This window comes from Oncorhynchus gorbuscha, linkage group LG01 (genome assembly GCF_021184085.1).
Source record: "Oncorhynchus gorbuscha isolate QuinsamMale2020 ecotype Even-year linkage group LG01, OgorEven_v1.0, whole genome shotgun sequence".
NCBI classification, from domain to species: Eukaryota; Metazoa; Chordata; class Actinopteri; order Salmoniformes; family Salmonidae; genus Oncorhynchus; species Oncorhynchus gorbuscha.
Window position 1 is genome coordinate 68,122,180 of NC_060173.1, and position 536,586 is coordinate 68,658,765.

General features: G+C 43.3%; 3 protein-coding genes and 1 pseudogene across 6 annotated transcripts in view; 3 read left to right on the forward strand and 1 right to left on the reverse strand.

Moving 5' to 3' along the window:
* itgbl1 (integrin, beta-like 1) overlaps nucleotides 1–124,279 on the reverse strand; it is a 165,474-nt gene extending 41,195 nt beyond the window's left edge. Inside the window, exons 1-8 of the mRNA XM_046358978.1 lie at nucleotides 124,034–124,279; nucleotides 118,097–118,290; nucleotides 101,697–101,843; nucleotides 100,936–101,058; nucleotides 97,375–97,515; nucleotides 70,438–70,578; nucleotides 68,652–68,798; nucleotides 25,947–26,063 (exon numbers count right to left, since the gene is read on the reverse strand). Coding sequence (XP_046214934.1) covers nucleotides 25,947–26,063; nucleotides 68,652–68,798; nucleotides 70,438–70,578; nucleotides 97,375–97,515; nucleotides 100,936–101,058; nucleotides 101,697–101,843; nucleotides 118,097–118,290; nucleotides 124,034–124,125 — 1,102 coding nt within the window. The 5' untranslated portion in view covers nucleotides 124,126–124,279. The remainder of the gene's footprint in view (nucleotides 1–25,946; nucleotides 26,064–68,651; nucleotides 68,799–70,437; nucleotides 70,579–97,374; nucleotides 97,516–100,935; nucleotides 101,059–101,696; nucleotides 101,844–118,096; nucleotides 118,291–124,033) is intronic.
* A 22,193-nt stretch (nucleotides 124,280–146,472) lies between these two features.
* nalcn (sodium leak channel, non-selective) lies at nucleotides 146,473–432,952 on the forward strand. Of its 3 annotated transcripts, XM_046358989.1 has the most exons (47): nucleotides 146,473–146,594; nucleotides 161,172–161,270; nucleotides 161,484–161,545; nucleotides 162,224–162,364; nucleotides 162,708–162,890; nucleotides 180,982–181,065; nucleotides 181,379–181,518; nucleotides 181,632–181,760; nucleotides 195,712–195,863; nucleotides 200,112–200,254; nucleotides 201,441–201,545; nucleotides 216,993–217,079; nucleotides 260,710–260,841; nucleotides 270,130–270,297; nucleotides 297,235–297,426; nucleotides 310,744–310,881; nucleotides 315,073–315,147; nucleotides 368,614–368,750; nucleotides 369,295–369,436; nucleotides 369,831–369,904; nucleotides 378,659–378,760; nucleotides 378,927–378,996; nucleotides 379,546–379,578; nucleotides 379,757–379,848; nucleotides 380,522–380,644; nucleotides 384,656–384,709; nucleotides 385,347–385,467; nucleotides 393,667–393,798; nucleotides 394,907–395,074; nucleotides 395,745–395,849; nucleotides 396,121–396,227; nucleotides 396,385–396,505; nucleotides 396,761–396,859; nucleotides 397,116–397,209; nucleotides 404,707–404,813; nucleotides 405,518–405,592; nucleotides 405,735–405,854; nucleotides 406,046–406,114; nucleotides 406,400–406,548; nucleotides 407,069–407,162; nucleotides 423,643–423,775; nucleotides 425,492–425,607; nucleotides 425,963–426,120; nucleotides 426,395–426,545; nucleotides 428,639–428,785; nucleotides 429,036–429,147; nucleotides 429,364–432,952. In XM_046358989.1, exons 3-47 carry the CDS (start codon nucleotides 161,504–161,506, stop codon nucleotides 429,504–429,506), a joined length of 5,259 nt encoding a protein of 1,752 aa, XP_046214945.1. In that variant the 5' UTR covers nucleotides 146,473–146,594; nucleotides 161,172–161,270; nucleotides 161,484–161,503; the 3' UTR covers nucleotides 429,507–432,952. The 3 variants fall into 3 exon arrangements, with proteins under 3 accessions (XP_046214945.1, XP_046214964.1, XP_046214954.1); XM_046359008.1 differs by lacking the exon at nucleotides 379,546–379,578; XM_046358998.1 differs by lacking the exon at nucleotides 161,484–161,545.
* On the forward strand, nucleotides 252,305–253,195 carry LOC124037550 (annotated as a pseudogene).
* A 90,334-nt stretch (nucleotides 432,953–523,286) lies between the features above and the next one.
* tmtc4 (transmembrane O-mannosyltransferase targeting cadherins 4) overlaps nucleotides 523,287–536,586 on the forward strand; it is a 53,454-nt gene continuing 40,154 nt past the window's right edge. The window contains exons 1-3 of one of the 2 annotated variants that reach the window (XR_006839940.1): nucleotides 523,287–523,742; nucleotides 523,970–524,174; nucleotides 527,373–527,488. Coding sequence is in view for 1 of the 2 variants with exons in the window: in XM_046359021.1 (XP_046214977.1) it covers nucleotides 524,013–524,174; nucleotides 527,373–527,488 (278 nt within the window). In the remaining variant the exon portion in view is untranslated. The remainder of the gene's footprint in view (nucleotides 523,743–523,969; nucleotides 524,175–527,372; nucleotides 527,489–536,586) is intronic. The other variant, XM_046359021.1, reaches the window with a different exon arrangement.

A 536,586-nucleotide genomic window follows, 5' to 3' on the forward strand; every position in this document is an offset into this window, starting at 1 on the left:
CGTTGTCTCCCTTTGTTACGGGCTTTGAGCCGGTTCGTGACAATATACGCAACTGTGTGTGACCAGACACAGTACATTCATTTGATGCAACTGGCTTGTCCTATACCATAGAAAAATATAGATTGGTTTTCTGATGAGTTTCAGAGATGTACTCCTTTGTCAGATCAATGTTTCATGATTTACACAGTTTGTTTTTTGTATATTCAATCAATCATTTTCTCAACATAATATAAAATTGTGAGCCATGGTAATAAGAGTGTGGTACACTACGAGGCTACAAACCTGGGTTACTTTTTACTTTTATTTAACTAGGCAAGTCAGTTCAGAACAAATTCTTATTTACAATTACGGCCTACCCTGACCAAACCCTCATCATGCTGGGCCAGTTGTATGCCGCCCTATGGGACTCCCAATCACAGCCGGTTGTGATACAGCCTGGAATTGAACCAGGGCCTGTAGTGACGCCTCTAGCACTGAGATGCTGTGCCTTAGACTGCTGCGCGACTCAGGAACCCCTCACAGATGTACAATATTAATTTGTTCACTTTCTCTTCACTTTCTTTCTTATCGCAGATAATTTTCTTGCGCAGCAGAAAATCCAAACTTGTAGTTTATTCAACGTTAAAAAAAGGCTTCGAAAGTTTGTAATTTCCACTTAAAAATTCCAGATTTGATTTATCCTAACAAAAATGAATCAATCCCTACAAAAATGTCCATTAATTAGAATCCACATAAGAATTCACCTCTCCTGTTGCTGCAGGATTATTTTTCTGATGTGAGAAAATCGTCAAATTAAGATATATTGGGTCTGTGTATCTGAGTATTTTCAAATAATGTGGCCAAAACAGCTACCTTAATTTGAAGTGATTTAAACTATTTAATAAAACATATTTCTAAATACATTATTTGAAATACTCCTAAAACCAATTGAAATACTCTAAATAATATTTTAACCCAGGTCTGGTGTGACACGCGCACACAGAGACGGACGTTCACGCACTTACACATACACTTACGCAAACTTTGCACACACATACACACATGCGCATGTAGACACACAAACACAATCATGGCTTTTATCAGGCCTGCCAAACCCCAGTGGAAGAGAAAACCTTCCAACAATGAAATGCCATTCTCTGGCAACCCTTTCCTCTGAGCCCATCCACACATACTTACGCACGTGCACGTGCACATGCACACACACTCTCTCTCTCTCTCTCTCTCTCTCTCTCTCTCTCTCTCTCTCTCTCTCTCTCTCTCTCTCTCTCTCTCTCTCTCCTTCTAGCTCTGTCTCTGTTTGAATCACACCTCATGTGGCACATCATGTCGAAGTAAGCATAACATCAGTTATATCCTCTGACTTTCAAGAAGTCAAAGGAATGGTGACTATGGTTGGAAAATTCTGTGAACTTTCACTAAATTCCCTGGTTTTCCTGATATTCTAATTGGAAGATTTCTAGAATCAGGAGGGAATAAGCAGGAAATCCAGATTCCTCAGCCAGGATTTTTGGAATACAGACACACACACACAGGGAATTAGTTGAAAGTTCCCTCTCTCCCGCCTTCCCTCCGTATCTGTTGTGCTTTTTATCATATGGAAATTGACACATCAGTTACTGTGGTATTGTAAGGAGGGAGGGGCCCTGTGGATTAAACAGTGGATGGGGAAGAGTTTGGCACAATCGGTGGGGAGCGAGTCAACTCAATGCTCCAATCAACCGGCCTGGGAGAGGGGTTAATTGCTTTGGAGGGAGCAGCAGTCCCCCAGTCCTTACAATTAGACTGGTACTGGAGATTTATAAGTAAGTGTGTGTGTGTGTGTGTGTGTGTGTGTGTGTGTGTGTGTGTGTGTGTGTGTGTGTGTGTGTGTGTGTGTGTGTGTGTGTGTGTGTGTGTGTGTGTGTGTGTGTGTGTGAATCAGGAGGGAGGGATGGATGTTTTTATTTATTTATCACGAGGCAGTTGTAAGATGAATATTTTCCACCTATCAAGACCCATTGCGTTTGCCGACTTGGTTTGCAAACACATTTTTATTCTCCAGGGCCTTACAGAAAGCTATTCTACTATCTCCTAATCATTTCTATTAGTGAGACTGAGTTAGAATCTCTTCTCAAAATTGTGTGGCTGTGGGTAACGCAGACGCTTGGCTATATCAATACTAACTCTTTTCCACGGTAACTGGTCCAGCCTCAACCGTGCATCCTAAACCCTATTACCTTTTCAGGTAGCATTCCATGTTCTGGTACTATTTCCACGGGCGTTTACCTGGTAACTGATAGGAACATATGTGGCAACAATGGATGTTTTACTGTGTGGTACCTGGCTGTGGTACCTGGCTCCACCACTGTGTGAATCAGAATGAAGTTCAGAGATAAATCTGAGATTAAGGCGGGGTGAAAAGAGAGGGAGGGGTAGACAGGAGGGGAGAAGGGAGAGAGAGTGAAATAGTGGGAAAGGAGTGGGCTGCCTGACTCAGCACTTGACAAACACACACACAGATTTTCTCAGGCTCCAAAGTTAACAATGTAAACGGTGTTAGGCTGACAGCAGTCCTGTGAAGATGGAAAGCATGTGTGTGTGCATTTCTGTGTCCATCCATCTGTGTGTGTGTGTCCGTCCGTCCGTGTGTCCGTCCGTCCGTGTGTCCGTCCGTCCGCCCGTGTGTGTGTGTGTCCGTGTGTGTGTGTGTGTGTGTGTGTGTGTCCGTGTGTGTGTGTGTGTGTACGTGCTGGCCTCTACTATTCTTCCTAGAGCCCTGAGTGTCCTAAAAAAAACCTCTATGGCATTGTCACTTTGCAAGGCAGCACAATGAGCCCCAGTAATGCACTGGCATTCATTTTGCATTCTCCCTAAAAGAGAGAGTTGCCCTCAGATGCTGCAATGCACCACTGTTTGGAAGGGAGGCACAGCTCACCAAAACATATCTTTCAGATGTGTGTTTATGTGTGTGTGTGCGTAAGTGTCTGTCTGTCTGTCTGTCTGTCTGTCTGTCTGTCTGTCTGTCTGTCTGTCTGTCTGTCTGTCTGTCTGTCTGTCTGTCTGTCTGTCTGTCTGTCTGTCTGTCTGTCTGTCTGTCTGTCTGTCTGTGTCTGTCTGTCTGTCTGTCTGTCTGTCTGTCTGTCTGTCTGTCTGTCTGTCTGTCTGTCTGTCTGTCTGTCTGTCTGTCTGTCTGTCTGTCTGTCTGTCTGTCTGTCTGTCTGTCTGTCTGTCTGTCTGTCTGTCTGTCTGTCTGTCTGTCTGTCTGTCTGTCTGTCTGTCTGTCTGTCTGTCTGTCTGTCTGTCTGTCTGTCTGTCTGTCTGGGTACGGTTTCAGAGTGGATAATAGAGACAGTACTCAGAAGAGTTCAAGTGATGTGAACAATCCACTTCCATCATTAATAAGACCAAGAGGGAGAGTGTCACTTCTGCTCTCTGTGTTGGCTGATGTTATTGTGCTCTGGAGAATTCACTCTTTGTCTGTGTGTGTGGGAACACTAAGGTAGCCTGCCTAAATGACTACTGACCCGTAGCACTCACGTCTGTAGCCATAAAGTGCTTTGAAAGGCTGGTCATGGCTCACATCAACACCATTATCCCAGAAACCCTAGACCCACTCCAATTTGCATACTGCCACAACAGATTCACAGATGATGCAATCTCTATTGCACTCCACACTGCCCTTTCCCACCTGGACAAAAGAAACACCTATGTGAGAATGCTGTTCATTGACTACAGCTCAGCGTTCAACACCACAGTACCCTCAAAGCTCATCACTAAGCTAAGGATCCTGGGACTAAACACCTCCCTCTGCAACTGAACCGGTACCCCCTGTATATAGCCTCGCTACTGATATTTTACTGCTGCTCTTTAGTATTTGTTATTTGTTATTTCAATGTTTTACTTAACACTTATTTTTCTTAAAACTGCATTGTTGGGGGCTTGTAAGTAAGCATTTCACTGTTGTATTTGGCGCATGTGGCAAATACAATTTCATTTGATTTGATGTGGGTGCATGCTTCTGTGTGTGTGTGTGTCTGTGTATGAGCGACCGTCTGTGTGTGTGTGTGTGTGTCTGTGTATGAGCGACCGTCTGTGTGTGTGTGTCTGTGTATGAGCGACCGTCTGTGTGTGTGTGTGTGTGTCTGTGTATGAGCGACCGTCTGTGTGTGTGTGTGTGTGTGTGTGTCTGTGTATGAGCGACCGTCTGTGTGTGTGTGTGTGTCTGTGTATGAGCGACCGTCTGTGTGTGTGTGTGTGTGTGTGTCTGTGTATGAGCGACCGTCTGTCTGTGTGTGTGTGTCTGTGTATGAGCGACCGTCTGTGTGTGTGTGTGTGTGTCTGTGTATGAGCGACTGTCTGTGTGTGTGTGTGCCTGTGTATGAGCGACCGTCTGTGTGTGTGTGTGTGTGTGTCTGTGTATGAGCGACCGTCTGTGTGTGTGTGTGTCTGTGTATGAGCGACCGTCTGTCTGTGTGTGTGTGTGTGTGTGTGTGTGTGTGTGTGTGTGTGTGTGTGTGTGTGTGTGTGTGTGTGTGTGTGTGTGTGTGTGTGTGTGTGTGTGTGTGTGTGTGTGTGTGTGTGTGTGTGTGTGTGTGTGTGTGTGTGTGTATGAGCGACCGTCTGTGTGTGTGTGTGTGTCTGTGTATGAGCGACCGTCTGTGTGTGTGTGTGTGTGTGTCTGTGTATGAGCGACCGTCTGTGTGTGTGTGTGTGTGTCTGTGTATGAGCGACCGTCTGTGTGTGTGTGTCTGTGTATGAGCGACCGTCTGTCTGTGTGTGTGTGTCTGTGTATGAGCGACTGTCTGTATGTGTGTGTGCCTGTGTATGAGCGACCGTCTGTGTGTGTGTGTGTGTGTGTGTGTGTGTGTGTGTGTGTGTGTGTGTGTGTGTGTGTGTGTGTGTGTGTGTGTGTGTGTGTGTGTGTGTGTGTGTGTGTGTGTGTGTGTGTGTGTATGAGCGACCGTCTGTGTGTGTGTGTGTGTCTGTGTATGAGCGACCGTCTGTGTGGGTGTGTGTGTGTGTCTGTGTATGAGCGACCGTCTGTGTGTGTGTGTGTGTGTCTGTGTATGAGCGACCGTCTGTGTGTGTGTGTGTGTCTGTGTATGAGCGACCGTCTGTGTGTGTGTGTCTGTGTATGAGCGACCGTCTGTCTGTGTGTGTGTGTCTGTGTATGAGCGACTGTCTGTATGTGTGTGTGCCTGTGTATGAGCGACCGTCTGTGTGTGTGTGTGTCTGTGTATGAGCGACCGTCTGTGTGTGTGTGTGTGTGTGTGTCTGTGTATGAGCGACCGTCTGTCTGTGTGTGTGTGTGTCTGTGTATGAGCGACCGTCTGTGTGTGTGTGTGTCTGTGTATGAGCGACCGTCTGTGTGTGTGTGTGTGTCTGTGTATGAGCGACCGTCTGTGTGTGTGTGTGTGTGTCTGTGTATGAGCGACCGTCTGTGTGTGTGTGTGTGTGTGTGTCTGTGTATGAGCGACCGTCTGTGTGTGTGTGTGTATGTCTGTGTATGAGCGACCGTCTGTGTGTGTGTGTGTCTGTGTATGAGCGACCGTCTGTCTGTGTGTGTGTGTCTGTGTATGAGCGACCGTCTGTGTGTGTGTGTGTCTGTGTATGAGCGACTGTCTGTGTGTGTGTGTGCCTGTGTATGAGCGACCGTCTGTGTGTGTGTGTGTGTGTCTGTGTATGAGCGACCGTCTGACTGTGTGTGTGTGTGTGTGTGTGTGTGTGTGTGTGTGTGTGTGTGTGTGTGTGTGTGTGTGTGTGTGTGTGTGTGTGTGTGTGTGTGTGTGTGTGTGTGTGTGTGTGTGTGTGTGAGTGTGTGAGCGACCGTCTGTGTGTGTGTGTGTGTCTGTGTATGAGCGACCGTCTGTGTGTGTGTGTGTGTCTGTGTATGAGCGACCGTCTGTGTGTGTGTGTGTGTCTGTGTATGAGCGACCGTCTGTGTGTGTGTCTGTGTATGAGCGACCGTCTGTGTGTGTGTGTGTGTGTGTGTCTGTGTATGAGCGACCGTCTGTGTGTGTGTGTGAGTCTGTGTATGAGCGACCGTCTGTGTGTGTGTGTGTGTCTGTGTATGAGCGACCGTCTGTCTGTGTGTGTGTGTCTGTGTATGAGCGACCGTCTGTGTGTGTGTGTGTGTGTGTGTGTGTCTGTGTTTGAGCGACTGTCTGTGTGTGTGTGTGCCTGTGTATGAGCGACCGTCTGTGTGTGTGTGTGTGTGTGTGTGTGTGTGTGTGTGTGTGTGTGTGTGTGTGTGTGTGTGTGTGTGTGTGTGTGTGTGTGTGTGTGTGTGTGTGTGTGTGTGTGTGTGTGTCTGTATGAGCGACCGTCTGTGTGTGTGTGTGTGTGTCTGTGTATGAGCGACCGTCTGTCTGTGTGTGTGTGTGTGTGTGTGTCTGTGTATGAGCGACCGTCTGTGTGTGTGTGTGTGTGTCTGTGTATGAGCGACCGTCTGTCTGTGTGTGTGTGTCTGTGTATGAGCGACCGTCTGTGTGTGTGTGTGTGTGTCTGTGTATGAGCGACTGTCTGTGTGTGTGTGTGCCTGTGTATGAGCGACCGTCTGTGTGTGTGTGTGTGTGTCTGTGTATGAGCGACCGTCTGTGTGTGTGTGTGTGTGTGTGTCTGTGTATGAGCGACCGTCTGTCTGTGTGTGTGTGTGTCTGTGTATGAGCGACCGTCTGTGTGTGTGTGTGTCTGTGTATGAGCGACCGTCTGTCTGTGTGTGTGTGTGTGTGTGTGTGTGTGTGTCTGTGTATGAGCGACCGTCTGTGTGTGTGTGTGTGTCTGTGTATGAGCGACCGTCTGTGTGTGTGTGTGTCTGTGTATGAGCGACCGTCTGTGTGTGTGTGTGTGTGTCTGTGTATGAGCGACCGTCTGTGTGTGTGTGTATGTCTGTGTATGAGCGACCGTCTGTGTGTGTGTGTGTGTCTGTGTATGAGCGACCGTCTGTGTGTGTGTGTGTCTGTGTATGAGCGACCGTCTGTGTGTGTGTGTGTGTCTGTGTATGAGCGACCGTCTGTGTGTGTGTGTCTGTGTATGAGCGACCGTCTGTGTGTGTGTGTCTGTGTATGAGCGACCGTCTGTCTGTGTGTGTGTGTGTCTGTGTATGAGCGACCGTCTGTGTGTGTGTGTGTGTGTGTCTGTGTATGAGCGACCGTCTGTGTGTGTGTGTGTGTCTGTGTATGAGCGACCGTCTGTGTGTGTCACTATTATGTATGTTTCATTGTCTTCTACAGCAGGGATCATCAACTAGATTCAGCCGCAGGACTATTTTTTCTGGAGCGGATGGTCAGGGGGCAGGAACATCATTGCAAATCATTTGTAGGCTGCAAATTGACCAGAAGAAGGACATACAGATGTAATATTTGACAAAAATATAATCATTTCAAAACCTGCTTGCATTTGAATACATTCAAATACAGTAACTCTCTTTATTATTTGTGTGAATACTTTGGAGCATATTTCCTACATTGTAATCACTCAGAGCTGATTTGCTGGTGTTTTTACAGACTTTTATGTCCAACCATAAACATAAAAAATTAAAAACACATTAATTTATTTTTATTTCCTCAGAAAACTTGGGGAAGGGAAGCCCAAGTCAGTTGCACAACTAAATGCATTTGGCCTAAATGTATCTTCCTCATTTAACCCAACCCCACTGAATCAGAGAGGTGTGGGGGCTGCCTTAATCGACGCCCACGGCGCCTGGGGAGCAGTTGTTGCCTTGCTCAAGGGCAGAACGGCTGATTTTTGCAGCTTGCCGGTTCGAGGATTCGAACCAGTGACCTTTCGGCTACTGGCCGAACACTCTAAATTAACTGCTAAGCAAATAAAATCTGTGGACTGCCAGTTGGGGACAGAGACACGTTGGAAATGCTACTCTAGGCCGACCGAGTGGCGCAGTGATCCAAAGCACTGCATCGCAGTGCTATCTGTGCCACTAGAGATTCTGGGTTTCAGTCCAGGCTCTGTCGCAGCTGGCTGCGACCACTAGAGATTGTAGGTTAGCGTCCAGGCTCTGTCGCAGCTGGCTGCAACCACTAGAGATTTTGGGTTCGAGTCCAGGCTTTGTCGCTGCTGGCTGCGACCGGGAGACCCATGGGGTGGTGCACAATTGGCCCAGTGTCGTCCGGGTTTGGAGGAGGGTTTGGCCGGCAGGGATGTCCTTGACCCATTGTGCACTAGTGACTCCTGTGGTGCAGGGCACACTGACATGGTCGCCAGATGTATGGTGTTTCCTCTGACACATTAGTGCTTCTGGGTTAAGTGGACATTGTGTCAAGAAGCATTGCGGCTTGGTTGGGTTGTGTTTCAGAGGATGCACGGTTCACAACCTTCACCTCTCCCGAGTCCCTACCGGAGTTGCTGCGATGAGACAAGACTCTAACTACCAATTGGATAAATTAAATTGGGGAGAATTTAAAACAAATCTAAACTACACTTATGTCTGTCTTGACATCAAAAAGTAAAAAGTTGGGATGGGAATATACGTGCATAAGTTTAAATCTTAGTTATTCTATATCCATGTACTTTAAGGTGTATGTTGACATGGCCAGCCAGGTCACACGTGATACAAGTCAGTATTTGACAGTATTTGACGAGCGCTGTCGCCTTTAAGCAGGTTTTCACTTATACACTTGAGTCTACTGTTCAAAGCCTTGACTGAAGGCTATGATTAGTTGGTAATTCAAATCAGGTCTGGTAGGGTTTGGCTTGAGCAAAACATGTAATCTACACTATGGCAATATATTGTCACACTGGTCATTTATACTTGAATAACTTCAAAAAATGTATTCATATAAAGTATTCATTTGTTTTTATATATCTGTGTCCATATTGTCCATGAGTTTCTAGTGGATAGACAATATGTTTTAAGAGAAAATAGCCTTTTAAAAAAGCATCTAACCAAAAACGTCATTATTTTCACAACTGCCACCAGTTTGGTGATAGAAACTTAACAACAAATACTTATTGACATTGTAAAATAAATAAAAGTGTGTAAAAAAATATATCAAGGATATTTCATGCTGAAACCCTTATATTTAACAACATTGGTTCTCACTAAGTTGATGGTTTATATTTAAGATGATGTTTCACAGCTTTGTCATTCTTTTTTCTTCCAAATTTACCAGTAATATACCGCTACTCAGACCTCACCCCCCCATCCCTCTGTCCTTCCCTCTCACCCGCTCTTTCTCCCTCACTCTTTCCCGTTCCTTCTCCATCTCCCTCCCTCTTTCTCTTCCCCATCCCCTCTATCCCATTATCTCTCCCCTACCTCTGTTCCATGGCAGCAGCAACAGGAAATGTCAATTCCAATCCAGCTTCTAATTCCGAGACGACTCCAGTTAAGCATCACACTGCCATTTACGGTGGCGTGTCTAAACGCACAAATTATGAGCAAAAACTTCCCAAGAGTAGAATGTAGAAACTTCAAAGGCTTCCAGAACAATTCAGATATTCATAGTGTTTTTTTCTGGGAAATCAAAGGAGATAGGAATGATAAAATTGCATTGCTTTATAATCAGTCCTCTTGACCTGGCTGTTTATTTAGTCTGTGTGAGTGTGTGTGCATGCTTGCGTGTGTGTGTGCAAATGTGTGTATATGTCACTGTCTGTCTATGTGTGAGTGTGTATGCCTGTAGGTATGTGTGTGTGTGCAAGCATGCATGTGTGTGTGTGTGTGTGTGCATAAGGTTGTTATGGTAACCGTAGACAATATGGAGCCGACAGAGATGGTCACCTCGCTTCAGGTCCTTAGAATTTTTTTCTTTTCGCTACACTTGCATTAACATCTGCTAACCCTGTGTATGTGACCAATAACATTTGATTTGATTTGTATTACCCCCACACCAGCGGTCACGATTCATGACCGCAGTCAAATTCCACTTCTCCAAGCTCTAATGCTGCTGATGGTCATTAGTAGCCTACCAAACTTGCTAACTGCCTCGCATATAGCACTCTCTTGTCCCTCTAATCACTCTGACATAAATAAAAAAAACATTAAAAATCAAAGAAAACACTTCATGAGAGCCCATTAGCTCATGTTGCACAACATTACTGTTGCCTATGCAATTGCATGAGAAAACAGAGTTTTGATGGCCTCTAATAAAAAGAGGAGGTCCATCAGCTTTTTATAGTCTAGGCCTACTACATTTATTTATCAACTTTCCTAATATTAAGCACATTGCATCTCTTTACAACATTAAACAGGACTGTATAGCCTACCTGGCTGGGAAGAAAATGAACCACGAGAAAAGTGTCCTCCATTTACTATTTAAGTGCTCAGATGACATGTATTTTTCCCCAGGCAGTCCATTCTAAATTAAAACTTATTTCACACAAATATTATTTAGTATATGTAAAGTCAACATTCAATTAAGAATAGTCAAATTGGTGACAATATTAGCCTATCACTTGTGAATGATGTATTATCACTTCTGAATGATGCCCGGCTTGTCTGCAGTAATGCAAGAAACAAAGGAGGACTTTTTAAAATCAGAATCGCACACCTCATGTAGCCTAGCCCATAGTCCTATATGTTTTAATAAGGTTAGTATCACACCTCATGTAGCCTAGCCCATAGTCCTATATGTTTTAATAAGGTTAGTATCACACCTCATGTAGCCTAGCCCATAGTCCTATATGTTTTAATACGGTTATTATCACACCTCATGTAGCCTAGCCCATAGTCCTATATGTTTTAATATGGTTAGTATCACACCTCATGTAGCCTAGCCCATAGTCCTATATGTTTTAATACGGTTAGTATCACACCTCATGTAGCCTAGCCCATAGTCCTATATGTTTTAATGAGGTTAGTATCACACCTCATGTAGTCTAGCCCATAGTCCTATATGTTTTAATACGGTTAGTATCACACCTCATGTAGCCTAGCCCATAGTCCTATATGTTTTAATAAGGTTAGTATCACACCTCATGTAGCCTAGCCCATAGTCCTATATGTTTTAATGAGGTTAGTATCACACCTCATGTAGTCTAGCCCATAGTCCTATAAGGTTAATATCACACCTCATGTAGCCTAGCCCATAGTCCTATATGTTTTTAATATGGTTAGTTTGACACCTCATGTAGCCTAGCCCATAGTCCTATATGTTTTAATAAGGATAGTATCACACCTCATGTAGCCTAGCCCATAGGATGATATGACTATATGCAATCGGCCTCTCGAAAAAACATTGAGCGCTGTTACCTTTAAGCAGGTTTTTCCATACACACTTCAGTCTACTGTTCAAACCTTGACTGAAAGCTATGATTAGTTGATAATTCAAATCAGGTCTGGTAGGGTTTGGCTTGAGCGAAACCCTGCATCCACAATAGCACTCGCAGGGCAAGATTGCCCACCTCTGGAAAATGTCACAATTACAGAGGCTCATTCTATGTTAATTCTTCTGCTTCCAACCATTTTACCAAAGCACTCAAACATTCCACTAGCCTAAGCTGCACACACAATTCCTGACACAAACCTAGGGTTGCAAAGCTACCGGTAAATTACCAGAATATTCAGTAATTTTTGTAATTAACATGTAATCTACAGTATGGCAGTATATTGTCACACTTGGTAATTTATACTTAAATAACAATTTTTTTAAAGCATTCATATAAAGTAACCATTTGTTTTATTTATCTGTGTCCATATTGTCCATGAGTTTCTAGTGGATAGACAATATGTTTTAAGAGAAAATAGCCTTTTAAAAAAGCATCTAACCAAAAACGTCATTATTTTCACAACTGCCACCAGTTTGGTGATAGAAACTTAACAACAAATACTTATTGACATTGTAAAATAAATAAAAGTGTGTAAAAAAATATATCAAGGATATTTCATGCTGAAACCCTTATATTTAACAACATTGGTTCTCACTAAGTTGATGGTTTATATTTAAGATGATGTTTCACAGCTTTGTCATTCTTTTTTTCTTCCAAATTTACCAGTAATATACCGCTACTCAGACCTCACCCCCCCCATCCCTCTGTCCTTCCCTCTCACCCGCTCTTTCTCCCTCACTCTTTCCCGTTCCTTCTCCATCTCCCTCCCTCTTTCTCTTCCCCATCCCCTCTATCCCATTATCTCTCCCCCTACCTCTGTTCCATGGCAGCAGCAACAGGAAATGTCAATTCCAATCCAGCTTCTAATTCCGAGACGACTCCAGTTAAGCATCACACTGCCATTTACGGTGGCGTGTCTAAACGCACAAATTATGAGCAAAAACTTCCCAAGAGTAGAATGTAGAAACTTCAAAGGCTTCCAGAACAATTCAGATATTCAGAGTGTTTTTTTCTGGGAAATCAAAGGAGATAGGAATGATAAAATTGCATTGCTTTATAATCAGTCCTCTTGACCTGGCTGTTTATTTCGTCTGTGTGAGTGTGTGTGCATGCTTGCGTGTGTGTGTGTGCATAAGGTTGTTATGGTAAACGTAGACAATATGGAGCCGACAGAGATGGTCACCTCGCTTCAGATCCTTAGAATTTTTTTATTTTCGCTACACTTGCATTAACATCTACTAACCCTGTGTATGTGACCAATAACATTTGATTTGATTTGTATTACCCCCACACCAGCGGTCACGATTCATGACCTCAGTCAAATTCCACTTCTCCAAGCTCTAATGCTGCTGATGGTCATTAGTAGCCTACCAAACTTGCTAACTGCCTGGCACTCAGCACTCTCTTGTCCCTCTAATCACTCTGACATGAAAAAAATTAAACATTAAAATTCAAAGCAAACACTTCATGAGAGCCCATTAGCTCATGTTGCACAACATTACTGTTGCCTATGCAATTGCATGAGAAAACAGAGTTTTGATGGCCTCTAATAAAAAGAGGAGGTCCATCAGCTTTTTACAGTCTAGGCCTACTACATTTATTTATCAACTTTCCTAATATTAAGCACATTGCATCTCTTTACAACATTAAACAGGACTGTATAGCCTACCTGGCTGGCAAGAAAATGAACCACGAGAAAAGTGTCCTCCATTTACTATTTAAGTGCTCAGATGACATGTATCTTTTCCCCAGGCAGTCCATTCTAAATCAAAACTTATTTCACACAAATATTTTTTAGTATATGTAAAGTCAACATTCAATTAAGAATAGTCAAATTGGTGACAATATTAGCCTATCACTTGTGAATGATGTATTATCACTTCTGAATGATGCCCGGCTTATCTGCAGTAATGCAAGAAACAAAGGAGTACTTTTTAAAATCAGAATCGCACACCTCATGTAGCCTAGCCCATAGTCCTATATGTTTTAATACGGTTAGTATCACACCTCATGTAGTCTAGCCCATAGTCCTATATGTTTTAATAAGGTTAGTATCACACCTCATGTAGCCTAGCCCATAGTCCTATATGTTTTAATAAGGTTAGTATCACACCTCATGTAGTCTAGCCCATAGTCCTATATGTTTTAATAAGGTTAGTATCACACCTCATGTAGCCTAGCCCATAGTCCTATATGTTTTAATAAGGTTAGTATCACACCTCATGTAGTCTAGTCCATAGTCCTATATGTTTTAATACGGTTAGTATCACACCTCATGTAGTCTAGCCCATAGTCCTATATGTTTTATTAAGGTTAGTATCACACCTCATGTAGTCTAGCCCATAGTCCTATATGTTTTAATACAGTTAGTATCACACCTCATGTAGTCTAGCCCATAGTCCTATATGTTTTAATAAGGTTAGTATCACACCTCATGTAGTCTAGCCCATAGTCCTATAAGGTTAGTATCACACCTCATGTAGCCTAGCCCATAGTCCTATATGTTTTAATAAGGTTAGTATCACACCTCATGTAGTCTAGTCCATAGTCCTCTATGTTTTAATAAGGTTAGTATCACACCTCATGTAGCCTAGTCCATAGTCCTCTATGTTTTAATAAGGTTAGTATCACACATCATGTATTCTAGCCCATAGTGCTATATGTTTTAATAAGGTTAGAATCACACCTCATGTAGTCTAGCCCATAGTCATATAAGGTTAGTCACACGCCTCATGTAGTCTAGCCCATAGTCCTATAAGGTTAGTATCACACCTCATGTAGCCTAGTCCATAGTCCTATACGGTTAGTATCACACCTCATGTAGCCTAGTCCATAGTCCTATAAGGTTAGTATCACACCTCATGTAGCCTAGTCCATAGTCCTATAAGGTTAGTATCACACCTCATGTAGCCTAGTCCATAGTCCTATAAGGTTAGTATCAAACCGCATGTAGCATAGCCAATAGTCCTATAAGGTTAGTATCACACCTCATGAAGCCTAGCCCATAGTCCTATATGTTTTAATACAGTTAGTATCACACCTCATGTAGCCCTATTCCATAGTCGGTTAGTATCACACCTCATGTAGTTAGCCCATATAAGGTTAGTATTAGTATCACACCTCATGTAGCCTAGTACCATAGTCCTATATGTTTTCTAGTCCATAATAGTATCACACATCATGTATTCTAGCCCATAGTGCTATATGTTTTAATAAGGTTAGAATCACACCTCATGTAGTCTAGCCCATAGTCATATAAGGTTAGTCACACGCCTCATGTAGCCTAGCCCATAGTCCTATAAGGTTAGTATCACACCTCATGTAGCCTAGCCCATAGTCCTATAAGTTTAGTATCACACCTCATGTAAGCCTAGCCCATAGGCCTATATGTTTTAATAAGGTTAGTATCACACCTCATGTAGTCTAGTCCATAGTCCTATATGTTTTAATAAGGTTAGTATCACACCTCATGTAGCCTAGCCCATAGTCCTATAAGGTTAGTATCACACCTCATGTATCCTAGCCCATAGTCCTATAAGGTTAGTATAACACCTCATGTATCCTAGTCCATAGTCCTATAAGGTTAGTATCACACCTCATGTAGCCTAGCCCATAGTCCTATATGGTTAGTATCACACCTCATGTAGCCTAGTCCATAGTCCAATATGGTTAGTATCACACCTCATGTATCCTAGCCCATAGTCCTATATGTTTTAATAAGTTTAGAATCACACATCATGTAGTCTAGCCCATAGTCCTATATGTTTTAATAAGGTTAGCATCACACATCATGCAGTCTATCCCATAGTCCTATTAGGGTAGTATCACACCTCATGTATCCTAGCCCATAGTCCTATATGTTTTAATAAGGTTAGTATCACACCTCATGTAGCCTAGCCCATAGTCCTATATGTTTTAATAAGGTTAGTATCACACCTCATGTAGTCTAGTCCATAGTCCTATAAGGTTAGTATCACACCTCATGTAGCCTAGCCCATAGTCCTATATGTTTTAATAAGGTTAGTATCACACCTCATGTAGTCTAGTCCATAGTCCTATATGTTTTAATAAGGTTAGTATCACACCTCATGTAGTCTAGTCCATAGTCCTATAAGGTTAGTCCTATATAGCCCATAGTTTATGTTTTAATAAGGTTAGTATCACACCTCATGTAGTCTAGCCCAAAGTCCTATAAGGTTAGTATCACACCTCATGTAGCCTAGCCCATAGTCCTATATGTTTTAATAAGGTTAGTATCACACCTCATGTAGTCTAGTCCATAGTCCTATATGTTTTAATAAGGTTAGTATCACACCTCATGTAGTCTAGTCCATAGTCCTATAAGGTTAGTATCACACCTCATGTAGCCTAGCCCATAGTCCTATATGTTTTAATAAGGTTAGTATCACACCTCATGTAGTCTAGCCCATAGTCCTATATGTTTTAATAAGGTTAGTATCACACCTCATGTAGTCTAGTCCATAGTCCTATAAGGTTAGTATCACACCTCATGTAGCCTAGCCCATAGTCCTATATGTTTTAATAAGGTTAGTATCACACCTCATGTAGCCTAGCCCAAAGTCCTATATGTTTTAATACGGTTAGTATCACACCTCATGTATCCTAGCCCATAGTCCTATATGTTTTAATAAGGTTAGTATCACACCTCATGTATCCTAGCCCATAGTCCTATATGTTTTAATGAGGTTAGTATCACACCTCATGTATCCTAGCCCATAGTCCTATATGTTTTAATAAGGTTAGTATCACACCTCATGTAGTCTAACCCATAGTCCTATATGTTTTAATAAGGTTAGTATCACACCTCATGTAGTCTAGCCCATAGTCCTATATGTTTAAATAAGGTTAGTATCACACCTCATGTAGTCTAGCCCATAGTCCTATATGTTTAAATAAGGTTAGTATCACACTTCATGTAGTCTAGCCCATAGTCCTATATGTTTAAATAAGGTTAGTATCACACCTCATGTCGTCTAGCCCATAGTCCTATATGTTTTAATAAGGTTAGTATCACACCTCATGTAGTCTAGCCCATAGTCCTATATGTTTAAATAAGGTTAGTATCACACCTCATGTCGTCTAGCCCATAGTCCTATATGTTTTAATAAGGTTAGTATCACATCTCATGTAGCATAGCCAATAGTCCTATAAGGTTAGTATCACACCTCATGTAGTCTAGCCCATAGTCCTATATGTTTTAATAAGGTTAGTATCAAACCGCATATAGCATAGCCAATAGTCCTATAAGGTTAGTATCACACCTCATGTAGTCTAGCCCATAGTCCTCTATGTTTTAATAAGGTTAGTATCACAGGTAAAGTGTCCAAATAACTTCTTAAAATTAAGCACATGAATCCGCTTTACAACCGGTGTAGAGTCTAACTGGCATGCTTGAGTTTCAAGTTTAGGGAAGATCATTTTCACCATAAAAATGCACCTTTGTAATAAAGCATTACATGCATAATCACATTCCCAGTCACTACTGAGAACAGTGTGTTCCCACTAATTGATGACATTTTGGAACATTCACGCGTATAGCCTACTGCGGGTATAGCCTACTGCGGGTATAGCCTACTGCGGGTATAGTCTACTGCGGGTATAGCCTACTGCCGGGTGCACATTGCTGCATTTATTAACATTTTAAGCTAAATGTTCCCGATCTGTTGCATCAGCCTCATTGCTTTTAAACGTTATTTTGATGCGAGTGGTTGTATTAATTAGGGATCTATCACATCCCACAACTGTCCCAGAGTATGTTTGGAACATGTACTGTATTTCTTGCACCTATAAAATAGGTCAACAATTGCACTATGGGGGATAATACACTGAACAAAAATATAAAACGCAACACGTAAAGTGTTGATCCCATGTTTCATGAGCTGAAATAAAAGATCCCAGATATTGTTCCAACAGTTTATTTCTCAAATGTTGGGAACAAATTTGTTTACATCCCTGTTAGTGAGCATTTCTCCTTTGCCAAGGTAATCCATCCACCTGACAGTTGTGGCATATCAGAACCTTTTGCTGGGGATCATTAAAGGACACGCTAAAATGTGCAGTTTTGTCACACAACACAATGCGACAGATGTCTAACATTTTGAGGAAGTGTGCAATTAGCATGCTGACTGCAGGAATGTCCACCAGAGTGTCACCTCCAACGTTGTTTTAGAGTATGTGGCAGTACGTTCAACCGGTCCCACAACCGCAGACCATGGCGTTGTGTATGGCGTCGTGTGGGTGAACGGTTTGCTGATGTCAACGGTGTGAACAGAGTGCCCCATGGTTGCGTTTGGGTTATGGTATGGGCAGGTTTAAGCTACGGACAATAAACACAATTACATTTTATCCATGGCAATTTGAATGCACAGAAATGCAGTGGTGAAAGCCTGAGGCCCATTGTGAGGCCCATTTCTTTTAAGGTATCTCTGACTAACATGCATTTCTGTATTCCCAGTCATATGAAATCCATAGATTAGGGCCTAAGGAATTTATTGCAATTGATTTCCTCATACGAACTGTAACAGCTTTTGCTGTTCGTTAGGCCTACTCATCTTGTTGGCTGATGAATGTGCGTCTCGGAATTCAATAAAAGGGACGCCGCGCACAGTTGTGTCCCCAATGAGTCGGTCTTCACTTATAGCCTACTTGTTAGCTGAAATGACTGTGAGAAGGACCAGATCATGTGACGGCATTGGCTAATAAGAATGTAGATATCTGTGAGAGCCATGGGAGTGATAGGTGCTTCGGAGTACGGCAGCCGGGAGAAGGGAATTATTATTATATTTCCTCCCAAGGGCACAATGGCTACTTTAGCTTCAAAAGGCATGGACTTTTTAGTTGAAGCCTGATGAGAATATTATCAAGTGCTTGTCAAATTGTGAATGAGAGACTGATGAAGTGTGTGGAGCTTGCACAAGAAACAAGTCAGAGCTCATGTCTTTCATGCAACTTTTTTCAAATCATCGTTGGAGTTTCATCATGCAGCCTTAGAATATATTAAAAATCTAAATATATCATCTAACTTTGGTTCACAACTAAAGTTGCATAAAAAACTCGAAATTAAGCATATAGCAAGACATGTTTCTTTGTTAATCCCTCAACACAGAATAGCCGCATGTGCGCAAATCCTTGGAAATTGTTTGGAGAAAGTATCCTTTCTATTTTATTCAGCTATGTTCAATTGTATTCCTCATACTATAAAATCATTTTAAATAATGCCACGGAATTCTAAGCAAATCTTGTCGAAAGGAATTAGTGTATTCCACAGCCATATAACATAGCCATGTCAGGGCCTAACATAAGGACAACTATTCTGTTCATCTGAAATAGACTACATTTTATTCACATCATGTTGCTTTATTTATACCTGTCTAAAATAAATAATGGTGTAGGCTATATTGAATGGATTAATTCGACTTTTTTTAAATGTACACGTTCCAAAGGCCTGCATCAGTTGCTCGTAGGCTGTGTGTCTAAACCAGGGTAAGACAGTTTAGACAGAGTGTTGGGATTAAACATAATGGGAATTGTAGTGCACTCGAGCAGGGCTTACCAAACTTTTTCACTCGCCCCCCTATTGCAGCAAATGCTAAACGTGTTTATGTTAATCAACGGTGAATCACCGTGAGACTGGCAGTTATTTGCTTGACAATCACCAGCTGACAACATTTCATGACCGCCACAGCCCTATGGGTGCATGCATGTGTTTGTGTTTGTGATCGTGAGTGGCTATAATCAGTCTGTAATCAGTCCGCGAGCGCCTTTCTTTTTATGCATAAGTCTGTATAAAACACTTAATATCATAAACAGAACTGGCGTTATAACTTGTTTAAAGATGTTCTTTTTTGAATGGTTTTCCCCGATTGCCCCTCCTTCTCGTGCCCAGTTGATAATCACCCTGATAATTACCTCAAAACTGAACGTAAAACCATACTGATATATCACACATATAACAACAGATTAAATAAATGGAGTAAAATATGGTAGCGGAGAAAAGGGGGAGAATGGGTGAGTTGATGAATAAGGGAAAGCAGACGATGCATATTAAACAAGCCTGGTCGGCACAATGAACAGAGCAAGACGGGAGCTCCATCCATCTGCGCAAAAGAAGGCAACTGCACAGCAGCTGTACTCCATAACGTGCTGAAGAATGACAAGACAACACTCACATGATACCAGTGTTGGGAACTATTCATTTAACTACATTTTGCACTAGTTTGGTGGTAGTTGAACGACATTCAGATCTATGTAGTGTTTTCAGTAGTTCATTATTTTTCTGTCATGTTAACTACCGGAACTACACATTACTTTAAAAAAAAAATATATATATATGGGCAATAATCAGACCTGCCTAATTCTGAACATGAAACATCATTTTTGTGTTTAATAGGCTAAATAACTCATTCTGTTAACATATAACCCCAAAGTGATTTGTTCTTTCAATTTGTAGTCTGTGGCATTTCAGTTGACAATATTTCACAAAAGTAGTTTGGATGTAGTGAACTACTTTTTCAAAGTAACTTTTGTTAATAAACGATATTTTTCTGAAGGTTGTCACGCCTTGGTCATTGTATCTTGTGTTTTTGTTATATGTTTGGGTAGGCCAGGGTGTGACATGGGTTTATATGTTGTATTTCGTATTGGGGTTGTATTAATTTGGAGTGTGTATTATTAGGGGTGTGTCTAGTTAGGCTTGGCTGCCTGAGGCGATTCCTAATTGGAGTCAGCTGATTCTCGTTGTCTCGGATTGGGAACCGTATTTAGGCAGCCTGAGTGCGCGTTGTATTTCGTGGGTGATTGTACCTGTCTCTGTGTTAGTCACCAGATAGGCTGTAATTAGTTTCACTCGTTTGTTGTTTTTGTATTTTCAGTTATTTCATGTACAGCATTTTCTTCATTAAAAGTCATGAGTGACCTACACGCTGCATTTCGGTCTGACTCTCTACAAACAACAGACGAACTTCGTTACAGAATCACCCAGAAGCAGGGATTATACGACGTGGGAAGAAATCGACAGGTGGGCGGCCGACCCAGAGCGAGTGCAGGAGCCCGCCTGGGATTCCCTACAGCAATGCGAAGAGGGCTATACACGTATGGAATCGAGAAGGAAAGCATTGCTATACAGAGCGAAAACCGAAGGTAACGGGGAAAGCGCAGAGAGAGAGTGGCTGAGTCAGGAAACAGACCTGAGCCTACTCTCCCTGTTAATCGTGAAGAGCAGTTGCAATGGGAGAGACTGCATCATTTGGAGATTTGGACATGGGAGGAGGAATTAGACGGTAAAGGACCCTGGGCGCTGCCGGGAGAATATCGCCGTCCCAAGGAGGAAATAGAAGCAGCTAAAGCGGAGAGGCGCATGTATGAGGAGGCAGCACGGCGACGCGGTTGGAAACCGGAAAGTCACCCCAAAAAATTTATTGGGGGGGGGGCTTGGGGAGAGTATGGCTGAGTCAGGAGATAAACCTGAGCCAACTCTCCTTGTTCATCGTGAGGAGCCAAGGAGGAGACCTGAACCAGAGCCAGTGTTAGAGGTGAGCGAAGCAGAGACTGTGAAGGAGTTAATGGAGAAAGTGGAGTGGAGAGTAATGAGGGAGTTGCTAGCTTGGTGCTATAGATATAATATTCGTCCGACGGATCGTGTCGGGGATTTAATAGCACCTGAGTTAGCGCTCTATACTCAACCTGAGGTGCGTGTTAGTCAGCTGGTGAAGTTGGTGCCAGCCTCACGCACCAGGCCTCCTGTGCACATCCCTAGCCTTGCACGTCCTGTGCCTACACTGCTCTCAAGATCTCCAGTACGTCTTCACGGTCTAGCCCATCCTATGCCACCTCTACACACCAGTCCTCCGGTAGCAGCTCCCCGCACCAGGCTTCCTGTGCATGTCCTCGCGCCAGTACCACCAGTTCCAGCACCACGCACCAGGCCTCCAGTGCGCCTCGCCTGTTCAGCACAGCCAGTGCTTTTCTCCCCTCCTGTGCTATCGGAGTCTCCCGCCTGTTTAGCGCAGCCAGAGCCTTTCTCCTCTCCTGCGCTGCCGGAGTCTCCTGTCTGTCCAGCGCCACCAGTGCTCCCAGTCGGCCCAGCGCGTCCAGTGCGCCTCGCCTGTTTAGCGCAGCCAGAGCCTTTCTCCTCTCCTGCGCTGCCGGAGTCTCCTGTCTGTCCAGCGCCACCAGTGCTCCCAGTCGGCCTAGCGCGTCCAGCGCGCCTCGCCTGTTCAGCGCAGCCAGAGCTTTTCTCCTCTCCTGCACTGTTGGAGTCTCCCGCCTGTTCAGCGCAGCCAGAGCCTTTCTCCTCTCCTGCGCTGCCGGAGTCTCCTGTCTGCCCAGCGCCGCCAGTCGGCCCAGCGTCACCAGTCTGCCAGGATCCGCCAGAAGTACCAGTCTGCCAGGATCCGCCAGAAGTGCCAGTCTGCCAAGATCTTCTAGATCGGCCAGACAACCTGAATCATCCAGGTCCACCAGCCAGCCAGGATTTACCGGAGCCTACTACCTGCCTGAGCTTCCTCTCAGTACTGAGCTTCCTTTCAGTACTAGGCTTCCTCTCTGTACTGGGCTCCATCTCAGTACCGGGCTTCCCCTCAGTACTGGGCTGCTTCGGTCCCGGGCTGCCCCTCTGTCCCGGGCTGCCCCTCTGTCCTGAGATGCCCCTCTGTCCTGAGATGCCCCTCTATCCTGAGCTGCCCTGCTGTCCTGAGATGCCCCTCTATCCTGAGTTGCCCCTCTGTCCCGAGCTGCCCCTCTGTCCCGAGCTGCCCCTCTGTCCCGAGCTGCCCCTCTGTCCTGAGCTGCCCCTCTGTCCCGAGCTGCCCCTCTGTCCCGAGCTGCCCCTCTGTCCCGAGCTGCCCCTCTGTCCCGAGCTGCCCCTCGGTCCCGAGCTGCCCCTCAGTTATTTGGGGATCAGGGTGAGGACTATTAGGCCATGGTCGGCGGAGAAGGTGGATTATCCTAGGATGCGAAGGGGAGGAACTAGGACATTTATGGAGTGGGGTCCACGTCCCGAGCCAGAACCGCCACCATGGACAGACCCCCTGCCCGGACCCTCCCTATGCTCTTGAGGTGCGTCCCGGAGTCCGCACCTTAGGGGGGGGTTCTGTCACGCCTTGGTCATTGTATCTTGTGTTTTTGTTATATGTTTGGGTAGGCCAGGGTGTGACATGGGTTTATATGTTGTATTTCGTATTGGGGTTGTATTAATTGGGAGTGTGTATTATTAGGGGTGTGTCTAGTAATTGGTAGTAGCTTGGTCAACTATTTGTTCAGAGTACTGTAGCTTCCCCAGTACTGCACTTTACCAATGCAAGGCAAAGGTTTGCGTCATGTGCATCATGCATCCGACAGTTGACGTTTACAGGAACACCACAAAGAGGAAACCAGAGACTATTACTTACTACAACTCAACAAGGTATGTCAACACTACATAATATGTACTGCCATATATAGATAAACTTATGCAATGCATTATGCTCTTCTGAATGGGAAAAGAATCCTAACATTTTCTACTTTCTTCTATTCCATAGGTCAGTGTGGATGTTTTTGGATCAGGTGGCCACTGGCCTATCGCTGTGTTCTACAACATGCCTGACTTGGCTGCTATCAATGGACACTTGTTGTTCAAGCCGTGCGTGAACAACACCATTAGCCCGAAGACACTTCATGCTACCTGAGAGACATATGAGGGCCAAGGCAGCATCAAAGATTCCACACCAGCCATTGCTCGAGCAAAATTGCGCACAGCTCCCAGCTAGGAGAAACTGCCAGGTGGGCAGATGAACTCACAACAAAACCTACAACACCTGCTTCAGCTGCAATCGACTTGTTTGTGGGAAGCGTTGCAAGCAATTGCAAGTGACAAAGATTTTTGTTGACTGTTAGGACAAGGGATAACAGCTAAATGGGATCCAACTGATGCCATTGCGTGAAGATGCACACCATACTGTAAGCAAGAGCGAGGCCACAAATAAAGTGTCCAATAACTGACAATGGTGGACTACTTTTTACTGCAGTCATATCGATACATTCATTATAATGCGATTATTGCTGATTTTCACTATTCACAAGTACACTTGGTGCTGATACTGATGTTTAGGCAACTGATATCTTCTACATTTTACCGCATCTTACTGACCATGTATCTTGGTGGGTATTTTGTACTTGTTTTGTCATGTTCCAGTGTTCCAAGGCACATGTTTTTTGTATCATAGTCGTAACAAAGGCACTCCACCAATGAAATCGATTTTACACTTCAAATTCTGTGGTTTTTAGTGGTTATTCGTCTTTACATATCATAAACTAATAAAAATGTTATGTTCTTTAAAAAATATACCTGTGGCAAGAAAAGTATGTGAACCCTTTGGAATTACCTGGATTTTTGCATAAATTGGTCATAAAATTTGATCTGATCTTTGTCTAGCTCACAACAATAGACAAAACACAGTCTGCTTAAACTAATAACACACAGACAATGATACGTTTTCATGTTGTTATTGAACACACCGTGTAAGCATTGGATTTAATAACAAGTTGACCCTCCTTCAGCAGCAATAACCTCACCCAAACATTTTCTGGAGTTGCGGATCAGACCTGCACAACAGTCAGGATGAATTTTGGACCATTCCTCTTTGCAAAACTGTTTCAGTTCAGCAATATTCTTGGGATGTCTGGTGTCAACTGCTCTCTTGAGGTCATGACACAGCATCTCAATCGGGTTGAGGTCAGGACTCTGACTGGGCCACTCCAGAAGGCGTATTTTCTTCTGTTGAAGACATTCTGTTGTTGATTTACTTCTGTGTTTTTGGTCATTGTCCTGTTGCATCACTCAACTTCTGTTACGCTTCAATTGGTGGACAGATAGCCTAACATTCTCCTGCAAAATGTCTTGATGAACTTGGGAATTCATTTTTCTGTCGATGATAGTAAGCTGTCCAGGCCCTGAGGCAGCAAAGCAGCCCCAAACCATGATGCTTCCTCCACCATACGTTACAGCTGGGATAAGGTTTTGATGTTGATGTCTTTTTCTCCACACTAAGTGTTGTGTGTTCCTTCGAAAAAACCGAACTGTAGTTTCATTTGTCCACAGAATATTTTACCAGTAGGCTGTGGAACATCAAGTGCACTTATGCAAACTTCTGACGTGTAGCCATGTTTTTTTTGTACAGCAGTGGCTTCTTCCATGTTGTGCTACCATGAACACCATTCTTGATTAGTGTTTTACGTATCGTAGACTAGTCAACAGAGATGTTAGCATGTTCCAGATATTTCTGTAAGCCTTTAGCTGACGCTAGGATTCTTCTCAACCTCATTGAGCATTCTGTGCTGTGCTCTTGCAGTCATCTTTGCAGGAAGGCTACTCCAAGGGAGAGTAGCAACAGTGCTGAAATGTATACATATATAGACAATTTCTCTTACCATGGACTGATGAACATCAAGGCTTTTAGAGATACTTTTGTAACCCTTTTCAGCTTCATGCAAGTAAACAATTCTTAATCTTTGGTCTTCTGAGATCTTTTTTGTTCGAGGCATGGTTCACATTAGCCAATGATTCTTGTGAAAAGCAAACTCTGATTTTCTGAGTGTTTTTAATAGGGCAAGGCAGCTCTAACCAACATATCCAATCTCATCTCATTGATTGGACTCCAGGTTAGCTGACTCCTGACTCCAATTAGCTTTTGGAGAAGTCATTAGCCTAGGGGTTCACATAATTTTTCCAACCTACACTGTGAATGTAGACAAGAAAAATACAATAATGTGTGCGTTTTTAGTTTAAGCACACTATGTTTGTCTATTGCTGTGACTTAGACGAAGATCAGAACAAATTTGATGACCAATTTATGCTGAAATCCAGGTCATTCCAAAGGGTTCACGTAGTTTTTCTTACCACTGTATATGTTTCTATTATAATGTTACCTTCATAAACACAAACAAATGATTTTCTTTCCGATAACATATATAAAACATATTTATTTGACTGTTAGAATGGCTTTTCTAATGTTAAGAAGGACAGCATGATTGCATCCGCTTAGCAACGTTGTTGATATCAGGCTAATGCCATGTTGAATCGATCCCCTCTCTCCCTCCTCCTGCGAGCGCATAGACCACCTTAGTTAAACACTCCTCATGGTAGCTTTAGCAGATATGACTGGCTCAAAGGTCCTGTTCTAATGTTTCATTGGCGGTTGACATTTCTCATTGAGAGAAAGAGAGAGAGGTTTGTATGTGGTATCAGGAAGTATCAGCTAATCACTCAGCCATTCAAGAGGCACACACATGCAACTTCCACGACTAAGTACAATGGACCATACTCAATTACACATACAGTACGTGTATAACACCCCTGCCTTATTGAGATAATCTCTGTGGTTGTCATGGCTGCCTGCGCCTGGGAGGGTGTGTGTGTGTGTGTGTGTGTGTGTGTGTGTGTGTGTGTGTGTGTGTGTGTGTGTGTGTGTGTGTGTGTGTGTGTGTGTGTGTGTGTGTGTGTGTGTGTGTGTGTGTGTGTGTGTGTGTGTGTGTGTGTGTGTGTGCGCGTGCGTGTGTGTGCGTGCGTGTGTGTGTGTGTGTGTGTGTGTGTGTGTGTGTGTGTGTGTGTGTGTGTGTGTGTGTGTGTGTGTGTGCGCGTGTGCGTGCGCGCGTGCGTGTGTGTGTGTGTGTGTGTGTACCCTCACCTCCACATATCTCCCCGCTGATGTCCTCACACTGGCGGTCATCACACTCACAGTTCCTCCCATGCACACGAGAGTCCCCTGGGGGATGGCAGGTACACTGGCCACATTGACACAGACCTGGAACACAGGTAGTACACAGGTGCACACAGGTAAGAATGCAGGTGTAAAGGTGGCAGTGTTATTCTCATTTAACAACATTATGACTTGTAAAATACAGTTTTTCAACAACAATTATCAGAAAATGTTCATTTGCCACCGCTCATGTTGTATTGTTAAAGGTAGATTCAGTGAAGTGACATCCTCAAATACAGAAGGGTGAGATCCTGCTGACAGAAGGGAATCTTCAGGTTTCGGCAGCCAAATGCACCGAATATTGGTTCTTAAAGTATGTGCATACTGTACCTAAGGGAGCAATATATTCTTCCAAATGAGGTTGTAAATTGGTCAGTTTTAGGAGATTGAATTCTAGTCTGCTTTCAATTGCTTTTTTAATGACCATTGAATCATTCACGTAACGACAATTACATTTTACACTGAAACATAATATGACAACATTTTGAGGGTAAATGGAAATAATCTGTTTTACAGTTTCTATCACATAACGAAACGGGGAGGGACTACTTGCACAATAGGAAACGATCATTTTCGTGGCACAACGTTTTCCCTTTCAAAACATTTGACTTCGGTATACTATGATGTGCATTAATACATACACACACGAGGTGTTTAAAAGGAGGAGAGTGAAAACGGCAACAGAGACAATCCCAGTACAAAGTGCTGTCTAACCAAAGCAACTGCCAAAGCAAACGGATAGTTGTCATAACTGCAGGTTTCAGAGATTGCGGAGTGCATTGCCCTTTTAATTACGGAGTGTGTCGCCATCCGCCAGCTGTCAGTCAAACTGCGCAAAAGTGAAACCAAAACTATCCTCAACGGTTAAATTTAGACATTCATTCGTAGATTTTGGTAAAAATTTAAGCATTAGCGCTTGAAGGGCCAATGCAGCCGTTTTTATCTCCATGTCAAATAATATCTGGGTAACAACTGAGTACCTTACTGTGATTGTTTTGCTGGTCTGAGTGGGCAGGGGGTAACTAAAAACTCGCTGTTATTGGCAGAGTTGAAAAATCTCTTTCTTATTGGTCTATTTATATAGAGTTGACAGCAGTTTTGCACTGGTTTGCTATGGCTATATTCATCAATCCAGCAAGAAAGCAATATTTTTAATAATATATATGTATATTTATTGGCCCATCCACCAAAATAAATGTTGTTACAGCTTTTTCTGCAGTAAAACCCATCCCAAACCATCTCAATTGGGTTGAGGTCAGGTGATTGTGGAGGCTCATCTGACGCAGCACTCCATCACTATCCTTCATGGTCAAATAGCCCTTACACAGCCTGGAGATGTGTTGGGTCATTGTCCCGATGAAAAACAAATGATAGTGGAACTAAGTGCAAACCAGATGGTATGGCGTGGCGTATTGCTTTCGAATGCTGTGGTAGCCATGCTGGTTAAGTGTGTCTTGAATTCTAAATAAATCACTGGCAGTGTCACCAGCAAAGCACCCCCACACCATCACACCTCCTTCTCCATGCTTCACGGTGGGAACCACACAAGCAGAGATCATCCGTTCACCTAATCTGAGTCTCACAAAGACACGGTGGTTGGAAACAAATATCTCAAATTTAGACTCATCTCACCAAAGGACAGATTTCCATGAGTGTAATGTTCATTGCTTGTGTTTTTTGGCCCAAGCAAGTCTTTTTATTCTTATTGGTGTCCTTTAGTAGTGGTTTCTTTGCAGCATTTCGACCATGATGGCCAGATTCACGCAGTGTCCTCTGAACAGTTAAAGTTGAGAAGTGAAGCATTTCTTTGGGCTGCAATTTCTGAGGCTGGTAACTCTAATGAACTTTTCCTCTGAGGCAGAGGTATCTCTTTGGGTCTTCCTTTCCTGTGGCTGTCCTCATGAGAGCCAGTTTCATCATAGCACTTGACGGTTTTTGCGACTGAACTTAAATAAACTTTAAAAGTTCTTGAAATTTTACGTAATGACTGATCTTCATGTCTTAAATTAATGATGGACTGTGTGTAACGAAGTTCGTCTGTTGTTTGAAGAGAGTCAGACCGAAATGCAGCGTGTAGGTTACTCATGACTTTTAATGAAGATAATGCGGTACATGAAATAACTGAAGAAGAAAACAACAAACGAGTGAAACTAATTACAGCCTATCTGGTGACTAACACAGAGACAGGTACAATCACCCACGAAATACAACGCGCACTCAGGCTACCTAAATATGGTTCCCAATCCGAGACAACGAGAATCAGCTGACTCCAATTAGGAATCGCCTCAGGCAGCCAAGCCTAACTAGACACACCCCTAATAATACACACTCCCAATTAATACAAACCCCAATACGAAATACAACATATAAACCCATGTCACACCCTGGCCTACCCAAACATATAACAAAAACACAAGATACAATGACCAAGGCGTGACACTGTGTCTCCATATTAGGAAGGTGTTCCTAATGCTTGGTATACTCAGTGTATAGAACAAGGGGAGATGCGCTCAGAAAAAAATTAGCTTTTTCTTGATTTTATTGTGCTTTTAATGTCTGTCTCCGCAGAACATTTTTTTGTGGGGGACTTCCACACAAAATGAGTTATTTACTGATAATATGTTTACATTATTTATTTGATTAATGTCCCACTGTTTTATTGGTCATAACACAAAAGACTAGATATTCCTAGGACACTCAGGCTTATCTGTCGAATAAACGTGTCTCTGGCTCAATCGAGTGGTCAGCTGCGTCATTACAATCCATTTTTTCTCCTCTTTGCCACGTCATGTCAAAGTTTGGTCCTTAGCAAGCTGCTTGTCTAGTCGACTCACTACTGCTATTGGATTCTTATTGAGCAGGCGGTTCTAAATGTATAACTTCCATAGATACACGATAAAGACTTTAACCTACACACCTAACATAAGTAATTACCAGTTAATACAGTGCCCACCGTAGTATTGAGAAGTTTAATTTAATTTAATTTGATGGCACCAGGCAGGCCAAAATTATATCCCAACAAAACAGGCTGAAATTTCAGGCGATCTTTTTCAAATAGCTCTTATTACACTAAAAGGGCATTATCATAATTTGTACAATTTCACGGTATTATTCCAGCCACATGTTGTGAAATTAGGTACACCACCCCGTTCACGAAAATGGATTGTTCCTACAGACAGTGAGTCAAGTGGCCCTATATAAAGCAGGCAGACAGGCATCGTGGCATTCAGTTACTGTTCGATTTAAAATTAGAATGGGCCAAACAAGCGACTTAGAGCTTGGTATGATCGTCGGTGCCAGGCGCGTTGGATCCAGTGGCTGTCTTGTGGGCGAAAACAGCTCGTTGAGGGGAGAGGTCAAGGGAGAATGGCAAGAATTGTGCAAGCTAACAGGCGGAAGGCAAACAGACAAGTAACGGGCATCTCGGAACTCACAACTTGTTGATCCATGTCACGGATGGACTATTGCAGCAGACGACTAAAACGAGTTCCACTGTATTAGCTAAAAAGACAAAGAATCGGCTCCAGTGGGCACCCGATCACCAGCACTGGACAATTGTGAAGTGGAAAAACATTGCCTGGAACATGACAGCGAGTTCAGTATATTTGAGTGGAATGTGCTGTCCCCAGACCTGGAACCAATAGAGCTTCTTTTGGATGAGATGGCTGTTTGCAGCATTAATGTGCCGCAGTCCAATCTGCAGCTACTGCTTGATGCCATTGCATCAGCATGGACCAACATCCCTGTGGAACGTTTCTGACACCTTGTAACCAGGCCTGAAGAATTCAGGCTGTTCTAGAGGTAAAGGTGGCCCCGACCTGCTCCTAGAATGGTGGACCTAATAAACTGATAAAGTGTATATAAAACAAGGCACCCTAATTGCTCCTGAAAATCTTCTCTGGATAAGATTTTCTGCTAAATGGCTATGTGTGTTCAGTTAGCCTAGTGGTTAAGGGTGACAGGTAGCCTAGCTGTTAAGAGCATTGGACCAGAAGCAGAAAGGTTGAACAATATGTTGATGTGCCATTGCGCAAGGCACTTAACCTGTATAAGAGCATCTGCTAAATGACCAAAATGTGTGCCACTAGAGTTTGGGATGTGTCCATCTCTCTGTTACCAATAAAATGAATAGTGTATGCAGGAGAGGCATGTGTATGCATCCAAGTTCCATTCTTCAAAATAGACATGCTGTTATGTGCATGGGCAATGCTTACTTGCAGGTAAAGAGAAGCTAGAAGTGACAATTCCACTTCCAGCTAGTGCCAAATGTCAATTACATACCAGTAGTACTGTAGAATCGTAATTTGAGCCAGTTTCCTGAGTCTCCTACCACAGGAAAAAGAATCCTGCAGCAACAGGAAATGTGGATTATAGTTTTTTTATTTTTTTATTAATATATATATATATTTTTTGCATTCTACGAAAATCAAGTCTAAATTTTCAAAGTGGAAATTACAAACATTTACAAGCCTTTTTAAACCTTAAATACACTTAAGTTTGTCGTTTTCTGCTTTGCAGGAAAGTTTTTCTGCGTCAGGGCTGTCACGACTTCTACTGAAGGTAACTCCTCTCCCTGTTCGGGCGGCGCTCGGCGCTCGGCGTCGCCGGTCTACTAGTCGGACAACTTCCTGAATTGTGATTGGTTCTCGTTTGCAAAGTTGACAACAATAACAAACATATTAGCAATACAAAACTTCTTCACGTCGTTGCAACTGATGTTTTTTGGATTCTAATAAGGTAAGAAGCAGGAGAAAGCCATTTTAGCCCATTCTAAGCAGTGTCCTTCAAAAAACCATGAAAAAATCACATGTATGGATGAAATGCTACATGTTTCTTCTTTAAAGCAACTATCTTAACAAATACCGTTAGAAGTTGGTAGGTCAGTGAAGTGTGAATAGGTTTGAAAATAGTCAATGAACTTGCTTTGAATTGGCAGTTTAATATGTACTGTATTATTTGACATAGAATCAGTCCTGTCTTGAAATGACCAACAGGTGTCATTTGGCGCACACACACACACACACACACACACCACTCTGTAATTAGACAGAGTAACCTGCAGGCAGTGGCTCTGACCTCCCCAGTCATCCTCACTGGCCTCATACACCCCTGTCTTATCAATTATGTCTGGTCGTCATGGTTACCTGCGCCTGAGAGGGGTGTGTCTGGTTTGTGTGTGTCAATTGTTTACCCTCTACACTAACCAACTTTCCAAGGATTTGTTGTCTTCCTGAGTTTGTGTGTGTTTGTGTGTTTGTGTGTTTGTGTGTGTGTACATAACACCTTCACTACAGCAACAAGTGAATGGGGGGCAGTCGAACTCAGTTTGCCCCTGTTTGAAGATGCAGTGGACAGACCAGTGAAGCCTAAACATAGTCAATCGCCCACAGGCACTCTACATCACACAACACAGATATCAACTGTGACACTAAGGAGCCAGAGTGGACCCAAGTGCAAACCAGCTCCATGGTTTGCCAGTGGACTTAAACACAGAAAACTATTCAAAATAACCACAAATAACAAACAACAACAATAGAAATACCCAGCTGGCAAGACCAGTTGTAATAACGTCATATCAACCCATTCCTGGTTTCAATGACATTCTAATGATGTTATGATGATGTCGTAATGACAGCAGCCAGTTTCACCTACTGAGAGGCTCATTATCTTGTCACAGTCACAGCATCAACTATCTTCCGACTTCAGAGCTGAAATAGGTTAAAACCAGGTTAGCTGCCTCCAAATCTCCAACGATTAAAAATTCTCTTAAATCTTTCTTTCATGCCGTATTGTGACAGGCCTATAGCCGACTTCACACAAAACATGACAAATCCTGTGAAATCGTCCTCGGTGCCACATCACAGTGGTCCTGTGGTGCGAATGGGAAACAAGTCGGGCTAAAGTATTCCATTAACGCCCCCAACCTCCTATCTGCCACGTAGGACCTTCCTCACATCAAGCCTCAAACTTCAAGCTTTCTTCAGACAGCTTGAAAACTTTTCTCACTCTCCTGTCTTCCCGAACTTTGCAATGCTAGGGAAATCTGACTTGTAAATAGGCCTACTTGGCGGGAGGAGGGGTGGGGGGTATCTCTCCCTCTCTCTCTGCTCGCCAAGCAGAAACAGAGGCCCGCTCTCTCGCTGTGTGTGTTTGTGTGAGCCGGATCATTTCTTTTTACCCCTGGTGTGTGTGGTGAAGCATAAAGCCACTATGAAAAACACAACAATAAAAAATACATTAAAAAAAAATAGAGAATGAGTCCAGATGTTAACAATGGGATCCCAGGGACCCTGAAGAGAAACTCCTTGTTTGTCAAGATCTGAGTAATGTCAAAAACAGAATAAATACTGCAGTGTGTTGAACTGAGAGAAATAAGAATAAAAGAGAGAGAGAGATTGAAAGAGAGACTTAGAGTTCAGTAAGAGGTGTTGACCCTGCAACTGTGTCTTAGACTAGCTCACAAATGTTCCTGACTGTGATTGACCATGTGTTTCAGTACCATCTGTGAGCACTGTGTCCTTTCAAGGTATGGAAGCATTAAGGGTACAAAAGCAAGGGCTGACTGGGACAAGAGTTAGGTCCTGGCATTTTATCCACACCAAACCATATCACTGCGCGCATCGCCAACTCACCTTTTTGTGTGCCTCGCAGTTGTGCTGTCTACCTGTCTCAGCATATTCTCTGATGTCACTCTGTGCTTCTTCTTGTTAGGCCTAACTGAATTATAAGGATGGTGGAGATGTTGATTTAATGTAGAACGACATTAGCGTAGTGATAAGTTTATGTTATGCCTACTTATCAGCTGCAAATAGCTTGGAGTGGTGGCTACACGGCTGAAAATGGTGAGAACAGTACATTGCCGGGTTACTACTGGCGTGTAAAGTGCTCGGGAGCTGAACCCTGAATAATCAACCATTGAGACCAAAAGACGTGAGACCGTGGTTCACGCGTTGAAATGGTTGAAACTACCAAACCAGCTGACGTGAAGTGCGAGCTGAACGTTACAAATGGTTGAAACTCTGAAACTCTCAATCTCTACACGAGAAGATAAACTCATTCGACCATAGCATTACCAGTCTGCAGCTGACATGTATAGTAGTCTTGAACTTTGACTAAAGACATTAGGTGGAATCCCATCTCAGACAACCATTGGTGCATCTGAAGTATCTGTTCTGACAAACACTTCACTACCAGAGAAGCTCTACAAAGAAGAAGAACATTGTGACCTCTGGTGGACAACCAGAGCCTTACACCCATCCAGCCCCTTCCTCATAGCAGGATCGATTGGTTTCAGAGGGACGACGGACAAAGACAACTACATGTAAATACATTGCATTTATTACCAAAATGAGAGGTGGTTCTTGAGCAAAGTATTATTATTATTTTGAAGGTACCTTCCAAATGTATCCAAGTGTTGTCTCTCTTTGTCTCTCCCTCTCTTTACCTACCCCTCATTCTCCTTGTGTGTAACAAGCTGTCATATCTTGTCAGTCCACTAGGGACTTTTATCTCATGTAAGTGTGTATGTTAGTTAGTAACTAAATAATTAAATCAATTTGTGTATAACCAAATAATCTGAAAAGCTGGGGTTGTTTAGGTTTCAAGAGTTCTACGAAGTTCAGAATGAGACTGATATGAGGTAATAATTAATGAGTGACTGTTATTGAAATAAGAAATATCTATATCTTTGGAGTTTAATTCAGGAGATAGTAATTCGTTAAACAACTTTTCCCGTGGTGCCCCAAATTCCTAATGAGTTAATTGTTACATGATTAATTTAACGGAGTAACAATTAAACATAGTTAGTTGATAAGATAAATAACAGTGATCACATTAATACAAGTCACATCAGGACAATATCCTTGATTCTATCCAGCATAGCAAATGATACCAGCCCACTGAATGAATGACAAATGGAGGGGCAATAATTATGTAAATTACTTCAAAATAGAATTTAAATGAGTCCTATCTGAATGATGAAGAGGTTGATTTAATTTAGAACAACAATAGTGTAATGATGAGTTTGTGTTACTTTGTAAAAAGAAGCTGTTACGGGACTGTTTTATTTACTGTAACTCCATTGCTAATCAAACGTATTGTAAAGGAAAGGCAAACATGCTACGTGTTGCAGTGGGCCTTTAAAATAATGCTAAACATCTCCTTGACTCTATCAAAGATGATGAGCAGGAAACAAACGATGCCAGTCAGCCTGCACAGCCGGCCCATCAAACTTACACCTAAACTATAACAAAACTCATTTCACACATAATATAAACAAGATTAAATTGACAATAATGAAATGTGTGACAATCTTAGGCCTATCAGTTCTCAAATTGTACATGAAGAGGTGGGCGCATCCTCATTCAGAGCCAATTTCGTGGTATCCAATTGGTAGTTACAATCTTGTGTCATCGCTGCAACTGGACTCGGGAGAGGCGAAGGTGCGCCAAAACACAACCCAACCGAGCCACACTGCTTCTTGACACAATGCCTGCTTAACCCAGAAGCCAGCCGCACCAATGTATCAAAAGAAACACTTTACACCTGGCGACCGTGTAGGTGCCTGGCCCGCCACAGGAGTTGCTAGAGCACGATGGGACAAGGACATTCCTGCCAGCCAAACCCTCCCCTAATCCAGATGACGCTGGGCCAATGGTGTGCTGCCCCGGCCAGCTGCGACAGAGCATGGACTCAAACCAGGATCTCTAGTGGCACAGCTAGCACCGTGATGGAGTGCCTTAGACCACTGTACCACTCGGGAGGCTCTGTGATTTCTATATAGTATCTGAAAGAGCATATTCTGCAGTTTCGATGACACTTAACTTTGTCAAATAACGCTCAAAATTCAAGAAGTGTAGCTCTTTTTCCAAATGTCATTTTTTTTCTCCAAAATATCTGTGCTGTCCATGCATTCAGCACATGACCACTCACGCTGCAGCATTCCTCTGGCTACTAAGCAAAAACTAGTAACATAATAAACTTAAAATGAAAATATGCTATTCTGTCGTTCAAAGGATAAATGGGCAATAGATAGAAACTGATAATAGTGCATGTGACTTCAGTTAAGTTTTGGTTAGCCACCAATGTCAAAACCAAGTACTTGCTCAGTGGCTTTCCGCATCCGGGGTAAAGACGAAACCAGGCCAGCAGGTGAGAGACTTTCTGAGGCTGTGGTTTTGAGACTTGTGGAGCCTTACATGGGCAAATGCAAATGCAGAAATGTGACCATGTACAACTTTTTCACATCAATATCCCTGCCAGACAAGTTGATTGCGAAGAAGACTAGCCTGCTCGGAACAGTGAACAAGCAACTGCTGCCCTCTGCGCTAAACAACATACTGTACCAGTGGAGAAATTCAAAACAAGAGTGTTTGCATCCTCAGCACCATGCATCCCACTGGATCTGAGTTACGTGAGGACCACATGAACGCCAAGAAAGAAGCTACAGCCACCAAGCAGGCTGCCAAGGCAACAGGTCCTGCTCTCCGTATTCCCCAAGCACCACAGCTCCCACTCGGGAAAAATAAGACACAATGTCAATTTGGCAGGTGCACACGAAACAAGACCCATGACAACGAAGTGCATTGCAACCGATTTGTTTGTGGGGATGCTCACACAAAGCCCAGAAGCTCAGAAGCTATCTGCTGATTGTGGACCCTAAGCATAAAGAGAAGACACAATTGACTCATGAGTAAAGGCATGGGTATAAAGGGCACAATACAGTGTCTGATTCAATCAACAAATGACTGTTTTTATATCTTGAATATATTTCCACAAATATTTCTTTATGCAATTATTACTTTACAATTGTTCAAGCACTGGTGCTTTCGTTTAGGAATACTTCAAATAATTTAAACTACGCACCTGGCTGGTTATATTATTATTATTATTATTCTCATCTTTTTTGTCTACTTTGTCAAAATAAATTACTATAACTCTATTACTAATCAAATCTAGAAATAAAAGTTGATCAAATGGATTACACTGTAATGTTTTTATTGTAAAAGGGCAACAAAAATATATGATTCAAAACATATCCTTGACTCTATCTAAACAAATAACTATTGTTGTTATTTATTTAAATTGATATATTCCCATCATTCCTCATGCGATGAATCCTTTACAATAATAGTTCATGCACTATCAAGCATTTTATTTATCAAGCATGTTTGCGCACCTTGCAGGTTGATATGCATCTGATGCAGATGCTAAAGGAGACGCCCGGGCCACATTCTTTAGAGGGTTCTTCTATGCTGAAAGACCAGGCGGTTCTAGTGTTAAGCCATTATCAGTTTTTTATTTTACTAGGCAAGTCAGTTAAGAACAACTTCTTATTTTCAATGACAGCCTAGGAACAGTGAGTTAACTGCCTGTTCAGGGGCAGAACGACAGATTTGTACCTTGTCAGCTCAGGGATTTGAACTTGCAACCTTTCAGTTACTAGTCCAATGCTCTAACCACTAGGCTACCCTGCCGCTCCAAGCTAATGTCTTACAGTGATCTTTCTAAGTTCACCCTTTTTATTTTTTACCATCCATGATCTTGGCTGTCTAACTGAGAGTCGGAGCAGGTATCTTTACCGATGTTTGACTTTCAATGTGAGTTTGCGTGTCCTCTGCTCAGCTCAAACGGCCGCTGCACACTGATCAGCCAAAGGCTCATTATAGATTAGTATAACAAAATGAAGCAACCCCCCCCCCAAAAAAAAATCTTAACTGGCCTATGTCACCTTTTTCATTGTTTTATTGTGATGTGTGCGTTAATTTTGACCAGCTCACCCAACAAAAAAAATGGTCCAGCCCATCTGCCATTTGCCAGACGCCAAATCCATAGACCTATGATGTGAGGACCTGCTATTGTATTTCTGCACTGCTAAAAGCCATAAAGAACCTGCTCTATTTTCTGTATAAGTACATGATAACATACTATAGTTCGCCCTTAACTTGATTTTCAGCCACACACCCTTTAATGGCCTTTCAGGAGGTCAAAAACAAATTCTGATTGGCTGGGCTTGGCTCCCCAGTGGGTGGGCCTATATGCACTCCTACGCCCACCCATGGCTGCACCACTGCCCACTCATGTGAAATCCATGGATTAGGGCCATGGCATCCTACATGGCATCCTCTTCCCCTCAACTTTAAATTCACACAATCAGTGCCCCCCCTCCGCTCTTCCCGAGTAGGGAAGCTGGTGGCGGTAAACACAAAGACGGTCTGTCTCTCACCTGGCATTTCCACGCCGATCACTCACAACCCTTCAATCAACACAGAGGAGGGAAAAGGTCAGTGAGGAGAGACAGAGACATTTTTGGTTAATCACTCAGCCATTCAAGACAAACACACACATGCAACTTCTAATGCTATACCCAAATTGCCAATGAAACACAAACTCCATACACATACATATAGGCATACATGTTTGCACGCACACACACACGCACACACACACTGGCTCCTACCTCTCTGTCCATGCTAGGCTTGGAAAGGCCAGGTGAGTGACAGACTGTCTTTTTTGTTTTTTCTTTTGTTTTAGGGGTGCGACTGCATCTAGAGTATTATGCAAGGTTACATTGAGATCCTCAGTTAGGTGATTAACCGGTTTTTGTATGTCCTTGGGCAGGTGGAGGGAGCGTGGAAGAGCATCTAGGAATCCAAGATTTTATAGCACAGCTTTCAATGATCCTTGGTTGGGGTCTGAGCAGATTATTTGTTGTGATTGCAAACATAATAAATCGTAGTCTAGGATTATGAGGAAAAACATTTAGATCCACAATGTTTATTCCACAGGACAAAACTATATCCAGGGTATGACTGTGGAAATGAGTAGGTCCGGAGACATATTGGACAACACCCCCTTTTGGAGTGGGTCTGTGGACTTCCATGATTATATTGAAGTCACTAAAAATGTGAATATTTCTACAAGGTCCTATAGGAATTCAGGAAACTCTGTGAGGAATGCTGTATAAGGCCTAGGAGGCCTGTAAACAGTAGCTATGAAAAGTGATTGAGGAGGCTGCATAGAATTCATGGCTAGAAGCTCAAACAACGAAAATACTATCATTTTTGGGAGGAAAATTGAAATTTACTGTTGTAAATGTCAGCAACACCTCCACGTTTGCAGAATACACGGAAGATATGGTCAATAGTGTAACCAGGAGGGGAGGCCTCATTTAACATAGTCAATTCATCAGGCTTGAGCCAAATTTCAGTCAAGCCAACCAGATCAAGATTATGATCAGTGAATAGTTCATTGACTTCCTTGGAAGTGAGGGATCTAACATTATGTAGCCCTATTTTGAGATGTGAGATATCATAATCTCTTTTAATATTGACAGGAATGGAGAAGGTCTTTATTCCAGTGAGATTTCTAAGGAGAACACCACCATGTTTAGTTCTGCCCAACCTCGATCGAGGCACAGACACTGTCTCAATGGGGATAGCTGAGCTGACTACACTGACAGTGATAGTTGCAGTCACCACTAAGCTGGCAGGATGGCTAACAGCCTGCTGCCTGGCCTGCACCCTATCTCATTGTGGAGAGGAGTTAGAGCCTTGTCTATGTTGATAGATAAGATGAGAGCACCCCTCCAGCTAGTCATTTACTCAGCAGGCCAGGCTTGGTACTGTTTGTGGGTGAGTCCCAGAAAGAGGGCCAATTATCTACAAGTTCCATATTGAGGGGCAGAAAAAAGTTTTCAACCAGCGACTGAGTTGTGAGACTCTGCTGTAGAGCTCATCACTCCCCTTAACTGGAAAGGGGCCAGAGACAATTACCCGATGCTGACACATCTGTCTAGCTAATTTACATGCTGAAGCTATGTTGCGCTTGGTGACCTCTGACTGTTTCATCCTAACATCGTTGGTGCCGACGTGGATAACAATATCCCTATACTCTTTATGCTCACCAGTTTTATCCTTAGCCAGCACCCTCTTCAGATAAGCCTTTATGTCAGTAGCCCTGCCCCCTGGTAAACAGTGTATGATCGCTGGATGATTCTTTTTAAGTCTAATATTGCGGGTAATGGAGTCACCAATGGGTTTTCAATTTGTCAGAGCTAACGGTGGGAGGCTTCGGCAGGTCAGATCCCGTAATGGATGGAGGAGAGATCTGAGAAGGATTGGCCTCTGACTCCACTCGTTGCTTAATGGGGAGAACTGTTTTTTGTCGGCTGAATGAGCGACACCGGTTGAGCATGCCGAAGGTATTTCTGTCCAGAAGCCTTGAGACAATTTTCCGTCCGGCTGTGGGGCCTGTGCAGGGAGATTTATACTACTATTTGTACTTACTGGTGGCACAGACACTGTTTCATCCTTTGACCTTCCCTAACGATTGCATCTGAAGCTTGGCTTGCAACACAGTTGTCCTCACCATAAGGTGGCCATAAGGTGATAGTTCTCCTGTATATTATTAGTACAGCGACTGCAATTAGATGGCATAATGTTAATGTTACTACTTAGCTTTTCCGGCTGGTGGAGGTCCTGTATAACCATGTCCAGATAAAGCGTCCGGAGTGAAAAAAGAAGAATGAAAAAAGTTGAACGTGGTAAAAACTAAGATGTTGGTAAAAACTAAGACGTTTGATAAATGCACATTTTTATTAAACAATTGACTTTCTTCTTTCTATCAATCAACCCAGCTAGACACAATCCCACACATAATTAAGCAATCATTACTATGTATTAAACAACAGCAGATGTGTGAAAAATTATGTTTTTTGAAAGCAACTGAACGTTCTTATGATTAATTCTACAGTGTATTAAAATTGCATTATGCATACAGGAAGTTGATTTACAGATACATTACCAGTCAAAAGTTTGGACACACCTACTCATTCAAGGGTTTTTCTTCATTTAGGAAAAATATTTTCTACTTTGTAGAATAATAGAGAAGACATCAACACTATGAAATAACACATGGAATCATGTGGTAACCCAAAAAGTGTTAAACAAATCAAAATGTATTTTAGATTTTAGTAGACACCCTTTGTCTTGATGACAGCTTTGACAACTATTGGCATTTTCTCAACCAGCTTCACCTGGAATGCTTTTCCAACAGTTTTGATGGAGTTCCCACATGTGCTGAGCACTTGTTGGCTGCTTTTCCTTCACTCAGCGGTCCAGCTCATCTCAAATTATTTCAATTGGGTTGAGGTGGAATGATTGTTGAGGTCAGGTCATGTGATGCAGCACTCCATGACAGTCCTTCTTGGTGAAATAGCCCTTACACAGCCTGGAGGTGTGTTGGGTCATTGTCCTGTTGAAAAACAAATGATAGTCCCACCAAGCACAAACCAGATGGGATGGCATGTTGCTGCAGAATTCTGTGGTAGCCATGCTGGTTAAGTGTGCCTTGAATTCTCAATAAATCACAGACAGTGTCACCAGCAAAGCACCCCCACACCATCACACCTCCTCCACCATGCTTCACAATGGGAATCAGACATGTGGAGATCCTCCGTTCACCTACTCTGCGTCTCACAAAGAAACAGTGGTAGAAACCAAAACATAACATTTGGGCTCATCAGACCAAGGGACAGATTTCCACTGGTCTAATGTCCATTGCTTGTGTTTCTTGGCCCAAGCAAGTCTCTTCTTCTAATTGGTGTCCTTTAGTAGTGGTTTCATTGCAGAAATTCAACCACGAAGGCCTGATTCACGCAGTCTCCTCTGAACAGTTTATGTTGAGATGCGTCTCTTACTTAAACTCCATGAAGCATTTCTTTGAGCTGCCATTTCTGAGGCTGGTAACTCTAATGAACCCTTTCCTCTGCAGCAAAGGTAACTCTGGGTCTTCCTTTCCTGTGGCGGTTCTCTTGAGAGACAGTTTAATCATAGCTCGTGATGTTTTTTGGAACTGCACTTGAAGAAACCTTCAAAGTTCTTGACATTTTCGGGATTAACTTACCTTCATGTCTTAACGTAAGGATGGACTGTCATTTGTATTTGCTTATTTGAACTATACTCGCCATAATATACACCAACCCTACTGTACATAAAGCAATTGTTGTCTGTATAAATATTCTGAATATTTTGGTGTAGGAAAAGATACATATTAGTAGATATTGGAGACCTGGAAAAGTATGGTACGGCATCGGGGTTGAAAGAGACTGTCAGTCAGAAAGCTTCCAGAACACTGAGAGAAAGACACCATTCTAAAACACAGAAAAGCTGTGTAGCTTCCAGAACACAGAGAGGAGATGAGATTTTAGAACACTGAGATGAGATTATAGAACACTCAACATTCGTAAATTGCCTCTGGGGTGCCAGAGAGCGCTCAGAGGGTGCTCTGGGTGTGAGTAAATTCAGAGCATTGTCAGATTGTCCTTTCGTAAATTGAGAGCGTTTCGCTCTCTGAGGGTTCAGAGTGCACACTGGACGCTCTGGCCGAGAAGTAGAGTTGATCCACGTTCTGACCTCACAACAGCAGTCAAGCCCTACGCTAACTGGCTAAAGTTAGCTAGCTTGCTAGCTATTTCCAGACATACAGTTGAAGTCGGAAGTTTACATACACTTAGGTTGGAGTCATTAAAACTCGTTTTTTCAACCACTCCACAAATTTCTTGTTTACAAACTATAGTTTTGGAAGGTCGGTTAGGACATATACTTTGTGCATGACACAAGTAATTTTTCAACAATTGTTTACAGACAGATTATTTCACTGTATCACAATTTCAGTGGGTCAGAAGTTTACATACACTAAGTTGACTGTGCCATTAAACAGCTTGGAAAAGTCCAGAAAATTATGTCATGGCTTTAGAAACGTCTGATAGGCTAATTGACATAATTTAAGTCAATTGGAAGTGTACCTGTGGATGTATTTCAAGGCTTACCATCAAACTCAGTGCTTCTTTGATTGACATCATGGGAAAATCAATAGAAATCAGCCAAGACTTCAAGAAAAAAATTGTAGACCTCCACAAGTCTGGTTCATCCTTGGGAGAAATTTCCAAACACCTGAAGGTACCACGTTCATCTGTACAAACAATCGTATGCAAGTATAAACACCATGGGACCATGCAACCGTCATACCGCTCAGGAAGGAGACGTGTTCTGTCTCCTGGAGATGAACGTACTTTGGTGTGAAAAGTGCAAATCAATCCCAGAACTACAGCAAAGGACCTTGTGAAGATGCTGGAGGAAACAGGTACAAAAGTATCTATATCCACAGTAAAACGAGTCCTATATCAACATAACCTGAAAGGCCGCTCAGCAAGGAAGAAGCCACTGCTCCAAAACCGCCATAAAAAAAGACTACGGTTTGCAACTGCACATGGGGACAAAGATCATAATTTTGGAGAAATGTCCTATGGTCTGATGAAACAAAAATAGAACTGTTTGGCCATAATGACCATATTTATGTTTGGAGGAAAAAGGGGGAGGCTTGCAAGCCGAAGAACACAATCCCAACCGTGAAGCATGGGGGTGGTAGCATCATGTTGTGGGGGAGATTTGCTGTAGGAGGGACTGGTGCACTTCACAAAATAGATGGCAACATGAGGTAGGAAACTTGTGTGGATATTTTGAAGCAACATCTCAAGACATCATTCAGGAAGTTAAAGCTTGTTCGCAAATGGGTCTTCCAAATGGACAATGACCCCAAGCATACTTCTAAAGTTGTGGCAAATTAAGGACGACAGAGCCCTGACCTAGAAAATTTGTGGGCAGAACTGAAAAAGTGTGTGTGAGCCAGGAGGCCTACAAACCTGACTCGGTTACACCAGCTCTGTCAGGAGGAATGGGCCATAATTCACCCAACTTATTGTGGGAACCTTGTGGAAGGCTACACAAAACCTTTGAACAAAACCTTTGAACAATTGAAAGGCAATGCTGCCAAATGCTAATTGAGTGTATGTAAACTTCTGACCCACGTGGAATGTGATGAAAGAAATAAAACCTAAAATAAATAATTCTCTCCAATATTATTCTGACATTTCACATTCTTAAAATAAAGTGGTGATCCTAACTGACCTATTTTTACTAGGATTAAATGGCAGGAATTGTGTAAAACTGAGTTTAAATGTACTTGGCTAAGGTGCATGTAAACGTCTGACTTCAACTCTAAATGAGGAAATACAGTTGAAGTCGGAATGCACAAACTAGATGTCCTAACAGACTTGCCAAAACTATAGTTTGTTAACAAGAAATGTGTGGAGTGGTTGAAAAACAACTTTTAATGACTCCAACCTAAGTGTATGTAAACTTCCGACTTCAACTGCACCTCACTCTGACCGTTGTTCTCACCATAGCAGAGCTGATTAGGCTGTTTTCTTGTTATCCAGTGTGTTGGTGAGCGTTGGAGCGTTGCTGCTGGCAGTCACCTTTAACAATTTAATTACACTTTTACTGACACCGACCATATTGAACGGGTGTTGAGCGTTTGTAAATTCATCCCTTATTCTACGCTCTGTTACACTCAGACAAGCGTGCTCTTAAATCGGAGTAGATAGCCAGAGGGAATTTAGGAATGAATCCTGAAAAAAAATATATATATATATTATAGAGCATTGAGAGGACATGAGATTGTAGAGCATTGAGAGGACATGAGATTGTAGAGCATTGAGAGAAAACAATACTCTAGAACCCTCACATTCAAATCTGGAACTCAAGGCCAGTTCTACTGCTTTTTAAAAATTAATTTGTCCCTTTTAATCACACCCTTAAAACAGAGACTCAAAGCACCATAATTGTGTGATAAAACCACAAACCATGAACTGGTGCAACTAAGATGAGATCTGGTGTTTGGAGGGTGTTTGAATGTAAACCCAATGTAAGTGTTATGATACACTGAATTCATTTCAAAAACAGAATGGAAGCGCCCTGAAACACCCAAAGTGTTTCTTCAATCTGAATAATTGTGTTATTTTAGAGCGCGCTGTGAAATTTGTTTGGGTGTTTCAGTGCATGTAAAAGCATCAGAATGGAAACAGAATGTTTTGGCAGACTATGTCTCTCATTCAATCAAATGGTTTTGCATTTCAAATGATTTTTTTTGCACAAATATTGTTTGATTTTTTTTGTCTATATTTTAGATGAACATTTTAAAAGACACTGGGAAATTAATTCTTTTCCTAGGGTAGACTTTGGCACTTACAATAGCCAGGACCATTGTGAGATTATAATAAAAAATGTTTAGGACTGTATAGCAGAGGTAACATGACGTCACATGTGTAAAATGGGCTTTCATAACTGGTATTCATGTGAGAAAGTGAATGTGGACCTGGGTCTCCTGCTAGTCCTGCTATAGAGAAATGTGAAATGCCGCATTTATTTTTTGTGCTTTGTTTAAACAGATTAGAAACAGAGAGACAGAGAAAAAGTCAAAGTTGGACAGGCGGAAATGGGAAATTAACCGCAGACTGCTGGAGCAGTAAGATTGGAATTTTACCGCCTCAACCACAAAGCCACATACTGTGTGAGGAGCTTTGGCCCCAATATCATAGGCAAAAGGTGAACTCCAAACATTGTACTGGTGCACTGTTCAGAATTCACCCAATCTGAGGCATGGAGGTGGAGAGAGGGCATACGTGGCAGGTGTGCCCTCTAGCAAGCTCAAGGGTCAAGCATAAAAACATGCGGGCGCCTCCCCTCTATTCGGGTCCTTCGCAAACTCAGACAGGTCAGAGCACACCAAACGCACATATGAAATGCTCCAAAACAATCTAAGAAGGTATGTGTCAATGAGTAAAACATTTTATCACATTGAAGGAAACATAAATGGAATTCACTCAATAAGAACACTTGTTTCGTGTAACAGTTCAGCCACCAATGCTAATAGTCTGAGTCAAACAGCCATTTTGATTCATTGATCAGTTTTCATGATGCTACATGTAGTTGTTTATTGGCACATGTTATTGTTTGCACATTTCATACAGTTGTGCAAATTTAAGGCCTGCTTTTTAGTTAACACTGCTGACTTGTTTGACTACTAGCTTTATGAGCTTCTTCTATTGTGTCATGTATGACCCACATGTGATATACTACATTCAATGGCCACTGTCCATTTAACCACATTATTGCATCCTATCCTATGTTATTGCATCCTATCCTATGTTATTGCATCCTGTCATTAGCATAATGGGGATGACTGGTAGATTGTATTGAGCCCTGGACTAAAGTTTGTATAAGTGCTACTGCTATTAAGTTTTGTATGTTTTTTTTTTTTTTTTTTTTTTTTTGGTGTGACATCATTACGTCCAGCTGTTTTTATCGACACAAGACAGTCCGGGCTCTAGCTGGGCCACTCAATGGAAGCGCACAATTGTAGAATCTATTTTCTATGCAAACATTGTAAAGGTCAACAAAATAAATCACTAAACAAGTTGATGGAAACATAGCTACTGCCACTATTTCTTTTCAATAAATGTGAAATATAGTTCCAAATTTCCATTTATTTTGTTTGCTCAACTTTTGGTCAAAGTGTTGCCTGAACCTAACATTTTTTGTCAGTCCAAACTGAACTCCAACATTAGAAAAAATAGGCAAAAATTCAGTCAACTTAAAATGTGTTTGCTCAAATTGTATCATATGTTCATTCAACTAGAAATGATTACCTAAAAAAGATGTAGAACTAGTTACAAACAGCACTTCTAACAAAATGTTTTTTTTCTTACACATGTACATGTTCATTTACACAGTCATTATTATTCAATATGTATATTATTCGTATATTATTCAATATATAACTTGGGATTTGAACTCACAACCTCTTGGTTCATGGCATTCCAATCTTCCTGCTGTCTGTACCAATAACTAATGTCCATGTATTGCTACACTCTGCACTTCACATCTCAGCTCTGTTAACAATACACTCACTTCACATCTCAGCTCTGTTAACAATACACTCACTTCACATCTCAGCTCTGTTAACAATACACTCACTTCACATCTCAGCTCTGTTAACAATACACTCACTTCACATATCAGCTCTGTTAACAATACACTCACTTCACATCTCAGCTCTGTTAACAATACACTCACTTCACATCTCAGCTCTGTTAACAATGCACTCACTTCACATCTCAGCTCTGTTAACAATACACTCACTTCACATCTCAGCTCTGTTAACAATACACTCACTTCACATATCAGCTCTGTTAACAATGCACTCACTTCACATATCAGCTCTGTTAACAATACACTCACTTCACATCTCAGCTCTGTTAACAATACACTCACTTCACATATCAGCTCTGTTAACAATACACTCACTTCACATCTCAGCTCTGTTAACAATGCACTCACTTCACATCTCAGCTCTGTTAACAATACACTCACTTCACATATCAGCTCTGTTAACAATGCACTCACTTCACATCTCAGCTCTGTTAACAATACACTCACTTCACATCTCAGCTCTGTTAACAATACACTCACTTCACATATCAGCTCTGTTAACAATACACTCACTTCACATATCAGCTCTGTTAACAATACACTCACTTCACATATCAGCTCTGTTAACAATACACTCACTTCACATCTCAGCTCTGTTAACAATACACTCACTTCACATCTCAGCTCTGTTAACAATACACTCACTTCACATATCAGCTCTGTTAACAATGCACTCACTTCACATCTCAGCTCTGTTAACAATACACTCACTTCACATCTCAGCTCTGTTAACAATGCACTCACTTCACATATCAGCTCTGTTAACAATGCACTCACTTCACATCTCAGCTCTGTTAACAATGCACTCACTTCACATCTCAGCTCTGTTAACAATGCACTCACTTCACATCTCAGCTCTGTTAACAATACACTCACTTCACATCTCAGCTCTGTAAACAATACACTCAAGAAAAACTATAGTGATTAAGGGGTGACATTAAAACAGCCCCAACAACAATTGCTTATATATCTAAATCAAATCAATGATGAAATAACAGTATGATTAACTGATCAGTGACACAGACATGGTGGCATAGATTGAAGGTCGGCGTGCCATAAACTAAGAGGTTGTGAGTTCAAATCCCAAGTGTGGACATGTTTGAATAATGGTTACTGTATTAACAAATATGCACAATGTAAACATGTACAGTCCATTTCGAAAGTATTCAGATCCCATGACTTTTTCCACATTTCGTTACATTACAGACTTATTCTAAAATGTCTTAAATCATTTTTCCCCCCTCATGAATCTACACACAATACCTCATATTGACAAAGTAAAAAATACACTGCTCAAAAAAATAAAGGGAACACTTAAACAGCACAATGTAACTCTAAGTCAATCACACTTCTGTAAAATCAAACTGCCCACTTAGGAAGCAACACTGATTGACAATAAATTCCACATGCTGTTCACACGCTGTTGTGCAAATGGAATAGACAACAGGTGAAAATTATAAACAATTAGCAAGACACCCCCAATAAAGGAGTGGTTCTGCAGGTGGTGACCACAGACCACTTCTCAGTTCCTATGCTTCATGGCTGATGTTTTAGTCACTATTGAATGCTGGCGGTGCTTTCACTCGGGTAGTAGCATGAGACGGAGTCTACAACCCACACAAGTGGCTCAGGTAGTGCAGCTCATCCAGGATGGCACATCAATGCGAGCTGTGGCAAGAAGGTTTGCTGTGTCTGTCAGCGTAGTGTCCAGAACATGGAGGCGCTACCAGGAGACAGGCCAGTACATCAGGAGACGTGGAGGAGGCCGTAGGAGGGCAACAACCCAGCAGCAGGACCGCTACCTCCGCCTTTGTGCAAGGAGGAGCAGGAGGAGCACTGCCAGAGCTCTGAAACATTTTTATTTATTTATTTATTTATTTTACATTTATAAACCAGGTAGGCAAGTTGAGAACAAGTTCTCATTTACAATTGCGACCTGGCCAAGATAAAGCAAAGCAGTTCGACATATACAACGACACAGAGTTACACATGGAGTAAAACAAACATACAGTCAATAATACAGTATAAACAAGTCGATATACAATGTGAGCAAATGAGGTGAGAAGGGAGGTAAAGGCAAAAAAGGCCATGGTGGCAAAGTAAATACAATATAGCAAGTAAAACACTGGAATGGTAGTTTTGCAATGGAAGAATGTGCAAAGTAGAAATAAAAATAATGGGGTACAAAGGAGCAAAATAAATTAATTAAATACAGTTAGGAAAGAGGTAGTTGTTTGGGCCAAAATGACCTCCAGTAGGCCACAAATGTGCATGTGTCTGCTGAAACGGTCAGAAATAGACTCCATGAGGGTGGTATGAGGGCCCGACGTCCACAGGTGGGTGTTGTGCTTACAGCCCAACACCGTGCAGGACGTTTGGCATTTGCCAGAGAACACCAAGATTGGCAAATTCGCCACAGGTGCCCTGTGCTCTTCACAGATGAAAGCAGGTTCACACTGAGCACGTGACAGAGTCTGGAGACGCCGTAGAGAATGTTCTGCTGCCTGCAACATCTTCCAGCATGACCGGTTCGGCAGTGGGTCAGTCATGGTGTGGGGTGGCATTTCTTTAGGGGGCCGCACAGCCCTCCATGTGCTCGCCAGAGGTAGCCTGACTGCCAATTAGGTACCGAGATGAGATCCTCACACCCCTTGTGAGACCATATGCTGGTGCGGTTGGCCCTGGGTTCCTCCTAATGCAAGACAATGCTAGACCTCATGTGGCTGGAGTGTGTCAGCAGTTCCTGCAATAGGAAGGCATTGATGCTATGGACTGGCCCGCCCGTTCCCCAGACCTGAATCCAATTGAGCACGTCTCGCTCCATCCACCAATGCGACGTTGCACCACAGACTGTCCAGGAGTTGGCGGATGCTTTAGTCCAGGTCTGGGAGGAGATCCCTCAGGAGACCATCCGCCACCTCATCAGGAGCATGCCCATGCGTTGTAGAGAGGTCATACAGGCACGTGGAGGCCACACACACTACTGAGCCTCATTTTGACTTGTTTTAAGGACATTACATCAAAGTTGGATCAGCCTGTAGTGTGGTTTTCCACTTTCATTTTGAGTGTGACTCCAAATCCAGACCTCCATGGGTTGATAAATTTGATTTCCATTGATCATTTTTGTGTGATTTGGTTGTCAGCACATTCAACTATGTAAAGAAAAAGTATTTAATCAGAAAATGTCATTCATTCAGATCTAGGATGTGTTATTTTAGTGTTCCCTTTGTTTTTTTGAGCAGTGTATATATTTTTAAAGAAACAGAAATGTCACGTTTACATGATTATTCAGACCCTTGACCTGTACTTTACAATTACAGCCTCGAGTCTTTTTGGGTATGACGCTACAAGCTTGCCACACCTGTATTTGGGGAGTTTCTCCCATTCTTCTGTGAAGACCCTCTCAAGCTCTGTCCGGTTGGATGGGGAGCGTCGCTGAACAGCTATTTTCAGGTCTCTCCAGAGATGTTCAAATCGGGGCTCTGCCTGGGCCACTCAAGGACATTCGGAGACTTTTCCCGAAGCCACTCCTTCGTTCTCTTGGCTGTGTGCTTAGGGTTGTTGTCCTGTTGGAAGGTGAACCTTCGTCCTAGTCGGAGGTCCTAGGTGCTCTGGAGCAGGTTTTCATCAAGGATCTCTCTGTACTTTGATTTCCCTTGATCCTGACTAGTCTCCCAGTCCCTGCCACTGAAAAATATGTTTTCACATCGTCATTATGGGTTATTGTGTGTAGATTTATGAGGAAAACATTTAATTTAATCCAAGGCTGTAACGTAACAAAATGTGGAAAAAGTCAAGGAGTTAACCTGTGTCAAATATGTAAGTTGAAAACATTGTATGTTGAAAGCACTATGAGTGTGTGTTTGTGTAACCAGTTGCACATCCTTTTTAAATCTCAAATAATAATTCATAGTTGAATTAATCCAAGTAGGAGGTACGTTTGGACCAACTAATTCGTTTTAGTTATGGTAACACTTGGATCAAAAAAAAGGCTGTGGAAGCAGTTACTTCTTTGGGATCGGCGTCCCATCAACGGGACATATAAATCATGTAGTACCTTGTGTCACAATCACAGATTTTAGAGAAACAACAAATGTCGGTACATATAAGTGTCTTATATCGGCTGAAAGCTTAAATTCTTGTTAATATAACTGCACTGTCCAATTAACAGGAGCTATTGCTGAGAAGAAATGTCATGCTATTGTTTGAGGAGAGCTCCAAACAACAAAACACTTTTTTCACCGTGATAGGTTTGATAAATTCCCCTCTGAAGGTGAAATGTGTACTTACATTCTGAAATCTTGCTCTGGTTTATCATCCAAAGGGTCCCAGAGATGACATGAAGTGTCGTTTTGTTAGATAAAATCCTTTTTTATATCCTAAAAAGGTCCATAAAGCATGCAAGATCGATTTTGTATTTCGACTCGTTCATTTTGCAAAGAAAGGAATCTGTGAAAATCACGTTCGTATGTACTCCTCAAAGATCTTAGAACGTAACTAGACTTCACTATATCATTAGGGGTGTAGTATATCCTATAGGACAACATGTTTGGCCAGAGAGTGACGCCTTCATGGCACTCCTATGACGCAGGCAGTCTTTACTTGAACGACTCTAACTTTGTCAAATAAGCACCAATCGGGGTCAAACAAAGAATAGCTAGATAGCCAATGAGCTGGGCTTTACGGGAACAAAGGAAACTCTGTATCTGTCGTAAAATGGAGCTACTAACCTTGTGTGACAGCAGGACCTTTCTTTTTTGACAATTTTTATTTATGAAGTTACTGAAGTTAAGAACTGATTGTTTTACATATGTTGAACTTCTAATATGTCTACTAATACTGGAAAAGCTAAATCAAAGTCAAAATATACAGATCTGATGATATTCTTGCAGATAAATGTCATATGAATGCAAATGTCTCCTTCATGATTTGCCCAAATGTACCTGGGTGACTTCACACTAAATGTCGTGTAGTTCGCTCAAACTTCAAGTTATCCGTCTGAAACTTTACACATACATTGCTGCCATCTTGTGGACACCATCAGGATTACAACCACAGTGATGGAATGAACTGGGACCTTTCTCTTGCATTTCAAAGACAGTGGTAGAAAAAAATGTTCAATGTACATTCAATTAACATTTCCACAAACTTCAGAGCGTTTTCTTTCAAATGGTACCAAGAACATGCATATCCTTGCTTCAGGGCCTGAGCTACAGGCAGTTAGATTTGGCATGTAATTTTGGGCGAAAATTGAAAAAAAAGGGGGTTATCCATATTTATAGTAGTTGAAACAACAATTATTTTTCTTATTATCATTTTGACAGTGCAGATCTTTGAACTGTCTTACTTTATCAATATACAAATGTGAAAGACCTGTTAATATTTTGTCATTTGAAAATTTGCAAAGACAAGCTAAAGCATCAGAAGCTTTAAAATCTGTCACGAATACCACCGAAGGTGGCTGGCTCCCCTTCCTGTTCAGGTGGCGCTCGGCGGTCGTCGTCGCCGGTCTATTAGCTGCCACCGATCCCTTTTTCCTTTTCGTTTGTTTTTGTCTAATTGTTTTCACCTGTTCCTTGTTGGGGTTTTGGGATGGGTGTTATTTAAGTTCGTTTTGCCCGCAGGCTTGTTGGTTGTTACGTTTGGTGATGTATCGTGTTTTGGTTTTGGGTTTTTCGCTGTCCAGTGTGTGTCTAGGTTTTGGGTTGGTTTAGCGCCAGTGTTTTGGGCATTCACCCATGTTTTGGACCTGTTACGATTTGAAGGACATTAAAGCGTTTTCCCGTTCATTTCGCTCTCTGCATCTGACACCTCACTCATTTCACTCACCCGGCGTTACAAAATTATGTCATAGAAAAAGTAATTATATAATCAAATTAATGAATGAATTATATTCCTGGACAAACTTATTCATTGTTTTTACAAAACTATATTTTCTTGTGTCCTTTGTTTGAGCATAATACTGTATATTTAACCATTTTGAATTACCAATGAGGATTTTATTAACACAACATTGAAGAGCATGGAATATACAATAAGAGGAAGGACCCTATTTACATTATGTTGTCCAAAAGAGAAGGGGTCTAATTCTGCATTACACAGGACTCGAAACACCATAATAGTTAGTGCTCTCAGTCAGGCAAAACTCTTGATTATGTGGTGTTATAACACACCATGTTATGTTTTAGAATACCTTAGGATAAATGTTTCAGTAGAGTTGATATCTGCGCCCCCCGCAGAAATCGAATTAGCATAATAATAACAAATCCCCAGCACAATCTATTGGTTTAAGGCTTCTCATCTGCGGGGGAAGTTGACAGAGCTATACTGGTATTTGTCAGACCAGGAGACATCCAGAAAATATGTCTTCTCATGATACCGTCTGTAGCATCCCAACGGTTTGGGCTACAGACTATGACCCCTCTATAGAAAGATGTGACTCTCACCAGCTTCATTAATAAGTGCATCGACAACATCATCCCCAAAGTGACAGGACGTGCATATCCCAACCAGAAGCCATGGCTCGCAGGTAACATTCACACTGAGCTAGAGCTGCCACTTTCAAGGAGAGGGACATTAAACCCGGACGCTTATAAGAATCCCGCTACGCCCTCCGACGAACCATCAAACAGGCAAAGTACCAATACAGGACTAAGAACAAATCCTACTACACCAGCTCTGACGCTCGTCGGATGTGGCAGGGCTTGCAAACTATTGCATATTACAAAGGGAAGCCCACCCGCAAACTGCCCAGTGACGCGAGCCTACCAGACAAGCTAAATGCCTTATGCTTACTTCGAAGCAAGTAACACTGAATCATGCATGAGAGCACCAGTTGTTCCGGACGACTGTGTGATCCAGCTCTCCGTGGCCAATGTGAGTAAGACCTTTAACCTCTTCAACCTATGGGGGCGCTATGTCATTATTGGATAAAAAAAACGTGCCCATTTTAAGCGCAATATTTTGTCACGAAAAGAGGCTCGACTATGCATATAATTGGCAGCTTTGGAAAGAAAACACTCTGACGTTTTGAAAACTGCAAAGATATTATCTGTGAGTGCCCCAGAACTGATGCTACAGGCAAAACCAAGATGAAACATCAAACAGGAAATGAATTTTTGAAGCTCTGTTTTACTATCGTCTCCTTATATGGCTGTGAATGTGCCGTGAACGAGCTTATGCTCTCTGCCGTTTGTCCAAGATGTCTGCAGCATTGTGACGTATTTGTAGTCATATCATTGGAAGATTGGCCATAAGAAACTACATTTGCCAGGTGTCCGCCCGGTGTCCTGTGTCGAAATTATTGCGTAATCTCTAGGTCCATGTGCGTTCCATTTCTTCAGAAGAGAAAGTCACCTGCCACGAAGGATTTATCATGAATAGATATGTGAAAAATACTTTGAGGATTGATTCTAAACATCGTTTGCCATGTTTCTGTCGATATTATGGAGTTAATTTGGAAAAAAGTTTGCGTTTTAATGACTTAATATTATTCTTTTTCTTTTTTTTCTTACCCAAACGTGATGAAGAAAATGGAGCGATTTGTCAACACAATCTTTTTGTAAAAACTGAACATTTGCTATCTAACAGAGTCTCATTGAAAACATCTGAAGTTCTTCAAAGGTAAAGGATTTTATTTGAATGTTTTTCTGGTTTTTGTGAAAATGTTGCTTGCTGAATGTCAGGCATAATACTATGCTAGGCTATCAATAGTGTTACACAAATGCTTGTTTTGCAATGGTTGAGAAGCATATTTTTGAAAATCTGAGATGACAGTGTTAACAAAAGGCTAAGCTTGAGAGCAAATAGATTTCATTTCATTTGCGATTTTCATGAATAGTTAATGTTGCGTTATGCTAATGAGCTTGTGGATAGATTTACACAATCCTGGATACAGGTTTCTTTCGTAGCTAAACGTGACGCAGAAAACGGAGTGATTTGTCCAAAACAAATAATCTTTTTGTAAAAACTGAACATTTGCTATCTAACTGAGTCTCCTCATTGAAAACATCTGTTCTTCAAAGGTAAATTATTTTATTTGAATGTTTTTCTGTTTTTTGTGAAAATGTTGCCTGCTGAATGCTAACGCTAAATGCTACGCTAGCTATCAATAGTGTTACACAAATGCTTGTTTTGCAATGGTTGAGAAGCATATTTTGAAAATCTGAGATGACAGTGTAGTTAACAAAAATCTAAGCTTGAGACCTAGCATATTGATTTCATTTAAATTGCGATATTCATTAATAGTTAACGTTGCGTTATGGTAATGAGCTTGAGGCTGTATTCACGATCCCTGATCCGGGATGGCTCGTCGCAACAGGTTAAACAGGTTAACATTCACAAGGCTGCAGGGCCAGATGAATTACCAGGAAGCGTACTCAGAGTATGTGCTGACCAGCTGGCTAGTGTCTTCACTGGCATTTTCAACCTCTCTCTGGTCCAGTTTGTAATACCTAGTTTGTAACACCTAAAAGCTTTAAGCAGACCACTATCGTCCCTGTTCTCAAGAGCACCAACGTAACCTGTCTGAATGGCTATTGCCCCGTAGCACTCACATCTGTAGCCATGAAATGCTTTGAAAGGCTGGTCATGGCTCACATCATCACCATCATTTCAGACACGCTGGACCCACTCCAATTTGCATACTGCCCCAACAGATCCACAGATGAAACAATCTCTATTGCACTCCACATTTTGCTATTTAACTATTTAACTATCTGCACTGACCCTTTTTGCACTAACTTTCTTTTGACTCATCACATACGCTGCTGCTCGTGTTTAATATCTGTCACTTTATTCCTAGCTATATGTACATATCTACCTCAATTTCCTCATAACCCTGCACTTCGACTCGGTACTGGTACCCCTTGTATATAGCCAAGTTGTTACTCATTGTGTATCTATTATTTTTTAAAATTATGACATGTTTTTATTATTTATTTTCTTTCTCTCTGCATTGTTGGGAAGGGCCCGTAGTAAGCATTTCACTGTTAGTCCACACCTGTTGTTTACAAAGCCTGTGATGAAAAATATTTTATTTGATAAAAGTGTACACCGAGTGTGCAAAACATCAGGAACACCTATTTGCATGACATAGACTGACCAGGTGAATCCAAGGGAAATCTATGATCCATTATTGGTATCAATTGTTAAATCCACTTCAATCATTGTAGATGAAGGGGAGGAGACAGGTTAAAGAAGGATAGTTCATCCTTGGTGACAATTGAGACATGGATTGTGTGTCTGTGCCAATCAGAGGTTGAATGAGCAAGACAACATATCTATGTGTCTTTGAATGGGGTATGGTAGTAGGTGCCAGGCGCACTGGTTTGAGTGTGTCGAGAACTGCAAAACTGCTAGGTTTTTAACACTCAACAGTTTCCTGTGTGTATCACAAATGGTCCACCACTCAAAGCCAACTTGACGCAACTGTAGGAAGCATTGGAGTCAACATGGGCCAACATCCCTGTGGAACGCTTTCAACACCTTGTAGGGTAAAAATAAATACAAGTACTTTCCTGAACTTTCTTATATCTCTTAGATATAGAACCAACACTTCAAAACATACTTCCATTTGATGTATTTTTTGACTGTTTTGCCACGTGTTATTTAATGGGTTTCTACGGGCTAATAGCCAACTAGCTCTCATAGGCTCACGTCAGAATTAGACGTTCATCCAAATTTTGAAGTTCTTCCAAACGTCAAATTTCGAAGAGTTTAAGGTTAAGTTTAGGCATTAACTCCATATTTTTAAGGTTAGGCTTGAACTCCGAATGGTTAAGGGTAGGTGTTAAGGTTTGGGATAGGCTTAAAACAAAAAAAACTTTCCATTGCTAGATTTGAACCTCCAAGCTTTGTCACCAAATGCAGATGCTTACACCCATCCCCGATTTCCATCCACAATGCCCTAGCAAACCGAAACCTTCTTGAAGGTAAGAGCGGTCACTGTTGCCCCTATACTGACTTGTATCAAGGGTGACCTGGCTGCTAATAGCAGTAAGGCCAAATTCAGTGTTTCATCAAATATTCATATTTTTTTCATACTTACATGTCCTAAAATTCAAAATAAAATAGCTAAATGATCCTTGGTATGACCATCTTAAAACAATTCCATAGGTTAGCTTAGTATAAACCCATCCCGGGACCCTTAGACAAATCTGTCCCAAAACCCTTACAAAACTGTGTTTAAATACTCTAGAAAAGATACGTTTCGGCTCCATTAATGTGATGGCAGCTCAGTTACCACTAGTTTTATTGTTACAAAGCACTTCATTTTAATAGTGCAGGGACTGATTTAGACCTGGAACACCAGGAGTGTGCAATGAATTATCAGCTAGAACAGAAAACCAGCAGTACTCCGGACCTGATAGGCTAAGATTTGAATACCCCTGCTCTAGAACAATGAGAGAAAGATGTCATTCTAGAACATTGAAAGGAAGGTGAGACTGTCAAGAGATATTATTCTAGAAAATAATCCAGAACACGGAGAGGAGATTCTAGAGCGTTCTCAGTGCCGTGTTCTGGAACATTATACAAATGATTGCAAATTTGCTACCATTGTAATGCATATGACTTGTTCATAAATGACTGATCAATGCATTGAGTTGTACAGCTGACTAGGTATCCCACTTTCCTTTCATCACACCAGGCTGGTGGGTGGATCCATCCCCCTCTGTGATTTACTACAGCAAACTATTAATCAGGATGCATTCATGACTTGCCGCTTAACAGGAAACATACGAAATTAGAAAGCATCAGTGGACTAATCAGGCAGCATAGACCCACATGTAGACACTTCCCTCTAATGCTTTTTAGAGATGATTCATTCCATTCTCAGTTCATACATGTAGCTGTTTTCCTTAGCACAGTATTGTTCTCACAGACCTTTTCAGAATACAAGGCCAAACATGTCCTCGTGAACCACTTAAACAGCCCAGCATCTCATCTTTAATGTCATGCGACATTTGAAATGACTGCAGATTCAAATGTAGCATATTTCTGCCAATCACATCTGCAAAGCTGTACTAGGTTTTCTTTCAAAGTATGACATATGAACGTTTGTTTGAAGGTGTTCAGTTTCAATATTTGAGAGAGGATATCCCTACAGTTCATCTACTACATACTTCAGAGGGCGCATAAAGGAATCGGCAGAAAAATGATCGAAGCAGGTGTTTCCTTGAGGAAATACCACAGTAGAAATAATGTAATATCTGCAAGCATTTGACTTCTGCCATTCAGGAAGAAACTCAGACGCTGCTGTTTCCACTCAAGTCCTGGATTGTTCCAGCTGGACTCATACGTGTCTCCCTGAGCCTTTATTTCTCTTTCTCTCCTTCTGTTTCTCTCTGTTTCTCTATTCCAACCATTCCATCTCCCATTTTATTGATCATGTCTCCATACCTCCCTTTTGTTCCCATTATTCTCTTTCTCTTGTTCTCCAGGCCTTCACACACTGGTCTACAATCATTTGTTATACAGTATAACCAATCCGCTTCTCCAGACCACAGGACTAAGACAGGAATGGGTTGTGTGCAGCATCTATCCTTTTTACCAAATGAAAACGTACACATGCATATGCCTGCAAATGTATGCACACACACACACACACACACACACACACACACACACACACACACACACACACACACACACACACACACACACACACACACACACACACACACACACACACACACACACACACACACACACACACACACACACACACACACACACACACACACACACACACACACACACACAACATTGCCAATTAAAGGAGCAAAATACTGAGCAATATATAGGGAAGTTATGTAATTGAGCCTACTATCTGAGCTACTGGCTGTGTCCAAAACCTGGCTAACCTTCCTATTACTTATTTAAAGTTCATACTGTGTACTAATCGTGCGATGTACTATTTAGCACGTGCTGTTTAATAAAAAGTATGCACACGGTCTAAACACATTACTACATTGCTTTCAAGATAACAGGGAACGAGCTCAGACAAAAAGGAGAAATCGTGACGTCGGTGATCTTAAGGTCAGAGAAGTTGGAGCTTTAGGATGATGCCCGAGTTCCTGACGTAATTCCGAGTTGGACGACCGTTCAAAATTATCATTTCCAGTCGGAGCACGTTCCCTGTTGTGTTGAACGCACCATCAGTTACGGCTTCACATATGAACCGTAAAGGATCGTCTGTAGCCCCGTCCAGTGACCTTTCACTACTAGAGTGTTGTTGTTTTGGGTTAACGTCAGTTAAGTAGCTAGTATTTGGAATGACGTATTTGGAGTAAACTTGAGTTCCCATAGAAATATGCATGTATCAATTAGAGTCTCCTGAAGCTGGAAAGGAATGGGAGATGCATTAAAGAAATGCAGTGCTGAGGCAGACGACTCGTAATGAGGATGACTGGTTACTACTCTGAACTATGTGTGGTGAGCTTTCTGGCGCCCAGAGCTGCAGAGGCATCACCCAAGTGGGTGCCAAACATTGAGAAGGTGGAAATCATCACCAGGCTCCCATCTTCATCAATCATCTTCCTGACCACCTTCCTCTGATAAAGCCATGAACTGTTCCTCTCCATCTTTGGAGGATGCAAAGACTTGGTCTTTATTGGTTGATCTGGCCAACTATAGCTAGGCTACTCATTATGTTGTATTGCTTGTTTGTTTTTTGCTTTTAATGCGCTTTGAGATCGTTATGTAAAGCACTACAGAAATGTAATAAATTATCATTATTGATGGTCAGTTATGTTTAGTAGATGGTTTATAGAGTAAAATGGTCGATAAGGCGTGCCTCCCTGGCACTCCACATCTGGACCCTTCTGGGAGGGAGAGGAGCCCACAGCTGCACCTTGGATGAGGAGATGATTATCATACCACTTCCAGGATGCGACTGTGGCCTCCCCTCCCTCCGTGCTGACTACGGTGGGGGGAGATTTCAATTCCTGGAAAATATGGAAAAGGATAGCTTTCAGCATCAAACTTAATTATTAAAAGGAATTATGCAAATTGACAATCTCAGAAATACTTGCACCTTTCTAACATGTACAGTTGAAGTCGGAAGTTTACATAAGCCTTCGCCAACTACATTTAAACTCAGTTTTTCACAATTCCTGACATTTAATCCTAGTAGAAAATCCCTGTCTTAGGTCACCTCTGAATGCTCGGCTATGAAAAGCCAGCTGACCTGTTGCACCCGCTACAACCACTATTATTATTATTTGACCCTGCTGGTCATCTATGAACATCTTGAAGAACAATCTGGCCATAAATTCCCATTTACTCTTATAATCTCCACCCATCACAGCCAGAAAAGGACTGGCCATCCCTCAGAGCCTGGTTCCTCTCTAGGTTACTTCCTAAGTTCCTGCCTTTCTCGGGAATTTTTCCTAGCCACCATGCTTCTGCATCTGCTTTGCTAACTGTTTGAGGTTTTAGGCTGGGTTTCTGTATAGCACTTTGTAAAAAGGTCTTTAGAAATCAATTTGATTGATCAGCACAAATACGACCTACTCAGATCATTCAAGATGGCAAAACACCGGTATAGGAACAAAGTGGAGGAACAATTTAGCTGGTCGGACACGAGGCATATGTGGCAGGGGCTCCTAATGATCACCGAAAGCCAGTCACTTTGCAGACACCAACACCGCCCTACCGGAAGAGCTAAACACCTTTCTCTCATGCTTCGAGCACAACGACGACTCTGAGCTGCAGAGTCGTCGTTGTGCTCGAACGACTCTGAGCTGCAGACGAGAGACCCTGGGTTCGCGCCCAGGCTCTGTTGTAACCGGCCGCGACCGGGAGGTCCGTGGGGCGACGCACAGTTCGCCTAGCGACGCCCGAGTTAGGGACGGGTTGGCCGGGAGGGATATCCTTGTCTCATCGCGCACCAGCGACTCCTGTGGAGGGACGGGTGCAGTGCGCGCTAACCAAGGTTGCCAGTTGCACGGTGTTTCCTCCGACACATTGGTGCGGCTGGCTTCCGGGTTGGATGCGCGCTGTGTTAACAAGCAGTGCGGCTTGGTTGGGTTGTGTATCGGAGGACGCATGAGCGATGAGTCAAGATAGTAGCTACTAAACAATTGGATACCACGGTGGAGAAAAAATAATAATATATATATTTTTTTAATAAATAAAAGATCCTGAGGACAATAAGGGCTATGTACTTACGGTCTCCAGAAAGGATGTACAGTATATGTCAGTCAAATGTGTTAACCCTCACAAACAGCATCCCTAGCCGTGCCCTCAGAGCATGTGAAGACCAGCTTGCAGTTGTGTTTTCTGATATCTTTAATCTCTCTTTAATCTCTCTTTACCACTATCTCCACCTGCTTCAAGAAATCCACAATCATCCCAGTGCCCAAGAAAGGGAAAGTAACGGATCTGAATGATTACTGACCCATAGCACTCACCTCTGTCACCGTGAAGTTTTTCGAGATGCTAGTCAAAGACCACATCACCTCCTCCCTCCCTGACACACTCGACCCTCTCCAACTCCCCTACCGCCCTGACAGATCCACTGACGAAGCAATCGTCATTGAATTGCACACTGCCCTCAGCCATCTGGACAAAAAAGAGTGCACATGTGAGGTTGCTGTTCATCGACTACAGCTTGGCATCAATACCATAGTGACCTCTAAGCTCACCACAAAGATCACTGCTCCCCTGTTCCCTTCCTGCCCCTTACCCTGACGCAAAAAACCAAAGGAGATTTACCATTGCTACAGAGTTAATATAGTGTTAAAATACAGTATTTATGTATATTCATTTAAATACATATTTGTTTATAGTTCTTATTATTAAATGTGTTTTTATTTCACTTTGATCTTTAGTTCACTTTAGCCCCGTGTGGCTCAGTTGGTAGAGCATGGCACTTGCAATGCCAGGATTGTGGGTTTGTATCCCATGGAGGACCAGTCTGGAAAAAAGTATACAAATGTACACTACTGTAAGTCGCTCTGGATCTGCTAAATTACTCAAATGTACCTGCATGCTTAGAGTTTAAGACTTTCACTGTGCCCTGAAATTTACTTTCACTATTCAACATCTAATCTATATTTAAAAAAATGTTGGTATGGTCAATCTCTTCTCAGCAAATAGGGTTAAAGTGTGGGTCAGAATTAGCTGTCTGGCTTTATACATTAATTCATTCAAAATGCATAGCTGCTGTTATCTAGTCATGTGTATTATACCAGTTTCAGACCTAAATCCTGGTTGAAATATGTAAACATTGAGTCATAGGAGTCTATATCAGCGAGAGACTTTGTTCTCTTTGTTCTTTCAAAATTGGAGTCAACTAATGCAATAGCGAAGGAGTTGAGAGTGGACTTGTTTGGTGCTGGCCCTCCACCACTAATTAGACATTGTGTCATTTGATCTGGTAGAATCACTGTGGCGTGAGTATTGTAATTCCCCCGACGGCGAGCCATGGGAAAGCTGGGTCACATTTAGCAGGGCACAACAGAGTGCAATGTTTAATTGAACGGAAATGGTGCTGTTCTGAATGACCAGTTGATGCTGCAGTAATTTTGCTATTTCAAGTGGTCACCCCGCCACACTCACCAAACAGGAGCAAACATACCTTGAAGACTATTGAAGAATGGTCATTCTTGGGCATCATTGTAGGAAAATGTGACGTTCAGGTCAAACTATCAAAATCCTGAACAAAATGCTTAATCAGCTGACTGGACCCTGTAGTGTCATTTCAGGTGCTGGGTTATACAGCAGAGGCAGGGCCAACCATGGGACCTTAGAGACCCAACCCGGACCAGCCCTGCAACACCCACAAACACCAGTCTGTTCAGTTTGTTTATTTGGGACCTGGCAGCAGTGACCAAGCCAAGCAATCCCCCACAGACGTCATCTCCTCTTTGAGTAACACAAAATCAATGGCTATATTAACCCACGTTAAATATAGGGAGCCTTGAGACCATGCAGGGTTACGTTCCTCTTAATGAAGATATCCGGCAGCGACATAATCAGGAAACTCTCCACCGTTTAACAGTTAAATTCTATAAGGTCAACCTAAATTCTCATTTTGTCTGTCATAGTTGAAGTGTACCTATGATGAAAATTACAGGCCTCATCTTTTTAAGTGGGAGAACTTGCACAATTGGTGGCTGACTAAATACCTTTTTTGCCCCACTGTACATTAAATATGGTTAAAGTGGCTATGCATATATGATGAACAGAGAGTAGCATTAGCGTAAAAAGAGGGGTTGGCGGGCGGTGGGTTGGACACAATGCAGATAGCCCGGTAAGCCAATGTGCGGGAGCACTGGTTGGTCGGCCCAATTGAGGTAGTATGTACATGAATGTATAGTTAAAGTGACTATGCATATACATGATAAACAGAGAGTAGCAGCAGTGTAAAAAGTGGGTTTGGGGGTGGCACACAATGCAAATAGTCTGGGTAGCCATTTAATTACTTGTTCAAGAGTCTTATGGCTTGGGGGAAAAACTGTTGAGAAGCCTTTATGTCCTAGACTTGGCACTCTGGTACCACTTGCCGTGTGGTAGTAGAGAGAGCAGTATACGACTAGGATGGCTGGGGTGTTTGACAATTATTAGGGCCTTCCTCTGACACCGCCTGGTGTAGAGGTCTTGGATGGCAGGCAGCTTAGCCCAGTGATGTACTGGGCCGTACGCACTACCCTCTGTAGTGCCTTGCGGTCAGAGGCCGAGCAATTGCCATACCAAGCAGTGATGTGACCAATACGGCATGCTCTCGATGTTGCAGCTGTAGAAAACCTTTTAGTTTCCTGAGGGGAAATAGGCGTTGTCGGGCCCTCTTCACGACTGTCTTTGTGTGTTTGGACCATTCTAGTTTGTTGGTGATGTGGACACCAAGGAACTTGAAGCTCTCAACATGCTCTACTACAGCCCCGTCGATGAGAATGGGGGCGTGCTCGGTCCTCCTTTTCCTGTAGTCCACAATAATCTCCTTAGTTGAGGTTGCGTTGAGGGTTAGGTTGTTATTCTGGCACCACGTGGCAAGGTCTCTGATCTCCTCCCTATAGGCTCACCGTTGTTGGTGATCTGGCCTCTTGTGTCGTCTGAATACTTAATGATGGTGTTGGAGTCGTGCCTGGCCATGCAGTCGTGGGTGAACAGGGAGTACAGGAGGGGACTGAGCACGCACCCCTGGAGAGCTCCAGTGTTGAGGATCAGCATGGCAAATGTGTTACTACCTACCCTCAGCACCTGGGGGCGGTCCGTCAGGAAGTCCAGGATCCAGTTGCAGAGGGAGGTGTTTAGTCCCATGATCCTTAGTTTAGTGATGAGCTTTGAGGGTACAATGGTGTTGAACGCTGAGCTGTAGTCAATTAATAGCATTCTCACATAAGTGTTCCTTTTGCCCAGTTGGGAAAGGTCAGTGTGGAGTGCACTAGAGATTGCATCATCTGTGGATCTGTTTGGGTGGTTTTGAAATTGGAGTGGGTCTACTGTTTCTGGGATAATGGTGTTAATGTGAGCATTTACCAGCCTTTCAAAACACTTCATGGCTACGGACATGAGTATGTAGTCTTTTAGGCAGGTTGCCTTTGTGTTCTTGGACTACAGGGTCTATGGTGGTCTGCTTGAAACATGTTGCCATTACAGACTCAATCAGGGACATGTTGAAAAGGTTAGTGAAGACACCTGCCAGCACACATCCTGGTAATCCATCTGGCCCCGCAGCCGTGTGTATGCTGACCTGTTTAAAGATCTTACTCACGTCGGTTACGGAGAGCGTGATCACATGAAAAGATCAATTATAAACGATGAGTAATCGTACTGTACGATTGTAAAGCATGCACAATTGACAAGACTCCGGATAATAAGTGCTATCCTAAAGAAATGAACTACAATCCGGCATCGGGAACTGCCTCTATGAACGGAGGCCAAAATCTGACAGGCAGCATTGTTCCCAAATGTTGGCCAATTGCTATGAATGTAAGTTCATGTGTGCAGCAGTTTTATGTAGTTCTAGCTCTAGTTAGCGTCTATCGTGCAAGTGCTCTTTCAAGGCCCATGGCTTTTGTGCAGAAATAGATAATGCTTCTAATAAAGTGCAAAGTGTTGTTGTGTAGAAGGTCCCCTGTGAGGGAAAGGTGAGTGAGAGACAAGGACATGACCTTACATGTTACAATGTCACTACGTGACCCTGTTCCAAGTAGCTGGGGGTTGCTGCAGAGAAAGGGAGGACGCCAAATGGGGTAAGTGTAACCCATGTGGAATTACTAGCTAGTTAGTGCGTTGGTTGCAACCAAGTCACTGGTTGTGACCAAGTGACATCCCTCCCTTTGAGACTTCATGGCTTTTGAGGAGCGACAAAATGCCGCTTCATGTGTGTGAAGTGTTCAAATCAAATGTTATTTGTCACATTCACCGAACACAACAGGTGTAAACCGACCGTGAAATGCTTACTTAAAGACATTGTATTCGGCGCAGGTGACAAATAATATGTGATTATATTTGATTCCATTGAGGGACAGGGATGGGGATCTACTGTGTTACACAAAGAGCTCAACCTGAATCTACTTCCTTTGTGGTGAACCTGGCCAAACCCTTCTATAAGATGTTACTCAAACGTTCTCTCTCGCTACGGTCTTTGATCATGACCCAAGATAAACAGGTGGGTTCATGTGAATAGAGCAATGACAAAATACAGTGTATAAAATGGGTTGTCTTTTTACAATGCAGTTGGATCACCCTGACTGACCACCCTGATGGACCAGGTGGGGGAATTTAACACGGCCAGTTAAATTAACGTCTGCTTGAACATCACAGACCACAGTGTCCCAGAAAGATCTACTGGAAATGCCAGTGTCAGCGAAATGCATGTTTCCTGTAACATACAGTACATTACATGCATCAGACGCCCATACAACACAATACAACGCACTGTACATACAACACCACCACAACGCATGCCCATACAAATCACATACAATGTCATGGTGTTACAGTGAATTTGACAGTAGCCTACTGTAATATGAATACGGCATCAAAGCAAGTACTGTGTAATGACACACAGTACAATACTGTAACACTGACTGTATTACGCTGTTAAAAGTAAATGCTACTGTAAATCGGAATGAATGACTGGATGAAGAAATTAAATTAGTTGACAGAGGGGTTTGTATTTCATAGTATTTTACTATAATTACAAGGGATTGGTGCAAGCAGGTTGGCTGATAGGGAAAGTGTTTACAAACATTACAGCATATTAATCAATATTTGGTGTCTTATACCATTTGTACTTCCAGAGGCCTTAACAAACACTGTCCGAAAAGAGATTCTACAGAATACAGACCATTTCCAATGCGTATTTTGAGTTTTGTGGATATGCACCATATCCTGACAAATTCTGAATCCATATTGGGATTACTCTCTACAGTTGAAGTCAGAAGTTTACATACGCCTTAGCCAAATACATTTAAACTCTGTTTTTCACAATTCCTGACATTTATTCCAAGTAAAAATTCCCTGTTTAGGTCAGTTAGGATCACCACTTAATTTTAAGAATGTGAAAAGTTAGAATGTAGAGAATGATTTATTTCAGCTTTTATTTCTTTCATCACATTCCCAGTTAGTCAGAAGTTTACATACAATCAATTAGTATTTGGCAGCATTGCCTTGAAATTGTTTAACTTGGGTCAAACATTTCTGGTAGCCTTCCACAAGCTCCCCACAATAAGTTGGGTGAATTGTGAAAAACAGAGTTTAAATGGATTTGGCTAAGGTGTATGTAAACTTTCGACTTCAACTGAATATATAATTAGCAACGATAGGCCTACCTTTGAATCTTCACAGAAAATGTGTTGTGATTGGAGGGTTTGGATTTGCTTTGCTGCATTTTTTTGGAAACTTGGATTAAATATGATGTTTGCCTTTCCGTCCCTTTTATAACCTTCTACTGAATATGGTGCAAATGTATGCTCAGATATTGTATGTCACCTTGTGAAGAAACAGTATGATTTTCAGCACCTGAACACATAAGAACATTTTGGAGCTAGACATTTCATGAGTCCGATTTAGTGTCACGCCTTGGTCTTTGTATCTTGTGTTTTTGTTACATGTTTGGGTAGGCCAGGGTGTGACATGGGTTTATATGTTGTATTTCGTATTGGGGTTTGTATTGGGGTTTGTATTAATTGGGAGTGTGTATTATTAGGGGTGTGTCTAGTTAGGCTTGGCTGCCTGAGGCGATTCCTAATTGGAGTCAGCTGATTCTCGTTGTCTCGGATTGGGAACCGTATTTAGGCAGCCTGAGTGCGCGTTGTATTTCGTGGGTGATTGTACCTGTCTCTGTGTTAGTCACCAGATAGGCTGTATTAGTTTCACTCGTTTGTTGTTTTCATATTTTCAGTTATTTCATGTACCGCTTTATCTTTATTAAAAGTCATGAGTAACCTACACGCTGCATTTCGGTCTGACTCTCTTCAAACAACAGACGAACAACATTACATTTAGCACATTTTCGATCAGATATAGGAGGATGAATACTACATATGTAACGCTATCTATTGAAATTGCGATTATTAAAAAAAATACAGATACATAAATGGTCAGCAGTTAACGATTAAAGATATGAAACATTTCTGAAAATATGCCTAAGTGTAAAGAAAGGCTTAGATATGTCAGCATGTTGACACATACCCTTTGCGGAGTTATAATATTCTACAAATATGTAACTGGGTGCACGTGCATCAGGTGCATTAAGGTTTAATACTTCCTGCCACTCTAATCTGTCCCCTATACATTTTACATTGATGGGGAACTATAACCATATAGGAGTTCAATTGGTACAGCATTCTCAATAACGGGTGCAAGAAATATAGCGTCACACCTCCAAAATATGTTCATCTGTTAATTAGCCAGAAACAACAATACCATGCACCTACTAGTGGTCAAAAGGTATTTGGCGCACCAAAGATACGGTACTGTATTATACAGGGTGGAATTACAGTACCATTCGAAATACAGCAATTATTTCCCTAATTATTTCCCATAATGCATCATGATTTACAGTATGCTGCAGTAAAATGTTTCAGAGCATTTTACCGTTGATAATACAAAAAAAGACCAGACGATTGACAGTTTTCCATTACAGTGTAGGCTACTGTACAAGGCATTTGCAACACACAAACAATCACCATGATTCAAATACAACATCCCCACCAATGTTTGGATCTCATTAGATCTGTTTGGTTATCGAAGCGCATCGTATTAGTCCCTTTAAAACCCACTGCTATTAGGAATATTGGACATTGGTTTCCTTTATTATTTCAGTGAGAGTCGGGTATAAGAATCACACAGAGGACGAGGAGGTCCCAGGAAAACATGCTTCCTCAGTCCAAAGGGACAGTTAATGAGAGATATAATGTACTAAATCTAGACACATCGACCCAGGCCATTGCTGTTGAGAGCAGCCCCTACCCTGACTCACAATGTAGCTGGCCAGCCATGCTCATTAGACACACACGCACACACACACACACCAAGGGCAGTGGGTGCTGTTTAAGATGAGGGAGAATTATATATTTTTTTATGAGCATGGCATTATTTCTATTACATTATATTGGATGACTGTCATTCATATTCCAACCACCCACCCAGCTCAATGTAACATTGGTCGGTTTAGGCTGCTACATGATACTCAAATGGTCCTTGTATCCATCATGAGGTTGCTATATCCTAGCCTATGAATGAAAGTTTACAAAGTAGGTGTACCGATCGAGAGATTTTTGAGTAATCAAGGTGACAGACACATTCAATACTGCATTGCACGAGCTATCTTCTTTCGCTATCTAAGTGAAAATTAAAGTTTAAAAAAATACAACCAAATATAGCTAGCTCTCGCTTTCTCGCTTTCTTGCTTCTCCTTAATTTTGGAAGAAGTTAATTTGTACAAAACGGTTCAACTATTGCCTTTCTCTTTGAGTCAACTACTCATCACATTTTATGCACTGCAGTGCTAGTTAGCTGTAGCTTATGCTTTCAGTACTAGATTCATTCTCAGATCCTTTGATTGGGTGGACAACATTTCAGTTCATGCTGCAAGAGCTCTAATAGGTTGGAGGATGTCCTCTGGAAGCTGTCATAAGTACTGTGTAAGTCTATGGAAGGGGGTGAGAAACATGAGCCTCCTCGGTTTCGTATTGAAGTCAATGTACCCAGAGGAGGAGAGAAGCTAGCTGTCCTCCTGCTACACCATGGTGCTGCCCTACAGTGTGCTGCTGAGGCTATGATAGACCTTCATTGTAAAACAGTAAGTTTTAATAAATTATTTGGTGACGTGAATATATTTAGTGTGAGGTGCCTACACACACACACACACACACACACACACACACACACACACACACACACACACACACACACACACACACACACACACACACACACACACACACACACACACACACACACACACACACACACACACACACACACACACACACACACACACACACACACACACACACACACACACACACACAGCCTTGCATTAGTCAGTAAACTGAAAGGGAGACACTTGGCATCCCCTCAGTTCTGCTAAGATCCCAACACTAGGCGCAAAGGGATCCCATTCGGACCGGTGTATAGTTGGACTGGTTTGGTCAGTTAGTTTGAGTATTGTGCACCAACATTTGAAACTACAAACACAATTTCTTAAAAAACACATTGAAACCGTGGTGACGAGAAATGATTGGAAGTATACTGTACTGTGCTGTAATGTCGTTTTCTGTACCTCGTCCGAAGCAGGGCATGTTAGACGTTCCCTTGCACTTCTTCAGGCTGCTCTCCAGAGACAAGGAGCAGGACAGTGGGTGCTCACATTTCTTCCCCATCCAGCCTTCCTTACAGTCACACCTTCCACAGTTACACTGGCCATGTCCTGGGGACGAGGAGGGAGAGTGTAAAGATGAAGAGGTTGGGGAGGAGAAAGGGAAAATAGTGGAAAGATGAGGTAGAAGAAAGTGTGAGTAGATGGGGTGATTTGGGGTTGGGGGAAGAGAAAGAGGGGAGCGAGTGGGACAGGGATGGAGGAAAAGGGACTGTTGTTTTCTCTCAAACTGTATTATTCCACCCAACGCCCAAATTCTATTGCTGAATCAGCTGGACTTTAATCAAGAACAGAATGTATCCGCTTTGTGAAGTTCATGTAACCCTCACAAAGATCTCTGGGTTACTTGGACAAAGACTGTGTGATATAATGGTCTGGTTTGTGTCCATGTTGTTAGTTGATGTTACATTTAGTTCATAATCACCTTTCAATAACCTTACATTCTAAACATTGCTATGATTCTATTGTTTGCAATTCTCTTCTCCCTTGTTTTTTCAAATTCAATCAAATCAAATTTCGCCTTACAGTGAAACGCTTAGTAACAAGCTCTTAACCAACAGTGCAGTTTTAAGAAAATAACTTAAAGTAAGAGATAAGAATAACAAATAATGAATGAGCCTTAGTAAATAACAATAGCAGGGCTATATACAGGGGGTACCGGTACAGAGTCAATGTGCGGGGCACCGGTGTCGAAGAAATTGAGGTTTCATGTACGTATAGGTAGAGTTATTAAAGTGACTATGCATAGATAATAACAGAGAGTAGCAGCAGCGTAGTAGGGGGGCGGGATGCAAATAGTTTGGGTGGCCACTTGATTAAATGTTCAGGAGTCTTATGGCTTGGGGGTAGATGCTGTTTAAAAGCCTCTTGGACCTAGACTTGGTGCTCCGGTAGCAGAGAGAACAGTCTAAGACTAGGGTGGCTGGAGTTCTTGACTATTTTTATTTATACAGGTTTTTCTCATTGAGAGAACCTCTTTTCCAAGAGAGACCTGGTCCAATAGCAGCAGAGGGAACAACGTTTCAGACAAAACAATTTACACAACATTAAACAAAACTATAAACACACATACAGTACAACAAAAACATTGTACATTAAAAACACAAACGTCTTGACTAAAAACAGCTGGCCTAAAAACAATTACACTCTTCTGTGATATATACAGTGGGGAGAACAAGTATTTTACACGCTGCCGATTTGGCAGTATTTTCTACTTACAAAGCATGTAGAGGTCTGTAATTTTTATCATAGGTACACTTCAACTGTGATAGACGGAATCTAAAACAAAAATCCAGAAAATCACATTGTATGATTTTTAAGTAATTAATTTGCATTTTATTGCATGACATAAGTATTTGATCACCGACTAACCAGTAAGAATTTCGGCTCTCACAGAACTGTTAGTTTTTTTTAAGAAGCCCTCCTGTTCTCCACTCATTACCTGTATTAACTGCACCTGTTTGAACGTGTTACCTGTATAACAGACACCTAATGGCATTCCCCACAGAAGTAAAACAGAAAATTCAAAACTTTCACAAGATAGGTAACCGAGATTAGCTTGCCCTTACAGTTGTCCTATGTCAGTACATGTTAACATTGCATTAACATTGTATTAAAGTGACATATAGAATGCATTACATTTGAGTGTTTCAGACCGAAGCGAACGCAGCCGGTTGCCATCCTGTCTCACCTGAACAGAAGTCGTCAGAGTATCTGTCGTAGGTTGCGTGACAGCTCCTCTCATCACACTCGCAGGTGTCCCCGTGAATGTCACCCCAGTCCCCTGATGGATCCACATCATAGCATGTACACTCCCCACATATGCAGGTACCTATGCACACAGAAAAGAATGCACACATACACAAACATACACACAATATTTTCCAAATTTGGAGTTGATTCTGCTTTCAACACATTCCCAAAGAAAATCCAGTCTAATCCTTTTCTAACTAAGTGAATGTTTATGCACCATAGAGATCAAACAACAGAGGACCTATGGGAACTCAAAGAAAGTCAGAGAGGTTACAAACATTATTCTGTTGTATGGAATATTTTAGGCAAGGAAACCTTATTGAACACACAAGAGCCTTCCTGCCTATGCCTCTTGAGTTTAAGCATTAGGAGGTTTGCTGAGACATTTTCAGTTAGTGACAGTAACACAATCAAAGTCTGGCTGAGAGGGAAGGCAGACTGATTCCCCCTGAGTCTCAAATCTTTGGTAGTGACCCCAGAGTGCAGACTGTTGACAAGAAAAGACCACTGCTATAAGATTGGAGGGACTGGGTTTGGGCGGGAGTATGGCAGTAGCCTTAGTGGGCATAGCAAAAGCCAATGGCAGGAGCCTAGGGGTGGGGCACTGGGCAATGGCAGGAGCAAAGGCAAGGAGCCAAGGTAGGGACACGACAATGAGCAGAAAGTCAGAAAGCAGGATTTCAGGCAGGGGGGGAGAATAAGATTAAGTATAGTATAGGCAGATGTATCGTCAAGCATGGTCAGGTCTGGAGGTAATCTGTGATAGTGGAACAACCGTGGCTCCCATGCCCTTTCTCTATCCTCCTTTCCACTCTCCTCTAATTTCCTAGCTCACGTACCTCCAACTCTCTCTCTCATTCTTTTCCCTCTGATGATTCTAAGCCAGGGTGCCGGTTGAGCAGTTGCCAGTGGAAATCCCATTTTCTCTTATCAGGCGCAACAGGACAGGGCAGGACAGGGGAGCCCTGGGGGAGCCAGGTCAGTTGGCAGGCCTCTTGACTAGGGCAGACACATGGCAGACTTGGCCTCTGGCCCTGGATCTCCTACCCCTACTGGGAACCCTGGAGCTCAGGCATCCCTGGCTATAGAGCCATGCTGTTTCATGCCACTAACAATATCACTGTTCTAAAAACATGAATACGAACCACGAGTCCTGACTTTTACACCTGAACCTGTATACTGTATCTCTGAGATAGACACCGAGTCTACCAAACGTTAAGAACACCTGCTCTTTCCATGACATAGACTGACAAGGTGAATCCAGGTGAATGCTATGATCCCTTATTGATGTCACTTGTTGAATCCACTTAAATCAGTGTACATGAATGGTAGGAGACAGGTTAAAGAAGGATTGTTAAGCCTTGAGACAATCGAGACATGGGTTGTATATGTGTCCCATTCAGAGGGTGAAGGGGCAAGACAAAAGGTCCTTTTAATGTGGTATGGTAGTAGGTACCAGGCGCACCGGTTGAGTGTGTCAAGAACTACAATGCTGCTGTTTTTTTTGTTTTACACTCAACAGTTTCCTGTGTGCATCAAGAATAGTCCACCACACTAAATACATCCAGCCAACTTTACACAACTCTGAAAATCATTGGAGTCAACATGGGCCAGCATCGGTGTGGAACGCTTTCCGAACCTTGTAGTCCATACCCAGAAGAATTGAGGACGTTCATTAAAAATAGATATATATAGATATTATTATAGGCTTATACAGTACATAGTTCTCCAGCAAAGATTTGAAGTGTTTGCCTCTTTTTACATTGTATCCAAAGAATGTTCAAAATCAATTCCTATTACTAATGGCTTGTTTCTATGTCAGTTTAGAATGAAGTTTTATGCTGAAGTAAATTAAATGGTACGTGGAGAGTCACACACACACACACACTGGGTGTGTCTATTTCCTTTCACAGAGTGACTACTGCAGTCTGGGACACCTGCAGCTCTTCTTCCTCCAGTTGAACACCATCTCACTGATTAGTCAGGCACCACAGGAACTGTGGGAACCAAACACAACGCCTGATTTTGGACTGAGGGAAACTGTAGGTTTCTAGTAGGGTAACCCAACTGTAGGTTTCTAGTAGGGTAACAGAGCTGTAGGTTTCTAGTAGGGTAACAGAACTGTAGGTTTCTAGTAGGGTAACAGAACTGTAGGTTTCTAGTCGGGTAACCCAACTGTAGGTTTCTAGTATGGTAACAGAACTGTAGGACTCTAGTAGGGTAACATAACTGTAGGTTTCTAGTAGGGTAACAGAACTGTAGGTTTCTAGTAGGGTAACCCAACTGTAGGTTTCTATTAGTGTAACCCAACTGTGGGTTTCTAGTAGGGTAACAGAACTGTAGGTTTCTAGTAGGGTAACAGAACTGTAGGTTTCTAGTAGGGTAACAGAACTGTAGGTTTCTAGTCGGGTAACCCAACTGTAGGTTTCTAGTAGGGTAACAGAACTGTAGGTTTCTAGTAGGGTAACAGAACTGTAGGTTTCTAGTCGGGTAACCCAACTGTAGGTTTCTAGTAGGGTAACCCAACTGTAGGTTTCTAGTAGCGTAACCCAACTGTAGGTTTCTAGTAGGGTAACCGAGGGGTATGTTTCTAGTAGGGTAACAGAACTGTAGGTTTCTAGTATGGTAACAGAACTGTAGGACTCTAGTAGGGTAACAGAACTGTAGGACTCTAGTAGGGTAACAGAACTGTAGGTTTCTAGTCGGGTAACCCAACTGTAGGTTTCTAGTAGGGTAACAGAACTGTAGGTTTCTAGTAGGGTAACAGAACTGTAGGTTTCTAGTAGGGTAACAGAACTGTAGGTTTCTAGTAGGGTAACAGAACTGTAGGTAACAGAACTGTAGGTTTCTAGTAGGGTAACAGAACTGTAGGTTTCTAGTAGGGTAACAGAACTGTAGGTTTCTAGTAGGGTAACAGAACTGTAGGTTTCTAGTAGGGTAACAGAACTGTAGGTTTCTAGTCGGGTAACCCAACTGTAGGTTTCTAGTAGGGTAACAGAACTGTAGGTTTCTAGTAGGGTAACAGAACTGTAGGTTTCTAGTAGGGTAACAGAACTGTAGGTTTCTAGTAGGGTAACAGAACTGTAGGTTTCTAGTCGGGTAACCCAACTGTAGGTTTCTAGTAGGGTAACAGAACTGTAGGTTTCTAGTAGGGTAACAGAACTGTAGGTTTCTAGTAGGGTAACAGAACTGTAGGTTTCTAGTAGGGTAACAGAACTGTAGGTTTCTAGTAGGGTAACAGAACTGTAGGTTTCTAGTAGGGTAACAGAACTGTAGGTTTCTAGTAGGGTAACAGAACTGTAGGTTTCTAGTAGGGTAACAGAACTGTAGGTTTCTAGTAGGGTAACAGAACTGTAGGTTTCTAGTCGGGTAACAGAACTGTAGGTTTCTAGTAGGATAACAGAACTGTAGGTTTCTAGTAGGGTAACAGAACTGTAGGTTTCTAGTCGGGTAACCCAACTGTAGGTTTCTAGTAGGGTAACAGAACTGTAGGTTTCTAGTCGGGTAATCCAACTGTAGGTTTTATTTCTGCATTGCTCTATTCATTGCACCTACCACAATGTACACTTCTCTTTGAGGTTCAATCTCTCTCTCTCTCTCTCTCTCTCTCTCTCTCTCTCTCTCTCTCTCTCTCTCTCTCTCTCTCTCTCTCTCTCTCTCTCTCTCTCTCTCTCTCTCTCTCTCTCTCTCTTCATTCTGCAGGATAGGTAAGTAGAGTGGTAAAGGTTGTATTCACTCCGTGTCAGAAGTCCACTTGACCACAATTGAGAAATTCAGCTCTGTGGTCGAGTTCAGTCCATGTACCACTTACACTTCATTTTTTCCTGAAAAGTTCACGGGGACAATTTCTGCAGTGGACTTTTTCTCATGCCTGTCCAAGCTCAGATGAGAATTTTAGTGGAATATACAAAATGAAGGATTTAAAAAAATCTTTCTCTCTCTCCTTTTCTACCGCTCTCTCTCTCCTTTTCTACCTCTCTCTCTCTCCTTTTCTACCTATCCTTTCTACCTCTCCTTTTCTACCTCTCTCTCTCTCCTTTTCTACCTCTCATTTTCTACCTCTCTATCTCTCTCCTTTTCTACCCCCCTCTCTCTCTCTCTCTCTCTCTCGCTCTCTCTCTCTCTCTCCTTTTCTACCTCTCTCCTTTTCTACCTCTCTACCTCTCTCATTTTCTACCTCTCTACCTCTCTCATTTTCTACCTCTCTACCTCTCTCATTTTCTAACTCTCTACCTCTCTCATTTTCTACCTCTCTCCTTTTCTACCCCTCTCTCTCCTTTTCTACCTCTCTCTCTCCTTTTCTACCTCTCTCTCTCCTTTTCTACCTCTCTACCTCTCTCCTTTTCTACCTCTCTACCTCTCTCCTTTTCTACCTCTCTACCTCTCTCCTTTTCTACCTCTCTCCTTTTCTACCTTTCTACCTCTCTCATTTTCTACCTTTCTACCTCTCTCCTTTTCTACCTCTCTCCTTTTCTACCTCTCTACCTCTCTCCGTTTCTACCTCTCTACCTCTCTCCTTTTCTACCTCTCTCTCTCCTTTTCTACATCTCCCCTTTTCTACCTCTCTACCTCTCTCCTTTTCTACCTCTCTACCTCTCTCCTTTTCTACCTCTCTACCTCTCTCCTTTTCTACCTCTCTACCTCTCTCCTTTTCTACCTCTCTCCTTTTCTACTTTTCTACCTCTCTCATTTTCTACCTCCCTACATCTCCCCTTTTCTACTTTTCTACCTCTGTCATTTTCTACCTCTCTACCTCTCTCCTTTTCTACCTCTCTACCTCTCTCCTTTTCTACCTCTCTCCTTTTCTACCTCTCTACCTCTCTCTTTTTCTACCTCTCTACCTCTCTCCTTTTCTACCTCTCTCATTTTCTACCTCTCTCCTTTTCTACTTTTCTACCTCTCTCATTTTCTACCTCTCTCCTTTTCTACCTCTCTCCTTTTCTACCTCTCTACCTCTCTACCTCTCTCCTTTTCTACCTCTTTCATTTTCTACCTCTTTCATTTTCTACCTCTCTCCTTTTCTACCTCTCTCCTTTTCTACCTCTCTCTCCTTTTCTACCTCTCTACCTCTCTCCTTTTACATTTACATTTAAGTCATTTAGCAGACCTCTCCTTTTCTACCTCTCTCCTTTTCTACCTCTCTACCTGTCTACCTCTCTCCTTTTCTACCTCTTTCATTTTCTACCACTCTCCTTTTCTACCTCTCTCCCTTTCTACCTCTCTCTCCTTTTCTACCTCTCTACCTCTCTCCTTTTCTACCTCTCTCTCCTTTTCTACCTCTCTCCTTTTCTACCTCTCTCCTTTTCTACCTCTCTCTCCTTTTCTACCTCTCTACATCTCTCCTTTTCTACCTCTCTCCTTTTCTACCTCTCTACCTATCTCCTTTTCTACCTCTCTACCTCTCTCCTTTTCTACCTCTCTACCTCTCTCCTTTTCTACCTCTCTCCTTTTCTACCTCTCTCCTTTTCTACCTCTCTACCTCTCTCCTTCTCTACCTCTCTACCTCTCTCAATTTCTACCTCTCTACCTCTCTCCTTTTCTACCTCTCTACCTCTCTCCTTTTCTACCTCTCCTCTCTCCTTTCTACCTCTCTACCTCTCTCCTTTTCTACTCTCTACCTCTCTCCTTTTCTACCTCTCTACCTCTCTCCTTTTCTACCTCTCTACCTCTCTCCTTTTCTACCTCTCTACCACTCTCATTTTCTTTCTACCTCTCTCTTTTCTACCTCTCTACCTCTCTCCTTTTCCTCTCCTTTTCTTTCTACCTCTCTCCTTTTCTACCTCTCTACCTCTCTCCTTTTCTACCTCTCTACCTCTCTCCTTTTCTACCTCTCTACCTCTCTCCTTTTCTACCTCTCTACCTCTCTCCTTTTCTACCTCCTCCTTTTCTACCTCTCTCCTTTTCTACCTCTCTCCTTTTCTACTTCTCTACCTCTCTCCATTTTCTACCTCTCTACCTCTCTCCTTTTTTCTCTACCTCTCTCCTTTTCTACCTCTCTCCTTTTCTACCTCTCTACCTCCTCCTTTTCTACCTCTCTACCTCTCTCCTTTTCTACCTCTCTCTCCTTTTCTACCTCTCCTTTCTACCTCTCTCTTCTACCTCTCCTTTTCTACCTCTCTCCTTTTCTACTCTCTCCTTTTCTCCTTTTCTACCTTTCTCCTCCTTTTCTACCTCTCTACTCTCTCCTTTTCTACCTCTCTACCTCTCTCCTTTTCTCCTACCCTCTCTCCTTTTCTACCTCTCTCCTTTTCTACCTCTCTCCTTTTCTACCTCCTCCTTTTCTACCTCTCTACCTCTCTCCTTTTCTACCTCTCTACCTCTCTCATTTTCTACCTCTCTACCTCTCTCCTTCTCTACCTCTCTACCTCTCTCCTTTTCTACCTCTCTCCTTTTCTACCTCTCTACCTCTCTCCTTTTCTACCTCTCTACCTCTCTCCTTTTCTACCTCTCTACCTCTCTCCTTTTCTACCTCTCTACCTCTCTCCTTTTCTACCTCTCTACCTCTCTCATTTTCTACCTCTCTACCTCTCTCCTTTTCTACCTCTCTACCTCTCTCCTTTTCTACCTCTCTCCTTTTCTACCTCTCTACCTCTCTCCTTTTCTACCTCTCTACCTCTCTCCTTTTCTACCTCTCTACCTCTCTCCTTTTCTACCTCTCTACCTCTCTCCTTTTCTACCTCTCTACCTCTCTCCTTTTCTACCTCTCTCCTTTTCTACCTCTCTACCTCTCTCCTTTTCTACCTCTCTACCTCTCTCCTTTTCTACCTCTCTACCTCTCTCCTTTTCTACCTCTCTACCTCTCTCCTTTTCTACCCTCTCTACCTCTCTCCTTTCTACCTCTCTACCTCTCTCCTTTTCTACCTCTCTACCTCTCTCCTTTTCTACCTCTCTACCTCTCTCCTTTTCTACCTCTCTCCTTTTCTACCTCTCTCCTTTTCTACCTCTCTACCTCTCTCCTTTTCTACCTCTCTACCTCTCTCTCCTTTTCTACCTCTCTACCTCTCTCCTTTTCTACCTCTCTACCTCTCTCCTTTTCTACCTCTCTACCTCTCTCCTTTTCTACCTCTCTACCTCTCTCCTTTTCTACCTCTCTCCTTTTCTACCTCTCTACCTCTCTCCTTTTCTACCTCTCTACCTCTCTCCTTTTCTACCTCTCTACCTCTCTCATTTTCTACCTCTCTACCTCTCTCCTTTTCTACCTCTCTACCTCTCTCCTTTTCTACCTCTCTACCTCTCTCCTTTTCTACCTCTCTACCTCTCTCCTTTTCTACCTCTCTCCTTTTCTACCTCTCTCCTTTTCTACCTCTCTACCTCTCTCCTTTTCTACCTCTCTCCTTTTCTACCTCTCTACCTCTCTCCTTTTCTACCTCTCTACCTCTCTCCTTTTCTACCTCTCTACCTCTCTCCTTTTCTACCTCTCTACCTCTCTCCTTTTCTACCTCTCTCCTTTTCTACCTCTCTCTCCTTTTCTACCTCTCTACATCTCTCCTTTTACATTTACATTTAAGTCATTTAGCAGACCTCTCTCCTTTTCTACCTCTCTCCTTTTCTACCTCTCTACCTGTCTACCTCTCTCCTTTTCTACCTCTTTCATTTTCTACCACTCTCCTTTTCTACCTCTCTCCCTTTCTACCTCTCTCTCCTTTTCTACCTCTCTACCTCTCTCCTTTTCTACCTCTCTCTCCTTTTCTACCTCTCTCCTTTTCTACCTCTCTCCTTTTCTACCTCTCTCTCCTTTTCTACCTCTCTCCTTTTCTACCTCTCTACATCTCTCCTTTTCTACCTCTCTCCTTTTCTACCTCTCTACCTCTCTCCTTTTCTACCTCTCTACCTCTCTCTCCTTTTCTACCTCTCTACCTCTCTCCTTTTCTACCTCTCTCCTTTTCTACCTCTCTCCTTTTCTACCTCTCTACCTCTCTCCTTCTCTACCTCTCTACCTCTCTCATTTTCTACCTCTCTACCTCTCTCCTTTTCTACCTCTCTACCTCTCTCCTTTTCTACCTCTCTCCTTTTCTACCTCTCTACCTCTCTCCTTTTCTACCTCTCTACCTCTCTCCTTTTCTACCTCTCTACCTCTCTCCTTTTCTACCTCTCTACCTCTCTCCTTTTCTACCTCTCTCCTTTTCTACCTCTCTCCTTTTCTACCTCTCTACCTCTCTCCTTCTCTACCTCTCTACCTCTCTCATTTTCTACCTCTCTACCTCTCTCCTTTTCTACCTCCTCTACCTCTCTCCTTTTCTACCTCTCTCCTTTTCTACCTCTCTACCTCTCTTTTCTACCTCTCTACCTCTCTCCTTTTCTACCTCTCTACCTCTCTCCTTTTCTACCTCTCTACCTCTCTCCTTTTCTACCTCTCTACCACTCTCATTTTCTACCTCTCTACCTCTCTCCTTTTCTACCTCTCTACCTCTCTCCTTTTCTACCGCTCTCCTTTTCTACCTCTCTACCTCTCTCCTTTTCTACCTCTCTACCTCTCTCCTTTTCTACCTCTCTACCTCTCTCCTTTTCTACCTCTCTACCTCTCTCCTTTTCTACCTCTCTACCTCTCTCCTTTTCTACCTCTCTCCTTTTCTACCTCTCTCCTTTTCTACCTCTCTCCTTTTCTACCTCTCTACCTCTCTCATTTTTTACCTCTCTACCTCTCTCCTTTTCTACCTCTCTACCTCTCTCCTTTTCTACCTCTCTCCTTTTCTACCTCTCTACCTCTCTCCTTTTCTACCTCTCTACCTCTCTCCTTTTCTACCTCTCTCTCCTTTTCTACCTCTCTACTTTTCTACCTCTCTCTCCTTTTCTACCTCTCTCTCCTTTTCTACCTCTCTCTCCTTTTCTACCTCTCTCCTTTTCTACCTCTCTCCTTTTCTCCTTTTCTACCTCTCTCCTTTTCTACCTCTCTACCTCTCTCCTTTTCTACCTCTCTACCTCTCTCCTTTTCTACCTCTCTCCTTTTCTACCTCTCTCCTTTTCTACCTCTCTCCTTTTCTACCTCTCTACCTCTCTCCTTTTCTACCTCTCTACCTCTCTCATTTTCTACCTCTCTACCTCTCTCCTTCTCTACCTCTCTACCTCTCTCCTTTTCTACCTCTCTCCTTTTCTACCTCTCTACCTCTCTCCTTTTCTACCTCTCTAGACTCTCTCCTTTTCTACCTCTCTACCTCTCTCCTTTTCTACCTCTCTACCTCTCTCCTTTTCTACCTCTCTACCTCTCTCCTTTTCTACCTCTCTCCTTTTCTACCTCTCTACCTCTCTCCCTTTTCTACCTCTCTACCTCTCTCCTTTTCTACCTCTCTACCTCTCTCCTTTTCTACCTCTCTACCTCTCTCCTTTTCTACCTCTCTACCTCTCTCCTTTTCTACCTCTCTCCTTTTCTACCTCTCTACCTCTCTCCTTTTCTACCTCTCTACCTCTCTCCTTTTCTACCTCTCTACCTCTCTCCTTTTCTACCTCTCTACCTCTCTCCTTTTCTACCTCTCTACCTCTCTCCTTTTCTACCTCTCTACCTCTCTCCTTTTCTACCTCTCTACCTCTCTCCTTTTCTACCTCTCTACCTCTCTCCTTTTCTACCTCTCTCCTTTTCTACCTCTCTCCTTTTCTACCTCTCTACCTCTCTCCTTTTCTACCTCTCTACCTCTCTCCTTTTCTACCTCTCTACCTCTCTCCTTTTCTACCTCTCTACCTCTCTCCTTTTCTACCTCTCTACCTCTCTCCTTTTATACCTCTCTACCTCTCTCCTTTTCTACCTCTCTCCTTTTCTACCCTCTCTACCTCTCTCCTTTTCTACCTCTCTACCTCTCTCCTTTTCTACCTCTCTACCTCTCTCATTTTCTACCTCTCTACCTCTCTCCTTTTCTACCTCTCTACCTCTCTCCTTTTCTACCTCTCTACCTCTCTCCTTTTCTACCTCTCTACCTCTCTCCTTTTCTACCTCTCTCCTTTTCTACCTCTCTCCTTTTCTACCTCTCTACCTCTCTCCTTTTCTACCTCTCTCCTTTTCTACCTCTCTACCTCTCTCCTTTTCTACCTCTCTACCTCTCTCCTTTTCTACCTCTCTACCTCTCTCCTTTTCTACCTCTCTACCTCTCTCCTTTTCTACCTCTCTACATCTCTCCTTTTACATTTACATTTAAGTCATTTAGCAGACCTCTCTCCTTTTCTACCTCTCTCCTTTTCTACCTCTCTACCTGTCTACCTCTCTCCTTTTCTACCTCTTTCATTTTCTACCACTCTCCTTTTCTACCTCTCTCCCTTTCTACCTCTCTCTCCTTTTCTACCTCTCTACCTCTCTCCTTTTCTACCTCTCTCTCCTTTTCTACCTCTCTCCTTTTCTACCTCTCTCCTTTTCTACCTCTCTCTCCTTTTCTACCTCTCTCCTTTTCTACCTCTCTACATCTCTCCTTTTCTACCTCTCTCCTTTTCTACCTCTCTACCTCTCTCCTTTTCTACCTCTCTACCTCTCTCCTTTTCTACCTCTCTACCTCTCTCCTTTTCTACCTCTCTCCTTTTCTACCTCTCTCCTTTTCTACCTCTCTACCTCTCTCCTTCTCTACCTCTCTACCTCTCTCATTTTCTACCTCTCTACCTCTCTCCTTTTCTACCTCTCTACCTCTCTCCTTTTCTACCTCTCTCCTTTTCTACCTCTCTACCTCTCTCCTTTTCTACCTCTCTACCTCTCTCCTTTTCTACCTCTCTACCTCTCTCCTTTTCTACCTCTCTACCTCTCTCCTTTTCTACCTCTCTACCTCTCTCATTTTCTACCTCTCTACCTCTCTCCTTTTCTACCTCTCTCTCTACCTCTCCTTTTCTACCTCTCTACCTCTCTCCTTTTCTACCTCTCTACCTCTCTCATTTTCTACCTCTCTACCTCTCTCCTTTTCTACCTCTCTACCTCTCTCCTTTTCTACCTCTCTACCTCTCTCCTTTTCTACCTCTCTACCTCTCTCCTTTTCTACCTCTCTCCTTTTCTACCTCTCTCCTTTTCTACCTCTCTCCTTTTCTACCTCTCTACCTCTCTCCTTTTCTACCTCTCTACCTCTCTCCTTTTCTACCTCTCTCTCCTTTTCTACCTCTCTACTTTTCTACCTCTCTCTCCTTTTCTACCTCTCTCTCCTTTTCTACCTCTCTCCTTTTCTACCTCTCTACATCTCTCCTTTTCTAACTCTCTCCTTTTCTACCTCTCTACCTCTCTCCTTTTCTACCTCTCTACCTCTCTCCTTTTCTACCTCTCTACCTCTCTCATTTTCTACCTCTCTACCTCTCTCCTTTTCTACCTCTCTACCTCTCTCCTTTTCTACCTCTCTCCTTTTCTACCTCTCTACCTCTCTCCTTTTCTACCTCTCTACCTCTCTCCTTTTCTACCTCTCTCCTTTTCTACCTCTCTACCTCTCTCATTTTCTACCTCTCTACCTCTCTCCTTTTCTACCTCTCTACCTCTCTCCTTTTCTACCTCTCTACCTCTCTCCTTTTCTACCTCTCTACCTCTCTCCTTTTCTACCTCTCTCCTTTTCTACCTCTCTCCTTTTCTACCTCTCTCCTTTTCTACCTCTCTACCTCTCTCCTTTTCTACCTCTCTACCTCTCTCCTTTTCTACCTCTCTCTCCTTTTCTACCTCTCTACTTTTCTACCTCTCTCTCCCTTTTCTACCTCTCTCCTTTTCTACCTCTCTCCTTTTCTACCTCTCTACATCTCTCCTTTTCTAACTCTCTCCTTTTCTACCTCTCTACCTCTCTCCTTTTCTACCTCTCTACCTCTCTCCTTTTCTACCTCTCTACCTCTCTCATTTTCTACCTCTCTACCTCTCTCCTTTTCTACCTCTCTACCTCTCTCCTTTTCTACCTCTCTCCTTTTTTCTACCTCTCTACCTCTCTCCTTTTCTACTCTCTACCTCTCTCCTTTTCTACCTCTCTACCTCTCTCCTTTTCTACCTCTCTACCTCTCTCCTTTTCTACCTCTCTACCTCTCTCCTTTTCTACCTCTCTCCTTTTCTACCTCTCTACCTCTCTCCTTTTCTACCTCTCTACCTCTCTCCTTTTCTACCTCTCTACCTCTCTCCTTTTCTACCTCTCTACCTCTCTCCTTTTCTACCTCTCTACCTCTCTCCTTTTCTACCTCTCTACCTCTCTCCTTTTACCTCTCTCCTTTTCTACCTCTCTACCTCTCTCCTTTTCTACCTCTCTCCTTTTCTACCTCTCTCCTTTTCTACCTCTCTACCTCTCTCCTTTTCTACCTCTCTACCTCTCTCCTTTTCTACCTCTCTACCTCTCTCCTTTTCTACCTCTCTACCTCTCTCCTTTTCTACCTCTCTACCTCTCTCCTTTTCTACCTCTCTACCTCTCTCCTTTTCTACCTCTCTCCTTTTCTACCTCTCTCCTTTTCTACCTCTCTACCTCTCTCCTTTTCTACCTCTCTACCTCTCTCCTTTTCTACCTCTCTACCTCTCTCATTTTCTACCTCTCTACCTCTCTCCTTTTCTACCTCTCTACCTCTCTCCTTTTCTACCTCTCTACCTCTCTCCTTTTCTACCTCTCTACCTCTCTCCTTTTCTACCTCTCTCCTTTTCTACCTCTCTCCTTTTCTACCTCTCTACCTCTCTCCTTTTCTACCTCTCTCCTTTTCTACCTCTCTACCTCTCTCCTTTTCTACCTCTCTACCTCTCTCCTTTTCTACCTTCTACCTCTCTCCCTTTCTACCTCTCTACCTCTCTCCTTTTCTACCTCTCTCCTTTTCTACCTCTCTCTCCTTTTCTACCTCTCTACATCTCTCCTTTTACATTTACATTTAAGTCATTTAGCAGACCTCTCTCCTTTTCTACCTCTCTCCTTTTCTACCTCTCTACCTGTCTACCTCTCTCCTTTTCTACCTCTTTCATTTTCTACCACTCTCCTTTTCTACCTCTCTCCCTTTCTACCCTCTCTCCTTTTCTACCTCTCTACCTCTCTCCTTTTCTACCTCTCTCTCCTTTTCTACCTCTCTCCTTTTCTACCTCTCTCCTTTTCTACCTCTCTCTCCTTTTCTACCTCTCTCCTTTTCTACCTCTCTACATCTCTCCTTTTCTACCTCTCTCCTTTTCTACCTCTCTACCTCTCTCCTTTTCTACCTCTCTACCTCTCTCCTTTTCTACCTCTCTACCTCTCTCCTTTTCTACCTCTCTCCTTTTCTACCTCTCTCCTTTTCTACCTCTCTACCTCTCTCCTTCTCTACCTCTCTACCTCTCTCATTTTCTACCTCTCTACCTCTCTCCTTTTCTACCTCTCTACCTCTCTCCTTTTCTACCTCTCTCCTTTTCTACCTCTCTACCTCTCTCCTTTTCTACCTCTCTACCTCTCTCCTTTTCTACCTCTCTACCTCTCTCCTTTTCTACCTCTACCTCTCTCCTTTTCTACCCTCTCTCCTTTTCTACCTCTCTCCTTTTCTACCTCTCTACCTCTCTCCTTTTCTACCTCTCTACCTCTCTCATTTTCTACCTCTCTACCTCTCTCCTTTTCTACCTCTCTACCTCTCTCCTTTTCTACCTCTCTCCTTTTCTACCTCTCTACCTCTCTCCTTTTCTACCTCTCTACCTCTCTCCTTTTCTACCTCTCTACCTCTCTCCTTTTCTACCTCTCTACCTCTCTCCTTTTCTACCTCTCTACCACTCTCATTTTCTACCTCTCTACCTCTCTCCTTTTCTACCTCTCTACCTCTCTCCTTTTCTACCGCTCTCCTTTTCTACCTCTCTACCTCTCTCCTTTTCTACCTCTCTACCTCTCTCCTTTTCTACCTCTCTACCTCTCTCCTTTTCTACCTCTCTACCTCTCTCCTTTTCTACCTCTCTACCTCTCTCCTTTTCTACCTCTCTCCTTTTCTACCTCTCTCCTTTTCTCTCTTTTCTACCTCTCTACCTCTCCATTTTCTACCTCTCTACCTCTCTCCTTTTCTACCTCTCTACCTCTCTCCTTTTCTACCTCTCTCCTTTTCTACCTCTCTACCTCTCTCCTTTTCTACCTCTCTACCTCTCTCCTTTTCTCTCTCTCTCTCCTTTTCTACCTCTCTACTTTTCTACCTCTCTCTCCTTTTCTACCTCTCTCTCCTTTTCTACCTCTCTCCTTTTCTACCTCTCTCCTTTTCTCCTTTTCTACCTCTCTCCTTTTCTACCTCTCTACCTCTCTCCTTTTCTACCTCTCTACCTCTCTCCTTTTCTACCTCTCTACCTCTCTCCTTTTCTACCTCTCTCCTTTTCTACCTCTCTCCTTTTCTACCTCTCTACCTCTCTCCTTTTCTACCTCTCTACCTCTCTCATTTTCTACCTCTCTACCTCTCTCCTTCTCTACCTCTCTACCTCTCTCCTTTTCTACCTCTCTCCTTTTCTACCTCTCTACCTCTCTCCTTTTCTACCTCTCTACCTCTCTCCTTTTCTACCTCTCTACCTCTCTCCTTTTCTACCTCTCTACCTCTCTCCTTTTCTACCTCTCTACCTCTCTCATTTTCTACCTCTCTACCTCTCTCCTTTTCTACCTCTCTACCTCTCTCCTTTTCTACCTCTCTCCTTTTCTACCTCTCTACCTCTCTCCTTTTCTACCTCTCTACCTCTCTCCTTTTCTACCTCTCTACCTCTCTCCTTTTCTACCTCTCTACTCTCTCCTTTTCTACCTCTCTCTCTCCTTTTCTACCTCTCTCCTTTTCTACCTCTCTACCTCTCTCCTTTTCTACCTCTCTACCTCTCTCCTTTTCTACCTCTCTACCTCTCTCATTTTCTACCTCTCTACCTCTCTCCTTTTCTACCTCTCTACCTCTCTCCTTTTCTACCTCTCTACCTCTCTCCTTTTCTACCTCTCTACCTCTCTCCTTTTCTACCTCTCTCCTTTTCTACCTCTCTCCTTTTCTACCTCTCTACCTCTCTCCTTTTCTACCTCTCTCCTTTTTTTCTACCTCTCTCTTTTCTACCTCTCTACCTCTCTCCTTTTCTACCTCTCTACCTCTCTCCTTTTCTACCTCTCTACCTCTCTCCTTTTCTACCTCTCTACCTCTCTCCTTTTCTACCTCTCTACCTCTCTCCTTTTCTACCCTCTCTACCTCTCTCCTTTTCTACCTCTCTACCTCTCTCCTTTTCTACCTCTCTACCTCTCTCCTTTTCTACCTTTCTACCTCTCTCCTTTTCTACCTCTCTCCTTTTCTACCTCTCTCCTTTTCTACCCTCTCTACCTCTCTCCTTTTCTACCTCTCTACCTCTCTCCTTTCTACCTCTCTACCTCTCTCCTTTTCTACCTCTCTACCTCTCTCCTTTTCTACCTCTCTACCTCTCTCCTTTTCTACCTCTCCTCTCTACCTCTCTCCTTTTCTACCTCTCTACCTCTCTCCTTTTCTACCTCTCTACCTCTCTCCTTTTCTACCTCTCTCTCTCCTTTTCTACCTCTCTACCTCTCTCCTTTTCTACCTCTCTACCTCTCTCCTTTTCTACCTCTCTACCTCTCTCCTTTTCTACCTCTCTACCTCTCTCCTTTTCTACCTCTCTACCTCTCTCTCTCTTTTCTACCTCTCTACCTCTCTCCTTTTCTACCTCTCTACCTCTCTCCTCCTTTTCTACCTTTTCTTTTCTACCTCTCTCCTTTTCTACCTCTCTACCTCTCTCCTCTACCTCTCTCCTTTTCTACCTCTCTACTCTCTCCTTTTCTACCCTCTCATTTCAGACCTCTCTCCTTTTCTACCTCTCTCCTTTTCTACCTTTCTACCTCTCTACCTCTCTCCTTTTCTATTTCTTTCATTTTCAGACCTCTCTCCTTTTCTACCTCTCTCCTTTCTACCTCTCTCTACCCTTTTCTACCTTTTCTACCTCTTTCTTTTCTACCTCTCTCTCCTTTTCTACCTCTCTCCTTTTCTACCTCTCTCCTTTTCTACCTCTCTCTCCTTTTCTACCTCTCTCCTTTTCTACTCTCCTTTTCTACCTCTCTCCTTTTCTACCTCTCTACCTCTCTCCTTTTCTACCTCTCTACCTCTCTCCTTTTCTACCTCTCTACATCTCTCCTTTTCTACCTCTCTTTTCTACCTTTCTACCTCTCCTTTTCTACCTCTCTACCTCTCTCCTTTCTACCTCTCTCCTCTCTCTCTTTTCTACCTTTCTACCTCTCTCCTTTTCTACCTCTCTACCTCTCTCCTTTTCTACCTCTCTACCTCTCTCATTTTCTACCTCTCTACCTCTCTCCTTTTCTACCTCTCTACCTCTCTCCTTTTCTACCTCTCTACCTCTCTCCTTTTCTACCTCTCTACCTCTCTCCTTTTCTACCTCTCTACCTCTCTCCTTTTCTACCTCTCTACCTCTCTCCTTTTCTACCTCTCTACCTCTCTCCTTTTCTACCTCTCTACCTCTCTCCTTTTCTACTCTCTACCTCTCTCCTTTTCTACCTCTCTCCTTTTCTACCTCTCTCCTTTTCTACCTCTCTACCTCTCTCCTTTTCTACCTCTCTACCTCTCTCCTTTTCTACCTCTCTCTCCTTTTCTACCTCTCTACTTTTCTACCTCTCTCTCCTTTTCTACCTCTCTCTCCTTTTCTACCTCTCTCCTTTTCTACCTCTCTACATCTCTCCTTTTCTAACTCTCTCCTTTTCTACCTCTCTACCTCTCTCCTTTTCTACCTCTCTCCTTTTCTACCTCTCTCCTTTTCTACCTCTCTCATTTTCTACCTCTCTCCTTTTCTACTTTTCTACCTCTCTCATTTTCTACCTCTCTCCTTTTCTACCTCTCTCCTTTTCTACCTCTCTACCTCTCTACCTCTCTCCTTTTCTACCTCTTTCATTTTCTACCTCTCTCCTTTTCTACCTCTCTCCTTTTCTACCTCTCTCTCATTTTCTACCTCTCTACCTCTCTCCTTTTACATTTACATTTAAGTCATTTAGCAGACCTCTCTCCTTTTCTACCTCTCTCCTTTTCTACCTCTCTAACTGTCTACCTCTCTCCTTTTCTACCTCTTTCATTTTCTACCACTCTCCTTTTCTACCTCTCTCCCTTTCTACCTCTCTCTCCTTTTCTACCTCTCTACCTCTCTCCTTTTCTACCTCTCTCTCCTTTTCTACCTCTCTCCTTTTCTACCTCTCTCCTTTTCTACCTCTCTCTCCTTTTCTACCTCTCTCCTTTTCTACCTCTCTACATCTCTCCTTTTCTACCTCTCTCCTTTTCTACCTCTCTACCTCTCTCCTTTTCTACCTCTCTACCTCTCTCCTTTTCTACCTCTCTACCTCTCTCCTTTTCTACCTCTCTCCTTTTCTACCTCTCTCCTTTTCTACCTCTCTACCTCTCTCCTTCTCTACCTCTCTACCTCTCTCATTTTCTACCTCTCTACCTCTCTCCTTTTCTACCTCTCTACCTCTCTCCTTTTCTACCTCTCTCCTTTTCTACCTCTCTACCTCTCTCCTTTTCTACCTCTCTACCTCTCTCCTTTTCTACCTCTCTACCTCTCTCCTTTTCTACCTCTCTACCTCTCTCCTTTTCTACCTCTCTACCTCTCTCATTTTCTACCTCTCTACCTCTCTCCTTTTCTACCTCTCTACCTCTCTCCTTTTCTACCTCTCTACCTCTCTCATTTTCTACCTCTCTACCTCTCTCCTTTTCTACCTCTCTACCTCTCTCCTTTTCTACCTCTCTACCTCTCTCCTTTTCTACCTCTCTACCTCTCTCCTTTTCTACCTCTCTCCTTTTCTACCTCTCTCCTTTTCTACCTCTCTCCTTTTCTACCTCTCTACCTCTCTCCTTTTCTACCTCTCTACCTCTCTCCTTTTCTACCCTCTCTCCTTTTCTACTCTCTACTTTTCTACCTCTCTCTCCTTTTCTACCTCTCTCTCTCCTTTTCTACCTCTCTCCTTTTCTACCTCTCTACATCTCTCCTTTTCTAACTCTCTCCTTTTCTACCTCTCTACCTCTCTCCTTTTCTACCTCTCTCCTTTTCTACCTCTCTCCTTTTCTACCTCTCTCATTTTCTACCTCTCTCCTTTTCTACTTTTCTACCTCTCTCATTTTTCTACCTCCTTTTCTACCTCTCTCCTTTTCTACCTCTCTACCTCTCTACCTCTCTCCTTTTCTACCTCTTTCATTTTCTACCTCTCTCCTTTTCTACCTCTCTCCTTTTCTACCTCTCTCTCCTTTTCTACCTCTCTACCTCTCTCCTTTTACATTTACATTTAAGTCATTTAGCAGACCTCTCTCCTTTTCTACCTCTCTCCTTTTCTACCTCTCTACCTGTCTACCTCTCTCCTTTTCTACTTTCTTTTCATTTTCTACCACTCTCCTTTTCTACCTCTCTCCTTTTCTACTTTTCTCTCTCTCCTTTTCTACCTCTCTACCTCTCTCCTTTTCTACCTCTCTCTCCTTTTCTACTCTCCTTTTCTTTTCTACCTCTCTCCTTTTCTACCTCTCTCCTTTTCCTTTTACCTCTCTACATCTCTCCTTTTCTACCTCTCTCCTTTTCTACCTCTCTACCTCTCTCCTTTTCTACCTCTCTACCTCTCTCCTTTTCTACCTCTCTACCTCTCTCCTTTTCTACCTCTCTCCTTTTCTACCTCTCTCCTTTTCTACCTCTCTACCTCTCTCCTTTTCTACCTCTCTACCTCTCTCATTTTCTACCTCTCTACCTCTCTCCTTTTCTACCTCTCTACCTCTCTCCTTTTCTACCTCTCTCCTTTTCTACCTCTCTACCTCTCTCCTTTTCTACCTCTCTACCTCTCTCCTTTTCTACCTCTCTACCCTCTCTCCTTTTCTACCTCTCTACCTCTCTCCTTTTCTACCTCTACCTCTCTCCTTTTCTACCTCTCTACCTCTCTCCTTTTCTACCTCTCTACCTCTCTCCTTTTCTACCTCTCTCCTTTTCTACCTCTCTACCTCTCTCCTTTTCTACCTCTCTACCTCTCTCCTTTTCTACCTCTCTACCTCTCTCCTTTTCTACCTCTCTACCTCTCTCCTTTTCTACCTCTCTACCTCTCTCCTTTTCTACCTCTCTCCTTTTCTACCTCTCTCCTTTTCTACCTCTCTACCTCTCTCCTTTTCTACCTCTCTACCTCTCTCCTTTTCTACCTCTCTACCTCTCTCCTTTTCTACCTCTCTACCTCTCTCCTTTTCTACCTCTCTACCTCTCTCCTTTTCTACCTCTCTACCTCTCTCCTTTTCTACCTCTCTACCTCTCTCTTTTCTACCTCCTTTTCTACCTCTCTCCTTTCCTTTTCTACCTCTCTACCTCTCTCCTTTTCTACCTCTCTCCTTTTCTACCTCTCTACCTCTCTCCTTTTCTACCTCTCTACCTCTCTCCTTTTCTCTCCTTTTCTACCTCTCTACCTCTCTCTCTCTTTCTACCTCTCTACCTCTCTCCTTTTCTACCTCTCTACCTCTCTCCTTTTCTACCTTTTCTCTCTCCTCCTTTTCTACCTTTCTACCTCTCTCCTTTTCTACCTCTCTACCTCTCTCCTTTTCTACCTCTCTACCTCTCTCCTTTTCTACCTCTCTACCTCTCTCCTTTTCTACCTCTCTACCTCTCTCCTTTTCTACCTCTCTACCTCTCTCCTTTTCTACCTCCTCCTTTTCTACCTCTCTCCTTTTCTCTCTCTCTCCTTTTCTACCTCTCTCCTTTTCTACCTCTCTACCTCTCTCCTTTTCTACCTCTCCTTTTCTACCTCTCTACCTCTCTCCTTTTCTACCTCTCTACCTCTCTCCTTTTCTACCTCTCTACCTCTCCTTTTCTACCTCTCTCCTCCTTTCTACCTCTCTCTCTCCTTTTCTACCTCTCTACATCTCTCCTTTTACATTTACATTTAAGTCATTTAGCAGACCTCTCTCCTTTTCTACCTCTCTCCTTTTCTACCTCTCTACCTGTCTACCTCTCTCCTTTTCTTTTCTACCTCTTTCTTTTCTACCACTCTCCTTTTCTACTCTCTCTCTCTCCTTTTTCTACCTCTCTCTCCTTTTCTACCTCTCTCCTCTACCTCTCTCCTTTTCTACTCTCTCTCCTTTTTTTCTACCTCTCTCCTTTTCTACCTCTACCTCTCTCCTTTTCTACTCTCTCTCCTTTTCTACCTCTCTACCTCTCTCCTTTTCTACCTCTCTACCTCTCTCCTTTTCTACCTCTTTTCTACCTCTCTCCTTTTCTACCTCTCTACCTCTCTCCTTTTCTACCTCTCTACCTCTCTCCTTTTTCTCTCTACCTCTCTCCTTTTCTACCTCTCTCCTTTTCTCCTTTTCTCTACCTCTCTCCTCCTTTCTACCTCTCTACCTCTCTCCTTTTCTACCTCTCTACCTCTCTCCTTTTCTACCTCTCCTCTCTACCTCTCTCCTTTTCTACCTCTCTCCTTTTCTCCTTTTCTACCTCTCTCCTTTTCTACCTCTCTTTTCTACCTCTCTACCTCTCTCCTTTTCTACCTCTCTACCTCTCTCCTTTTCTACCTCTCTACCTCTCTCCTTTTCTACCTCTCTACCTCTCTCCTTTTCTACCTCTCTCTCCTTTTCTACCTCTCTCCTTTTCTACCTCTCTCCTTTTCTACCTCTCTACCTCTCTCCTTTTCTACCTCTCTACTCTCTCTCATTTTCTACCTCTCTACCTCTCTCCTTTTCTACCTCTCTACCTCTCTCTCCTTTTCTACCTCTCTACCTCTCTCCTTTTCTACCTCTCTCCTTTTCTACCTCTCTACCTTCTCCCTACCTCTCTACCTCTCTCCTTTTCTACCTCTCTACCTCTCTCCTTTTCTACCTCTCTACCTCTCTCCTTTTCTACCCTCTACCTCTCTTTTCTACCTCTCTACCTCTCTCCTTTTCTACCTCTCTACCTCTCTCCTTTTCTACCTCTCCTCTACCTCTCTCCTTTTCTACCTCTACCTCTCTCTTTTCTACTCTCTCTCTCCTTTTCTACCTACCTCTCTCCTTTTCTACCTCTCCTCTCTCCTTTTCTACCTCTCTCCTCTTCTACCTCTCTACCTCTCTCCTTTTCTACCTCTCCTTTTCTACCTCTCTCCTTTTCTACCTCTCTACCTCTCTCCTTTTCTACCTCTCTACCTCTCTCCTTTTCTACCTCTCTCTCCTTTTCTTCTCTACCTCTCTCCTTTTCTACCTCTCTCTCTCTCCTTTCTCTACCTCTCTCCTTTTCTACCTCTCTCCTTTCTCCTTTTCTACCTTTTCTACCTCTCTACCTCTCTCCTTTTCTACCTCTCTCTCCTTTCTACCCTACCTCTCCTTTTCTACCTCTCTACCTCTCTCCTTTTCTACCTCTCTACCTCTCCTTTCCTTTTCTACCTCTCTACCTCTCTCCTTTTCTACCCTCTACCTCTTTTCTACCTCTCTCCTTTTCTACCTCTACCTCTCTACCTCTCTCCTTTTCTACCTCTCTCTCTCTCCTTTTCTACCTCTCTACCTCTCTCCTTTTCTACCTCTCTACCTCTTTTCTACCTCCTCCTTTTCTACCTCTCTCCTTTTCTACCTCTCTACCTCTCTCCTTTTCTACCTCTCTCTACCTCTCTCCTTTTCTACCTCTCTACCTCTCTCTTTTCTACCTCTCTACCTCTCTCCTTTTCTACCTCTCTACCTCTCTCCTTTTCTACCTCTTTTCTCCTTTCTACCTCTCTACTTTTCTCTCTCCTTTTCTACCTCTCTCTCCTTTTCTACCTCTCTACCTCTCTTTTCTACCTCTCTACCTCTCTCCTTTTCTACCTCTCTACCTCTCTCCTTTTCTACCTCTCTACCTCTCTCCTTTTCTACCTCTCTCCTTTTCTACCTCTCTCCTTTTCTACCTCTCTACCTCTCTCCTTTTCTACTCTCTCCTTTTCTACCTCTCTCCTTTTCTACCTCTCTCTCTCCTTTTCTACCTCTTTTCTACCTCTCTCTCTTTTCTTTTCTACCTCTCTACCTCTCTCCTTTTCTACCTCTCTCCTTTTACCTCTCTCCTTTTCTACCTCTCTACCTCTCTCCTTTTCTACCTCTCTCCTTTTCTCCTTTTCTCCTCTCTCCTTTTCTACCTCTCTACCTCTCTCCTTTTCTACCTCTCCTTTTCTACCCTTTTCTACTTTTCTCTCTCCTTTTCTACCTCTCTACCTCTCTCCTTTTCTACCTCTCTACCTCTCTCCTTTTCTACCTCTCTACCTCTCTCCTTTTCTACCTCTCTACCTCCTCTCTCCTTTTCTACCTCTCTCCTTTTCTACCTCTCTCCTCTCTCCTTTTCTACCTCTCTACATCTCTCCTTTTACATTTACATTTAAGTCATTTAGCAGACCTCTCTCCTTTTCTACCTCTCTCCTTTTCTACCTCTCTACCTGTCTACCTCTCTCCTTTTCTACCTCTTTCATTTTCTACCACTCTCCTTTTCTACCTCTCTCCCTTTCTACCTCTCTCTCCTTTTCTACCTCTCTACCTCTCTCCTTTTCTACCTCTCTCTCCTTTTCTACCTCTCTCCTTTTCTACCTCTCTCCTTTTCTACCTCTCTCTCCTTTTCTACTCTCCTTTCTCCTTTTCTACCTCTCTCCTTTTCTACCTCTCTACCTCTCTCCTTTTCTACCTCTCTACCTCTCTACCTCTCTACCTCTCTCCTTTTCTACCTCTCTACTTTTCTCTCCTTTTCTACCTCTCTACCTCTCTACCTCTCTTTTCTACCTTTCTACCTCTCTCCTTTTCTACCTCTCTACCTCTCTCCTTTTCTACCTCTCTCCTTTTCTACCTCTCCTTTTCTCCCTTCTACCTCTCTCTTTTCTACCTCTCTACCTCTCTCCTTTTCTACCTCTCTCTCTCCTTTTCTACCTCTCTACCTCTACCTCTCCTTTTCTACCTCTCTACCTCTCTCCTTTTCTACCTCTTTTCTACCTCTCTCCTTTTCTACCTCTCTACCTCTCTCCTTTTCTACCTCTCTACCTCTCTCCTTTTCTACCTCTCTACCTCTCTCCTTTTCTACCTCTCTACCTCTCTCCTTTTCTACCTCTCCTTTTCTACCTCTCTCCTTTTCTACCTCTCTACCTCTCTCCTTTTCTACCTCTCTACCTCTCTCTCCTTTTCTACCTCTCTACCTCTCTCCTTTTCTACCTCTCTACCTCTCTCCTTTTCTACCTCTCTACCTCTCTCCTTTTCTACCTCTCTCCTTTTTTTCTACTTTTCTACTCTCTCTCTCTCTCTTTTCTTTCTACCTCTCTCCTTTTCTACCTCTCTACCTTTTCTACCTCTCTACCTCTCTCCTTTTCTTTCTACCTCTCTCCTTTTCTACCCTCTACCTCTCCTTTTCTACCTCTCTACCTCTCTCCTTTTTCTACCTCTTTTCAACCTCCTTTTCTACCTCTCTACCTCTCTCCTTTTCTCCTTTCTACCTCTCTCCTTTTCTACCTCTCTACCTCTCTCCTTTTCTACCTCTCTACTCTCCTCCTTTTCTACCTCTCTCCTTTTCTACCTCTCTACCTCTCTCCTTTTCTACCTCTCTACCTCTCTCCTTTTCTACCTCTCTCCTTTTCTACCTCCTTTTCTACCTCTCTACCTCTCTCCTTTTCTACCTCTCTCCTTTTCTACCTCTCTACCTCTCTCCTTTTCTACTCTCTACTCTCTACCTCTCTCTTTTCTACCTCTCTACCTCTCTCCTTTTCTACCTCTCTCCTTTTCTACCTCTCTCTCCTTTTCTACCTCTCTACATCTCTCCTTTTACATTTACATTTAAGTCATTTAGCAGACCTCTCTCCTTTTCTACCTCTCTCCTTTTCTACCTCTCTACCTGTCTACCTCTCTCCTTTTCTACCTCTTTCATTTTCTACCACTCTCCTTTTCTACCTCTCTCCTTTCTACCTCTCTCTCCTTTTCTACCTCTCTACCTCTCTCCTTTTCTACCTCTCTCTCCTTTCTACCTTTCTACTTTTCTCCTCCTTTTCTACCTCTCTCTCCTTTTTTCTACCTCTCTCCTTTTCTACCTCTCTCTCCTTTTCTACCTCTCTACCTCTCTCCTTTTCTACCTCTCTACCTCTCTCCTTTTCTACCTCTCTACCTCTCTCCTTTTCTACCTCTCTCCTTTTCTACCTCTCTCTCTCCTTTTCTACCTCTCTACCTCTCTCCTTTTCTACCTCTCTACCTCTCTCCTTTTTTCTACCTCTCTCCTTTTCTACCCTCTACCTCTCTCCTTTTCTACCTCTCTACCTCTCTCCTTTTCTACCTCTCTACCTCTCTCCTTTTCTACCTCTCTACCTCCTCTCCTTTTCTACCTCTCTACCTCTCTCCTTTTCTACCTCTCTACCTCTCTCCTTTTCTACCTCTCTACCTCTCTCCTTTTCTACCTCTCTACCTCTCTCCTTTTCTACCTCTCTACCTCTCTCCTTTTCTACCTCTCTACCTCTCTCCTTTTCTACCTCTCTCTCCTTTTCTACCTCTCTACCTCTCTCCTTTTCTACCTCTCTACCTCTCTCCTTTTCTACCTCTCTACCTCTCTCCTTTTCTACCTCTCTACCTCTCTCCTTTTCTACCTCTCTACCTCTCTCCTTTTCTACCTCTCTACCTCTCTCCTTTTCTACCTCTCTACCTCTCTCCTTTTCTACCTCTCTACCTCTCTCCTTTTCTACCTCTCTACCTCTCTCCTTTTCTACCTCTCTACCTCTCTCCTTTTCTACTCTCTACCTCTCTCCTTTTCTACCTCTCTACCTCCTCTTTTCTACTTTCTCTACCTCTCTCTTACCTTCTACCTCTCTCCTTTTCTACCTCTCTACCTCTCTCCTTTTCTACCTCTCTACCTCTCTCTTTTCTACCTCTCTACCTCTCTCCTTTTCTACCTCTCTCTCTCTCTTTTCTCCTTCTACCTCTCTCCTTTTCTACCTCTCTCTCTCCTTTTTTCTACTCTCTCCTTTCTTTTCTACCTCTCTCCTTTTCTACCTCTCTACCTCTCTCATTTTCTACCTCTCTCTCCTCTCTCCTTTTCTACCTCTCTCCTTTTCTACCTCTCTACCTCTCTCCTTTTCTTTCTACCTCTCTCCTTTTCTACCTCTCTACCTCTCTCCTTTTCTACCTCTCTACCTCTCTCCTACCTTTCTACCTCTCTACCTCTCTCCTTTTCTACCTCTCTACCTCTCTCCTTTTCTACCTCTCTACCTCTCTCCTTTTCTACCTCTCTACCTCTCTCCTTTTCTACCCTCTCTACCTCTCTCCTACCTCTCTCTTTTCTACCTCTCTACCTCTCTCCTTTTCTACCTCTCTACCTCTCCTTTTCTACCTCTCTACCTCTCTCCTTTTCTACCTCTCTACCTCTCTCCTTTTCTACCTCTCTACCTCTCTCCTTTTCTACCTCTCTCCTTTCTACCCTCTCTCCTTTTCTACCTCTCTACCTCTCTCCTTTTCTACCTCTCTACCTCTCTCCTTTTCTACCTCTCTACCCTCTCCTTTTCTACCTCTCTACCTCTCTCCTTTTCTACCTCTCTCCTTTTCTACCTCTCTACCTCTCTCCTTTTCTACCTCTCTCCTCTCTCCTTTTCTACCTCTCTACCTCTCTCCTTTTCTACCTCTCTACCTCTCTCCTTTTCTACCTCTCTACCTCTCTCCTTTTCTACCTCTCTCCTTTTCTACCTCTCTACCTCTCTTTTCTACCTCTCTCCTTTTCTCCTCTCTACCTCTCTACCTCTCCTTTTCTACCTCTCTACCTCTCTCCCTTTCTCTACCTCTCTCCTTTTCTACCTCTCTACCTCTCTCCTTTTCTACCTCTCTACCTCTCTCCTTTTCTACCTCTCCTCTCTCCTTTTCTACCTCTCTCCTTTTCTACCTCTCTACCTCTCTCCTTTTCTACCTCTCTACCTCTCTCCTTTTTCTACTCCTCCTTTTCTACCTCTCTCCTTTTCTACCTCTCTACCTCTCTCCTTTTCTACCTCTCTCCTTTTCTACCTCTCTCCTTTTCTCCTTTTCTACCTCTCCTTTTCTACCTCTCTCCTTTTCTACCTCTCTACCTCTCTCCTTTTCTACCTCTCTACCTCTCTCCTTTTCTTTCTCTACCTCTCTCTTTTCTACCCTCTACCTCTCTCCTTTTCTACCTCTCTACCTCTCTCCTTTTCTACCTCTCTACCTCTCTCCTTTTCTACCTCTCTACCTCTCTCCTTTTCTACCTCTCTACCCTCTCCTTTTCTTTCTCTACCTCTCTCCTTTTCTACCTCTCTACCTCTCTCCTTTTCTACCTCTCTACCCTCTCCTTTTCTACCTCTCTACCTCTCTCCTTTTCTACCTCTCTACCTCTCTCCTTTTCTACCTCTCTACCTCTCTCCTTTTCTACCTCTCTACCTCTCTCCTTTCTCTCTCCTTTTCTCTACCTCTCTCCTTTTCTACCTCTCTACCTCTCTCCTTTTCTACCTCTCTACCTCTCTCCTTTTCTACCTCTCTCCTCTCTCCTACCTTTCTACCTCTCTACCTCTCTCCTTTTCTACCTCTCTACCTCTCTCCTTTTCTACCTCTCTACCTCTCTCCTTTTCTACCCTCTCTCCTTTCTACCTCTCTCCTTTTCTACCTCTCTCCTTTTCTACCTCTCTACCTCTCTCCTTTTCTACCTCTCTACCTCTCTCCTTTTCTACCTCTCTACCTCTCTCCTTTTCTACCTCTCTACCTCTCTCCTTTTCTACCTCTCTACCTCTCTCCTTTTCTACCTCTCTACCTCTCTCCTTTTCTACCTCTCTACCTCTCTCTTTTTCTACCTACCTCTACCTCTCTCCTTTTTCTACCTCTCTCCTTTTCTACCTCTCTCCTTTTTTACCTCTCTCCTTTTCTACCTCTCTCCTTTTCCACCTCTCTACCTCTCTCCTTTTCTACCTCTCTACCTCTCTCCTTTTCTACCTCTCTCCTTTTCTACCTCTCTACCTCTCTCCTTTTCTACACCTCACTCACTCACTCACTCACTCACTCACTCACTCACTCACTCACTCACTCACTCTCTCAGAGACTCAGTGGGACCGACCTCTGTTGCTGCAGATCTTGCCATCCGGAGACGTACATCTCCGCTTGCTCTCCCACGGGCTGATGTCACACTGTAATTCACATTTGTCTCCATGCCAACCGGCCGCGCAGTAACAGTTGCCACAGTAACACTGACCATGGCCTGGAAGCAGAACAGAATGCAACAGTCACACGGAGACGAACAAACGCCTTCATCTTTACATAGCATACAACAAGAAATCTGTTATCATTGTTGAATCGTTGGGTGTCACTTTGTGTAAACATTTTCTGCCTTTTGGAATATTTCTGTCAATGTAGTTTTATCCCAGAGGATAATTACCCAAGGTACTTTTATGGCCACATAAATTAAGGAAAGTAGTCCCCTTTTACAGTGCCTTAAGAAAGCATTCATAAATTCAAAATGAAGAAATACATTTTTTCCCTCACCCATCTACACAAAGCGAAAACGTGTTTTGATATGTTTGCAAATGTATTGAAAATGAAATACAGATATATTCTATCCCACTTACATAAGTATTCCCACCCCTGTGTCCACTTTTTAAAAGCAACTTTGGCAGTGATTACAGCTGTGAGACTTTCTGGGTAACTCTAAGAGATTTCCACACCTGGATTGTGCAACATTTGCCTGTTATTGTTTTCAAAATGCTTAACGCTCTGTCAGCGCACTGGGCTTTTAAAGTCCCGGTATTAGCGGACCGATATAGCCCTCTTTAGTGCAGGCAAAAAAAACCTTCTCAGCACCCCGCCCCAAACATCTTCCCATGGCTATGTACCCATAACATGATGCAGCCACCACTATTCTTGAAAATATGGAGAGTGGTACTCAGTCATTTGCCCCTAACATTGCAAACAGGATGTGTCTTTTCACTCTGTCAATCAGGTTAGTATTGTGGAGTAACTACAGTGTTGTTGATCCAGCCTCAGTTTTCTCCTATCACAGCCATTAAACTCTGTAACTGTTTTAAAGTCACCACTGGCCTCATGGTGAAATTCCTGAGCGGTTTCCTTCCTCTCCGGCAGCTGAGTTAGGAAGGACGCCTGTATCTTTGTTTACCATTATCAAATTAATGGGTGCATTGATACACCATCCAAAGTGTATTGAATAACTTCACCATGATCAAAGGGATATTCAGTGTCTTCTATTTTTTACCCATCTACCGATAGGTGATCTTCTTTGCGAGGCAATTGGAAAACCTCCCTGGTCTTTGTGGTTGAATGTGTGATTTAAATTCACTGCTTGACTGAGAGACCTTAGAGATAATTGTATGTGTGGGGTACCGAGATGACGTAGTCATTCAAAAATCACTATTATTGCACACAGTGAGTCCATGCAATTTACTATGTGACTTGTTACGCACATGTTTACTCCTGAACTTATTTAGGCTTGCCATAAGAAAGAGGTTGAATACTAATTGACTCAAGACATTTCAGCTTTTCATTTTTAATTAACTTTTGAAAGTTTTGAGAAACTGAATTCCGTTTTGACATTATGGGGTATTGTGTGTAGGCCAGTAACAAAAATGTCAATTGAATCCATTTTAAATTCAGACTAAAACAACAAAATGTTCAAAAAAGTCAAGTACTTTCTGAAGGCACTGTATATCCTGGTAATTAGGTTCACCTTTAATTACAGTTATTACAGACACCGACTGTGTCCCAAATGGCACCATATCACCTATATATACATAAATAAATAATGAATAGGGTGCCGTTTGGGACGCAGGCACTGTCAATCTCTGTGCTTTGAATCTCCTGAAAAAATGTTGTGCCTTTCTCTCACAATGGACTGATGGTGAGAGAACATAATGTGTTGTATTTCAAATTAAATTAGCGAATGGTTAATTAAAGTTCACAACCAGGGGATCCCAAACCTTCAGGAACCTATGGATAAGTATAATAACACCACTAAGTGATTCAGAAAACATTAGGTCAATCTTTAATTAACTTCCTATTAACCTTTTCTCAAATTAAACTGTGGAATGTTTTTCCTATTCACAGAAGCTTTACAGATTGCACTGTCAGAAGTGCATTTGATTGTGCAAAGCCTGTGGTCTTGTGGTAAGTTACCCGGCTGCTTGAACATACTGTACGTATGCCGCCCCACTGTTGTTCAATCCCCGTGTCTATCCCCGTGTCTATCCCCGTTTCAATCCCCGTGTTTATCCCCGTGTCTAAACCCGTTTCAATCCCCGTGTCTATCCCCGTTATAATCCCCGTTTCAATCCCCGTGTCTATCCCCGTGTCTATCCCCGTGTCTATACCCGTGTCTATCCCCGTGTCTATCCCCGTGTCTATCCCCTTTTCAATCCCTGTGTCTATCCCCGTGTCAATCCCCGTGTCTATCCCCGTGTCAATCCCCGTGTCAATCCCCGTGTCTATCCCCGTGTCTATCCCCGTGTCAATCCCCGTGTCAATCCCCGTGTCTATCCCCGTGTCTATCCCCGTGACTATCCCCGTGTCTATCCCCATGTCTATCTCCGTGACTATCCCCGTGTCTATCCCTGTGTCTATCCCAGTGTCTATCCCCGTGTCTATCCCCGTGTCTATCCCGCCTCATTCCCCGTGTCTATCCCGTGTCTATCCCCGTGTCTATCCCCATCTCTATCCCCATGTCTATCCCTGCCTCAATCCCCGTTTCAAACCCTGTGTCTATCTCTGTCTCAATCCCTGTGTCTATCCCCGTGTCTATCCCAGTGTCTATCCCTGTGTCTATCCCTGTGTCTATCCCCGTGTCTATCCCCGTGTCAATCCCCATGTCTATCCCCGTGTCTATCCCCGTGTCAATCCCCATGTCTATACCTGTGTCTATCCCCGTGTCAATCCCCGTGTCTATCCCCATCTCTATCCCCGTGTCCATCCCCGTGTCTATCCCCATGTCTATACCTGTGTCTATCCCCGTGTCAATCCCCATGTCCATCCCCGTGTCAATCCCCATGTCTATACCTGTGTCTATCCCCGTGTCAATCCCTGTGTCTATCCCCGTGTCTATCCCCGTCTCTATACCCGTGTCCATCCCCGTGTCTCCCACTCTATTTCTAACCTGTCTGAAAGGAATATGGCATTCCCCTATCTTTGGAAAAAAGAAGTGCGTTTGATTTGCTCAGGCACAGCATGTCCCAGATAGAGGGAGTTTGACACTTGCTACTGGTTGCGTACATTGGATTACATTTCAGCCAGGTTTCCTGTCAGAACTAAACGGTTGATGCCACAGGACTGCCAGTTCCTTAATCTAGTGTCAACTCCCTCTATATAGGGGAGATGCGGCTTCTTCTGAACATGCAATGTTCACTAGCTGCAGTTTACTGAATCCCAGCTAGAGTATCACGACCAGGGTGGGAGTAAGAGAGCATACCACTGCCAATATTGGAGACAGTTTCCATCAAATCCTGCAAATTCTGTATCTATAACAGTACAGCTATTTGTTTAAATTATTCAAAATGAGGTCAGAGAAAACAATTTGATGATAACAGTCTGTCTCAGTGGAAACAATGGTCTGTTTGATGTGGAGGACATATTCTAGTGGCTACCTCCACATAAACCACACACAGGCTCAGGGGCGTACCTCCACACACCTCTCCGTTGTCCTCGTCCAGACATTCGCTGTCGTCACACTCACAGAAACGTCCTGTTACCAGACTCTTGCCATCGGGGTTGTGACACATGCAGCTGCCGCAGTGACAGGAGCCTGTCAGAGACACAAACGTCTGTGTGTGTGTCTGTGGTGTGAGTGTGTGTGTGTGTGTGTCTCATCTGTCTGTCTGTCTTGATGTGATGCACATTAAGGGGTGAGGACACAGCTGGTTTGCAGATGTGCTTTGCGAGGGGTTGTGTGTCTCCACGTGTGTGTTGGGGCTCAGGCTGTGAAGCCTGTGCAGTGTTTGAGTGTGCATCTGCTTTAGGTCCGTAAGGCAGGGTGACAGCATGCTGTGAATGGATTTGCATTCACACATGCTGATTGGTCTTGCAATCAGGCCACACACGTACTCACAAAAACACAGACACACAGACACACACACACACACGGTCAGAGGCAAGATCGTTAGGGTTATCCACAGGTGGGTATGGTGAGTCTGAAGTAATAAGCTTGTGCCTTCAGATGCGCAAGCACGCCCATAGGGCTCTGCTCAAAAGTAGTGCACTATATAGCGAATAGGGTGTAATTTTAGTTGTGTACCTGTGCTCACATAAGGGATGAGAGAGAATAATAGAGACAACACAAGGATAATCAAGCATGTGTCATAACTTTGTTAGCAAGAAAGAGTGAGGTGAGATACCTGTGTCAACATGAAAGAGGTTGAGGAGCGACGGCATTGTACGGTATACCTGCGTTGGAGCACACTACTCCCTGTGGGTTTCTGCACAGCTCCTTGCTCTTCTTGTTGGTCAGGTTACAGTCTTCCTGGTACTGGCAGGCCTCCCCAAACCAGTCCTCATCACACTCACACTTCCCACAGTGACACACACCGTGGCCTACAGGGGAAGGGAGATGGCAGAGTCAGATCAAACGTTGTGAGAGGTGTAGACCTAAGTTATAGCATTTAGAGACAATGGAGTATTTTGATCAGCTGATGTTGAAGGCACAGTACATAGTGTACACATTGAAGTTCTCACATGCAGACACACAATGTATTGCTAATACACAGGCACACAAGTGCACAGACACTCACCTGCACACACACAGCCTTGCATTAGCCAGTTAACTGAAAGGGAGACACTTGGCATCCCTCAGTTCTGCTAAGACGCTAAAGCTCTTCAGTCTAACCAGATGATGCAATAGTCCTCCAATCCAACCCCTACATCTTTATTTAACTAGGAATGTCAGTTAAGGACAAATTCTTATTTACAATGACGGCCAAGGAACAGTGAGTTAACTACCTTGTTCAGGGGCAGAACGACAGATCTTTACCTTGCAAAAATCCCCAGCTCGGGATTCGATCTAGCAACCTTTCAGTTACTGGCCCTAACCACTAGGCTACCTGTCACCCCTTACATTACACAGGTAAGCCATGATGATTAGGATTTATACTATAGAGTATTTATTCCTATTGTAATATTATTCAAATATCACATTTTAAAACAAAGTGTTGAGAGAGAAGAGGGTTTAGGTAGAATAGAAAAGGGTCGCCGCCGTCTTGCTCTAAAGGCAGACCTACATTAGATTGCGTAACTGTTGTAATAAGGCCAGCAGGATAATAGGCTTAACTGCTTCTGACACCATTACAGACATGATTGATAGACAAAAATAAGGATTTTTTAATTATTCCTAATCAAAAAGGGTTCTGCTGCCTTAAAGGTCGTCTCTCTCTCACATAATTTCTCCCTCTCATTGATCTCTGTTGCACCTACCACAATGTACACTTCTCTTTTCCCCATTCTCTCTCTCTCTCTCTCTCTCTCTCTCTCTCTCTCTCTCTCTCTCTCTCTCTCTCTCTCTCTCTCTCTCTCTCTCTCTCTCTCCCTGTTTCAGTGGATGAAACATGACGACTTTGAAAATGGAAGAAAATACCCAGGTTGCACCTAAACGTTCTGAAAACCATATGCTTCTTAAGAGTTTGGCGAGCTTGGTGAAATTGGTTGTCCTTTGGTTATTTTGTATACAACCTTGGCACAACTTTCTGGGAATGGTGCAGGATAGTTGACTTTGGAACATTCTACGCACTTTTAAGGAACTTGACCAAATGTTTTATTTATTTTCTTGGTATTTCATTACTTGAAGTTAACAGAATGTTTTCCAAAAGTTCAAACATAATTCAATTTAATGTCAATTTTGGTGGTGTTATAGTAGCAACATTCTCCAACTGGTTTGACTTTGGGAATGTTCTGAAATAGTTCAGAGAACGTTAAGAAACAACATTCTTCTGTGGGAATTTCAGTACTTCAGCATAAGGTTTCCTACAGGTTTTCTTGTGGTTCTATTTAAAGTCATTTTCTCGAATTGTTTTCAGAGAACGTTAAGAAAGCTTTCCGTAAAAACTTGAGTAACATTCAGAGAACATTGTAGGAATGTTATTAATAAACATATACATTCCGTTCTCAGCATCAAGCAAACTCTCTATATCCTCTATCTCAGGGCTCTCCAACCCTGTTCTTGGAGAGCTACCCTCTTGTAAGTTTTCGCTCCAGGACGGTAGGTCTCCAGCAACAGAGTTGGAGATCCCTGCTCTATTTTGTTAATTAAGTGTGTCAGGTGTATTGGCCACACCTGATTTTAACGAGTGCTTGTTTCCTTTGAAACGGGGTCTATTTGAATAGACTAAAACAAACAGTTTTGTATGAGTAAAAAAAAATGGTATGCTAGCCTTAAAAGTCTTATTGCAACATGTTCTCGGAACGTAATTTAAATACCTTCGAATAACCTCTAATTTCCGTTCTCAGAACATGAATAAAACCTCCAGGGAACCATATTAAAAAGGTCTCAGAACCCTTCTTTACCCTAAAAATATACATTCCCAAAACAGGCAAAATCTCCACTTCAGTTCTCAGAACTTAAAAAAAAAAACACTCAGTTTTACCGGTCAGCTTCATTCCCAGAACCAATGGGAAACCCCAAAAATATGTTTCCATAACTTCCAAGGAGCTAAATGTGCTAGCTGGGTACATGATGTTAAAACACATTTTCCAATAAATGTGTAAGAAACCATATTTGTTGCGTGGTTTCACAGCCATATTTGTTCGAATCACTTTAATCTTCTGTATAACACATTTCAGTGGTGAAGATTAGCGGTTGTTTACTGTAATCAAGTATATCTGTTTTCCGTCTATGAAATTGAGGGCCAAAAACACGTTTAGGTATTCGGGAGGGTTTGTGAAACTGCTTTGTCTGTGTACCATTACTCATAATTCTAATAGCTGAAGTGTGCAATGTTGAACACAGGGGAATTCATACAATGAAAATGAGGTCTGTTGACAAGTTATTATAAATGTTGCTCTTGTCGCGTTTTGCTGGGGCCTTGCATGTCATACTCCATCATTCGTCTGCCTCGTCCATCATGGAAATATGATGTCCTCTTCAAGGGCTATCCATCAGGCCATAAAAATAGGCCTTGTCCTCATCACGCTCCTCTCATTACTGATCTGTCCCACCAGACTGCAGAGGAGTTTTTATGCCCAGGTTATTTCATATCATGTAGTGTTGTGCTATCCAAAACACTTATCTTAAAAATGCCATGCAAAAAGTGGAACTGTCCACAATCAAATGTCTCCATTCTATCCCCTTGTTGCTGTTGTTTAAGTACATAACTCAAGTGAAGGTTTCAATCTCAAGTATTTACTGATTTGATGCTCATGTATTTTATTATATCCTTCTTAGAAGAAAGGGAAAAAAATGCAGGATTAATCTTTCACGCTAAGTATTTTGCCAATGTAGCAATCAAAAACAACCCAAAAGTATGGAGAAATGTTTGTTATCTAGATGTAAAATAGATCTATATTATTATCATTACTATGAAGTACAACAATGGGGGCTAGCTGTGGACAGAATGTGTCGTGTGGGTAGCTTCCGAGCAGCTGTATTCTCAACAACACTAGCTTCTCCGAGTGTTAAAGCTATCATCAAAGCTGTCAGCACATCACAGACCAAACCCAACCCCAGAATATGGCGTCCATCTGAATAACCTTCAACTGAAAGACACATAGCCAAGCCCAGGCAGGCTGAGGGTTCCGCCATCACAGCTGTACATGTTACTATAGTATATTGAAGTGTTTGAACAACTTAATGACTATTCGCCCGCTCCCACATCTTTTTGTGCTCTTGCCAACTCCGTGAGGCCCATATGTTGATGGAGGACAGAGGAAACTTGAAGTGTCAAAACTCGAAACAGATGCAGGGTGAGGTCTTTGTGCATTTCATCAGTCTCTGTGTGGCACGTGCCTAGGAGATAGCAGGGCCTTGCTGTCCCTCCTCAGTTTAAGACCTGTCTCCTTGGTAGCAAACTCCCTCAACCATAGGGTGCCAAGATCCTTCTTTACTGATTGACAGACATATTTAGCCAATGACACGCTCTGACAGGTAGACCCAGCCAATGATAATGAGGCAGACAGACAGATTCAGCCAATAAGGCCTTGGGAAAGACTTTATCAAGCCCAGCAGCTGTGCGAGTTAAAGATAGGTGATGCACCGTCACCGTCAGATAAACTGTTGATGGGGAGAGAAGCAATGACTCATTCAGGAGGCTAATTTGAGTGTTTTTATTCCAGTCACGTCTTTCCTGTCCGCTGATAAATGGGGGATATATCATTTAGATAGAGGCGAACAACAAAGTGGGCTTGTTTGAAACACAGTTTAAGATAATAATGAAGCAATCTTGAGTGATATAACCTACCCTGGCTGTTCAGCTAAAAATGGACAAAGATGGTGATGTGTCATTCTTGTTATGAGCTACTCATTAGACTTTACCATGACACATCCGGCTGTATATGGAGTGGATTTCAACAATATATAAACACAGGGATATGTAACATTGAAAGTACTTGTGAAATTAGCTAAAAAGGGAGAACAGGACTGTCATTAAGAATCTCAAACTAGTTAACTAGTTAAGTTAATACAACCTCCACAAGTCGGCTTTTCACTGTTCGTCTACACCTGTTGTTTACGAAGCATGTGGCAACTACAATTTGATTTAATTCAAGACTATTATACAAAAACGATGAGGACCCCAAGTTGAAAACCTGGTTCTGTAATGAGCAAATTAGGAAAAATGTTTGATTGTCTTCCGTGTTCATTTACTGCTTGGTTCCCGGGTTTTATAGCCTGATGGCATTTTTTCATCCACTGTCTCTATTAAACAAAGAAACATTTTGGTAAGTAATTATTCCATCCTTGCTCTCTTTTCTTCTGTGATGTGGAGCGTGAAATGGCTACACGTCAGGTCACGTCTTAAGCGAGAGAGGAAGGAGTCACATGTTTCAAGTAATGATTTATCCTTATAGAGCCGCAGAAGACTGAGAAAGAGACCAGAGTCATAGATAGACCACGAAATAGAGTGATAAGTAACAGTAAATCAGTCATTTTCATTCTATAAGTCCAAAACGCATTGTGATGTTTGTTTCTTCTTCATAGAAGCGATGGGCAATAACTGTCCACTGATTTTCCAGAACTCTGAACTGCTGGAAAGTATATAATGGAAGGATAACAGCCAGGTACAGATAAAGAGATTATGAAGAGTAAAAGAAAAAAAAAATATTCAACCAGTAATTCTGGCAGTAGTGCTAAAAAGTTAAGAGGATCCCCCAAAAATAGTGTCCACCACCACAGCACCACAGTATTATTCATGATCATTGTGCTGGCACATGGCTCCAGTGTTCCAAGCATGAAGCGGCCTAATGTAACTCCCTGAGGAACCTGAACACACGTCAGAGAGCAGCTCTCAACCTCTCCTTCATAGCCGCACTGGACCCATTAGGTGAGTCATCATACAAGCACACAGTGCATCACATCTGTATTAGAGCACGTCAAAATATACGCCATGAAGGAAAGAAATGGAGAATGAGGGACAGGGTAATTAGGTATAATAATAAGTACAGCAGAGTACTGTAGAATCCTTGCTGAATATTCAGAGACCAGTAAATCCGTAGTTGACAAAGGGTGTTGTTCTATTGGAGGCTGGACATTTTCAATAACTTCAACAATTGCAATGAGGACGTCAAATGTCAGAGGAGAGCTTTCCCAGGGGGAAAACTGGTTGCAATGGCAATCTTATCTCGGTCAGGTTGTATACTGGCTGAAAAAACATGTTTTTTTCCCGCAACAAATAAGAGAAGTCTTTATGTGGTTGTATTCTAACCAGACAACAACCAGAATATTACGTCTTTCCTGTGACGTCTGGGTTGTGGATCATAATGCCAAAATATCTTCTACAATAGCTTGCCTGAAGTTTGGAGGATATAAGATTCATGCTCAAGTGTGCCATGGAAACTCTCTCTTTCCTGCATTCGGGGAATGTAGGGAAACCTTTTTCTTACAGCACACTGACGTGTACTCAACTCGACGAAGATGATGCATCTGCCAGACACCCACAACTGTTGTGTCCAAAGGAGTTGGAACTACTCAGAGGCAGGCAGGGTGGATTTCAGATTAAGCCAAGCCCAGAATTACGTAAACTCCCCTGGGGTGGGATCGCCTTGTGCCGTGGCAGGGCTGACTGGAACAGAACAGTGAAGGAGACTCTGAAACCCCAAAAGCCTTCAGTAGGGAGGGAGGGAGGGAGGGAGGGAGGGAGGGAGGGAGGGAGGGAGGGAGGGAGGGAGGGAGGGAGGGAGGGAGGGAGGGAGGGAGGGAGGGAGGGAGGGAGAGAACTGAACACACATCTAAAGACCTTTCTGACAGAGCACAGCTAGGGCAGTCAATCAGCAGAAAAGGGATTTTCTCTTGCCCATTTTCTCACTATCCCCTTTCAACCAAGCACCCCTCACAGATAGAGGAGAGAGGAGGACACAGAGAGATGATCAAATCCACACAAATCATAAAGTTACAGATTCTTTCAGATTGGAGAGACATTTAGCTTTTTGCTGGAAGTCCTCTGGGGGAAGAGAAGGAGAATTGGCGTACCAAAAGGGTTGAGAGCATCTGACCCATGCAAAATGAGTTGCTCAAAGGCCCAATGAAGACGTTTTTATCTCAATGTCATATCATTTCTGGGTAAAAATGACTGGGTAATTACCTTACTGTGATTTGTTTCATTTAAACCAGTCAAAAATAACAAAAAATAGCTTCTTTGCAAGAGCAATTTCTCAAGCAATAATTTTATTACGAGTGGGGAGGGGAAAACTGAAAACTAGCTGTTATAGGCAGAGAGTTTTCCAAATCTTTTTACATTTCACAGTATTATTCCAACCTCACAGTGTGGAAATGTATATACAACACAAGCAATCACATTTTTGACTGCACTGGGCTTTTAATTCATCTTCAATGAATAAAGCAAATAAAGGTGTCATTATAACCCATTTGGCAATAAATCGTTACTTGCAGGACCGAATTACCATTATCATCTGCAAAGGTGAATACTCTTCTTCAGTACGGAAGATATGGAGTTCACTCACTGCATCCGTTTATGCAGTATTGCAGAACACCTTGATCTGGATGGGAAGGTTGACCTACCTACAACAATTTGCAACGTTTTTAACATCTTTAAACAACATTCACTCGCCTCATCTGATGATTACTTCAAGAATGAGCTTTGCACATAATTCACGTGTAGATCACCTTGAACAGGCTGCTGGTAACCTGTTGTGCCCCAGGTCTTACTTAGTGTGTGTGTGTGAGAGAGAGAGAGAGAGAGAGAGAGAGAGAGAGAGAGAGAGAGAGAGAGAGAGAGAGAGAGAGAGAGAGAGAGAGAGAGAGAGAGAGAGAGAGACCAGTTATTTCACATGGCTCATTAAAAAACAGAATAATCCTATAAAAAAAATGAAACACGGTGAAAGGGATGAAAACATTGCCACGTCGAGTCACCATGAGTCTGAGAGGACCACGTTCAGAACAAAAACACATTATACCAAAGGAATAAAATGTTTTAATTGTGCACCAATTAAAGGTTACTACACCAACAATGGGGAAAGTTCAACCAAGTTGTGGCTGTTTACATACAATACATCACTAAATATGACTTTATTCCTGGGATCCTCCCCTATTTTACTGTTGTTTTTCGTTCCTGATTATATTAAGCCAATAGACAGAAATATCCAAGGTTGATCAGGGACAAACCAAGACAAAAACAAAACACATAACAGGTAAGTCCTGCACAGGATTGCAGTAGCATATTTCCCCCCAGTAATGGACATTTAGAGTGCAGAGTGCCCCTTTTTGCATACAGAATTATGTCGCCGGGAGTTTTCAGGGAAAATTAGGAATCTGCAACCTCTGAGTGAACTCTGTTACCTCTTTGTAATGTTGATATCAAATTAGACTACCGTCATACTATTCAAAAGCATGCCATGCCTTACTGTTATCAACAAAAACTATGCACATTGTGTTTTCTAACTGCACAGCAGATGGACAGAAGGAACAAGGACTTCATGCGAATCAAACCTCCAGGCGGATTGAGATCGCAAACCGGATACAATAGTATATTGTCTCTCAAACTTTTAAGAAATGTCACATGATCAGACATTTTGCAGTGACAAACAGCTAATTCAACATGGAAAACATACATGTATCTTGCTGCTGAACATCTCTTGCAGATTTAAGCCAGGTCATTCTCAGATAACTTCAACAGCGAGTCGCTACAGTCGCTACTTGTTGCTTCGGCTAGCGGTACATCTAGGCCATGTGTCACTGATGAATAGCATCCAAAGGAAAAGCTCAAGTTCAATGTCAGCCCAGCTGTGTTTGGAGGAGGAAAACCCATAGTTTAGCCCTAAGGAGGAAAACCCATAGTTTAGCCCTAAGGAGGAAAACCCATAGTTTAGCCCTAAGGAGGAAAACCCATAGTTTAGCCCTAAGGAGGAAACCCCATAGTTTAGCCCTAAGGAGGAAAACCCATAGTTTAGCCCTAAGGAGGAAAACCCATAGTTTAGCCCTAAGGAGGAAAACCCATAATTTAGCCCTAAGGAGGAAAACCCATAGTTTAGCCCTAAGGAGGAAAACCCATAGTTTAGCCCTAAGGAGGAAAACCCATAGTTTAGCCCTAAGGAGGAAAACCCATAGTTTAGCCCTAAGGAGGAAAACCCATAGTTTAGCCCTAAAGAGGAAAACCCATAGTTTAGCCCTAAGGAGGAAAACCCATAGTTTAGCCCTAAGGAGGAAAACCCATAGTTTAGCCCTAAGGAGGAAAACCCATAGTTTAGCCCTAAGGAGGAAAACTCATAGTTTAGCCCTAAGGAGGAAAACCCATAGTTTAGCCCTAAGGAGGAAAACCCATAGTTTAGCCCTAAGGAGGAAAACCCATAGTTTAGCCCTAAGGAGGAAAACCCATAGTTTAGCCCTAAGGAGGAAAACCCATAGTTTAGCCCTAAGGAGGAAAACCCATAGTTTAGCCCTAAGGAGGAAAACCCATAGTTTAGCCCTAAGGAGGAAAACTCATAGTTTAGCCCTAAGGAGGAAACCCATAGTTTAGCCCTAAGGAGGAAAACCCATAGTTTAGCCCTAAGGAGGAAAACCCATAGAATCCTATCTGAGGGCCATTGGGAGAGGCAGAGATAAGTGAGTCACAGGAAGAACATGGATGCTGGGCACAGTACAGCGGAGAGAGAACTTGGGAAATGCAGTGAGAGAGAGAAATGCTCCATTTGGTCGTCTTCTTACTGTTTTGAATAACATTGACATGTGAGGAGTGTGGTTATAGGCAGTTACACACACGTCGATTAATATGCAAGTACGTGTGTGTGAAAGTCTAACTGCAGACATTGGCCCATTTTGCAGTGTGTATGGGTGAGTGAAACCCCATTAACAGGCTGAGGCAGAACCTTCACTCTCCGGACCCGTGAACCATAATGAGCTCCTTACCAGCTCCCAACCTGTCTGCCCAAATAAATCACTCTCTCTCTCACACACAGGCAAGCATGCAGGTGCACAGCAGTGGCGGTCGGTGCCATTTAAGATTAGGGAGGACACGTTTTTGTTTTTAGGAGCATGACCTTATTTTTATTTTTCCAATTAGTTTTGTTTGCTTCCATTTAAGAAATGTTTTTCAACAGAATCAGCAGAATGAATAAACCCCTGATCACCTGCACACAGTTCACTTTCATAGCAGCCACATACAAACAGCCTGATCACTTTGCTCGTTATATAATTCCTGCTCACATCTACACACCCTCCTCCTCTCACATTTTCCCTTCACTTGTGGACTTCATTGCACAACACAACACAACAAAACCGCTAATTGATACACACAACCTACATCGTTGTCACCATATTAGCTAACATCTTAGTCAACATATCTAGTAGAACTAAAGAGTTCGTAAACCCACAACAATCATGCAGTACAGTGTACAGCAAGCGGTTTATCAGTTACAATAAAAGTTTACCATGAGTTCCAGTGTTGGATAGCCTTACCCAGCTAGCTAGCATAGAATCCCTCTCTGTTTAAGCTGGGTGTTTGAGTAGGCTAAACTAGCTAGCTGCATCCACTAGCTAAGTAAGTGAAAGTGAAAAAAATACTCTCTCACTCTCATTTTTTTATCAATGTATGCGTTCAAAACTGTTAAACAATTGTCTTTCTCTCTCTTTAAGTCAGCTACTCACCACATTTCATGCACTGCAGTGCTAGCTATATAAGATTAATATAAGATTAATTCTCTGATCCTTTGATTGGCTGGACAACATGTCAGTTCATGCTGCAAGAGCTTAGATAGGTTGGAGGATGTCCTCCGGAAGATGCCATAATTACTGTGTAAGTCTATGGAAGGGGGTGAGAACCATGAGCATTCTAGGTTTCGTATTGAAATCAATGTACCCATAGCTGTCCTCTGGCTACACCATAGCATTACCCAAGAAAGTGTTGCTGAGGCTACTGTAGACCTTAATTGCAAAGCAGTGTGTTTGAAACAATTATTTGGTGACGTGAAGTTCACAGGAGGTTTGTGACACCTTGATTGGGAAGGACGGGCTCGTGGTAATGGCTGGAGTGGTATAAGTGAAATGGTATCAAATACATGAAACGTGTTTGATGCCATTCCATTAGCTCGGTTCCAGCCATTACTATGAGCCGTCCTCCCCTCGGCAGCCTCCACTGGTGAATATATTTAGTATAGTTCTATTTAAAAAGCATACTTTTTTGAAGGTTTACAATTTCGATTTGTTTTTAATCCACTGAAGAGGATGGTCCTCCCCTTCCTCCTCTGAGGAGCCTCCATTGGTGCACACATACACGTACACACGCACTAACACATACTCTCCTGAAGGAGCTCAATTGCACACCCACATGTATGTACACACACACACACACACACACACACACACACACACACACACACACACACACACACACACACACACACACACACACACACACACACACACACACACACACACACACACACACACACACACACACACACACACACACACACACACACACACACACACACACACACACACACATATGCCTTTAGGCCTGTTCAAGATCATAGATCTTCACCAAAAAATATATTTATTACTTTCAAGTTCATGAAATTGGATAGTAAAGTAGCTGTTACGATGGTATTCATCAGTGTGAATGCTTTGATTAGTTCCACTGGTTTCAAAGAAGAAAGACTGCAGCATGTTTCAGGATCATTTGTATCAGGTGTTCAGAATATGGAATGTTTGGCGACTGCACTACAGTTAAATGTTCAGATGCTTGTAGTGCCTGTAGAAATGTTAATAAACAATGCATAAAGTGCTTCCCTTCCACTTAATAAGAGGAAACAGGAATAAATATGAACCCCAATACAGCTAAAAAAATCACATTTGATTGACAGTAGCTTAACATCAATTCCCCTTGAAAAGACTAAACTATTTTTTTTTAAATGTACAAGACAGAATCTCGAACTTGAGATGTTTTATTTTTCCAAATCCATTTATTTCATTACGCCCAGAGCCATAATCCCTGTAGTCCCTGACTGGATGTCAGCACTCTTTAGTATTTCAAGGAACAATGCCAATAACCACAAGAGACTGAAGAGGATGAGGGAAAGAGTGGACATATTTGATGCTAGAGAGGTGTGCACTCAAGCTCAAACCAGCTCCATGGATTTGTGTGGACGCACATCTCCTTTCTGAGAACAATTACCGAAATGTCAACTGAACGGCTGCCCAACTTCAAAAATAGACTGGCTATCTAACAGAAGCTAATGACACCATGGCACATGTGGATGGCAAGCTGTCTATTCCAAAATGTATGATTTCTCTGATGTGTGTTCTAGAACTAATAAGGCCAGAGCATTCTTATTCTGTACCTATAAAGCAGCGACCGGTCAGACCAACTGACTACACTTTCAAAATGTACTTTTCGATCTCTATTAATTAACATGAATGGCTGTCAAATTTAACTTCTTGGATATAGGGGGCGCTCTTTTAATTTATGGATAAAAACGTTCCCGTTTTAAACAAGATATTTTGTCACGAAAAGATGCTCGACTATGCATATAATTGACAGCTTTGGAAAGAAAACACTCTGACGTTTCCAAAACTGCAAAGATATTACCTGTGAGTGCCACAGAACTGATGCTACAGGCGAAACCAAGATGAAACTTCAAACAGGAAATGAGCTAAATTTTTGAGGCAATGTTTTCCATTGTCTCCTTATATGGCTGTGAATGCGCCCTGAACGAGCCTACACGTTCTGCCGTTTCCCCAAGGTGTCTGCAGCATTGTGACGTGTTTGTAGGCATATCATTGGAAGATTGGCCATAAGAGACTACATTTACCAGGTGTCCGCCCGGTGCCCTTTGTCAAAATTGGTGCGTAATCTTCAGCTGCACGCATTCAGCCATGTGATTCAGAGGAGAGAGGAGACTTCCACGAACGATATATCATCGAAGAGATATGTGAGAAACTCCTTGAGGATTTGATTCTAAACAACGTTTACCATGTTTCAGTCGATATTATGGAGTTAATTTGAAAAAAAAGTTTGGCGTTTTGATGACTGAATTTTCGTTTTTTTTTTGGTAGCCAAATGTGACGAACAAAACGAAGCGATTTGTCCTAAACAAATCATCTTTTTGGAAAAACTGAAAATGTGCTATCTAACAGAGTCTCCTCATTGAAAACATCTGAAGTTCTTCAAAGGTAAATTATTTTTTTGAATGCTTTTCTTGGTTTTGTAAAAATGTTGCCCGCTGAATGCTAATGCTAAATGCTACGCTAGCTATCAATACTGTTACACAAATGCTTGTTTTGCTATGGTTGAAAAGCATATTTTGAAAATCTGAGATGACAGTGTTGTTAACAAAAGGCTAAGCTTGAGAGCTAGCATATTTATTTCATTTCATTTGTGATTTTCATGAATAGTTAACGTTGCGTTATGGTAATGGGCTTGAGGCTGTATGTATTCACGATCCCGGATCCGGGATGGCTAGAATCAAGAGGTGAAATGACCTTCCAGATGCTGATGAAAGGGGAGAGTGGGGTAAGTTGAGCCAAATGGGTAGTATGAGCTACCCTTGTTTCTAAGAAACCATACACAAAATGTATAATTTGGTCCAAATACCGCATGAAGTGCTTTGAAAGGTTGGTAATGGCTCACATCAACACCATTATCCCAGAAACCCTAGACCCACTCCAATTGGCATACCGCCCAAACAGATCAACAGATGATGCAATCTCTATTGCACTCCATACTGCCCTTTCCCACCTGGACAAAAGGAACACCTATGTGAGAATGCTATTCATTGACTACAGCTCAGCGTTCAACACCATAGTACCTTCAAAGCTCATCACTAAGCTAAGGATCCTGGGACTTAAACACCTCCCTCTGCAACTGGATCCTGGACTTCCTGACGGGCTGCCCCCAGGTGGTGAGGGTAGGGAGCAACACATCTGCCACGCTGATCCTCAACACTGGAGCTCCCTAGGGGTGCGTGCTCAGTCCCCTCCTGCACTCCCTGTTCACCCACGAAAAGGAGGACCGAGCACGCCCCCATTCTCATTGACGGGGATGTAGTGGAGCAGGTTAGGAGCTTCAAGTTCCTTGGTGTCCACATCAACAACAAACTAGAATGGTCCAAACACACCAAGACAGTCGTGAAGAGGGCACGACAAAGCCTATTCCACATCAGGAAACTAAAAAGATTTGGCATGGATCGTCAGATCCTTAAAAGGTTCTACAGCTGCAACATCAAGAGCAACCTGACTGGTTGCATCACTGCCTGGTACGGCATTTGCTCGGCCTCTGACCGCAAGACACTACAGAGGGTAGTGCGTACGGCCCAGTACATCACTGGTGCTAAGCTGCCTGCCATCCAGGACCTCTACACCAGCCGGTGTCAGAGGAAGGCCCTAATAATTGTCAAAGACCCCAGACACCCCAGTCATAGACTGTTCTCTCTACTACCGTATAGCAATCGGTACCGGAGTGCCAAGTCTAGGACAAAGAGGCTTCTCAACAGTTTTTACCTCCAAGCCATAAGACTCCTGAACAGATAATCAAATGGCCACCTGGACTATTTGTATTGTGTGCCACCCCCAACCCCTCTTTTTATGCTGCTGCTACTCTCTGTTTATCATATATGTATAGTCACTTTAACTATACATTCATGTACATACTACCTCAATTGGGCCGACCAACCAGTGTTCCCGCACATTGGCTAACCGGGATATCTGCATTGTGTCCCACCACCCACCCGTCAACCCCTCTTTTACGCTACTGCTACTCTCTGTTCATCATATATGCATAGCCACTTTAACCATATCTACATGTACATACTAACTCAATCAGCCTGACTAACCGGTGTCTGTATGTAGCCTCGCTACTGTATATAGCCTCGCTACTGTATATAGCCTGTCTTTTTACTGTTGTTTTATTTCTTTACCAACCATTGTTCAACTAATACCTTTTTGCACTGTTGGTTAGAGCCTGTAAGTAAGCATTTCACTGTAATGTTGTATTCAGTGCACGTGACAAATAGACTTTGATTTGAAATATTTAGGAAGAGGTCATAATTTCAAGGAGTATGTAAAGGAAGAAACCACATTGAAAAAGTGGTAAGCAAGTTAGGGCCAAAAAACATATTTTCACAAGTCAAATTAATTTATTGTGTTAGAGGATTCATGATTTTGTATCTAAACCAAAGTAGATCATTTAAATATCTTTCTATATATCAGTTGGGGTCTCTATAAGCTTCAGTATGAAATTCCATCCTTGTAGCTGTGCGGGCTAATATGTCAAAATGTTTTCCTTGGGGTAAGTGTTTTCTTCCCAGGCGTAATGCAAGGAATTATAGCTGGGATATAAGTTAACAACAGGACCTATGTCAAAAGTGCAAAAAAATGTACAAAGTGTTTGTTAGAAGTAAAGATACCTTAATAGAAAATGACTCAAGTAAAAGTGAAAGTCACCCAGTAAAATACTACTTGAGTGAAAGTTTAAAAGTATTTGGTGTTACATATTTTTAAGTATGAAAAGTGTAATTGCTAAAATATACTTAAGTACCAAAAATAAAAATATAAATAATTTCTAATTCCTTATATTAAGCAAATCAGAGCAGCACCATTTTCTTTTTTTTCTTTTTTTTACAGAGAGGAAGGGGCACACTCCAGCAGACATAATTTACAAACGAAGCATTTGTGTTTAGTGACTCCGCCAGATCACAGGCAGTAGGGATGATAGGGGATGTTCTCTTGATAAGTGTGTGAATTGGACCATTTTCCTGTCCTGCTAAGCATTCAAAATGTAACTCGTACGTTTGGGTGTCAGGGAAAATGTATGGAGTAAAAAGTACATTATTTTCTAGTAAAAGTAGAAGTTGTCCAAAACTATAAATAGTAAAGTACTTTAAAGTATTTTTACTTACTTTTTTACTTAATTTGACTTTACTTTTACTTTGTACTTTTTACTTTAACTTTACGCCACTGGTGGACACCCCTTCAAATGTGTGGATTCTTGAGTGAATAATTGTTCGTCAGGAGCTTCATGAAATGGGTTTCCGTGGCCTAGCAGCCGCACACAAACCTAAGATCACTATGTGCAATGCCAAGCGTCGGCTGGAATGGTGTAAAGCTTTCCGCTATTGGACCCTGGAGCAGTGGAAACGCGTTCTCTGGAGTGATGAATCACGCTTCACCATCTGGCCGAATCTGGGTTTGGCGGATGCCAGAATAATACTACCTGCCCCAATGCATAGTGCCAACTGTAAAGTTTGGTGGAGGAGGAATAATGGTCTGGGCTGTTTTTCATTGTTTGGGCAAGGCCCCTTAGTTCCAGTGAATGGAAATCCAAATGCTAAGGCATACAGTGAGATTCTAGACGATTCTGTGCTTCCAACTTTGTGGCAACAGTTTGGGGAAGGCCCTTTCCTGTTTCAGTATGACAATGCCCCTGTGCACAAAGCGAGGTCCGTACAGAAATGGTTTGCCGAGATAGGTGTAGAAGAACTTGACTGGCCTGCACAGAGCCCTGACCTCAACCCCATTGAACACCTTTGGGATGAATTGGAACGCCGACTGCGAGCCAGGCCTAATCGCCCAATATCTGTATCACCTCACTAATGCTCTTGTGGCTGAATGGAATGAGATGTATTAATTCTGATTATTCCCTGGGATTCTCAACATCCTGAAATAACTCCCTTGACAGAGTGATGCTGAATGCAAAAAATGTCCAAAATCTCCCCTACAATGAAAGACTGTGGGAACATCAAAGGCCCTAATAAAACCTGGGGGAGGATTTTTAGTGTGACTCCAGGATGAGGCCGAGCAGTTCTTCTCACACACTAACCCGGGGGTGACTTCAGTCTGGTTGAGTCAAACCAAAGAGCTTTCCAGAACGTTTGCAATCTGAGAGAGAAGATGTCTGCTTTATAACTTATCTTTGGAAGACCGAGCTGGGTCAAAACGTGTTGCACCATACACCCACTGACATGTTAAAACCGTTCCTGGTCTGCTGCACTTTTTCAAACCGTGAGAGTACATGTCCTTGTACTGTGCGTACTATGGTTACCTACAGTATTTTTTTAATGACATAAAATGCTTTACAATTCAATCAATCAAGCAAAAGAGGGAGCAACAGTCACAAGACAAAGTGCAGAGGAGGGAACCCTTGAGAGGAACCCTACTGCTAACTTAGTGAGTGTTTCTGTATCGCTCTATCCCTTACCTCCACAAGTCTTCCCGTCATATGTAGCACAGACCCAGTCATGGCATTCACAGCGTGGTCCATAGTAGTTCCCTGGCTCTGCGACCTGGCATATGCAAGCCCCACAGTCACACTCTCCCCTACCACTGCAGATAAGGCCTTCAGGGGTCTTGCACCGCCGTTGGGACGACTCAGCAGACAGCGTACATACCTGCCTGGGAAAACAAGAGGATTAGCTTTTTATATCGCTATAGCCTATAGATCACATATTTGATGTATGTATTAAATATATTATTATCAACACAATCTCCATAACTGGCCATAACTGCAGCAACAGAGAGATGGCATGGCTGGCCCTTTTAATTATGGCGTATGGGGCAGTCTGTGGAGCCGTCCATTGATTGTGGAATGTGTTGACATTAAGGTTAGGGTTTAGGTTTGGGATAGGGTTAGAAACAGAAAAAATAAAAGTACAAAATTATTGCCTACAACTGGGATTGAACCTGGGAGACCATTCTTAATCCCCAATGTCCTATAGTGGGGCAGATAAATCGTTCACTTCTTTGATAAAAACATTACATTTGGAAAAGATGTAGATTCATGTACCCTGAAAATATTTAGATTGAAGCCACCCCAAATTTGACCCCTGGTGTCCGTGGCGACCATCTTACAAAATGGCTGCTGTCATTAGCACTAGTTATCTGGACTTTTTCAAGACAAACGCACCAAATTTCCTTTGAGGTAGATTAATTGACCCTGAATAGATTTAGATATGGAGCCACCACAGATTTGGCCACTGTAGACCTTGGTAGTCATCTTAAAAAATGGCCATAGATGGTTATGCAATTTTACATTTCACAAGGCCTATTTTGAGACAATCACCACATTTGGCACAGAGGTAGATTTAGAGGTAGATGTAGGTACCCTAACATTTTTAGATATAGAGCCACCACATATTTGGTCCCTGAGTGACATGAATGCCATCTTACTAAATGTCCCCAGGCTGTACAACTATTTTACAAACATTAAATCTACAAAACATCATGGCATATAGTGTACTTCTTTGACTTTTAAAAGTTATAGCCTATACTTCTTGGCTTGAATCTTCTGAATGCCAAAAAAGGCTTAAAGGCCCAGTGCAGTCAAAAACTTTATTTCCCTATGGTATATATACACACAGTACCAGTTAAAGGTTTGGGCACACCTACACATTCAGGGGTTTTGTCTTTACTTTTACTATTTTCTATATTATAGAATAATATTGAAGACATCAATACTATGAAATAACACATGTGGAATCATGTAGCAATCAAAAACGTTGTATATTTTATATTAGATATTTTTTTTAGCCACCCTTTGCTTTGATAACAGCTTTGAACACTCTTTGCATTCTCCCAACCAGCTTCACCTGGAATGCTTTTCCAAAAGTCTTAAAGGAGTTCCCACATATGCTGAGCTATTGATGGGACAAACTTCCAGAAGGACAACCATCGCTGCAGCACTCCACCGATCAGGCCTTTATGGCAGAGTGGCCAGACGGAAGCAACTCCTCAGTAAAAGGCACATGACGGCCCTCTTGGGGTTTGCCAAAAGGCACCTAAATGACTAATGATGAGAAACAAGATTCTCTGTTCTGATGAAAATAAGATTGAACTATTTGGCCTGAATGCCAAGCGTCTGGAGGAAACCCAGTACCATCCCTACGGTGAAGCATGGTGGTGGAAACAGCATTATGCTCTGGGAATGTTTTTCTGCGACAGGGACTGGGAGACTAGTCAGGATCGAGGGAAAGATGAGCAGAGTGAAGTACAGAGGGATCCTTGATGAATACCTGCACCAGAGTGCTTAAGACCTCAGAGTGGGACGAAGGTTCACTTTCCAACAGGACAACAACCCTAAGCACACAGTCAAGAGAATACAGGAGTGGCATTGGGACAAGTCTCTGAATGTCCTTGAGTGGCCCAGCCAGAGACGGACTTGAACCCGATCGATCATCTCTGGAGAGACCTGAAAATAGCTGTGCAGCAACGCTCTCCATCCAACCTGACAGAGCTTGAGAGGATCTGCAGAGAAGAATGGGAAAAACTCCACAAATACAGGTGTGCCATGCTAGTAGTGTCATGCCCAAGGAGACTCGAGGCTGCCAAACTTTCTTCAACAAAGTACTGAGTAAAGGGTTTGAATACTTATGTAAATGAGATGTTTCTTTTTTTTATTTGTATAACATTTGCAAACATTTCTAAAAAAACAGTTTTTGCTTTGTCATTATGGGGTATTGTGTGTAGATTGATGAGGGGAAAAAACGATTTCATCAACTGTGAAATAAGGCTGTAACCTTACAAAATGTGCAAAATGTCAAGGGGTTTGAATACTTTCCGAAGGCACTGTATGTACTGGGGTTGGAACAACTCAGCAAATAGAAAATAAGGGAGGAGGAGAGGTGGACCTCTCTGCATACAGTGTTTCTATAATACATTTTGTTGTGTATATGTCAATTAGATTTCTCATCTTGGCCTTTATTCTTATGTGTTACAGGGACAGGAAGTATTCATACCTCTTGACTTGTTCCACATTTTGTTGTGTTGCAGCCTGATTAATCTTTTCACAAACATCGACACACAATACCCCATAATGACAACGGAAAAACGTGTTTTTAGACATTGTTGCTAATTTATCGAAAATGAAATACAAAAAGATCTCATTTACATAAGTATTCACACCCCTCAGTCAATACTTTGTAGAAGCAAGTTTTGCCGCGATTACAGCTGTGAGTCTATCTGGGTAAGTCTCTAAGAACTTTCCACACCTGGATTGAGCAACATCATTATTTTAAAAAATCTTCAAGCTCTGTTAAATATGTTGCTGATCATTCCTAGACAACCATTTTCAGGTCTTGCTTTAGATTTTCAACTAGATTTAACTGTAACTTGGCCACTCAGGACAATTCACTGTCTTCTTGGTAAGCAACTCCAGTGTAGATTTGGCCTTGTGTCTTATCCTGCTGAAAGGTGAATTCATCTCCCAGTGTCTTGTGGAAAGCAGACTGAAACAGGTTTTCCTCTAGGATTTTGCCTGTGTTTAGCTCCATTTCGTTGATTCTTTAGTAACTATCCAGTCCTTAACGATTACAAGCATACCCATAACACGATGCAGCCACCACTTTGCTTGAAAATATGGAGGCTGGCACTTGTATTGGATTTGCCCCAAACATACAACTTTGTATTCAGGACAAAAAGTTAATTGTTTTGCCAATTGTTTTGCAGTATTACTTTAGTGCCTTGTTGAAAACCGGATGCATGTTTTAACATGTTCCAAAGCATCTTCCCACGGTTAGGTACCCATAACTTGATGCAGCCACCACTATGCTGGAAAATATGGAGAGTGGTACTCAGTAATGTGTTGTATTAGACTTGCCCCAAACATTGCAAACAGGATGCATGTTTGGGAATAATTTTCTGATCGCACTCTACATTCTATATCTATGCTATACCTTTCCTCATCCCTTCTTTTAACTTTTTCCATTTTCTTTTGGGGAATAGTAATGTGCGTTTCCTTTTGTAAACAGTGCTGGTCTCTGGTAACAATCCCCATCTCACGAGTCAAGAATCCCTCTGTTCTCTCTTCCCTCACTTTCTTCCCTCATTTTATTTCCTGTGAAAAAGTAATTTGTCTATAGGTGCAAAGGTGACTGTGTGAAGTTTTACAGCTTTAATTGTAGTCGTACTCACTTTCCCTTTCTTTCTGGCTGTTTCTCTCACTCTCTCTGTCTTCCTCTCCTCTCTCTCCATGCCACTTCCTCTCTCTTGTTTTTCCTCTCTTTCCCCCTCTCTCTCTCCCACCTTCTCCCTCTCTCTCTGACTGTAAATCTTTTGTGGCTCCTGAACGTTCAGCTCTGCAAATGCTGTCGGAGTATCTCACAAATTAATGGATTATCTCATTGTAATGTCATTTCTATTACTATTCACGTCCTATTTTAAGCATAATGTGAACTAACCAATACCTATGAACTAACTAATACCTAGTGTACTCTAAAGGCAGGAATACCTCCTATGGCTGGTGAGCTACTGTATGACAACAGCTAACCAGTGCAATATAAGAAAATTGTCATTTGACAATAGCTATAATGTTTCTCTGTGTTATGTAATTCAACTGATAATGGCCGAGGTTAGAGCTGGGGTAGAAACCTATAGTCTACAGACACAAGTATGTCAATGTTCAATGTTCAGGAAAGAGAGACAGAGTCCCGAGTCATTTAAAATAGGTTAAAGGGAAAGGAAAATGGGGATACCTACTCAGTTGTACAACTGAATGCAGTCAACTAAAATGTGTCTTCCGCATTGAACCCAGGTGGGAATGGAGAATTGAGAACCAAGAAAAGAACATACTGTACAGATACAGATATAGGATCTCAATTTGATCACTCTCTTGTTGCTGAGAATAGTCCAGCAAAGCAGGAAATGCAAACTTGTAGTGTATATGAGTTTTTCAAAGGATTCCAAAGTTAGCCATTTCCATTTTGAAATTTCAGACTTGATTTGCCCGTACAAGAAATGTATCACCCCCTACAAAAATGTCCCTTAATCATAATCCACATAATAATTCACATTTCCTCTTGTTGCAGAACTATTTTCCTGCTGTAGCAAACTGGCTGTACAGTCATTCCACTTGGACTGCAACTCCAGATGGGCGATCTTTCAAAGCTTTTGTTTTGCTGTCCCACTCATTGTTTTGGTCTAGGTTTCTGACATTCTTTTCTATTCCTGGCCTCACATGCTAAGGCCTTTCCTGTTCAGGAACAGCAGAAATATTCCAAGGGGTGAGTAAAACCCAAATATCAAATATTCCTGCCACTCCCAATTTTATAAAGGAACAGCTTATTACACTCTTTATGGAATAATGCATGCATACCTTATCTAAAAGAAATGGTGGCACATTAACAAACACAAACCAACCAGGGAGAAAAAACTCAACCCTGCATTTGAGCTATGGGCTACAACAACATACTGTTATTAATCCTTGACTTCACCGTAGCTGTCACATGTACAGTAATGGTACAGAAAGCCTCTATATTTCCCAATTATCATGTGCTGTGGATTTTGGGGCCTACCACCCAACCACATAACACAACAACAAACACCCTACACAGCCTCAACATTGGCCACATTCACACGCGCTCGCGCACACACACACACATACACACAGCCCCCTGGTGCACCAGGAAAATACCTCCTTCTCTCCTCAGCTGAGTCAAGTTTACAGACTATGCTCTGCAATGTCATGTGGCAATACTTACTGCAGGCTCCCCTTCAAGGCCAAGGCAAGGGAAGATGTGGTTTCCCACATTCACATCAGACAACTATTTCACTGTCTATTTTTGTTTAGTTTTGTGTAGTATCATAAGAAATGCAGATGCATGATACAACACAACACAACACAGAAGTACTCATGACATTTCAAGGGAATGGTTTCATATCCTGCAAATGCAGCTTGATCTTTGAATGTGTAATAAAACAAATTGTCATCAACACTTTGTACAGATACTGTTCATATGACATAGACATTATTTTCCACTATTGATGCAACGTTTGTTCAATAACTTTTCAATATCACATAATGTCCTTTGAAAACACCTACCCAGTGCAGAGGTAGCAACTTTCTTACGTGTCAATAAAATAAACAAACTTCTACTCCATAACAGAGAATCTGACAGTACAAACTTAACCAACCACATTTACGTACACTACTGTAACGGCACCTACTAAACGTTCACCCAGTCAGCAGATCTCACCTCTCTTTGCTCTCTCTCTCTCTCTCTCTCTCTCTCTCTCTCTCTCTCTCTCTCTCTCTCTCTCTCTCTCTCTCTCTCTCTCTCTCTCTCTCTCTCTCTCTCTCTCTCTCTCTCTTTGAAACCCCCAAACTAACTGAAAAAGAAAGCCATGGTGAAACTCCAAAACTCACCCCAGCGATTGTAACAAACTTTGCTCGACAGCCGTGAGCAGAATAAGAAGCAAGGGAACTAACATACAGTTCACCAAAGCCTCCGCACGCATGTTTAAATCCCACAGAAACCTGGAGTGAAGTCGCCTACAAGAATTTACCCCCTTTTTTCCCAAACAGAGGGAGAGCTAGAGGGAGCGAGGAAGAGGAGGAGTGGGGAAGAGAAGGAGAGAGAGAGGGAGAGAGAGCAACGGGTTGGACAGAACTGGTCAACCCTTTAGAGGCCAATAGCTCTCTCTCTCCATACAAGTGCCTTTGATTAGTTGTGACTCTCTCAGGCTGAGTCCTGGGCAGGAGTTGGAGAGGAGGAACCTGCAAAAAAAGAAAAGAAAATTCAGTCACAGTTATGTAATTAGAAACAGTCTTTCATACATATGATTTATCGTTGTTTTTTTCTCTTTCTTTCCTGAGTCCTGAGTTTCTTGATCAAAGACAAGTTTTGAATCAATAGTACCCTAACTGTAGCTCAGTTGGTAGAGCATGGCGCTTGTAATGCCAGGGTAGTGGGTTCGATTCCCGGGACCACCCATACGTAGAATGTATGCACACATGACTGTAAGTCGCTTTGGATAAAAGCGTCTGCTAAATGGCATATTATCTTTATTATCTAATAGGTACTATACCTGACCATGGTCAAACTAATGAACATATTTTGCAAAGCAGTATTCATTGAACATTTAAATATTTTATTAGCATTTTTCAATTGTGTAAAAGAATGTTAATAATTATAGGCCTATTTATGTTTTTTTATTTTGTGATTATTGGAAGAGACCTGACAAATGACTGATTCCCACAATCCTGCAATTCATTAATTGTGGGGGCAATTTATTTTTACCGTTGCAATACATTTACCTAAATAATTGTCATATATTGAATTTCCATGTCATGATTGCACTGACTGTTGGGTTTTTAAGGATTATGGACTTGTCTAAACCAATAATATACACTGTTTTAAGCCACGCAGGCACTGCCAACCAACTGGCGCTGCATGCTATTGCCAGGAAAATCCTAATTTTGGTGGTATATTTTCACTATTTAGGATTTCCATTTGAGGCCTGTGGTCTGCCAGTGCCTGTTTCAGCTTGCCCCAGTAGCTTACCTACTGTTGCTGGGGGGATGAATTTGCGCAAACACTGCCGCAGCTGCAGCCGTCTGCTGCTGATGTGATGAGAGGCATGAGCTGCAGGGTCGCTAAAACTAGTCTCTGGCTAAATAACTTTTGTCATTTCATTGTTTTTTTACCCAGCACGCAACCAGTACTATTTGTACTTATTATGGATCCCCATTAGCTCTTCCTGCTCATTCACAGATTTCACAACACACTGTGTGCCCTCAGGGCCCTGTTCCACCACTACAATATATCTACAGTACAAAATCCATGTGTACGTGTGTGTATGCATGTGTCTGTGCCTATGTTTGTTTTGCTTCACAGTCCCCGCTGTTCCATAAGGTGTATTTTTATCAGTTATTTACATATCATTTTACTGCTTGCATCAGTTACTTCATGTGGAATAGAGTTCCATGTAGTCATGGCTCTATGTAGTACTAAGCACCTCACATAGTATGTTCTGGACTGTGAAGAGACCTCTTGTGGCATGCCTTGTGGAGTATACATGGGTGTCCGAGTTGCGTGCCAGTAGTTCAAACAGACACCTTGGTGCATTTAACATGTCAATACCTCTCACAAATACAAGTAGTAATGAAGTCCACTTTCAGCCAGGAGAGATTTACATGCATATTATTAATATTAGCTTTCTGTGTACATCCAAGGGCCAGCCATGCTGCCCTGTTCTGAGCCAATTACAATTTTTATGGAACCTGAACCCATGACTGAACAGTAGTCCAGGTGTGACAAAACTAGGGCCTGTAGGACCTGCCTTGTGTTGTTAAGAAGGTAGAGCAGTGTTTATTATGGACAGACTGGACAAGCACTTTTCGAGACTTTCCTATCAACAGGACCTGAAGTAAAAGTTTCTCAGTGTCCTGGATGAAAAAGGACATGTATAATATATAGTACAACTCACTGGTTTTTCTATGCATCGTCAAGACCGAACAGCAGCTTTGGGTAAGGTTAAGGGTGGAGGACTGTCTCTTTGTTAACAACAGCTGGTGCACAATCTCTAATCTCAATTCTAAAGGAAGTGGCAAATTTTTGAGTTAGAATACCTGCAGACCACACTATTTCTCAAAATAGTTTTCATCTATATTTTCCATAGCTATTTAGCGCCACAAACCGATGCTGGCACTAAGACCGCACTTAACGAGCTGTATATGGCCATAAGCAAACAAGAAAATGCATATACAGAGGCGGCACACCTAGTGGCTGGTGATTTTAATGCAGGGAAACTGAAATCTGTCTAACCTTATTTTTACCAGCAGGTCACCTGTGCAACTAGAGAGGAAAAAAACTCTAGATCACTTTTACTCCAATCACAGAAAAGCATACAAAAGCTCTACCTCGCCCTTCATTTGGCATATCTGACCATAACTCTATCCCTCTGACTGCTGCTTACAAGCAACAACTCAAATAGGAAGTACCAGTGACATGCTCAATACAGAAGTGGTACGATGAAGTGGAAGCTATGGGGCTGTTTTACTAGCACAGACTGGAATATGTTCTGGGATTCATCCGAAAACATTGAAGAGTTTACCACATCAGTTACCGGCTTCATTAGTAAGTGCATTGAGGACATCATCCCCACAGCAACCATACGTACATACCACAACCAAAAATCAGGGAACATCCGCACTGAGCTAAAGGCTAAATCTGCCACTTTCAAGGAGTGGGACACTAATCTGGACGCTTGTAAGAAATCCCGCTACAAACTCTGACGAGCCATCAAACAGTCAAAATGTCAATACAGGACAAAGATTGAACCCTACTATTCAGGCTCTGATGATCGTCGGATGTGGCAGGGCTTACAAACTATCACGGATTAAAAAGGGGAACCCATACGCCAGCTGTCCAGTGACGCGAGCCTACCAGACAAGCTAAATTCATTCTATGCTCGCTTCCTGGCAAACAACACTGAACAATGCATGAGAACACCAACTATGCTCTCCGAAGCCAACCTTGAAACAGGTTAACAGGACACATACTCAGAGCATACCTACGTTTCAAACAGACCAACATAGTCCCTGTGCCCAAGAACGTAAAGGTAACCTGTCTAAATGGCCATTCCCCCGTAGCACTCACATCTATAGCCATAAAATGCTTTGAAAGGCTGGTCATGGCACACATCAACACCACCATCCCAGACACCCTGGACCCACTCCAATTTGTGCACCGCCCCAACAGATCCACAGATGATGCAATCGCTATTGCACTCCACATTTCCCTCTTCCACCTAGACAAGAGGAACACCTACGTAAGAATGCTGTTCATTGACACCATAGTGCCCTCCAGACTCATCACTAAGCTCCGGAACTGGAACTGAACACCATCCTGTGCAACTGGATTCTGGACTTCCTGATTGGCCGTCAACCCAGGGGCCCCTCTCCAGTGCTTAGTCCCCTCCTGTACTCCCTGTTCACTCACGACTGCGTGGCCTCGCACGACTCCAACACCGTCATTACGTTTGCTGACAACAGCAAACAGTGGTTGGCCTGATCACCGATGATGAGACAGCCTATAGAGAGGAGGTCAGTGACCTGGCAGTGTGGTGCCAGCACAACAACCTCTCCCTCAAAGTTAACAAGACAAAGGAGCTGATCATGGACTACAGAAAACAGAGCCCATCCATATCAAATAGCTGTAGTGGAGTGGGTCGAGAGCTTCAAGTTCCTTGGTGTCCACATCACAAAGGTATTAACATGGTCCACACACACCAACACAGTCGTGAAAAATGCACGAGAATGCCTTTTCCACCTCAGGAGGCTGAAAGGATTTGACATGGGCCATCAGATCCTCTAAAACGTCTACAGCTGCACCATTGAAAAAATCTTGGCTGACTGCATCACAGCTTGGTATGGCAACTGCTTGGTATGCCACCTCAAGGCGCTACAGACAGAGTACCGCACGGCAAGTGATACCGATGCACCAAGTCTGAAATCAACAGGACTCTGAACAGCTTCTACCCCCAAACCATAAGACAGCTAAATAGTTAATTACATACCCAATAGCTACCCGAGTATTGGCATTGTGTCACGCCCTGGCCATAGATAGGCAGTTATTCTCTATTTTCGTTAGGCCAGTGTGTGACTAGGGTGGGCATTCTAGTTTCTTTATTTCTATGTTTTCTAATTCTTTGTGTTTGGCCGGGTGTGGTTCTCAATCAGAGGCAGCTGTCTATCGTTGTCTCTGATTGAGAACCATACTTAGGTAGCCCTTTTTCCCACCTGTCTTTGTGGGCAGTTGATTTTTGGGCACATAGGGCAATGTACGCTGACAACGCTGTACCTTGGTCCTCTTCTTTTAACGGCCGTGACACATTGGCCCTTTTTGCAGTACCTATATTGACTTATCACGTAGAGTACCAGTCAAAGGTTTTGTGGGTGAATAGTTATGCATGCTCAAGTTTTCTGTATTCCTCTTATTTCTTATTTGTTTCACAATAAAACATATTTTGCATCTTCAAAGTGGTAGGCATTTTGTGTAAATCCAATGACACAAAACCCCCAAAAACCTGTTGTAATTCCAGGTTGTAAAGGCAACTAAATAGGAAAAATGTCAAGGGAGGTGAATACTTTCGCAAGCCACTGTAATTCATTTCCAGCCATATTCATAGTTTTGTTGAATAGGAAATACATCATATACAACATTTAATATTTTAATATTGGTCAAATCAAATCCCATTTTATTTGTCACATGCGCCGAATACAACTTACCTTACCTGCTCATCAAGTCCCCCCAGATCCCCGTGGGTTGGGATTCTCCTGGCTCCAGCGACACAACCCACTCATCAACAGGTCTAATTTACCACTAAGTCACTTGGAAAGTTATGGAGTTTATTTTCATTCCAAACTCCATTATTACTATTGTATCCTTAGACCTCAGAAAGTAATGCTTCATAATGTTTGTTGTTATAGCTAACACTAATAATATTCTCTACACCACTCTCTTTTTTTTGTCAAATCACATTCGTGTGTGGGAAGGGATGCAGCTACCCCATGTGCAGAAATGCACACTGCTGCAAGCTGCATCACTGCCAACTATGGACCTCTACAATCTTAAGCCCATCTACAGAAGCAAACTAAACTGACATTTAAATGCTCACCTTGGCAGAGAAGTTCAATATAAGGCCTGGGCTACAGATAAGGAGTTTTCACCCAGGCCCTGCTCTTGCCCGCCCCTCCAGAAACCTTGTTCTTAAAGCTAAAGATCCGGATAACATTCTGCGGATGTGTTTTTTAAGCACAGATTCGTTTTTTCTAACATAGCTGCTGCTCACACACACTACCTTAGCTGCTGGAGCAGGTAATGGAGCAGATAATGGCGCTGGAGGGGATAGCTGCATGAACTATTTTGAGTATTTTTTTGTGTTGTTTGTAACTTATTTTGTACGTAATGTTTCTGCCACAGTCTCTTATGACGAAAAATAACTTCTGGATATCAGAAAAGCAATTACTCACCTTAAACTGGACAAAGTTTTTTTCTTTAACGAGTCGGACACAAAGGATTTACTCCAGATACCAGACCGGGCCCAAATCCCCGTCATTCGCATGAAGAGAAGACGCCAATACAGGTCCGGGTGCCTTGTGGGTAACCCGCCTCTACCATCTGTCCTATTGGCCAATGTGCAATCATTGGAGAATAAACTGGATGAGCTCCATTCAAGACTATCCTACCATTGTGACATTAAAAACTGTAATATATCTTATGTTTCACTGAGTCGTGGCTGAACGGCAACATGGATAATATACAGTTGCTTGGTTTGTCCCATGAATCTTCAAGACAGAACAGCTGCCTCCAGTAAGACAAGGGGTGGCGGCCTGTATCTTTTTGTCAATAACAGCTGGTGTGCGAAATCAAATACCTAAGGAAGTCTCAAAGTTTTGCTTGCCTGAGGTAGAGTATCTCATGATAAGCTGTAGACCACACTATTTACCAGAGTTTTAAACTATAATATTCGGAGCCCTCTATTTACCAACACAAACTGATAATGGCACTAAGACCACACTCAACGAGCTGTATCCGGCCATAAGCAAACAAGAAAATGCTCATCCAGAAGCAGCACTCCTAGTGGCCTGGGACTTTAATGTAAGGAAACAAATCTGTTTTACCTAATTTCTACCAGCATGTTACAAGTGCAACCAGAGGAAAAAAAAACTCTAGACTATCTTTACTCCACACACAGAGATGCGTACAAAGCAATCTCTCGCCCTCCATTTCTATCCTCCTGATTCCTGCTTAAAAGCAAAAACTAAAGCAGGAAGTACCAGTGACTCGCTCAGTACGGAAGTGGTCAGATGACACAGATGCTAAGTTACAGGACTGTTTTGGTAGCACAGACTGGAATATGTTCCGGAACTCATCTGATGGTATTGAGGAGTATGTCACATCAGTCACCGGCTACATCAATAAGTGCGTCGATGACGTTGTCCCCACAGTGACTGTACGTACATACCCCAACCAGAAGCCATGGATTACAGGCAACATCCACAATGAGCTAAAGGGTAGAGCTGACGTTTTCAAGGAGAGGGACTCTAACCTGGACGCTTATAAAAAATATTGTTATGCCCTCAGACAAACCATTACGCAGGCAAAGCTTAAATAGAAGACCAAGATTGAATCCTACTACATCAGCTACAACACTCGTCGGATTTGGCAGGACTTGCAAACCATTAGGGACTACAAAGGGAAGCCCAGCCACGAGCTGCCCAGTGACACAAGCCTACCAGACGAGCTAAATAACTTCTATACATGCTTCGAGACAAGCAACATTGAAGCATGCATGAGAGCACCAGCTGTTCCGGACAGCTGTGTGATAACGCTTGCCGTAGCCGATGTGAGTAAGACCTTTAACCTTTTCATGCGTTGAGTTCCAAATATCTCTATTGGTCACCCCAGCGTGAGTTTTTTTATGCACGTGATGTTAGAATGTTCTCTTCATTCCAGAATGTGATTGTTACACAACAGTACATTTAATCCGCGCTGCCCTCAAACCAAGGCACGCAGCATGTTTTTATTTATAGGCTGTATTCAACTTGTCAATTTCAAATTATTTTCGAACAAGTTTTTTTATTTTCTAAGAACAGTTGGACTTGAGGTGTGTTCCGCCTCCTCATCATTCAATCACATAAAAGTAGTTATTTTTTACTTTTGTGGACAATAAATGTGTTAGACATTTCTGACCCGGACAAAATTCCCCAAGCACTTCCCAATTGTTTGTGCAGTTCAAGTCTGCAGACATTTGAGCATCTCCCGTCAGAACAGGATCTGCACACGTGTTCACATTTTCTGTCTGTTGCCTGCATCATAGTCATTGTTGTTTTCGTTACCAATAATAACTTTGGAAATGTGTGCGTTTCTATCAAAGTAAGTGTAATGACTTTCATTAGAAGAAGGTGAGGACCAAGGTGCAGCGTGGTACGAGTTCATATTATATATTCTGACTGAACACCGAATACAAAATAACAAAAAGAATAGCCGAAACAGTTCTAACAGGTGCAACAATCACCCACAACTAACAGTGGGAAAAGAGACTACCTAAGTATGGTTCTCAATCAGAGACAACAAAAGACAGCTGTCAACATGTCACTAAATGTGGTTGTCCCCCATTTAGCTTGTTTACCCATCACTCCTGGCTCTCTCTTCTCCTGTAGCTCCAAGGCATAGCGAATGGTCTCCACTACGTCTCCCACCAGCTCCTCTGTCAGAAACAACTAGAAGGACTCTGCCTCAGATGGAAAATGCAAGGGCCGTTGCACTCCAGACTGGGACTCATTAAAGCAAACAGCAGGGCCAGAAGGGGTGAATTGGCTGGCGGCCTTCCAGCTACCACAGAACTCCTGTATTTCATCCACTGTCGGTCTGCCTCCATCACCACCAGCATCTTCAAAGAGGACTAGGACTTTGTCAGTGGACAAGGGGTCCTCAGATTCATGGTTCCCATGGGCTGGGGGGGCAGCTCCTCACTGTCACTGTCAGAATCTGATTCCGCATTTGTGAGTTGTCTCCTTTTCAAAGACCTTGCTAATGCTACAGCTGAGCTCACTAGCTACATACATAAACAACAACACTGAATTGCTCAGAGTGGGAGTGAGAGGTTATGTAATTGACTGCTGGCATGCACCACTTGTATCAATAAATCACGATCAGAAAATGTTTTGTGTGGTAATTATTTATATATTTATACTGTTTTATTCACATTTTCAAGTTCTATTGACAAATCATGCATTCCGATTATTGCATAGATTATAATGGGCACATATTATGTGTGTAAAATAATTATTTGAAGGTTGTACTGACTATGATGAGCTAAGCTAATTCCAGCTATGTGTGGAGCCATGTTTGCTGACATACAATGCATTCTGGGTGTCACATAATCGTCTGTCGGACCAAAGATGTTACAACAAAATGAGTCGAGTAAAATGTTTCTGAACAAAGACAGTGTGGCCAGCTCAAATGCTGATTCATTCGAAACAGGCCATTCTAAATAAGTGTTTTAATTAAGCGTTCTAATCACACCGGTTTGATGGTACGCTACAGGGATCACTGTGTGAAAAGGTTCAACAGGACAACATTCACAAGGCTGCAGGGAACACACAGATTACCAGGATGTGTACTCCGAGCATGCTCTGACCTACTGGCAAGTGTCGTCACTGACATATTCAACCTGTCCTTGGCCGAGTCTGTAATACCTGCATGTTTCAAGCAGATCACCATAGTTCCTATACCAAAGAACACTGCTTTATGGACTACAGACCCGCAGTCCTCACGTCTGTAGCCATGAAGTGCTTTGAAAGGCTGATCATGGCTCACATCCACACCATCATCCCAGAAACCACAGACCCACTCCAATTTGCACACTGCCTCAATAGATCCACAGATGACGCAATCTCTCTCTCTTGAACTCAACACTGCCCTCTCCCCCTGGACAAAAGGAACACTTACGTGGGAATGCTGTTCATTGACTACAGCTCAGCATTCAACACCATAGTGCCCTCAAAGCTCATCACTAAGCTAAGGACTAGGGACTAAACACCTCCCTCTACAACTGGATCCTGAACTTGCTGACGGGCCACCTCAGGTGCCACGCCGATCCTCAACACGAGGGCCCCTCAGGGGTGTCTGCATAGTCAAAATCCTGTACTCCCTATTCACCCATGACTGCATGGCCCAGCACGATTCCAGCACCATCATTAAGTTTCCTGACGACACAATGGTGGTAGGCCTGATCACAGATGACGATGAGACAGCCTATAGGGAGGAGGTCAGAGACCTGGCAGTGTGGTGCCAGGACAACAACCTCTCCCTCAACATGATCCAGAAAAAGGAGATGATTGTGGATTGCAGGAAATGAAGGGCCGACCACACACCAATTCTCATCGACAGGGCTGTAGTGGAGCAGGTTGAGAGCTTCAAGTTCCTTGGTGTCCACATCACCAACAAACTATCATGGTCCAAAAACACCAAGACAGTCCTGAATAGGGCTCAACTATGCCTATTCCCCCTCAGGATACTGAAAAGATTTGGCATCTGTTCTCAGATCTTCTAAAAGTTCTACAGCTGCACCATCGAGAGCATCTTGACTGTTTGTATCACCTCCTGGCAATTGCTCAGTCTCCGACTGCAAGGCGCTACAGAGGGTTGTGCATACAGCACAGTATATCACTGGGGCCAAACTTCCTGCCATCCAGGACCTTTATACCAGGCGGTGTCTGAGGAAGGCCCTAAAAATTACCAAAAAACTCCAGCCACCCTAGTCAAAGACTATTCTCTCTGCTTCCGCAAGGTAAGCAATATTGGAGCGCCAAGTCTAGGTCCAAAAGGCTTCTCAACAACTTCTACCCCCAAGCCATAAGACTGATGCACAGCTCATCGAATGGCTACCTGGACTATTTGCATTGACCCCCCCCCCTCCCCTCCCCCTTTTTTACGCTGCTGCTACTCACTGTTTATTATTTAAGCAAAGTCACTTACCCCCACCTTCATGGACATATTACCTCAATTACCTCAACTAACCTGTACCCCCGCACATTGACTTGGTACCGGTACCCCCCTGACGAGCTCAGAGCGAGAATCTCCTTCTAGAGAGACATCAGGGATTGTAACATTTTCTGTTTCATGGAAACATGATTCTCTCGGGATATACTGTCCCCATCAATACAGTCAATTTGATTCTGAGTACATTGCACAGACAGGAATAAAGAACTGTCCGGGAAGAAGAAAGGCCAGAATGTATGTTTCATGATTAACTACTCATGGTGTAATTGTGATAACATACAGAACTCAAGTCGCTTTGTTCACCCGACCTAGAATACCTCACCATCAAATGCTGAGAGGATTACCTCCCAAGATAATTATCTTCGGTTATAGTCACAGACGTGTATATTCCCCCTCAAGCCGATACAACGACGCACTCAAAGAACTACACCGGACTTTATGCAAACTGGAAACCATATATCCTGAGGCAGCATTTATTGTTGCTGGGGATTTTAACAAAGCAAATTTGAGGAAAATACTACCGAAGTTCTATCAACACATGGACTGTAGTACTCACGCTAGAACAACTTTGGATCGCTGCTACTCAACTTTTCGAAATGCCTACAAAGGCCTTCCCACGCTCTCCCTTCGGCAAATCTGATCATGACTCCATTTAGCTCCCCCCTTCCTAAAGGCCGGAACTCAAAAAGGAAGTACCCATGCTAAGGTCTATTCAAAGCTGGTCTGACCAATTGGAATCCATGCTTCAAGATTGTTTGATCATGCCGACTGGGATATGTTCTGGGTAGCATCTGAGAATAATATCGACAAATACATGGATATGGTGACTGAGTTCAACAGGAAGTGTATAGGAGATGTTGTACCCACTGTAGCTATTTAAACCTACCCAAACCAGAAACCGTGGGTAGATGGCAGCATTTGTGCAAAACTGAAAGCGCGAACCACTGCATTTCACCATGACAAGGTGACTGGGAATATGACCAAATACAAATAGTGTAGTAATTCCCTCAGTAACACAATAAACATTGCAAAACGTCAGTAGAGACAAAGTGGAGTCACCCTTCAACGGCTTAGACACGAGACATACAGTACCAGTCAAAAGTTTGGACACACCTACCTATCAAGGGCTTTTCTTTATTTTGTATCATTTTCTACATCGGTGAATAATAGTGAAGGCATCAAAACTAGCAAATGACACATATGGAATCATGTAGTAACCAAAAAAGTGCTAAACAAACCAAGATATATTTTAGATTTTAGATTCTTCAAAGTAGCCACTTTTTGCCTTTGTGACAGCTTTGCACACTCTTGGCATTCTCTCAACCAGCTTCACCTGGAATGCTTTTCCAATAGTCTTAGAGGAGTTCCCACTCTGCGGTCCAACTCATCCCAAACCATGTCAATTGGGTTGTGATCGGGTGATTGTGGAGGCTAGGTCATCTGAATCAGCACTCAATCACTCTCCTTCTTGTTCAAATAGCCCTTACACAGCCTGGAGTTGTGTTTGGTCCTTGTCCTGTTGAAAAACAAATTATAGTCCCACTACGTCCAAACCAGATAGAATGGCAAATCGCTGCAGAATGCCGTGGTAGCTATGCTGGTTAAGTGTGCCTTGAATTCAAAATAAATCACAGACAGTGTCACCTGGAAAGCACACCCACATCGTTACACCTCCTCCTCCATGTGTCAATGTGGGATCCACACATGTGGAGATCATCTATTCACCTACTCTGCGTCTCATAAAGACACGGCGGTTGGAACCAAAAATGTCTAAATGGGACTCATCAGACCAAAGGACAGATTTCCACCACTCCATTGCTCTTGTTTCTTGGCCCAAGCAATTATCTTCTTCTTATTGGTGTCCTTTAGTAGTGGTTTCTTTGCAGCAATTCGACCATGAAGGCCTGATTCATGCAGTCTTCTCTGAACAATTGACGTCGAGATGTGTCTGTTTCTTGAACTCTGTCAAGCATTTATTTGGGCTGCAATTTCTGAGGCTGGTACTTTAATGAACTTATCTTCTGCAGCAGAAGTAACTCTGGGTCTTCCTTTCATGTGGCGCATGATGGTTTGTGCATTGCACTTGAAGAAACTTTAAAAGTTCTTGACAATTTCCGGATTCACTGACCTTCATGTCTTAAAGTAATGATTGACATTTGTTTCCTTTTGCTTATTTGAGCTGTTCTTGCCAAAATGTGGACTCGGTCTTTTACAGAATTGGGCTATCTTCTGTATACCAACCCTACCTTGTCACATCTGATTGGCTCAACTGCATTAAGAAGGAAAGAAATGAACCTTTAACAAGGCACACCTGTTAATTGAAATGTGGTTGAGGTGACAACCTCATGAAGCTGGTTGAGAGAATGCAAAGAGTGTGCAAAACTGTCATCAAGGCAAAGGGTGGCTACTTTGAAGAATCTCAAATATTAAATATGTTTAGATTTTTTGGTTACTACATGATTCCATATGTTTTATTTCATAGTTTTGATGTTTCACTATTATTCTACAATGTAGAAAATAGTAAAAAATAAATACAAATCCTGGAATGAGTAGGTGTTTCCAAAGTTTTGTCTGGTACTGTATGTGGCAGGGTCAATAGAAAATCATGGACTACAAACAGAAAACCAGCCACATCGTGGATCCCGACGTCTTGCTTCCAGACAAGCTAAACACCTTCGCCCGCTTTGAGGATAATACAGTGCCAACGATGTGGTCCGCTACCAAGGACTGTTGGCTCTCCTTCTCTGTGGCCGACTTGAGTAAGACATTTCAGCGTGTTAACTCTCACAATGCTGCCGGCCCAGACGGCATCCCTAGATGCTTCCTTAGAGTATGTGCAGGACAGCTAGCTGGAGTGTCTACAGGCATATTCAAGGCATATTCAATCTCTCTCTATCCCAGTCTGCTGTCCCCACTTGCTCCAAGATGTCCACCCTTGTTCCTGTAACCAAGAAAGCAAAGGTAACTGAACTAAATGATTATTGTCCCCTAGCTCTCACTTCTGTCATCATGAAGTGCTTTGAGAGGCTAGGGTCATATCACCTCTACCTTAACTGACACCCTAGACCCACTTCAATTCGCTTACCTCCCAAATAGACCCACAGACAATGCAATCGCCATCACACTGCACACTGCCCTATCACATCTGGACAAGAGGAATACCTATGTAAGAATGCTGTTCAATGACTATAGCTCAGCATTCAACACCATAGAACCCTACAAGCTCGTCTTTAGGCTCGTGGCCTAGGGTCTGAACCCCACACTGTGCAACTGGGTGCTGGATTTCGTGATAGGCCACCCCCAGGTGGTGAAGGTAGGAATCAACACCACAAGGGTGTGTGTTCAGCCCCTTCTGTACTCCCTGTTCACCAAAAACTGCATGGCCTCCAACTCAATCATCAAGTTTGCAGATAACACAACAGTAGTAATGATAAGACAGCCTACAGGGAGGAGGTGAGGGCCGTGGAAGAGTGGTGCCGGGAAAATAACCTCTCACTCCACGTCAAAAAAACAAAGGAGATGATCGTGGACTTCAGGAAACAGCAGAGGGAGTACGCTTCAATCCACATCGACGGGACCGCAGTGGAGAAGGTGGAAAGTTTCAAGTTCCTCGGCGTACACATCACTGACGATCTGAAATGTTCCACCAGCATGGTGAAGAAGGAGCAGCAGGCTGAAGAAATTTGGTTTGGCCCCAAAAACCCTCACAAACTTTTACAGATGCACAATTGAGAGCATACTGTCGGGCTGTATCAATGCCAGGTACGGCATCTGCGCTGCCCGCAAACGCAGAAGGTGGTGCAGTTTGCCCAATGCTTCACCAGGGGCAAACTACCTGCCCTCCAGGACACCTACAGCACCTGGTGTCACAAGAAGGCCAAAAATATAATTGAGGACATCAACTACCTGAGCCACGGTCTGTTCAACCCGTTATCATCCAGAAGGTGAGGTCAGTGCAGGTGCATCAAAGCTGGGACCGAGAGACTGAAAAACATCTTCTCTCTCAAGGCCATCAGACTGTTAAATAGCCATCACTAGCCGGCTTCCACCCGGTTATGCAACCCTGCACCCAAGACGCTGATGCCCTATATACATAGACTTGGAATCATTGACCACTTTAATAATGGAACACTAATCACTTAATAATGTTTAAATAATGTTTGCATGCAGCACTAAAACAAACTCTTGGCATTGCCTGTGTATTCCTTAATGGCAGTCCTGCGCGCTCAAGTATGTTGCCAAGTTTCACTTCTTCCAGAAATACCATGAAATTGTCATGCAGGTGAAAGAGGACCCAAAAGCGACTTGGCGAAAACAGAGTCTTTAATCCAGTAAAGTAAATACAATCAAAAAAACACAACTTTCACTCGAAATGACGAGGACAACTGGAGACTCGATCTTGAACAGCAGGTGAACAGCAGGTTGCCTCGGGAAGGCACTTGAACCAGACAGACTCAGACACCTGCTCACCACGCAGCATCTGAGGAAAACACGACACGACAGGGCGATACACAAACACAGCACGGTGAATTCTAGACAAGGAACCGACAGGGCAGAAACGGGAAACAAGGAGAGAAATAGGGACTCTAATCAGGGAAAAGGATCGGGAACAGGTGTGAGAAGGCTAAATGATGATTAGGGGAATAGGAACAGCTGGGAGCAGGAACGGAACGATAGAGAGAAGAGAGAGCGAGAGAGTGAGAGAGGGAGGGGGAGAGAGAGGGATAGAAAGAGGGAAAGAACCTAATAAGACCAGCAGAGGGAAACGAATAGAATGGGAAGCACAGGGACAAGACGTGATAATAAATGACAAAACATGACAGTACCCCCCCACTCACCGAGCGCCTCCTGGCGCACTCGAGGAGGAATCCTGGCGGCAACGGAGGAAATCATCAATGAGTGAACGGTCCAGCACGTCCCGAGACGGAACCCAACTCCTCTCCTCAGGACCGTAACCCTCCCAATCCACTAAGTATTGGTGACCCCGTCCCCGAGAACGCATGTCCATGATCTTATGTACCTTGTAAATAGGTGCGCTCTCGACAAGGACGGGAGGGGGAGGGAAGACGAACGGGAGTGCGAAGAAAGGGCTTGACACAGGAGACATGGAAGACAGGATGGACGCGACGAAGATGTCGCGGAAGAAGCAGTCGCACAGCGACAGGATTGACGACCTGGGAGACACGGAACGGACCAATGAACCGCGGAGTCAACTTACGAGAAGCTGTCGTAAGAGGAAGGTTGCGAGTGGAAAGCCACACTCTCTGGCCGCAACAATACCTTGGACTCTTAATCCTGCGTTTATTGGCGGCTCTCACAGTCTGTGCCCTGTAACGGCAAAGTGCAGACCTCACCCTCCTCCAGGTGCGCTCACAACGTTGGACAAACGCTTGAGCGGAGGGAACGCTGGACTCGGCAAGCTGGGATGAGAACAGAGGAGGCTGGTAACCCAGACTACTCTGAAACGGAGATAACCCGGTAGCAGACGAAGGAAGCGAATTGTGAGCGTATTCTGCCCAGGGGAGCTGTTCTGCCCAAGACGCAGGGTTTCTGAAAGAAAGGCTGCGTAGTATGCGACCAATCGTCTGATTGGCCCTCTCTGCTTGACCGTTAGACTGGGGATGAAACCCGGAAGAGAGACTGACGGACGCACCAATCAAACGACAGAACTCCCTCCAAAACTGTGACGTGAATTGCGGGCCTCTGTCTGAAACGGCGTCTAACGGGAGGCCATGAATTCTGAATACATTCTCGATAATGATTTGTGCCGTCTCCTTAGCGGAAGGAAGTTTAGCGAGGGGAATGAAATGTGCCGCCTTAGAGAACCTATCGACAACCGTAAGAATCACAGTCTTCCCCGCAGACAAAGGCAGACCGGTAATGAAGTCTAGGGCGATGTGAGACCATGGTCGAGAAGGAATGGGGAGCGGTCTGAGACGACCGGCAGGAGGAGAGTTACCCGATTTAGTCTGCGCGCAGCCCGAACAAGCAGCCACGAAACGGCGCATGTCACGCTCCTGAGTCGGCCACCAAAAGCGCTGGCGAATAGACGCAAGAGTGCCTCGAACACCGGGATGACCAGCTAACTTGGCAGAGTGAGCCCACTGAAGAACAGCCAGACGAGTGGAAACAGGAACGAAAAGGAGGTTACTAGGACAAGCGCGCGGCGACGCAGTGTGCGTGAGTGCTTGCTTAACCTGTCTTTCAATTCCCCAGACTGTTAACCCGACAACACGCCCATAAGGAAGAATCCCCTCGGGATCAGTAGAAGCCACAGAAGAACTAAACAGACGGGATAAGGCATCAGGCTTGGTGTTCTTGCTACCCGGACGGTAAGAAATCACAAACTCGAAACGAGCGAAAAACAACGCCCAACGAGCTTGACGGGCATTAAGTCGTTTGGCAGAACGGATGTACTCAAGGTTCTTATGGTCTGTCCAAACGACAAAAGGAACGGTCGCCCTCCAACCACTGTCGCCATTCGCCTAGGGCTAAGCGGATGGCGAGCAGTTCACGGTTACCCACATCATAGTTGCGCTCAGATGGCGACAGGCGATGAGAAAAATAAGCGCAAGGATGAACCTTATCGTCAGACTGGAAGCGCTGGGATAGAATGGCTCCCACGCCTACCTCTGAAGCGTCAACCTCGACAATGAATTGTCTAGTGACGTCAGGAGTAACGAGGATAGGAGCGGACGTAAAACGTTCTTTTAGAAGATCAAAAGCTCCCTGGGCGGAACCGGACCACTTAAAACACGTCTTGACAGAAGTAAGAGCTGTGAGAGGGGCAGCAACTTGACCGAAATTACGAATGAAACGCCGATAGAAATTAGCGAAACCTAAAAAGCGCTGCAACTCGACACGTGACCTTGGAACGGGCCAATCACTGACAGCTTGACCTTAGCGGAATCCATCTGAATGCCTTCAGCGGAAATAACGGAACCGAGAAAAGTAACGGAGGAGACATGAAAAGAGCACTTCTCAGCCTTTACGTAGAGACAATTCTCTAAAAGGCGCTGTAGAACACGTCGAACGTGCTGAACATGAATCTCGAGTGACGGAGAAAAAATCAGGATATCGTCAAGATAGACAAAAACAAAGATGTTCAGCATGTCTCTCAGAACATCATTAACTAATGCCTGAAAAACAGCTGGCGCATTGGCGAGACCGAACGGCAGAACCCGGTACTCAAAATGCCCTAACGGAGTGTTAAACGCCGTTTTCCACTCGTCCCCCTCTCTGATGCGCACGAGATGGTAAGCGTTACGAAGGTCCAACTTAGTAAAGCACCTGGCTCCCTGCAGAATCTCGAAGGCTGATGACATAAGGGGAAGCGGATAATGATTCTTAACCGTTATGTCATTCAGCCTCGATAATCCACGCAGGGGCGCAGAGTACCGTCCTTCTTCTTAACAAAAAGAACCCCGCCCGGCCGGAGAGGAAGAAGGCACTATGGTACCGGCGTCAAGAGACACAGACAAATAATCCTCGAGAGCCTTACGTTCGGGAGCCGACAGAGAGTATAGTCTACCCCGAGGGAGGAGTGGTCCCCGGAAGGAGATCAATACTACAATCATACGACCGGTGAGGAGGAAGGGAGTTGGCTCGGGACCGACTGAAGACCGTGCGCAGATCATGATATTCCTCCGGCACTCCTGTCAAATCGCCAGGTTCCTCCTGAGAAGTAGGGACAGAAGAAACGGGAGGGATGGCAGACATTAAACACTTCACATGACAAGAAACGTTCCAGGATAGGATAGAATTACTAGACCAATTAATAGAAGGATTATGACATACTAGCCAGGGATGACCCAAAACAACAGGTGTAAACGGTGAACGGAAAATCAAAAAAGAAATAGTCTCACTGTGGTTACCAGATACTGTGAGGGTTAAAGGTAGTGTCTCAAATCTGATACTGGGAAGATGACTACCATCTAAGGCGAACATGGGCGTAGGCTTCTCTAACTCTCTGAAAGGAATGTCATGTTTCCGAACCCATGCTTCGTCCATGAAACAACCCTCAGCCCCAGAGTCTATCAAGGCACTACATGTAGCACCCGAACCGGTCCAGCGTAGATGGACCGACAAAGTAGTACAGGATTTTGATGGAGAGACTTGAGTAGTTGCGCTCACCTGTAGCCCTCCGCTTACAGATGAGCTCTGGCTTTTACTGACATGAATTAACAAAATGTCCAGCAACTCCGCAATAGAGGCACAGGCGGTTGGTGATCCTCCGTTCCCTCTCCTTAGTCGAGATGCGAATCCCTCCCAGCTGCATGGGCTCAGTCTCTGAGCCAGAGGAGGGAGATGGTTGCGATGCGGAGCAGGAAACACCGTTGATGCGAGCTCTCTTCCACGAGCCCGGTGACGAAGATCTACCCGTCGTTCTATGCGGATGGCGAGAGCAATCAAAGAGTCCACATCTGAAGGAACCTCCCGGGAGAGAATCTCATCCTTAACCACTGCGTGGAGTCCCTCCAGAAAACGAGCGAGCAGCGCCGGCTCGTTCCACTCACTAGAGGCAGCAAGAGTGCGAAACTCAATAGAATAATCCGTTATGGACCGTTCACCTTGGCATAAGGAAGCCAGGGCCCTAGAAGCCTCCCTACCAAAAACTGAACGGTCAAAAACCCGAATCATCTCCTCTTTAAAGTTCTGGAACTTGTTAGAGCAATCAGCCCTTGCCTCCCAGATAGCTGTGCCCCATTCTCGAGCCCGGCCAGTAAGGAGTGAAATGACGTAAGCAACCCGAGCTCTCTCTCTAGAGTATGTGTTGGGTTGGAGAGAGAACACAATCTCACACTGCGTGAGAAAGGAGCGGCACTCAGTGGGCTGCCCGGAGTAGCAAGGTGGGTTATTAACCCTAGGTTCTGGAGGCTCGGCAGGCCAGGAAGTAACAGGTGGCACGAGACGTAGACTCTGGAACTGTCCAGAGAGGTCGGAAACCTGAGCGGCCAGGTTCTCCACGGCATGGCGAGCAGCAGACAATTCCTGCTCGTGTCTGCCGAGCATGGCTCCTTGGATCTCGACGGCAGTGTAACGAGCGTCTGAAGTCGCTGGGTCCATTCCTTGGTCGGTTCCTTCTGTCATGCAGGTGAAAGAGGACCCAAAAGCGACTTGGCGAAAACAGAGTCTTTAATCCAGTAAAGTAAATACAATCAAAAAAACACAACTTTCACTCGAAATGACGAGGACAACTGGAGACTCGATCTTGAACAGCAGGTGAACAGCAGGTTGCCTCGGGAAGGCACTTGAACCAGACAGACTCAGACACCTGCTCACCACGCAGCATCTGAGGAAAACACGACACGACAGGGCGATACACAAACACAGCACGGTGAATTCTAGACAAGGAACCGACAGGGCAGAAACGGGAAACAAGGAGAGAAATAGGGACTCTAATCAGGGAAAAGGATCGGGAACAGGTGTGGGAAGGCTAAATGATGATTAGGGGAATAGGAACAGCTGGGAGCAGGAACGGAACGATAGAGAGAAGAGAGAGCGAGAGAGTGAGAGAGGGAGGGGGAGAGAGAGGGATAGAAAGAGGGAAAGAACCTAATAAGACCAGCAGAGGGAAACGAATAGAATGGGAAGCACAGGGACAAGACGTGATAATAAATGACAAAACATGACAGAAATGTTCAAAAGCCGGGAAGACCACAGATATTTTCATAGATTAGGGGTCTGTCGCAGACCGCGATGAAGATCTAACAGGACATAGCAGTGACACACATTCAATCCAAAAGGAGAGATGCTGAAAAGCATGGTAGCATACAGTACCTGTATCACCAGAAGAAGCGGGATCTTTGGTGTCAGTGCATGAGAATGCATTTTCCAAACTTCTAATTCCCAACGAGATGTTCTATGCATTCTGCAAGCAGTGCAGTGAGTGTGGTTTAAACTATCGCTACCAAGTGTACAAAGATCGGCTACACAACTTCAATGAACCCTAGCAAACCGAAATTGGTTCAGAAAAAAAATCACCAGAACAATTCTTCTGCTGGCAGCAAATGTTCTCATAACACAAAAAATGTCCAGTCGTGCTAATGATTATATAATGTTTGTATAAAACATTCATCTGATGTTGGAAGAACGTTGCTAGAATACATTTAATATGTTCTTTAAATGTTCCCAGAATGTTTCATTAGGTTGTGGGAACATTATGCATCACAAAATATGTTCCCAAAACACAAAAAACTGTCCAGTTGTGCGGATGATTCTACAATGTTTATTTTAGGGTGCAAAAAACTTTCACCTGATGTTACAATAACATTCCCAAAGCACACTGTCTGTTCCCTAAAGGTAGCCAGAATGTTTCATGAGGTTATGGGAACAGTCTGGTGGAAACATTGTGGGGACATCATAAAATATATGTTGCCAAAACACAAAAACTGTTCTGCTGATGATTAATACAATGTTTCCTTTAGGGTGCAAAATACATTTTCTGATGTTACAAGAACATTCTCAGAGCACATTTTTAGGTTCTTTAAATGTTCCTAAAACATTTTGTTAGGGAACATTGTGAGAATATGACAAGAGATTTGTTCCCAAAACACTAAAACTGTCCAGTGGTGCTGATAAAACATTCCTTTGATGTTGCAAAGATGTTGACAGAACAGCCTTTCTGAGTTATTTAATGATTCCTAGAACATTTAAATAGGTTGTGGGAACATAGTGGGTCAATTACAAGGGATAGGTTCCCAAAACACGAAATACACTCAGTTGTGATGACATTCATACAGTGTTTAAGTTAGGTTGCACAGGACATTCCCTTGATGTAATAATGTTGACAGAACACCTGGTCTAAGTTTTTTAAAGGTTGCCAGAACATTTAAATACGTTATGGGAGTTGTCTGGGATGTTGCAAGAATATTATTGTGAATGCACAGAGCATTCCCACAATGTTGCACAATGTTCAACAGTTTCCAAATAAGTCCGTTTTTATGACGTTCATTGCATATTCATTTTAGATTTAACATAATATTAAATTTATGTTTACGCGATATACATACATTTTACCTTGCCTTGCAGGTCCTAGAACATTTAGACAATGTAATATTTTATTTTGACCTAATAGTAACACAACATTCTTAGCATGCAAAATATGTGGCTCCTTAAGGCAGATTGGAATACATACCTATTATGTTTCTCTCCAGATTGAATGGAAATTCCCATTTGAGGACTGTATTGTAGGCCCACTACAAGGTGATATAGGCACACCACATTTTTAATTAAATTAATGACATATGAACAGTATTTAATCATACAAACACATCCATACTGTTTTTACACTTCAGATATTGGCAATCTGTACATGTGGGGTTGGAACCTGCAATGTTTGGATTCCCAAGCCAGGTCCTTTATCCTATGCACCACCAAGAAATGTGTACAGTGTTTCCTCCAACACATTGGTGCTTCTAGGTTAAGAAAGAATTGTGTCAGCAGTGTGGCTTGGTTGGGTCGTGTTTCGAAAGGATGCATGGCTCTTGACCTTCGCCTCTCCTGAGTCTGAACGGTAGTTGCACTGATAGGACAAGACTATAACTACCAATTGGACATCATGAAAAAGGGGTAACATTTTTTAAATAAAACATTGTGGAAAAATGTACTGTTTAGCTTTAAAAATATATATAATTCCTTCTTTGCGATACTTGATATGGTCCCTTCCTCCTGTCTTCTTTTCTTTTCTTTGTACTCATAGGCATCGATTCCTTGTTATTATGGGCCAATAAGTACAGTACACAGCATATAAAGAGGATGGGTGAAATGACGTGAATCAGCCAGTTACCAGTATTTTCCGGGGTTAGTCTAGAAGGCAGAGGATTATAGACCTGGCTTGGGAACTAAACTGTTGCAGGTTCAAACCTGACATGTGCAGACTGTCAACATATAAAGTGTAAAAAAAAATTGTATGACTAAATGCTGTTCAAATATCACCTTGTACCGGGCCTACAATAAGGTCCTCAAAAGCAAATTCCCATTAAATCTAGAGAAACATAATGGGGATGTATTCCAATCTGCTTTATTAAGGAGCTACAAATTGGCTTGCTGAGAATTTTTTAATAATATTAGGTAAAACTTAAATCTAACATTTTCTAAATGTTCTTGGAATGTTCTGAGGACCTTTAAGAGAAGGTCAAATGTGTATTGAAACCCTAATTAAATGTAAAGTCATCATAATCGCTGCCAAATACACACAAACCAGTTGATGGTGACTGTATTTGTTTTAGTGACAGGCTAGTTTCAGTCACAGGCTATATGCTGCGGGGCTGTAGATGGATACTATTGGAGGTGATTGCAGCTCCGTGCGCGCGTCCGCACGCTCCATCGTCACAACACACACCGGAAAACAGCTGATGTCATTGAGAGAACGACACACTGTCACCGATAACCGGGAATATACACACTTATCGCGTAAGTGATTTAAACATTTATCTGATTTGATGCTTCATTTACCTTGAAGCGATCGAATGAGAACGTGGAGGGTGTGAGTGTCGACGAAGGACTGCGTTGAATCTGTGTTTGCTTGTATTATCTCCAGGAAGTAAAACGGTGCATGCACAGGTTATGGCCAGTCCTTCCTTCCAAAACCGCATTTTTATTAGCTGCACATTATTATTCTTCACGTTTCGACAAGGGCTTTATTCGCTTCGAACAGAAACACATTACAACCGCTGAACATTACATATTGGATACAATATACCGTGATTTTTGCATATTTTTTGTTGTTGATGTAGCTTGGTTCCTATCAGTTTCCATAGTAACCTTGGTGAAGAAGCAGATGTCATTCGGTCAATGTCTGAGGATTTTCAGTCTCAATATGGGCATGCATTACCAAATGAAAAAATCGGCAACATAATCTCAGTAATATATTAAATACATGCTACATTTGATGTAACCAATGCCAGCCAGGTTGCACTTGCATTGAAGATGGATGCTGACACGGCTATTTTTGTGTATGTACATTTGATTGATATTATATTGTTTTATCAGTCATGGAAGGAAACCATACACTGGACATTCTTTATAGTAGTGCCATGGTGTTTGAAATGGATGTGCATGTTTGAAGCTGTTTTAACACTGTGAAAATACAATTATTGTAGTCGCTAGGCCTCTGTTCTGCAAGTGTTATCTTCAATTCCTCATGTGTACGCACGCTATTCCCCATTGCCTTCAGATGTTAATGGAATACCATATCAAATGTATACTTTGCTTGCATGTTTGTTTGAAGTGTTTTTTTTTGTTTTTTTTGTCTCAAAGTCTTAATAGGCTGATTTTGATTGCACAACTTTTTCTATGGAACCACTGCAGATCTTGTGGATGGAATTGCTTTTGTCATTTTCCAATGAACGAAATAGGTCCTTAATGCAAGTCAGTCACATCAAACACTTTCTTGGACAATGGATTTAATTGATTGCATTTGCATTTGAAATTGACTTTGGAAAGTAGTTGTCAACACTTTACCTTAGGTTGTCTTTAGTTATTCTACTTTCAGCCAAACAGTCATTTCACGAATGCAAAATACACACTTTACTGTGCACTATTTTAACACAGTTGCAGCCGACAGTATTTTTATTGTGACAACACGTCAGTGGCGTCTGTCTTCCGTTTACACACAGGTGTTCGGAGACACGTAGAGTGACTACCTGTGCTAATTAGCTGTCTTTCGTTTGTTTTCTGTAAACAACCGCCATTACATGGAAATATGGCCGTGTGGAAACCGTAACCCTATAAACGTGTGTATCAATTTAGCCTTTCGAATTGTTTTTATTATTTGGGAAGATAAGGTCCTTATGCATTTACATTACATTTACATTTAAGTCATTTAGCAGACGCTCTTATCCAGAGCGACTTACAAATTGGTGCATTCACCTTATGACATCCAGTGGAACAGTCACTTTACAATAGTGCATCTAAATCTTAAAGGGGGGGGGGAATACTTATCCTATCCTAGGTATTCCTTAAAGAGGTGGGGTTTCAGGTGTCTCCGGAAGGTGGTGATTGACTCCGCTGTCCTGGCGTCGTGAGGGAGTTTGTTCCACCATTGGGGGGCCAGGGCAGCGAACAGTTTTGACTGGGCTGAGCGGGAGCTGTACTTCCTCAGTGGTAGGGAGGCGAGCAGGCCAGAGGTGGATGAACGCAGTGCCCTTGTTTGGGTGTAGGGCCTGATCAGAGCCTGGAGGTACTGAGGTGCCGTTCCCCTCACAGCTCCGTAGGCAAGCACCATGGTCTTGTAGCGGATGCGAGCTTCAACTGGAAGCCAGTGGAGAGAACGGAGGAGCGGGGTGACGTGAGAGAACTTGGGAAGGTTGAACACCAGACGGGCTGCGGCGTTCTGGATGAGTTGAAGGGGTTTAATGGCACAGGCAGGGAGCCCAGCCAACAGCGAGTTGCAGTAATCCAGACGGGAGATGACAAGTGCCTGGATTAGGACCTATGCTTCCAATATCGTACCGCAAGTGATGCATGTTAATGTTCTGATCAAATCAAAATGTATTGGTCACATACACGTGTTCAGCAGATGTTATTGTGGGTGTAGCGAAATGCTTGTGTTTCTAGCTCGGACAGTGCAGTAATATCTAACAAGTAATATCAAACATTTTCACAACATATACCCAATACACACAAATCTAAGTAAAGGAATGGAATTAAGAATATATAAATATATGGATGAGCAATGTCAGAGCGGCATAGACTACCATGATGTTCTAGTGATGGCTATTTAACAGTCTGAAGGCCTTGAGATAGAAGCTGTTTTTCAATCTCTCCCAGCTTGGATGTACATGTACTGACCTCGCCTTCTGGATGATAGCGGGGTGAACAGGCAGTGGCTCGGGTGGTTGTTGTCACAGGATGGCAAAAAAGATCATCAACGACATCTGGTTCTGTAGGTGTCCTGGAGGGCTGGTAGTTTAATTAACAAATTGTTGAATTTATATAAGAACATTCCAACCTCGTTTAGCATGATCTATTCCATTATGGCATGATTCCATTATTTGTATTATTTGTATGACTTTCATTGAGATACTTTTATTTTGAAGGCAAAAAGCAAATTCCACTATTGTGCCTAATCCTTATTGTGGCTATTTTCACATAGGTGGGTCCGACCATTAATCAAATAAGTTATAAATTAGGGTTATTTTAGATGACACCTATATAGTTAGTTAGCTAACTATAGCTACTGAAACAGATTAATCAAATAAGATTAATCAAATAAGAACGGTCTTATAAAGAACTGTCTTATAAATTAGGGGTATTTTAGATGATGACACTTAGCTAGATAGTCGGTTAGCTAACTATAGCTACTGAAACAGATGTCGTTTTGCTATGTTTTTGGAGAAGAACATTGTTTGCATCCATCACCTAGCTATCTTTTTTTGTGACCAGCAATGTCCAAAGTTTAGGGGAGTGTGTCTGCGCTCGTGACCAGCAATGTCCAGAGTTTAGGGGAGTGTGTCTGCGCTCGTGACCAGCAATGTCCAGAGTTTAGGGGAGTGTGTCTGCGTGACCAGCAATGTCCAGAGTTTAGGGAGTGTGTCTGCGCTCGTGACCAGCAATGTCCAGAGTTTAGTGGAGTGTGTCTGCACTCGTGACCAGCAATGTCCAGAGTTTAGGGAGTGTGTCTGCGCTCGTGACCAGCAATGTCCAGAGTTTAGGGGAGTGTGTCTGCGCTCGTGACCAGCAATGTCCAGAGTTTAGTGGAGTGTGTCTGTGCTCGTGACCAGCAATGTCCAGAGTTTAGGGGAGTGTGTCTGCGCTCGTGACCAGCAATGTCCAGAGTTTAGGGGAGTGTGTCTGCGCTCGTGACCAGCAATGTCCAGAGTTTAGTGGAGTGTGTCTGCACTCGTGACCAGCAATGTCCAGAGTTTAGGGGAGTGTGTCTGCGCTCGTGACCAGCAATGTCCAGAGTTTAGGGGAGTGTGTCTGCGCTCGTGACCAGCAATGTCCAGAGTTTAGTGGAGTGTGTGTGCTCGTGACCAGCAATGTCCAGAGTTTAGGGGAGTGTGTCTGCTCGTGACCAGCAATGTCCAGAGTTTAGGGGAGTGTGTCTGCGCTCGTGACCAGCAATGTCCAGAGTTTAGGGGAGTGTGTCTGCGCTCGTGACCAGCAATGTCCAGAGTTTAGTGGAGTGTGTCTGCGCTCGTGACCAGCAATGTCCAGAGTTTAGGGGAGTGTGTCTGCGCTCGTGACCAGCAATGTCCAGAGTTTAGTGGAGTGTGTCTGCACTCGTGACCAGCAATGTCCAGAGTTTAGGGGACCGTGACCAGCAATGTCCAGAAGTTTAGGGAGTGTGTCTGCGCTCGTGACCAGCAATGTCCAAAGTTTAGGGGAGTGTGTCTGCGCTCGTGACCAGCAATGTCCAGAGTTTAGGGGAGTGTGTCTGCGCTCGTGACCAGCAATGTCCAGAGTTTAGGGGAGTGTGTCTGCGCTCGTGACCAGCAATGTCCAGAGTTTAGGGGAGTGTGTCTGCGCTCGTGACCAGCAATGTCCAGAGTTTAGTGGAGTGTGTCTGCGCTCGTGACCAGCAATGTCCAGAGTTTAGGGGAGTGTGTCTGCGCTCGTGACCAGCAATGTCCAGAGTTTAGGGGAGTGTGTCTGCGCTCGTGACCAGCAATGTCCAGAGTTTAGTGGAGTGTGTCTGCGCTCGTGACCAGCAATGTCCAGAGTTTAGGGAGTGTGTCTGCGCTCGTGACCAGCAATGTCCAGAGTTTAGGGGAGTGTGTCTGCGCTCGTGACCAGCAATGTCCAGAGTTTAGTGGAGTGTGTCTGCACTCGTGACCAGCAATGTCCAGAGTTTAGTGGAGTGTGTCTGCGCTCGTGACCAGCAATGTCCAGAGTTTAGGGGAGTGTGTCTGCGCTCGTGCGGCACAGCGCCAGACAAAACTATTACCTGCATCAACGCATACGTATCGGTATCGGTATCGGTGCATCGACATGAAATACGAGTGATAGTGGTATCAATGTGTAATAACTACATCAAAAATTAATCAATGTGTTAATTATGTGACGTGCAGTCATATTCGGGTCCTCATTGGTCAACAAGCGTATTTGACACGTCAATTGTGTTATTTGACGTGTATCTTTTTTTGACAAGTAAAGTCCTAACTGGCGTTCCATATCTATGCAAGGTGTTGGCATACGCAGCGGATTGAGGATAACATAGTAGCGAATTTGAAGGGCAGACTGCAAGGACTGATGCACACAACGCCATGTCTTTGCAGTCAGTGACAGTGACAAGAGAGTTAACTCCATTCGGTGTCCTGACAACGCCCCATGGCTGTTAAAATGGAATAGTATTGCTTTGAGGATATATGGTGTGTGTGACCTCAGCTCCAAGGACCACATTCATTTACCACCATATTTTGTAATGTAGACAAGACTAATCCCCCAAACTGAAGTGTTAGGTTCCACTTGAACCACATACTTAGAAATCACCCCGTTTTCCCAGCTACACCAATATTTAAATTTAAATCATATTTCAATTTAATGAATAAAGGTACATTGGGAAAACAATATCAAAATCGACATTTTACGGTGTAGAAAGATATGAAATTGAAGTTTCTGTAACGGTCGTCGGTGGAAGAAGGTGAGGACCAATGAGCAGTGTGGTAGGTGTTCATCTTTTTTAATGTAAACTGAATACTGATAACAAAACAACAAAGAAAACAACCGAAACAGTTCTGTCTGGTGCAGACACACAAAGACATAAAACAATCACCCACGAAACACAATAGAAAACAGGCTCCCTAAATATGGTTCTCAATCAGGGAAAACGATTGACAGCTGCCTCTGATTGAGAACCATACCAGGCAAAACACAGAAATAGCAAATCATAGAAAAACTAACATAGACAACCCACCCAACTCACGCCCTGACCATACTAAAACAAAGACATAACAATAGATCTAAGGTTAGAACGTGACAGTTTCCTTTTATTTGGGAATAATTGTATTTTCACAATGTGTTAAAACAGCTTCCAACATGCACATCCATTTCAAACACCATGGCACTATTATAAAGAATGTCCAGTGTATGGTTTCCTTCCATGACTGATAAAACAATATAATATCAATCAAATGTACATACACAAAAATAGCCGTGTCAGCATCCATCTTCAATGCCTGTGCAACCTGGCTGGCATTGGTTACATCAAATGTAGCAGGTATTTAATCTATTACAGAGATTAGTTTGCCGATTTTTCATTTGGTAATGCATGCCCATATTGAGACTGAAAATCCTCAGACATTGACCGAATGACATCTGCTTCTTCACCAAGGTTACTATGAAAACTGATAGGAACCAAGCTACATAAAAATAACACATACAAAATGACGGTGTATTATATCCAATATGTAATGTTCTGTTTCTGTTCAGAGCAAATACAGCGCTTGTCAAACATGAGGAATAATGTCCTCCTAATAAAAAGGGAGGTTTGGAATCAAGGCCATAACCTGTGCATGCACCATTTTACTTCCTGGAGAAATGTAAACGAGTGGATCAGAAAATTGAGAACTTGAGAAATTGTAACTAATCAGTGGAGACTCAGTTGGTTGAGCATGGCGCTTGCAATGCCAGGGTTGTGGGTTTGATTCCCATGGGGTCCAGTATGGGAAAAAAATATTTAATAAGTCGCTCTGGATAAGAGTTGAAGGGATCATCCTCAGTGGATTTTATTATAAATAGTGAAACATTAAAGTTATCCTTTTATGATAAAACTATACTAAATATATTCACATCACCAAATAATTGATTAAATCACACTGTTTTGCAATGAAGGTCTACAGTAGGCTCAGCAGCACTCTGTAAAGCAGCACCATAGTGTAGCCGGAGGACAGCTTGCTTCTGTCCTCCTCTGGGTACATTGACTTCAACACAAAACCTATGAGGCTCATGGTTCTCACCCCCTTCCATAGACTTACACAATAATTATGATAGGTTGGAGGGTGTCCTCTGGAATTTATCAGAGCTCTTGCAGCATGAACTGATATGTTGTCCACCCAATCAAATGATCAGAGAATGAATCTAGTACTGAAAGCTACAGTTAACTAGCACTGCAGTGTATAAAATGTGAGTATTTGACTCAAAGAAAAAGACAACAATTTAATAGTTTTGAACAACATTTCTTCCAAAATTAAGGAGAAGAGAGAGAGAGCTATATTTGGTTCTATTTAAAAGAAACTTTCACATAGCTAGCAAAAGAAGCTAGATAGTTTAGCCCAATCAAACACCTGTCTCAAAAAGAGAGGGATGCTATGTTAGCTAGCTGGCTATGGTTATCCAACACTGGAACTCGTCCAAGTCAAGGTAAGCTTTTGGGTTTATAAATGTATTGCCACCTGGGCCCGCTGGTGTAACTGCTAAACTGCTTTCTGACTGTTCACTGTGCTGCATGACTGTAGCGGGTTTACTAACGCTTAAGTTTTAGTATCTACTATATGTTGACTATAACGTGACAACGAAATAGGCTGAGAGTAGCGGTTAGTGGTTATGATATGAAGGTTTGAATTGGAAAGTTTTTTTTCCTGGTCACAAACTGCTGATGTGCACTGAAGTCACAGGTGAAGGTAAAACGTGAGAGGAGGAGAGCGCATAGATTGTTGCGAGAAGGAATTCTATATACAACGAGCAAAGTGATCATCTTGTTTTGTATGTGGCTGCTATGAAAGTGAACTGTGTGTGCGGGTGTTCAGGGGTTTATTGATTCTGGTGAAACTGTTGGACTAATGATTACATCCTAGATCAGCTATATGCAGACAAGCGTGTGCAAGGTGGTATTGAATGTTTCACTGTCTGTCACCTTGATCACTCAAAGTTCTCTCAGTACTTTGTAAACTTTCATTTATAGGCTTATAGCACCCTCATGATGGGCACAGGGAAAATTATATGTAGTAGTCTAAACTTATCAATGGTACATTGAGCTGGGTGAATGGAATATGAATGACAGTCATCCAATATGCTGTAATAGAAATAAGGCCATGCTTATCATTTTTTAAATAATTCTCCCTCATCTTAAACAGCACCGACCGCCACTGAAACTAATATTATATTATTCAATTTGAATGCCTTTATTAGATCGTTAGACTGATAAGCTTTACATGGACCAGTCACAAACCACAATTGCAGTAGAGCACAGTATAGTCATGGCCAAAAGTCTTGAGAATGACACAAATATTAATTTCCACAAAGATATTTTTATCAGTTGTTACTATGGAATACTGAAGTCTAATTACAAGCATTTCATAAGTGTTAAAGGCTTTTATTGACAATTCCATGAAGTTGATGCAATTTGCATATTTGCAGTGTTGACCCTTCTTTTCCAAGACCTCTGCAATCCACCCTGGCATGCTGTCAATTAACTTCTGGGCCACATCCTGACTGATGGCAGCCCATTCTTGCATAATCAATGTTAGGAGTTTGTCAGAATTCGTGGGTTTTTGTTTGTCCACCAGCCTTTTGACAATTGACCACACGTTCTCAATGGGATTAAGGTCTGGGGAGTTTCCTCACCATGGACCCAAAATATTATTTTGTTTCCCGAGCCACTTAGTTATCACTTTTGCCTTATGGCAAGGTGCTCCATCATGCTGGAAAAGGCATTGTTCGTCACCAAACTGTTCCTGGATGGTTGGGAGAAGTTGCTCTCGGAGGACGTCGTGGTACCATTCTTCATTCATGGCTGTGTTCTTAGGCAAGATTGTGTGAGTCCACTCCCTTGGCTGAGAAGCAACCCCACACATAAATGGTTTCAGGATGCTTTACTGTTGGCATGACACAGGACTGATGGTAGCGCTCACCTTGTCTTCTCCGGACAAGCTTTTTTCCGGATGTCCCAAACAATCGGAAAGGGGATTCATCAGAGAAAATGACTTTACCCCAGTCCTCAGCAGTCCAATCCCTGTACCTTTTGCAGAATATCAGTCTGTCCCGGATGTTTGTCCTCAAGAGAAGTGGCTTCTTTGCTGCCCTTCTTGACACCAGGCCACCCTCCAAAAGTGTTCGCCTCACTGTGCAGATGCACTCACACCTGCCTGCTGCCATTCCTGAGCAAGCTCTGTAATGGTGGTGTCCCGATCCCGCAGCTGATCAACTTTAATAGATGGTCCAGGTGCCTGCTGGACTTTCTTGGGCGCCCTGAAGCCTTCTTCACAACAATTGAACCGCTCTCCTTGAAGTTCTTGATGATCTGATAAATGGTTGATTTAGGTGCAATCTTACTGGCAGCAATATCCTTGCCTGTGAAGCCCTTTTTGTGCAAAGCAATGATGACGGCATGTGTGTCCTTGCAGGTAACCATGGTTGACAGAGGAAGAACAATGATTCCAAGCATCACCCTCCTTTTGAAGCTTCCAGTCTGTTATTCGTTCTCGATCAGCATGACAGAGTGATCTCCAGCCTTGTCCTCGTCAACACCCACACCTGTGTTAATGAGAGAATCACTGACATGATGTCAGCTGGTCCTTTTGTGGCAGGGCTGAAATGCAGTGGAAATGTTTTTGGGGGATTCAGTTCATTTGCATGGCAAAGAGGGACTTTGCAATTCATTTCAATTCATCTGATCACTCTTCATAACATTCTGGAGTATATGCAAATTGCCATCATTCAAACTGAGGCAGCAGACTGTGAAAATTAATATTTGTGTCATTCTCAAAACTTTTGGCCACGACTGTGCAGTAAAGCACGCACCAGTTCTATTTCTATGTGCACAAGCACTGTTAATGAAACAGACTGTTCACACCCATCTTGTTGGTGGAGAGAATTTTGCAGGCTTAAAGATCATTTTCTTGATATTCTCTACATTTCGTCCATGTCTAATGTGTATTCATGTGATATTTGAGTGACAATTAAATTACAACAATATCTATGGGCTAAAAAACATCAATAGAAATACTGCTCTACTGATCCTCTCCTCTAAGGTACTGCGCTGTACTGTGATGTCCAAACTTGTGAAGCATAGACGTCTATGATTGGTGCAGATTTGGTCTGGTCTGGACCAACCTTGTTTGGGGGCGGAGTTCATTAGAATTATAGACTGTGTGTATAATAATACCCAAACATGCAAAGGAGGATATGACATTTTTATACCTACGTGTACCTACTCAGGATGCATCACGATGAAGAGAATGACATCGATAATTATGCATTTCTGTATAGTACAGATCGAGGACCCATGATGTCTGTTATGCAGGTGAATGAGGACCCAAAAGCGACTTGGCGAAAACAGAGTCTTTAATCCAGTAAAGTAAAATACAATCAAAAAACACAATTTCCACTCGTAATGACGAGGATAGACTGGAGACTCGATCTTGAACTGCAGGTTGCCTCGGGAAGGCACTTGAACTTAGCAGACTCAGACACCTGCTCACCACGCAGCATCTGAGGGAAACACGACACGACAGGGCGATACACAAACACAGCACGGTGAACAATAGATAAGGATCCGACAAGGACAGAAGTGGAAAACAAGGGGAGAAATAGGGACTCTAATCAGAAGACAAAATAGGGAACAGGTGTAAAAAGACTAAATGAGTGAGTTAGGAGAATGAGGAACAGCTGGGAGCAGGAACGGAACGATAGAGAGAGGAGAGAGAGAGGGGGAGAGAGAGGGATAGAAAAAGGGAACGAACCTAATAAGACCAGCAGGGGGAAACGAACAGAAGGGAAAGCATAATGACAAGACAATATATGACAAAACATGACAGTACCCCCCACTCACCAGCGCCTCCTTCTCGAGGAGGAACACTGGCGGCAACGGAGGAAATCATAGATCAAACGGTCCAGCACGTCCCGAGAAAGAACCCAACTCCTCTCCTCAGGACCGTAACGAAAAACGATAAAAAGGGAAACTAGGGTACTACTCTAAAAAAAAAATGAGACACGGGTAGAGAACTGAAAACTTTAGAGCAAACAGGACCAAACAGGCCAGGAGAGTAACAACTAGGGACAGACTGAGACACAGCAAGGGCAGGAACAAGAACAGGAGAGATGCGATGGCAGGGAACAGACTGAGACCCAGCAAGACCAGGAGCAGAAGCAGAAAAATACGCACAAGGGTGGACCCCATCGTCAGTATCGGAGCGCTGGGACAGAATGGCTCCCACGCCCACCCCGACGCGTCAACCTCAACAATAAACTGTTTAGTGACGTCAGGTGCAACAAGGATAGGAGCGGATGCAAAACGCTTCTTAAAGAGATCAGAACAACAATCATACGACCGGTGAGGAGGAAGGGAGTTGGTTCTGGACCGATTGAAGACCGTGCGCAGACCATGATATTCCTCCGGCACTCCTGTCAAATCACCAGGTTCCTCCTGAGAAGAGGGGACAGAACAAACAGGAGAAATAGCAGACATTAAACACTTCACATGACAAGAAACGTTCCAGGAAAGGATAGAATTACTAGACCAATCAAAAGAAGGATTATGACACACTAGCCAGGGATGACCCAAAACAACAGGTGTAAAAGGTGAACAAAAAATCAAAAAGGAAATGGTCTCACTATGGTTACCAGATACAGTGAGGGTTAAAGGTAGTGTTTCATATAATATACTGGGGAGAGGACTACCATCCAAGGCAAACATGACCGTGGGCTCCCTAACTGTCTGAGAGGAATGTCATGTTCCCGCGCCCAGGCTTCGTCCATAAAACAGCCCTCTGCCCCAGAGTCTATTAATGCACTGCAGGAAGCTGCCGATCCGGTCCAGCGTAGATGGACCGGTAAAGTAGTACATGTACTTGACGGAGAGGACCGTCTAGTGCTTATCAGTCGCCCTCCGCTTACTGATGAGCTCTGGCCTTTAACTGGACATGAAATGACAAAATGACCAGCGGAACCGCAATAGAGACAGAGGCGGTTGGTGATTCTCCGTTCCCTCTCCTTAGTCGAGATGCGAATACCCCCAGCTGCATGGGCTCAACACCTGAGTCAGTGGGGAAAGACGGTAGTGTCGGAGAGAGGGGAGACACAGTTAACGCGAGCTCTCTTCTATGAGCTCGGTGACGAAGATCTACCCGTCGTTCAATTAGCGAGTTCAATCAAAGAATCCACGCTGGATGGAACCTCCCGAGAGAGAATCTCATCCTTAACCTTAGCGTGGAGTCCCTCCAGAAAACGAGCGAGCAACGCCTGCTCGTTCCAGTTACTGGAGGCAGCAAGAGTGCGAAACTCTATAGAGTAATCCGTTATGGATCGATTACCTTGACATAGGGAAGACAGGGACCAGGAAGCTTCTTTCCCAAAAACTGAGCGATCAAAAACCCTTATCATCTCCTCTTTAAAGTTCAGATAATTGTTAGTACACTCAGCGCTTGCCTCCCAGATAGCTGTGCCCCACTGCCGAGCCCGACCAGTAAGGAGTGATATGACGTAGGCAATCCGAGCTCTCTCTCTTGAGTATGTGTTGGGTTGGAGAGAGAACACGATATCACACTGGGTGAGAAAGGAGCGGCACTCAGTGGGCTGCCCAGAATAACAAGGTGGGTTATTAACCCTAGGTTTAGCTGGTGACACGAGACGAAGACTCTGATACTGTCTTGAGAGGTCGGAGACCTGAGCGGCCAGGGTCTCAACGGCATGCCGAGCGGCAGACAATTCCTGCTCGTGTCTGCCGAGCACTCCCTGGAACTCGAGAGTAGAGTAGAGAGAATCCATAGTCGCTGGGTCCATTCCTTGGTCGGATCCTTCTGTTATGCAGGTGAATGAGGACCCAAAAGCGACTTGGCGAAAACAGAGTCTTTAATCCAGTAAAGTAAAATACAATCAAAAAACACAATTTCCAGTAATGACGAGGATAGACTGGAGACTCGATCTTGAACTGCAGGTTGCCTCGGGAAGGCACTTGAACTTAGCAGACTCAGACACCTGCTCACCACGCAGCATCTGAGGGAAACACGACACGACAGGGCGATACACAAACACAGCACGGTGAACAATAGATAAGGATCCGACAAGGACAGAAGTGGAAAACAAGGGGAGAAATAGGGACTCTAATCAGAAGACAAAATAGGGAACAGGTGTAAAAAGACTAAATGAGTGAGTTAGGAGAATGAGGAACAGCTGGGAGCAGGAACGGAACGATAGAGAGAGGAGAGAGAGAGAGGGGGAGAGAGAGGGATAGAAAAAGGGAACGAACCTAATAAGACCAGCAGGGGGAAACGAACAGAAGGGAAAGCATAATGACAAGACAATATATGACAAAACATGACAATGTCATTCTGTTACCATCATTTTATTACCAGGTGTTGATCCACTTCACTTACTGTAGTTTCAAACTCAAGGTGTCATATCATAGCCGACACCCCATTCTTTCTACAGACATATTTGACTCTTAATTCGGACTAGATATTTAAGAGTTTTTGAAAACGTAGTCACATAAAAACTAAGGGAGCCTTTTGTCATTCTGTTTCCAAACTTTGCCTCTGCACTGTTTTTCAAGTAGACACATCTTAGTGAAATGTTCAGCAATTGTGAAGTAGACTTCTGCATATAGGTCTATGGTTTGTTAGTTTCAATCGATGGTTTTAGCTTGGCATACATTTTAAAGGGAACAGGTGAGTTTAGGCTTCTCTTTTTACTGTGGATTTACCCCTTTTAAGGATACAATTAGTGTACTTTGTCACCTACCCTCAGACTTATTTTTCTTTCTATAGTTACAATAGCAATGTACAGGCCTATTTCTGAGTGCACTCCTCAAGTGTGAAACAAACTCTTCGAAAGTAGGCCTAAGTTTGTTGAAGCTAATATAGATACTCACAGCTACAATTAATGTGCCCGGTGATTGCATCCTGCTCATGAGAGAAAATGTCTCTCTCTTGAAATGGGAGGCTAATTGTAGTCTCTGGCAACTTTACTCCAACATTATAGCACTTACACCCTGTAATTTAGTTTTCACTCTTCTTCAAATCTGTACCAACATAATATGCTAAGTGTAGCAATTACATTGCAAATTGCTTCTGACGGCATGATGCGTTTAGAGGACACATTTATTTATTTTTTTTTTTTTTGGGGGGGGGTGTGAGGTGAAAGAGACAGTGGGCATAGGCATTATACTGTCCTCTCTATGTCTAATGTAATTTCCCCTTTGCCTTGACCATTTTCCAAACGTGGACATTGACGTTAAAGTATTTTGCTAAGTGCAATTGGAGAAGGATGTTGTTTCCCCCTCGCTAGTGGAACCATAGTCTACTTATTAGTCACTGATAATGGCCCATGGACTAGGTTAATTATATTGTGCTTATGTGATGTGCAGAGGAGTCTTGGCAGAGTCGTGAACAAATGGATGGAATAATTAGGATTTTACTTTCATCTCTGTCCAACTGGAAAGCAATTTGCTTATGTCAGAGCAGCTCACAGATCACTGCACCTGTACATAGCCCACCTGTAAACAGCCCATCTATCTACCTACCTCATCCTCATACTGTATTTATTTATTTATTTTGCTCCTTTGCACCCCAGTATCTCTACTTGCACATTCATCTTCTGCCGATCTACCATTCCAGTGTTTAATTGATATATTTTACATACTTCGCCACCATGGCCTATTTATTGCCTTAACTCCCTTATCTTACATCATTTGCACACACTGTATATAGACATTTTTGTTTTTTGTTCTACTGTATTATTGACTATGTTTTGTTTATTCCCTGTGTAACTCTGTGTTGTTGTATGTGTCGAATTGCCACGCTTTATCTTGGCCAGGTCGCAGGCGCGAATGAGAACTTCTTGTCAACTAGCTTACCTGGTTAAATAAAGGGGAAATAAAATAAGTAAATAAAAAATATGTTCAGGGTAACTGTTCATTTTATCAAGGTGCCTAGTAAGGCTGACATTAATTAAGAGGGAATTGCTCGGTCTAACACTTCTTGAAATGAACATTGATTCTGTTTTCTTTGATACTTGGTCTATGTGCACATAGTCCTGACTTGTGGACTGTTGAATGATGTCTCTCTCTCCCAGTAATTTGACTGCTGTAGTATTCTCTCTATCTTACAACAGGTAACCCTATAGCATCACACTCCCCTTGTCTATCTCTGGCTGGTCTCTCTGCCCCCCTCTGACCTGGGGATGAATGCACCAATGAGGAGCCAGCTCACAGTGAGTCACGTGACCCCTCACCACTGTCCCACTCCCATCCTATCCCACAACACCTCTCTCCACTGAGTGTGTTGTTTGCATATATGCCTCTGTCAGATGTTGGTGGGCGTTTTCTTGTCTCTCTTTGATCGTACTGTAGATGTTGGTATTGTACATGTACATTGTATACCATATATGCCATGAGGTTGACTAACTGTTATGTGTTATTTACAGGGTATGCCTGATCGCATGTTATGTGCAGTGCTGGAGCAATTTCAGCTTTACTTTTCCCTTTGGTATGTGTGCTTTGTCTCCATTGAGGGCGTCATATCCCCCTGTATGTGTACTTCTGTTCCAATTCAATCGGCCCTTGCATACCACACACACACAGACTCTCACATACATCCCTCTCTCAGTCACTGTGCTGTAGCTTGTAAGCCTTAACCTGTAGCCTACTAGCCTTTCGATGTTTATTACACATGGGGAAGATTGCGTATGATCTTTCCGTCTCGGTAAGTAAGTTACTGAAGCTGTTGCTCCAATGTGAATACACTTGTTCTGTGTTCACATATGTGCTTTGTTGTCTATCACGGTGGACATTCAACAACACAACATTGTTGTGTGATATATGAAAGCATACACCTGTTGCCTATTATGTTATGAATAGAATCTGGGCAGGAACTCCAAATCTGGGCAGACTTTTTTTTGTGTTTTGATATCGGAAAGACTGCCGAGTTGGCACAACATTTTCAAGACAGTTCCACTCTATGAACATTCCATGTCAACAAAGAGGATAAAATCCACATAGTTTTAAATACTAGAACTTGACTGAGTATAATTCTATGGATTGAACTCTTCAATATTTACGAGACGATTAAAACAATTCTCAGGATGTTCAGACTTGGATGCAGCCAGATAACTCTGCCACTCTGAGACTTTGCTCTGGTCACTTACTTCCTGTGTGTGTGTATCAGATCCACTCTCTGTATAGTACAGCCAGCCCCAGCATGCTGAAGAGGAAGCAGAGCTCGAGGGTTGAGGCCCAGCCCATGACTGACTTTGGGCCCGACGAAACCCTCGCCGACAGTGCCGACATCTTCTGGATCAACAAACCAGTGAGTGGGTGACTATTTCAGTCACATGGGACTGGGCCATATTTGAAATGGAAAATTGGCACATTTAGACGCCAATTCAATTCATTACAAATAAAGTGAAGGTACACTATGGGTTCACTCAGACAATTTAGGCTGTATTTTACATCTGTTTGTTTCAATATCCAATTAAAATGTAAACTACGTTCAAGTTTTTTTTTTTTTACCAATGGACTAGTCCAAAACTGCAAACTCCCAAGTTAAATCAAGCGCAACTCAAATAGTAACTGACGTACAACATGTATTTGACCCAAGTACAATGGGATTCTCACCTTTCCTTGTCTGTCCCCTTCCTCCTCCTCCCCAGTGGGTGCACTCTCTGCTGCGAGCCTGTGCCATCATCAGCGTCATCAGTGTGTGTATGAACACACCCAAGACGTTCGAGCACTACCCCCCGCTGCAGTACGTGACCTTTACCCTGGACACGCTGCTCATGTTCCTCTACACCGCTGAGATGATCGCCAAGATGCACATCAGAGGAATCATCAAGGTAATAATACAAACAATCCATTTTCTGCACAAAAAATAAAACAAATATAACGATGTACATTTTATGCCCAAGCTTACAAATCTAACTTTACATAGCTCTTTACACTCACATCCCGTATACTGTGTGAAAATGGCAGATTTGGTCACTGAGAAGCGCATAAATTGTAACGCACTGGCTGTACAGTAACATGCTATACATTACGTCAGAGCTCATTATTGTGAACCGTATTGTGAAGAAAATCCCCCACGAGTCACCTTTATGCACTCATTACTCTATTCCTTGTACACCAGAACGAATAACTGTTTCTCTAAAGTGCTCTATGAAAGCCTAACACTGGAAGATGATATTTTATAAATTAGCTAGTGTTGTTGGCAATATAATAAGCATTTAAATGATGACCATCTGACCCACATTGCGATTTGTAATGAAACATTTTTGAATCGTGTAATGGTGGGGATGCAGGGCAGCGTTCCAAACTAAAAACTACAAGTGTACTTGCTTCAGTTCCTCCAAAGCCACAGCCAGGAGAGCTCCAACAAGTACCTAATAGTACCTTTTTTTATCTCAAGAGCACCACCAGAGTCAAATGATCTGTCGTGTGATTTAATACCGTGGGAAGGTGCCCTAGCACTGCTGTAAACAAAGGCCATTTCGGATCCACTCTGATAATAGATAATTAGATAATAGTGTCCTTGGGTGTTCTCTAACTTTTGAGTGATGGCTTCTGCTTAGCCACTAAGTATATGATCTGCTGATTATATGGATGTGTTTGACAACCATCAATCAGAATGAATGTTGTGCTAAGAAATAAGTGGCAGTTTGCGGCCTTTTAAATGATGACCCTTTGACATTACTCAAATGTTTGTGTCCAACAATACCCCATTAATATGGATCTGTATTAGTATTCACATTCTTTCAGATACTATGGCTGTGGTTGAGTTTGCCTGGTTCAATGGAACCAATGGGTAGTCCCAATAGTGCAAACCCTGCCCACCGACCTAGCACTCCATGCAGGATCAATCAAATGTTCATAATATTTGAAAGAAACCAAAATGTTATTTGAACCCAGGTCTGATAGGGTCAGACAGATCCAGGGAAATAGATGGTGTGCTACAGAAGCACCCGGATACAATACATCTGGCAGATGAAAGGCCTAAATTACTGCGGTGGGAAGTGTAGACAGCTTAATTGGCAAATCACGGATAACAAGCACACTGACAGGAAGTCATCAGACGGACACCGAAACACTGTTTACGCCAAAGCGGAATACAGCCGAGTCATTTGGGTAATGCTTCTGTCAGTGTGGACAGGTCTTAACATTTGCCATCCGGTGTTAAAAGGGATGAGGGATAATTATTTTGTATTGTGTGTGAGCGTGTCTGTCTGTCATCACTGAGTCCTCATCAAAGTAAAAATAGATTGTTGTCTGTATCAATAGCAACATGTCAAGTTGACCATCAAGATGATGGATGATTTTGATGATTGTGTGAATCAATACCAAGCGAGTGAAAGCCCAATGTTTCCATTAGAAAGTCCCTTTATTCTTTTCCAAAATATGGTATGATGTTTCACACAGTTTTACTCATTTAGACGGTCTATTTATTATTCTGTCACAGATTCTATGAGTTATTGCTCATTGTCCCTTTCCCCCCTTCCCAAAAATACGACTCCACATAGTATTATTCAACCTGTTAGTGTAATAATAATATATAATAATATAATATATGCCATTTAGCAGGTTTTGATACAGTCATGTGTGCATACATTCTCGTGGTCCCGGGGGATCTTACAAGCGCCATGCTCTACCAACTGAGCTACACAGGACCACATCGTTGGGATCTTGTGCTTGCAACACTACGCTTGTGAATTGGATATTAAAAGTCAAATGCAACTGTTTTTCTTTCAATATCAAATGATTTCCAGGTTACAATTAAGTACCTTACTGTGATGGTTTCCAACACCATCAAGTTTTCTGATTACATGACGGTAGTAGGCCTGATCACCGGCGACGATGAGACAACCTACAGTGATCTAGCAGGACAACAACCTCTCCCTCAACGTCAGTAAGACCAAGGAGCTGATCGTGGACTACAGGAAATGGGTGCAGTCGAGCAGGTGAATGGTTTCAAGTTCCTCTGTGTCCAATTCACTAAGGACTTAAAATGATCCACAAACACGCAAACAGTCGGGAAGAGAGCGTGACAGCAGCTCTTCCCCCTCAGGAGGTGGAAAATATTTGTTATGGGCCCTCAAATTCTCAAAAGATTCTCCAGCTGCACCATTGAGAGCATCTTGACTGGCTAAGTCACTGCCCTCGATTGCATGGCGCTGCATAGGGTGGCGCGGACAGCCTAGAGTATCACTTGGGCTGAGCTCCTTGCCATCCAGGACCTCGATATCAGGCGGTGTGAAAGGAAGGTCTGGAAAGCGGTATCGGAGAATCAAGTCCGACACCAACCGGATCCTGAACAGCTTCTATCCCTTAGCCATAAGACTGCTAAATAGCTAACAAAATCTGCATTGACTCTTCTATTTTATTAATATTTAGGCACTGTCTATGCACATTCACACACTCTCTCTATGCACATTCTACGCATGCACGCATGCACACAAACCCACACACTTAATTTGCTCACACACGCATAACACGCACACACATTTATACTGACTACACACACACAATTATTATTGCTGCTACTCTGTTTATTATATCTAACCCTACCACTTCAGTATCCCTGCACATTGTAAATATGGTATTGGCACTGACGCTGTATATGTGACTCACCATCTGGATTCGGTCTTATGTAGCAAAATGTGAAATTGTGTTTTTTACAATGTCTCTGGGAAACGAATAATAACCTTTGCAAGGGAGCCAGCCAGCTAATGTTAGCTCTAGTTAATGTTAGCTAGCTAGCTAACAGTACAGTTTAGCTTAAGACATATAGCTAGCTACCTAAACAATTAAAACTTCTTCAGGATTGATGGGTCCCTTGTGGGACGGTTGAGATAATGTAGGCTAATGCGATTAGCATGAGGGTGTAAGTAGCAAGGACATTTTACAGGACATAGACATATCTGACATGGGCAGAAAGCTTAAATTCTTGTTAATCTAACTGCACTGCCCAATTTACAGTAGCTATTACAGTGAAATAATACCATGCTATTGTTTGAGGAGAGTGCACAGTTTTGAACATGAGCGTTAATAATAAACAAAATAGGCTGGGTGCTTTGGGGTGCTTTGCTTTGCTCCTACAGCAAAGCACCCCAACAACATGATGCTGCCACTCCTGTGCTTCGCGGTTGGGATGGTGTTCCTCGGCTTGCAAGCCTTTCCCCTTTTTCCTCCAAACATAACGATGGTCATTATGGCCAAACAGTTCTATTTTTGTTTCATCAGCCCAGAGGACATTTCTCCAAAAAGTACAATCTTTGTCCCCATGTGCAGTTGCAAACCACAGTCTGGCTTTTTTATGGCGGTTTTGGCGTAGTGGCTTCTTCCTTGTTGAGTGGCCTTTCAGGTTATGTCGATATAGATTTGTTTTTATTCCTGTTTTCTCCAGCATCGTCACAGGGTTCGTTGCTGCTGTTCTGGGATTGATTTGCACTTTTCGCACCACAGTACGTTCATTTCTAGGAGACAGAACACGTCTCCTTCCTGAGCGCTATGACGGCTGTATGGTCCCATGGGGTTTATACTTGCGTACTATTGTTTGTACATATGTATGTGGTACCTGCAGGCATTTGGAAATTGCTCCGAAGGATGAACCAGACCTGTGGAGGTCTACCATTTTTTTCTGAGGTATTGGCTTGTTTCTTTTGATTTTCCCATGATGTCAAGCAAAGAGTCACTGAGTTTGATGTTAGGCCTTGAAATACATCCACAGGTACACCTCCAATTGACTCAAATGATGTCATTTAGCCTCAAATGATGTCAATTAGCCTATCAGAAGCTTCTAAAGCCATGACATCATTTTCTGGAATTTTCCAAGCTGACCCACTGGAATTGTGATACAGTGAATTATAAGTGAAATAATCTGTATGTTAACAGTTGTTGGAAAAATGACTTGTATCATTCACAAAGTAGATGTCCTAACCAACTTACCAAAACTATAGTTTGTTGACAAGAAATTTGTGGAGTGGTTGAAAAACGACTTTTAATGACTCCAACCTAAGTGTACAGTTGAAGTCGGAAGTTTACATATACTTAGGTTGGAGTTATTAAAAGTCGTTTTTCAACCACTCTACAAATTTCTGTCAAACCAGACAGTATTTAAAGGGCCTATTTATATAATGAACATGAATTCAGAGGGCAGGAATGATTAAATATGAAAGTATTAGACCTCTCACTAATGCTATCAGTCATACAAAAGTTATCCTTAATCCGAACTGGTTCTCTAGCAAATAAGTTCAAGAATGGCCTTTTCCCCTTTATTCAGATTACAACCACTCACTTTCGGTTATATGAAAACAAAATAATCTCCAAAATATTGTTATTTTTTAAACAAGCCATAAAAGGTTGGTTGCAATTCCAGTTTAATCCACCAGAACAGACAGAACAAATAATACAACACGTATTGTGTGCTCCCGATTGGCGCAGCGGTCTAAAGCAATGCCTCTCAGTGCTAGTGGCGTCACTATAGACCCTGGTTTTATTCCAGGCTGTATCACATCCGGCTGTGATTAGGAGTCCCATAGGGTGTCGTGCAATTGGCCCTGCATTGTCCAGGTTAGGGTTTGGCTGGGCTAGGCCTTCATTGCGAATAAGAATTTGCTCTTAACTGACTTGCCTAGTTAAATAAAGGTAAAATAAAAATTATTCAGCCATTCCTTGATCTATGACCTATGAAAAACATATATATACACACATACCAGTTTCATTTATCACAATTTTCTTTAACTTTTTATTTTCTTTAACCAATTTTGACCTTCAATGCAGGGCCGACAGACAATTTCCTTATTTTTCCCCCCATCCACTTTCCTCCTCCATTTTTAATGCTGCAATTAGCTGGTTGTAGTTTTTGGTAGAGCAGACTTTTCCATATGTCTGTGTTAGCTGCATGTGTGACATAACTCCACCAGTCCTGTTTATGATATCATTTACAATACCTTTTTAGAACATTATCGAAAAACACGTTTTCTTAATGAACCTTTATTTAACTAGGCAAGTCAGTTAAGAACACATTCTTAATTTCAATGACGGCCTAGGAACAGTGGGTTAACTGCCTTGTTCAGGGGCAGAATGACAGATTTTTACCTTGTCAGGTCAGGGATTTGATCTTGCAACATTTCGGTTACTAGTCCAACGCTCTAACCACTAGGCTACCTACAATTGCAGCTAACACTGCAGATGGCAAAACTGGGTGATCTGAAAAGTCATAGTCAATCAATCAATAATATAATAATTATTTTAGAAAAAAAAGTTATTTTAATTTACAATCTGCAGAAACTATGAGAATAGAAAGGTTCCTAACTTTTGTGAAGCATCACAGCACAGTTGAAAAATATATAGCAAATAGAAATCCAATATGGATTCACAAGTTGACAAGCACTTGATAATGCTTCATATTTCCCTGTAGCATCCCCTTTGTATGGCTGTAATGCCCCATTAAAAAAAAGCATTTTGTGTCCCTTTTTCCCTTGGGCTGTTTATAATAATTATAATTCTCTTCCTCCGGGCTGCCTGTTCCGAAGCACCTCTCACTCACATGGCTCTCCGTCACTTGATCAGGTTTTTCTCACAGGCTACAAGTGAAGACAGACACATCAGGAATGCAACTGTGCGCATCCTTATCCAATTCCAAGGCGCATATTGAAGATATTGGAAGAACTGTTCGCATTTTATTTTTGTCAACCAACAAGATTAGTAGGCCTAACGAACATATAAAGCACTAGCCTATGTCAATCTACTGTCCCCCTATAGTACAAAAGTTGACCTATTCTGTGCAATAAAAAAATATTCCAAACATAGTCTGGGACTGTTGTGGGATGCGATAAATTCCAGATTTATACAACCACTACCATCCCATTTTTTTTAAGCAATGAGGCTGACGCAACAGATCAGAACATTTTAAAATGTTGATAAACTATTAGGCTATTTCTTCACCTTATAAGAGCAGCAATGACCACGCGGCAGTAGGCTATACCCGCAGTAGGCTATACCCGCAGTAGGCTATACCCGCGAATGTTCCAAAATGTCATCAATTAGTGGGAACACACTGTTCTCAATAGTGACTGGGAATGTGATTATGCATGTAATGCTTTATTACAAAGGTGCATTTTTAAGGTGAATATTACCTTCCCCAAACTTGAAACTCAAGCATGCCAATTAGACTCTACACCGGTTGTAACTGTGGGAAGCATTGCAGTCAACATAGGCCAGCGTTTCTGTGGAACATTTTCGGCATCTTGTGGAGTCCATGCCCTGATGATGAATTGAGGCTGTTCTGAGGGGGGGGGGGGGGCGTAACTTAATATTAGGAAGGTGTTGTTAGGTTCTGAACAAACCAGGTTTATTCACCCACTAGGTCGTGCAGCGTCAAAGATTAAGTATGATTACACCAGCACATATATTTCTAGTCAGGAACTTGCCTGATGCTAGAACGATCGTGGGCATGGAGCTGTATGCATGTGAGATAGAACTGTAGTCGGAGAGTCGTTGGGGAGGGCCCCTCTGGCTTGCCTTATCAGGAACTGAAACTAGACTTTTGTCATTTGCCCCTCTCCTTAGGAACCTTGACATTCAACTGTCACGTGTGCTCCCTCTCTGGCCTTTAAGTCACCAGGCTGCTCATTATGGCGCACACCTGTCACCAGTGTTAAGCACATAATGACACTCACCTGGACTGCATCACCTTCTTGATTAACTGCCCTTTATATGTCAATCCCTTTGGTTTCTTACCCGTCGTTATTGTTGCTGTTTCATGTCTGTGCGCTGTTCGTGCTTTTTTTGTTTTGTTCATTTATTTATTAAATGTATTCACTTCCCGAACTTGCTTCCCGACTCAGCGTACATTGTTACATCAACAATCACATGTTTGAACAGAATATTAACTGTCTGCACTTCCCCTTGTCTCACTCAGTAACTTTCCATACACAGAGTTCCTTTCCACCATTCATTGACCCCAACATACATGTAAAGTAATCAATATGTTTTAGTATGGTAACACGAATAAGTATATTTCAAGCTAGAATCCAACATTCCCACCTTTTTGAATAGTAACTCCCATACTGATGAACATTATACAAACTTTGAAATGACTTATTTTATACTGTTGGAAAAGCATTCCAGGTGAAGCTGGTTGAGAGAATGCCAAGAGTGTGCAAAGCTGTCATCAAGGCAAGGGTGTCTACTTTGAAGAAGAATCTTGTTTAACATTCTTTTTGGTTACTACATATTCTCTGTGTTATTTCATAGTTTTGAGGTCTTCACTATTATTCTACATGTCGAAAATAGTCAAAATAACCCATAAATGAGTAGGTGTGTCTAAACTTTTAACTGGTACTTTATATTTAATACCTCCTAGGCGGGGTCAGCTCCTTATACTAGACAGCCAATGCATCTCTGTTGCTATTCAGGAACTTAATTAGTTCCTCTCACTGCTGTAGTCATGGTCCTGCCTGATGCTAGATCCTTCTTGGGCATGGAGGTGTGTGGGTGTGTGAGAGGACTGTAGTAGGAGGGTCGTTTGAGTGGTCCCCTCTGTCCCCCCTCCCAGAGGTTTCTTCTAACTTCATCTGTTGAGTTAACCTCGAACCAAATTCCGCAGCTCTCCCTGCCTTATCAGGAACTGAAACTAGACTGTTGTCCTTTGCCCATCTTAGGAACCTTGATATTCAACAATATTAGAATATTAACTTTCTGCACTTCTCTCTCAGTAGCTGTCCATACACCCAGTTCCTATCCTCCCCAACATATACATTCCTTATACATATAACGTAATCAATAAGTTATAGTATGTTAACACAAATAAGTTTATTTCAAGCTCGAATCTAATATTGTTGTTAATGTTTTGTACACTCAGTCTTTTTGACTCCACCTCTACACTTATTCATGCAACTTTACTGACACAGCCCTCACTAGAGCACTGACGAATGCAGTGTCTCTCTGCCTATGAGTGAGTCACTTTTCAACCTCATATTCATTATCTCCAGCACCAAACCAGTATCTACATATGCGAAAACAGTGCTTTTCTATGATCTGTGGTTAAAATGGCAGCCATGCATCGATCATCATGTCACCAGAATAAGAACATCCACATTTATTGGAACATCACCTTGCACATTCATCACCCTGTGAAATTCACTATTTATCTCATCTGAATCCTAATAAAATGCATGCTTTGCTGAGTCGTAGTGGGAGGACCACACACGTTTACTTCGTTCGATATGATGGTTATTATATCAATATTTGCTCATAAATCTGTTTCCACTGCCATTTCTCGCACAATTAACTTTATCGTCATGAAAAGATCCCACCATGTCGAACAAACAAATTGTCTGTCGGCATTTCATTTCATGTTTCCATCAGCCCGGTCGTGACTTTTTTCATGCATCAGGTAATTCATCCGAATGAAATGGTTGGTGGAAACATGGTTATCGACATCACAGGGTATTTTCCTGCTCCCCACGTCACAACGAATCTCATAGGTTGTGTTTGAATACCCAGACTAACATACTGTATACTACACACTATATACTATTAGTTCATTTTGGTATACTGTAAACGGTATCGTTTCAGTTGAGCATACTAGAGCTTCGCCTGTCATTTTTGGTATTTTTTTGTAATACAGTTGAAGTCGGAAGTTTACATACACTTAGGTTGGAGTCATTAAAACTTGTTTTTCAACCTCTCCACAAATGTAATGTCAACAAACTATAGTTTTGGCAAGTTGGTTAGGACATCTACTTTGTGCATGATAGAAGTCATTTTTCCAACAATATTTTACAGACAGATTATTTCACTTATAATTCACTGTATCACAATTCCAGTGGGTCAGAAGTTTACATACACTAAGTTGACTGCCTTTATACAGCTTGGAAAATTCAATAAAATTATGTCATGGCTTTAGAAGTTTCTAATTGACATAATTTGAGTCAATTGGAGGTGTATTTCAAGGCCTACCTTCAAACTCAGTGCCCCTTTGCTTGACATCATGGGAAAATCAAAAGTCAGCCAAGACCTACAAAAATATGGTATACCTCCACAGGTCTGGTTCATCCTTGGGAGCAATTTCCAAACTACTGAAGGTACCACGTTCATCTGTATAAACACTATGGGACCACGCAGCCGTCATACCTGTTCAGAAAGGAGACGCGTTCTGCCTCCTAGAGATGAACATACTTTGGTGTGAAAAGTGTAAATCAATCCCAGAACAACAGCAATGGACCTTGTGAAGATGCTGGAGGAAATGGGTACAAAAGTATCTATATCCACAGTAAAAACGAGTCCTATATCGACATAACCTGATAGGCCGCTCAGCAGGGAAGAAGCCACTGCTCCAAAACCGCCATAAAAAAGCTAGACTACGGTTTGCAACTGCAAATGGGTACAAAGATCGTACTTTTTGGAGGAATGTCATCCAGTCTGATGAAACAAAAATAGAACTGTTTGGCCATAATGTCCATATATTGAAGCAACATCTCAAGACATCCGTCAGGAAGTTAACGCTTGGTCGCAAATGGGTCTTCCAAATGTACAACTTCCAAACTTGTGGCAAAATGGCTTAAGGACAACAAAGTTAAGGATTTGGAGTGGCCATCACAATGCCCTGACCTCAATCCTATAGAAAATTTGTGGGCAGAACTGAAGAAACGTGTTCGAGCAAGGAGGCCTACAAACCTGACTCAGTTACACCAGCTCTGTGGGAAGCTTGTGGAAGGCTACCTGAAACATTTGACCCAAGTTAAACAATTTAAAGGCAATGCTACCAAAAATGAGTGTATGTAAACTTCTGACCCACTGGGAATGTGATGAAAGAAATAAAAGCTGAAATAAATAATAAATCTCTACTATTTTTCTGACATTTCACATTCTTAAAATAAAGTGGTGATCCTAACTGATGTAAGACAGGGAGCTTTTTCAAGGATTAAATGTCAGGAATTGTGAAAACTGAGTTTAAATGCATTTGGCTAAGGTGTATGTAAACTTCCGACTTCAACTGTATATTTTTAGTGTATTTGATAACCATATTGTTTTGTTATCACAGGGTCCCATTCAGTCAGAAAATATGTCTGTAACAAATTCTCCCATCCATCTTCCAACAACATCAGTGGGCCATTCAAGTTTTTTTTAGCTCTGCAACTCTGAATTGATAAGGCCTGCTTTGTATTAAAAATGGCCCGCTTTAAATAACATGCAGCTTGTAAGAGTTTCATAAAGCCTTCATAAACACTATAAAAGGTCTTTGAAAGCCAAGTCAACAAATAGGTCACTGACCATCTCGAATCCCACCGTACCTTCTCCGCTGTGCAATCTGGTTTCCGAGCCGGTCACGGGTGCACCTCAGCCACGCTCAAGGTACTAAACGATATCATAACCGCCATCGATAAAAGACAGTAGTGTGCAGCCGTCTTCATCGACCTTGCCAAGGCTTTCGACTCTGTCAATCACCATATTCTTATCGGCAGACTCAGTAGCCTCGTTTTTTCAGATGACTGCCTTGCCTGGTTCACCAATTACTTTGCAGACAGAGTTCAGTGTGTCAAATCGGAGGGCGTGCTGTCCGGTCCTCTGTCAGTCTCTATGGGGGTGCCACAGGGTTCAATCCTCGGGCCGACTCTTTTCTCTGTATATATCAATGATGTTGCTCTTGCTGCGGGCGATTCCCTGATCCACCTCTACGCAGACGACACCATTCTATATACTTCCGGCCCGTCCTTGGAAACTGTGCTATCTAACCTCCAAACGAGCTTCAATGCCATACAACACTCCTTCCGTGGCCTCCAACTGCTCTTAAATGCTAGTAAAACCAAATGCATGCTTTTCAACCGTTCGCTGCCTACACCCGCACGCCTGACCAGCATCACCACCCTGGATGGTTCCGACCTTAAATATGTGGACATCTATAAGTACCTAGGTGTCTGGCTAGACTGTAAACTCTCCTTCCAGAATCATATCAAACATCTCCAATCGAAAATCAAATCAAGAGTCGGCTTTCTATTCCGCAACAAAGCCTCCTTCACTCACGCCACCAAACTTACCCTAGTAAAACTGACTATCCTACCGATCCTCGACTTCGGCGATGTCATCTACAAAATTACTTCCAACACTCTTACTCAGCAAACTGGATGCAGTTTATCACAGTGCCATCCGTTTTGTCACTAAAGCATCTTATACCACCCACCACTGCGACTTGTATGCTTTAGTCGGCTGGCCCACGCTACATATTCGTCACCAGACCCACTGGCTCCAGGTCATCTACACGTCCATGCTAGGTAAAGCTCCGCCTTATCTCAGTTCACTGGTCACGATGGCGACAACCATCCGTAGCACGCGCTCCAGCAGGTGTATCTCACTGATCATCCCTAAAGCCAACACCTCATTTGGCCGCCTTTCGTTCCAGTTCTCTGCTGCCTGTGACTGGAACGAATTGCAAAAATCGCTGAAGTTGGAGACTTCAGCTACAAACATCTGCTATCTGAGCAGCTAACCGATCGCTGCTGCTGTACATAGTCTATCGGTAAATAGCCCACCCATTTTTACCTACCTCATCCCCATACTGTTTTTATTTATTTACTTTTCTGCTCTTTTGCACACCAATATCTCTACCTGTACATGACCATCTGATCATTTATCACTCTAGTGTTAATCTGCAAAATTGTAATTATTTGCCTACCTCCTCATGCCCTTTGCACACAATGTATATAGACTCCCTTTTTTCTACTGTGTTAATGACTTGTTAATTGTTTACTCCATGTGTAACTCTGTGTTGTCTGTTCACACTGCTATGCTTTATCTTGGCCATGTCGCAGTTGCAAATGAGAACTTGTTCTCAACTAGCCTACCTGGTTAAATATATATTTTTTAAAACACTACATAAATGTCTCAAATAATTTATAACTGTATGTCATGCACAATAAAGGGTTCATAAATGTGGCATTGCTGTGTGACATAACCACCAATATCAAATGTGACATAACCCACTATATCAAATATGATGTAAACCTTTGCTTTATAAAGGGTGGCATAAGCACTGCTTTGTAAAGGCTTTATATATCATATTACATTTATGCTTCACAAAGCATGTTTAATCTTGTCATACATCTTGGTAGAGCATTGCAGTGTTAGAATAGTGGGTTCGATTCCAGGACCACCCTCTGTAAAATGTATGCATGCATGACTACGTCGCTTTGGATAAATATGTCAGCTAAATGGCATATTTGCTTAATTGTTTTGTTCTTAATATTTTTGCAGTTTTGTTTTTCCAGGTTTTGGGTTTCCCCCATCCCCCCCCCACCACTTTTTTGTAGGAAAAACAACATAATTATATTTTCTCTCTTTACAACAATGCTTAAACCGCATCTGGGGACCACTTTTGAGGTCTAGGAAAAATCTAAGAAAATTAGATTTTTTAAAATATAGTTACCCTTTTAATTCAGTTCCCATGCACTGTAGTTTGGTTAGCAGTGTTTTTGTAGCGCAGTAAGCGCACATGGGATGGAGTTCGCTAATCAAATGCCGCTGGTGTAACGACGTTCGTCTGTTGAAGGAAGACAGTCGGACCGAAATGCAGTGTGTTGATTACTCATGACTTTAATGAATGAAAAACGCAGTACATGCAATAACTGCAACTAAATACAAAAACAACAGAACAGAACGTGAAACTAATTACAGCCTATCTGGTGACTACAACACAGAGACAGGTACAATCACCCACGAAATACAAAGCAAAACTCAGGCTGCCTAAATACGGTTCCCAATCAGAGACAACGATAAGCACCTGACTCTAATTGAGAATCGCCTCAGGCAGCCAAGCCTAACAACACCCCTAATCAGCCGCGATCCCAAATAATACAAACCCCAATACGAAACACAACATATAAACCCATGTCACACCCTGGCCGACCCAAACATATAACAAAACACAAAATACAATGACCAAGGCGTGACAGCTGGACAGCAAAAAATTAGTTAACCTTTATTTATTGACATTTTGTGTTTGTTGTAGTTAAGAGTTGAGTTACACTACCGGTCAAAGTTTTAGAACACCTACTCATTCAAGGGTTTTTCTTTATTTTACTATTTTCTACACTGTAGAATAATAGTGAAGACATCAAAACTATGAAATAACACATGGAATCATGTAGTAACCAAAAAGGAGTTAATTAAAAAATCAAAATAGATTTTATATTTCAGATTCTTCAAATAGTCACCATTTGCCTTGATGACAGCTTTGCCGGTGATTGGAGGATATATTGGCACAGTTTGCCGAGGGGCGACTTTGTCTAGGGCCTAACACCCATGCCAATCCTCCAAGCACGGGGTCCTCGAGCATTATCACATATGATGCATGCTGTAGAATGCGCTTCAAGGCAATCAGAAACAAGTATTCAGTAATACCATGGTATAAAGAGTCTTTATGGGTGTGTTATAAATAAAGCAAATAAGTCCCCAGGAGGTATGGTATATGGCCTGGATACAGAGCCTCGATGCAGCACTTAGACATGGTATATTGGCAATATACCTGTCACGACTTCTGCCGAAGTCGATGCCTCTCCTTGTTCGGGCGGTGGGCGACGGTCTTCTAGCCATCGCCGGTCCATTTTTCATTTCTATTTGTTTGATCTCATTTTCCCACACACCTGGTTCTAATTTCCCTCATTATGTGTTGTGTTTTTAACCCTCTGTTCCCCCCATGTCTTTGTGTGTATTGTTTATTGTTAGTGCACATTTTGTTTGACTGGTGCGAGTCGGGTTATTGTGCCCATACTTTGTATTTCTAATGCCGTTGGTTTTACTATTAAACTGCTCCAGCTATTATCAAGTTTTGCTCTCCTGCTTCGGACTTCCCTGCCACCAGATACGCACCCCTTACAATACCACAAACCCCTGAGCTGCCTTATTGCTATTATCAACTGGTTACCAATGTAATTAGACCAGTCAATATATATTTTTGTGTCATACCCATGATATACGTTCTGATATAGCACGGCTTTCAGACAATCAGCATTCAGGGCTCAAACCATCCAGTTATAATTCAAAGTGTCAATAAATCGATTAGAAATGTTTCGCTGGTTTCTGAATGTTCTCTCGTGATCTACAGGTTACAGTAGGGTGTGAGAGGTATTTGATGGGTTGATGGACCTGTGTGTGTGTCTGTGTCAGAACCAAGATGATTTGGAGAAGTCCAACCTGAGACTACCTCACCGGCTAGTCCTCTTCTGTTCCCATGTTGGAGACCAGAGCTTGATTACAACACGTTATCAATAGTGCCCACATTTTGCGGCTGATCTTTCAGCGGGGGAGTGGGTGAATGTGTCATAGACTTGACAGGGCCCAGCACTGTGCGGTATGGCTCGTTATATTGTTGCGTTTGTGTACTGAGGAACATGTAACTTGGTTCCGGAAGAAAGCCACTTTCAATTTCCTTATCCCGGTGGTTTTCATCAAGGTAATTGTTTCTTGCTGTAACATCATCCCCAGGCTATTGCTCACACAGCACATACAAGTCTGGGATACTGTATCGACCATTCAAAGTTGGGCTTATTGGGAGTGACCATGACATTCTATGGGATTAACCTTACTGAGTTAGGTATTTCCAGTTTATCTCCTTAAAATTTGATTTGAAATCTACCCTGAACCCTAAACTTAACCACACTGCTAACCTTATGCCTAACCCTAGACGCAAATTGTTGTTTATATACATTTTTGTGATATAGCCAATTTTTTACTTTGCTCTCTAGTGGAACCCATTCCCCCTGGCTTCAAGGGAGAAAAAAAACATGCCCTACCTTCCAGCTAGCTAATTAGCAAAGGACATAACTAACTAGCTAATGTCTCCTCCGAGAAGAAGAAAGACTACACCCTTTAAATCTGTGGTCGATGTGTGTCGTGCTTCTGGGAAAACTATGCGTAAGAGTCGGAAACAAAATATCTTTATTACCAAGACGTTGGAGCGATACGACAGGTGCACAAGGCACGTGGGGAAAAATTATTTTGGAGATGGTTGGTTGGTAGATTAAGCCAATGAGTAATGCTCCGTGAGATTATCCCAGGTCTCTGTATTTGCTAGCAAAGGCCAAGTTTGATGTTTGGTCCACCAGACCTTCCGCACGATTGTGCGGAAGTGTCTGAGAATGAGAATTGGTGTAGTGTGACCAACATGACTTCACTTAAGAGCACATGCCATCCTTCAACACAGTTATAAGTCACCGTTAATACATATTCAGCATAGTGGGTTATGTCACATTTGACATAGGTGATGATGTCACACGGTTATGCCACGTTTATGTAGTACCTTTTTTTCACCTTTATTGAACCAACCACCTTTATTTTGGTTTACAACTTCGACCTGGAGGAAAGCAGCGCGACCCAAACAACATGAAGTTACACATGGGATAAACAAACACAGTCAACACAATAGAAGAGTCTATGTACAGCGTGTGCAAATGTAGTAAGATTAGGGAGGTAAGGCAATAAATAGGCCACAGTGGTGGAATAATTAGAATTGAGCAATTAAACACTGGAGTGATGGATGTAGGGGTGACCAGTGAAATATACCTGCTGGAGCGCGTGCTACGGGTGGGTGCTGCTATGGTGACCAGTGAGCTGAGATGAGGCGGGGCTTTACCTAGCAAAGACTTAGAGATGACCTGGAATCAGTGGGTTTGGTGACGAATATGAAGAGAGGGCCAGCTAACAAGAGCATACAGGTCGCAGTGGTGGGTAGCGTCAGTATAGAGACAAAGTAGAGTATGCCACTTTGTTTACATACCCTACATTACCCATCTCATATGTATATACTGTACTCGATACCATCTACTACATCTTGCCTATGCCGTTCTGTACCATCACTCATTCATATATCTTTATGTACATATTCTTTATCCCTTTACAATTGTGTGTGTATAAGGTAATAGTTGTGGAATTGTTAGGTTAGATTACTCGTTGGTTATTACTGCATTGTCGGAACAAGAAGCACAAGCATTTCGTTACACTCGCATTAACATTTGCTAACCATGTGTATGTGACAAATACAATCTGATTTGATAGTATATGGGGCTTTGGTGACAAAACGGATGGCACTGTGATAGACTGCATCCAATTTGCTGAGTAGAGTGTTGGAGGCTATTTTGTAAATTACATCACCGAAGTCGAGGATCGGTAGTATAGTCAGTTTTACGAGGGTATGTTTGGCAGCATGAGTGAAGGATGCTTTGTTGTGAAATAGGAAGCCGATTCTAGATTTCATTTTGTATTGGAGATGCTTAATGTGTCTGGAAGGAGAGGTTACAGTCTAACCAGACACCCAGGTATTTGTAATTGTCCACATATTCTAAGTCAGAACCTTCCAGCGTAGTGATGCAATAAGGGCTGGCGGGTGCGGGCAGCGATCAGTTGAAAAGCATGTATTTAGTTTTACTAGCATTTAAAAGTAGTTGGAGGCCACGGTAGGAGTGTTGTATGGCATTGAAGCTCGTCTGGAGGTTAGTTAACACAGTGTCCAAAGAAGGGCCAGAAGTATACAGAATGGTGTCTTCTGCATAGAGGTGGATCAGAGAATCACCAGCAGCAAGAGCGATCATTGATGTATACAGAGAAAAGAGTCGGCCCGAGAATTTAACCTCTGGACTGCCAGAGGTTTGGACAACAGGCTCTCCGATTTGACACACTGAACTCTATCCGAGAAGTAGTTGGTGAACCAGGTGGAGCAGTCATTTTAGAAACCAAGGCTGTTCAGTCTGCCGATAAGAATGTGGTGATTGACACAGTCAAAAGCCTTGGCCAGGTCGATTATACGGCTGCACAGTATAGTCTTTTATCGATGGGGGTTATGATACCGTTTAGGACCTTGAGTGTGGCTGAGGTGCACCCATGACCAGCTCGGAAACCAGATTGCATAGTGGAGAAGCTACGGTGGGATTCGAAGTGGTCGGTGATCTGTTTGTTAACTTGACTTTCGAAAGGCAGGGCAGGATGGATATAGGTCTAGAGTGTCTCCCCCTTTGAAGAGAGGGATGATTGCGGTAGCTTTCCCAATCTTTAGGGATCTCAGGCGATACGAGAGGTTGAACAGGCTAGTGATAGGGGTTTCCAGCTGGAAAGCTTCTGCGGGGGGGGGGGTGCAGAGCTGTTGGCCGGGGTAGCCAGGTGGAAAGCATGGCCAGCCGTAGAAGAATGCTTATTGAAATGATCTATTATAGTAGATTTATCAGTGGCGACAGTGTTTTCTAGCCTCAGTGCAGTGGGAAGCTGGGAGGAGGTGCTCTCCATGGACTTTACAGTGTCCCAAAACGTTTTGGAATTTGTGCTACGGGTTGCAAATTTCTGTTTGAAAAAGCTAGCCTTTGCTTTCCTAACTGCCTGTGTATCTTGGTTCCTAACTTCCCTGAAAAGTTGCATATCGCGGGGGCAATTCGATGCTAATGCAGTACGCCACAGGATGTTTTTGTGCTGGTAAAGGGCAGTCAGGTCTGGAGTGGACCAAGGGCTATATCTGTTCTCAGTTCTACATTTTTTGAATGGGGCATACTTATTTAAGATGTTGAGGAAAGCACTTTTAAAGAACAGCCAGGCATCCTCTACTGATGTGACCCGGGCCAGGTCGATTAGAAAGGCCTGCTCACTGAAGTGTTTTAGGGAGCATTTGACAGTGATGAGGGGTGGTTGTTTGACCACGGACCCATTACGGACGCAGGCAATGAGGCAGTGATCACTGAGATCCTGGTTGAATACAGCAGAGGTGGATTTAGAGAGCAGGTTGGTCAGGATGATATCTATGAGGATGCCTGTGATTAAGGATTTAGGGTTGCACCCTGTGAAGGCATTCTGAAGCTGAACGTAATTTAAAGCGTGACCGAAACATTTAAATGGCATTGATCTCACTCTCTCTCTCGGTTTCCCTCTGCCTGTCTCTCCCCCCCCTCCATCCAGGGTGATAACTCGTACGTCAAGGATCGCTGGTGTATGTTTGACGGCTTCATGGTCTTCTTCCTCTGGGTGTCTCTTGTGCTTCAGGTACAAATGTTGCGCCTCACGCTGTGTGTGTCCAAGACCTTGATGAAATATGTCTTTGTTTTCTTTAAAGTAGTTTGTACCCTGTGTGGGTGGAGATTTGACTTTTGGGACTATTGCTTTGGTTCCATAATTCCAATCAATTTAAATTAAGTGCACGTAACGTATTTCAAAGAAAACAAAATTCGTATTAGTTTGACATTGGTCTGGTGTGTGCATTTGTGTGCATGTGTGTGTGCATTTGCATACACTTTACAACAGTGGTCTTCCAGGTACAGCACCTGTCTCAGTTCACAGCTCTCCCTCTCTCACCCAGGTGTTTGAGATAGCGGATGTTGTTGACCAGATGTCTCCCTGGGGCATGTTGAGAATCCCCAGAGCCCTCATCATGATCCGAGCCTTCAGGATCTACTTCCGCTTCGAGCTGCCACGCTCACGCATCACCAACATCCTCAAGTACGTAGGGTTCTATTAGGACGTGACGTTACCTGCGTAGGTTTATGAAATATAAATTGAATTGGAACTATGTGCTTGGTTTATGGTTAATGTCAAATATCCTCTCTGTTTAGGCGATCAGGGGAACAGATCTGGAGTGTGTCGATATTCTTGCTCTTCTTCCTCCTCCTGTATGGAATTCTGGGAGTTCAGATGTTCGGAACGTTCAATCATCACTGTGTTACCAACGACACAACGAATGGGTAAGGTCCTCCATTTACAAAATTATTAGTGTATGAGACATTTTTATCTATGGTATCAATGATATCAGTGGGATAAACATACTGTAGGCTAAACTGACTGTGTATATGCAACTTGTGACAGTGTGTCTGTCAATTTGGCGGTGAAATATGCCATGGTGCGTGTCTGTTGCACTGAGAGCCAGTCAGCTCATCCAGATCTTCAAACTTCTGCATCATGGACACTGGTCGGCGTTGGCTTTTTTTTTTTCAAGAGTTTTGGTTTGGGGAAGGGATTGAAGTTAATTAAACTATGAGGTGGTGTATGCCTTGCATCAGTAGTCCATCAGTCTAAACCGTGGAGTTGGATTAAGGGCGCACTTGACCCAAAGATGTTTTTAGCATGGGCAGCACCATTGAAGTAGTCAACTAGGTGGGACATGTTATGGGTTAAGAAAGGATCATAGAATTCCATCCAGGTCAGCAGGGCGATCATTACTTAACCACAGGAGGCAGTAAATCATCAACCTTGGTTTTATACTTGTTCAGACTATACACACTCCAGCGCAGTAGGTGGTGGTATGCGTCTTTTCAGTTTATTTATGATCTGCCAATACACTCATAGGACAAGAAATTGACAAATGGAGCTCTTAATGGCGTTGCCCATGTTGTATGTGTAAGTGTGAGTTTGTATACATCCATGTGAGTTTATTTGTGCTCTGTGCATGGTGTGTGTGTGTGTAGGTGTTTAATATTTGTATACAGATGATGAGTAAGTGGTGACGAGGAGAACAGAAACCACAGTGGGGGAACAAAAGAAGCCATCACCATCACAGTTAGAGCTGCGAGACAGAGCGAGCCCTAATCATAATCATTAACGTTGTGTATTGTCTGGGATTTATATTTAAATCCTCTACTCTGCCATCGATCTGTCCATCTCCGCTTGTTGACAAGTGCTCTCCTGCTCCAGGGACACTGCGTACATTGACTACTTTCAGATGAAATAGAAGGCACAGAATTACATTTCACATGAATAAATCCTTCCCCTTTCAGAAGTGGTTTAGCTGGTGTATTTGTGATTTGGTTATTATTGGGCTAGTTTGTGTCAACCCCCCTGATGTGTGGGTTTAAGTGGGGTGCTTTAATAATAATAATTAAACTTTCATAGCGCGTTTCATTACAGACAGAATCTCAAAGTGCTTGTTCATATAGGCTACAGCAGTAGCTTGATCAGCTAGATCAAGTCTGTTTGAGTGTTTCTTGAAGCCTCCAGATGGGCAGACGCAGTCATGAGAGGATCTGGAAGCTAGATGGTCAGCGGAGGGGATGGTCATGGTCAGGTCAGCATGTCCAAGGGAAACCAGGTAGGGAGGCAGCTCGATGTCATCAAGACATCTCCGCCATCTGCAGATTCTCTGTATTTGGACTGTGATGAAGTTTAAGCTCCCCACAGAGTACAGCCCACACTTTACTTCAGAGGTTTCCTCCTGAGTACCAACTCTGCATGCATATCCTCCTCTTGGATCACCGTCGGTGGGAAACCAACCCAAAGTCAGTAGGTGTAATTCAAATGAAAACACACAGAGGCTCGCTAGCATTAGTTATCTTGATTTTCATCAATTTATGAGCAGGAGTCTAATTCATGATGTCAAGACTTGCTCTGCACTCATTTAGTTATGATACAAATATTGACATAATATGAAAAAATATGTACAGAATTGACATGAGCTCTCTGCCTAGGCTGCCACGAGGCGCCATGGCAACTCTAAAACCTTTAGACATGTTTTATGCGGGTTAATCTAACAGGCCATATGCCTTTGGCACAAAGTCACAGACTTCCTCCAGTCATTCACACAGAACAGAGGGGATTTGTGTTGAGATTGAAAGCGCACTGTGTAGGAGGAATTTGACTGGGGTGGGTACTTGTGTGTGGATGAAAAAGGGCTCCTGGATGTGCAGACAAAATGGGTTTCTTCACCTATTCCATATGAGAGATTATTCACATTGACCTTGGCCTTTTGGTGAATTGAATGAAATATCTTGTGAAATATGTAAATGAGTCCTTATTGTGCGTTGGTATCCCAGGCTCTTTGGGAAGAGTAGCTACGTCTGGTTAACGTTAATATTGGAATTGCCAGGGACTAGGGCTGTGTGGGGACCGTATTACAGCCACAACGGCAGTCATGAGTCATGGTACGTCATGAAAGTTGAGTCACGGTAATCTCCTTTTATGCACCCAGGACATGCGTTGGCAGTATCCAACTCACTAATGGCCTGGTACTCAGGGTTCTATTGTCCTTCTAACCACTCTGACATTAATGCAATAATTTAAAACTCACCTCACTGTGTTTGATCAATTGGAAGAAGGAAGATAAAAAAACAGCTTGCCACTGAGTGGAAAATATGGTCATTGTGGATGTTGTTTCAAAGCCTAACAATGAAATGGACAGCGCTTTCTAAGGTGATGATTCATTCAAAACACCCATACACATATTAGAGCTTATACATATGCATAAGCCTATATATGAGCCCAAGCCTAAATATAATATATAAAAAAATAACGATTGTGCCGTTTGTTATACAATACATATTCTACCGCATATTACTCACTGCAGAAAAATATTTGGAAAACTGATTAAATATGTCTTTAATTGGTCTGGCCTATATTCCAAAATAAAACCAATTCTAGTAATTGCCATCTAGTGTGGACTGTATTATTATGCATACTGGATGGACTAGTTACCTTATGCTAATATCTAAAGTTTCTATTCATGAGTCTGGGAGAGAACTTATAGGCCTAGCTGATGCAGTTGGTTCATTGATTGTCCAGGGTGGCGTACAGAGTTAGCCTACAATAGTGAATTTGATTTTGAATAGCTTAGTAGTAGGGATAAAAAAAAAAAAGATTTCATAATTAATAGGGTGACACATTAGACTACCTTAAGCTACAGAATATCTCACCACTGTGCGTTTCCATCTCCTACCCTCACTCCTTCATTACTTTCTCAAGCATGCAGAGAGACGAACTGTCAACAGTTTTAATGAAATATGTTTCATTGTGAAAACATGTTCACTTGCTTTCCCAAATGAAGCCTGTTCCTGCAGGGTTGTAGAGCCCGTGGCGTACAGAGTTTGGGCGGGAATATCACCTGTCGTGCATCGAGAGGCTGCATACTCTTCAAACAGTGGTTGATGCATGGAGTGAAATAACCAACAAGGCGGGAAAGAGGCTTCCATTCACTGTTGGAGAAGCTGCACTGCTTCTTCATCTGCATAGGCAGATGATTTCTAATGAAATCACATTTTATTGGTTACATACACATATTTAGCAGATGTTAATACGGGTGTAGCGAAAAGCTTGTGTTCTAGCTCCGACAGTGCAGTTAATATCTAGCAATTCACAACAATGCACACAAATCTAAAAGTAAAAGAATGGAATTTTGAAATATATAAATATAAGGACGAGCAATGTAGGAGAGGCATAGACTAAAATACAGTAGAATAGAATACAGTATATATATATGAAATGAGTAAAGCAGTATGTAAACATGTATTAAAGTGCTTGTGACGGGTTGGCTTAAATGCGGAAGACACATTTAAGTTGAAGGCATTCAGTTGTACAACGGTCCAACTATCCCCCTTATTAAAGTGACCAGTGAATCCATGTCTATGGATATAGGGCAGCAGCTTCTAAGGTGCAGGGTTGAGTAACAGGGTGGTAGCCGGCTAGTGAGGGCTGTTGAACAGTCTGATAGCCTTTATCATTCTCTCTCGGCTCCAGCTTTGGATGCGCCTGTACTGACGTCCCCTTCTGGATGGTAGCAGGGTGAATAGGCTGTGGCTGTGGTGGTTGATGTCCTTGATGACCTTTTTTACCTTCCTGTGACATCGGGTGCTGTAGGTGTCAGTGTGCCCCCGGTGATCCGTTGGGAGACCGCACCACCCTCTGTAGAGCCCTGTGGTTGCAGGCGGTGCAGTTGCAGTACCAGGTGGGGATACAGCCCGACAGGCGCTGTTCACCACACTGTCTGTGTGTGGACCATTTCAGATTTGTCAGTGATGTGTACACCGAGGAACTTGAAACAAACATTTTATTTTTATTTTATTTTTTATTTAATTAATTACTTGATATTTATATTTTATTTTTTTAAATCCCCCTATGTTTTTTACTCGTTTGTTTTGTTGTTTCAGTCTTGTCTCATCGCTGCAACTCCCGTACGGATTCGAGAGGCAAAGGTCGAGAGCCCTGCGTCCTCCGAAACACACCCGACCAAGCTGCACTGCTGCCTGACACAATTCCCACTTAACCCGGAAGCCAGCCGCACCAATGTGTCGGAGGAAACACCGTACACCTGGTGGCCGTGTCAGTGCGCACTGTGCCCGGCCCGCTAGTGCACAATAGGACAAGGACATCCCTGCCGGCCAAACATTCCCCTATCCCGGACGATGTTGTGCCAATTGTGCACCACCCCATGGGTCTCCCGGTTGCGGCCGGCTGCGACAGAGCCTGGACTCGAACCCAGAATCTCTAGTGGCACAGCTAGCTCTGCGATACAGTGCCTTAGACAACTGCTCCACTCGGGAGGCCGACACCGAGGAACTTGAAGTTTTCACTTTCTCTACTGCGGTCCTGTCGAAGTGGATAGGGGCTTGCTCCTTCTGCTGTTTCCTGAAGTCCACGATCAGCTCCTTCATTTTGTTGACGTTGAGGAAGAGGTTATTTTCCTGTCACCTCTCCGCCAGGGCCCTCATCTCCTCCCTGTAGGCCGTCTCATCATTGTTGGTAATCAAGTCTATTACTGTTGTGTCATCTGCAAATTTGATGATTGAGTTGGAGGCCTGCGTTGCCACGCGGTCATGCATGAACAGGGAGTGCAGGAGGTGGCTGAGCACAGACCCTTGTAGGGCCCCTGTGTTGAGGATCGGCGAAGTGGGGGTGTTGTCTCCTACTTTCACCACCTGGGGCCGGCTGATCAGGAAGTCCAGGACCCAGTTGCACAGGGCGAGGTTCAGACACAGGGGCCCCAAGCTTAATTATGATGAGTTACCGCCGCTCTGATATCCAAAACACAAAAAAAATTCTGGGCTAATAATGTAAGAAATAACACACAAAAAAAAGAAAATACTGAAAAGTTGCTTAGGAGCTCGAAGCAGAGCTGCCATGTCTGTTGACGCCGTCTTTCCCCTGCCCCTGTTCCTTCCCATTTGATTGAGTGGGCCATTCTAAATCAAAATTAATTTGACATATTAGTAAAGACTATTATATTGAGAATTGTCTGATTTGGTGATAATATGATCACTTGATAAGAGAACAGTGTGTGCAGCCTGAGGCAAGGAACAGAGAGCAAGCTTTTTCCCCCGACTTTCTCAAATAATCAATAGCCTGTAGTCGCATCATGCACCCCATATGTGTTTTGATTTCTAAGACATTCTTAGGTTTATCATGAACAACTAAAGGTTCCAAATAACTCTACATTTGACATAGCCTATATGACCTGTTTCAAATGATTAACATAGACTACATATGCACACTCGCTTCGGAATGGGAAAAATATTCTATTTTATTCAGCTAAGTTCAATTATATTCTTCTTATCTTACTATAAAATCATATAAACACAATACTTCTAAGCATATCTTGTCAGCTAAATCAACAAGCCTTCAGCCTATGTCATGCCACATAGCCATATAACATACCGTAATAGGCCTACTCATATTCTTCATACCATAATGTTTCTTTAGACCTGCCTAAAATAAACAAATGGATTCATTATGGTGTTTATTAAATAGATTTATTAGAGTTAAAATGTTGATGTTCCAGAGGCACACAGCTTGTATGTGGAGTCCCGTATGTTAATTAACGGTCAATTACCGTGAGACCGGCAATTCCTTTGCATGACAATAACTGGCTGACAAAATATCATGACCTACCAGGGACCTCAGGATACTATATTATCACAGTACTTAGGTGCCGATACGACGTGATGCAAGTCTCACACATTTGATATGTTTTGCGATTCGATACTGCAATTTTATTGTGATTTGATGTTCCAAATATATTGCTTGCTATATGTCTAGTGCAGAGAGACAAGAGTGAGCATGAGACAGTCATGGAAATAAATATGCTGAAAACAAATGTTGGATTGCTATTTAAAAACAAGGTGGAGATAAAAAATACCAGAGTTTGGCGCACCTAGAGCCGACGAGCACCAGTTAACGCTACCTAGCAACAAAAAGATATACCGTATATATTATTATTTAAAGCAATCCACAGTTAACACATATTCAGTATGTGGTCCATTTTGGAATCAAATCAACCCCAAGTTACATTGTTGCCCAACACATGGAGCGTTAAAGATACAAAGACTCTTCACTCTACAGCAGCCATTTTAAATCTCCATTTTAGTTACAGTTCATTTTTGTTACCGATTTTGTGAAACTAATCACGATTAATCCCAGATCTGGTTTGACTTTTATCTCAGTAAATGTTCTGTGACATACTATTACTGGACCCTTTAACCCACCGTTTGAGGTTTAATTTATCATGTCTGTGTTGTGAAGAAAGGTGATTTATTTTATAACGTGTCAGCCATTATCCGAGTCTCTATAATTAGCTGTATCTGGATTCACCGCTAGGCCTTTGATTGCCCCTTTTGTGATATGGCAATAAATTATCCCTGCTCATCCCTGAGCCCTAATAAACATGGTGGATGAATGTCTGGCGGGCCAATTTGAAGGCATTCATTTTCATTAGAGATGTCAAGCGGCTCCTGGAATAACACCTGCGGCAAAAGTGAAAGGTTGGGGGGGGGGGGGGGGGGGGGGGGGGCTGGCTGTGTGTGTGTGTCCAATTGGTGCTGTTGGTGTGCCAATGTCTCATATTCATAGCTTGTCTATTTTACAACTAAAATTCATTTACCAGAAGATTGCCATATACACTTGCACTCACTATTATAAAGGTTTGATAGTGTAAATGGGTTTTAGCCAGCAGTCCATGTTAAAGTGATTTTTTTTTCCCCTCGTCATTTCTCCGTCAATACTCTATATTACGGAGCAAAATTTGGCACACCAGTTGAGAACTCAATTTCCTAAATGGTCAGCAGATGATGGCGCGATCGGCTTGCTAGTTATCCTCTTGGAAGGATGGGTAGAAATGTTGTATTCTCCCGTAGGGATTTTTTAGGAAGACATATAAGAAATTCCACTAAGTTGTCTACGGTGACACTTGAATGTCAGAGAAAGGTTTAAATACGGTGCTTTCGGAAAGTATTCACACCTCTTTACTTTTTTCCATTTTGTTGTTTTAAAGCCTGAATTTAAAATGGTTTATATTTAGATTTTATCTACACACCAAAACCCCAAATTTTGTTTGTAGAAAATACTCTTAAGTTAATAACATTTGATCTGAAATGTCTTGAGTCAGCCCCTAAGTTATGGCCTAAATAAGTTCAGGACTACACATTTTCTTAACAAATCACATAATAAGATGCATGGACTCATTCTGAGTTCAATAATAGTGGTTAAAATGCTTTTTGAATAATTACCCCATCTACGTACCCCACGCATACAATTATCTGTAAGGTCTCTCAATTGAGTAGTGAATTTCAATTACAGATTCAACCACAAAGACCAGGAAGGTTTTTCAATACCTCGCAATGAAGTGAACCGATTGGTACAGGCGTCCTTCCTAACTCCGGAGAGGAAGGAAACTCCTCAGAGATTTTAAAACAGTTACAGAGTTTAATGGTTTTGATATGAGAAAACTGAGGCTAGCTAGCTAACTCAGCAAAAAAGGAAACGTTCTCTCACTGTCAACTGCATTTATTTTCAGCAAACTTAACATGTGTAAATATTTGTATGAACATTCAACAACTGAGACATACACTGTACAAGTTCCACAGACGTGACTAACAGAAATAGATTGTGTCCCTTTTAATTTATTTATTTTTATTTTTATTTAACTTTTATTTAACCAGGTAGGACAGTTGAGAAGTTGAGATCCGGGCTCTGACATTTCTGTCTTGCAGGAAATCACACACAGAATGAGCAGTATGGTTGGTGGCATTGTCATGCTGGAGGTTCATGTCATTCCTGGTATAACTCGGGCAGTTGTTGTTGCCATCCTGTACCTGTCCCGCAGGTGGGATGTTCGTATGTACCGATCCTGTGCAGGTGTTGTTACACGTGGTCTACCACTGTGAGGACAATCAGCTGTCCGTCCTGTCTCCCTGTAGTGCTGTCTTAGGGGCTTACAATACGGACATTGCAATGTATTGCCCTGGCCGCATGTGCAGTCCTCATGCACTCCTTGCAGCATGCCTAAGGACGTTCATGCAGATGAGCAGGGACCCTGGTCATCTTTCTTTTGGTATTTTTCAGAGTCAGTAGAAAGTACCCTAACTTTTCATAACTGTGACCTTAATTGCCTACAGTCTATAAGCTGTTAGTGTCTTAACGACCGTTCCACAGGTGCATGTTCATTAATAGTTTATGGTTAATTGAACAAGCATGGGAAACAGTGTTTAAACCCTTTATAATGAAGATCTGTGAAGTTATTTGGATTTTTACGAATTATCTTTGAAAGACAGGGTCCTGAAAAAGGAACTTTTCTGTTTTTGCTGAGTTTATTTCATGAAATATATATCTAGCCAGGTAGCTATCAATATTTAAACATGATCTAACCTAGCTAGCTGTTAGCTAACCTGTGTTCAAAGTATATCGTTGTTAGCTAGACACAAGCAGAACGATGGATAGAATGATATGTAGACCAAGGCATCCAAAGTCTATTAGCTAATCAACCTCATTTGGTCTATTTTAACTAACCTAGCTAGCTAGCTAACATTAACACCTGTAAGTGACAGACCATTGAAGATTGACTTCCTTGTCCATAGATGCTGTATACTGTACCACGTTTTGTAAAGAATGGCCCTTTAGCTCCGGAGAGAGGGCAATTTAACTGGTTTATAAAAAAATGTGCAGATAATCCATCATGGGGAAGTTAGGTGCTGTGTAATGCAAATCTGTGCATTTGTAAATAATTATGTAGTTCATAAATTTGTTATGTAATTGTAAGACCTTTTTACAATTGGTCTAGTGCAGACTTTTTTGGCCCACGACACCATTTTGATATCGGGGCTTCCAAGTGGCGCAGTGGTCTAAGACACTGCATCTCAGTGCTAGAGGCGTCACTACAGACAACCTGGTTCGAATCCAGACTGTATCACAACCGGCTGTGATTGGGAGTCCCATAGGGCGGGGCACAATTGGCCCAGTGTCGTCCGAGTTTGGCCGGTGTACGCCGTCCTTGTAAATAATAATTTATTCTTAACTGACTTGCCTAGTCAGGGGCGGCAGGGTAGCCGGGGTAGTCAGTTAACCCACTGTTCCTAGGCCGTCATTGAAAATAATAATTTGTTCTTTACTGACTTGCCTAGTTAAATAAGGATAAAAAAAAAAATTCAGTTTCAATTAAGAACAAATATATAATATCTGAATATTCTTGCGAACCCAACCATGTGAAAATAAATGATGTAATTAACAGCCAATTTTTACTTTTTTAATTGGGGCTATGGCCGTCAATTGCAAAACATTGTAACAGTATTTCTGATTGTCAACTCACCATCATATACTTTTAATGTGGGGCTATGACAGTCAATTGCAAATTAGTCTGACTTAATTAATATTATCTCACTAATGAGATGGGTGTGCTTGATGCATGTCACATTGGAGCATCTCAAAGTCAGGGGGCGTGTTCGTCAGTGCACACCTCATCTTTCCTGTCTGATCCAACCTGGATCGAAATCTGTTTTCAATGCAAATGAGAGCACTGAATCAGCGTACCGTGACTTTTAATGCTCGGAGGGAGACGGCAGAGTATTCCCTTTGAGTCAGGAACCAAAACGTCTCTATAGTGACCCGTGAATGAGTTGTCTTCAGCATTCGGTCACGTGACAGCTCGATCAGCTTTTCGATTTCACTTATCGGCATGTCTACTGAGCCAGGATCACAGTCAAATGGATTTAGCTGATTGGGTCACTCATCTGTAGAATGTTTTTGTATTTCCCCTGCATGCTTGCCTTCAGTTTCCCAAATATGTCTGTTACACAGAAAGTCAAAGTCCGTTTTTTTTTTTACATCCATTGCAAATGACAACAGTTCCTCTCTCAATTCGAAAAATCTTTCCAACACTCCCCCTTGATAACCATCAAGGCTTGGTGTGATTTACATTTTTTTTTGATCAGGCTCTTATCCCATAAGTCCACGTAGTTTTGTGAACTGGCGTGCACAATGTAGTTTACAATCAAAATTACCTTCTGCATATCTCCACGCTCAGCACTTTTTCTACCAGTTGCTCTCGGTGTATCCATTATAGCTCAGTGGGTGTATCATACAAAACATCCATATGGCAGAGGGAGACACATTCATAACCTGGAGTGCAGAGGCCTTCCCGCCGTCCCGTGATAGATGGAGCCCCATCTGTGCAAAAGCCCACCATTCGATCCCATGGAATCTGTTTTTCGTGAACAATATGTCCCCGTGAATAGCATCACCGACATGTAGTGAACAAAAGTTAATGTATCTTGGCCCTTACAGCTAACGTCCATTTGGAGAGCATGAGGTGGGAAGTTTTTGAGTTGTTCAGTCAGTTTCCTCTTGATTTTCTAGCTATAGCATCAATTCTTAGTTTCACAGTGTTAACTGACAAATGTATTGATGTGAGTTTCTGTGCCTCTGCCTCCCCACACATTGTTCTCACCATATCAATTGCGGCCGATAATATCAAAGGCTCTGCAATAGTGTGTGATTTCATAGCGTAGCGGGCTTAGCCGTTCACCATGGGAATGATTCAAGATCAACGGTCAAGTGCAGGCTTTTCCCACGATCTAAGGGCGCTCTCTGGTTGAATTTTCTGCTGTTAAAAATCTGTACCATTTTGAAAATCGACCACTTTAGGCTGCCATTGATAGCCATGATGTTTTATGCCATTTCAATTAGTTATAATACAGAGTAATAATGTTTGGTGGCCGTTATTATCAGACCATCTGGAAAAAACACACCCTGGAAATTATTAAAAATAACTGTTTTAAGTGAAATATTAGCTTTTGCTGGGAGTTTAAAAAAAAAGCAAATATGTAAAAAGCTACAGAAGTTCTATCAACACATTGCCTGTAGTACTCGTGCTTCAAAGACTCTCAACCATAGTTACTCTCCCTTCTGGAATGGCTCCAATGCCCTCCCCTGCCCTCCCAACGGCAAATCAGATCACGACTCCATCCTGCTCCTCTCTTCCTATAGGCATAAACTAAAACAGGAAGTACCTCTGCTAAGGTCTATTCAACTCTGGTCTGACCAATTGGAATCCATGTTTCAAGATTTTTTGATCATGTGGACTGGGATATGTTCTAGGTTGCCTCTGACAATAACATTGACATGGTGACTGAGTTCATCAGGAAGTGTATATGGTATGTTGTTCCCACTGTGACTATAAAACCCTTGAGAAAGTATTCACCTCCTTGGCATTTTTCCTATTTTGTTTCCTTACAACCTGGATTTACAATGGATTTTTTTGGGGGTTTTGTATCATTTGATTTACTCAACATGCCTACCGCTTTGAAGATGCAAAATATTTTTTTTATCGTGAAACAAGCAAGAAATACAACAAAGAAACAGAAAACTTTGAAGAGCCACCAGTTACAGCAATTACAGCTGCAAGTCTATTGGGTGTCTCTATAAGCTTGGCACATCTAGCCACTGGGATTTTTGCCCATTCTTCAAAGCAAAACTGCTCCAGCTCCTTCAAATTGGATGGGTTCTGCTGGTGTACAGCAATTTTATTCTCAATTGGATTGAGGTCTGGGATTTGACTAGGCCATTTCAAGACATTTAAATGTTTCCCCTTTAACCACTCAAGTGTTGCTTTAGCAGTATGCTTAGGGTTATTGTCCTGCTGGAAGGTGAACCTCAGTCTCAATTCTCTGGAAAACTGAAAACAGGTTTCCCTCAATAATTTACCTGTGCTTAGCACCATCCATCATTCCTTAAATTCTGACCCGTTTCCCAGTCCCTGCCAATGAAAAACATCCCCACAGCATAATGCTGCTACCACCATCCTTCACGGTGGGGATGGTATTCTCGGGGTGATGAGAGGTGTTGGGTTTGCACCAGACCTTTCCTTTCCTTTCCTTTGCACCAGACCTTTCCAAAATGCTCAATTTTACATTTATCTGACCAGAGTTTCCATATGTTTGGGGAGTCTCCCACATGCCCTTTTGCGAACACCACACGTGTTTGCTTATTGTTTTCTTTAAGCAATGGCTTTTTTTCTGGCCACTCTTCTGTAAAGCCCAGCTCTGTTGAGTGTACGGCTTAAAGTGGTCCTCTGTACAGATACTCCAATCTCCGCTGTGGAGCTTTGCAGCTCCTTCAGGGTTATCTTTGGTCTCTTTGTTGCCTCTCTGATTTGTTGCCTGGTCTGTGAGTTTTGGTGGGTGGCCCTCACTTGGCTGGTTTGTTGTGGTGCCATATTCTTTCCATGTTTTAATAATGGATTTAATGGTGCTCTGTGTGATGTTCAAAGTTTCAGATATTGTTTTATAACCCAACCCTGACCTGTTTGGAGAGCTCATTGGTCTTCATGGTGCTGCTTGCTTGGTGGTGCCCATTGCTTAGTGGTGTTGCAGACTCTGAGGCCTTTCAGAACAGGTGCATATATATACTGAGTTCATGTGACAGATCATGTGACACTTAGATTGTACACATGTGGACTTTGTTTAACTAATTATGTGACTTCTGAAGGTAATTGGTTGCACCAGATCTTATTTGGGAGCTTCATAGCAAAGGGGGTGAAAAACAAACGGTTGCTTTCTCCAGTGCTTGAGCTCTCACCAATCTGCCTTTTTATCTCATCGTATTCTCTCCTGTTTCTGTCTGTGCACATTTCAGAAAAGTCTGTATTGAAAGTATTTTTATGTCTTATCAGTCATTTTTGTATATGTAAATTATTTTTCTGTCTTTCATTAATTATAGGAAAAACAAGAAGGGGGCTTTATGCTGAGCATAATATAATGTTGGGCCCATGTTTCATGAGCTGGAATAAAAATCTCAGAAATTGTCCATAATGTATACACAAAACATTATTATTTAGCATACATTTTGTGCACACATTTTTTTTTACAACCCGGTTAGTCAGCATTTTTCCTTGGCGGAGATAATCCATCTACCTGACAGGTGTGACATATCAAGAAGCTGATTAAACCGCATAATCATTACACAGGTGCACCTTGTGCTGGGGACAGTAAAAGGCCACTCTAAAATGTGCAGTTTTGTCACACGACACAATGGCACAGATTTCTCACATTTTGAGGGAGCAGGGCATTTGGCATGCTGACTGCAGGAATGTTCAACAGAGCTGTTGCCAGAGAATTGTGTGTTCATTTATCTACCATAAGCTGCCTCCTATGCCATTTTAGAGAATTTGGCAGTACATCCAACCGGCCTCATAACCACGCCAGCCCAGGACCTCCACATCCAGCTTCTTCACCCGCGGGATCATCTGAGGGGGGGGGGGGTGCTGAGGAGTATTTATGTTTACAGTTATTTATATAAAGCTCTTTTGTGGGGAAAAACTCATTCTGATTGGCTGGGCCTGGCTCCCCCAGTGGGTGGGTCTGGCTCCCAAGTGGGTGGGCCTATGCCCTCCCAGGCCTACCCATGGCTGCACCCTTGTCCAGTCATGTGAAGTCCATAGAATAGGGCCTAATGAATTCATTTCAAATGACTGATTACGTTTTTATGAACTGTAACTCAGTAAAATCTTTGAAATTGTTGCATTTAGATTTTTGTTCAGTATATAGTTGAGATTGGTTAATGTTGATGTTTCAGTTCCAATGTCTTTCTCAAGATCAGTTTCAATGATCAATGCACTTGGCAAACATAAGTAAGCTCTAAAATGAAATAAATATTTCTTGTGTTTGTCAGTACTGTGACATGGAACAGCCTGGCCATCCCCGACACCCACTGTTCGCCAGACGGGGAGGGATACCTGTGTCCTTTGGGCTTTAAGTGTGTGGACTTGGAAGAACTGGGGCTCAGCAGACAGGAGCTGGGCTACAGCGGCTTCAACGAGCTCGGTACATGCACACACACGCATGCCCACGGGTGTACCCCCACATACACATGCACACGGGTGTACCCCCACACGCACATGCATGCATGCACACAGCATTTCTAGCTTTGTACGTTCAGCTTAGTAACTGCTGTCTGAATAACTTTGAGTTTTATTTGTACAACTACCAATTTAGATGATAAAATGCCAAGGCTGTTATCTGAGTGTTAGAGCTGTGCTACAGTGGCTTCATCAACCGGATATACAGATTACACCTCTGCTGGAACACCTTTGTTGGTTTACATCCCTGCATAAATTAATCAGACCAAGAATGTTGAGGGTTATCATGGTGCTTCCCAAAAAGGTAGGTCGGTTCCATAGAAATAGAATAGGGATTCTATTTCTTAGCATTTCCATGGACATTCCTGGAGTGGATTGTGGCTGGTCTTTCCTGGGTTCTTTTCTCAGAAGCAGAAAAAGCTACAAAATAAATAAAAAATGCTTCTACATGAGCCTTGGTCTGGGGTTCTGGCCATCTTAGCGGCGGGATTCATTCTTATCACCTGAACGGAGCCCAAATCCAGTGTCGGATACTCTGAGCAGTGGCTCTAATCTCTAAATAGCCAGATAAGGATAGAAAGAGAGATAGGGATGGATACAGAGAGGGTAGAGGGAGAGAGAGCGCTTATTAACAGACCTTGACAGACTGGGCATGCAGGCCTGGATTCTGTTAAGACTTTACTTCTCTCTCTGTTCTCTCTATTTCTCCGTCTCTCAATCCCTCTCTTGATTAGTAGTATTTTCTGGAGGAAGAAGTGCATCCCTGTCTACCAGTGTGTTTACTTCATGCATTGTAGTGACCACAAACACACTGCTCTTGGGTAGTTGAAGCCCCGCTCTTTCCCTCTCTTCTGTTTATGTATTACTGACCTTGTTTATCGTTTATAGAATGATACCATGTTATTCAATCATGTTGCATAGCCTTGTTATTATGGCACTTACATAGACTACATACAATGCATTCGGAAAGTATTCAGACCCCTTTACTTTTTCCACATTTTGTTAAGTTACAGCCTTATTCTAAAATTGATGAAATTGTGTTTTACCCCTCATCAATCTACACACAATATCTCATAATGACAAAGCAAAAAAAAGTTTTTAGAAATTTGTGCAAATGTATTAAAACGATAACAACTGAAATATCACATTTACATAAGTATTCAGACCCTTTACTCAGTACTTTGTTGAAGCACCTTTGTCAGTGATTACATCCTCAAGTCTTCTTGGGTATGACTCTACAAGCTTGGCACACCTGTATTTGGGGAGTTTCTCCCATTCTTCTCTGCAGATCCTCTCAAGCTCTGTCAGGTTGGATGGGGCACTCCCCAAATACAGGTGTGCCAAGAGAATAGCGGCCCAGCTATTTTCAGGCCTCTCCAGAGATGTTCGATTGGGTTCAAGTCCGGGCTCTGGCTGAGACTTGTCCCGAAGCCACCCCTGCCCTGCCTTGGCTTGGTTGTGTGCTTAGGGTCGTTGTCCTGTTGGAAAGTAAGCCTTCGCCGCAGTCTGAGGTCCTGAGCTACCTGGAGCAGGTTTTCATCAAGGATGTTCCGTTCAACTTTCCCTTGATCCTGACTAGTCTCACAGTCCCTGCCACTGAAAAACATCCCCACATCATGATGCTGCCACCACCATGCTTCACAGTAGGGATGGTGCCAGGTTTCCTCCAGACGTGACGCTTGGCATTCAGGCCATAGAGTTCAATTTTGGTTTTATCAGACCAGAGAATCTTGTTTCTCATGGTCTGAGAGTCTTTAGGTGCCTTTTGGCAAAATCCAAGTGGCCCGTCATGTGCCTTTTACTGAGGGTTGGCTTCCGTCTGGCCACTCTACCATAGAGACATGATTGGTGGAGTGCGGCAGAAATGGCTGTCCTGAAAGGTTCTCCAATCTCCATAGAGGAACTCTGGAGCTCTATCAGAGTGACCATTGAGTTCTTGGTCATCTCCCTGACCAAGGAACTTCTCCCCGATTGTTCAGTTTGGCCGGTCGGCCAGCTCTAGGAAGATTCTTGGTGGTTCCAAACTTCTTCCATTTAAGAATGGAGGCCACTGTATTCTTGGACATTTAATGATGCAGAAATGCTTTGGTACCCTTCTCCAGATGTGTTCCTCAACACAATCCTGTCCCGGTGCTTTTCGGACAATTCCTTCAACATCATGGCTTATTTTTTGCTCTGAAATGCAATGTCAACTGTGGGACCTTTAAATAGACATGTGTGTGCCATTCCAAATCATATCCAATCAATTGAATTTACCACAGGTGGACTCCAATCAAGTTGTAGAAACATCTCAAAGATGATCAATGGAAACAAGATGCACCTGAGCTCAATTTCAAGTGTCATAGCAAAGGGTCTGAATATAAATAAGGTATAAGAGCATCTGCTAAATGACTTAAATGTAAATGTAAATGTATTTTGGTTTGTTTTTTTAGTAAATGTGCAAAAAATTCTAAACCTGTTTTAGCTTTGTCAATATGGGATATTGTGTGTAGATAGAGGACATTTAATAAAAAATAAAAAAAATAATTTTAGAATAATGCTCTAACATAACGAAATGTGGAGAAACGGAAGGGGTCTGAATATTTTACGGATGCACTGTATCTGTCTGACACCGATGCATGGAGATAATTATGATCTGTCTGGGTGCGATGGAAGTCTTTGTGCAGTGGGATGTTTTGGTTCACTGAAAATGTAAACAAAAGTTTCTTATTGGACTAATCCCTCCCTGTTTTAGTCGGTTTTCTTTAATTGGTGCCCAATGAACATGACCACGTTTTTAGACACCGGTTATTACTCACAATGCTTTCATTACTGTGTTTGAGAAACAATTTTACCAGCCCAGAAGATGTGGACAAGGAACCAAAGAGACCACACACACTTTTTGAATTTGTAAATTTAATAAGGTTATTTTCCCATGGTAGTTAGGTGTGGAGTTTGGCGTTAGCAAACAATGTATTTCACATTTAACAGCAACACGAGTGCAAATGATAGACAACAAATACAGAGAGAGAGTGTGTGTGTGTGTGTGTGTGTGTGTGTGTGTGTGTATGTGTGTGTGTGTGTGTGTGTGTGTGTGTGTGTGTGTGTGTGTGTGTGTGTGTGTGTGTGTGTGTGTGTGTGTGTGTGTGTGTGTGTGTGTGTGTGTGTGTGTGTGTGTGTGTGTGTGTGTGTGTGTGATCAGTCAAGTGTGCAGAGGTCCTCTGGTCTTCTACCTCCAAGTTCTTGTCTTGACTGCATCAAGCCAGTTTGAGATTACAGTTTTAACTGAAGCTGAAGCTACCCCTTAACTCTAGTGACATAAAGTGTGTGTGAGTGACATGGTGACTTGTTTCCCGGTACAGTGGCAGCACCCCACAGTAAACAACATGAGACAAGGGATGCAAGGGGGTTTCATAGAAACATTTTAAAAATGTACGGCCCATTGGACATTCCATTAGATCAGAAGGAAACTATAGACTAGAAAGTGACACTGTCAGTATACTGTCATTATTACTGCACATGCTTACATGTCAACATAAACAAACCAATGTAAAAGGAATATGCCCAATTTCTAATTCAGTGATTGCATTTGGTAATGTTCATGATTTACTACAACTAAGCGCTGGAAACAAGTGTAAGATAAGGTTGGATGGTGGAATGAATCTGTCGATGTTTTAAATTGTATGTCCCGATGTAATTAAACGGTTAAAAAACAACCTTCAAGCTTCTTTATTGGGAAGTCATGTGTAGGTATCATCCTCAAAAGGGATGACTGTTTTATGGCTCCTCGTCAGCTCCAAGGAATCTCTTTCATACAAAATGACAAGGGAATCGCAAGGTATTGTGTTTGGGGTGAACGGGAGGATCTGAAGGAGACTTTTTAATTGGTTACACGGAGGCCTTTGTATAACGCAAATAGTTGATCTAAACGTGCGTGTAGTATGCATGTAGCTCAACATGGGACCACCTAACTTTCTTTCTTTCTGTCTCACTCTCTCGTCTCTGAGCCTATCTCCTTCTCTCTCGCTCTTTTTCTCTCACCCTTTCTTTCTCGCTCCCTCTCAATGAAATACATTTTAATAGAAAGATGCTTTGTTATGCATTATAGAATTACTCTTATTGCCAAAACAACTCAAAGGGTTGTAAGAGACTGAATCTTTCTTCAGAATTGGCAAGCAATTTAACAACTACAAATTGAATCAACAATTTGACCTCACTCTCTCCCTCTCTCCAGGTACCAGTATCTTCACCGTGTACGAGGCAGCCTCTCAGGAGGGCTGGGTGTTCCTTATGTACAGAGCCATCGACAGTTTCCCTCGCTGGCGCTCCTACTTCTACTTCATCACGCTCATCTTCTTCCTCGCCTGGCTTGTCAAGGTACAAGAGACAGATTTATCTGACTTGCTACGATCCCGTCCCTTTTGACTGGTACAGTTATACTCCCTGTCATCCTATGGAAGGATACAGTTTGTCTGGTAAAAGAGAATGGACCGTAGCAGGCCAGATAAAAGTGTCACTCGTATCTTGTGTGAGGAGACTCTTCTCCTGTGTGGTCCTGTTTGGAACAGTTGGTAAGAGTATGGGGTTAGCAACGCCAAGGTCATGGGTTTCATTTCCCGCTTGGCCACCTACAAAAACATATGCACTCACCGTTAGTAGACACTTTGTATACAAGTGTCTGGTAAATTGCATATATGCATATATGAGCTAAGTATTTGGACAGTGACACATTTTTGATTGTTTTGGCTCTGCACTCCAGCACTTTGGATTTAAAATGATGCAATGTTTCTGAGGTTAAAGTCAGTTGAGGGTATTTCCATCCATATCGGGTGAAGAGTCACAGCACTTTTGTACATATTCTCCCCATTTGGACAAATTCACGTATGTGTATTAAAGGTCCCCTATTCCGAACACACAACGACTACATCAAGTTTGTGACTACAATCTTGTCAATGTTTTTTTTGTGTTTCAGATTATTTTGTGCCCAATAGAAATGAATGGTAAATAATGTCGTTTTTCATTTTGGATTCACTTTCATTGCAAATAAGAATATAATATTTGTCTAAATACTTCTACATGCTACAATGGTTATGGATAATCATGAATGCATCGTGAATAATGATGAGTGAGGCACACATATCATACCCCCAAGACATTCTAACCTCTCACCTTTACCAATAGCAGGGGGGGGGGTGGTTAGCATTTTCTGCGGGGGTATGATATTTATGTCTCTAACTTTCACCTCATAGTCATTGTATCATTTCAGATCCAAAGTGCCAAACTACAGAGCCAAAACAACCCAAATGTGTCACTGTCCAAATACTTCTGGAGCCTCACTGTATGTATTATTCTCTCCATCTTTCTGAATGTGATCTCTTCTGTCGGGTGTGTGGCACAGTAGATTCCTCCAGTCTAGACAAAGACATTCACACCGGTGTTGTTTGCTCACTTCCAATCCCTCAAGAGTTTCTCTTTCTATTTATCTCTCTCCCTGCATCTCCTCGTTTCTTTCCACCTCACCCCTCCCTCTCGCTCTGTCTCCGTCTCGCTTTCTCTCACTCAGAATGTTTTCATTGCGGTCATCATTGAAACGTTTGCTGAGATCAGAGTTCAGTTCCAGCAGATGTGGGGGTCCCGGAGCAGCACCACCTCTACTGCTACCACACAGGTACTGTTACACACACACACACACACACACACACACACACACACACACACACACACACACACACACACACACACACACACACACACACACACACACACACACACACACACACACACACACACACACACACACACACACACACACACTTCAATCAGAGCCACATTAGAGTATGTATTTATAAAGCCATAACACTGTCAAATTATCAAATAACATCACAGGTAGGAGACTTCCGGTTGTTCAGAGTAAGACTTGCTCACTGGGCTGAGCAAACAAAGCCAGGGCAGAAACATTGCTATGTCAGGTTTGATTAAATCTGCTCCTCCAGTCTCAATGTAACTGGTTCATCTGCCCACTCTTCATTGGTATCCCAGCTGCCTGAACAATATCATGGCGAGGAGAGAGGACATTTTCTATTTCCCTTTCTCTCCTGGCTTATTGAAATAAGGGCTTGCAATCAGATTTAATTCAGCAAATGCACTATCCTACCCTCTGGGGTTCAGTGCATATGCCCAGTGTTTGAAAATGCATATTTAATGTGAAAATGGCCTTTCTCTCATCCATACTATTGACTCTCATGACTCTCAAATGTAATGATGATTAGTTATGCAAATTAACAGGTTTGGGGCGGAATGTCAGACATCATATGGAGCGATGGTTAGAGGACTGGAAAGGGCAGGAATGGCATAATACACACACACACTTAAAAAAACAAACAATTAATTTGCTGCTTTGTAGAGATTTCTACTTTCTTTAACTTTTAACATTGCTTTGGGAAAGGGACTGTATTTTATGTATAATATGTGCTGCATGGAGAAAATCATGCCTTTCTGAAATTAAAATGCATGACCCACCCTTAACACTTGAACCACTAAAGCAGTCTTTACGCTGCCATTTTTATTACGTTATTCTCCCTCTGTCCTTCACTTTTACTAAATAAGTCTATATAACACGCAGTAGGCGTTAGAATCATAATATCACAAACAGAACTGGAGTTCTGTCAGGACCTTTAGGAGGGCATGACATTTTTTTGAAAGGTTTTCACCCATTGTCCCTCCTTCTCCCAACAGTAGGGCCTGCTTTGCTCCTTCTCCCAACAGTAGGGCCTGCTTTGCTCCTTCTCCCAACAGTAGGGCCTGCTTTGCTCCTTCTCCCAACAGTAGGGCCTGCTTTGCTCCTTCTCCCAACAGTAGGGCCTGCTTTGCTCCTTCTCCCAACATTAGGGCCTGCTTTGCTCTTTCTCCCAACAGTAGAGCCTGCTTTGCTCCTTCTCCCAACAGTAGGGCCTGCTTTGCTCCTTCTCCCAACAGTAGGGCCTGCTTTGCTCCTTCTCCCAACAGTAGGGCCTGCTTTGCTCCTTCTCCCAACAGTAGGGCCTGCTTTGCTCCTTCTCCCAACAGTAGGGCCTGCTTTGCTCCTTCTCCCAACAGTAGGTCCTGCTTTGCTCTTTCTCCCAACAGTAGAGCCTGCTTTGCTCCTTCTCCCAACAGTAGGGCCTGCTTTGCTCCTTCTCCCAACAGTAGGTCCTGCTTTGCTCTTTCTCCCAACAGTAGAGCCTGCTTTGCTCCTTCTCCCAACAGTAGGGCCTGCTTTGCTCCTTCTCCCAACAGTAGGGCCTGCTTTGCTCCTTCTCCCAACAGTAGGGCCTGCTTTGCTCCTTCTCCCAACAGTAGGGCCTGCTTTGCTCCTTCTCCCAACAGTAGGGCCTGCTTTGCTCCTTCTCCCAACAGTAGGGCCTGCTTTGCTCCTTCTCCCAACAGTAGGGCTTGCTTTGCTCCTTCTCCCAACAGTAGGGCCTGCTTTGCTCCTTCTCCCAACAGTAGGGCCTGCTTTGCTGCTTCTTCCGACAGTTGAAAGTGCAGAGCCCAGCTGATAATCATCCAGATAATTGCCTCGAAACCTAAACTATACCGAATCTAATTTCACACATATAACAGATGAAATAATTGAAGTAAAGTATTATGGGGGAGAATGGGGGAGTTGATGAGCGAGGGGAAGCGAACGATGCATAATTATGTAATCACCAATTGTGAAGTAAGAACAGAGAGGGCCATACTATTGTATTCTTCCATTCTATTCATAATCTTAAAATGGTATGTACCCTATATCAGTCCACCGAATAAAATAAGTCTTATCTGTGTACTCTGGCATACTTGGAGTAGGCTACACAATGAGGGTGTGCAAGGGGAGAAATGTAACCATGGACAAGTTATACACCTCACTGTCTTAGGGAACAAGTTTCTTGCAAAGAAAACAAATCTATGAACAATGTGAGATGGGATATCGCTCCCTCTGTGCAAAATAAGGCACCTGCACAGCCGTTGTACTCCAAAACGGTGCTGAAGAATGACAAGACAATGGGAATACAATAAAGGGAACACAATTAAGAGAAAACCAGAGACAACTTTGTTTGGTTGTAGTGCAAATGAATGTCTAAGTGTGTCACGCAAGTGAAAGATACGAAAACAGCTAAATGAAATCCAACTGATGCCATTGTGTGAAGATGCACACAATATAAGCACAAGCTGACAATCATTTACTATTTGACTGCTGTCATATCGACTTATATTCATTATAATTCTATTATAGCTTTTGTGCCGAGGCACTCCGCTAATAAAATTGATTGTCCACTTGAATTTGAGCTTTTTTACATATAGGCTACAGTAACATAAACTAATGAAAATCATATTGTGTTATTTGAAATAAAATGCGAATCATATTCTAATGTTCATAAACACAACCAAATGCCTACATTTTGATCTCACTCCTAGGACAGACCAGAGACTTAGATTTGTAATTTGGCTAAGTGTTTTTCACCTCGAGCCATTATGTGTCAGCATTGTGATTATGATAGCGCACAGGGCTGTGGGCCTGAAGGTTGTTGGTTCGCCGACCACTGTGGACCAACTTACTCTCGGATCTTGACATCAATCTGATTTCAGTTCGCAACCCTGATAACTGGTTTTACACAAAATGACAGAATTGGAGCGGATTGTTGTAAGCCTATTTATCAGTTTGTCCTACCTTCATTGGGCAATATCATTCCTCTGTCACGTTCCTCTTTTACAATTTATTTCCAAATGTATGCACATAGCCTGTCTTGGAAAATTACCTTTAGGAGCAGTACGATTCGCATGCTAAAACAAATTAATATAGTCTATCAATGTTTATTTCCAGTCAATGTATATGTATATCTGATGTATTTTTATACTGAACAAAAATATAAACACAACATGCAACAATTTCAACGATTTTACAGAGTTACATATAAGGAAATCAGTCAATTGAAATAAATGCATTAGTCGCTAATCTATGGATTTCACGTGACTGGGCAGGGGCCACTGGGGAGCCAGGCCCAGCCAATCAGAATGAGTTTTTCCCAACAAAAGGGCTTTATTACAAACATAAATACTCCTCAGTTTCATCAGCTGTCCGAGTGGCTGGTCTCATACAATCCCATAGGTGAAGAAGCCGGATGTGGAGGTCCTGGGCTGGCGTGGTTACACATGGTCTGTGGTTGCGAGGCCAGTTGGACATTCTGCCAAATTCTGTAAAACAACGTCGGAGACTACTTATGGTAGAGACGGGACATTAAATTATCTGGCGACATCCCTGGTGGACATTCCTGCAGTCAGCATGCCAAGTGCACGCTCCCTCAAAACTTGAGACATCTGTGGCATTGTGTTGTGTGACAAAACTGAGTGAATCAAGTGCACTATACAGGCCTGTGTGTTTTTGAGTATGGGTGTGTGTATGGGTATATAGCCTGGCAGAGTGAGTGGAGCGGTATGCCAGTGTTCAAACAGACTCCAAGTGTTCACACACACAGCTCTTCCAGATATTTGGCCGGCTGTCAGCGCAGAGCCAGTCACAGCCTACAGGAGTCCTGTGTAGCTCAGTTGGTAGAGCATGGCGCTTGTAACGCCAGGGTAGTGGGTTCGATCCCCGGGACCACCCATACGTAGAATGTATGCACACATGACTGTAAGTCGCTTTGGATAAAAGCGTCTGCTAAATGGCATATATATTATTATTATATATAGATAGGGCAAATGACAGACATACACATGAGTCATACTGAGATTGTGTGTGTGTGTGTGTGTGTGTGTGTGTGTGTGTGTGTGTGTGTGTGTGTGTGTGTGTGTGTGTGTGTGTGTGTGTGTGTGTGTGTGTGTGTGTGTGTGTGTGTGTGTGTGTGTGTGTGTGTGTGTGTGTGTGTGTGTTTGTTTTTGGGTGGGTAGGTGGGTGTGTATTGTTGTACGGGCCTGGCAAAGAGTAGAGCAGTATGTCAGTGTTCACACACACATTTATGTTGATTTTTTAAAATCTTTTGTAGTTTCACTATTAGCACATCGTTACAACACTGTATATATACATAATATGACATTTGAAATGTCCCTATATTATGCCCCTATAACAGCTAACAGGGATCCTAATAAAATACCAAGAGTGAGAAGGTGTGAACACTGGCATACTGCTTCACTCTCTCTGCCAGGTCCATATACCCTCACATCCACCAAACACACACACAGACAGAAAGTGAGACAGACCTGCCCATCAGCGTAGCGGATCTGACTTTGTTGACATAAGACAACACAGCACACATTTATTTACTTGAAAATTACTGCACCGAACATCTTAGCAAGATGTAAAATTGCACAGTTGGCTTGGCATCACAGCCCTATGGCCTTCTAGAGTTTCATTTGGTCTTTCCTTGGGGATGCCAATCGAGCCAGAGGAGGGTGAAGTGGGAGGAATGGATGAAAAGGGAGATAATTGCTATGCTTGTGATGCATGGTTGTATCACCTATACTTCAGTTAACTGCACCCGTTGTTGGCTTAGAATAAAAGTTTGTATTAAGCTACCTAAATGGAAAACAAGACTAAGGGGTGTAGGTAGGGAGAAGGAGGAAAGGGGAGAGGAGGCATAGGACAGGTGTAGAATCAAGAAAGGAGGAAATGATAGGGAGGAGGGTAGAAGAGAGATGGGAGTAGAAGGAGGAGTAATGAAAACAGGGATAGGAGAAGGTAGAAAAATAGGATGGACGAGGTGTAGGTATATGAGAGAAATAACCATTCTCGACCATACGACTACTTATTTTAGAATTTTCACAGCAAGAATCAGGACACAGTGAATCGGGTCAGGGAATACAAATGTTTTCTGTTCTAAACGTAGCTCATCCTTTTCAAAGATTGAACAGCACTTATTTGTCTTCTTACCTCTTCCCAATTCTCCCGAGAAAAGGTTGAACCTAAAAGTGTTGGTGGTTGTCTAATCTCTCTACCAAAAAAACCATTGTTAAAAGTTAACCGAAAGTAGAAATCTCTACAAAGCAACCAAGGAATCATGGCTCTTTAAAAGGAAGGTATAATTGTATTCTGTAACAAAGTCTTCTGTAGCCTTTCTCCACTTTAATGGGTTCTTGTTGTGTATTAGTGTTGGGTTGACTCCCACATTATAGCAGTGCATTTTAATGGTGCCTTAGTCCCTCTGCATCATAACACGGACAGATCATTGGAGGTTAGAAGTACATTATTTCTTTAGCTTCCGCCATCAAAATAATACAAATTCAAGGAAATGCTTGTTTGTGTAGCATTTTAAGTTTGGTTTCAATACATTTAACATTTTATCTCAAATATTTACCACATCGAAGTTCATGATCCAACCGTAAAATGTATTTCATGTTGTGGTTGTTGATTGTATGTCTGTATTCTTATGCAGATAGTCAAATATCAATATCCCACTTACTGTGGAGGTTTGAGCTTTACCATTCACATCTAATTTACGACAGTGAAGGTTTATAGAGCGATTTCAGTGCCAACAGAAATTTTATTTGAATTCTATAGTTTTTCCGTTGTATAGGATATGGAATTTTATATTTTTTCATTTGGAATGCACAAATTGAATCATTGCATTCATGAATTTAACTTCTATTTCATGATTTGAAACTGATTTTAACAAATATTTCATTCAGTTTTAAAAATCCATTTCAATTGAATATTCAAATGCAATATTTATAAAGCATTTATAGAGTAAATTCAGTTTCAGTATGGTAGATATGGTAGATTGCATTCATTGTCTGTGAATCAAGTTTACAAACTATAATTTCAAGTTTATCGAAGTTTCTCATATTCAACTTCTCAGATGCATTCAGTTTTCAAATTTAGTTATCACATTCAGGTTCAAAACCAGAGACAACATCCTGGTACTTTGCCAGCCAGGAAAGGTAGATCAGAACATATAGAATCAAACGCTCTCTGTGGTAAACAGAAGCTTCTGGCGGATTCTGAAGCCAATGTGGCAGTTCCTATGAATTTGTCTCTAGCATTTGAACCGTTTTGGTTTGAACCAGATCTCCTGGATATCACAAGGCTGTGTTAGCCACTTAGTTAAAGCCTATAGGGATAAGTTCAGGAAGTTCATGTAAAGGACAACATGCTGCCTACTTGACAAGTACCTCTTTCCCCTGTTTCAACTAATACCGAGATGCAAACCTTGAACCGCTGCCTCGCAAATGCATGTAACCACCATTCTGAAGCGTTCCAACCCGCCGTGCTATTAAAAAGGGCCTTCTTCAATTGTGCAAAAGGCTGGGGAGTAAGTTTCACCGATCCCCATCTGCTACACTAAGTCTTCAAGATCCAGTAAGGTTACTCATCAAAAGAGCGTAGTCTGGTGATACATGCTTATGTGATTAGCAACCTTGCCTGAGACGTGAAGACGTGTTAGTTTGACGTGTTAGTTTGTGTCCAGTGGAGGTTGGTGACGTTTAAGATGAGGGACAATTATGAAAAAAATGTATGAGCACGGCCTTATTTCTATTACAGCATATTGGATGATTGTCATTCCTATTCCATTCCTCCAGCTCAATATAACATCGATAGGTTAGGCTACTACATGATACATAAACATTTTCCCTATACCCATCATGAGGTTGCTACAACCTAGATTACGAATTAAAGTTTACAACGTAGCTACACAGGTCGAGAGACAAATTGGAGTAATGGTGGCAGACTGACATATTCAATACCGCCTTGCAGACTCTTGCCTGTATGTAGCTGATCTAGGGTGTAATCACTAGTCCAAACAGTTGCAATTGAGAGTTTCTATTAGACAAATTCAGGTATGTCTTTTCCTTTCCGTTTGCTTCCGTTTAAGAAATGCTTTTCAACAGAATCGACAGAATGAATACACCGCTGATCACCTGCACACACAGTTCACTTTCATAGCAGCCACATACAAACAGCCTAATCACTTTTCTCATTGTATAATTCCTGCTCGCATCTCTCCTCTTCTCATCTTTTCCCTTCGCTTGTGGACTTCAGCGCACAACACAACAGCTGTCTGTGACCAGGTGAAAAAACCTTTCCAAGCCAAACCTTCATACATAACTGCTAACCACTACACACAGCCTACATCTTGATCACTATATTAGCTAAAGTCATAGGCAACATAGCTACTAGAACTAAAGCGGTAGTAAACCCAATACAATAATGTAGTACAGTGTACAGCAAGCAGTTTAGCAGTTACACCGGCAGGCCACGGTGGCAATACATTAATAAAACCAAAAGCTACGTTACAGCCTTATAAAATTGTTGATCTACACACAATAACCCATAATGACAAAGCACAAACAGGTTTTTAGAAATAACTGAAATATCACAAATTCAAATTAAATCAAATGTATTTATATAGCCCTTCGTACATCAGCTGATATCTCAAAGTGCTGTACAGAAACCCAGCCTAAAACCCCAAACAGCAAGCAATACAGGTGTAGAAGCACGGTGGCTAGGAAAAACTCCCTAGAAAGGCCAAAACCTAGGAAGAAACCTAATGAGGAACCAGGCTATGTGGGGTGGCCAGTCCTCTTCTGGCTGTGCCGGGTGGAGATTATAACAGAACATGGCCAAGATGTTCAAATGTTCATAAATTACCAGCATGGTCAAATAATAATAGGCAGAACAGTTGAAACTGGAGCAGCAGCACGGACAGGTAGACTGGGGACAACAAGGAGTCATCATGTCAGGTAGTCCTGAGGCATGGTCCAAGGGCTCAGGTCCTCCGAGAGCGAGAAAGAAAGAGAGAAAGAGAGAATTAGAGAGAGCATACTTAAATTTACACAGGACACCGGATAGGACAGGAGAAGTACTCCAGATATAACAAACTGACCCTAGCCCCCCAACACATAAACTACTGCAGCATAAATACTGGAGGCTGAGACAGGAGGGGTCAGGAGACACTGTGGCCCCATCAGATGACACCCCCGGACAGGGCCAAACAGGAAGGATATAACCCCACCCACTTTGCAAAAGCACAGTCCCCACACCACTAGAGGGATATCTTTAGCCACCAATTTACCATCCTGAGACAAGGCCGAGTATAGACCACAAAGATCTCCTCCACGGCACAACCCAAGGGGGGGCGTCAACCCAGACAGGAAGATCACATCAGTGACTCAACCCACTCAAGTGACGCACCCCTCCTAGGGACGGTAATGAAAGAGCCCTAGTAAGCCACTGACTCAGATGCAGAGAATCCCGGTGGAAAGAGGGGAACTGGCCAGGCAGAGACAGAGCCTTTCTGTTCACCTTCACACTCCTGGGCCAGACTACACTCAATCATATGACCCACTGAAGAAATTAGTCTTCAGTAAAGACTTAAAGGTTGAGACCGAGTTTGCGTCTCTTACATGGGTTGGCAGACCATTCCATAAAAATGGAGCTCTATAGGAGAAAGCCCTGCCTCCAGCTGTTTGCTTAGAAATTCTAGGGACAATTAGGAGGCCTGCGTCTTGTGACCGTAGCGTACGTGTAAGTATGTACCGCAGGACCAAATCAGAGAGAGAGGTAGGAGCAAGCCCATGTAATGTTTTGTAGGTTAGCAGTAAAACCTTGAAATCAGCCCTTGCCTTGACAGGAAGCCAGTGTAGCCAGTGCAGTGTAGTGAGGCTAGCACTGGAGTAATATGATCACATTTTTTGGTTCTAGTCAGGATTCTAGCAGCTGTAGTTAGCACTAACTGAAGTTTATTTAGTGCTTTATCCGGTAGCCGGAAAGTAGAGCATTGCAGTAGTCTAACCTAGAAGTGACAAAAGCATGGGATTAATTTTTCTGCATCATTTTTGGACAGAAAGTTTCTGATTTTTGCATTGTTACGTAGATGGAAAAAGCTGTCCTTGAAACAGTCTTGATATGTTCTTCAAAAGAGAGACTAGGGTCCAGAGTAACACCGAGGTCCTACACAGTTTTATTTGAGACGACTGTACAACCATTAAGAGTAATTGTCAGATTCAACAGAAGATCTCTTTGTTTCTTGGGACCTAGAACAAGCATCTCTGTTTTGTCCGAGTTTAAGTAGAAAGTGTGCAGCCATCCACTTCCTTATGTCTGAAACACATGCTTCTAACGAGGACAATTTTGGGGATTCACCATGTTTAATTGAAATGTACAGCTGTGTGTCATCCGCATAGCAGTGAAAGTTAACATTATGTTTTTGAATGACATCCCCAAGAGGTAAAATATATAGTGAAAACAATAGTGGTCCTAAAACGGAACCTTGAGGAACACCAACATTTTCAGTTGATTTGTCAGAGAACAAACTATTCACAGAGACAAACTGATATCTTTCCGACAGATAAGATCTAAACCAGGCCAGAACTTGTCCGTGTCGACCAATTTGGGTTTCCAATCTCTCCAAAAGAATGTGGTGATCGATGGTATCAAAAGCAGCACTAAGGTCTCAGAGCACGAGGACAGATGCAGAGCCTCGGTCTGATGCCTTTAAAAGGTCATTTACCACCTTCACAAGTGCAGTCTCAGTGCTATGATGGGGTCTAAAACCAGACTGAAGCATTTCGTATACATTGTTTGTCTTCAGGAAGGCAGTGAGTTGCTGCGCAACAGCCTTTTCTAAAAATGTTGAGAGGAATGGAAGATTCAATATAGGCCGATAGTTTTTTATATTTTCTGGGTCAAGGTTTGGCTTTTTCAAGAGAGGCTTTATTACTGCCACTTTTAGTGAGTTCGGTACACATCCGGTGGATAGAGAGACATTTATTATGTTCAACATAGGAGGGCCAAGCACAGGAAGCAGCTCTTTCAGTAGTTTAGTTGGAATAGGTTCCAGTATGCAGCTTGAAGGTTTAGAGGCCATGATTATTTTCATCATTGTGTCAAGAGATATAGTCCTAAAACACTTGAGTGTCTCTCTTGATCCTAGGTCCTGGCAGAGTTGTGCAGACTCAGGACAACTGAGCTTTGAAGGAATACGCAGATTTAAAGAGGAGTCCATAATTTGCCTTCTAATAATCATGATCTTTTCCTCAAAGAAGTTCATGAATTTATTACTGCTGAAGTGAAAGCCATCCTCTCTTGGGGAATGCTGCTTTTTAGTTAGCTTTGCGACAGTATCAAAAAGGAATTTCGGATTGTTCTTATTTTCCTCAATTAAGTTGGGAAAATAGGATGATCGAGCAGCAGTAAGGGCTCTTCGATACTGCACGGTACTGTCTTTCCAAGCTAGTCGGAAGACTTCCAGTTTGGTGTGGCGCCATTTCCATTCCAATTTTCTGAATGCTTGCTTCAGAGCTTGGGTATTTTCTGTATACCAGGGAGCTAGTTTCTTATGAGAAATGTTTTTAGGGGTGGTATTGTGCAAGGTTAAATTGAGTTCCTCAGTTAGGTGGTTAACTGATTTTTGTCCTCTGGCGTCCTTGGGTAGACAGAGGGAGTCTGGAAGGACATCAAGGAATCTTTGTGTTGTCTGTGAATTTATAGCACAACCTTTCATGTTCCTTGGTTGGGGTCTGAGCAGATTATTTGTTGTAATTGCAAACGTAATAAAATGGAGGTCCGATAGTCCAGGATTATGAGGAAAAACATGAAGATCCACAACATTTATTCCGTGGGACAAAACTAGGTCCAGAGTATGACTGTGATTGTGAGTAGGTCCAGAGACATGTTGGACAAATCGATGATGGCTCCGAATGCCTTTTGGAGTGGGTCTGTGGACTTTTCCTTGTGAATATTAAAGTCACCAAAGATTAGAATATTATCTGCTATGACTACAAGGTCCGATAGGAATTCAGGGAACTCAATGAGGAACGATGTAGATGGCCCAGGAGGCCTGTAAACAGTAGCTATAAAAAGTGATTGAGTAGGCTGCATAGGTTTCATGACTAGAAGCTCAAAAGACGAAAACGTCATTTTTTTTGTAAATTGAAATTTGCTATCGTAAATGTTAGCAACACCTCCGCCTTTGCGGGATGCACTGGGGATATGGTCACCAGTGTAGCCAGGAGGTGAGGCCTCATTTAACACAGTAAATTCATCAGGCTTAAGCCATGTTTCAGTCAGGCCAATCACATCAACATTATGATCAGTGATTAGTTCCTTGACTATAATTTCCTTTGAAGTAAGGTATCTAACATTAAGTAGCCCTATTTTGAGATGTGAGGTATCATGAACTCTTTCAATAATGACAGGAATGGAGGAGGTCTTTATCCTAGTGAGATTGCTAAGGCGAACACCGCCATGTTTAGTTTTGCCCAACCTAGATCGAGGCACAGACACGGTCTCAATGGGGATAGCTAAGCTGACTACACTGACTGTGCTCGTGGCAGACTCCACTATGCTGGCAGGCTGGCTAACAGCCTGCTGCCTGAACTGCACCCTATTTCATTGTGGAGCTAGAGGAGTTAGAGCCCTGTCTATGTTGGTAGATAAGATGAGAGCACCCCTCTAGCTAGGATGGAGTCCGTCACTCCTCAGCAGGTCAGGCTTGGTCCTGTTTGTGGGTGAGTCCCAGAAAGAGGGCCAATTATCTACAAATTCTATCTTTTGGGAGGGGCAGTAAACAGTTTTCAACCAGTGATTGAGTTGTGAGACTCTGCTGTAGAGCTCATCACTCCCCCTATCTGGGAGGGGGCCAGAGACAATTACTCGATGCCGACACATCTTTCTAGCTGATTTACACACTGAAGCTATGTTGCGCTTGGTGATCTCTGACTGTTTCATCCTAACATCGTTGGTGCCGACGCGGATAACAATATCTCTATACTCTCTACACTCGCCAGTTTTAGCTTTAGCCAGCACCATCTTCAGATTAGCCTTAACGTCGGTAGCCCTGCCCCCTGGTAAACAGTGTATGATCGCTGAAAGATTCGTTTTAAGTCTAATACTGTGGGTAATGGAGTCGCCAATGACTAGAGATTTCAATTTGTCAGAGCTAATGGTGGGAAGCTTCGGCATCTCAGACCCCGTAACGGAGAAGTAGAGACCAGAGAAGGCTCGGCCTCTGACTCCGACCCGTTGCTTAACTTCTTGCGTCGAGCCATCCCGGATCCGGTATCGTGACTACAGCCTCAAGCTCATTACCATAACGCAACGTTAACTATTCATGAAAATCGCAAATGAAATGAAATGAATCTATTTGTTCTCAATCTTAGCCTTTTGTTAACAACACTGTCATCTCAGATTTTCAAAATATGCTTCTCAACCATTGCAAAACAAGCATTTGTGTAACAGTATTGATAGCTAGCGTAGCATTTAGCATAGCATTTAGCGTTAGCATTCAGCAGGCAACATTTTCACAAAAACCAGAAAAGCATTCAAATAAAATCATTTACCTTTGAAGAACTTCGGATGTTGTCAATGAGGAGACTCAGATAGCAAATGTTCAGTTTTTCCTAAAATATTATTTGTTTAGGACAAATCGCTCCGTTTTCTGCGTCACGTTTAGCTACGAAAAAAACCTGTATCCAGGATTGTGTAAATCTATCCGCAAGCTCATTAGCATAACACGACGTTAACTATTCATGAAAATCGCAAATGAAATGAAATTAATCTATTTGCTCTCAAGCTTAGCCTTTTGTTAACAACACTGTCATCTCAGATTTTCAAAATATGCTTTTGAACCATAGCTAAACAAGCATTTGTGTAACAGTATTGATAGCCTAGCATAGGATTATGCCTCTCTTTCAGCATGCAACATTTTCCACAAAAAAAACAGAAAATAATTCAAATATAATAATTTACCTTTGAAGAACTTCAGATGTTTTGCTTTGACATGCACTGTCGACTGTGGGACCTTATATAGGCATGTGTGTGCCTTTCCAAATCATGTCAATTCAACAGAATTTACCACAGGTGGACTCTCAAGTTGTAGAAACATCACATGGATGATCAATGGAAGCAGGATGCACCTGAGCTCAATTTTGTGTCTCATAGCAAAGAGGTGGAATACTTGTGTAAATAAGGTATCTGTTTTTTATTTTTAATGCATTTGGATACATTTCTAAAAACCTGTTTTGGCTTTGTCGTTATGGGTATTGTGTGTTGATAGCTGATGAATTGTTTTTTTTCTTCCCATCAATGTTAGAATAAGGCTGCAATGTGCAAAGTGGAAAAGTCAAGGGGGCTGAATATTTTTCAAAGCCACCTTAAATATTGAATTTGAATATTAAATCAAATTGAAATAAAAAATGTTAACTTAATTCAATTCAGTTTCAAATCATGAAATACAAATTCAATTTATGAATTCAATGATTTAATTTGTGCATTCCCAATTCCAAAATATGACATTCAAATTCTAGAGTCTAATACAAAGTAAACATTGGTACTGAAATCTCTCCATAATGTTTTTCAAAATCTAAAAACATTTTTAGATCTGAAACAACAGTATTTTTTCCTCAAATAAAATAGCTTGTGTTGGGGACTCCCGAGTGGCGCAGCGGTCTAAGGCACTGCATTGCATGCAGTAATACTACGGTCACGGGAGGGTTTGGCTGGTGGGGCTTAACTTGGTTCGTCGCACTCTAGCGACTCCTTGTGGTGGGTCAGGTGCCTGCGAGCTGACCTCGGATGCCAGTTGAACAGTGTATCCTCCGACATGTTGGTGCGGCTGGCTTCTGGGTTAAGCTGGCGGGTGTTAAGCAGCGCGGTTAGGCTGGTCATCTTTTGGAGGACGCATGACTCCACCTTCTCCTCTCCCGAATCTATTGGGGAGCTGCAGCGATGAGCCAAGTTCGAATAATTGGGGAGAAAAAAGGGGTAAATACCCCACAAAAATTGCTTGGTTGTCATATGTTCCTCAGTGAGCAATTTGTTTACGTCCTGGTAAATGCCCCTGGCGTCAAGACGGAGAGTTCTACGACCTTGAAAACAATTAATATTTTCTGTCGCTATCAAATGTAATTATCTTCATGGTGTCACGCCCCAGTCTTTTATTTATTTAGAGACAAAAAAAGGCAATTAGTCGGCGCAATACGGCAAGCTGTCAGTCACAGGGGCTAGCGCAATACGCCTTTTACTGTTTTCGTTTGACTCGATTGGAAGAAGACTGATATTCCACTAATAAATGGGGGTCCTTGGGGACTGGGAGGATGTATGACTTATCAATCATAGAGCATGTATGAAATGACACCCTATTCCCAAAATATATAGATTTCTTTCCCCAGACCTTTTCAAGTGACACCCTATTTCCCATAAAGGCCACTTCTTTTGAACAGAGTTTTTTTTTTTTTTTGAGCCACCGGCTCAAAAATTGTGCACTACATGGGGAATAGGGTGTCAGATGAGCACCTCTGCAGATCTGAGATTACACATCCATCATTACATTGTATTTGAGTACAGCAGTGTATGCTATTAAACACTGATTGACACAACTGAGGGGAAAGGACCTGGGTTTTCAATAATTCTTTCAGAGTATCTTTCAGAGTTTTTGCTGCTGACAAAAGCATGTGTTGATTTTTGAACATACGCACAGCAAAGTCATGGTGCATTTTTTCAGATGAATGTGTAGGTTGACTGTGTCTTTTCAATTTAGCCCAAACTGGCAAGACTGGTACTCCTCTGCCTCCTATCCCAGTCACCTCTCCTCCTGCCCACAAGCCTGGATGTTAGTCTGTTTATGCTTGTAGCCAACCTGTCTATGTTTTGGGGGGCAATGTAGCATTGTTGATTGAAATGTTGGTCAGGCAGCCAGACAGGCTGTCCATACAACTGTCAGAATACAGTATGTACACATACACACGTGTGTATGCACATGCACAGACACACAAACAGACAAGTATGTTTGTTTGACACGGATGGGAACAGAACTCACAACGTCCTTAGTCTCCGTTCCAAAAACAGTATGTGTTTGAAAGGGTGTGTGTGTAATCATGCGTGTATGTATTTGTGATTGATGCAACTCCACAATCCAGCTGCCTGGTGTGTTTGAGACCCTTAGATGTGTGTGTGTGTGTGTGTGCGTGTGTGTGTGTGTGTGTGTGTTAGAGCCTGTGGCTATGTGTGCGGTCCCTCATGTTGTGTCTTACTGGTCACAGATGTTCCATTAGGACTGCCGTAGGGTGTGTGTCTGTTAAAATGTGTGTACATGCTTATTCTGACAGTTGTGTGTGTGCATGACGGCTTTTGTGTGTGTCTAACGTCTTGTGTTTGTGGTCGCAGATGTTCCACGAGGACTCGGCTGGAGGATGGCAGCTTGTTGCTGTGGACGTCAACAAACCACATGGCCGCGCACCAGCCTGCCTCCAGGTACAGACCTCTGAGATAATAGCAGCACCACTGTCATCACTCCTGAACATATCACATGAACACACAGACATGCGTGCACGCCCCAAACAAGGCCAAATTCTGTTCCAATACAAATTCTTTGGGGGCAGAGCTCATTCGAATTAAACCCATTGTGCTTTGCAAGTGTTCATTTTATATTTACATATGAGTAATGTAGCAGATGCTCTTATCCATAGCGACTTAAAGGCTCTTCATGGTCAATCCAAGGTTTGCAGTGGCCGTACAGCATTTTCTGCGATGTGGCCTCCACAGAAGTATTAGAATTTCATACTTGCGCTTCGAGGAGCTGTCATACGCAACCAATAAATTGATCTGCACCGCACCGCTCATAGTGATTCAGGGCTAATCGCTATAGCCATCCAGCAAATTACAAGCAACTGGCTAAACAAAAAGACAAGATGTTGGAGTCTGTTTCCCGGTGCTTGACATAGGAGCTCAGCCAAGATTGCATGAAGTAAAGCGGTTGCACTGTTTTTCCCACCTGCATCTCCATCCCTATTTCCCCCCAGCAAAATTAGCCTACATTTAGGCTATTGTTTTAGTTTAGTTTATTTTATTTTATTTTTACAGGGACAGTGCACATTAATCAACGTTTCAGTAAAAGTGCCGGTTTTAGCCAGCCGGCTAATTTTCAACCGCAGTCCCTGGGCAGGTTATTAAAAACAATTACAATATAGACAATAGCACCATAGACATAGCAACATAGCAACATAGGACAAGCAAGACATAGCATACAGACAGAGCAACATAGAACAAAAAGCAGTTTCTATGTGTATTTCACACTATGTTGAGGTAAAGGATTATAATGCTTGTATGGAGGTCAAACCCCAACACATGTTCATGTCATCAGCCAGCTGCATACGGTTAAAAACTACTTTGACTACCAACACTGATTTCTGCATATTAGCTATGCTACCAGCTTATATGAACAGTAGTTGGCATTTAGCACTCACTTTCTCTAAACCTGAAAAGGGACAACGAATTACATTTACATTTAAGTCATTTAGCAGACGCTCTTATCCAGAGCGACTTACAAATTGGTGCATTCACCTTATGAGATCCAGTGGAACAGTCACTTTACAATAGTGCATCTAAATCTTAAAGGGGGGGGGAGAGGGAATACTTATCCTATCCTAGGTATTCCTTAAAGAGGTGGGGTTTCAGGTGTCTCCGGAAGGTGGTGATTGACTCCGCTGTCCTGGCGTCGTGAGGGAGTTTGTTCCACCATTGGGGGGCCAGAGCAGCGAACAGCTTTGACTGGGCTGAGCGGGAGCTGTACTTCCTCAGTGGTAGGGAGGCGAGCAGGCCAGAGGTGGATGAACGCAGTGCCCTTGTTTGGGTGTAGGGCCTGATCAGAGCCTGGAGGTACTGAGGTGCCGTTCCCCTCACAGCTCCGTAGGCAAGCACCATGGTCTTGTAGCGGATGCGAGCTTCAACTGGAAGCCAGTGGAGAGAACGGAGGAGCGGGGTGACGTGAGAGAACTTGGGAAGGTTGAACACCAGACGGGCTGCGGCGTTCTGGATGAGTTGAAGGGGTTTAATGGCACAGGCAGGGAGCCCAGCCAACAGTGAGTTGCAGTAATCCAGACGGGAGATGACAAGTGCCTGGATTAGGACCTGCGCCGCTTCCTGTGTGAGGCAGGGTCGTACTCTGCGGATGTTGTAGAGCATGAACCTACAGGAACGGGCCACCGCCTTGATGTTGGTTGAGAACGACAGGGTGTTGTCCAGGATCACACCAAGGTTCTTAGCGCTCTGGGAGGAGGACACAATGGAGTTGTCAACCGTGATGGCGAGATCATGGAACGGGCAGTCCTTCCCCGGGAGGAAGAGCAGCTTCGTCTTGCCGAGGTTCAGCTTGAGGTGGTGATCCGTCATCCACACTGATATGTCTGCCAGACATGCAGAGATGCGATTCGCCACCTGGTCATCAGAAGGGGGAAAGGAGAAGATTAGTTGTGTGTCGTCTGCATAGCAATGATAGGAGAGACCATGTGAGGTTATGACAGAGCCAAGTGACTTGGTGTATAGCGAAAATAGGAGAGGGCCTAGCACAGAGCCCTGGGGGACACCAGTGGTGAGAGCGCGTGGTGAGGAGACAGATTCTCGCCACGCCACCTGGTAGGAGCGACCTGTCAGGTAGGACGCAATCCAAGCGTGGGCCGCGCCGGAGATGCCCAACTCGGAGAGGGTGGAGAGGATGATCTGATGGTTCACAGTATCGAAGGCAGCCGATAGATCTAGAAGGATGAGAGCAGAGGAGAGAGTTAGCTTTAGCAGTGCGGAGCGCCTCCGTGATACAGAGGAGAGCAGTCTCAGTTGAATGACTAGTCTTGAAACCTGACTGATTTGGATCAAGAAGGTCATTCAGAGAGAGATAGCGGGAGAGCTGGCCAAGGACGGCACGTTCAAGAGTTTTGGAGAGAAAAGAAAGAAGGGATACTGGTCTGTAATTGTTGACATCGGAGGGATCGAGTGTAGGTTTTTTCAGAAGGGGTGCAACTCTCGCTCTCTTGAAGACTGAAGGGACGTAGCCAGCGGTCAGTGATGAGTTGATGAGCGAGGTGAGGTAAGGGAGAAGGTCTCCGGAAATGGTCTGGAGAAGAGGGGAGGGGATAGGGTCAAGCGGGCAGGTTGTTGGGCGACCGGCCGTCACAAGACGCGAGATTTCATCTGGAGAGAGAGGGGAGAAAGAGGTCAGAGCACAGGGTAGGGCAGTGTGAGCAGAACCAGCGGTGTCGTTTGACTTAGCAAACGAGGATCGGATGTCGTCGACCTTCTTTTCAAAATGGTTGACGAAGTCGTCTGCAGAGAGGGAGGAGGGGGGAGGGGGAGGAGGATTCAGGAGGGAGGAGAAGGTGGCAAAGAGCTTCCTAGGGTTAGAGGCAGATGCTTGGAATTTAGCGTGGTAGAAAGTGGCTTTAGCAGCAGAGACAGAGGAGGAAAATGTAGAGAGGAGGGAGTGAAAGGATGCCAGGTCCGCAGGGAGGCGAGTTTTCCTCCATTTCCGCTCGGCTGCCCGGAGGCCTGTTCTGTGAGCTCGCAATGAGTCATCGAGCCACGGAGCGGGAGGGGAGGACCGAGCCGGCCTGGAGGATAGGGGACATAGAGAGTCAAAGGATGCAGAGAGCGAGGAGAGGAGGGTTGAGGAGGCAGAATCAGGAGATAGGTTGGAGAAGGTTTGAGCGGAGGGAAGAGATGATAGGATGGAAGAGGAGAGAGTAGCGGGGGAGAGAGAGCGAAGGTTGGGACGGCGCGATACCATCCGAGTAGGGGCAGTGTGGGAGGTGTTGGATGAGAGCGAGAGGGAAAAGGATACAAGGTAGTGGTCGGAGACTTGGAGGGGAGTTGCAATGAGGTTAGTGGAAGAACAGCATCTAGTAAAGATGAGGTCGAGCGTATTGCCTGCCTTGTGAGTAGGGGGGGAAGGTGAGAGGGTGAGGTCAAAAGAGGAGAGGAGTGGAAAGAAGGAGGCAGAGAGGAATGAGTCAAAGGTAGACGTGGGGAGGTTAAAGTCGCCCAGAACTGTGAGAGGTGAGCCGTCCTCAGGAAAGGAGCTTATTAAGGCATCAAGCTCATTGATGAACTCTCCCAGGGAACCTGGAGGGCGATAAATGATAAGGATGTTAAGCTTGAAAGGGCTGGTAACTGTGACAGCATGGAATTCAAAGGATGCGATAGACAGATGGGTAAGGGGAGAAAGAGAGAATGACCACTTGGGAGAGATGAGGATCCCGGTGCCACCACCCCGCTGACCAGAAGCTCTCGGGGTGTGCGAGAACACGTGGACGGACGAAGAGAGAGCAGTAGGAGTAGCAGTGTTGTCTGTGGTGATCCATGTTTCCGTTAGTGCCAAGAAGTCGAGGGACTGGAGGGAGGCATAGGCTGAGATGAACTCTGCCTTGTTGACCGCAGATCGGCAGTTCCAGAGGCTACCGGAGACCTGGAACTCCACGTGGGTCGTGCGCGCTGGGACCACCAGATTAGGGTGGCCACGGCCACGCGGTGTGGAGCGTTTGTATGGTCTGTGCAGAGAGGAGAGAACAGGGATAAACAGACACATAGTTGACAGGCTACAGAAGAGGCTACGCTAATGCAAAGGAGATTGGAATGACAAGTGGACTACACGTCTCGAATGTTCCAAAAGTTAAGCTACGTAGCAAGAATCTTATTGACTAAAATGATTAAAATGATACAGTACTGCTGAAGTAGGCTAGCTGGCAGTGGGTGCGTTGTTGACACTACACTAATCAAGTCGTTCCGTTGAGTGTAATAGTTTCTACAGTGCTGCTGTTCGGGGCTAGCTGGCTAGCTAGTAGTGTTTTTTACGTTACGTTGCGTTAAAAGAACGACAATAGCTGGCTAGCTAACCTAGAAAATCGCTCTAGACTACACAATTATCTTTGATACAAAGACGGCTATGTAGCTAGCTAAGTAGCTAGCTACGATCAAACAAATCAAACCGTTGTACTGTAATGAAATGAAATGAAAATGTGATACTACCTGTGAATGCGAGCGGGTTGTTGAAAATAGCCAAATATATACAAATTTGATTTTAGTAACCGCATTGTGGGCCTGTTACAATACAAATATCCACTTTGTTAGATCAGATTTGTTGAATATGCACCAATTCAACGTCCGTTTATCCCCTATGGTCTGCGTTCCATTAACCGCTTTAGCGCATCTATCACTATCCCAAACCTTTCCCAGATTTCCAACACATTTTTGTGTCTTTGAAGTACCTACACAAGGTATCCTGATTAGCCTTTCATCAAAGTTCTCCATGTTTGTTGTCAAGGAAGTGAATTTGTGAAGTACAGGATGTACCGCCCCTATCTACCATCAACCAATAATGTCAATGTGGGAGCTATGTTGAGTGCTCCGCGTTGTTACAACATCTGGGAGGTGCACGGCATCGCCGTACAGAGCTCGATTTGGCCTCTGCGAGCCCGCGGAGGATCCGCAGTTGCGCCACACCCTCTGTAGGGAGCCTCCATAAGGCATTTTCGGATCAAACATAAATTGTCTTTTATATTCAGTTCATTCAACTTAACAAATAAAGAACCACATATCAAAGTCATAGCAATAAAACATTTTACAATGTTTTAAAAATACAAATACATAAATTTTGACATCTTTAATGTATTTAGTGATTTTGTAATGTTGTCCATCTCTACACACACACACACACACACACACACACACACACACACACACACACACACACACACACACACACACACACACACACACACACACACACACACACACACACACACACACACACACACACACACACACACACACACACACACACACACACACACACACACGTTGAGATCAGCTTGCCTCTATGAGGAGAAAGAGGAGGACAGGGGAAGGAGTTATGATAAAAAAATGAAAAGAGAAGTGAGTCAAGTGAAAAGAATGTGGCACCTCGGCCGTTTGTGACAGTTTCTGTGTGATTTATTTCCCCCAAATAGTGTGCCAGTAATGTACAGTAGACCTAGCTATTCACTGTGCCAGTTTGAAGAAACATTTGTCCTTTTTGGCAGTCTGAGCTAGCAGAAGCAGCAGGACAAGATGCCACCATGGTCGGTCAGTAGGTCGGTCGGTCGGTCTGTCGTCTGATTTTGAAGGAGAACTCTCACTCACCCACACACCTTCTCTCTGTTTCAAGTCTGATTTTGAAGGAGAACTCTCACTCACCCACACACCTTCTCTCTGTTTCAGTGGTGGGTTATGTAAACCAGCTAGAATAAGAACAAAAGTTTAGTTTTCTGATCACATTCCCGTCAGACATTCCCAGTCTACTTAACATGAAACAGACAGACAGAAACGACCTATTTAAAAAAATTATAATAATGTTGGTACAAAATGAATTACAGTTAAGGCAGTTGCCTTTCCCCTTTAGAAAATCTAGCGCTCCCCATAGAACATAGTTTACTTCCATTCTAGAGGAAGAACAGCTCCATTTACAATGGTGCCTTAGTGTAAGTTCTCCTTCAAAATCAGACCAGTGACACACAGACAGTGGTGGCATCTTGTCCTGCTTCTGCTTCTAGTTCAGACTGCTAAAAAGGACAAATGTTTCTTCAAACTGGCACAATAGATGACAAACACACACAACTCCCCTCCCGACAGGCCTCTCCGACACACACAAACACAGCTTGTCACCTCATTGTGGTTACATTTCCCTGTGTGACTTCAATAGGCACGTTGAAACAACTTAATAATGTGATTTTACATGAGACGAGCCCTACCAGTGTTTTAATGCGTAGATGTGGCTGTAATGGCAAGGCTTGTGATGACCCGATGAGTTTTAAATGACATATAAACGATAGTTGTGTTGTCGTCGCCTCCTGGTCGGACCGATCAGAATGGTCGGGCTTTAAAGATAAGGGGAAAGCAGCAGGCATGGCTTACAGCTGTCACAATGTTGATGCAGGAAAGGCCAAGCACTTGGTGTGAGTGACTGCCAACAGCGAGAGCGAGAGGGGGTGGGTAAGAGGAAAACGAGGGGAGACAAAAAGAGAGGGAAGATAGAGAGGGGATAGAGTGAGTAGCTGGAGGACAAACTCCCAATGATGATGTATTAGAATGTAAAAATTATCCACACGTCACAAAGACAAGCAAGCAGAAACACACACACACACACACACACACACACACACACACACACACACACACACACACACACACACACACACACACACACACACACACACACACACACACACACACACACACACACACACACACACACACACACACACACACACACACACACACACACACACACACACACACACACACACACACACACACACGTTCAAGTTCTACTCCCAAGCTGTTCTACAGATTCTTTCCCCAAGCCATAACACTGCCATAACAGCCATAACAGTTAATGAAATGACTAACCGGACTAAAGGCATTGACCCTTTTTAGCACTGACTCTATGCACACTGGACACTCACGCATACTTACACAGACACTCCAACACACATACACACACACGCGCAAAACACATGCAAAACACACGCAAAACACACACTGCATACGCTTACACACGCAAAACACACACACATTCATATTGACGGCACAGACACACACTTTCACACTCTTCCCATACGCTGCTGCTACTCTGTTTATTATCTATCCTGATTGCCTAGTCACTGTTACCCCTACCTACATGTACATATTACCACAACTACCTCGTACCCCTGCACATTCACTCGGTACCGGTACTCCTTGTGTATAGCCTTGTTATTGTTATTTATTGTGATACTATATTTTTTATTTGAGATTCTTTAAAGTAACCACTGTTTGCCTTGGAGAGCTTTTTCAGTCTGCGCATATAACTGCTTCGCCAGGCCAAATACACATGAATATCTAAAGTCTTTATATCTGTTATAGACATGTTTGTGCAATGGCAAACCCATAGGCCGTCAGGGTGTGACATGTTTGTGATTCAGAAAGGACAGCAGCCGTAATGCAGCACACTCATGTAGGAGAGTGCACTTTTTGTAAAACACAAAGAGCCAGTGGTGTAGTGGAGGATATATGCAGGTATAAACCGTGTACCCACTTTTTTTCAGTGGGCATTCCATATGCACACTTCTTAATCCCTATTGATGTGTATCAAAGTAGTGTAGTGTAGTGGAGTTATACGACTTCAATTATCTATTACAATAGAGAAATAATGCACAAAGTAGCCTACACAATCCCAAAGCACGTGAAATATATTCTCAAGGGAGCCTAACACACAGCCTAGTTTCAGTAGAATATCATCTGCAGGCAGAAAGTGTGTGCAGCTCTCAACTGGTTGTTGCATGGTGAAAAAAACACAAAATAGCACAGTTGGTTAGGAGCAAAACGGAAGCCATCCAGTCAGTTTGGTGCAAAACAGAAGCAATCCCCTCCGGCGCCATTCTAAGCAGACAAAAAATGTGATGCTCTATAAAGAAAAGTATGATATAGAGTGAAAATCCAAAGAATCTGTATGAAAATTCATAAAAAAACATAGGAAAACATTGGATTAGCAGTCCATTCACTCAAACATAATAAGCCAGTTGGTCCCAATAATAACAAAACAAAAAACATTTAGCATTTCCCAATCGAAATGTACAACTATTACTTCCCATTGCAAAAAACATTTCAGCTTTCGCACACAAAGTAACCGGTGACCTAAAGTTTAAATGCAACAAGTTTTACACACAAGTTATTTTCAAAGAGATTAAATAACAGCAAGCATGCTGCAGAAATAAATAAACACAGTTCCACTCACCAGATAATGATAATTTGAAACACAACTTCTTGTTGAAAGTTAGTCTTGAAATGGGAGAAGCTAACATTAGCAACAACATCCTTTTTGATAACTCCTGTTGCAGCCACTGCAAACTAGCTGACAACAAAAACTAGCTAAACCGTGGAAAAACTACTGCTCGCTATTGCACAGTGACCTATCAAAAGTTTCCATACGTTTTTGTAAAAATGAACCCACCCATTAAGTCAGTGTGATTTATTTTTCTCTTCAGTGTTAACCCTTTCCTTTCCAACAAAAACTGAAGAGATTAAATCAGAACATCATTGAAAATAGTAATATAATTATTATTATTATTTAGAAGTCCTTAGCTCTTCTCTGAAGGCGTAGAATGCCCATTGTTCACCACTGTGTTTGGGTTAGTAATCATTTGTAGCGTGTCTCTATTTTCCATCAGCATGCATTTATTCTATCTGAATGTCTAAAGAATCCATATGTTGTTCTGAAATATGAACACAGAAATACTGGACATTTTGATCTCTTATTATGGTGGTGATTTTGGTAAAATTACAATCATGGTCTTGAATTGGAATCAAATTTGTCTGGTCTCGGTCTTGACTCGGGTCTGTTGTTCCCCTCCTGGTCACAGTCTTAACTCGGTCTCACCCCCTCTCCAGTCTTGGTCTTGAATCGTCTCATAAGAGCGTCTGCTAAATGACTTAAATGTAAATGTATGTAAATGTCTCTAACAAGCATTTCCCAGGGGCTAGAGAGATCGTGTGGAATATTCTAGGTCCTCAGTGATCAGGATGGTGGGGTAGATGGATACATAGGGATGCAGAAATGCACCAACATGGTAATTGCAATACTGAACGGAATGTTGATAAACTGTGTGCATCCGGATCCAAAGAAGAATATAAACACTGCATCCCAAATGCACCCTAATCCCTATATGGTGCACTACTTTTGACCACAGCCCATAGTGCACAATGTAGGGAGTAGGGTGCCATTTGGAATGTACAGTGGTGTCATAAGTATTCACCCCCTTGGATTTCTTCACATTTATTTTGTTGCAAAGTGGAATTGAAATTGATAGAATTGTATCTACACAAAATGCCATGTAATGTGACTTATTTCAGTAAACTCTGTGTGTCACGCGTCACTACTCCACAGCATCCAGTTGGCTGAGTAGAGTGTTGGGGGCTATTTTTAAATGACATCGCCGAAGTCAAGGATCGGTAGGATAGTCAGTTTTACGAGGGTAATGTTGGCAACATGAGTGAAGGAGGCTTTGTTGCGAAATAGGAAGCCAATTCTAGATTGAATTTTGGATTGGAGATGCTTAATGTGAGTCCGGAAGGAGAGTTTACAGTCTAACCAGACACCTAGGAATTTGTAGTTGTCCACATATTCTAAGTCAGAACCGTCCAGAGTAGTGATGTTGGACGGGCGGGCAGGTGCAGGCAGCGATCGGTTGAAGACCATCCATTTAGTTTGACTTGTATTTAAGCAATTGGAGGCCACGGAAGGTGAGTTGTATGGCATTGAAGCTCGTCTGGAGGGTTGTTAACACAGTGTCCAGAGAAGAGACAACTCTATCAGAGAAGTAGTTGGTCAACCAGGCGATGCAATCATTTGAGAAACCAAGGCTGTCGAGTCTGCCGATGAGGATGTGGTGATTGACAGAGTCGAAAGCCTTGGCCAGGTCAATGAATACATCTGCACAGTATTGTTTCTTATCGATGGCGGTTAAAATATTGTTTAGGACCTTGTGTGGCTGAGGTGCACCCATGACCAGCTCTGAAACCAGATTGCATAGCGGAAAAGGTATGGTGGGATTCGAAATGGTTGGTAATCTGTTTGTTGACTTGGCTTTCGAAGACCTAAGAAAGGCAGGGTAGGATATATATAGGTCTGTAGCAGTTTGGGTCAAGAGTGTCCCCTCCTTTGAAGAAGGGGATGACCACAGCTGCTTTCCAATCTTTGGAAATCTGAGACGACATGACAGAGAGGTTGAACAGGCTAGTAATAGGGGTTGCAACAATTTCAGGAGATAATCTTTTAGAAAGAAAGTGTCCAGATTGTCTAGCCCGGCTGATTTGTTGGGTTCCAGATTTTGCAGCTCTTTCAGAACATCAGCTGACTGGATTTGGGAGAAGGAGAAATGGGGAATGCTTGGGCGAGTTGCTGTGGGGGGTGCAGTGCTGTTGACCGGGGTAGGGGTAGCCAGGTGGAAAGCATGGCCAGCCGTAGAAAAATGCTTATTGAAATTCTCAGTTATAGTGGATTCATCGGTGGTGACAGTGTTTCCTATCCTCAGTGCAGTGGGCAGCTGGGAGGAGGTGTTCTTATTCTCCATGGACTTTACAGTGTCCCAGAACTATTTTGAGTTTGTGTTGCAGGAAACAAATTTCTGCTTGAGAAAGCTAGCTGGCTTTTCCAACTGCTTGTGTATATTGGTTTGTAGCTTCCCTGAAAAGTTGCATATCACGGGGGCTGTTCGATGCTAATGCAGAACGCCATTGTTTTTGTGTTGGTTAAGGGCAGTCAGGTCTGGAGAGAACCAAGGGCTATATCTGTTCCTGGTTCTAAATTTCTTGAATGGGGCATGCTTATTTAAGATGTTGAGGAAGGTATTTTTTTTAAAGAACCAGGCATCCTTTACTGACGGGATGAGATCAATATCCTTCCAGGATAACCCGGCCAGGTCGATTAAAAAGGCCTGCTCGCTGAAGTGTTTCAGGGAACATTTGACAGTGATGAGTGGAGGTCGTTTGACCGCTGACCCATTACGGATGCAGGCAATGAGGCAGTGATCGCTGAGATCTTGGTTGAAATCAGCAGAGGTGTATTAGAGGGCAGGTTGGTTAGGATGATATCTATGATGGTGCCCGTGTTTATAGCTTTTGGGTGGTACCTGGTAGGTTCATTGATAATTTGTGTGAGATTGAGGGCATCAAGCTTAGATTGTAGGATGGCTGTGGTGTTAAGCATGTTCCAGTTTAGGTCGCCCAGCAGCACGAGCTCTGAATATAGATGGGGGCCAATCAGTTCACATGGTGTCCAGAGCACAGCTGGGGGCAGAGGCTGGACTATAGCAGGCGGCAACTGTGATAGACTTGTTTTTAGAGAGGTGGATTTTTAATAGTAGAAGTTCAAATTATTTGGGTACAGACCTGGATAGTAGGACAAAACTCTGCAGGCTATCTTTGCAGTAGATTGCAACACCGCCCCCTTTGGCTGTTCTATCTTGTCTGAAAATGTTGTAGTAAGGGATGGAGATTTCAGAATTTTTGGTGGTCTTCCTAAGCCATGATTCAGATATGCCTAGAACATCTGGGTTGGCAGAGTGTGCTAAAGCAGTGAATAAATCAAACTTCGGGAGGAGGCTTCTAATGTTAACATGCATGAAACCAAGGCTATTACGGTTACAGAAGTCATCAAAAGAGAGCGCCTGGGGAATAGGCCTGGAGCTAGGCACTGCAGGACCTGGATTCACCTCTACATCACCAGAGGAACAGAGGAGGAGTAGGATAAGGGTACTGCTAAAAGCTATGATAATTGGTTGTCTAGAACATCCGGAACAGAGTAAAAGGAGGTTTCTGGTGGCAATAAAATAGCTTCAAGGTATAATGTACAGACAAAGGTATGGTAGGATGTGAACACAGTGAAGGTAATCCTAGGTATTGAGTGATGAGGAGAGAGATGTTGTCTCTGGAAACATCATTGAAACCAGGTGATGTCATCGCATGTGTGGGTGGTGGAACTGAAAGGATGGATAAGGTATAATGAGCAGGGCTAGAGGCTCTATAGTGAAATAAGCCAATAAACACTAACCAGAACAGCAATGGACAAGGCATAGTGAGGTTGGTTGGGTAACTGCGATTCAGACAGCTAGCCAGGCCATCAGTACCAAGCTAGCATAGGATGGAGGTCTGTTTTTAGACACCTCATGCGATTCCGTCGGTAGATTAGTGGGGTACCGTGTGGTAGAGGGGATCAATCTAATTTGCAAAATAGATATAGTTATCGTGACCCGACAAAAAATTGTCTGATAGACCTATTCAGATAGCAGCCGATAAGACAGCTAACGATTAGCAGGACGCAGATTGGCGTTCAGGTAACGTCAAGACGGAGGGGCCAGTTGGATTACTCCCTCGGGCAGATAACGTCGGTAGTCCAGTCGTGATGGGTGGGGCTCCGCATCGTCAGTAAAATGGGTCCGGATAGGTGATTGTAGCCCAGGAGTGGCTGATGGAACTCTTCAGCTGGCAAGCTCCGGAATAATTGATGTTTGCTCCGGGATCGACGTAAGCCAATAGTCACACGGATAGCAACTAGCTATCTGCGAGAATGCGGCTGCACACTACTGTCTTTTATCGATGGCGGTTATGATATCGTTTAGGACCTTGAGCGTGGCTGAGGTGCACCTATGCCCATCTCGGATACCAGGTTGCATAGTCGAGAAGGTACGGTGGGATTCTAAATGATCGGTGATCTGTTTGTTCACTTTGCTTTCGAAGACTTTAGAAAGGCAGGGCAGGATGGATTTACATCTTTAACAATTTGGGTCTAGAGTGTCTCCCCCTTTGAAGAGGGGGATGACTGTGGCAGATTTACAATCTTTGGGGATCTCAGACAATACTAAAGAGAGGTTGAATAGGCTGGGTCCAGCTGATTTGTAGGAATCCAGATTTTGCAGTTATTTTTCAGAACATCATCTGTCTGGATTTGGGTGAAGGAGAATAATAATATAATAATAATAATAATAAGCGGGGGGGGGGGTGCAAGTTGCTGTAGGGGGTGCTGAGATGTTGGCCAGGGTAGAGGTAGCCAGGTGGAAAGCATGGCCAGCAGTGGAAAAATTGAAATGATCAATTATACAAGACAGTTAACCCACTGTTCCTAGGCCATCATTGAAAATAAGAATTTGTTCTTAATTGACTTGCCTAGTGAAATGAAGGTAAAATAAAAATATCCCAGAAACCCTAGACTCACTCAATTTGCATACCGCCCAAACAGATCCACAGATGATGCAATCTCTAGTGCACTCTGCACATTTTCACATAGGAACACCTATGTGAAAATGCTATTCATTGACTACAGCTTAGCGTTGTACACCATAGTACCCTCAAAGCTCATCACTAAGCTAACGATCCTGGGACTAAACACTTCCCTTTGCAACTGGATCCTGGACTTCCTGACGGGCCTTCTCTAGGTGGTGAGGGTAGGTAGCAAAACATCTGCCACGCTGATCCTCAACACTGTAGCCCCCCAGGGGTGCGTGCTCAGTTCCCTCCTGTACTCCCTGTTCACCCACGACTGCATGGCCAGGCACGACTCCAATACCATCATTAAGTTTGCAGATGACACAACATTGGTAAGCCTGATCACCGACAATGACGAGACAGCCTACAGGGAGGAAGTCAGAGACCTGGCCAGGTGATGCCAGAATAACAACCTATCCCTCAACATAACCAAGATTAAGGAGATGATTGTGGACTACAGGAAAAGGATGTCCGAGCACGCCGCCATTCTCATTAACGGGGCTGTAGTGGAGCAGGTTGAGATCTTCAAGGTCCTTGGTGTCCACATTACCAACAAACTGGAATGGAATGGTCCAAACACACCAAGACAGTCGTGAAGACGGCACGACAAAGCCTATTCCCCCTCAGGAAACCGCTGCAACATCAAGAACATCACTGCCTGGTACGGCAATTGCTCAGCCTCCGACTACAGAGGGCAGTGAGTACGGCCCAGTACATCACTGGGGCTAAGCTGCCTGCCATCCAGGACTTCTGCATCAGGCGGTGTCAGAGGAAGGCCCTAAAAATTGTTAAAGACTCCAGCCACCCCAGTCAAAGACTGTTCTCTCTATTACCGCATGGCATGCGGTACCAGAGTGCCAAGGACAAGAAGGCTTCTCAACAGTTTTACCCCCAAGCCATATGATTGCCTTAACAGGTAATCCAATGGCTACCCGGACTATTTACATTGTGTGCCCCCCAACCCCTCTTTTTACACTGCTGCTACTCTTTGTTTATCATATATGCATTGTCACTTTAACCATAGCTTCATGTACATACTACCTCAATCAGCCTGACTAATCGGTGCCTGTATGTAGCTTCGCTACTGTTATATCCTCGCTGCTGTATATAGCCTATCTACTGTTATATCCTCGCTGCTGTATATAGCCTTTCTACTGTTATATCCTCGCTGCTGTATATAGCCTCGCTACTGGTATATCCTCGCTGCTGTATATAGCCTCGCTACTGGTATATCCTCGCTGCTGTATATAGCCTCGCTACTGTTATATCCTCGCTGCTGTATATAGCCTCTCTACTGTTATATCCTCGCTGCTGTATATAGCCTCTCTACTGTTATATCCTCGCTGCTGTATATAGCCTCGCTACTGTTATATCCTCGCTGCTGTATGTAGCCTCGCTACTGTTATATCCTCGCTGCTGTATATAGCCTCGCTACTGTTATATCCTCGCTGCTGTATATAGCCTCGCTACTGTTACATCCTCGCTGCTGTATATAGCCTCGCTACTGTTATATCCTCGCTGCTGTATATAGTCTCGCTACTGTTACATCCTCGCTGCTGTATATAGCCTCGCTACTGTTATATCCTCGCTGCTGTATATAGCCTCGCTACTGTTATAGCCTCGCTGCTGTATATAGCCTCGCTACTGTTATTTTTCACTGTCTTTTTTTCCGTTTTTTATTTTATTTACTTACCTATTGTTCACCTAATACCTTTTTTGCACTGTTGGTTAGAGCCTGTAAATAAGCATTTCACTGTAAAGTCTACACCTGTTGTATTCGTGGCACGTGACAAATAAACTTTAATTTGATTGACGGACAGACTGAGAGATAGTCAATCACACGTGGATCGACATCACTATTTCGGGAAATTCTCAGTGTAAGACTGCCATTTGTGGGCGGGCATAATTACCTGGCATCTGAAGAGCAATCACACCCGTTGCTTTCAGACGAAAATTGTGGAGAGTTGACAGGCAGACAGTGCAGTTCAATCTCTGGGCTATGCTGTCTCTGTATGTTTGCGGGGGAAGTGAAGTGTGGTGTTGTTTTCTGCTCTAGCAGCCTTTAGAGTAATTGGTCATCATACGATTAGAACATTCTAGAGCTGGCAGGTGGGCTCTACCTGCACTGTCTGTCTTTTCTGTCAGTCTGCATTTGTGTGTCAGTCTGTCTGTTTTCCTGCTTGTACATGTGCATGCATGCCTGTCAGTCTGTCCATTCTTCCTTCTCTCACTCTCTCTCTCTCTCTGTCTGTCTGTATGCCTTTTTGTCTGTTTGTTTTTTGGTCGATCCATGTGTGATTGACAGGTAGACAGAGAGACAGTCAATCTCACTGTCCGTCCGTCCATCTATCTGTCTCTACGCGTGTCCATCTTTCCATCTGACTATTGGTACATTGCGATGCAGCAGGTAATTGTGAAAACACCTGCTCATTCTGGAACCAGATCAGGACACTGTAGAGTTCCCTGATGAGGTGATGACTGCTACAGAAATAGCTTGGAACAGAAATAACCATGACATGTATCATCTCAGTGATGGGATTGGTTGCCATTGATGCCAATGTACATAAGATCCCGGATGAGCCCCCAAGAAGTGTGAACTTGCCCTGTACAACTCCTAATCTGACACGAAGCTGTAGAGGGGAACTGTCTAACCGACTTTACTACTCAAAATAGTTTGTTGTTTTGGGTTGTAGGTGTTGTGGATATTTCTTGTTTGGCAAAATAACCACACACTGTGAGAATACAGTGTCATCAAAAAGTATTCATACCCCATGATTTATTCCAGATTTAGTTGTTACAGTCTGAATTCAAAATGTGTCATACCCATCTATACACCATACCCCATAATGACAAATTGAAAACATGTTTTTAGAAAATGTGGCAAATGTATTGACAATTGCGTCGTAACTTGCCTAGTTAAATAAAGGTTAAATAAAATCTGTACAAATGTATTTTTATTTATCTAATTACAAAAATATTCACACCCCTGAGTCAATACTTTGTAGAAGCCCTTTTTGTAGCGATTACAGCTGTGAGTCTTTCTGGGTAAGTCTCTTAAGAGCTTTTCACATCTGGATTGAGCAACATTTGCCCATAATTGTTCAATCTCTGTCAAATTGGTTGTTGATCATTGCAAGACAGCCATAACCATTTTCAGGTCTTGCGATAGATTTTCAAGTCGATTTAAGTCGAAACAGTAACTTGTTATCGGTCACATCCACATATTTAGAAGATGTTATTGCGGTTGTAGTGTAATGCTTGTGTTCCTAGCTCTGAGAGTGCAGTGATATCTAACAATACACAAATCTATAAATATTAGGACGAGCAATGTCGGGGTGACATTAAATAAAATACAGCAGAATAGAATACAGTATGTACATACAGTTGAAGTCGGAAGTTTACATACACCTTAGCCAAATACATTTAAACTCAGTTTTTCACAATTCCTGACATTTAATCCAAGTAAACATTCCCTGTCTTAGGTCAGTTAGCATCACCACTTTATTTTAAGAATGTGAAATGTAAGAATAATAATAGAGAGAATGAATTATTTCAGCTTTTATTTCTTTCATCACATTCCCAGTGGGTCAAAATGCTACCAATTAGTATTTGGTAGCATTAACGATTAAATTGTTTAACTTGGGCCAAATGTTTCAGGTAGCCTTCTACAAGCTTCCCACAATAGGTTGGGTGCATTTTGGCCCATTCCTCCTGACAGAGCTGGTGTAACTGAGTCAGGTTTGTAGGCCTCCTTGCTCGCACACACTTTCTCAGTTCTGCCCACTAATGTTCTATAGGATTGAGGTCAGGGCTTTGTGATGGCCACTCCAATACCTTGACTTTGTTGTCCTTAAGCCATTTTGCCACAAAAATGGAAGTATGCTTGGTCATTGTCCATCATTGTCCATTTGGAAGACCCATTTGCGACCAAGCTTTAACTTCCTGGGCTGTGTAGTTGCCGTACCAGAGGTTTGTGAGGGTCTTAGGGACCAAGCCAAATTTCTGTGTGGGTGGACCATTTCATATTGTCATTGATGTGGATTTGGAACTTGAAGCTTTCCACCTTCTCCACTGTGGTTCTGTCAATTTGGATAGGTGTGTGCTCCCTCTGCTGTTTCCTGAAGTCCATGATCAGCTCCGTTTTTTTGAAGTCTTTGAGGGAGAGTTTATTTTCATGGCACCACTCCACATTGGCCCTCACCTCCTCCCTGTAGGCTGTCTCATCATTGTTGCTAATCAGGCCTATTACTGTTGTGTCGTCTGCAAACTTGATGATTGAGTTGGAGGTGTCCGTGGCCATGCAGTCATGGGTGAACAGGGAGTACAGAAGGAGGCTGAGGACGCACCCTTGTGGGGCTGTGTTAAGAGTCAGCAAAGTGGATATGTTGTTTCTTACCTTCACCACCTGGGGTGGGTCGGCAAGAAGTGTTGAATGCTGAGCTAAAGTCAATGAGCAGCTTTCTTACATAGGTATTGCTCTTAGGGCAGTGTGCAGCGTAATGGCGATTGTATCGTCATGTGGTTTCTTTGGGAACAGGAACAAGGGTGGATATCTTGAAGCAAGTGGGGACAGCAGACTGGGATACGTAGAGATTGAATATGTCCGTTAACACTCAAGCCAGATTTTCTGCACATGCTCTGAGGACGCGGCTAGGGATGCCATCTGGGCCAGCAGCCCTATGAGGGTTAACACTCTTAAATGTCTTGCTCACGTCGGCCACAGAGAATGAGAGCCCACAGTCCTTGGAAGCGGGCCTCGTCGGTGGCACTGTGTTATCCTCAAAGTGGGCAAAGAAGGTGTTTCGGTTGTCCTGGAGCAAGACGTCGTTGTCCCCGATGTGGCTGGTTTTCCTTTTGCAATCTACGGTTGTGCGTAGACCCTGCCACATATGTCTGATGTCTGAGCCGTTGAATTGTGACTCCACTTTGTCGCTGTACTGATGTTTTGCCTGTTTGATTGCCTTATGGAGGGAATAACTACACTGTTTAAATTCAACCATATTCCCAGTCACCTTGCCATGGTTAAATGTGGCTGTTCGCGCTTTCAGTTTTGCACGTATGTTACCATCTATTCACAGTTTCTGGTTTGGGTAGGTTTTGTCAGAATGGGAACAACGTCCACTATACACTTCCTATTAAACTCAGTCAGCGTGTCCGTGTATACGTTAATGTAATTCTCAGAGGCTACCCGGAACATATCCCAGTCTGAGCAGCCTCTGAGATAAGTTAAATTGCCCTGGGGAGTACGAGCAAAGGATCCAATTCGGCAAAGTCGTGTTCCTGGTCATAATGCTGGTTGGTGAGTTACCGCCGCTATGATATCCAACCGTTTTTTACAGCTGTATGTAATAAGACAAAATAACTGTAAGAAATAACACAAAAAAAACAAATACTGCAAAGTTGCTTAGGAGCTGCCACTTCTGTCGACACCATCTTGCAACCACTTCGGAACATTCACTGTCTTCTTGGTAAGCAACCCCAATGTAGATTTGGCCTTGTGTTTTAGGTTATCCTGTCTGGCGCAGGCGTGCCGCTACGATTGTGCGTACATCCAGTGAAATTGCAGAGCGCCAAATTCAAAATACAGAAATAGTCATAATAAACATTCATAAAAATACAAGTGTTATACATTGGTTTAAGATTAAATTCTTGTTAATCCAGCCGCTTTGTCAGATTTCAAAAAGGCTTTACGGCGAAAGCATACCATGCGATTATCTGATGTTCAGTGCCCCGCTTACAAAAGCATACAAACATTTTCCAACCAAGTAGAGGAGTCACGAAATTCAGAAATAGCGATAAAATTAATCACTTACCTTTTGAAGATCTTAATATGGTTGCAGTCACAAGAATCCACTTGCTCAAAGGCGGTCAAAACATGCAGACGAATACATCCTAATAGTACCGGTAAAGTTTGTCGAAACATGTCAAACGATGTTTATAATTATTCCTCAGGTTGTCAATTGACTAAATAATCGATAATATTTCGACAATTGCGTATTCAATATAAAGGAAAAACAACGACGGGCATGCACACAGTCACACGTGCAAACCGGCACTGCATGCTTCCCCAGTCCCCTGATAGAAAGGTCTCAGTCTTCTTCATTTTTCAGAAAACAAGTCTGAAACAGTGTCTAACGACTGTTGACATCTAGTGGAAGCCATAGGAACTGCAATCTGGGTCTTAATCCATTAGATACTCAATTGGCATTCTATTGAAAACAACAACAAAAAACACTTCCTGGATGGATTTTCCTCAGGTGTTTGCCTGCCATATCAGTTCTGTTATACTCACAGACATTATTTTAACAGTTTTGGAAACTACGGTGTTTTCTATCCAATTCTACCAATTATATGCATATCCTAGCTTCTGGGCCTGAGTAACAGGTAGTTTACTTTCGGCACGCTTGTCATCCAGACGTCAACATACTGCCCCTAAGCCCAAATAAGTTATACAATGTTTTCCTCTAGGATTTTGCCTGTGCTTAGCTCAATTCCATTATTTTTTTTAATCCTGAAAGACTCCCCAGTCCTTAACGATTACAAGCATACCCATAACATGATGTAGCCACCACTGTGCTTGAACATATGGAGAGTGGTATTCAGCATTGTGTTGTATTGGATTTGCCCCAACCATAACACTGTGTTCAGGACAAAAAGTGAATTGCTTTGCCAATTTGTTTGCAGTATTAATTTAGTGTTGTGTTGCCTTACAGGATGCATGTTTAGGTTTAGTATTGAGGAGTAACTACAATGTGGCTGATCCATTCTCAGTTTTCTTCTATCACAGCCATTAAACTCTGTAACTGTTTTTAATGTCACTGTTGGCCTCCTTTGTGATATCCCTGACCGGCTTCCTTTCCCTCCGGAAACTGAGTTAGGAAGGACGCCTGTATCTTTGTAGTGACAGGGTGTATTGATACACCATCCACAGTGTAATTATTAACTTCACCATGATCAAAGGGATATTCAGTGTCTGCTTTTTTCTACCAATAGGTGATCTTCTTTGCGAGGCATGGGAAAACCTCCCTGGTCTTTGTGGTTGATTCTGTGTTTGAAATTCACTGCTCAACTGAGGGACCGCACAGATGATGTTGTATGTGTTACTGAGATAAGGTTGACATTCAAAAATCATGTTAAATGCTATTATTGCACACAGAGAGAGTCCATGCAATGTATTATGTGACTTGTTAAGCACATGTTTACTCCTGAACTTATTTAGGCTAGCCATAACAAAGGGGTTGAATATTCATTGACTCAAGACATTTCAGCTTTTCGTTTTAAATTAATTTGTACAAATTTAGAAACATCTAATTCCACTTTAAATTGATGGATTATTGTCTATGGCCAGTGACAAACATTTGATTTCAGGCTGTAACACAACAAAAGGTGTAAAAAAGTGTTTTCTGAAGGCACTGTACATTTAGGGGCAGGAGATTTTACCTGACCATATGGCCTGACCAGGATAAATATTTAGTTTGTGGTTTCTAGGGTCCTGGTAAGGCCATGCAGTCAGGACAAATTCCGAGCACTATTCCTACAACACATTGTTGTAATGTTGTTAACAGCAGCGAGTCTCCTAGTGGAGATGAGGTACAAGAGGTTAATGGGGTCTCCTGTCTCCCTCTCCACAGGCCTCGTACATGCTAATTAGCCCCTGGCTTTTTCCCAAACCATAATTACAATGGGCATAACTATGACAGTCTGCACAGAGAGGGTGGTTGGAGAGGGAGGGTGAGTGAGAGAGAGATATAGGGGGGGTGAGTAAGAGATGAGTGTGAGAGTAAGAGAGGATTGGGAAAGGGAAGGGGGATACCTAGTCAGTTATCCAACTGAATGTATTCAACTGAAATGCCTCTTCTACATTTAACCCAGAGACATTGGGAGAGGCTTAAGTTTATAAATCTCTGTATACCTAACAAATGTTAAGGATAAAATGTGGGACTGACTGACAGACAGACTGACAGACAGTTGTCCTACATTTGCAATGTGAAACAAAGATGGGAACTCTAAATGGTTTCTTCTGTGGATTCTGAACCAGTGTTCCAATACGTGTTGAGGTGAGGCTGCCGTAACACTCACCACCCCCAGGCCCCAGCCTAGAGCCCTGGCCCCCATTCCCTTGCCCATAGGCCCCAGTCTTCAGTCTCAGCCCCATCCCCCTGACCCTGCCCCCGGAAATAATAAGTACACTACTATGGATAACCCAGCCCCAGGGGTTATTAATTCAGTACAGTCTGTTCCGCCTGCAACACTGACCCCTAACCCACCCTGGTTCCAGCTCTATTACCCCCCCTCATTAGCAATCATACAGAGACACACACACTCTCTGTGTCTCTGTCTCTACCCTTTTCTCTGATGCCTAATCTTTTCCACTGTCAGACACACTAAGTAAGACGGCAGGGTAGCCTAGTGGTTAGAGCTTTGGAATAGTAACCAAAAGGTTGCAAGTTCATATCCCCAAGCTGACAAGGTACACATCTGTCATTCTGCCCCTGAACAGGCAGTTAACCCACTGTTCCTAGGACGTCATTGAAAATAAGAATTTGTTCTTAACTGACTTGCCTAGTTAAATAAAGGTCAAAAAACAAAAAAAAGACCTGCACAACAGGTTACCAGCAGCCTGTTCAAGGTGATCTGAATGGGAATTATGTGCAAAGCTCATTCTTGAAGTAATCATCAGATGAGGCTAGCGAGTGAATGTTGTTTAAAGATGTTAAAAACGTTGCAAATTCTTGTAGGTAGGTCAACCTTCCATCCAGATCAAGGTGTTCTGCAATACTGCATAAACGGATGCAGTGACACACACTCTCTCTCTCACACACACACACACACACACACACACACACACACACACACACACACACACACACACACACACACACACACACACACACACACACACACACACACACACACACACACACACACACACACACACACACACACACACACACACACACACACACACACACACACACACACACACACACACACACACACACACACACACACACACACTGTGGCACCTCGGCTGTTGTTAACATTTCCTGTGTGATATCTCTCCCACATGCTGTGTTCCAGTAATGTACAGTAGGCCTAGCTATTCAATGTACCAGTCTCGAGTGCCAATTTGTGCCATCTAGTGTGCTAGTTGTCCTTTTTGTCAGTCTGAGCTAGCAGAAGCAGCAGGAAAATATGCCCCCATTGTCATGCAGGTGAAAGAGGACCCAAAAGCGACTTGGCGAAAACAGAGTCTTTAATCCAGTAAAGTAAATACAATCAAAAAACACAACTTTCACTCGAAATGACGAGGACAAACTGGAGACTCGATCTTGAACAGCAGGTGAACAGCAGGTTGCCTCGGGAAGGCACTTGAACCAAACAGACTCAGACACCTGCTCACCACGCAGCATCTGAGGAAAACACGACACGACAGGGCGATACACAAACACAGCACGGTGAATTCTAGACAAGGAACCGACAGGGCAGAAACGAAGCGTCAACCTCGACAATGAATTGTCTAGTGACGTCAGGAGTAACGAGGATAGGAGCGGACGTAAAACGTTCTTTTAGAAGATCAAAAGCTCCCTGGGCGGAACCGGACCACTTAAAACACGTCTTGACAGAAGTAAGAGCTGTGAGAGGGGCAGCAACTTGACCGAAATTACGAATGAAACGCCGATAGAAATTAGCGAAACCTAAAAAGCGCTGCAACTCGACACGTGACCTTGGAACGGGCCAATCACTGACAGCTTGGACCTTAGCGGAATCCATCTGAATGCCTTCAGCGGAAATAACGGAACCGAGAAAAGTAACGGAGACATGAAAAGAGCACTTCTCAGCCTTTACGTAGAGACAATTCTCTAAAAGGCACTGTAGAACACGTCGAACGTGCTGAACATGAATCTCGAGTGACGGAGAAAAAATCAGGATATCGTCAAGATAGACAAAAACAAAGATGTTCAGCATGTCTCTCAGAACATCATTAACTAATGCCTGAAAAACAGCTGGCGCATTGGCGAGACCAAACGGCAGAACCCGGTACTCAAAATGCCCTAACGGAGTGTTAAACGCCGTTTTCCACTCGTCCCCCTCTCTGATGCGCACGAGATGGTAAGCGTTACGAAGGTCCAACTTAGTAAAGCACCTGGCTCCCTGCAGAATCTCGAAGGCTGATGACATAAGGGGAAGCGGATAACGATTCTTAACCGTTATGTCATTCAGCCCTCGATAATCCACGCAGGGGCGCAGAGTACCGTCCTTCTTCTTAACAAAAAGAACCCCGCCCCGGCCGGAGAGGAAGAAGGCACTATGGTACCGGCGTCAAGAGACACAGACAAATAATCCTCGAGAGCCTTACGTTCGGGAGCCGACAGAGAGTATAGTCTACCCCGAGGAGGAGTGGTCCCCGGAAGGAGATCAATACTACAATCATACGACCGGTGAGGAGGAAGGGAGTTGGCTCGGGACCGACTGAAGACCGTGCGCAGATCATGATATTCCTCCGGCACTCCTGTCAAATCGCCAGGTTCCTCCTGAGAAGTAGGGACAGAAGAAACGGGAGGGATGGCAGACATTAAACACTTCACATGACAAGAAACGTTCCAGGATAGGATAGAATTACTAGACCAATTAATAGAAGGATTATGACATACTAGCCAGGGATGACCCAAAACAACAGGTGTAAACGGTGAACGAAAAATCAAAAAAGAAATAGTCTCACTGTGGTTACCAGATACTGTGAGGGTTAAAGGTAGTGTCTCAAATCTGATACTGGGAAGATGACTACCATCTAAGGCGAACATGGGCGTAGGCTTCTCTAACTCTCTGAAAGGAATGTCATGTTTCCCAACCCATGCTTCGTCCATGAAACAACCCTCAGCCCCAGAGTCTATCAAGGCACTACATGTAGCACCCGAACCGGTCCAGCGTAGATGGACCGACAAAGTAGTACAGGATCTTGATGGAGAGACTTGAGTAGTTGCGCTCACCTGTAGCCCTCCGCTTACAGATGAGCTCTGGCTTTTACTGGACATGAATTAACAAAATGTCCAGCAACTCCGCAATAGAGGCACAGGCGGTTGGTGATCCTCCGTTCCCTCTCCTTAGTCGAGATGCGAATCCCTCCCAGCTGCATGGGCTCAGTCTCTGAGCCAGAGGAGGGAGATGGTTGCGATGCGGAGCAGGGAAACACCGTTGATGCGAGCTCTCTTCCACGAGCCCGGTGACGAAGATCTACCCGTCGTTCTATGCGGATGGCGAGAGCAATCAAAGAGTCCACATCTGAAGGAACCTCCCGGGAGAGAATCTCATCCTTAACCACTGCGTGGAGTCCCTCCAGAAAACGAGCGAGCAGCGCCGGCTCGTTCCACTCACTAGAGGCAGCAAGAGTGCGAAACTCAATAGAATAATCCGTTATGGACCGTTCACCTTGGCATAGGGAAGCCAGGGCCCTAGAAGCCTCCCTACCCGAATCATCTCCTCTTTAAAGTTCTGGTACTTGTTAGAGCAATCAGCCCTTGCCTCCCAGATAGCTGTGCCCCATTCTCGAGCCCGGCCAGTAAGGAGTGAAATGACGTAAGCAACCCGAGCTCTCTCTCTAGAGTATGTGTTGGGTTGGAGAGAGAACACAATCTCACACTGCGTGAGAAAGGAGCGGCACTCAGTGGGCTGCCCGGAGTAGCAAGGTGGGTTATTAACCCTAGGTTCTGGAGGCTCGGCAGGCCAGGAAGTAACAGGTGGCACGAGACGAAGACTCTGGAACTGTCCAGAGAGGTCGGAAACCTGAGCGGCCAGGTTCTCCACGGCATGGCGAGCAGCAGACAATTCCTGCTCGTGTCTGCCGAGCATGGCTCCTTGGATCTCGACGGCAGTGTAACGAGCGTCTGAAGTCGCTGGGTCCATTCCTTGGTCGGTTCCTTCTGTCATGCAGGTGAAAGAGGACCCAAAAGCGACTTGGCGAAAACAGAGTCTTTAATCCAGTAAAGTAAATACAATCAAAAAACACAACTTTCACTCGAAATGACGAGGACAAACTGGAGACTCGATCTTGAACAGCAGGTGAACAGCAGGTTGCCTCGGGAAGGCACTTGAACCAAACAGACTCAGACACCTGCTCACCACGCAGCATCTGAGGAAAACACGACACGACAGGGCGATACACAAACACAGCACGGTGAATTCTAGACAAGGAACCGACAGGGCAGAAACGAATAACAAGGAGAGAAATAGGGACTCTAATCAGGGAAAAGGATCGGGAACAGGTGTGGGAAGACTAAATGATTGATTAGGGGAATAGGAACAGCTGGGAGCAGGAACGGAACGATAGAGAGAAGAGAGAGCGGGAGAGTGAGAGAGGGAGGGGGAGAGAGAGGGATAGAAAGAGGGAAAGAACCTAATAAGACCAGCAGAGGGAAACGAATAGAAGGAGAAGAACAGGGACAAGGCATGATAATCAATGACAAAACATGACACCCATGGTCTGTATGTCTTTCTGTTGCTGTTTTGCATTGGTGGGGGAACTTGCATTACGTCACCATCGGAAATCTAGCTGTTCCTCTTCTAGAATGGCATTGTATTCTAGCATGGCGGTAGACTATGTTCTATAATGGGGATGGGTAGATATTCTGAAAGCTAAAGGCCATTTTTTTCATTGTTATCTTTTTGCACCAATTCGTTTTTTTTAATGTGCAGTTTCTGTTTGTCTGTTTCATGTTAACGTGTAGAAACACACAGGTGAGGTCATTCTACAGTGGTCCCTGCAGCGTACGCTCTAACCGGTGTGATGACAACACTTATTTAGAACATCAAGTTACAGTCGACACAAGAGTCAGCGTTTGAGCTGGCCACACTGTTTCTGCAAAACGGCATGTCCTCAATATGAGCAGTTTATTTTTGGATTCAATGTTCAGACATTCACAGAAGTAGCGACAGTACAACAGAATTCTCACCCAAACCAGAAAATGAAAGCTAGGTTAGTGAATGTGCTGAGGAAAGAGTGACCTAACACAAGCTGTCATGTTTAGCTGTCTCACGGCTGACAGAAACCATCATTTGAATTAGCTAATTACTATTTACAATTCATCACATCACGGGGTGACCTCACCAGTGATCAAAATAATTGAATAAAACACTTACATTTTTAAAAAGTTATCCGACAATGGGTAGTTTGTGCCCATCGCTATAGGTGACAAGATGAGTTGGATAGTATGCATGTTGTAGGGGGTGTGTCTTCTACCATCATTCACTTCCATCATACACTTCTGTAAGTTTACTCGAAAGACGAGTGAACCATCCCTTCACCTCATTTTGTTATAACATCTTTGGTTTGACAGGTGGCAACCAGAATGCATTGCATGATGTCAACAAACGTGGCACCACACATAGCTTGCAATGAGCTGAGCATTAGCTCATCATAATCAGTACAACCTTAAAAAATATATTTTACACTCATCATATGTGTCTATTGCAATCTACAGTTGAAGTCGGAAGTTTACATACATCTTAGCCAAATACATTTCAACTCAGTGTTTCACAATTCCTGACATTTAATCGTATAAAAAATTCCCTGTCTTTGGTCAGTTAGGATCACCACTTTATTTTAAGAATGTGCAATGTCAGAATAATAGTAGAGATAATTATTTATTTAAGCTTTTATTTCTTTCATCACATTCCCAGTGGGTCAGAAGTTTACATACACTCAATTGGTATTTGGTGGCATTGCCTTTACATTGTTTAACTTGTGTCAAAGAATTCGGGTAGCCTTCCACAAGTTTTTCAGTTCTGCCCACACATTTTCTATAGGATTGAGGTCAGGGTTTTGTGATGGCCACTCGAATACCTTGACTTTGTTGTCCTTAAGCTATTTTGCGAAAACTTTGGAAGTATGCTTGGTGTCATTGTCCATTTGGAAGACCCATTTAACTTCCTGACTGATGTCTTGAGATGTTGCTTCAATATATCCACATAATTTTCCTCCTTCATGATGCTATCTATTTTGTGAAGTGCACCAGTCCCTCCTACAGCAAAGCATCCCCACAACATGATGCTGCCACCCTCTTGCTTCACGGTTGGGATGCCCCTTTTTCCTCCAAACATAACGATGATCATTATGGCCAAACAGTTCTATTTTTGTTTCATCAGACCATAGGACATTTCTCCAAAAAGTACGATCTTTGTCTCCAATGTGCAGTTGCAATCCGTCGCATGGCTTTTTTTATGGCGGTTTTGGAGCAGTGGCTTCTTCCTTGCTGAGCGGCATTTCAGGTTATATCGATATACGACTCATTTTACTTTGGATATAGATACTTTTGTACCTGTTTCCTCCACAAGGTCCTTTGCTGTTGTTCTGGGATTGATTTCCACTATTCACACCAAATTACGTTAATCTCTAGAAGACAGAACGCGTCTCCTTCCTGAGCGGTATGACGGCTGCGTGTTCCCATGGCGTTTATACTTGCGTACTATTGTTTGTACAGATGAACGTGGTACCTTCAGGCATTTGGACATTTCTCCCAAGGTTGAACCAGACTTGTGGAGGTCTACAATTTCTTTCCTGAGGTCTTGGCTGATTTCTTTAGATTTTTCCCATGATGTCAAGCAAAGAGCCACTGAGTTTGAAGGTAGGCCTTGAGATACATCCACAGGTACACCTCTAATTGACTCAAATTTAGCCAATTAGCCTATATGAAGCTTATAAAGCCATGACATCATTTTCTGGAATTTTCCATCCTGTTTAAAGGCACAGTCAACTTAGTGTATGTGATCTTCTGACTCAGTGGAATTGTTGTACGCTGAATTATAAGTGAAATATTGTAAACAATTGTTGGAATAATCACTTGTGTCATGCACAGGTAGATGTCCTAACCGACTTGCCAAAACTATAGTTTGTTAACAGGACATTTTTGGATTGGTTGAAATACGAGTTTTAATGACTCCAACCTAAGTGTTTGTAATCTTCCCAACTTCAACTGTATGTAAGAATTGGAATGCATGATTTGTCACCTGTACTTGAAAATGTGAATAAAACTGCATACATTATGCTCCATACATACATATGGTATGCTACAGTAGAAACGAGAACACGCTGTACAGAAACTATACGCATAACGTAATAAGGCACTTACTTTGATAGGAACGCACACGTATCCAAAGTTATTATAAGCAATGAAGGCAATGCGGGCGCCAGCCCAGAAAATGTGCCAGGGATGAACAAGTTTGTGTTTGGGCTCAACACTTTGAGGCATGGGCAACATTTTGTTGATGATGCTGCTGGCGTCTTCCATAGTCTTCCATCAAACACCACAACTACCTCTGCACTGTTATTTGAGGGATTCACTTCACATGGGAGTAACACCACCTGTCGCAAGACAAGAGGATTGTTTTTGGTTGACCTGAGAATTACTAGGCTAACTTGTAATAAAAGAGGAATCATATGTAACTCAGGCCTGATGAAATAATATTATTCACATATTACACAGAACAAAAATATTAACCCAACATGCAACAATTTCTAAGATTTTACTGAGTTACAGTTCATATAAGGAAGTCAGTCAATTTAAATAAATTCAGTTGGCTATAAACTGTGGACATCACACGACTGGGGATACAGATATGCATCTGTTGGCCACAGATACCTTAAAACCTGTCTAGAACCCCGTTCCGCTAGAACGAGGCTGAGAACGAGGCTGTAGGCAGACCACTGACTCAAAGATCTCCCATCCGGTCCCACATCACATGAGATGCCTGAAACAACATTCTAAAGATGTTTGACATCTAGTAGAAGCCTTAGGAAGTGCAACATACCCCAATTGAATACGCGGTGGGATATTGGTTGAGTTCAAAAACTACAAACCTCAGATTTCCCGCTTCCTGTTTGGATTGTTTTCTCAGGTTTTTGCCTGCCATATGAGTTCTGTTATACTCACAAACGACATTTAAACAGTTTTAGAAACTTCAGTGTGTTCTGTCCAATACTAATAGTAATATGCATATATTAACATCTGGGACTGAGTAGGAGGCAGTCCACTCTGGGAATGCTATTCATCCAAAAGTGAAAATGCTGCCCCCTATCCCAAAGAAGTTTAAAAAAAAGGTAGGGTTGTGGATCTGAAAACCAGTCAGTATCTGGTGTGACCACCATTTGCCTCATGCAGTGCGACTTCACTCAGAGTTGATCAGGCTGTTGTGGCCTTTGGAATGTTGTCCCACTCCTCTTCAATGTCTGTGCGAAGTTGCTGGATATTGCAGGAACTGGTGATGGTGGCAGATGAATGGCACGACAATGGGCCTCAGGATCTCGTCACTGCATTCAATTTGCCATCAGTAAAAATGCAATTGTATTCGTTGTCTGTAGTTTATGCCTGCCCATACCATGACCCCACCGCTCCATGGGGCACTTTGTTCACAATGTTGATATCAGCAAACCATTCATCCACACATAGCCATACACGCTGTCTGACATCTGCCCGGTACACTTGAAACCGGGATTCAACCATGAAGAGCACACTACTCCAGCATGCCAGTGGCCATCGAAGGTGAGCATTTGCCCACTGAAGGCGATCACGATGCCGAACTGCTGTCAGGTTAAGATCCTGATGAGGACGACGAGCATGCAGATGAGCTTCTATGAGACGGTTTCTGACAGTTTGTACAGAAATATTTAGGTTATGCAAACCCACAGTTTTATCAGCTGTCCGGGTGGCTGATGTCAGAATATTCCGCAGGTGAAGAAGCTGGATGTTGAGGTCCTGGGCTGGCGTGGTTACACGTGGTCTACGGTTGTGAGGCCGGTTGGAAATACTGCCAAATTCTCTGAAACAATGTTGGAGGTGACTTATGGTAGAGAAATTAACATTTAATTCTCTGGCAACCGTTCTGGTGGACAATCCTGCAGTCAGCATGCCAATTGTACGCTCCCTCAAAACTTGAGACATCTCAAAACTTGAGACATCTGTGGCATTGACTCACCGGTGCCCCCTGTATATAGCCTCGCTGTTGTTATTTTACTGCTGCTCTATAATTATTTGTTACTTTGATTTCTTAGTTTTTACTTAACACATATTTTTCATAAACCTGCGTTGTTGGTTAAGGGCTTGTAAAGTCAGCGTTTCACTGTGAGGTCTACTGTTGTATTCGGCGCATATGACAAATACAATTTGATTGTGGGACAAATGCACATTTTAGAGTGGCCTTTTATTGTTCCCAGCAGAAGGTACAGCTGTGTAATGATCATGCTGTTTATTCAGCTTCTTGATATGCCACAACTGTCAGGTGGATGGATTATCTTGGCAAAGGAGAAATGCTCACAAACAGGGATGTAAACAAATGTGTGCACAGAATCTCTGAGAAATAAGCTTTTTTGTTGCGTATGGAACATTTCTGGGATCTTTTATTTCAGCTCCTGAAACATGGGACCAACACTTTACATGTTGCACTCATATTTTTGTTCAGTGTATACGAAGAGGGTGCCTTTTATCTACTTGTACAGCAATATCTGCATATCTAATCTATACAATCATTACTATTGACATTTTGTCGTGTAGCAGTTTTGTATTTGATATTGGTTAAGTTCACTGCTTTTTCCAATTGATTTCTAAGGGCTTAAGGGCAACTCCCCAGGATCGCACTAGGTTTGAATTGTTCCATTGATTTGAAAGTAAATATTGTGCTGTGAAGATGCTCGAGGCTACATGTGAGATGTCTTAATGAGCCGTCCTCCTTTGCTGTTTGATTCGAGGCTGAAAAGTGACATTTTTCCAGACTTCCTGCCAAAACATACACTAATTGTGTGTCAGCCTCAGCACCTGATGTTGCCAAGGCACGAGAAGCTGTGTATGGGTGTGGGCGTCGGTGTGGGCGTACACCTGACATTTCAAAGACTCATGAGAAGTGGCGCTAATAAGCAAACCCTCCAACATGTGGGGAAGCAAAATAGATAGCATCAAACGGAGTGAAAGCGTTATCATGTCTCACAACGGGGGCTGTTAAATTCATTTTGACATCCCGCTCCCATATTGCCCAGCTTCACCAGACACACCAATGTGAACACACACACACACAGACACTTACGGCTTCTCAAAGTAGGCCATGTCACCTCGGGTGTATGACAGTGTTTCTGTATATCTTTTTTTAGATGAAACAAAGATAGGGGGATAGACAATAGAGCTCTTCTATCCAGGGTGGGTGACTGGTGAAGGCAGGGGAGCAGGCAGACAGAGGTAGTAGAGGCTGTGTGTGTGTGTGTGTGTGTGTGTGTGTGTGTGTGTGTGTGTGTGTGTGTGTGTGTGTGTGTGTGTGTGTGTGTGTGTGTGTGTGTGTGTGTGTGTGTGTGTGTGTGTGTGTGTGTGTGTGTGTGTGTGTGTGTGTGTGTGTGAGAGAACGTTTGGGAGACCGGCAGACTGATTTACAGAGGTAAAAATATAGCCTTCACTCAGTTAATAGTGTAAGACTTACACTCGCATACACACACACACACACACCCTTCTTCAGCCCAAACATCCGTGGGGGAGAGCGTCTGAAAGCTGGAAATGTCAAACTGCGTTGTCACGTTCAATCCCAACTACTGTTTGTGTTCGTGTGCTTGCGTGGCGAACCCTGCCTGATTTGATATAGCCGTATAGGTGCCAGGAGACGAAGATCAACAGACAACCTTTCCACTTTTTCCTCATCCTTCCGGAGCTACAGAGCTGTCCATCTCTCTTTCCTGCCTTCTCTCTATCTCTCGTCTCTGTCTGTGTGTCATATCATGACTCCATTTTGTTGATCCCTGCCTACAGACAGAAACTAAAACAAGAAGCTCCCACGCTGAGGTCTGTCCAACGCTGGTCTGACCAAGCTGACTCCACACTCCAAGACTGCTTCCATCACGTGGACTGGGATATGTTTCGTATTGCGTCAGATAACAACATTGACGAATACGCGAGTTCATTAGAACGTGCGTTGAATATGTTGTTCCCATAGCAACGATTAAACCATTCCCTAACCAGAAACCGTGGATTGATGGCAGCATTCGCGTGAAACTGAAAGCGCGAACCACTGCTTTTAATCAGGGCAAGGTGACTGATAACATGACCGAATACAAACAGTGCAGCTATTCCCTCCGCAAGGCTATCAAACAAGCTAAGCGTTAGTATAGAGACAAAGTAGAATCTCAATTCAACGGCTCAGACACAAGAGGTATATGGCAGGGTCTACAGTCAATCACAGACTACAAGAAGAAAACCAGCCCAGTCACGGACCAGGATGTCTTGCTCCCAGGCAGACTAAATAACTTTTTCGCCCGCTTTGAGGACAATACAGTGCCACTGACACGGCCTGCAACGAAAACATGCGGACTCTCCTTCACTGCAGCCGAGGTGAGTAAGACATTTAAACGTGTTAACCCTCGCAAGGCTGCAGGCCCAGACGGCATCCCCAGCCGCGCCCTCAGGGCATGCGCAGACCAGCTGGCCGGTGTGTTTACGGACATATTCAATCAATCCCTACACCAGTCTGCTGTTCCCACATGCTTCAAGAGGGCCACCATTGTTCCTGTTCCCAAGAAAGCTAAGGTAACTGAGCTAAACGACTACCGCCCCGTAGCACTCACTTCCGTCATCATGAAGTGCTTTGAGAGACTAGTCAAGGACCATATCACCTCCACCCTACCTGACACCCTAGACCCACTCCAATTTGCTTACCGCCCAAATAGGTCCACAGACGATGCAATCTCAACTACACTGCACACTGCCCTAACCCATCTGGACAAGAGGAATACCTACGTGAGAATGCTGTTCATCGACTACAGCTCGGCATTCAACACCATAGTACCCTCCAAGCTCGTCATCAAGCTCGAGACCCTGGGTCTCGACCCCGCCCTGTGCAACTGGGTACTGGACTTCCTGACGGGCCGCCCCCAGGTGGTGAGGGTAGGCAACAACATCACCCCGCTGATCCTCAACACTGGGGCCCCACAAGGGTGCGTTCTGAGCCCACTCCTGTACTCTCTGTTCACCCACGACTGCGTGGCCACGCACGCCTCCAACTCAATCATCAAGTTTGCAGACGACACAACAGTGGTAGGCTTGATTACCAACAACGACGAGACGGCCTACAGGGAGGAGGTGAGGGCCCTCGGAGTGTGGTGTCAGAAAATAACCTCACACTCAACGTCAACAAAACTAAGGAGATGATTGTGGACTTCAGGAAACAGCAGAGGGAACACCCCCTATCCACATCGATGGAACAGTAGTGGAGAGGGTAGTAAAAGTGTTAAGTTCCTCGGCATACACATCACAGACAAACTGAATTGGTCCACTCACACAGACAGCATCGTGAAGAAGGCGCAGCAGCGCCTCTTCAACCTCAGGAGGCTGAAGAAATTCGGCTTGTCACCAAAAGCACTCACAAACTTCTACAGATGCACAATCGAGAGCATCCTGGCGGGCTGTATCACCGCCTGGTACGGCAACTGCTCCGCCCACAACCGTAAGGCTCTCCAGAGGGTAGTGAGGTCTGCACAACGCATCACCGGCGGCAAACTACCTGCCTTCCAGGACACCTACACCACCTGATGTTACAGGAAGGCCATAAAGATCATCAAGGACAATAACCACCCGAGCCACTGCCTGTTCACCCCGCTATCATCCAGAAGGCGAGAGACTGAAAAACAGCTTCTATCTCAAGGCCATCAGACTGGTAAAGAGCCACCACTAACATTGAGTGGCTGCTGCCAACACATTGACACCGACTCAACTCCAGCCACTTTAATAATGGGAATTGATGGGAAATGATGTAAAATATATCACTAGCCACTTTAAACAATGCTACCTAATATAATGTTACATACCCTACATTATTCATCTCATATGCATACGTATATACTGCACTCTATATCATCTACTGCATCCTTACGTAATACATGTATCACTAGCCACTAACTATGCCACTTTGTTTACATACTCATCTCATATGTACATACTGTACTCTATACCATCTACTGTATCTTGCCTATGCTGCTCTGTACCATCACCCATTCATATATATTTATGTACATATTCTTTATCCCCTTACACTGTGTATAAGACAGTAGTTTTGGAATTGTTAGTTAGATTACTTGTTGGTTATTACTGCATTGTCGGAACTAGAAGCACAAGCATTTCGCTACACTCGCATTAACATCTGCTAACCATGTGTATGTGACAAATAGAATTTGATTTGATGATTTGATACCCCCATGGCATGCTATCCACTCACCATTACCAATAACAGGGGAGGCTAGCATGTCTTGGGGGTATGATCTTTGACCCTCTGTAAATGTCTATCTCATCATTAGTCTCGATTCATTCAGGAGTATCCATAGTCATGGTAGCATCAACATGAATATAGATGTTTTTAGAAACATATTATATTATTCACGATAAAAGTGACTCCAAAATGACACAATACATTATTTACCGTTAATTTTTATTGGGCACGAAATAATCTGAAATAAAGATGTGATGTAGTAATTGCATGCTTGGAATATGAGACCAAAAACTAAACTTTTGACTGCTTTATTTAGAACTACCTTTAGGGGTGTCAATGTAATTGTCAACCTTACATTTTTTTGTGTCAAAAAATATTTCTCTGGGAAATTGTATTAGTTTAAAATAGGGAAACACGCTTTCCTCGGTGGTGGAACTATTCTCAACACACAAGCAAACAGATTTTATGTTTGAACCAGATCCTACAGCAACCAAACCTCCAGATCCTACAACAATTGTCCTCCACACTGCAAACATGAGAGGTAATGGTTCCTGCTCCAAGACCCTGGCCGTGAGTGGTTCTTCTTCCAGCATGACCCAGCAGCAGCTAAACCCATCTCTATCCCACTGCCCAGGCAAATTGCTGACAAGATGCAGGAGCTGAACGTGCACTTTGCGGGCTTCAGGTTCAGACATTGGAGCAGAGGAATGCCCAACTGCAGGCGGAACTGGATGATCTGAAGTGCATCCACTAGGGGTGCCCCAGCGGCATTGGGGAAGAGTACAAGCTCAAACTCAAGGAAATATGGGATCTGATTGAGGCGCTAACCCAGGAGAAGGGGGCAGTGGACATTGAGAGGAGCTACATTGAGGAGGAGGTGGAGGTGTGGAGGATGAAACTGGAGGAAGAGCTGTCTCTGCGGGACAAGGCAGAGATGATCCTGAGAAAGTTCCGTTAGAACGTGGACGACGCCACGCTGCAGAGGCCCGACTTGGAGAGGCACGTAGAGCAGCTAGAGGCCGAGATCCAGTTCCTCAAGAAGCTCCATGATAAGGTGGTGTCTCAAGAAGGACTCCAAGGTGTCTGCCAAGCTGGAATCAGACACGCCCTGGCTGCCTACCTGTCCCAAAAATGAATGGAGATCAAAGCTGCCATGGCCCGCAACGTCCAGGAGGAGAACAAGTGGTACAAGGGCAACTTGGAGAAGCTCAAGGATGTCTCTGGCAAGAAGGAGGACATGTAGGAGGAGATCACAACAGGTGACAGACTTCCAGAACCAGATCGACGGGTTGAGGGCCCAGAACGCTGCCATGGAGATGCAGTTGGAGAACATGGAGAATGTCCATCTGGAAAATATTGGCGTGCTAGAGGACATCATTTCCCACCTGGAAACCCAGCTGTGCAAGACCAAGGTAGAGATGAGCAATTTCCTGAAGAACTACCAGGAGATGCTTCACATCACGCTGAAGATGGACACAGAGATCACTTACAGGCAGCTGCTGGATTGAGAAGAGACCAGGCTGGGCATTTCGGGATGTTGAGCAACACACCACCTGAGTCGAGACCCATATGTCCGCTTTCTTGACCATGCCTGCCAACCTCTTACCCAGTAACAAAACTGAGGGTGTTTACAGGAATGTATACTAACTAGCCAGAGAAGTTTGACCTTTGCAAAAGAAACACTGGATTACACATATTTGATATATATTTAACTATGGGAACCATAGGATTTGTGGTCTAATTTCCTTACCCGTCTTACTTTATTGATATAATAAGGATCTGCATTTGAGCTTGACATTTACTGGAGTATAGAGTTACAATTAGTGCTGAGTGTTTAACCAAAATGTCAGTTATTTTCGTTTTTTAACAACCAATTGACCGATGTTGGTTCAATTATTTGAATTCCATATACAGTTGAAGTCGGAAGTTTACATACGCCTTAGCTAAATACATTTAAACTCAGTTTTTCACAATTCCTGATATTTAATCCTCGCAAAAATTCCCTGTCTTAGGTCAGTTAGGATCACCACTTTATTTTAAGAATGTGAAATGTCTGAATAATAGTAGAGAGATGGTCAGAAGTTTACATACACTCAATTAGTATTTGGTAGCATTGCCTTTAAATTGTTTAACTTGATTAAAACGTTTTGGGTAGCCTTCCACAAGCTTCCCACAATAGGTTGGGTGAATTTTGGACCATTCCTTCTGACATTGCTGGTGTAATTGAGTCAGGTTGTAGGCCTCCTTGCTCACACACACTTTTTCAGTTCTGCCCACACATTTTCTATAGGATTGAGGTCAGGTTCTTTTGTGATAACTGCTCCAATACCTTGACTGTGTTGTCCTTAAGCCGTTTTGCCACAACTTTGGAAGAATGCTTGGGGTCATTGTCCATTTGGAAGACCCATTTTCGACCAAGATTCAACTTAACTGACCAAGATAAGACTGATGTCTTGAGATGTTGCTTCACTATATCCACGTAATTTTCCTTCCCTCATGATGCCATCTATTTTGTGAAGTGCACCAGTCCCTCCTGCAGCAAAGCATCCCCACAACAACCGTGCTTCACGGTTGGGATGGTATTCTTTGGCTTGCAAGCCATTATGGCCAAACAGTTCAATTGTTGTTTCATCAGACCAGAGGACATTTCTCCAAAAAGCACAAAGCACAATGGCTTTTTATGGCAGTTTTTGGAGCAGTGGCTTCTTCCTTGCTCAGCGGCCTTTCAGGTTATGTCGATATAGGACTCGTTTTACTATGGATATAAATACTTTTGCACCTGTTTCCTCCGGCATCTTCACAAGGTCCTTTGCTGTTGTTCTGGGATTGATTTGCACTTTTCTCACCAAAGTACGTTCATCTCTAGGAGACAGAACGCGTCACATTCCTGAGCGGTATGACGGCTGCGTGTTCCCATGGTGTTTATACTTGCATACTATTGTTTGTACAGATGAACGTGGTACCTTCAAGAGTTTGGAAATTGCTCCCAAGGATGATCCAGACTTGTGGAGGTTTACATTTTTTTTTCTTAGGTTTTGGCTGATTTCTTTTGATTTTCACATGATGTCAAGCAAAGAGGCACTGAGTTTGAAGTTAGGCCATGGAATACATCCACAGGTAGACCTCCAATTGACTCAAATGATGTCAATTAGCTCATCAGCTTCTAAAGCCATGACATCATTTTCTGGAATTTTCCAAGCTGTTTAAAGGCACAGTCAACTTAGTGTATGTAAACTTCTGACCCACTGGAATTGTGTCACAGTGAATTGTGACACAGTGAAATAATCTGTCTGTAAACAATTGTTGGAAAAATTACTTGTGTGATGCACAAAGTAGATGTCCTAACCGACTTGCCAAAACCATAGTTTGTTAACAAGATATTTGTGGAGTGGTTGAAAAACTACTTTTAATGTCTCCAACCTAAGTGTATGTAAACTTCCAACTTCATCTGTATTGTGTATTTTCTTCTGTGAGCTCAATGCATACATTGCTCAGATTCTCTAGTCTAGAGATAAATCAGATCAAGCCCGACCTGTGCGATGTTGTATGGATTCCAATAAAATGCATTGTTTATTCCAATTAACTTGGTAATTAACTTACAATGACCATAATCAGTTGCTCACCTACTTGTCCATCTGTGTTGTTAATGGCTGTTTAAAGAGACAGAAGAATCTGCAATCGAGAGTGATAGAAAGCAGTTGCTTCGAGGACAACTGAAAAATTCCTAAAAAATACACGATCAAAGTATTCAGCAGTCATAAAAGTCTGCCTTATTTACTTTGAAAAGCTACTAAAATATGGAATTTGTCAGAGAGCATAGGCAGCAGCTCTATAGAGGTGAGATGATGACTCGGGATAAAATAATGTCTTCGAATACACAACAACTGAAATATTTTATTCAAGTATTGTTAATAAATTATTGTTAATACGTGATAAGCAGAAATGGGCAGACAATACCATCATGGGACTTTTATTAATTGTTTTATTCTGTGTTGTTACATCATTCAGCCCACATAGTGATTTAATGGAAAAATATATATATTTGAAATAAAAAAACGTGATTATTTTTTAAGAATCGAACCGAAACCAAAAAACCGACCTCAAAAAGCACTAATCGCTCAGCACTAGGTACAATTCACATTATCAAGGAGATGATGTTGACCGGTCCCTGAACTGGTTAGCTGACACTGATTCAGTGAGTTCTACCGGGGGAACATCTATAGCTTGCCAGTCCCTGGCAAGGTTGAGAAACACTGACACAGCACTCCGGATACCCACAGTGAGGCGGTTCCTTCCAGCACGGAGCAGTAATAGTCACTCTTCCCCAGCTGTCTCCCAGACCTCTCCTTCCTATCTTTCCATTTCCATTTGCCTTTTAGAAAGTGTTCATACCTCCTGATCTATCCGACATTTGGTTGTGTTACAGCCTGAATTCAAAATGCATTAAATACATTTTGTTTGTCACCCATATACAGACAATACCCCATAATGACAGGTTGAAAACATGCTTTGAGACATTTTCGGTAATTTATTGCAAATGGAACAGAAATATTGAATTTACATAAGTATTCAAACCCTTGAGTCAATACATGTTAGAATCACCTATGGCAGCTATTACAGCTGTGAGTTTTTCTGGGGACGTCTCGAAGACCTTTTCACACCTGCAGTTGTACAATATTTGCCCATTATTCTTTTAAGAATTCTTCATACTCTGTGAAATGAGTTGTTGATCATTGCTAGACAACCATTTTCAAGTCATCCGATAGATTTTCAAGCAGATTTAGGTCAAAGTTGCAACTCGGCCACGCAGGACCATTCATTGTCTTCAATGTTTTAGGTTATTGTCCTGCTGAAAGGTGAATTAATCTCCCAGTGTCTTGTGGAAAGCAGAATGAACCAGGTTTTTATCTAGGATTTTGCCTATGCTTAGCTCCATTCTGTTTCTTTTTATTCTGAAAAACTCCCTAGTCCTTAATGATTACAAGTCCCCCCCCTTCTCCATCACCCAAATCCAGACAGCTGATGTTCTGTAAGATCTGCAAAATCTGGATCACTACAAATCAACTGGGCAAGACAATCCAGACCCTCTTACTAAAATGATCAACCTCTCTTTTGAGATTCCTAAAGATTGGAAAGTGGCCACAGTCATCCCACTCTTCAATTGGGGAGACACTAGACCCAAACTGTTACAGACCTATATCTATCCTACCCTGCCTTTCAAATGTCTTCAGAAGTCATGTTAACAAACAGATCACCGACCATTTCAAATCCCACCGTAGCTTCTCCACTATGCAATCTGGTTTCCGAGCTGGTCATGGGTGCACCTCAGCCACACTCAAGGTCCTAAACGGTATCATAACCCCCATCGATAAAAGACTCTACTGTGCAGCCGTCTTCATCGACCTGGCCAAGGCTTTCGACTCTGTCAATCACCACATTCTTATCGGCAGACTCAACAGCCTTGGTTTCTCTAATAACTGCCTTGCCTGGTTCACTAACTACTTTTCAGATCGAGTTCAGTGTTTTCTGCTCTTTTGTAAATTAGTATTTCTACTTTTGCACATCCTCACCTGCACATCTATCACTCCAGTGTTAATTGCTAAATTATAATGACTTCGCCACTATTGTCCTATTTATTGCCTCACCTCCTTACTTCATTTTGTACACACTGTATACATATTTTTCTATTGTGTTACTGACTGTATGTTTGTTTATTCCATGTGTAACTCTGTGTTGTTTTTGTCGCACTGCTTTACTTTATCCTGGCCAGGTCGCAGTTGTAAATGAGAACTGGTTCTCAACTGGCCTACCTGGTTAAATAAAGGTGAAATAAAAAGTGAAAACCAAGCATATGGAGAGTGGTACTCCATAATGTGATGTACTGGATTTGCCCCGAACATAACACTTTGTGTAACAATTTATGTTCCGGACAAACAATTAGTTGCCTTGCCAAATGTTTTGCACTATTACTGTAGTGCCTTGTTGCAAACATAATTCATGATTAGGTTAGTATTGTGGAGTAACTACAATGTTTTCGATTCATCCTCAGTTTTCTTCTATCACAGGTATTAACCTCTGTAACTCTTTTAAAGTCACCATTGGCCTCATGGTGAAATCCCTGTGCGGCTTCCTTTCTCTCCGGCAACTGAGTTAGGAAGGACTCCTGTATCTTTGCAGTGACTGTGTTAATTGATACACCATCCAAACTGTAATAAATACCTCGTATTCAGATATTCAATGTCTGTTTTTCGTATTTTTACCCATCTACTAATAGGGTCAAATGCCTCGCTTCTTTGCGAGGTATCGGAAAACCTCCTTGGACTTTGTGGTTTAATTTGTGTTTGGAATTTCACTTCTTGACTGAGGGACTTTACATTATAATTGTATGTGTGAGGTACATAGATGAGGTAGTCACTCAACTATTATGTTAAATGCTATTATTGAGTCCATGCAAATTATTATGTGGTTGTTATGCATATTTTAACCGCTGAATGTATTTAGACTTGCCATAACAAAGGGGTTGAATACTTATGGACTCAAGACATTTCAGCTTTTCATTTTTTATTAATTTGTAAACTTTTCAAAAAACATAATTCCACTTTGACATTATGGGGTATTGTGTAAAGGCCACTGACAAAAAAAATCTACATTTAATCAATTTTAAACTCAGGCTTAAACACAACAGACAAGAGGTGTGAATACTTTCTGAAGGGACTGTGTATGTCTCACTTTCTTTTCATCTATCCATCTTCTACAGACAGTCTTCAATACTTGGTCTTATTCCTCCCAAGCTGTAAAATCTGATACTCCCCTCTGACTATAGAGAATTCAATTCAGCACAGTGGTTAAACTGGGCCCACAGACAAATAATAGTGTTTCTGTGTTAGAAAAGAACACACATGTCTTGCATGAATAATATAATCTGAAATCAAAACCCCCTGTTTGGTTAGGGCATAGCTTGTACTCGCTACATTTGTTTTACTGATACAGGGAGAGATTTTTTGCGTGTGCCAATTTTGGTTTTGATTGAATTTGGCCATGCTGCTTGTACTAGACGTTCAATAATATAGCTGCTCCTGGAAGAAATAAAACAGGGACTTACCTCTCTCCATTTTGTTTATTATGTCTGAATACATAGTGATTTTGCAGTACCTCTCTCTCTCTCTTAATTCCTCTTTCCCTCTCCCCCTTTCTCTCTCTTCCTCTCCCCCTCTCTCTCTATCTAATGAAATAGTCCTGATTGCTTTTCATCCCCTGAAGTTTAGCTGCCAGCCATGTTTGCCTGTTGCCATTTCCAATAAGAACCACTGTCCTACAGGCTCAAGCTCATGTCTCTTCCTCCCTCTCTCTCTACCTCTCTCTCCTCCCTCTTTCATGTCTCTGCCTCTCTCTCTCCTCTCTCTGAATATCCCCCTTCTCTCCATGTCTACATATCTCTTTTTCTCTCACCCCCATTTCTCTCTTAATTTCTCTCATTCTCCATCTTGCTATAACTGAAACGAGAGGATATTTAAATCCCCACCAGCCAGGCACATCATTTGTCTTGTTTAATGGTTTGCTCATGAATCATTACCTCAGAATGATGGGAGGTCGTATTTAGCTTTTACAATTAGAATAAATGTATAATTTGGGTTGATCAAATACTTTTGATTGTATTGGCAATTGTGAAAATCAATGATATGTTTTTGCATCCATTTATACCATCATACCCTAGCTTAAGATATTTCACAAGTAAATGTGTTACTGTGGCATAAAGAAGCAAATTATGTTATTTTGAGTTTTAAATTTAAACTATTTTTTCTCTACAACAGTTTTTTTAAACTCTTAGAGCAGAAGTCTTAATGAAGGTAATTCATTTTATTTGTATCCACTAAGGAGGTAATGGCTGATTTTACTTTCACTCTGTGACATTTTCACCATCTGAGAAAATGTTGCTGGAATGTATAGAGGACATTTTACTCCTGAGCAATTCTGTGTTTTTTTTGTTTGTTGCTGATCTTAAAATATTTTTGTACATGATGTTTCCGGAATAGAAAGGCAAACATGGCTGGCAGCTAAAATTCTGTTCACAACGTTGACTTCAGCAAACCTGTCGCCCACACGATGCTGTACACGCTGTCTGACATATTTCTGGTACAGTTGAAACCGGGATTGATCTGTGAAGAGCACACTTCTCCAGCATGCCATTGACCATTGAAGGTGAGCATTTGCCCACTGAAGTCGGTTACGGGACAACGAGCGCCCAGATGAGCTTCCATGAGACGGTTTCTGACAGTTTGTGCAGAAATTCTTAGTTTGTGCAATCCCACAGTTTCATCAGCTGTCTGTGTGGCCAGTGTCAGATAATCCCACAGGTGAAGAAGCCAAATGTGGAGGTCTTGGGCTGGCGTGGTTACATGTGGTCTGCGGTTGTGAGAGAGGTTGGACGTAATGATCAATTCTCTAAAACAACATTTGTCTTATGGTAGAGAAATTAACATTCAAATATCTGGCAACAGCTCTGGTGGACATTCCTGCAGTCAGTATGCCAATTGCACTCTTCCTCAAAACTTGTGGCATGTGACACAACTGCACATTTTAGAGTGGCTTTTTATTGTCCCCCAGCACAAGGTGTACCTGTGTAATGATCATGCGGTTTATTCAGTTTATTGATGCCACACCTGTTAGGTGGATGGATTATCTTGGCAAAGGATAAATGCCCACCAACGGGGATGTAAACACATTTGTGCACAACGTTTTAGAGCTATGGGACATTTCTGGGATCTTTTGTATTAGTTCAGGAAACATGGGACTTTACATGTTGCATGTATATTTATGTTCAGTGTATATTGTAGCAAGACTCATACTGTTTGTCCAGACCAAAGTGTTTTTTGAGCAAAACTGAAAAGACATAAACGTAAGGCTCCGGTCAAAAGAAGTGTACTGTCGTTTAGGTCAGCCCGAGGAACCTTTCATATGTGGACGTGGGTATCTGGATGGGTGTGTTTGTTATAGAATAGATGTCAATATGTCCTTATTCTACATGAATTCTAAATGAATATCTCTGTTTCCGCAGCAACTGATGCGCTCCTCCATCTTCCACATGTTCATTCTGACTATGGTTGCCGTAGACGTAATCGTTGCCGCTAGCAACTACTACAAGGGTGAGAACCACCAAAGGCACTATGACGAGTTCTACCTGGCTGAGGTAAGGGATCAGAACACACAAACATACTGTACAATACACACACAAACACCATACTGTATGTTTTACTATCCTTGTTTGACTTGATATTGATTTTGATTCAAAATCCTATTTTCCCTAACCCTAACATTGACCTCATGACTCTTATGATAAGATATTTGTGATCAATGTAATGTTGAGTGGTCACAGCATCGTACCATCATACATATGTTATCTGAACAGTAGCAACAGAACGTCTACATATGATGCACAAACGCATCTAAATAGCATTGTTTTTTATTCATTTTATTTCATTTAACCTTTATTTAACTGGTTAAGAACAAATTCTTATTTACAATGACGGCCTACCAAAAGGCAAAAGGATTGGGATAATTAAAAATATATATATACATATATACACACTACCATTCAAAAGTTTGGGGTCACTTAGAAATGTCCTTGTTTTTTTCCTGTTTTTTTTTCTTCATTTTTTTGTCCATTAAAATAACATCAAGTTGATCAGAAAGACAATGTAGACATTAATATTGTAAATGACTATTGTAACTATAAAAGGCAGATGTTTTATGGATTACCTACATAGGCGTACAGAGGCCCATTATCAGCATCCAAGTTTATCATTTTAAAAGGCTAATTGATCGTTAGAAACCCCTTTTGCAATTATGTTAGCACAGCTGAAAACTGTTGTTCGGATTAAAGAAGCAATAAAACTGGCCTTCTTTAGACTAGTTGAGTATCTGGAGCATCAGCATTTGTGGGTTCGATTACAGGCTCAAAATGGCCAGAAACAAAGCACATTCTTCTGAAACTCATCTGTCTATTCTTGTTCTGAGAAATGAAGGCTATTCCATGTGGGAAATTGCCAAGAAACTAAAGATCTCCCTTCACAGAACAGCGCAAACTGTCTCTAACCAGATTAGAAAGAGGAGTGGGAGGCCCCAGTGCACAACTGAGCATGAGGACAAGTTCATTAGAGTGTCTAGTTTGAGAAACAGACGCCTCACAAGTCCTCCACTGGCAGCTTCATTAAATAATTCCCCAAAACACCAGTCTCAACGTCAACAGTGATGAGGCGACTCAAAGATCCTAGCCTTCTAGAGCAAGAAGTGAGAGACAACAATACATCAAGCAAAGTAGCCACAACTGTCATTAAGAGTGTCCATGATTGAGTATTTGAATGAATAGTTTGAGATAAACCTGTCCAGTTTGAGTTTTTGTTGCAGCTCGTTCCAGTCGCTAGCTGCAGCGATCTGAAGAGAGGAGCAACCCAGGGATGTGTGTGCTTTGGGGACCTTTAACAGAATGTGACTGGCAGAATGGGTGTTGTATGTGGAGAATGAGGGCTACAGTAGATTTCTCAGATAAAGTGGAATGAGGCCTAAGAGGTTTTTATAAATAAGCATCAACCAGTGGGTCTTGCAACAGGTATACATAGATGCCCAGTTTACAGAAGAGTATAGAGTGCAGTGATGTGTCCTATGAGGAGTTTTGCTTTGTTGTAGAGCATTTGACACAATATCCGGGGAGGGTACAGCTGAATATTAGACTATCATCTGCACATAAATGGATGAGAGAGCTTCCTATTGCCTGAGCTATGTTGTTGATGTAAATTGAGAAGAGTGTGGGGCCTACTATCGAGCCTTGGGGTATTCCATTGGTGACAGGCAGTGGCTGACAAAGTAGATTTTCTAACTTTATACACTGCACTCTTTGAGAGAGGTAGTTAGCAAACCAGGCCAAAGACCCCTCAGAGACACCAATACTCCTTTGCCGGCTGACAAGAACGGAATTGTTTACCGTATCCAAAGCTTTGGCCAAGTCCATAAAAATAACAGTACAACATTGCTTATAATCAAGGGCAATGATGACACCATTGAGGACCTTTACGGTTTCAGTGAGACATCATAACCTGAGCAGAAACCAGATTGCATACCCGAGAGAATACTGTAGACATAAAGAAATTGGCCTATAACAGCATCTAAATAATGTTTTGTACTGATGGGAAATAGAGATCTTCACCTTCATTCCTCAATTTGACCTTTTATTGTGAAAGATGAATGAACTTGATCATCCAAGCATCACACGGAACACATCCACAGCCAAACTCATTTCATAAACCAGTCTAAATAACAGGTTGTGCTGACAGAAAACAAATCATAAGTTACAGTTGAAGTCGGAAGTTTACATACACCTTAGCCAAACACATTTAAACTCTGTGTTTCACAATTCCTGACATTTAATCCTCGTAAAAAATTCCCTGTCTTAGTCCCGGTCAGTTAGGATCACCACTTTATTTTAAGAATGTGAAATGTCAGAATAATTGTTGACAGGATGATTTATTTCAGCTTTTATTTATTTCATTACATTCCCAGTGGGTCAGAATATTACATACACTTAATTAGTATTTGGTAGCATTGCCTTTAAATTGTTTAACTTGGGTAAAACGTTTTGGGTAGCCTTCCACAAGCTTCCCACAATAGGTTGGGTGAATTTTGGACCATTCCTCCTGACAGAGCTGGTGTAACTGAGTTAGTTTGTAGGCCTTCTTGCTCGCACACACTTTTTCAGTTCTGCCCACATGTTTTCTATGGGATTGAGGTCAGGGCTTTGTGATGGCCACTCCAATACTTTGACTTTGTTGTCCTTAAGCCATTTTTGCCACAACTTTGGAAGTATGCTTGGGGTCATTGTCCATTTGGAAGACCCTTTTGCGACCAAGCTTTAACTTCCAGACTGATGTCTTGAGATGTTGCTTCTGTATGCAATTTAGCTGATTGAATGGATACACCATTCAATCTGATCACCCGCACAAACTACCTCACTTTGTTGCTTACATGACTTGATCCACTCTGCACTCACTCTCCTCCACTCTCCTCCACTCCGACTAGGCTAAAAGCAATCCAAGCCATTATACTCACCACATTTGAGGATTCAAAAATATCTTCCTCGCTTATCGATGAGGCAGGCATCTGGCTACATGTCCAGTGGTCATAATACTTTGACATGATGATGAATTGTAGCCACTGCTGTAATTAAATTTTTCCAGGGGGAAATAAATGTAATTCATTAAAAAAAATGTACAAAAGTATTAAAGATGCCTGCCAGTGTTTCCCTTATCCATGGTCTGCATTTGAAATAAACAGTTCATTTTGAAGGTTTTCAGACCCTTCACTTTTCCCACATTTTGTTACGTTACAGCCTTATTCTAACATGAATTAAATAAACAATTTTCCTCATCAAACTACACACAATACCCCATAATGAGAAAGTGAAAACTGATTTTTTTAAATGTTTGCAAATGTAATACAAATAAAATGCAGATACCTTATTTATGTAAGTATTCTGACCCTTTTCTATTAGACACGGGAATTGAGCTCAGGTGCATCCTGTTTCCATTGATCATCCTTGAGATGTTTCTACAACTTGATTGGAGTCTACCTTTGGGAAATTCAGTTGATCGGACATGATTTGGAAAGGCACACAACTCTCTATATAAGGGCCCACAGTTGACAGGGCATGTCAGAGCAAAAACCAAGACATGAAGTCAAAGGAATTGTATGTAGAAATCCCATACAGAATTGTGTCGAGGCACAGATGTGGGGAAGGGTACCAAAACATTTCTGCCGCATTGAAGGTCCCGAAGAACACAGTAACCTCCGTCATTCTTAAATTGAAGAACATTTGGAATCACCAAAACTCTTCCTAGAGCTGGCCGACCGGCCATACTGAGCAATCGGGGGAGAAGGACCTGGGTCAGGGAGGTGACCAAGAACTCAATGCTCACTATGACAAACCTCCAGAGGTCATCTGTGGAGACGGGAGAACCTTCCAGAAGGACAAGCATCTCTGCCACACTCTACCAATCAGGCCATTATGGTTGAGTGGCCAGACGGAAGCCACTCATTAGTAAAAGGCACATGACAGCCAGCTTGGAGTTTGCCAAAAGGCACCTAATGGACTCTCAGACTATTAGAAACAATATTCTCTGATCTGATGAAACCAAGATTGAGCTCTTTGGCCTGAATGCCAAGTGTCATGTCTGGAGGAAACCTGTCACCGTTCCTACTGGGACTGGGAGACTCATCAGGATCAAGGAAAAGATGAACGGAGCAAAGTACAGAGAGATCCTTGATGAAAACCTGCTCCAGAGCGCTCAGGACCTCAGACTGGGGTAAAGGTTCACCTTCCAACAAGACAACAACCCTAAGCACACAGCAAAAACAATGCAGGAATGGCTTGGGGACAAGTCTCTGCTGTCCTTGAGTGGCCCAGCCAGAGCCCGACTTGTACCCGATCGAACATCTCTGGAGAGACCTGAAAATAGCTGTGTAGCTACGCTCCCCATCCAACCTGACAGAGCTTGAGAGGATCTGCAGAGAAGAATGCGAGAAACTCTCCAAATACAGGTGTGCCAAGCTTGTAGCGTCATCCCCAAGAATACTTAATGCTGTATTCGCTGCCAAAGGTGCTTCAACATAGTACTGAGTAAAGGGTCTGAATACTAAAAACGTTTTGCTTTGTCATTATGGTGTATTTTGTATAGATTACTGGAAAATATCAAGGGGTCTGAATACTCTCTGAATCTACTGTATGTTCATACTGTACCCCGCTCTAACTTTGTTTGTTCCCCACTATTTTAGCAAATACACTGGACTTAGCACCTCAGGTTCCACGCCCTGTTTCACATGCGCAGCCTCTCAGACAAGCTAATACCAATGCCTCTTTCAGATATTTTAAAAGCATATATAATACTATACGTACTCGCTGCTCCTACTATTGGCAGAAAAGACAAGAGATTCAGTGGTTAAAAATGACTGTTTTATAAAGCCTCATATGAAGCAGACAACCCTGTCTTGATATAGTCAGGGGTGCAGAGAATAGTGGCAAAATGCGACAATCAAATTCTAGAACAGTGGTATAGATATCTGGTACTACGTGCAAAAAGAACTCGCCTTGTTTGGTCCGCTATTAATATTTCAAACGTTCGCTTCAAAAGGTTATTGGCCATGTACTCTTATAATCTCCAGCCGGCACAGCCAGAAGAGGAATAGCCACCCGTTAGTGCCTGGTTCCTCTCTAGGTTTCTTCCTATGTTCCTCCCTTTCTACAGAGTTTTCCCTAGCTACAGTGCTTCGACATCTGCATTGCTTGCGCTTTGGGGGTTTAGACTGGGTTTCTTTCTGTAAGCACTTTGACAACTGCTGATGTAAAAAGGGCTTTATAAATACATTTGATTGATTGATTGAGGATTGGACTTCATATTCACTACCACACAAACATAAAATGAAAACGTACCTCTGATTGAATCACACTCAAACCTGGGAGTAAAATCTATGATTTTATAGTTATTTCTTTTGAACAATTATAATATTGTTGCTACTATCGGATTGTAAACGGAAACAGTTGATTTGCACTCGCCATCATGAAGTGTTTTTACACACACACACACACACACACACACACACACACACACACACACACACACACACACACACACACACACACACACACACACACACACACACACACACACACACACACACACAAACCCGCTCTCAATCTGCCCGGCTCTGTCGATGCCATCAGTATGCAGGTGGCAGAGCGTGAACAATGAAGGAGAGGCGTGTCTCCCTCTTTACCTCCCTCCCGGCCTCACTCTCTCTCACACAGCTGAATGGGAAAGATAAGAGATGGGAGAAACCACACACAAGATTCTCTCCCTTCGCTCCCTCTCTTTTTTATCATCCATCCATTGATCACAGTTTTTCCACTCAATCAGGACTCGGTGAAGGGAAAAGAAAGATATAGGAAATACTTGTTTTGGTTTCTAGCTAAATGCAGGTTTTGGTTTTTCCAGCTATTTCCCCCTTCTGGCCACTCCCTTTCCTTCCCTATGGGATGAATGCAATCACGTTATCTCTTGTTCTCCTTTCAATCTATTTTTTAAATTTTATTTCTCTCCTTCTCATTACCTCACAAGCGTATTGTCCCCCAACATGAAATCGGGAAGGAGACTGTTGATCTGTCTCTGTCCGTTAGTGCGTTCATTAGTACATTAGTCACATGCGACATCTCAGACAGCATTGACCCAATTTTAACAAAACGTGGGTGAATGATGCATCTTGCCATAGAGATCCGGAATTTACATAATTACACTGATTGGCCGGATGGGGACGCTATGACAAGAGATTGAAAATGCAGACTTTCAAAGGTCACGCCCCTCAACCCGTTTGACGTAAAGTCATGAAATTTGGGACACCGGTTCCTGTCCTCACAAGGAACTAATTTGCCTCAGGGACCCATTAGGTCCGCCATGATGGATTTTCCACCATTATGAAAAAGGAAAAAAGATCTTGCACCAAATGACTTATCTGCATGGAACTTGATATTTGGTATCTATTAGAAGTAGACCGATTATGGTTTTTCAACGCTGATACCGATTATTGGAGGACCAAAAAGGCCGCTACCGATTAATCGGACAATTTTTTTACATGTATTTTTAATAATGACAATTACAACAATCCTGAATGAACACTTATTTTAACTTAATATAATACATCAATAAAATCAATTTAGCCTCGCGTAAATAATGAAACATGTTCAATTTGGTTTAAATAATGCAAAAACAAAGTGTTGGAGAAGAAAGTAAAAGTGCAAAATGTGCTATGTAAGAAAGCTAACATTTAAGTTCCTTGCTCAGAACATGAGAACATATGAAAACTGGTGGTTCCTTTTAACATGAGTCTTCAATATTCCCAGGTCAAAAGTTTTAGGTTGTAGTTATTATAGGAATTATAGGACTATTTCCCTCTATACCATTTGTATTTCATTAAACTTTGAATATTTGATGTTCTTATTGGCACTTTAGTATTGCCAGTGAAACAGTATAGCTTCAGTCCCTCTAGTTAGCGTGCTAACTAGCTAGCCATTTCACTTCAGTTACACCAGCCTCATCTTGGGAGTTGATAGGCTTGAAGTCATAAACAGCGCAATGCTTGACGCACAATGAAGAGCTGCTGGCAAAACGCACGAAAGTGCTGTTTGAATGAATGTTTACGCGCCTGCTTCTGCCTATCACCGCTCAGTCAGATACTTGTATGCTTGTATGCTCAGTTAGATTATATGCAACGCAGGACACGCTAGATAATATCTAGTAATATCATCAACCATGTGTAGTTAACTAGTGATTATGATTGATTGTTTTTATACGATAAGTTTAATGTTAGCTAGCAATTTACCTTGGCTTACTGCATTCACTTAACAGGCGGTACAACGAGAGAGAGGCAGGTCGTTATTGCGTTGGACTAGTTAACTGTAAGGTTGCAAGATTGTATCCCCCGAGCTGACAAGGTGAAAATCTGTCATTCTGCCCCTGAACAAGGCAGTTAACCCACCGTTCCTTGGCCGTCATTGAAAATAAGAATGTGTTCTTAACTGACTTGCCTAGTTAAATAAAGGTATACAATTTAAAAAAATATATATATTTTTTTAAATCGGCAAATCGGCGGTGAAAAATACCCTAATTAATCAGCCATTCCGATTAATCGGTTGACCTCTAGTTATCTATGGACAAAGGTCTCTTATTGCAATATGTTTCAGATTAGTACCTAAAACAACAATATTCACCAATAAACATTCACGTGGGTGTGATCTGGCACATAAATGCATATATAAATCAGTCAAGGATATTCGTATTGTAACAAAACACTGTGAAGACTCAACAAATGCAAGAGCATTCATATCGACCACACGGTGGCTCTAACGATTCAAATTTGTCTCACGTGCTCAGGGACATGAGTCTAGCTAACCCACACGATATTTCAGACTTCTGGCCCGATTTTGACTAAACTTGGCTAAATTTTGTGTCTTGCCATATGACCAAGAAGGCCAACACTCATTTTGAAGTTGCAGGCAGGACTACCTCATCACATGACCATGAGTAACCATAACTGACTCATGTCCACTACACTTTCAAATGTACATTTTCACATTTTAAGGTCGACTAGGGCTGTCAAATGATTCCAAAATGTAATTGACTTTATCGCAGGATTTGCTGTGATTTATCACAATCAATAGCAAATTCATTATTTTTTATACAAAAAGCATTACAGCAATATTGGCATCTTCATTTTTTTCCAAAGTAACGGTTAGGAAAATCAGGTAAAACACACTTTCTTAAACCTCAAAGTCAACTTGTTTTGACATAGTATTGTTTTTAGCTGTATAGATGATGTATTTTGGATGTTTTCAGTGTATTTTGAAAGCTTTCAGACAATGCGATAAAAAATGTCCACAAAAATGGCAAAAAGTTAACTTTAGTTAATGTTTACTTGTTAAACGCTAGCTTCTCTGTTCTTTTCACGGGGGTATGACGAAGTATGACGAAGTATGACGAAGAGAAGCGTGCACCTGCAGCAGTAACACTCCGAATGTATTGCTCAGATTTTCAACATTTAAAAATTGTATGCACTTCAATTATTATACTCAGGTAGGCTGTTACCTTTTTATAGAGTGCATTATAGAATTAGTCATTTTTACCACCACCTTTTCACATGTGAGGAGAATAACACAATTTCACTACCTCATGTGAACTTCCAATTCCACATGTGAAAGTTTGCCTAGCAGTTAAGAGTGTTGGGTCAGTAACCACAATGTCGCTGGTTCGAATCCCAAGCCAACTAGTTGAAAAATCTGCCGGTGTGCCCTTGAGTAAGGCACTTAACCATAATTGCTCCAGTAAGTCGCCCTGGATAAGAACGTCTGCTAAATGACTAACATGTAAATGTGGAATGTTCTTATGTGAAACTGCAAATTTGTTTTTCACGTATGATTGTTCATAACATGGTGAAGTGATATTTTCACAGGTAGATTTTTTTTTACACATTGATGTAAACTTGCAATTCCACATGTGAACCTGATATTTTCACGAGAAACTACAATTCACATGTGAGATGAAAACAAGTTTTTTTCACTTGTAAAAATGTGGTGTTAACGTGAAATTTTATGCATGTGAAAATATGGTTTCACTTGAAGTTTAAGCTCTACATGGGAAAACGACTATTTCAAATGTGAAACAGCAAATTTGACATGTTTTTTGTTTTAAGGGTGCACACAAACATGTGATGAGTAACCTTGACTGACACCTGAAGACTTGAGTTGGCGCCTCAAGCCTAGTCATTATCTCAGCTGGCTAACACAGTCTTGTGATGGGCAGGAGATCTGGGTTTGAACCCCGGTGGGTCACATTAATAAAATACCAACTGTGACCTGGGATCTCTGTCTATCTGTTCGTAGGTTGCCTTTACAGTGCTGTTTGACCTGGAGGCTATGCTTAAGGTCTGGTGCCTGGGCTTCACGGGCTACATCATCTCCTCTCTGCACAAGTTTGAGTTGCTGCTGGTGGTGGGTACCACCCTGCACATCTACCCTGACCTCTACCACTCCCAGTTCACCTACTTCCAGGTAATGAATACACACACATGCACATACACACAATCACACACACACGATTATGGGGCTGCTTTGCTCATAAAAAATTACTAGTGATGCCACTTCTTATTTATTTTCTGTGACCACGCTAGTGATGCATGGGTTGACTCATAACTCGCAGTCCCTGCAGTTATATCTGTGGGGCGTATGCGTTTAGGGTCATTAAATATCGTGTGGTTGAAGGGCAGGTTGAATTAAGATAAACGATACTTAAAAACATCCATAAATGTATAACTATTGTGCAATTTCTATAGTCTACATTGTGGTTTTTCTTTCCTTATTTTAAGTTGTTTGGTATTAGTGCATAAGTCTAAACTTTAGGGCTTAATTTTACGTGTGCCAAATTGCCTACACAGCCAATCGCCAAACGGGAAGAAAATATGTACGTCAATCCATGGGGGCAAAACGACATTGGCGAAGTTTAATTCAATAACACAAAAGCTATGAAAGGAGAGTTGAAAATAAAGAGAAGGGAGGGACAGAACAGTAATGTTTGGAAAAGATTTGGTGAAGCGGTAGAAGAGAGTGATAGCAGTGCCGGTTATGTTATGTGTGATGATTGTGAGGCCCTATACAAATTCCACGGTCACAAGACGGATCTTCAAATAGGCCTATGGCATGTCAAGGGAACTGTTGTTTAGATGGGTTAAATGGAAACGGAAATCTGGAAAACTAATCAGAATGACCAACAGTTTTTTTGCAAAATCCATAGTCCTCTGATAATACTAGTCCCGTGTGAATCGACATCCCTGTGTTTTGAGAGAAATGTCTGAGTTTTATAGCTGTTGCTCACGGTATGAGCAAGAAAAAATAACTGGGGTATTCTGGGGTAATAAATACATAACCAATGTTCTCTAGTAATACTTGTCCCATGTGAATAGGGCTATAGCCTTAATAATAACTCCTGCAGAATTAAGCATTTCTTGAAGAAAAATGATACCCCAAATTTAGACAAAATTTGGACTTGTGGAGAACGCAATGCTCCGTCAGATACGATCTGTACAGGTGCTGTCTTCATCATGAAAGATGATCGTTTTTCAACCACATAAAAAATGCATCGAAGCCAAACTGAAATCTTATCAGAAACACGTTGGCTCGTTCTCAAAGCTTTTTCCTTACACCTGATCAAACTGATGGGCATTTGGATATTTTGCACAGAAAATGTTTACCTTTTTTCTTCTTTATTGTATTTTCTCCCCAGTCCCTTAACATCGTTTCTCTGCGAAGGATGACACAGAGAACTTTACAAGATGTTAACTAGATAGAATGCTCCAATCGATCTAGTACCTTATTCTGTCTTCTAGGGCAACATATCATGACAAAAGAGAAGCTGCTTAAATCTAATTATAGACAAATAGCCTACCAAAATGTTAGACCATTATAAGCACAAACATATCTAAATCAGACAAAAGAAAATACTGCATCCCCTGTCAAAAAATAGTTCTTCAGTCTTTTGACTGTAGCCTATAGCGCATCTTCTATATTTGCGGGTTATGGTTGAGTGCCTCAGCTTTCCACATTATCACATAGTTGGTCGGTTGTGGATGGGTTATTAGCAATTGCAGGTGGGTGTGGCTGAACAAACAGCTGAACCACGCACCACTAGACCATGCATTGATTAACATAATTACATGTTCATTCAATCACTGATCCAAGCATTATAACAAATTCTGACAAATGTTAATGCTATTAAATTGTATATGATGAGTTGAATGCTTTGACTGATGTTGTATTAGTCAGCACTAACATACAGGGTTTGTTCGTCCCTATGCCACTAGATTTATAAACATGGATTTCCACTATTTGGTGAAAGGCCTATCATTCACATGAACCCATGATTAAACTGGCCCTACTTTTTTTGTCTTCACTGTGGTGTGTGTGAGTGAGAGACTATGTGCATGCAGTCAGAGGAGACGAGGCAGAGAACAGCAAGCAGGCTACACCTGCTGCCGTTTCCCCGTCCTAATCGTTCACTAAATGTGGGTAATAATGTGTGCTGGCAGTTGCCTTGGTGGCTTCTGGGTGGCCTGTGTGTGTGTGTCTGTGTTTTTGCAACTGTGGATATATGTGTGTGTGTGTGTGTGTGTGTGTGTGTGTGTGTGTGTGTGTGTGTGTGTGTGTGTGTGTGTGTGTGTGTGTGTGTGTGTGTGTGTGTGTGTGTGTGTGTGTGTGTGTGTGTGTGTGTGTGTGTGTGTGTGTGTGTGTGTGTGTGTGTGTGTGTGTGTGTGCATTCATGTGCCAGTGTGTGTGTATGCATGCTTGTGTGTGCGTGCGTTCATGCCTGTGTGCGTGTTTGTACGTGCGTGTGTGTGTTTTGGTAGCATCTGTTGAGAGAAGCAGGCAGGATCAGGTCGGCTCATGTTGACAAGCCTCATTAAGAACAAGAAGCTGTGAGGGAGTCATTCTGCCATACTCACAACAGGAGAGACAAGAGGGTCGCTGTATGATTCTAACATCAAGGTGACAGGTTTCAGTCCCACAAGGTGCTGGTCACACCAATATTTCAGGTTGAAGTCCCATAAAGTGCTGAAAAAAACAAAGCTGTAAGTTCAAGGCTCAACGGGTTGGCAACACCAATGTTGTATGTTCAAGTCCCACAGTGTGCTGGAAACACCAATGTTCAAGTCATATAAGTCTCTGGCAACATCAAGGTTGTATGTTCAAGTCCCATAAGTTGCTGGCAACACCAATGTTGTGGGTTCAAGTCCCACAATGTTCTGGGAACACCAATGTTCAAGTCATATAAGCCTCTGGCAACACCAATGTTGTATGTTCAAGTACCACAATGTGCTGGAAACACCCATGTTCAAGTCATATAAGGCTCTGGCAACACCAATGTTGTAGGTTCAAGGTTGTATGTTCAAGTCCCATAAGTTGCTGGCAACACCACTGTTGTAGGTTCAAGTCTCACAAGGTGCTGGAAACACCAAGGTTGTAGGTTAAAAGCCGATGGTGCTGGAAACACCAAGGTTGTAGGTTCAAGTCCCATTAGGTGCTGGAAACACCAAGGTTGTAGGTTCAAGTCCCAAAGGGTTGGCAATTTTATGGGCTCAAATCTCACATTATATACTCAGTATTTTTGTAGATTTTGCAACATAAAGGTAATAGGTTCAAGTCCCGTTAGGACAACACATTATCAATACTATAGGTTCATTGTCCCTTTCGATAACAGTGTCTGCTAAATTAGACTGTATTGTATTATGAAAGTCCATGAGAGGTCCATTGCTTTGGAGGCCAAAAGGTATTGTAGCGAACTCCTTATTGAAGAAGATAATGCATTTTACCCGGAAGATTTAGGAAAAAACAGTTTTTTTTCTTTCAGGATCTTCTAGAATCCTCTGTGTGAGGAATTAGGCCTAAGAGAGGCATTTGTTCAGTGTATTCCTTATTTTTTTACGATGGGGCATTTCACTTTGAAAGGTCAGACTGAGCTTATTGTCATCCGGTCTGGTCAAAATGTCACATACATTACACAAACACACACACTGTTTAATCACAGGAACGTGATTTTATTTTACCTAAGTGCTGGCCATCTGCTAAACAGCCGGTAACATCCAGCTACTTTTTCCATTTCAAAACTTTTCAAATAAAAATGTACATTTGTTTGTCAGAAAAGTCAGTTGATCCCTCTCCAGCAAGAATGAACGACATACGACATCTTCTAGCGATCTATTGATAAGACAGGCGCTTGTCAGTCACAAAGCAAGCGATGAACGGGAAACACTTCTGGTTTGACAGTCTGCTGTCTGTCCCACCTCCCGCTACCTGTGTGATTTGTATTCCGTCACGACTGGTATATCGACGTTAACACACGCAGAGGATAAAATAGACTTTCTGCCATCTCAACATCCCTCTAAGGCTAGCTTCCTAGCCCCGGCCTGCTAGCTGTCTGAAACGCCATGTCTCCAGCCAGCCCAACCACTCACTGGACCACTATGATCACTCGGCTACGCATGCCTCTCCCTAATATCAATATGCCTTGTCCATTACTGTCCTGTATATAGTGAGTATTGTCTTATTTCACTGTAGAGCCTCTAGCCCTGCTCAATATGCCTTAACTTCTTGTGACTAGCAATCCCGGATCCGGGAGCGTAATCATAGCCTCAAACGAATTAGCATAACGCAGCGGACATAAATACCCCTAGAAAATGTTCCTATTCATGAAAATCACAAATGAAATATATTGAGACACAGCTTAGCCTTTTGTTAATCACACTGTCATCTCAGATTTTCAAAATATGCGTTACAGCCAACGCTAGACAAGCATTTGTGTAAGTTTATCATGGCATAATACTATGCTAGGCTCTGCTGGCAGCAGGCAACATTTTCACGAAAATAAGAAAAGCAATCAAATTATATCATTTACCTTTGAAGAACTTTGGATGTTTTCACTCAGGAGACTCCCAGTTAGATAGCAACCATTCCATCTCCAACGACCAGTTCTGATAGCCTTTAGCCGTACCCTTATCCTACTCATCCTCTCTTCCTCTGGTGATGTAGAGGTTAATCCAGGCCCTGCAGTGCCTAGCTCGACTCCTACACCGCAGGTGCTCTCATTTGTTGACTTCTGTAACCGTAAAAGCCTTGGTTTCGTGCATGTTAACATCAGAAGCCTCCTCCCTAAGTATGTTTATTTCACTGCTTTAGCACACTCTGCCAACCAGAATATCCTAGCCGTATCTGAATCCTGGCTTAGGAAAACTACCAAAAACCCTGACATTTCCATCCCTAACTATAACATTTTCCGACAAGATAGAACTGCCAAAGGGGGCAGTGTTGCAATCTACTGCAGAGATAGCTTTCAGAGTTCTGTCTTACTATCCAGGTCTGTGCCCAAACAATTTGCGCTTCTACTTTTAAAAACCCACCTTTCCAGAAACACGTCTCACACATTACATTACATTTAAGTCATTTAGCAGACGCTCTTATCCAGAGCGACTTACAAATTGGTGCATTCACCTTATGACATCCAGTGGAACAGTCACTTTACAATAGTGCATCTAAATCTTAAAGGGGGGGGGGTGAGAGGGAATACTTATCCTATCCTAGGTATTCCTTAAAGAGGTGGGGTTTCAGGTGTCTCCGGAAGGTGGTGATTGACTCCGCTGTCCTGGCGTCGTGAGGGAGTTTGTTCCACCATTGGGGGGCCAGAGCAGCGAACAGTTTTGGCTGGGCTGAGCGGGAGCTGTACTTCCTCAGTGGTAGGGAGGCGAGCAGGCCAGAGGTGGATGAACGCAGTGCCCTTGTTTGGGTGTAGGGCCTGATCAGAGCCTGGAGGTACTGAGGTGCCGTTCCCCTCACAGCTCCGTAGGCAAGCACCATGGTCTTGTAGCGGATGCGAGCTTCAACTGGAAGCCAGTGGAGAGAACGGAGGAGCGGGGTGACGTGAGAGAACTTGGGAAGGTTGAACACCAGACGGGCTGCGGCGTTCTGGATGAGTTGAAGGGGTTTAATGGCACAGGCAGGGAGCCCAGCCAACAGCGAGTTGCAGTAATCCAGACGGGAGATGACAAGTGCCTGGATTAGGACCTGCGCCGCTTCCTGTGTGAGGCAGGGTCATACTCTGCGGATGTTGTAGAGCATGAACCTACAGGAACGGGCCACCGCCTTGATGTTGCCACTTGCTATAGACCACCCTCTGCACCCAGCTGTGCTCTGGACACCATATGTGAACTGATTGCCTCCCATCTATCTTCAGAGCTCATGCTGCTAGGTGACCTAAACTGGGATATGCTTAACACCCCGACTATCCAATCTAAGCATGTCATCACACAAATTATCAATGAACCCAACATGTACAACTCCAAATCCATAAACACGGGCACCCTCATAGATATCATCCTAACCAACTTTCCCTCCCAATACACCTCTGCTGTTTTCAACCAAGATCTCAGCGATCACTGCCTCATTGCCTGCATCCGTCATGGGTCTGTGGTCAAACAACCACCCATCATCGCTGTCAAACGCTCCCTAAAACACTTTGTAATCGATCCAGGAAGGATATTGACCTCATCCCATCAGTAGAAGATGCCTGGTTGTTCTTTAAAAGTGCCTTCCTCACCATCTTAAATAAGCATGCCCCATTCAAAAAATGTAGAACCAGGAACAGATATAGCCCTTGTAATGATCTTCGTCTGTTGTTTGTAGAAAGTCAGACCGAAATGCAGCGTGTAGGTTACTCATGACTTTTAATGAAGCTAATACGGTACATGAAATAACGAAGAAGAAAACAACAAACGAATGAAACTAATACAGCCTATCTGGTGACTAACACTAAGACAGGTACAATCACCCACAAAATACAACGTGCACTCAGGCTACCTAAATACGGTTCCCAATCCGAGACAACTAGAATCAGCTGACTCCAATTAGGAATCGCCTCAGGCAGCCAAGCCTAACTAGACACACCCCTAATAATACACACTCCCAATTAATACAAACCCTAATACGAAATACAACATATAAACCCATGTCACACCCTGGCCTACCCAAACATATAACAAAAACACAAGATACAATGACCAAGGCGTGACAGAACCCCCCCCTTAAGGTGCGGACTCCGGGACGCACCTCAAGAGCATAGGGAGGTTCCGGGTGGGCGTCTGTCCATGGTGGCGGTTCTGGCTCGGGACGTGGACCCCACTCCATAAATGTCCTAGTTCCTCCCCTTCGCGTCCTAGGATAATCCACCTTCTCCGCCGACCATGGCCTAATAGTCCTCACCCTGATCCCCACATAACTGAGGGGCAGCTCGGGACAGAGGGGCAGCTCGGGACAGAGGGGCAGCTCGGGACAGAGGGGCAGCTCGGGACAGAGGGGCAGCTCGGGACAGAGGGGCAGCCCGGGACAGAGGGGCAGCCCGGGACAGAGGGGCAGCCCGGGACCGAAGCAGCACGGTACTGAGGGGAAGCCCGGTACTGAGGGGAAGCCCGGTACTGAGGGGAAGCCCGGTACTGAGGGGAAGCTCGGTACTGAGGGGAAGCTCGGTACTGAGAGGGAGCCCAGTACAGAGAGGGAGCCCAGTACAGAGAGGGAGCCCAGTACAGAGAGGAAGCTCAGTACTGAGAGGAAGCTCAGGCAGGTAGTAGGCTCCGGTAAATCCAGGCTGGCTGGATGATTCAGGTTGTCTGGCCGATCTAGAAGATCTTGGCAGACTGGCACTTCTGGCGGATCCTGGCAGACTGGCACTTCTGGCGGATCCTGGCAGACTGGTGACGCTGGGCCGACTGGCGGCGCTGGGCAGACAGGAGACTCCGGCAGCGCAGGAGAAGAGAAAGGCTCTGGCTGAGCTGAACAGGCGGGAGACTCCAACATCACAGGAGGGGAGAAAAGCACTGGCTGTGCTGAACAGGCGATGCGCACTGGACGCGCTGGGCCGACTGGGAGCACTGGTGGCACTGGACAGACAGGAGACTCCGGCAGCGCAGGAGGGGAGAAAAGCACTGGCTGCGCTGAACAGGCGAGGCGCACTGGAGGCCTGGTGCGTGGTGCTGGAACTGGTGGTACTGGCGCGAGGACACGCACAGGAAGCCTGGTGCGGGGAGCTGCTACCGGAGGACTGGTGTGTAGAGGTGGCTCTGGATAGACCGGACCGTGCAGGCGCACTGGAGCTCTAGAGCACCGAGCCTGCCCAAGCTTACCTGGCTCGATGCCCACTCTAGCCCGGCCAATAGGAAGGGCTGGTATGTGTCGCAGCTGGCTCTGCACCCGCACTGGAAACACCGTGCGCTCCATAGCATAACACGGTGCCTGCCCGGTCTCTCTAGCCCAACGGTGAGCACAGGGAGTATGCGCAGGTTTCCTACCTGGCATAACTATTCTCCCTTTTAGCCTCTCCCCAATATTTTTTGGGGGGTGACTTTCCGGTTTCCAACCGCGTCGCCGTGCTGCCTCCTCATACATACGCCTCTCCGCTTTAGCTGCCTCTATTTCCTCCTTGGGACGGCGATATTCTCCCGGCTGCTCCCAGGGTCCTTGACCGTCTAATTCCTCCTCCCATGTCCAAATCTCCAAATGATGCATTCTCTCCCATTGCAACTGCTCTTCACGATTAACAGGGAGAGTAGGCTCAGGTCTGTTTCCTGACTCAGCCACTCTCTCTCTGCGCTTTCCCCTGTTACCTTCAGTTTTCGCTCTGTATAGCAATGCTTTCCTTCTCGATTCCATCCGTGTATAGCCCTCTTCGCATTGCTGTAGGGAATCCCAGGCGGGCTCTTGCACTCGCTCTGGGTCGGCTGCCCACCTGTCGATTTCTTCCCACGTCGTATAATCCCTTCTTCTGCCGTCCATAGCGTCCTCCTTTAGCTCCTGCCAGTTCACACGCTGCTCGGTCTGTGAATCGTGGTGGGTGATTCTGTAATGATCTTCGTCTGTTGTTTGTAGAAAGTCAGACCGAAATGCAGCGTGTAGGTTACTCATGACTTTTAATGAAGCTAATACGGTACATGAAATAACGAAGAAGAAAACAACAAACGAATGAAACTAATACAGCCTATCTGGTGACTAACACTAAGACAGGTACAATCACCCACAAAATACAACGCGCACTCAGGCTACCTAAATACGGTTCCCAATCCGAGACAACTAGAATCAGCTGACTCCAATTAGGAATCGCATCAGGCAGCCAAGCCTAACTAGACACACCCCTAATAATACACACTCCCAATTAATACAAACCCTAATACGAAATACAACATATAAACCCATGTCACACCCTGGCCTACCCAAACATATAACAAAAACACAAGATACAATGACCAAGGCGTGACAGCCCCTGGTTCTCTCCAGACCTGACTGCTCTTGACCAGCACAAAAATATCCTGTGGCGTTCTGCATTAGCATCGAACTGCCCCAGTGATATGCAACTTTTCAGGGAAGTATACACAGGCAGTTAGGAAAGCTAAGGCTAGCTTTTTCAAGCAGAAATTTGCATCCTGTAGCACAAACTCAAAAATGTTTTGGGACACTGTAAAGTCCATGGAGATTAAGAGCACCTCATCCTAGCTGCCCACTGCGCTGAGGCTATGAAACCACTGATAAATCCACTATAATTGAGCATTTCAATCAGCATTTTTCTATGTCTAGCCATGCTTTCCATCTGGCTACCCCTATGCTGATCAACAGCCCTGCAACCACCACAGCAACTCCCCCAAGCCTCCCCCATTTCTCCTTCACCCAAATCCAGATAGCTGATGTTCTGGAAGAGCTGCAAAATCTGGACCCCTACAAATCAGCCGGGCGAGACCATCTGGACCCAATCTGGATCCTCTGAGATTCCCAAAGATTGGAATGCTGCCGCAGTCATCCCCCTCTTCAATGGGGGAGACACTCTAGACCCAAACTGCTTCAGACCTATATCTATCCTACGTGTTTCCTATAGCCAGCCACAGAGTTATGGTTCATATGCTATTTACTGTGCTTTGATTGACAATCAGTGTTGACCAATTTATAGGTGTTGAACTGACTGAATATAGTCGATAACCTATATCCTTTCATTACCATTCATAAATCATACAACGCAGTTATATGTCCATAGTATCGCACTGAGACAAGTAAACCAAAGATCTTGTTTGGATTCTCCTATGCTTTGTAGCCCATGTCAGGACTTCCCAGATTGTGACACTAAAGTGAGTGACTGGTCAGTGTACTGTAACCTACCAAATCGCATCGGTAAGCGAGACACTCATTTGGCTCCCTAATTTGCATTCTTTTTAGCAATTATCTGCAGATAAATTATACAAGTCGATGAAGATTGTGAATCCTCCCTGCAGGAACAATAGGTACTGCAGATAGAGCCTGATTCTGATTCCAAATATTAAGGATAATTTTACCTAAAATGATGTCAAATCAGAAAGATATAGTACTTAAGACTAAGCTTTTTATTTCTTCAATTTGACCTTTAATTTATTTTTCAAGATGAAGTGGGCTATCTACTTAATTTTTGTTTTACTAAAATACATAATTTGAAAAACATCATTGTTGTAATTCATATCTTGTCGTAAAACTCTAAAGGCAACTTTAATTTCAACAGAAGGTGTAATGTTAAAAGAGGTTACATTTTCTCCACTTACGCAAAAATAGTAATGACCATATAGGCCTCGACAATATCCAAAATACCTAACAATACACTGAATTCACAACTCAAATAAGTAATTTAAATTGTAAAGCATTTCTACACAGTACCACAATAAATCATACTTTTTCTTGCATGTCTCCTGACATGAGCAAAACATACATAAATATTTTCATGGTGGAACATTCATTTTTTATTATTTTTATTTTACCTTTATTTAACTAGGCAAGTCAGTTAAGAACAAATTCTTATTTTCAATGACGGCCTAGGAACAGTGGGTTAACTGCCAGTTCAGGGGCAGAACGACAGATTTGTACCTTGTCAGCTCGCGGATTTACTAGTCCAACGCTCTAACCACTAGGCTACCCTGCCGCCCCAGGGTAGCCTCATGGTGGGGAGGGGAAAATAAAAACAAAAGAGGAGAAGGAAAAGGATGGCATGTTCAGAGTCAGTACCTCTGAAAAAAAGATGTCACACTTCTCTGTCATCGCATCTTACGAGTTCCAACCCGTTTTTGCTATTTAATTACTTGTTTTGTGTTTATCTAAAAAAATATTATAAATAACGTTCATACAGTGGCAAGAAAAAGTATGTGAACCCTTTGGAAATACCTGGATTTCTGCATAAATTGGTCATAAAATTTGATCTGAACTTCATCTAGGTCACAACAATAGACAAACACAGTCTGCTTAAACTAATAACACACAAACAATTATACGTTTTCATGTCTTTATTGAACACACCGTGTAAACATTCACAGTGCAGGGTGGAACAAGTATGTGAACCCCTGGATTTAATAGTTGGTTGACCCTAATTTGGCATCAATAACCTCACCAAACATTTTCTGTCGTTGCGGATCAGACCTGCACAATGGTCAGAAGGAATGTTGGACCATTCCTCTTTACAAAACTGTTTCAGTTCAGAAATATTCTTGGGATGTCTGGTGTCAACTGCTCTATTGAGGTCATGCCACAGCATCTCAATCTGGTTGAGGTCAGGACTCTGACTGGGCCACTCCAGAAGGCATATTTTCTTCTGTTGAAGCCATTCTGTTGTTGATTTACTTTGATTTGGGTCGTTGTCCTGTTGCACCACCTAACTTCTTTTGAGCTTCAATTGGTAGACAGACAGCCTAACATTCTCTTGCAAAATGTCTTGATAAACTTCGGAATTCATTTTTTTGTTGATGATATCAAGCTGTCCGGGCAAAGCAGCCCCAAACCATGATGCTCCCTCCACAATACTTTAGAGTTGGGATGAGGTTTTGATGTTGGTGTGCTGTGCCATTTTTTGTTGTGTGTTCCTTCCAAACAACTCAACTGTAGTTTCAGCTGTCCACAGAATATTTTGCCAGTAGCGCTGTGGAACATCCAGGTGCACTTTTGCAAACTCCAGACGTGCAGCAATGTTTTACTGGACAACAGTATCTTCTTCTGTGGTGTCCTCCCATGAACACCATTCTTGTTTAGTCAACAGAGATGTTAGCATGTTTAGTCAACAGAGATGTTAGCATGTTTAGTCAACAGAGATGTTAACATGTTCCAGAGATTTCTGTAAGTCTTTAGCTGACACTCTAGGATTCTTCTTAACCTCATTGAGCATTCTGTGCTGTGTTCTTGCAGTCATCCTTGCATGACGGCCACTCCTAGGGAGAGTAGCAACAGTGCTGAACTTTCTCCATTTATAGACAATGTGTCTTACCATGGACTGATGAACATCAAGGATTTTAGAGGTACTTTTGTAACCCTTTTCAGCATTAAGTCAACAATTCTTAATCTTAGGTCTTCTGAGATCTATTTTGTTCGATTCATGGTTCACATCAGTCAATGCTTCTTGTGAATACCTAATTTTGTGAGTGTTTTGATAGGGCAAGGCAGCTCTAAAAAAATGTCACCAATTTATTTATTTATTTTTATTTATTTATTTTATTTCACCTTTATTTAACCAGGTAGGCAAGTTGAGAACAAGTTCTCATTTACAATTGTGACCTGGCCAAGATAAAGCAAAGCAGTTCGACAGATACAACGACACATAGTTACACATGGAGTAAAACAAACATACAGTCAATAATACAGTATAAACAAGTCTATATACAATGTGAGCAAATGAGGTGAGAAGGGAGGTAAAGGCAAAAAAGGCCATGGTGGCAAAGTAAATACAATATAGCAAGTAGAACACTGGAATGGTAGTTTTGCAATGGAAGAATGTGTAAAGTAGAAATAAAAATAATGGGGTGCAAAGGAGCAAAATAAATAAATTAATTAAATACAGTTGGGAAAGAGGTAGTTGTTTGGGCTAAATTATAGGTGGGCTATGTACAGGTGCAGTAATCTGTAAGATGCTCTGACAGTTGGTGCTTAAAGCTAGTGAGGGAGATAAGTGTTTCCAGTTTCAGAGATTTTTGCAGTTCGTTCCAGTCACTGGCAGCAGAGAACTGGAAGGAGAGGCGGCCAAAGAAAGAATTGGTTTTGGGGGTGACCAGAGAGATATACCTGCTGGAGCGTGTGCTACAGGTGGGAGATGCTATGGTGACCAGCGAGCTGAGATAAGGGGGGACTTTACCTAGCAGCGTCTTGTAGATGACATGGAGCCAGTGGGTTTGGCGACGAGTATGAAGCGAGGGCCAGCCAACGAGAGCGTACAGGTCGCAATGGTGGGTAGTATATGGGGCTTTGGTGACAAAACGGATTGCACTGTGATAGACTGCATCCAATTTGTTGAGTAGGGTATTGGAGGCTATTTTGTAAATGACATCGCCAAAGTCGAGGATTGGTAGGATGGTCAGTTTTACAAGAGTATGTTTGGCAGCATGAGTGAAGGATGCAATCTCGTCTCATTGATTGGACTCCAGGTTAGCTGACTCCTGACTCCAATTAGCTTTTGGAGAAGTCATTAGCCTTGGGGTTCACATACTTTTCCAACCTACACTGTGAATGTTTAAATAATGTATTCAATATAGACAAGAAAAATACAATAATTTGTGGGTTATTAGTTGAAGCAGACTATTATGTTTGTCTATTGTTGTGACTTAGATGATGATTAGAACAAATTTGATGACCAATTTATGCAGAAATCCAGGTAATTCCAAAGAGTTCACATGCTTTTTCTTGCCACTGTATGACTGCCAATAACTTCTGGACATAAGATGGTTACAAATCTTGATTTCGACTTTAAATCTGACTTCAACTCCAACTTTGCTGTTCCCTTGTTCGTACCAGACCCCATTCCTTTGTATCATGGGCTACCAAAACGTGCCGGCATCCTGGTGAGGTTGAGCCGAAGAGAATATTGACCAGCACTCCCCTCCATTCTATTGCCAAATGTCCAGTCACTTGAGAACAAGATGGATGAGTTTTGTTCGAGAGTCTCCTATCAGAGACTTGAAAATCTGCAATATTATATGTCTTGCAGAGACGTAGCTGGATTACTCTACGTCAAATCAAATCAGATTTCATTTGTCAATTGTGCCAAATACAACATTTACATTTACATTTACATTTAAGTCATTTAGCAGACGCTCTTATCCAGAGCGACTTACAAATTGGTGCATTCACCTTATGACATCCAGTGGAACAGTCACTTTACAATAGTGCATCTAAATCTTAAAGGGGGGGGGGTGAGAAGGATTACTTATCCTATCCCAGGTATTCCTTAAAGAGGTGGGGTTTCAGGTGTCTCCGGAAGGTGGTGATTGACTCCGCTGTCCTGGCGTCGTGAGGAAGTTTGTTCCACCATTGGGGGGCCAGAGCAGCGAACAGTTTTGACTGGGCTGAGCGGGAACTGTACTTCCTCAGTGGTAGGGAGGCGAGCAGGCCAGAGGTGGATGAACGCAGTGCCCTTGTTTGGGTGTAGGGCCTGATCAGATCCTGGAGGTACTGAGGTGCCGTTCCCCTCACAGCTCCGTAGGCAAGCACCATGGTCTTGTAGCGGATGCAAGCTTCAACTGGAAGCCAGTGGAGAGAGCGGAGGAGCGGGGTGACGTGAGCGAACTTGGGAAGGTTGAACACCAGACGGGCTGCGGCGTTCTGGATGAGTTGTAGGGGTTTAATGGCACAGGCAGGGAGCCCAGCCAACAGCGAGTTGCAGTAATCCAGACGGGAGATGACAAGTGCCTGGATTAGGACCTGCGCCGCTTCCTGTGTGAGACAGGGTCGTACTCTGCGGATGTTGTAGAGCATGAACCTACAGGAACGGGCCACCGCCTTGATGTTAGTTGAGAACGACAGGGTGTTGTCCAGGATCACGCCAAGGTTCTTAGCGCTCTGGGAGGAGGACACAATGGAGTTGTCAACCGTGATGGCGAGATCATGGAACGGGCAGTCCTTCCCCGGGAGGAAGAGCAGCTCCGTCTTGCCGAGGTTCAGCTTGAGGTGGTGATCCGTCATCCACACTGATATGTCTGCCAGACATGCAGAGATGCGATTCGCCACCTGGTCATCAGAGGGGGAAAGGAGAAGATTAATTGTGTGTCGTCTGCATAGCAATGATAGGAGAGACCATGTGAGGTTATGACAGAGCCAAGTGACTTGGTGTATAGCGAGAATAGGAGAGGGCCTAGAACAGAGCCCTGGGGGACACCAGTGGTGAGAGCGCGTGGTGAGGAGACAGATTCTCGCCACGCCACCTGGTAGGAGCGACCTGTCAGGTAGGACGCAATCCAAGCGTGGGCCGCGCCGGAGATGCCCAACTCGGAGAGGGTGGAGAGGAGGATCTGATGGTTCACAGTATCGAAGGCAGCCGATAGGTCTAGAAGGATGAGAGCAGAGGAGAGAGAGTTAGCTTTAGCAGTGTGGAGCGCCTCCGTGATACAGAGAAGAGCAGTCTCAGTTGAATGACTAGTCTTGAAACCTGACTGATTTGGATCGAGAAGGTCATTCAGAGAGAGATAGCGGGAGAGCTGGCCAAGGACGGCACGTTCAAGAGTTTTGGAGAGAAAAGAAAGAAGGGATACTGGTCTGTAGTTGTTAACATCGGAGGGATCGAGTGTAGGTTTTTTCAGAAGGTGTGCAACTCTCGCTCTCTTGAAGACGGAAGGGACGTAGCCAGCGGTCAGGGATGAGTTGATGAGCGAGGTGAGGTAAGGGAGAAGGTCTCCGGAAATGGTCTGGAGAAGAGAGGAGGGGATAGGGTCAAGCGGGCAGGTTGTTGGGCGGCCGGCCGTCACAAGACGCGAGATTTCATCTGGAGAGAGAGGGGAGAAAGAGGTCAGAGCACAGGGTAGGGCAGTGTGAGCAGAACCAGCGGTGTCGTTTGACTTAGCAAACGAGGATCGGATGTCGTCGACCTTCTTTTCAAAATGGTTGACGAAGTCATCTGCAGAGGGGGGGAAGGGGAGGAGGTTTCAGGAGGGAGGAGAAGGTGGCAAAGAGCTTCCTAGGGTTAGAGGCGGATGCTTGGAATTTAGAGTGGTAGAAAGTGGCTTTAGCAGCAGAGACAGAGGAGGAAAATGTAGAGAGGAGGGAGTGAAAGGATGCCAGGTCCGCAGGGAGGCGAGTTTTCCTCCATTTCCGCTCGGCTGCCCGGAGCCCTGTTCTGTGAGCTCGCAATGAGTCGTCGAGCCACGGAGCGGGAGGGGAGGACCGAGCCGGCCTGGAGGATAGGGGGCATAGAGAGTCAAAGGATGCAGAAAGGGAGGAGAGGAGGGTTGAGGAGGCAGAATCAGGAGATAGGTTGGAGAAGGTTTGAGCAGAGGGAAGAGATGATAGGATGGAAGATGAGAGAGTAGCGGGGGAGAGAGAGCGAAGGTTGGGACGACGCGATACCATCCGAGTAGGGGCAGTGTGGGAGGTGATGGATGAGAGCGAGAGGGAAAAGGATACAAGGTAGTGGTCGGAGACTTGGAGGGGAGTTGCAATGAGGTTAGTGGAAGAACAGCATCTAGTAAAGATGAGGTCGAGCGTATTGCCTGCCTTGTGAGTAGGGGGGAGGGTGAGAGGGTGAGGTCAAAAGAGGAGAGGAGTGGAAAGAAGGAGGCAGAGAGGAATGAGTCAAAGGTAGACGTGGGGAGGTTAAAGTCGCCCAGAACTGTGAGAGGTGAGCCGTCCTCAGGAAAGGAGCTTATCAAGGCATCAAGCTCATTGATGAACTCTCCGAGGGAACCTGGAGGGCGATAAAACAACAGTTGGATAAGAGCGTCTGCTAAATGACTTAAATGTAAATGTAGACCTTACCGTGAAATGCTTACTTAAGGGCTTTTAACCAACAATGCAGTTTAAGAAAATAGAGTTAAGAAAATATTTACAAAACAAACAAAAAAAGTTACACAATAAACAATAATGAGGCTATGTTAGAGACCTTCTGTAGCTCAGTTGGTAGAGCATGGCGCTTGTAACGCCAGGGTAGTGGGTTCGATCCCCGGGTCCACCCATACGTAGAATGTATGCACACATGACTGTAAGTCGCTTTGGATAAAAGCGTCTGCTAAATGGCATATATTATTATATATATTACCTAGCTGTGTGGTGACAGGGCAACAACTTGTCCCTCAACGTGAGCAAGACAAAGGAGATGATTTTGGACTACATGAAATGGAGGGCCGAACACGGCCCAATTCACCTCGACGGGGCTGTAGTGGATCAGGTTGAGAGCTTCAAGTTCCTTGGTGTCCACATCACCAACAAACTAACATGGCCCAAGCACAACAAGACTTTTGATGAACAGATCGACCTCTGCTGCAGAGAAATTGATATGAGATTACATGCTTCTTGGCATAAGAAGGCCTTTACTCTTTGCAGACATAGTGAAAGAGTGCTTTTTGTCTTCAGCATAAATAATGTGCAGACTTCACTAGCAAACATGCTATTCTAAACCAAATACATTAACTACAACTTTCTTACACAACCTTAATAAAAAGGGTTGAAGATATAGGAAAATACATTGGTAAGCAGCTAAACGAGGATATATTACTGGCTCCGTGTTTCAACTTAGCATTTGACGAAAGCACAAATGTTTGTGACTTTGCTCAGTTATGCGTATGGGTCCGGTCCCCTAAAGATACGTCTTATCGGAAAGAAATATTGTGCTTATTACTGCAAAGTGAAACAGGAGGAGCGGATCTGTTGAATGCACTTCAGACCTTTATGAATGGGAACAATCTGAACTGGTACAATCTTGCATGTGTGTGCCCTGATGGAGCCCCAAAGAGAAGGGACAGAAAATGTCGACTTGGTAATGTACATCTCATGGCAGAGTACTTGAGCAGTTTTTGAGTCTCCTCCCCCAAATCTGCGAATGCCTCTCAACCAAGGGGAGAGACGAACCAGACTTGGAGAATCCAGAATGGGATATTAAAGTATGCCACATTGACTGACCTCACCTGCCAATGCACTGAATCTCAATCTCCAATGGGAGAGACGAGCCAGACTTGGAGAATCCAGAATGGGATATTAAAGTATGCCACATTGACTGACCTCACCTGCCAATGCACTGAATCTCAATCTCCAAGTGAATACAAATCCATATAACCAGGGGTGGAATTGGGATAGGGAGTGAACAAAATATATTTTAGAATAGAATGTAAGATTGTACAATGGGTTGTTCCCAGAGTGACTTTTAACCCTTCAATTTAATCCCTGTAGGTAACATACTGTGTCGTCACAAAGTTTCAAAACAAAATCACCACACTGTTCTTACCTGACAGACAGTTTGTGTACTTCCCAAAACTCAGAGCAGTCACCGCAGATGACCAGAACTTTTGCAAATTTCAACTAGAATGTATTTGTGGAAGTGTTGGAGGAGCCGAGGGGGGAGTTTTAATCCAGATTCCAAGATGTACAGGAGTACAATGAGTTTTTCCATGTAATTGAGACCCCTTCCAAGTCCCAGTGTCTTCTCTGGCCCCAGTTATCACAGGCCTCTCCTCTGACTGTGCTGCAGTGGAATGTGAAGTTGTTTAGCTTCTGGGAAATGACACCCTGAAAGCTGAGATGGGAACCGGTCTTTCCCACTTCTGGAAAATGGTCCCTGACACAGAGAACCCAGCTCTGAAGCAGTGTGTGCTAAACAGTGATGTCCTTTTTTATGAGCACATATACTTGTGAATCAACATTGTCAACCATGAACATTGTGAAGAGAAAAACACATGAACAGACTGACCAATGCACATCTGTACTGCATTACAATGATTGCAATGACACAGGACAAGTATTGTATGAGGAGTGTCAAGGAGCAGCAGGCACAATTCTGCTAATCATACTTTTAAGCAGGTTGCTCTTCATTAGGTGTGTTTATAACACATCCAGGCCTATTTGTTTTATGAGAAGAGTCAAGGTGAACAGGGAGTACAGGAGAGGGCTCAGAACGCACCCTTGTGAGGCCCCCGTGTTGAGGATCAGCGGGGAGGAGATGTTGTTGCCTACCCTCACCACCTGGGGGCGGCCCGTCAGGAAGTCCAGTACCCAGTTGCACAGGGCGGGGTCGAGACCCAGTGTTATTTCTTACATTAGTACCCCAGGTCATCTTAGGTTTCATTACATACAGTCGAGAAGAAATACTGAATATAAGATCAGCGTCAACTCACAGTACGACCAAGAATATGTTTTCCGCGACGCGGATCCTGTGTTCTGCCTTACAAACAGGACAACGGAATGGATCGCATGCAGCGACCCAAAAAAACGACTCCGAAAAAGAGGGAAACGTAGCGGTCTTCTGGTCAGACTTCCGGACAAGGGCACATCGCGCACCACTCCCCAGCATTCTTCTTGCCAATGTCCAGTCTCTTGACAACAAGGTTGATGAAATCCGAGCAAGGGTAGCATTCCAGAGGGACATCAGAGACTGCAATGTTCTCTGCTTCACGGAAACATGGCTTACTGGGAAGACGCTATCCGATGCGGTGCAGCCAACGGGTTTCTCCACGCATCGCGCCGACAGAAACAAACATCTTTCTGGTAAGAAGAGTGGCGGGGGCGTATGCCTCATGACTAATGAGACATGGTGGGATGAAAGAAACATACAGGAACTCAAATCCTTCTGTTCACCTGATTTAGAATTCCTCACAATCAAATGTAGACCGCATTATCTACCAAGAGAATTCTCTTCGATTATAATCACAGCCGTATAACCCCCCCCCCCCCAAGCAGACACATCGATGGCTCTGAACGAACTTTATTTAACTCTTTGCAAACTGGAAACCATTTATCCGTAGGCTGCATTCATTGTAGCTGGGGATTTTAACAAAGCTAATCTGAAAACAAGACTCTCTAAATTTTATCAGCATATCGATTGCGCAACCAGGGGATGAAAAACCTTGGATCATTGTTACGCTAACTCCCGCGACGCATATAAGGCCCTGCCCCGACCCCTTTCGGAAAAGCTGACCACGACTCCATTTTGTTGGTCCCTGCCTACAGGCAGAAACTTAAACAAGAGGCTCCCACGCTGAGGTCTGTCCAACGCTGGTCCGACCAAGCGGACTCCACACTCCAAGACTGCTTCCATCACGTGGACTGGGACATGTTTCGTATTGCGTCAGATAAAAATATTGACGAATACGCTGATTCGGTGTGCGAGTTCATTAGAACGTGCGTTGAATATGTCGTTCCCATAGCAATGATAAAAACATTCCCTAACCAGAAACCGTGGATTGATGGCAGCATTCGCGTGAAACTGAAAGCTCGAACCACTGCTTTTAATCAGGGCAAGGTGTCTGGCAACATGACCGAATACAAACAGTGCAGCTATTCCCTCCGCAAGGCTATTAAACAAGCTAAGCGTCAGTACAGAGACAAAATAGAATCTCAATTCAATGGCTCAGACACAAGAGGCATGTGGCAGGGTCTACAGTCAATCACGGACAACAAGAAGAAACCCAGCCCAGTCACGGACCAGGATGTCTTGCTCCCAGGCAGACTAAATAACTTTTTTGCCCGCTTTGAGGACAATACAGTGCCACTGACACGGCCTGCAACGAAAACATGCGGTCTCTCCTTCACTGCAGCCGAGGTGAGTAAAACATTTAAACGTGCTAACCCTCGCAATGCTGCAGGCCCAGACGGCATCCCCAGCCGCGCCCTCAGAGCATGCGCAGACCAGCTGGCCGGTGTGTTTACGGACATATTCAATCAATCCCTATACCAGTCTGCTGTTCCCACATGCTTCAAGAGGGCCACCATTGTTCCTGTTCCCAAGAAAGCTAAGGTAACTGAGCTAAACGACTACCGCCCCGTAGCACTCACTTCCGTCATCATGAAGTGCTTTGAGAGACTAGTCAAGGACCATATCACCTCCACCCTACCTGACACCCTAGACCCACTCCAATTTGCTTACCGCCCAAATAGGTCCACAGACGACCACCTGGCCGCCCCCAGGTGGTGAGGGTAGGCAACAACATCTCCTCCCCGCTGATCCTCAACACGGGGGCCCCACAAGGGTGCGTTCTGAGCCCTCTCCTGTACTCCCTGTTCACCCACGACTGCGTGGCCACGCACGCCTCCAACTCAATCATCAAGTTTGCAGACGACACAACAGTGGTAGGCTTGATTACCAACAACGACGAGACGGCCTACAGGGAGGAGGTGAGGTCCCTCAGAGTGTGGTGTCAGGAAAATAACCTCACACTCAACGTCAACAAAACTAAGGAGATGATTGTGGACTTCAGGAAACAGCAGAGGGAACACCCCCTATCCACATCGATGGAACAGTAGTGGAGAGGGTAGCTAGTTTTAAGTTCCTCGGCATACACATCACAGACAAACTGAATTGGTCCACTCACACTGACAGCATCGTGAAGAAGGCGCAGCAGCGCCTCTTCAACCTCAGGAGGCTGAAGAAATTTGGCTTGTCACCAAAAGCACTCACAAACTTCTACAGATGCACAATCGAGAGCATCCTGGCGGGCTGTATCACCGCCTGGTACGGCAACTGCTCCGCCCTCAATCGTAAGGCTCTCCAGAGGGTAGTGAGGTCTGCACAACGCATCACCGGGGGCAAACTACGTGCCCTCCAGGACACCTACACCACCCGATGTTACAGGAAGGCCATAAAGATCATCAAGGACATCAACCACCCGAGCCACTGCCTGTTCACCCCGCTATCATCCAGAAGGCGAGGTCAGTACAGGTGCATCAAAGCTGGGACCGAGAGACTGAAAAACAGCTTCTATCTCAAGGCCATCAGACTGTTACACAGCCACCACTAACATTGAGTGGCTGCTGCCAACACACGGTCATTGACACTGACCCAACTCCAGCCACTCTAATAATGGGAATTGATGGGAAATGATGTAAATATATCACTAGCCACTTTAAACAATGCTACCTTATATAATGTTACTTACCCTACATTATTCATCTCATATGCATACGTATATACTGTACTCTACATCATCGACTGCATCCTTATGTAATACATGTATCACTAGCCACTTTAACTATGCCACTTTGTTTACTTTGTCTACATACTCATCTCATATGTATATACTGTACTCGATACCATCTACTGTATGCTGCTCTGTACCATCACTCATTCATATATCCTTATGTACATATTCTTTATCCCCTTACACTGTGTATGAGACAGTAGTTTTGGAATTGTTAGTTAGATTACTTGTTGGTTATCACTGCATTGTCGGAACTAGAAGCACAAGCATTTCGCTACACTCGCATTAACATCTGCTAACCATGTGTATGTGACAAATAAAATTAGATTTGATTTACACCTCCACTCATCAGGTTATTAAGCAGATTGCTCTTCAATAGGTGTGTTTATAACACATCCAGGCCTATTTGTTTTATGAGAAGGTTCAAGGTACAGCAGGTACACCTCCACTCATCACATTATTAAGCAGGTTGCTCTTCAATAGGTGTGTTTATAACACATCCAGGCCTATTTGTTTTATGAGAAGGTTCAAGGTACAGCAGGTACACCTCCACTCCATCACATTATTAAGCATGTTGCTCTTCAATAGGTGTGTTTATACATGGCTATTTGTTTAATGTGCTGCATTTGGAATGTATTTTTATGTAAAAAAAATATTACATTAGCAGACAAAACGTATTAATTGAGGTATGTTATTTCAATTTGAGGTTAACGCGGCGGCTCTCATAGTGATTGAATTCTGCCGATTTGTGACTACGCTGCTCTCGGGGGGTACATCAAGGTGTGACGTGGCCGTATTGAAAACAGGCAGACGGAAGACAATTCTTCCCTTCAGGGCAAGATACCACTGTTCGGCGTCGAACACACTTACAGATTGAGAAAGAGCCTACGTTGTTCTCCCCTAATAGTAGCTCACTTCATCTGCCTGAAGGTCTACACATACTGGAAGTGCTAATCACCATGGTAAAAGGTTGTTCCTCCTCCATTCTACATCCCTGTTTCACCACCTAACACAATGTCACACTAGTCCCCTGTACTCGTTTGTGACGCATACTGTTTAAGTGGTGTACCCAGCAGCAGTGGAGCCATTGGAGAAGAATCTGACACAGATCCAGGAAAATGAGACATGTTATTCAGTACAGGAAGATACCACAGCCTCGAATGAAGAGCCTAGCTCTAACACCAGACAGCAAAACAGGGGACCCTCCGTTAGTATCAGATCACTTGACCGTTGAACAACAGGCCGCTGCCAAGAGAATGCTTTTGGCAGTGTAATGATTTTTCAAGGAATGAGAATGATATAGGCTGTATTCCATCACTCCAAATCCACATCAGATTGAAAGACCCCTGTACAAAATACTTACATATCTGTTCCATAGCCAGTACACCAGGAGGTGAAGGAGTACCTGCAGGATCTAATCAACAGGGGCTGAATCACAAAATATAAGTCACCCTACTTTTCAGCCATTGTCTTTGTCAGCAAGACTACAGAGAAGTGAACCCTTCAATACAGGACATGTTAGATTAGCCTCAGTGGCTTCCTCACCAGGGGCTTCATCACACCCTGGGGCTTATATCAGTGGGTGAGGATTCCCTTCGGCTCCGCCCCGGCCGAGTTCCAGAGAACATGGAAGAGTGTCTGTGGGGTTCACAGCCAGTCCTTTGATGAGTATGTCTGACACACGTCCAAACAGTCCTACTTCGATACCAACAGCATGGCATCATGCTCACTGCTAAGAAATGTGAAATGTTCAGGGCTAAAGTGAGGTTCTTAGGCAGGATGGCGTCAAAAGACGGTTTAACAATGGACACAGCGGATGTGGCTCCTGTCCAGACCTTGATGGAGTTGGAAGTTCACATACACCTTAGCCAAGTACATTTAAACTCAGTATTTCACGTTTAATCCTAGTAAAAACTCTCCGTTTTAGGTCAGTTAGGATCACCACTTTATTTTAAGAATGTGAAATGTCAGAATAAGAGTGGAGTGATTTCTTTCAGCTTTTATGTCATCACATCACAAATATGAATTTCCACTAAGTTTGCTGCTTCATTGCCTTTAGATATTTTTGTCAGATGTTACTATGGAATACTGAAGTATAATTACAAGCATTTCATGTCAAAGGATTTTATTGATAATTACATGAAGTTGATGCAAAGAGTCAATATTTGCATCGTTGACCCTTCTTTTTCAAGACCTCTGCAATCCACCCTGGAATGCTGCAATTAACTTCTTGGCCACATCCTGACTGATGGCAGCCCATTCTTGCATAATCAATGCATGGAGTTTCTCAGAATTTGTGAGTTTTTGTTTGTCCATCCGCCTCTTGAGGATTGACCAAAAGTTCTCAATGGGATTAAGGTCTGGGGAGTTTCCTGGCCATGGACCCAAAATATCAATGTTTTGTTCCCCCGAGCCACTTAGTTTTCACTTTTGCCTTATGGAAAGGTGCTCCATCATGCTGGAAAAGGCATTGTTCGTCACCAAACTGTTCCTGGAAGGTTGGGAGAAGTTGCTCTCGGAGGATGTGTTGGTACCATTCTTTATTCATAGCTGTGTTCTTTTGCAAAATTGTGAGTGAGCCCACTCCCTTGGCTGAGAAGCAACCCCACACATGGATGGTCTCAGGATGCTTTACTGTTGGCATGACACAGGACTGATGGTTGCGATCACCTTGTTTTCTACAGACAAGCTTTTTTCCGGATGCCCCAAACAATCGTAAAGGGGATTCATCAGAGAAAATGACCCCAGTCCTCAGCAGTCCAATCCCTGTACCTTTTGCAGAATATCAGTCTGTCCCTGATGTTTTTCCTGGAGAGAAGTGGCTTCTTTGCTGCCCATCTTGATACCAGACCATCCTCCAAAAGTCTTCGCCTCACTGTGCGTGCAGAGGCACTTACGCCTGCCTGCTGCCACTCCTGAGCAAGCTCTATACTGGTTGTGCCCCGATCGCGCAGCTGAATCAGCTTTAGGAGATGGTCCATGCGCTTGCTGGACATTCTTGGGCACCCTGAAGCCTTCTTCACAACAATTGAACCGCTCTCCTTGAAGTTCTTGATGATCCGATAAATTGTTGATTTAGGTGCAATCTTACTGGCAGCAAAATCCTTGCCTGTGAAGCCCTTTTTGTTCAAAGTAATGATGATGGCACGTGTGTCCTTTACAGGTAACCATGGTTGACAGAGGAAGAACAATGATTCCAAGCACCACCTCCTATCAAGCTTCCAGTCTGTTATTCAAACTCAATCAGAATGACAGAGTGATCTCCAGCCTTGTCCTCGTCAACACTCACACCTGTGTTAACGAGATAATCACTGACATGTTGTCAGCTGGTCCTTTTGTGGCAGGGCTGAGATGTTTTTGGGGGATTCAGGTCATTTGCATGGCAAAGAGGGACTTTGCAATTTATTGCAATTCATCTGATCACTCTTTATAACTTTCCGGAGTATATGCAAATTGCCATCGTACAAACTGAGGCAGCAGACTTGGTGAAAATCTATATTTGTGTCATTCTCAAAACTTTTGGCCTCAACTGTACACCCTATTCGTATTTGGTAGCATTGCCTTTAAATGGTTTAACTTGGGTCAAACATTTTGGATAGCCTTCCACAAGCTTCCCACAATTTGTTGGGTGAATTTTGGACCAATTCCTCCTGACAAAGCTGGTGTAACTGAGTCAGGTTTGTAGGTCTACTTTCTTGCACACACTTTTTCAGTTCTGCCCACAGATTTTCTATAGGATTGAGGTCATGGCTTTGTGATGGCCACTCCAATACCTTGACGATGTTGTCCTTAAGCCATTTTGCCACGACTTTGGAAGTATGCTTGGGGTCATTGTCCATTTGGAAGACCCATTTGCAACCAAGCTTTAACTTTAACCTGACTGATGTCTTGAAATATTGCTTCAATATATACCTCGTGATGCCATCTATTTTGTGAAGTGCACCAGTCCCCCCTGCAGCAAAGCACCCCGACAACATGATGCTGCCACCCCCGTGCTTCACGTTTGGGATTGTGTTCTTAGGCTTGCAAGCCTCTCCCTTTTTCCTACAAACATAACAATGGTCATTATGAACAAACAGTTACATTTTTGTTTCATCAGACCAGATGACATTTCTCCAAAAAGTACCATCTTTGTCCCCATGTGCAGTTGCAAACCATAGTCTGGCTTTTTTATGGCGGTTTTGGAGCCGTGGCTTCTTTGCTGAGCGGCCTTTTAGGTTATGTCAATATAGCACTCTTTTTACTGTGGATATAGATACTTTTGGACCTGTTTCCTCAAGCATCTTCACAGGATAGAACAGTAGCCAATCAAATGCATGCATCTGACTTGCTCGAGAATTGAAAGAATAACAATTACAAAGTAGGCCCCATTTGTCTACACCTGTTGTATTCGGCACGTATGACAAATGCAGTTTGATTTGTTTCGCTGATCTACGATCAGAGCTCTGACCACGTCCTTACCAGACAGGTTAAACACAGGTCGATGGGGTCAAAAAAAGTCAATTATCATTATGCTATTCAGAGTTCAATCAGTATGCATCAGCTGTTTGGAGCAAGGGAAGGAGCAGTAAGAAGACAAATGAATATTTAGAAGTCCAAAGAAACATGCATAGTACGGACAACATGTCTTAACCTGATCCCAAAGCTAGTCCCAATCGCCACAGGAGTTTGCAAGACCGTACAAACAGATCTGGGACCAGTCTACATTTTGTCCTCTATAGACACTCACCTGGAAGTTAACACAGGAGGTCAGTACGGCTGGAATGGTTGTTTTTATACTGCTACCAGTATTCTATATTTGGTTTGGGAACCTTGGGTTACATTTACACTAGGTAAACATGAACTATATATCTGTTTGTGCTGTTTTCCCAAGTCGTTTCGTTCATGTCATACCAAATATACTTCTTGGCATAAAAATGTCCATAGGATTTACAAAGATACCAGCATTGTATTGTCCGTGGTTATTGGAAGGAGTACAGTACTTAAGAACGTTTTCTGAAAAGCTTTTTGTTTCATTTCACTGGAAGGTCTGCTTGTAAGTCGGACCTTTTGGACTTATTAGACTAATAGGGTTTGATCCTCAATAAAATGAAGTAAATGCATTGGTATTATCATATTTGGGATGCTTTCTCAAAGCAATCTGGCTCATATATCAAATAAAACAAAGACAAATGGATTGCATAAAGAATTGGATATGTATAGCACTTTATTTCCAAGTTCTCCAAATGCTTATTTATTCATTGTAAAGGGGAACACTCGCCTCAAAATGATCTCTCTCTCTCTCTCTCTCTCTCTCTCTCTCTCTCTCTCTCTCTCTCTCTCTCTCTCTCTCTCTCTCTCTCTCTCTCTCTCTCTCTCTCTCTCTCTCTCTCTCACTCACTCACTCACTCACTCACTCACTCACTCACTCACTCACTCACTCACTCACTCACTCACTCACTCACTCACTCACTCACTCACTCACTCACTCACTCACTCACTCACTCACTCACTCACAAAGACTTCCCTTCTCTCTCCACAGGTACTGCGAGTGGTGCGTCTGATAAAGATCTCCCCGGCACTAGAGGACTTTGTGTACAAGATATTTGGTCCCGGTAAGAAGCTGGGCAGCTTGGTGGTGTTCACAGCGAGCCTGCTCATAGTCATGTCAGCCATCAGTCTACAGATGTTCTGCTTCGTGGAGGAACTGGACCGATTCACCACCTTTCCCAGAGTAAGAGTTATTTGGAAGCACAACTGATATAATGTGTTATGATGCAGTCATAATGCATTATAAGACCCGTTCTAAGCATCTATGATCCTATTTGAATGTTAATCCTTCAGTGAATGATGTTGGCCTACTGTAGCTCATTCACTAGGGTAAGACCTAATTCACTCACTCACACACTCATTCACTTAAGGTAATGAATGATTGGGATGAGTTTAATATTACAGGCCAAATTCCTGATTTGTCATTTTCTGAGCAACTGAACCTGTAGCATAAAACGGGTCCCACTATTAACTCCCACTTTTCTCCCCACTGAACACTACCCATTCTTTTCTTCTTGAACACGTGATGCACAGGTGTTAAAAAATCTGGAAAAAGTCAGGAAAATCATGCTAGTGTGGTGGTATTTAATTTGTCGACAGATGTGGGGCCCACCGCCACCTCCTTTGATTTCTAAGTGCTCATCAGCTTCTTTCTTTCTCATTAGTCACATCCTTTCATCCACCCCCCCTCCCCGCCCCTTTTTCCACCGCTTCCACTGATTCTAGCACAGTTGGACTTGGAGTGGTTCTCGTAAACAGATGCCGCTCTTCGCCTTCCCTTTTCCGGGACACGGCCACACACACACACACACACACACACACACACACACACACACACACACACACACACACACACACACACACACACACACACACACACACACACACACACACACACACACACACACACACACACACACACACACACACACACACACACACACACACACACACACACACACACACACACACAAACAAACTCTCATATGGATTCACACATGGATTCACACCAACCACAAGTGCATGGACACACTCACATACACACACAGGCACATATGGGTACATTCACACAGGGGCACATAAATGCATACACACCACACACACACATCAGATTTAATGATGTCCCCCGTGGATAGATCTGTTGCTGGGTTTATCATTATCTGCAGTGACTTGGGGTGTAGATTTAGGAGAGGAGAAGAGAGGGGAGAAAACAGGAGAGGGATCTGTCTTATTCTCTATCTCCAATAACCCCCTTAGTCCTCCCCCTCAGTTTTGTGCGATCCCGAGATCCCCATCGTGTCATAGTGGTATCCCAATTCAAGTTTGAGCGAGACGTAGTGCCTTTTCAACCCTCTAGTTGGTCCTCCAAACAAAGTGAATCGAGATGCATACTTTCTTTCGAGTGGTAACCAAAACTCCCATGAAGCTCTGCGATCCAAGTTTGTAGAGTTGCTTCAGGAAAAATGACAGACAAATATACTAGGAGGGAAGCAAATGTAAGTAATTATAACTTCATAACAAATCATGCTTTGCTCAGAATGTTTGTGCAATACATTTCAACGACCAAAAACCACTTCTGGGTCATGAATCGGAAGCTACGCACTTATTTCTCAACCTCCCTGATCTGAAATATTACTTACCTGTTGCTGCTGACCGAGATTTACCACCTGCAATGAAAAAGAGGAAGGGACAGGGGGACTCCAAGCTAGGATGAAAATGCTCCTCTTCCTAATATCTTGATGACTAATGTCCAATCGCTGAAAAAAATACCATCAGTGCAATGCTTCAATCGCAGAGGGACATCAGGGAATGGTTTGCCATCGTTTTTACAGAGACATGACTTACGAACGATACACTCGACTGCTATTCAACCAGACATCGTTTCCATTTTCCGTATGGATCAGACGGCGGTTTCAGATAAGAATGAAGGGATATGTTTCCTCATCAACAATTACTGGTCTACCAAAGTTGAAAACATCTCAAGTTCCTGTTCACTCGACATGGAGTTTCTTTTTTTCTCTGTTTAAAAAAAAAACTTTTACCCCTATTTCTCGAATTTTGTGATCCAATTGGTAGTTACGGTCTTGTCCCACCACTGCAACTCCTCTACGGAGAGATGAAGGTCGAGAGTCATGCGTCCTCCGAAACACAAACCAACCAAGCCGCATTGCTCCTTGACACGCTGCTCACTTAACCTGGAAACCAGCCGCACCAATGTGACAGAGGAAACACCGTCCTGCTGGCGACAGATGTCAGTTTGGCCAAACCTTCCCCTAACCTGTATGTCCCTGGGCCAACTGTGCACCACCCCATGGGTCTCCCGTTCACGGCCCGTTCACGGCCGAAGTCTTCAGTTGTGTTATGCGGACTGTGTCAATGTGCATTCCAAAAGAATTTCACTCCTATTGATAAAACTAACACAAATGTATGGTTGTATTGGACATGTGAGACATACACTTCTATTTTTCTGTTCCATTTTCTGGATGATTCCAACTGTGTATCTCTCTTAGTTGGACAGGATGTCAACCCTGATAACACGGTCTTGAACCCATTAGATATTAATGAAGCGAACGATAAATATAATGATTGTGTTGATCTAGATTCTAATTTCCTGAGATTTACCAGAGATGAGTCTATCACTTGCGATTACCACAATGTCAAGCAATTTAACAACCTGTATAGCAGTTTATCTAATTTTAACACGGAACCCAAACCGGCTGCACGTGTGTGCCATCGTGCGCCAACGTACATACATTTATTTTGGTTACCTGCTTCTATAAACCAATGAGGAGATGGGAGAGATAGGACTTGCAGCGCGATCTGCGTCACAAATAGAACTGACTTCTATTTTAGCCCTTGGCAACGAAGACGCTCGTTGGCGCACGCGAGCAGTGTGGGTGCAATAATTGAAAAATATAGATTTCTTTATTGTAGTAGGCTAACCTTCACATTAAAGACGGAAGATACTGTATGTGTCATGAAATGCAGCTGAAGTAACATAGCTAACTCTTTCATTGCGTATAGTGTACAATGCCTACAATGCCATCAGAAAGTATTAATAACCCTGGACAAATTCCATGTTTTGTTGTTTTACGGCCTGAATTCAAAATCGATTAAATATGATAGAAAATAACCCATCTACGCACAATACATCCTGACAATGTGAATTTTTTAAATGTTTGCACATTTATTGACATTTTAATTACAGTAATACCTCATTTACGTAAGTATTCACACCCCTGTGTCAATACGTTATATTACATTTACATTTAAGTCATTTAGCAGACGCTCTTATCCAGAGCGACTTACAAATTGGTGCATTCACCTTATGACGTCAGTGGAACAGTCACTTTACAATAGTGCATCTAAATCTTAAGGGGGGGGGGGTGAGAGGGATTACTTATCCTATCCTAGGTATTCCTTAAAGAGGTGGGGTTTCAGGTGTCTCCGGAAGGTGGTGATTGACTCCGCTGTCCTGGCGTCGTGAGGGAGTTTGTTCCACCATTGGGGGGGCCAGAGCAGCGAACAGTTTTGACTGGGCTGAACGGGAGCTGTACTTACTCAGTGGTAGGGAGGCGAGCAGGCCAGAGGTGGATGAACACAGTGCCCTTGTTTGGGTGTAGGGCCTGATCAGAGCCTGGAGGTACTGAGGTGCCGTTCCCCTCACAGCTCCGTAGGCAAGCACCATGGTCTTGTAGCGGATGCGAGCTTCAACTGGAAGCCAGTGGAGAGAACGGAGGAGCGGGGCGATGTGAGAGAACTTGGGAAGGTTGAACACCAGACGGGTTGCGGCGTTCTGGATGAGTTGAAGGGGTTTAATGGCACAGGCAGGGAGCCCAGCCAACAGCGAGTTGCAGTAATCCAGACGGGAGATGACAAGTGCCTGGATTAGGACCTGCGCCGCTTCCTGTGTGAGGCAGGGTCGTACTCTGCGGATGTTGTAGAGCATGAACCTACAGGAACGGGCCACCGCCTTGATGTTGGTTGAGAACGACAGGGTGTTGTCCAGGATCACGCCAAGGTTCTTGGCGCTCTGGGAGGAGGACACAATGGAGTTGTCAACCGTGATGGCGAGATCATGGAACGGGCAGTCCTTCCCCGGGAGGAAGAGCAGCTCCGTCTTGCCGAGGTTCAGCTTGAGGTGGTGATCCGTCATCCACACTGATATGTCTGCCAGACATGCAGAGATGCGATTCGCCACCTGGTCATCAGAAGGGGGAAAGGAGAAGATTAATTGTGTGTCGTCTGCATAGCAATGATAGGAGAGACCATGTGAGGTTATGACAGAGCCAAGTGACTTGGTGTATAGCGAGAATAGGAGAGGGCCAAGAACAGAGCCCTGGGGGACACCAGTGGTGAGAGCGCGTGGTGAGGAGACAGATTCTCGCCACGCCACCTGGTAGGAGCGACCTGTCAGGTAGGACGCAATCCAAGCGTGGGCCGCGCCGGAGATGCCCAACTCGGAGAGGGTGGAGAGGAGGATCTGATGGTTCACAGTATCGAAGGCAGCCGATAGATCTAGAAGGATGAGAGCATAGGAGAGAGAGTTAGCTTTAGCAGTGCGGAGCGCCTCCGTGATACAGAGGAGAGCAGTCTCAGTTGAATGACTAGTCTTGAAACCTGACTGATTTGGATCAAGAAGGTCATTCAGAGAGAGATAGCGGGAGAGCTGGCCAAGGACGGCACGTTCAAGAGTTTTGGAGAGAAAAGAAAGAAGGGATACTGGTCTGTAATTGTTGACATCGGAGGGATCGAGTGTAGGTTTTTTCAGAAGGGGTGCAACTCTCGCTCTCTTGAAGACGGAAGGGACGTAGCCAGCGGTCAGGGATGAGTTGATGAGCGAGGTGAGGTAAGGGAGAAGGTCTCCGGAAATGGTCTGGAGAAGAGAGGAGGGGATAGGGTCAAGCGGGCAGGTTGTTGGGCGGCCGGCCGTCACAAGACGCGAGATTTCATCTGGAGAGAGAGGGGAGAAAGAGGTCAGAGCACAGGGTAGGGCAGTGTGAGCAGAACCAGCGGTGTCGTTTGACTTAGCAAACGAGGATCGGATGTCGTCGACCTTCTTTTCAAAATGGTTGACGAAGTCATCTGCAGAGAGGGAGGAGGGGGGGGAGGGGGAGGAGGATTCAGGAGGGAGGAGAAGGTGGCAAAGAGCTTCCTAGGGTTAGAGGCAGATGCTTGGAATTTAGCGTGGTAGAAAGTGGCTTTAGCAGCAGAGACAGAGGAGGAAAATGTAGAGAGGAGGGAGTGAAAGGATGCCACGGAGCGGGAGGGGAGGACCGAGCCGGCCTGGAGGATAGGGGACATAGAGAGTCTAAGGATGCAGAGAGGGAGGAGAGGAGGGTTGAGGAGGCAGAATCAGGAGATAGGTTGGAGAAGGTTTGAGCGGAGGGAAGAGATGATAGGATGGAAGAGGAGAGAGTAGCGGGGGAGAGAGAGCGAAGGTTGGGACGGCGCGATACAATCCGAGTAGGGGCAGTGTGGGAGGTGTTGGATGAGAGCGAGAGGGAAAAGGATACAAGGTAGTGGTCGGAGACTTGGAGGGGAGTTGCAATGAGGTTAGTGGAAGAACAGCATCTAGTAAAGATGAGGTCGAGCGTATTGCCTGCCTTGTGAGTAGGGGGGGAAGGTGAGAGGGTGAGGTCAAAAGAGGAGAGGAGTGGAAAGAAGGAGGCAGAGAGGAAAGAGTCAAAGGTAGACGTGGGGAGGTTAAAGTCGCCCAGAACTGTGAGAGGTGAGCCGTCCTCAGGAAAGGAGCTTATCAAGGCATCAAGGTCATTGATGAACTCTCCGAGGGAACCTGGAGGGCGATAAATGGTAAGGATGTTAAGCTTGAAAGGGCTGGTAACTGTGACAGCATGGAATTCAAAGGAGGCGATAGACAGATGGGTAAGGGGAGAAAGAGAGAATGACCACTTGGGAGAGATGAGGATCCCGGTGCCACCACCCCGCTGACCAGAAGCTCTCGGGGTGTGCGAGAACACGTGGGCGGACGAAGAGAGAGCAGTAGGAGTAGCAGTGTTGTCTGTGGTGATCCATGTTTCCGTCAGTGCCAAGAAGTCAAGGGACTGGAGGGAGGCATAGCCTGAGATGAACTCTGCCTTGTTGACCGCAGATTGGCAGTTCCAGAGGCTACCGGAGACCTGGAACTCCACGTGGGTCGTGCGCGCTGGGACCACCAGAGTAGGGTGGCCGCGGCCACGCGGTGTGGAGCGTTTGTATGGTCTGTGCAGAGAGGAGAGAACAGGGATAAACAGACACATAGTTGACAGGCTACAGAAGAGGCTACGCTAATGCAAAGGAGATTGGAATGACAAGTGGACTACACGTCTCGAATGTTCAGAAAGTTAAGCTACGTAGCAAGAATCTTATTGACTAAAATGATTAAAATGATACAGTACTGCTGAAGTAGGCTAGCTGGCAGTGGGTGCGTTGTTGACACTACACTAATCAAGTCATTCCGTTGAGTGTAATAGTTTCTGCAGTGTTGCTATTCGGGGGCTAGCTGGCTAGCTAGCAGTGTTGTTTACGTTACGTTGCGTTAAAAGAACGACAATAGCTGGCTAGCGAACCTAGAAAATCGCTCTAGACTACACAATTATCTTTGATACAAAGACGGCTATGTAGCTAGCTACGATCAAACAAATCAAACCGTTGTACTGTAATGAAATGAAGTGAAAATGTGATACTACCTGTGAATGCGACCGGGTTGTTGAGTTCTATTCAGAAGACGTTGGCTAGCGTTGGCTAGCTAGCAGAGTCTCCTACGTTAAGGACGACAAATAGCTGGCTAGCTAACCTCGGTAAATTAAGATAATCACTCTAAGACTACACACTCTAAACCTAAACAACACAATTATCTTGGATACGAAGACAGCAAAGACAGCTATGTAGCTAGCTAACACTACACTAATCAAGTCGTTCAGTTGAGTGTAATAGTTTCTCCAGTGCAGCTAATCAGTGGACGTTAGCTAGCTGGCTAGTGAAGACTACGTTAGGACGGCGAAATACGATAATTACGCAAATATCTTTGATACAAAGACGGCTATGTAGCTAGCTGAGAAGAAATTGCTAAGATTAGACAAATCAAACCGTTGTGCTATAATGAAATATAATGAAATGTAATGAAAAAGTTATACTACCCGCGGGAGCGAAGTGCCGATGCGACCACTCGCTCCAACCCGGAAGTTGCTTTCCAACAGACAGTTGGAAGCAATTACAGCTTTGAGTCTTTCTTGGTAAGTCTGTAAGAGCTTTGCACACCTGGATTGTACAATATTTGCACATTCTTGGTTGGCTGTTGATCATTGCTAGACAGTCATTTTCAGTTCTTGCCAAATATTTCCAAGCCAATTTAAGTCAAAACTGTAACTAGGCCGCTCAGGAACATTCAGTGTTGTCTTGGTAAGTAGCTCCAGTGTATAATTGGCCTTGTGTTTTAGGTTATTGTCCTGCTGAAAGCTGAATGTGTCTTCCACTGTCTGTTGGAAAGCAGACTGAACCAGGTTTTCCTCCACGATTTTTGCTTGTGCTTAACTCTATTCCGTTACTTTATATCCTAAAAAGTATTTGCCGATGACAAGTATACCCATAACATTATGCAGCCACCACAATGCTTGAAAATATGAAGACTGGTACTAATTGATGTGTTGTGTTGGATATGCCCCAAACATAACACTTTCAATTCAGGAATTTTTCTGTTGTTGTTGTGTGCCTTATGTAAACAGGATGCATGTTTTGGAATATTTATATTATGTACAGGCTTCCTTTCACTGTCATTTAGGTTAGTATTGTGGATTAACTACAATGCTGTTGATCGAGGGCCTAGAGAGCTACCCTGTAGTACACCACACTTTACAGTTTTACATTAGATAACCTTGCATTAAAGAGTTCTATTGGATAGATAGCTCTGAATCCACGATATAGCAGAGGTTGAAAAGCCATAAGACACAGTTGAAGTCGGAAGTTTACATACACTTAGGTTGGAGTCATTAAAAGTAGTTTTTCAACCACTTCACAAATGTTGTGTAAACAAACTAGTTTTGGCAAGTCGGTTAGGACATCTACTTTGCGCATGACACAAGTCATTTTTCCAACAATTGTTTATAGACAGATTATTTCCTTATAATTTCCTTATAATTCACTGTATCACAATTCCAGTGGGTCAGAAATGTACATACACTAAGTTGACTGTGCCTTTAAACAACTTGGAAAATTCCAGAAAATGATGTCATGGCTTTAGAAGCTTCTGATAGGCTAATTGACATAATTTGAATCAATTGGAGGTTTATTTGTGGATGTAGTTCAAAGCCTACATTCCAACCCAGTGCCTCTTTTCTTGACATCATAGGAAAATCAAATGAAATCTGCCAAGACCTCAGAAAAAGAAATTGACGACCTCCACAATTCTGGTTCATCCTTGGGAGCAATTTCCAAATGCCTGAAGGTACCACGTTCATCTGTACAAACAATAATACGCAAGTATAAACACCATGGTTGCAAATGGGTCTTCCAAATGGATAATGACCCCAAGCATACTTCCAAAGTCGTGGTAAAATGGCTTTAGGACAACAAAGTCAAGGTATTGGAGTGGCCATCACAAGGCCCTGACCTCAATCCAATAGAAAATTTGTGGGCAGAACTGAAAAAGCGTGTGCGAGCAAGGAGGCCTACAAACCTGACTCAGTTTCACCAGGTCTGTCAGGATTTTAAATGTATTTGGCTAAGGTGTATGTAAACTTCCGACTTCAACTGTACATTTTCTCAACAACAGGTTATGGTCAATCATTTCACAGACTGATCCGAAATCTAACAGTACACCTCCCACAATCCATCTTCAATTTCTTCGAGATCATTTCCCTCACTTTGTCCTCAGACTGTCCAGGTCCAATGTGGAGATTCTGCATTTCCGTCTGCATCGATGTTGTTCTGCCTCGATTGTCCCTCAAAATAATCAAATTTCTTTGTCATTGTTATCATGCATTCACATACAGAACTGATGTACTCTCTCAATGACTTACAGAATGCTGTCATCTTTCTGTGATCATGTTTAAACTCATTGAGCTGACCCTGGGAGATCTGCAAGCTGTTCTTCAGGCCCTGCATCTGTCTGGTCAGGTCATCTATCAAATCAAATGTATTTATATAGCTCTTCTTACATTAGCTGATATCTCAAAGTGCTGTACAGAAACCTAGCCTAAAACCCCAAACAGCAAGCAATGCAGGTGTAGAAGCACGGTGGCTAGGAAAAACTAGGCCAAAACCTAGGAAGAGACCTATAGAGGAACCAGGCTATGAGCGGTGGCCGGTCTTCTTCTGGCTGTGCCGGGTGGAAATTATAACAGAACATGGCCAAGATGTTCAAATGTTCATAAATGACCAGCATGTTCAAATAATAATAATCACAGTAGTTGTCGAGGGTGCAACAGGTCAGCACCTCAGGAGTAAATGTTAGTTGGCTTTTCATAGCTGATCATTGAGAGTATCTCTACCGCTCCTGCTGTCTCTAGAGAGTTGAAAACAGCAGGTCTGGGACAGGTAGCATGTCCGGTGAACAGGTCAGTGTTCCATAGACGCAGGCAGAACAGTTGAAACTGGAGCAGCAGCACGGCCAGGTGGACTGGGGACAGCAAGGAGTCATCATGCCAGGTAGTCCTGAGGCATGGTCCTAGGGCCCAGGACCTTCGAGAGAGAGAAATAAAGAAAGAAAGATAGATAGAATTAGAGAGAGCATACTTAAATTCACACAGGACACCAAATAAGACAGGAGAAATACTCCAGATATAACAGACTGACCCTAGCTCCCCAACACATAAACTACTGCAGCATAAATACTGGAGGCTGGGACAGGAGGGGTCAGGAGACACTGTGGCCCCATCCGATGATACCCCCAGACAGGGTCAAACAGGCAGGATATAACCCCACCCACTTTGCCAAAGCACAGCCCCCACACCACTAGAGGGATATCTCCAACCACCAACTTACCATTCTGAGACAAGGCCGAGTATAGCCCTCAAAGATCTCCACCACGGCACAACCCACCAACCCAGACAGGAAGACCACGTCAGTGATGCACCCCTCCTAGGGACGGCTTTGAAGAGCACCAGTAAGCCAGTGACTCAGCCCCTGTAATAGGGTTAGAGGCAGAGAATCCCAGTGGGGAGAGGGGAGCCAGCCAGGCAGAGACAGCAAGGGCGGTTTGTTGCTCCAGTGCCTTTCCGTTCACCTTCAGACTCCTGGGCCAGACTACACTCATCATATATTCAATAAAGACTTAAAGGTTGAGACCGAGTTTGCGTCTCTCACATGGGTAGGCAGACCATTCCATAAAAATGGAGGTCTATAGGAGAAAGCCCTGCCTCCAGCTGTTTGCTTTAAAATTCTAGGGACAATTAGGAGGCCTGCATCTTGTGACCGTAGCGTACGTGTAGGTATCAAATCAGAAAGATAGGTAGGAGCAAGCCCATGTAAATGCTTTGTAGGTTAGCAGTAAGACTTTGAAATCAGCCCTTGTGTCACGTCCTGACCTTAGTTCCTTTTTTATGTCTCTATTTTGGTTTGGTCAGGCCGTGAGTTAGGGTGGGCATTCTATGTTTTTCATTCTATGTTTTGTTCTGTGTGTTCTATTTCTATGTGTTTGGCCTGGTATGGTTCCCAAACAGAGGCAGCTGTCAATCGTTGTCTCTGATTGAGAATCATACGTAGCCTGTTCCCACCTGTGTTTGTGGGTAGTTGCTTTCTGTTTTGTGTTTTTCACCTTACAGGACTGTTTCGTGTCATTCACTGTCTTTGTTTTTTTTTGTCATTCAATTAATTTACTAGTTTTACAATAAGCCCTCAAGGCACAGGGGAACAGTTGACCTTCATCTGACCTACAAACAGACTGGGAATGGACATGGGGCCAAGTCTACAAAGTCATAGCGCCCTTTGGGGTCTGTGTCAGACACACAAATATATACATGCAGGCATTCACGGACACATCCACACGCACATGCACACAAGTACACACGCACACTAGTGATGCACACGTTAATTCATAACTCACATTCCCCGCGGTTATATCTGTAAGGCGGGCAGGTTTAGGGTCATGAAATATTGTGTGGATGAAGGGCGGGTGGGTGGCTGGCGGGCGGGTTGAATAAAGAAAAAAATGCTTTAAATTGTTATGCAGTTCATATCTATAGGCTACATTGAGGCTTTTACCTGGCTTTGGTGTGTAGTGTAAGCATACGCTTTAGGGCCTAACTGTAGCATGCCAAATACACAGCAATTGCCAAATGCTTTTTGGAACTTGGGCAGATAAAGTTAACGTGTATCCACTCAGGAAAAATGGACAGTGCCAGAGTTTAATTGAATAAGAGAAAAACTGCTAAATGGAGAGTTGAAAGGGGGGGGGCAGAACAGTAGTCTAATGTTTGGGAAAGATTTGGTGAAAGGGATGATACGCTACATGACCGAAGGTATGTGGAAACCTGCTCGTCGAACATCTAAATCCAAAATGACTACTTCTACTAAATTTTGGAACATCGCCGCGGGGACTTGCTTCCATTCAGCCACGAGCATTAGTGAGGTCGGGCACTGATGTTGGGCGATTAGGCCCGGATCACAGTTGTCATTCCAATTCATCCCAAAGGTGTTGGATGGGGTTGAGGTCAGGGCTCTTAGCAGGGCAGTCAAGTTCTTCCACACTAATCTTGACAAACCATTTCTGTTGGACCTCGCTTTGTTCACATTGTCTTGCTGGAACAGGAAAGGGCCTTCCCCAAACTGTTGCCACAAAGTTGGATGCACAGAATCCTCTAGCATGTCATTGTATGCCGTAGCGTTAAAATGTCCGTCCCTTCACTGGAACTAAGGTGCTTAGCCCGAACCATGAAAAACAGCCCTAGAACATTTTTCCTCCTCCACAAAACGTTCAAGTTGGCACTATATGCGTTGGGGCAGGTAGTGTTCTCTTGGCATCCGACAAACTCAGATTTGTCCGTCGGATTGCCAGATGGTGAAGGGTGATTCATCATGCCAGAGAACGTGTTTCCACTGCTACAGAGTCCAATGATGTGGCGAGCTTTACACCACTCAAGCCAACGCTTGACGCAATTGCGCATGGTGATCTTAGGCTTGTGTGCGTCTGCTCGGCAATGAAGCTCCCGACAAATAGTTGTTGTGCTGACGTTTCTTCCGGAGGCAGTTTGGAACTTGGTAGTGAGTATTGCAACAAAGGACAGTTTTTTTCACTCTTCTTTTGCTCGGCGGTCATGTTCTGTGTGCTTATGTGGCCTACCGCTTCACGGCCGAGCCGTTGTTTCTCCTAGACGTTTCCACTTCACAATAACAGCACTTACAGTTTACCGGGGAAGCTCTAGCAGGGCATTGACGAACTGGCTAGATGGAAAAGTGGCATCCTATGACAGTGTCATGTTGAAAGTCACTGAGGTCTTCAGTAAGGCCATTCTTCTGCCAATGTTTGTCTACTGTGTGCTCGATTTTATATATCTGTCAGCAACGGGTGTGGCTGAAATAGCCAAATTCATTAAGTTGAAGTGATGTCCACATATTTTTGTATATATAGTTTAGCATCAGCTCTGTTATGAGTGATGTTTGTGAGGCTCTATAAAAATGTGACAGTCACAAGACGGGCACTTCAAAATTGTACGTCAAGGGAGCTGTAGGCCTACTGTTCAGATGAGTTAAATGGAACTGAAATCTGGACACTGACTGTAGGTCTATAACCTCTCACATACCCTAATACATAATATTAACTCCTGCAGAATTAAGCAGCATCTTGAGAATAAATGCGTGGTTAGGGAGCGTCTTTTCTTTGCGAGAGAAGCATATATGAAAGGGAAAACAAACTTTACCGAAGCATTCATTTTGTTGAAGCATTCATTCTAGGGCAACAAGTAATGACAGAAGAGAAGCTGCATGTATAAGTTGTCTAACAAATTGCCTACCAAAATGTCAGAAATTATAACCAGACACATAGGATTATCTAAAGGCCTGTCAAGAATTTGCTCTTCCATCACTGACTGTACAGCGCATTTTCTATATTTGAGGGTTAGGGTCGGGACTCACATTTTCACTTCATCACATGCAGTCGGGCGCATCCCTAACACACACACACACACACACACACACACACACACACACACACACACACACACACACACACACACACACACACACACACACACACACACACACACACACACACACACACACACACACACACACAGCTTAATGGTTCATGCTCCAGCTACTCTCCATCTGCCATGGCTCATTCTATAGCAGAAGTGTGTGTGTGACATGTCCATGTATCTGTCTGTCCCTGTTGCAGAAACATGTTAAAAATGTCAATGATCTTTCTCATATCCGCCTCTTTTTCAGGCCTCGATGTCCTGAGGCAATCTCTCGCTCTCTCTCTGTCAGTCTCTTTTTCTCCTACTGTTATCCATTGTATTATACTGTAGGGTGATGGACTGTAATGGAATATCCCTCCCTCCCGCAGGCATTCATGTCTATGTTCCAGATCTTAACCCAGGAGGGTTGGGTGGATGTGATGGACCAAACTCTTGTGGCTGTTGGTCAAATGTGGGCTCCTGTAGTGGCGATCTACTTCATCCTCTACCATCTGTTTGCTACTCTGGTAAGGGCTCTGTCTGCACAGTGTGTAGATCATAATATATACCATTAGGCAGACACTTTTATTCAGTAACATAGTCAGTGCATACCATAGAATGGATCGATCTAATTGTGCATCTGATCCCTGTGGGAATTACACCCACAACCTATAGACCATTTTGAATTTGTATTGGCCTCAGGGCACCATTGTAAATGAGACCCTGGTCTAAGGGTTGTTACCTGACGAAGGCTATTGTAATGTTTCACAGTATTTGTGGAGGAAGGAAAGATGGAAGCACAAGAGCAGAATACCATTCTGCTGGCTTGCTTTCTTTTAATGAGTCTCTCCACAGCATCACAAAGGATAAGTCTGACCTTATTCAATGTATTGATAAGGCCTCGTCTCTATACAACCTTAACCTCGTAGTGGAATATGCCTTTGCTACGGTGGATTGAAAGATTTCTCCACTTGCTCACAATCTCATGGTGTAATATAGTATGTCGAGAGACGTTGTTTGAATATGTAAATAAACATTGATCTGACAAAGGAGTAGACAATCCACACTTGTGGATTCAAACCTAACAGCCATTTACATATTTTTTTTTTTTAATATGTGTATTCACATTTATTTTGAAGTATATTTTTTCATTTTAATATTTTAAACAATATTAGCTTAGTGTTTGAATCAGATGCATTTTTATTGAGCTACATTTCCAAATCCAATCAAAAATAATAATGGCCAAAGGCTATGAGACAAGGATAGATTGCATGTGTGCTACATTTTTATTCAGTCTATGATAATGACAAATCATGTTAATACATTTAGGAACCACATGCAATGAAATGGTGCTCGCCCACCATGACTACATGTAAAGTTCTGGGAGATTAGTCGAGTCCCAATCCTCATCAAACCCTCTGTCTTTTCTGATTGGTTCCCTGAGACTGAGAACCTCCTGGGCAAAGAGCTGATTCCTGTGTCCTCTTCCTGGCAACCCTTGTCACACTGTCCCTATCCTCATCTGAGCTGGTAAAAATACAATAACAATAAGTTTAATTTTAAAGTCAACCAAGGACACTGTAGCCTAAATAAGAAAAAAAATGTAAGCACAAACCAAACATGAAATACTAGATTAAAAACAGAGCCAAATATGGAATACCTCTTCAGTTTCATCCAGAATATGAAACTACTGGGATCAAGCTTCCTCATCCACTTACAGGGGACCCATGTTGGCATGATAGGGACAAGGAAACTGTCCTCCGATTCTCTCTTCCTCTTGGAGGACACTCCCTCTTGACTGAAAGCCTCCCGGGCAACCAGAAGTGAATGATTCTGTGACTCTTTTTTGAGACACTTAGGCTCAGAGGTGTTCTCCTCTGATCTCCCGCTTGAAGGGTGAGCTCTCTGCCTGGGTGCTGTCTGCTTGAGTCCCTGCTGTTGCTGAATCCATGCTCCTGAACCAGGTTACCCATGTTGGCACCACCACATGGGCACAGCCATTTCCTCTGGTGAGCTTGAGGCTGGAGTTCTGGTGGTTCTCATGGTGCCCCCTCCTACCGTACCTGCTTACCCACTACTTACCTAATTTAGCACCACCTGGTGCCCCAACCAAAATACAGGGGGTGGTCCACCCAGGTCTTACCTAGTGTGCCTAGACAGTGAACATACTACGGGTATATGTATGCCCACGGGCCTCTTGCCTAAGCACTCTCTAGGTGCCTTCCCCTTCCCCCCTGGGAACAAATTAAACAGAATATTAAACAATCCACGTCACAACAAATCTGAGAAAAAAAATGAACTCAGGCCATTAAAGAAGCTCTGACAAAGCAACAAACACAGAACATACCAAAGCTGCTGCTACCAACAACAACTAACATAGTACATACCAACGACCAACATGCTATAGCCAACGACCAACATGCTATAGCCAACAACCTCCTCTCTCAGCAATGATCACAATCAATCTCTCCCCTGAACAACAGAACACTGGCTTTTATAGCTTCAGAAGGCATTGGAAATTGGAGACAGCTGCGTCCTGACGAGGGGGTGGGCTCAGGTCTTCAATTAATAGTGGTCGACCAATCAGCTGCTGGGGGATTTCAGGAAGACATCTCCTGAAACACACTCAAATACACAAACTACAACACAGAAACTGGGGTACGTAACACCTTGATCAAGTTCAAGTTTCAATAAAAATAAAATCTTGTGAGGGGACATCTTGTGTTCATAGGTTCATTCAACCAAAAACAGGACATTTTAAAACATTTACAAAACAAAACTTCAAATAGCACCACTCACACCGGTACCAATAATACAGATTTTTTTCAATCAACATCCCCCTCTGTTTTAAATATGCATTGTGAAATTCTTCTCCGAAGAATAAAAAAGACATGGGTTCAAATCCTTGAACAGAGCTTTCAAATACATTTGCTCGCGCTGTGAGTTTGATTACAATTGAATTTTTCGTTGTTTGGAGTGCCAGATCGGCTGGGCTTGCAGTTTTCAGACTTTTCTATTGGTTAATTTAGCTAGGCGAGGTCAAACGGGCACAAATAACATATTTGATAAGATTTTTCAAGTGTTTGAATCCCAGATCTGGAATAAGGTGTTAGAGATCTCATTCCCCCGGCATCGTGAGACCATCCTGTAAACAGTACATCCTTCAAGGACTTGGATGATGATTCTGCACATTGTAACAAAAATATTGAGCTCGAGGAGTATCATTGATAGAATTTGTCATATCCAAAATAGCATCCATAAAGCTCGCCCCTGCATTCAATTTCCAACTAGACATTTAGTATTTGGTAGCGGCTACTCTTCCTGATGTCTAAACAGTAAACAACACAACAAATAGTATACATAAATACACATGCATAGCACTACATTGACATCACAAGTTAGCTGTTCAGCAGATGCAGCCATCCAGAGCGACCCACAGTTTGTGCATTATCCACAACCAAGTATCACATGCATAATGCAAGACATGATACAATGTCAAATGCAGCACAAAACACATACAAATGTCTCTTTACATTTCAAAATGATAACATTCATGAAGATTGATATGTGTTTGAAGAGTGGAATGTTAGTTTGTCTTATGTGTGGAATGTTGATACATTTGACCCTCATAGACAAAAAGGTAGAAATATATAATATAGGCAATTTAGGAGATGCTTTTATCCAAACCAACTTTGTATGGAATCAAAAACCATCACCCATGGTCAACCATGTTCTACCAAATGAGCCACAAAGCAACATTCTTGTGAGCAGTATAACTCGTTCTGTAGTAGTAGCATGAGCAACTATTTAATGAGCAACTATTTAATGAGTCCTTGTCTGTGGATGTGGATGATTGACATAAAATACAATATGAGATGTTGAGATATGATTCAAATTAAAACTGCCTTATTGGTTAAGGGCTTGTAAGGAAGCGTTTCACTGTAACGTCTACTCTTGTATTCGGTATGTGACAAATACAATTTAATTTGAGTTGAAATGATGTAACTATGTCCAAACAAATTGCCTCTCCCAATGGCATTTATATAATCAGTCAGTCAATCTGTTTTCAGATCAGAAAATGTTAACTCCAATTGTCAATTATGGCTGCAGTTTTGACTTCATCAAACCATGAAAGCACCTACAGTGCATTTCAATAAATGGACACTGAGATGTGTCATACGGGTGGACAAAATGATCCACAACCACCCAGTATGACTCCAATCAGCAGCTGTGTTGATTGCAGACCTGGGTTCATAGGATTTACATTTTTGGGACTGTTCCATTGGTTTCATTTAGCTAGGTAAGCTTAATCAAGTGCAACTAAAGTATGTTAAACCAAAACAAAATACTGTTTGAACCCAGATGTGGTTGATTATGACACTCTGCTTTTGACTGCTAATCAGAGTTGAAGGACTTGAGCGTTGACATTTGAACATTGGGCCTGTGATAGTGGAAGATATGAGATAACAAACCACGGACCGCTTCGGGGGTGACTCAGACACAGCCAGACACAGAGGATGTTTTGAGGAATGAACACAGCACTAATACGAATAAGGAGCTTATTTCATTTTCATTTTCAGAAAAAGCATCTGGCGATGCCATGACACTAACCTCCTAAAAAAATAGCAGTAGTTTGGTGGTTCATTTTCAGCATCTAGGAACATTTCAGATCATTTGAAAATAAGTATTCTCATAAATCCCTTGTGGTTGTGTTGCAGATTCTGCTCAGTCTTTTCGTGGCTGTCATCCTTGATAATCTAGAGTTGGATGAAGACTTGAAGAAACTCAAACAAGTAAGTTCTGGGTTTCTTTTTAGGTTATTGACATGTTGTTCAGACTTTCCCCCGTGTCTAATTGAATCTGGTATTACAATAATAGTTCACCCCAACCCCATTTGTCATGCCTAAGAAGAAGTGATACTGGATTCTAGAGTCAAGCTGAATCTATACAGTTGCCAGACAGAATCCATACAGAGTATTTCCAATTCATTTAGTATTGACACCTGCACATTCCCAATATTGTGAATCAATGGCGCTCAAGCCTTGATCCTTGAACCCTTAGTATCCATCCGGAAACTAAAGCTGGTCTACAGTCCTCCCACTCTCAACATTCCCTACATATGGATCGCCTTTGACTTTATGAACTTTGGAATGGCCCCTGTGTGGTTTGAGCTCCTGTAACCACTGTTGGTCAACATAAGTGTTGGTTCTATTAATTGTTGACTCACACACAAGTTCCATTAATCTGGACTGACCACAGCACTGTACATAACCAGACCTGCTGGACACGGGCCAAAACAGAAGAGCAACAGACAAGATTATTATTATATTTAGTTTTTACTTAACCTTTGCAGTTGTGATTTCCTGTGTGTCTCCTGTGTTTAGTATCACATGACATGACATCACCACTAGTCGAGCGTGAACATATGCCAATGATGTGTATACACCTTTCAGTGTGTGCTCACTTTTTTTTTTACCACTACATAATTGACATTCTCACATTTGAGAGGAGTTCCCTTCTAGCTAAAATATCAATATGTCACATGGTACATCACATGGTCATTGTTTCATTACTTTGATTGTTGTTGCATGGTAATAATTACTATCATGTCAGGCTTCCACAGTGACGTATAACATCTATGGTGGAATATACCGAGATGGAATAGCCTCAGATATTGTCACAATATGTGGGCCAACTTACTAACTGATCTCTCATTTCTCACTCACTGATCTAACTGATCTCTCATTTGTCCACCTTTGTGTGGCTGTTGTGTTCCATCATGACTCATTGGGCAATTAGCATGAAAAAGCAGTGCTGGTGACACACACACACACACACGCTGACAAACACACACAAACAGGGGGACTCATCAGAGCTTGGTTGGTGAACTTTAACAAGGCGTCTCCTGCATCATCTGCAAATGCAGCACTCCACCAGACGAGTATTCACGGAAATGACTTTTCAATGTGGTTAGATTTAGCGTCGTTGGGCACTGATGTTGGGCGATTAGGCCTGGCTTGCAGTCGGCGTTCCAATTCATCCCAAAGGTGTTCGATGGGGTTGAGGTAAGGGATCTGTGACAGCCAGTGAATTTCTTCCCACACCGATCTCGACAAACCATTTCTATATGGACCTTGCTTTGTGCACAGGTGCATTGTCATGCTGAAACAGGAAAGGTCCTTCCCCAAACTGTTACCATAACGTTGGAAGCACAGAATCCTCTAGAATGTCATTGTACGCTGTAGCGTTAAGGTTTCCCTTCACGGGAACTAAGGGCCTAGCCCGAACCATGAAAAACAGCTGCAGCCATTATTCCTCCTCCTCCTCCCCTGCCAAAGCCAGATTTGTCTGTCGAACTGCCAGATGGTGAAGCGGGATTCATCACTCCAGAGAACGCGTTTCCACTGCTCCAGAGTCCAATGGCGGCGAGCTTTACACCACTCCAGCCGACGCTTGCCATTGCGCGTGGGGATCTTAGGCTTGTGTGCAGCTGCTCGGCCATGGAAACCCATTTCATGAAGGTCCTGACGAACAGTTATTGTGCTGACGTTGCTTCCAGAGTCCATTTAGAACGCGGTAGTGAGTGTTGCAACCCAGGACAGACGTGCTACGTGCTATGCACTCGGCGGTCACGTTCTGTAAGCTTGTGTGGCCTACCACTTCGTGGCTGAACCGTTCTTGCTCCTAGACGATTCCACTTCACAATAGCAGCACTTACTGTTGACCAGGGCAGCTCTTGCAGGGCAGATTTGATGGTGCTACGTTGAAAGTGACTGAGCTCTTCAGTAAGGCCATTCTACTGCCAATGTTTGTCTATTGAGATTGCATAGCTGTGTGCTCGATTGTATACACCTGTCAGCAACGGATGTGACTTAAATAGCCGAATCCACACATTTGAAGGTGTGTTCTCATACTTTTCTGTATACAGTGCATTTGGAAAGTACTTCCCCTTTTCCACATATTGTTACGTTACAGCCTTATTCTAAAAGGGATTAAATAAATTGTTTCCCTTATCACACTACACACAATACTCCATAATGACAAAGTGAAAACAGACTGTAATGTATTAAAAGCAAAAAACTGAAATACCTTATTTACTTAAGTATTCACACCCTTTGCTAGGAGACTCAAAATTGAGCTCTGGTGCATCCATTTCCATTGATCATCCATGATATGTTTCTACAACTTGATTGGAGTCTACCTATGGTAAATTTAATTGATTGGAAATTATTTGGAAAGGCACACACCTGTCTATATAAGGTTTCACAGTTGACAGAGCATGTCAGAACAAAAACCATGCCATGAGGTCGAAGGAATTGTCCATAGTTCTCCGCGACAGCATTGAAGGTCCCCAAGAAAACATTGGGCTCCATCATTCTTAAATGGAAGAAGTTTAGAACCACAATGACTCTTCTTAGAGCTGGCCACCTAGCCAAACTGAGCAATTGAGGGAGAAGGGCCTTGGTCAGGGAGCTGACCAAGAACCCACTGGTCAATCTGACAGTGCTCCAGAGTTCCTCTGTGGAGATGGGAGAACCTTCCAAAAGGACAACCATCTTTTCAGCACTCCACCAATCAGGCCTTTATGGTAGAGTGGCCATAAAGTAAAAGGCACACTTGGTGCCTTTTGGAGCAACCTAAAGTACTCTCAGACCATGAGAAACAAGATTATATGGTCTGATGAAACCAATATTGACCTTTTTGGCCTGAATGCCAAGTGTCACGTCTAGAGGAAACCTGGCACCATCCCTACGGTGATGCATGGTGGAGGCGGCATCATGCTGTGGGGAAGTGTTCTAGCGGAAGGAACTGGTCAGGATCGAGGCAAAGATGATCGGAGCAAAGTACAGAGAGATCCTTGATGAAAGGTTGATCTTCCAACAAGACAACAACCCTAAGCACACAGCCAAGACAACGCAGGAGTGGCTTCGGGACACGACTCTGAATGTCCTTGAGTGGCCCAGCCAGAACATCTCTGGAGAGACCTGAAAATAGCAGTACAGCGACGCTCCCAATCCAACCTTACAAAGAGAGAGGATCTGCAGAGAAGAATGGGAGAAACTCCCCTAATACAGTTGTGCGAAGCTTGTAGCGTCAAACCCAAGAAGACTCGAGGCTGTAATCGCTGTCAAGGTGCTTCAACAAAGTACTGAGTAAAGGGTCTGAATACTTATGTAAATGTTGCTGTTTTTAATTATTGCACAAACATTTTTTTTAACTGATTTTGCTCTGTCATTATGGGGTATTATGTGTAGACTGATGAGGGAATAAAAAATAAAAACATTTTTAGAATAAGGCTGTACCTTAACAAAATGTGGAAAAAGTCAAGGTGTCTGAATACTTTTTGAATGCACTGTATAGTGTATTTGTGCATCTAACCTTCACACTCATCATTATTTACGATTCATTCATGATTATCTGTAATCATTGTATCATCCACATTAATGTAAAACTGTTTCGAAACATCTACACACAGAAGTTCATTTGTCCGAATACTTTTGGTCCCCTAAAATGGAAAGACTATTAACAAAAAGTGCTGTAATTTCTAAACATTTCACTTGATATGGATAAATACCCTCACATTAAAGCTGACAGTCTGCACTTTACCCTCATCGTCATATTATTTCAAATCCAATGTGCTGGAGTAAAGAGCCAAAATATCAAATCATCTGTTACTGTCCTAATACTTTTGTTGCTCACTGTATATTTCACTGTTCATTTCATGTGTATGTTTTTGGTGGAGAGCAGCATTTGAATGGATGAATGTGATGTCATGTGTGTTCTTTTCCACTGTGATGCTACCACATCTCAACCAGAAATGTTTCGGATAGACTTTTGGGTATTTCCTTAAACCAATGTCAATCAAATTATCAATCGATCGATCAAACCAATCAATCGAACAAACTATGATTTAAGTGTATATTTCTTTTGTTAGAACTGAATTTTTTTTTTTTACTGAAAAGCCAGTCAAAACTGACAAGCCATATATCAATGATACTTTCCTGGGGAACCTTGACACACAAAGCTCATGCATGCATGATCTTCCCTGGGACATTGTTAATCCTTTCCTTTTCACAGTCTGCCGCGCCCGTAGACAATTGCCATGCTCAAATTAATTGGAAATAATGGAAAAACAAATTGAAGGTGAATAATCTATTCAAAATGTGTATTCATGCAAATCTTTGAACTCAGTATAGGTATTAGAGTTTTTGGATTCAAACTGCCTCTGCAGATATTGGAAAGTGGAGGCAATCACAGGCAGCTTTTGATCTAAGCAGAAGGTCGAAACTTTGATGGAATGATGTTCACAGTTCACGTTGTTCATAATGTCATAGGCGTTTCCATGTGGTTGTGTGTGTGTGTGTGTGTGTGTGTGTGTGTGTGTGTGTGTGTGTGTGTGTGTGTGTGTGTGTGTGTGTGTGTGTGTGTGTGTGTGTGTGTGTGTGTGTGTGTGTGTGTGTGTGTGTGTGTGTGTGTGTGTGTGTGTTTCCCAGTGTGTGTGTGTTTCCCAGTGTGTGTGTGTTTCTCAGAAATGTTAACAGCAAAAAGATTCAAACATGCGATTGTATTTCAATTCCATCTATAAAAACTGCGTGTGTACAGTTGGTTGTGTGAGTGTGGAAATGTAGAATTTGTTAATAATAATAATAATATATGCCATTTAGCAGACGCTTTTATCCAAAGCGACTTACAGTCATGTGTGCATACATTCTACGTATGGGTGGTCCCGTGGATCGAACCCACTACCCTGGCGTTACAAGCGCCATGCTCTACCAACTGAGCTACAGTTCATGTGGTACAGAGTTCATGTTAACAACGGTAGATTGAGAACATTATTACATCGACATTTCCATCCAAGAGCCTTGATATATTGCTCAGTAAGGACTCATGTATAGGACTCTCTCTTTGAAATATGCCTACCTGTCTTTAGCTATCTCTTTATGATGTCCTGTAGTTAGAAACATAGTGAGTTAAGTCATGATACTTAAATGATTCAAGCAAGTCCTGATACGCAAATGATTTAAGCGAGTCACGATACACTATATATACAAAAGTACCTTCAGATTATTAGATTCGTCTATTTCATCCCATTGCTGACAGTATAACATCGAGCACACAGCCATGCAAACTCCATGACCAAACATTGGCAGTAGAATGGCCTTACTGAAGAGCTCAGTGACTTTTAATTTAACCTTTCTAACAAGGTTGTCAACATGTCGACCCTGCTAGAGCTGCCCCAGTCCACTGTACGTGCTGTTATTATGAAGTGGGAATGTCTATGAGCAACAACGGCTCAGCTGCGAAGTGGTAGGCCCCACAAGCTTACAGAGCGGGACCAAGTTCTAAAGCAGGAGCACACAAGCCTAAGATTACCATCAAGCGTCGGCTGGAGGGGTGTAACGCTTGCTGCCATTGGACCCTGCATCAGTGGAAATGCAAATGCATAGTGCCAACTGTAACGTTTGGTTGAGGAGGAATAATGGTCTGGGGCTGTTTTTCATGTTTCGGGCCCCTTAGCTCCAATGAAGGGAAGCGCTACAGCATACAATGACGTTCTAGACAATGCTGTCCTTCAGTTTAGGGAAGGTCCTTTCCTGTTTCAGCATGACAATGCCACCATGCATAAAGCAAGGTCCATACAGAAATTGTTTGTCGAGATCGGTGTCGAAGAACTTGACTGGCCTGCACAGAGCCTTGACCTCATCCCCATCCAACACCTTTGCGATTAATTGGAACGCTGACTGTGGGCCTAATCCCCCATCAGTGCCCGACCTTACTAATCCTTACTAATGCTGTTGTGGCTGAATGGGAAGCAAGTCCCTGCGGCAATGCTCCAACATCTAGTTGAAAGCCTTCCCAGACGAGTGGAAGCTGTTATAGCAGCAAAGGAAGGACCAACTCCATATTATATGCCACACATGTGGTGGATGTGGTGGATGGATTATCTTGGCAAGTGAGAAATTATCACTAACAAGACTGTAACAGGACTGTAAACAAATTTGTACACACATTTAACATAACATTTAACATTTAAGTAATTTAGCAGACGCTCTTATCCAGAGCGACTTACACATTGGTGCATTCACCTTATGACATCCAGTGGAACAGCCACTTTACAATAGTGCATCTAAATATTTTAAGGGGGGGGTGAGAAGGATTACTTTATCCTATCCTAAGTATTCCTTAAAGAGGTGGGGTTTCAGGTGTCTCCGGAAGGTGGTGATTGACTCCGCTGTCCTGGCGTCGTGAGGGAGTTTGTTCCACCATTGGGGAGCCAGAGCAGCGAACAGTTTTGACTGGGCTGAGCGGGAACTGTACTTCCTCAGTGGTAGGGAGACGAGCAGGCCAGAGGTGGATGAACGCAGTGCCCTTATTTGGGTGTAGGGCCTGATCAGAGCCTGGAGGTACTGAGGTGCCGTTCCCCTCACAGCTCCGTAGGCAAGCACCATGGTCTTGTAGCGGATGCGAGCTTCAACTGGAAGCCAGTGGAGAGAGCGGAGGAGCGGGGTGACGTGAGAGAACTTGGGAAGGTTGAACACTAGACGGGCTGCGGCGTTCTGGATGAGTTGTAGGGGTTTAATGGCACAGGCAGGGAGCCCAGCCAACAGCGAGTTGCAGTAATCCAGACGGGAGATGACAAGTGCCTGGATTAGGACCTGCGCCGCTTCCTGTGTGAGGCAGGGTCGTACTCTGCGGATGTTGTAGAGCATGAACCTACAGGAACGTGCCACCGTCTTGATGTTAGTTGAGAACGACAGGGTGTTGTCCAGGATCACGCCAAGGTTCTTAGCGCTCTGGGAGGAGGACACAATGGAGTTGTCAACCGTGATGGCGAGATCATGGAACGGGCAGTCCTTCCCCGGGAGGAAGAGCAGCTCCGTCTTGCCGAAGTTCAGCTTGAGGTGGTGATCCGTCATCCACACTGATATGTCTGCCAGACATGCAGAGATGCGATTCGCCACCTGGTCATCAGAAGGGGGAAAGGAGAAGATTAATTGTGTGTCGTCTGCATAGCAATGATAGGAGAGACCATGTGAGGTTATGACAGAGCCAAGTGACTTGGTGTATAGCGAGAATAGGAGAGGGCCTAGAACAGAGCCCTGGGGGACACCAGTGGTGAGAGCGCGTGGTGAGGAGACAGATTCTCGCCACGCCACCTGGTAGGAGCGACCTGTCAGGTAGGACGCAATCCAAGCGTGGGCCGCGCCAGAGATGCCCAACTCTGAGAGGGTGGAGAGGAGGATCTGATGGTTCACAGTATCGAAGGCAGCCGATAGGTCTAGAAGGATGAGAGCAGAGGAGAGAGAGTTAGCTTTAGCGGTGCGGAGCGCCTCCGTGATACAGAGAAGAGCAGTCTCAGTTGAATGACTAGTCTTGAAACCTGACTGATTTGGATCAAGAAGGTCATTCTGAGAGAGATAGCGGGAGAGCTGACCAAGGACGGCATGTTCAAGAGTTTTGGAGAGAAAAGAAAGAAGGGATACTGGTCTGTAGTTGTTAACATCGGAGGGATCGAGTGTAGGTTTTTTCAGAAGGGGTGCAACTCTCGCTCTCTTGAAGACGGAAGGGACGTAGCCAGCGGTCAGGGATAAGTTGATGAGCGAGGTGAGGTAAGGGAGAAGGTCTCCGGAAATGGTCTGGAGAAGAGAGGAGGGGATAGGGTCGAGCGGGCAGGTTGTTGGGCGGCCGGCCGTCACAAGACGCGAGATTTCATCTGGAGAGAGAGGGGAGAAAGAGGTCAGAGCACAGGGTAGGGCAGTGTGAGCAGAACCAGCAGTGTCGTTTGACTTAGCAAACGAGGATCGGATGTCGTCGACCTTCTTTTCAAAATGGTTGACGAAGTCATCTGCAGAGAGGGAGGAGGGGGGGGGAAGGGGAGGAGGATTCACACCATTTTAGAGATCATTTTTTTTCATGCGTATGGAACATTTCTGGGATATTTTATTTAAACTCATTAAACATGGGACCAACACTTTACAAGTTGCGGTTATAATTTTGTTCAGTTTAAAAATATATATATATATATATATTATTTTACCCCTTTTTCTCCACAATTTTGTTGTATCGAATTGGTAGTTACAGTCCTGTCTAGAGGTCGACCGATTATGATTTTTCAACGGCGATACCGATTATTGAAATAACAAAACAAAAACAGATGCCGATTAATCGGCCAATTTTTATATACAGTTGAAGTCGGAAAGTTTACATACATTTAAACTCAGTTTTTCACAATTCCTGATATTTAATCAGAGTAAAACAATCCCTGTTTTAGGTCAGTTAGGATCACCACTTTATTTTAAGCATGTGAAATGTCAGAATAATAGTAGACAGAATGATTTATTTCAGCTTTTATTTATTTCATCACATTCCCAGTGGGTCAGAAGTTTACATACACTCAATTGGTATTTGGTAACGTTGCTTGCTTGGGTCAAATGTTTTGGAAAACCTTCCACAAGCTCCCCACAATAGGTTTGGTGAATTTTGGCCCTTTCCTACTGACAGCGCTGGTAGAAAATAGTCCAGTTTGTAGGCCTCCTTTTTCAGTTCTGCCTACAAATGTTCAATAGGATTGAGGTCAGGGCTTTGTGATGGCCACTGCAATACCTTGACTTTGTTGTCCTTTATGAGGTATTGGCTGATTTCTTTCGATTTTTCCATGATGTCAAGCAAAGAGGCACTGCATTTGAAGGTAGTCCTTGAAATACATCCACAGGTACACCTCCAATTGACTCAAATGATGTTAATCAGAAGCTTCTAAAGCCATGACCTCATTTTCTGGAATTTTCCAAGCTGTTTAAATGCACAGTCAAGTTAGTGTATGTAAACTTTTGACTTACTTGAATTTTGATACACTGCATGGTAAGTAAAATAATCTGCCTGTAAACAATTGTTGGAAAAATTACATGTGTCATGCACAAAGTAGATGTCCGAACCGACTTTCCAAAACTTTAGTTTCTTAACAAGAAATGTGTGGAGTAGTTTAAAAACAAGTTTTAATGTCTCCAACCTAAGTTTATATAATCTTCCGACTTCAATTGATATATTTGTAATACTGACAATTACAGCAATACTGAATTAACACTTTTATACATCAGTAAAATCAATTTACCCTCAAATAAATAATGAGACATGTTCAATTTGGTTTAAATAATGCAAAAACAAAGTTTTGGAAAAGAAAGTAAAAGTGCAATATGTGCCATGTAAGAAAGCTAACGTTTAAGTTCCTTGCTCAGAACATGAGAACATATGAAAGCTGGTGGTTCCTTTTAACATGAGTCTTCAATATTCCCAGTTAAGAAGTTTTAGGTTGTAGTTATTATAGGACTATTTCTCTCTACACCATTTGTATTTAATATACCTTTGCCTATTCAATGTTCTTATAGGCATTATAGGATTGCCAGCCGAATCTCGGGAGTTGATAGGCTTGAAGTCATAAACCGCGCTGTGCTTCAAGCATTGCGAATAGCTGCTGGCAAACGCAGGAAAGTGCTTGTTTGAATGAATGCTTATGAGCCTTCTGCTGCCTACCTCCACTCAGTCAGACTGCTCTATCAAATTATAGACTTAATTATAATATAATAAACACACAGAAATATGAGCCTTAGGTCATTAATATGGTAAAATCCGGAAACTATATTTTTGAAAACACAACGTTTTATTCTTTCAGTGAAATACGGAACCGTTCCTTACGCATTAAATTGAACAGGTGGCAACCCTAAGTTTAAGTATTGCTGTTACATTGCACAACCTTCAATGTTATGTCATAATTATTTAAAATTCTGGTAAATTAATTACGGTCTTTGTTAGGAAGAAATGGTCTTCACACAGTTCTCAACGAACCAGGCGGCTCAAACTGCTGCATATAGCCTGACTCTGCTTGCACTGAACGCAAGAGAAGTGACACAATTCCCTTTGTTAATATTGCCTGCTAACATGAATTTTTTTAAACTAAATATGCAGGTTCAAACAAATATACTTGTGTATTGATTTTAAGAAAGGCATTGCTGTTGATGGTAAGGTACATTGGTGCAACAATTGTGCTTTTCATGAATACGCTTTTGTTAAATCATCACCCGTTTGGCGAAGTAGGCTGTGATTCGATGCACCGCATTGATTATGTGCAACATAGGACAAGCTAGTTAAACTAGTAATATCATCATGTGTAGTTAACTAGTGATTATGTTAAGGTGGATGTTTTTTACAAGTTTATTGCTAGGTAGCACCTTACCTTGGCTCCTTGCTACACTCGTGTAACAGGTGGTCAGCTTGCCACGCATTCTCCTCGTGGATTACAATGTAATCGGCCATAATCAGAGTCCAAAAATGCAGATTACCGATTGTTATGAAAACTTGAAATCGGCCCCAATTAATCGGCCATGTCGATTAGTCGGTCGACCTCTAGTCCTGTCCCATCGTTGCAAGCCGCGGCCTGTTGCGACAGAGCCTGGAATCAAACCAGGTTCTCTAGTGGCACAACTAGCACTGCGATGCGGTGCCTTAGACCACTTTGCCACTCGGGAGGCCTTCAATTTTGTTCAGTTTAAATAAAAAGATGTACCATAGGCCTACATATATAATTGTTTTTACTACATTTATTTTTCTTACATGTACTACTAAAGTTAAAAAGCATTGGATTGGTGTAAACAGGGGCGAGAGAGATTTTCGTTCCACCATATTTTTGGGACTAGTCTCTGAGCTTTTCCTTTTCAATACAAGTCACATTGAGATTGACTATAATTTATATTTAACCTAACCTAAGCTATGACCTGACCCATCACCGTATGTATTACTGCCCCAGCACCAAGAAGTGACATCCCAAAAAATACTATACAACACGAAATGCGACCAACCGGCTCGATTCAGTCTTATGTAGCAACATTTTAAATTGTGTTTTTAATATTGGATTAAAAGTAAAGAGTCAGAGCTAGAAAATGTTATGTCAAACACTATAGGAACTATAGGAATGTAATTCTGCTTTGAAAGTTGACAAACTTGAAACATCACTTTTGAGAATATGGACCTTGAATGTGTTGGTTAACCTACAGGAGAGCTCTTTTTTGTTCACACCCATTCAGCATCGTTCACACACTCTTAAGCCTTAGCTCCACCCATCTCTTTAAGGATTCACATATGAGGCCATGTACTAAACAGAGTTAGTAAGGTAGTGTACTAAACAAACAAAGATTAAAGGCTGGTTTATACTATGTCTATTGGCCGTAGTCACAGTGACATCATGAACATTTTATTGTCGTCCGACATCAAACTTGTAGTTATGAAAAAATATAAACACAAAAACAACAGGCTGCATGACATCAACAGACTGGTGGTCCAAAATAACTAGTGTAATTTAACCATTAAACCCACTCATTTAAAAACGAATTTAGTATATGTCAATGCAGGAAACCAGGACCTAAAAGCAACTTTCTAAACAATGTTTACTTTGTTTCTAGCTTGTTAGCTAGCTAGCTAATGTTTAGTTAGCTAACTAGTCAGTTCACATAGAGACCATGTCATATACAGTACCAGTCAAAATTCTGAACATACCTACTCATTCAAGGATTGTATTTATTTGTACTATTTTCTACTATCACGACTCAGGAAATGACCCAGATGTAGACACAGGAGGCGGATAGTGCAGTTCTCAGATTATTTATTATAGTACGGGGCAAAGGGCAGGTTGAGGACAGGCATAAAGAAAGGCAATAAAGAAAAACCCTTGAGTAGATGTGTCCAAACTTTTGAATGGTACTGTACATGGATGAACACTTCTCCCCTTATGTCACAGATTTCATGGTTGCCCTTACTTTGAAGATGTAATCCGGAGAGAGGTGTTTTATATAACAGCCTTCTGTGTGTTAACTTTTCCACTCCCTCTGCATATTTGCAATCAAATGCCAGAATTTTCTCCATCTCCTTAGCTATCATACTCTAGTTCCACCGGGAATTCCACTGATTTCAGAACTCGGTCCTCCAGAAAGTGGAGAGCAACAATTTTTCAGTTCTACTACGTGATAACTTTAAAAACAAAGCAGTGCTAGAAAGGATTACCTACACATACTGAGCAGCTACGGGTGGGTGCTGCTATGGTGACCAGTGAGCTGAGATAAGGCAGGGCTTTACCTAGCAAAGACTTATAGATGACATGGAGCCAGTGGGTTTGGCAGCGTATATGAAGCGAGGACCAGTCAATGAGAACATACAGGTTGCAGTGGTGGGTAGTATATGGGGCTTTGGTGACAAAACGGATGGCACTGTGATAGACTGCATCCAATTTGCTGAGTAGAGTGTTGCAGGCTACTTTGTAAATGACATCGCCAAAGTCAAGGATCGAAGTGAAGGAGTGAAGGATGCTTAGTTGCGAAATAGGAAGCCGATCCTAGATTTAATTTTAGATCGTAGATACTTAATGTAAGTCTGGAAGGAGAGTTTACAGTCTCACCAGACACCTAGGTACTTGTAGTTGTCCACATATTCTAAGTCAGAACCGTCCAGTGTAGTGATGCTAGACGGGCGGGCAGGTGCAGGCAGCGATTGGTTGAAGAGCATGCATTTTGTTTTAATTGCATTTAAGAGCAGTTGGAGGCCACGGAGGGATAGTTTTATGGCATTGAAGCTCGTCTGGAGGTTAGTTAACACAGTGTCCGAAGAAGGGCCAGAGGTATACAGAATGGTGTCGTGTGCGTAGAGGTGTATCAGGGAATCACGAGCAGCAAGAGTTGATGTATACAGAGAAGAGAGTCAGCCCGAGAATTGAACGCTGTGGCACCCCCATAGAGACTGCCAGAGGTCCGGACAACAGGCACTCTGATTTGACACACTGTTTGTTAACTTGGCTTTTGAAAACCTTAGAAAGGCAGGGTAGGATAGATAAAGGTCTGTAGCAGTTTGGGTCTGGTTTATCTCTGCCTTTGAAGAGGGGGATGACCCCAGCAGCTTTCCAATCTTTGGGGATTGGTTAGTTCAGCTATCTGGATTTGGCTTTAGGAGAAATGGGGGAGGCTTGGGCAAGTTGCTGTGAGGGGTGCAGGGCTGTTGACTGGGTTATGGGTAGCCAGGTGGAATGAATTGCCAGCCGTAGAAAAATGCTTGTTGAAATGATCAATTATCATGGATTTATCGGTGCTGACAGTGTTTCCTATCCAAAGTGCAGTGGGCAGCTTGGAAGAGGTGCTGCTCGCTGAAGTGTTTTAGGGAGCGTTTGACAGTGATGAGGGGTGGTTGTTTGACCACAGACCCATTACGGACGCAGGCAATGAGGCAGTGATCACTGAAATCCTGTTTGAAGACAGCAGAGGTGTATTTGGAGGGCAGGTTGGTCAGGATGATATCTATCAGGGTGCCCGTGTTTATGGATTTGGGGTTGTACCTGGTAGGTTCATTGATAATTTGTGTGAGATTGAGGGCATCTAGCTTAGATTTTAGGACGGTCGGGGTGTTAAGCGTGTCCCAGTTTAGGTCACCTAACAGTACGAGCTCTGAAGGTGGATGGGGGGCAATCATTTCACATATAGTTTCCAGGGCACAGCTGGGGGCTGAGGGTGGTCTATAGCAAGCGGAAACGGTGAGAGACTCGTTTCTGGAAAGGTGGATTTTTAGAAGTAGAAGCTTGACTTGGTTTGCCATAGACCTGGATAGTATGATGGAACTCTGCAGGCTATCTCTGCAGTAGATTGCAACTTCGACCCCTTTGGCACTTCTATCTTGTCGGAAAATTTCATAGTTAGAGATGGACATTTCTGGATTTTTGGTGGCCTTCCTAAGTCAGGATTCAGACACGGCAAGGACATACGGGTGGGCCGAGTGTGCTAAAGCAGTGAATAAAACAAACTTAGGGAGGAGGCTTCTAATGTTAACATGCATGAAACCAAGGCTTTTACAGTTACAGAAGTCAACAAATGAGAGCGCCTAGGGAATGGGAGTGGAGCTAGGTCCTGCAGGGCCTGTATTAAACTCTACAGGAACAGAGGAGGAGTAGGATAAGGGTATGGCCAAAGACTATAAGAACTGATTGTCTAGTGCGCTGGGAACAGAGAGTAAAAGGAGCACGTTTCTGGGCGCGGAAGAATGGATTCAAGGCATGATGTACAGACAAAGGTATGGTAGGATGTGAATACAGTGGAGGTAAACCTAGGCATTGAGTGATGATGGGAGAGGTTTTGTCTCTAGAGACACCATTTAAACCAGATGAGGTCACCACATGTGTGGGAGGTAAGCTAAGGCATATTGAACAGGGCTAGAGGCTCTACAGTGAAATAAAACAATAATCACTAACCAAAACCGCAATGAACAAGGCATATTGACATTAGGGAGAGGCATGCGTAGCCGAATGATCATAGGGACCAGTGAGTAGCTAGGCGAGCTGGAGACACAGCGATTCAGACAGTTAGCGGGCCGGGGCTAGCAGGCTATAATATATAATAATAATAAATAATATATGCCATTTAGCAGACGCTTTTATCCAAAGCGACTTACAGTCATGTGTGCATACATTCTACGTATGGGTGGTCCCGGGAATCGAACCCACTACCCTGGCGTTACAAGCGCCATGCTCTACCAACTGAGCTACAGAAGGACCAGAAGGCTAGCAGAAGGGCTTTAGGATGGATCAGCAGGGCTCCGTGTAGGCAGTAAAAGGGTCCAGACCAATTGGCAAAATAGGTATTGTAGCGTAAAGGAGTGGCTCTTCAGCTCGCCAGGAGATGGGCCTAGCACAAGGTTTGTTCCCAGGTAACTGGTGCTTGCTTCGGGACAGAGACGTTAGCCAGGAGTAGCCACTCGAATAGCAGCTAGCTAGCTGCGCTGATCCAGGTGAAAAGGTTCAGAGCTTGTGGTAGGAATCCGGAGAAATGGAGATTTGGAGGGAAAAAAACAGTCCGGTATGCTCTGGATTGAATTGCGCTGTGCAGACTGGCAGGAGTTGACCAGGCTAAGGTTAGCTGATGACTACTAGCAGTGGCTAACTGACTACTCGCTAGTAGCTAGCTATGCCAAGTTTCCTGAAACAAGTCACAAATGGATCCTATCCTCCCACGCATGCTTTCTATTCTTAACACTAAAACTGAAACTATGGATTGGATACCAGGTGTGTGCAGAGATAAAAGGCAATATGATTGTATGATGTGTTGTTTATGCGATAATGACATCATCAATAAACCACATGGGCTGAAGCATCTGTCATAGTTAGCTGACTACACCACTGGTTTTTATGGGAACGACTTGCATCTGTCAATGGGGACAGCCCATTTGTCTTTATTTGGGTTTTCTTCTCAGAAAGCGAGGGATGAAAATGACAGGAAGGTATGTGGATTAGTTCACAGTGAGCAAATTATGTTTTCACTTTTTTGTTGTTGCCTTTTCTTTTCCTTTCTTTACGTTGCCTGAGATCTGCAGACGTAGAGGTTTTAAGATACCTGAAGTAGATAACCTGTGAAAGAGAGAGGAGAGGGAATGAGAGAATGAGAAGATGGAGAGAGAGAAGGAGAGGGAGGGAGGGAGGGAGAGAGAGAGGGGGAGAATGGACTGTTGCTGGGTGGAACAATTCTCTTCGTATTCATTGACTGACAATGTGGATTTAATTTGTCGTCTGCATTCAAGACATCTCAGACACACACACACACACACACTGCGGGATCATAAGCAATTAGTGAAGACAGGGTAAGCGGAGGTGCAGCTAATGAATGAACACCCGGCCTTTTCCTCCATGCAGATTAGCCTGAGATAACAGGAAGTATTTAATGAGACACGCACTCACACACATCCGTCTCCGTCCACGCTCTGCTCATCAGTACTGATTGGGATAATGCATTTATTGCGTGAAATTAAGTTAGGGGAGTTTTTTAAAATGTAGACAGCCAGACGGAAAGAGAGAGTAAACAGAGTTCAGTAAACATGATAGGAGGAAGCAGGAAGGACAGAGGAGACACCCCCTCAAAGTCAACAGAAATAGCCTTTCCAGGTGCTACTGCTCTCAGTGGAGATTATTATTATATATTATTTATTAAGATATGATAAGATGGCATTAATATGGGAAAACACCAAATCAATCCGCTTGCTGGTATATACCAGGGTTACTGAACAAAGGAGCAAGTCGCTCCAGACAACAGAGTGACTACTGTCTGTTAAATTACCTCAAAATGTGAAATATAATATATAAAATATCATGATTTGAACATTTTTCCAATGTTTTCTGTTAATGTAATTTCTGTTACCTTCATGGAAATCCTAAATGTATTCCACTCAATGCTGGTATCTGCTCTCCAAAGTGTTTATTAATGAGACAGACAGGGTTTCAACCCTAGCTCCGTCGTCATCAGGATGGCTTTATCCAGCACGAGGAATCTCTCTTTTAAAAGTTCATATGCATCCCAGTACTAGCTGTGCCACCAGAGACTCTGGGTTTGAACCCAGGCTCTGTCGCAGCCGGCCGTTACCGGGAGGTCCATGGGGCGACGCACAATTGGCCTAGCGTCATCTGGGTTAGGGAGGGTTTGGCCGGTAGGGATATCCTTGACTCATCGTGCACTAGCGACTCCTGTGGCGGGCCTGGCGCAGGGCACGCTGACCAGGTACACTAGGTGTACGGTGTTTCCTCTGACACATTGGTGCGGCTGGCGTCTGGGTTGGATAAGGTTTGCTTGGGTTGTGTTTTGGAGGACGCATGGCTCTCGACCTTCGTCTCTCCCGAGCCTGTATGGGAGTTGTAGCGATGAGACAGTAACTGCTAACAACTGGATACCATGAGAAGGTTAAAAAAAAATTAAGTTCATATTACCTTCACTAGCGATGCACGATATATCGGTGAACATATCGGAATCGACCGATATTTGAATCGACCGATACTTAAAATGCCAACATCGGTATTGGCCGATGTCTCGTTTAATGCCGATGTTAAAAAATGATTTCAAAGCTACGTTGCATACCTATATATAACGTAGGTACATGACGTAATAACAGCACATTAAATTTTGCACTACACGTGCAACATAGCATTCCTAACCTAGCCCACACATTGTCTGCTGTGTGGATCGAGCAGGCAACATGTCGAGCAGTCATTTGAAAGAGTAAGAAAATTTCGACTCAAAGGTGAAATCCATTAAAGCCATGATAATGGAATTCATTGCCCTTGACAATCAACCGTTGTCTGTCGTGGGTGATGTTGGCTTTCGCCGACTGGTCGAGCACCGGTACACACTAGCAAGTGCGCTATTTTACAGATGTTGCCCAACCGGAGTTACTCAGTAATAGCGTCACTGCTATTAGCTTCACGACATACATACTATATGGAACGCCGTTTGGGTCTTTGCGTGTCAAAAAAGTTACAGTAGCACTGTCAAAACTGTATGAAAAAGTCTGCAAACATGCAAACACCCGCCACAAACTATGTTGGTAATAAAGCATAATTTGTTCGACCGTAACTTCTGGGGTAGCTAGGTTTAGCTTGGTTCCAATACCAACAATACAACCAGCCTGAAGACAATGACCGGTAGAAACTGCAGTAATTTCAATTATTCTTAGCAATGATTTAGGAATCCTTGTGAGTAAGTATTAGCTAGGTTGCCACTTGTTGTTCACCTATTGAAATTGAACTTCAGTTCATGAAAATAAATAGTTAGCTAACTACTTAACCCTGTTGCCCAAAGCTAACGTTATAAGCAGCCAGCGAGCTTCATCTGGCTAGTGAGGCTCCAATGGACCGAGCTGTGTGTTGTGTATTTGAAGGCTGACCCCAAAGTCCAGTATTATTGCTAGCTTACATAGAGAGGTCCGACCACCATTAATCAAATAAGAACTCTCTATAAAAATCAGGGTTATTTTAGATGATGACACCAAGCTATATAGTTAGCTAACTAACTATAGCTACTGAAACAGATTAAGTTGTGTTATTTAACACGTCAAATAGTGTTATTTGACGTGTATATTTTTTGACACGCAAAGACCCAAACAGCGTTCTATGGAATCCTGCTTGAGAATGAAACGACTGAACAATGAAACAGCACAGCAAGTAAGTGAAAGAAATAGGTTTTGATTATGTTTTACTGGTAATGGGAACATACGTAAATGCCAACAAAATAACTTTTGGTCAGTGTGATGTGGTGTGTAGCATTTATTTAACTCAGCATTTCAGTTAAGAACAAATTCTTATTTACATTGACGGCCCGGAAGATGCTGAGCCAATTGTGCGCCGCTCTATGGGACTCCCAATCGAGGTTGGATGTGATACAGCCTGGATTCGAACCAGGGACTTTAGTGACAGCTCTTGCACTGAGATGCAGTTCCTTAGACCACTGCGTCCGTGTGTGTTAACTATTTAACTTTACAAGAATGTTTAAAAGGCCGCAGAATTTTTAAATATTGGTTATTGGTATCGGTATTGTTTTTTTTATGGATCCTCTCAAGTTCTGTCAGGTTGGATGGGGAACATCACTGCACAGCTATTTTCAGGTCTCTCCAGAGATGTTCCATCAGGCTCTGGCTGGGCCAATCAAGGACATTCAGAGACTTGTCCTGAAGCCGTTGTCTTGGCTGTGTGCTTAGGGTTGTTATCCTGTTGGAAGGTGATCCTTCTGAGTGCTCTGGAGCAGGTTTTCATCAAGGATCTCCCTGTTCTTTGCTCCATTTATCTTTACCTCGATCCTGACTACTCTTTCAGTCCCTGTCGCTGAAAAACATTCCCAGAGCATAATGATGCTGCCACCACCATGCTTCACCGTAGGGATGGTGCCGGGTTTCCTCCAGATGTGACACTTGGCATTCAGGCCAAAGACTTCAATCTTGTTTTCATCAGACCAGAGAATCTTGTTCCTCGTGGTCTGAGAGTCCTTGAGGTTCCTTTTGGCAATCTCCAAGCGGGCTGTCATTTGCTTTTTACTGAGGAGTTGCTTCCGCCTGGCAACTCTACCATAAAGGCCTGGTTGGTGGAGTGCTGCAGAGATGGTTGTCCTTCTCGAAGGTTCTCCCATCTCCACATAAGAACTATAGAGCTCTTTCAGTGCCCATTGGGTTCTTGGTCACCTCCCTGACCAAGGCCCTTCTTCCCCGATTGCACGGTTTGGCCAGGCGGCCAGCTCTAGGAAGTGTATTGGTGGTTCTAAACTTCTTCCATTTAATAATTATGGAAGCCACTGTGTTCTTGGGGACCTTCAATGCTGAAGACAATTTTTGGTACCCTTCCCCAGTTTTGTGCCTTGTCACAGGACCTCACAACAGGGCAACAACGCTGAGCACATAGTCAAGACAACGCAGGAGTGGCTTCGGGACAAGTTTCTGAATGTGCTTGAGTGGCCCAGCCAGAGCCTGAATATAGCTGTGCGGAGACGCTGCCCATCCAACCTGACAGAGCTTGGGAAAGAATGGGAGAAACTCCCCAAATACAGGTGTACCAAGCTTTTAGCGTCATACCCAAGAAGACTTGAGTCTGTAAATGCTGCCAAAGGTGCTTCGACAATGTACTGAGTAAAGGGTCTGAATACTTAGGTAAATGTGATATTTCAGCTTTTTGTTTTTAACATATATATTTTTTAATGTCTAAAACATTTTTTTGCTATATCCTTATGGGGTATTGTGTGTAGATTGATGAGTGGGGAAAAAAAACAATTTAATCAGGTTGAGAATAGGGCTGTAACGTAACAAAATGTGTTAATAAAAGTCAAGGGGTCTGAATACTTTCCGAATGCACTGGATATCATATTTCATGAAACTATGGAAACACTGGACAGTTAATTTAACATTTACATTTACATTTAAGTCATTTAGCAGACGCTCTTATCCAGAGCGACTTACGTTAAGATTCCTTGCCCAGCAGATGGAGAGTTCTGAGGCCTTTAATATGAGGGTCCTACGTGCTATTAGCAATCCCAAATCTTATTAGCAAATCGTTATTGTCATTATACAGTAATGTTGAGTGCACCACTGTTGGATTTTAAAGGCCCAGTGCATAATACTGTGAAAATTATGATATTGCCCTTTTAGTGTAAGAGCTGATTGAAAAGACGTCCTGAAATATCTGGCTGTTTTGGTAGGGTGGAGTTTTGGCCTGTCTGGTGACATCACTTGCCTGGTGACATCATAATAATACATGTAATTTGTATAGCACTTTTAATTACAGATCTCAAAGCTCTACTGAGTTTTTTATATATACATTAAAAACAACATACATTTAGAATCAATGCAGGTAAAATGTCAATAGTGGGCTAGGCGCTAAATACATTTTAGATTGGGACTAGGACCATGAAAAAACAGTAGAAGTGGGTTTTAAGGCCTGTTTTAAGAGTTCTGAGCACTCCTTAGGCAAGGACCAAGGGAGCAGAGACTTCTCTTGGGGACTTGAAGCTGTAGGGAGTGGGTGGAGCTGATGGAGATTAGATCGCTGATGTAGGTGGGGCTCAATCTATTCATGGCTTTAAATACAATCATGAGGATTTTGAAGTCGATCCTGTAATTGACTGGTAGCCAGTGGAGTTGGGCCAGGTGATGTGGCAGCACTGTTCTGGATTAGTTGGAGCCTATGTAGTGATTTGGCTGGCAGGCCCCCCAAACAGAGCATTGTCGTAGTCGATCCAAGAGAAGATGAAGGCGTGGGTGAGTTTCTCTGCATTTGTTTTATGTGAGCATCGGGGGAAAGAGAAGGCTCAAATGTGACTCCTGGGTTGGAGATGACAGAGAACAGGTGGATGGTCTGGATGTTGATTGTAGGCCAGATGTTTCCAGCACTGTTGACCTGCTTGGGTATCCCAAAAAGCATAGCCTGAGTCTTGCTACTGTTCAGCTGGAGGAAGTTCTCTTTCATACATGCCCTGATGCCCTATAGGTAGCTGCTGAGTTTTGCTAGGGCAGAGATGGTGTCTGTTTTTTGTTAATGTAAACCTGGGTGTCGTCAGCGTAGCAGTGGAAGTTGATGTTATAATCTCTGAGGATTTGGCCGAGAGAGAACATGTAAATTGAAAACAGGATAGGCTCCAGCACTGACCCCTGTGGAACGCCACGTGACTACAGACTCCTCCGATCTGGACTCTCCAATAGTGATGTATTGCTTCCTGTTGGAGAGGTAGGAGGAGCACTCTGAAACGCCGCAGGAGGATGTTGTGGTCTACGGTGTCAAAAGCAGCACTGAGATCTAAGACACTGATGCTAGGAGATCCTGACTGAATCAGCAGCTATTAGTAGGTTATTGGTAACTTTAACCAGAGCTGTTTCGGTGCTGTGCAAGGGCCGGAAGCCAGACTGGAAAACCTTGTACAACTGATTAGATGACCGATGTGACTGAAGCTGGTTTGCAACCACTTTCTCAAGTACGTTTGATAGGAAGGGCAGTTTGGCGATGGGCCTGTAGTTAGATAGGATGTCCTATTCAAGTTGGGTTTCTTCAGAAAGGGGGTTACTGCAGCTGTTTTGAAGATCAGTGGTACTTCTAATTCAGCAGTGAATTGTTGATCAGGGTGGTGACATGCATACGCAGGCTAGATGAGCAGGTTTTGAGTAGGGATGTAAGGATAGGTTCAAGGGAACAAATAGTCACTTTTCATTTTAGACATAACTAAAGTTGCTGAGGGAAGGGGCAGTCTCAGGAATGGGGGTGCATGTCTTAGAGGCCATGATGGTGTCAATCTTTGTCTTGAAAAGATCAGAGAAGTGATTGCACTGCTCAGATGAGGCTTCAGGAGAGGACAAGTTTGCAGAGTTAAAAAAGCAGTTGATGGTAGAGAACAGGGTTCTGGGGTTACCTTTGTAATTTTAAGGCAGCAGAGTAGCTTTCCTGGTGGTCTTTATAGGCCAGTAGGTGGGCAGTGAGGCCATCCTTCCTCCAATGGCCATGAGTCTTCATTCTGCACAATTCATCAGTGAACCAAGGAGACGAGCGTTAGAATGTTACTTCACATGTATTTTTCAGGGCAAGGATGTTCAGGGTGTTACTTGGAGTGCTGTTATACAGATTTATCATATTACCGAGGGCCAGCTCACTGCAGTCAGACACAGAGGTGGACTGGATGTGTTCCTGGAAGAGGGATGGGTTACGTTTTCTTAGGTTGTGGAATGTAATGGTCCTCTTTGGGCGGTGGAGCGGAGTTGGAGTGGTCAGAGACAGTGTCTCATCCTTGCGTACAGAGATGCCTAGCTCGATGACATCCAAGTCAAGGACAGAGACATTGCCAGTGATAATGAGGTCCAATATGTGTCCACGGTTGTGGATGGGAACATTTACATGTTGCACAAGGTTTAGACATTCCAGCAAATTAAGGGATAGAGCCACAGAGCACTTGGGTGAGTCAACATGGATGTTCACGTGTCCAAAAATTACATACAGAGGTTATTAGTTCAGAAAACTCTGAGATTAAAGAGGTGCTTGGCCTGTTGGGTGGTGGGAAACGAGAATAAGGGTGAGAGGATTTTGTTGTAAAAGCAAGGCACTCCAATATTGATATTGAGATAAAAACAGCTGCATTGGACCTTTAAAGTAATTACATATTGAGGTTTTACACCAATTATGTGATTATTTGACTAATGGTTTACGTTAAGATTTGTGAAATATTTTAAAAAATGTCACATTAGTTGTCTGCTTCATTTAAATGTGACATTAATTTGCATGAGCCAAAGTCCACCTGTTCAATAGTTATTAGTATTCATCCTATGGTGCCTCTGGTTCCAATCACATTTATAGTGCCACCAAATGTTCTGTTGTAGCCATCTAATTAAAAAAAAACATGTATTTACCAGAAATGATTTCATATGGAGATAGAAAACAGCTTGCATTCGACTTTTAATAATAATACATTATTGTAATGACTAACAAAAACAAGTATTTAAAATGTTGAAAGGTTTAGCGGCAGTAAGTACAGTACTATTGTCTGGCACACTGCACTTTTTGTGTGGATGTGAAGGTTCTAACACCATGCCCAGACAGGACGCGCGTGCGCTAATTGATTTTGACCCCCCACACCAAACGCGATCACGACACTGTCGCGTTCGTTGAATGGAGGAAACCAAGGCGCAGCGTGATGTGAATACATTCTTCTTTCTATTTATTAACGAAGAAACACTAAACAAATTATACAAGACAACAAAACGTGCCGCTATATATAAACAAGTGCAGACACAGGCAACTAACCATAGACAATAACCCACAAAATACCCAAGGAATATGGCTGCCTAAATATGGTTCCTAATCAGAGACCACGATAAACAGCTGCCTCTAATTTAGAACCAATCTAGGCAACCATAGACATGCATAACACCTAGACTGGTAAACACCCATAGACATACAAAACCCCTAGACAGGAGCATAAACACATACATCACCCATATCACACCCTGACCTAACCAAAATAATAAAGAAAACAAAGAATACTAAGGTCAGGGCGTGACAGATCCGCAGGTTGAAATATATAACAATAACTCTGAACCAATTATATTAATTTGAGGACAGGTCGAAAAGCATTAAACATTTATGGCAATTTATCTAGCTAGCTTGCAGTTGCTAGTGTTGGTCAATTTCTTCAACAAATGATCAGGTCTATATAATTATCAAACCTACATTAGTAATGGAAAGGAAACACAGACTCTTTGTTTAAGTATTAAAATTCTCCTTTAGCAATACAATTGTAGGCAGAAATTGGTACAGGGTACAGTATATGATCGCTTTCCCCAAGTCTGCAAAATGTTTAAGACATCCTGTAACTCATATAGCCTCCATAGTCCTCCTTGTGTGAGTTTCCCTGGCAACAACATTTTAATAAATCTAACCTCCCGCCGACAACAGCAACCATCTTGTCAGCAATTTAAATCTCATAAGTGGGTTTGACCGAAAACTTGACGTTTCATTGCAAGTATAGGGTCATCACAAGGTGAACGAGTCCAGGCATCTTCTGACAGGTGGAGGTTTTCCTCAGGCCTGCGGCAGCCTTGTGTTCTCAGGAAACCATTCGTATTCTCAGTACCTCAGATAGCCAGGTGGGACCCAGGCAGGAGGAGTCTGAGCGTAGGGGGTTTCCACCTTCTGATAGTGTCTGAACAACACTCAAAACAGATGTTAACACACACACAAAGGTCTCCTGAAGAGGAGTGTTTATCATAACACAATTTATTAACTCTTTAAAAAGTATGAGGCCTTAGTTTAACCTCTTCACTAGCTAATTTGTTCTATTTAGCCAGCTTGCTGTTGCTAAATAATCTGTCCAGTGATAAAATGTTGAGTTGTTATTTTACCTGAAATGCACAAGGTCCACTACTCCGACAATTAATCCACACATAAAAAGGTCAACCAAATCATTTCTAGTCATCTCTCCTCCTTCCATGCTTTTCCTTCTTTGGACTTTATATGGCGATTGGCATCTAACTTTCATATTATTACTACGACTGACCTCGGTTCATCTTTCAATCACCCACGTGGTTATAACCAATGGATATAATCTTTATGGAACAATGGTTATAACAATGGTTATAACCAATCAGAAAAGCAATCAAATTAATCGTTTACCTTTGATGATCTTCGGATGTTTTCACTCACGAGACTCCCAGTTACACAACATATGTTCCTTTTGTTCCATAAAGATTGTTTTTATATCCAAAATACGTCCTTTTGTTTGTCGCGTTATGTTCAGAAATGTACAGGAAAGAGCGGTCACGACAACGCAGACGGAAATTCCAAATAGTTTCCATAATGTCCACAGAAGCTTGACAAACGTTTTTATAATCAATCCTCAGGTTGTTTTTAAAATATAGAATCGATAATATATCAACCGCAAATGTCTTTCACAGTAGGAGAGGGAAAAGCAATACCTAACCAAACTGTTGCGCGAGCAAAACGCATGTGACCACTTGATGTGATGTTATCGCTCTGGCTAATTTTTAAAAATAAAAGCCTGAAACTATGTCTGAAGACTGTTGACACCTTGAGGAATCGATAGGAAAGGGAATCTGGTTCATATCCCTTTAAATCCAGCAAAGGGAGGCTATGGGAAATGGAGTTTTGAAAATAGAAGCCACTTCCTGTTTGGATTTTCCTTAGGGTTTTGCCTGAAATATCAGTTATGTTATACTCACAGACAATATTTTGACTGTTTTGGAAACTTTAGATTGTTTTCTATCCAATAATAATAATAATAATATGCATATGTTAGCAACTGAGACTGAGGAGCTGGCCATTTACAATGGCACCTTTTCATCCTAGCTACTCAATACTGCCCCTGCAGCCATAAAAAGTTAAGGAGACAGGTCTTCCATCTTCCTCCCCATCACATCTCCCTTTCCTTCCTGCTATCAATATGTGTGTGTGTGTGCATGCCTGTGTCTATGTCTGTGATTTATACCCTGTCTTCATTAGTGCCGTCATGGATTGCTGCATTCTTCGACTGGGGAGGCAGGTAGCATAGTGGTTAGAGCATTGGGCCAGAAACCAAAAGGTTGCAAGAACAAATCCCCGAGCTGACAAGGTACAAATCTGTCGTTCTGCCCCTGAACAAGGCAGTTAACCCACTGTTCCTAGTCCATCATTGCAAATAAGAATTTGTTCTTAACTGACTTGCCTAGTTAAATAGGCCTAACTTCTGAGGCAACAAAGCAAAGAGAATGATAGGAGAATTGATATCTTTATAATGGCAGATATCAAATGGACTTAAGTTGGTTTATACCTGAAGTGATGATGTGTGTGTATGAGCCACAGGTAGCTGCTGAGGGGAGGATGGCTCAAAATAATGGCTGGAATGGAGTGAATGGAATTGTATAAAACACATAGAAAATAAGTTTGATGTGTTCAATACCATTCCTTTGATTCTGTTTCAGCCATTATTATTTGCATTTGTATTTATTTAGAATCCATATTAGTTCCTGCCAAGGCAGCAGCTACTCTTCCTGGGGTCCAGCCTAATTAAGGAAGTTTATACAATTAAAAACATTACCTTCAACAACACATTATGTGTGTGCCTTCAGGCCACTACTATCACATATCTAACACACAATAAACATGTGTATGTGTGTGTATCTGATTTCACTGATAACATAAGTTACTTTATGGTGAATAGAATTCCATGTAGTCATGGCTTTATGTAGTCATGGCTTTATGTAGTACTGTGCACTTCCCATAGTCTGTTCTGGACCTGGGGACAGTGAAGATACCTCTGGTGGCATGTCTTGTAGGGTATGCATGGGTGTCTGAGCTGTGTGCTAGTTGTTTAAACAGACAGCTCGGTGCATACAACATGTCAATACTCCTCTACTTTAAGCCAGGAGAGATTGACATGCATATTATTAATGTTAGCTCTCCATGTACATTTAAGGGCCATTTAAGGGCTAATTGTAATTTTACAAAGTCGTTTTATTTTGGCACCTGACGACAACACTGGATAGTAGTCCAGGTCTGACAAAACTAGCGCCTGTAGGACCTCCCTTGTTGATAGTGATGTTAAGAAAGCAGAGTAATACTTTATTATGAACAGACCTCTCCCCATCTTAGCTGGAATTGCATAGATATGTTTTGACCATGACCATTTTACAATCCAGGGTTACTCCAAGCCAGTTAGTCTTCTCAATTTGCTCAATTTCTACATTATTTATGACACCATTTTTTTGTTGAGGTTTAGGGTTTAGTGAATGATTTGTCCGAAATACAATGCATTTAGTTCTTGAAATATTTTTTTCTTGCCACCCATTCTGAAACTGACTGCAGCTGTTTAAGTGTTGCAGTGATTTCACTTGCTGTGGTAGCTGACGTGTATAGTGTAGAGTCATCAGCATACATAGAAACACAGGCTTTACTCAGAGCCAGTAGCAGGTCATTAGTAAAGATTTTAAAAGTAAGGGGCCTAGACAGCTGCCCTGGGGAATACCTGACTCTTCCTGGATTATGTTGGAGAGGCTTCCATTAAAGAATGCCCTTTGTGTTATGTTAGACAGGTAACTCTCAATCCACAATATAGCAGGGGATGTAAAGCCATAACACATAGGTTTTTCAAGCAGAGGCTTATGATTGTTCGTGCCAAAAGCTGCACTGAAGTTCCACAATATTTGTATTATTAATTTCTCTCAGCGAATCATCAGTCATTTGTTTACGTGCCGTACATGTTGAATGCCCTTCCCTGTAAGCATGCTGAAAATGTGTTGTTAATTTGTGAAATAGCATCGTTTCTGGTCAAACACCATTTTTTCCTACTATGGGTTGGTAACAGGCTGATTGGTCGGCTGTTTGAGCCAGTAAAGAGTGCTTTGCTATTTCTGGCTTGCGGAAATTACTTTTGCTTCCCTACAGGACTCCTTGGCGTTGGTAAGCCCGGACCGGATTCACACACTTTCATGTAGGCTTAGATTGAAGTGATGGTAAATATGAGTGGCAATATCATCCGCTATCATCCTCATTAATTTTCCATCCAAGTTTTTAGACCCAGGTGACTTGTATTTGTTGATAAACAACAATATTATTTTCACCTCTTCCAGACTCACTTTAAGGAATTCAAAATGACAATGCTTGTCTTTCATAATTTGGTCAGTTATGCATGGATGTCTATAGGTTCAGATTTCTCTGATGGCTTGTTTACTAATCTTGCCAATGAACACAAAAACCTTTTTACCCTAAATGTAATTTAAGGTGCTCCAAAGCTTTTTACTATAATCTTAATACCATTTATCTTTGTTTCATAGTACATGTTCTTCTTTTTGTTAAGTTTAGTGTCACTATTTCTCAATTTACAGTACGTTTTCCAATCGGCTCTGCAGCCAGACTTATTTGGCATTCCTTTTGCCTCATCCCTCTTAAAACCTCTCTAGGGTAGGGGGCAGCATTCGGAATTTTGGATGAAAAGCATGCCCAATTTAACGGCCTGCTACTCGGGCCCAGAAGATATGATATGCATATAACTGGTAGATTTGGATAGAAAACACTCTAATGTTTCCAAACCTGTGTTTGTGAGTATAACTAAACTGATTTGGCAGGTGAAAACCTGAGAAAAATCCATTCAGGAAGTAGTTTTTTGTTTTGTTTTGTAGATTTTTTATTCAATGCCATTACAGTATCCATTGACTTATGTAGTGGCAAATCAGTTAAAAAATGACACGTCCAAAAACTTTGTGAAAATCAATATAGACTTTTAATACACCCGTATCATAAGTCGGAGCGATCCGCGGAACACACACCTTTCCAGAGCCCTGACTCCAGTATTTATCCTCATATTGCATATGAGCCCATCCCACATGTAAAATAAGTTTACATTCCAATCCGTGCATCGTGCTTGTTCAGCTCACTAATGCTCATACCTGCTTTCCGTCAGATTATAATGATAACAAGACCTTTGCTTTGTTCCTGCACTTAACTAAATGCATTCTTTTGTTTGTGTATTATCTAAGATCAGCAGACTATGTGTCTCCTCAGTTTCTAGCGTGTCCAGCTATACTAAAAATAGTGTACATTCCTCTATTTTACAGCCCTATGCTTTGGCTCTGCACTTAGCTCAATATGTTACTATGTATGTGTGTCTTTATCTCAGAGCAACAGACTATGTGTCTTCTCTGTCATTCCTTCTGCATCTCTACATCCTAAAAATATGCAAACTATGTCTATTGGTCATCAGTTAGTCATTTGACTGACCCCCTCCTTTGTTATATCCCTCTGGCCTTGGTATGTCCAGCTATCCTGGCAGCTATGTCACCTTTCCTTCATGTAGTCTGTTTTTAGTGTTCAGCTATTTTATACATGTTATGCATTTATCTATGTGTTATATTTGCAACCACACTTAGGACTCAATTTGCAGTTCCTATGCCTTCCACTAGATGTCATTCTTATAAATGAGAGAGTAAGACCAGTCTGAATGAGTGGACCCTACCATGTCACAGAGCTTTTTCATGCGCAATCACGAGAGAGTGGATTTCTTGTTTACCTTTTATATTGACGACGTTATTGTCCGGTATAAATATTATAGATCATTTAGGCTAAAAACAACCTGAGGATTGAATATAAACATCGTTTGAGATGTTTCTATGAACTTTACAGATACAATTTGGATTTTTTTTATGCCTGTTTTGACTGAGCTTGAGCCTGTGGATTACTGAAGAAAACGTGCAAGGTTTTTGGATATAAAGATACTTTTTATCGAACAAAAGGAACATTTATTGTGTAAATGAATGTCTTCTGATTGCCACCATATGAAGATCATCAAAGGTAAGGGATTAATTTATATTTCCGAGTTTTGTAACGCTTCTGCTTGGCTGGTTAATGTTTGTAATAATTTGTCAACTGGGCTATGTTCTGGGCTAGGTATGTTCTGGGCTAGGTATGCTTTCGCCGAAAAGCATTTTATCAATCTGACACCGTGGTTGGATTAACAAGAAGTTCATCTTTAAACCTATGTAAAATATGTTTTGTTTTCTGAATTTTTATAATGAGCATTTCTGTATTTGAATTTGGCACTCTGCAATCTCACTGGATGTTGGCCAGATGGGACGCTAGCGTCCCACATACCCTAGAGAGGTTAACCACAAATTATTTTGTTCCTCATCAATCCCTGGAGATTTAACAGTTTTTAGTCATTTTCTTTATAGGTGCATGCTTATTAGTAACTGGAAACAGCAAGTTCATGTGTCAAGTGCAGTGTCTATACTAGGCCCAGCCTTTGGAACTTTGGTTTTCCTAGATATGGCTACTATATTATGATCACTACATCCGATGGATTTGGATACTGCTTTAGAGCAGATTTCTGCAGCATTAGTAAAGATGTGATCAATAAATCTGGATGATTTAATTCCTGTGCTGTTTGTAACTACCCCAGTAGGTTGACTGATAAAACCTGAACCAGTTTGCAGGTACTGGTTACAGTTTGAAGCTTTTTCTTGAGTGGGCAGGTTGATGAAAGTCAATATTTAGGTCTCCCAGAAAATACCTCTCTGTTGATATCAATCACATATTGTACATTATCAATCATTTTACAAATGTTGTACAGATACTGACTGTTAGCACTTGGTGGTCTATAGCAGATTCCCACATTTAGGTGAGGCAGGTTAACCTGTAGTCATATTACTTCAACATAATTTGACATGAGATCCTCTCTAAGCTTTACATGCATATGACTGAACATAAGCTGCAACACCTCCACAATTGGCATTCGTGTCTCTTCTGAAGATGTTAAAACCATGTTTTGCTCCCACTGTATCATCAAAGTTATTATCTTAGTGAGTTTCAGAGATAGTCAGTATATGAATGTTATCTGTTACTAGCAAGGTATACATTTAATGAACCTTGTTTCTTAGTGCAAAAAAAATGCCCACATGAATATATTTAGCCTTTTTATTGCTTTACTGGCAGGCTTATCTGATGTAGACATGACAGTGATATTTATGTTTGGACTGATGGACAGTGGACTTCCTACTAGGTCAAACCGCCTTAGTGCTTTAGGATTGACAGAAGCATTCAGGGGAGTTGGATGTACATAAATTAGGCTACTAATATTATGAGTGTCAATGCCCCTGGGACAATGTACATTTGCAACAGCACTATGACAACTCAGCGACACAGTGGTAGGGATAATCTGCGCAGGGTTGGGTCACCTAGCACAGCCTTGAAATGTTTGGACAGGGTCCAGGAGCTACGATTTTTTGCCCCGGGAACCGAGATGTTGCTCACCATAGAGCTGCCAATGATGGCAGCTGGTGAAATGGTTGAGGAGGTCCAGCTGTTCTTTTGCCTTGAGTGGTTTAGAAGACTGCTCAAGGACCGATGGGAGGTGGGGACCGATGGACCCGAGCCAACCGTAGAATCCATTTTGGCTGATGAAGGGGCAGGCGTCTCAGACACACTCTCTGTCCAATGAGGGAGGGGGGGGATCTTTGAAGATCTGAACCCGACATAGGATCCCCCAAAGAGCTACCTAAAACAACAGCCAGCGAGATGGGAGAGGAAAACCCCCCAGTCAGAAAATGGCACGAAGGTACAGGTACCACTGGATCCGATCTTGAAGCAGAAGCCCCCAGGGATGAAGGCGGCGGAATCTCTGGATCCAGGGCAGCGAAGCCAGGGAGGCCCGTATTGCCAAAGGCTTCTACTTTTGACTTCCAATGCGAGAGACGTGCCTCCATTGTTGGTTGGTAGGGTCAAGAATAGGAACATCCACTAAGTAATTCAGAAGCATTCCACAAACTCAATTTTCCAGATAAGGGGGGGAACCCCTTCAGGGAGGGAACCCTGCAGAGCACTGGCCTGTCGGCTGTGAAGACACGACACGGCGGCGACACTCCCACCAGACCAGAATGGCGTTCAGCTACTGGAGTAGAAGAGAAAGAGCAAGTAGGTGGAAGACGATACCCCAGTAGCATGTGTAAATTTGCTAAGATTAGCCACTTCGTCTTTGTAGTCCTCTGTATGCAAACAGTTGGTACTTTGAAAAAATAGAGCAAAATAAACAGGAATTTACAAAAATGTTGCTATGAGCTACAGTGGGTTCTCCAATACAGCCCACCTCCCAAGACAAGCACAGCCAGTGAACACACACCCTGGTCAAACATCAGTACGGCAAACAGAGAGAAAGTGAAGAACTTGCTCACTGTATGGCTCCTGGCTGCAGATTCAGTTGTTTCCAAAAGTATTGAGAATGACACAAATATAAATGTTCATCAAGTCTGCTGCTTCAGTTTGTATGATGGCAATTTGCATAAACTCTAGAATGTTATGAAGAATGATCAGATGAAGTCCCTCTTCGCCATGCAAATTTACTGAATAAAAACCTTTTCACTGCATTTCAGCCCCGCCACAAAAGGACCAGCTGACATCATATCAGTGATTCTCTCATTAACACAGGTGTGAGTGTTGACGAGGACAGGCTGGAGATCACTCTGTCATGCTGATTGAGTTCGAATAACAGTCTGGAAGCTTCAAAAGGAGGGTGGTGCTTGGAATCATTGTTATTCCTCTGTCAAAAATGGGACCTGCAAGGAAACACGTACCGTCATCATTGCTTTGAACAAAAAGGGCTTCACAGGCAAGGATATTGCTGCCACTAAATTAACCATTTTTGGATCATCAAGAACTTCAAGGAGAATGGTTCAATTGTTGTGAAGAAGGCTTCTGGGCCCCCAAGAAAGTCCAGCAAGCGCCAAGACCGTCTCTTAAAGTTGAAAAAAAGTCTGCACGCACAGTGAGTTGAGGACTTTTGGAGGATGACCTGGTGTCAAGAAGGACAGCAAAAAAGCCACAACTATCTTGGAAAAACATCAGGGACAGACTGATATTCTGCAAAAGGTACAGAGATTGTACTGCTGAGGACTGGGGTAAAGTCATTTTCTCTGATGAATCCCCTTTACGATTGATTGGGGTATCCAGAAAGAAGCTTGTTCGGAGAAGACAAGGTGAGCGCTACCATCAGTCCTGTTTCATGCCACCAGTAAAGACCATTCGTGTAGGGGGTTGCTTCTCAGCCAAGGAAGTGGGCTCACTCACAATTTTGCATAAGACCACAGCCATGAATAAAGAATGGTACCAACACATCCTCCGAGAGCAACTTCTCCCAACCATCCAGGAACAGTTTGGTGATGAACAATGCCTTTTCCAGCATGATGGAGCACCTTTCCATAAGGCAAAAGTGATAACTAAGTGGCTAGGGGAACAAAACATTGATATTTTGGGTCAATGGCCAGGAAACCCCCCAGACCTTAATCCCATTGAGAACGTGTGGTCAATCCTCAAGAGGCGGGTGGACAAACAAAAACCCTCAAATTCTGACAAACTCCAAGCATTGACTATGCAAGAATGGGATGCCATCAGTCAGGATGTGGCCCAGAAGTTAGTTGACAGCATGCCAGGGCGGATTGCAGAGGTCTTGAAAAAGAAAGGTCAACACTGCAAATATCGACTCTTTGCATCAACTTCATGTAATTGTCAATAAAATCCTTTGACACTTATGAAATGCTTGTAATTATACTTCAACATTCCATAGTAACATCTGACAAAAGTATCTAAAGACACTGAAGCAGCAAACTTTGTGGTAATTCATACTTGCCTCATTCTCGAAACTTTTGGCCACGACTGTACACTATATGAGCAGGAGAGGACCACCTCGCAAGTTGGCTGCTAAAATTAAGTAAACTTAAACGCAAGAGAGAGAGAGAGAGTTAGAGAGAAAGAAATACACTGAAAGAAGGAGAGGAAGAGTGGCTTTCATTACCATTCATATTGAGTTCAGACAGGAAGACAAGCAGACGAGTGTTTAAAGTCTGAGTGTCCTCTCATCTCTGTGTACTTAATAATGGACATGCTGAGCTTCTCTCTCTCATTTGTTTTTCATCATCTTCTATCGATTTGAATGGGTCAGGAGAAGAAGAGCAAAGATCAGACAGTATGAGAGGGTGTGAGGCGATGTGTGTGTCAAAGCAGTCTCTGTGTCTCTGTACCCTATAGGATCAGCCTGAATTTGTGGGGGAAATTTTGTCAATTGGCTCCCATCATATTCAATAGCAATATATATGCAAGATGGCACCGACAGAGATGATCGCCTCACTTCACGTCCTTAGGAAGCTATGCAGTAATTTGTATTTTTATGTATTATTAAGTGTTATTACATACAGCCGGGAAGAACTATTGGATATAAAAGCGATGACAACTTATCAACATTACGACCAGGAATATGACTTTCCCGAAGCGGATCCTTTGTTCGGACCTCCACCCTGGACATTGGTCCTAATCCCAGAGGCCGACCCAAAACAACGTCGTTGCCGCATGAGAGGCAGACTGAATGGGCTCCTGGTCAGACTCAGAAGGCGAGCACACCATCCACTGCTTCCGAGCATACTACTCGCCAATGTCCAGTTTCTAGACAACATGGTGGACTAAATTAGGGCACGAGTTACATTCCAGAGAGATATAAGAGATTGTAACATTCTCTGTTTCACGGAAACTCGGGATATGTTGTCAGAGTCGGTACAGCCACTCGGTTTCTTCATGCATTGCGCCGACAGAGACAAACATCTCTCTGGTAAAAAGAAGGGCGGGGGGTGTATGCCTCATGATTAAAGACTCATGGTGTAATCATAACATCATCGTAACAACATACAGGAACTCACGTCCTTTTGTTCACCTGACCTAGAATTATTACCATACCCTGAGACTGCATTTACTATAACTGGGGATTTTATCAAAGCTAATTTGAGAACAAGGTTACCCAAATTCTACCAGCACATTAAATTGTTGCACCCGCTCGAGCAAAACTTTGGACCACTGCCACTCGAACTTCTGCGAACCATACGAGGCCCTCCCCCGCCCTCCCTTTGGCAAATCTGACCATTACTCCATCTTGTTGCTTCCCTCCTATAGGCAGAGAGTAAAACAGGTCACGCCCGTGCTTAGGTCTATCCAACACTGGTCTGACCAATCGGATTCTACACTTCAAGATTGCTTCGATCACTTGGGCTGGGATATGTTCCGGGTAGCCTCAGACAATAACATCTATGTATACGCTGACTCGGTGAGTGAGTTTATTAGGAAGTGCATAGGAGATGTTATACCCACTGTGACTATTAAAACCTTCACTAACCAGAAACCTTGGATTGATGGCAGTATTCGCGCAAAACTGAAGGCGCCTCGTTTAATTAAGGCAAGGTGACTGAACACATGACCGAATACAAACAGTGTAGCTATTTCCTCCGCAAGGCAATCAAACAAGCAAACATCAGTATAGAGACAATGTAGGGTCATAATTCAAATGCTCAAACATGAGACGTATGTGGCATGGTCTACAGACAATCACGGATTTCAAAAATAAAACCAGCCCCGACAAATTAAACAACTTATTTGTGCACTTTGAGGACAATACAGTGCCACTGACATGGCCCGCTACCAAAGAATGTAGACTCTCCTTCAACGTGGCCGACGTGAGTAAAACATTTAAACGTGTTAACCCTCGCAAGGCTGCTGGACCAGACAGCATCCCTAGCCGCGTCCTCAGAGAATACGCAGACCAGCTGGCTGGTGTGTTTCCGGACATATTCAATCTCTCCCTATCTCAGCCTGCTGTCCCCACTTTATTCAAGATGTCTTCCATTGTCCTGTTCCCAAGAAAGCTAAGGTAACTGAGCTAAATGACAATTGCCCCGTAGTACTCACTTCTGTCATCATGAAGTGCTTTGAGAGACTAGTCAAGGATCATATCACCTCCACGCTACCTGATGGCCTACACCCACTCCAATTTGCTTACCGCCCCAATAGGTCCACAGACGATGCAATCGCCATCACACTGCACACTGCCCTAACCCGTCTGGACAAGAGGAATACCTATGTAAGAATGCTGTTCATTGACTATAGCTTAGCATTCAACACCATAATACCCTCCAAACTCATTATTCTGGGTCTCAACCCTGCCCTGTGCAACTGGGTCCTGGACTTTCTGACGGGCCATCCCCAGATGGGGAAGGTAGGAAACAACATCTCCACCCCGCTGATCCTCAACACGGGGGCCCCACAAGGGTGTGTTCTCAGCCCCCTCCTGTACTCCCTGTTCACCCATGACCTTGTGGCCAAGCACACCTCCAACTCAATCATCAAGTTTGCAAGACTTGATTACCAACAGCGACGAGACAGCCTACAGGGAGAAAGTGAGGGCCCTCGGAGTGTGGTTTCAGGAAAATAACCTCTTACTCAACGTTAACAAAACAAAGGAGATGATCGTGAACTTCAGGAAACAGCAGAGAGGGTTAGAGAGGGTTTTCTGAGGTCTTGGATGATTTATTTTGATTGTCCCATTATGTCAAGCAAAGAGGCACTGAGTTTGAAGGTAGTTGAAATATATCCACATGTACACCTCCAATTTGCTCAAATTATGTCAATTAGCCTATCAGAAGCTTCTATTGCCATGACCTAATTTTCTGGAATTTTCCAAGCTGTTTAAATGCACAGTCAACTTAGTGAATGTAAACCTCTGACCCACTGGAATTGTGATACAGTGAAATATAGTTGAAATAATCTGTCTGTAAACAATTGTTGGAAAAATGACTTGTGTCACGCACAAAGTAGATGTCCTAACTGAAAAAATAGATTGTTGTGTAGATTGTCCTTGTGAATTTGTTGTTTACTTGTTAGATATTACTGTGCTGTCGGACTAGAAGCACAAGCATTTCACTGCACTCGCATTAACAGTCAGCTAACCATGTGTATGTGACCAATAAAATTTGATTTGATATATTCTGTTTGACTTGAGTTGATCTCATTTCTTTATTATTTCAAATGACTTTATGGAGACGCTGCCTATACACATTTTGTCTTCTCAACATTTACATTTGACGTTTTGGTCATCTAGCAGACGCCCATATCCAGAGCCCCTTGCAGTCAGCGCGTTCATCTAAGGTTCCTGCATCTAGTGTTCTCAATGATGTCGTGTTAGCATCTCCACTCCACCCCTCACTACATGGAAAAGCCCCCAGGACTGGGAAGATAATGGAAGGTAATGGGCATATCATTCCACCTGATGGCCTACTAGAGCACTGGTATCAATTGTCTTATAGGTCCAGTACTGTGTTATTCTGTGTGACTGGAAGAGCTAAAATACCCCAGCCATGAAAGGGTTTTCTACGGACACACGCCATACTTATACACCCTAGTGGTGTTTCACTTGGACCAAGTGTGCCCTGGGTGTTTTCAGGAAGGAGGGTTTTAGTTTGGGACTGAGAGGATGAAAGGTCAAAGTACTAGTCTGTTGATTTTCTAAAACAGCTACAAGGCATTCCACTCCAACCATCTGACCAAACTGCCATCTAGTGCAAGGCGTTTGGTTTATGTGACGGTTATTATTATTTTGTTTTTGAGAGCTTTGTGTGTGTGTGTGTGTGTGTGTGTGTGTGTGTGTGTGTGTGTGTGTGTGTGTGTGTGTGTGTGTGTGTGTGTGTGTGTGTGTGTGTGTGTGTGTGTGTGTGTGTGTGTGTGTGTGTGTGTGTGTGTGTGTGTGTGTTGCATGGTATCCCAAAACTTCTGTACTTTTTCAATCCAGGAATATGAAAGATGGTTCGATACTATATATTTTTTTTTACTCTTGATACTTCTGTCAAATGTGTTGATTGTATAGTTGATTCATTAATGCATAAATATCTGTTTCTGAAAATGTTTGACAAAAAAAATCGTGTTATTGAATGTTATTGAAATTTAAAAGATACCCAATGATTAAACAGAGCAGTAACTGAGTTTATCTGTCTGGATCAAGTGCCATTCTGTGACTTTGGCTAATATGCTTTGTTTTTTTGCCCTTGTATCGTTTTGGTATCGAATATCGTGCTGATGGTGTCGAGTATTGTGATACTGAACCTGATACGAAACCTTTGTATCGCGACAATTCTAGTGTGTGGCTGGGTAGCCGTTCTGGAATGATGGATGGCTGCTCCCAGAAATGCCCATACTGGTATCATGTTAACAAACACAGCTGTGAGAGAAGTCTAACAATCCAAAATGGAACCTGAAAAACAGAGGGAAAAGATTGGGGACGAAAAAGAGGGTGAAGTGGCAGGAAAAGAGGGAGGGGGGGACAAACAGAGAGAGGGATATAGAAAAAGTGTGATGGCTAGAAAATGAGGGTGACGGGAAGAGAGAGGAGGAGGGAGGGTTATAAGAGAGAGAGAGAGAGCGAGACATGGGTCTCTGGAAAAGGGTGTATTGAGCTAGCTGTGTCCAATTCGTCAGGAATGTCTGGGCTTGCAGTCAGGGGCTGTCCGAAATGGCACCCTGTGAAGTCTGGTCACTGGTAGTGCACTACATAGGGTGCCATTAGAGACACAACACTTGGTATTCTTAGCATAGGAGTGGCAGAACATCTGATCTAGGGGAATAAGTGTGTTTTAGTCGTTTCATGATGTTTTTTCTTTCCCTTTTTGTCTCAACATTAAACACACATCTGGAGATAGTCAGTGGCACAGGAGGAAAGTGGGAGCGAGAAGAGGAGAAAGGGATGGGCAGGGAAGGGGAATATAGGAGAGAGATGTACAGAGGAGATAAGTAGAGAGAGGGATGGGCAGGGAAGGGGAATATAGGAGAGAGATGTACAGAGGAGATAAGTAGAGAGAGGGATGGGCAGGGAAGGGGAATATAGGAGAGAGATGTACAGAGGAGATAAGTAGAGAGAGGGAAGGGGAATATAGGAGAGAGATGTACAGAGGAGAGAAGTAGAGAGAGGGATGGGCAGGGAAGGGGAATATAGGAGAGAGATGTACAGAGGAGATACGTAGAGAGAGGGATGGGCGAGAGAGCAGCGATACAGTGACTAGTATGACAGGAAAAATAAAGATGATACAGGGAAAGAGACAAAGAGAAGGGGTGTGTGTGTGTGTGTGTGTGTGTGTGTGTGTGTGTGTGTGTGTGTGTGTGTGTGTGTGTGTGTGTGTGTGTGTGTGTGTGTGTGTGTGTGTGTGTGTGTGTGTGTGTGTGTGTGTGTGTGTGTGTGTGTGTGTGTGTGTGTGTCACTGTACTACAGCTGTGGCAGGCATATCTCCATCACCCCAGCAACAGGGGGAACTATTTGTCCTCTATCCACAGACCACTTGATCCAGACACACCCTTATATCCCTCTGCCTGTTGCTCTGTGTGTGTGCGTCCGTGCGTGTAGCTGGTTATTTTTTCACCCCTCCAGTAAACCTTATTTCACCTCAGCAAACTGCTCAATACTGAAATTATGCATTTTGTATGAGGGGCTTTAGTTTGCCCAAATGTGTTATTGGATTATGGCTTCCCAGCGAACATTCTATTATTTCTGAATTAAATGGGGAGCCTCTCCTCCCTTCCCAATGATTTGGACACTGAACAAATAGAGCAGATGAATGGAGAGAGAGAACAGAGAGGATAAATGTTCATTGCTTCAATGTCACCTTGCGTTTTATTTGGTAAACCCCACAGACGATAGAAGCAGGCACGCACGCACACACACTCAAAGCTATACACAGATACACAGATAGGGGAGGTCATCCTCTCCCACTCATTGAGTGTGTAATGAGCCAGGTTTGTAGAGTTGTACTGGCTGTAAACTGCCAGACCACCTTGTGCTGCACCTCTGCTACCTGAGAACAACACTGCTCTCCTGCTTCGAGAGAGTAGAGAGAGTAGGGAGAGTGGAGGGAGTAGGGAGAGTAGAGGGCGTAGGGAGATTGGAGGGAGTAGAGAGAGTGGAGGGAGTGGAGAGTAGAGAGAGAGCACATGTGCATTTTTGTGTGTAAATGTATTTGATTGAGGAAAAAGATTTCTGCCAATACCATGGAGCTTTTTGAATGGGTCCTGGTTTATACAGGTTATGTAACACAGAATAAAGAAAATCAACTGAATCACAAAATGAGCAGGCACATCTCCATCATGTGTGGGCAGTATGTATGTGTGGGCAGCATCAGAGACACTGGTGCATGGACATTCATCAGGTAGACATTGTCTTCTGGGCAGAGAAGCTTCTGAGTAATATGTAGTCCCAAATGGCATCCTATTCCCTTAATAGTGCACTACTTTTGACCAGAGCCATTGTGGTAGTATGGCTCTATATGTGGAATAAGGTGACATTTGGGACTCACTCAGATTCACAACCCAGAGAAAGGGGTGGTTCATTGTAGATGGGTTAGCTGACAATGTTACGAAAATGATGTGCGTGCTTCCATGGGGCATAGGTCAGCGTGTTGTTGTGATTCTGGATGGCCAGATAGCGAGCAGGAATGACAAACTGCCACGTGGGGAAGAAGCTCGTTTCAAATTGTTCTAGACACCATGTCTTGTTTTGAGGTGTTTTGTCTGATTTCATGTCAATGGTAATATGGCTCAAATTTGCTAGCTAGTTATCCAACAACTGTAATTATGTATTTGAGAGACAACAAGTGGTCATTGTGCACATTAATTCATGTTTTCAATAAACACTGGAGACAAAATATAGCTTACATGTTGTCAACAATCTAAGCCAACACAGACTGTTTTGCAATATAGTCGTGCAACCATCGGTTTTGTTGATAAACAACCAACCCGTCTATACCAGACTGCCTATACCAGACTGTCTATACCAGACTGTCTATACCAGACTGTCTATACCACACTGACTATACCAGACTGTCTATACCACACTGTCTATACCAGACTGTCTATACCAGACTGTCTATTCCAGACTGTCTATTCCAGACTGTCTATTCCACACTGTCTATACCACACTGTCTATACCACACTGTCTATACCAGACTGTCTATACCACACTGTCTATACCACACTGTCTATACCAGACTGTCTATACCAGACTGTCTATACCACACTGTCTATACCACACTGTCTATACCACACTGTCTATACCAGACTGTCTATACCACACTGTCTATACCACACTGTCTATACCACACTGTCTATACCAGACTGTCTATACCAGACTGTCTATACCAGACTGTCTATACCACACTGTCTATACCACACTGTCTATACCAGACTGTCTATACCAGACTGTCTATACCACACTGTCTATACCACACTGTCTATACCACACTGTCTATACCAGACTGTCTATACCACACTGTCTATACCAGACTGTCTATACCACACTGTCTATAACACACTGTCTATACCACACTGTCTATTCCACACTGTCTATACCAGACTGTCTATACCACACTGTCTATACCAGACTGTCTATACCACACTGTCTATACCACACTGTCTATACCAGACTGTCTATACCAGACTGTCTATACCACACTGTCTATACCACACTGTCTATACCACACTGTCTATACCACACTGTCTATACCAGACTGTCTATACCACACTGTCTATACCAGACTGTCTATACCAGACTGTCTATACCACACTGTCTATACCACACTGTCTATACCACACTGTCTATACCAGACTGTCTATACCACACTGTCTATACCAGACTGTCTATACCACACTGTCTATACCACACTGTCTATACCAGACTGTCTATACCAGACTACCAGGAAATGCCTAGTGGATCATACAGAAATAAACACAGAACATTCAGAGACAAATGTTAACGGGTTATGAAATGGTCATGTTGAAACAGCATTACGGACTAGTTAAATAAAGGTAAACAAATACTTAGGGTGTGTAAATTTATGTTACAAAGAACATAAAAATGGTAATAAGCAAATACACTTGTTTTGCTGTTTTATGGTTAAATGCAGAATCCTGAGTCTGGGTTTCAGCCCAATGTCTACCCCATCACTTGTTGAGGGGATGGGACTGGGGTAACCACTCACAAATGAATAGACAGTATTCCCACTTTCATACACACAATACCTCATAATGTCAAAGAGGACTCAGGTTTATTGAATTTTATACAAAATAATACAAAATTAAAGGCTGAAATATATTGAGTCAAAAGGAATCAACCACTTTGTTATGGCAAGCCTACATTTATTGTTTATTTATTTCACCTTTATTTAACCAGGTATGCTAGTTGAGAACAAGTTCTCATTTACAACTGTGACGTGGCCAAGATAAAGCAAAGCAGTGTGACACAAACAACAACACAGAGATACACATGGAATAAACAAACGTACAGTCAATAACACAATAGAAAAAGTCTATATACAGTGTGTGCAAATGAGGTAGGATAAGGGAGGTAAGGCAAAAAATATGCCATAGTGGCGAAATAATTACAAAGTAGCAATTAAACACTGGATGTGCAGAAGATGAGTGTGCAAGTAGAGATAATGGGGTGCAAAGGAGCAAAAATAAATTAAATAAATAACAGTATGGAGATGAGGTAGTTGGATGGGCTATTTACACATGGGCTATGTACAGGTGCAGTGATATGTGAGCTGCTTTGACAGCTGGTGCTTAAAGCTAGTGAGGGAGATATGAATCTCCAGCTTCAGTGATTTTTGCAGTTCATTCCAGTCAGCGGCAGCAGAGAACTGGAAGGAAAGGCGGCCAAAGGAAGAATTGGCTTTGTGGGTGACTAGTGAGATATAACTTCTGGAGCGCGTGCTACGGGTGGGTGCTGCTATGGTGACCAGTGAGCTGAGATAAGGCAGGGCTTTACCTAGCAGAGACTAATAGATGGCCTGGAGCCAGTGGGTTTGGCAACAGATATGAAGTGGGGGCCAGCCAACGAGATCATACAGGTCGCAGTGGTGGGTAGTATATGGGGCTTTGGTGACAAAACAGATGGCACTGTGATAGACGGCATCCAATTTGCTGAGTAGAGTGTTGGAGGCTATTTTGTAAATGACATCGCCGAAGTCTAGGATCGGTAGGATAGTTAGTTTTACGAGGGTATGTTTGGCAGCATAAGTGAAGGATGCTTTGTTGCGAAACAGGAAGCCGACTCGAGATTTAATTTTGGATTGTAGATGCTTAATGTGAGTCTGGAAGGAGAGTTTACAGTCTATCCAGACACCTAGGTATTTGTAGTTGTCCACATATTCTAAGTCAGAACCGTCCGGAGTAGTGATGCTAGTCGTGCGGGCAGCGTTTTGATGAAGCGCATGCATTTAGTTTTACTAGCATTTAAGAGAAGTTGGAGGCCACGGAAGGAGAGTTGTATGGCATTGAAGCTCGTCCGAAGGTTAGTTAACACAGTGTCCAAAGAAGGGCCAGAAGTATACAGAATGGTGTCGTCTGCGTAGAGGTGGATCAGAGAATCACCAGCAGCAAGAGCGACATCATTGATGTATACAGAGAAAAGAGGATTGAACCCTGTGGCACCCCCATAAAGACAGCCAGAAGTCCGGACAACAGGCCCTCCGATTTGACACACTGAACTCTATCTGAGAAGTAGTTGGTGAACCTGGTGAGGCAGTCATTTGATAAACCAAGGCTATTGAGTCTGCCGATAAGAATGCGGTGATTGACAGAGTCAAAAGCCTTGGCCAGGTCGATGAATACAGCTGCACAGTATTGTCTCTTATCGATGGCGGTTATGATATTGCTTAGGACCTTGAGCGTGGCTGAGGTGCACCCATGACCAGCTCGGAAACCAGATTGCATAGCGGAGAAGGTACGGTGGGATTCGAAATAGACGGTGGTCTGTTTGTTCACTTGGCTTTCGAAGACTTTAGAAAGGCAGGGTAGGATAGATATAGGTCTGTAGCAGTTTGGGTCTAGAGTGTATCCCCCTTTGAAGAGGGAGATGACTGCAGCAGCTTTCCAATCTTTGGGAATCTCAGACGATACGAAAGAGAGGTTGAACAGGCTAGTAAATAGGGGTTGCAACAATTTCGGCAGATCATTTTAGAAAGAGAGTGTCCAGATTGTCTAGCCCGGCTGATTTGTAGGGTTCCAGATTTTGCAGCTCTTTCAGAACATCAGCTATCTGGATTTGGGTGAAGTACTAATGGGGAGGCTTGGGCAAGTTGCTGTGGGGGATGCAGGGCCTGGATAGCTAGGTGGAAAGCATGGCCAGCCGTAGATAAATGTTTCTTGAAATTCTCAATTATCGCGGATTTATCTGTGGTGACAGTGTTCCCTAGCCTCAGTGCAGTGGGCAGCTGGAAGGAGGTGCTCTTATTCCCAGAACTTTTTGTTTGAAAAGGCTAGCCTTTGCTTTCCTAACTCCCTGTGTATATTGGTTCCTAACTTCCCTGAAAGTTGCATATCGAAGGTGCTATTTGATGCTAATGCGGTACCCCACATGATGTTTCTGTGCTGGTCATGGGCAGTCGGGAGCGTTTGACAGTGATGAGGTGTGGTCGTTTGACCGCAGACTCATAACGGATGCAGGCAATGAGGCAGTGATTGCTGAGATCCCGATTGAAGACAGCAGAGGTGTATTTGGAGTGCAGGTTGGTGAGGATGATATCTGTGAGGGTGCCCGTGTTTACAGATTTGGGGAGATCAGGAGTGATAATGTGAGTAACAAGTCACATAGTAAGATGCATGAACTCACTCGGTATACAATTATAGTGTTGAACATGATTTAGGAATGGCTACCTCATCTCTGTTCCCCACACATAAAATTATGTGTAAGGTCCATAAGTTGACCAGTGAATTTCAAACAAAATAATTGCACCTATTGGTAGATGGGTAAAAATAAAATAGCAGACATGGAATATCCCTTTGAGCATGGTGAAGTATGGTGAATTTACACTTTGGATTGTGTATCAATACACTCAGTCACTACAAAGATAGAGAAGTCGTTCCTCACTCAGTTGCCAGAGAGGGAGGAAACCACTCAGGGATTTCACCATGAGGCCAATGGTGGCTGTAAAACAGTTCGAGTTTAATGGCTGTGATAGAAGAAAACTGAAGATTAATCAATAACATTGTAGTTAGTGAAAAGAAGGAAGCCTGTGCAGAATAAAAATATTCCAAAACATGAATTCTGTTTGCAAAAAGGCAAAGTGTTATGTTTGGGACAAATCCATTGCAATACGTTAGGAAGTAGCCCTCTCCATCATTTCTTGCATGTTATGGGTATGCTTGTAATCGTTAAATCAAGGCCTGGGGAGTTTTTCATGAGGAAAAATACATGGAATGGCACAGGCAAAGTCCTAGAGGAAAACCTGGTTCTGTGTGCTGGTCCACCAGATACTGTGAGATGAATGAACCTTAAACTAAAACACAAGGCCAAATCTCACTGGAGTTGCTTACCAAGGAGAAATGATTGTTCTTGAGTGGCCGAGTTACAGTTTTGACTTAAATCATCTTCGAAATCTATGGCAAGACCTGAAAATGGTGGTCTAGCAATGATCACAACCAATTTGACATAGTTTGAACACTTATTTAAATAATAATTGGCAAATGTAACACAATCCAGGTGTGGAAATCTCTTAGAGACGTATCCAGAAAGACTCACAGCTGAGTCAGGGGTGTGAATACTTATGTCAATGAGATATTTCTGTATTTCATTTTCAGTAAATGTGCAACATTTCTAAGAACATGTTTTCGCTTTGTCATAATGGGGTATTGTGTAGATGGGTGAGATTTTATACAAATATTTTTTCCATTTTGAATTCAAGTTAAGGGGTATAAATACTTTCAGAAGGCACTGTAAATTGTTTGATTTTAAAAAATGCACACACACAGACAGAAGAAATACTGCTCTTTTCCTATGGAACTATATTTCAGACAGAGACCAAGTGAGTTCCTAAGTCATTAGTCACACTGATTCAGAGAGGATCTCCTCCCAGCTTGGTCAAGATGTCTCCTAAGCGTAATACTTTACAGAATCAGCTTGGAAATATCCAATGAGAGGTATGCTTTGAACAGTGGATACCTGTGATTGGTTTAACACAAACATTTGTCATTATACAAAGTGCTACTTCTTTTTGTGCTTAGTTTCACCACTGAATTGCCAGTGTTCTGTGTGTGCATGCGTGCGTGTGATACCTCCAGATATCTCTAATGCACAGCTCAGCCAAGCCTGAAATTGGCTGGAATTGGAAAGAAGGCCTAGATAGATCACCTTTCTCTCGTTTCCGGGGAGGGACATCCATTTTTGTCAAAATCTGGAGAAAAAAAATCATTTATCTGGTCTAAGACGTATGGTCTTTTCAAAAATAGAAAGGACGCAAAACAATAGCAAGTCCTGTTGTAGCATACCTCTTTGTTCGAATTCCAAAAATTGCAGACCACAAGTCTGGTTCATCCTTGGGAGCAATTTCCAAATGCCTGATGGTACCACGTTCATCTGTACAAACAATAGTACGCAAGTACAAACACCATGGGACCACACAGCCGTCATACCGCTCATGAAGGATGACCGGTATGAGATGAACGTACTTTGGTGCGAAAAGTGCAAATCAATCCCAGAACAACAGCAAAGGACCTTGTGAAGATGCTGGAGGAAACAGGTACAAAAGTATCTATATCCACAATAAACGAGTCCTATATCGACATAACCTGAAAGGCCGCTCAGCAAGGAAGAAGCCACTGCTCCAAAACCGCCATAAAAAAGCCAGACTACAGTTTGCAGCTGCACATGGGGACAAAGATCATACTTTTTTGAGAAATGTCCTCTGGACTGATGAAACAAATGGGGATGCTTGCAAGCCGAAGAACACCATCCCAACCGTGACGCACGGGGGTGCTTTGCCTCAGGAGGGACTGGTGCACTTCACAAAATAGATGGCGTCATGAGGAAGGAAAATGATGTGGATATATTGAAGCAACATCAGTCAGGAAGTTAAAGCTTGGGTGCAAATGGTTCTTCCAAATGGACAATGACCAAAGTTGTGGCAAAATAGCTTAAGGACAACAAAGTCAAGGTATTGGAGTGGCGATCACAAAGCCCTTACCTCAATCCTATAGAACATTTGTGGGCAGAACTGAAAAAGCGTATGTGAGCAAGGAGGCATACAAACCTGAGTCAGTTAACCTAGCTCTGTCAGGAGAAATGGGCCAGAATTCACCCAACTTATTGTGCTTTGGGTCATTGTGCTTTGGGTCATTGTCCTGTTGAAGGAGGATTGTCTCCAATTAAGCGCCGTCCACAGGGTATGGCATGGCGTTGCAAAACGGACTGATAGCCTTCGAGATCCCTTCTACCCTGTACAAATCTACCACTTTTCCACCACCAAAGCACCCCCAGACCATCACATTGCCTCCACCATGCTTGACAGATGGCATCAAGCACTCCTCCAGCATCTTTTCATTTTTTCAGTGTCTCACAAATGTTTTTCTTGGTGATCTGAACACCTCAAACTTAGATTTGTCTGTCCATAACACTTTTCTCCAATCTTCCTCTGTCCAGTATCTGTGTTATTTTTCCCATCTTAATCTTGCATTTTTATTGGCCAGTCTGAGATCCTACAATTGTAATCCCTCGTGGGGACAAGGCAATTTTAGGATTAGGGGTTAGGTTTATGGTTAGAGTTACAATTAGGGTCAGGATTTGGGTAAAGGTTAGGGGTTAGGTTTAGGGGTAAGGGTTAGGGAAAAATAATTTGGAATATAATGTACACTACCGTTCAAAAGTTTGCGGTCACTTAGAAATGTCCTTGTTTTTGAAAGTAAAGCAAATTGCATCAGCATTTGTGTGTTCGATTACAGACTCAAAATGTCCAGAAAGAAAGACCTTTCTTCTGAAACTCGTCAGTCTATACAAGCCCCCACACGTTCCCCCCTTATTTTCCCATGTCGGATTACTCCATAGGCTGAGATCATGTAATGCCAGCAATCGATATACAGTGGATTGTGCTGGTGTATGTGCTCTCTACCTGAGCCAGGAAAAGTTTGTTATCGATTGCAGGTATTGATCAAGCAGAGGGTCCATTACATTAGCAGATAGGGATTTACTGTTTGCTAAAACCTCTATGTACATTTGAACCTCTGTTTACCTATACGTGGGATTCAAACCTCTGACAGCACTAAAATACATTACAGTATTGAGACCCAAGCCAGCGATACAATCTTATGTTTTCTGGATTTGGATCAAGACACTGTACATTACTTTCCCCATTTTGCCATCTTACTTACAGGCCATTCCTAGACTAGTGATTGTCAGGTCTGTGGGCTGACACTAATTTAGTCCATTTCCAAGAGCTAGTTGTAATGCAAGTGGTCCTCCAAGAAGAAAAGACCCTATATTGTCGGTCCATTTCACTGTATACAGAAAACACTGTACTCAAGTTGGATAACTCATAAAACTCTCTATGATATCATAACTCTAATTGTGTTGTCCCGAGGTGAAATGAAGTGCCTGCATGTTGGATCTCTCTCTCTCTCTATAAAAGTTAGGCATAGTTTAGGGGGTGGGCAGAAATGAGAGTGAGACAGAGAGATAGAGTGGCTATACTTAAACTCTTTAACATCATCCTTGGCTCTGGCGCCAATATTTTGAACCAAGGACTGATACTCCCCCCATTCCACAGAAATGTTGACAAATTTTACCCCAATAACTACCGTGAGATATGTGTCAACCTTGGGAAAATCCTCTTCATTGTCATTAACAGCAGACTCGTGCATTTCCTCAGTGAAAACAAATGGACTTTTTATCAAATTACCATACGACAGACCATGTATTCACCCTGCACACCCTAATTGACAAACAAACCAAAACAAAGGCAAAATATCTCAACTTAATTTGGCATGAGGGTCTGCTATACAGATTGATGGAAAGTGATGTTGGGGGGAAAACATACAACAGTATAAAATCCATGTACACAAAATTGGCAAAAAACGCACACATTTTTTTTCCGCAGGACCGTGAGGTGAGACAGGGATGCAGCTTAAGCCCCACCTTCTTCAACATATATAATATCAACAAATTGGCCGGGGCAACGGAACAGTCTGCAGCACCCGGCCTCACCCTACTAGAATCTGAAGTAAAATGTTGACTGTTTGCTGATGATCTGGTGCTTCTGTCCCCAACCACAGAGGGCCTACAGCAACACCTAGATCTTCAGCACAGATTCTCTCAGACCTGGGCCCTGACAGTAAATGTCAGTAAGACAAAAATTATGGTGTTCTAATAAAGTTCCAGTTGCCAGGACACAAATACAAATTCCATCTAGACACCGTTGCTCTTCAGCACACAAAAAAACTATACATACCTCGACCTAAACATCAGAGCCACAGGTAACTTCCACAAAGCTGTGAACAAGGCAGAAAGGCCTTCTATGCCATCAAAGGAACATAACATTTGACAAACCCATTACGGTAGGATCTGGCTAAAAATTCTTTAATCAGTTATAGAACCCATTGCCCAAAAATTCACAAAATGGGACGAAAATTAAATTGAGACTCTGCATACAGAATTCTGCAAAAAAATATCCTCAGTGTACAACGTAAACACCAAATAATGCATGCAGAGCAGATTTTGGCCAATACCCGCTAATTATCAAAATCCAGAAAAGAGACATTAAATTCTACAACCGCCTAAAAGAAAGCGATTCCCAAACCTTCCATAACAAAGCCATCACCTACAGAGAGATGAACCTGGAGAAGAGTCCCCTAAGCAAGCTGGTCTTGGTGCTCTGTTAAGAAACCCAAACACACCCCACTGAGCCCCAGGATAGCAACACAATTAGACCCAACCAAGTCATGAGAAAACAAGAAGAGAATTACTTGGCACATTGGAAAGAATTAACAAAACAACTGACCAAACTAGAATACTATTTGGCCCTAAACAGAGAGTACATAAAGGCAGAATACCTGACCACTGTGACTGCCCCAAACTTAAAGACAGCTTTGACTATGTACAGTGTGCATAACCTTGCTATTGATAAAGGCCGCCATAGGCAGAATGGAGAAGACTGAGCTGCACTTCCTAACCTTCTGCGAAATGTATGACCATATTAGAGACATATATTTCCCCCACATATTTGAAAATAAACCCAATTTTAATAAACCCTCATATCTATTGAGGAAGTACCACAGTGTGCCATCACAGCAGCAATATTTGTGACCTGTTGCCACAAGAAAAGGGCAACCAGTGAAGAACAAACACCATCGTAAATACAACCCATATTTATGTTTATTTATTTTCCCCTTTGTACTTTAGCTATTTGCACATAATATTACATTTGCAATATCTGTATTCTTTTGGAAAATGTGTGAGTGTAATGTTTACTGTTCATTTATTTTACTTTTGTATATTAACTATTTCCCTTGCTTTGACAACGTTAACATATGTTTCCCATCACAATAAGGCCCTTAAATTGAATAGAGAGTGAGGGATGGGGATATAAATAGGAAGAAAGTTAGAGAAATGGTTCCTGTATCAGTAATGGGAAGTCAGAGCAGGGAGGGGTGTCGAGCCATAAATGTTCTGTACGTCCCACTGAGCTTGGCTCATTGATTAAGTCTGCGGGACCAGGGAGCTCCAAACTAACCCCATTTTTAACAATACACTGTGTGTATGTGTGTGCACGTTCGCTTGTGTATGTGTGTGCATGCTTGTGTGTGTGTATCTGTGTGTATGCACAAAAATGTACTGTACTGTTACAGTATACTGCAGCATCTCTGTACGTTTCTCTTAGTAAACTCAACCACTTTTAGAAGTTTGCTGAACAACCCTTGAGTGCCGTGAGGTTGAATTACACTATATACAGTGGGGAGAACAAGTATTTGATACACTGACGATTTTGCAGGTTTTCCTACTTACAAAGCATGTAGAGGTCTGTCATTTTTTATCATGGGTACACTTCAACCGTGAGAGACGGAATCTAAAACAAAAATATAGAAAATCACATTGTATGATTTTTAAGTAATTCATTTCCAACTCCATATTAATGCCAATGAATTTGAAATAAGATGTTACGATCAGCAGGTGTGCACATACTTTTGGTCATGCAGTGTATGTTCTCGTTGCACAGAATTTAGCAATCTTGGAACATTGATTTGTGACATATGGCAGAATTTACACAAGTAATAGGTCAATCAATCAACCAATGAATTGTCTTAACTGTGTGTGTGATTGTCTGTGTAGTTGGTGCCATTGGTTCCGCCCTTTTGCCAATAACATATTCCATATTCACTCCTGACTAGAGCAAACTCTACAAAAGGTGCACTACAGTACAGTACAGGCTGTATGTAGCAAAGTGAGAAGGTATGGAGCCACCCCTGTTTTCTTGACAAGGTATTGATGAGAGGGATCAATGCTATTCCCTTTTAGCTGTCGAGAACACTGCTAGCCACAGAGATCCTAATTCATTGTAATATGTAATTCTATGCTCCCAGCCCCATAAGCTTCCATCCGACTAAGATAACCTATCTTAGGTCCATGCAAAACCAGGTAGTTCCACCAGACACCAATGAACGTGAGGATCGGAAATACTTCCCCTGTCTGTCGTTATCTCTCTTTGCCGTCTGGTAGTCTTATTGTGAATTAAATGTGTGTGTGTGTGTGTGTGTGTGTGTGTGTGTGTGTGTGTGTGTGTGTGTGTGTGTGTGTGTGTGTGTGTGTGTGTGTGTGTGTGTGTGTGTGTGTGTGTGTGTGTGTGTGTGTGTGTGTGTGTGTGTGTGCGATAATTATCATTGCATGACATTTTTTACTTTCTTACAAATTCTGCAATAACCGCATGGCTAAAGCAAAACAGACATTTTACAGTACCAAGTTAAAATCGGGCAGAAGGAGTGAACAGACAGATTTCCATTACATTTTCCTCTATTTTTATACCTGGGGCTCTGTCTGTTTGATAGACCGACAAACAGATACACACACACACACACACACACACACACACACACACACACACACACACACACACACACACACACACACACACACACACACACACACACACACACACACACACACACACACACACACACACACACACACACACACACACACACACACACACACACACACACACACACACACACACACACAAATGAGACAGTGGTAGATGCTGTTTTTATGCCCAGAATGATATGCCCTCATTCACCATCCAACCAAACTTGCTTGACCTCCAGTCTCCCAGACAGAAGAATTCCGCTCATGGATTTTTTTTTTTTTATCAGTCAGCTTCTCTCTTATGGAATTAAATGAATTTCTATTGATATAATTTCCCCCATTCATTTGTAATGTTTTTTTATTTGGTTGGTCTGTCCTTCCTTGTGCAGGCTTGTGTGTTCATACATATTTTGTTCAGTTTGGCTTCTTGCATAAGCCTTTCCAATGTAATCTGTTTTTCTTTTTCCTTTTCATTGCTTCCTTCATTCTTCTTTTTTCAAACGTAAGTAGGTTTTCATAGATTGGTTTGTAGGAGTGTGTGCGTGCGTGCGTGCGTGTGCGTGCGTGTGCGTGCGTGTGTGTGTGTGCGTGCGTGCGTGTGTGCGTACTCTCAGCCCCAAACCAAAACCCACCATCAAAGTTGAACACCACCAAGCTGTAGAAGTATTTTGTGTGTGTGACTGCAAGAGTGTGGCTGCCATCTACAGGCAGAACTGTACAACTGCACCCTGACACCACAGATATATTCCACTCTTGGTAGTAAGCTGCCCCAAACCACAGATCTATGATCAGTTTACTCTCCCCCAATCAGGACCTTATACAACATTGCCCTTAGATCAGTGTCTGAGGGAACTTAATCTGTCTCCAGAAGTCCCAACCATCCATTTGATGCATCCATTCTCTACCTTAATGTAATCTTTCCTTTTTCAACCAATGATCTTGACCATAATATGCTAATACAAGTTAATGAAAGTAATGTGAAAGTATGTAAATTCTCACTGTATTGTATTAATGGCACTTACTCGTTGCCAAACATGATGTGAGTTCATACATTATTGTAGAAGTATAAAATACAGATTTAGTGTAAAATACAATATAGAGATAGGAAATGCATTTGATATTGTTTTATATAATCTAAAATCAGTCACCTGAAAAGACTTGAATGGGACATGAGGATGAAAGATATCTGGTGCATTGTCACCTAAGACCAGATCTGGGACCTGTCGTTATAGGAGACAAGTCTGGGACCAGCTGTTAGGAAAAGCCTACTGGAACACTGGTCTGTCTGTGAGAACCAAAGGTTTTAGTAACATTTACACAGTAGGCTGGTTTTCAAACACAGATGAAGTCCTGGATTAAAAGCACTCTCTAGAGCCAGACATGTATGTTCCCATCCCTCACCTTTGTCTTACCCATGAATCATTGTATTTCTCAACTGTTGTGGAAACTACCATACCATTTCTCTAAACCAACAATAGCTATAAGAACGTGGAAATCCTCTCTGAGTGAAGTATATTTCTCTGTCTCTCTATGACAAATGAAAGTGTACTGTATCCCTCTCTCCTTTTACTGCAAAGTCACTATCCCTCTCTCCTGAGCTACATGAGATGTCATTCTCTCTCTGTAGCTGTGAGTCTACTATTTCTCTCCGCAGCTAATCCACTCTTTCCTTCTCTCACTCCATCCTTCTCTCCAAGTGAAGTGTGTTCCTCTGTATGGCAAAGTGAAGTGTGTTCCTCTCTCTGTATGGCAAAGTGAAGTGTGTTCTTCTCTCTGTATGGCAAAGTGAAGTGTGTTCCTCTCTCTGTATGGCAAAGTGAAGTGTGTTCTTCTCTCTGTATGGCAAAGTGAAGTGTGTTCCTCTCTCTGTATGGCAAAGTGAAGTGTGTTCTTCTCTCTGTATGGCAAAGTGAAGTGTGTTCCTCTCTCTGTATGGCAAAGTGACGTGTGTTCTTCTCTCTGTATGGCAAAGTGAAGTGTGTTCTTCTCTCTGTATGGCAGTGAAGTGAAGTGTCCCGCATCCCTTTCTCCCTTTACCGAAAAGTCACTATCTCTCTCTCCACTACCCCTCTCTTCTGAGCTGAATGAGATGTCAATCTCTCTCTGTAGCTGAGTCTACTCTCTCCCTCTTTGCAGACCACTTTCCTTCTCTCTATCCCTATGCCAAGTCTACTTATTTCCCCTCTCTGTCCCTAAATCTTATTTCCATTCTCTCTCTTTCTGTAGCTGAAGCAAAGTGAGGCGAACGCAGATACCAAAGAGAAGCTGCCCCTACGTCTAAGGATCTTTGAGAAGTTTCCTAACCGGCCCCAGATGGTCAAGATCTCCAAGCTGCCTTCTGATTTCACTGTGCCCAGAATCAGGTACCCTAACTGGGATCCATCAGGGGACACAACAAAGGACAGAACTTCTCTGACCTGGGTTCAGGTCAACAAATTCTTTACAGTTTTATTAGTTGTATGTACGGGATACACATCGTCCAATGAAATGCTTACTTGCACGTTCCTTGTCGATAATGCAATCCTTCTCGTTTGCCATGTCACTCTCCCTCAGAAAAGGGCAAGTTGGTTTAAGATAGCCCCCAACACTTCCAATTTTGTCTCCTCAGTTTCTCTGAAATACTGTATTACCACAAAACCTCTTGGTAGGTTTTCATTCCACAATAATAGCAGCTAGCAGCCACCCTGTATAGGACTATAATTAGGGCATTTCCTCATAGTAGAAGCCTTGTTTCTACAAGTTGGAATACTGAACTGTAACCCTTTTAGGATGACACAGTAATACACTTCATGTTTAAGAAGCTGATTAGTGCACAGCCCAACGCTCTCGCAGACCTCCCTCTCTCTCCAGCCCATCACTTTGTCACAATAATCAGTCAGTCGGAATGTGTTTCTGTGTGTGTGACAGGGAGAGTTTCATGAAGCAGTTCATTGATCGGCAGCAGCAGGACACCAGCTGTCTGTTCCGCCGCCTTCCTTCCGCATCCTCCTCTTCCTGTGACCATTCCAAGCGATCCGCCATAGAAGACAACAAATACATCGACCAGAAGGTACACACGCGCGCACGCAGACACACAGACGCGCACACGCACAAACACACACTCCGACAGTCCACAACTAAAACATCAACCAGAAGCCAGAAGGTACACACACTGTCTCTCTCTCACATACACACATAAGCACGCAGGCATACACACTCCACCACGCTTCACAACAAGTACATTGACCTTAAGCCAGAAGGTACACACAATCTTTCTGCCTCTCATACACACACAAACAAAAACAGATGTTTACCGTAGTGATAACACAACACTTTATCTGACGGTTGGAGGGCGATCAATACAATATGGGGATGTTTGCTTGCTGCTAGATGCAATGTGTTTGTATTTGATAACACTTTTCAAATTTCTCAAAGAATTAGTCTGCAACATCTGTTCTACAAAGCTCCGCAGGTCAATATTCAGCATCAGAGCTCGCAACCTCCTGGAGAAGGAAACTACTATCAACAAAATCCTCCGGTAAGAATGATTGATTCATAGCCACACCACCGACACCACAAGTCATTCTGTTTTATTTGACAGAAGCATCAGATCTACTGTGGCAGTTAGGTCATACCAAATGTATGTTCTTGTTTTCCTACCATTCAGTTCCAAGTCTGAAGTGCGTGACTGATAGACTGTGTAGTTCTGGAAGCATCAAGAGTCACCTTGCTATATCCAAGGACACTCAGTGCCCCTGTGCCAGCAACGTCCATCATTTTGTAGAGGGTGGACTGTTGTGATTTTTTTTCTCTCTTCCTTGATATCATTTTGGAGACTGTTAATGCTGGTCTTTAATGCCCTTTGTTAATTGAAGCCTTGATCCATTCAATCTTTCTGCTTCTGAAAGAAAAGAATAAGAACAAATTAGAAACATAAATGAACAAATTCAAACGGACGAATATACCTTAAATAGGTTTTTATATTTCCATTTACAGAAGTGCTGAACCCACTCGACCTCAATGGTTTACTTTAAAAAAGTTGTATAATTTCCAGGAATTGTCACTAATGAAATAGATGTGTTCTGAATGTACATTCAAGGACAATTCCACCACTTAATACCAGTTATTGTGCTGTTTGTATACAGCAGCAGGCAAAAGTTTGCAGGGTTTTTCTTTATTTTGACTATTTTCTACATGGTAGAATAATAGTGAAGACATCATGACTATGAAATAACACACATGGAATCATGTAGTAACCAAAACATGTTATATTTGAGATTCTTCAGCGTAGACACCCTTTGACTTGATGACAGTTTTGCACCACTCTTGGCAATTCCCATTATAACAACCAAGTTTCATCTTAGCGACTGTCTTAAACAACAGTCCAAACAACACGTATGCTTGTTAGAACACAACATTTATTATGCTATTGAATGGCAAATCTCTATGGAATCCTAGTCTCTCGTGATTGAAGTCTGTATCTTTGGTGCTAACATTAGCAATGCTAGCGAAGCAGCCAACCATGCTGCATCTGAAATAGTGTTTTCAACAATAACAGCCAAATACAGACTCCCTTTGACGCGCGCGAGCAGTGTGGGTGCAATGATTGCATAACATGTATGTGTACATTTGTTTTGCACCGCTCGCGCGCGCGACGTGAGCGTTGCGGTCAGCATATTAGATACTTACCCACGAAGACTCACAGCTGTAATTGCCGCCAAAGGTGTTTCTAAGTGAGCTGAATACTTATGCAATGACTATATTTTATTTCTCTTAAATATATATACATTTTTAAAAAACAAAACACATTTTTCTTTGACATTACAGACTGTTTTGTGTAGATGTTGACAAAAAAATTACAAATAAATCCAATTTTATCCCACTTTGTAACACAATAAATTGTGAAGAAATCTAATGGGTCTGAATACATTTGCAAGACACTGTAGATAGCTGAAAATTACTGTCCATAATTAATTGTGTTAGTCGTCTCAGGGATCAGATTTCAAAATGTCACAGAGAAGCAATTTCCGGTTTTGTTCATCACTATGAGCATTGCCTTATTTCTATTACAGCATATTGGATGACTTTCATTCATATTCCAAAACAAGAGTTTCTATTGGACAAATTCAGGTAGGTCTGTCCCCATTTCGTTACGTTTACTTCCGTTTAAGAAACGTTTTTCAACAGAATCAACTGAATGAATACACCCCTGCACACACAGTTCACTTTCATAGCAGCCACATACAAACAGCATCATCACTTTGCTCATTGTATAATTCCTTCTCACATCTACGTGCTCTCCCCCTCCTCTAACCTTTTCCCTTTGCTTGTGAACATCAGTGCAGTGGTCTGTGAAACAGCTAACACTATACACTAACACTATAACGCTATACACAGCCTACATCGTTGTCACCAAATTTTCTAAAGTCATAGTCAACATACATTATATATGAAACAAGTATGTAGGCACCTCTTCAAATGAGTGGATTCGGCTATTTCAGCCACACCTGTTGCTGACAGGTGTATAAAATCGAACACACGGCCATGAAATCTCCATAGAAAAACATTGGCAGTAGAATGGTTTTAATGAAGAGCTCAGTGACATTCAAGGTGGCACCGTCATAGTATGCCACCTTTCCAACAAGTCAGTTTGTAAAAAGTTTTGCCCACCTAGCGCTGCGCTGGTCAACTGTACAGTTGAAGTCGGAAGTTTACATACACTTAGGTTGGAGTCATTTAAACTCATTTTTCAACCACTCCACAAGTGTATTGTTAACAAACTATAGTTTTGGCAAGTCAGTTAGGACATCTTCTTTGTGTATGACACAAGTATTTTTTCCAACAATTGTTTACAGAGATATTATTTAACTTATAATTCACTGTATCACAATTTCAGTGGGTCAGAAGTTTACATCCACAAAGTTGACTGTGCCTTTAAACAACTTGGAAAATTCCTGAAAAATTAATTTATGGCTTTAGAAGCTTCTGATAAGCTAATTGACATAATTTCAGTGAATTGGAGGTGTACCTGTGGATGTATTTCAAGGTCTGCCTTCAAACTCAATGCCTCTTTGCTTGACATCATGGGAAAATCAAAAGAAATCAACCACGACCTCAGAAAAAAATTGTGGACCTCCACAAGTCTGGTTCATCCTTGGGAGCAATTTCCAAACGCCTGAAGGTACCATGTTCATCTGTACAAACAATAGTATGCAAGTATAAACACCATGGAATCACACAGCCGTCATACCGCTCAGGAAGGTGACACGTTATGTCTCCTAGAGATGAACATACTTTGGTGCAAAAAGTGCAAATCAATCCCAGAACAACAGCAAAGGACCTTGTGAATATGCTGGAGAAAACACGTACAAAAGTATGTATATACACAGTAAAACGGGTCCTATATCAACATAACCTGAAAGGCTGCTCAGCAAGGAAGAAGCCACTGCTCCAAAACCGCAATAAAAAAGCAAGACTACGGTTCGCAACTGCACATGGAGACAAAGATCTTACTTTTTGGAGAAATATCCTCTGGTCTGTTGAAACAAAAATATAACTGTTTGGCCATAATGACCATCGTTATGTTTGGAGGAAAAAGGGGGAGGCTTGCAAGCCGAAGAACACCATCCCAACCGTGACTCACGGGGGTGGCAGCATAATGTGGTGGGGGTGCTTTGCTGCAGGAGGGACTGGTGCACTTCACAAAATAGATGGCATCATGAGGTAGGAAAATTATGTGGATATATCGAAGCAACATCTTAAAACATCATTCAGGAAGTTAAAGCTTGGTCGCAAATTGGTCTTCCAAGTAGACAATGACCCCAAGCATACTTCCAAAGTTGTGGCAAAATGGCCTAAGGACAACAAAGTCAAGGTATTGGAGTGGCCATCACAAAGCCCTGGCCTCAAATCCAATCGAAAATGTGTGGGTAGAACTGAAAAAGCATGTGCGAGCAAGGAGGCCAACAAACCTCACTCAGTTACACCAGTTATGTCAGGAGGAATAGGCCAAAATTCCCCCAACTTACTGTGGGAAGCTTGTGGAAGGCTACCCAAAACATTTGACCCAAGTTAAACAATTTAAAGACAATGCTACCAAATACTAATTGAATGTATGTCAACGTCTGACCCACTGGGAATGTGATGAAATAATTAAAAGCTGAAATAAATCATTCTGTCTACTATTATTTTGACATTTCACATTCTTAATATAAAGTGGTGATCCTAACTCACCTAAGACAGGCACTTTTTATGAGGATTACATGTCAGGAGTTGTGAAAAACATGAGTTTAAATGTATTTGGCTAAGGTGTATGTAGACTTCCGACTTCAACTGTAAGTGCTGTTATTGTGAAGTGGAAACGTCTAGAAAAAACAACGGGTCAGCCACAAAGTGCTAGGTGATGCAGGCTCACAAAACAAACTACTGAGTTCCAAACTGCCTCTGGAAGCAACGCCAGCACAAGAACAGTTCTTCGCGAGCTTCATGAAATTGGTTTCCATGGCCTAGCAGCCGCACACAAACCTAAGATCAGCCAGGCGTCGGCTGGAGATGTGTAAAGCTTGCCATCAGTGGAAACATGTTCTCTGGGGTGATAAATCATGCTTCACAATCTGGCAGTTGGATGGATTAATCTGGGTTTGGTGGATGCCAGGAGAACGCTACCTGCTCGAATGCATAATGCCAACTGTAAAGTTTGGTGGAGAGGGAATAATGGTCTGGGGCTGTTTTTCATGGTTTTGGCTTGGCCTCTTAGCTCCAGTGAAGGGAAATCATAACGCTACAGCACACAATGCATTTTAGACGATTCTGTGCTTCCAACTTTGTGGCAACACTTTGGGGAAGGCCCTTTCCCGTTTCAGCATGTCAATGCCCCTGTGCACAAAGCGAGGTCCATAGAGAAATTGTTTGTCGAGATGGGTGTGGAAGAACTTGACTGGCCTGCACAGAGGTCTGACCTCAACCCCATCCAACACCTTTGGGATGATTTGGAATGACGACTGCAAGTCAGGCAGTAAATTGTACAGCAAGCAGTTTAGCAGTTACACCGTTGGGCCTAGGCGGCAATAAATTAATTAAACCAATAACTTACCTTGACTTGGAAGAGTTCCAGTGTTGGATAGCCTTAGCCAGCTAGCTAACATAAATAACATTCCTCTCTTTTTTTAGGCTAAATTAGCTAGCTGCATTAGCAACATTAGTAAAATGTTTTAATGAAATATATCTAGCTCACTCTGTCTGCTGCTTCTCATACATGTTTAAGAAATGATGCTAAACAAAACAGTTCAACTATTGTCTTTCTCTCTCTTTGAGTCAACTATTCACCACATTTTATGCACTGCAGTACTAGCTAGCTGTAGCTTATGCTTTCAGTATTAAATTAATTATCTGATCATTTGTCAGTTCATGCTGCAAGAGCTCTAATAGGTAGGAGGATGTCCTCCAGACGTCATCATAATTAAGTCTATGGAAGGGGTTGGGAACCATGAGCCTCCTAGGTTTTGTATTGTAGACAATGTACCCAAAGGAGGATGGAAAATAGCTGTCCTCAACCTACAGCATGGTGCTACCCCAGAGAGTTTTGATGAGGCTACTGTAAATCTACATTGCAATCAAAACAGTGTGTTTTAATCATTTATTTCGTGACAGGTAAATATATTTAACGATAATCGAGAATTTAAATAAGCATTTCTCTACGGCTGGCGACGCTTTCCACCTGGCTACCCCAACCCCGGCCAACAGCTTTGCACCCCCCGCGGCAACTGGCCCAAACCCCCCCATCCCACTTCTCCTTCACCCAAATCTAGACACCTGATGTTCTGAAAGAACTGCAAATTCTGGACCCGTACAAATCAGCTGAGCTAGACAATCTGGACCCTCTCTTTCGAAAATGATCCGCCACCATTATTGCAACCCCTTTTACTATCCTGTTCAACCTCTCTTTTGTATCGGCCGAGATTCCTAAAGATTGGAAAGCTGAGGCGGTCATCCCCCTCTTCAAAGGGGGTGACACTCTAGAACCAAATTGCTGCAGACCTATATCTATCCTACCCTGCCTTTCTAAAGTCTTCGAAAGCAAAGTGAACAAACAGATCAACGACCATTTTGAATCCCACCATACCTTCTCCACTAAGCAATCTGGTTTTCGAGCAGGTCACGGGTGAACCTCAGCTACGCTCAAGGTCCTAAACGATATCATAACCGCCATTGAACGATATCATAACCACCATTGATTAAAAACAATACTATGCGGCCGTCTTCATCGACCTGGCCAAGGTTTTCGACTCTGTCAATCACCGTATTCTTATCGGCAGACTCAACAGCCTTGGTTTCTCAAATGACTGCCTCGCCTGTTTCACTAACTACTTCTCAGATAGAGTTCAGTGTGTCAAATTGGAGGGCCTGTTATCCGCACCTCTGGCAGTCTCTATGGGGGTGCCACAGGGTTCAATTCTCGGACCGACTCTTTTCTCTGTATATATCAATGATGTTGCTCTTTTTGCGGGTGATTCTCAGATCCACCTCTACGCAGACGACACCATTCTGTGTACATCTGGCCCTTCTTTGTACACTGTGTTAACAAACCTCCACACAAGCTTCAACTCCATACAACACTCCTTCCGTGGCTTCAACTGCTTTTAAATGCAACCGATCGCTACCCACCCGCACGACTTGCATCACTACTCTGGACGGTTCTGACTTAGAATATGTGGACAACTACAAATACCTAGGTGTCTGGCTAGACTGTAAACTCTCCTTCCAGACTCACATTAAGCATCTCCAATCCAAAGTTAAATCTAGAATTGGCTTCCTATTTCGCAACAAAGCCTCTTTCACTCATGCTTCCAAACATACCCTCGTAAAACTACCGATCCTCGACTTTGGCAATGTCATTTACAAAATAGCCTACAACATTCTACTCAGCAAATTGAATGCAGTCTATCACAGTGCCATCCGTCTTGTCACCAAAGCCGCATATACTACCCACCACTGCGAACTGTACGCTGTCGTTGGCTGGTCCTCACTACATATTCGTCGCCAAACCCACTGGCTCCAGGTCATCTATAAGTCTTTGCTAGGTAAAGCCCCACCTTGTCTCAGCTCACTGGTCACCATAGCAACACCCACCCATAGTACGCGCTCCAGCAGGTATATTTCACTGGTCATCTCCAAAGCCAACTCCTACTTTGGCTGCCTTTCCTTCCAGTTCTCTGCTGCCAATGACTGGAACGAATTGCAAAAATCACTGAAGTTGGCGACATATCTCCCTCACTAACTTTTAGCGTCAGCTGTCAGAGCAGCTTACCGGTCGTTGCAGCTGTACACAGCCCATTTGTAAATAGACCATCCGACCAACTACCTACCTCATCCCCATATTTGTTTTTGTTTTTCTGCTCTTTTGTACACCAGTTGGCCTATTTATTGCCTTACCTCCTTACTTCATTTGCACACTCTGTATACAGATTTTTTCTATTGCGTTATTGACTGTACGTTTGTTTTTCCCATGTGTATCTCTGTGTTGTTGTTTTTGTCTCACTGCTTTGCTTTATCTTGGCCAGGTCGCAGTTGTAAATGAGAACTTGTTCTTAACTGGCCTACCTGGTTCAATAAAGGTGAAATAAAAAAATGAAAAATAAATACAATGTAGTATTGTTTTATCTAAAAAGGATAACTTTTTCTGTTTTACTGAGCAGGATTTTTCTCCCTTCCTCCTCTGAGGAGCCTACACCGCAGTCAATAGACATGAAATCATAGAACATCACTAAATACTTCGTAATAACAACCTAAATGTTAAATGTGCGAGTTACTGCCCTCAAAATGGCACATTTCTATGATGTTCAATGTTAAATAACATTAATATATGAGAACAATATTTTTGTGAACCAATGTTTCATTTTGGAAGTGCCTGATTTCCTAGACAGACTATTTTTAGAACTTAAATTCCTGTGAAACAACACATTTTTCTCAGCATTCAAACTTCATAGAAATTTGCTGATTGAGATATTCCTTTAAAGATATTTATCAATGTAAATTACACCTTCATGAATATGCTGTGAATGCTTAATCTATGCTGATAATAATTGCTTAATGTATGCAACCTTTAAAGAAAGTGTTAAAAATGTTTTGTTGTGTATTTCCACTGGTTTTCTGTATCAATTGCCATTATAGAGAAATCATGTAGTACTTCAGATGTTCTTATTCCAAAGGACACCCATCCTGAGGAGAGACCCACAAATTAAAAAGCCTGATTTAGCCGCTGATATTACAAATACAATTCTGAGTCAAAGGGAACACAGCAGAGCGTTGCCATAATTTCTCTGGCATGCATTACCTTCACAAACATGTACACACATGGCTTGTACCAAACAGCTAATGCTGAGTGGATACTTTGAGGGCCAACTACTGAAAGCGCTTCATCTCCAGTGTCCAACACCATATACGCCAAGAACGCAGGTCTTGTACATACACAAGCACATGTACTCACGCATGGGCACACACACAGACACACACACCCTCCTGACAGATTCACCTGTGTGATATAGTAATTGGAGGATTAAACATCTGGCACGGCGGTAGATTAGCCAGACTAATGCGTGTGCGTGTGTTCCTTCCTCTCTTTCTCCTAAGCTGCCAAACAGACACTACATCTGAAGTCATCATGTATCGTCTGGCCCGCCCACCCTCTCTCTCTCTCTCTCTCTCTCTCTCTCTCTCTCTCTCTCTATCTCTCTATCTCTATCTCTATCTATCTATCTTTCTCAATCACATGCTCCTTCTCACACACTCACAAGCAACACACAGACACACACACTGCTGAAGTCCAGTTAGTCATTAGCTGGGTTCTGGAACATGACTCTGCAATTACCTCACATAAACAGGATGTCCTAATCGCCAAAGTAACTAATATAGAATGATCATGTGAATAGGGCCTGCTTTGGATGAATAGCCTGTCTGACTGCTGAGGGGAGGAAGAGAGGTGTAGTTGCATGGATATTTTTCATGTTTTGCTGTCAAAGTACCCAACCTGACACACAACACACAGCACAGGCTGGGACTGCCCCTGGAGCTTTTAGCGTTTAAGTGCCTTGTTCAAGGGCACAATGGCAGTATGAAGTATATGGGATATTGAAGTCATTAACTCTCCAGGTGCCAGCTCCAGGTGCCCTGCAGATTTCTCCCTGTCAGTTCAGGGATTCGAACCGGCAACCCTCCTCTTACCATTTTCTATTTTTACTATGTTGTGTGTATTTGCACTGTGCTGTGAATGTGTCTCCTGTTCTGTGTGTTTCAGGGCTTGTACCAGACAGCGTATGCTGAGTGGATCCTTTGAGGGCCAACCACTGAAAGAGCGCTCCATCCTCAGTGTCCAACACCATATACGCCAAGAACGCAGGTACACACACAAGCATGTGTACTCACGCACGGGCACACACACGCACACTGATGTGCATGCAAAAGCAGACAAGCATGTACACCATGCACATATACACACATACAATCTCACACCAATGGTATATTTCAAAGCTATGTCTTAACCTTTGACCCTGTGCTCTCTCCAGGTCTCTGAGACATGGCTCCACTAGTCAGAGGATCAGCAGAGGAAAGTCCCTGGAGACACTCACACAAGATGTGAGAAACACACCCACACACACACACATTGTTAATAATGGAGGTATTTAATGCTTAGTTGAACAGGACACTTACATTTCCACATCCCATCCCTAGTGGGCAACAGCCCAAGGCCAGATGCTTGGCGAGCGCCAGTAAGACTTGATCAGTGATATCGGTGTACTTGCTGTTTACCTACACTATTCTGTAAAAGAACATACATTACTTTTCCTGCAGGCATATTTAGTTGCCTGCTGATTGGCCATCAATGGGCTTCAAATTGTTGGGTAGGTTAGGCCACCAGAACATTCACACATGCCCCAATCAGCAAGAAGTTGTCTGGAGTTCACAAAGCCGTGGAAGTCCACACAGTTGCAATGTTATTAATGCAAACTGATATCATGTTCCATATTGGTGCCCATCACTAATAATGACTTTGTGTACGTATGTGGGTGTGGTGTGGGTGATTGGCATCTTACCTTTTGTCATGGCATGCATTTTTGTTTCTTTTTGTACATATTATTATTTTGTCGCCATGAACATTGCATGCTGCTTTGGCTGGCCGACTAGCGAGAGTCAGAGCAGAGATCGCACTGGCACCAGGTAAGTACACTACCACCCTAGGACATGCATTCAACACCGGTCCACTCACTCTTACTTTCACGCCTCATACACACAGTTATATCAGGTTATGGAGCAGGTAGTCAGGCTAGGACCCCTAGACATAGCAAAATGTCACACACTCACACACACCCTGACCCTTCTTTCCTCTCCCTTGTAGCATTCCAGTACAGTGCGTTATCGTAACGCCCAGCGAGAAGATAGTGAGATCAAGATGATCCAGGAGAAGAAGGAGCAGGCCGAGATGAAGCGGTATACACACACACGCACATGCACACACACACACACACACACAACTCTCTCACACACACACATACAGACACACACACGCACACACAGGGTGTTGTGCCCAGTAAAGAAACACAGAACAGGCCACTCATCAATTTACAGTCAATCATCAATCTACAACCCTTTCATATCTTCCCACTCATAGCAACCGTTTCATATCTTCCCACTCTTAGCAACCGTTTCATACCTTCCCACTCTTAGCAACCATTACATATCTTCCCACTCTTAGCAACCGTTTCATATCTTCCCACTCTTAGCAACCGTTTCATATCTTCACACTCTTAGCAACTTAAGTCCTTTGCTCCACCCTTGAATCTTTGAAGATTACTTCATTATTTGTTTGACAAATTACCCTGCATTTTAAGGACAGAATGAAATGATCATGTCTTCTTTTCCTGTGTTACCTATGTGTTGTTATCATTGTGTCTGTTTACATTTTGTGTGTGTGTGTGTGTGTGTGTGTGTGTGTGTGTGTGTGTGTGTGTGTGTGTGTGTGTGTGTGTGTGTGTGTGTGTGTGTGTGTGTGTGTGTGTGTGTGTGTGTGTGTGTGTGTGTGTGTGTGTGTGTGTGTGTGTGTGTGTGTGTGTGTGTGTGTGTGTGTGTGTGTGTGTAACTTTGTTTGTGTGTGTGTGAGCAGCAAGGTCCAGGAAGAGGAACTGAGGGAGAACCATCCTTACTTTGACAAACCTCTCTTCATTGTGGGGAGAGAGCACCGCTTCAGAAACTTCTGTAGGACTGTCGTGCGGGCACGCTTCAATGCGTAAGTTAAGACGATTACTTGCTCTGAGGCTGTAGACCAGAGGAGAACGACTGTTCAAGGCAGACCACGGTACTGCAGGCATTATTTTCAGAAAACAGGATCCCCCGTTATACTGAATAGAAAAATGAAGTTCAAGGCAGACCACGGTACTGCAGGCATTATTTTCAGAAAACATGATCCCCCGTTATACTGAATAGAAAAATGGCAATCTCTGTGGTCAATCATCGTATAAACAAAACAAATTTACAAGAGAATCATGGTGCCAATAATTGTTTCTATTACACCAGATGGTCGTTGAACTGACTATTTTTCAATCGCACACAGAAAGAGTTATAAGGATAATTGAGTTGCTAATGGCAGCCTGCAGTACCCTGGTCGGACTTCAACTTGAGTTACTCAATAAGAGGGTTCCTGGAGTAGCTTAAACTGTGTTATGTCTCCATGAGACGCCATCTTAACCGACTTCCTTTGGCTTCAATGCTCTTAATGGACTATCTATTCAATTGACTATCTGCATTGACCCTTTTATTTAATGGATTATTTTTGCACTGACTATTCACACTCACAGGACCCAGACACACACACACACACACACACACACACACACACACACACACACACACACACACACACACACACACACACACACACACACACACACACACACACACACACACACACACACACACACACACACACACACACACACACACACACACACACACACACACACACACACGCGCACACAATTAATTTGCTCACACATAAAACGCAGACACATTCATACTGACAATACACACGCACACCCACACACATACAATCATCATATGCGCTACTGCTACTCTGTTTATCATAAACCTGATGCCTAGTCGCTAGGGATGTAACGATTCACTGATACAGTCCCTGATTCAAATGTTTAAGATACCGATCCAAATGTAGCATGCATCGGTCAGAAAATAGTTTCAAACGATGCGTATCGCAAATAAGAAATGTTTTGGGCTCTTTCTTTCTACCTTCTGAAAATACCTAGTAATTTAGCATGCCAAACACACCTAGGGAATATCAGTAGCCTAGTCAGACCTCACACTTTGCCCAGCTCCGCTCGGAAGAGTGCGAGGTACGTGGCCTGTTCAAATGCTAAAATGGCTTGCGCAATATTAGGCTTTATTAGTTGAGTGACAGTTGAGTGACAATGTCATTTGCTGGGTTATTAGTATCTATGCACTATTGAAAAAGTAAGCTATACTTTTTTAATTGTTCAGGTTCACCATCAGCAATAGTTATGGTAGTTTTGCTTTAAACAATCAGTGTATGTATATGGTCATTTTTTGACATACAGGGTAAAGTTAATTTCAAAATAAGGAATTACTTTTGCGAGGCGCACTGCATGGCCAAAGCGGGAAGAGAACAGAAGCTCACTAAAAATGTCCAAATGGTGAAAACCTTTTGGTATTGAGATGGGGGTGAAATTCAAAGTTGTGCTACATATTAATTGAATATGTCACAGCTCATTTGTAAACAATAAATATTGATAGATTACTAGCTCAAACACTTAATCTGCAAAAATGACAAGTTAATTAGTGGGTGATGGTAATTTCAGAACCAAAGACCACATTGCCCTCCCTAATCTGATAGTAGTAGTGGGGTGGTAGATACCTAGTATCCCTTATGGCTCAGATCAGGTGCCTACATAGTATACACACCATATACATACATCACGCACACAGTACACACATGCACACACACACACACACTGTACACTCACAGTACATACACACACACACAGTACATACACATACACACACAGTGCAAACACACACACACAGTACATACACACACACTGTATACTCACAGTACATACACACACACAGTACATACACACACAGTACACACATGCACACACACACACACACAAACACACACACTGTACACTCACAGTACATACACACACAAAGTGCAAAACACACACACACAGTTTATACACACACACATACACAGTACGTACACACACAGTAGATACACCATAGGCATAAATTGTTACAGTAAGATGCTGAGTGTGAGGTTTCCCCTGCCCTCTGTGTTCTCTCACACCCTACAGATCTGCCCAGCAGCCCAGAGGCTATTTGACTGCATGGGAAAGCCCTGGCTGTCTATAACCCTCTATTGATCTAACACACACAAACACAGAAGTCAGCTCAGACAGATCAGAGAGGCCCACCTCATCAGCAGCAGATTTTTATTAGAAATGGAAAATGGATGTGTTAGTGCATCGTATCGCATCGAACAGAGTTGATTAATTCTCCAATCAAACCAAATCGCACCGAATCGTTTCAAACTAATACGCTTCATTCCTGTATGATATCGTAGCTCCCTTTATCTAGATATGTATTGAATCATCTTGAAAGGGGGGGAAAGCATATCACTACTATTCACCTTACCTTACAGTAATCAATCAAATGTATTTATAACGCTTTTTCATCAACAGTTGTCATAAAGTGCTTATACAGAAACTCTATAGGGGAAAGCCCTGCCTCCAGTTGTTTGCTTAGAAATTCTAGGAACAAAATGAGGCCTGCATCTTGTGTGTGTAACTGTTTTAAAGTCACCATTGGCCCCATGGTGAAATCCCTGAGCGGTTTCCTTCCTCTCCGGGAACTGAGTTAGACAAGACTGATGTATCTTTGTCGTGACTGGGTGTATTGATACACCACCCAAAGTGTAATAAATAACTACACAATGCTTAAAGGGATATTCAATGTCTGCTTTATTTTGATTTTGACACATTAAGCAAATTCTTACTAGTGAATGTATTTAGGCTTGCCATAACGAAGAGTTTGAATACTTAATGACTCAAGACATTTCAGCTTTTCATTTTTAATTAATTTGTCAACGTAAAAATAAACATACTTCCACTTTGACATTATGGGGTATTGTGTGTAGGCTAGTGACACACAATCTTAATTTAATCCATTATAAATGCATGCTGTAACACAACAAAATGTGGAAAAAGTTAAGGGGTGTGAATACTTTCTGAATGCACTGTATATAGTGAAAACAATAGTGGTCCTAGAACGGAACCTTTAGGAACACCGAAACGTACGATTGTTTTGTCAGAGGACAAAACATCCACAAAGACGAACTGATATCTTTGTGACAGATAGGATCTAAACTAGTCAAGAACTTGTCTGCATAGACCAATCAGGGTATCCAGTCTCTCCAAAGAATGTGGTAATCAATTATATGAAAGCGCCACTAAGGTCTAGGAGCATGAGGACAGACACAGAGCTTTGGTCTGACGCCATTAAAATGACAGATCTACCTTTACCTTTACCTTTACCACTCCAGTGTCCCTGCACATGTAGATATGGTCTTGACACTAACCCTGTATATAGTTTACTTACTATATACAGGGTTGTGTTCTTTTTATGTATATTTATTGTATGTTTTTGTTCTACTTTACATTATTTTGTAGTACTACTGATATTGATTACTGCATTGTTGGGAAAGAGCTTGCAAGAAAGGCATTTCACTGTACTTGTGCACGTGACAATAACACTTGAAACTTGGGAAACTATTGAGTCTGTACATAGGAATGAATGGTGTCATGTGATCGATGGCTTTGTCCATTCATATATACATTCATTGCTGTAGACTCATATGGTGTCTAACATCTAAGGGCAAGCCAATCACAGGCAACGATTGCAATAGCATGTTAAACCGGCACAATGTCTTCGGATGAGTTGTAATAAGTTTAGCACTTAGGGGGACTTGTCAGCAAAAAATTGAAAAGAGGAGGGGTGCGCACCGACCAAGGCAGAAGTGTTCAAGAACAAGGCTCTAACAGTGAAAAACATTCATATTTACTATAGCTCAAGGCACTCTATTACTTTGCTCATACCCATGTATTCTGTGCTGCAATGTAAAAGTGCTACCCAAACTGTTTTAGCAACACATGCTATGAAAATAAAATCTAATCTGTTTTCATGTCTATTTGTTTGTCCATTTGTCCAGATCCAAAACAGATCCGATAACAGGAGCGGTGAACTCCAAATACCACCAGCTTTAGTAAGTCTTCTACTCCCATTGTTGATGGGTAAATATTGCATAATCGGGTTGTTTCTCTTATTCTGTCTTGTTGTTTATCTAAAAACAATAACCAATCTCTTATGAGGGATGACGATTGCGAAAAATGAAAAAGTTGTGAAATAGGTTTTTAACATTGCATAAACTGATTGGAGTTCTGCCCAGGTTCCCAGGCTTCCAGCTCTGGTTATCAAACAACGAGATAGAAATGAATTTATCTGGGTGCCAGGGGACTTTCATATAGATCTAGCTGGGATAGTGCTGTAGGGCTGCAGTGCGGTCGGATACATGCACGAGCACAAGCACACGCAATGCACGCATTAGCATACAGACACATAACACAAACTATGCATATGTGCAACAACGCGAACACACACACTCAGGCATGCACACTTAATCACAGTCCTTAGATGATCCCACTCATTATGGAGTCTGTGTGTGAGGTTTTACATAAGTCATATTTCATCAGAATTGAAACAAAGTAGCATGGCCCACTTACAACTCACACTGCAGTGATGGGTCTACTAAGAATCTGCATGTGTGTGTTCCTTACTAAACTAGTGTGTGCGTATGCCTGTGTGTGTGTGTTGTGTGCCTGTATGTGTTCTTTATTCCTCAGTGATCTCCTGGGGCTGGTCACCTATCTGGACTGGGTGATGATCGTAGTGACCATCTGCTCCTGTATCTCCATGATGTTTGAGTCTCCTTTCACCAGGGTCATGCATGTACCCACTCTACAGGTAACTGATATACTGTAGCTGTCATCCATGTCCACCGCGTGACACACACGCACACTCATTGCATACTGTGTAGACCAGTGGTCACCAACCTTTTCTGAGTCAAGATCACTTTCACAGTCAAAAAGCAAGCTGAGATCTACCGCTCAGAATGACTTTAACCTAATAAAAACAGTTATTTAGGAATGAGATTTGTGCAGTTGGCCTAGCCTGTAAATATTGTTCTTCTCAGACCATATTATATTTCAAAACACCAGCTTTGATAACAAAATAGATCAGTTGGTTTAGCACTTGCGAGGCACAGCTGAGCATAAATTTAAATAATTTGCTAATAATTTGATTTTGTATTTTACTGGACTTATGGAACCTGCATCTGATAGTCATGGTGCTGGGAGCTAAAAAAAAACGGTGAAATCAGGACGTCGGTGATCTTCAGGAAAGTCAGAGCTCTAGAAAGATGCCAGAGTTTCCGACTGAGAATTCCGAGTTGGATGACCGTTCAAAACTATTTTTCCCAGTCGGATCTCGTTTTTTTACTGAGAACCTAGTTGTTTTGAACACGGCATTAGTCTCAGCAAAGGGAGAGAGAGAGCAGCAGAGGGTCTGTCTCTCACGGTCCCTGCTCTCTCCTTCCTTTCCTCCGGTGAGACTGACCGGAGACACCGCCTCCCACGGTCCCTGTTCTCTCCTTCCTTTCCTCCAGTGAGACTGACCGGAGACACCGCCTCCCATGGTCCCTGCTCTCTCCTTCCTTTCCTCCGGTGAGACTGACCAGAGACACCGCCTCTTACGGTCCCTGCTCTCTCCTTCCTTTCCTCCAGTGAGACTGACCGGAGACACCGCCTCCCATGGTCCCTGCTCTCTCCTTCCTTTCCTCCAGTGAGACTGACCGGAGACACCACCTCCCACGGTCCCTGCTCTCTCCTTCCTTTCCTCCAGTGAGACTGACCGGAGACACCGCCTCCCATGGTCCCTGCTCTCTCCTTCCTTTCCTCCAGTGAGACTGACCGGAGACACCACCTCCCACGGTCCCTGCTCTCTCCTTCCTTTCCTCCAGTGAGACTGACCGGAGACACCGCCTCCCATGGTCCCTGCTCTCTCCTTCCTTTCCTCCTGTGAGACTGACCAGAGACACCGCCTCTTACGGTCCCTGCTCTCTCCTTCCTTTCCTCCGGTGAGACTGACCAGAGACACCGTCTTCTACGGTGAAACTCGAGTTGCATCTGCCTCATGCACAAATTCATGTTGTTCCTATGACCAAAGAAAGTGAAATATTCCTCGATATTAAACACGACGAGCTGCTAATAATAATGCAAGGTCATTGCAGCTGCAGTGCGAGTGGGGAAAAGAGTGTTTTATATTTTGTAATAGTGTTGATTAAAAACATTGTTGACAGTGCTGAATAAACTTAGACATGAACTGGCTCATAAAAACAGCAGCTCTTTGCTGTATTCTATAACAGTCTCTCTCTGGTCATGGTTTTAAAAGTTATGAAATCTCACGTAGGTTCACTTTGCTGTGGCCAGGGTTGAGGAAGCTGAAGACACGGTGATTTGAGCTATCCGATTGGCCAGTGCAACAGGCGCACTTGATTTAGCCACAGTTCCCCGGTCCATCGGGTAGATGGGGTTTGTCTTTTCAGACAAATTAAATGCTTCAAAATGGGGACAATTTGATGGTGCGCAAAGTATCTGAATCAAGTGCACCTATCGCCTAGCAAAGAAAGGAGTGCAAGCCTTTATCTTTGGCTTTTTTACAGAAATGTTTGGTGATCGACTAGGAATGCCTTGAAAATCGACCAGTTGGTGACCACTGGCTAGATGAGAAACAATAGGATGCTCAGAAAAATAAATGGATGAGTGGGTTGGAGGAAGGATGGAGGAATGGATTAATGGACATACATGACCGACCGGCTTGATTCTGTCGTATGTAGCAAAATTTGAAATTGTGTTTTTTACATTAGATAAAAGTAGAGACTCAGAGCTAGAAAATGGTATATCATACACTACAGTTGAGGAACAATGGGAAAGTAATTCTGCTTTGAAAGTTGATAAACTTGTAACCTCACTTTTGAGAAAAACGGCCCTTGAATGTTTTAGTAAACCTACTGGAGAGCTCCTCTTTTTCTACACCCATTCAGCATCGTTCACACCCTCTTAAGCCCCACCCATTTCTTTAAGGATTGACAAGTGAGGCCATGTACTTAACAACCAAGGATTTAAAGTCTAAAGATTGGTTTATACTACAGGTGTATTCGTAAATTCAATCTGGGGTGCCCTGGGCGTTCGTAAACTCAGCATTGTCAGATTGTCAGTTCGTAAATTCAGAGCATTTCGCTCTCGGAGCAATCAGAGAGCACACTGAATGCTCTGGCCGAGGAGTAGACTTGATCTGAGCATTCCGACATAACAACAACACTCAAGCTACCAAGCTAACTGGCTAACATTAACTAGCTTGGTAGCTACTTCCAGAACAGCTCACTCTGTCCAGCAGAGCTGGTTAGGCTGTTTTTATGTTATCTAGAGTAGAGTTTGACCGACTAATCGGAATGGCCGATTAATTAGGGCTGATTTCAAGTTTTCATAACAATCGGAAATCGGTATTTTTGGATGCCGATTTGGCCAATATTTTTTTTTTACATCTTTATTTAACTAGGCTAGTCATTTAAGAACACATTCTTATTTTCAATGATGACCTAGGTACGGTGGGTTAACTGCCTTGTTCAGGGGCAGCACGACAGATTTTTACCTTGTCAGCTCGGGGATTCAATCTTGCAACCTTACAGTTAACCAATCCAATGCTCCTCACGAGGAGCCTGCCTGTTACGTGACTGCAGTAAGAAGCCAAGGTAAGTTGCTACTTATCTTATAAAAAATGATAAACATTTTGTTTTCGAGATAATAGTTTCCGGATTTGACCATATTAATTACCTAAGGCTCGTATTTCTGTCTGTTATTATGTTATAATTAAGTCTTTGATTTGATAGAGCAGTCTGACTGAGCGATGTTTGGCACCAGCAGGCTCGTAATCATTCATTCAAACAGCACTTTCGTGCGTTTTGCCAGCAGCTCTTCGCTCTGCTTCAAGCATTGCGCTGTTTATGACTTCAAGCCTATCAACTCCCGAGATTAGGCTGGTGTAACCGATGTGAAATGGCTAGCTAGTTAGCGGGTGCACGCTAATAGCGTTTCAAACGTAACTCGCTCTGAGACTTGGAGTAGTTGTTCCTCTTGCTCTGCATGGGTAACGCTGCTTCGAGGGTGGCTGTTGTCGATGTGTTCCTGGTTCGAGCCCAGGTAGGATCGAGGAGAGGGATGGAAGCTATACTGTTACACTGGCAAAACTAAAGTGCCTATAAGAACATCTAATAGTCAAAGGTATATGAAATACAAATCGTATAGAGAGAAATAGTCCTATAATTCCTATAATAACTACAACCTAAAACTTCTTACCTGTGAATATTGAAGACTCATGTTAAAAGGAATCACCAGCTTTCATATGTTCTCATGTTTTGAGCAAGGCACTTAAACGTTAGCTTTCTTACATGGCACATATTGCACTTTTACTTTCTTCTCCAACACTTTGCTTTTGCATTATTTAAACCGAATTGAACATGTTTTATTATTTATTTGAGGCTAAATTTATTTTATTGATGTATTATATTAAGTTAAAATAAGTGTTCATTCAGTATTGTTTTAATTGTCATTATTACAATTAAACTTTAAATATTGGCCGATTTAATCGGTATCAGCTATTTTTGGGGTCCTCCAATAATCGGTATCGGCATTGAAAAATCATAATCGGTCGACCTCTAATCCAGAGCGTTGGTGACTAACTGTGCTGCTGGCAACAATTTAACTACGCTTTTTTGCTGACGTTTACTGATGCCTGCCATATTCAACGGGTGTTGAGCATTCATAAATTAGTCAGTTATTCTGGGCTCTGGCACACTCAGAAGAGAGTGCTCTGGAATCGGAGTAGATAGCCAGAGATAATTGACCAGCTATGTCTAATGACAGTTGTCACAGTGACCTCATGAACATTCTATTGAAATGGTTACTTGCATAGATGGAGTCTTTTGTTTAGACATGTATCTAGCTAACTAAACAATTAACCATATCCCAACTCATAACGTTACTACCCTGCATGAATCTGCAAGTAGCTAACCAACCAAGTTCAATGTTAGCTAGCTAACATTAGGCAATAACTAGCAATGCAAATGGCTCTGAGATAGGAATAATAATAATATTATGGTATGGGCATGCATAAGCAATGGACAGCGAACACAATGACATTTTATCAATGGCACTTTGAATGCACAGAGATACCGTGACGATCCTGAGGCCCATTATTCCAGTTTACACCAATATCTAAAAACTTTGCACAGCCATTGAAAAGGAGTGGGACAACATTTCACTGGTCACAATCAACAGATTGATCTCTGGGTGGAAGAGATGTGTCGCGCTGCATGAATCAAATGGTGGTCACACCAGATACTGACTGGTTTTCTTAACCATGCCTAGGGCTGTGGCAATCATGACATTGTGTCAATCGGTGATTGTGAAGCAAATAACTGCCGGTCTCATGGTAATTTAACGTTTATTAACTTAAACCCATTTAGCATCTCCTGGCTTCCACATATAGCCTACAAGCCACTGATGCAGACCTTTGGAACATCTAAATTGTAAAAAGTCTAATAAATCCATGTAATATAGCCTACACATTCCCAATAAACCCATTATGTATTTTAGACAGGTCTAAAGAAAAATGATATGAAGAAAATGTAGTCTATTTCAGAAGAACAGAAGAACATACTCTGAGTTGTACTTAGGTTAGGCCCCGATCTGGATGTGGGGACACTAGTTCATTTAGCAGACAAGATTTGCTTAATAATTCGATGGCATTATTTTCTATTATTTTATAGAATGAAGAATGCAATTGAACATAGATGAATGAAATAGAAAGGATATTTTCTCCAAACGATTTGAGGGAGTGTACACATGCAGCTATTGTGTGTTGAGCTGTTAACAAAGAAACAGCTACTCCTATATGCTTAATTTAGAGTTATTTAAATGTTGGGCTATATGTTTAGATTTTTATTACATTCTTAGGCTGCATGATGCAACTCTAATGATGATTTGAAAAAAGCATGAAAGGCATGAGCTCTGCTTAGTTTTTTTGCGCAGGCTACAGCTGTACACACTTAATCAGTCTCTCATTCACAATTTGACAAGCACTTGATAATGCCTCGAATTCCCCGGCTGCACCCCCTTTGTGTGGCCGTAATGCCCCCTAACAAAATCCATGCCTTTTGCGGCCAGTGGCCATTGTGCCCTTGGGCTGGATATAATAATTATAATTCTCTTCACCCGGCTGCCTGCCGAAGCACTTCTCACTCACATGACTCTGTCACATGATCGGGTCTTTCTCACAGGCTACAAGTGAAGACAGACACATTGGGTACGCAATTGCGCATGTCCTTATCCAATTCCAAGGTACATATTGAAGATGTTGTAAGAACTGTCCACATTTACTTTTTGTCAGCCAACAAGGTGAGTAGGGCTAACAAACAGCAAAAGCACTAGCCTATGTCAATCTACTAGTAACAAGCAGACAAAGTTTAGCTTAAAATGTTGATAAACTATTTCCTGCTCTTCCTCACATTATAAGCGCAGCAATCTGCACACGGAAGTAGGCTATAAGCACAAATGTTCCTATAGAAGGAAAACACCACTCTCAAAAGTAACAACAAAAGTCATTATGCATGTAATGCTTTTTTTATGAAGGTGCATTTCTATGGTGAGAATAATCTTCCCAAAACTTGAAACTAACGCACTGTGTAGGTATGCCAGTTAGGCTCTACACCCATTGTAAAGCAGATGTAAGGGGCTTAATTTGAACAGAACATATAGACCTATGGGCTACACGAGGTGTACGACAATGATTTGAAAAAGTTGCAAAAAAGGTAATGCGCTGTATCTTGCCTTAAGCTGGGCATCATTCACAAGTGATAATATATCATTTATAATTGATAGGCTAATATTGTCACCCATCACACTGTTTTTGATTTAATCTTGTCTTTACATATACAGTACTAGTCAAATGTTTGGACACACCTACTAATTTTCACTATTTTCTACATTGTAGAATAATAGTGAATACATCAAAACTCTGAAATAACAGATGGAAACATCTAGTAGACAAAAAAGTGTTAAACAAATGAAAATATATTTTATATTTGAGATTTTTCAAAGTAGCCACCCTTTGCCTTGATGACAGCTCTTGGCATTCTCTCAACTAAATTCATGAGGTAGCATTTCAATGAAAAAGTGTGCCTTGTTAAAAATTAATTTGTGAAATTTATTTCCTTCTTAATTATTTGAGCCAATCAGTTGTGTTGTGACAAGGTAGGGGTGGTTTACAGAAGATAGCCCTATTTGGTAAAAGACCAAGTCCATATTATGGCAAGAATAGCTCAAATAAGCAAAGAGAAATGACAGTCCATCATTACTTTAAGATATAAAGGTCAGTCAATCCGGAATATTTCAAGAACTTTTAAAGTTTCTTCAAGTGCAGTCGCAAAAACCATCAAGCGCTCTGATGAAACTGGTTCTCATGAGGACCGCTGTAACGCTGAGTGTGCGCTGAGAGTCGGGAAGCAAGTTCAGGTAGTGAATCATTCAATAAATAAATGAAAACATAATACAAAACCAGACACACGAACAATGCACAGACATGAATCTGAAACAGAAAAAAAGACGCCTGGGGAAGGAACCAAAGGGAGTGACATAAACAGGGCAGTGAATCAGGGAGATGATGGAGTCCGGGTGAGTGTCATAATGCACGTAACGATGGTGACAGGTGTGCGCCATAACGAGCAGCCTGGTGACCTAAAGGCCAGAGAGGGAGTACACGTGACAACTCCCACAGGAATGGAAGACCCAGAGTTACCTCTGCTGCAGAGGATAAGTTCATTAGAGTTAACTGCACCTCAGATTGCAGCCCAAATAAATGCTTCAAAGAGTTAAAGTAACAGACACATCTCAACATGAACGGTTTAGAGGAGACTGTGGGAATCGGGCCTTCATGGTCTAATTGCTGCAAAGAAACCACTACTAAAGGATACCAATAAGAAGATTAGACTTGCTTGGGCCAAGAAACACGAGCAATGGATATTAGACCGGTGGAAATTTGTGATTTTTGGTTCCAACAGCAGTGTCTTACACAACCTCCAGGCTGTGTAAGGGCTATTTGATCAAGAAGGAGAGTGATGGAGTGCTGCATCAGATGACCTGGCCTCCATGATCAACCGGCCTCAAGCCAATTGAGATGGTTTGGGATGAGTAAGACTGCATAGTGAAGGAAAAGCAGCCAACAAGTGCTCAGCATATGTGGGAACTCCTTCAAGACTGTTGGAAAAGTATTCCAGTTGAAGCTGGTTGAGAGAATGCCAAGAGTGTGCAAATTATTATTATTTTTTGTTATTAAAATGTTTATTTAACCTTTATTTAACTAGGCAAGTGTAACTGGGCATGTTATCAAGTAAAAAGGTGGCTACTTTGAATAATATAAAATAGATTTAGATTTGTTTTTTTTTAAATGGGTTAATATATGATTCTGTATGTTGTTGTTTTTGTTACATAGTTTTGTTGTCTTCACTATTATTCTACAATGTAGAAAATAGTAAAAAAGAAAGAACATCCCTTGAATGAATAGACTGGTAATGTACTAAATAATATATGTGTGTAATTTGTTTTGATTTAGAATGGACCATTACCATGCCCCTGTCTCTAAACAGAGGCAGCAGAAAGAGTCCTCCATTTGCACTTGAGTAGCAAATGGAGGACTCTTTTCCCGTGGTTCATTTAAAAAAAATATTTGTTTTATATATTATTGTTCAGTAAACAGTAGATACAACTTATTGTACAGAGTTACCTACTGTGCAACCTTTTTGTGCTGCTAACTTTAACCCGGCCCCAGAGATGAGGGTCTACACACTAAAAGGGTTCTTTGGCTGGGCCCATAGGAGAACCCTTTTGGGTTCCATATACCTGCAACCAAAAAGGGTCATTCGAAGGCTTCTCTGATTGGGATTCTATAGTGTAGAGATGGATGAGGACAAGGCTTCAACCTGAATACATGAAGGTTGAATGAATAAATAAATAACATATTTATTGGAGCTTAATGTCTGGTGTGTTTCAGATAGGAGAGTATGTCTTTGTCATCTTCATGAGTATCGAGCTGAACCTGAAGATCATGGCGGACGGCCTGTTCTTTACTCCTACAGCCGTCATCAGAGACTTTGGAGGAGTCATGGACATCTTCATCTACCTCGTAAGTTCATGGATTTGGATTCATATAGCACTTTTTTTACTGATAATCAAAGAACTTGACATTGTATGTGGAAAACTCACCTCAACCACCACCAATATATGGGTGATGCCACGGCAGCCATTTTGCGCCAGAAAGCTCACAACGCATCAGGTATCACGATATGTAATTGCAACCAGTTTTGCCAGCTTAGGGGAAATGTTGCAACGGGAGATTCTTACAGAATGTTTTTTGTATTTACCTAAAGAAAGGATGGTCTCTGATTGGCTTTCCAAGTAAAGTATATTCCTCTAGAATACACCTTGATGTTTCTAGACTCCCATAAAGGGTATTCCATGTGACTTTGGAGTGGACATAATATGCCTTTTTTTAGAATAATGAAAAGATACATTCTTCATGTGAGAATAAGCAGACTCTGTTTGATTAAGGCTATTGCTAATGAGTTCGGGAAGATGACGCAGTGAAACTTTTGAAGATAGCTTTTTAATGACTGATGATCAACTTAATTCCGTCGGGATGTGTCGATCATCATTTATTTTCTTGTTTTTTGTGAGCTGTTAGTTTTTTTAGGCCGTCTTTCAAAACAACTCTTCCCTTTCTTGTTTGGGAATATAATTTGCATATAGATGATATAATTGGATGAGAGACGGGAGAGAATTGAATTGTAATAGCTCTGACAGGCACACTCCACACAGACAGTGGCCCAGTGTTTACCTTACCATTACTTATGGGGGGGCTCACCTCCCTGCCTGCCTAGCTCTGTTGCCTCCTCCTACCGAAATGAGTTTTGTTCTATAGGTGTCAATTGACAATGTTACTGCCATAGGGCCTGTGGGATGGTGTAGTTAAAATTAGTGGTGTTATATGAGTGTGTTCTTAGCTTTGTATAGCATGCAAAGGGCAACGCAGTGTGTCCGATGGGCTTTGTCATTTTACTGTTTGATTAGAAAGGTCAGGTCAGGACCTGCGTTTCTAATGACCTCCCTCCCTCCATACCATCTCTTTCCCTCTTCCTCCTTCTTCCTCTCTCTCCCTCCCCCTTTTTCATTCTCTCCATCATCTTCCTTTCCCTATCACTCCCTCTCTCCCTTCCTTTCTTTCTCTCTTCCAGTGTAGTCTGATCTTCCTGTGTTGGCTGCCTCCTAACGTGCCTCCGGAGTCTGGGGCTCAGCTGCTGATGATGCTGAGGTGTCTTCGCCCCCTTCGCATCTTTAAACTGGTGCCCCAGATGAGGAAGGTGGTGCGGGAGGTCATCAAGGGTTTCAAGGAGATTTTCCTGGTTAGTGGTGGCCACACAAGCACGCACACACGGTGTGAAAACTTGCACTTGTAGATGCACACACTAAGAGACACATACACAGGATTGTAAGCATGCACATACTCAAGACAGACAGACATGCACATGAATGCACAATTACATGCGCATTGAGCCACATTCTTACTTTGAGCTCTACCTGCTTAACTCAAGTTTCCATTGACATCAATTAATGAGTTATGCTATAGTCTGAGTGGTCTGTGCTCATCTCAACTCTGGATCAGGCCCATTGTGGACAGTTGAACCACACTAAGTAAAAACACTCACATACATTTTACATGTATACACAGTGGATACATTTTGGACCAAACTCTGGAGCTAAGCCTGATTGTGGAAATGCTCCATATGAGACACACAGACATGAAGTGATTATTTTGACAAAGTTTGACCTAACTTTGTACAGTAGATTACTGTAAGATGCTGAGTGTGAGGTTTCCCCTGCCCTCTTTGTTCTCTCACACCCTACAGATCTGCCCAGCAGCCCAGAGGCTATTTGACTGCGTGGGAAAGCCCTGGCTGTTTATAACCCTCTATTGATCTAACACACACAAACACACACGCGAAAACACACACACACACTCACAGGTTTCCATTTCTTCCCTTTTACTTGAATGTTTCTGTGTGTGTGTTATAGGTCTCCATCCTGCTCCTGACACTAATGCTGGTGTTTGCAAGCTTCGGCGTCCAGCTCTTTGCTGGAAAACTAGCCAAGTGCAATGACCCCCACGTATTCCTTCGGGTACGACCAAGCTCTTTATAAAATTGATTTTCAAAACATAGAAGAGCAGATATTTCCATTAAAAGCAATGGCCATATTGGGCGTACTATTTTAAATGATGGATTCCTAAAAAAAATTGTTGTAGTGTAGTTATTTGATATTAATGAAACCAGAAAATCTGATTTAAATCATAACATTGTCATTATGACATCTCGTACCATCTACTGTATGTCCATTCTATCCATTCAATTTGCATGGTGTAGTGACATCTGTGCTCTCTGGTTGTTTGTAGGAGGACTGCCATGGAATCTTCCGGATCAACGTGAGTGTGTCTAAAAACCTCAATCTCAAACTAAGACCAGGAGAGAAGAAGCCTGGCTTCTGGGTGCCAAGAGTGTGGTGAGTGATTAGGATTGGCTGAAACATATATAGTGCTGGGCTGGCACTAAACCTTGCACACACTGTAGCCCTCCAGGACCATGAGTAATGATGGTGTCATTACTATAGTTCTACTCACTACATAAAGTATGTTTTAATTATAATACTTTTTTTTCAGGGCCAACCCTCGCAACTTTAATTTTGACAATGTGGGTAATGCCATGCTGGCTTTGTTTGAGGTCCTGTCACTCAAAGGCTGGGTGGAGGTCCGTGATGTCATCATTCATCGCGTCGGACCGGTACACACATTTACTGTCTCTTTGCTTCTGCCTCGGCCTCTCTCTCTCTCTCTCTCTGTATCTCTGACTTTGTCTTTCTCTCTCTCTGTCTGTCTGTATCTCTCTCCTCACTCTCTTCTCTCTTCTCTCGCTCTCTCTCTCTCTCTCTTTCTTCCCCTCTTCCTCTCTCTCTCTCTTCCCCTCTCTGCTTGATGATAATACTGGATCCTACATACATTGTAAGAAGTAATGACACACATTTGTCTCTCCCTGCAGATACATGGTATCTACATCCACGTGTTTGTCTTTCTAGGCTGTATGATTGGACTCACTCTGTTTGTCGGAGTGGTCATCGCTAACTTCAATGAGAACAAGGTAAGAGATCCAAGATCCAAGAGAGCACCATTCTGTGCTCTGTGCGTTTTTCCCAGTTTCAACAAAGTTGAACACAATCATGTACTGGCATGGCGTAGCTGGAGACTGTACACCTCGAATGCTGACTTGTATCACGGGTGACCTGCCTTGCACACCTTCCTGACAATAATGATTGGTATTCCTCTCAAATGTATTCATAAAGCCTTTATAACGCCGTCATAAGACCTGGGTCTGTGTGTGTATTTTTCCTCCCCAGGGTACTGCTCTGCTGACAGTGGACCAGAGGAGGTGGGAAGACCTGAAGAGTCGACTGAAGATTGCCCAGCCTCTCCACCTCCCGCCACGCCCAGGTGTGTGTGTGTGTGTGTGTGTGTGTGTGTGTGTGTGTGTGTGTGTGTGTGTGTGTGTGTGTGTGTGTGTGTGTGTGTGTGTGTGTGTGTGTGTGTGTGTGTGTGTGTGTGTGTGTGTGTGTGTGTGTGTGTGTGAGAGAATAAATAAAATGTCTGTTTCTCTCTCTTTTCTTATATTTTCTCTTCTCATATCTCTGCCTACTGTGTGCTAATAAGCTCTCTGTCTCCTCTGATCAGAGACAGCGTTTTAAATCACTGACTCTCTAGTGACATTAAAATGCTCAGAACTCATCCACTAACTCACAACCTGTGATAGAGTAGGGGCTTATACCCTATTTCATTATGCAAAGACTAATAGAGTCCTCACAGACAAATACACACACACGCCCACACACAGAGAATTAACTGTTTTCAACAAGAGTTATATTAATGATCGATCGCTTCTACTGATCTAATTGAGCATCCCAACTCAGCTCTTTGCTGAGGTCACTTCCTCTTGACAAACAAATCCTTCACCCAGTTAGATCGTACCATCCTCAGCATGGTAATACACAGACTGATATACACAGCTTGTTATGCTGTTTTAACTGCAGAGGTGTATATGTGAAGGAGTGAGAACAAGAACAGGGAAATGTAAGGAGAAGTGCATGGGAATCAGGGGAGGGAATAGGCACCACATAGACAGTTAGTACAGAGCAAAGCGAAAATCAATGGTTCAGTCTTAGTCAGCGGCTCTGCTCGGTAGAACTATGTTAACCTCCACTCTGATCCACATCCAAAAACCTTAGGCTCTGGCCTGACTCACTTACTCACAGACACTTACCCAATGTGCAGCTCAACCCAGTGTTAGGGAGCTAAGGGAGGCTCGCTTGGCCAAATCGTTTCCGGTTCCTCCTCTATATTCAGAAGTGTCTGCATTCTGCACACTTAGCATTGCGGTAGAGAGACAGCTGAACAATCTTGCTGTTAAAATCTATTGGTTGATTGAGATGTTGGGTTATACCTGACTGGGGATGGGCTAGCATTGGCTGAGGCTGCAGAATAAGGGCTGGGCTAGTGTTTTCTGGGTCTGGGCTAGTGTTTACTGGGGCTGAGGCTATTGTTTACTCGGTTTGGGACTGGGATAGTGTTTACTGGGGCTTAGGCTGAGCTAATGTTTACTGGGGCTGGGATAGTGTTTACTGGGGCTTGGCTAGTGTTTACTGGGGCTTGGCTAGTGTTTACTGGGGCTTGGCTAGTGTTTACTGGGGCTGGGATAGTGTTTACTGGGGCTTGGCTAGTGTTTACTGGGGCTGGGATAGTGTTTACTGGGGCTGGGATAGTGTTTACTGGGTCTGGTGCTGGGCTGGTGTTTACTGGGATGGGGCTAGTGTTTACTGGGTCTGGGCTAGTGTTTACTGGGGCTGGGATAGTGTTTACCGGGGCTGGGCTAGCATTTACTGGGCCTTGTGCTGAGCTAGTGTTTACTGGGGGCTGGGCTAGAGTTTACTGGGGCTTGGGCTGAGCTAGTGTTTACTGGGGCTGGGGTAGTGTTTACTGGGGCTTGGCAAGTGTTTACTGGGGCTTGGCTAGTGTTTACTGGGGCTGGGATAGTGTTTACTGGGTCTAGGCTAGTGTTTACTGGGCCTGGTGCTGGGCTGGTGTTTACTGGGATGGGGCTAGTGTTTACTGGGGCTGGGGCTGGGCTACCGTTTACTGGGTCTGGGCTAGTGTTTACTGGGGCTGGGATAGTGTTTACTGGGGCTTGGCTAGTGTTTACTGGGGCTTGGCTAGTGTTTACTGGGGCTGGGATAGTGTTTACTGGGGCTTGGCTAGTGTTTACTGGGGCTGGGATAGTGTTTACTGGGGCTGGGATAGTGTTTACTGGGTCTGGTGCTGGGCTGGTGTTTACTGGGATGGGGCTAGTGTTTACTGGGTCTGGGCTAGTGTTTACTGGGGCTGGGATAGTGTTTACCGGGGCTGGGCTAGCATTTACTGGGCCTTGTGCTGAGCTAGTGTTTACTGGGGGCTGGGCTAGCATTTACTGGGTCTTGTGCTGGGCTATCATTTATTGGGGCTGGGGCTATTGTTTACTGGGTCTGAGCTAGTGTTTACTGGGGCTGGGCTAGTGTTTACTGGAGCTGGGATAGTGTTTACTGGGGCTTGGGCTGAGCAAGTGTTTACTGGGGCTTGGCTAGTGTTTATTTGGGCTGGGCTAGTGCTTACTGGGTCTGGGCTAGTGTTTACTGGGGCTTGGCTTGAGCTAGTGTTTACTGGGGCTGGGCTAGTGCTTACTGGGTCTGGGCTAGTGTTTACTGGGGCTTGGCCTGAGCTAGTATTTACTGGGGCTGGGCTAGTGTTTACTGTGGCTTGTCCTGAGCTAGTGTTTACTGGGGCTGGGCTAGTGTTTACTGGGGCTTGGGCTGGGCGAATGTTTACTGGGGATGGGCTAGTGTTTACTGGGGCTTGGGCTGAGCTAGTGTTTACTGGGGCTGGGCTAGTGTTTACTGGGGCTTGGGCTTGGCTAGTGTTTACTGGGGCTGGGCTAGTGTTTACTGGGGCTTGGGCTGAGCAAGTGTTTACTGGGGCTTGGCTAGTGTTTACTGGGGTTTGGGCTGGGCTAGTGTTTACTGGAGCTTGGGCTGAGCTAGAGTTTACTGTGGCTGGGCTAGTGTTTACTAGGGCTGGGATCGTGTTTACTGGGGCTGGGCTAGTGTTTACTGTGGCTTGTGCTGAGCTAGTGTTTACTGGGGCTGGGCTAGTGTTTACTGGGGTTTGGGCTGGGCTAGTGTTTACTGGAGCTTGGGCTGAGCTAGTGTTTACTGGGGCTGGGCTAGTGTTTACTGTGGCTTGTGCTGAGCTCGTGTTTACTGGGGCTGGCTAGTGTTTACTGGGGCTTGGCCTGAGCTAGTGTTTACTGGGGCTTGGCCTGAGCTAGTGTTTACTGGGGCTGGGCTAGTGTTAACTGGGGCTTGGGCTTGGCTAGTGTTTACTGGGGCTGGGCTAGTGTTTACTGGGGCTGGGATTGTGTTTACTGGGGCTTGGGCTGAGCTAGTGTTTACTGGAGCTGGGCTAGTGTTTACTGGGGCTTGGCCTGAGCTAGTGTTTACTGGGGCTGGACTAGTGTTTACTGGGGCGTGGCTTGGGATGAGCTAGTATTTACTGGGGCTGAGCTAGTGTTTACTGGGGCTGGGCTAGTGTTTACTGGGGCTTGGGCTGAGCTAGTGTTTACTGGGGCTTGGCCTAAGCTAGTGTTTACTGGGCCTGGTGCTGGGCTGGTGTTTACTGGGATGGGGCTAGTGTTTACTGGGGCTGGGGCTGGGCTACCGTTTACTGGGTCTGGGCTAGTGTTTACTGGGGCTGGGATAGTGTTTACTGGGGCTGGGCTAGCATTTACTGGGTCTTGTGCTGGGCTATCATTTATTGGGGCTGGGGCTATTGTTTACTGGGTCTGGGCTAGTGTTTACTCGGGCTGGGCTAGTGTTTACTGGAGCTGGGATAGTGTTTACTGGGGCTTGGGCTGAGCAAGTGTTTACTGGGGCTTGGCTAGTGTTTACTAGGGCTGGGATCGTGTTTACTGGGGCTGGGCTAGTGTTTACTGTGGCTTGTGCTGAGCTAGTGTTTACTGGGGCTGGGCTAGTGTTTACTGGGGTTTGGGCTGGGCTAGTGTTTACTGGAGCTTGGGCTGAGCTAGTGTTTACTGGGGCTGGGCTAGTGTTTACTGGTGCTTGGGCTGAGCTAGTGTTTACTGGGGCTGGGCTAGTGTTTACTGGGGCTTGGGCTGAGCCCGTGTTTACTGGGGCTGGCTAGTGTTTACTGGGGCTTGGCCTGAGCTAGTGTTTACTGGGGCTGGGCTAGTGTTAACTGGGGCTTGGGCTTGGCTAGTGTTTACTGGGGCTGGGCTAGTGTTTACTGGGGCTGGGATTGTGTTTACTGGGGCTTGGGCTGAGGTAGTGTTTACTGGACCTGGGCTAGTGTTTACTGGGGCTTGGCCTGAGCTAGTGTTTACTGGGGCTGGACTAGTGGTTACTGGGGCGTGGCTTGGGATGAGCTAGTATTTACTGGGGCTGAGCTAGTGTTTACTGGGGCTGGGCTAGTGTTTACTGGGGCTTGGGCTGAGCTAGTGTTTACTGGGGCTTGGCCTAAGCTAGTGTTTACTGGGTCTGGGCTAGTGTTTACTGGAGGTTAACCTGAGCTAGTGTTTACTGGTGCTGGGCTAGTGTTTACTGGGGCTTGGCCTGAGCTAGTGTTTACTGGGGCTTGGTCTGAGCTAGTGTTTACTGGGGCTTGGCCTGAGCTAGTGTTTACTGGGGCTGGGCTAGTGTTTACTGGGGCTTGGGCTTGGCTAGTGTTTACTGGGGCTGGGCTAGTGTTTACTGGGGCTGGGATTGTGTTTACTGGGGCTTGGGCTGAGCTAGTGTTTACTCGGGCTTGGCCTGAGCTAGTGTTTACTGGGGCTGAGCTAGTGTTTACTGGGGCTGTGATTGTGTTTATTGGGGCTTGGGATGAGCTAGTGTTTACTGGGGCTGGACTAGTGTTTACTGGGGCGTGGCTTGGGATGAGCTAGTATTTACTGGGGCTGAGCTAGTGTTTCCTGGGGCTGGGCTAGTGTTTACTGGGGCTTGGGCTGAGCTAGTGTTTACTGGGGCTTGGCCTGAGCTAGTGTTTACTGGGGCTTGGGCTGGGCTAGTGTTTACTGGGGCTGGGCTTGTGTTTCCTGGGGCTTGGTCTGAGCTCGTGTTTACTGGGGCTGGGCTAGTGTTTATTGGGGCTTGGGCTGAGCTCGTGTTTACTGGGGCTGGGCTGAGCTAGTGTTTGCTGGGGCTGGGCTAGTGTTTACTGGGGCTTGGGCTGAGCTAGTGTTATCTCAGGTATACAGTACATACAGCTCTCATTTTGCCTACCAGGTACTCACATCCACCTGTTATGAATGACATTTACATTACATTTACATTTAAGTCATTTAGCAGACGCTCTTATCCAGAGCGACTTACAAATTGGTGCATTCACCTTATGACATCCAGTGGAACAGCCACTTTACAATAGTGCATCTACATATTTTAAGGGGGGTGAGAAGGATTACTGTATCCTATCCTAGGTATTCCTTAAAGAGGTGGGGTTTCAGGTGTCTCCGGAAGATGGTGATTGACTCCGCTGTCCTGGCGTCGTGAGGGAGTTTGTTCCACCATTGGGGAGCCAGAGCAGCGAACAGTTTTGACTGGGCTGAGCGGGAACTGTACTTCCTCAGTGGTAGGGAGGCGAGCAGGCCAGAGGTGGATGAACGCAGTCCCCTTATTTGGGTGTAGGGCCTGATCAGAGCCTGGAGGTACTGAGGTGCCGTTCCCCTCACAGCTCCGTAGGCAAGCACCATGGTCTTGTAGCGGATGCGAGCTTCAACTGGAAGCCAGTGGAGAGAGCGGAGGAGCGGGGTGACGTGAGAGAACTTGGGAAGGTTGAACACTAGACGGGCTGCGGCGTTCTGGATGAGTTGTAGGGGTTTAATGGCACAGGCAGGGAGCCCAGCCAACAGCGAATTGCAGTAATCCAGACGGGAGATGACAAGTGCCTGGATTAGGACCTGCGCCGCTTCCTGTGTGAGGCAGGGTCGTACTCTGCGGATGTTGTAGAGCATGAACCTACAGGAACGGGCCACCGCCTTGATGTTAGTTGAGAACGACAGGGTGTTGTCCAGGATCACGCCAAGGTTCTTAGCGCTCTGGGAGGAGGACACAATGGAGTTGTCAACCGTGATGGCGAGATCATGGAACGGGCAGTCCTTCCCCGGGAGGAAGAGCAGCTCCGTCTTGCCGAAGTTCAGCTTGAGGTGGTGATCCGTCATCCACACTGATATGTCTGCCAGACATGCAGAGATGCGATTCGCCACCTGGTCATCAGAAGGGGGAAAGGAGAAGATTAATTGTGTGTCGTCTGCATCGCAATGATAGGAGAGACCATGTGAGGTTATGACAGAGCCAAGTGACTTGGTGTATAGCGAGAATAGGAGAGGGCCTAGAACAGAGCCCTGGGGGACACCAGTGGTGAGAGCGCATGGTGAGGAGACAGATTCTCGCCACGCCACCTGGTAGGAGCGACCTGTCAGGTAGGATGACCTTTCATTAGTTTTATACAGCATAGAAAAGAGATGATGAGGCTGCTCTTAAAGCAATGGTGAGGCTAACATGCTTGTCCAGTTAACTCAGGAGACTTTTATCAGTAACACATTAAGTATTAACAATGATTTACAGTAGGATGGATTTTGTTCCCTATGTTATTTGGTGCCAATGTTTCAAAATCAAGCATATAAGCAGGGACCAGGCATCTATAAGAGTTGTATTATTTTGTATATACAGTATAATCATCAGGAGATTATGTAGGGGTCCACGTTGGTAACTGGGGCGCCCTGCCTTGATTGGGTAAGTGATTCATATATTTTTTTTATAAAGTACATAATAAATTAATATTACTGGGCCAGTAACATCATTATTATTTATTTTAATATAGTATTTAACATCATTATTTCTAATATGTTTTTATCCAACCACAGGAGCCCGCTCTCACTGTTATGAAATGTGTGGAAGTCCTACAAACGCCTCTGCTCAACTGTAGCCTACGCCACATCGCAAATGTTATGATGGCTTTATTAGAAAGGGGCTTTTTCTTCAACAGAAAATTCACCACACATCGAGTTGTATCTTGGTGCACGGATTTGTTTACAAAAAGGATGGTGTGCCGGGAAGGGGCCTATGATTTCTTAATCCGGCTCTGCGTATGAGACTCATATTTTTAAATTAACTAAGATAAGACCTGTACTGACAAGCTGTAGATCTTATTCCAAGAAGATTGGAAATATTTTTTTTCCATTACAGCCCTGAATCCAATTTTGAGATTTCTGTTGGTTTCCAAGTAATGTTATTGCTGGCTGTAAAAGTTGATAAGTCGCCGGTCGTAGGATGTTATTTATGATACTGGATAGAATAAACGGGTAATGTAAGGAGGACATAATCTGACACACACTGACTCGCACATCGAGAAATACTGACCTGTTTGTGTGCATGCATGTGTGACTGAGCCAGGAAGCATGGTCATGCGCGTGTGTGTGCCAGCAACTTTATAATCCAACATAAACAAATGGCAATCTGTCTGATTTCTGTTTTCTCTGACTAATTGTATCAGTGAAATGGCTGGAGGTACTTGGGTTCTGCAGGGCACAATGTTGTAGAATGTTGAGCTAGAAATACATACTGTAGAGTAAATATGCTTCTCTGACATAGAATAAGGAAGCATGTCAGTTTTATTCATGACATGTCTATCTGCAATGTTCCACGTTTGCTTCCTGAATGTGGTTCAGGTCTGGAAAACATTCAGTTGTACAGCTATAGTATGAGCTCCATCTATATTGGAAAGCATCATAATCATCTCCTAAGGAAAGGTGATGAGGAAATGATTTAGGCTATTGGAATTCACCCTGCTGTTTGGGTCTGGTCTGGTGTTGATCCTCACTCCTCCCTCCCCCAACAGAGAATGCAGGGTTCCGTGCCAAGATGTATGACATCACTCAGCACCCCTTCTTCAAACGGGGTATCGCTGTGCTGGTTTTGGCCCAGTCAGTGCTGCTGTCTGTCAAGGTGAGGCTGTCTGATGTAGACATACATTTTCTATCTACTAGTGATGTGCTGCTCAGCTATTTTCTTACCTACAGTACACCCATCCGCAATTTCACAGAATTGGCCCGGACTACTCGGCCCGATGTAATACAGTGAAAATCAAGGTTGCAATCAATTCAAGTTGAAGTCAGTCAATTCAAGAAGTAAACTGAAATTTTTAAAAGGGTGTCTACACTGAGTGTACAAAACATTAAGAACACCTACTCTTTCCTTTGAACGTGGTATGGTATTTGGTGCCAGGCCCACCGGTTTGCAACAAGAACTGCAACGCTGCTGGGGTTTTCACAGTCAAGTTTCCCATGTGTATCAAGAATGGTCCACCACCCAAAGGACATCCAGCCATCTTGACACAACTGTAGGAAGCATTGGAGTCAGCATGGGCCAGAATCCCTGTGGAACGCTTTCGACACCTTGTAGAGTCCATGCCTGATGAATTGAGGCTGTTGCGAGGGCAAAAGGGGGCGCATCTCAACATTAGGAAGGTGTTCCTAATGTTTTGTACACTCAGTGTATTTTAAGTGACACTAGCCTCAAAAAACGCTATGAATTTCAACGCGTGCATCACTATATATACTATCAATTAAGTTGAGCTTAAAGAGGAAGATTTAAGAGTGGTGCTGGATTGTGCTGGACATCAGCTTTTGTGTGAAATGTGTGTGTTTCAGTGGGATGTAGATGACCCAGTAACAATGCCACTTGCTACCATGTCAGTGGTCTTCACCATTATCTTTGTGTTAGAGGTAAGAGTCTGGGTGCATGTCAATGAGAAATTTGCATGGAATACTATGCACATGGATCTCAAGGCAGGATTGTGACAAATGTACAGTATTATAAAAGCAATGTGACTACAATGCGAATGGATTTTGTTGTTGTGGTAACCAGGTGACGATGAAGTTCATAGCTATGTCCCCGGCGGGGTACTGGCAGAGCAGACGGAACCGCTACGATTTACTGGTGACAATACTGGGAGTCATCTGGATAGTCTTGCACTTTGCTCTACTGGTGAGGACACACATACACACACACACACAGTATAAATACAGATATACAAGCTATTCTTTACAACACTTGTTCTTTCCTGGAACTAGTGCATTTTCTAACAACTATTCTGTACTTCTTTCGAGTTATGACTAAATATATTGTGAAGATTAGTATATAATTAGTAAATGGCTGATCACAGTGTTCTCCTGTAGAATGCATATACTTACATGATGGGCACCTGTGTGATCGTCTTCAGGTTCTTCACCATCTGTGGAAAGCATGTAAGTATAGCCCACTGTAAGCCTAATGGAACTTACAGTGCATATTACTGAACGAAACTGTTAAAAATATGTTTTCCCTATTTACTAGCTTGCCCAGCAGGCAAAAAAAAGCAATTTAGAGTTGTAAACTGTTTTTCTGGTTGAATACATCATATAACTCAAATTATAACCATCTGTTACAACCTCCGTTTGTTTTGTTGCTGGTTGCTAAAAAAGGAGGGAACAAAACTCCTGCAACCATTTTGCCCGCTGGGTGGTCAATTTAATGCTATAATCTGTCTGTAGGTGACTCTGAAGATGCTACTGCTGACAGTCGTGGTCAGTATGTATAAAAGCTTCTTCATCATCGTGGGAATGTTCCTTCTCCTCCTCTGCTACGCCTTCGCTGGAGTCGTCCTATTCGGAACCGTTAAATACGGAGAGAACATCAACAGGTCATCAACAGCTTCCCTTTCTCTCCGTTCTGTTTTTATCCCCCTTTCTTTACCTCTTTCACACGTATTCCTTGTCCTCTGTCTCTTTCCTAACTTCAACTCTTCCTCCCACTTCTCCAAGTCTTCCTCCTTCCTTTCATCCTTTTTACCTTTCTCCTCTCCTTTCATTTGCCTGACTCTGCTCCCCTCTCATTCTCCTTCCTAGTCATCATTTCTCCTATCTTCCACACGGTTAGCGCTCTGGTTACTGTCGAGATTTGAAGAGCAAGTGTCACTTATTCGATTTGTGGCACCATCACAGCCTGCTCTAGTGGAGAAATAGTGGGAGTTTGAGAAGTCTGCAGCCACACACTCATTCTCTCTAAAGTGTGTGTGTGTGTGTGTGTGTGTGTGTGTGTGTGTGTGTGTGTGTGTGTGTGTGTGTGTGTGTGTGTGTGTGTGTGTGTGTGTGTGTGTGTGTGTGTGTGTGTGTGTGTGTGTGTGTGCTACTTTATTTGTTTACATTTTTTCTCAATGACAGGCATGCTAACTTCTCCACGGCAGGGAAGGCCATCACGGTTCTGTTCCGTATTGTCACGGGGGAAGACTGGAATAAGATCATGCATGACTGCATGGTAAGAGCTGGTCTATTTCATTTTTCATATGTACACAGCAGCGTCTTCAGGGGAAACTAGTCAAGACTTACAAAACAGAAAGCGTAGTGTAATACTTTTCTGTCTGTTACGTGAAAAGCACAAGACATAGTCAGGTCTAAAAGGTAACTTTGTAGAAAAAGAGGCATTTCTCAACATAGATTTCTTCAGAAAAAAGGGATATACTGTTACAGTATTATTTCAAGTAAACAAACCAAAGTTCATGACTCGAGAGGGTTTGTTGTTTTTATTGTTCAGTTTATATGTCTGCTCTATATAGATCATATCAATATACACTGATCAATATAAACGCAACATGCAACAATTTCAATGTTTTTACTGCATTACATTCATATAAGGAAGTCAGTCAATTGAAATACATTCATTAGGCCTTAATCTATGGATGTCACATGACTGGGAATACAGATATGCATCTGTTGGTCAGAGATACTGTACCTTAGAAAAAAGGTAGGGGCGTGGATATAAAAAACAGTCAGTATCTGGTGTGACCAACATGTGCGTCATGCAGAGCGACACACCTCCTTCAGGCTGTTGTTTGTGGCCTGTGGAATGGTGTCCCACTCCTCCTCAAATGCTGGATATTGGCGGGAACTGGAACACACTGTCTGTTGTACATGTCGATCTAGAGCATCATCCCGCTTAACAGACAGGTTGAAGCCTGCTTAACAGAGTCGCTAACCTTAGCTAGCTAGCTAAGCTGCTAGCTAAGCTGCTAGCCATCAAGCTAACAAAGTTAGTCCCAGATTAGTTTTGCAATGGAGCCTTTTTTTCTGGAGAAGTAAATTAAGGACAACTCTGAATAGTTGAAACTGGATTTTAAAGAGCTGATTGATTCTCTGCTAGACACTAATAAAAGACCCATCCTATCTGGCCCTGTGCCTTCTCTGAATCGTGGCAATGAATGCTTCAGCAGAATTCTTTCTCTTTACAACTGGCTACAGGATTATTGCAGCTCAATGGGTGTAACTTTTGTTGACAATTTCAATATCTTTTGGAAACTAAACACGTTTTATAAATAGGATGGGATCCACCCAAATCATTTGGGTTCCTGGATCCTTTCACATCATTATAAGGCTGCATTGAGACAATAACTTATCAATTACCCATGCCCAACTCAGTTAATTCCTACCATTGTGTCACTGACTTGTCATAATACTTTACAAAATATACATTAGCCCAGGGGCATTGGTAGACACAATGGAAGTAACCTAACATATGTCCCTCCAACCAATTGTGCTATTGTGTCTGTTTTTTTTGTGTTATTTGTAACTTATTTTTTACATAATGTTTCTGCCCCTGTCTCCTATGTCTGAAAAGAGCTTCTAGATATCAGGACATAAAATTCCCGAAATTCCCATAAGAAAGAGACGGAGATATCGGGGACGTAGGTTGGGGTGCCTTGTAAGGATCCAACGGGGAGTGGGTAATCTGCCTCTACCATCAGTCCTATTAGACAACTTACAATCATTGGATAACAAAATAGACGAGCTACGATCATGAATATCCTGCCAACGGGACATAAAAAACGGTAATATCTTATGTTTCACCGAGTCGTGGCTGAACGATGACATGAATAACATACAGCTGGCGGGGTTGACGCGGCATCGGCAAGATACAATAGCAGCCTCCGGTAAGACAAGGGGTGGTGGTCTGTGTATATTTGTAAACGTTAGCAGGTGCACGAAATCTAATATTAAGGAAGTCTCGAGGATTTGCTCACCTGAGGTAGAGTATCTCATGATAAGCTGTAGACCACACCATTTTTCATAGTTGTCTATTACCACCACAAACCGATGCTTGCACTAAATCCGCACTCAATGAGCTATATAAGGCCATAAGCAAACAGGAAAACTCTCACCCAGAGGCAGAGCTCCTAGTGGCCGGGGACGGTAATGTAGGGAAACTTAAATTATTTTTACATAATTTCTACCAGCATGTTAAATGTGCAAACAGAGGGAAAAAAACTCTAGACCACCTTTACTCCACACACAGAGATGCATACAAAGCTCTCCCTCACCCTCCATTTGGCAAATCTGACCATAATTATATCTTCCTGATGCATGTTTACAAGCAAAAACTAAAGCAGGAAACACCAGTGACTCGAAGTGGTCAGATGAAGCAGATGCTAAGCTACAGGACTGTTTTGCTAGCACAGACTGGAATATGTTCCGGGATTCTTCCGATGGCATTGAGGAGTCCACCACATCAGTCACTGGCTTCATCAACAAGAGCATCGATGACGTCATCACCACAGTGACTGTACGTACGTACCCCAACCCGAAGCCATGGATTTACAGTCAACATTCGCGCTGAGCTAAAGGGTAGAGCTGCCACTTTCAAGGAGCGGGACTCTAACTCGGACATCCCTCTATGCCCGCTGACGAACCATCAAACAGGCAAAGCATCAATACAGGACTAAGATTGAATCGTACTACACCGGCTCTGATGCTCATCGGATGTAGCAGGACTTGCAAACTATTACAGACTACTTAGCCGTGTGGTGCCAGGATAACAACCTCTCCCTCAAAGTGATCAAGAGGAAGGAGATGATTGTGAACTACAGGAAAAGGAGGAACAAGCACGCCCCCATTCTCATCGACGGGGCTGTATGTAGTGGAGCAGGTTGAGAGCTTCAAGTTCTTTGGTGTCCAACTCACCCACAAACTATCATGTTCCAAACACACCAAGAAAGTTGTGAAGAGGGCACGACCATTCCTATTCCCGCTCAGGAGACTAAAAAGATTTGGCATGGGTCCTCAGATCCTCAAAAAGTTCTACAGTTGCACCATCGAGAGCATCCTGACTGGTTGCATCACTGCCTGACCACAAGGCATTACAGAGGGTAGTGTGTACGGACCAGTACATCACTGGGGCCAAGCTTCCTGCCATCCAGGACCTCTTTTTCAGGCGGTGTCAGAGGAAGGCCCTAAAAATTGTCAAAGACTTCAGCCACCCTAGTCATAGACTGTTCTCTCTGCTACCGCACGGCAAGCGGTACTGGAGCGACAAGTCTAGGTCCAAAAGGCTTCTTAAAAGCTTCTACCCCAGAGCCATAAGAATCCTGAACAGCTAGTCAAATGGCTACCAGACTATTTGCGTTAATTCACCCCTCCTATATTACACTGATGCTACTTTCTGTTTATTATCTATGCATAGTCACTTTAACTCTACCTACATGTACATATTGCCTCAATTACCTCAACTAGCCTGTGCCCCGCACATTGATTCTCTAACAGTACCCCCTGTATATAGCCTCTCGACTATTATTTTACTGCTGCTCTTAAATCATTTTTATTTTTTACTTCTCTTTTTTTAACTTAATTAACACTTATTTTTCTTAAAACTGCATTGTTGGTTAAGGCATTGTAAGATAGCATTTCACTGTTGTATTCGGTGCATGTGACAAATATAATTTTATTTTATTTTTCTAACTGCCATGAATGCCTCTGCTGATCCTGCAGCTATTGTATGCAGTAATCAGGTGCCTATGAACCAGAGTTATACTCTTAGCACTGAGGCAGTGTACCCTAGTAGGAAGTCCACTGTGTGCAGCTCACCCTGCACTAACATAAATAACATGAGAATGTCTACTTCTGCTATGCTTCCCAGTAAAGCAATGCAAACAATCAAGCATCCAAGAAAAATGCAAAACAATTGCCCTGGTTAACATATGTAGCTTAATAAGAAACAAGGTTCATGAAGTCAATAACTTGCTAGTAACAGATTACATTCATATTTTATCTCTGAAACTCACTTAGATTATACCTTTGATACAGTGATACCAATACATGGTTATAACATCTACAGAAAAGACAGAAATGCCAATGGTGGAGGTATTGCTGTTTATATCCAGAGCCATATTCCTGTAAAGCTCAGAGGGGATATCATGTTAAATATTGTTGAAGTAATATGGCTAATATGCATCACCTAAAGCCCATTCTTATAGGGATCTGCTATAGACCACCAAGTGCTAATAGTCAGTATCTTGATAACATGTGTGAAATGCTTGATAATGTATGTGATATCAGAGAAATATATTTTTGGGGGGTGATTTAGATATTGACTGGCTTTCATCAAGCTGCCCATTCAAGCAAAAGCTTTAAACTGTAGCCAGTGCCTGCAACCTGGTTCAGGTTATCAGTCAACCTACCAGGGTAGTTACAAACAGCACAGGAAGGAAATCATCACCAAGTATTGATCACATCTTTACTAATGCTGCAGAATTTTCTATCGGCTGTAGTGATCAAAATATAGTAGCTATCTAGAAAAACCAAAGTTCCAGAGGCAGGGCCTAATATAATGTATATAATGTACAACTATGTTATTGATGTAAAGAATACTTAATCACGTAACTAATTAACTAGGAAGTCGGGGCACCAAGGAAAATATTCAGATTACAAAGTTATAATATTCCTAATATAACTTTCAGATATGTTCATATTATTCTTTACCTCACGTTAGTCTCATTCCAAACGTCGTAATTGTTGGTTATCTGCACGAACCCAGTCTTCACTATGAGTCATCCATACATCAATTGTCTTAAAATATTTTTTTTACTAACTAAGTAATTCACAGAAATGCATCACACAAACAATGGATAGTTACAAGGAAATTATAGCGGAGTTTCCCTAGTGGGATAAACCGGCATCGCGGCTTGGTGTACAAAAGGGAAGTGGGGGTCGACTGAGATAAGACAACACACAGTTGATAATTTTAACAATTGAAATGCTAATCCTTTGCACATTAACGCTCGTGTTATGTTTAAAAGATCCAGCCATCTAATCATACCTTAGTTTATACTCAGGTTTATGGTCTCCACTCAAACCTTGGCCCTCTCGTTATTCGAGGTAAGCTGGTCTCAACCTTAGTCCTCTCGTAATTGAGAGAAACATGGTCTGTTGAGAAATTCTCATGTTGGGGGTTTTATTGGGAAGAGCAGAAAGGGGCCTGTCCCAGGACGCCAGACCATAACTGTGCTCATGGGCAGTCCTCTGATTTAGTTAACCTATCTAGTGCAGCGGAACCCCTCGACAACATTCCGCTGAATAGGCAGCGCGCAAAATTCAAAAATATTTTGGGGAAATATGTAACTTTGACACATTAACAAGTCCAATACAGCAAATGAAAGAAAAACATATTGTTAATCTACCCATCATGTCCGATTTTTAAAATGTTTTACAGCGAAAACACAACATATATTTACGTTAGATCACCACCAAATAAAAAAAACAGCCATTTTTCCCAGCCAAAGATAGTCACAAACGCAGAATTAGAGATAAAATGAATCACTAACCTTTGATAATCTCCATCAGATGACACTCACTCATGGCATCATGATACACAATACATTTATGTTTTGTTCGATAATATGCATATTTATATCCACAATTCTCGGTTTACACTGACACCATATTTTCATATATATCCAATAACGTTCCAACCGGAGCATTTGTTTTTGTCTACAGAGTCATGGAACGCAGGCGATTTCAACAGATAATTGCACAACCAGGAAATGGCATTCTGCCAGGCCAGTGACTCATTCCCCTCCCATTCGGTCAAATATCACACTAGGAGCTTCATTCCACGTTCTACTGAATGCTGACATCTAGTGGAAGGTGTAGGAAGTGCGAACAGATCCATATCTTGTTTGGATGTGAATAGGCGATCACTTCAAATTAGACGAGCCTTCAGAATTTCCACTTCCTGTTTGGAAGATTGCCTGCCCTATGAGTTCTGTTATACTGGGGCGGCAGGGTAGCCTAGTGGTTACCCTGCCGCCCCAGTAACCGAAAGTTCGAATCCCCGAGCTGACAAGGTCAGGTTCTGCCCCTGAACTGCCAGTTAACCCACTGTTCCTAGGCTGTCATTGAAAATAAGAATTGGTTCTTAACTGACTTGCCTAGTAAAATAAAGGTAAAACATACTCACAGACATAATTCAAACAGTTTTAGTTTTCTATCCAATAGTAATAAAAATATGCATATATTAGCATCTAGGACAGAGTAGGATGCATCTAAAGTGAAAAGGCTGCCCCCTATCCCTAACAGGTTTCTACCCATTGTGTAAATACTTTACAGCTTTAGCACAACATATGATTATGTTAGATCACTGCCAAGTCGAAAAAAACACACAGACATTTTTACAGCCAAAGAGTGTCACAAAAAGCAGTAATATAGATAAAATGAATCACTAACCTTTGATGATCTTCATCAGATGAAACTCATAGGACTTCATGTTACACAATACATGTATGTTTTGTTCGATAATGTGCATATTTATATCCAAAAATCTCAGTTTACATTGGCACCTTACGTGCAGTAATGTTTTGATTACAAAACATCCGGTGATTTTAGCAGAAATACTCATAATAAATATTGATAAACGATACTAGTGTTATTCACAGAATTAAAGATAGATTTCTCCATAATGCAACCACTGTGTCAGATTTCAAAAGCTTTACGGAAAAAGCATAATCTGAGAACGGCGCTCAGAACCCTAAACAGCCAGAGGAATAGCCGCCATTTTGGAATCAACTAAGTTAGAAACAAATCAAATCAAATCAAATCAAATTTTATTTGTCACATACACATGGTTAGCAGATGTTAATGCGAGTGTAGCGAAATGCTTGTGCTTCTAGTTCCGACAATGCAGTGATAACCAACAAGTAATCTAACTAACAATTCCAAAACTACTGTCTTATACACAGTGTAAGGGGATAAGGAACATGTACATAAGGATATATGAATGAGTGATGGTACAGAGCAGCATACAGTAGATGGTATCGAGTACAGTATATACATATGAGATGAGTGTGTAGACAAAGTAAACAAAGTGGCATAGTTAAAGTGGCTAGTGATACATGTGTTACATAAGGATGCAGTCGATGATGTAGAGTACAGTATATACATATGCATATGAGATGAATAATGTAGGGTAAGTAACATTATATAAGGTAGCATTGTTTAAAGTGGCTAGTGATATATTTACATAATTTCCCATCAATTCCCATTATTAAAATGGCTGGAGTTGGGTCAGTGTCAATGACAGTGTGTTGGCAGCAGCCACTCAGTGTTAGTGGTGGCTGTTTAACAGTCTGATGGCCTTGAGATATAAGCTGTTTTTCAGTCTCTCTGTTTTTCAGTCTCACCATAAATATTCACTTACCTTAGATGATCTTCATCAGAAGGCACTCCCAGGAATCCCAGTTCGACAATAAATGACTGATTTGTTCCATAAAGTTCCATCATTTATGTCCAAATAGCCACTTGTTGTTAGCGTGTTCAGCCCAGTAATCCATCTTCATGAGGTGCAAGCATTTCATCCAGACAAAAACTCAAAAAGTTCCGTTACAGTCCTTTAGAAACATGTCAAACGATGTATGGAATCAATTGTTAGGATGTTTTTAACAGAATTCCTTTGTCTTCAGAAAAGGCACTGGAACGAGAGGTAACTCTGTCGGGAGCACGCGTCATGAGACCAGGGCTCTCTGCCAGACCACTGACTCAAACAGGTCTCATGAGCCCCTCCTTTATAGTAGAATCCTCATTCAACTTTCAAAAGACAGTTGACATCTAGTGGAAGCCCTAGGAAGTGCAACCTCATCCATATCTCAATGTGTACTCGGTAGGCAAAGCTTTGAAAAACTACAAACCTCAATGTCCCACTTCCTGGTTGGATGTTTGTCAGGTTTTTGCCTGCCATATGAGTTCTGTTACACACACAGACCTCATTCAAACAGTTTTAGAAACTGAGAGTGATTTTCATCCAATACTAATAATAATATGCATATATTTGCATCTAGGACAGAGTAGGAGGCAGTTCACTCTGGGCACGCTATTATTCCAAAAGTGAAAATGCTGCCCCCTATCCCAATAAGGTTAAACTCCAAAGGGAATTTCCTTCAGTTTCCTTCATTAAACAGTCCAAAATCACATTACACAATTTCACAAACAGTATCATCCTCACTTATTCATCTTATACAACAATTAGATGTAAGCCTCATATCTGAGGCTATTGTATAAACAGTGTTATGGTAATGTGGCCGTATTGTCTCCCATGAGTTTCACAAAATTGTACCAAACGGACCAGTTCGCAGCTGGATCCTTCACCAATATTTTATACCTTCTCCAGAACATAAATGTTGTTCGGACCTCAAGTTCTGTGAGGTGGAAGAAATTCCTTTGTTCTCTCTCTCTCTCTCTCTCTATACTGTGGCCATGAGGAGATGATCTACTCCAGGAATTCACGACCTGAGGTCACAGCAGCCTGAGTGTAGGAGACAGAGAAAGGGGGATGGTGCTCGCTATACCCAAAGAGGGCAACGTCATGACAGTGGTGTGTAATGAGGAGAAACCAGACGCTGCACTTGATGCATTTATGAAATTGCTTATTCCAGTTACTAATGAGCATGCACCCATTAAGACAATTACTGTAAAAACTGTTAATCCCTGTGGATTGTTGAGGGATTTAAAAATGGTATGGTTGAGTGGGATGAGGCAAAAGGAATGGCAAATAAGTCTGGCTGCACAACCTATTGGTAAAAGTATTGCAAATTGACAAATCATGTGGTTAAACTGAATAAAAAGAAGAAGAAACTACACTAAGAAACAAAGATAAATTATTTAAAGAATTCTTTGGGGCACCTTAAATAACATTTGGGTCAAAAAGGCAAACTTAGCTCCATCATTCATTGAATCAGATGGCTCATTCATCATGAAACCCACTGATATTGCCAATTACTTTAATATTTTTTTCATTGGCAAGATTAGCAAATTTAGGCATGACAACAACAAACGCTGACACTACACATCCAAGTATAACTAACAAATTATGAATGACAAGCATTGTAATTTTAAATTCAGTAAAATGAGTGTGGAAGACGTGAAAAAATGATTGTTGTCTATCAACAATGACAAGCTGGATGAAAAATACTGAGGATAATAGTGGACAATATTGCCACTACTATTTGCCATATCTTCAATCTAAGCCTTCTAGAAATTGTGTGCCCTCAGGCCTGCAGGGAAGCAAAAGTCATTCCGCTACCCAAGAATAGTAAAGCCCCCTTTGGTTGGCATTTGAGTTAGTAATCAGCCTGTTACCAACCCTTAGTAAACTTTTGGACAAAATTGTGTTTGACCAGATAAAATGCTATTTGACTATAAACAAATTTACAACAGACTTTCAGCACGCTCATAGGGAAGGGCACTCAACAAGAACAGCACTTACACAAATTACTGATGATTGGCTGAGAGAAATTGATAATAAAAAAGATTGTGGGAATTATTTTGTTAGACTTCAGTGCAGCTTTTGACAATATCGATTATAGTCTGCTGCTGGAAAATGTATGTGTTATGGCTTTACACACCCTGCTATATTGTGGATAAAGAGTTACCTGTCTAACAGAACACAGAGGGTGTTCTTTAATGGAAGCCTCTCCAACATTATCCAGGTAGAATCAGGAATTCCCCTGGGACAGCTGTCTATGCCCCTTACTTTTTTCAATCTAATGACAATCTAATGACATGCCACTGGCTTTGAGTATGCGGATGAGTCAACACTTTACACGTTGGCTACTACAGCAACTGAAAAGACTGCAACACTTAACAAAGAGCTGCAGTACGTTTCAGAATGCGTGGCAAGGAATAAGGTAGTCCTAAACATTTCAAAAACTAAAAGCATTGTATTTGGGACAAATCATTCACTATACACTAAACCACAACTTAATCCTGTAATAAATGCTGTGGAAATTGAGCAAGTTGAGGTGACTAAACTGCTTGGAGTAACCCTGGATTTTAAACTGTCATGGTCAAAAATGTTTGACACAACAGGAGCTAAGGTGGTGAGAAGTTGTACCTTAATTAAAACGTGCTGCTCTGACTTTTTAACAGCAATATCCCCAAGGCAGGACCTACAGGCCCTAGTTTTGTCTAGTTTTATCTCACCTGGACTACTCTTCAGTAATGTGGTCAGGTGGCACAAAGAGGGACCTCTGAAAACAACAATTGGCTCCGAACAGGGCAGCATGGCTGGCGAAATTGTCAGGAAAGATTGACTTCATCACTTCTTGTTTTTGTACGAAGTGTTAACATGCTGAATGCACTGAGCTGTCTGTTTAAACTACTAGCACACAGCTCAGACAACCATGCATACCCTACAAGACATGTCACCAGAGGTATCTTCACAGTCCCCAAGTTCAGAAAAGACTATGGAAAGCGCACACTACTACATAGAGCAATGGCTACATGGAACTCTATTTCACATCGGGTTACTGATGAATCAGATTTTTTTTAAAGATAAAATACACCTTATGGAACAGTGGAGACTGTAAAGAGACACACATACATACACGTGAGAAGACACGCACTCTACACACACGTACACATGGATTTTGGATTGTAGATATGTGGTAGTAGAATGGTGGCCTGAAGGAACACTGTCATGCAGGTGAAAGAGGACCCAAAAGCGACTTAACAGAAACAGAGTTTATTTAAGTCCAAACAGGGAATAACAGAAATCCTCTAGACTTGTAGAGGGGAAATAACTGGAGAAGCGGCCACAGACTGCAGGTCGCTTCGGGTAGGCGCAGGCCGTAGTCGACAGAGACACCTGCTCACACGCAGCATCTGATGAAGGCAAAAAAACACGACAGGACAGGGCGATACACAATCACAGCAAAAACACGACAGGACAGGGCGAAACGCAATCACAGCATGGTGAATACAATACAAGGAACCGACGGGACAGGAACGGATCACAAAGGAATAAATAGGGACTCTAATCAGGGGAAAGGATCGGGAACAGGTGTGGGAAGATTAAATGATGATTAGGGGAATAGGAACAGCTGGGAGCAGGAACGGAACGATAGAGAGAAGAGAGAGCGAGAGAGTGAGAGAGGGAGGGGAGAGAGAGGGATAGAAGGAGGGAAAGAACCAAATAAGACCAGCAGAGGGAAACGAATAGCATGGGGAGCACAGGGACAAGACATGATAATAAATGACAAACATGACAGTACCCCCCACTCACCGAGCGCCTCCTGGCGCACTCGAGGAGGAATCCTGGCGGCAACGGAGGAAATCATCGATGAGTGAACGGTCCAGCACGTCCCGAGACGGAACCCAACTCCTCTCCTCAGGACCGTAACCCTCCCAATCCACTAGGTATTGGTGACCCCGTCCCCGAGAACGCATGTCCATGATCTTATGTACCTTGTAAATAGGTGCGCTCTCGACAAGGACGGGAGGGGGAGGGAAGACGAACGGGGTGCGAAGAAAGGGCTTAACACAGGAGACATGGAAGACAGGATGGACGCGACGAAGATGTCGCGGAAGAAGCAGTCGCACAGCGACAGGATTGACGACCTGGGAGACACGGAACGGACCAATGAACCGCGGAGTCAACTTACGAGAAGCTGTCGTAAGAGGAAGGTTGCGAGTGGAAAGCCACACTCTCTGGCCGCAACAATACCTTGGACTCTTAATCCTGCGTTTATTGGCGGCTCTCACCGTCTGTGCCCTGTAACGGCAAAGTGCAGACCTCACCCTCCTCCAGGTGCGCTCACAACGTTGGACAAACGCTTGAGCGGAGGGAACGCTGGACTCGGCAAGCTGGGATGAGAACAGAGGAGGCTGGTAACCCAGACTACTCTGAAACGGAGATAACCCGGTAGCAGACGAAGGAAGCGAATTGTGAGCGTATTCTGCCCAGGGGAGCTGTTCTGCCCAAGACGCAGGGTTTCTGAAAGAAAGGCTGCGTAGTATGCGACCAATCGTCTGATTGGCCCTCTCTGCTTGACCGTTAGACTGGGGATGAAACCCGGAAGAGAGACTGACGGACGCACCAATCAAACGACAGAACTCCCTCCAAAACTGTGACGTGAATTGCGGGCCTCTGTCTGAAACGGCGTCTAACGGGAGGCCATGAATTCTGAATACATTCTCAATAATGATTTGTGCCGTCTCCTTAGCGGAAGGAAGTTTAGCGAGGGGAATGAAATGTGCCGCCTTAGAGAACCTATCGACAACCGTCAGAATCACAGTCTTCCCCGCAGACAAAGGCAGACCGGTAATGAAGTCTAAGGCAATGTGAGACCATGGTCGAGAAGGAATGGGGAGCGGTCTGAGACGACCGGCAGGAGGAGAGTTACCCGACTTAGTCTGCGCGCAGTCCGAACAAGCAGCCACGAAACGGCGCGTGTCACGCTCCTGAGTCGGCCACCAAAAGCGCTGCCGAATAGACGCAAGGGTGCCTCGAACACCGGGATGACCAGCTAACTTGGCAGAGTGAGCCCACTGAAGAACAGCCAGACGAGTGGAAACAGGAACGAAAAGGAGGTTACTAGGACAAGCGCGCGGCGACGCAGTGTGCGTGAGTGCTTGCTTAACCTGTCTTTCAATTCCCCAGACTGTTACATTTACATTTACATTTAAGTCATTTAGCAGACGCTCTTATCCAGAGCGACTTACAAATTGGTGCATTCACCTTATGACATCCAGTGGAACAACCACTTTACAATAGTGCATCTAAGTATTTTAAGGGGGGGGGGGTGAGAAGGACAGCTGTTAACCCGACAACACGCCCATAAGGAAGAATCCCCTCGGGATCAGTAGAAGCCACAGAAGAACTAAACAGACGGGATAAGGCATCAGGCTTGGTGTTCTTGCTACCCGGACGGTAAGAAATCACAAACTCGAAACGAGCGAAAAACAACGCCCAACGAGCTTGACGGGCATTAAGTCGTTTGGCAGAACGGATGTACTCAAGGTTCTTATGGTCTGTCCAAACGACAAAAGGAACGGTCCCCCTCCAACCACTGTCGCCATTCGCCTAGGGCTAAGCGGATGGCGAGCAGTTCACGGTTACCCACATCATAGTTGCGCTCAGATGGCGACAGGCGATGAGAAAAATAAGCGCAAGGATGAACCTTATCGTCAGACTGGAAGCGCTGGGATAGAATGGCTCCCACGCCTACCTCTGAAGCGTCAACCTCGACAATGAATTGTCTAGTGACGTCAGGAGTAACGAGGATAGGAGCGGACGTAAAACGTTCTTTTAGAAGATCAAAAGCTCCCTGGGCGGAACCGGACCACTTAAAACACGTCTTGACAGAAGTAAGAGCTGTGAGAGGGGCAGCAACTTGACCGAAATTACGAATGAAACGCCGATAGAAATTAGCGAAACCTAAAAAGCGCTGCAACTCGACACGTGACCTTGGAACGGGCCAATCACTGACAGCTTGGACCTTAGCGGAATCCATCTGAATGCCTTCAGCGGAAATAACGGAACCGAGAAAAGTAACGGAGGAGACATGAAAAGAGCACTTCTCAGCCTTTACGTAGAGACAATTCTCTAAAAGGCGCTGTAGAACACGTCGAACGTGCTGAACATGAATCTCGAGTGACGGAGAAAAAATCAGGATATCGTCAAGATAGACAAAAACAAAAATGTTCAGCATGTCTCTCAGAACATCATTAACTAATGCCTGAAAAACAGCTGGCGCATTGGCGAGACCGAACGGCAGAACCCGGTACTCAAAATGCCCTAACGGAGTGTTAAACGCCGTTTTCCACTCGTCCCCCTCTCTGATGCGCACGAGATGGTAAGCGTTACGAAGGTCCAACTTAGTAAAGCACCTGGCTCCCTGCAGAATCTCGAAGGCTGATGACATAAGGGGAAGCGGATAACGATTCTTAACCGTTATGTCATTCAGCCCTCGATAATCCACGCAGGGGCGCAGAGTACCGTCCTTCTTCTTAACAAAAAAGAACCCCGCCCCGGCCGGGGAAGAAGAAGGCACTATGGTACCGGCGTCAAGAGACACAGACAAATAATCCTCGAGAGCCTTACGTTCGGGAGCCGACAGAGAGTATAGTCTACCTCGAGGAGGAGTGATCCCCGGAAGGAGATCAATACTACAATCATACGACCGGTGAGGAGGAAGGGAGTTGGCTCGGGACCGACTGAAGACCGTGCGCAGATCATGATATTCCTCCGGCACTCCTGTCAAATCGCCAGGTTCCTCCTGAGAAGTAGGGACAGAAGAAACGGGAGGGATGGCAGACATTAAACACTTCACATGACAAGAAACGTTCCAGGATAGGATAGAATTACTAGACCAATTAATAGAAGGATTATGACATACTAGCCAGGGATGACCCAAAACAACAGGTGTAAACGGTGAACGGAAAATCAAAAAAGAAATAGTCTCACTGTGGTTACCAGATACTGTGAGGGTTAAAGGTAGTGTCTCAAATCTGATACTGGGAAGATGACTACCATCTAAGGCGAACATGGGCGTAGGCTTATCTAACTCTCTGAAAGGAATGTCATGTTTCCGAACCCATGCTTCGTCCATGAAACAACCCTCAGCCCCAGAGTCTATCAAGGCACTACATGTAGCACCCGAACCGGTCCAGCGTAGGTGGACCGACAAAGTAGTACAGGACCTTGATGGAGAGACTTGAGTAGTTGCGCTCACCTGTAGCCCTCCGCTTACAGATGAGCTCTGGCTTTTACTGGACATGAATTAACAAAATGTCCAGCAACTCCGCAATAGAGGCACAGGCGGTTGGTGATCCTCCGTTCCCTCTCCTTATTCGAGATGCGAATCCCTCCCAGCTGCATGGGCTCAGTCTCAAAGCCAGAGGAGGGAGATGGTTGCGATGCGGAGCAGGGAAACACCGTTGATGCGAGCTCTCTTCCACGAGCCCGGTGACGAAGATCTACCCGTCGTTCTATGCGGATGGCGAGAGCAATCAAAGAGTCCACATCTGAAGGAACCTCCCGGGAGAGAATCTCATCCTTAACCACTGCGTGGAGTCCCTCCAGAAAACGAGCGAGCAGCGCCGGCTCGTTCCACTCACTAGAGGCAGCAAGAGTGCGAAACTCAATGGAATAATCCGTTATGGACCGTTCACCTTGGCATAAGGAAGCCAGGGCCCTAGAAGCCTCCCCACCAAAAACTGAACGGTCAAAAACCCGAATCATCTCCTCTTTAAAGTTCTGGAATTTGTTAGAGCAATCAGCCCTTGCCTCCCAGATAGCTGTGCCCCATTCTCGAGCCCGGCCAGTAAGGAGTGAAATGACGTAAGCAACCCGAGCTCTCTCTCTAGAGTATGTGTTGGGTTGGAGAGAGAACACAATCTCACACTGCGTGAGAAAGGAGCGGCACTCAGTGGGCTGCCCGGAGTAGCAAGGTGGGTTATTAACCCTAGGTTCTGGAGGCTCGGCAGGCCAGGAAGTAACAGGTGGCACGAGACGTAGACTCTGGAACTGTCCAGAGAGGTCGGAAACCTGAGCGGCCAGGTTCTCCACGGCATGGCGAGCAGCAGACAATTCCTGCTCGTGTCTGCCGAGCATGGCTCCTTGGATCTCGACGGCAGTGTAACGAGCGTCTGAAGTCGCTGGGTCCATTCCTTGGTCGGTTCCTTCTGTCATGCAGGTGAAAGAGGACCCAAAAGCGACTTAACAGAAACAGAGTTTATTTAAGTCCAAACAGGGAATAACAGAAATCCTCTAGACTTGTAGAGGGGAAATAACTGGAGAAGCGGCCACAGACTGCAGGTCGCCGGGTAGGCGCAGGCCGTAGTCGACAGAGACACCTGCTCACACGCAGCATCTGATGAAGGCAAAAAAACACGACAGGACAGGGCGATACACAATCACAGCAAAAACACGACAGGACAGGGCGAAACGCAATCACAGCATGGTGAATACAATACAAGGAACCGACGGGACAGGAACGGATCACAAAGGAATAAATAGGGACTCTAATCAGGGGAAAGGATCGGGAACAGGTGTGGGAAGATTAAATGATGATTAGGGGAATAGGAACAGCTGGGAGCAGGAACGGAACGATAGAGAGAAGAGAGAGCGAGAGAGTGAGAGAGGGAGGGGGAGAGAGAGGGATAGAAGGAGGGAAAGAACCAAATAAGACCAGCAGAGGGAAACGAATAGCATGGGGAGCACAGGGACAAGACATGATAATAAATGACAAACATGACAAACACACTTATTTGTTGTGAAAAGTGTTATGAAATGTAATGTCATGTAATATTTTAAATTGTATGTACAGTGCATTCGGAAAGTATTCAGACCCCTTTTACTTTTCCACATTTTGATACGTTACAGCCTTATTCTAAAATGGATTTAAAAAATCAATTCTCATCAATCTACGCACAATGCCCCATAATGACAAACCAGAAACATGTTTTAGAAATGTTTGCTAATTGATAAAAAATAAAAAACTGAAATGCCACATTTACATAAGAATTCATATGCCATTTAGCAGACAGTGTTATCCAAAGCACTTGCGTGCATACATTTTCATAACGTTGGCCCCAGCATAGTTAGATAATTAAATATATTTCAATTCTTTCTGTGGGTTCACGTTGCAATATGGGGCCTCATGTTGATAACACCGTGTTTGGGATGTTCCCCTCCTCAGGTGCAGCCTCCGTTCTGTACCCCCGATAAGCATCGCTACTGGGAGACGGACTGTGGGAACTACGCAGGGGCACTCATCTACTTTTGCTCCTTCTATGTCATCATTGCTTACATCATGCTTAACCTCCTCGTGGGTAAGTGTGTGTGTGCCCTAATCATATAAGCTTGACTTTATAACATTTGAATAAAGCCTTTCCAAATGGGGTGTGTGTGCGAGCGAGCGTGCGTGTGCGAGCGTGCATGCGTGTGCGTAAGCAAAGGACAATTTCCTGTATCATCGCTCAGGCTCATATTTCATTTCCTGTGGCACGAGACGTGTGTGACTGTCTCATAAAGCACAATAAACAGTTTAATCTCTCCCCATGACAGTTTAGCACTGTTATTACTGACCTCATCATCAAACCTTGCCATGCAGAAATCTGGGTCCACCTGCGTGCGTGTGCGTGTGCGTGTGTGTGTGTGTGTGTGTGTGTGTGTGTGTGTGTGTGTGTGTGTGTGTGTGTGTGTGTGTGTGTGTGTGTGTGTGTGTGTGTGTGTAAGGACAGTGGCACAGTCTAAATTAATGTCAGTGGTGTTTAGGAAGTGAGCCAACATCAACTCTAGCTATCCATCTCCCTCTGAATATGATCTGGCATATACAGTGGGGCAAAAAAAGTATTTAGTCAGCCACCAATTGTGCAAGTTCTCCCACTTAAAAAGATGAGAGAGGCCTGTAAGTTTCTTCATAGGTACACTTCAACTATGACAGACAAAAAAAAAATGAAAATCCAATTTATTTGCAAATTATGGTGGAAAATAAGTATTTGGTCAATATCAAAAGTTTCTATCGTTGTGGTTTTATGGATTGTGTCTGTTAGAGCAACTTGTCCCTTAGATGCCTACAGTGCTTGATGCTGTTAGTGTTGTAGGGAAATGACTATGTATAACATTTCACCAGTCACAAATCATTCACAATCCATTTACTGAAGGCTATAAACATCTAATTGCAGGTGCCATTAGTGAAGCCCATGTATGGTTCTTCGACCTCTCCAATGCTAGTTGGAGAATATGCCATGAAAGGTGTTGTTCCCCAGAAAGAAAAACAAGAATTGATGCTAGAGAATTAACAAAGGGTCACTGACAATAACCAAAATGAAACAGGTGTGGTTTTAAGAGAGGTTCTGAAAGACACTCGTGGGGGTGTCCACTGAAAGTTGACTAGCAGCAACTGGGACCTAAAAGACATGAGTGCCCCCTAAATTGGCCCAAAAAGAGGCAAACAAAAGAAAAGACCACAACAAACTTAGAAGCAAACCAAAAAGTGGAACAAAACAAAAATAGGGAAGATCTGATAGAGGATTGTTGGTCTAGGAAATCATATTTGGAGAGCCAACTAAAGGTGTTCATCCTCCACATTTCTCAAGACCACTGGAGCCAACTAAAGGTGTTCATCCTCCACATTTCTCAAGACCACTGGAGCACTGAACCAGCCACTCTTAAATAGCACCTGGGCCAGCAAGGTAAAGCATCTTTCCACTAACGAGATGACCAACCAGAACAGGTATAATATATACTGACTAACGAGGTGACACCAGTCAGTGCGCCCCACGTGCTAATGTGCTAGCATCCAACTTCGAAATATAAATGGATAAGCCAGATCCTGTAACAAAGGTGATAAATCAGTAAACATAACTGGAGCCATCTCTTCAGTTTTTAAGGCGTAAAAGTCAGTGTGGTAGCAAATTCTAGATGTAAATAACTGTTGCATGAGATGTCATTGTTGTGTCCCAGGCATATCTGCTGCATGTAAGTATACTACATTGAAATGTTCAGACATGTGAGATAACCCCAGATATGTGTGTGTTTTGCAGCCATCATTGTGGAGAACTTCTCTCTCTTCTACTCCACTGAGGAGGACCAGCTACTGAGCTATAACGACCTCCGACACTTTCAGATTATCTGGAACAATGTGGATGACAAGAGAGAGGTGAGAGAGAGAGGGAGGGAACCTTGTGGGGAGGTACGGTTTGGAAGTGGGGGAAAGCTGGAGAGATGGATGGAGGGAGAGTGAGAGAAAGGAGAGATACAGAGAGAGCGGGAGAAACCAACTGATATGATATGGAAGAAACCATGTGGAGACGCAAGGGTTGGAAGTGGAGAAGAGCTGGAGAGATGGAAGGAGGGAGAGTGAGAGATAGAGAGAGCTGGAGAAACCAACTGATATGATAGGGAAGGAACCATGTGGAGACACAAGGGTTGGAAGTGGAGAAGAGCTGGAGGGATGGAGAGAGGGAAAGAAAAGTCTAGACAGGTGGGGTTGACCTTTATCCACTCTCTCTCAGGGAGTGATCCCAACATCGCGGGTGAAGTTCCTGCTGCGTCTGCTGAGGGGCAGGCTAGAGGTAGACCTGGATAAGGACAAGCTGCTGTTCAAACACATGTGCTATGAGATGGAGAGGCTGCACAACGGAGGGGACGTCACCTTCCACGACGTGCTCAGGTGACAATAGCACACACACATAGACCACACTTTCCACAACGTGCACACTAAACACACATGCTTAATACTAATATAGGTTTTTTTGTGTGTGGGGGGGGGGGCTGTATTGCTTCCCACAGTGTGTTTTCATATTGTTCTGTAGTCCTATTTAGTTCTTGTAAAACATTATATAGTTGTCGTTTATTAGGATGTATTTTTAGCCCACAGTTATTTTAGCCCACAGTTACGTCATTCTTCTCTTCTTTCTCTTCCATGTCCTCCTGTGTTTCTGCAGTATGTTGTCATACCGTTCAGTGGATATCAGGAAGTCTCTACAGCTGGAGGAGCTGCTGGCTAGAGAGCAGCTGGAGTACACCATAGAAGAAGAGGTGGCCAAGCAGACCATACGCATGTGGCTCAAGAAGTGCCTCAAACGCATCCGTGCTGTAAGAGAGATCCAAACATTAAGAACACCATACTTTATTGACTTGCACCCCCTCCCCCCTCCTTTTGCCTTAAGCACCGCATCATTCGTCCGGGCATTCCACAGGGATGCTGGCCCATGTTGACTCCAATGCTTTCCACAGTTGTCAAGTTGGCTGGATGTGCTTTGGGTGGTGGATCATGTAGTGTCTCTTTTTTGGTTACTATATGATTCCATATGTGTTATTTCATAGTTTTAATGCCTTCACTATTATTCTACAATGCAGAAAATAGTACAAATAAAGAAAAACCCTGGAATGAGTAGGTGTGTCCAAACTTTTGACTCGTACTGTGTATATACAGTATATATTATAATTTTTCCAACAACGGTTTACAGACAGATTATTTTACTTAAAATTCACTGTATCACAATTCCAGTAGGACAGAAGTTTACATATACTAAGTTGACTATGCCTTTAAACAGCTTGGAAAATTCCAGAAAACTATGTCATGGCTTCAGCAACTTCTGATAGGCTAATTGACATCATTTGAGTCAATTGGAGGTGTACCTGTGGAAGTATTTCAAGGCCTATCTTCAAACTCAGGGCCTCTTTGCTTGACATCATGGGAAAATCAAAGGAAATCAGCCAAGATATCAGAAAAACATTGTAGATCTCCACAAGTTTTGTTCATCCTTGGGAGCAATTTCCAGCCGTCATACCGCTCAGGAAGGAGACGTATTCTGTTTCCTAGAGATGAACATACTTTGGTGCAAAAATTGCAAATCAATCCCAGAACAACAGCAAAGGACCTTGTGAAGATGCTGGAGGAAACAGGTACAAAGTATCTATATCCACAGTAAAACGAGTCCTATATCCACATAACCTGAAAGGCCGCTCAGCAAGGAAGAAGCCACTGCTCCAAAACTGCCATAAAGAAAGCCAGACTACAGTTTGTAACTGCACATGGGGAGAAAGATCATACTTTTTGGAGAAAGTTCCTCTGGTCTGATGAAACAAAAATAGAACGGTTTGGCCATAATGACCATCGTTATGTTTGGAGGAAAAAGGGGGAGACAAGCCGAAGAACACTATCCCAACCGTGAAGCACACGGGTGGCAGCATCATGTGGTGGGAGTGCTTTGCTGCAGGAGGAACTGGTGCACTTCACAAAATAGATGGCATCATGAGGTTGGAAAATGATGTGGATATATTGACGCAACATCTCAAGACATCAGTTAAAGCTTGGTCACAAATGGGTCTTCCAAATGGACAATGACCCCAAGCGTACTTCTAAAGTTGTGACAAAATGACTTAAGGACAATAAAGTTGAGGTATTTGAATGGCCATCACAAAGCCCTGACCTCAATCCTATAGAACATTTGTGGGCAGAACTGAAAAAGCGTTTGCAAGCAAGGAGGCCTACAAACCTGACTCAGTTACACCAGCTCTGTCAGGAGGAATTGGCCAAAATTCACCCAACTTATTGTGGGATGCTTGTGGACGGCTACCCAAAACATTTGACTCAAGTTAAACAATTTAAAGCCAATGCTACCAAATACTAATTGAATGTATGTAAACTTCTGACCCACTGGGAATGTGATGAAAGAAATAAAAGCTGAAATAAATCATTCTCTCTACTATTATTCTGACATTTCACGTTCTTAAAATAAAGTGGTGACCCTAACTGACCTAAAACAAGGAATTTTTATGAGGATTAAATCTCAGGAATTGTGAAAATCTGACTTTAAATGTATTTGGCTAAGGTGTATGTAAACTTCCGACTTCAACTGTATATACACACACAAACACACACCAATTGAGTTGATTGTTCTTGTGGACTTACTGCCTTGTGCTGCAAGGTGTTTTGTGAGGACCCACTGCACTCGCTCTCCTACAGTAACAGCAACAGTCATGCTTGAAGGAATTTCCACTTGTGTAGTTTTGTATTTTGAGAGAACCAATTGTTCTGTTTTGTGAGGATCCACTCTCCTGTCACTTCCCCTACAGAATACACAGAAGTCGTGTTTGTATACACTGTTCCATAGCTTTTGTGGTTTGTTCTGTGCTGTATAGTATCCTTTAAGGACTCTTTCTCCCTGCCTCTCCTGCTACAGAAGCAGCAGCAGTCGTGCAGCATCATCCACAGCCTGAGAGAGAGCCAGCAGCAGGAGCTCAGTCGCTTCCTCAACCCCCCCAGCATACAGACCACCCTGCCTAGTGAGGACATCAACGCTAACCAGGACCATTCAACACAACCAGAGGTACACACACGCGCGCACACAACCACACACACACGCACAAACATTAATTGAACCACACAAACCTCACACCAGCAAGATGGAAAAGATGGTAGAGTTTATATGGTAAGTTTTTCTGTACAGTCTGTAGTAGGTACTTATATGCCAGGTGATAAACTCGCAGTACAATTTTTTGGGTGAATGCTCATAACAGGAAATTGTACAATGTTTCATACATGTACTATAAATCTTTTCTACACCTACCTACCTGTAGTTGAGTGGTCTCCAACAGCTGCTGAGTCCTACTCTGTCAGACCGTGGGGGATACAGACAGGACTCCTCAGAACGCCCTCAGAGGAAACTGGGCCAGTGGAGACTACCTGCAGGTCAGTCACGTTTGTGTATGTGCGCTCGTGTGTGTGTGCAGTGTCAACAAAGATCAACTCTGTGCTCACGAAACCAATGTGACTGACCAGTGTCAATGTGTGTCGAACCATGTCATCTGCATGACTAAAGCCTAGGAATCTAGAAAAATAACATTGGAGCAATGCTGTATGCCAACAGATTCTCACATACTGTCTCTTCTCTCTCTATCTGTCCAGGTCGTACCAGTGTCAAGTCCATGGTGTGTAAGATGAACCCTGTGAGTGACGAAGCCTCCTCTGGGTCAGAGGTCAAGAAATGGTGGACGCGTCAGCTGACCGTTGAGAGTGACGAGAGCGGTGATGACCTCATAGATATTTAAAGGGAAAACTCAGAAAATTCAACCACGCTCACATATCGAACGAGAACTAGGATAGACAACTATAGCTCTGAGCGCTCAGTGTCAACACAGTACTCTGGTGGTTGAAACATTTCTTGAAACGTTCTTTCAAGGTTTTTTCAAGCATATCCCATTCATACTTGACTGATTGGGGAAGTGACAGCGTGGACATCCTCCTCGCAAGTCTCTCCATCAGCAGCCATCTTACATCTGTGGGACGTTATGATCAGTTTTTTCTCAAAATGGTGGCTTGTAGACACAGGAAAATGTCTCTCGGTTTGCAGTTAAGGCCATTTCAAGAACGTTGATTGTTAGAAACAACGCTTTAGCTGTTTGGTTTAAAGACTCTATATGAATGTACAAAGCCAATCCCATGACACCATGAATTCCTATGTGAAGACTCAATAGCCCATTTGAAGCCCAAAAAGTCAGTTAAGGTGGCGTCTATAGAATACATAACATACGCAGTATGAGCTACTCCAGGAAGTGATATTGCAGGATAGCTCAGTGCTTCCCCATCTCATTGAGTATCAAAGGTTAAAGTCCGACCGGGATACTGCAGGCTGCAATTCGCAACTAAAACGAGGCAACAATAAACAAGTCGTCCCCCTTGGGCCAATCCGTGTAATTTTGTAAGTGATGGATCTGTGTGGCAAGACTCATCATTCACCCAAGTTTCATCAAAATCGGGCAAGTGGTATCTGAGATTTTGTGTGTGACTTATGCACATACACGTGATTACTACAGTGCACCCTTTGGCCAATCAGTGTAATTTTGGAAATGGCGGATCTATGTAGCAAGATGCATCATTCACCCAAGTTTAGTCAAACTCGGGCCAGTGGTGTCTGATAAATCGTGTGGGTAAGCTAGACTCATATCCCTGAGCATGGGTGCCAAATTTAATCACTTAGTCAAACAGATCAAGAGATATAAACATGTACCTGTTATTGCGCCACCGTGTAGTCGATATGATTGTTCTTGCATATGTTGAGTTTAAACAGTGTTTGCAACATGTGTACCAAATATTGTTACAATACGGATTTTCTTAACTGATTTATATGCATTTATGTGCCAGACCATGCCCGTGTGAATGTTTATTGGTCAATAGCGGCAAAGTTGTTTTAGCTACTAGTCTGGAAAGGAATGCGTTGAGGGACCTTTTCCCAATGATGTTTCGTGCAGATCGGTCATTCGGTGCCAGAGGAGAGTAGCGTTTTAAGGTCATGTTTCGTGCAGAACGGTCATTCGATGCCAGAGGAGTAGCGTTCTAAGGTCAAGTTTCGTGCAGATCGGTCATTCGGTGCCAGAGGATTAGCGTTTTAAGGTCTAGTTTCGTGCTGATCGGTCATTCGGTGCCTGAGGAGTAGCGTTTTAAGGTCAAGTTTCGTACAGATCGGTCATTCGGTGCCTGAGGAGTAGCATTTTAAGGTCAAGTTTCGTGCAGATTGGTCATTCGGTGCCAGAGGAGTAGCGTTTTCAGGTCAAGTTTCGTGCAGATCGGTCATTTGGTGCCAGAGGAGTAGCGTTTTAAGGTCTAGTTTCGTGCTGATCGGTCATTCGGTGCCTGAGGAGTAGCGTTTTAAGGTCAAGTTTCGTACAGATCGGTCATTCGGTGCCTGAGGAGTAGCGTTTTAAGGTCAAGTTTCGTGCAGATTGGTCATTCGGTGCCAGAGGAGTAGCGTTTTCAGGTCAAGTTTCGTGCAGTTCGGTCATTCGGTGCCAGAGGAGTAGCGTTTTAAGGTCAAGTTTCTTGCAGATCGGTCATTTGGTGCCAGAGGAGTAGCGTTTTAAGGTCTAGTTTCGTGCAGATCGGTCATTCGGTGCCTGAGGAGTAGCGTTTTAAGGTCGAGGTTTCTTGCAGATCGGTCATTCGGTGCCTGAGGAGTAGCGTTTTAAGGTCAGGTTTCTTGCAGATCGGTCATTCGGTGCCTGAGGAGTAGCGTTTTAAGGTCAAGTTTCTTGCAGATCGGTCATTCGGTGCCTGAGGAGTAGCGTTTTAAGGTCAAGTTTCGTGCAAATCGGTCATCCGGTGCTTGAGGAGTAGCGTTTTAATTTTTTTTCTCACAAAATTCTAAATTGAGGAAAATCCATCATGGCAGACGTTATGGCTCCCTGAGGCAAATTTTTTCCTTGTGAGGAGAGCGACCTATGTCCCGAATTTCATGACTTTAGGTCAAATGGGGTTAGCGGTGTGACCATTCAAAGATTGCATTTTCAATTGCTTGTTGTAGCGCCACCATCTGGCCAATCAGTGTAATTTTGTAAATTACTGATCTCTATGGCAAGACGCATCATTCAATAAGTTTTGTCCAAATCTGGCCAGTGCTGTTTGAGATATTGCATAACAGACGGAGACAGATCCAGAGTCCCCCCTCCCCTTCCCGATTTCATCGTGGGGGTCATTTGTCCTTATAACTTCTTCTGTGTGCGATTTTAAAACAATTGGATCAAGGACACACATCTGGTGTAATAGAAGCAATTATTGGTACCATGATTGTCTTCACAAAGATTGCCCTTTTCCCATTCACTGTAAGTGGAGATCCTGTTTTCTGCAAACAATGCCTGCAGTATTGCGGTCGACCTTGAACTTTGTGGCTTCAATGAGAGGGGGCAGTCGTTCTCCACTGGTTTGGTGGAACATCAAACAAGGGTCAATACCTCAATGCAGAGTTTTGGAACCACTGATTTTAGAGTACCATTGACATCTGTACTTTTCCATGCTGATTTTTTTCTATGCAGGAAGTTTTTATAGTGTCCATTAAACAGAATCTCTATGTGGTACCCTGTCACGACAACGTTTGATTAGCATCACTGTCCTTTTAGTTGTGAATGTCAGGGAGTGATTATCTGGAAATACAAAATGAGAGTCATATAAATGATCTAAGTCTACAAGCTACAGGACGTTGTGTCATCTTGCTATTATATCGTTTTAGGAGATTATTTTATTACAATATAGCTATACAATACCGCACCAAAACAATGGATACACATTATTTGTATGTTGTCGCTATAACTTTAATTTATGAAATATGATGATTGAAATGCTTGAACTTTATAGCTATAATTCCATGTGATTCCCCTGTTGTCTTTGTTAATTGTGCCTGTGTCTCTCCCAGTCTCCAGTGTTTCATTGTACACTTACTGTCAGTTTGCTTATAACCACTTAATTCTATTTGAATCCAGGTTTCATGTTCTGTAGTAGAACAACCCAAAGGAATATAGTTATAAATAAAGGGTGAAAGGACATATGTTGGTACATGACTGTGAATGTTCTTTCAGATTAAATTCATTTATGTGTGTGGAATTGTGTGGGCAGAAATATCAGATATATTTGATCAACTATGGCATATAAATCCATTTTGGTTTGTTTGTACAGTATTGCGTAATTTCAAATAAAGGCCTTTTGGCACCAACCGTGAGCTCCAAAAGTATTGGGACAATGACGTTTTTTGTTGTTGTTTTGGCTCTGTACTCCAGCACTTTGGATTTGAAATGATACAAATCATTTCATCCATATCGGGTGAACCGTTTAGAAATTACAACACTTTATGTACATAGAAAAGGGGGATACCTAGTCAGTTGTACAACTGAATGCATTCAACTAAAATGTGTTTTTCGCATTTAACCCAACCCCTTTGAATCAGAGAGGTGCGGGGGGGCAACCTTAATCGACATCCACGCGCCCGGGGAATAGTGGGTTGACAGCCTTGCTCAGGGGAAGAATGACATATTTTTACCTTGTCAGCTCGGTGGATTCGATCCAGCAACCTTTCGGTTACTGGCCCAACGCTCTTACCCGCCAGAAATGAATGGTAAATAATGTATTGTGTCATTTTGGAAATAATATACGAATAATCATTATTTGTAAATAATAATAGAATATGTGAATGCTACCATGATTACTGATAATCCTGAATGAATGGTGAATAATTATGACTGAGAAAGTTAGACTCAAATATCATACCCCCAATATTTTTTTGGGGGGGGGTATGATATTTGTGCTTCTGTAGCTTTCTCTAACATCATGATTCACAATTAATTCAGGATCATCTATAATCATGGTAGCATTCACGTTAATGTAGAAGTGTAGAAACATATTCTATACCTGTGACTCCAAAATGACACTACAAATTTACCTTTAATTTCTATTGGGTGCAAAATAATATGAAACCCGTGCGAGGAATATAGGACAAAATACTGAACTTTTCACTACTTTAATACAGATATGTGATTTTGTCCCAATACTTTTGGTTCCCTAAAATGGGAGGAATATGCACAAAAAGTGTTGTAATTTCTAAACTGCTAACCCAATATGGATGGAAATACCCTCAAATTAAAACTGACATTCTGCATTTTGTATCATTTAAAATCCAAAGTAGTAGGTGCAAAGCTCACCGGTTTGAGTGTGTCAAGAACTGCAACGCTGCTGGGTTTTTCACACTCAACAGTTTCGGGGTGTATCAAGAATGGTCCACCACCCAAAGGACATCCAGCCAATTCGACAGAACTGTGGGAAGCATTGGAGTCACAATGGGCCAGCATCCCTGTGGAACGCTTTTGGCACTGTGTAGTCCATGCCCTGACAAATTGAGGTTGTTCTGAGGGCAAAAGGGGGTGCAACTGAATATTACTGTTTTGTACACTCAGTGCCATTATTACCTTCACTTTATGAAGTATCTTATATTCTTATATAAAAATATGAAGAAGGGGGCAGCACTGCTAGGGTAGACAGTAGGTCTTTGTAGATAGAATGTGCTATTTGGTTAAAGGGGTAAATTGATCATCAAATAGAAAGGAGGAATAAGGCTCTCTTCATATAAATTAAAATGCCTTTATTTGTATGACATGTTCAGTGAAACAAAGATTTTTTGTAACTTTTATTTATCAGGGGGTCCTGCAGCACCCCTACATCCCCCGGCTATGTCTAATTGTCCATTTACGCAGCATGCTCCTATCATTGATATTGTCTGAGCCTGCCGGCACACGATGAGCTTTAAAAAATGTTTTTTTTAGCATGTTTTAATTCATCTAATAAAATCAATCAATTCATCATACAGCTTTCCTAGCGGAGCATTTTGTGTACCAATATATCATTGTACTCTAACCTTCTGAATCCCAAATCAGCCCCTTGTGTCTCCCCCCCTAGGTACTTGTGTAGATCTGAGAGGATTTGATAGCTGTAAGAAATATGGTGGCAGCTCCATCTTGCCCTCTGATAGGCCATGTTTACGGACCCCTATCCAATCCTGTCAGATCTCCATAAGTGCCTTGCATCTAGAATCTAGATGGTAGGGGCTTTGGGTTGATTTGAGATTAGGGTACTTTTCACTCGGTATCTGGATGAAGGCCAACATGACTTCCTTCACGTGATGCAAGCGTGTTTTGGTTCATGGGCCCTATTCACCTAATCTCTTTTCATGTGTCTGGATGTATAAAGCATATCGGTATGAGGAAGAAGACAATTGAGTTGGTTAGCTAGGGGGGTAATTGAGAAGAGGGATGCTCTTTTAACAGTTTTCAGAACACATCTGCAGCCAAACACTGCAGTGTAGACTGTTCTCTGCTATTTCCTTAGGTGACAGTGCCATCTGCTGGGTGGACGGTGTACTATTAGTTATTGAAACGGGTGGCGAGCACCTTGGTGTGTTGCGCTGTCCTGTGTTATGCAGTCAACGCTGTCGTCCTGACAGAGATGTGTTGTGTCGTTTTTTTGTCGTGTCATATTTTGTTGGGTACAGGGTTAAACGCAGTCTAACTAACCGATGGTGACTGTATGGTTCTCCACTGTGACTGTGCTGGTTTGTGTTATCTTATATTGTCTTGTTGTTTTTATGTTATATTATCTTACCGAACAATGATGACAGTATGATCACAGTATGATGTGAGGACAATATTAGCATTACATTTAAGTCAGTTTTTACTCTCTCCTCTTTGGTCACTGTGAGAGTTCCACATGTTGTATCTGAACGTGGTGACATGCCTAATGGTGCTAACCGGAGAAATGTAATGTTATGCAGGTGAATGAGGACCCAAAAGCGACTTGGCGAAAACAGAGTCTTTAATCCAGTTTAAGGAAATAGCAATACTCCTAGACAAATCGGAGCGGTAAATAAAGCATAAAAACAATTTCACTCGTAATCACGAGAACTGACTGGAGACTCGATAATAAACTGCAGGTTGCCTCGGGAAGGCACTTGACCGTAGCAGACTCAGACACCTGCTCACCACGCAGCATCTGAGGGAAACACGACACGACAGGGCGATACAAAGACACAGCACGGTGAACAATAGACAAGGATCCGACAGGACAGAAACGGAAAACAAGGGGAGAAATAGGGACTCTAATCAGGGGAAAAGATAGGGAACAGGTGTGGGAAGACTAAATGATTGATTAGGGGAATAGGAACAGCTGGGAGCAGGAACGGAACGATAGAGAGAAGAGAGAGAGATTGGGAGAGAGAAAAAGGGGAACGAACCTAAAAAGACCAGCAGGGGGAAAACGAACAGAAGGAAAAGCAAAATGTCAAGACAATATAAGACAAAACATGACAGTACCCCCCCACTCACCGAGCGCCTCCTGGCGCACTCGAGGAGGAATCCTGGCGGCAACGGAGGAAATCATCAATCAGTGAACGGTCCAGCACGTCCCGAGACGGAACCCAACTCCTCTCCTCAGGACCGTAACCCTCCCAATCCACTAAGTATTGGTGACCCCGTCCCCGAGAACGCATGTCCATGATCCTACGTACCTTGTAAATAGGTGCGCTCTCGACAAGGACGGGAGGGGGAGGGAAGACGAACGGGGGTGCGAAGAAAGGGCTTGACACAGGAGACATGGAAGACAGGATGGACGCGACGAAGATGTCGCGGAAGAAGCAGTCGCACAGCGACAGGATTGACGACCTGGGAGACACGGAACGGACCAATGAACCGCGGAGTCAACTTACGAGAGGCTGTCGTAAGAGGAAGGTTGCGAGTGGAAAGCCACACTCTCTGGCCGCAACAATACCTAGGACTCTTAATCCTACGTTTATTGGCGGCTCTCACAGTCTGTGCCCTGTAACGGCAAAGTGCAGACCTCACCCTCCTCCAGGTGCGCTCACAACGTTGGACAAACGCTTGAGCGGAGGGAACGCTGGACTCGGCAAGCTGGGATGAGAACAGAGGAGGCTGGTAACCCAGACTACTCTGAAACGGAGATAACCCGGTAGCAGACGAAGGAAGCGAGTTGTGAGCGTATTCTGCCCAGGGGAGCTGTTCTGCCCAAGACGCAGGGTTTCTGAAAGAAAGGCTGCGTAGTATGCGACTGGGGATGAAACCCGGAAGAGAGACTGACGGACGCACCAATCAGACGACAGTACTCCCTCCACAACTGTGACGTGAATTGCGGGCCTCTGTCTGAAACGGCGTCTAACGGGAGGCCATGAATTCTGAACACATTCTCGATGATGATTTGTGCCGTCTCCTTAGCGGAAGGAGGTTTAGCGAGGGGAATGAAATGTGCCGCCTTAGAGAACCTATCGACAACCGTAAGAATCACAGTCTTCCCCGCAGACAAAGGCAGACCGGTAATGAAGTCTAGGGCGATGTGAGACCATGGTCGAGAAGGAATGGGGGAGCGGTCTGAGACGACCGGCAGGAGGAGAGTTACCTGACTTAGTCTGCGCGCAGTCCGAACAAGCAGCCACGAAACGGCGCGTGTCACGCTCCTGAGTCGGCCACCAAAAGCGCTGGCGAATAGACGCAAGAGTGCCTCGAACACCGGGATGACCAGCTAACTTGGCAGAGTGAGCCCACTGAAGAACAGCCAGACGAGTGGAAACAGGAACGAAAAGAAGGTTACTAGGACAAGCGCGCGCCGACGCAGTGTGCGTGAGTGCTTGCTTAACCTGTCTTTCAATTCCCCAGACTGTCAACCCGACAACACGCCCATAAGGAAGAATCCCCTCGGGATCAGTAGAAGCCACAGAAGAACTAAAAAGACGGGATAAGGCATCAGGCTTGGTGTTCTTGCTACCCGGACGGTAAGAAATCACAAACTCGAAACGAGCGAAAAACAACGCCCAACGAGCTTGACGAGCTTGACGAGCATTAAGTCGTTTGGCAGAACGGATGTACTCAAGGTTCTTATGGTCTGTCCAAACGACAAAAGGAACGGTCGCCCCCTCCAACCACTGTCGCCATTCGCCTAGGGCTAAGCGGATGGCGAGCAGTTCGCGGTTACCCACATCATAGTTGCGTTCAGATGGCGACAGGCGATGAGAAAAATAAGCGCAAGGATGAACCTTATCGTCAGACTGGAAGCGCTGGGATAGAATGGCTCCCACGCCTACCTCTGAAGCGTCAACCTCGACAATGAATTGTCTAGTGACGTCAGGAGTAACGAGGATAGGAGCGGACGTAAAACGTTCTTTTAGAAGATCAAAAGCTCCCTGGGCGGAACCGGACCTCTTAAAACACGTCTTGACAGAAGTAAGAGCTGTGAGAGGGGCAGCAACTTGACCGAAATTACGAATGAAACGCCGATAGAAATTAGCGAAACCTAGAAAGCGCTGCAACTCGACACGTGACCTTGGAACGGGCCAATCACTGACAGCTTGGACCTTAGCGGAATCCATCTGAATGCCTTCAGCGGAAATAACGGAACCGAGAAAAGTAACGGAGGAGACATGAAAAGAGCACTTCTCAGCCTTCACGTAGAGACAATTCTCTAAAAGGCGCTGTAGAACACGTCGAACGTGCTGAACATGAATCTCGAGTGACGGTGAAAAAATCAGGATATCGTCAAGATAGACAAAAACAAAGATGTTCAGCATGTCTCTCAGAACATCATTAACTAATGCCTGAAAAACAGCTGGCGCATTGGCGAGACCAAACGGCAGAACCCGGTACTCAAAATGCCCTAACGGAGTGTTAAACGCCGTTTTCCACTCGTCCCCCTCTCTGATGCGCACGAGATGGTAAGCGTTACGAAGGTCCAACTTAGTAAAGCACCTGGCTCCCTGCAGAATCTCGAAGGCTGATGACATAAGGGGAAGCGGATAACGATTCTTAACCGTTATGTCATTCAGCCTCGATAATCCACGCAGGGGCGCAGAGTACCGTCCTTTTTCTTAACAAAAAAACCCCGCCCGGCCGGAGAGGAAGAAGGCACTATGGTACCGGCGTCAAGAGACACAGACAAATAATCCTCGAGAGCCTTACGTTCGGGAGCCGACAGAGAGTATAGTCTACCCCGAGGAGGAGTGGTCCCCGGAAGGAGATCAATACTACAATCATACGACCGGTGAGGAGGAAGGGAGTTGGCTCGGGACCGACTGAAGACCGTGCGCAGATCATGATATTCCTCAGGCACTCCTGTCAAATCGCCAGGTTCCTCCTGAGAAGTGGGGACAGAAGAAACGGGAGGGATGGCAGACATTAAACACTTCACATGACAAGAAACGTTCCAGGATAGGATAGAATTACTAGACCAATTAATAGAAGGATTATGACATACTAGCCAGGGATGACCCAAAACAACAGGTGTAAAAGGTGAACGAAAAATCAAAAAGAAATAGTCTCACTGTGGTTACCAGATACTGTGAGGGTTAAAGGTAGTGTCTCAAATCTGATACTGGGAAGATGACTACCATCTAAGGCGAACATGGGTGTAGGCTTGTCTAACTCTCTGAAAGGAATGTCATGTTTCCGAGCCCATGCTTCGTCCATGAAACAACCCTCAGCCCCAGAGTCTATCAAGGCACTGCATGTAGCACCCGAACCGGTCCAGCGTAGATGGACCGACAAAGTAGTACAGGATCTAGATGGAGAGACCTGAGTAGTAGCGCTCACCAGTAGCCCTCCGCTTACTGATGAGCTCTGGCTTTTACTGGACATGAATTAACAAAATGTCCAGCAAGTCCGCAATAGAGGCACAGGCGGTTGGTGATCCTCCGTTCCCTCTCCTTAGTCGAGATGCGAATACCTCCCAGCTGCATGGGCTCAGTCTCTGAGCCAGAGGAGGGAGATGGTTGCGATGCGGAGCAGGGAAACACCGTTGACGCGAGCTCTCTTCCACGAGCCTGGTGACGAAGATCTACCCGTCGTTCTATGCGGATGGCGAGAGCAATCAAAGAGTCCACACTTGAAGGAACCTCCCGGGAGAGAATCTCATCTTCAACCACTGCGTGGAGTCCCTCCAGAAAACGAGCGAGCAGCGCCGGCTCGTTCCAGTCACTAGAGGCAGCAAGAGTGCGAAACTCAATAGAGTAATCCGTTATGGATCGATCACCTTGGCATAGGGAAGCCAGGGCCCTAGAAGCCTCCCTACCAAAAACTGAACGGTCAAAAACCCGAATCATCTCCTCTTTAAAGTTCTGGTAATTGTTAGAGCAATCAGCCCTTGCCTCCCAGATAGCTGTGCCCCACTCTCGAGCCCGGCCAGTAAGGAGTGAAATGACGTAAGCAACCCGAGCTCTCTCTCTAGAGTATGTGTTGGGTTGGAGAGAGAACACAATATCACACTGGGTGAGAAAGGAGCGGCACTCCGTGGGCTGCCCGGAGTAGCAAGGTGGGTTATTAACCCTAGGTTCCGGAGGCTCGGCAGGCCAGGAAGTAACAGGTGGCACGAGACGAAGACTCTGGAACTGTCCAGAGAGGTCGGAAACCTGAGCGGCCAGGTTCTCCACGGCATGGCGAGCAGCAGACAATTCCTGCTCGTGTCTGCCGAGCATGGCTCCTTGGATCTCGACGGCAGTGTTACGAGCGTCTGTAGTCGCTGGGTCCATTCTTTGGTCGGATCCTTCTGTTATGCAGGTGAATGAGGACCCAAAAGCGACTTGGCGAAAACAGAGTCTTTAATCCAGTTTAAGGAAATAGCAATACTCCTAGACAAATCGGAGCGGTAAATAGATATGGAACAGGTGTGGGAAGACTAAATGATTGATTAGGGGAATAGGAACAGCTGGGAGCAGGAACGGAACGATAGAGAGAAGAGAGAGAGAGAGGGAGAGAGAAAAAGGGGAACGAACCTAAAAAGACCAGCAGGGGGAAAACGAACAGAAGGAAAAGCAAAATGACAAGACAATATAAGACAAAACATGACATGTAATTGATATTCCTACTTTGTTTTTCTTTTCCTAATAGGTATAATCCAATCTTTGAGTCTCCTGTTGTTCTGAAAACTCAATTTAATTTGATTTGTATTGATTTTAAATGCAGAAAAGGTTTTACATTTTGACATCTTAACATTCGTAGTCTACAGTATTATCTAATATCGATCAAGTCAAGATCTGGGCCTCTCAGGCAGACACTGATATTTGTATTTGATCTGAAACCTGGTTAACTGATAAAACCCTGGACTCTGACGTTTCTATGGATGGTTACAATGTGTTTAGGGCTGGAAAGGCAAAGGTGGTGGTGCTGCTATTTACATAAATAATCTTCTTTATGTGTCTCTGTTGAAGGCTACCTCCAGTCTTAAACAATTTCAATTGTTGCCTTTAAAGTCTTCAGTTTAAGTCTTCAGTCTTCAAACTCAAAAATAACAGTTATAGGAATCTATATCCCACCCTCCACCAAGAAGTATGTACTAATGTGTACTGATTACCAACAATGACGAGACGGCCTACAGGGAGGAGGTGAGGGCCCTCGGAGTGTGGTGTCAGGAAAATGACCTCACACTCAACGTCAACAAAACTAAGGAGATGATTGTGGACTTCAGGAAACAGCAGAGGGAACACCCCCCTATCCACATCGATGGAACAGTAGTGGAGAGGGTAGTAAGTTTTAAGTTCCTCTGCGTACACATCACAGACAAACTGAATTGGTCCACCCACACAGACAGCATCGTGAAGAAGGCGCAGCAGCGCCTCTTCAACCTCAGGAGGCTGAAGAAATTTGGCTTGTCACCAAAAGCACTCACAAACTTCTACATATGCACAATCGAGAGCATCCTGGCGGCTGCATCACCGCCTGGTACGGCAACTGCTCCGCCCACAACCGTAAGGCTCTCCAGAGGGTAGTGAGGTCTGCACAACGCATCACCGGGGGCAAACTACCTGCCCTCCAGGACACCTACACCAGCCGATGTTACAGGAAGGTCATAAAGATCATCAAGGAAAACAACCACCCGAGCCACTGCCTGTTCACCCCGCTATCATCCAGAAGGCGAGATCAGTACAGGTGCATCAAAGCTGGGACCGAGAGACTGAAAAACAGCTTCTATCTCAAGGCCATCAGACTGTTAAACAGCCACCACTAACATTGAGTGGCTGCTGCCAACACACGGACTCAATTCCAGCCACTTTAATAATGGGAATTGATGGGAAATGATGTAAAATATATCACTAGCCACTTTAAACAATGCTACCTAATATAATGTTTACATACCCTACATTATTCATCTCATATGTATACATATATACTGTACTATATATCATCTACTGCATCTTTATGTAATACATGTATCACTAGCCACTTTAACTATGCCACTGTTTACATACTCATCTCATATGTATATACTGTACTCTATACCATCTACTGTATCTTGCCTATGCCGCTCTGTACCATCACTCATTCATATATCTTTATGTACATATTCTTTATCCCCTTACACTTGTGTCTATAAGGTAGTGGTTTTGGAATTGTTAGCTAGATTACTTGTTGGTTATTACTGCATTGTCGGACCTAGAAGCACAAGCATTTCGCTACACTCGCATTAACATCTGCTAACCATGTGTATGTGACAAATAAACATTTATTTGATTTGATTTAAACAAACTCACTGATTTAATTGCCATTTTTACTACCCCAGAGGTGTTGATCGCTGGAGATTTTAATATTGCACGGGGAACGCAGGATGCTGACTGTTTAAAGGATTTTTGTACTCATCTAAATTTGTCTCAGCTGATTACAAAGCCTATTCGTCCAAACTTAAAGGACCCTATGAAATCGACTTTGATTGACCTCATATTTACACATATTACAGAGAAATATGCTGGGAGTGGGGTATTTGCTTTGGATATTTAGTGACCACTGTCTCATTGTGTGTTTCAGGGATATAGAGATGCCTAGATCCAGACCTTGTTTTATCAACAAACATTTCAATGAACATGCCTTCTATTGTGACCTTCATTTTGGTAACTTTGATTGTACTGCATCTATACCTGACCCGGATTTGGCTCTGAACCACTTCTCAAATGTTTTCAATTGTATTGTAGATATACATACTCCCTTTAAAAAACTGATAATTCAATTATTATTGTCCTTGGTTCCATCCAGAGCTATCTGAACTCATACACAACAGAGATGCTGCCTGAGCCAAAGCTAGATTCCCAGACTCGGGCCCAGGTTGGCAGTCTTTAAGGCGATTGATAAATCTGTGTGTAAAACTAGTTAAAAAAGCTAAATCTGATTATTATGTTAATAAACTATCTGAATGTACACTGAAGGGTTGTGTCTCCTTTTCTCACCCCCAATAAATTCATTTAGATTCTGGCCCTATTACTGACAAAATTGATATCATTAAATAATTCAATCACCATTTTATCTTTGGGGCTATATACTTGACTGTATTTCAAAGCAAGCTCTTGAAAAGAGTAGTTTGGATGTAGATGGTGAAAATCTATTGAATGATACTGAAAATGCTGGTCAGGAGATTTATTTTTGTAAATTCACTGATAAAAAAAAGTCCTGGATGCTTTGCTCAAATTTGAGGGAAAAAAAATCCACAGGGGCTGATCATTTGGAGCCTGTTCTGCTTAAGTGTGCAGCTCCCTTTATTGCTGGCTCAGTGGCTCACAGTTTTGATTTAACATTGTTATTCCAAAATGGAAATCAGTGTATGTGCTGCCACTCCACAAGGGTGGGGGATACAAATGATGTTGACAACTATTGCCCCTTTTCAAGACTACCTTCTTTATTCTAAGATTTTTGAGTCCTTGCTTGATGTACAACTTCGTTCCTTTTTATCTGATCATTTTGAATATAAACCAATCGGGGTTTAGGCCTGGTGTCATGAATACGATGGGAGACAGAGAGCTGGTTTCAAGCGCAGGAGGTGTTTATTTGTAAAGGACCACTGGAGGAGGCAGGTAGCTGGGTCCAGGGGCAGGCAGAAGGTCATACACAGGGAGTCCAAACAGGTAACGGTACAGGCGGGGTAAAGGCTAATGACGTAGTACAGGCAGGGAACAGGAACAAATAAAAGTGCATCTGTCATGAGAATTTTCAATCCCAATGATGATACCTAAACAATTGTTTAAGCTTTGACCAATCCCCGAGGTTTGTAAGGCCCTGGGTTTAATAATAATTAGAAAAAGACTCAGCTGATGCAAAAGGTCCGTACGGTTTATTCAGAGAACGTTCTGAAGTCCAAAAGTGCAAAGACATGTCTTTTTATAACTCCCACCCCCTACCTACTTACACGCACATACAGTCACACAAACAGTAGGGGGATCACACGCACACAAAGACACACAAACAGTAGCTGGGCTGTATCTTTCCCCACAGTCCACATTCCTCGTTTATCACTATCAAGCTGGCAGTTCCATTCTGTTCCCTCCCTCCCTAGATTAGAGGGACCTTGACAGGACTCCCTTTCCTGTCGTAAGTTTTTTAGAGTTCTAACCAGGTCAGGTCATGCATAGTTTAATTGTTCTCTGTGTTTTCTTAGTCACACACACACATTTCTACTTGTCCCGACCAAACCTTAATAGTTATGTTTGTATAATTATTCATTATACATTTTGCATAATCTAATAATTACGTTTCAGGGTGGAGCTCTAGTCATAACCTTAAACATATAAATTCCCTTATCAGTATCATAACAAACAATACCTCACAATGATGGGGTGCAAAGAACTGAACAAAATAGTGTGTGATAATGACATACGGGTGTGTGAACAGGTGATCAGAATTCAGGTGATTGAGATCTGGAGAGTGAGCTGAGTTCAGGGGATCTATGTGTTCGACAGTGTGAGTTGGAAAGTCTGGGACTTATTTCCATTTGAGGATAACACATAATAAAGTCTGGGACTTATTTCCATTGAGGATAACACACAATAAAGTCTGGGACTTATTTCCATTGTTAAATCATTGAGGATAACACAATAAAGTCAGACTTATTTCCACTGTTAAATTATTGAGGATAACACACAAAGTCTGGGACTTATTTCTAATGTGGGTAACACACAATAAAGTCTGGGACTTATTTCCATTGTTAAATCATCGAGGATAACACAATAAAGTCTGGGACTTATTTCCACTGTTAAATCATCGAGGATAACACAATAAAGTCTGGGACTTATTTCCACTGTTAAATCATCAAGGATAACACAATAAAGTCGGACTTATTTCCACTGTTAAATCATCGAGGATAACACAATAAAGTCTGGGACTTATTTCCATTGTTAAATCATCGAGGATAACACAATAAAGTCTGGGACTTATTTCCATTGTTAAATCATCGAGGATAACACAATAAAGTCTGGGACTTATTTCCATTGTTATCATCAAGGATAACACAATAAAGTCTGGGACTTATTTCCACTGTTAAATCATTGAGGATAACACAATAAAGTCTGGGACTTATTTCCACGGTTAAATCATCGAGGATAACACAATAAAGTCAGACTTATTTCCACTGTTAAATCATTGAGGATAACACAATAAAGTCTGGGACTTATTTCCATTGTGGTCCTCTTGAGACAAGATGGCTAGGCAAGTTCTAGCCACTGGGATGTTTGCCCATTCTTCAAGGCAAAACTGCTCCAGCTCCTTCAAGTTGGATGTGTTCCGCTGGTGTACAGCAATCTTTAAGTCATACCACAGATTCTCAATTGAATTGATGTCTGGGCTTTGACTAGGCCACTCCAAGACATTTAAAATGTTTCCCCTTAACCTTTCTGGGATATTCGGGACGGTAGCGTCCCACCTCAACAACAGCTAGTGAAAGTGCAAGGTGCCAAATTGAAAGCAAAAGAAATCCCATAATTAAAATTCCTCAAAAATACAAGTATTTCACACCATTTTAGTTGTAAATCCAGCCACAGTGTCCGATTTTAAAAAGGCTTAAGGACGAAAGCACACCAAACGATTATGTTAGGTCTGCACCAAGTCACAGAAAAACACTTTTTCAGCCAAAGAGAGGAGTCACAAAAAGCAGAAATAGAGATAAAATGAATCACTAACCTTTGATGATCTTCATCAGATGAAACTCATAGGACTTCATGTTACACAATACATGTATGTTTTGTTTGATAAAGTTCCTATTTATATACAAAAATCTCAGTTTACATTGGCACATTACGTTCAGTAATGGTTTGCTTCCAAAACATCCGGTGATTTTGCAGAGAGCCACATCAATTTACAGAAATCCTCTTAATAAACTGATAAAACATACAACTATTATGCATGAAACTTTAGATAAACTTCTCCTTAATGCAACCGCTGTGTCAGATTTCAAAAAAGCTTTACCTAAAAAGCACACCATGCAATAAACTGAGTACAGCGCTCAGACAACTAAACAAGCCATACATAATATATCCGCCATGTCAGAAATAGCATTATAAATATTCACTTACCTTTGATGATCTTCATCAGAATGCACTCCCAGGAATCCCAATTCCACAATAAATGTTTGATTTGTTCGATAAAGTTCATCATTTATGTCCAAATAACTCCTTTTTGTTCGCACGTTTAGTACACAATCCAATCTCACAACACGCGGGCAAGTCCAGGCGAAGGTTCAGACGAAATGGCGTATTACAGTTCGTAGAAACATGTCAAACGAAGTATAGAATCAATCTTTAGGATGTTTTTATCATAAATCTTCAATAATGTTCCAACCAGAGAATTCCTTTGTCTGTAGAAATGCAATGGAACGCAAGCTAACTCTCACGTGAGCGCGCGTGATCAGCTTATTCCACTCTGGCAGACCTCTGAGTCAATCAGCTCTCATTCCCCCTCCTTCACAGTAGAAGTCTCAAACAAGGTTCTAAAGACTGTTGACATCTAGTGGAAGCCTTAGGAAGTGCAACATGACCCCATATACACTGTATATTCGAAAGGCAATGACTTGAAAAACTACAACCCACAGATTTCCCACTTCCTGGTTGGATTTTTCCTCAGGTTTTTGCCTGCCATATGAGTTCTGTTATACTCACAGACATCATTCAAACAGTTTTAGAAACGTCAAAGTGTTTTCTATCCAAATATACTAATACTATGCATATATTAGCAACTGGTCCTGAGTAGCAGGCAGTTTACTCTGGGCACCTTATTCAGCCAAGCTACTCAATACTGCTCCCCAGTCCCAAATAAGTTAAACCACTCAAGTGTTGCTTTAGCAGTATGCTTAGGGTCATTGTCCTGCTGGAAGGTGAACCTCCATCCCAGTCTCACATCTCTGGAAGACTGAAACAGGTTTCCCTCAATAATTTCCATGTATTTAGCGCCATCCATCATTCCTTCAATTCTGACCAGTTTCCCAGTCTCTGCAGATTAAATACATCCCCACAGCAGTATGAGAGGTGTTGGGTTTGCGCCAGACATAGCATTTGTTGATGGACAAAAAGCTAAATGTTTGTCTTCCGGTTGGAGCGAGTGGTCCCATCTGCACTTCGCTCCCGCGGGTAGTATAACTTTTTCATTAGATTTCATTATATTTCATTATAGCACAACGGTTTGATTTGTCTAATCTTAGCAATTTCTTCTCAGCTAGCTACATAGCCGTCTTTGTATCAAAGATAATTGCGTAATTATCGTATTTCGCCGTCCTAACGTAGTCTTCACTAGCCAGCTAGCTAACGTCCACTGATTAGCTGCACTGGAGAAACTATTACACTCAACTGAACGACTTGATTAGTGTAGTGTTAGCTAGCTACATAGCTGTCTTTGCTGTCTTCGTATCATCGTATCCAAGATAATTGTGTTGTTTAGGTTTAGAGTGTGTAGTGTTAGAGTGATTATCTTAATTTACCGAGGTTAGCTAGCCAGCTATTTGTCGTCCTTAACGTAGGAGACTCTGCTAGCTAGCCAACGCTAGCCAACGTCTTCTGAATAGAACTCAACAACCCGGTCGCATTCACAGGTAGTATCACATTTTCACTTCATTTCATTACAGTACAACGGTTTGATTTGTTTGATCGTAGCTAGCTACATAGCTAGCTACATAGCCGTCTTTGTATCAAAGATAATTGTGTAGTCTAGAGCGATTTTCTAGGTTCGCTAGCCAGCTATTGTCGTTCTTTTAACGCAACGTAACGTAAACAACACTGCTAGCTAGCCAGCTAGCCCCCGAATAGCAACACTGCAGAAACTATTACACTCAACGGAATGACTTGATTAGTGTAGTGTCAACAACGCACCCACTGCCAGCTGGCCTACTTCAGCAGTACTGTATCATTTTAATCATTTTAGTCAATAAGATTCTTGCTACGTAGCTTAACTTTCTGAACATTCGAGACGTGTAGTCCACTTGTCATTCCAATCTCCTTTGCATTAGCGTAGCCTCTTCTGTAGCCTGTAAACTATGTGTCTGTTTATCCCTGTTCTCTCCTCTCTGCACAGACCATACAAACGCTCCGCACCGCGTGGCCGCGGCCACCCTACCCTGGTGGTCCCAGCGCGCACGACCCACGTGGAGTTCCAGGTCTCCGGTAGCCTCTGGAACTGCCAATCTGCGGTCAACAAGGCAGAGTTCATCTCAGCCTATGCCTCCCTCCAGTACCTCGACTTCTTGGCACTGACGGAAACATGGATCACCACAGACAACACTGCTACTCCTACTGCTCTCTCTTCGTCCGCCCACGTGTTCTCGCACACCCCGAGAGCTTCTGGTCAGCGGGGTGGTGGCACCGGGATCCTCATCTCTCCCAAGTGGTCATTCTCTCTTTCTCCCCTTACCCATCTGTCTATCGCCTCCTTTGAATTCCATGCTGTCACAGTTACTAGCCCTTTCAAGCATAACATCCTTATCATTTATCGCCCTCCAGGTTCCCTCGGAGAGTTCATCAATGAGCTTGATGCCTTGATAAGCTCCTTTCCTGAGGACGGCTCACCTCTCACAGTTCTGGGCGACTTTAACCTCCCCACGTCTACCTTTGACTCTTTCCTCTCTGCCTCCTTCTTTCCACTCCTCTCCTCTTTTGACCTCACCCTCTCACCTTCCCCCTACTCACAAGGCAGGCAATACGCTCGACCTCATCTTTACTAGATGCTGTTCTTCCACTAACCTCATTGCAACTCCCCTCCAAGTCTCCGACCACTACCTTGTATCCTTTTCCCTCTCGCTCTCATCCAACACCTCCCACACTGCCCCTACTCGGATGGTATCGCGCCGTCCCAACCTTCGCTCTCTCTCCCCCGCTACTCTCTCCTCTTCCATCCTATCATCTCTTCCCTCCGCTCAAACCTTCTCCCACCTATCTCCTGATTCTGCCTCCTCAACCCTCCTCTCCTCCCTCTCTGCATCCCTTGACTCTCTATGTCCCCTATCCTCCAGGCCGGCTCGGTCCTCCCCTCCCGCTCCGTGGCTCGATGACTCATTGCGAGCTCACAGAACAGGGCTCCGGGCAGCCGAGCGGAAATGGAGGAAAACTCGCCTCCCTGCGGACCTGGCATCCTTTCACTCCCTCCTCTCTACATTTTCCTCCTCTGTCTCTGCTGCTAAAGCCACTTTCTACCACGCTAAATTCCAAGCATCTGCCTCTAACCCTAGGAAGCTCTTTGCCACCTTCTCCTCCCTCCTGAATCCTCCTCCCCCTCCCCCTCCTCCCTCTCTGCAGATGACTTCGTCAACCATTTTGAAAAGAAGGTCAACGACATCCGTTCCTCGTTTGCTAAGTCAAACGACACCGCTGGTTCTGCTCACACTGCCCTACCCTGTGCTCTGACCTCTTTCTCCCCTCTCTCTCCAGATGAAATCTCGCGTCTTGTGACGGCCGGCCGCCCAACAACCTGCCGCTTGACCCTATCCCCTCCTCTCTTCTCCAGACCATTTCCGGAGACCTTCTCCCTTACCTCACCTCGCTCATCAACTCATCCCTGACCGCTGGCTACGTCCCTTCTGTCTTCAAGAGAGCGAGAGTTGCACCCCTTCTGAAAAAACCTACACTCGATCCCTCCGATGTCAACAATTACAGACCAGTATCCCTTCTTTCTTTTCTCTCCAAAACTCTTGAACGTGCCGTCCTTGGCCAGCTCTCCCGCTATCTCTCTCTGAATGACCTTCTTGATCCAAATCAGTCAGGTTTCAAGACTAGTCATTCAACTGAGACTGCTCTCCTCTGTATCACGGAGGCGCTCCGCACTGCTAAAGCTAACTCTCTCTCCTCTGCTCTCATCCTTCTAGATCTATCGGCTGCCTTCGATACTGTGAACCATCAGATCCTCCTCTCCACCCTCTCAGAGTTGGGCATCTCCGGCGCAGCCCACGCTTGGATTGCGTCCTACCTGACAGGTCGCTCCTACCAGGTGGCGTGGCGAGAATCTGTCTCCTCACCACGCGCTCTCACCACTGGTGTCCCCCAGGACTCTGTTCTTGGCCCTCTCCTATTCTCGCTATACACCAAGTCACTTGGCTCTGTCATAACCTCACATGGTCTCTCTTATCATTGCTATGCAGACGACACACAATTAATCTTCTCCTTTCCCCCTTCTGATGACCAGGTGGCAAATCGCATCTCTGCATGTCTGGCAGACATATCAGTGTGGATGACGGATCACCACCTCAAGCTGAACCTCGGCAAGACTGAGCTGCTCTTCCTCCCGGGGAAGGACTGCCCGTTCCATGATCTCGCCATCACGGTTGACAACTCCATTGTGTCCTCCTCCCAGAGCGCCAAGAACCTTGGCGTGATCCTGGACAACACCCTGTCGTTCTCAACCAACATCAAGGCGGTGGCCCGTTCCTGTAGGTTCATGCTCTACAACATCCGCAGAGTACGACCCTGCCTCACACAGGAAGCGGCGCAGGTCCTAATCCAGGTACTTGTCATCTCCCGTCTGGATTACTGCAACTCGCTGTTGGCTGGGCTCCCTGCCTGTGCCATTAAACCCCTTCAACTCATCCAGAACGCCGCAGCCCGTCTGGTGTTCAACCTTCCCAAGTTCTCTCACATCACCCCGCTCCTCCGTTCTCTCCACTGGCTTCCAGTTGAAGCTCGCATCCGCTACAAGACCATGGTGCTTGCCTACGGAGCTGTGAGGGGAACGGCACCTCAGTACCTCCAGGCTCTGATCAGGCCCTACACCCAAACAAGGGCACTGCGTTCATCCACCTCTGGCCTGCTCGCCTCCCTACCACTGAGGAAGTATAGCTCCCGATCAGCCCAGTCAAAACTGTTCGCTGCCCTGGCCCCCCAATGGTGGAACAAACTCCCTCACGACGCTAGGACAGCGGAGTCAATCACCACCTTCCGGAGACACCTGAAACCCCACCTCTTTAAGGAATACCTAGGATAGGATAAGTAATCCCTCTCACCTCCCCCCCCTTAAGATTTAGATGCACTATTGTAAAGTGACTGTTCCACTGGATGTCATAAGGTGAATGCACCAATTTGTAAGTCGCTCTGGATAAGAGCGTCTGCTAAATGACTTAAATGTAATGTAATGTAATGTCTTATCTGACCAGAGTACCTTCTTCCATATGTTTGGGGAGTCTAACACATGCCTTTTTGGACAAACACCAAACGTGTTTGCTTACTTTTTTTTCTTAAAGCAATGGCTTTTTTTCTGGCCAGTCTTCCGTAAAGCCCACCACTGTGGAGTGCACAGCTTAAAGTGGTCCTACCGACAGATACTCCAATCTCCGCTGTGGAGCTTTGCAGCAGGTTTGTTGTGGTTCCATATTTTAAAAAAAAAAAAATAGTGGATTTAATGGTGCTCCGTAGGATGTTCAAAGTTTTTGATATTTTTTAATAACACAACCCTGATCTGTACTTCTTTATAACTTTGGCCCTGACCTGTTTGGAGAGCTTCTTGGTCTTCATGGTGCCGCTTGCTTGGTGGTAACCCTTGCTTAGTGGTGTTGCAGACTCTGGGGCTTTCAGAACAGGTGTATACGTATATACTGAGATCATGTGACAGATCATGTGGCACTTAGATTGCACACAGGTGGACTTTATTCAACTATTTATGTGACTTCTGAAGGTAATTGGTTGCACCAGATATTATTTAGGGGCTTCATAGCAAAGGGGGTGAATACATTTGCAAGCACCACTTTTCCGTTTTTTATTTCTTTGAAACAAGTTATTTTTTCCGTTTCACTTCACCAATTTGGACTATTTTGTGTGTTCATTACATGAAATCCCCCCCAAATATATTTAAATTACAGATTGTAAAGCAACAAAGTTGGAAAAATGCCAAGGGGGGTGAATACTTTTGCAAGGCTCTATATTATCTTAGCAGGTGCCATAAATCACACATTCGGCAAGTTAGACAGACACAGCAATAAAAGCGCAAATTCAAGGAACCTCCAAAGAGGCTGAAAAATGTCACCTCTACATGACACCTGGAGATTAAATTTGTACATTTACGTCATTTAGCAGACGTTCTTATCCAGAGCTACTTACAAGAGCCATTAGGGTTAAGTGCCTTACTCAAAGGCACATCAACAGATTTTTCACCTATTTGGCTCTGGGATTCAAACCAGCGGCCTTTTGTTTCCTGGACCAATACTCTTAACCCCTAGGCAACTTGCCACCCAAGTACAAAAGACTACTTCTTTTTCTCAAAGCAAGAAAAGTTATTCAAGAACTGATTTATATAGAACATTAATATTTGAAAAAATGCACAATTTATTGGGTTCAAAACTCCATAACATAGTGATATCGGATCATTCTCCTTTATCATGCTTAATTATACGAACTGAAAATACACTTAGTGACAGAATATGGAGAATGAACAGAGAGCATCTTCAAGACCCGAAATGTATTAAATACGTAAACAAAAAAATAAAAACCTTTACCATTACAAACCCAGACATAAGAGGGCAGAGAAAAGGAGACCCCTGACATAAGTTGGGATGCTTTTGAGATGAACATCAACAGAATGCTAATCTCATACTCGGCAATAGTTAAATATAAGTTTGAAATTAAAATGAACTAAAAATAAATTACAATGTTTAAAAACATTTTTTTTACCCACTTTTTCTCCCCAATTGTTAGTAGTTAGTGTCTTGTCTCGGGAGAGACGAAGGTTGAGAGTCATGCGTCCTCCGAAACACAACCCAACCAAGCCGCACTGCTTCTTAACACAGCGAGCATCCAACCCGGTCACACCAATGTGTCGGAGGAAACATCGTACACCTAGCCACCTGGTCATCGTGCACTGCGCCCGGCCCGCCACAGGAGTCGCTAGTGCACGATGAGACAAGGATATTCCTACCGGCCAAACCCTCCCGAACCCGGATGACGCGAGGCCAATTGTGCGTCGCCCCATGGACCACCCAGTCGAGGCTGGCTGCAACAGAGCCCGGGCTCGATCCCGGTGTCTCTGGTGCTTTAGGCCACTGCACCACCCGGGAGGCCCTAATAAATCACTATCTCAGAAAAAGTCAATACAAAATATTTACAAGGTAAATAAGAACACAACATTTCTGAATTTATGCAGGAATATGATATTTTACTTTGAAGAATGCCAACAACTACAGGTTAAACTCAATGTTGTGTTTACCTGTATTTTGAAAGTTCCATAACTTGAAAAATGTCATGCAAAATATTTAGGTAATATTTGAATAATGGACTAATAAAACAAATACCAAAATATATTTTTGGCGTGGAGTTTTCTTTTAAGATTCTGGGACAAATTAGGGCCCCTATTTACACAACATATGTCAATTGAGTGCTTCCAAGTTCTATGTATCTAACAGTTATCTCAGTTATATTAAAACCAGGATAATCTGGAGAGTCCCCTGCAGATTGCAGACCCATAAATGTAATAAGTTGCAACAATAAAACTCATAAGTAACAGAATTTCAAAGGTGTTAGATTGGGTTAAGGTCAAGGCTCTGTGCAGGCCAGTCAAGTTCTTCCACACAGATCTCGACAAACCAGTTCTGTATGGACCTTACTTTGTGCATGGGAGCATTGTCATGCTGGAACAGGAAAGAGGGGAAAGGGGGGATACCTAGTCAGTTGTACAACTGAATGCATTCAACTGAAATGTGTCTTCCACATTTAACATAAACCCTTTGAATCAGAGAGGTGTGGGGGGCTGCCATAATCAACATCCACGTCTTCAGCACCTGGGGAAAAGTTTGTTAACTGCCTTGCACAGGGCCAGGACGATAGAGGTGTTGGGTTTGCGCCAGAAATAGAATTTTATAATGGACAAAAAGCTACATTTTTGTCTCATCTGACCAGAGTACCTTCTTCCATATGTTTGGGGAGTCTATCACATGCCTTTTTGAACAAAAACCAAACGTGTTTGCTTACTTTTTTTTCTGGCCAGTCTTCCGTAAAGCCCACCTCTGTGGAGGGCACAGCTTAAAGTGGTCCTACCGACATATACTCCAATGAAAGAGCCTTCCCCAAACTGTTGCCACAAAGTTGTTTGCACAGAATCGTCTAAAATGTCATTGTATGCTGTAGCGTTAAGATTTTCCTTTACTGGAACTAAGGGGCCTAGTCCGAACCATGAAAAACAGCCCCAGTTCGTCATTCCTCCTCCACCAAACTTTACAGTTGGCACTATGCACTGGGGCAGGTAGTGTTCTCCTGGCATCCGCCAAACCCAGATTCGTCCGTCGAACTGCCAGGTGGCAGTAAAAACCCAGAACAGATACTATGCTGATGTTACTTCCAGAGGCATTTTGGAGCTCGGTAGTGAGTGTTGCAACCAAGGACAGACAATATTTAAGCGCTATGTCCTTCAGCACTCGGCGGTCCCGTTCTGCGAGCTTGTGTGCCTTACCACTTCCCGGCTAAGCCGTCGTTGCTCTTAGACGTTTCCACTTAACAATATTAGCACTTACAGTTGACCGGGGCAGCACTTGCAGGACAGAAGTTTGACGAACTGACGGTGCCACGTTGAAAGTCACTGAGCTCTTCATTAAGGCCATTCTACTGCCAATATTTGTCTATGGAGATTGCATGACTGTGTGCTTGATTTTATATACCTGAAATAGCCAAATCCGCTAATTTGAAGTGGTGTCCACATACTTTTGTATATTATAGTGTACATACCAACATTCACACACATTCACCGTGTGGCATTCACACACACACATGCACGCACACGCACGCACACACACACACACACACACACACACACACACACACACACACACACACACACACACACACACACACACACACACACACACACACACACACACACACACACACACACACACACACACACACACACACACATAATTTGCACTCTCCTATCAAAGCATCCAACATCTAGACCCCCTCACTAGTTAAACCACACAGCAACACTTTCGGTTAAGATTTCAGCTAATTGGCGAGTGTACTCCCATTAATACTGCTGGCTGCACCGGGGTGTATTACCCCTTAACAAGGAGCCTCGTTAGTCAGAGAATTAACCCATTAAGAGACATGGGACCTTAATTTGTCTCTACAATAGGCCCAGTGCGCTTCACAGTTGACGTCGTGTGTATGGGGGTTGTGTGCACTGTCGATAATGAGGGGGGGGGGCAGCGAGAGAGAGAACGCCGTGAATTGGCTGCCCATGGGACGTCTACTTACTCACACATTTCAGTCTCTCGATGATGGAGTGATCGCCCCGGCACATGGTCGTGTAGGGAGGAGAAGAAAACAGACATCAGACATCCTCTTTGTCTTTCTTTTTTCACCCAATCATCTCCCCTTAAACTTCTCTTTTCTTTTCCCTATTTTCTCCTCTGGCCATCCCCTCTTCTTTGCTCACTCATCAAAGCTTTCTTTTCCCTATTTTCTCCTCTGGCCATCCCCTCTTCTTTGCTCACTCATCAAAGCTTTCTTTTCCCTATTTTCTCCTCTGGCCATCCCCTCTTCTTTGCTCACTCATCAAAGCTTTCTTTTCCCTATTTTCACACTTTCACATTGCGTGGGGGACGTGATATTTTTTTTTATGTGTGAGAGTTATGTTTTTTTATTTTTTTTTATGTTTAAGAGTGAGATGAGGGACCAGTTGTTTTTATCCAGGCCATTGTAATTTGCCTGTCTCTCGGCAAAGGCGCGTGTCCATTGCTTATTTAGAGCTTAATTGAGGCAATTTGGCAATTAGGGAAGGAGTGTGTGAGAGAGTGTGAAAGAAGAGATTACCTAAAATTAATGTACATGCTGGCTTGGCCCCCTCCTGAGGAGATGTCACCTTCGAAGCCGGGTGACAGAGGCATCAGTACGTACACCCGGAACCATACACATGTATGGAGAGAGAGCGACACACACACACACACACACACACACACACACACACACACACACACACACACACACACACGCACACGCACACGCACACGCACACACACGCACACGCAAACACGCACACACAAAACACACACACACACACACATACACACACACATACAAACACACACATGAACGACCACATGTAACGTATAATACACATACACAGACACAGACACACACCTATACACTCATAGAGTTTCTCTGTCAACGCATCTCCAATGCAGTTGTGAATGGTTCTCTCTGCACGGCTGGTAAAAAAAAATATTGTGTAAGAGATGCACAGATTATGTACCAAATGAGATTGACTGATTAAGGGCTGAAACATGATTTATTGTCAAACTTCGGCAGGCATTCAAAAAGCTGCCATGCATTGACATCGCACTGCACTTGACTTTAACCAAATTTCCCGACTTAAGCGGAGATTGGATTCACGGTAAACACAGAGGAAGACGGCTTAAGCATGGATTACTTTTAAAAGTTGGCGCACTGTGATTTGTTTGAATCCCAGCCAAGGACAGGTAACATATCATTCAACCTGCTTAGTGACCAAGCTGATTAAGAACCCAAGGTAAGCGGTCTTATAGTTGGATAGACTCCTCATGGAATTTAGACCCAATATACCACTTGCCTATTCAACTCAGTACCTACAGCTGAAGTCAGAAGTTTACATACACTTAGGTTGGAGTCATTAATACTCGTTTTCCAACCACTCCACAAGCTGTATGTACAGTTGAAGTTGGAAGTTTACATACACTTAGGTTGGAGTCCTTAAAACTCATTTTCCAACCACTCCACAAGCTGTATGTACAGTTGAAGTTGGAAGTTTACATACATTTAGGTTGGAGTCCTTAAAACTTGTTTTTCAACCACTCCACAAGTGTATTGTTAACAAACTGTAGTTTTGGCAAGTCGGTTAGGACATCGACTTTGTGCATGACACAAGTCATTTTTCCAACAACTGTTTACAGACAGATTATTTCACTTATAGTTCACTGTATCACAATTCCAGCTGGTCAGAAGTTTACACACATTAAGTTGACTGTGCCTTTAAACAGCTTGGAAAATTCCCGAAAATGATGTCATGGCTTTAGAAGCTTCTGATAGGCTAATTGACATCATTTGAGTCAATGGAGGTGTACCTGTGGAAGTATTTCAAGGCCTACATTCAAACTCAGTGCCCCATTGCATGACATCATGGGAAAATCAAAATAAATCATAAACAAAATTGTAACCTCCACAAGTCTGGTTCATCCTTGGGAGCAATTTCCAAACGCCTGAAGGTTCCACGTTCATAGTACGCAAGTAAAAACACTATGGGACCACACAGCCGTCATACCGCACACAGGAAGCACTTTGGTGAGAAAAGTGCAAATCAATCCCAGAACAACAGCAAAGGATCTTATAAAGATTCTGGAGGAAACAGGTACAAAGTATCTATATCCACAGTAAAACGAGTCCTATATCAACATAACCTGAAAGGCCTCTCAGCAAGGAAGAAGCCACTGCTCCAAAACCGCCATAAAAAAGCCAGACTACGGTTTGCAACTGCACATGGGGACAAAGATCGTCCTCTGGTCTGATGAATCAAAAATAGAACTGTTTGGCCATAATGACCACCGTTATTGTTTGGAAAAACGGGGAGGCTTGCAAGCCGAAGAATATCATCCCGACTTTGAAGCACAGGTTCGGCAGCATCATCTTGTGGGGGTGCTTTGCTGCACTTCACAAAATAGATGGCATCATGAGGTAGGAAAATGATGTGGATATATTGAAGCAACATCTCAAGACATCAGTCAGGAAGTTAAATGGGTCTTCCAGATGGACAATGGCACCAGGCATACTTCCAAAGTTTTGGCAAAATGGCTTAAGGACAACAAAGTCAAGGTATTGGAGTGGCCATCACAAAACCCTGAACTCGATCCTATCGAACATTTGTGAGCAGAACTGAAAAAGTGTGTGCGAGCAAGGAGGGCTACAAACCTGACTCAGTTACACCAGCTATGTCAGGAGGAATGGGCCAAAATTCACCCAACTTATTGTGGGAAGCTTGTGGAAGGCTACACAAAACCTTTGACCCAAGTTAAACCATTTAAAAGCAATGCTACCAAATACTAATTGAATGTATGTAAACTTCTGACCCACTGGGAATGTGATGAAAGAAATAAAAGCTGAAATAAATCATTCTCTCTACTATTATTCTGACATTTCACATTCTTAAATAAAGGGGTGATCCTAACTGACCTAAGACCTAAGTTTTACTATGATTTAATGTCAGGTATTGTGAAAAGAGTTTAAATCTGAGTTTAAATCTATTTGGCTAAGGTGTATGTAAACTTCTGACTTCAACTGTAAGTGCTGTTAAGTGGAAACATCTAGGAAGAACCACTGCTCTGTCAATGCAATGAAATACACCTATAATACCTTTAAAACACACACACACTTTACAACACACACTGTGTAGATGTATGTGTGCGGTTTTGCGAGCATGCAATAGTTCTCCCGACCTGTACATTAGCCTGTGTATATTTGCCAAGGCGTGTTGGCAGCTCAATGGGGGCAGAGAGGTTCTTGGGCATCAGACGGGGGTAACATGTCGATCCAGAGCACTATTCACCAACTACAAGCGCATACTCACGCGCACAGGAGAGCAAACACAGACACACACAGAGAGACAGAAAGGTAGTTGATTAAGACTAGACATCAGAGCATTTGGTTGACTGTGAAAATCACCCACAGGAAAAAAAAAACGTTGTAATTACACAGGAGAATAGCTACGTGATGTCCCAGCTCCTTATGACCCTAGCAGGCTGTCCTTACAACAACTTTAGACAAAGGATCAGTGTGTGGTGCTCAGAAGTCACTGGTCTCTGTCTGCTTTTGAAGTGAATGAGAGGTGGATGATCATCCACTAAATGTGCTCTCAATGTTCGATAGTCCCTATTGTCCATACCAGACGCTACTCCTTTACTTCTTCTTGACCACGATAAGGGAGAACGACAGAGGGCAGCATAGTGGTGTTCTCATAGAAACAATATTGTTCTTCAGGGGGGTGACTAACTGCTCGACTGGGTGCCTGGCTGAGCGGTCAGCTTTGTTTGGTGCGAAGCAGATTTACTAGGCAAAGCAAGTGCCACGTATCTCCCAAATTCTGCTTGTAGGGAAGGAACGATACATGTAATGTACTCCATGTACTGTATTTTGTTTGATCGAGTGATATGGTTTATTAGAGGCCTTGTCTGAGCCGTGGGCGAGGGGAGTTCTACTAAGAATGTCATACCCAGGATCATTTTGATATTTGATTTTGAATTGGTCCCTTGAAGTATAAAAAAAAAATGTATAGTACCAGTCAAAAGTTTGGACACACCTACTCATTCAAGGGTTTCTACATTGTAGAATAATAGTGAAGACATCACAACTATGAAATAACACATGTGGAATCATGTAGTAAACGAAAAAGTGTTAAAACAAATCAAAATATATTTTAGATTCTTCAAACTCGCCACCCTTTGCCTTGATGACAGCCTTGCACACTCTTGGCATTCTCTCAACTAGCTTCATGAGGGAGTCACCTGGATTACATTTCCATTAACAGGTGTGCCTTTAAAAAAATGTATTTATGGAATTGATTTCATTCTTTATGTGTTTGAGCCAATCAGTTGTGTTGTGACAAAGTAGGGGTGCTATACAGAAGATATCCCTATATGGTAAAAGACCAAGTCCATGTTATGACAAGAACAGCTCAAATAAGCAAAGAGAAATGACAGTAGATCAATTCTTTAAGACATGAAAGTCAGTTAATGTGGAACATTACATGAACTTTGAAAGGAGCAGTTGAAAACAACATCAAGTGCTATGATGTAACTGGCTCTCATGAGGACCGCCACAGGAAAGGAAGACCCAGAGTTACCTTCTGCTGCAGAGGATATGTTCATTACAGTTACCAGCCTCAGAATTTGCAGCCCAAATAAACGCTTAACAGAGTTCAGGTGACAGACTGTAGAGTATATGAACAAATATATTGAATAACAGAGTCACTACATGGAACAACAGATAGTCCCCCCCCGAACAAAATCTAAAGGTTTGTTCTGAAGTGTCTGTCCTACATCTGAGAGATACACTATAGATACAAAAATATGTGGACATCCCTTTGAGAATGTGTGTCCAAACCGCAAAGTGGTAGGCCACACAAGCTCACAGAATGGGACCGATGATTGCTGAAGCGCGTAGAGAGTAAAAATCGTCTAACAACACTCATTAACGAGTTCCAAACTGCCTCTGGAAGCAACTTCAGCAGAAGAACTGTTAGTCGGGAGCTTCATGAAATGGGTTTCCATGGTTGAGCAACTGCACACAAGTCTAAGATCACCATGCGCAATGTCAATAGTTGGCTGGAGTGGTGTAATGCTCTCTACCATTGGACTCTGGAGCAGTGGAAACGCGTTCTCTGGAGTGATGAATCACACTTCACCATCTGCCAGTCCGATGGACGAATCTGGGTTTGGAGAATGACAGGAGAATGTTACCTGCCCGAATGCATAGTGCAAACTGTAAAGTTTGAGGAATAATGATCTGGGGCTGTTTTTCATGGTTCGGGCTAAGCCCCTTAGTTCCAGTGAAGGGAAATCTTAATGCTACAGCATTCTGTGCTTCCAACTATTTGGCAACAGTTTGGGGATGGCCCAATCATGTTTTAGCATGACAATGCCCTGTGCATGAAGCAAGGTCCATATAGATATTGTTTGTCAAGATCGGTGTGGAAGACCTTGGCCCGCACAGAGCCCTGACCTCAACCCCATCGAGCACCTTTGGGATGTATTGGAACACCGACTGTGAGCCAGGCCTAATTGTCCAACACCAGTGCCCAACCTCACAAGTGCTCTTGTGGCTGAATGGAAGCAAGTCCCTGCATCAATGTTCCAAAATCTAGTGGAAAGCCTTCCAGAATGGAGGCTGTTATAGCAGCAAAGGAAGGACCAACTCCATATTAATGCTCATGATTTTGGAATGAGATGTTCCGATGAGCAGGTGTCCACATACTTTTGATTGTGTACTGTGTAAGAAAGATCATGTATTTACCCACTTTTATTTATGTCAACTGGTACTGGGGGACCTACAGACAAGTCTTGTGAGGCCTGTTGGGGTCCTAGAGCAATACAACAAACACATACGTGTCTCACCTTTACACAGAGGGTGTGTAGCCTGTTCAGACACTACAGACAGAAGTTGGCAGATCGGATGTACCGACTGCAGACGAGTCCCAAGATGCTTGTGGGGGTCGTAGAGCTAAATAGAGAACACCATTGTGTTCGTGAAAGTTTCATCTTTCAAATAGAGGTCCAAATAGGCCAAACCTTTCAGACGCTACAGATTATTTCGTGAGAAGATTGATTTTTGGGACGTCTCATGGTCTGACAAACACCGCTCTAGCTCTGTCAGCTTTCACCTCGGATGCGGAAGTGTTACATAGGCAGATGCAGTGGATTGAGACTCATCCAATCTCTATCTTAAACTGATGGATTTTTACGGGGATGTTTTTATTATATGAATTAGATTTCTGCATTGGTGCGGACATGGACCTTAAGGGGGGTTAATTAATTCAAAGTGACAAAGCTTGAATTTCAGCTTGATCCGAGTTTCCTGTATTACTTCACCAACATTTCACTTCCATTATCAGAAGCCACATTCTCATGTTCTGTCATTTTCAAAACATTGATTTAATATTATCTTTTTTTTAAGGTAAATAAGGTGGCGGTGGTCTGTATCTTGTGTCAACATTCACCACAGGACTGAGGCTAATCCTGGCCCTGTGTTTTTAAACAGATGGTTGCAACTGTAGTACAATAAAAAAAAGTAGCAAATTATTTTACCAGCAGGCTTCTCAGGCAATTAACAACTGGCATAATGTGTTAATTAAAAATCCATTCAGCCTCAATGAAGAGAGAAAGTGTCTCCTTCTCCACTTAGACTGCCGTTGGCACATACAGTGCCTTGCGAAAGTATTCGGCCCCCTTGAACTTTGCGACCTTTTGCCACATTTCAGGCTTCAAACATAAAGATATAAAACTGTATTTTTTGGTGAAGAATCAACAACAAGTGGGACACAATCATGAAGTGGAAAGACATTTATTGGATATTTCAAACTTTTTTAACAAATCAAAAACTGAAAAATTGGGCGTGCAAAATTATTCAGCCCCCTTAAGTTAATACTTTGTAGCGCCACCTTTTGCTGCGATTACAGCTGTAAGTCGCTTGGGGTATGTCTATCAGTTTTGCACATCGAGAGACTGACATTTTTTCCCATTCCTCCTTGCAAAACAGCTTGAGCTCAGTGAGGTTGGATGGAGAGCATTTGTGAACAGCAGTTTTCAGTTCTTTCCACAGATTCTCGATTGGATTCAGGTCTGGACTTTGACTTGGCCATTCTAACACCTTCCATTTTGGTTTCATCTGACCAGAGCACCTTCTTCCATATGTTTGGTGTGTCTCCCAGGTGGCTTGTGGCAAACTTTAAACGACACTTTTTATGGATATCTTTAAGAAATGGCTTTCTTCTTGCCACTTTTCCATAAAGGCCAGATTTGTGCAATATACGACTGATTGTTGTCCTATGGACAGAGTCTCCCACCTCAGCTGTAGATCTCTGCAGTTCATCCAGAGTGATCATGGGCCTCATGGCTGCATCTCTGATCAGTCTTCTCCTTGTATGAGCTGAAAGTTTAGAGGGACGGCCAGGTCTTGGTAGATTTGCAGTGGTCTGATACTCCTTCCATTTCAATATTATGGATTGCACAGTGCTCCTTGGGGTGTTTAAAGCTTGGGAAATATTTTTGTATCCAAATCCGGCTTTAAACTTCACAACAGTATATCGGACCTGCCTGGTGTGTTTCTTGTATTTCGTGATGCTCTCTGCGCTTTTAACGGACCTCTGAGACTATCACAGTGCAGGTGCATTTATACGGAGACTTGATTACACACAGGTGGATTGTATTTCTCATCATTAGTCATTTAGGTCAACATTGGATCATTCAGAGATCATCACTGAACTTCTGGAGAGAGTTTGCTGCACTGAAAGTAAAGGGCCCAATTTCTCAGTTTTTGATTTGTTAAAAAAGTTTGAAATATCCAATAAATGTCATTCCACTTCATGATTGTGTCCCACTTGTTGTTGATTCTTCACCAAAAAAAATACAGTTTTATATCTTTATGTTTGAAGCCTGAAATGTGGCAAAAGGTCGCAAAGTTCAAGGGGGCCGAATACTTTCGCAAGGCACTGTATCCGAGAGCCAGTTACTCAAACTATAGTGACCGAGAGAAAGCCACAGTGGTAGAGTTACCAAAGTCAAAAACAAGGACTTCAGATACTGTGCTTATTCTCGGTTCTTGTTTATTAAGGTCGGTCAAGTGTAAGTCTAGTTTGTTCTATGGAGAGACAAAGGGAAGGGAAAAGGGGGTTAAACGCATTAAACAAACTGGGGTTTTTGGGTTGATAAGGCTCTGTGTGTTTTTTGAAGCACAGGTTGAATCTACCTTTTTCAAAATGAAAATTCAAAAACCGGCCACAACGCGTTAACTTGTTTAATGTTGAATCCACATTAGTCAAAAACTTGAATTCAACAAAGCCAAAACTGGATGTTGAGTGGATGTCTGGATAGAAGTTGTGTCAAATCGTTTTACTGCTCTATTCAACATTGTCAGTTATCTACCATTTACAAACTGCAACAGGTGTGTCTTTCAGTCGGATGGTTATTGTGCATTGATTATGTTTTTATAGTTACAGACACAAACAGACATACACAAACAGGGGAGTATACTATAAGTCTTTATAGTAACTAATACTGGGGCCCTATGTTTAAACTTATACATACTTACTGTACATCTGATACGGCTTCATATTCATATCTCTGATTTACATTCGTTTCACTTTGAAACTGTGATTTCTTTGTGAGACCAATGAATGTAGAAAATTACTTTGGGCCTTGGTCCCTGATCAGCAGTAGTCAATTGTCACCCCAATTGACTACCCGGGGCAACCCAATGCAATTTCACTTTGTCTTTGAGCCAGAAATTTCTCATTTTCAAACACGCAATCAGGGCCATTCATCTGGCTGTGGTCCCCGTTTTTCTCCTCTTTCTCTCTCTTTCTCCCGTCCACACCTGGCTTCTCCCTTTCTTTAATTACTCAGGGAAAAAAACGCAACTCCTTTGATCCCCAGCCAAGCCTGAAATGTAACTGCCGTCATTCTAAAGGAAACCATACAGGCTCAAACCAATTCAATTACGTGACAATCAAAGTAGAAAGGGCCTCTAATTGCCCTGAAATGGGAGCGAGAAAAAAATGGTGGTGGCTGTTGTGTGGGCGAGCGAGAGCAAGGCACAAAGACTAACTGCAGGGGGTGCTAAGCTCAAAGTAATAAATATGTCCTCCTATTGGAGAATAACTGGAGAAGGACTGGAGAAGGACTGGAGAACTCGCTGCTTTATGAACATAATGTACAACCTTATAGGTCACTCAGATAGCATATGTTTGTCCCTGACTGCTGCACTTAAGCTATATTTAGTTCATAATTTCACGTTTCTCGACTATGCTTTATGGGAAATTGCCATGCTATTATTTCAAACTGTAGGGATGAAATGGTGTGTATGTATGAGAGTGCAGAGTGTGAAAAGGAGAATTGATGTGGCATTTGAAAAAGGTAATGTATTACGCATTACCTTAAGCTTCTGGAAAGTTGTAAACAACAAAAGAAATGACAGTTGCCTGTACATGAAATAACACATGTGATGTGAACTATCATAAGGGATTTAGAAGAAGAAAGACGTATGATATGTAACTAGAAACAAACGGTATGTAAAGGAACAATGTTATTTTCTATTTCCTTTGTAAAACTCCATCTCTGAATGAAATGCCTAGCAAGATCTCTGGTGGCTCTGCCCTGCACCACCACCCCAACAGAATTTAGGGCATTTTATACCTGTCGATAAAGTCTTCAACACAAGTCAGCAAAACAAACAAGAACAAACCATCAACACAATGCGCAGGTCACACGCAACTTTGAGAAGTCTACCACAAATAGACACACATTCACAATAGAGCCTGGTTGCATTGTGATTGTGCATTCACACACAATAAGAAAATTACCACTCCTTCCTCCACCACCCACCCAAACTCAATAAGCATCAAATCATGGCCCCTCATCCTATTGGGGGGGGGGGGAGGGGTGGATCAAAGATTGGCTTTAATCTCAGTCATTCCTCGCCTGCCCACATTTCCCCTTGCCTTCGCCTGGAAATGGCAGAATATTTAAATGTATGTATCTGTCAGCAGTCTCCTCCCCCTGCTGTGTCATACCTAGTCATTACTGTGTGAGCCCTAGACCCACAGCTTTATAAAAGCACAGGCGCAGAAACGCACTGAGAGAACGGAGAGGTAGGAATGCGTCCCAAATGGCACCCTATTCCCTTTTCAGTGCACTACTTTTGACCAGGGCCCATAGTACTCTGGTCAAAAGTAGTGCACTGTATAGGGTAAAGAGTGCCATTTGGGATGCACATGTCGAGAGGGCTGGAGGGAGAACTGACAGTAACCCCCACTGGCTGCAGAATGGCATAGATTGGGAGAACTCAGGTGTAAACTGACAAGTTATATATACTTTTTTGTGGTTTGTTTTTTATTTTGTTTTTTATTTATTTTAAAATTTGCCGTTTGATGATTTGTGATTGATCATATGGAAGAGAATCCAGTTGTTGTATGGTCGTTTTTTAAATGTGACCTTTTACTGCTTTTGCAATTGTAAAAATATGCGCACACACACACACACACACACACACACACACACACACACACACACACACACACACACACACACACACACACACACACACACACACACACACACACACACACACACACACACACACACACACACACACACACACACACACACACACACACACACACACACACACACACACACACACATACAAACTCTGTGTCCTTCATGGTTTGTGGGATGTTCCAGGTTAGTCTATGCTTGACTAGGCACAGCACAGTGGGTGTGGATGAGGCTCCAAAACAACATTTTGATATTTGGAATGTCAAAGTGGCTGTATCAGAATACAGCCCAGGACTGAAATTGAAGAATGTTGAACAGCCCAGGACTACACAAATACTGGACACCAGTGTTCAGGTAAATAAGACAATAAATCTGAATCTTGAATCTGAATGTGTTGAAGTCACATTCTAAGTACTACAAGTATACTACAGTACCTGTAAAATTACCAATTTCCCATTTTCTTCTCTATTGAAGCAGAGTATAGGTGTAATACTGTAAAAAAGGATTGTTGAGCTTGACCCAGTCTTTGAGGATGAAGTTGCAGTAGTCTTTGCCATGCCAGAACCTGGCTAGTAGTACAGGAGTAGTTTAGGTGTAGACATGTGTACTTACCATAAGGTGGGGGCAGGGTATTAGAGTAGTAGTAGTGTATTATTAGTAGTTGTAGCAGTAATAATGTAAGTGTATGACTCAACATAGGGTAAGGGCAGTAGTGTAGAGGCAGAGAGTCAGTCATTGGAGTGCAGTGAAAGACTGTTGTTGTGCCAGTCACTATGAGGCAGAATCCTGGAACTGAGGCTGGCTTGGCTAACACAGTTCTCTGAGGTGAAGGGGATACAGAGATATAAAGAGATGTCTAGGTCTACATTGATATAGACAGAGGCACAGCGAGGCACATGTATACATAGAGACACATAGGAGTACAGAGGAGAGATACAGATGTGAAAAAAATTATGTCGACGGACTGACAGACAGAGACACATAAAGATCGACGTTCCTCTCACTTGTCTCTGTTCCACCATCTGAGTCCAAGCTGTGGTGGAAGATGCTTCAGAGAGTTACAAAATCATAGGCTTCCGCTTGGAGGTTGATATTAGGCAGGGTGTCTCTTCAATAGGCCACCCCTGCCTCTGCCACTGTACGAGGGCCAAGTCCTCAATAACACCCCTATATGCCTCCTTTTGAAAGGCAGCATTACTGCCACCGTCCCCTGCCACTGCTTCTACAGGAGGGGCAAGACACCCCATTTCATAAGACCTGCTCTGGGGCTCAGTGCTGGGTAATGGGGCTCTTCCAGAGCCCTCCTCTTGGTGTTCAATACTAGGGTGGCCAGCATTGGAATCCACATCCCTTTGTTGTGCCACTATAGGAATCTCTCTCTGGGTAAGGCCTCTGTAGCTCGGTCTCTGGGGCTGCCAACTGGAGAAGGAGACAGTGCTGCAGGACCCATCACTAGAGGGGGAGTAGGGCTCTCGTAGCTCTGACCCTTGGGGGTGACGCTCCCACAACTCTGTCTTCTGTGTCTCTTCTTTAGGTCGGTGAAGATGTCCCCCACCTCGCTGTACTTCCTCTCCTCTTCCTCCTCCTCTTCTTCTGCAATAGTGACCGATTGCTGGCGGGAGACACAGAACCAGTCATTGATAAAAATCATATAAGATCGATTAAGCTTTCAACCTTGGCAGGATAGTACAAGCTAAGAACAGAGTGGTACAGGGTACAGAATCCCACACAATTTGGATGCCTAGATTACAACCCTTAGCCATGGTATATTGACCATATACCACAAACCCATGAGGTGCCTTATTGCTATTATAAACTGGTTACAAACACAATTAGAATAGTAAAAGGACATGTTTTGTCATACCAATGGAACACGGTCTGATATACTATGGCTTTCAGCCAGTCAGCATTCAGGGCTCGAACCACCCAGTTTATAATACATAGTACATGATTTCGATTCTATATAATCCATGCTATATGATAAGCAGAGTGACTGATATGAGAGTGTAACGTGGGTAAGGGGGGCATGGCCTCTCATGTATGAGAGCTAATGGCTCATAAAACATCACTGCCACCTCAAGTTGACAAATATCAAATGTCAGCTCCGTATTCTCCTGGCAGGCATAATTTTATTAAGTGCAAATATCACAGTGCTCCTTAGGAGATGCTCGCAAAGGTTAGACCAACAGCTGTAACAGTTTCATGTGTATTAGCCAAGATTTTACAAGCGGGGAGGCCCCCGAGTTGATGGATACGAGCAGTCAAGCATGAGAGAGAGAGAGGAGCGAGGAGCCCTAAGTGAATGCAATAAGGAGCTGGGCCTCATTGAGAGGGGAATATCATGTTTATTTAAAAGCTCGGGACATATCTAATAACGCAACGGAAGGTGGGCAGTGACAGCGAGGGTGGGAGGCTATGTATATGTGTGAGAGATAGAGAGAGAGAGAGACAGTCAGACAGACAGACAGTCAGACAGACAGACAGACAGACAGACAGACAGACAGACAGACAGACAGACAGACAGACAGACAGACAGACAGACAGACAGACAGACAGACAGACAGACAGACAGACAGACAGACAGACAGACAGACAGACAGACAGACAGACAGACAGACAGTTTAAAAGAGAGAAAGGGGTGGTATATAGAGGGCCAGATCATTTCTCCATTTAGTGACTGTGGTAATTTGTTGACTCACTCATCCATGCAGGGTCTTTATGTTTAATGCAGGCCTCCAGAGGAAAGAGAGGGGTGAGGTGGGAGAAAGAGGAGGAAGAGAGGGCATGGGGGAGCAGTGGGAGAAAATTGTGGATAGATTGGGAGGAAAGAAAGGGACGAGAAAGGGACGGAGGGAATAAAGAGAAAGGGACGGAGGGAATAAAGAGAAAGGGACAGAGGGAATAAAGAGCGGTAGGAAAGGGAGAAGGAAAGAGAGAGGGGAAGGAGGGAATAAAGAGCGGTAGGAAATTGAGAAGGAAAGAGAGAGGGGAAGGAGGGAATAAAGAGCGGTAGGAAAGGGAGAAGGAAATAAGAGAGAGGGGACGGAGGGAATAAAGAGCGGTAGGAAAGGGAGAAGGAAAGAAGAGAGAGGAGACGGAGGGAATAAAGAGCGGTAGGAAAGGGAGAAGGAAATAAGAGAGAGGAGACGGAGGGAATAAAGAGCGGTAGGAAAGGGAGAAGGAAAGAAGAGAGAGGAGACGGAGGGAATAAAGAGCGGTAGGAAAGGGAGAAGGAAATAAGAGAGAGGGGAAGGAGGGAATAAAGAGCGGTAGGAAAGGGAGAAGGAAAGAAGAGAGAGGGGAAGGAGGGAATAAAGAGCGGTAGGAAAGGGAGAAGGAAAGAAGAGAGAAGGGAAGGAGGGAATAAAGAGCAGTAGGAAAGGGAGAAGGAAAGAAGAGAGAGCGGTAGGAAAGGGAGAAGGAAAGAAGAGAGAGGGGAAGGAGGGAATAAAGAGCAGTAGGAAAGGGAGAAGGAAAGAAAAGAGATGGGAAGGGGAGAGAAGGGACAGGGGTTAGGGGCTGGGCCCAGAGCGGTAAGCCACTGGTCTTCAGCATGAGGGACACAGGGGAAGATAGCAGCCCTTTAAAGTGGACCCCAAATGCTCTCTATTTAGCATTTTACATTGGCCCTCGACCCTCCTGAATACATGGGCCCCAAAATGTATCCATATCATAAGAAAATGTACGCCTGGTTGAGATTCTGTCTGTGGCCAGGAAACTGACAGTAGTAGAATACAGTATGTGGATGATTTACTGTACTGTATATAGTTTATTATACGTTCATAATCAAAGTGGTTTTGGTTTATGACACTAAAGTCCATGTTGCAAATGAGAACATGTGCTATTTATAAACTTACTTGGTGAAATAAAGGTAAACAAATATATACAGTCCCAGTCAAAAGTTTGGACACACCTACTAGGGTTTTTCAAATATAAATTTTTTTTTGATTTGTTTAACACTTTTTTGTCTACTACATGATTCCATGTGTTATTTCACAGTTTTGATGTCTTCACTATTATTCTACAATGTAGAAAATAGTAAAATAAAGAAAAAAAAACTTGAATGAGTAGGTGTGTCCAAACTTTTGACTAATACCATACAATATATACCGGTATACGAAAAAAGAAACGTCTCGAGAGCCACGCATGAAACCTGCAGTCACATTTCCGATAGACATCAATGAATTACTCGAAAGCCGAGGGTTGTGTGGAGATCTCAAGTTATAGAAACCACCATCCACTTAGATCTCTGTCACACGGTTGTAGGCTACAGATCGGTGTTTTCATCAGTCAGCTGTCAGGTGCGTGTCTTATGGTTTGACGTGTGCCATAGTCTGACACTCATCACCCACACCCAGCTAATGTTGACATGCCACCCATGCAGCACTGCCCGACCCCAGACGGGGGTCAGATCTGTGTGGACAAACATTGGTGGCCCACTACTGGCTCTTGCACCCCTCCTCCCACAGGTCACATCCACCCCCCCATATGGGCCACATTTACACCAGGTTTACTGCTGTCTCTTTCACTTAGAGGGCAATGGAGATACAGCCAGGATTGACGGTGAGTGACGAATCCTCAACATGGAGACGGAATTATAAATAGGTATTTATCGTTCATGGAGGCACACCATGGGCAAATAAGTAAATACATGGGTAAATAAGTCTTTCTCAAGTGTATGGTGAAAGTCTGAAGTTCGTCAACCAAATCTACTTTGATGAAGGAAAGACCAGTGACCAGCTGTCCAAAACAGTCCGAAAACAATTGTCTGTGTCAAGTCAGATAAAATTATATTTGTCACATGCTTTGTAAACAACAGGTGTAGACTAACAGCGTTTAATTACGGCCCTTCCCAACAATACAATGCAGAGGGAAGAAAAAAATATATAATAGATAATAGATAATATAATAATATAAATAATATAATATAATAGAAAAATAATAACACAAGGAATAAATACACAATGAGTAACAATAACTTGGCTATATACACAGGGTACCAGTACTGAGTCAATGTGCAGGGGTACGAGGTAATTGAGGAACATATGTACATATACGTAGGAATAAACTGACTAGCCATCAGGAAAGATAATGCAGGTTAAATGGTTAAGATACTTTTTATTCCACTTTCTGAAGTGCCCAATTATCTTTTGGACTGTATCTACCACTTGGATGACTTTACATGCTATTAAGTTAGACTGTGAGGTGGTGACACTGTACATTTTTCTTTAGCAAAGAGGGCATAACAAAATAGCCATAATCTGCCACATCCTATATACAATGCCTATATACAATGTCTATAGTCCAAAAAAAACGAAAGAGGACAACATCCAAATTTTCTTGCCACATAAGCCTCCTGTTTCTATAGCATGAGGCAGTTTGAAGTACATGTACACCAACTGGACAGGACGCTAGTCTATTGCAGAGCCTTACCCCCAATCCATCAAATGCTGAGTGCCAAGCAGAGGCAAATGGATCCCATTTTAAGTGTCTGGTATGACTCAACCGGGGATCGAACCCCCAACCTTCTAATCTCAGGGCAGACACTTTAACCTCAAGGCAACTGAGTTGGTACTTCTTTCCAGATAAAGTGTATAAACTTCCAAGAATGATCTGTCACAGTGTCAAAACACTCCCTCCCCCTCTCCCCTACCAAAAGCAGCAGTTCTATGGACTACTAGAGAGAGGACCTGTCCTTCCAGATCAGCTTTACCCTCTCCCTCCACAGGTGTCTGAGTCCTGCCTACCCGAGAGAGCGACGGCCACATCACAACAAATCATGGTGCGGGCTGGCAGAGTGGCGGCACCCTGGCAGGTTGTGCCAGGCAGGCCTTTGGGCACAGGAAAGGGAGGGGTCGGGGATGGATCCTTTCAAGTGGTGAATGTCCATGGACGGCACTCTTTTAGGGGCATGTTTGGACTCAAACCCCCCACTGGGAGTTGTCTCTCTGGGGGATAGGGGGAAATGGGATGAGTATTCCTTTCGGAATGTAGAAGTGATGGTGTGTGTGTGTGTTCGTGTGTGTGTGTGTGTTCGTGTGTGTTCGTGTGTGTGTGTGTGTTCGTGTGTGTGTGTGTGTGTGTGTGTGTGTGTGTGTGTGTGTGTGTGTGTGTGTGTGTGTGTGTGTGTGTGTGTGTGTGTGTGTGTGTGTGTGTGTGTGTGTGTGTGTGTGTGTGTGTGTGTGTGTGTGTGTGTGTGTGTTGGCCAGAGGGAATTTTGAGTATGTAGGGGAAGGGGAAAGAGGGGGTTGACTAGAACTCTGGCAGTTGTGGGTTTGTTTGTATTGTGGTATTATGGGTCCCTGCTGCTTCCCTCTCCCTGCTGATGCTCACGAAGGCATTCCACCTAAAAAAAATTCTAGTCACCATGGCACCCCGAGCCTTGGCATGAGTGACACCCTGTCACATTATCTTATGACTGCGCTGGCAGAGAGCGTGCCAAGGAGTGATACTGGGAAGTGGCTGGGGACACATGCAAACACACACACACACCCTGAGGAGCTCCAACACACGCCAGCTGGGTAGTAGAGGTATTCCTGGGCCCTGATGGGGTGTGTGTGTGTGTGTGTGTGTGTGTGTGTGTGTGTGTGTGTGTGTGTGTGTGTGTGTGTGTGTGTGTGTGTGTGTGTGTGTGTGTGTGTGTGTGTGTGTGTGTGTGTGTGTGTGTGTGTGTGTGTGTGTGTGTGTGTGTGTGTGTGTGTGTGTGTGTGTGTGTGTGTGTGCGCACGCGCGCTCCAGGGACAGGAATCTCCAAACACTTGGGGAGATGTGCTGATGTCGTACGTATCCCACTTGACCTACTACTTTAAGCAATGTGACATATATAACAGTTAAGCAGTTTGTATATCTGATTACTAATCAAGCACTATAATATTCTCACAGTGGGTTGAAAATACAATAAGTCTCATGGTAACTAGAGATAACTGCAAGCCTTTTCTTATGCATGCCATTAAGACAGTCTTTTCTCAAGGGACACACATTATCATAGCCTGGTGATGTGTCATTTGGTGCATCTGAGGGTCAAACCAGAAAACATTCATATATTTAACCAGCTCTAACAAGCTGAGCTAAACTTGCCAAGGGGTTTGATGAAGAGTAGATTAGTGATTTAGAAATGAATGGCAATACTAACATGTCTCCACATGACACATTGAGATCTTGATGTTTGAGTGTACATTTTGAGTTTTTCCCCCATACTCTTTTGGGTGTGGGCCAATGGTTTTTCTCTTACCTTGATGTTTGAGTGTAGTCTAGGCCCATGATGTTCGCTTATCTGATGTTTGGGCGGTACAGTGCATTCGGAAGGTTTTCAGACTTTCCACATTTTGTTATGTTACAGCCTTATTCTAAAATGTATCCTCATCAATCTACACACAATACCCCATAATGACAAAGCATAAACAGGTTTTTAGAAATGTTTGCAATTCATTCAAATATGTTAAAAAAACATCACATTTACAGACCCTTTACTCAGTACTTTGTTGAAGCGCCTTTGGCAGTGATTACAGCCTCTAGTCTTTTTGGAAAAGACCATTCCCTTCCTGGGTTACATCATCGCTGCAGGGAGTGAACAGATGGATCCCGGGAAGGTGAGAGCGGTGGTGGATTGGCCCCAGCCTAACTCCAGCGTACAGCTGCAATGTTTCCTGGGATTCACCAACTTTTATCGCCGCTTTATCCAGGGTTACAGCACCCTGGCCTCCCCCTGTCTGCACTCACCTCTCCCAAGGTTCCATTCACGTGGTCCCCAGCTGCTGACGGGGCATTCCGGGATCTCAATCACCGTTTCCCCACAGCTCCCATCTTGGTTCATCCTGACCCGTCCCGCCAGTTTATGGTGGAGGCCGATGCTTCGGATGTCGGAGTGGGGGCTGTCCTATCAAGTTACATCCCTGCGCCTTCTTCTCCCATCGCCTCAATGCCACGGAGAGGAACTACAATGTGGGGAATCATGAGCTTCTTGCGGTGAAGACTGCATTGGAGGAGTGGAGGCACTGGCTGGAGGGGGCGGAACATCCGTTCATTGTGTGGACCGAGGTGGGCCCGTTTTATTTCATAAATATTTTTATTTCATCTTTATTTAACCAGTTAGGCGAGTTGAGAAGAAGTTCTCAACAAACATAAGATCAATAATACAATAGAAAAAGTCTATAAACAGTGTGTGCAAATGAAGTAGGATAAGGGAGGTAAGACAATACATAGGCTGTAGTGGCGAAATAATTACAAAATAGCAATTAAACACTGGAGAGATATATGTGCAGAAGATGAGTGTGCAAGTAGAAATACTGGGGTCAAAGGAGCAAAATAAATATCAGTATGGGGATGAGCTATGAACAGGTGCAGGGATCTGTGAGCTGCTCTGACAAGTCAGAACCGTCTAGAGTAGTGATGCTGGACGGACAGGTGTGGGCAGCGATTGGTTGAAGAGCATGCATTTAGTTTTACTTGCATTTAAGAGCAGTTGGAGGCCACGGAAGGAGAGTTGTATGGCACTGAAGCTCGTCTGGAGGTTAGTTAACACAGTTCCAAAGAAGGGCCGTAGGTATACATAATGGTGTCGTCTGGGCAGTGGTGGATCAGAGAATCACCAGCAGCAAGAGCGAAATCATTGATGTACACAGAGAACAGAGTCGGCCCGAGAATTGAACCCTGTGGTACCGCCATAGAGACTTCTAGAGGTCCGGACAACAGGCACTCCGATTTGACACACTGAACTCTGTCTGAGAAGTAGTTGGTGAACCAGGCGAGGCAGTCACTTGAGAAACCAAGGCTGTTAAGTCTGCCGATAAGAATGTAGTGATTGACAGAGTCAAAGCCTTGGCCAGGTCGATGAATACAGCTGCACAGTATTGTGGTTATGATATCGTTTAGGACCTTGAGCGTGGCTGAGGTGCACCCATGACCAGCTCAGAAACCAGATTGCATAGCGGAGAAGGTATGGTGAGATTCGAAATGGTCGGTGATCTGTTTGTTAACTTGGCTTTCGAAGACCTTAGAAAGGCAGGGTAGGATAGATATAGGTCTGTAGCATATTGGGTCTAGAGTGTCTCCACATTTGAAGAGGGGGATGACGGCGGTAGCTTTCCAATCTTTGGGGATCTCAGATGATACGAAAGAGAGGTTGAACAAGCTAGTAATAGGGCGGACAATTTTGGCGGATAATTTTAAAAAGAGAGGGTTGTCTAGCCCGGCTGATTCGTAGGGGTCCAGATTTTGCAGCTCTTTCAGAACATCAGCTATCTGGATTTGGGTGAAGGGGAAATTGGGAAGGCTTGGGCAAGTTGCTGTGGGGGGGTGCAGGGCTGATGACCGGGATAGGGGTAGCCAGGTGGAAAGCATGGCCAGCCGTAGAAAAATGCTGATTGAAATTCTCGATTATCGTGGATTTATCGGTGGTGACAGTGTTTCCTAGCCTCAGTGCAGTGGGCAGCTGGGAGTAGGTGCTCTTATTCTCCATGGAATTTACAGAGTCCCAGAACTTTTTGGAGTTTGTGCTACAGGATGCAAATTTCTGTTTGAAAAAGCTAGCCTTTGCTTTCCTAACTGCTTGTGTATATTGGTTCCTAACTTCCATGAAAAGTTGTATATCACGGGGGCTATTTAATGCTAATGCAGTACGCCACAGGATGTTTTTGTGCTGGTCAAGGGCAGTCAGGTCTGGAGTGAACCAAGGGCTATATCTGTTCCTAGTTCAACATTTTTTGAATGGGGAATACTTATTTAAGATGTTGAGGAAAGCACTTTTCAAGAAAAACCAGGAAGCCTCTACTGACGGAATTAGGTAAAATTCCTTCCAGGATACCCGGGCCAGGTCGATTTGAAAAGCCTGCTCACTGAAGCGTATTAGGGAACGTTTGACAGTGATGAGAGGTGGTCGCATGACCGCAGACCGATTATGAACGTAGGCAATGAGGCAGTGATCGCGAGATCCTGGTTGAAGACAGCAAAGGTATATTTGGAGGGCAGGTTGATTGGAATGATATCTATGAGGGTGCCTGTGTTTACAGATTTGGGGTTGTACCTGGTAGGTTCATTGATAATTTGTGTGAGATTGAGGGCATCAAGCTTAGATTGTAGGCTGGCCGGGGTGTTAAGCTTGTCCCAGTTTAGGTCCCCTAACAGCATGAGCTCTGACGATAGATGTTGTGCAATCTATTCACATATGGTGTCCAGGGCACAGCTTGGTGCAGAGGGTGGTCTATAGCAAACGGCAACAGTGAGAGACTTGTTTCTGAAAAGGTGGATTTTTAAAAGTAGAAGCTCAAATTGTTTGGGCACAGACCTGGATAGTAAGACAGAACTCTGCAGGCTATCTCTGCAGGAGATTGCAATTCCAACCCCTTTGGAAGTTCTATCTTGTTGGAAAATGTTATATTCAGGGATGAACATTTCAGGGTTTTTGGTGGTCTTCCTAAACCAGGATGGATTCAGACATGGCTAGGACATCAGGGTTGGCAGAGTGTGCTAAAGCAGTGAATAAAACAAACTTAGGGAGGAGGCTTCTAATGTTAACATGCATGAATCCAAGGCTTTTACGGTTACAGAAGTCAACCAATGAGAGCACCTAGGGAATGGGAGTGGAGATAGGCTCTGCAGGGCATGGGTTAACCTCTACATCACCAGAGGATAAGAGGAGGAGTGGGATAAGGGTACGGCTAAAGGCTATAAGAACTGGTCGTCTAGTACGTTCGGAACAGAGAGGAAAAGGAGCAGGTTGATGCGCACGGAAGAATAGATTCAAGGCATAATGTACAGACAAAGGTATGGTAGGATGTGAATACAGTGTAGGTAAACCTATACATTGAGTGATGATGAGAGAGACATTGTCTCTAGAAACATAATTTAAACCAGGTGAGGTCACCCCATGTGCGGGAGGTGGAACTAAAGGGTTAGCTAACGCGTATTGAGCAGGGATAGAGGCTCTATAGTGAAATAAGGCAATAATCATTACCCAAAACAGCAATGGACAAGGCATATTGACATTAGGGAGAGGCATGCATAGCCGAGTGATCATAGGGGTCCAGTGAGTTGCTGGAGACACGACGATTCAGACAGCAAGCAGAAGGGCCTTAGAGGGACGTCGCGGCGGAAGAAGTTTGTTGTAGCCCCCTCGTACTGTTACATCGGCAGACCAGTCGCGATGGATCAGCAAGGCTCCATGTGGTAAAAGGGTCCAGGCCAATTTTTTATTTCACCATAGGTATAATGGACAAATAATTTGTCAGATGGGCATATTCAGCCAACAGTCCGATATGCTCTAGACAGCTAGCGGGCCGCAAGCTGAGACGGAGGAGCCATTTGAAAAAACCCCTCGGGCAGATTACGTCGGTAATCCAGCCGTGATGGCCCTGCTCTTCACCCGGTTCAACTTCCCCATCTCCTACCGACCAGGATCCAAAAACATTCACGTGGAGATAGCCCCGTGGCTACACCCTCGGACCACAAGGGAATCCTTCCCACCTTGTGTCTGGCGACGACACTCAGCTTGGAGATAGGGAAGCAGGTCTACGGAGAGCAGCTTTCCTAGCCAAACCGCAGGGGGGGTGGTGGATAACCGGATGTTTGTCCACTCCTCCAGGCTTGTCTGCCACCCGGGCTCCCATCAGACCCTGGCATTTGTTCGACAACGCTTTGGTGGCATACCTTGGTGGCATACCTTGGTCCCGGACGTCTGCGCTTTCATTGCCGCCTGCACGGTCTGTGCGCACAACAAGACGACTTCTCAAGCTCCGTCTGGTCTTCTTCAACCACTGCCTGTCCCTCACAGTCTCACATATTCCTGGACTTCATCACGAGTCTTCCTCCGTCTGATGGCAATACTAAATCCTGACAGTAGTGGACCGGTTTTCCAAAGCTGCCCACTTCATTCCTCTCCCCAAACTACCCTCTGCCAGTGAAACAGCACAGCTCATGGTGCAGCACATCAGACGGATCCATGGACACCAGGTGAACATGGTCTTTGACCGGGGCCCTCATTTCTCGTCCCGGTTCTGGAAGGCGTTCTGCACACTCATTGGGTCGGCGGCCAGCCTGTCCTCAGGATTCCACCCCAAGTCCAACGGCTAGTTGGAGCGAGCCAACCAAGACCACCGGGAAACGACTCTTTGCTGCCTGGGCTCCCCCAACCACACCACCTGGAGCCAGCAACTAGTGTGGCCCGCAACACCATTCCTTGCTCTGCCACGGGTCTCTTGCCCTTTGAATTTCCCTGGGCTATTAGCACCTGCTCTTCCCTTAGCAAGAGGAAGAGGTCGGCATACCTACGGCCCAGATGTTTGCTGTTGTCTTACCCGGAAGAGAGCCCGGTCGGCCCTTCTCAAGACCACCTCCAGGTATCGACAACAAGCAGACCACCACCGGACCCCGGCTCCCCAGTATCATCTTGGGCAGAAGGTATCTGTCCACCTGGGATCTGCCCCTCCGGGTGGAGTCCTGCAAACTTTGCCCCCCGTTTCTCGGCACTTTACCCATCTCCAAGATCATTAGCCCCTCTGATATTCGTCTTCTGTTGCCCCATACCCTCTGTATACATCCCACTTTTCATGTGTCTAAAATCAAACCCATGTCTCACAGCCCATTGTCTCCTGTTTTCCACTCTGCATTACTCTGCCTGCCCTTGACCTGTCGTTTTGCCAGCCCACTGTTCTGGTAATAAACTATTGTTACTTCGACACTGTCTGCATCTGGGTCTTCCCTAAAACGTGATAATGTGAGCCATGACCAGCCTTTCAAAGCACTTCATGGCTACTGACGTGAGTGCTACGGGGCGGTAATCATTTAGGCAGGTTACCTTTGTCATTATGGGGTATTTCATGTAGATTGATGAATGAAATTTTTTTATTTAATCCATTTTAGAATAAGGCTGTAATGTTTCAAAAAGTGGAAAAATTCAAGGGATCTGAACACTTTCTGAATGCACTTTCTGAATGCACCCAAGATGGCGCCGAAAGATAGGGCAGCTCTGCTCCTAAGCAACTTTGGAGTATTTTGTTTTGTGTTACATTATTAAACCAGGAAATGTTTTGTGTTATTACATACAGCCAGAAATAACTTTTGAATATCAGAGTGGCGGTAACTCACCAGCATTACTACCGGGAATACGACTTTCCCGAATTTGACTATTTTTTGACCCCCCCCAGAGCAATTAAACTGATTCCAGAGTCTGATCCCAAACATTGTAGGTGGAGAAGAGGTATTCGGAGTGGACTTCTAGTCTGATTCTGGAGGCGCCCACATCATCCACTGCTTTCGAGTATATTAATCGCTAATGTTCGGTCTCTGGATAATAATGTAGACGAGCTCAGGGCTAACACTTTCTTAGCCCGCTTTGAGGATAACACAGTGCCACCGATGAGGCCCACTACCAAGGACTGTGGGCTCTCCTTCTCCACAGCTGACGTGAGTAAGACATTTAAACATGTTAATCCTCGCAGGGCTGGTGGATGCCAAGACGGCATCCTTAGCCGTGTCCTCAGCGCATGCGCAGACCAGCTGGCTGGAGTGTTTCCAGACATATTCAATCTCTCCCTATCCCAGGCTGCTGTCCCCACTTGCTTCAAGATGTCCACCATTGTTCCCAAGGAAGCAAAGGTATCTGAACTAAATGACTATCGCCCCATAGCACTCACTTCTGTCATCATGAAGTGCTTTGAGAGGCTAGTTAAGGATCATATCACCACTATCTTACCAGACTCCCTAAACCCACTTCAATTTGCTTCCTGGTCCAATAGATCCACAGATGATGCCATCACACTGCACACTGCCCTATCCCATCTGGACAAGAGGAATACCTACCTAGTTTACATACACTAAGTTGACTGTGACTTTAAACAGCGTGGGAAATAACATAAAATGATGTCATGGCTTTAGAAGCTTCTGATACGCTAATTGACATAATTTGTATTTCAAGGCCTGCCTTCAAACTCAATGACTCTTTGCTTGACATCATGGGAAAATCAAAAGAAATCAGCCAAGACCTCAGAAAAAAAAACTGTAGACCTCCACAAGTCTGGTTTATCCTTGGGAGCCATTTCCAAACACCTGAAGGTACCACGTTCATCTGTACAAACAATAGTACGCAAGTATAAACACCATGGGACCATGCAGCTGTCATACCGCTCAGGAAGGAGATGTGTTCTGTCTCCTAGAGATAAATGTACTTTGGTGCGAAAAGTGAAAATCAATCCAAGAACAACAGCAAAGGACCTTGTGAAGATGCTGGAGGAAACCGGTACAAAAGTATCTATATCCACAGTAAAACGAGTTCTATAACCTGAAAGGCTGCTGAGCAAGGAAGAAGACACTGCTCCAAAACCACCATAAAAAACCCAGACTATGGTTTGTAACTGCACATGGGGGCAGAGGTCGTACTTTTTGCAGAAATGTCCTCTGGTCTGATGAAACAAAAATAGAACTGGTCAGGCATCATTATGTTTGGAGGAAAAAGGCGGGGGGCTTGCAAGCCGAAGAACATCATCCCAACTTTGAAGCGCGGGGGTGGCAGCATCATGTTGTGGGGGTGCTTTGCTGCAGGAGGGACTGGTGCACTTCACAAAATAGATGGAATCATGAGGATGGAAGATTATTGTGTATATATATTGAAGCAACATCTCAAGACATCAGATGTTAAAGATTGGTCGCAAATGGGTCTTCCAAATGGACAATGACCCCAAGCATACTTCCAAAGTTGTGGCAAAATGGTTTAAGGACAACAAAGTCAAGGTATTGGAGTGGCCATCACAAAGCCCTGAACTCAATCCTATAGAACATTTGTGGGCAGAACTGAAAAAGTGTCTGCGGGCAAGGAGACCTTCAAATCTGACTCATTCACACCAGCTCTGTCAGGAGGAATGGATCAAAATTCACCCAACTTATTGTGGGAAGCTTGTGGAAGGCTACCCAAAATGTTTGACCCAAGTTAAAAAATGTAAAGGCAATGCTACCAAGTACTAATTGAGTGTATGTCACGCCCTGGCCTTAGTTATCTTTGTTTTCTTTATTATTTTGGTTAGGTCAGGGTGTGACATGGGGGATTTATGTGTTTTGTCTGGTCTAGTGGTTTTGTGTGTTTATGGGGTGTTTCCTAGTCTAGGTGTTTATGTAAGTCTATGGTTGCCTAGACTGGTGTTTATCATTGTCTCTGATTGGGAACCATATTTAGGCAGCAATGTTCTTTGGGTATTTTGTGGGTGATTGTCCTCTGTCTTTGTGTTTATGCACCAGATAGGACTGTTTTCACATTATTATTAATAAGATGAACACTAACCACGCTGCATTTTGGTCCTCCTCTCCTTCAGCGGGAGAAAACCGTTACAGTGTATGTAAACTTCTGACCCACGGAGAATATGATGAAAGAAATAAAAGCTGAAATCAATCATTCTCTCTACTATTATTCTGACATTTCACATTCTTAAAATAAAGTGGTGATCCTAACTGACCTAAGACCATATTTTTTTACTATGATTCAATGTCAGGAATTGTGAAAAACTGAGTTTGAAGGTATTTGGCTAAGGTGTATGTAAACTTCAGACTTCAGCTGTATACTGTAGTTTACTTAGCTATATAATTTCAGTAGAATCAATCGCAATAGAGCTTGCCAGCTTGTAGTCCTAAAAAAGAATAAATAAATTACCTCTGGTTCGTTCCCATTCCTATGGGGTAAATTCATCGGGAAAGAATAGGGTTTTGGGAGAAACACTGAAAATAAGGTTGAGGTTATAAGCTAATATTAGTCAGTTAACAATGCCTTTATGAATTATGAAGCCTTGTGTGCATCAAAGACCGAGAGATGCTTTATGTGCTTTTTTATCGCATAAATGCTTCAAAATTCAATAAAACTGACTTTAGCTGATGCAGATTATCTCATATAACAAAATATATTAGATCTCCTGTGTTTTCCCCAAACCTTATTTTCATTTTCCCATAGGCTTTGACCAACAAACCATGGTGGAGTTATTGCCAACAAAAAGAAGCCATTAATATTGTTCTCTATTCACAACATCTGATGAAATAAAATCATTTGGACAATATAGTACATCATGTATATTCCAAGCTTCTCATCTCACCACTAGTAATTCTGGTTTACAATTTAGAACATAATTCAATCTCCAGGTGTTCCCATCAAGCACAGACCTTTTAAGAAGATTTTGGGACACAACCTGAGAGAGAATGTGATCCCGATAAGGAACAATAACTTCAAAGGCTTAATGAAGCCTTCAGAAACCCAATAGAAGTTCTTCACAAACCACGTTTCCATCCACAGTTTTTATGCAAGTCATACCAGATATTAAAAAATCACAACAATTTTTAAATGCCGACAGATAATTTCTTCATTCGACATGATGGGATCTTTTGTGTCTGTAAAATGTTTTATACGAGAAATGGTGGTGGAAACGCCTTTATGCGCCATAAACAACAAGTTGAAGTAAACTTGGAGTCACGGGATGACATGGTGTCCAAACAGTAAAACAAATATTTATTAAATTAGCACCAGCAATTTATGAACATCCATATAGTATCAATATTATAGTATCCATATAATGTGGATTACTTAATTTTTTTATCAAGGCATTTTTCGTGTGGCAACAGATTTTCATGTGAATATAAAAACATCAAGCATAAAAACAATATGCGCATTTTACCACCAGAAATGTCCATCAAATGTACTGGATAAAAGTCCGTGTGTGGTGACATAGAGCACATCAAATTACAATTTTCGGTTAAATTCACATGCCTCTATCATTTTTTCAACTAGCGAATGTGTCCAATCTGGTTTTGGCACATGTGCTCCAGCCAACAGCTTGCAGATGCAGTATGGGATTAGTCTACATGATGACATTATGGACAAAAGAGCAATATTATTTTATTTGTCAAACGGCAGCCAAGCATCGATCATCATGTCACTAGAATAAGACCCTGGATATTTATTGTAAAGAAGCATCAAACTCATCACTGTGCACATTCACCACCCTGTGAAGTTCATCATCATTTATTTTATCTGTAGCCTGTGGCCATGCTGCTGCTCCAGTTTCAACTGGCCTGGGCCCTAGGACCATGTCCCAGGACTACCTGACATGAGGACTCCTTGCTGTCCCCAGTCCACCTGGCCATGCTCCTGCTCCAGTTTCAACTGTTCTGCCTTACTATTATTCAACCATGCTGGTCATTTATGAACATTTGAACATCTTGGCCACGTTCTGTTATAATCTCCACCCGGCACAGCCAGAAGAGGACTGGCCACCCCACATATGCTCTCTCTAATTCTCTCTTTCTTTCTCTCTCTCGGAGGACCTGAGCCCTAGGACCGTGCCCCAGGACTACCTGACATGATGGCTCCTTGCTGTCCCCAGTCCACCTGACTGTGCTGCTGCTCCAGTTTCAACTGTTCTGCCTTATTATTATTTGACCATGCTGGTCATTTATGAACATTTGAACATCTTGGTCATGTTCTGTTATAATCTCTACCCGGCACAGCCAGAAGAGGACTGGCCACCCCACATAGCCCAGTTCCTCTCTAGGTTTCTTCCTAGGTTTTGGCCTTTCTAGGGAGTTTTTCCTAGCCACCGTGCTTTTACACCTGCATTGTTTGCTGTTTGGGGTTTTAGGCTGGGTTTCTGTACAGCACTTTGAGATATCAGCTGATGTACGAAGGGCTATATAAATAAATTTGATTTGATTCTTAGTCAAAGTGACCAATTAGGGTTAAGTGCCTTGCTCAAGGGCATATCGACAGATTTTCGCCTAGTCTGCTTGGGAATTCGAACCAGAGACCTTTAGATTACTGGCCCAAACACTCTTGACCTCTATTTCATAAACGTGCTTTTTTTAGTCAATAGTCTGTGAGTAGTACATTGTTCTAAATGTCATTCCAGGAAATTTGGTATCTATATCCATTTGTGATTTGAAGTGTATTGCGTGCAATCTTTGAAGGCAAAATCACTGTAGCTAAAGATGCTTGCACTGCACTTATGTATCATTATCTTAATGTGTCACCCTCATCATTTTCATACTGGATAATGGATATTAGTGGCCATTTTGGTTCTTTAAGTGATAGTTTCCTTCCTTCCACCTGCTGTGCATCATCTCATTAACGCAACTCATTCTCCATCACACACCTCAATGAGGTGACTCCACTCTTCTTGGGGTGTAAACGCACAGAATAGAGCTCTGGAAGGGAAAATGTTATTTTTATACCACTAATTATAAGGTAGTTCTATAAGGAATCAATCACCTACTATGATTATATCTGACGTAATTCCTGTGAAGATTTACAAGATATTCCAAATAACTCACCGTAGCAGGTTCTCTTCAGGATGTTTCTCCAACTGAAACTATTGGGATAAAGTCAAGTGAAGGAGTTGTCCAGATAACCAGAATGAACAGAAACTTTTTTTATAGGCATATGTATGATACAGACAGATGTAGGGAGGCCCAGCCCCCAAGTGACTCTTATCAACTGTATACTCCCGAGTGGCGCAGCGGTCTAAGGCACTGCATTTCAGTGCAAGTAGTGTCACTACAGTTCCTGGTTCAATTCATCCTTCCATGATTTGGAGTCCCATAGGTCAGCTCACAATTAGCCTGGGTTTGGCCGGGGTAGGCCGTCATTGTAAATAAGAATTTGTTCTTCACAGACTTGCCAGGTTAAAAAAATAAAAAATACAGAATTCCTCTGTATTGTCTTAAGAATGCTGCATAATCTCTCAAACTTCCATTGTCTCACCTCTGGGTAGCACAGGTTCTGCTGTCTTTACATCCTGTAGGTCTGAGTGGAAGTTAACTCAACCGTAATGCTATTGGTCAACAACTCAGATTTGGAATTTAAACACAGTCAAAAGGTTATAAAAGGGTCTTAGATTCATTGTTTCTTTCTCTTCTTTTGTTCCTGACCTGCGCTGGTGAGATACACTCTTTCTTTCTCTCTCCACCCCAGGGACTCTTGAGGCATGGCCTTTCAGGCTATGACTTCTCTCTTTCTTTCCCTCTCTGACCATGCCTAGAATAATGCTTTGTAATGCTTGTTAATCCTTTGTAACTTAATCTTTATAGCGTGTATGTGATTTCATACCCAAGACGACTCGAAGCTGTAACTGCTGCCAAAGGGGCTTCTTACAAAGTAGACTCAGGGGTGTGAATACTTATGAAAATTAGAAATTTCTATATGTAATTTGCAAATTTGTCTAAAAACATGTTTTTACTTTGTCATTATCTAGGTCATCCATTGTGATTTCAGGCTGTAACACAACCATATCTGAAGGCACTGCATTCACAGGAGTATATCTTCATCTAAAATGTGTACTCCTGCTAACCCTAAAACTAACTATAACCCTAACTGTTTTTTCCTCAGATTTCAAGTTATCACCTTGGACCAAGCGGGGAAAGCTGACTCTGTATGGTGGTGTGATGTCCAATCAAGTCTTACTAACTTCCAGACGTGTTGGATTGGCTGTTGATACAAGCATTACCTAGATGCTGTGGGCTTGCTAAACACCCATCAAGCGTTCATCGCTTTTAGGGCTCCCGAGTGGCGCAGCGGCCTAAGGCACTGCATCTCAGTGCAAGAGGCATCACCTGCTTTGAATCCAGGCTGCATCACATCTGGCCGTGATTGGGAGTCCCATAGGGCGAAGCACAATTGGCCAGATTCATCTGGGGTAGGACGTCATTGTAAATAACAATTTGTTCTTAACTGACTTGTCTAGTTAAATAAAGGCTACATAAAAAAAAAAATTTAAAAAAAATATATATATATATATATATATATATATATATATATATATATATATATATATATATATATATATATATATATTGCATGTAAACAGTCTGTTATGTAGAGCTTGTGTAGGCTTATTGTAGTGTTCTATGGGGTCTATTTCTTCTCGTTATCAGGTCATCATCTATTCTTCTCTCATGGCTTACCGGCATATACTGTTAGAAGTAAGCTTCAGCTCAAATACTCTACATTGTAGACCTAGGTTTTAGATGATCATGTCCCTCTCACTGTGCATGCTGCAGATGCTTCAGCTACTTCTGAGCAGTATCAGTAGTGACATTAGGCTATTTGGATTTACATTTACATTACATTTAAGTCATTTAGCAGACGCTCTTATCCAGAGCGACTTACAAATTGGTGCATTCACCTTATGACATCCAGTGGAACAACCACTTTACAATAGTGCATCTAAATATTTTAAGGGGGGATGAGAAGGATTACTTTATCCTATCCTAGGTATTCCTTAAAGAGGTGGGGTTTCAGGTGTCTCCGGAAGGTGGTGATTGACTCCGCTGTCCTGGCGTCGTGAGGGAGTTTGTTCCACCATTGGGGAGCCAGAGCAGCGAACAGTTTTGACTGAGCTGAGCGGGAACTGTACTTCCTCAGTGGTAGGGAGGCGAGCAGGCCAGAGGTGGATGAACGCAGTGCCCTTATTTGGGTGTAGGGCCTGATCAGAGCCTGGAGGTACTGAGGTGCCGTTCCCCTCACAGCTCCGTAGGCAAGCACCATGGTCTTGTAGCGGATGCAAGCTTCAACTGGAAGCCAGTGGAGAGAGCGGAGGAGCGGGGTGACGTAAGAGAACTTGGGAAGGTTGAACACTAGACGGGCTGCGGCGTTCTGGATGAGTTGTAGGGGTTTAATGGCACAGGCAGGGAGCCCAGCCAACAGCGAGTTGCAGTAATCCAGACGGGAGATGACAAGTGCCTGGATTAGGACCTGCGCCGCTTCCTGTGTGAGGCAGGGTCGTACTCTGCGGATGTTGTAGAGCATGAACCTACAGGAACGGGCCACCGCCTTGATGTTAGTTGAGAACGACAGTTTGTTGTCCAGGATCACGCCATGGTTCTTAGCGCTCTGGGAGGAGGACACAATGGAGTTGTCAACCGTGATGGCGAGATCATGGAACGGGCAGTCCTTCCCCGGGAGGAAGAGCAGCTCCGTCTTGCCGAAGTTCAGCTTGAGGTGGTGATCCGTCATCCACACTGATATGTCTGCCAGACATGCAGAGATGCGATTCGCCACCTGGTCATCAGAAGGGGGAAAGGAGAAGATTAATTGTGTGTCGTCTGCATAGCAATGATAGGAGAGACCATGTGAGGTTATGACAGAGCCAAGTGACTTGGTGTATAGCGAGAATAGGAGAGGGCCTAGAACAGAGCCCTGGGGGACACCAGTGGTGAGAGCGCGTGGTGAGGAGACAGATTCTCGCCACGCCACCTGGTAGGAGCGACCTGTCAGGTAGGACGCAATCCAAGCGTGGGCCGCGCCGGAGATGCCCAACTCGGAGAGGGTGGAGAGGAGGATCTGATGGTTCACAGTATCGAAGGCAGCCGATAGGTCTAGAAGGATGAGAGCAGAGGAGAGAGAGTTAGCTTTAGCGGTGCGGAGCGCCTCCGTGATACAGAGAAGAGCAGTCTCAGTTGAATGACTAGTCTTGAAACCTGACTGATTTGGATCAAGAAGGTCATTCTGAGAGAGATAGCGGGAGAGCTGGCCAAGGACGGCACGTTCAAGAGTTTTGGAGAGAAAAGAAAGAAGGGATACTGGTCTGTAGTTGTTGACATCGGAGGGATCGAGTGTAGGTTTTTTCAGAAGGGGTGCAACTCTCGCTCTCTTGAAGACGGAAGGGACGTAGCCAGCGGTCAGGGATAAGTTGATGAGCGAGGTGAGGTAAGGGAGAAGGTCTCCGGAAATGGTCTGGAGAAGAGAGGAGGGGATAGGGTCGAGCGGGCAGGTTGTTGGGCGGCCGGCCGTCACAAGACGCGAGATTTCATCTGGAGAGAGAGGGGAGAAAGAGGTCAGAGCACAGGGTAGGGCAGTGTGAGCAGAACCAGCGGTGTTGTTTGACTTAGCAAACGAGGATCGGATGTCGTCGATCTTCTTTTCAAAATGGTTGACGAAGTCATCTGCAGAGAGGGAGGAGGGGGAGGGGGAGGAGGATTCAGGAGGGAGGAGAATGTGGCAAAGAGCTTCCTAGGGTTAGAGGCAGATGCTTGGAATTTAGAGTGGTAGAAAGTGGCTTTAGCAGCAGAGACAGAGGAGGAAAATGTAGAGAGGAGGGAGTGAAAGGATGCCAGGTCCGCAGGGAGGCGAGTTTTCCTCCATTTCCGCTCGGCCTTCCGGAGCCCTGTTCTGTGAGCTCGCATTGAGTCGTCAAGCCACGGAGCGGGAGGGGAGGACCGAGCCGGCCTGGAAGATAGGGGACATAGAGACTCAAAGGATGCAGAAAGGGAGGAGAGGAGGGTTGAGGAGGCAGAATCAGGAGATAGGTTGGAGAAGGTTTGAGCAGAGGGAAGAGATGATAGGATGGAAGAGGAGAGAGTAGCGGGGGGAGAGAGAGCGAAGGTTGGGACGGCGCGATACCATCCGATCTGGATAGTACGTAGCTACCGGTTAGTTGCGTATTTTGGGGGGGGGGGGGGGGGGGGGGTGATGACATGTCATGGCTGAGATGTGCCGCTCTGCAGCAGACTATTGTCTGCTCTTTTACCTGTACAATGTTTTCTGTTACATAACCATGTATAACTTTTTTATTTAACATTACAAGTTACGCTAAGGCAGCCTTTCTTTATCATGGTAGCAGGGACTCTGGTCATCTAGGCTGTCAGGACCCTTTAGAGTGTTGTCTGCTCAGGAATCCATCTGTACGCCTCCTCTTCATGGCCTAAGTAGAAGTGACCAACATCCTTTCTCATTAGCACACGTTTGAGGCAATGATATTGGGTTTACATTACGCTATGCCAGAGGCGGTCATATAATGGCTTTATGGGTTATTCAGTCTGAAATGAACTTAATGTTACATTCCCTTAATCTAGCATGATCTCTCAAGTTCTGATTGCATTATGGATACTCACATGTTAACAGTACTCTTATACCCTCAGACATTATTTGATTTATTAAAACCTGTTGCGACTCTAGGGGCAGTATTTTCATTTTAGGAAAAAAACGCTCCCGTTTTAAACAGGATATTTTGTCAGGACAAGATGCTAGAATATGCATATAATTGACAGCTTTGGATAGAAAACACTCTAACATTTCCAAAACTGTAACGTATTCCCCAAGGTGTCTACAGCATTGTGACGTAGTTTTACGCATTTATGTTGTAGAATAGCCGTAGGCGGCTACATTACGTAAGTGGTCACCTGATGTCTCCCAGGGTGACTCTCGCGTAAAATACAGAGGTAGCCATTACTCCAATTGGTCCTACTGAAAAACAAATTATCCCGACGGATATATTATCGAATAGATATTTGAAAAACACCTTGAGGATTGATTATAAACAACGTTTGCCATGTTTCTGTCGATATTATGGAGCTAATTTGGAATATTTTTTGCCGTTTTCGTGACTGCAATTTCCGGGCGATTTCTCAGCCAAACGTGAAAAACAAATGGAGCTTTGGCTATCTACTTTGGCTATCTACCTGGGAGTCTCGTGAGTGAAAACATCTGAAGTTCATCAAAGGTAAACAATTTAATTTGATTGCTTTTCTGATTTTCGTGACAAGGTTGCCTGCTGCTAGCAAGGCATAATGCTATGCTAGGCTATTGATAAACTTACACAAATGCTTGTCTAGCTTTGGCTGTAAAGCATATTTTGAAAATCTGAGATGACAGGGTGATTAACAAAACACTAAGCTGTGTCTCAATATATTTCATTTGTGATTTTCATGAATAGGAATATTTTCTAGGGATATTGATGTCCGTTGCGTTATGCTTATTAGTTTCAGGCGATGATTACGCTCCCGCATGCGGGATGGGGAGTCAGTAGAGGTTTTAAGATCCCCATTAGCCGATGCCAATGGCGACAGCTAGTCTTACGTTACAGGTAAAATACTTTGACATTTAATACATTACATTGCCATACAATACAATTAAAAACATGAACGTGTGTGCATCCATCAGTTACATTCATGTTATTACGGACAGACCTCCCATCTTTACAACCATTAACAATGGAACATTAACCATTAACAATGGAACATCAGTTGTAACATCAGTTGTAATCATACCATTTACAACTCCCCACCAACTACCGGATCTCACCCTCTTTTCATGCTAGTCTAATCCATTGAACAAGTATACATTAAATGGGAATTTAACTCTTCGGTATCTGGGATTGTTTCCATGTCCGAGGCATTTCCATGTCCGAGGCATTTCTAGGACAATGAGGTGTGTTTCATACATAATTGCCCAGGAAGAAGGCAGGGGGCGGGGCTGGGAGGGAGATCTAAACATAAAATTGACTCCTGCTTTGTGGCTCTATGTTATACTAATTGCACTATACATTTTTTGTGTGTGTCGATATGGCTGTTCTAGTTGGATAGAGCAGTTGGACATCTTTCAGAAATGTTCCTATCAGAGGATTCTGTCACGTTCGTCGTAGTGAGAAGACCAAGGCGCAGCGTGATGTGAATACCTTATACTTCTAATAAAGATAGACACTAAACAAACTATACAAAAAAAACGAACTTGAGGCTATCATACAAAAGTGCAGACACAGGCAACTAGACATAGACATAGATAATAACCCACGAAATACCCAAAGAAGATGGCTGCCTAAATATGGTTCCCAATCAGAGACAACGATAAACACCTGGCTCTAATTGAGAACCAATCTAGGCAACCTTAGACATATATAAACACCTAGATGATAAACAACCACATAAACCTACAAAACCCCTAGACAGTACAAAAACACATACATCACCCATGTCACACCCTGACCTAACCAAAACAATAAAGAAAACAAAGAATACTCAGGTCAGGGCGTGGCAGGATGCATTGCTAAATATACAAGCAGACCCTTTTTTTACAGTCTCTGAAAGACTACAACCAGTTTTGGTCAGTGCTTCATGCTCTGGTTCCCGTCCCTCTCCAAGGAGGGCTTTTATTAAAAGGAGGCGGACACAAACACAATCCTGAATTGGGCTGCCGGTGTAAACACAGCCATAGTCCTTTATCCGGCTTCGGTACACTGGCGATGGGATAGTGGGCTGGGGAAGCTGAGACTCTTTGTGCTTATGGCAAATGCTTATGGTGAATTGCTAGCTGGATAAGACTCTGCCGAAACTGGTGAAGGGTTTCTTAACCACCGACTGTTTGGTCCTCTTGCAGAAGATTTGTTGTGGATGAGACATACAGTGGTTCCTCCTTTAAAAGTTAAGTCACACTGCGGCACACCTTGCATGCTGCTGCAGCATTCTGTGGCACGTCATTTCATTCTCAGCCATTTCTTCTGTTACTGCAAGTTATTGCTAGTTTGAATCCCTAGAGGGCATCTTTGAAAAGCATTTGATAGTATTCCGTATTGGCATTACCATATCATTTAAAACCTTTTTTGTAATAACATAGTATATGGGATTGATTTTAAGAAATGTGGCTTAATTAATTGGATTAATATTATGGTGTTTCTATTCAGAGAAAAACGAAACCCTCAGGGTTTCTGTTAGGATGGAATGGAGTAGGTTACAGGATTGGATGATTCTAAATAGTTTGCCTTCATTAGACATCTTTGTTCCGATATTTCTGTAAATCTGTGATATTTATTCCCATAGTAATTTGTTATGGATCCATAACTAAATCAACATTTGCATTTTGAAAGAGTCTTTTATTAATCATGATTTTTAATAACAAAATGTGTTTATTTGTTTATTAGGCTACTGTGCAGTCTACAATACATACTGTAGTAAACATGGGAAAGTGCCTAATTCCTTACATAAGGGAGAGCAGGCCATGTCTATACTACAGAATGCAGGGCACACGGGAGACCCGTGTTATTTCATAGTTGTGATGTCTTCACTATTATTCCACAATGTAGAAATTAGTAAAAAAATAAAGTAAAATCCTGGAATGAGTAGGTGTGTCCAAAATTTTTACTGGTAATGTAAAAAGTTTTTCATTTTCATGGAATAGAAACACCATAATATTAATATAATTAATTAAGAAAGTAGCTTAATTAATTATATTAATATTATGGTGTTTCTATTCCATGAAAATGAAAAACATTCTGGGTTTCCGTTAGGATGGAACAGAAAATATGGAGCTGTACAATATGGTGGAAAATAAGTATTTGATCACCTACAAACAAGCAAGATTTCTGGCTCTCACAGACCTTCTTTAATATAATAATAATAATAATAATAATAATAATAATAATAATAATAATAATAATAATAATAAGAGGCTCCTTTAAGAGGCTCCTCTGTCCTCCACTCGTTATCTGTATTAATGGCACCTGTTTGAACTTGTTATCAGTATAAAAGCCACCTGTCCACAACCTCAAACAGTCACACTTCAAACTCCACTATGGCCAAGACCAAAGAGCTGTCAAAGGACACCAGAAACAAAATTGTAAACCTGCACCAGGCTGGCAAGACTGAATCTGCAATAGATAAGCAGCTTGGTTTGAAGAAATCAACTGTGGGAGCAATTATTAGGAAATGGAAGACATACAAGTCCACGGATAATCTCCCTCGATCTGGGGGTCCACGAAATATCTCATCCCGTGGGGTCAAAATGATCCCAAGAACGGTGAGCAAATATCCCAGAACCACACGGGGGGACCTAGTGAATGACCTGCAGAGAGCTGGGACCAAAGTAACAAAGCCTACCATCAGTAACACACTACGCCGCCAGGGACTCAAATCCTGCAGTGCCAGACGTGTCCCCCTGCTTAAGCCAGTACATGTCCAGGCCCGTCTCAAGTTTGCTAGAATGCAATTTGGATGATCCAGAAGAAGATTGGGAGAATGTCATATGGTCAGATGAAACCAAAATATAACTTTTTGGTAAAAACTCAACTCGTTGAGTTTGGAGGACAAAGAATGCTGAGTTGCATCCAAAGAACACCATACCTACAGTGAAGCATGGGGGTGGAAACATCATGCTTTGGGTCTGTTTTTCTGCAAAGGGACCAGGACGACTGATCCGTGTAAAGGAAAGAATGAATGGGGCCATGTATCGTGAGATTTTGAGTGAAAACCTCCTTCCATCAGCAAGGGCATTGAAGATGAAACGTGGCTGGGTCTTTCAGCATGACAATGATCCCAAACACACTGCCCGGGCAACGAAGGAGTGGCTTCGTAAGAAGCATTTCAAGGTCCTGGAGTGGCCTAGCTAGTCTCCAGATCTCAACCCCATAGAAAATCTTTGGAGAGAGTTGAAAGTCCTTGTTGCCCAGCAACAGCCCTAAAACATCACTGCTCTAGAGGAGATCTGCATGGAGGAATGGGCCAAAATACCAGCAAGAGTGTGTGAAAACCTTGTGAAGATTTACAGAAAATGTTTGACCTCTGTCATTGCCAACAAAGGGTATATAACAAAGTATTGAGATAAACTTTTTTCATTGACCAAATACTTATTTTCCATCATAATTTGCAAATAAATTCATTAAGTATCCTACAAAGTGATTTTCCGGATTTCTTTTCTCATTTTGTCTGTCATAGTTGAAGTGTACCTATGATGAAAATTACAGGCCTCTCATCTTTTTTAAGTGGGAGAACTTGCACAATTGCTGGCTGACTAAATACTTTTTTGACCCACTGTAAGCCCTTGACGACAATATAACCTCCTGTTCCGAGGACGTGAGGACGACGGTCCTATGTCAGAATGGTTCAGATAATAACTACAGAACGAAGCCAACATCAGCGTGAGCTTTGGTTGCGGATGGTATGAACTTTGAACTCTTATTCACTACAGCCGTTGAGTTAGCAACAGCAGATGCAAACGAGAGTTGGGAAGGAACAGACAGAGTATCCCGTCTATCACCCAACAATGTTACGACAACGTAACTAATTGACAACCAGAGACTTTCTTCAAAGGACTCGGTTGGGCAACACGGTCTTCCATCTGCCACCAACCTACCGAAGCGCAGCTCAGAGTAAATATTTATTTCATTTTCCTTTTCCAAATGGGCGGTAATTTAGAATGCATAAGGTACTGTATTTACGATAGCACAGCTTCTTCCCTTTGTTCCTCAGTCTTTGTTCCTCATGTTCAATGAAACATGGCGAAGCCCCAAAATTGCCCTCGCTAGAAGCATGTGTTTCAGACATAAGGAAGTGGATGGCTGCAAACTTTCTAAATTTAAACTCGGACAAAACAGAGATGCTTGTTCTAGGTCCCAAGAAACAAAGAGATCTTCTGTTGAATCTGAAAATTAATCTTAATGGTTGTACAGTCGTCTCAAATAAAACTGTGAAGTACCTCGGTGTTACTCTGGACCCTGATCTCTCTTTTGAAGAACATATCAAGACCATTTCAAGGACAGCTTTTTTTCCATCTACGTAACATTTCTGGACAGAAAGTTTCTGATTTTTGCAATGATGCAGAAAAATGAATCCATGCTTTTGTCACTTCTAGGTTAGACTACTGCAATGCTGTACTTTCCGGCTACCCGGATAAAGCACTAAATAAACTTCAGTTAGTGCTAAATACGGCTGCTAGAATCCTGACTAGAACCAAAAATTTTGATCACATTACTCCAGTGCTAGCCTCCCTACACTGGCTTCCTGTCAAGGCAAAGGCTGATTTCAAGGTTTTACTGCTTCCCTACAAAGCATTACATGGGCTTGCTCCTACCTATCTCTCTGATTTGGTCCTGCCGTACATACCTACACGTACGCTACAGTCACAAGACGCAGGCCTCCGAATTGTCCCTAGAATTTCTAAGCAAACAGCTGGAGGCTGGGCTTTCTCCTATAGAGCTCCATTTTTATGGAATGATCTGCCTACCCATGTAAGAGACGCAAACCTTTAATTCTTTACTGAAGACTCATCTCTTCAGTGGGTCCTATGATTGAGTGTAGTCTAGCCCAGGAGTGGGAAGGTGAACGGAAAGGCTCTGGAGCAACGAACCGCCCTTGCTGTCTCTGTCTGGCCGGTTCTCCTCGTTCCACTGGGATTCTCTGTCTCTAACCCTATTACAGAGGCGTTGAGTCACTGGCTTACTGGGGCTCTTTCATACTGTCCCTAGGAGGGGTGCGTCACTTGAGTGGGTTGAGTCACTGATGTGATCTTCCTGTCTGGGTTGGCGCCCCCCCCTTGGGTTGTGCCGTGGTGGAGATCTTTGTGGGCTATACTTGGCCTTGTCTCAGGATGGTAAGTTGGTGGTTGAAGATATCCCTCTAGTGGTGTGGGGGCTGTGCTTTGGCAAAGTGGGTGGTGTTATATCCTTCCTGTTTGGCCCTGTCCGGGGGTGTCCTCGGATGGGGCCACAGTGTCTCCTGACCCCTCCTGTCTCAGCCTCCAGTATTTATGCTGCAGTAGTTCATGTGTCAGGGGGCTAGGGTCAGTTTGTTATATCTGGAGTACTTCTCATGTCCTATTCGGTGTCCTGTGTGAATTTAAGTGTACTCTCTCTAATTCTCTCTTTCTCTCTTTCTTTCTCTCTCTCGGAGGACCTGAGCCCTAGGACCATGCCTTAGGACTACCTGACATGATGACTCCTTGCTGTCCCCAGTCCACCTGGCCGTGCTGCTGCTCCAGTTTCAACTGTTCTGCCTTATTATTATTGGACCATGCTGGTCATTTATGAACATTTGAACATCTTAGCCATGTTCTGTTATAATCTCCACCCGGCACAGCCAGAAGAGGACTGGCCACCCCACATAGCCTGGTTTCTCTCTTCTCTCTTCCTAGGTTTTGGCCTTTCTAGGGAGTTTTTCCTAGCCACCGTGCTTCTACACCTGCATTGCTTGCTGTTTGGGGTTTTAGGCTGGGTTTCTGTACAGCACTTTGAGATATCAGATGATACATTTGATTAGATTTTTATTTTGTTTTAACAAGCTGTCATATCTGTTCTGCCCGCTAGGGACGTTTTCCTTTATGACGTCATTTGTAATCGAGTTGTGATTTAATTATGTGTATGTGTAATTCTGTGTGATTAGTTAGGTATTTAGTAAATAAATAATTAAACCCAATTTTGTATTGCTGATTCAACTTGTTAGCCAGGGTTTGTGCAGATAACTAAGAATTTACAACTTTCAGATGAGACTGAATTAAGATGACGATTAATATGGACTGTTATTGATGTAAAATATTACTAGGTCTTTAAGAGTTTATTCGGAAGATAACAGCTCTATAAATATTATTTTGTGGTGCCCGACTCTCTAGTTAATTATATTTAAATGATTAGATCAAATCAGGTAATATTAATTACGGATGAATTATTTTATAGAATAGCATGTCAATAGCATGTCATATCACTTAAACCGGCATAGCCAAGGACATGACACTCCATAACACAAACCATTAATAAAACATTAACAAATTCATGTTTACAACATGCTTACTATCAATTTAGCTATCTTATTCGTCAGCTTTTAAATATTTTCACCTTGTGTAGAGCCAGGGGTTGGAAGCACATGTTGGTGGAATCAGATTCTGTACCACTTACCACTTACAACAAACTACACAACAGTACACAATTTAACCACCCCACTATTTGTATTGATTAGACTGGCTAGCTTACCATGCCTAACAAAGACATTTCAATATTGTCTGCTTGCTGTTAGCTTACTAGCATCACTAAATTGGCAGCAAGATTGTGGAACAGAAACCGACAAGGGTCTGAGAACCAACCATATTTATAAACATTCATCATTACTAAGTGAGTTAGCTATATTGAGTGTTTTTCAAACAAGGATGGAATATATGGCTACCAAACTGAGCTACTCTTACTTGCAAACATTAGCTAGCCAGTCAAAGATAGAATGAAACAAACAAACAAACATGTTACTCTGCTGAAGGTCTAGCAGTGACTACCATTGCAGAGGTGAAATTGATTCACAGTGTGTTGTCACAACTCTCCTGTGAAGATCTAGTGGATCAGACTACAGTGGGTCCGCTCTACAGCACCCTCTCTCTCCAGCAGAGGGGTGAAGTTGGCCGTTTTATGACGGTCGTAAATACCCGCAGGAACTCCATTTCTCTCACACAATGAAAGGGAAGTTAACAATCCCTTTGCTACAACAGAGAGACATTTTGTAGTACTGTGACATCCAAGATTGGATAATGAAACAATATTTCTGTAATCCAAACAGTTGGAATAGTCCGTGGGTACTTAAAGAACAATCATGTCGAATTTGTTACTAATTTGTGATGTAACTACGGACAGTAGAACAACATAACTGTATCTCTGAATGTGTATCTCTCCCAGTTATCAGATTTACATCTAAATGTTGTGGAAGTTATATGATTAAATATAAAACTATTTGTGAGAAGAAAAATAATCACCCACAAAACACAATAGAAAACAGGCTTGACTGAAACAAAGTTTAGGGGTAGATTTTCGGATTCCTTTCTCAGCAAGTTGAACGAGTGGATTCCTCAAATCGATGGTGCCAAGGTAATTGACTTTTTGGGATATAAAGACACTTTGGATGACAAAACAGAGGAAGATTTTCAAAAAGTACAGTCCCTTGCGAAAGTATTCGGCCCCCTTGAACTTTGCGACCTTTTGCCACATTTCAGGCTTCAAACATAAAGATATAAAACTGTATTTGTTTGTGAAGAATCAACAACAAGTGGGACACAATCATGAAGTGGAAGGACATTTATTGGATATTTCAAACTTTTTTAACAAATCAAAAACTGAAAAATTGGGCATGCAAAATTATTCAGCCCCTTTACTTTCAGTGCAGCAAACTCTCTCCAGAAGTTCAGTGAGGATCTCTGAATGATCCAATGTTGACCTAAATGACTAATGATGATAAATACAATCCACCTGTGTGTAATCAAGTCTCCGTATAAATGCACCTGCACTGTGATAGTCTCAGAGGTCCGTTAAAAGCGCAGAGAGCATCACGAAATACAAGGAACACACCAGGCAGGTCCGATATACTGTTGCGAAGAAGTTTAAAGCCGGATTTGGATACAAAAAGATTTCCCAAGCTTTAAACATCCCAAGGAGCACTGTGCAAGCGATAATATTGAAATGGAAGGAGTATCAGACCACTGCAAATCTACCAAGACCTGGCCATCCCTCTAAACTTTCAGCTCATACAAGGAGAAGACTGATCAGAGATGCAGCCAAGAGGCCCATGATCACTCTGGATGAACTGCAGAGATCTACAGCTGAGGTGGGAGACTCTGTCCATAGGACAACAATCAGTCATATATTGCACAAATCTGGCCTTTATGGAAGAGTGGCAAGAAGAAATCCATTTCTTAAAGATATCCATAAAAAGTGTCGTTTAAAGTTTGCCACAAGCCATCTGGGAGACACATCAAACATGTGGAAGAAGGTGCTCTGGTCAGATGAAACCAAAATTGAACTTTTTGGCAACAATGCAAAATGTTATGTTTGGCGTAAAAGCAACACAGCTCATCACCCTGAACGCGGCATCCCCGCTGTCAAACATGGTGGTAGCAGCATCATGGTTTGGGCCTGCTTTTCTTCAGCAGGGACATGGAAGATGGTTAAAATTGATGGGAAGATGGATGGAGCCAAATACAGGACCATTCTGGAAGAAAACCTGATGGAGTCTGCAAAAGACCTGAGACTGGGACGGAGATTTGTCTTCCAACAAGACAATGATCCAAAACATAAAGCAAAATCTACAATGGAATGGTTCAAAAATAAACATATCCAGGTGTTAGAATGGCCAAGTCAAAGTCCAGACCTGAATCCAATCGAGAATCTGTGGAAAGAACTGAAAACTGCTGTTCACAAATGCTCTCCATCCAACCTCACTGAGCTCAAGCTGTTTTGCAAGGAGGAATGGGAAAAAATGTCAGTCTCTCGATGTGCAAAACTGATAGAGACATACCCCAAGCGACTTACAGCTGTAATCGCAGCAAAAGGTGGCGCTACAAAGTATTAACTTAAGGGGGCTGAATAATTTTGCACGCCCAATTCTTCAGTTTTTGATTTGTTAAAAAGGTTTGAAATATCCAATAAATGTCGTTCCACTTCATGATTGTGTCCCACTTGTTGTTGATTCTTCACAAAAAAACTACAGTTTTATATCTTTATGTTTGAAGAATTAACATATGAGACACAAACAAGCTGGGTTGATTCCTGTGTGTGAAGGAGTTCCAGCTGAATATGTTACAAATGGTTTTACAACTACAAGACCAGAAAATGGTACGACCCTCTGAAACTCTTTCTCAAAAAAGAAGACTACACAAGAACATTCAGTCTGCAGAGGTTTAAGTACTTTAGTCTAGTAAACTTGACTTTGAAAGATCCATTCTAAAGACCCTTTCCTTTTCAAACTACCATTGGTATATCTGATGTATACAACATAACAGACACTGAGAAATTTGAGAAGCTCCAGCTACAAAAGACATTGTGAATTCTGGGGAACTATTCTCCACAGAAGGATCGGTGATTTCAAAAGAGAGACAAAAAAGACATGCAAGTGTAAATATGATTTGCATTTCTAAATCCGAATGAGCGGTTGTTAAGATGCTAAATATCCATATCTATGATGGACATATTTTCCACATCTTCAGTTGAAGTCAGAAGTTTACATACACTTAGGTTGGAGTCATTAAAACTAGTCTTTCAACCACCCCAACAAATTTCTTGTTAACAAACAATTGTTTTGGCAAGTCGATTAGGACATCTACTTTGTGGATGACACAAGTAATTTTTTCAACAATTGTTTACAGACAGATAATTTCACCTATAATTCACTGTATCACAATTCCAGTGGGTCAGAATTTCACATACACTAAGTTGACTGTGCCTTTAAACAGCTTGGAAAAAAAACATAAAATGATGTCATAGCTTTAGAAGCTTCTGATGGCTAACTGACATCATATGAGTCAATTAGAGATGTACCTGTGGATGTATTTCAAGGCCTCCCTTCAAACTCAGTGCTTCTTTGCTTGACATCATGGGGAAATCAAAAGAAATCAGCCAAGACCTCAGAAAAAAAATTGTAGCTCTCCACAAGTCTGGTTTATCAATGGGAGCAATTTCCAAAGGTACCACGTTTACCTGTACAAAAAAATAGTATGCAAGTATAAACACCATGGGACCACATAGCCATCATACCGCTCAGGAAGGAGACACGTTCTGTCTCCTAGAAATGAAGGTACTTTGATGAGAAAAGTTCAAATAAATCCCGGAACAACAGCAAAGGACCATGTGAAGATGCTATCTATATCCACAGTAAAACGAGTCCTCTATTGACATAACCTGAAAGGCTGCCCAGCAAGGAAGAAGCCACTGCTCCAAAAAACCACCATAAAAAAGCCAGACTACGGTTTGCAACTGCACATGGGGATAAATATCGTACTTTTTGGAGAAATGTCCTCTGGTCTGAGGAAACAAAAAATATAATGGTTTGGCCAAAATGACCATCATTATGTTTCGAAGAAAGAGGGGGAGGCTTGCAAGCCGAAGAACACCATCCCAACCATGAAGAACGGGGTGGCAGCATCATGTTGTGGGGGTGCTTTGCTGCAGGAGGGACTGGTGCACTTCACAAAATAGATGACATCGAGGAAAAATGATGTGGATATATTGAAGCAACATCTCAAGACATCAGTCAGGAAGTTAAAGCTTGGTCACAAATGAGTTTTCCAAATGGACAATGCCAAGCATACTTCCAAAGTTGTGGCAAAAATGGCTTAAGAACAACAAAGTCAAGGTATTGGAGTGGCCATCACAAAGCCCTGACCTCAATCCTATAGAATATTTGTGGGCAGAACTGAAAAGGCATGCGCAAGCAAGGAGGCCTACAAACCTGACTCAGCTCTGTCAGGAGGAATGGGCTAAAATTTACCCAGCTTATTGTGGGAAGCTTGTGGAAGGCTGCCCGAAATGTTGACCCAGGTTAAACAATTTAAAGGCAATGCTACCAAATACTAATTGAGTGTATGGAAACTTCTAACCCACTGGGAATGTGATGAAGGAAATTAAAGGTAAATAAATCATTCACTCTACTATTATTCTATTATTCTGACATTTCACATTCTTAAAATAAAGTGGTGATCCTACCTGACCTAAAACAGGGCATTTTTACTAATGTAATGTAATGTAAATGTGTATGTAAACTTCCGACTTCAACTGTATGTACAATAAGCCCACTCTCTGTCTCTCCCACTCTGTCTTTCCAGCTCTTTATCTGTCCCCAACCCTTTCCATTGTCTACCAAGCCGTCATATCGGCTTAGTCCACTAGGGACTTTTTATTGCATTGTGTAGTAATCAAAGTGTAAGTTATCCTGTTTGTGTGAATGTAATTATGTGTGATTATTTAGTTAGTTAGTAAATAAATAATTAAGCCAATTTGTATAATCACTGATTCATCATTTATGCTAGGGTTCGTGCAGATATCCAAGAGTTTTGCGGCATTCAGAGTGAGACTGAATGTAAATAAGAATTAATGAATTGACTGATGTAAGAGATCTCTATATCTTTAAGAGTTAATTTGGAAAACGGTAACTTGTTAAATATTTTTTTTCCATGGTGCATCAGATTACTACTTCATTAATTGTTATATGGTTAATTTAATTGGGTAATAATTTAACGTAGTTAATAGATTTGATAAAATAACAGTCAAACACATTAATGGTAGTCAAGACACGACAGTGTATACTAAAAAATATAGCTATATGATTTAGCTGATGGCTAAATAGAACCCCCCCACGGCCTATACAGGGCTAACCAATTGTGCTATTATGTGCTTTTTTGTAACTTATTTTGTACATAATGTTTCTGCCACTGTATCTTACTGCAAAAAAGAGCTTCTGGATATCAGGACATAGATCACTCACCTCAGATTAGACAAAGATTTTTTCTTCAATAAGCAGGACACAAAGGATGTACTTCAGACACCCAACAATGCCGAAATCCCTGTCATTGGCAAGAGAAAGAGACCCAGGTATCGAGGACACAGGGCTGGGTGCCTCGTAAGGATCCGCAGACGGTGAGTGGAAAATCTGCCCTTACCATCAATATCACTTGATAACGTACAATCATTGGACAATAAATTAGACAAGGTAAGTACACTCAGGTAAGACGAGGGGGGGAAGGGGGTCTGTGCACGAAATCTAAGGACGTCTCTAGATTTTGCTTGACTGAAGTAGAGTATCTCATGATAAGCTGTAGACCATACTATTTGCCAAGAGAGTTTTCATTAAAAAAAATTGTGGCTGTTTATTTACCACCACAGACGGATGCTGGCACTTAGACCACACTCAATGAGCTGTATAAGGAAATAAGCAAACAGGAAACCGCTCACCCAGTGGTGAGTCTCCTAGTGGTTGGGGACTTCAATGCAGGGAAACTTAGATAATAATTTCTATCAGCATGTTAAATGCGCAACCAGAGGATAGAAAATTCTAGATCACCTTAACTCCACACGCAGAAACACGCACAAAGCTCTCCCTCACCCTCCATTTGGCAAATCTGACCACAATTCTATCTTCCTGATTCTTGCTTACAAGCAAAAAGTAAAGCAGGAAGCACCAGTGACTTGGTCAATAAACAAGTGGTCAGATGAAGCAGATGCTAAACTACAGGACTGTTTTGCTAGCACAGACTGGAATATGTTCTGGGATTCTTCCGATGGCATTGGGGAGTACACCACATCAGTCACTGGCTTTATCAATAAGTGCATCGAGGATGTTGTCACCACAGTGACTGTACATACTTCATACCCCAACCAAAAGCCATGGATTACAGGCAACATTCACAGTAATCTAAAAGGTAGAGCTGCCGCTTTCAAGGTTTGGGACTCCAACCCGGAAGCTTATTAGAAATCCTGCTATGCCCTCCGGTGAACCACCAAACAGGCAAAGCGCCAATACAGGACTAAGATTGAATCGCACTACACCGGCTCCGATGCTCGTCGGATGTGGCAGGGCCTGCAAACTATTACAGACTACAAAGGGAAGCACAGCTGAGAGCTGCCCAGTGACACGAGCCTTACCAGACGAGCTAAATCACTTCTATGCTTGCTTCGAGGCAATCAAAACTGAGACATGCATGAGAGCTTCAGCTGTTCCGAACAACTGTGTGATCACACTCTCCAAAGCCGACTTAAGACCTGTTTAACAGGTCAACATTCACAAGGCCGCTGGGCCAGACGGATTACAGGACGTGTGCTCCAGGCATGTGCTGACCAACTGGCTGGTGTCTTCACTGACATTTTCAATGAACCTGATTGAGTCTGTAATACCAACATGCTTCAAGCAGACCACCATAGTCCCTGTGCCCACAAGCACCAAGGTAACCTGCCTAAATGACTACAGACTTAGCCATGAAGTGCTTTGAAAGGCTGGTAATGGCTCACATCAACACCATTATCCCAGAAACCGAAGACCTACTCCAATTTGAATACTGCCCAAACAGATCCACAGACGATACAATCTCTATTGCACTCCACACTGCACTTTCCCACCTGGTCAAAAGGAACACCGACATGAGAATGCTATTCATTGACTACATCTCAGTGTTCAACACTATAGTGCCCTCAAAGCTCATCACTAAGCTAAGGATCCTTGGAATAAACACCTCCCTCTGCAACTAGAGCCAGAACTTCCTGAAAGGTCGCCCCCAGGTGGTGAGGGTAGGTAGCAATACGTCTGCCACGCTGATCCTCAACACTGCAGCCCCTCAGGGATGCGTGCTCATTCCCCTCCTTTACTCCCTGTTCACCCTTGAGTGCATGGCCAGGCACGACTCCAACACCATAAATTAAGTTTGTAGAAGACACAACAGTGGTAGGCCTGATCACCGACAAAGATGATACAGCCTATAGGGAGGAGGTCAGAGACGCAGTGCCCTTATTTGGGTGTAGGGCCTGATCAGAGCCTGGAGGTACTGAGGTGCCGTTCCCCTCACAGCTCCGTAGGCAAGCACCATGGTCTTGTAGCGGATGCGAGCTTCAACTGGAAGCCAGTGGAGAGAGCGGAGGAGCGGGGTGACGTGAGAGAACTTGGGAAGGTTGAACACTAGACGGGCTGCGGCGTTCTGGATGAGTTGTAGGGGTTTAATGGCACAGGCAGGGAGCCCAGCCAACAGCGAATTGCAGTAATCCAGACGGGAGATGACAAGTGCCTGGATTAGGACCTGCGCCGCTTCCTGTGTGAGGCAGGGTCGTACTCTGCGGATGTTGTAGAGCATGAACCTACAGGAACGGGCCACTGCCTTGATGTTAGTTGAGAACGACAGGGTGTTGTCCAGGATCACGCCAAGGTTCTTAGCGCTCTGGGAGGAGGACACAATGGAGTTGTCAACCGTGATGGCGAGATCATGGAACGGTCAGTCCTTCCCCGGGAGGAAGAGCAGCTCCGTCTTGCCGAAGTTCAGCTTGAGGTGGTGATCCGTCATCCACACTGATATGTCTGCCAGACATGCAGAGATGCGATTCGCCACCTGGTCATCAGAAGGGGGAAAGGAGAAGATTAATTGTGTGTCGTCTGCATAGCAATGATAGGAGATAAATAAATAAGATAAATTAGAATGGTCCAAACACACCAAGACAGTCGTGAAGAGGGCACGACAAAGCCTATTCTCCCTCAGAAGACTGAAAAGGTATGGCATGGGTCCTACAGCTGCACCATCGAGAAAATCCTGACAGGTTACATCACTGCCTGGTATGGTATCTGCCCGAGCAAGGAGGCTAAATTGCCTGTCATCCTGGACTTTTAAACCAGGCGGTGTCAGAGGAAGACCCCCTCAACCCCTCTTTTCCACTGCTGCTACTTTCTGTTTATCATCTATGCATAGTCACTTTAACTTTACCTACATGTACATATTAGCTGAATTAGCCCAACTAACCGGTGTCCCCGCACATTAACTCTATACCGGTACCACCTGTATATAGCCTCACTACTATTATTTTCACTGTGATTTTACTGTTTAAAACAATATTTATTTCATTACTTATCTATTGTTTACCGAACACCTATTTATTCCTTAAAAATTGCACTGTTGGTTAGGGCTTGTAAGTAAGCACTTCACTGTAAGGTCTACACCTGTTGTATTCACCGCATGTGACAAATACATTTTGATTTGCTTGTAATAGGTTGTCATTGTCTGGAATCAAACACAGTAACAACGTGAGATCAACTGGTCTGCAAGTTTATTCTTGTGGGTTTTATGTTGCATTTAAGATGACTTTAGCACAGAGGATTTAGGAAAACAAGTGCTAACACAACTGTGCCTCTGCATTTCTACTCAACACCTGCCAAATGCAGAATGCAAGTATGTATTTCATATCTTCCTTTATGTCTACTATGTCAGTCAGTCACCCAGCCAATCCGCTCGCACGCCACACACCCCTCTGTCCCTCCATCCGTCAGATAGACAGACAGACTGCCCGCCACACAGAAAGACAGACAACCAGTCACACAGACAGACAAAGACTGAAAGTATTCAGACCCCTTGAATTTTGTTACGTTACAGGCTTATTCTAAAATAGACTAGCATTTGTATCAATCTACTCAGAATACCCCATAATGACAAAGCAAAAATAGGTTTTTAGAAATGTTTGCTAAGGTATTAAAAAAACATAAAAATTATTGTTTAGGCCAGTTCTAGGAAGAGTCTTGTTGGTTCCAAACTTATTCCATTTAAGAATGACGGAGGCTTCTGTGTTCTTGGGGACCTTCAATGCTGCAGATATCTTTTGGTAACCTTCCCTAGATCTGTGCCTCGTCACAATCCTGTCTCAGAGCTCTACGGACAATTCCTTCGACCTCATGGTGTTACGGTTTTCTTCTTTCGAAGGCGGGGAGGACCAAAATGCAGCGTGGTTATTTGTAAACATCTTTAATAAAGATGAAATAACGAACAATAAACAAAAACAATAAACGTGAACAACCGAAACAGCCCTATCTGGTGCAACAAATACAGAGACAGGAACAATCACCCACGAAATACTCAAAGAATATTGCTGCCTAAATATGGTTCCCAATCAGAGACAACGATAAACACCTGCCTCTGATTGGGAACCACTCGAGGCAACCATAGACTTACCTAGACTACTCTACTAAACACAACCCCATTAATCTACAAAACCCATAGACAAGACAAACACATAATCACCCATGTCACACCCTGGCCTGACCAAAATAATAAAGAAAACACAAAATACTAAGGCCAGGGCGTGACACATGGCTTGATTTTTCCTCTGACATGTACTGTGAACTGTGGGACCTTATATAGAGAGTTGTGTGCTTTTCCAAGTCATGTCCAATCAATTGAATTTACCACAGGTAGACTACAATCAAGTTGTAGAAACATCTCAAGGATGACCATCTCAAGGACGACCAGCTGCAAAGTCGAAATTGGCTATATTGCTTTTTGGTCTCAATATAAGGTTATAAGTATGGTTAAGGTTAGGTTTAAAATCAAAATCAGAGCTTGTGACCACTCTGCAGAGCTGCCTCCAGAAAAAGATTCATGTTGAAAAATACTAACCTGTTGGGCGGTGGTGAGGGGTGGGGTAATGAGGGGGGCTGTGCCTGTATCACCCCGCAGAAGGCATAGTGGCCCAAATGCGGTGTGACAGGCCATGCCAGAGGAGGACAGGGGGGACTTAATGTCTTGTGATCCCCCAGAAGGTGACAGACATTGATTGGGAACATTCTGACGTTACGTGTAATGACAACAGAAAGGAAAGGTCAGTCAAATGGCATGAAAGTGAGGAAATGGCTGAGTATCACGCTAAGTCCTGACGAGCCACAGGCTATTTTCCTAGTACCTGATTCCATATGTTTTTAAGAATAAAATATTTTGATTGTACCTACATATGGTTGTAGGTAAAACCTACATATTAGCCTACATACAGTATGGATAAAAAGCTGTAGTGTCTCATAGTACTTACAGGTAGTTGATAATACAGTATTATCTACCCTTTATAATTATTTTGTAGGTGCTACCTTTTTGTCACCATATTATTCTGACAATGAAGTCTGGATATAATAAATATGAAACTTCACAATCATAACCATTTGGTGTCATTTAGGGGTCATAGTATTGAAATCAATGGAGGGTCATTTCAGAATGTGCTGAAAGCAACATCAAACTTTAACTTATAATCTCATGGATTTTAAAACATCCTACATTCTTCAAATGGCCTCATGACAACATGCACTGTGAACTGGTGTGATTCACAATGTTTTAAATACTGTCTGACCTGCTGGTTAGGAAGCTGTGAGGTATTTGACAGTATACTCCTAGTGAGAGTATGCTTACTGGCTGAATGCGTGTATCTCTCTCTGGCCAACCTTCAGACTCATTTTAGGGGTGAGGATGTGAGATGTCCACCCCCTTCCACTCCCTCCCTCCCCCTTCCCCAAGTCTAGCCCTGGGCCCTGTGCTATGGCCATTAGGGAGATTCCTAGTCCACCCCAAGCAATGACAGGTGAAATGGAGCACAAAGTCCTACAGCGAGCGAAGGGCCTCTCCTCAACCTTTCTTCAACCCCTCTCTGTGTCTCTGTCTCGCTCTCTATATCATAATTGTTGTCTTTTTTCTCTCTCTTGCTCTCACTCATTTTGTCTTTATATCATCTTCTCTCTGAAACACTGAAAAAATACAATGAATACACCTTCAAATGTTTGTGAACACCCTCCTATCGTTGACAATAGGGGAGATTTTTGAACTGTACACCTTTTGCATTACACATCCAACCACAGCAGGCAAAGGTAAGGTAATGTTCCCTTAGGGAAAAGTCCACTGAATAAAAGACAGTTAACAACATGTCCTTGTTATAGGCCACATCGTCTAGAGCTCTTCAGCCATGCTGGCCAGCTGGTGGGCGAGTCAACCAGGTTACATTCTGAGGTGCTGCTCCTATATGTTACAATGAGCAACATCCCTTATGGCTGATATGAGACGACCTGAATGCTGCAGAAGGCAGAACATATACATACAGTATATACACACACACACACACACACACACACACACACACACACACACACACACACACACACACACACACACACACACACACACACACACACACACACACACACACACACACACACACACACACACACACACACACACACACACACACACACACACACACACACACAATGTTCAGAGAGCCATGCGGATATGTGATGGAAGATGGCACCTATTTACACAGGCCTTATGTCCCCTGGCAGTGGGGGAAGTGCTTGGTCATCAGTTTTCTGATTCATTAGACTAATGAGATGGAGTTTGAGTCCCCCCCTCGCTCTTCATCTCTCTTTCCCTCATCTCTTGCTTTCTCTCCCCCTTGTCCTCTCTGGCTCCAGAAATTCACACTATTATGGTAACCAGTCCGTCTAACAGCGTGTTAATTCCTTCAAAAAGCCCCCGCAGTCAAATATAATGACATTTAATTATTGTCTTTGGCCATAGGGGTATTGAAGCAACCACTACAGTCACGACCTAATGACAGAGCATATCTGCATTATTGATCATTACCAAGTTACATCCTGTACCAACCATGGCCAGGACTGTGCCCATAATGATTTCACTGCTGTTATTTCTAATTTCTTATGTTTTGATTTTGGTTTAATTTTCTGCAAAAATATATTCTTATCCAATCATTAGTGTTCTGCGTTTCTTTGAGTGTCTTGTTCCCACTGCTTTTGTACAATTGAAATCAAAGGGAGGGAGATATTTGTGGTAAGAGCTCTGTCACTAGACGTTCCCGTTGGGATAATGAGAGGACTGACTTTTGGAAGTTGGATTCTATTGTGCCAGAGCTCTAAGCAAACGAAACGTGTTCAGTGTCTGTATCAAAAGAAGAAGACAGAAAGGAAATGTTAAAAATGCAGACAGGCCTAGCTGCAGAGGCTGGGGGTGAAGATGAAGGGATTCCGTTCACATGCATGTATGTGCGCGCACGGAGACACACACTATTAGGGGAATCAAAACATTTTCGTTAATATGCTATTTCTGATATGTTTATTTTAAATAATACTAGCCTTTGAACTTTTAGGTTTGCAGTGTGGATATGTAATGTATACTCAGTGTAAACAGATACATTTTGGTCAAACTGAACCTCATCACTTGAGTAGTGTCAAACCATGGCCAAATCGTCTACAATCACAATAATTGTAATAATGTAACGTAAGAGGCCTTTTAATCAATAGTGGAACCCAAAGCACCACTTCAAATGTGTTGTCATATGGGTCAGAATGAAACACAAAAACTAGAGTTGATTTTAACTGAAAAGAATACAGTACCAGTCAAAAGTTTGGAACACCTACTCATTCAAAGGTTTTTCTTTATTTTTACTATTTTCTACATTGTTGAATAATAGTGAAGACAACTATGAAATAACACATGTGGAATCATGTAGTAGCCGAAAAAGTGTTCAACAAATCTAAATATATTTTATATTCTTCAAAGTAGCCACCCTTTTCCTTGAATGACAGCTTTGAACACTCTTGGCATTCTTTCAACCAGTTTCATGAGGAATGGTTTTCCAACAGTCTAGAAGGAGTTCCCATATATGCTCTAGAAGGAGTTCCCATATATGCTCAGCACTTGTTGGCAGCTTTTCCTTCACTCTACATTCCAACTCATCCCAAACCATCTCAAATTGGGTTGAGGTCAGGTGATTGTGGAGACCAGGCCATCTGATGCAGCACTCCATCATCCTCGGTTGCAACACTCACTACCGAGTTCCAAACTGCCTCTGGAAGCAACATCAGCACAATAACTGTTCATTGGGAGCTTCATGAAATGGGTTTCCATAGCCGAGCAGCCGCACACAAGCCTAAGATCACCATGCGCAATGCCAAGTGTCAGCTGGAGTGGCGTGAACCTAGCTGTTATTGGACTCTGAAACGCATTCTATGGAGTGATGAATCATGCTTCACCATCTGGCAGTCCGACGGACAAATCTTCTTTTGGCGGATGCCAAGAGATACCTGCCACAATGCATAGTGCCAACTGTAAAGTTTGGTGGAGGCGGAATAATGGTCAGGGGCTGTTTTTCATGGTTCGGGCCCTTTAGTTCCATTGAAGGGAAATCTTAATGCTACAGCATACAATGACAGTATAGAGAATTCTGTGCTTCCAATTTTGTGGCAAAAGTTTGGGGAAGGCCCTTTCCTGTTTCAGCATGACAATGTCTCCGTGCACAAAGCAAGGTCCATTCAGAAATGGTATGTCGATATCAGTGTGGAAAAACTTGACTGATCTGCACAGAGCCCTGACCTTAACCCGATTGAACACTTTGGGGTGAATTGTTCCGCTGACTACAAGCCAGGTCTAATTGCCCAACAAGGGTGCCCGACCTCACTAATGTGCTTGTGGCTGAATGGAACAAGTCCCCCGCATCAATGGTCCTCCAGTGGAAAGCATTCCCAGAGGAGTGGAGGCTGTCATAGCAGCAAAGGGGGACCAACTCCATATTAATGCCCATGATTTTGGAATGAGATGTTCATCTAGTGTATGTACAGTGGCTTGCGAAAGTATTCACCCCCCTTGGCATTTTTCCCCTTGGCATATTTCTTATTTTGTTGCCTTACAAACTGGAATTAAAATATATTTTTTTTTTGGGGGGGGTTTTATCATTTGATTTACACAACATGCTGACCACCTTGAACATTCTATTCTTTATTTCAATATTTGTGTGAAACAAACAATAAATAAGACAAAAAAACGGAAAACTTGAGCATGCATAACTATTCACCCCCCCAAACTCAATAGTTTGTAGAGCCACCTTTTGCAGCAATTACAGCTGCAAGTCTGTTGGGGTATGTCTCTAAAAGCTTGGCACATCTAGCCCTGGGCAAGGAAAAACTGCTCCAGCTCCATCAAGTTGGATGTGTTCCACTGGTGTACAGCAATCTTTAAATCATACCACAGATTCTCAATTGGATTGAGGTCTGGGCTTTGACTAGGCCATTCCAAGACATTTAAATATTTCCCCTTAAACCACTCGGGTGTTGCTTTATCAGTATGCTCAGGGTCATTGTCCTACTGGAAGGTGAACATCCGTCCCAGTCTCAAATCTTTGGAAGACTGAGACAGGTTTCCCTCAAGAATTTCACTGTATTTAGCTCCATCCAGCATTCCTATAATTCTGACCAGTTTCCTAGTCCCTGCCGATGAAAAACATCCCCTCAGCATGATGATGACACCACCGTGCTTCACTGTGGGGGTGATGTTCTCGGGGTGATGGGAGGTGTTGGGTTTGCGCCAGACATAGCGTTTTCCTTGATGGCCAATTTTTTATTTTTTATTCTCATCTGATCAGAGTACCTTCTTCCATATGTTTGGGGAGTCTCCCACATGCCTTTGGCGAACACCAAACTTGTTTGCTTATTTATTATTTTAAGCAATGGCTTTTTTATGGGCACTCTTCCGTAAAGCCCAGCTCTGTGGAGTGTACGGCTTAAAGTGGTCCTATGGACAGACACTCCAATCTCCGCTGTAGAGCTTTGCAGCTCCTTCAGGGTTATCTTTGGCCTCTTTGTTGCCTCTCTGATTAATGCCCTCCTTGCCTGGTCTGTGAGTTTTGTTGGGTAGCCCTCTCTTGGCAGGTTTGTTGTGGTGCCATATTCTATCCATTTTTTAATAATGGATTTAATGGTGCTCTGTGGTATATTCAAAGTTTCAGATATTTTTTGATCTGTACTTCTCTACAACTTTGTTTCTGACCTGTTTTGAGTGATTGTTGGTCTTCTAGGTGCCCCTTACTTAGCGGTGTTGCAGACTCTGGGGCCTTTCAGAACAGGTGTATATATACTGGGATCATGTGACATATGGTGTGACACTTAGATTGCACACAGGTAGACTTTATTTAACTAATTATGTGACTTCTGAAGGTAATTAATACATCAAGATGGACTGACAGAGATGGTGGCTTCGCTTCAGGTCCTTAGGAAACTATGCAGTTATTTGTTTTATTTCTTACATTGTTACCCCAGGAAATCTGAAGTGTTATTACATACAGCCGGGAAGAACTATTGGATATAAAACGATGACAACTTACCAACATTATGACCGGGAATATGTCTTTCCCGAAGCAGATCCTTTGTTCGTACCTCCAACCTAGACATGGGATCTTATCCCAGAGGCTGACCCAAAACTACACGGTCGCCGCAGGAGAGGCAGACGGAGCGGCCTACTGGTCAGACTCAGAAGGCGAGAACACCATCCACCGCTCCCGAGTATATTACTCGCCAATGTCCAATCTCTAGACAACAAGGTGGATGAAATTAGGGCACGAGTTGCCTTCCAGAGAGACATCAGAGATTGTAACATTCTCTGTTTCACGGAAACATGGCTCACTCTGGATATGTTGTCACAGAGTTGGTACAGCCACTTGGTTTCTTCATGCATTGCACCGACAGAGACAAACATCTCTCTGGTAAGAAGAAGGGCGGGGGTGTATGCCTAATGATCAACAACTCATGGTGTAATCACAACAACATACAGGAACTTAAGTAATCTTGTTCACCTGACCTAGAATTCCTTACAATCAAAAGCCGACCGCATTATCTTCCAAGAGATTTCTCTTCAAATATAGTAACAGCCGTGTATATCCCCCCCAAGCAGATACCTCGTAGGCCATGAAAGAACTTCACTGGACTCCATCTAAACTGGAAACCATACTGTACATCCTGAGGCTGCATTTATTGTATCCTGGGATTTTAACAAAGCTAACCTGAGAACGAGACTTCTATCAGCATATCGAATGCGTGACACAGGCTGCTAGCAATCTGGATCATTGCTACTCTAACTTCCACGATGCATACAAAGCCCTCCCCCTGCCTTCGGCAAAGTCAGACAATGACTCCATTTTGCTGCTCCGAGCCTCTGGACAGAAACTAAAACAGGAAACGCCCGTGTTCAGGTCTGTCCAACGCTGGTCTGACCAATTGGATTCCACAATTCAGGAATGCTTCAATCACGTGGACTGGGATATATTCCGGATAGCCTCAGACAACAACGATGTATATTCTGACTCAGTGAGCAAGTTTATTAGCAAGTGCATCGGAGATATCGTACCCACTGTGACTATAAAAAAAATCCTAACTAGAAACCGTAGGTTGAGGGCAGTATTCGCAGAAAGCGCGAACCACTGCTTTTAATCATGGCAAGACAACTGGAAACAAGACCGAATACAAACAGTGCAGCTATTCCCTCCGCAAGGCAAAGTACCCTACAAACTCGTCAATAAGTTCGAGACCCAATGCCCATTGCATGAAATGTTTCAGTAACTGTTGTAAGCCTCTTTAGGAACATTAGGTTATTTCAAAAGATATCTTATTGTTTTTTCTTAATCTTTTTGTAAAAAAAATGCATCTACCACTTTCATATGTTGGTCCTAACTGTCAAATCACAGAGAATTCCAATCATTGTCCATGGCGCTGAAGCCGCTTGAAGGCTACATTTTCCTGTGTGTTTACCTTTCATGTGGCGAAGTCACTACTGGTCATATTAACAGTGATGGTAGGCAAAAGATATATATATATATATATGGTAGAAGCAACAGTCAGTGGATATTCCCCCTTTCTTTTTAATTTTTTTGTATTGGATCTTTTCACAGCTCCTGTGAAAGTTTGGATATGTGTAAAACCATCCATACCTACTGGGTACATGCTAGTTGAATCAATGTTGTTTCCATGTAATTTCAATGAAATTACATTGAAGCAACGTGGAATAGACATTGAATTGACGTCTGTGTCCAGTGGGTAGTCTACGTTGTCTAAGGCCCAATATTATATGCCCACGGGGAGAAATTAGGGCCTCTGTAACTATATTTAGATATAGTCTATTTAAAACAAGTTGTTGTTTAGTTATATTAAATTATTCACTGTCTTTTTAGGTCTTATCAATAGTGAATTGACAATGTTTGGCATGTCCATGGCTCAGACACTAACTGTCATGTCTACTCCCGCTCCCTCTCCGGAGCAAGAAGTCGCCAGTCTACTAACCACCGGTCCTGGCAACCCATCATTACATACACCTGCCCCTCATCATTAGGCAAACCTGGACTTCATCACTTCCCTGATTACCCCCTTTATCCAGCATTCCATTGTTATCACCCATCATACAGTATTGTTTCTGTGTTCATGTTCAGACGCTACGCTTGTTCGTTTATTCACTCTGTTTGTTCTTATTAAACTCACCGACTGCACCTGCTTCCTGACTCCCTGCAACTTCCATCCAAATCCCGTGGTTTCCTCCTCTAGTGCGCCCTCTATTTTGCTCATTAGATGGGAGCCCCCACCACCGAGAGGTCCAAGGTTGTCATGGTTATTTCCCTGCTAATCGGTCAGGCATTGTAGTGGGCTATGGCCATCTGGGAGAGGAGCTGGGTTCCTATGAGAGGTTCATGGATCTGTTCAGGGGAGTCTTTGATCATCCACTGGAGGGCAGAGAGGGGGGGTGAGTGCCTACTCCAACTACGGCAGGAGTGCCAGGGTGCTGCGGAGTACGTCCTCACCTTCCGTACAGTGGCAGCATCCAGCGACTGGAATGAGCCGGCGCTCCACACCTTATACAGAAGAGGATTGTGCGAAGAGGTCCAGACAGCGTTGGCATGCCCGAGACGACACCCTCTCATTGGACATATTCATCGCGATGGCCATCCATCTGGATAACCTCCTTTGGAAGAGTTGGCACCCCCATCGCCTTTCTCCCTCCTTTGTTGACCGTTCTGAGTCAGAGCCTGAACCCATGGCGGTAGGGGACATGCCTTTCCGCGGTTGAGCGACGACGTCCCTGTAGTGGTCAAGAGGGGCACCAGCTTCAACGGTGTCCGCTACATCCCAACCCGGGAGCCACTAGAGCAAAGGGATGGCCTCATGATCATCAGTCTCCCGGGGTAGGTGTGAGCATTCTATCACTCTCCACCAAACCCTTTTTAGTACTTGTGTAGTTTCTACAGCTCTAGTGGACTCTGGTGCCGCAGGGAATGTTATTGACCAGCCCCTTCCTCCTCCCGGAATATAACATCATACCCACTGTCCTCTCCATTTCCGGTTCAAGCGCTGGATAACCGACCACTAGGATCTAGGACAATCACACACATCACAGCACCATTCCCCATCACCGTGGGACCCCTGCACCAATAAAGCCTTCCCTTCCTCATCATCCAGGCACTTGTACAAAAAGTCATACTCGGCCTCCCATGGCTCCAAAGCCACGACCCCATCATCTCCTGGTCGAGGATGGAGATCACTGCCTGGGCACTTGGATGTCCAAATAACTGCTTTCCATTACCCCTCAGTAGAGAGTCCTGTGGTTGCCCTCCAGGCCGACATCCTGGAGGATTACCAGGATCTCTGGGAGGTTTTCTCCAAAACCCGTGCTACCTGTCTCCCGCCTCAGCAGCCTTGGTTCCATCTGTCCATAGATTTTGTTACTGATATTCCCGTCTGATGTTATGGTTGTTTTGGACAAATTCTCAAAATCCTGCTGTTTTATCCCTTTCTCTGATCTCCCTACTGCTCTCTAGGTCACTGAGACACTGTTCCAGCAGGTCTTCTGGCACTATGGTCTTCCAGAGGACATCATCTCCGACCGTGGTCCCCAATTCACGTCGCAGGAATGGAGAGCCTTCATGGAGAAGCTGGGATTCACGGTCAGCCTCATATCCAGGTAACGGTCTCAGTCCAACGGGCAGGTGGAGAGGACCAACCAGCACTGAGGCACCCGTATTCCATCCTGGTGATCACGTCTGGCTCTCCACCAGGAACCTCCTGCTCTGCTGGAAGCTGAGCCCCCAGCTTGTGGGGCCATTCAAAGTCCTCAGGAGGGTCAATGAGGTAACTTACCGATTACAGCTCCCCACTAACTTCTGGATCTCACCCTCTTTTCACGTTTCCCTCAGGCTGGTGGTTCCTGGTCCCCTGGCTGAAGCCGTCCCCAACTACACCCCTGCGCCTCACCGGGACATCGAGGGAAGCCCCACATATGCCGTCAGATCCCTCCTGGACTCCCAACATCGTGGGGGTCAGCTCCAGTACCTGGTGGACTGGGAGGGTTATGGTCCAGAGGAGCAGTGTTGAGGTCCAGTGGATGACATTCTAGATCCCAACATCATCCGTGATTTCCACCGCTGATGTCCGGACCAGCCCACTCCTCGCCCTCGGTGCCGTCCTCCTGGCCGGCGTCATCGTGCGGCTGGAGCTGCACTTTGGGGGGGGGGGGCTACTGTCACATCTACTCCCGCTTACCCTTTTCTGCACTCAACGTCGGCGGTCTACTAACCACCGGTCCTGGCAACCTTCATTACGCACACCTGCATCTCATCATTAGGCACAACTGGAGTTCATCACTTCCCTAATTACTCCCCCTTAATCTAGCACTTCGTTGTTATCACCCATCATACAGCATTGTTTCTGAGTTCATGTTCAGATGCTACTCTTGCTTGTTTATTTACTCTGTTCGTTCTTATTAAACTCACAGACTGCACCTGCTTCCTGACTCCCTGCGTCTTCGTTACATTAACATTCACATAAATTTGATGACAACGCAATACATAAACTGTAAATAACCACATATTTAGATAGCCGTCTGTGTATCAAAGATAATTGTGTAGTCTAGAGCGATTTTCTAGGTTAGCTAGCCAGCTATTGTCGTTCTTTTAACGCAACGTAACGTAATCAACACTGCTAGCTAGCCAGCTAGCCCCCGAATAGCAGCACTGTAGAAACTATTACACTCAACGGAACGACTTGATTAGTGTAGTGTCAACAACGCAGCCACTGCCAGCTAGCCTACAAAGTCAACAACGCAGCCACTGCCAGCTAGCCTACTTCAGCAGTACTGTATCATTTTAATCATTTTAGTCAATAAGATTCTTGCTACGTAAGCTTAACTTTCTGAACATTCGAGACGTGTAGTCCACTTGTCATTCCAATCTCCTTGCATTAGCGTAGCCTCTTCTGTAGCCTGTCAACTATGTGTCTGTCTATCCCTGTTCTCTCCTCTCTGCACAGACCATACAAACGCTCCACACCGCGTGGCCGCTGCCACCCTAATCTGGTGGTCCCAGCGCGCACGACCCACGTGGAGTTCCAGGTCTCCGGTAGCCTCTGGAACTGCCGATCTGCGGCCAACAAGGCAGAGTTCATCTCAGCCTATGCCTCCCTCCAGTCCCTCGACTTCTTGGCACTGACATAAACATGGATCACCACAGATAACACTGCTACTCCTACTGCTCTCTCTTCGTCCGCCCACGTGTTCTCGCACACCCGAGAGCTTCTGGTCAGCGGGGTGGTGGCATCGGGATCCTTATCTCTCCCAAGTGGTCATTCTCTCTTTCTCCCCTTACCCATCTGTCTATCGCCTCCTTTGAATTTCATGCTGTCACAGTTACCAGCCCTTTCAAGCTTAACATCCTTATCATTTATCGCCCTCCAGGTCCCCTCGGAGAGTTCATCAATGAGCTTGATGCATTGATAAGCTCCTTTCCTGAGGACGGCTCACCTCTCACAGTTCTGGGCGACTTTAACCTCCCCACGTCTACCTTTGACTCATTCCTCTCTGCCTCCTTCTTTCCACTCCTCTCCTCTTTTGACCTCACCCTCTCACCTTCCCCCTACTCACAAGGCAGGCAATACGCTCGACCTCATCTTTACTAGATGCTGTTCTTCCACTAACCTCATTGCAACTCCCCTCCAAGTCTCCGACCACTACCTTGTATCCTTTTCCCTCTCGCTCTCATCCAACACTTCCCACACTGCCCCTACTCGGATGGTATCGCGCCGTCCCAACCTTCGCTCTCTCTCCCCCGCTACTCTCTCCTCTTCCATCCTATCATCTCTTCCCTCTGCTCAAACCTTCTCCAACCTATCTCCTGATTCTGCCTCCTCAACGCTCCTCACCTCCCTTTCTGCATCCTTTGACTCTCTATGTCCCCTATCTTCCAGGCCGGCTCGGTCCTCCCCTCCCGCTCCGTGGCTTGACGACTCATTGCGAGCTCACAGAACAGGGCTCCGGGCAGCCGAGCGGAAATGGAGGAAAACTCGCCTCCCTGCGGACCTGGCATCCTTTCGCTCCCTTCTCTCTACATTTTCCTCCTCTGTCTCTGCTGCTAAAACCACTTTCTACCACTTTAAATTTCAAGCATCTGCCTCTAACCCTAGGAAGCTCTTTGCCACCTTCTCCTCCCTCCTGAATCCTCCTCCCCCTCCCCCCTCCTCCCTCTCTGCAGATGACTTCGTCAACCATTTTGAAAAGAAGGTCAACGACATCCGATCCTCGTTTGCTAAGTCAAACGGCACTGCTGGTTCTGCTCACACTGCCCTACCCTGTGCTCTGACCTCTTTCTCCCCTCTCTCTCCAGATGAAATCTCGCGTCTTGTGACGGCCGGCCGCCCAACAACCTGCCCGCTCGACCCTATCCCCTCCTCTCTTCTCCAGACCATTTCCGGAGACCTTCTCCCTTACCTCACCTCGCTCATCAACTTATCCCTGACCGCTGGCTACGTCCCTTCCGTCTTCAAGAGAGCGAGAGTTGCACCCCTTCTGAAAAAACCTACACTCGATCCCTCCGATGTTAACAACTACAGACCAGTATCCCTTCTTTCTTTTCTCTCCAAAACTCTTGAACGTGCCGTCCTTGGTCAGCTCTCCCGCTATCTCTCTCAGAATGACCTTCTTGATCCAAATCAGTCAGGTTTCAAGACTAGTCATTCAACTGAGACTGCTCTTCTCTGTATCACGGAGGCGCTCCGCACCGCTAAAGCTAACTCTCTCTCCTCTGCTCTCATCCTTCTAGACCTATCGGCTGCCTTCGATACTGTGAACCATCAGATCCTCCTCTCCACCCTCTCCGAGTTGGGCATCTCTGGCGCGGCCCACGCTTGGATTGCGTCCTACCTGACAGGTCGCTCCTACCAGGTGGCGTGGCGAGAATCTGTCTCCTCACCACGCGCTCTCACCACTGGTGTCCCCCAGGGCTCTGTTCTAGGCCCTCTCCTATTCTCGCTATACACCAAGTCACTTGGCTCTGTCATAACCTCACATGGTCTCTCCTATCATTGCTATGCAGACGACACACAATTAATCTTCTCCTTTCCCCCTTCTGATGACCAGGTGGCGAATCGCATCTCTGCATGTCTGGCAGACATATCAGTGTGGATGACGGATCACCACCTCAAGCTGAACTTCGGCAAGACGGAGCTGCTCTTCCTCCCGGGAAGGACTGCCCGTTCCATGATCTCGCCATCACGGTTGACAACTCCATTGTGTCCTCCTCCCAGAGCGCTAAGAACCTTGGCGTGATCCTGGACAACACCCTGTCGTTCTCAACTAACATCAAGGCGGTGGCCCGTTCCTGTAGGTTCATGCTCTACAACATCCGCAGAGTACGACCCTGCCTCACACAGGAAGCGGCGCAGGTCCTAATCCAGGCACTTGTCATCTCCCGTCTGGATTACTGCAACTCGCTGTTGGCTGGGCTCCCTGCCTGTGCCATTAAACCCCTACAACTCATCCAGAACGCCGCAGCCCGTCTAGTGTTCAACCTTCCCAAGTTCTCTCACGTCACCCCGCTCCTCCGCTCTCTCCACTGGCTTCCAGTTGAAGCTCGCATCCGCTACAAGACCATGGTGCTTGCCTACGGAGCTGTGAGGGGAACGGCACCTCAGTACCTCCAGGCTCTGATCAGGCCCTACACCCAAATAAGGGCACTGCGTTCATCCACCTCTGGCCTGCTCGTCTCCCTACCACTGAGGAAGTACAGTTCCCGCTCAGCCCAGTCAAAACTGTTCGCTGCTCTGGCTCCCCAATGGTGGAACAAACTTCCTCACGACGCCAGGACAGCGGAGTCAATCACCACCTTCCGGAGACACCTGAAACCCCACCTCTTTAAGGAATACTTAGGATAGGATAAAGTAATCCTTCTCACCCCCTCCCCCCTTAAAATATTTAGATGCACTATTGTAAAGTGGCTGTTCCACTGGATGTCATAAGGTGAATGCACCAATTTGTAAGTCGCTCTGGATAAGAGCGTCTGCTAAATGACTTAAATGTAAATGTTAAATGTAAATTTAGCCATGGAGCACATTCTGATTGGCCAATAAAGAGAGTGCTTCCCTAGCTTGTGGACCTACAGGAGACAGTCTGCAATAGCATGTACGAAGGTCTAGTAATCAGACCTTTCCTACTCATATACAAAAAATAAGTTCTACACAGACCTCGCCTCCTCCTCTTCCTCCTGCTCTTTTTCAGGAACTTAAAAACCACCTCTCTTCCTCCACTTCCTGTATATGATTCACCCACTGACTCACCCATCGGTGGTGTTGCAGTGGCTATGGTAACCGAGCTACACCGCTAAAGTGTTCCGGTAGTCGTCCTGTGTCATACCGCTCAGCTTGTGGGGTCTTCAGGAAAGAGAGTCTTTGATGGATATCAAAACAATCAATCAAAAACATACATTAAAAACTAACATTCACATATTTTACAAGCAGAATAGATAACGAGAAGAGAGAGACAGTGATGGGTGTGTCAGTGTGGACTTTGGTCTCATAGTCAGACAGTGACAGGGTTTGTTTGTTTGGACATCGGTGATTGATGAGGGGGCTGCTACCTTCCAATCTTCCAATCTCAATGATGTCACTTGGTTGAACTTCCTGTTGAATGCAGTATGTCAAATCAAATCAAAATGTATTCGTTACATGTGCCGAACAGGTGTAGACCTTACCGTGAAACACTTACAAGCCCTTAACCAGCAATGCGGTGCAAGAAATTGAGTTAAGAAAATATTTACGAAATAAACAAAAGTTTTAAAAAAGCTAACCAAATCAAAAAGTAAGAAGAAAATTACATAACAATAACGAGGCTATACACAGGGGACACCGGTACCGAGTCAATGTGCGGGGGTACAGGTTTGTCGAGTTAATTTGTAAAGTGATTATGCATAGATAATAAACAGCAACTAGCAGCAGTGTAGTTGTCTTATGGGTAGAAGCTGTTCAGCAGTGTTAGGGGTAGAAGCTGTTAAGGAGCCTTTTGGTCGTAGACTAGGTGCTCCGGTACCGCTTGCCGTGCGGTAGCAGAGAGAACAGTCTATGACTTGGGTGACTGGAGTCTTTGACAATTTTTTGGGCCTTCCTCTGACATCGCCTAATATATAGGTTCTGGATGTCAGGAAGCTTGGCCCCAGTGATGCACTGGGCCGTACACACCACCCTCTGTAGCGCCTTACAGTTAGATGCCTTACAGTTGCCATACCAGGCAGTGACACAACCGATCAGGATGCTCTCGATGGTGTTGCTGTAGAACATCGGGGACCGATGCCTTCTGAGGGGGAAAAGGTGTTGTTGTTGTGTGTGTGTGTGTGTGTGTGTGTGTGTGTGTGTGTGTGTGTGTGTGTGTGTGTGTGTGTGTGTGTGTGTGTGTGTGTGTGTGTGTGTGTGTGTGTGTGTGTGTGTGTGTGTGTGTGTGTGTGTGTGTGTGTGTGTGTGTGGACAGAGGAAGGGCTCTGAATGGCATTTGTGCTGCAAAGTGAGGGTCAGAGTGCTGGGCAGTTTGTGTTTACATCATAGCATGTACATACGTCTATTAATCAGACCTTTCCTACATTGATATACAAAAACTACAATGTCAGGAATGGGTGGGAAGTTTGTCCTCTGTTCATGGAGATGCAGTTTATCCTTAACCGTCTCTTATGTTATCAAAATAAGTGTTTTTCTAATCATTACACATATATAATGTGCAATACCATCACCATGAAAAAATATGAATGGTAATGCACTACATTACAACAGTATATTTCTTTTTTACTGAATTTTGACGTTTCACCTAAATTTAAGGCCAGGGCATGACCCTCTTGGTCTATGCCCACTTAAAGTATATTTCTCCTTGCAAAGCATTAGTCAGCACAATTAAATAAATACTGACACATCTATCAATCTTGTTGGTTGAAATCTGGTACTTGTAGGTCTACTGTCATTCTTCCATTGCATGGGGCCAGCTCTCCTTCAAATCAAAACAAACTTTATAGGTCACATACACATGTTTAGCAGATGTTATTGCAGGTGTTGTGAAATGCTTGTGTTTCTAGCTCCGACAGTGCAGTAATATCTAACAAGTGAAAAGTAACAATTTCACAACATATACCCAATACACACAAATCTAAGTAAAGGAATGGAATTAAAAATATATAAATATATGGACGAACAATGTCAGAGCGGCATAGACTAAGATACATTAGAAAATACATTAGAAAATAATAAAATACTGTACACTACCATTCAAAAGTTTGGGGTCACTTAGAAATGTATTTTTTTTGTCCATTAAAATAACTTCAAATGTATCAGAAATACAGTGTAGACATTGTTAACGTTGTAAATGAGAATTGTAGCTGGAAACAGCAGATTTTTAATAGAATATCTACATAGGCGTACAGAGGCCCATTATCAGCAACCACCACTCAGTTGTTCCAATGGCACGTTGTGTTAGCTAATCCAAGTTTATCATATTAAAAGGCTAATTGATCATTAGAAAACCCTTTTGCAACTATGTTAGCACAGCTGAAAACTGTTATCCTGATTAAAGAATCAATAAAACTGGCCTTCTTTAGACTAGTTGAGTATCTGGAGCATCAGCATTTGTGGGTTCGATTACTGGCTCAATATGGCCAGAAACAAAGAACTTTCTTCTGAAACTCAGCAGTCTATTCTTGTTCTAAGAAATGAAGGCTATTCCATATGAGAAATTGCCAAGAAACTGAAACTCTCGATACAATGCTGTGTACTACTCCCTTCACAGAACAGTGCAAACTGTCGCTAACAAGAATAGAAAGAGGAGTGGGAAGCCCCGGTGCACAACTGAGCAAGAGGACAAGTAAAAGTTCTCAACTGGCAGCTTCATTAAATAGTACCCGCAAAATACCAGTCTCAATGTCAACAGTGAAAAGGCGACTCCGGGATGCTGGCCTTCTAGGCAGAGTTGCAAAGAAAAAGCCATATGTCAGACTGGCCAATAAAAATAAAATATTAAGATGGGCAAAAGAACACAGACACTGGACAGAGGAACTCTGCCTAGAAAGCCAACATCCCGGAGTCGCCTCTTCGCTGTTGACGTTGAGACTGGTGTTAACAGTCTGATGGCCTAGAGATAGAAGCTGTTTTCAGACTCTCAATCCCAGCTTTGATGCATCTGTACTGTCCTCGCCTTCTGGATGATAGCGGGGTGAACAGGCAGTGGCTCGGGTGGTGGTACCTGTTTCCTCCAGCATCTTTGACATCGGGTGCCCTGGAGGGCAGGTAGTTTCTTCCACATTGTAGGCCAATGTTTTCTGTAAAAGTGTAACTGACTGTTATGTCATAACAATGTTCAGAATGTCAAATACTCTGCATTCTTATTTACATCCATATACCAAAATCTAAGACCTATATTCAGAGACCAAATACCACTAGACATTGTATAGGGTAATCAAGTTTTGTTTTTAGATTAATTGCAGGTGCTAATAGACTATGTAAGAACTATCAATTGTTCAAAAACTTCAAAGTAAAGATACTGCAAAACATACATAAATTAATAGATGTTTTACCAATAATGTATCTAAACTGTTAGCTGCATTTAAATAGAACTAGACATAGCCACTTCTTCATCCCTTGTGTTGTCACGTGACATCCACTTTCCTACGTCACCATCCAAACTAATTCCACGCGCCAGCAAACGAGGAAGTACCAGGCATGCATACAGTCGCGAGTTGTGTATTTTCTAGAGACAGACAGACAGTGTTGACATATTGTTAGCGTTGTACGTGACGGTCAAACCTGCATTTCTCGCCGCCTTTTGTGTTTTCTTTCGGTGCATATGCAGACGTCGGAGTCACATTAGTTGTCGCTAGCCGGCTAACAGCATCAGCTAACGTTAGCTGGCTAATAGTTAGCGAGCAGTATTTCACTTGGCAACCTTTGCAATAAATTTAGTTTGCCTGAAGGCTATATGATTGGCTTTATTAGCTGTTGCTCTGATTATGCTTGAAACTAAATTACTTTAGTAAGATTGGCCAGCCAGCTTTAGCTAACTATCAAGCCGCTGCAATGGAACTCATGCTTACGTGCGCGTCCTCCAAAACGCCTTCCAATATAATGAGGTATGCATGCTCTACGTGCGTGTCCCTACAATTCCTGTAGCTTGAGAACAGACTGATATGTGAGCATATTTCTATAAACGTAATATTGTACAAATAACAATAGTCAACCAATATCTTCGTTTTTTCTACAAGGTAAAGCCCCCCAAAATACTGTAAGGAGTAGGCTATTGTTATTCTGCCACCAACACTCAAGTCTTATCACACCATTCCATGCCCATTTCCTGTAGGGAATTAGGTGACGATGAAGCATGACCAAAGACCCTATGCACCATGGCACAGACTGAAATGAATTGGGAGCAACAGATACCTTTACCAAAGCTTTCCCCATTCCATGCCAAGATCGCTGTGGCACTAGTGGCACTGCTCTGCTTCATCAATAGCTATGATGGAGACTTTGTGTTCGATGATTCTGAAGCCATTGTCAACAACAAGGTAATAATCTACTTATCACATACTCACTACATATTCCGATGTACATCTTCAAGGATGCAGTGTCTGTAAAAGCGTGATCTATTCAAAGTCTATATTGTGTGCATAATTTCAACAGCTACTAAATAACCTCACAGCCACGGTACATAGTGCATACAGTACAGAGTATACTTACAGTTGAAGTCGGAAGTTTACATACACCTAGGTTGGAGTCATTGAAACTCCTTTTTCAACCACTCCACAAATTACTTGTTAACAAACTATAGTTTTGGACATCTACTTTTTAGGACATCTACTTTGTGCATGACAAGTAATTTTTCCAACCATTGTTTACAGACAGATTTTTCACTTAACTCACTGTGTCATAATTCCAGTGTCAGAAGTTTACATACACTAAGTTGACTGTGCCTTTAAACAGCTTGGAAAAAAAGTATCTATATCCACAGTAAAACAAGTCCTATATTGACATAACCTGAAAGCCGCTCAGCAAGGAAAAAGCCACTGACTCAAAACGGCTATAAAAAACGCAGACTACGGTTTGTAACTGCACATGGGGACAAAGATCATACTTTTTGGAGAAATGTCCTCTGGTCTGATGAAACAAAAATAGAACTGTTGGCCATAATGACCATCATTATGTTTGGAGGAAAAAGGGGGTTGCTTGCAAGCCGAAGAACACCATCCTAACCATGAAGCACGGGGGTGGCAGCATCAGGTGGTGGGTGTGCTTTGCTACAGGAGGGACTGGTGCACTTCACAAAATAAATGGCATCATGAGTAGAGGTCGACCCAATATGATTTTTCCACGCCGGTACCGATTATTAGAGGACCAAAAAAGGCTGGTACCGATTCATCGGACAATTTTTAAGTTTTTAAAATTTGTAATAATGACAACTACAACAATACTGAATGAACACTTATTTTAACTTAATATAATACATCAATAAAATCAATTTAGCCTCATAAATAATGAAACATGTTCAATTTGGTTTAAATAATGCAAAAACAAAGTGTTGGAGAAGAAAGTAAAAGTGCAATATGTGCCATGTAAAAAAGCTAACGTTTAAGTTCCTTGCTCAGAACATGAGAACATATGAAAGCTGGTGGTTCCTTTTAACATGAGTCTTCAATATTCCCAGGTAAGAAGTTTTAGGTTGTAGGAAATTATAGGAATTTTGTATTTCACATACCTTTGACTGTTGGATGCTCTTAAAGGCACTTTAGTATTGCCAGTGTAACAGTATAGCTTCTGTCCCTCTCCTCGCTCCTCCCTGGGCTCGAACCAGCAACACGTCGACTACAGCCACCCTCGAAGCAGCGTTACCCATGCAGAGCAAGGGGAACGACCACTCCAAGTCTCAGAGCGAGTGACGTTTGAAACGCTATTAGCGCGCACCCCGCTAACTAGCTAGCCATTTCACATCGGTTACACTAGTCTAATCTCGGGAGTTGATAGGCTTGAAGTTATAAACAGTGCAATGCTTGAAGCATTGCGAAGAGCTGCTGGCAGAACGAACGAAAGTGGTTTGAATGAATGCTTACGAGCCTGCTGGTGCCTACCATCGCTCAGTCAGACTGCTCTATCAAATGATAGACTTAATTATAACATAATAACACACAGAAATATGAGCCTGAGGTCATTAATATGGTCGAATCCAGAAACGATCATCTCGAAAACAAAAAGTTTATTCTTTCAGTGAAAAAAGGAACCGTTCCGTATTTTATCTAATGGGTGGCATCCATACGTCTAAATATTCCTGTTACATTGCACAACCTTCAATTTTATGTCATAATTACGTAAAATTCTGGCAAATTATTTCGCAACGAGCCAGGCGGCCCAAACTGTTGCATATACCCTGACTCTGCATGCAATGAACGCAAGAGAAGTGACACAATTTCACCTGGTTAATAATGCCTGCTAACCTGGATTTCTTTTTAGCTAAATATGCAGGTTGAAAAATATATACTTCTGTGTATTGATTTTAAGAAAGGCATTGATGTTTATGGTTAGGTTCACGTTGGAGCAACGACAGTCCTTTTTTGCGAATGCGCACCGCATCGATTATATGCAACGCAGGACACGCTAGATAAACAAGTAATATCATCAACCACATGTAGTTAACTTGTGATTATGATTGATTTTTTTTTAAAGATAAGTTTATTGCTAGCTAGCAACTTACCTTGGCTTCTTACTGCATTCGCGTAACAGGCAGGCTCCTTGTTGAGTGCAATGTAAGGCGGGTGGTTAGAGCATTGGACTAGTTAACCGTAAGGTTGCAAGATTGAATCCCCGAGCTGACAAGGTGAAAATCTGTCGTTGTGCCCGTGAACAAGGCAGATAACCCACCGTTCCTAGGCCATCATTGAAAATAAGAATGTGTTCTTAACTGACTTGCCTAGTTAAATAAAGGTGTAAAAAAAATACAGATTTCCGATTGTCATGAAAACTTGAAATCTGCTCTAATTAATCGGTTGACCTCTAATCATGAGGTAGGAAAATTATGTGGATATATTGAAGCAACATCTCAAGACATCAGTCAGGAAGTTAAAGCTTGTTTGCAAATAGATCTTTCAAATGGACAATGACCCCAAGCATACTTCCAAAGTCGTGGCAATATGGCTTAAGGACAACAAAGTCAAGGTATTGGAGTGGCCATCACAAAGCCCTGACCTCAATCCTATAGAAAACCTCTGGGCAGAACTGAAAAAGCGTGTGCGAGCAAGGAGGCCTACAAACCTCACTCAGTTACACCAGGTCTGTCAGGAGGAATGGCCAAAATTCACCCAACTTATTGTGGGAAGCTTGTAGAAGGCTACCTGAAACGTTTGACCCAAGTTAAACAATATAAAGGCAATGCTACCAAATACTAATTGAGTGTATGTAAACCTCTGACCCACTGGAAATGTGATGAAAGAAATTAAAGCTGAAATCGTTCTCTCTACTATTATTCTGACATTTCACATTCTTAAAATAAAGTGGTGATCCTAACTGAGACAGGGAATGTTTACTCAAATTAAATTTCAGAAATTGTGAAAAACTGTGTTTAAATGTGTTTGTCTATGTAAACTTTTGACATCAACTGTATGTCATTTTCCAAGTTGTACATGCACACATCAATGTATGCGTAAATAATAAAATTTATGTCCCTAGGCATCTAAAGTTGTTTTTGTCACATCTCTTTTCTGATGTGTCTCCCGCAGGACCTGATCCCATCCACGCCTCTCAACAACATCTGGAGAAATGATTTCTGGGGAAGTAACCTGAGCAGCAACAACAGCCACAAGTCCTACAGGCCGCTCACTGTCCTCACTTTTAGGTAGGATACACATATGACATACACACATGCATGAACTCATGTGCCTACTCACAAGACTCCGCAAGGTAGCTCTGTCAATGTACAGAAAGATGGACAGATCTGAAAGTAGGATCATAGCTGGCTCTATTCATCCTAACAACTTTTGTGAAGAACATAATGCCAAGATGACCTTGGAATGTATTGATGGATAATTGTTGAAAACACAATTTGGTTCTCTGTGAGGATTTCAGAGGTGGGTCCCAAGTGCTATTCTTCTCTGTAGAATTGTAATTGATAGGCAATGAATATGTACGGTATATTACTTTGACTGGTTTCAGGATCTCAAAATTGTATTTTCACCTGACATACACTGTATATACAAAAGTATGTGGACACCCCTTCAAATGAGTGGATTCAGCTATTTCAGCCACAACCCTTACTGACAGGTGTATAAAATCGAGCACACAGCCATGCAATTTCCATAGACAAACATTGGCAGTAGAATGGCCTTACTGAATAGCTTAGTGACTTTCAACGTGGCACTGTCATAAACTGCTTTGATAGCAAAGTGGCATCCTATCACATTTTTGCCCAGCTAGAGCTGTCCCGGTTAACTGTAAGTGCTGTTATTGTGAATTGGAATCATCTAGGAGCAACAACGGCTGAGCCGCAAAGTGATAGGCCACACAAGCTCACATAATGGGAATAACGTTCTTTGCTTCACGGAAACATGGCTCACTGGAGAGACGCTATCAGAGACGGTGCAGCCAGCTGGTTTCTCCACGCATCGCGCCGACAGAAACAAACATCTTTCTGGTAAGAAGAGGGGCGGGGGCGTATGCTTTATGGTTAACGTGACGTGGTGTGCCCACAACAACATACAGGAACTCAAGTCCTTCTGTTCACCTGATTTAGAATTCCTCACAATCAAATGTAGACCCCATTATCTACCAAGGGAATTCTCTTCGATTATAATCACAGCCGTATATATTCCCCCCCAAGCAGACACATCGATGGGTCTGAACTAACTTTAGTTGACTCTTTGCAAACTGGAATCCATATATCCGGAGGCTGCATTCATTGTAGCTGGGAATTTTAACAAGGCTAATCTGAAAACAAGACTCCCTAAATTTTATCAGCATTTCGATTGCGCAACCAGGGCTGGAAAAACCTTGGATCATTGCTATTCCAACTTCCGCAACGCATATAAGGCCCTGCCCCGCCCTCCTTTCGGAAAAGCTGACCACGACTCCATTTTGTTGATCCCTGCCTACAGACAGAAACTAAAATAAGAAGCTCCCGCGCTGAGGTCTGTTCAACGCTGGTCCGACCAATCTGATTCCACACTCCAAGACTGCTTCCATCACGTGGACTGGGATATGTTCCGTATTGCGTCAGATGACAACATTGACGAATACGCTGATTCGGTGTGCGAGTTCATTAGAACGTGCGTTGAAGATGTCCTTCCCATAGCAACGATTAAAACATTCCCAAACCAGAAACCGTGGATTGATGGCAGCATTCCAGTGAAACTGAAAGCGCGAACCACTGCTTTTAATCAGGGCAAGGTGACTGGAAACATGACCGAATACAAACAGTGTAACTATTCCCTCCGCAAGGCAATCAAACAAGCTAAGCGTCAGTATAGAGACAAAGTAGAATCTCAATTCAACGGCTCAGACACAAGAGGTATGTGGCAGGGTCTACAGTCAATCACGGATTACAAAAAGAAAACCAGCCCCATCACGGACCAGGATGTCTTGCTCCCAGGCAGACTAAATAACTTTTTTGCCCGCTTTGAGGAAAATACAGTGCCACTGACACTGCCCGCAACTAAAACATGCGGACTCTCCTTCACTGCAGCCGACATGAGGAAAACATTTAAACGTGTCAACCCTCGCAAGGCTGCAGGCCCAGACGGCATCCCCAGCCGCGCCCTCAGAGCATGCGCAGACCAGCTGGCTGGTGTGTTAACGGACATATTCAATCAATCCCTTTCCCAGTCTGTTGTTCCCACATGCTTCAAGAGGGCCACCATCGTTCCTGTTCCCAAGAAAGCTAAGGTAACTGAGCTAAACGACTACCGCCCCGTAGCACTCACTTCCGTCATCATGAAGTGCTTTGAGAGACGGGTCAAGGACCATATCACCTTCAGCCTACCTGACACCCTAGACCCACTCCAATTTGCTTACCCAATAGGTCCACAGACGACGCAATCGCAACCACACTGCACACTGCCCTAACCCATCTGGACAAGAGGAATACCTATGTGAGAATGCTGTTCATCGACTACAGCTCAGCATTTAACACTATAGTACCCTCCAAACTCGTCATCAAGCTCGGGACCCTGGGTCTCGACCCAGCCCTGTGCAACTGGGTACTGGACTTCCTGACGGGCCGCCCCCAGGTGGTGAGGGTAGGCAACATCTCCACCCCGCTGATCCTCAACACTGGGGCCCCACAAGGGTGCGTTCTGAGCCCTCTCCTGTACTCCCTGTTCACCCACGACTGCGTGGCCACGCATGCCTCCAACTCAATCATCAAGTTTGCGGATGACACAACAGTGGTAGGCTTGATTACCAACAACGACGAGACTGCCTACAGGGAGGAGGTGAGGGCCCTCGGAGTGTGGTGTCAGGAAAATAACCTCACACTCAACGTCAACAAAACTAAGGAGATGATTGTGGACTTCAGGAAACAGCAGAGGGAACACCCCCCTATCCACATCGATGGAACAGTAGTGGAGAGGGTAGTAAGTTTTAAGTTCCTCGGCGTACACATCACAGACAAACTGAATTGGTCCACCCACACAGACAGCATCGTGAAGAAGGCGCAGCAGCGCCTCTTCAACCTCAGGAGGCTGAAGAAATTCGGCTTGTCACCAAAAGCACTCACAAACTTCTACATATGCATAATCGAGAGCATCCTGTCGGGCTGTATCACCGCCTGGTACGGCAACTGCTCCGCCCACAACCGTAAGGCTCTCCAGAGGGTAGTGAGGTCTGCACAACGCATCACCGGGGGCAAACTACCTGCCCTCCAGGACACCTACACCACCCGATGTCACAGGAAGGCCATAAAGATCATCAAGGACAACAACCACCCGAGCCACTGCCTGTTCACCCCGCTATCATCCAGAAGGCGAGGTCAGTACAGGTGCATCAAAGCTGGGACCGAGAGACTGAAAAACAGCTTCTATCTCAAGGCCATCAGACTGTTAAACAGCCACCACTAACATTGAGGTTGCTGCCAACACACTGACTCAAGTCCAGCCACTTTAATCATGGGAATTGATGGGAAACGATGTAAAATATATCACTAGCCACTTTAAACAATGCTACCTAATGTAATGTTACATACCCTACATTATTCATCTCATATTATTCTGCCCTTGAGTTGCGTTCCCATGCAAAACTAGACAGATAGCTAACAACTAAGTCTTCAATAAAACTCTCAAGGCGTGACTTTTCTTGAATGAATATATTGAAAACGTTTATGTTGTGAAACTGCAAAATACAGAAAAGAATATACTTTAGTGTTCAATTCACACCGACATACTGTAGCTGTACATTAAACATTTGAAGTTGCATAATACAAAGCACGTGCTAAGGTACCATGCATCTGGCATGATGCCAAACCATATATCTAATTGTTAACCATATGGTAATTGCTCCTTTCATTACTCTAATAATGTATACCCATCTATGTAGAATAACAAAGCATATTACACTAGAAACAGTAACAAACTACAGTATTGTATATTTTACAATTCGTTTGCATGACGCATGAGCAAAGTAATACAGCTAACGACATACACAAAAGGCATTGCAATTTGTGAGTAAATGCAACCAACATTGATATGTAAGAAACTCTATCAATAACAAGATTATCATCATTAGCTAAATGCTTGAATCGAACTTACAAACAAATATTTTTCCAAGGCTGAAGCGTGACAAGAAATAACTACATTGAAAGACCTGCACCGTAGCGTTGTCTGTAGCTGCTTCTTTGCGTGCAAAACAAATTCTGAACTTCCCGTTTGCGTTGTCTTTCTAAGTACCAGAAAGCGCCACTAGGGGGCAAATAACACCATTGAACACAATGAAAATCCAATTTAACCATTGTAATAAAATAATCTGTTATCTTCTAACAAGATGGCAGCACACTCCCCGCCTGGTATAATGAAATTGTGCCACTATTAAATAAAACATATCAAGAAACAAATGTCCTTTCTATTTTTATCTTTTGTCTCTAGGATGCTTCAGAAAGAAGAACAACAATCTCTGAGATTGGTCTCAGAAACACCTTAGCAGCTCCTTGTTTGACAATTTTTAGTTCTACTTTCCTAACCTTTTTGTCAGTACTGGGAAAGGTTTTTACCACAAGCCCGACTGGCCAGTCATTTCTGTGTGCCTGACTGTCTTTCAATAAGACAACATCTCCCACTTTTACATTTAGCTTTTCTGCTGTCCATTTTCTGCATCTCTGCAGCGTTGTCAGGTACTCCTGTCTCCACCTTTTCCAAAAGGTGTCAGCGAGACACTGGACTTGCTTCCACTGTTTCCATTTCTCTTCTTTTTCTGTTGGAAGAGTGACATCCCACTCACTCTGATCAGAAGAGAGTTCTCTGATTAAGGCTTTACCTTGCATTGTTATTGGAGCCACAAACCCAAGGGGGTCATAAAGACTATTCACTGTGGACAGGATGCCTCTCCGAGTAAAAGGCTTCTCATTGTGGGACACCTGGAATGAGAAGCTGTCTGTTTCCAGGTTCCAGGAAAGTCCCAGACTCCGTTGAAAGGGGAGAGGATCCACTCCTAGGTCCAGATCTTTTAAGTCTTTCGCACGGTCCTCCATAGGGAAGGCTTCCATAATTGTTTTGCTATTGGATGCAATCTTGTGTAGTTTCATGTTGGACTCCGCCAACATTGCTTGTGTTTTTCTTAGAATATTGATAGCTTCTTCTGTAGTAGCTACTGATGTCAGACCATCATCGACGTAGAAGTTCCTCACTACATATTGCTTGGGTTCTGACCCGTGTTCCTTCTCACCCTGTAGCGCTGCTCGTCTCATGCAGTAGATGGCTACGGCTGGTGAAGGGCTGTTCCCAAATGCATGGACTTTCATCCTGTACTCAGTTATGTTTCTATCTGGGTTGTTGTCTTCATACCAGAGAAACCTTAAGTAATCTCTGTGATCCTCACGTACACCAAAACAGTAAAACATTTGTTGAACATCTGCTGTTAGTGCAATGCAATCCTTGCGGAAACGCATTAGGACACCCAAGAGTGTGTTGTTTAAGTCTGGACCACTGAGCAGAACATCGTTAAGTGACACGCCTTGACACTTAGCACTGGAGTCAAATACTACTCGTATTTGTTCAGGCTTTTGTGGATGGTAAACACCAAATATGGGCAGATACCAACGTTCTTTGTCTCCCTCTAGTGGCTGTGAAGGTTCGGCTTGGTCGTTATCCAGCATCTTTTGCATGAAGTCAATAAAATGACGCTTCATGTCAGGCTTTTTGTCTAAAGTCCTGCGAAGTGATGTGAGACGGTTCATGGCCTGCTCCCTGTTATTAGGAAGGCGACGTTTATTGGGGCGAAAGGGTAGTGGAGCCACCCAGTTGTTTCCATCATCCTGGAAAACCTGTTTGTCCATAATGTCCAAGAAGGCTTTGTCCTCCGCTGATGGTGCTGGTTTATCATCGTCTTGTGTTTTGTCGAACACGGAACATCCCAGGCTGTCTGTGTTCACAGTTGTGATTGGATCTCTCAAGTGCATTGTAGAGGGAGAGATGTGTTTCTGAGCTACGCTGTTGTAGTTCTCTTTTACCTGGATGATGTCAGGGCAAGGGCTCAGATAGGATGTGCGACCATTTTGAAGTATGTTTGTCCTGAACACGTTAACATTGGCTGGTCGGTGAGCCGTTCCCAGACAGACCTCACCCACAATGACCCACCCGAGGTCGAGTCGCTGTGCATAAGGAGTGTCGTGGGGCCCATTGATTTGCTCTCGTACCTTGTGTACCCTTAAGATGTCTCGTCCTAAGAGCAGGAGGATGGGAGCGTCTGGGTCCACAGCTGGAATTCTGTCCATAACTGGTTGCAGATGGGGATGATGATACGCAATGTCGGGGGAGGGAATCTCCATCCTATCGTCTGGCATCATATCACACTCTATCAGAGTAGGGAGAGTGAGCTGCATGTGTCCATCTACAGACTCCACCATGAAGTTGACGGCTCTCCTGCCTGAAGTCTCTGTTACCCCAGAACACGTCTTCATGGTGTATGGAGCAGAGTTGTCATTGATGTTGAAGAGACTGAAAAACTCTGTCTTGGCCAGAGATTTGTTACTTTGTTCATCAAGCACTACATACATTTTGACAGCTTTCTCTCTTTTCCCAGCCGGATAAGCTTTGACTAAGCATATTTTTGAACATGATCTTGGATTGATTGCCTCACCACAGATCTCTGTACACTTTGAGGTGACAGATAGAAGAGCATCGTCACCTTGCTCCCCGCCATTATCTGTCTCTGCTGTAGCGGTGTATGTATTTGTAGGGGCTGGGCCTGGATGCAGAGCAGCAAGATGCCTGTCGCTGTCGCACTCGGAGCACTTGATTGAAACCTTACAGTCTTTAGCTCTGTGCTGAGTTGACCCACAACATCGGAAACAAATGCCATTGTCTTTGAGATATGATTTGCGCTCATCTAGAGTTTTGTATCTAAACCCACGACACTTTTTAAGAGGATGAGGCTTGTTATGTATTGGGCAGTGACGGTCAGGGTTTTCAACCTTTGTCTTACTGGGTTTGGTTTGGTGGTCTGAAGCCTCAGATGACACATCTGTCTTGTATACAGTCACAGGTGTCTTGCTGCTGTACCTGGCAGGTTTCTCACTGTTCATGGACACCTGGTTAGTTGAGGTGTAGAGGGTGAAGCTGGGGTCATTTCTAATTTTCGCCTGATTCCTGATGAATCTCGAGAAGAACGAGAATGGTGGGAATGCTACCCGATAGTCCTCCTTATATTTGGATCCCTGTGCTATCCATTTTTCTTGTAAACTGAATGGAAGTTTCTCTACAATAGGGTTTACCCCCCGAGATGTGTCCAGATAAGCGAGGCCTGGAAGGTACCCTTCTCCTTAGCACACTCCAGTTCGAGAAGAATGTCACCTAGTTCTCTTAGTTTGCGATTGTCTTTGTTAGCCAGTTTTGGAAAATCATCCATTTTCTTCAACAGTGCATTCTCAATCACTTCGGGTGTACCATAGCACTCTTCTAGTCGTTGCCAGACCATGTTAAGCCCTGCTGTCGCGTTGAAAATATGGACAGATCTAATTCTGTTTGCTTGCTCAGACGACTCTGCCCCTAGCCACTTGGTAATTAGATCTAACTCTTCCCTGGCTGATAAATTCAAGTCTCTGGTCGCATTGAGAAAGGATGCTTTCCATGCCCAATCATTTTCAGGGCGATCATCAAACTTCAGGAGTCCTGAACTCACCATCTCACGTCGTAGGAGGTACTTGGTGAGGTCTGGTGCCACTTGTGACTCAGGGAAGTTGTGTGTGTGACTGGAAGTGGGCTTGCTTTCCATTTCCACCATGCTGCTGTTCATTTCTTTTGAACGGAGAGTCTCTGCTCATGTTCTGTTGTTTGCTACTTTCTGGATTATGGCATGTAGCTGGGTCAACACTAAGCTCTTGTTTCTCCACTTCAAATGGAAGTTCAGCAAAGTAGGGCCTAGCATGTTGTTGTACGTACTCACATGTACGTTGGACTGGACTTAAGGGCTGTGTCCCGGTGTCTAGTTCTTTGCGAAGCTCTCTGCGTTCTGATCCTACAACTTCTTCAAAGGCTGCAGCTTCAGCCAATGCAGCAGCAGCTATTCTCTCAACTTGGAGAACATATAAACTTGCCTCGAGGTCAGCTTTTTGCTTCTCTGTTTCTGCCTTTTGCTTCAACAAGCTGGCCTCTATTTCTTCCTTTTGCTTCAACAAGCTGGCCTCTATTTCTGCCTTTTGTTTCATCACAGAAGCTTCCTTCTCAGCATAAGAGACTTGTGCGCGTGCTGCCTCCGCCTTGGCGCGTGCTTTGACGGCTGCAGAACTCGCCGTTGAGGATCTGCTTGACTGTTTTGATGACCTTGATCTTGTAGATTGAGACTTGGTCCCAATGTGCTGAAGAGGCTCTTCCATCTCTCTCTGTTGAACACCTGGCTCTGGTTGCTGCATCGTAGACTGCTGGTCTTCCCTATGATAAGAGGCTTTGTTGGCTGATGAACGTAGAAACATAACCACCGTGTGCAGTTATTCTTGTGCTTGAGCCCGCTGTGATGATGTTTTTTCACTATTCTGCCCTTGAGTTGCGTTCCCATGCAAAACTAGACAGATAGCTAACAACTAAGTCTTCAATAAAACTCCCAAGGCGTGACTTTTCTTGAATGAATATATTGAAAACGTTTGTTGTGAAACTGCAAAATACAGAAAAGAATATACTTTAGTGTTCAATTCACACCGACATACTGTAGCTGTACATTAAACATTTGAAGTTGCATAATACAAAGCACGTGCTAAGGTACCATGCATCTGGCATGATGCCAAACCATATATCTAATTGTTAACCATATGGTAATTGCTCCTTTCATTACTCTAATAATGTATAACCATCTATGTAGAATAACAAAGCATATTACACTAGAAACAGTAACAAACTACAGTATTGTATATTTTACAATTCGTTTGCATGACGCATGAGCAAAGTAATACAGCTAACGACATACACAAAAGGCATTGCAATTTGTGAGTAAATGCAACCAACATTGATATGTAAGAAACTCTATCAATAACAAGATTATCATCATTAGCTAAATGCTTGAATCGAACTTACAAACAAATATTTTTCCAAGGCTGAAGCGCGACAAGAAATAACTACATTGAAAGACCTGCACCGTAGCGTTGTCTGTAGCTGCTTCTTTGCGTGCAAAACAAATTCTGAACTTCCCGTTTGCGTTGTCTTTCTAAGTACCAGAAAGCGCCACTAGGGGGCAAATAACACCATTGAACACAATGAAAATCCAATTTAACCATTGTAATAAAATAATCTGTTATCTTCTACA

Bases quoted from the DNA above. Each gene is read 5' to 3' on its own strand.
- nalcn (XM_046358989.1), top strand. From the start codon at position 161,504: ATGTGCAGTGCTGGAGCAATTTCAGCTTTACTTTTCCCTTTG. The intron at 181,066-181,378 runs GTACAAATGTTG...TCTCTCACCCAG, and splicing joins GGGTGTCTCTTGTGCTTCAG to GTGTTTGAGATAGCGGATGT. The intron at 426,121-426,394 runs GTGACAATAGCA...GTGTTTCTGCAG, and splicing joins ACCTTCCACGACGTGCTCAG to TATGTTGTCATACCGTTCAG.